The sequence below is a fragment of the Megalobrama amblycephala genome, linkage group LG4, assembly GCF_018812025.1.
Source record: "Megalobrama amblycephala isolate DHTTF-2021 linkage group LG4, ASM1881202v1, whole genome shotgun sequence".
Classification (NCBI taxonomy): Eukaryota; Metazoa; Chordata; class Actinopteri; order Cypriniformes; family Xenocyprididae; genus Megalobrama; species Megalobrama amblycephala.
In genome coordinates, this window is record NC_063047.1 from 35349870 (window position 1) to 35926585 (window position 576716).

At 37.7% G+C, this 576716-nt stretch overlaps 10 protein-coding genes and 1 long non-coding RNA gene across 35 annotated transcripts; 8 read left to right on the top strand and 3 right to left on the bottom strand.

Annotated features, from left to right (window-relative positions):
* Positions 1 to 19079: 19079 nt before the first annotated feature.
* On the top strand, positions 19080 to 103960 carry dapk1 (death-associated protein kinase 1). 3 transcript variants are annotated; one of them, XM_048189057.1, is made up of 27 exons: positions 19083 to 19328; positions 22269 to 22451; positions 22971 to 23131; positions 53130 to 53351; positions 60146 to 60284; positions 61067 to 61196; positions 63147 to 63195; positions 63287 to 63313; positions 65009 to 65161; positions 66074 to 66119; positions 66215 to 66304; positions 66713 to 66805; positions 70904 to 71023; positions 73067 to 73165; positions 73496 to 73594; positions 74532 to 74630; positions 77627 to 77824; positions 77953 to 78150; positions 80199 to 80297; positions 88744 to 88821; positions 91507 to 91723; positions 92615 to 92800; positions 94495 to 94692; positions 95708 to 95846; positions 96096 to 96216; positions 98355 to 98543; positions 101041 to 103960. In XM_048189057.1, exons 3-27 carry the CDS (start codon positions 23070 to 23072, stop codon positions 102307 to 102309), a joined length of 4320 nt encoding a protein of 1439 aa, XP_048045014.1. In that variant the 5' UTR covers positions 19083 to 19328; positions 22269 to 22451; positions 22971 to 23069; the 3' UTR covers positions 102310 to 103960. The 3 variants fall into 3 exon arrangements, with proteins under 3 accessions (XP_048045016.1, XP_048045014.1, XP_048045015.1); XM_048189058.1 differs by lacking the exons at positions 19083 to 19328; positions 22269 to 22451 and adding an exon at positions 22606 to 22863; XM_048189059.1 differs by lacking the exons at positions 92615 to 92800; positions 94495 to 94692; positions 95708 to 95846; ... (1 more) ...; positions 98355 to 98543; positions 101041 to 103960 and adding an exon at positions 91842 to 92501 and having other exon boundaries at positions 19080 to 19328.
* A 1867-nt stretch (positions 103961 to 105827) lies between these two features.
* ctsla (cathepsin La) lies at positions 105828 to 109909 on the top strand. Its single transcript, XM_048189060.1, has 8 exons — positions 105828 to 105974; positions 107333 to 107468; positions 107558 to 107680; positions 107770 to 107922; positions 108648 to 108872; positions 108966 to 109134; positions 109245 to 109362; positions 109461 to 109909. The coding sequence occupies exons 2-8, from the start codon at positions 107343 to 107345 to the stop codon at positions 109558 to 109560; spliced, it is 1014 nt and encodes a 337-aa protein (XP_048045017.1). The 5' UTR covers positions 105828 to 105974; positions 107333 to 107342; the 3' UTR covers positions 109561 to 109909.
* A 976-nt stretch (positions 109910 to 110885) lies between these two features.
* fbp2 (fructose-1,6-bisphosphatase 2) lies at positions 110886 to 122088 on the bottom strand. 3 transcript variants are annotated; one of them, XM_048189061.1, is made up of 9 exons: positions 121986 to 122088; positions 121088 to 121327; positions 118488 to 118650; positions 117159 to 117251; positions 116954 to 116962; positions 116462 to 116602; positions 115777 to 115914; positions 114206 to 114325; positions 110886 to 111211 (listed from the first exon to the last, which is right to left on the bottom strand). In XM_048189061.1, the coding sequence occupies exons 2-9, from the start codon at positions 121258 to 121260 to the stop codon at positions 111023 to 111025; spliced, it is 1026 nt and encodes a 341-aa protein (XP_048045018.1). In that variant the 5' UTR covers positions 121261 to 121327; positions 121986 to 122088; the 3' UTR covers positions 110886 to 111022. The 3 variants fall into 3 exon arrangements, with proteins under 3 accessions (XP_048045018.1, XP_048045019.1, XP_048045020.1); XM_048189062.1 differs by having other exon boundaries at positions 121088 to 121285; positions 121986 to 122058; XM_048189063.1 differs by lacking the exons at positions 116954 to 116962; positions 121986 to 122088 and having other exon boundaries at positions 121088 to 121403.
* Positions 122089 to 122736: 648 nt separating this feature from the next.
* Positions 122737 to 129856, bottom strand: fbp1a (fructose-1,6-bisphosphatase 1a). The gene is made up of 7 exons (XM_048189065.1): positions 129479 to 129856; positions 128318 to 128480; positions 127532 to 127624; positions 127285 to 127425; positions 125341 to 125478; positions 125026 to 125145; positions 122737 to 123379 (listed from the first exon to the last, which is right to left on the bottom strand). Exons 1-7 carry the CDS (start codon positions 129646 to 129648, stop codon positions 123191 to 123193), a joined length of 1014 nt encoding a protein of 337 aa, XP_048045022.1. The 5' UTR covers positions 129649 to 129856; the 3' UTR covers positions 122737 to 123190.
* A 3885-nt stretch (positions 129857 to 133741) lies between these two features.
* On the top strand, positions 133742 to 186576 carry kank1a (KN motif and ankyrin repeat domains 1a). 10 transcript variants are annotated; one of them, XM_048189075.1, is made up of 13 exons: positions 133743 to 133911; positions 149492 to 149592; positions 172635 to 172782; positions 172861 to 175277; positions 177109 to 177261; positions 178153 to 178249; positions 178629 to 178814; positions 180062 to 180149; positions 180745 to 180964; positions 182656 to 182798; positions 182946 to 183146; positions 185128 to 185226; positions 185535 to 186576. In XM_048189075.1, exons 1-13 carry the CDS (start codon positions 133820 to 133822, stop codon positions 185592 to 185594), a joined length of 4005 nt encoding a protein of 1334 aa, XP_048045032.1. In that variant the 5' UTR covers positions 133743 to 133819; the 3' UTR covers positions 185595 to 186576. The 10 variants fall into 10 exon arrangements, with proteins under 10 accessions (XP_048045029.1, XP_048045032.1, XP_048045030.1 ...); XM_048189077.1 differs by adding an exon at positions 148548 to 148551 and having other exon boundaries at positions 133811 to 133912; positions 149495 to 149592; positions 172635 to 175277; XM_048189079.1 differs by lacking the exon at positions 133743 to 133911 and adding exons at positions 133979 to 134021; positions 165331 to 165459 and having other exon boundaries at positions 149495 to 149592; positions 172635 to 175277.
* A 3053-nt stretch (positions 186577 to 189629) lies between these two features.
* On the top strand, positions 189630 to 253768 carry dmrt1 (doublesex and mab-3 related transcription factor 1). Of its 4 annotated transcripts, none has more exons than XM_048189087.1 (5): positions 189634 to 190083; positions 190635 to 190812; positions 195288 to 195445; positions 207151 to 207295; positions 253683 to 253768. In XM_048189087.1, the coding sequence occupies exons 1-5, from the start codon at positions 189892 to 189894 to the stop codon at positions 253751 to 253753; spliced, it is 744 nt and encodes a 247-aa protein (XP_048045044.1). In that variant the 5' UTR covers positions 189634 to 189891; the 3' UTR covers positions 253754 to 253768. The 4 variants fall into 4 exon arrangements, with proteins under 4 accessions (XP_048045047.1, XP_048045044.1, XP_048045045.1 ...); XM_048189088.1 differs by lacking the exon at positions 253683 to 253768 and adding an exon at positions 224692 to 224723 and having other exon boundaries at positions 189643 to 190083; XM_048189086.1 differs by lacking the exon at positions 253683 to 253768 and adding an exon at positions 225028 to 226365 and having other exon boundaries at positions 189662 to 190083.
* dmrt3a (doublesex and mab-3 related transcription factor 3a) lies at positions 233806 to 237736 on the top strand. The gene is made up of 2 exons (XM_048189085.1): positions 233806 to 235095; positions 236350 to 237736. The coding sequence occupies exons 1-2, from the start codon at positions 234717 to 234719 to the stop codon at positions 237318 to 237320; spliced, it is 1350 nt and encodes a 449-aa protein (XP_048045042.1). The 5' UTR covers positions 233806 to 234716; the 3' UTR covers positions 237321 to 237736.
* dmrt2a (doublesex and mab-3 related transcription factor 2a) lies at positions 238955 to 245635 on the top strand. Of its 2 annotated transcripts, XM_048189083.1 has the most exons (4): positions 238955 to 242346; positions 242634 to 242996; positions 243212 to 243314; positions 244240 to 245635. In XM_048189083.1, exons 2-4 carry the CDS (start codon positions 242658 to 242660, stop codon positions 245328 to 245330), a joined length of 1533 nt encoding a protein of 510 aa, XP_048045040.1. In that variant the 5' UTR covers positions 238955 to 242346; positions 242634 to 242657; the 3' UTR covers positions 245331 to 245635. The 2 variants fall into 2 exon arrangements, with proteins under 2 accessions (XP_048045040.1, XP_048045041.1); XM_048189084.1 differs by lacking the exon at positions 238955 to 242346 and having other exon boundaries at positions 242620 to 242996.
* On the bottom strand, positions 250841 to 309673 carry LOC125267443. Of its 2 annotated transcripts, none has more exons than XR_007184672.1 (3): positions 308860 to 309673; positions 296648 to 296757; positions 250841 to 251325 (listed from the first exon to the last, which is right to left on the bottom strand). It is a non-coding gene; the product is annotated as an uncharacterized LOC125267443 (long non-coding RNA). The 2 variants fall into 2 exon arrangements; XR_007184671.1 differs by lacking the exon at positions 250841 to 251325 and adding an exon at positions 292603 to 293462.
* On the top strand, positions 307930 to 365745 carry smarca2 (SWI/SNF related, matrix associated, actin dependent regulator of chromatin, subfamily a, member 2). Of its 6 annotated transcripts, none has more exons than XM_048189066.1 (35): positions 307930 to 308078; positions 310156 to 310387; positions 310580 to 310709; positions 311615 to 311947; positions 312602 to 312700; positions 315130 to 315397; positions 321021 to 321147; positions 322517 to 322690; positions 323165 to 323338; positions 323744 to 323914; positions 324121 to 324171; positions 324317 to 324447; positions 325982 to 326039; positions 326292 to 326392; positions 330292 to 330439; positions 330868 to 331031; positions 331732 to 331798; positions 331920 to 332030; positions 332326 to 332568; positions 332670 to 332783; positions 333443 to 333550; positions 333646 to 333732; positions 336947 to 336993; positions 337134 to 337300; positions 337467 to 337630; positions 340314 to 340541; positions 343130 to 343231; positions 343415 to 343633; positions 355204 to 355421; positions 360014 to 360119; positions 360437 to 360538; positions 360940 to 361063; positions 363312 to 363448; positions 363845 to 363858; positions 364197 to 365745. In XM_048189066.1, exons 2-35 carry the CDS (start codon positions 310163 to 310165, stop codon positions 364246 to 364248), a joined length of 4764 nt encoding a protein of 1587 aa, XP_048045023.1. In that variant the 5' UTR covers positions 307930 to 308078; positions 310156 to 310162; the 3' UTR covers positions 364249 to 365745. The 6 variants fall into 6 exon arrangements, with proteins under 6 accessions (XP_048045023.1, XP_048045025.1, XP_048045024.1 ...); XM_048189068.1 differs by having other exon boundaries at positions 343154 to 343231; XM_048189067.1 differs by lacking the exon at positions 364197 to 365745 and adding an exon at positions 364029 to 364139.
* A 36820-nt stretch (positions 365746 to 402565) lies between these two features.
* Positions 402566 to 516706, top strand: adamts3 (ADAM metallopeptidase with thrombospondin type 1 motif, 3). 2 transcript variants are annotated; one of them, XM_048189091.1, is made up of 23 exons: positions 402566 to 402913; positions 404128 to 404152; positions 405324 to 405724; positions 423221 to 423377; positions 441942 to 442129; positions 451690 to 451773; positions 452848 to 453004; positions 455848 to 455953; positions 459074 to 459217; positions 460831 to 460963; positions 468348 to 468461; positions 468539 to 468684; positions 469623 to 469798; positions 474510 to 474643; positions 477978 to 478101; positions 485872 to 485955; positions 486435 to 486515; positions 489862 to 490025; positions 500076 to 500232; positions 500799 to 500931; positions 510059 to 510266; positions 511856 to 511973; positions 514268 to 516706. In XM_048189091.1, the coding sequence occupies exons 1-23, from the start codon at positions 402848 to 402850 to the stop codon at positions 514747 to 514749; spliced, it is 3582 nt and encodes a 1193-aa protein (XP_048045048.1). In that variant the 5' UTR covers positions 402566 to 402847; the 3' UTR covers positions 514750 to 516706. The 2 variants fall into 2 exon arrangements, with proteins under 2 accessions (XP_048045048.1, XP_048045049.1); XM_048189092.1 differs by lacking the exon at positions 485872 to 485955 and having other exon boundaries at positions 402567 to 402913.
* Positions 516707 to 576716: the final 60010 nt, after the last annotated feature.

Consider the following 576716-nt stretch of genomic DNA (forward strand, 5'->3'; position numbering starts at 1 on the left):
TACCTGTATGGAAGAAACTTCAAACTGATTATATATGTGGAAGTCATCAATGGATCGATGGAAGCAACTGTTCGAACAGAATGAGAAAACACAAAATGGTTTAATATAAGTAAAGGTGTACGACAAGACTGCATTGTTTCTGCAGCACTTTTGTAACAGCGTCCAGACAATAAATTTTGAGGGCCGGTAATTACATTATATTTTATTGTTTCTTAAATGCTTTTATGCGTGTGGTAAACATGAAATAAATCACTTCTGAAATTGTTTCTAAATATAGGCAGGCAAACGATCATGTAAAAACCATTAATTAGAGCAGTGAAAATTATTTAAATATAACAGTTACTATTTATTAACACGTATCACAGTAATCTAAATTCATAAAGCAGAGCTTAATAAAGCAAGTGTTCTGTAACACACTTAATTGTGCATGAATAATCAAAACATGCATTTTAAACATTAAAAACTAATGCTATCAGTCTATTACAATATTTAATCATGAATTATCACAGATTTTGAAAGTGCTGAAATCTGAATATTTAATTATGTTCCAGTGAAAATGCATTTAGTTCTTAATAAAAAGAACACAGAATATGAAATATTTTTAGTAACATTTTACACAAACAAAGCCTAACTAAAACTAACATAAAAATTTAATTTAATGAAAAACTAAAACTATAAAACACTAAAAACTAAAACAATCACAGCGTGAAAAAAACAGCATCAAAAACTCAAAATTATAACACTGTGTTGTCAGTCACTAAAGCGTCATTTCAGTATGTTGTTGCATAGGTGAGAAAATATTAAAGACAAATTGTGTAATTTTGTTTTGCTACTTTAATTGAATGAACAAAAACAGTTTAAACATTCTTCAAAATATCTTTTGTGTTCATGAGAAGAAATAAAATCATATACTGTAGGTTTGGAATGACATGAAGGTAAGTAAATCATTCAAGCTACGAGAGGATCTGCGTATTGTAAGTGTTTTTGTGTTGTTTCTAGTTTGATTTGAGTGCTGTGTAGTTGCTAGGAAGTTTGTTTACTGTGTTCGCGTGGCAAATCGCGTTTGTTCTCGTTTCGCTCTGTGCCAGTAAGGCGTGGCCTGCTGAATTAACTAACGTTGTATGTAGCTGATAAAACTGTGTAGTATACCGCGGCAGCCCTTGTGTGAAGACCGAAGAGTGTAAAGACCAGCGACTCTACCTGTGCAACTCCACCGATCAAGGACACCGACAAGGCACTTGAGTATTGCACTTTTCTTTTTCCTTCCTTCCGTTCTCTTTATACAGTGGGTTCTTGTCTGTCTGTCTTTTGACCTGTTTTAGATATGTGCTTCCAAATCGCGTGCTACACGTTGGAGGCAGTGCAACCATAACAATCTGCGTATTTTACCCATGTCATCTAGTACATTATTTTCTATTTCCATTGGGCTCTGTAATTGTCAATCTGCTGTAAACAAAGCAGACTTCATTACAGCTATTGCTACTTATTCAGATCTCCATCTCTTGGCTCTGACTGAGACATGGATCAAACCAGAGGACACTGCCACACCAGCAGCCCTCTCCTCTAATTTCACTTTCTCTCACACCCCACGCCAGACTGGGAGGGGTGGTGGTACTGGTTTGCTTATGTCCAGTGAATGGAAGTTCAATCCTTTACCATCTCTCTGTGACAATGGCTCATTTGAATCACATGCAATTACCATCACCTACCCTACTAAAATCCATGTTGTAGTTGTTTATCGTCCCCCAGGTCAGCTAGGTAACTTCCAGGAGGACTTAGATGTGTTACACTCATCCTTCCCTGAGGACGGTACTCCTCTGCTAGTACTTGGAGATTTCAACATCCATCTAGACAAACCTCAGGCTGCTGACTTCCACACTCTGCTTGCCTCATTTGATCTCAAGCGAGTGGCTACCTCAGCTACCCACAAATCAGGTAACCAATTGGACCTCATCTACACACGCTATGGCTCCACCGACAATACACTGGTTACTCCACTACACACCTCAGACCACTTTCTCATCACTTTTAATCTCAACCTGACCCCTAACTCGACACACACTCCACCACATGTTACTTTTTTGCGAAAACTACGCTCCCTCTCACCATCCCACCTATCCTCTTTGGTCTCATCCACACTTCCTCCCCCTAACCAGTTCTCATCGCTGGACACTAACAATGCTACTGACACTCTTTGCACCACTCTAACATCTTGCTTAGATGACTTATGCCCTGCATAAGTGCGCAGCCATCTAGATGTACAGAGAAACACACTTTAGACATGACAATTAAACAATAAACACACATTTTTTTAGTAATTATATCATTTTGCATATTTAATTAGGCTACATATAATAAACATATGGAATAATTTGAATAATTTTAAGAAAAATGTAATAACTGTTCTAGTGCTGATAATTGTAAATAAGCACATATAGGCTTGTCTGTGGAGAGACAGCTCAATATTTTTCATTAGACAAGTTGAGACCATAGACTGTGGTTGAGACGGCAGCTCTCGCAAGTGGGTGTGGTTTCAGCGCAGACAGTGGACACGCCCCCAGCTTTTGAGACCAGAGAGCGCTGCCTATTTTTTCGAGATTTTGATAACTTATTTCATTTACTTGCAGATTTTTTTTAATCATTCAAATTTGGCTGGGTGGTTAATAACACATTTTTCTGTGGTGTGACAAACTCAAAACACATACTTTAAAATTACTTTACAGGAACTTTAATGTCATTCCCTGGAGAAATAATTTGATTTCGTTCATTTAATGGTGCTATAACAATGTTGGAATGGAAAAGCACGTTCTGTGTGAACAGCCCCAAAGAAAACAATATGTTCGAATTTTAAAGTCGTGGTGCGGCGCTGCGCTTCTCAACCGATGTGCTACCCTTCACTCACTGAACCCTGCGGTCGTCAGTAGTCCAATAAAAATACAAATCATACAAAAATACAGTTTCTGAAAACGTTCAATGAGGTACTGTACTTAAAATGTTGAAATTAACAATGAACAATACTTTTATTAACCTTACAGATGTAATCTTATTATAAAGTGTTACCATTTCATATAAATCCAAAGTCATGCTTAAAGATGACCATCTTTAAATATCTACACAAAGGCCATAGCATTGACATTAGACACATATTGTATGTATGTATACATTATTTGCTTCCATTTTACCCTTTATTTGCTTCCATTTTAGAACACTGATTATTATTTAAATAAGATTTGAATTGTATTACAGTGATGATAAAAGAGAACCGAAATCAAATGCATTTCTGATTTGTCTGCTGCATGACGATACAGTTTGCATTCTCATGACACTAGTTTTAATTATGCAACTTTTCTGCATAACGAATTGATAAAAGCGACCAACTGGATATAATCTAATGCAAAGAGATGGTAACAATCATGACATGATTGGGTCGAACTTTAATTCGAAAATTAATTTGGGTCGAACTTGCGTGTGTTTTTGTCACATTGTTTTAAAGATCAAAGTGAAGGATAAAAAAGTAATTTTTGCCTTAAAGAATGAATTGATTCTGAACTGCCGAAATGAGTCTTCAGCAATTACAGTCTCACTTCCTGTTACAAACCTACATAATGTAAAAATTTGCGTAATGGCAGCCAGTTGCTCACTAACAACATCTATTTTGACCCGCCTTCAAACACTGAGACTGGAAGAGTTTGGTTTGTGTTGTTGACATGACATCTTTACGGTGTGAAAGCAAATCCACTTTGCATACACTTCCAAAAGACAAGGACTTGCGCTGGAATTGATATGGTAAAACTGGCGCCTTTGTTACTGTTCGAATCTGCATCTCCTTTCAGAGGCTGCGTCCTCCGGAGATCGCATTTGAAGGCTGAATATATCATTAAGTATGTCTTATTTAGGAAAAGTAACCATAATAAAATTGATGGTTATTCCTTGTGCGGTGCAAAATGCTATATTTTCTTTCTTACTTTGCAATCCAACGTTTTTCTAAAATGAACCGGCCTCAGTGACGTATACAGCCTTCAAATGTGACCTCCGGAAGATGCAGCCTTCGAAATGAGTATAGCCTGTACAAATAGTTCAGACTATGTGCCGCTGTGCAGTGATATTTATATTTTATTACAGACCTATATCGTTCGGATGTTTTGGTATTGGCATTTATTCATGCAAAATAAAAGGCTGATAACTTTGAGTGAATGTAGGTAATAGTTCTGGTAGATGAAGGGCCCCCTCAAGAGGTAACGATGACAGAGAGCATATCATTCAGAAGAAATGTGATGCAAATTGGATAATATATCAATATTTCATGGACAAAAAGTACTGTTTTTTGTTTTTGTTTTGCAATGGACATTCATATTTTACCCAAGTGCCACAGATTGGATTCATCTCGCGATCTCTATTTCATTATAAAGGTATGAAGTCCCATTTTGATTTTCCATGTTGTTATTTACACACCCAACATTACTGGTGTTGGAGCATCTGTATCTTTAAAAAAAAAAAAAAAAAAAAAACACCGCAGATTGACAGTAAACCTTTATAACTTTCTGATGATAAAACTTATCTTCATTTATATTTTAGATCGTATCTAAGATAGATAGCTCCTTTGCTTGCTAACATGGTCACGTCGAGCTAGGCGGGCGTGGTTTCAGCCATAGACATATAATAAACATATAATGTTTATTATATGTTTATTATATGTCTATGGTTTCAGCAACCAGTCACATTAGCTCAAACCGCGTCCCGCCTCTTTGCCCATTTTCAGTTATCCGGGAGTGACGTGCGGTGACACGCAGCTAAGATGAATGCTGTCAAAAATGCTGTTCAGAACTCTAAAGGTGACGTCACAGACACTACGTCGATATTTTTTTACAGTCTATGGTCTCAACTGACTTGTCTAATGAATCAAACATACTGATGCATATAAAAAGAATCATGTAGAGGGTTGCAAATTTTAGTAGAGTTACTGTGGACTACCTGCTAATTATAACATAAGCACACAAGGAAACTTACCCTGCGTCTCAATCAGCTCCCTAGCTCCCTAGGTCGTGAATCAGTATATAATGAAAGTGAATGTGGCTGATACCCTGATCAGTGCCCTGACTACTAAACTAGGGAGCTGATTGAGACACACGGTTACACTCATTGGTGGGCACTGGGCACGTACTGCCGACTGTTGTCGAGTCGACAAATGACGGCGCTGCGAGACGGGAGGGTGAAGGCCGGGACGGGAGAGACTCCATATCGGCTCCATATCATCGGTCCGCGACCATGGTGTGCTGTAGTCCGTTTATAGCCTACTGTTAGCCTTTTATATCTGACGACTTTATTTAGGCTTCAAAATCTATAAATATTGTGTTAACTTGTAAATATTATCTTGATAGACAAAACGTGTAAGTGTCATAACCCTTTGTTAAACACAGATTTTCTGCGATTTTCCAAAAGTCTATGGGAAAAATGCATAGGCTTTCAATCGAGGGAACCCGTGCGCCGCTAACTTCCGGGTTGGCCTACAAAAACACGTCATCCCTGGGGTACTCTTTGCGTGAAGAAGGCATTACTAGCTAAATGTGCAAAGAGCTGTAATGACACTCGAGGGCTGCGTTCCACTCCAGTTTTAGACACGCACTCGCAAACTTCCCTAAACACTTCCCCTCGGGGGAATCCCTGCCGCCATTTTGAAGTGCGTTCCACTTGGTGAAGTGGACGAGGGAAGTTTACATGGACAGACCCTCGCTCCCTCGATTTTAACCGAGGGAGCGAGTCTACTTCACATGTACACTTCAGGCAGCTCCATAACCCACAATGCAACACGATTATGACGTCACCGCATATCGCGTTTAATTTACCCTACCACAAACAATTCTATGATATATGAATTCTTTTTTTAAACATTTAAAACACACATATATACATATAGAATGCTGTATTAAACAAATTTGTAAGGGGAAAAAATAAATAATAAATCAGCTCCATTGCGGATTCCAAGTGATCAAGAGCGTAGGACGTTCCAGTTCAGCCCATTGCAAGGTTCCGCCAGAAGTGGGCACTCGTGCAACGTAAGCAATGACGTACATCCGAGTCAACGAGACCGAGGGAAGTTAGCGAGGGAAGGGCTTTTAAAAACCGAACTGGAACGCAGCCCAGGGGTGAGTTTCCCGAAAGCATCGTTAGCCAACTATGGTCGTAAGTCCCATTGAACTCTATTGGTAACGACGGAACTTGCGACCATAGTTCGCTTTGGGAAACGCACCCCAGATTGAGCGGGTGAGCCGCTGTAGCGTTAGGGGCGGGGCGGGGCCATGCTCGGTGCGTCATCGACAGTTATCAGAGCCATAAAGAGACTTGGTGAAAAACTGTTTAACGCTCTAACTTCACAATTAAGCATTACACAATTCACAGTCTTTGTAATGTGTTTCAGCAATACATCTGTAACATTTATAATGTGTTTAGAAATAATTCTCAGAATTGACTTTACAGGGACTTTAAATGAACACATGTATAGGTTACTTCCGTTCCCTTTCAGTCGGTCACGTTCGACGTACGTCAGTAGTGACCGACGAATTGGGATATCGCTTAGAGAGCCCTATCAGCTTCGTGTAAACTAAAACAAGCCAATGGAATTGGCGTGCGATATTTGCATAATGCGCACCGCCCCCGACAGGTGTATATAAATAGGAAGCAGATGCAATCGCACTCTGTCTTTCGCTTCGGAGCCATTCAGTGGTGTCCTGTTTAAGAAGACTGTTTGTGTGAACTAAACTGCCTCGAAGAGGATTCACAGCAAGCCGTGTGTGCCGGTGTAACGGTGCTACAGTGAGGTCGCGAGCTCCCGAGGATCCGAGCTATAGCTCTCAACTGCTGTTTTCACAGCACACGCCTAGAGTGAAAGTGTGTGTGTTGCGATTTGGGCCGGTTCCTCGGTGTGTCCAGGGAGTGGTGTACCTGGCACATCGCGTCACTCCCTGTGTGCTTCGGCACGAGCGAGTTGACTGTTTTCCCCTTCTAAAAGAGCTTTACAGACGAACCCTGACAGTATGTCATTTCGTCTGTGCGTTAATGGGTGCGGTCGTTCCCTGGTCCCTGCTGATGGGCACAATCGTTGCATCTCGTGTTTGGGCATTCAGCACGCTGAAGCAGCTTTTGTGAATGGTTCATGTTCCCATTGCGGGAACATGACTATCGCGGTGCTGAGGTCGAGACTCTCCTTCCTGAAGTCTCAGGAAGCGGGGGCCCCCTCCCCTGTGCCCCGTTCGACCGTTTTTTCCGGCCCGGGCCGGAATGACGGTTCGGCGGTGTATAGGAAGGGTGACCTGAGGCTTACGGTCAGGGCTTCCCCGCCGAGCGGAAACGCTCCTCGGGCCCCTGCCGCCTCATCAGCACCGCAACCCATCGTGCCACCGTTGGTTTCCGCTGGGCCCTCTACGGACTGTCCAGCCGTTACCTTTGGTGTGCCGGCGGCGGATCGGATGTCGACTGCTGCATCGGAAGGTGAGCCTGAGTCCTCGGGGGAGGAAGATCCGGACGCGCTGCCGCCCGGAGCTGCGCGCTGCCACTGACCTTGCCCTCCGGGCAACGAGGGTGACAGCGCGTTCTGTTGGCCAGGCGATGTCTACTCTGGTAGTCCAGCAACGCCACCTCTGGCTGACCTTGGCAGACATGAGGGAGACCGACAAACATCGGTTCCTGGATTCCCCCGTGTCTCCGGTCGGCCTTTTCGGCGACGCGGTGGAGAGCTGTGCCCAACAGTTCTCCGCTGCACAGAAGCAGGCTGAGGCTATCAGACATGTCATGCCACGGCGGTCCGCTGCTGCCTCCACCCAGCCGCCCGTGGCTCAGCCTCAGCCCGCTCGTCGCCGAGGGCGCCCGCCTGCGTCTTCCTCCGCCCCTGCTAAGTCGGCAAAGCAGCAGCCTACACCAGCCAAACAGCAGGGTGCCGGTCGCGGACGTGGTGCCCAGCCCGTCTCTGCCAAGCCAGGTGGCAAGCGGTCGGGGAAAACTCGGCCCTGAGACGGGCGACCTGGAGCGGAAGGTTCCTGCCCTTCGGGAGAGTATTCCATCTGCTCTCCCACCCCCGGAGGAGGGCCGGGGGGATTTTGTGGCGTCTGTCCATCTACCGCCGCTGGCTCTCCGGAGTCCAGCGGTACCCACTTTGCCACAAAAAGAGCAGTTTCCTCAAACTCCAGGTCACAAGAGGGCGCGTTTGCCAGTGTGCCAGGCCCCGCCTCGCCACTCGCAACCCCCTCCCATTTCGCCAGTAGGCGACAGTGTGGTGGCGCAGACCGCGTCCCGTGCGCCGTCTCCCATTCGCACTGCTGCCTCGCAGAGTCCGACCTCACTCCGGGCCGCTCCCATGCCGTCCGAGTCGGGTCCCTCTCTGCCTTGCTGCCCCACCCCCGGTGCGTCTGTGGTGCCTTTGGTCCCGCTGGCTCGGAGTCTGGAGGCGTGGAGCACGCTTCCCAGCCCGTCCCGCTGGCTCATTCGCACTATCAGACTCGGCTATGCGATTCAGTTCGCCCGGCGTCCCCCGGTTTTCAGGGGTGTCCACTTCACTCAGGTGTCGTTGGACAGTGCACCTGTTCTCCGGGCGGAGATTGCTGTCCTCCTGGCGAAGGATGCAATCGAGCCGGTCCCTCCAGCCGATATGAAGTCGGGGTTCTACAGCCCCTACTTCATTGTACCAAAGAAGGGTGGTGGGCTACGGCCAATCCTGGATCTGCGCGTCCTGAACCGGTATCTTCACAAGATGCCGTTCAAGATGCTCACGCAGAAACGCATTTTCGAATGCGTCCGTCCCCGGGATTGGTTTGCAGCAATAGACCTGAAGGACGCGTACTTTCATGTCTCGATTCTGCCTCGACACAGACCCTTCCTCCGGTTTGCGTTCGAGGGTCGGGCATATCAGTACAAAGTCCTACCCTTCGGGCTGGCCCTGTCACCCCGCGTCTTTACGAAGGTTGCGGAGGCGGCCATTGTTCCCCTCAAGGAACAGGGCGTTCGTATTCTCAACTATCTCGACGACTGGCTGATCCTGGCCAGCTCGCGAGAGCAGTTGTGCGAACACAGGGACATGGTTTTAGCTCACCTCAGCCGGTTGGGTCTTCGGGTCAACTGGGACAAGAGCAAACTCGCCCCCGGGCAGAGGATCTCTTATCTCGGTCTCGAGCTAGACTCGGTTGCACGGACTGCGCGTCTCACCGAGGCGCGCGTCCAGTCGGTGTTGAACTGCCTGAGTTCGCTCAAGCGCAGGACAGCGGTTCCACTGAAAGATTTTCAGAGGCTCCTGGGGCATATGGCATTCGCAGCCGCGGTCACGCCGCTCGGATTGCTTCATATGAGACCGCTTCAACACTGGCTCCGCGGCCGGGTCCCGAGATGGGCGTGGCAGTGCGGCACGCTCCGTGTCCCCGTGACACCGAGCTGCCGTCGCACCCTTGTCCGGTGGTCGGACCCTTCGTTCCTGCGGGCCGGAGTACCCCTCGAACAAGTGTCCAGGCACGCTGTGGTCTCCACAGATGCCTCTGCCACGGGATGGGGGCCACGTACAACGGGCATGCAGTGGCAGGTCTTTGGACGGGGCCTCAGCTGCATTGGCATATCAATTGCCTCGAGTTGCTAGCGGTACGTCTTGCGCTGGCCCGCTTCAAGAAGCTGTTGTCAGGCAAGCACGTTCTAGTCCGCTCAGACAGCACTGCGGCCGTTGCGTACATCAACCGTCAAGGTGGTCTACGCTCCCGTCGCATGTCGCAACTCGCCCGCCATCTCTTGTTGTGGAGTCAGAAGTATCTGAGGTCCCTTCGGGCCACTCATGTCCCAGGTGTGCTCAACCGTGCAGCCGACGAGCTGTCACGGCAGCCTCCACTTGCGGGCGAGTGGCGGCTCCACCCCCAGGCGGTCCAGCTGATTTGGCAGCGTTTCGGCGAGGCCCAGGTAGACCTGTTTGCCTCCCCGGAAACTGCCCACTGCCAGTGGTTTTATTCCCTGACCGGCGGCACGCTCGGCACGGATGCCCTGGCACACAGCTGGCCCCCGGGTCTGCGCAAATATGCGTTTCCCCCAGTGAGCCTTCTCGCACAACTCCTGTGCAAGGTCAGGGAGGACGGGGAGCAGGTTCTGTTAGTGGCTCCGTATTGGCCCACTCGGACCTGGTTCTCAGACCTCATTCTCCTCGCGACAGCCCCTCCCTGGCCGATTCCTCTGAGGAAGGACCTCCTGACTCAGAGACGGGGCACCCTGTGGCACCCGCGTCCCGACCTATGGAACCTCCACGTGTGGTCCCTGGACGGGATGCGGAGGTTCTGAGTGATCTCCCGCAAGCGGTTGTAGACACCATCACTTCCGCTAGAGCTCCTTCCACTAGGAGTCTCTATGCGTTGAAGTGGAACCTGTTCATCGAATGGTGCGCCTCTCGCCGAGAGGACCCCCGATCATGTTCGGTCGGATCCGTGCTTTCCTTCCTGCAAGAAGGGTTGGAGCGAAGGCTGTCTCCCTCCACCCTGAAGGTGTATGTTGCCGCTATCGCCGCACATCACCACGCAGTTGAGGGTAAGTCCCTGGGGAAACACGATCTGATCGTCAGATTCCTGAGGGGAGCGAGGAGATTAAATCCTCCTCGCCCTTCCTCCGTACCCTCTTGGGATTTGACCCTGGTTCTCACAGCTCTCCGGGGTCATCCCTTTGAGCCTTTGCAATCAGTCGACCTGAAACTATTGTCTCTTAAGACGGTTCTTCTGGTTGCATTGGCTTCCCTGAAGAGGGTAGGGGATCTGCATGCATTTTCGGTCGACGAAACGTGCCTAGAATTCGGGCCCGGTGATTCTCACGTCATCCTGAGACCCCGGCCTGGATACGTGCCCAAGGTTCCTACCACTCCCTTCAGAGATCAGGTAGTGAACCTGCAAGCGCTGCCCTCGGAGGAGGCAGACCCAGCCCTAGCTTTGCTCTGTCCCGTCCGCGCTCTGCGCGTTTACGTGGATAGAACGCGAAGCTTCAGGACCTCAGATCAGCTCTTCATCTGTTACGGAGGCCAGCAGAAGGGAAAGGCTGTCTCCAAGCAGGGGATGGCCCACTGGATAGTGGATGCCATCGCCTTGGCGTATGATTCCCAGGGCGTGCCTTGCCCGCTCGGGTTGAGAGCCCACTCCACCAGAGGGGTGGCCTCTTCCTGGGCGCTGGCTCATGGCGCCTCGCTGACAGATATTTGTAGAGCTGCGGGCTGGGCGACACCCAACACGTTCGCTAGGTTTTATAGCCTACGTGTAGAGCCGGTATCTTCACGTGTACTCGCATCCACTAGTCGGTAGACGTGTTGTACCCACTCTAAGTGTCGGCTTGCAATGCCATTCCCGCCACTGGCCGGATACGTGCATACTTCTCTCCAGTCGTGTTCCCCGCTTGGCGAACCCTGTCGAGCTCCTCCGCCTCCCCCTTCGGCTCGGACATTGCGGAGTGTCTGATGCCAGGCCTACATCCGTCGCTGACGCTGTCTGTTGGCTGGGGCCCATATGTCGTGACCCCTCTACGTGAGCGGTCCCATATGTGTATTTTCCACGGTTTAAAACTCCCTACGGGCCGAGTCCGTGTCTTTCCCTTAGCAGAGCCAGCTCTGCTGTCACCTGTCAGATGAGTCTCCCCCTAACCAGGTGGAGCCATCCCAGGGACTCCATATGCGTACTGCCCCCCGGGCCAGTCCATATGTGTATTCCCACGTAAACTCCTCCCCCATTGGGTAGGTAGTGGTCTCCGCAGCGTCCCTTCGGGTTCGCTTCCCCAGTGTGTCTAGTTTACTTAGTGGGTAGTGGTTAGACAGCAGTAGACTCTCTCGGTGTAAGCTCGCCCCCTTCACCGCCAGCCGGTGCTATGGGCGGCTGAGCTTGCGCTGGGCACTGGAAGGGGTTTCGTAACTGTGGCGCTTTAGTTGGGATCCCAATTCGTCGGTCACTACTGACGTACGTCGAACGTGACCGACTGAAAGGGAACGTCTCGGTTACGTATGTAACCCTCGTTCCCTGAAGGAGGGAACGGAGACGTACGTCCCGTCGCCACAGTTTCTGTACCCTCGCTGTAGCGCGGACACCAGTTGTCTCCTCAGCGAAAAACAGAGTGCGATTGCATCTGCTTCCTATTTATATACACCTGTCGGGGGCGGTGCGCATTATGCAAATATCGCACGCCAATTCCATTGGCTTGTTTTAGTTTACACGAAGCTGATAGGGCTCTCTAAGCGATATCCCAATTCGTCGGTCACTACTGACGTACGTCTCCGTTCCCTCCTTCAGGGAACGAGGGTTACATACGTAACCGAGACGTTTTGTATTTTCATTACACTTCTTACAAATTATACAATCTTAATATATTGCAACAGTTCAGTTTAAACTGGTATGATGTAAAATTATCTAAAATCTTCACACCATTAATTCTTCTGAGTATTATACCGGTATGTGGATGTGCTACTTTCAGGTGTCCATTACTCGTAAATAAATCTCACAAGAACAATATCCATTATCAAAGACATTATTTAAAGACAGTATTCTTGTTATTCCAAATAGGCTAACAGATTTGTGTGGACACACAATCATTGTGATAAAACTCTGACAGAAATTCAAGGACACATTGCTAAAGTTTCTGCTCGTGGAAACCCTAACCAAGGCAGTAAATATCATTACCAGAAGAATCCGACTGTGTAAATCTTTGACATAAACAGCTCGCATTTAAAGTTATTAAAGCATTTTCCCGAGAAGTCGCCGGCGCGAAGGTAAGACGGAACAACGGATACACTGCTTTGCGGATAGGCGGAAGTTAACTGACATCATTGTGAAAAAAAAACTGATTAATGCTGTGTTTCCGCCACTCCCCAAGAAAAAAGGTACATTATATGCATACATTATATGTAATGTAAGTGTCAACGAAAAACCCTGTTGCATAGCCTACCGTTTCCAGAAAACATGTCGTTCAACCCGGAAAACGTAGCAAAACTTTGCGCACCGGTTTGAGCTTGAACGTGTTCCACGCGCTGCAAATGGAAGAAATCGTCACGTGATATTTTGTCTAGCATTCATTTTAGTCAATTTTACTCGAACACTTAAAGGGTTAGTTCACCCAAAATGAAAATAATGTCATTAATTACTCACCCTCATGTCGTTCTATACCCGTAAGACCTTTGTTCATCTTCAGAACACAAATTAAGATATTTTGATGAAATCCGATGGCTCAGTGAGGCGATTTGAAAACACTGCTTTGGAGCTTTACGAATCGAATCAGTGACTCGGAGCGCCAAAGTCACGTGATTTCAGCCGTTTGATAGGAGATCCGAGTCACTGATTCGATTCATAAAGCTCCGAAGCAGTGTTATGAAATCAGCCATCACTAGATATTGTTAAAAAGTCGTTATTTTGTTTTGTTTTTTGGCGCTTTATAATATTAAGGTAGAACCACTGAACTCACATGAACTGATTTAAATATGTTTTTAGTACCTTTATGGATCTTGAGAGAGGAAGTGTTATTGCTTTGAAAGCAGGCCTCACTGAGCCATCGGATTTCATCAAAATATCTTAATTTGTGTTCCGAAGATGAACGAAGGTCTTACGGGTGTAGAATGACATGAGGGTGAGTAATAAATTACATTATTTTCATTTCTGGGTGAACTAACCCTTTAATATAGGTAAATGAAAATTGTAACAGACCTGTAACCAAACATTTTCAAAAATGTAGGCTTACATCAATATGAACAAGTCAAAGTACAAACTATCTTTTTTTTTTTACGTTTTTTTTTTTTTTTTTATAGTACAAACTATCCTTCTTAACTGTTAACAAAAACTCAAAATTGTCTGCAGGTGGCAGTCTTGAGCAGCCGACCACTACACTAAAAACGAAGCTCGTGAAATAATAGAATATATAATAAGTAAGTACGCTGAATTATCCGCTTTTCCGAAATGATGTGTGGTAAATCCTTCTCTCTTCAGTGAATTATTAATTTTAGACTGGTCGAATTATATAGGCCCATATTTCACAGCGTATTCTTACCAGCACACTTTGTTTGCATTCACTTCATGTCTGTGAAGATCTGTAATATTATATTTATTGTATGCTGTCTTTACAGTGAATGTATATTTGGAAAAGAAACATTATTGTTCCTGGTTTATCTTATTTAATTAAAACAGCTCACAGAGACTCACATGTGTATTTTAATTGATTTCCAAAGTGGTTTCATACAGCAACTGCACAAACCATTTTAATTCACCTGATAACTCTGGAGAATCCTGACAGGGGGAACTCGACTCACTCTCGAAATTGCAATTGCAACTGACATGGTGGTATCCATAGCAACGTTCTGGCCTCTCTCATGCTTGGTACCCTCTATTTTTGACCAAAGTAATATTATAGCGACCAAAGATTAATTTTGTTCTGCAATTTTAACTAAACCACCATCGACATATGGGTCGTGTTTTGTTTATGCTTGGCAGACTGATTCGCAGATTGCACGGTGTTTATTTTTTGTCTTGGCCAAAGACTTTATGTTTGGCTCAAAAAAGATATCACATTTATGAGTTATTAAAGTGGCCACGACAATTTAATCTTATTTTCAATATAAAGCATTTTAATTTATTTAGATTTATTATGGGCGTGTTTTTGTTTGCTGTTTTTTGTTTCTACCAAGATCTGGCAACACCTCTGTTTTTCTTGCGCATGACCCACCTTACACAGTGCGTAGAATTGGTAAGTTCGCCCAAAAATGAAATGTCTCCTACACTGTTGATGTTGTAAACACAGTGCAGCGCTTCCGGGTTCTAATAATGAGCCTGCGTTCTGACGCAGAACCCGGAAGCGCTGCACTGTGTTTACAACATCAACAGTGTAGGAGACATTTCATTGCACTATACAATGTCAACAGCGTAGGAGACTGACGGGGAAGAAAAGAAATTGTTGAATAAAGTCGTTATTTTTGTTTTGTTTTTGCACAAAAAAAGTATTCTTGTCGCTTTATAACATTAAGGTTGAACCACTGCAGTCACGTTGACTATTTTAACAATGTCTTTACTACCTTTCTGGAAACTGGTTATGACATTGATGTGTATAGAGAGGTCAGAAGCTCTCGAATTTCATCAAAAATATGTTAATTTGTGTTCCGAAGATGAACAAAGGTCTTACGGGTTTGGAATGAAATTAGTAATTAGTAATTAGTAATTAGTAATGAAGTAATTAATGACAGAAATTTCATTTTTTAGTGAACTAACCCTTTAATGTGGTTGCTACTTCCTACATTTGGCCACGTACGCATAGCAGCTAAATTCAGTTATCACTTCACCTTTTAGTGCTTAATCCTGTTCTGCACACACACCATTCAGTATGCCATGCACTCACTGCGTAGAATATTTGTAAATGCGGTTATCACTACCTTAATTTTTCAAGAGGCTGTCACTCCTGTAAATTACTGAACTGTTTGTCTACAGAACAGGATTGGATTGACAACTGAATTTACCTGCAGTGTGTACATGGCCAATTATTTATCTTGATTAAGGTTATGAAAATACAACTGTTCATTGTTAATTCATGTTAGATCAGGTCCATTAAATAACATGAACAGATACAACCTTTGATTTTAATAATGTATTAGTCAATTTTGAAATTAACAACTAAGAATAAAAGATGCTTTAGAAGAATTTTCATTGATAGGCCTACTTTAATGTTAACAAAATAGTTAACTTGTTAAAGGTGCTAAAGAGGATCTTTTCGTCGACTGAGAAACCAAAGACTGTGAGTTTTTGAAATGAGCGCATGCGTAAGAACAACCCCCCTCCTTCACAGCTCATTTAGAGGGAATGCCTCCCAAAACTCGTGCACAAGTACTGGAACACGAGTGTTTACCACAGGCATTCGCTATGTTGTGTTAGTGGATTCATTATGTCAGACTCACCGCAGGTAACTCATAATCTGCAGTTCTGTCTCCTGACAAAAACACTACATGCGGCGCCTGTAGAGTGTGGAAAGGTACTGGAGCGCGCAGCCGCGCACGTCTCGCACAAGGAACGTCATGGCAGTGATTGACAAACCAGAGGGCCAATCGTTTACTCGATGATCGTGTAAATGATTGGCTGATGTTTTTAAGGCCCTACCTCATGCACACATGATGTATATTAATATTATTCCTTTCAGTGTACCTAATAAATAGTCTTTTATCAGTTAGTAAAGACGGTTTCAAGTAATATTGCAAAAATGTATAAAACAAAACATCCTCTTTAGCACCTTTAATAAACAGAATGGTACTGTAAAGTCTTAAGGGGTGGTTGATTATGATTATGATTGATTGATTATGTCTGCAAAGTTATGACGCTCATTAGACAGGTTCTCATTATTAGAAGAGGAAGAGTTTTTGTAGTAGAGTGTTGTTACCATGCCGTCATTTTACGCCGGACTGCTTCACAAACAAGGGTCAATTCAGCGTTGAATTTGCACAAAACATTAACAAGATGGCACATGCTATAAGCAACATAAATGTATCCACTAACCGTTCAGAAACATAAAGATGCATTCTATAAGTTTTAACCTCTTCCTGAGTCTCTCCATCAGTGTCCGACTCCGGTTGTAAGTGGTGAACACCATTTAGCCCTGGGTATACTTATTTTTTTGGCTGCGTGAGTTTCTCTAGCTTTGTTGTTAAGCAACTGAAGCGCGAACTGTTAAAGCTCCTCCCTCTTCTAGAAAAGGTGCGTTCACATCACCTCGTAATTCCTGTAATTACAAGATTCTAGCTTGTAAAAAGTGTTCATTTCCTCGTAGAGCTCATAATTACAGCTTGGGAGTTTTACAGTTTTCTGAAAGCTCCCACGAGTCACACGTGGTCGCTATACCACCTGACCACAGTATATTCAAGGCATTGATAGTGGTGTCATAGAAATGTATAATTCTTGGACCGAGGACGTGAACAGCTCCGAATATAACATCAGGTGTTGTCATTTCAAGATTCTGGTAAATACGAGGTGGTGTGAACGCAGCAAAAACATCTGGGAGCAGCAGCTCATTTGCAATTAAAGGGACACACACAGAAATATGGAGGACCAGGAGTGCCACATGAAAATAAAACGAAGAATCAATTAATTAATTTAATAATTCAAACATAAAAATGTATATAAAAAAATATATCGTTCCCTCACCATATGATCTCGAGGTCATGACTTTACATCGCGTGGCCTCGACATAAAGATGTCGTTATCTCGACAAAATGATCTCGTGGCCACGAGTTATCACGTTCCCACTAATTAATATCTTGTGGCCACGACATATTATCACGTTCCCACGAGTTTATATGTTGTGGCCGAGACAAAACGAAATGAACCGATCATGTCCTCTCCCGGTCACCGTACTAACTGTCCAATGACAGTGCAGGTTACTAGTGAGAGAGGATTGGCTCTTCAAATTGAGGCGAAAGATGATTGGTTGCTCCCACGTGTGTACTGTCCAATGGCATTTTACCACTCGATTGACAAATGGATAAAGAAAAGCATTTGGCAAACCGACAAAGAAAAACAAATTGGTAAATAGAGAGAAAAAAGCATTTGCCAAATTCTTTTTAAAAAGGCGATTTAAATGCACATTTAAAATGATGTACTAATGAACTTTTTATTGTTTTATTGATGCACGTTTTAAAAAAATGAATTAAATAACCTGTTTTAAATTTGTCTATTTATTTATACATTCAAAAAAGATTTTTAAAATTTAATGTTTTAATGTTTTATTAAACTATATTAAAAAACAGTATTTAAATAAACAACTTTAAATATGTATATTAATTAATTTGCCCATATAAAAAGTGATTCATTTATATACATTTTTATGTTTAAAATATTAAATTAATTAATTGATTCTTCGTTTTATTTTTATGTGGCACTCCTGGTCCTCCATACAGAAATGCCTGTTTTTGCTCCCAAGCAAATAGGGGCAAATTTGACAAGCTATGATAAATGATCTGTGGGGTATTTTGAGCTGAAACATTCTGGGGACACCAATGACTTATATTACATCTTGTAAAAGGGGCATTATAGGTCCCCTTTACTAATGTTCAAAAGATTATGAACCATAGTTTAAAAGCTTTAGTTTTCAAAATAAATTACACAATATTACTGTTTTTACTGTATTTTTGATCAAATAAATGTAGCCTTCATAAGCATAAAAGACTTCTTTCAAAAACATTTTTAAAAATCTTACTAACCCCACACTTTTGAACAGTAGAGTATTCTTCTTTAGGACAAATAACACCTAATGTTTGTGTCTCTGTTAAAGTGTGTGAACATGAGAGAGGTGAGAGGAACACATTATCCCGTGACAGGAACACCACATGGGGGATATGAGCAGGGGTGAATAAAGTGGGGAGGTGTTCCGATTCTTCCACATCCCTGCTGGGCACCTCCATCTCCAGCATTTTATCTGAGTCAATCTGCTGGAAAAGAGGCTTTGAAGATTTGTCTTATTTTTTCAAATAAAAAAATTCATTTCCTCCATTTCATTTTAGTTCAATGCATATGAAAGCAAAGGGTCATTTTAGCACCTGTTGATCATGTGAGCTCATTTGAGTATTTGTGTAAAGATATAAAGCTGACTTGACTTCAAATGTAATTTAAGCGTAAGGATGGCATCCCAAACTTTTTTTTTTTTTTTTTTTCAAATAAATGTTTGCGAAATGAAAAGCGCTGGACATTAAAAGGAGAATCTGGAGTGCTTTATTTATTAAAGGCCTCTCCCAAAAGAAAGAAATGAATCAAGCCTGCAAAAATGAGATGAAATTCTTCAACATATTGAACATGTGTTCCCAGTCAAAGTTTGGATGAGTTCAGCACATCCCCACAGCTCTAATCTGAAACACTGAAGGAATCTAAGGTTACACAACCAATGGCGTTTCCATTAAAAATACACTTTCTTAATTTAATTTTTTGTACTTCTTTATTTTAAACACATTCACATATCTAACACATTAGAATGTTTTCCTTTGTTATGTTAGCATGCTTTCTGCATGAGGTCATATGATTATTAACAGATGTTTACTTGTTCCCTCATTGAGTCATTGCTATTGCATGCAAAACAGATCACAAAAGAGTAAACAGAACAGCTGACACTTGCTTTTCACACTCATACGAGCTACACTTATTTCTCAAAATAAATAGGTTGTAAGAGGAAATGGATTATTACTATCATTTTTTTACTGTTGTGAGGTCTGGATAACTCCTTTAAAGACAGTTCCTCTCTCTGTGCGAGGTGGTGAAGATGTTGAGATTTAGAGTGAACACTTAACAAAAGCCTCAAAACGCCTGTGGCTTCAACACGGTGGCAAGAAAACAAAGACTGTAAGTTAAAGTTTCTGTGTGTACTCCTATCATTTGGCTGTCAGGACGGCTGTTTGTGTAACTCTGATGCATAGATTAAAGACATAAGCTTAAGGGACATAAAATGTGCAGGTACAGACACTTGTGGCTGTTTCCTCATGGCCATGTACATGTCGCCTTGTGTTTGCCTTCATGAACGCGTGAATGTGTGTGAACAGCTGTGAAAACACTAGTGATTTATGAGTGCCAGTGGCCAGAGATCACCACACTTGACCATGTTGTTCTGACATTGACAACCGCATAAACATAAAGTTGTCACAAGGGCTATATTTTAGTTACTATAAGATTTTGAGTCCAATTGTCCAATTGCATAAATGCTTTGCTTTTCTATATAAGTGGTTTTCTTTTTTACTTTAGATAGATTTTTTTTTTCTGAAATTAGAGTCAGTAAATGGGAAGTTTTAGAATATAAGCATCTTTAGAATCTTTAGAATATAAAGATATTATTTTAGAATATGAAATATAGGAATGTAAAAAAATAGGTCTGTGAAGAAAATCTTAGTTAACTATCATGATTTTATTTTATTTTTTTCCAAAATCGATATGAATTCATATTTAATTGCTTTATTATAGTCCTATAGACGAGGTGGAGGAAAGTTACCTCTTTTATTTCAGCAGAGGCCAATATGCACCAACAATCATGTACAAGAGTATCATTCAAATTTTCCCCATGGTCTAGACTAGAGTTAAAAAAGCAATCAAAACGTAGTAATATCGAATCGCAATTATTAAAAATCATAATACATATTGTATCGGCACCCAAGTATTATGACAGTATCAAATTGAGAGATTGGGAGGTGTATCGTACCAGCACTATAAAAAAATATGACATTAAAAATTATCTGCATCTGACAATTACACAAAGAAAAGTCATTCAAAACACACGTCTAATTCAAAACCATTTGCAAAGTAATTCTCCATAATCATCTCAGTATGGCCATTTTTTACACAGGGCCATTAAAAACAAGCTGATGTAGGTCTATCTGTCTTTCTAACTGTAATAAATTGATAGTAATTTGATTAAGATTTGTCCTCATGTAAACTGGGTTAACAAATTCTTGGCAGTGAAAAATGGCCAATTTTAAAGAAAAGGCTATAAGATGAGAACACAAGAGAGATAGAGATGCAGGCTGAGCAGGTGTGAGAAAGAACTTGTCACTTCAGGTTAATTAAAGTAGAAAGACACACACACACACACACACACACACACATACTCTCTCTTTCTCTTTCTCTCTGAGGACATGAGTGACTCCCAGCTTGACTGTTTGAGAGAGAGTCGAAAAAGAAAGTCCCACGACCAGAAGTGGGGGGGGGGGGGGGGGGACAGTGGTGTCTCATCATGAGTCCATATGGGTCACCAAAGCCTGAAAATCTTCTCTGATTTAGTCTATGTTAATTTCAGATGAGAGTGCACTTATCCCAGAGCCAGAACTATAAAACGTTTTATTGGATGTATGGCCAAAGCCTAGCTACAACTACTATTTTAGACACAAGATGGCGCGCTAAAATTAACAAATGCTTTAATTCGGAGGATTCATATGAAAACTCTGACAGGACTGTCTGAATGTATCCAATAGGCTTTTGCAGACGTTCAATATACAGAGAGTTGCTCTATATTCACCATCAGGTCTATCTGTCACCCTTCTGACTATAAACAGCACAACATAAAAGTTAATTATCATGGCAGTGCAAGTCTGACACATTCTACAATCATTCCGTCCGTCCAACATATTTCATCAATGCGAGGATGATAATAATCACCTTAGTCAACACTTAGCCTACATTCTTGAAGGCAGACACGAGTCAAAACATAGCCTATAAAAGACTGACATTAACGATCTGCTGTCAACAATAAGCTGTGGGGCATGTTTATTTCACCACACTGTGAGGAAAAACACGCCTGTGTACTGAATTGAAAACAAAGTGTCTGTTAAACGAAAAAAAGTCAAAACCAGTGTATGCATATCAGTTTTGACGTGTTTTATTGTTTCGTGGTTGACCAGTGAGGTCACATGGTCTTCTTACAATTACAAACAGCCTACCACAATTATGTGTCACTGTCTTGGAACTACGTTACCAGAAACTTTGTATATGAAAAAGGGTCACATTAGTGTTCCAACTAGACTTACTCAATTGGTTTTACTTTTACTCTGTTCTGTCTAGCAAAAACACCTGTCCAACGAGATTCAGCACCCGCAATGTATATCTGTACCAGTAGATGGTGCAAGTGTATCATAGTCAAACTGCTCTCAGAGTCTACTGCTCTCAGACGATCTACAAAGTGCTTTAAATAAAAATATTAGAATTACAGAACTTTTAATAAATGTATTTTTTTCTTGTGAGACATAGCATTGATTATTGAAGAAATGCTGCAGAATAGGGAGAATCATCAAGCAAAATAAACATTGTTTCATATAAATGCCTATAATTGGGCTACCTGGAAAAACGTTAAGATTTACACTGTTTAATGAAAATCCTTTGGTTGGTTTATATTTGATTTATCAGAGGTGTTCTGTGGCAAATACTTTGGTTGTTAGACACTTTTTTTTTATTGCAGCCCACCACATACATAAACTACAAATACATAAAGCATAATGTCAAACAGAGATCAGACACAGCACAATTTTTGGGCATGTGCAATGGAGGCTGGACAGACCGATAGATAGATAGATAGATAGATAGATAGATAGATAGATAGATAGATAGATAGATAGATAGATAGATAGATAGATAGATAGATAGATAGATAGATAGATAGATAGATAGATAGATAGATAGATAGATAGATAGATAGATAGATAGATAGATAGATAGGGTCTCAGTTACATTTGAACACATCTGAAGAATATTGATCAAAATGTCTAGACTATAATTTTGATTATAATGAGCATTTCTCCACAGCGCCCCCTCAGGTGGACTGCAGGCGATCTTTTTACAGAGAGCCCCGCACCATCTACATTGTTACAATCCTCCCATTTCCTGCAACAAAACACTTCCATGTCTCTCGTGAAGGGTATGCTGTTTTATCGCTTCACAGTGGATCGTACCTGCTGCCTGGGGATTGACAACGATGGAAATATAAAGGTAAGCTACTTTTATTCGCTTTTATTGAAGTAATAAGCATGTTACCGGTAGGAGCATGCTATACTCTTAGACCGTGTGAGTAAGGAATACGCCAGGTTTCTCTAACGACATGAAACCTAAAAGGGGGGCGTAGTTTTAACGAAACATTTCATTTTATATGGTGTGTCAACCGCCTACACAATGTTATTTGGATATATTGTCTGTTTTCTTGCCGTGGTGAGTGAACACTGGGTTACGTATGATCACGAGCAGGTCCTCACACACACATATCAAGCTGCGCTGTTCACTTGGCAACGCCAATCGCCGTAGACGCCTTAACAAAACCACGGTTACCTTCTCCCGTATGAGGTTTACTAGTTTCCACCCACCGGTTAAAGCAGTCTGAACGCACACAAACAGTAGCTGACATGCGGTGAGTGTAGTCGGTGGCTCAGAAGAGGTTTTTATACGAGTCGAGAAGACACTGAGCGGTTTTACGCACAACGCGCGTTTCTCTCACGCGTCTCTCTCTCTCCTCAGAGCGAATATGAGAGGGGTTCGCCGCAAACTGTCATTAGGTTGACAGAGATGGGCTGCTGATTTGGGAATCCCGGAGAGCTGGAAGCGCCCAGGAACACCATGACCGTGTTCAACCAGGAGAATGTGGAGGATTATTACGAGATTGGAGACGAACTCGGGAGGTACGTGATGATTTTGGGGCGTTAGGTGAAATTTATTCCGTGCAGTTGGTTGTATTGGATGAATTATGTGCTTATATTTATGAAACGTCAGTTTCTAATTAACTTCATGAAAACTGTTAAAAATAAAGGTTCCAAAAGAGGGTTTTCGCAGGTTCCTTTATCAAAGGAGTTCCGGTTGGACCTTTTTTTCTTAGTGTGAATAACATTCTAATAATCTGAATAACCTTTTTCACAAAAAAGAATATTTTGTATAGTAGAAAGTTCTAAGGATGTTAAAGGATCTTCATGGAACCACATATTCCAAGAAAGAACCTTTTTTTTTTTTTAAACAATGAACCATCGGATACACCATCTACAGTTGTTCAGTCAGCATACACAAGACACCTTTAAGTTGGTGCATAGGTCTTTCGGGGTGGGCTGTACTACTAAAAAAGTACCTAAAAGTACCATGGTATTACCCTTGGTTTTTAGGAAATGATAATACCATTGTATTCTTTGAAGTAGCTTGAGCTGCCATGTTAGTACCATTTAGTACCATGGTATATATCTTAAGTGTCACGATTACTGTACCATGGTACCTCCACATTACTGGACACCCTGTAAGAAAGGGTAGGGTTGTTGCCAGGGTGGTCTCAACTCGTTACTGGGTATATCAAACCCCCCTGGAGCCAGGAAATCACTGGTTGTCGCTCTAGACAGATGTTCGTACATTCCTGGTTGTAATGATCTCCAGTGGCATTTATTGATTAATGGGGTTCAGATGGCTGTGAAGACCCAATGTGTAGATTTCTCTTCTGGGACCCTTAACTTGAGAGGTTGATCAAGATAAATTGGGTTAGTCTGCTATGCTGCGACTCAATGACAATTGCATTTTTACTTAATAATTTGGCTGTTGAGGACATCCAGTCAGCAATTGATTCCATTTTGCAGGGTATCTCTACTTAGTTCTTATTAGGGGATGGTCACACTACACTTTTCGATCTATTCACATGCATGTGAATGCTGGAGATTGGAAATGGGAGCTCATGTAAAGAAGCTTCACATTTCAATATTTGGTGGACTCTGACTAACATGCGAATTCGTATCACTGAAATGTGACAAATAGAAAATCGATACGTCATGGCGTGACCTCTTAGTTGAATTAAAAGAAAACATTTTTAAAGCTGTAGATTGGCAGCATTGTGGGGAAGTAGAGTAGATTGTATATTTTTAGATTTTAGATTTACTATTATTTATTATATGTTGAATTTATGTTTTTAAAAAAGATGCCTTGAGAAGTCATGAACGTTGCAGTGTCCAAAGAGATTTTACATCCTCAAAATGTGGTGTTTGTGTAATACTATGTGTAATATTTCAGCATTGGTGGTCAGGAGATGGATGTTCTTTTGAACTGGTTTTCATGAGAATGCAGTTTCTTGGATTCCCATTGACTTCACTGTGTGGGCGATAAATCACCACGCACATAGGGATGAGTCTGCTCCTTGTGTGGGTTGTGGGAAATCGGGCTGTTTTGTATTTAAGAGAAATATTTTATGTGTTAGTGCTTACGTAACAGCCTATAGGATGCCGATGCATTGCTCACGCTTGCTGAAATCTGTTACATAATGCATAAACGTACTGAGGGGACTTTGAATCGAATGTTGACGATGTTCTTGTCATTGGCTCCTGAGGGATGACAGCATCTGTTGGTCGTTCTTATTACATAATTGACTCAATGACTTCAAAGCTGACTAGCTTACTCCAGTTATTACTGAATTAAACTGATTTTGTAATAGAGAAGTAAGAAAGCAGTATAAAGCACTTAGGGATTGTGTTTCTCACTAGAATTGCATCTGAGTTTGGTTATTTGTAAAATGCTGTTAGTTAATTTGCATATTCATGAGTATTGATTTCATGTTTAAGTCTGGACAGCTTTTAATTGACAGTTACGTGTTTTAACTATTTAAATATGCATGAACCTTCCTCTTATTTATTGGTAATCTTTGTAATTTAAATGTTTGATTGAAAGCACCAACTTGAATGAATTGTCATGTTTCTGTTTATGATGAGTATTGTGTATTTTATGCTGTCCTTGAGTCTTTAATCGTATGTTGGATGCGTCATTTTACATATTCAAAATTATTTGAATAGTATTGAAGACAAAACATTTGAATATTATGGTTTCACCATGACAGCTTCATGACTAGTGATTAGTTAGGGTTATGCCATAGAGCTACTAATCCCACTATTGGATGAATTGATTGCAGCTTGTTGAAGGTATCTATGACTCTGTGTACAAAAGAGTCTGAAATAAAACAATGGGACCACCAATCATTGAAGCCCACTGGCACATTTTAAGTTCCCAATTTCATCCTGCATAACAAAAATGCCCCCTTCCCTCCTTCACTAACAAAACCTCCAATTCAGGACCAAGAACACCATTCAATTGTTCCCAAAACAGCCATTAATTTCTTTACCCTCCTCACCACCATGTTCAGCGCTTAGCTTTGATGCCTCATCAGAATGGTCAAGCATACCCCCCATCATTGAGGCGTTTCTCGGTGCTTGCGTGTTACTCGGGCTTTAAGGTTAAACACACAGACTCTCTTTATGGGGCTTATGAGGCTTCAGCCCATGGAAGCTCTTAAGTGAGGAGGTTTCTTTATTCTGATGGGAACTGCTCCGGGTGGTCCTCCTCAGAGTAGGAGGAGCAGTGGTCTGTTGACTAAATTTGAAGCGGGGGGTTCGGCTGGCACTGCTTTTCATGGATTAATACTATGAACTGCCACAACTCAAAGGTGAAGTGTGTAATTTTTTGCACCAACAGCGACAATGAATGTAATATTGCAAATTTATTATCGTTAACTAAAACTAATAAAAACATTTTTGTTAATTGAAACAAAGCTGAAATAAAATATAAATATTAGATTCTAACTAAAAGACAGAATCAAAGTAAGTTGAAGCACTACAATTATTAAGTATAAATAAAAGGAAACTAAACTAAAACTGAAATAAAAATGAAAACTAAATAGAAACATTTAAAAAAAAATACAGAAGCGCTTAAACAAAATTACTGAAAATTAAGATAAAAAGTAAAACTGAAAATATAAAAGCTAATCGAAATGATGAATAAAACATATAAAAGCATATAAACAACACTAAAATAATACTGCCCCAACGTTTCATTGGATCCCACCCTTAGCCCAACCCCAAACGCTTAAAGTCGCCATGAAATCAAATTTTTTTTTTTAGTACATATGATAGCCTTACTGTTATCTATAAGCTAGTGTGCTCCAAAACAATGACAAAATTCATATTTATAAGATAAAAGCATTCAAAACTTAGTCTCCCACTTCTGCCAATATGGATCCATGATTTTGTTCACAAAACGGATCCATTTGAATTCTTCACAGAATGCTATATTTTAAATCGATGGAAGAGATTAGGAGGAGAAACAGTTAGAGATTAGAAGGAAACTGAGGCTTTACAGAGCTCAACAGCCTTGGCCGAGCTGCGATATAAACGAAATGCTATTGGCTATTTTAAAAAACGGGAGAAGATGTTCGATATGCCCTGTCTTCCTGTTTGAGTGGAAATTACGTCAACACATTGAATAATGCTGCACATTCCAAGGCACTTCAGTGGGCCTTAAAGTTCCACTCTCACTTAAAGCCAGATTCCAAGTGCTTTACCTTATTCAAAGTACATTAAACATCACTGAACAACTTTTGAATGGGAGTCTGTCTGTCTGTCTGTTTCATGCAGTATGGATCTTTTCTAGCCCACTCTCAGAAGATAAGCATCAGCTTTAATGCTAATGCTAAAAGTGAAGATGAATTCCCAACCAATAAGGAGCTCCTCTCATTTTACAGTTCACTCAGTAATGATATATGCGTTCCTCTATCACATTAAGTCTCTAAGACCGACTATAAGCTTGGCTGCACTCTGTCTGTCCTGCCACTAATTGGTTCCCCTTTGTGTCTGTTTGCTCTGGCTGTGTGTGTGAAAGGGGAGGAGTAGATTTTTGCTGGATCTCGCTATCGCTTCAAGAGGAAGTGCTTCTGACTGTGTAGTTTTGAAGAGTGTGCTCCAGAGAACTTATTACCCAGACTGTGATTCTAATGAGATTCCTCCAAAAAGCTGAGATCCCAAGCAGTTTTGAGGAGGGCCACTTTAACAATTTCCCCACTCCCCCGTAATGATATGCAGAATATGCAAGTTGTTTGTTGTTGACCTATATTTGCACCCCAGTGAAATGTGTCAGAGGGTGCTGGTGTGAGGTTTGGAGAGTGGGAGATTAACTTTTTTTACCCAACCAACCATAGTGGTTAATGCATGCCTGATTATATCTACCATTCTTCTCAATGAATTTTAAATATTTTTTATTATTATTATTTATTCATTTACTTATTTTTATATTCATACTTTACCTAGCTTTCGCCATGAAACTACTGATGTGGCATACAACCAAATAACTAAAAAATAAATATATATACCAATCCAAAACATCTTATAGGTCCAGTATGTGTTAATTTCCCTTCCTGGATGTAATAGCCCTCTAGTATCATGGTGAAGATATCTGCTGGTATGAGTGGCTATGCACACATAGCGTCATTCAGAGTGCACTAGTGTGAAACGTAGCTACTCGTCTGTCTCTGTGTGTTCAGTGGGTGAAGTTTGGGTGTCTCTTGTGAAGCCTAATGAGATCTGTGGGGGTGAGAGTGTGAGAATGTGTATGAGATCAAGAGCATTTGTGAGCGAGCGTGCCGGGAGGGTCATGGTACACTGTAAGACAATCCTGCTGTGAAGTATTAGCCTTGACCAGTGAAGCATGTGTAAGACATGAGTGAAAGTTAGAGGTTTTTTTCTCTGTCTGTCATTTTCTGTTTGGCATGGTGAATGCAGCTTTTGAGGATACAAAATATGTCCCCCCCAAGCATCCCAAACTAACCATCTTAACTGGGCTTCCTGGATAGTACAAAGGTTAAAATGGTCACATCTGACCACAGCATGTTAATCAGTGCCAATAAAGAAACATTGTTAGTCATCGACAAAAGCATGGCAGTTTTTTTAATGTTTTTTTTCTTTCTGCTTTTGATGTGCAATAGATTTGGCTAGTTAGCATGGTCCAGTTCTGCATTCTGTGGGCATCAAGCATCTTTCTCAGTTTATGGCCATTCAAAAAGTAGCCCTGTATTCTGCTGAAATGCAATTTGTATGTTGCTTACAAAAAAGTGTTTCATAAGGGATAATATATTGGTACCAATATGCTTATAGGCTGATATTAGAAATGTTTAAAGGGTTAGTTCACCCAAAAATGAAATTTCTGTCATTAATCACTCACCCTCATGTCGTTCCACACTGGTAAGTCCTTCGTTCATCTTAGGAACACAAATTAATATATTTTTTACAAAATCCGATGGCTCAGTGAAGCCTGCATTGCCAGCAAGATAATTAACACTTTCAGATGCCAAAAAAGGTACTAAAGATATATTTAAACCAGTTCATGTGACTACAGTGGTTCAACCTTAAAGGTGCCGTAGAACGTTCTTTCACAAGATGTAATATAAGTCTAAGGTGTCCCCTGAATGTGTCTGTGAAGTTTCAGCTCAAAATACCCCATAGATTTTTTTAAATAAATTTTTTTAACTGCCTATTTTGGGGCATCATTAACTATGCGCCGATTCATGCTGCGGCCCCTTTAAATCTCTCGCTCCCTACCCTCCCGAGCTCTTGACTATAAGTGCAGTTATACAGTGCATAGACAAAGTTCACACAGCTAATATAACCCTCAAATGGATCTTTACAAGATGTTCGTCATGCATGCTGCATGCATGCTTCGGATCATGTGAGTATAGTATTTATTTTGATGTTTACATTCGATTCTGAATGAGTTTGAGGCTATGCTGCGTGGCTAAAGCTAACATTACACACTGTTGGAGAGATTTATAAAGAATGAAGTTGTTTATGAGTTATACAGACTGCAAGTGTTTAAAAATGAAAATAGCGACGGCTCTTGTCTCCACGAATACAGTAATAAACGATGCTAACTTTAACCACATTTAACAGTACATTAGCAACATGCTAACGAAACATTTAGAAAGGCAATTTACAAATATCACTAAAAATATCATGTAATCATGGATCATGTCAGTTTTTATTGCTCCATCTGCCATTTTTCACTATTGTCCTTGCTTGCTTACCTAGTCTGATGATTCAGCTGTGCACAGATCCAGACGTTAATACTGGCTGCCCTTGTGTAATGCCTTTAACATGAGCTGGCATATGCAAATATTGGGGGCGTACATATTAATGATCCCGACTGTTACGCAACGGTCGGTGTTATGTTGAGATTCGCCTGTTTTTCGGAGGTCTTTTAAACAAATGAGATTTACATAAGGAGGAGGAAACAGTGGAGTTTGAAACTCAACGTATGTCTTTTCCATGTACTGAACTCTTGTTATTCAACTATGCCGAGGTAAATTCAATTTTTGATTCTAGGGCACCTTTAATGTTATGAAGTGATGAGAATACATTTTGTGCGGCAAAAAAACAAAATAACGACTTTATTCAACAATATCTAATGTTGGGCGATTTCAAAACACTGCTTCATGAAGCTTTGAAGCTTTACGAATCTTTTGTTTTGAATCAGTGGTTCGGAGCATATCAAACTGCCAAACTCACATGATTTCAGTAAACGAGGCTTCGTTACGTCATAAGTGTTTCAAAATTTCAATGATTCACCACTGGGAGGCATGACTTTGGTAGTTTGATACAAGCTCTGAACCACTGATTCTAAACAAAATGTTAAAGAATTTTAAAATCAGCCATTTATCAGTTATTGGATCAATGGTATCAGCTATAATTGTGATCCTACCTTATATTACAGTAGACCCTGGTTCCACAGTCCCAGGCTAAAATGCATTATTGAGCTGTTTTAACTGATAGCAACTTGCACTGATATTTCTTAAAATATGTCAGTGCCATTGTTTTGTCTCAAGATGCAGTATTGTTTTTTTCTTAGGCGTGTTTATAAAAGCTACTTAAATACCATAATTTAATTAAGGCCTACTACTAGATGTAGACTAACCAGACCTAGATGTTTTACACATGACCGATAATTTATCTTGTGCTGTGAAATTATGCATAGTCAATAGTAAAGCGTTACAGACTGTGCAGACTTTTGCAGTACTATCAGCCAGTCAGTCAGTGTTGTCAGCCATCATTTTCCTGTGGCTTCAGAGTGAATAGTCCCATAGCATTTACAGCTCAGGTGATTGACTCTAAAACATTGTCCAGAGCTGACACCCATGAGTAAAGATGTCAGAATTCAAATTTAGTTCCTGTGCCAGCTGAGGAACTACCACTGAGGTGAATGACAATGCTGACAGTTGGCTTTCTCCAAGTAGTGTTCCTTGATTATGTCAGTTCTGTTCTTGTTTCCTGTGATTAACAGAAACCCTGGTCAACTGGAGAATGCCATGAGCTTGGGTGCAGGGAGATTTAATGCATCCTGCAGCTCGTGGCCTGTGTGTGTTTATACACGATAAAATATGTGTGTACTGTACATAGTAACCTGGTTACTTTTTGTGCCACTCCTTCGACAGCTGACTTGACTGGACTGTGAGATTATAATATTCGGCTTAATGACATTTGAATTGTATTTCTTTGAGACATGAATGCTTTGTACTATCCACAATATTCTATTGTTTAACTAATTTAACAGTTCTTATTTCATAATAAGCAATGACGTGGTGCTATTTACACTTTGAAACCATTCATCATGCCTTTCTTATATTCTCTCACCACCTGCTAGAGTCATCTTGTATGGGTACAAATGCTGTTTTATCACAGCCGGTTACTAGAGTTAATACCTCACACTAGAGTTAATACCTCACGGTGTTGTCATACACACAAGAGACCTCTTGCAGAGTCCAGGATGTGTTGCTACAGTGGATCATAGTCCATTAATCAACTTTATTTGCAGAGCCAATACTTTTTTGTTCAGTGCTTGGTTTTATGCTGCAGTCACCATAATGATTGTGCGCATCAGCCATGATGGGGCTATTTAATGTTAAGTGTTAGCATATGAATATGAATAATGGGAATCCTCCTCCTGAATCATGATTCTTAATAGCAAAATACTGCGACTGATTGGCTGTATCTTGGAAGTTTAAAGGTGGCTTGACCAAGAGCTGTGAAACAGCCTTTCCTCAGGCACATTTGTTAATATTCAGCAGTAAATTTGTGTGAACATGTTATGAATTTTTCTCACAGATCTCTGAGCACCAGCACTGTTAATGCTGTTGCTAAGCTACTGCTGAAGTGATGTCGTGGAAGGAATTCAGACTCCCTGTGCTGGATATCAAGTGCTTTTCTGCATATCTTGTAAGCCATTGTCATTGCCTTGTTGATCATTTTACTCACCTTTTAGCATATTTTTTATCCTTTGTTTTTGCTTAGACCAAGTATTTGACCCTATTTAAAATGGCAAGAGATGCATTGTCACAATTCTTTCATATTGCTGCTTGAAGTGAGTCCAGAACAGTTAATGCTGGCTAATCACATTCCTAAAAGCTTTCTTGTTTTCTTTATAATTGTTCTTTTATGGAGGGGGTTGAGTTACTATATCCTCAGTTACTGTTAAGATGTCAATACTAAAGCTGCTGAATGTGCTTTCAATGCTTATGTTTTGACAGTAAGCAGTGCTTGTCGAAACCAGGTGAATGTCAGTTTCTGTCTACATCAGGGCATTTGGAAGATAAGGCCCGCAGCAGACTTCAGGTCTCCTCCCCTGGGTTGCTATGGGAACCACCCATTTATCCAGATCTTTCCAGGCGTAGCTATCATTTAGGGCTCGGTCATCTGTGGGACTTCCTCCATTAGCAACGCTTTCTTAAATGAGGTCTGATTGGTTGAATGTGAGACAGTCCTTCATGCTCATGGGAGAAGTCCAATTAATCGGACAATGCTGATATTCTGATTGGTTACACCGTTTTGATTGAATTACAAATGTGAGCTTGTGTTATAGCTGGATTTTGAGCACTCAAGAGCAGTAATGGCTACTTCAGACCTAGTCATACACATTTGCCACCGGTGCCTCTTCGCACAATGTGTTCTTTGTGACTTTAAATCCACTTGAAAGGACAAAATTACATTCCATTGACATGTCAAATGCCTTTCTGGACAAATCAAAGAGATTTTTTTTCTTTTTTTGGAATGCCAAGGATAAAATGTCCCTATTACATCACAGATATCACCAGAACTAGTGTTATTTTTTTAAAATAAAAACGAGTGACCCAGCCTTTCAAATGGGTCACAAAATTTTAATTAGCATTAAAAAGTTTGGGGTTGGTAAGAATTAGGGCTGTAACGATATGCGATATGAAACCGAAATCGCGATACGCAGGTCCACGAACCTGTATCGCGATGTGAGAAGGCAGAATCGCGACACACCCCTTCCAACTCCCAGAGTTATCCTTCCTGTCCAGATCCAATGCTACCACATTTTTAAATTACTATAAGTATTAGGGGTGTAACGATTTATCGTAGATGGTGTGTCTCAATCAGCTCTCTAGTTCAGTAAGTGTTTCAGGCACACATTGAATCTTGCAAGCAGGTTTAAACGTTTCTCATGTCAGTCTCTTGCATGGTCGCGTGAGAAAAGTCGTGGCTTTCTTTCACCGCAGTGCACAGGAACAGCTGTGCTCACAGAAAAGCAAAAGACGCTTGCGATGCTTTGCTTTAAGAAGTTCTGTGGGGCCGTTCACATATTGCGTCTTTTCCGCGTGCAAGTCAGTTATTATTTTCAAATGTAGCCGCGCGGCAAGCGCGCTCATAATGGGATCAACGCGGTCGCGACGCGCATGCAATTCTCAACTTCTCAGAATGCCGCAAGCGCACCGCAGGTCGTGTGACAAGAATCAACCGATCAGCTATGGCCTTTCCGTAACAAAACATCAAAAGCTCAGCCGAACAGCTGATCATAGCTGTACATGGTGGTTTTTATATCTTATCTCCATCAATATATCTCGTAGTAAAACTAATGCAAGGGCTAGAAATCATTTATCCTTTGCAGAAACATCCTGATCCTCTTGGAGAGCTCAGTTCATGGTTGCATAGCAACGACCGACGCCACGGGAGCGCAAGCGCTTTGGAAAGAAGGAGAAGCGGTGCGGCCGCGCCTTCCACGCGTTTTTAGACGCGATATGTGAACGGCCCCTATTCATAATTCTAAGTTCATGTTAAATTTAACATTTTTTTTCAGTGACAGACAGCCCTATTCAGCTGTTAATTTGAATACAGAAGGTTTTTATTAAAATTTTATATTTATTTATTTTATTGAAATGTGATCTTGTATGTACAACAAGGAAAATTATTGAAATTTGTTCATGTTTTTTTAATAAATCTTGTTTGAATTTCAGTTTCATTTTGTTCAAAATATCGTGATACGTATCGTATCGTGAACTCCGTATCGAGATACGTATCGTATCGTGACCTGAGCGTATCGTTACACCCCTAGTAAGAATGTTTTTAATGTTTTTAAAATAAGTCTCTTCTGCTCACCAAGGCTGCATTTATTTGATGAAAAATACAGTAAAAACAGTTAAAAAATTTAAAGTAAAAAAAAAGCTGAATTTTCAGCATCATTACTCCAGTCTTCAGTGTCACATGATCCTGATTTGATGCTCAAGAAACATTTCTTACTATTTTGAATTTGTTGAAAACAATTGTGCTGCATAATATTTTTGTGTAAACCATGTTTACACAATATTTTCAGCATTCTTTATTGAACAGCATTTATTTGAAATAATAAAATATTTTGTAGCAAATTCAGTGTGCCTTGACTGAATAAAAGAATTCATTTCTTTACAATCCTATTAGCCTAAACTTTTGGAGATTTGGAAAATAGGTCATGCTTTGTTTACAGTTTTATATATATAATGTATATATAATATAAGAATGCTATTTTCCAAAACTATATATAAAACAAAAAATCTAACTATTTTCCATATACAGTACAGTCCAAAAGTTTGGAACCACTAAGATTTTTAATGTTTTTAAAAGAAGTTTTGTCTGCTCACCAAGGCTACATTTATTTAATTAAAAATACAGTAAAAAACTGTAATATTGTGAAATATTATTACAATTTAAAATAACTTTTCTATTTGAATATATTTCACAAAGTAATTTATTCCTGTGATGGCAAAGCTGAATTTTCAGCATCATTACTCCAGTCTTCAGTGTCACATGATCCTTCAGAAATCATTCTAATATGCTGATCTGCTGCTCAAGAAACATTTAATGTGTACAATTGTACAAAATATTTGTGTACAATATTTTTTTTCAGGATTATTTGATGAATAGAAAGTTCAAAAGAACAGTGTTTATCTGAAATCTAATCTTTTGCAACATTATAAATGTCTTTACTGCCACTTTTGATTGATTTAATGCATCCTTTCTGAATAAAAGTATTCATTTCTTTAATTTCTTTTCAAAAAAATAAAAATAAAAATTCTTACTAACCCCAAACTTTTGAACGGTAGTGTATAATGCTACAGAAGCTTTGTATTTCAGATAAATGCTGTTCTTTTGAACTTTCTATTCATCAAGGAATCCTGAAAAAAAAGTACACAACTGTTTTCAACATTGAAAATAATCATAAATGTTTATTGAGCAGCAAATCAGCATATTAGAATGATTTCTGAAGGATCATGTGACACTGAAGACTGGAGTAACAATGCTGAAAATTCAGCTTTGCATCACAGGAATAAATTACTTTGTCAAATATATTTAAATAGTACACAGTTATTTTAAATTGTAATAATATTTCACAATATTACTGTTTTTTACTGTATTTTTAATTAAATAAATGTAACCTTGGTGAGCAGACGAAACTTCTTTTAAAAACATTAAAAATCTTAGTGGTTCCAAACTTTTGGACTGTACTGTATATATATATATATATATATATATATATATATATATATAAGCATGAACTATTTTATTTATTTAATTATTTGCACAATGCAGAGACAACCAATGAAAGTGAGTTCCCCTTAGGACATTTTTACCTTACCTATGTTGCCTTAACCAGTGAAGTTAAGAGTGCTAGCTGTAATAAATAATAAGATATTAGTCCTATACCTCAAGGAAAAAAAAGAGAAGGTGCAGAGAGTTTTTGCATGTCATTGCCCTTATTTTTTTTCCTTGTGACCGAATCTGTCAGTTTCAGTTCCTTAGAGGAGTTTTGTTTCATCAAACAACAATGCAGTTACACCATGTATACAGCGGATGTATTAAGTTGACACGTGTATTTTTGACGTGCTGAAAAATATAATGTGTTGCTTTTTTATGTATTAAAAATAAATGTTTACAGTTACTTCAAAATTGGTGTGTACATATTTGAAGCAATACTACTGTAAAGTAAATTATTTTGCTATTTTACAGTTTCAATTGTAAATTTTAATTTTCCTGTTGCTGAAGTCTACCCTGAGCTGATTGGTTTGTGTTAATGAGTATTCTGAGATGATAAATCTGCATTTGTGTAGACACTGAACACCAGTGTAGTTTTTTTTATTGAAGAACTTCATCAAATAGTTAAAATTATAGGGGGGAAAAAATGTTATGTGAGCTTGTGGCTTTCTTATAGGGGATGTTTAGCAATATATGTTTCATGCAGAGTGTGACCTGGCAAGCCCACATTAGTCTAAGTGTTACCTGTCTCTGAGTAGGATTGCTTATCAGCTCCTGCTGATTGTACACACACAAACCCAGACAATCTTGCTCTAAAGCCCTAATATCCTCAGCTCAAACCTCAGAGTGTGTCAGCTCTACTCCAACCACAGCTCTGTTTCCTTGGTTACTCCTGTGTGGCACTATGGCACTAAGAGATATTGCATAACGTGCAGTTTGGGCGCTAAAGATTAGTGGGCCGTTTTCTCTCTGAACTGTCCACCCACATTCATTTTTTGCTAATGAACCAGTATATGACTCACATATACATATTATCATTTCAAATTATACACATCTAAACGGGCTCATTTCTTGTGTTAAGATATATAGATGTGTTCCCACCCATTGCCATTAAAGGGTTAGTTCACCCAAAAACCCTTACTTACCCTCATACCGTTCCACACTGAATCAGTGTATCGAATCTGCTGTTCGGAGCGCCAAAGTCACGTGATTTCAGCCGTTGGCAGTCCGACACGCGATCTGAATCATGATTCGATATACTGATTCATTATGCTCCGTTGCTTCATGAAGCAGCACCAAAAATATTCTCGTCACTTTATAATATTAACATTGAACCACTGTACTCACATGAATCGATTTAAATATGTTTTTAGTACCTTTATGGATCTTGAGAGAGGAAATGTCATTGCTCCCTATGAAGGCCTCACGGAGCCATCGGATTTCAACTAAAATATCTTAATTTGTGTTCTGAAGATTAACGAAGGTTTTACAGGTGTGGAACGGCATGAGGGTACGTAATAAATGACAGAATTTTCATTTTTGGGTGAACTAACCCTTTAAGCATATATGAGTAACCAAAGATTTCGCAGACATGCTTTGATGGCTGATACTTCTGGTCAGATGTTTTCACTCTGTTAAAATGCTGAGAAATATTGGTATAGTAGGCAGATTTTTGTGTAATGTGTCTGTGTTATAGTCTAAAAACTCTTTAAATCCCAGTTCACGTTTAATTGCGTGGGATGACACTAGCAAGGCTTATTTAATTACACTTGGACCGGATCAGCGGGCTAGAAAAGTCAGTTCAGACTCTGCCAGATTCCTTCCAACAGACTATTCTCTGACCCAAACAAAACTCAGTTCACCATTGGATAAGAGGTTCGCTGTATTTTGAGTACAAAGCTACAGAAAATACTGACTATACTAAGCACATTCGGCATTGCATTACAACACCATTTGCTTTTCAGTTTGATTTTAAATTTGTTACTGCAAGGCATTTTAAATGTGGTAATGTAAAAACTGAAGCTTTTAAAAAGTGTTTTTAACATCCTTTTATCATCAGTTCACATTCATTATGTTAAAATTTAAAACATTTTGTTAAAAAATGTAGTCAGATTTTGTCTTTGGTCATTTTTAATCCAAATGTGTCCCTTAACTTTAAAGCTGACATTGGAACATTCAGTGAACTACGGTAAAAGCGATATGCTAAATGTAACTTATCGATAGCAAAAGTGCTTTTGGTTCCTGGAAAACTGGCAGATTGCCTGGCCCACGGCCTGTGATCTTCACGCTGTGTTAAAATCACTCTATTGATCTGACAGCATGTGCATTGGTGTACCTAACCTGTTTGTGTGTGTGTAGTCAGCATTTCTAAAATAGTTCATTTTGCAGTTTCTTCTTGGATAACAATGAATCTGACTAAAGGTACTGAAGGTTGTACTGTCACTGATATATTTTGTTTTCAAACCAGATAACCCAGATTGGTATTTCACTACTAATAGGTTATTACTTGTGACTGATGACTGCTGTTAAATGGTTAGTTCATCCAAAAATGAAATTTCTGTCATTAAGTACTCAACCTCATGTTGTCCCAAACCCGTAAGACCTTTGTTTGTCTTCGGAATACAAATTAAGATATTTTTGATGAAATCCAAGGGTATCTGATCCACACATAGGCAGCAATGACATTGCACCTTATGAGGTCCAGAAAGGTATTAAAGACATTGATTAAAATAGTCCACGTGACTATAGTGTTTAACCTTAATATTATGAAGCGAAAGGCAAAAACAGAACAAAAATAACAAGTTTATTCAACAAATTCGCCTGTCCCCTGTTATACTGCTTCACTATTTTGATGCAGAGCTTCAGCGTTTACGTCCAAACAACGGCTCAGTATCGGCCAATATTGAGCCCGTCTTCGGACATAAACACTGAAGCTCTGCAACGGAAGTAGTGTAGCAGTATGACGGGGACAGACGAATTTGTTGAGCAAAGTTGTTATTTTTGTTTTGTTTTTGCACACAAAAAGTATTTTCGTTGCTTCATAATATTAAGGTTGAACCACTGTAGTCACGTTGACCGTTTTAATGATGTCTTTCTGGACCTCAAAAGGTGCAATGTTGTTGCTGCCTATGTGTGGATCATATAACCTCAGACTTCATCAAAAATATCTTAATTTGTGCTCTGAAGACAAATGAAGGTCTTCTGGGTTTGGAACGACATGGGGGTGAGTAATTAATGACAGAAATTTCATTTTTGGGTGAACTAACCCTTTAAGATACACTGTAAGTGAACAGCACAGTCACATATCCTGAAAGCTGTTCCCATCACTAGTGATCTGATCTGGTTGGTGGCAATGCTGTCTTTTGAGCAGGGAAAACTCATATCGTTGAAAATATCTTCATACTGAACAGATAAAAATAATTCTAAAAATAACAAATAATTCTTCCTCTTTCTCTTTGAAGCTAAACAAGAAAATTTGCATATCCTCATTCTAAAAGTATTTTGTACATATGCACAACTGGAACCAGTACAACTGACAGATATTTGAGCAGATAATCATTTGTAAGGACAGAAAAAACTTGATTTGTTTTTTGTTTAGAGTCGAAAATGTTGACTTGAAAATGTTGAAGTGGGGGGAAATAGAAAAAAAACTGTCCATATGTATATGGACAAAATGATCAAAAGTGACAGTAAATACGTTAATAATAATGTTACAATATTTTTTGTATTTCAAATAAATGCAGTTATTTTGAATTTTCTATGTATCACTTCTAAAAAAGAAATGGATGAACATGAAGATGATTTTTTCTTAAATAGTTGTAATAGTGTTTAACAATATTACTGCTTTTTAAACTGTATTTTTGATCAACTAAGTATTGTCTGTGAGAGTAAGAGACCTCTTTTCTTACTGACTCCAAACTTTTGATAATTGTGTATAAAAACGCGTAGCTGAACTATTACTAGAATAAACAGAAACTTGCACTCTGGTGAAATTTCAGACTAGGATAAGTTTTTACTTTTGATCTTTTATAAAAAAATTACTGAGCCATTAAAGGAGGAACGCACCAAACGGAAATTTTCGGCCTAAACAGCTATTTCCGGTTTCAAGTCGAAATGGTTTTAGAGGACCAAAATCAGTGACAGAAACAGACGTTTAATTACTGCTTTTCCAGTAGCACGTTTCGACTGTGTTCAGCAGACAGCTCTGGATTGACAATATTAATTCCTCGATTTTAATCGGTAATGATATGGTTTCTTAAATCTAAAACATTTTAGTTTGTGCTGTTTTTTGTTTATGTGCAGCGTGAACAAAACTTCACTAAACTTTTGTAGCGTGTCTGCCATCCAATAATCACAACACGCTTTGTTACTTTTAATATGAAGCAAAGTCTCAACTTTAAAATTCTGTCGATTTTATTGAAATTCAAACAATAAATGAAGTTTTGGCCCTCTTTATTATTATGGCATGGCAGATTGCTGTAGTGTCAGATCGCTCAGTTCAAGCGGCAGCGCACGTGAACTGATCATCTAATTTCCTCTTTACTAGTTACAGCATGAAATAAACATGGGTGAACATCAGAAGGTATGTTGAAAGATACCTTACAACTTGTCGAAATGAATCCTGTCTCATGTAATCTCTCAGTCAGTGTTTTGACATGAATAAAACGGCTTGTAGGTCATAGAGTGGTTTAGTTTTAGCTATTTGAGTGTTGATCATTAAATAATTTTGATTAATTCATTTATTATTTATTTTCAGTTTGGGTTTTCAGCCAAGCGCATCCTAAATTTTCGGTTTCAGCCCAGAATTTTCATTTCGTTGCATCCCTAATGTAAAGAGCCCCTTATTAGAATATTACGTTGTTAGCTTAGCAGCATAATAATAGAAAACTCTATTGAAATCGAATGCAAGTCATGTCTATGTCTAGTTTTGTGTGGTGCACACGAGTGCTCATTGGCCTTGTTTGATATTGGCAAATCACTGGCAGCCTGTTATGGCTCAGGACCTTCATCATTTGTTACTTTCACGCTGTTTTCACCTTAGTTGTCGATTCCATGCTCAATCTACTCTCTGTACAGCTTTTGTAATTAATTAAGCCCCAGCTATCCAGCAAGGCTAATGCTGTGCCCCACCATCTGAAGCACGCCAAGTTAGACTCCATGCCTTTATGATGGTTCAAAAAGTAGATGTTTGGCAGGAACGCTGGCTGCGTAGGGTCTGCTGCCAGGAGGCAACTTTGTTTTCTAAGTCTCGTAAAAGAACAGCTTGGACTGGAGACACGAGGAAGTGAGAGGAAATGAGGGTAGCTGAAACAGCGCCATATTCCCAGGTGTGTCTCCCTCGCTCAAAAGTTCAAAAGTGTGAGGCTTTCAAGAAATGGTGGGATAAATTGTATGATAATCCTGATACTGTAGTGCTTTCAGAATTCAGAATTATTTATGGATCAGACCGGCTTAGATTATGAGCCACTCTTATCGCTGGGCTCTTTGGGTGTAATAATATGGAGGTTGTTGAAAGCAATCTGGGGGCCCGTGTTGTGCTAACCAGTCAGGCACCCCACTGAACACCCTGACGAGCCAATGGTGGGCCGGCACAAAAGCTGCTTTGTCATAAAGCTTGCAGGGGTCGAAACCCAGCCGACATGATTATACAAAGTAGTTATTATCAGACGAGGCAGAGGCCAATATGAAATGTACACTATAGTGTTAATGTTGTCCTTTTTTTGCTTTTTTCCCTCCAATCATAACCACATCCAACCAATTTTTTGTTAATCTATTAATATATTCAGAAATACTTAATTCAGTTCATACTTGCATTGACTTGAATAGAAATCTTCTATGATGAGCATGTTTGAAATTTCTAATTTCTTTTATGATATCAGAAGAAAAAATGCATAATTAATGCTGATTATGTGATTGACCCTTATAGTAACTTTTTATATTATATTAACCAACAAAAAGTACCTGGGATTTTCTTGTATTTGGTTGTTGAATCCCATCTGAGTTGAAACCCTTGGTTGAGTTTTCCCTTCACGCATGTGGATGGAGGCCTTTGAGACCACTTTCATCTCACTGCTGCTATTCTAAGCTTGCATGACGTTGGTTTTGCACCAGGTGAAAATGCATCTCGTTTCCACAGTGTAAACACTCTAAAAGCAAGATGGGAGCAAACACATTCCCTGAGCCACCTGACAATGACTCCTTGAGGTGAGACCGAAGGGAATGAAACCAAAGCTGGAAAAAACCAACAACTCACTTGGCATCTTGGAAAAAAAAACAAAAAAAAAACATTGAGGTTCAATATATTTTTTTTCCTTCTAGTAATCATCACAGATCTCTCTTGTGAATTGTACATCTTTATTTTGCTCCAAGGTTGGTGGTCTGCCGGTTTTTATATCAATATGTGGTTTGTACTCTGAAATGAAAGGGATAAACTGTTTCTTGAATTTCTTTTTTTCTGCTTCCTTGTTCTCCTTTGCCTTTTTCAATTTCCCGCTCAAATGAGCAAGCTAGCGTGCAAAATTGGTAGGTGTCCTTCGTAATCGACAATGTCTGCACTCTGCATTTTAAAAAGTGTTGACAGCTGTCTCATTGTGCACTTTTCTGAGCAATATTCTGCAGTCATTCAATATCAAATGCATTTTATGCAGTGTTTAGGTTTTACTGCTGTGTGCTTACATTTCACATGGCTTCAAATAAGATGAGCAATTAATTGCCATTCCCTTTGTAAAGTGGTTCGGTCTAGTGTTTCTCTCTTTGGCACACGCAGAGGAGTCAGCAGTCACCGATGAGGCTGAGTAATGGGTTCAAAGGTCACTGTTCGTGATATGCTGACATTTTATCTGGTATTAAAGTGTTTTGATGAGCCCATCACTCTTTTTGATGTGGATTACAGCAGGATTCTGCCCTCCAGCTGCGTTTTCTTCATATTGCTCCGTTGAGCCTGGTCTAAGAACAGCGGGAGGGTGGATCTTCTGAGGTCTTGTAGTAGAGATCTTCGATCAGTGACAGTCTTAGAATTTAACAGTAGAATCGCTGGACAAAATTTTGGTGAAAAATAGCATCTGAAGACAGCTGTAACAAGTAAATTTAATTTATAAATGATCTACAGAGAAATAACGATTGTAGTCATTAAATATTTGCACGGTTATCTAAGAGCTCACTTGAATTTGCTCTACACCATTAGACATAATGTCATGTTAATTTTCAGACAGACTTCCAATGTTTCTTATGAGGTAGCATACAAAAACATTGACTGACTGGGTTATAGATTATAGAAGACGTCAATCACTTTGAATGAACATATGAACATAACTACACTCTTGTAAATAAAACATTTTTTTTTTTTTTTTTTTTTTACTTCAAAATTTAATGTTTAATTCAATCTGTTACTTGTAATTGTTTGTGAAATCTTCTAGCAGTTTCTGAGTGGAAATTGTTTCTACTCCAGTTTATATTACAGGGATAAAAAATGAAATAATTTACTTTCAAAAAGGTATGACTTTTTTTTTTTCTTTCTGTGGAACACATAAGAAGATATTTTAAAGAATGTCCAAGCTGTTTTTGAGCTCAAATAAATCCATCCATCCATCCATCCATCCATCCATCCATCCATCCATCCATCCATCCATCCACATTTTCTTAAGCCGGAGTTGTTATTCACTAAAAATCTTGTTTAAAGGATTAGTTCACTTTCAAATGAAAATTAGCCCAAGCTTTACTCACCCTCAAGCCATCCTAGGTGTTTATGACTTTCTTCTTTCTGATGAACATAATCGAAGAAATATTAATAAATATCCTGATGCATCTGAGCTTTATAATGGCAGTGAACGGGACCCACGAATATGAGCAGAAGAAAGTGCCTCCATCCACATCCATCCATCATAAACGTGTACTCCACATGGCTCCGGGGGGGTTAATAAAGTTCTTCTGAAGCGAAGCGATGCGTTTGTATAAAAAAAAAAATCCATATTTAAACAAGTCAAATATCTAGCTTCCGCCAGAACTGCTTCCGTATTCAAATTACGCCGCTTTAGTTCCGTAAGTTGAATGGGGAAGGTGTAGGACATGCAGCTTAAGCTTTTTGAAGAATACGGAAGGCGGTCTGGCGGAAGCATTTTCAATGTGAGCATTTGTGTATATAAAGCATATACTACTTTTTTTTAAAATATATATATATATAAAGCATTTATTTATTTATTTATTTTTTTTAGAAAATGACCGATCGTTTCACTAGATAAGACCCTTATTCTTCGTCTGGTATCATTTAAAGCCCTTTGAAGCTGCACTGAAACTGTAATTTTGACCTTCAACCCTTTGGGGTCCGTTGAAGTCCACTATATGGAGAAAAATCCTGGAATGTTTTCATCAAAAACCTTAATTTCTTTTCAACTGAAGAAAGAAAGACAAACATATTGAATGTCAGGGGGGTGAGTAAATTATCAGGAAATTTTAATTTGAAAGTGAACTAATCCTTTAACATTCATGTTCATTATTCACTTTCATTGTATGGAAACGAGCAGCTTGAACATTGCATTATGTCTTCTTTTGTTGCACAGAAGAATGCCATTTGATGCCGGGTTCAGACTAAATCATATCATCCCATTTTTGGCACGATTCCTTTGACGTAGGGTGAGGTGGTGATTCGTAAAAGACAATGGGCATCACGATGCAATAATTCTTTTTCCGGTTTTCCACAATGGGTTCCTTCGCATCTGTAACATGGACCAATAGGAGCACAGAATCTCATCTGTACGCCGCTTTCAAACTTGCCGAAATGAAAGAGAGATGATGGTATTGGTGCTGCTAGGTGGAATTATGCAATAAAGGAAAGGTTCGTGGAGTTATGGCAACAATATGATGTTCCTCGAGGGACTATCACAACAGAGAGAAAAAGATAAATGCTGGTAAACGATAGCAGAGGCGCTTCAGCAACCCATGCTGTGTCCCAATTCGCATACTATCCGTCCTAAATAGTATTCGAAAAAAGAAATAGTATGTCCCAAATCGTAGTATGTTGAAATGAGTATTCCAAAGATACCCGGATGGTCTACTTTTTCCGGTTAGAATCTGCACGGAAAGTGCAGATCCGTGTACACTTCTAACGGCTAATATTGCCCATAACACATTGCGATGTGGACGAGGATTCGATTAGAACTACAAATACGAATAAAAAGTGTTAAAAAAACTACAAACATTATGGACGTGCGAGGTCTGACGGTTAAGCAGAGCGGTTAAGATAAAGGGGCTTGAATGATTAATAATCAGTATCCAACCTGACAAAAAGATATTTATGAAATGTTATCCACATTATATTTCATCTGCAACAGCATTGTGAACTTTTATAACGATGCGTTTGGTCATTAACTTTTAAATGCATCATTATGCAAAGATGAGGAGAGTTCTCTGCATGAAAGACCCATGACTGGCAGATAAACGTCCGACTACATTTCTCTCCGAAACGGTAGGAAATTAAATTTAATTGAATGTGGAGGATTTTAACTGTGACAAGATGATTGACAGGGCAATTTAAACAGGTACAGGTTGCGTAACTAAGCAACAGAACGTCCGTTAAAGACGCAGTTATGACGAGGTAGTATGTCCCAAAGATCGCATACTCTTCTGCTACACACTCAAATGTACTTTTTATTTACAAAAACAGTACATACTTTTAGGACACAGCACCAGTGAATGCGAGAATTAGCATTAAGCTAACATGCCGCTTCGGTAGCATGTTTGCTAAACGTTTGTTTATGTTCTTGTTTCCGGAAGTCAGTCAATAGTTCTGCCTTCTCAATGACATCACAAACGTCATTAAAGACGGCAAGCAATGATTGGTGGGGAAGCAATGTGTAGTCTGAAAGGCTTCTTGTCCACGACATCATAAGAATTTAAGAGTCAAAATTGCATAATATGACACAGTGACAGTAAGAGACAAAAATATTGTGTAGTCTGAACCTGGAATAAGTTTGTATGAAGAAGTGGACTAATGACATAATTGTTATTTTTGGATGAACTTTCCCTTTAAATGCTCCAAACATGACTAGAATTTTTTTTTTGTATTATTTATTTATTTTGCTGCAGTGTGAATGTATCGTCTGATCGTGTCTGATAATGGTTGCTATGTTTATAGACACAGATTTAGTGTGCTTTGGGTTTAAACATGAAGATTTGTCTATTTGTGACTTTTTAGCATTTAGAATATGCAATAGAATAAAATATAATTCAAAACAGGCTGTTCATTCCCTTGGTCAGCAAGAGATGAGGCATCTGTGTATCTCAGTGGATAAAATGCTGCATAATGGCTGTGCAGCACAACAAAGGTGCTCTGAATCCTAATGGCAACCTGGAATGGTGTTCAACCGCACACAGGAGGGAGGGTCATTTGGAAGAAAATGCATCAAAATGAAGTAAAACAGATGTACAATAGTGAAACCAAGAAAAAGGGAACAAGCCCTGGAGATAGTGGCATTCGATCAGCCCCCCTCTTCATTATTCGCCCGTGATCATTACGTCTTCATTGTCGTAAAGGTGATTTTGCCATGACACCAGGTCAGGCTGATGCTGGGGATTTTGACAATGACATTCAAATCCTGCCTGAAGAATGAGCCAGGCACAAGGAATCTGTATTCAGACCACGTTAACCCACTTAAATATTCATCCAGAGCAGTGCTGGCTGGTTAGGACTGTCCGTGTGTGTTACGCTAATGGAAGTGCACCTGGCATTATGTTTTCATTAGGAACCCACCACTTAGTGAAGGATCTCTCATTTTTCAGAGTTTCTTACCTGCCAACCTTTTATATTTGCGCATTCATGCTCATCCTCAACCTGTCATGACAAAGGCCTCCCATCTGACAGGAACATCTCTGATCTTATTTGCGCAGCTTGTTATTTTGCATTTCGTACAAAATGTAACAGGGCATTGCCAGAATTGCCTTTGACACATACTTTTGTTCAAAAAGCTCAGAATGATCCATAATTGAGTATTCAGAAGATAGCAGGCTACATAAAAGACTAAAGCACCTGCAAACAAAGTGTTCCCCTGTGGGAATACGCCCCTGCACTTGTATGAGTTGTGGAGGGATTGACTCATACAACCAAAATGATCATTCTGGAATTAAATTACTTGAATTACCTCATTATATTAAATGAATGGATAATGTGTTTAGGTGGTTATTTGGTGTTTTTTTTATTATTTATGTATTGTGTTGGGAGAAAAAAAAGACAAATAAAAAATTAGGAAAAGCACTGAAATGGAAATAGTATAATGGAGCTATGAAAATTCATGTTCTTCACATCATGCATGGGGATTGCAGTAAATCAACAATAAACAGTGATCCTCGCAATAAGGGTTTCACGAGACGAGTGCCCAGTCATCATAAATGTGGTGCTGAATCAAACGCACGCATTCTGCAAATGTGGTTTTCCAAATCAGCATTCTCACCCATTTGTGTTGAGTAATGCAAATCTCTCTTTCTTGGCTCTCCTGGTCTAAAGATCTTTTCAGGCAGGCCCGGACTGCGATAGGTACACAGAAAACAGGACGCAAAAGGGAAACAGAGGCTGTTCACATCCCTCCCTCTAGTCCTCCTCCACAACCTGGCTCAAGTTTCACTGCAAAAGTTGGAAGCCTCTTTCCAAAGAAGTAACAAAGAACAACATAATCCCTCGCAATAGTGTGTGTCTGGGCGTAAAAGCTGACTTTGCTGGCCCTCTTTGTTTACATAATTTTTGATGCGTCTTTTAGGTTTAAACATGCAAATTAAGTCATTATTAATGATAGGCTATTTTGCCTCATCGAGGTTGAGCGGGAGTGTAACTTGCACTTAATGCATGGGGTCTCTCCTATGGGAATAATTACAGAGTGTGATTTTCCACTGAATGGGTTGTTGACATTTAGGCTTGTTCATAACCTGGCCATGGAGCGCTGCTCCAGATGCATTGCAAAGTCATACTATTACATTTCCCCCTGTCCATTTACTGATAAAAAACATATTTTGACCATTTGACTGTTTCTGATTTATTCTTATTAGATCTTTACCATGTCTTTGCTCTGCCCCTTGGCATCTGTATAATATCTGTCGTGTGATGGAAAAATGAATTTAAAATGACAATTGATATAGAATTGATATTGATATAGAAGGTGTGTATGCTGGCTGTATTGCTAGGAGAATGTTGCTCAATCACTTCACCACAAAGCTGTCCAAGTGATTACGGACGTTTTATGCATTTTCATTTTTAAGAATAGTACAGCCAAAAGTGAAGTTATTATTTTCTCACTCTCAATGTCGTTCTAAGCCCATATGACTTTCTTACTTCTGTGAAACAAAGGATTATATATATGTTATGAATGGAAGCATCTCCATTCAGGGTTTTTTTCCCTTACAACAGTAGTTCATGGTTAAGCTCCAAACATGAAATAAATACATAAATAAATAAATCTGCTCTGGTCAGAGCAGTTCTTGTATTAACAGCTCACTGGAGGAGAAGATTATCAGTGAATAATGACTTACATTTCATTCTGTTCCTCATCCAAAAACTATTGTATGACTGAATGACACCATTTCCATACACACAGTCATATGGATATATATGCTACTGTTAAGGGTTGGTAAGACTGTATTTATTTGATCAAAAATACAGTAATATTGTAAATTATTGTCATATTTTTTTGTATTTTTGTGGAAACCTTTATACTTTCAGGATTCTTTCAGTTCAAAAGAACTGCGTTTACCTGAAATAACAAAAATGTTGTTACATTATAAATGTCTTTTGCTGTCCTTTAAACAGTGTATAACAGTTTTCAATGTATGGTAAAGACTTAAAGGTTTTCCATATTTGTTTCTTTTTGTTTTTTTGCGGGAAAAAAATGTGAATGAGAAGATGAGTAAATATTGACTATTCTTTCAAGACGATCTAAACAGTTGTTTTCAGAAAGTCACTACTTGGGGAAACACTTTCTACTCTTACTGAATCAGGAGGTATGTGTCTTTTCTCAAACACAGCCCTTTGCTTTCAATACTACTTCAGGTCTTGCATCTGCATGTTGGACTCACCTTCAGACTCCCTCAAGGTACTTTCTTAACACACGATGAACAAATATTAATTATTGTGGATCAGCTTTATATTCTGTCATTGAAAGTGTTACTGACCTACATTTTTGTGCTTCATTCTGTCTTGTACGTGATGCAAGTCCCAGGTTGTAATCCTGGTTATGAATCTGGAAAACGTAATCTGGATTTTAATCTGACAGTGCTTTCTTTATCTTATACAGAAGTAATCAGCCCTCTAAGAAGTTGTGCCTTCTGGTGCACAATGTAAAAGAGGTCATGTGATGTACTCTAGTAGCATTTCCCATGACTGTGGAAAATGTTTTGACCCTTATAGGCTAAAGGGCAAAGTCCAGTAACTGTAATTAATGTAACTGATGTGGATTCCAACATGATTGGATCTATTATACACAATTCTTTGAATTTTACACTGTTCTTGTTTTTTTTTTTGTATTCAGAGATATCCATCTTTTCATAGTGAAGTTTCATATACCCTAAAAATTGTGTTGGATTTACTTTTTCACTCTGAATTCACTAGTGAATTTTAACCACATATAGCAATAACTTATATAGTTTAACAAAACTCATATAACTTTAAGACAAAGGGCCCTATAATACACCCGGCGCAACGCGACGCAAGGCACAGCGCAAGTGTGTTTGCTAGTTTGCGTCCGGTGCCGTTCGTGTTTTCCCTTTCAGCGTCCTTAAATTAGTAAATGCATTTGCGCCAGTTAGTGCGCCCATGGGCGTGCTGGTCTAAAAAAGAGGTGTGTTCAGGCACATTGCCGGCGCATTGCTATTTTAAGGAGCTGAAAATAGACTGCGCCATAGACCAACTCAAACCTGGTCTAAAGTCTAAAGTCAATGGCGCAATATTTTTTTGTTAGAGCGCGTTGGTAGAAACTGCGCCTCCGGGCGCGACCACAGTGCGCGTTGACTTTGCTTATTACACACAGGGATGCGCATCACACAAACATGCCAAATATTAAAAACAAAAGGATTACAGTGTAAAAGAATATTATTGTGTAGGCTACATAAATATAAAAATGTAATGATGAATAGTCATTGCGTGTATTAGAATTAGGCTACCTATTTTCAATTCAGCCTATTACTACTTATGATGAACGAAATTGGCTAATTAATTGAACAATCGTGCCAATACACACACATATATATTAACTGACTCATCGCGCGGAGCTATTTGAAAGCCTGCATCCAACTGAAAGATTGACTGGCCACTTAACTGGTAATTTCAGCAAAACATCACTCGTTGAACTCCTCAGTTGAATCGGTGTGTTTAATAAGTCAGTGTATTTTATAATGTTACGTATTATATTTTATAATGTAACAAATTCCGCCATGTAAATAGCAATCCGCCATGGCACGAGTGCATCTCGCTCTTAAAGGGAATGGGAGATGACACTCTGATTGGTTTATTGAACGTTACGCCCATTACTCATTAAGAGAATAGGGACAACCCATTTAAAAAATGCGCCCCGGCGCACGGACCGTTTTTCCGTCGTTAAAATAGCAAAAGTGGATTTGGACGCGCCCTGAGTGCACCTGCGCCGTGCGCTTTACACTTTGCGTTTAGATCGTTAAAATAGGGCCCATAGCCTGAGTGACTTACAGCACTCCAGACACTAGATGAATGCCAGCTCAGCTTCAGCCTTAATAATGGGGACTTGTATCTTGTGCAAATCTTGTGCCCATCTTTGTGTGTGTATCTTGTGCCCACTCTAAAAAGTACTTCCTCTGGGCCAGCTCTTTAAAGTCTGCTGTGATTGCCATGGCTCTTCATCACCATGGCGCTCCAGATTTCATGAGCATGAACCCTGCTACACTGACATCTTGATACGCACATTTGCCTCATCTCCCATTCAGAGCGGGCAGAAACAGCTCTGAAAAGGACTAACTTGTATAAGAGAAAAACATGCCGTGTGTATTGTCGCCCGGTTGCCGGGCTATGTGTGACGATGTTTGCTGTGGACTGTTGTGCTCCGCAGGCCTCTTTCTAGCTGACACGACCCCCTCCTCTCCTACTGCCCTGCCCCCAGCACTGCTATGGAAACTGGCACAGCTGAAGACCCATGCCCTCCTCTCACTGAGGAGTGTCGCTGACAAAAGCATTTAGACATGCTTGAATGCCAAAAGTAACGCTGTCAAAACCATGAGGCATGACTTTCTGATTTTCAGCTTTTTATTTCAGCTCTTGAAATGCGCCCAGTCCTGTGTACATTATTATTTGTTTATTGTTTAGTATAATAGTCAACAAAAAATAACAATACAATTTACTATAAGCAATCAGTGATAGTTGATTGATAGTCAATGATTTTTTCCTTTCTTTTCTGGTTCTTCATTAAAAGATTTGTGTACTAAAAAATTAAAATGTTGTTCTGAACCTGTATCACTTTCTTCCATAGAACAATTTTCAATATAATGGAATTGGGGAAATCATCAGAATCACAAAAAAACATCATAAAAGTGACCCTTATGATTTCTGAAGCCATATGAAGTGGCTTTGTTTAAGGAGCAGACCGAAATGTAAGACTTTTTTCAGTGACAGTGTTGTCATCTGTATTGAGAAGTAGAAATGTCCTATACGTATGTAAAATAGTCAATGATCAGTCAAATCTTTTAATGTGAATTGGTTGATCCAGTTCATAAAACAGTTCGGAATGATTTGGATCAGATGATTCCGGCTAGTGAATGGACTCAACTCGATACTGACTCAATTTGCTTGCAGTGGTTAAAGGAATAGTTTACGCAGAAATAAAAATTCAGTAACACTTTATTTTAGGGTGTTTTAGCTAGTTTCTTATTAGCATGCATATTACTAGAATATTGGCTATTTATTAGTACTTATTAAGAACATATTAATGCCTTATTCTGCATGACCTTATTCTACATTCTTAATCCTACCCGAAAATTAATAACTACCTTACTAACCATTAATAAGCAGTAAATTAGGAGTTTATTGAGAGAAAAGTTGTAGTTAATAGTTTGTGTCCCCTATACTAAACTGTGTTACTGAAAATTCTGTTATTAGTTACTTGAATTAACAATGAACTAACTTGAAATTCTTTTAAAATGTCTTTATGAACTTTTTGAAGCATCATAGTTTTGGTGGAATGGACTTTTGACAGAGGGACAGATCAGGTTTCATTAAAAATATCTTCAATTTTGTTTTGAAGATGTGTGAAAGTCTTATGGGTTTGGAATGACATTAGGGTGAATAAATAATGACTGAATTTTCATTTTTGACCAAACTAACCATTTAAAATATATGGATATGAAGATTATCACTGAATAACGATTGAAATTGAGGTGTGTTTCTTTTACAAAGCTCATATGGCTTCACAATATATAACATGGAATATAATCACATGAACTAATTTTATCATTTTAGGCCCAGTCTTCATTCACTTTAATATGTGGAAAGAAATGGTCAGGATATTCTTCAGAAATTCACATTTTGTGTTGCATAGAATAAGTCATATGTGTTTGGAACAACATAAAGGCAAGCAAATGATGACACCATTTTTATTTTTGGGTGAACTATTCCTTTAAGATTACATAGCGAGGATCTCTGCTTTCTCCGAACCTTTCAGGCCCCAGATAAAATGCAAATGTACTGTCTCATTTTGCTGTGGGGCCTGATTGCTGTCTGGGTGACAAAAGGTGGAGCAGGCAAGAATAGAGGCCCTGCGTTTTGTATTTGCATGAGAAAGCCCCATCCCAATGACCACTTTCCTTTTCCGTGGTGTTTAGTTTTTTGTTTCTTTGCCCAAAAACAATTGTCTTTTCTGTGGAAAGAAACCTCCCAACAGCTGTATAACAGCCTCTTTTAAAAGAGCCAGAGCTGTTGCAGAGCTGTGACATTTTGAGAGGATCCTATTGAGATATTCCTCACAATATATGCTGCTTGATCGGAAGAGTTATAAGCTTCAGGGGACCAAATTTGCCTTGTGCTTGTTTGTGTATTGTACTGGTGTGTTTGGTGTGATGGCTTTGAATGGCGTAGTGTGGGAGTCATTGTTATCCACCCTGATAATATCAACCATTGAACAGCAATGAATATCCACAGTATGTGGGGAAATCGGTTATCATGCTGTTTTGCGTTTAATATGCTGAAGTATTAGGTCTTATTTATGTCATTCAAAAGAAATTCTTACATTTGTACACAGCTTGATATTACTATTTAAATGTGATTGTGACGGTCAGCCTGACTTGATCTTGTTGGCAATTTGTGACCGTTCAGCTTGGCTGACTGTTGGTTTCTGGCAGTGGTTCAGAATGCATGTTGTGGCTTACGGAGACTAAGATGGGAACGTGTCGAAGGGGAATGTGGTGTCCTGCCTGTTGGCAATATGCTATAGAGGAGCAAAACTGAATTCACACATTAAAGTGTCATCTTCTCTTCTAATTTTAGAGCATTGTGTCATTTTCTGGATGCACAAATATTGCTTTTCTACATTTATTACACAATAAATCTCTGCTAAATGTCCAGATAAATGTCCAAAAAAAAAATATATATAATATAAAATTATATATAATAGGGCTGCACGATATATCGCATGAGATTGTCACGCGCATTTCGTCAGTAAAGCCGGTTCCCTGATTACCGCTAAATCGCCATCACCTGCTTTCAAATGAAGCGCCATTTAACAGACAGAGCCGTAGTTCACTGAAAAGCCACGCAATAACGCGTTCATATCGCAGATGAATCGCCTTCGATAATGAACGCGATATTTTGTGGCTTTTCAGTGATCTACGGCTCTGTCTATTAAATGCCGCTCCATTTGAAAGCAGGTGATGGCGATTTAGCGGTAATCAGGGAACCGGCTTTACTGACGAAATGCGTGTGACAATCTCATGCGATATATCGTGCAGCCCTAATATATAATTTAAATTTGCTTTTGAATGACCAGGCTCTTGAATATTTGGTTGTTTGTGCAACACTATTATGACAACACTATTTTTTTCTTTTTTTCAGTGGTCAGTTCGCCTTGGTAAAGAAATGCCGTCATAAGAACACTGGTGTGGAATATGCAGCCAAATTTATCAAGAAGCGGCGCAGCAAATCTAGTCGGCGAGGGGTCTCCAAAGAGGACATTGAAAGGGAGGTCAGCATCTTGAGGGAAATCCAGCACCCAAATGTCATCACCCTACACGATGTGTTTGAAAACAAGAATGAGGTCATTCTCATCCTGGAGCTGTGAGTCACTGTTTTTCTTGCATTTACTGAATCATGAAATCATTAAGAGCCTCTATTCATCTTATTTCTGTGGCACAATTAAAAACGAAATCAGTAAAATCACTAAATCAGTAATAGACGCAAGTAGTACATGAACAACTGACATGAACTTTTAAAGCTCTGAAACATGACAGTATGAATAAATCTTAAAAAGAAGTTGTCTAAGGGCTTCTCACTGAATTCAGTTGCACCAGCCTTACTTACAAAGCAAACACTTGACAAGGTCAACAGTGGGGGGTTGAGGAGAACCAGTCTATTGAGAAGATGAACCAGTTTTGCTCGTTGTGCCGTTCACATTCATACACTACTGCCAATGTTTTTAAATGGAAAAGACATGCATTGATGTTTGTACTGTCTTAACTATACTGGTGCACAAAAACAAAGACCTTTGGCTGATAAAGCAAAGTTTATTTTAAGTTATAAGTCAGGGCTCAATACTAAGGATTTCTTTCTACCGCACTGGGTCACATTTTTACTAGCCCTGCCAAAATTTACACTGGCCCCGCTACAAAAGTAAATAATTTAATAATAATAATAATAATAAAATAACCTTGTATTCTATTAAATAAGCTTATCACACCAATATTTCTTGTTTTCAATTTTGATACCACAGAAAAACTACTAGCCCAACTAATATAAAGTTCAAACATTATTAAAGGCAAGTGAACAATCAGTAATAAAGTAAGAGCAAACTAATTATAAGCAATAGCACAAATACAGTAGAACAGAGATACAAATAAACTAAACAGTGCTTTAAAGTTGCCATCGAACGTTTTTTTACAAGATGTAATATAAGTCTAAGGTGTCCCCTGAATGTGTCTGTGAAGTTTCAGCTCAAAATACCCCATAGATTTTTTTAATGAATTTTTTAACTGCCTATTTTGGGGCATCATTAACTATGCGGCGATTCAGGCTGCGGCCCCTTTAATTCCTCACGTTCCCCGCCCCCCGGAGCTCGCGCTTCCCTTAAACAGCATAAACAAAATTCACACAGCTAATAAAACCCTCAAATGGATCTTTACAAGATGTTCGTCATGCATGTTGCATGCATACATCAGATCATGTGAGTATAGTATTTATTTGGATGTTTACATTTGATTCTGAACGAGTTTGATAGTGCTCTTTGGCTAAAGCTAACATTACACACTGTTGGAGAGATTTATAATGAATGAAGTTGTTTATGAATTATACAGACTGCAAGTGTTTAAAAATGAAAATAGCGACGGCTCTCTTGTCTCCGTGAATGCAGTAATAAACAATGTTAACTTTAACCACATTTAACAGTACATTAGCAACATGCTAACAAAACATTTAGAAAGACAATTTACAAACACCACTAAAAATATCATGTTATCATGGATCATGTCAGTTATTATTGCTCCATCTGCCATTTTTCGCTATTGTTCTTGCTTGCTTACCTAGTCTGATGATTCAGCTGTGCACATCCAGACGTTAATACTGGCTGCCCTTGTGTAATGCCTTGAACATGAGCTGGCATATGCAAATATTGGGGGCGTACATATTAATGATCCCGACTGTTGCGTAACAGTCGGTGTTATGTTGAGATTCGCCTGTTCTTCGGAGGTCTTTTAAACAAATTAGATTTATATAAGAAGGAGGAAACAATGGGGTTTGAGACTCACTGTATGTCATTTCCATGTACTGAACTCTTGTTATTCAACTATGCCGAGGTAAATTCAATTTTCCATTCGATGGCACCTTTAAGTACACAGCCGTGTCTTGTTTCTTTATCTTTTTGTACAATTTTCAAATTGGTTCATAGCTTATAACTCTTTAACGAAAAGGGGGGAAATTAATGGGAAAATTCTGGAATTAAGGCTGCTGAAAAAGTGAGCAGGCAATAATGCACTCTATTGGTGCTGTACAATGTTAAGATGTAGTATTACCCTATTGTGCTTCAAGAATCACTTCCTAGAGTGACCAGTCTAACCTGAAAATCAACATGAAGTCTAACATTGTAAGCAACTTAAATGTGACCTAAAGAACAAAACTAAAAATAGTCAAGCAGTCACTGAGTCACTCATTACGTTGCGTGTAATTAATTTTACACGCAACAGAAAAGAATGATTAAAAGATTTTGTTGTATGCAAATATTTTAAGGAGCCATGTAATTTGATATTTTGTCATTTAGTAAATAAATACTAAAAAAAATTGTTAATGTAATTAGTGTCTGGAATGCCAAACCTCACCATTTCAGCAGAATGTTTTGTTAGACATATATTATGTGAAGGAAGTGTCTTTCTTCAGAACCTCTTGAAGTGCCTTCTCACCCAACTGGTTTTCTTTGCTACTTCATCTCCTTTGACAAAGGGCATCCCTGCAGCTATGTTCTGAGCGCATATTTGTTACACATTACTCCTCAGTGAAGCTATTTTGTTTACTAACTGAGGCATCTGGAGTTAAGTACCTTGCTAAAGGACATAACCACACAATACTGACCTCGGAACTGAAGGTCAAGTTTCATTTTCAGGTCATTTGGCGTCCTCTTAAAACCGTTGTGCTCCCAACCAATATTGAGAAGTGAGAAGCTACAAGCTATCATGTGTTTTTCTAGTCTCGGACGACATTCTCACGGACCACCCACAGTCCGTTCACTGACCGTCGATGCGTTAAAAAATGGCAAGTGCTGGCTTGCACTACGCAACTTAGGGGAAAGAAAATAATTTTTTTTTATCAGTTTGCCTTGAAACAAAGTTGTGTTTGCAAGGTAGAACTAATTTAATTTAGTTTAATCTATTTCAGATAACCCACCTTAAATGGTTTGTTGTTTTATATGTCCATCAGATGGTCTCCTGATTAAGTAGTTTCTTTGCCAGAACAAGCTGCAATGATGACTAGACTTTATGCCGCAAGTCAAAAATCTGGCTACGAGACTTGTGTTGTTTAGGGTGGGGGCTGGTGTTGTTCTTTCTGTTTTTGTGAGGGGGAATAGAGACATATCTGACCCTGGTGTTTTTGCAGCTGGGTGGCTCGTCACTGCACTTGCTCAGCCTCACCATTAGCAGCAAACGTTATCATGTCATCAGGGTGCAGCTGGTTTGCAGCTTCCCTCTGCTGAATAAATATATGCCCGGATCCTGTTGGTCCTCTCCCAGAAGCCATGATTATAGCCCTGCCAGCAGCCATTTCTGCCAGAGCGAATCTCTCAGAACTATTAGAGAGGCTGGTTCTTCTGCTTAATAAGCCAGACTCACTCTAGGTGATTATTTTTTCTTACACCATAGCCATAACTTTTTATTGCAGATTTAATTCTCAGATAATTTTATTGGTGTTTCTTTCTATGTAATTCTGTTAATCCTGATTTGTAGGGTATCTGATTACCAAAACAATAAATCACGTTTTAAAGATTTGGCTTTATTTATCTATTGTCTTGTCTCTGTTTGAACATTGATAATTAAGTGATACACCTTAAAGGTCCCATGGCATGAAAATTTCACTTTATGAGGTTTTTTAACATTAATATGAGTTCCCCTAGCCTGCATATGGTCCCTCAGTGGCTAGAAAAGGTGATGGGTGTAAACCGAGGCCGTTTCTCAAAACCAAGTTCGCAAAGTTCGGACTTGTGTCCTTGGTGGTTCGGACTTGGCAAGTTCGACTCAGGAGAACGAACTCCCGTGGACGGGAGAACACAAGTCCAGTGATTCTGCAAATGGAACAGCAGCGTACTTGATACGTCACTCAGCTCGCTCCGGCTTCTCCGGTTATCTCTGCATATCTTTTAGCCAACAATAAAACGAAATGTGTTATAAAACACCACTCTGCCCCTTTTCATTTTATTTAAAAAAACAAACAAAAACATATTAGCCTCAGGCAACGAGTGATTGATTATCTGCAATGTATGCTTATATTTATAACCAAACGAAATATTAAACAACCCTGCCTCCTTTCGTATATATTTCAAAAATATTAAACAATACTATTTCTGCATACTCTGATTATCTTCACTATAATGAAATGAAATAGGCTATAACATAAAACACAACTCTGTCTCTTTTTGTTAAATGTCAGCTTTAATGTTCAATAATAGCCATTATAAAAGGCTTTTATATCTTTATCAATAAACCACAAATTTGAGCTTTAAACCAGCACATTCTCGCCTGAAAAACTCTTAAAACTACATATCATGACATAATAACAGTAATATGTTTAAATTATGCGGGTTTTCTCCTTTACTATGACGTTTGCTCGTTAGTGCGAGATGCATTCTGGGATACCTGGCTGTCTCAAGTCTGCACAAGTCACCTCTCGATGCATCCTCGATAAAAGGGGCGGATCAAGAACACATCCGGGAATTTGAACTGAACTTGGCTAGATGTGAACTTTGAATTGGAACAGTACTTGGACAGCGACTGATGACGTTTCACAAGTTCACAAGAACACAAGTACAGACAAGTACGCATATTGAGAAACGGCCCGAGCCCTGGGCAAATTGAGAAAATGAAACCTCAGACTGGAATCTTCCCTATATGTCGTCATACGGGGAAAGGTTACCTCCCCTTTCTCTGCTTTGCCCGCCCATGAGAAAATGAGCTACTACAGTGACATTCGAGCACAATATTATTTTTTTTCCTCGACAGACATCATGCCTTATAAACGAGCGAATCATGGCAGTTGCTCAGTGTTTAGATGTACAAATGAACACCTTAGCATTTTTTTAGTTCCTTCATCCGAGCCTATGAAGAAACAGTGGGTTAATTTTATTTTCTCTGGTAATGCGCTGATACAACTTCCCATAGTTCTGCGCCACACATTTCACCGACGACTGTTTCCTCAACGTGGACCAATACAACCCAGTTACTGTCGCTAATGTAAAGGTAGACAGCATCAAGTGTGTGTGTGAATACACACACTGTAACACGAGTGTTGGACATTTCTTTGTTGTTTGGATAACTGTTCTGCTGTTGGCGCACGCGATATTCACATTTCCAGATTGCAGAGCTTGATGTAATTGTAATAAGATTGTAAAAAAAATTAAGATTTATGAAATATAAAATATGTAAACAAATTAATGATGTTGGCATGGTAGCACATTTTCCACAACGGCAACTATCCGAAAAGGTATTTGTAATAATGGCAATAATTATTTGTAATAATCTGACTAATTTACGTTAGTTGCGCTGGTTAGTGTCTATAGCTGATAATAAATATATATATATATATATATATATATGAGAGAAAAATCAGAGCAACATGAAGAGCCAACAATGTAGGCTAGCATTAGCTACATGATAATAACTGTAACAGCATACATAAACCAACTAAAGTACCGTATCCAGACACAATGTTTTAAACTAACCATTCGGAGACGTCCTGCTGTAGCCGCTGAGTTGCAACTTCTTTATCCGGATCAGATTCTGGGTCAAACTGAAACGCTTGAACAACTGCGTGTCTACGAGCCATTGCGATACATCCATTGTCAACATTAGCGCATGATACCGTAGCCGTAAGCTGGTTAAGGCCACACCCGCCTCTCTCTTCCTCATTAGCATTTAAAGCTACAGACCCAGAAACGGCACGTCCTGAGGAAAGCTCATTGTGGGACTGGCTTGTAGTGGCTGAAATTCGTACCAAGGCTGAATTTCGGGAAAGAGACTTCAGATACAGTACTAGAGACCACTTAGGGCCTATATAAAAGCATCCAAAAAGTAACATGTCATGGGACCTTTAAGCGATACACCTTATCTGGCATGTTAGGTGCGAGTTTTGTGTTTTTGGTTTTGTTTCTTTCAAAAATTCTTGCAATTTGCAGTTATACTGGTTTGGCCAACCCAGGTTCATTGGAAAAAAAAACATACCTGTGGTAATATTTCTGCAAAATGATAATATTATGTTGTGTCTTGCATGTTTCACAACACTTTCATAGTGAAACTCCCAGTGAATGGTGCTAAAAGTGTATTCAGGTTTATCCGAAACAGATGAACGTGAATCCGGTGAGTGGTACTTAAAGGTTAATGCCCTATAGCGTTTGAAAATAACGTATAACACACAAAAACCCTAAACATACCTGATTTTGTTAACAAAAGCAAGCATGACATAATCACATTTGCTGAAGCAACCATGCCATTTTAGCTTGCTTCAAGTCTTTGATCTGTTTTGTCATTACTCGTGTGTGTCTCGTGGTACTGCATCACAAGTGCACTGCTTTACTGGGTGAGATACTAAGCATGCCAAGCATAACCGCTACGTCAGAAAAGACACATACGGGACTGGTTATGTGATGTAAACATTAAAATGTATTACAAATAATGCACTAAAAATGTTTTGAGGTCATAGCATAGTATTGTGCAAGGAATCGTGTGAAAAAAAAAAAAAAAAAAAGTCTTTCTTGATCGATAATCTGCTCCTGTAATCTTTCAGTTCAATTCACATTTATTTGTATAGCATTTTTCACAATACATATGGCTTCAAACATTATAATTTAGAGTAATCATATATTTTTGTGTGAAAAGGAATAAAAGTTGATGCTGTTTTACTGCCCCTAATGTTAATTTCAGTTGGAAACTGCAGTGATTTGTTTGTGTTTTTGTGTTTTACAAAAATGTAAGTAGAGGTACTGTATGTTATTTCAATGAGCCTGTGTTGGATTTGGCAGTTGTATATAATTTTTGAATGTGTTCTTTGATGCCATCTTGTCCAAGTCACTCTTGTAAAAGAGATTTTATCTCGATTAATTTTATCCTGGTTAAATAATTAGCTCTATTGCAAGTGTCAACATCTGTCCTCTCTCTATACAGTGTGGCAGGTGGGGAACTCTTTGACTTTCTAGCTGAGAAAGAGTCATTGAGTGAAGAGGAGGCCACCGAGTTCCTCAAGCAGATCTTGGATGGAGTCAGTTACCTACACTCAAAACAGATTGCCCACTTTGACCTGAAGGTACTGAGACACATTTGAGTTTCACCCCAATGCCAGACTGTGGTGATTAACGTTGTTGTAGACCAGCCACAACAAATCAATTGAGGCGCTTTTATCCTCCCTGCTGGTTATCCACTCATTTCCACCTTTTACATAATTGCTGGGATGGTCATAATTCAGTCCTTTTTCCCTATGTACTTTTTGCTGAATTGCATTAATTATTTAGTAACTGATTTGAATGTTTCAGATGTAGATTGAGTTTTTATTTTCTGACTAAAACCACTTAACCTGAGTAACCAGTCTAACTGACAAACTAACATCAAAGCAACAAGCATTTACATTGATCAACTTAACTGTGACCTAAAGAATAAAATGAAATAGTCAAATTAGTCTCTCATTATTATCATTTTATGTCTAATCCTTCGTGTTACTCCAGCAACAATGTTTATGTAATCAGATCCACTGCTTTCAGAGCAGCCATCCACACAGCTTTCCTTAACATTTCTGTTAAATATTTTGAAGTCATTGGAGCTTTTAAGAGATTAGTCCGTGCATGAATAAAGCCCACTGAAGGAAGTATTGTTTCTATGGAATGTCCAGGCAGGGATCTGTTACTGCCATGCTTGAGTATGCCTGTTCTTTCTAGAGAACGTTTCTCTAGCTTTGCATGTGATTTCCATGTGTTATGGCAGATTTCCTGCACTCTCGCGCTCTCCCCCTCTGCTGCTGTGTTTTTGTTCTGTACCTATCATTAGTTCCTCTGATTCTCCCTCCAATTCTTTCTCTATTCTCATCTCTCTCAGCCGGAGAACATCATGCTGTTAAACCGGAGTGTGCCTCACCCACGCATTAAGCTCATTGACTTTGGCCTGGCCCACAAGATCGATTTTGGCAACGATTTCAAAAACATCTTTGGTACCCCGGAGTTTGTAGGTCAGTGTCATCCACTGGTCAGTCTATAGAGATGTGTTGTAATTACACCCGCTCTTATTGTTATGGTCCTCTGTCCAATCCTTTCTTTTCTCCTTTCATGTGTAATCTGAACCACAAACCTGACATAATTGTAAAGAAACACCATGGATCACTGCTTTGTGATCGAATGAATCCTGCAGATATTTAAACTTAAGTGGGAAAAAAAAAAAAAAATTATATATATATATTAACAAGCTTTTAAGATAATGAGAAACATTATTTTAGTCATGTGTGTTCAGACGTTTAACTGGTAGTTTGCGTTTATGTGTTTGGTTGGTATTTTGTGTACATCTACATAACAATTCTCCTTAAATCTTACTGCTTTTATTTTAACAATACAAGTCAGCTCTATTGTGTTTTCAATCAAATTTTACAACAACAAGCCCTAAACAATCCCAGAAAGCACACAGACATGCACACCCACGCCACCCCCATCCCATGCCATTGGCATCACATCCAGTCCTACCTGAATGGCAGCCAGTATGGCTGCAGGCAGTGATGATACAGCAGTCTTAATACAGAGACAGTACTAAAGGCCACGGTCAAGTTCCAGCTTCCCCACAGTGTAGTCTATTTCAGTGCTTAAAATTACGATCAGGCTTCATGGAGGAGAATCCGGTCAAGCTAGACACATGGTCTTAGAGACACTAATCCAAAACAGTCCCGGTAGTTGAACAATTAGCCCATTACACAGGCATGACTTCATTGATTTATTTATTTTTTAGCCTTAGGTTCAAAGAGAAACTTGCTCCTTTGCATCCCTGGTCAATGACCAAATCCAGACAGTGCACGATAAGACAAATGGTAAATCTAAGTCAATTCTCAGGTATAGAGAGCAGCAGTATCTCTCCCACCTCAGCCTTATTTCCTTGTTTTCTCATTAACACATCAGAAATTGAGATCCTCTGAAACCAATGAGTCATTTCACAGCTCACGGTGAGAAACTACGAAAATATCCTGGTATCGACATTTTTGCAGGCCTTTTTGTTAGGGAGAGTGGGGTAGGATGTGTTGCACCCCTTCATCTTGCAAACTGTGTATCGTTTTGTCACATTATCCATATATTTAGAAAGAGTTCATATATAGCTACCATATATATCTATTTGAGAGATGCACACAAGTGAAAAGCATTGTTTTAATGCTGAAAACTGTATTTTGTATGTCAAAATAGATTTTCTAGTTTTAGTTTTAAGCCAGGTCTGAATTGCTGATATATAAAACCATGTAAATTATTTGGCTAAAGATTAAACTGGAATTTGCGACCAACTTACTTCAGTATTGTGACTTATTACTGAGTAAATCCGAGTATTGAATGAGAACAAATGGAGGGCAGGGCTGGGGCCATCAGAGAAATTTTCTGATTTTGACTAATTACAAAGACAATTTTTTTTTTTTTTCTGTGGATAAACTTGCACAGATTAATTACCACAAGACTAGTAATGTGCGCTAACAATATAATAGGATCAATTTTAATTTCATGCAGACTTTAAAAATTATAGTAGGATTTACTTCCAAATGCATGAAATGCTATAACATATACTATTGATATTGTTTCTTTCATTTCATTAAAATATGAAATTATCTTGGTTGTATGAAAATGTGAATGATATACAGCAAAATTTGATTGAACGAGATTTGTATGTGATTTGCATTAGTAGATTTTTTTTTTTCTGAGTTTTGTTCTTATTTTATTTGAAATCAGAATGTTTACCTAGCTATTCAACTTTCTCCTTGATGAGATGCAACTAGCTTGGTTTGTTTTTGTTTTGTTTAGTTTTGGTTTGCAGACATCCTGAAATATAATTAGGTGTATAAGTTTTAGCTCTCAGTTCTCTTTGCAAATAGGATGACTTAAGTCAAAACTGATACAGCTTACCCCGATCTCTTCTATATTGTTTTTTTGATTTGCAGCTCCAGAAGTGGTAAACTATGAGCCTCTTGGCCTGGAGGCAGACATGTGGTGAGAATGAGTGTTATCTTATATCATTATCTGACCTCATGGTTAGTTCACTTCCTATGCTAATCTTGTGTTTTTATTTCTGTCTAACTAGGAGCATTGGGGTGATCACTTATATTCTGTGAGTATTCATAATCATCAGTGTTGTTGTGATGTTGTAAATATAGTATGTATCATTACAAATCAAATTGGAATACATTTATGGATTTTCACTTAGGCTGTAAATAGTATCCATTTTCGTAACTGAATTATTTTTCTCAAAGCATGGCTGTAATCATATTCCGCAGTAAAACGAAGGCTTGGTGTCCAAATTTAGCTGAATATGAAACAAATAAAGTTGAACTAAGTGTTTTATGACCTTAATTTGCAGGCTTGTATCAGCTAGTGTCACAGAATAAACTCGTGTCGTTCTATAACTTTCACAATGATTGATGTTTGAACTAAAAGGATAAAGCTCAGTAAGATCTTCCATCCAGCCAAGTGCTGCATCATACATTGATGTTTCCATGAGCTGCTCAGTCAAAGGTTGCATTGACAGTTTTTCTCTGTCATTTACCACATTTTAATTACATTGACAGATAAAAAAAGAAAAATCCAAGCACTTGATAAGGCTGAAAGAGCTCTTGCCACTGAAGTTTTTGTGATATCAATGTCACATAAAAATACCAAGCAGTACAGTGTTTTACTGCCATACAAAAATAGACATGGAATTTATAACCCAGTCCGTCAAAGTGATGGATAATGATTATTAGCGCAACCTCTAAGTGCAGTGTCTAATTGTAAAGCTGGTGTTGGTCTTACTGTGGAAACATTGAGGTTGCTGTTAACTCTATACGTGTGTGTGTGTGTGTGTGTGTGTGTGTGTGTGTGTGTGTGTAGTGAAAGGGAACTAAGCATATCACAGAGCAATATAAACAGTGGAACTTGCCTGTTGCTTGTGATAAGACCTAAGGGGACCCTCCTTTTTTGATGGGAACCAAATCCCCATGTCTCTGACATAAACATAGGTGAATCTCACGGAAACTATCAGGAAATATCTGACTCATATTTCACCCTATACTCAAAAGAGCAAAAAGAAATTACATTACATAAAGATCATTACATTTAAGCCTACTTTTAGGATCGCTAGAGCCACATCTGATCCAAAAAATGTCTGTTCTTCTCCATCTTATCTGTCCATCACTATCCGTCCATCAACATGTGCTAATATTAGCAGTCTAAAGAGAGCTGGAAAGTTCTGTCTATCTCAGGGCTGTTCCTCCCACTCCTCTTTCATCATTGGCAAATAAAAATAGAGCTTTTTATCAGGTAGATATCGCACACCATTGTCACATCTAATCCTGTCGCTCTCCTTGCATTCCTATTCTACCCGTCTTTCTTTTTCTCACACTTTGAGACTTTTCTGTAACTTTAAAATAATTAATCCAGCAATATTTACAATATTTAATCAGGTTTTTCTCCTGATAGTGTTTCTCAGCCCACATATTTATCAGTTAAGATTTTTAATTAGCAACAGCAATAAATATTAATTATAATATTGGAAAGACAGCTCATATGAACAGATGTTTCTCTGGTACTATGGTCTAGAACAGAGATTATCATCACAAAGGAAACAATGGAACACAGCACTTATAATAAAGTGGTTATTATTTATGTGTTAAATGCTAAATGGCCTTTGCTGATTTTCTCACACTTTTTAATATCACAGCATCAGACATTCACATCAAACTTGACTTTGTGGGATGCCGCTATACTGAAGAACTTCACATTCAATAAATGGTAGATAAAATGGTTCCTTTTTTCTCTGTATCTTCAGGCTTAGTGGAGCCTCACCTTTCCTGGGTGAAAATAAGCAGGAGACACTTGCTAACGTGTCAGCTGTGGACTACGAGTTCGATGAGGAGTACTTCAGCAACACCAGTGTTCTGGCCAAAGACTTCATTGCACGGTTACTGATCAAAGATCCAAAGTGAGGACCACTGAAGTAGCTTCTGATGTTTAGAGGTCGTTTGGTAGGGTTTTGAGGCTAGTTGTTTCGATTAAAAAAAAAAAAAAATTAATTGCACATTTTTCTGTAATTAATCGCACCTAACGTTAGTTTTAATACGTTTTTATATTGTAATAATTTCACATTTAATCTCCAAATTAATGTAGAAATAACATAAAGGCAGTATATATTTTAAATATTTGATCTAGCAGGTAGAAAATATACAGAAATTGAATAAAGTTATCAAACAAAAGTTTTTAGTAATATTAAAAATAATTCACTGTTTGTAAATTGACTGTCTATACTGTCTGAATCAGTGAAAACAGCAAAGAACATTCACCACAAATCATACTAACTGAGGATGTGGTTGTCAACAAAAAGGAACAAGTGCTTTGCACAAGAAGGTGGAGATCTTAATTCCTGTTAATTTGGTTCCATATTCGTCTACAAAATTGCATCTCTGTCATTGACTGCTCTCATTTCATTTTTATTTACACTGTGGACTGACCTCATTCGCCTCTGATGATTTTTTTTAAAGAGAACTAAAACTCTAAAACTAGTTCTGAGTCCCCTCAGTACTTCACTAAAATGCGTCATTCACAGCATAAATGCTGTTTAGACCTAAACATTGTCACGAAAGCTGATATGCAACATTCCAAAACCCAATCCCACAATTCCATCTGTGTGCACAGTGCGATAACCATCTTTGAATTTGTATAATGAATGCCTTCTAGTTTCTTCTAAAGGTTGTCCTTTATGTGCTTATTTGTAAGAGCTTAATTTTTTAACTTAAATGGAAAGTATCATGATGAAGAGAGATTCACACACTGCCTGTCTGTTTATTACATATACTAAATTAATATTATAAGTGAAATTATGTTTTCATGTTTACAGAAAAAGAATGACAATCCTGGACAGTCTTCAACATCCCTGGATCAAGGTTTGTCCAACAACCACTACACATGAAGCACGTATCAAACATTTTATTACCTTAACATGTTTAAATCTGTCAATCTCTTTTTCTTTTTTGTTAAGCCAAAGGACACGCAGCAGGCACTGAGTCGTAAGGAATCAGCTGTGAATATGGAGAAATTTAAGAAGTTTGCTGCCAGAAGAAAGTGGAAGGTGCTTTTTCATTTCATTGTTTTGCTATAAAACATTGACGTTATGTTTGCCAGACATTTGACATAAAGCGTGATCAGTATTGTGCCCTCAGTCAGCATTATGTGCCACACCAACAAGTCACACTATTTCCACACACACTATTAAAAGCATGGAAAAACAAACCCTTGGAGCTATGAAACAAAGAAGCACGCACATAGGTACAGTGCCCTCGTGCTCAGAATTAAGCTCATGTCAAAAAACACAGAATAGTTGGTTAATATTTTAGTTAAAGAGTTTTATTTAAATGTCATTTAATCGTTTTGAAAAAAGTACTAATTGCTGTTACAAATTCTACAGAAGGTGTCATGAATATTATCTTTGTCATATCATCATTTAATATGGTTTGTTTGTTTTATTTGTCTTCCTTAGCAATCGGTGCGTCTCATCTCTCTGTGTAACCGGCTCTCCCGCTCCTTCCTGTCTAGGAGCAACATGAGCGTGGCACGCAGTGATGACACACTGGTAAGAGCTCACAGTTAAAGTCACCTTTCTAGAAGCTTATTTAAAAACAAAGCTTGTGTTAAGGATTTGCAGACACAAGAGGATGCATTTTTTTTTTTTTAATGAGTGCATTAAAAAAAACAAGTTCAAGTTCAGACACACACCCCCCCACAAAACCACAACATAAAACAGCAGAAGGAACTGACAAAAAGAACAACAAAACTCCAAAAAAGACACATGATCAGCCTGGCAACAGCAGAGGATCCCCCGTATCCCTGAGGCCTGGACTGGACTGTGTTTATGGGATGAAACAGCTCTAATGAGCTCCGTGAGCTTCCCACACACCTGAGAATAGAGGCAGACACATAAAACAGCTCCACATTAAATTGACTTGGACATAATGAAATACTTGCACTTATGTCCTTTCTGAAGGCTATAATTGGTTTCTACGGGTTTTAGAAGAATACGGTTTAACACATTAATGCACATGACTGCTAATTGCCTTGAACATATATATTGAAGCTTGCCATAAAGTCATATGACTCATCCAAACTAATATGCGCACATTCATCAACACTGATACGGTCATGAGAGGTTTTGCATGATCTTTCTACTGTCCAGATATTTGCTTAGTGATGTGTGATAAGCCTGAAGAGTGAAGTGTTATGCCGTTGTGCTACATAAATTATCTATAGTTTACAGCTTACTATCTCTCTCTTCCCCTGCTTCGTACACGTCACACATCTGTTAAACTGCTATAAAATAAACGTCTTTTTCACCTCATGCACTCCACCTTCACCTGAAATAATCTTATAACTCTAATATCTATATATTACTATATTACAGGCATTATGGTAATGTTATATCCGTAAGAAACAGTTCAACCTTTTATAGTGCACTTAAATATGTGATCAATTTTGGGTATCTTTGAGAACAGGAAATGGGTGTGTTTCACACAGGAAGGGTGTCAGCAGCAAAAAATCAAGATGTGAAATCTTTATCATTCTAATAATCTATCTATAGGCTACTTTTTAAAATAAATTAATGCATTTATTCAGCAAGGATACAATAAAAATGGATTAAAAGTGACAGTAAAGACTTTTATAATGTTACCAAAGTGTTCTATTTTAAGCAAATGCTGCTCTTTTGAACGTTCTATTCATTGTTTCCACAAAAATATTAAGCAGCACAACTGTTTTCAACATTGATAATAAATAGGAAATGTGGCTTGAGCACAAAATTCTGAAGACACTGAAGACTGGAGAACTGATGCTGAAAATTCAACGTAGAGAAATAAATTGCATTTTAAAATAGAAAACATTATTTTAAATTATATTAATATTTCACAATGTTACTGTTTTAACTGTTTTTAATCAAATAAATGCAGCCTTGCTGAGAGTTCTTTCAAAATCATTTTGACCAGAAGTGGATGATTTTGACACCAGTTTGTGATTTGTCATTTTTTTATTTAAAATTGAGAAAATACCATGAAAGGGTTAGTTCACCCAAAAATGAAAATTCTATCATTAATTACTCACCCTCATTTCGTTCCACACCCGTAAGACCTTTGTTCGCCTTTTTGATATTTTTGATAAAATCTGATGGCTCAGTGAGGCCTCCATTGAAAGCAAGATAATTAACACTTTCAGATGCCCAGAAAGGTACTAAAGACGTATTTAAAATAGTTCATGTGACTACAGTGGTTCAACCTTAATGGTATGAAGCGACGAGAATACTTTTTGTGCGCCAAAAAACAAAATAACGACTTTATTCAACAATATTTAGTGATGGCCGATTTCAAAACACTGCTTCATGAAGCTTCGAAGCTTTACGAATCGTTTGTTTCGAATCAGTGGTTCGAAGCGTGTATCAAACTACCAGAGTCACTTGATTTCAGTAAACGAGGCTTCGTCACGTCATAAGTGTTTCGAAATTTCAATGGTTTACCACTGGGGGGCGTGACTTTGGTAGATTGATACACGCTCTGAACCACTGATTCAAAACGAAGCTTCATGAAGCAGTGTTTTGAAATCACCCTTCACTAGATATTGCTGAATAAAGTCGTTATTTTGTTTTTTTTGGTGCACAAAAAGTATTCTCATCACTTCATAACATTAAGGTTGAACCACTGTAGTCACATGGACTGTTTTAATTATGTTTTTAGTAGCTTTCTGGGCATCTGAAAGTGTTAATTATCTTCCTGGCAATGGAGGCCTCACTGAGCCGCATTGGATTTCATCAAAAATATCTTAATTTGTGTTTTGAAGATGAACGAAGGTCTTACGGGTGTGGAACGACATGACGATGAGTAACATCATTTTCATTTTTGGGTGAACTAACCCTTGAAATGCATTTTAAATTCCTTTTTTTATGGACTTTATTTTACAGTATGTTCACTTAAGTGTACTTACAGTGTTCTTATCTAAGAAAGTACTGGTTATATGATTAGTTACGTTTAGGTTTAAAGGCAGGATCATGGTTAGTACCTTGTCATTACCCAGATATTGTAATTACTATAATAAGTACATACTATGTATATGCGGAACAGGACTGTAAAATATGCTACTGAATATTAGTCAGTACCTTATTATATATTGAAAAGTATGGGATTATTAACTGATATCATCACTGTACCATAGTAGTGCCACTTTATTTTTTTTTATCTTTTTCAGGAACAGAACAAATTTACACCCAAATTCACAAACATAAATCATCTAAAGGTTACGTAAAATGACACAAAATCGCATAGAAGTCGTGTTTTACAATCCAGGAGTGACTCTAGCATCGCTCCCTGTAGAAGCCTCTGGCTGTTTGTAAAGTGTGTTCGAGCGTGCGTTTTGTGTAATTGGATACACTCGTCTTGTATGAGATGTGTATGTGGGTCTATCTGGGTGTTATTCCAGTACACTTCTTCACTAAACACAAGCACACATACTCTCTCGTTCTCTTTCTGTCCCTCACGGCAAGTCCAGTTTCCCTCTAGCCGTGTATTTGAGTCCTCTGACACACACGTCTGAACTGTCAGATGCAGTTTGGAGGTGGTTGGGTCACATAGCACACTAAGCAGCGGTCGAGCGATGAAGAGAAAGCGTTGTCTGTGGGCCACCCCTCGTCTGCATTATTCAATAGGATTAGGACTTCACGCTGTGTATTTGCTGATAAGACCAAGCGTAGTACTACTGAGCGTAAAAGGATTTGCTCAAAGTGTGACTGTCAAAGGAGGCTTGCTTTTGATTTTGCTTCCAAAGCATATTGTTTAATAGCCTAAATACTGTCATGTTAGCAGTTTTTCATCTGAAGTTGAGCTTGTCATTTATTTTAATTCACAAATAGATCAAGTCACAGCTGTGCAAAAGACATGTTGGAACTGTGGAGCTCACATGGGTGATACGGGTTTGAGTCTGGTTTGTGACATGTTCTAATCTATAGAAGTATATATATAAAAAAAGCCCAAATCTATACAAAAATTATTAATTTAATTTAATGAATAAGTACATTTGACCTGAAAACCTACACTACCCATCAAAAGTTTTTAAATGTTTTTTTTTAAGTCTCTTAAGCTCACCAAGACTGCATTTATTTTATTAAAAATATAGTAATAACAGTAATAACTGTGAAATATTAGTACAATTTAAAATGACAATTTTCCATTTTAATATATTTCAAAATTTAATTTATTCCTTTGATGGCAAAGCTGAATTTTCAGCATCATTACTCCAGTCTTCAGTGTCACATGATCCTTCAGAAATCAATCTAATATGCTGATTTGCTGCTCAAGAAACATTTTGTATTATCATTAATGTTGAAAATAGTTAGTTTTGTGGAAACTAAGTTTTGTGTTACATTTTTTTCAGGATTCTTTGATGAAAAAATTCCATTTATTTGGAATATATTTTTTTTTGTAACAAAGTCTTTATTGTCACTTTTGATCAATTTAATGCATCCTTGCTGAATAAAAATATTAATTTCTTTAAAAAAAAAAAAAAAAACTTGCTGACTCCATACTTTTGAACAATTGTGTATTATACTAAAATATGTCATGTTTGCTTGTATTATGTGTTTTGGTCTGTTATCATGAATATTTAGATTCAGTAATTTATGGATTTTGTTTTTTGACAGGATGAGGAGGACTCATTTGTCATGAAGGCTATTATCCACGCAATCAACGACGACAATGTTCCAGGTCTGAAACACCTGCTTGGATCCCTGACCAGCTATGATATCAATCAACCTAACAAGGTGAGAGAGACAAAGCGAGACTTATAGAGGTGATATGGGGAAGGAAAAAGATAGAGCGAGTGAAATGCTTATACTTGACTTGGTCTTGGTCCAAGTGATCAGTAGCCAACCTGAGCTTGATTGAGCTGATAAGTGTATCAGTGTCACAGTACGCCGATGACGTCTGAGTTTACATTGTCTGAGATGTGCAGCATGTGACTGAAAAACAGTCACTGGACCATATCTCATCTCATTTGTGTGTGGCTGTGCTTTGCATAGTCACCATCATAATGGGAATTTTGAATAGAATGAAAGTGGCTTGAGGGTTAATAACCATTATTATGCTAATCATTCTGGATACTTGCAAGGGAATACTGCTACATTTTTTCTTAATCAGTATTTTAGCCAGTAAAAATATTTAAAGATCCTTATATCAAGATCAATTTGAGACACATTTTAAATTAAATATTTTTTTAATAAAAAAAAACAAACAATGATTTAAAGATAGCCTATTATGCGTTTTTACATTTTCAACATTCTTTAGTGTGTAATGTTGCATGAAAAAGGTCCTGCAAAGTTACAAAGCACAAAGTCCACTCCAAAGGGAGTTGTTTTCTACATGAGCTCTGTTTCTAAACTCCCTGAAATGCCTCGATTGTAGTCTTGACTTTTCTTCTGAGAACCTACACGTCACAATAGCCCTCATTTAAAGGTGCAATCTGTAAATATTAGGGGGATATATTGACAGAAATACAATATAATATACATAACTATGTTTTAGTGGTGTATAAAGAGCTTACATAATAAACCATTATGTTATTATTACCTTAGAATGAGCCATTTCTATCTACATACCGCTGGTCCCCTTACATGTTAAGTCACCATTTTGCGCCGGCATGTTTCTACAGTAGCCTTAAACGGACAAACTGCTCTACAGAGCGCTACTCTCTGCTGTCTCAGACGACGACATCTTTGTCCTGTGTTGGCCACCGTAGCTTCTCTATATTGCAATTTGCAACCGCTAGATGCCGCTAAAATTTACACACTGCACCTTTAAATAATTCCCACCCAAGGCATATGCAAAATAAAGGGGCGAGGCCTGGTTGTGTTGTGTGAGTAGTATGTTGAAACTCGCGGTTATGGCATGCTTTAAGCGGTTGACCAGTCACAAGACATTGATCCAGCCAACCAATCAGAGCACAATGTGCTTTTCGTAAAGAGGGTCTTCATAGAGACAGGAACTAAACAGAGCATTACTGTCAGACTGGGAAGAGAGGTGCTGCAACAAAATAAAATATGTGAAAAATAATGTTTTTTTTGAACATTCAGGCACGAATGTTGCCTCTTTAGCAAGATGTGTTTTAATGGAGACTATCTTGAGTTAAGATTATTTGTCTTACCCCAGTAGTAAATTAGTGTTTTAAGTTTAAATTGAACAAAATTTAATAAGGTTTATGCTGTGAGAAAAAAAAACAATTGTTTCAGATTTTATTCCACTTTTTATTAGAAAACAAGACAAAAATACTGATTAAGATTTAAGATTATTTTCAGTGAATGTGTGTGTATGTGCACATGTGTGTGTGAGACAGGGAAAGTGTTTGTGTAGAAGGAGGGAATGAGGCCGAGGTTGATGAAACTGTAATCTGCTCACTGATGTGAAGAGACAAGCGTGTTTTTAATTGCATTGCTCAGAGCTGTCCGGCGCTATCTGTGTTTGTGTATGTGTACAGTGAGAACTATTCCCATGACTCTCATGCATTTATTCATTCAGAGGAGTTTATTGCCAGTCTTGAGAAACAATTTCAGTCTTGTGTCTGCAGGATTTTTTTTTTTACCAACCACTGTGATCTCTCTTCGCCAATTAAAACTGCTTTGTGAACATTGAAAAATGAATCTGGCTAATTTGAATTGCCACGTTCATACTGACTCGGAATTATAGGCTTAATTAAAGCTGCTTTCGAAAGCTTCAAGTAGCTATTAGTGCCTTGTTATATTCAATACAGTGATTCCTGTTTGTGTGTGTGTTTCTGTTTGTTTTTGTTTTTGTGTGTGTGCATGCTTCAGCACGGAACCCCTCCGCTCCTGATCGCCGCGGGCTGTGGAAACGTCCAGATCATTGATGTGCTAATGAAAAAAGGGGCGGAGATTCAAGCCTTTGATAAGGTGTTGTAATTGATGCTCCCATTTAATTCATGTACAAGAAAATTCAAAAATAATGTACACTAGTGTTCAAATGTTTAGGGTGCTCAGTTTTGATCATTTTAATGTCCTTGCTGAATAACAGTTCTAATTTCATTGTACCACCCCCAAACTTTTGAATGGTAGTGTACACATTAGACAAAATGCTCCAGAAACATTCAGTAGTACTGAATACATGCTTTACCAGTAGTTTTAACAGAGTTTAAATGGTAAACATGGGCATGATAGACATCAAATATGCAAAACAGCTGCAAATACGTACAATTCTGCTCAACATGCCATTCTTTTCCTCAGACTGGAGCCAATGCTATCTACTATGCTGCCCGACATGGCCATGTGGGGACCTTGAGATTCTTGCATGAAAAGAAGTGCCCTCTGGACATCCAAGATAAGGTGCTTCAATCTCTCTCTCTCTCTCACACACACACACACACACACACACACACACACACACACACACACACACACACACACACACACACACATCTCTCTCTCTCTCTCTCTCTCACACACACACACACACACACACACACACACACACACACACACACACACACACACACACACACACAATCTCTCTCTCTCACACACACACACACACACACACACTCAACAATCACAGCACCAGGGAGAGGACAGATTTGATTTTTCAAAGGCTTTCCCCATCCGACACCTTTTCTCCAGAAAACCTTTCCTACTGAGTTCACACGCCTCTACTTCCCATTGGTAATTTGCAGTTGCTATGGTTACTCGCTGGCCTGAGGTTGGCCGTTGTATGAAATAATTGTTGACTGTTTGTTGACTGCCTCACTAGTCAGTGAAGTGCGCTCAGTCAAGCGAAATCGCGGGGTAAAGTGTTGTTGAGTTTGTCGGGAGTGCCTTACAGAATCACACTTGGAGTGTCCGCAGCTTCATTACAGGTGTAAATTGAGTTCTTAAAACGTCCGCCTCGGCCTAAACTGTTGCTAGGAGGAGCACTGTGCTCAGATCTGGTGCAAAGCTGATTTGGGACTGGCTTTGGCAATTCTCAGCACACAAGGATTTCCCTTAAACTGGTCACGTTCTGTTTACGCAGGCTTTTCGGTTGCTTTGACTCTTTTTTTTTTATGTCGTCAGGGAAATACTTTAATGAAGTTCATAGCAGACTTGTTCAGCAGTTTGGATTGTTTCCCTGATGTACACATACACATGGTTATTGCATTTTTTTTGTTTTTTTTGTTCAGATCATCAAAATGTAATCACATTAATAAAATGCCTGCTCATCACTGAATTATAGGCGGACGTCAGCATGTAATTCATAATGTGAGTAATGTTTGACATTCTGTTCTAGTCTGGAGAAACGGCTCTGCATGTGGCAGCTCGCTATGGTAACGTGGATGTAGTCCAGTACCTTTGCAGCATCCATGCCAACCCTGACCTACTGGACCGGGTATGTGTCATACACACACACTGATCTACACTGATCTGAACAACGAACAACCCAAGCCATTATGGACTAATATGACACTTAGCGGTTTGAATGTAGCATCACGAAAAGTAAACACTTTTAGTTAGCATAGTACAAATGTGATATTAACAGTCATCTGATTTAATAGATGGTTGATAAAAGGGTGATTACAGAGATAAGACGAACGAGTGGTGTTAGACTGGTCATGTGATCTCAGTTTTTTCATCAGTCATGAGATGTCTGCCCCCATGAGGCAACCTGCTCCATGTAAAATTAAACCGCTTTTATTAGACTGCTGATATGACTGGACTCTCATGTGAGTCCACATGATTTTCAAAAGTACTATTTTATGTACTTTTTTTATGAAGAAATTGAGTGCAACTTTTTTTTTTTGTATTACTTGTAGTTTTCCTTTCCATATATACTAGAGTTTATATGTTTTTAGGAAGAAAGGATGCATTAAATTTATCAGAATTTACAGTGAAGAAGTTACGGAAGAGGATTAGGGCCAAGCAATAATAAAAAAATAAAACCATCTCGAGATTAAAGTTGTTAAATTTCGAGAAAAAACTCATTAAATTACGTGAAAAAACTCGTTAAATTTCAAGAAAAAAGTTGAAATAAAATGTTGAGAATAAACTCATTAAATTACGAGAAAAAACTCGTTAAATTTCGAGAAAGAAGTCGAGATAAAATGTCGAGAATAAACTCGTTAAATTACGAGAAAAAACTCGTTACATTTCGAGAAAAAAGTCGAGATAAAATGTCGAGAATAAAGTCATTAAATTACGAGAACAAATTCGTTAAATTATGATAAAAATGTCGTTAAATTTCGAGAAAAAAGTGAAATAAAATGTTGAGAATAAACTCATTAAATTATGAGAATAAAGTCATTAAATTATGAGAATAAAGTCATTAAATTACGAGAAAAAAGTTGTTAAATTATGAGAACAAATTCGTAATTTAATGAATTTGTTCTCGTAATTTAATGACTTTTTTCTCATAATTTAATGACTTTATTCTCAACATTTTATCTCGAAATTTAACAAGTTTTTTCTCGTAATTTAAAGAGTTTATTCTCGACATTTTATCTCGACTTTTTTCTTGAAATTTAACGATTTTTTTCTCGTAATTTAACGAGTTTATTCTCGACATTTTATCTCGACATTTTTCTTGAAATTTAACGAGTTTTTTCTTGTAATTTAACAAGTTTTTTCTCAAAATTTAACAACTTTAATCTTGAGATGGTTTTATTTTTTTATTATTGCTTGGCCCTAAGAAGTTTAATGCTGTTCTTTTGAACTTCCTATATATCTCAAAAAAATGCAAAAGAAATTTCACAAAAAATATTAAGCAGCACAATTGATTTCAACATTGATAATGTCTATGTCATTTGACATTTATAATAATAAAAGCATTTCTTAAGCAGCAAATCAGCATATAAGAATGATTTCTGAAGGATCATGTGACACTGAAGACTGGAGTAATGATGCAACCATCACAGGAATAAATCACATTTTAAAATGTATTTATATACTGTAAAAAAAACAAAAAAACAAACAAACAAAAAAACAACAGTTATTTGAAATTGTAATAATATTTAACAATATTACTGCGAATAATTAAGAGCAATTCGCAAAAGCCGACTGTGTTGTCGCCTTGCGTTGGGGCAAAAAAAGAGAGATCTACAGCCGATTATCATCCAGCACACGCATTCTGCACCTGCGTGCAAGGAGACCGCTGTCTATTTTTTCATATATATTCGTATATATCCGTAATTCAGAAAGGGAGACCGGCACTGCAGGCTGCAGTTACACAAACCACAAACAAAGCAGCACGTGTTTACCGTTTTGAATGTCATTAATGCGGATCACTTTCTATATTCCACTCAGCTCACGTTAAAGTTAAGCATTCGCCCAGGAACCTTCTGTCTGTACTGCCTTGAGTTTTTTGATCACTGTTTTGCTATTATTCTCGCGCTTTGACTCATTCACTAAACTGAACAGCCAATCAGAGTTCTCTCTCTTGCCCGACGGCCCGACAACGATTCTACATGCTCAAAAAAAACCGACGGAGTCCAACTAGAGCCAGTGGTGCAGAACACACTGGGAGACTAGTCGTCCGACGCTTAAAAGTGGTCCAACGTTGCCCAACGTCCAGTTGTCGGCTTGGTGTGTCCGGGGCTTAAGAGAGAGTCAAAAATATAAAATAATCTTGCCCTTTTGAATGGTAGTGTATTAGAAAGTATTTCTAATAATGTTCAACTTGAAAGAAGAAAGAAAATGCTTCATCTCAGATGTCTTTGATGACAGTAAGAAACGCGAATGAAGGTAAATGGTATAATAAATGGTTTCGCAAGTGCTGACGTTACACGAGTGCTAAAAACGAATGTCGTGCTTCACTTCATTTGTTCAGCGCTATGAGCTCACAGCAGTAACTTTCACAGGCACATAGTCTCTTGTGTTTTTGGAAATATTGCTTCCATTGACTAACAGGCATGATAAAAAATAGCCCCGTTCCTCAGATTAATGAGCCTGAAACACCACTTCAGAGAAATGCAATAAAGATAATCGTTTTAAGTTTATGTGTGTGCGTGTTCAATTATTAGACTAACGATAAACAATGTGCACAACTAAATTATTATTTGATAGTATTACAGGTTCATTTTAGAGTGGTTGCTTTTACCATTATCAACATTTTATGTTTCCATCCCACTTTTGCAAACCGTTTACTATAATATCCTGCTCTGTTGAAGAAAACCTATAATCACATGCCATCCCAGGCGGCAGAAACAGCCACGTATTGTATATTTAAAATTGTTACATTCATTGGAGGTGTCAACCTGGGTTGCAGGCTAATTAAGAGCAATTCGTCATGTGAAATGGCCTTGACACAGAGTAATGTTGTTTTGTTAGCTCCATGTGTTCAAGGTTATTCACAAGCTCTGAATGCCAAAGACTGTTTTCATGCCTCTACAGGAGCAGGAGACGCCTCTACATTGTGCAGCATGGCACGGTTACTCGGCGGTGGCCAGAGTCCTGTGCGAGGCTGGCTGTGATGTCAACGCCCGGAACCGTGAGGGTGAGAGTCCGTTACTTACCGCTTCCGCCCGCGGCTTCAAGGACATTGTGGAGTGTCTGCTGGAGCATGGGGCAGACATGGACTCTGCTGATAAGGTGAACACAGACACTTAGAAAATATTAACCATTAACTACTGCAGTGGTTGGGTGTTTTATGGTTCATTTAAGGTCAAAATAATTATTGACTATCCTTATCATGGTTCGTTTGCACATATATATTTCAGGACGGTCACATCGCTCTGCATCTGGCAGTGAGGAGATGTCAAATTGAAGTGGTGAAGTGTCTGCTCAACCACCACTGCTATGTGGACCACCAGGATCGTCACGGAAACACACCCCTTCACATCGCCTGCAAGGACGGCAACCTGCCTGTAGTCACACGGCTCTGTGCTGCTAAAGCCAATCTGGATATACCTAACAAAGTGAGATTCAAACTAGGATTGTATAATATGCTTTTTTTGGCCCCTAATTGTGTGTTTTAGCCAGTGTTATTTTTTTGTATTATTCACTATCATAGTTTTTATTAATATTTTGAATTAGCTTTTATTTTTATATTTTCAGTTTTCATTTTAATTTTAGTTTCGTTTTTGATATTTTTGTAATTTTTATTTGTTTTGTTTTTTTTATATTACTATTTAGGTTTAATTTTTATTTCAGTTTTAATATTTATTTTCAGTTACTAACTTTAATGCTTCATCTTATTTATTTATCTATTGTCTAATATTTATATTTCAGCTGTATTTCAATTAACAAAATTAACATATACTTTAGAAAACAATCCAAGGCATTTCTTCCGGTCCAAAAAAAGTTAAAAAATTGTGGGTTTTTTTTTTATTATTCATTTATTTTCTTGTTTTTTTGTTTGATGTATGCCATTATACTTAATAATGGGTAACAATATTACACTGTAGGTCCCCCTGTAATGGTTCATTTGGTTTCTCCCAACTCTACAAAGTAACTAATTACATCTACACCTGCGACTCATTTTGTACCTGACACGCTCTAGCCGCATTCCAATTCAGAGGCTGCATCCTGAGTGTTGTTAAATGGGATGGTCTAGCCCAGGGATGGACAACTTCAGTCCTGGAGGGCCACTGCCCAGCAGAGTTTAGCTCCAACCCTAATCAAACACACCTGAACCAGCTAATCAAGGTCTTTAGGATTAGTAGAAAGTTATAGGCAAGTGAGTTTTTATCAGGGATGGAGATAAACTCTGCAGGACACTGGCCCTCCAGGACCGGAGTTGCCCATCCCTGGTCTAGCCTATGGAGGACTGTTCTTGTTGCCTAACAACTGTGACAGCTGCTGTTGATGATTGGCAGTCTGCTTTTTATATTCAACGGCCTAATAAAACAAAACAGGATTCAAAACTTGTCTAAATATGTTCAACTTGGGGCATTTATGTACATAATAAAGAGCATAAACTATGTAAAATCTCATCTTAGTAAGATTTAAATCAACATTTGAACCACTTTATATATTTTTTTTTATTTTTACATTTGTATACAATAGATGATTTGAGTAAGTTGAAACCCACTACTTACATTTAAAAGTGTAATCCAGCAATTTCTCTCAAAAAAATCCTGTCGTCACTGGCACGCAATGAATACTGGAGTAAGGAAGGACAAGAAGGATCCATTTGTTGTATCCTTTGTTACCCGCAAAACGAAGGACACATTTCAAGGGCGCATTTGAAGAAGCCTTCGAAACAGGACAGCCTTCGTTGTGCCGCGGTGACGCAATCTGCCTTCAAATGTGGCCTTCAAAGGATGCAGCCTCTGAATTGGGACGCAGCTTCTGAGGAAGGCCGAATTGCATCAGTGTGCAGTGTTTTTTTTTTTTGTTTTTTTTTAAAGCTATTTTTTATTTTTCTATTGTGACTAGCTATAATGTGAATAAAGGCTTTTTTTTTTGGACTGGAAGAAGTGCCTTGGTTTCTTTTCTGTGTTTAAAACCCAACCAATCTGGGATTATTTTACAAGTAGTGTTCCAAGATGATTTCATTGATCTAACAAAATAATAACTTTAGTATTAGTTAATGATAATAACCCTGGTTTAAGCCTATGAACCAGTCTTTGCTTTTCATTGTATTCAAGTATTAATCATTGCACTTGAGAAACCACTTTTTTTCAGTCTTGAATTATCATCCATTCCTTTTTCCAAGTAAATTTTACCCATTTAATTTTTACATACCAGTTATATAAGCCAAGTTGTTACTTCTGTGTGAAATTTTTAAATGGCACTTCTATTACAGCTGGAAGTAGATTTGTGTTTCTTCTGAATGAGGGCTTTACAGGTCAAGCGGAAACAGAATTAGCGTAATGTGAAATGAAATCATCAACGTTTTGCACTTTTTTCAACTGTTGTTGTTCACACATATTTTTTTTTTTTTTACCTTTTGTTTTCTAGTTACTGCTTCTGATGAATCATGCTCAGAAAGAGTGTTTTTTTTATTTTTATTTGTCTTTAGTTTGGGAGAACACCTCTTCACCTGGCAGCTAGTAATGGTGGTCTGGAGGTGGTGCGTCATCTTTGCGTTACAGGAGCAAACACTGAGGCTATCACTAATGTAAGTTCAAGATCCTTCAGGGTTTTGATGTTAGGTATATATATATATATATATATATATATATATAAATATATATAATATATATAATATATATATATCTATAATATATATATATATATATATATATATATATATATATATATATATATATATATATATATATATATATATAATCTTAGTGGTTCCATATATATATATATATATACAGTACAGTCCAAAAGTTTGGAACCACTAAGATTTTTAATGTTTTTAAAAGAAGTTTCGTCTGCTCACCAAGGCTACATTTATTTAATTAAAAATACAGTAAAAAACAGTAATATTGTGAAATATTATTACAATTTAAAATAACTGTGTACTATTTAAATATATTTGACAAAGTAATTTATTCCTGTGATGCAAAACTGAATTTTCAGCATCATTACTCCAGTCTTCAGTGTCACATGATCATTCAGAAATCATTCTAATATGCTGAGTTGCTGCTCAATAAACATTTATGATTATTTTCAATGTTGAAAACAGTTGTGTACTTTTTTTTTCAGGATTCCTTGATGAATAGAAAGTTCAAAAGAACAGCATTTATCTGAAATACAAAGCTTCTGTAGCATTATACACTACCGTTCAAAAGTTTGGGGTCAGTAAGAATTTTTATTTTTATTTTTTTGAAAAGAAATTAAAGAAATTAATACTTTTATTCAGCAAGGATGCATTAAATCAATCAAAAGTGGCAGTAAAGACATTTATAATGTTACAAAAGATTAGATTTCAGATAAACACTGTTCTTTTGAACTTTCTATTCATCAAATAATCCTGAAAAAAATATTGTACACAAATATTTTGTACAATTGTACACATTAAATATTTCTTGAGCAGCAGATCAGCGTATTAGAATGATTTCTGAAGGATCATGTGACACTGAAGACTGGAGTAATGATGCTGAAAATTCAGCTTTGCATCACAGGGATAAATTACTTTGTGAAATATATTCAAATAGAAAACAGTTATTTTAAATTGTAATAATATTTCACAATATTACTGTTTTTTACTGTATTTTTAATTAAATAAATGTAGCCTTGGTGAGCAGACGAAACTTCTTTTAAAAACATTAAAAATCTTAGTGGTTCCAAACGTTTGGACTGTACTGTGTGTATATATATATATATATATATATATATATATATATATATATATATATATATATATATATATATATATATATATATATATATATATATATATATATATACACACACACTACCATTCAAAAGTTTGGGGTCAGTAAGGTTTTTCAAAAGAATTTAATACCTTTATTTAGCAAGAGTGCATTAATTTGATCAAAATAACAGTAAAGACATTTATAATGTTACAAAAGATTTATATTTCAAATAAATGCTGATCTTTGCAGAAAAAAATGTATCATGATTTCCACAAAACTAAGCACACTTTTTCAACATCAATAATAATAAGAAATGTTTCTTATGCACCAAATCAGCATATCAAAATGATTTCTAAAGGATCATGTGACAATGAAGACCGCAGTAATAATGCTGAGAATTCAGCTTGGTCATCACAGGAATAAATTACATTTTAAAATATGTTTAAATAGAAAGCAGTTTATTTTAAATTGTAATAATATTTCATAATATTACTGTTTTTACTGTATTTTTTATACATGCAGCCTTGGTAAGCATAAGAAACGTACCAACCCCAAACGTTTGAACAGTATTGTATATGCCTTTAGGTCACTATATTATATATATTCTATATATAAATATAGAAAAGTAAAAAAAAATAAAATAAATACAATGCTATAAAAGCTTTCTTGGGGTTTTGTTCGACTACTGCCTTCTTTTTGTGTTAGACTGAGGTGGAACAGTAATGATCTGGTGTCCTGCCCTCTTAGTACATTAATCAATTTGCAGTCTCTTCATCTCTTTAAACAAGTGTTCATTTATCATTCATGACAGCCTAGATTACAATTCTCTTCTAAATCCTTAATCTTTCAATCAACTGCATCTCATCTTATATAGAGCCTCTCCCATAGGATGTGTGCAGGTTTCTGTAGGTTTGCGTGTTCTTATATGATTGTATGGGTGTCCCCCATCATTGTCATCCTTTTTGGATGAATAATTCTTAATCTGACTGATTCTTAATATGCATTTGTGTGGATATATCTCTCTGCCTTTATTAAGTGTTCAGAGATTTGTGTGTGTGTGTTTTTTTTTTTCTGTAATATAAGGGTGTACCTTCTCCAGTAAGCTGTCAGCCTAGTGCAATATAATTTCCGGAATGAAGCTTAATGAAACTTCCAGAAGAAAGACATTGTTTCCCTTTCAGCACTGGTGAAGGACAGCATGTCCCAATGAACCCCCAACCAACTCGTCCTAAACAATGTATGTTTCTAATCAATAACCCCCACATCCCGCCCCTCGCTCACACCCCCTACCTCAACGCCATCTCAAAGCGCTCCTCCTCAGTGTTAATATTGAAGAGCAGCCGATGCACAATGCATGTTACAGCACATGGGAATTTTGTGAATCCATAATTCATTGCCAGAGGCATATGGGTCAGTGGATTAAGAAAGAAAAAATGGCTTCCACATATAGGAAGCGGCTGATTAATGTGGTTTTCGGCTTTTTTTCAGTAATTTGTCAGGCTATACAGTACCATTCAAAAGTTTGGGGTGGGTACGCTTTTTATTTTTGGTACCACTTTACAATAAGATTAAAGGTGCCATCGAATTGAAAATTGAATTGACCTCGTTCAGTACATGGAAAAGACATACAGTGAGTCTCAAACACCATTGTTTCCTCCTTCTTATATAAACCTCATTTGTTTAAAAGACCTCCGGAAAAGAGGTGAATCTCAACATAACACCGACTGTTACGTAACAGACGGGATCATTAATATGTACACCCCCAATATTTGCATATGCCAGCTCATGTTCAAGGCTTTAGACAAGGCAGTATTAATGTCTGGATCTGTGCACAGCTGAATCATCAGACTAGGTAAGCAAGCAAGAACAATAGAGAAAAATGGCAGATGGAGCAATAATAACTGACATGATTCATGATAACATTATATTTTTAGTGATTTTTGTAAATTGTCTTTCTAAATGTTTCGTTAGCATGTTGCTAATGTACTGTTAATTGTGGTTAAAGTAACCATCGTTTACTACTGTATTCACGGAGACAAGAGAGCCGTCGCTATTTTCATTTTTAAACACTTGCAGTCTGTATAATTCATAAACACAACTTCATTCTTTATAAATCTCTCCAACAGTGTGTAATGTTAGCTTTAGCCACGGAGCACCATCAAACTCATTCAGAATCAAATGTAAACATCCAAATAAATACCATACTTACGCGATTAGACATGCTGCATGACGAACACTTTGTAAAGATCCATTTTGAGGGTTATATTAGCTGTGTGAACTTTGTTTATGCAGTGATAGAGTCGAGAGCTCGGGAGGGGGCGGAGAGCGCGCGATTTAAAGGGGCTGCAGCATGAATTGGCGCATTTCTAATTATGCCTCAAAATAGGCAGTTAAAAAAATTAATTAAAAAAAATCTATGGGGTATTTTGAGCTGAAACTTCACAGACACATTCAGGGGACACCTTAGACTTATACTACATCTTGTAGAAAAAAAAAAAGTTCGATGGCACCTTTAACTACATTACCTAACAATGAAAAATACTTCAAAAATAAAGTAAAAACAGTATGTTGTGAAATATTACAACTGAAAATAACTGTTTTCTATTTTAATCTATTGTAAAATGTAATTTATTCCTGTGATGACAAAGCTGAATTTTCAGCATCATTACTCCAGTATTATAAATACATTTACTGTCACTTTTGATCAATGTATGATTTTCACCCGATTGATGATAAAATGGGCAAAAACACCTGTTTAGAACACCTTAGCAACTGCATAACAATGTGCTAAAACCCACACACAGCACCCAAGCACCATGATAGCACTCACATTTTCTTCAGAAAATATATAAAAAAATCCACTATGATTTGTTTTTGCTCATCTCTTCCAAGCACCTACCATTATTTTATTTTTTTCATGTTTCCCTTTCCAATATGATAATGACAAGCTGTGGTCTCAATGTGTCAAACAAACACTAGATTTGGTTGCCTCATGTCAGAATGCTCCATTCAGCCTTGAGATTTCCAGGCATCTTTAATCTTTTGGGAGACAACCACAAATCAATAAATTAATACAAGCCCGTCCTCATGGGGACACATAGTATGAGCTGGAGACGAGCAGACAGACACAAAAAGAGTCTGTGAATAAGAAAATAGGCTGTTTTGAACGGCAGAATTTGTAGTCATATCTCATAGTCTAATTTGTAGGAAAGGCGCGTTAGATAAGAGTAATTACAGTGCAGCAAAGCTTTCCCATTTCTGTCCTTTTCATCGGTACTTTAACACCTCTGCGGTGTTCATCACTTCCTCTTTCGCTGTGGTTTGTGTGGGGGTGTGCGGGGGCTCTCTTTCAGAGGGAGGCTGGTACATTTGTCCCCGTCGGTTTGAGGAGGAACACAGCTGTTTCTGGTTGTGTGGTTTGCTTGTGCATGTGGCCCCAGGTGTTATGTGTGGGTTTGTGTTGCTGCGAGTGAGATTGTGTACGTGTATCCCAAGGTGTTTAATCATTAATGGTTTTGGTCAAAGGCTGTGACTCTGCTGGGTTTTGGGTAAAAAGATTTTTTTCAGATAACCAAGACTGCTTTGAGGTTTATGTATAGCATTGCAGAGTTGCCTCACAGCTTTTTCTTATGCTGACTGTATGTTTTAACGGCTTTTTTTTTTTTACACCATTTTTACATATGACCTTTCTGTGGAATATAGTTACTTCGAGCAGGCAGGCTCTCACTCTCTGATAGTCGTTCCCCCTCCACAACCCCTTTCCTGATGCTGATTTCACAATCACGCATGTGTTGCCGTCAAAGCCTGCTGGGAAATTCTTATGTGCGTCATTTTCGTTGTAATGAAATAGTCACAGATCTTTTTTTTTTTCCTCTCTCTCTCTTTTTCACTTTCACACAAAGACAGAAAGCTTTTTTAATGCTTGTGAAAAAAAAATAATTGCAAAGAAAGTGCATTAGGTGTGTAATTGATGCTTTCATTATGTATTTTATCATTCCATTGCTGCCACGTAAAATGATTAGAAATGTAAATTGGTTGGTCCTCATTAACTGACTTAAATGAGTACCATTTCCAGGGGGTTCTCTAGATATAAATGACACCTGGGGTTTAGCCCATTAGTGCCAAATCATAATACAAAGCTTCCAGTCTTTCCAATTGATCAGGATTTTTAATTTGATGGTTAATACTGGGGATTAAATAATATATACTGTATATACTACCATTCAAAAAGATGGTGTCTGTAAGTTATTATTATTATTATTAATACCTTAATTCAAAGATGCATTAAATTGATCAAAGGTGACCGTAAAGACATATTTTACAAAAGATTTCTATTCCAAATAAATGCTGTTCTTTTGAACTTTCTATTGATCAAAGTATCCTGAAAAAAAAAATATTAAGCTGCACTGCTACTAAATCGCTACTAAAAATTCAGCTTTGCCATCAAATAAATTACATTTAAATTTATATATATATATATATATATATATATATATATATATATATATATATATATATATATATAAAGTCTACAATAAATGTATCCCTTAAAGGTGCAATATGTAAGAATTTTGCAGTAAAATATCCAAAAACCACTAGGCCAGTGTTATATATTTTGTTCACTTGAGTACTTACAATATCCCAAATGTTTACAACTATTTGTAAATCATGAGAAAATTGCAGATTCAACCAAGGCTCCGGGACGTGTGATGAGTCACCTGTCAATTGTGTCATACCTACGTTACCCTCGGTTTCCGGTTTTATTTTGTAGACACCATGGAAACACCAAATACGCATATATTACATGTTTTAATAGACAAGAAAACAACTGTTTTGATATATTTATAGACAGAAAACTAATTATTGTTATATAGCTCAACATGTTTAGTCTTATTGCTTAAATCTAATTTTCTTGATTTTTTTTTTTTTTTTTTTTTTTTGCGATTTATCATGTTTTACCATGCCTCAGAAAAAACACTATTTTGTGAAGTAGCTAACATAGCATAATCAGATGCAGCTTTATTTTTATTAACAGTAATACAGAATTTTCTCCATCATACAATACGTTTTAATTGCATGCCATTTATCAACACAAGCCATCCAGCATTTTTTTAATATGATATTCTAAAATCGATCTAGCTTACTGCAGTGTGTAACAAGTGTCTCACAGCAGCCGCCGAGTGAACACAAAGAGTAACGTTTTCAACACACTCAAATGTATCTAATATGATAAACAGAGCTGTGTCATGACCGGAAAAGCGGAAGCACCACCGGCAACTGTGGCATAATAAAAGTTCCGCTGCTCGTGAGGCGTGTGTTGCGCAATCGCTCCAGCTCCTCGTTCAGCTCCCACAACACTCGGTCCTGCTCTGCTTCATATTACAGTTAACGTTAATCGCATCCATGAACATGATTTCTTCCCGAGTCATATCCCAATTCTTTTTCACCGGCTGTGAGGTGAAGACCACATGTCCCAAGATTCCGCGCTCAAACTTGGCATCATCAAGCGACACATTTGTTTTGAATAGGCCTCGAGCGACCTCTAGTGATCAGAAAAGTCTACAAATTGCATCTTTAAAACTCGTCTTTGATCACCGTAATGATATTTAAATGTTTCTTTCCTGGGAAAAAGAATGTATTCATGCCTTAAAATAGCTTGAATGTAACTCTACACCCTTGCTTCATTTTGTATATGTGGATCTAAGAATATGCAAATTAGCTTTGCCTCCACTCAATCACACCAGCTCAGACTGCCTGATCCACTCAGTCAACTCTACTGTAGTAAATGCTGCTCAATGGCAAGTGGAAATACTGGTTTAATTCAGCCATATAGAAACTGATTAAGAAGAATTTGAAGAATGAATTATACAGGCTCATATACAAGTCGATGTATCAGAATGGTACAAATAACAGTAGTTAATAAAACAGCCTTTTTCTTGACTACGTTATCAAACAGCTAATAATGTGTTGATAATGTTTACACAAACCATGTTCCCGTTTGCCATCTCAGAGTCAGACAGCTGCCTTCAAAAAATCAGTATTCTTAGAAACACTTTGAACACCTTAGAATGTCAGTGGATTCACATCGTTCATAACATTGTAATATCATTTACACAATTCACCTGCTATATTGCTAAATCTACCCGATTTTTCATATCAACAGAAAAAATATACCGGGATAACCTAGCTTCTCTTGAGACTCCCCTGCTTCGCAGCATAGTTAATGATATGCTAAAGCCCACTCGCACATTGACGTGAGAACCCCGGCAATTTCAAACCACGTTTTTGAGACTTTCTTTTTTCACTGCAGTTTTAAGGAGAAAATACTCACTTGACTTATGAATTTGCACATGGTTTGTCTTAAAGCATATTAAAAACACCACACAGACATATAATCAACATTAAAAACTTGATTTTCACCACAGGGAGTTTTTAAATAAATGCAGCCTGAAAAATTTTAAAATCTTACCAGCACCAAACTTTTGAACTGTAGTGTTTATTGTATATCTCAAGTTCAAATGTCAAAGAATTTATTTTATACTGATGCACATTTTCTCCGATGTAATGAACTTTACCTGAACTGTATGGTGCTAACATGGCTTCTAGCAGGTGAAGAGACTATTTGCATGGGCGGACAGACAGATAGCAGCAGAAGTGAGAGGGGGTGGGTGAATAGTTGAACTTAGTTCAGGGAGCTGTTCAGAGAAAGATTACCGTATCACAACTCTTCTTCGATGAGCGCAGCAGTCAGGTTGAATGGAAAGCACATGCAATCCCATGAAACTATTGCAAATGAGTGTTGTAGAAAGAACGACCCTGGTACTGACTTAATATTGTTTGACTGATAACCATCATTTGTGGTGTCTTTCATCTGCACTCATCTCGAATATACATTCGTCTGATATGAGCTAAAGGCAGCATTACACTTTTAATTAATTTCAGTCGTAATCATTACTGTACCCGCTATTCTATCTCTAGCAGCTTTTGTAACGTACTGTGAGTCACGCTGTTGAGCTGTTAGGTGATATTCTCTCTCTTCTTTCTTTCTCACTTTCTCTTGTTAGCTTCTCACTTTCTCTTTTACACCCTTACCCTGCAAACTCACTGACTCTCTTGTTCTCTCAGAGCTTTATTAGTGCGGAGGTCTGGTAATACTGAGCAGATGAAAGGCTGATGGACTTTTATTTATCTAGCTTTACTCATTCATCTGTGTCACTGGACGCTGACAGGCCCCGTATTGCCTGTAATGTTCTGTCGCTGCAGTTTATCCATCACTGTCATTGTCTCTTGCAGGATGGAAAGACAGCGGAGGATCTCGCGGCTGCAGAGCAGCAGGAGCATGTAGCAGTGCTGCTGGCCAAGCTGAAAAAGGTGTGAGGCTTTGTTTATTATTCATCTCACTAAGACTCAAGAGACATTCATTTGCATTACATGAATGCTTTGTTAAGGCTTATGAGATCCTTTTTTTATGACACCTGCAAAGGATGTCAGTTTTGTTCTCAATAATGCCTTTCATCCCCTTAAAATGTATGCAGAAGAACTGATTTTGTTATTTTAAAAATAAATGTTTGGCTTGCATAACATTTAATTTTTTAACCCGTTGATCTGCTGTTGGTCTGAATGTAACAATTATAAATAGTTGGGTTATTATTTTTTTTAAATAGTATTTATAATATTGCAAAGCAACTGAAATCTCATTGGCCTAAAATCCATCTCCATATAGCTGTGTATTACACCACAAAATATGCTCAGATTGGCTATGATTATATGCCATGCAGCAGTTTTTTAAATATTTGAGTGTGTTGAAATAGTTTTTTTATAATATAAAATATATAATAATGCATAGCTAAACTAAATTTTGAAGCTAATTAATATTATATGACCAGTGAACTTTATGGGCATCTCTGAACCATGATGACTTACAAAGAAATTACATAAAGGTACCAAGGTACATTCATATTTTCCATATTGAAGTCGATTTTTATTGATAACAAACCATTAAAAACAGAACCACTGTGAGCGACATATGCTTTTGCTGAAGCCATCAGTCTGCATTATTTCAACTGTTTTTGAATAATCATGTTTAACATAGGAATTCCTGGTGAAAAACTACATTACTCATGACACTGCTAAAAAAAAAAAAAAAAAAAAACTCCACCAATCAGAGAATAGCATCAAGCAAATCATGCCAGAAGAAATCTTTAGTGTCCGCCCACTCCAATGAAGCCCTGCGAATGACGAAATAATCTCATGCATATTTTGCAAAAATATAAGTTCACAGTCTTGTACCTTTTGTCATTTTATCTGATTCTCAAATACTTTGATTCTCATCAAAGTTTGTAATGTTGTGATTCAACTCATTCAACTCTGGTTGGTTTGGTTCAAGGTTAACAACTCTTTAACGAAGAGAGGAAATTGAATGGGAAAAATACACTCTATAGTGTCATTTGTGGAATATGTTCCATGGTATTCTTTAAAGAAGCTTGGAATACCATGTACATTTGATTGTACAGTGATATGGTAGTTAATAAGTTCCATGGTATTTATCATAACTGAAGCCCACAGCCCCTCCCATCAATGCGAAACATAGCACCAGATCTGCCAATTAATCCCAGTAAAATCCCAGATGGCATTTTGAAGCTCTTGCATAGTCCTGTACTGTGATGAAAGCATTTTCAAGGTGACTAAAAATAAATGTTTTTCCATATGTTAAGATCTTTCAGTCGCCTCTAATTTGATCTTCTTAAAGGTGCCCTGGATTATGTTTTTAAAAGATGTAATATAAGTCTAAGGTGTCCCCTGAATGTGTCTGTGAAGTTTCAGCTCAAAATACCCCATAGATTTTTTTTTTCGTAATTTTTTTAACTGCCTATTTTGGGGCATCATTATAAACGCGCCGATTTTATGCTGCGGCCCCTTTAAATCCCGTGGTCCACGCCCACAGAGCTCGCGCTTGCCTTGAACAGTGCCTTAACAAAGTTTACACAGCTAATATAACCCTCAAAATGGATCTTTACAAAGTGTTCGTCATGCATGCGGCATGTATGCGTCGGATTATGTGAGTATTGTATACTGTTATATTGTTTACTTCTGATTCTGAATGAGTTTGATGGTGCTCCGTGGCTAACGGCTAATGCTACTCTGTTGGAGAGATTTATAAAGAATGAAGTTGTGTTTATGCATTATACAGACTGCAAGTGTTTAAAAATTAAAATAGCGACGGCTCTCTTGTCTCCATGAATACAGTAATAACCGATGGTAACTTTAACCACATTTAACAGTACATTAGCAACATGCTAACGAAACATTTAGAAAGACAGTTTACAAATAGCACAAAAAATATCATGTTATCTTGGATCATGTCAGTTATTATTGATCCATCTGCCATTTTTCGCTATTGTTCTTGCTTGCTTACCTAGTTTGATGATTTGGTTGTGCACATCCAGACGTTAATACTGCCTGCCCTTGTCTAATGCCTTTTATAATGTTGGAAACGTGGGCTGGCATATGCAAATATTGGGGGCGTACACCCCGACTGTTACGTAACAGTCGGTGTTATGTTGAGATTCGCCTGTTCTTCGGAGGTCTTTTAAACAAATGAGATTTATATAAAAAGGAGGAAACAATGGAGTTTGAGACTCAATGTATGTCATTTCCATGTACTGAACTCTTGTTATTTAACTATGCCAAGATAAATTCAATTTTTCATTCGAGGGCACCTTTAAATCTCATTTTAATGCTGCAATCGCTCTGATTTGATCTACTGCTCAGATGTATGTTTTTTGTCTATTAAACACAATCTTGACTTTATATTTTGAAAGTCATTTTATTTGACCGTCACATACATGATTTAATAATATGGAAATGTGGATCTTGCTCAGTTGGCAGACCCAGAGTACTAGCGTGTAAGAGCCTATAAAAGAGCCTATAAATTACACTTATTAGGATGCACTGCACATTCTCGGTCACATTACCATTATGTCATTGGTCCATATGTCATGTTGAAATGCCGTTGGATTGTGTTAATTTACATGGCCTTTGTGACTGGTCTTACAGGACAACCATAAGAGCATTTACATCCAACAGCTGCGGCCTACACAGACCCCTCAACCTCGCATCAAACTCAAGCTGTTTGGCCACTCGGGAGCAGGGAAGAGCACTCTGGTGGAGTCTTTGAAGTGTGGCATCTTACGGAGTTTCTTCAGGAGGAGAAGGACCAGGCTGACCAACCCTGTACGACACCCTGCCTCACCGGTCACCTCCAAACCTGCAGGTAGGGTGATGTGTCTGTCCTTCTGTATCTATAGAAAAGCTGAAAATTATGCTTGGCAACTCGAAGTATGAAACTGTGGCAACTTTGTTCCCTTGTTGTTTCCCTCACTCATTCCCAGATTAACACACGCACGTCATATAGCGCTATCCTTGGAAGGTGGAATCGCGGCAATATAATGCATTACCTATGAAGCTACGTTTCTTTTCTCACAAATACTGCTGCTGCCAAACTGAGGAAGCCGTCTCAGGGTTTCTGTGAGAAAAGTTTTTAGAAAGAACCAAAGTTCAGTGGAAGGCGTTGATTGTGCGAGACATATGCAGCGCAGTGTGACTAACACTTTGTAGGGTATAAAAAAGGAGTTTTGAGTCATCTGACTCTCATATTTCTCCAAAATAAAATGCTCTATTGCAGTCCTATGGTTTTTTTTTTGTTTTTTTTGTGTTTTTTTTGGCTCAACTTTTTAAATAATATATATATTATGTGGTGATAATGGATCATCCATTATAGGGTTTAAACACAATCTTTTTCCATCACCAGTCCATATATTTAACTAACTAAGCAACAGTTACCTTACTATGCAGAGATTTTTTCTGCTATAAAAAGCTTCTGTATGTTTTTTTTAACTATATATAAAACCTTTCCTAAATATTTCTTTTCCTGTTAACACTGGGAAAACTGGAATCAGGACTTTAGCAAAGAGCTCCCCCATGTGGTGGGTTTCCGCAGGCCATTAAATTATAAAAACTAAACTTTTTTTTTTTTTAAACTTCAAATAATAGACATGATTTATCCTTCAGTAACAAATATATCCATATTGTAATAAATTATAAGGAGCCATAAATAATTCCATGTAGTTTACAGTCTTTCTTTCTTTTTGCTGTGTGTCTGTAGTGTCTGTCAGTATCTCTAACCTGTACCCAGGCTGTGAGAATGTAAGTGTGCGTAGCCGCAGTATGATGTTCGAGCCCAGTCTGACTAAAGGAGTGTTGGAGGTCTTCAGTCCTGTTCATAACTCTCTCTCCACGGCTGACGACACCGCTACCAAAGCCATCGACATCCAGAATGCCAATGTCAATGGTGAAAGACTTATTCCTGTGTTGGCAAAGCTGAATCATTCTCAATCATTGCTAAATGCTGATTTGCTGCCCAAGAAACGTTTATTATTATCATCAGTATTGAAAACAGTTGTGTACAATAGTGTATAATGTTACAAAAGCTTTCTATTTCAGATAAATGCTGTTCTTTTGAACTTTCTTTTCACCGTTTTCAACATTGATGATAAAAATAAATGTTTCTTGAGCAGCAAATCAGCATATCAGATTGATTTCTGAAGGATCATGTGACACTGAAGACTGGAGTAATGATATATTCAAAATATATTCAAATAAAAAGTTATTTTAAACTGTAAAAATAATTCACAAAATTACTGTTTTTGCTGTATTTTGAATCAAATAAATGCAGCCTTGGTAAACAGAAGAGACTTCTTTTAAAAAACATTAAAGGTGCCCTAGAATTAAATATTGAATTTACCTTGGCATAGTTGAATAACAAGAGTTCAGTACATGGAAAAGACATACAGTGAGTTTCAAACTCCATTGTTTCCTCCTTCTTATATAAATCTCATTTGTTTAAAAGACCTCCGAAGAACAGGCGAATCTCAACATAACACCGACTGTTACGTAACAGTCGGGATCATTAATATGTATGCCCCCAATATTTGCATATGCCAGCCCATGATCAAGCCATTAGACAAGGGCAAAACGTCTGAATGTGCACAGCTGAATCATCAGACAAGGTAAGCAAGCAAGAGCAATAGCGAAGAATGGCAGATGGAGCAATAATAACTGACATGATCCATGATAACATGATATCTTTAGTGATATTTATGAATTGTCTTTCTAAATGTTTCGTTAGCATGTTGCTAATGTACTGTTAAATGTGGTTAAAGTTACCATCGTTTCTTACTGTATTCACAGAGACAAGAGAGCCGTCGCTATTTTCATTTTTAAACATTTGCAGTCTGTATAATGCATAAACACAACTTCATTCTTTATAAATCTCTCCAACAGTGTGTAATGTTAGCTTTAGCCACGCAGCATAGCCTCAAACTCATTCAGAATCAAATGTAATACATCCAAAAAAATACTATACTCACATGATCCGATGTATGCAAGCAGCATGCATGACGAACATTTTGTAAGGATCCATTTTGAGGGTTATATTAGCTGTGTGAACTGTGTTTATGCTGTTCAAGGCAAGCGCGAGCTCCGGGGGAGGGGGAGCACGAGAATTAAAGGGGCTGCAACCTATATATCGGTGCATAGTTAATGATGCCCCAAAATAGGCAGTTAAAAAAATGAATAAAAAAAAATCTATGGGGTATTTTGAGCTAAAACTTCACAGACACATTCATCTTTAAAAAAATCTTACCAATCTAAAACTTTTGAATGATAGTGGCATCTAGGGTAGTTACTATATTATCTGATTATAAGATAATACATTCTAAATAAATATGTCTCTTATGCTCACCAAAGCTGCATTTATTTGATCAAAAATACAGTAAAAATTATATTATTATGAAATATTTTTTTACAATTTAAAGTTACTTCTCTCTATTTTAATATATTTTACAATGTAATTTATTCCTGTGATGGAATTTTCAGCAGCCATTACTTTAGTCTTCAGTGTCACATGATTCTCATATTTTTTATTTTCTAAATTGTATTATATTTTATGTATGCTTATTTGTGTGTATATGGGTGTATTCTCAGGAGTTGGAGAGTTCAGTATTTGGGAGTTCTCTGGTAATCCCGTCTACTACTGCTCATATGACTACTTCGCTGCAAATGACGCCACAGCAATTCATTTGGTCTTATTCAGCCTGGAGGAGCCTTATGAGACTCAACTCAACCAGGTCACATTCTGGCTCAACTGCCTAAAGGCTCTCATGCTGCCAGAGGAGAACATCGGTATGTGTGTGAGACTACAGTGTTCAATGTATAGATTTTTTTCCTCCTCCTTTGTAGAGGGATTTCCATTACAATAATTACAGGGTTCAGCTAAAGCTGTGAAGTCTGTGATTAAGAGGTCTTAGGAAGTTGTACAATTTGTTCTGTATTAAAATGCATTTTTTTATACATGATTAGTAACTTAGTTACTTTAGTAGTTTTGTATAATGCATTTATTATTATTATTATTATTATTATTTATTTTACAATAATGCAATCATGCAATTACACCATATCTGCATTTATTGCGTTTTTGTTAAGGCTCAGTTTTATTCATCAGTTTCTGCCCCTCTTGTACCCATACTGTTGAAATTCTCATATCCGTAATTAGTCAAATCAATTTTACTAACATTTGTAATATTAGTAAGCTACGAAAACCGTTAACCAACTGTATCTTGTTGTTTTTCACACCATCCGCACCATACTTTTAAGATGCTCTGATGAGTTAAAAGCAGTTATACTTATGAAAGCATCTCCGTTGTGCCTCCATTGCTTTAGCTGGGTTTGAACCAATTATCCAAGTTACTTTTTTAACACTTTTTTTTTTTTAAAAATGATTATTTGTAATAATTTAACAAGGTAATTGACATTCCTATGAAAGAAACAAGCTTGTGCATGCCGTTTTGTTGTCCATTTATCACTGTTTCACTGTTCTCCATTCTGTGTGCTTCATTGATGCTGTTTGTAGTTTTCTCATTCTTGTCTCTCTTAAACTCTCTTTGGTAATTTCAGCCTGACTTGCCTTTGCTTGCACTGTAGTGATGGTTGATGAATTTGTGCAAGTACTGTAGCAGGCCCATCCATAGTGTTAGGGATAATGCCTAAAAGAGACTTCATTAGAGTCAGTTCATCAGTCTAAATCTAGGAATCTAGTTCTTGGTCTATGGCTCTCAAATAGTTCAGAATTGACATTATGAATTGAGATTAAAAAATGTTGAGAACAGAGAATAAGACTGGTGCTCTGTTGTGTCCGCAGCCTTTGGAGGGAAGATCAGGAATCCACTGCGTGTGGTGCTGGTGGCCACACATGCTGACATTGTGAATCTGCCCCGATCATTTGGGGGAGAGTTCAGCTATGACAAGGAGAGATCTCTACTTAGGGAAGTCAGAAACAGGTGATTAAATCAATATAAACTGTCAGTTTGGATCTATGAGACCTACAAGGACAATATTTGGCAGAGTGAGCCTTTTACTCTATGTAGCACAGATTAAATCATACTGATTAAAGTGATTTGGTAGATAAAACATCATTATAAGCCAAAATGATCAATTGAGTTAAAGCTACTCAGCCTTGAATGTGATTTGTTTCTATTAAATTGATTGTTATACTGATTATTTTTTATTTTATTTATTTATTTTATCAGGTTTGGGAATGATCTGCAGATTGCTGAGAAGCTCTTTGTCATGGATGCAGGAGCGTCCAACTCCAAAGACATGAAGCTGCTGAGAAACCTTCTGTTAGAGCTCCGCAGCGCCATCATCTCTGTAAGATCGTTCTCCACTCTACTGCACATCCCAACACTTTACACTTTAAATTGCCTAGATGTAGCATTCATGTTAAAGGGTTAGTTCACCCAAAAATGAAAATTCTGTCATTAATTACTCACCCTCATGTCGTTCTACACCCATAAGACCTTTGTTCATCTTCAGAACACGAATTAAGATTTTTGTCGCTTCATAACATTAAAGGGTTAGTTCACCCAAAAATGAAAATTCTGTCATTAATTACTCACCCTCATGTCGTTCTACACCCATAAGACCTTTGTTCATCTTCAGAACACGAATTAAGATTTTTGTCGCTTCATAACATTAAAGGGTTAGTTCACCCAAAAATGAAAATTCTGTCATTAATTACTCACCCTCATGTCGTTCCACACCCGTAAGACCTTCGTTAATCTTCAGAACACAAATTAAGATATCTTAGTTGAAATCCGATGCAATGACATTTCCTCTCTCAAGATCCATAAAGGTAGTAAAAACATATTTAAATCAGCTCATGTGAGTACAGTGGATCAATATTAATATTGTAAAGCGACGAGAATATTTTTTGAGCGCCAAAATAACAAAATAATGACTTATATAGCGATGGCTGATTTCAAAACACTGCTTCATGAAGCATCGGAGCAAAATGAATCAGCGTGTCGAATCATGATTCAGATCGTGTGTCAAACTGCCAACGGCTGAAATCACGTGACTTTGGTGCTCCGAACAGCAGATTCAATACACAGATTCACTGTGCTCCGATGCTTCATGAAGCAGTGTCTTGAAATCGGCCATCACTAAATAAGTCGTTATTTTGTTATTTTTGGCGCTCCAAAAATATTCTCGTCGCTTTATAATATTAATATTGAACCACTGTACTCACATGAACCGATTTAAATATGTTTTAGTACCTTTATGGATCTTGAGAGAGGAAATGACATTGTTTCCTATGGAGGCCTCACGGAGCCATCGGATTTTAACTAAAATATCTTAATTTGTGTTCCGAAGATTAACAAAGGTCTTACGGATGTGGAACGGCATGAGGGTAAGTAATAATTGACAGAATTTTCATTTTTGGGTGAACTAACCCTTTAAGGTTGAACCACTGTAGTCACATGGACTATTTTAACAATGTCTTCACTACCTTTCTGGGCCTTGAAAGTGGAAATAACATTGCAGTCTTTTGAAGGTCAAAAAGCTCTCAGATTTCATCAAAATTATCTTAATTTGTGTTCCGAAGATGAATGAAAGTCTTACTAGTTTGGAACGACATGAAGGGTGAGTAATTAATGACAGAAATTTCATTTTTGGGTGAGCTAACCCTATAAATGAACTGAAACCCCCCATGTTTTAACATTGATGATTTGCATTAATTATGAAAAAGACATTAAACTTTCTAAAGACGTTGCTTTTTTTTTTTTTTTGAGTGTTTTTGAAATTATTTTTAAAATGTTTATCCAGCAATCACAAATGTCCAAAAAGGAATTGGAAATTTATTTGCTAAAAAGTGTGAAACTGATTGTAATGTTTTCTGATAGTCTGATCCCAATAATGAGGCTCCCTTCTCTTTACACACACATTTTTGTCTCAGAAATACACAATAATATCAAACACTGACACTCTGATGCTCCCTCCTACATCTCTCTCATCTGTCTCTCACTCCTACACGTACCTGTACTGATTTCTTTCTCATCTGCCATTATATTGTGTCTGGAATGGATTTTTGTCTACACGTTCAGTATATTATAAAGAAAAAAAATACTATATCAAGAAGTATTTACTATAGTATATTTATTTATGAAATATATAGAGAACAGTTTGTTTGAAGTGCTGAAGTCTGGCATTCATTTATCAGTGGTGGTTTCAACTATCACTCCTACTTTTGGTTAATTGGGGGAAAAAAACTCTTTAGAATTATATTTGGACAATATTTCAGGATGAGAATATCAAAGACATGGGGGTCCGCTCTTTTGACTTGGGCTAGAAAGTAACTACTTAGCAACCACTCATAAAACCCTAGCAACTGCATAGGAGCATGTTAAGTACCACTCGAAAAGACTTGACAACCCTATTGACAAGTACTCTCTCATGTTTTCTTTAGAAATGTAAAAATGTATTTTCTATCTCTCTCGTTTTGACAGTCCTGCAGGCCGATGACTCAGCTGGCAGAGAAGCTGTTGTCCACTCTGCCTTCCTGGCGGAAACTGAATGGGCCAAACCAGCTGATGTCATGGCAACAGTTTGTTGTGGATGTGCAAGAACAAATCAACCCTCTAGCCAGCGAAGAGAATCTGCGGGAACTGGCTTCACAACTTCACAGCATGGGAGAGGTGTGTGTGTGGGTGGGCGGCCCAGTGAAGGTGTGAGAGTGTGTGTGTGTGTATGTGATGATGAGCAGATGATTAAATATGTATGCATGTTTGAATTATGGGTATATAGCTGTGGATATAAAGTGTGTTTGAGGTGGTTGCACTGTATCATTAATTAAAATGATTATTTTCATGCATTATGCTATACTATCGTACACGCCCCCGCTATTAATGCCACATGCATTACCTCAAAACAATCAAAGTCTAAAATGCAGAACATCTACAAACACTTTTTTTATGTGGATCCAAATGAGTTGGTGGGCGTCAGCAACTGAATAGGGGCTTTTTCAGTCTATTGACCACCCACAACCATTACAACAACAGCTTCACCGTTAGAGAGGGCAGGTGAATGAGTCATTCTCATCAATATTAGTCATTTGTGTTTTCAGCAGCAACACTTAAACACATTTTAGGGAATGTTTTGATGTTGATGGGCTAAAATGCCAAGCTGTGATTCAGCTTTATTAACATTTACTTACATAACATACTCTGTTTATGGGGCTTCAGCTCCCTTTGTATTTAACCTCACCCCCCTTAATATCTGTTATGTCATTTCTCTTCAAAGAATAATTCACCCAAAGATGACAGTTGTTGTCAGCCCGTTTCGTTTTTCTACATTTTGTCTTGGGCTATCAAGCTCCAAAATTTGAAAAAATCACTATTTGAGTTTCATAAAAGTTTTACATACAATGTGTTTGCTGTATTTCTAGTCTTCCGAATCCATACAATAGTTCTGCGTGATGAACAGACCTAAATTCTGCTCTTATACCTGATATACATCTACTGATGATTTATCACATTTATTTGAATATATCACATTTACAATTTGAATTTGGATCGACACATCTGCTGAACTGTTATGGAAGCCACCTAAAGGCTTGTTCACACCAACACAAATATTTGGTCTGATTTTCACATATGATATGTCTGTTCAGACTAATGCATAGAAAACACCAGACTGACTGAAAGAAAATGCAGATCCACTGACTAACAGTAGTTGGCACTTTTAGAAAATCAGTCAAAAATGGTACGGAACTTTGTTTTGACACCCACTTGTCAGGGAGAAAAAAGGATTTACAATGTTTTCAAACAGCCGATCAGATTTCTGTATTCACTATGGTGTTTATCAAACAATAACAAATACAAGAGTGTAGAGCTGGTTCTGGATTCTTCCTCTGCTGTTTACTGGCAGCAAAATAGTCTGTAGGTGAGCGCCACCAAGTTGTAGTACTATGTAACTTCAGCTGCTCTGAGCATGTGACCAAAAGTGTGAATCTTATTGGTTGACCAGTTTTCGTCATTGTGCAATGGAAAACAATTTAGAACATCTCTACATAAAAACAAATCCGTCAGCATGTGAACGTTTGTGTCGGTCTGAACAGACACATTAAAGGGATAGTTCACCCAAAAATGAAAATTATCCCATGATTTACTCACCCTCAAGCCATCCTAGATGTATATGACTATCTTCTTTAAGACGAACACAATTGGAGATCAATTTAAAAGTATCCTTGCTCCTCTAAGCTTTATAATGTTTGTGTGGGGGCACATTTTGGAACCAAAAAAAAGAAATGCATCCATCCATAATAAAAATGGGGGTTAATAATAAGGCCTTCTGAAGTGAATCGATGCATTTCTGAAAAATATCCATATTTAGAACTTTATTAACTATAAGTGGTGGTATGCATTGATTTGCAGTGGAAGAGTAACCTCTGACCTGACGCATGACATAGTATAGAGTATAGAGCAAAACAAAACACCAGTCACGAATTAGAAGTCTAAAATGATAATTTTTAAAGAGAAATGTTGGAGGATTTTGAAATAAGAGAAGAAGAGCTTGAGTTTGTTGCCCAGCCCTATTTGTTTGAACCGCGAGAGGCGCCTAAGCTTACAATACTCCTACATCCTGCGTCAAACATCGCATCAAAGGTTAATCATTTGGTGCAAGTGGACGTGCGCAGTATGCGTACAGTTGTCTGCCGGAAGCTAGTTATTTGAATTTATAAAGTTTTAAATATGGATATTTTTCTTATAAAAATGCATCGCTTTGCTTCAAAAGGCCTTTATTAACCCCCTGGAGCCGTATGGATTACTTTAATTATGGATGGATGGATGCATTTTTTTGGGGAGGCTTCAAAATGTGTAACCCCCACCCTTTCACATCCATTATAAACCTTGGAGGACTAAGGATATTTTTTAAATATATGTCTGATTGTGTTCGTCTGAAAGAAGATAGTCATATACACCTAGGATTTCTTGAGGGTGAGTAAATCATGGGATAATTTTCATTTTTGGGTGAACTATCCCTTTAACAGCAGTCTATTTAAATAAAACTTTCATTGCACTGAATATTCATCTTGATGCGAACAGACCTTTAAACGGCCATCAGAATCACCCATTTGCTTTGCACTCAATCATTTTTATTCCTTTTTTTTTCTTTCTTTTTTTTTTCCTCTAGATTAACATCATGCAGAGTGAGACTGTCCAGGATGTTGTCCTGTTAGATCCTCGCTGGCTTTGTAGTAACGTACTTGGCAAGCTTCTCTCAATTGAAACCCCCAAAGCGATCCATCACTACCGAGGTCGCTACCGTGTGGAAGAACTCCAAAACCTAGTCTCCGAAGGTGACATCGATGAACTTCTCCAGGTGCTCGATGCCATGGACGTATGCGCACGTGACATAGCCAACCCGGGAATGGTTGACATCCCCGCCCTGATACGCACGGGTGGCCTACAGCACACCTGGACTGATGAGGAAGACATCGAAGGTGAGGACGCATTGCTTTACGGTGGAGTGCGCGTGGTTCCCGCGGAGCACTTGGCGCCGTTCCCTTGTGGACTTTTCCACAAGTTTCAAGTGAACTTATGCCGGTGGAGCCGGCAACAGAAGCCTGAGGTTGAGGCCGAGGACGTGAGGTTGTGGAGCGGTGGAGCTCGGGTTGGACTCGGTGGTGCTGAGGCTCTGGTGCTCCTTGTGAACCACGGGCAGGGAATGGAGGTACAATTACGAGGACCTGATACAGATCCCGGACGGTGCTATGCTTTGTTGGACACGTTGTGCGGCATGGCAGAGGGTCTCTTAGCTGCTACGTTACCCGGTTTGCTTACCGCCCGACATTATCTAAGCCCTCAGCAGCTGCGGGAACACCACGGCCCTGTCATGCTCTACCAGCCGAGGGACTTTTTCCGCGCTCAGGCACGAGGCGAGAACGCGCTGTCGAACACCATGGGTGGCTATCGTGAGAGCTTTGTCAGTATCATAGCATTAGGTTGCACCCAGGTCTACAAACAGGGCAGTCTTGGTGGGGATGTGCCCGTGGCGGAAGTCAGTCACCTGGCTCGACGCAAGCTCTGCCGCCTGCTGGACCCACCCGACGCCCTCGGAAAGGACTGGTGCCTGCTCGCCATGAACTTGGGCCTTAGCGAGCTCGCTGCTAAATACAGTTCTGGCACCAACGGGACTCCGCCTGCCGACCCTCTTTCCCTTCTCAGCCCCACAGCCACACTCCTGCAAGAGTGGAGCCAACGACCGGATTCAACCATAGGCATTTTGCTCGCTAAGTTGCGAGAACTTGGCCGTCGGGACGCAGCGGATTTCCTCCTTAGAGCTGCGCCAGTGTTCCGAGTCAACTTGGAGATTCTGGGCACCCCACCGGAGCCCTACAGCCCGGTGTGTAACGGGGGCGGCACGTCCTACAACTCCATCAGTTCCGTGATCTCTCGTTAGGACGTCACTGGTGTCTATAGAGAAACGTGCAATTAATTAACCGACAAGAGTGGTGTTAAATCTCAAACTCGCTGGTGTCCTGAGACTTAAGTATTTGAATCGGATACTCTGTTCATGTCCATTTTGTTGCCCTTTGCGATTTCTGAATGTTCATCTTTGGTGTCTCTGAAAAGGTGCCTATGTAACTTTTCCCCTGCAAATCTTTTATCGACTGTCTCACATTCCCAAGGTGAAACTGTAGACGGGCTTTCTCAAAATGTCCTTATTGAATAAATCTGCAGTTTGCAATTACTTTTATATAATCAGACAGCTGTTATATGGGAATTTCACTAAATTTGATGACCGAATGATAGATCACTAAGTGCTTGGCAACATTATTTAATAAATGACTCAAGCTATTGAGTGCCTTGAAGATGGTAAACTGTTGACAAAGAGCCATCATTGTAGATTTGAAAATTGGATGTGCACCTCTGCAAGCGCTTCAGTGTTTACCTGTCTTATGAAGCTTTTAATGAACATTTCTATTACGCGACAATAGCTTAATGCTTGTTCTCAAACATAGAAATCTGTGTAGTTTACATTTACTACCTGAATGTTTCTTATTGCAAAGACAGGATTTTATTTAACTGATGAAGCACAAACCAACATACTAAACATTCCTTGAAAAGCGAAAATACATGGTAAATTATTTTAAAATCTGGTTTCTAAAATCCTTCACATTTGTCTTATTCACGCTTGTCACATTCACTTTTGAGAAACTTTACGGTTATAACTACCTGACAAATGGAAATGATGAAATAATCCAGGCACTTACATGACAAATATGATTTCATTTTTTATATATAAAAATGATGTCTGCTTCAGTGTATTTGTAAGCATGATCTTTGTTGCAATTGTTCCGCTGTTATATCAATATATTCTGTTTCACACATTTACACTGTTGTTGAGTGTTTAAGACAAATTTATTTCGAACAATTCGTCATGTGTATTCTTTACACTGGAGAATTAAAAAATGTCATAAAATGTCAACATTTGCATTGAAACTGAAAAAGTGAAGCCATTCCTCAGTTACAGGAATACCTGTCTGGTTGTAATGAATGTGGTATGCTGGACACAAATGAACTGTAGATGGCAGCAAAGATTCTCTGTTACATCTTAAACACATGCTATGACTCTTTTGCTCTCCTTTAAATGAGACAAGTTGCAGTTTCATCATGTTTCTAATGTCTTTAAAAAAAAAGAGAACTGTTCCATATTATATTTTGGGACAGGTCTATCCTCCAACCCTTCATCTTTCCCTTTGCAGGCTTAAAATCACAAACATTTTTAAAAGGGAATCGGGCATATTTTGTTCTATCATTCCAAAAGGCACATTTTTATATTGTGATTAAGTCTATGTATTATGGAGCTCTTTCTCTGTTTAGCTGTGGTCGAGGTTTATGATTTCCCCTCTTAAGACTTTAACAGGGTAAATCAGAGGGAAATTTATCCTGGTGTATTTAAGACTTGTACAGTCATCTCTTTGCACAAGACCTTCACATTATTTCTCTATTTATATTATGTTTGCATGTCTCTGAATGCCATGTCCTTAATACTTCCTTAAACTTTACAGTGTACTACCTTTTTTTTTTATAATAAATTGTTTACTCAATGATTCTCCAAGTTCTTTATGAACAAAAAAAAAAAGCTTTTTTTTTGCCATTTATATTTCTCTGTTTGAAAAAGATTTTTAGGACAATAATACATTTTATTTATGAAGCACCCAAGCTCAACTGTACTGTACAAAGAAAAGAAATGATGTGAAGACATAACAGGTAGAAACTGCAATATATAAGCAAACAACAAAAATAATAAAAACACTAAATAATAAACTCTCGCAGAGTAGGCCTGAAAAACTGAGAGAAAAGATAGATTTGTAGTTGAGATTTGAGGGAGGGATTGAAGAGATGTTGCGGAAATCACAAGGACAGGAAGATTTTTTTAGGACAGGAAATTTTCCCACAAAATGGCAGATTCTTTGGTCTAAATTACGTAATATGCTACAAAACATGTCCCAGTAACAGTCCATTGTATTGTGAAATTTTCTCAATTGCCCTCCAGTAAATTCTGGGTAATTCTGAGGCCTTTCGAATCCACCATGAGAAGCATGGCCCACTAAAATGAATTGAAAATGATAATGATTACATGATGAATAATCAGTCATGTGCGTTTTTTTTTTGAGGAGTCAGAGTGTATGGCATGACAGAGCATGCATTACTCAGCGAACATAATTACCAAAGCACCTTAATTTCAACATAACATATTGAAGCCTTTCTGTTCTCTTCCTTTTACAGCTCTTTTCTGTTATACACTCTTAAAACAATAAAGGTTCCAAAAGCAGGGTTCTTTTCTCCACTATCCATGGCTGTCAAATGTTCTTAATGGAGCCATCCATAACAATAAAGAACCTTTATTTTTAAGACTCTGGTTGACTAAAAAAATATATATATATATATATATATATATATATATATATATATATATATATATATATATATATAAACTATTTAGTGACAATGTACTACTAATGTAACACAGAGTCATGTTTGGAGTTTATGTTGTTCATACATAATCAATGGTTGGCTATATCTGCTCTTTTTTGATCATTTCTAGATGAGGTGGGCTGATAGGCTTAAGTGATAAGAGCAATCTTCCCATCCACAACTATTGTGCACATCTTGAGACAGACGAGCCCATTAATCAGTCTGTTTTCCCTTTGTTGTCATGTAGATTCTGTCCTGCCACAAAGCTTTGCAGTGAATGTAAACAATGTGGAATGCTGTCACAGAGTCAAGTTATAGGACTAGATAACCTGCACTGACGTCCTCACACAGACATACTGATAGTAAATCCAATATACACTGGTTTTGGTGTTCTCTTGATGTGTGAGCAGGGCCATGCAGTTCAGTGCATTCATATTGAATACTATACTTTATAGTGTTCCTTGTGAAAATGTGAGATCCCTTTTGTGTTATGATCTTTTATAATTTAGTATATAAACGTTTTGAATGTATTTATTCACAAATGATCTAGTTAGAATCTTGGTTTGGTAAAAAGCTAACATTTTTCAATCAATTGTAATTTCTAGTTGTTTGAAGAGCTTGTTTTTGAACAATTAGGAGGCATAAGCACTATTGGCTGGTTAATAATAATAACTGAAATGCTTCTGATTTGTGAATGGATTAACATTAATAGACAAATATACCGTTGCAAAGAAAGAATAGATCGATCAGTGCATTATAAATACGTAAAGCAGTTGACAAGCAGTAACAGCTCATTATTAGCTGCTTTTTTTTAAATAAATACATTTATATATATATATAGTCTACATTTAATAATATATAACGTTACATTTATAAACTCAAATGCAACAGTATTTTGTCTTGTTTAGATTGTTTCTTCAGATAGCAACATTGTTTTTTTCTCTATGAGTAAGATCATCTGTCGGGAACCCAGTCACGTGCTGGTAGGTCACATGCAATGACGTTCGTCGGGGGCGGGATCGAAAGATCTATAGGCAAGAGTCTCGACCAATGAGAAATTGAGGAATTTGCCTTCAGAAGGACTATAAACTTGTGGCTCGGTGTCTGCGACAGAATATTTTCTTCTGGATTCAGGACGAGAGGGTGAGTCGGGTGTTTTTAAAGCATTCTGGAATCTTTCGTTGTTTTTTATTTATTTTCAAAGAAGCGTCTACATGGACCATTTTTATGCAAATTTATTATATACATCTTTGTTTTGTGTAAGATTTTTTTCAGCTTTACACAGAACAGAATGGAGCTTTGTTAGATGGCTCTGTTGCTGATACATTCTTGTGAACTGTTTACAAAATGCAGCCGTATGAACTGTATTCGACACACGGTTATAGGTTCGCAACGCATTGCGCTTTTTGCTCTAACCATTTCTCTAAAACGGTTCCAATAGTTTCTTTTTCGATTTCCGAGGCCTGGTTTCGGTCTTTGTTTTCTTTTCCTGGGAAACTGTGGGCTGCAACCACCTCCCAGATCCCGTGACTGTTACAAAAGGAACATCGTATTCTCGTCTGTATCCAGACCAGTGTTTCTGTCCCGAGGCCCGTGTGAACAAATATATTTTCAGAAGATTTACAGATACAGAAACATGGCTTTTATTAATATTCATAACAAAGTTATTAACTACATCTGCCTGCTGGTGGTTCTTTACACGGTGTAAACAAGTATGTCATGGCAGTAATCTGATCTCAGGTCGACGCCTGCTCTCTTAAATAAACACAAACGTTTAATTATACAGCAGTGAAGTGACTGAGGAACATCTGGCATTAAATTTCAAGGAGTTTAAGCAATGTCTTGCGAAACATTATCTGAAACCATTTTCAATAGGTTTATGCAGCATAGGAGCATATTAATTAAAATAATTCCTTTTTCATCCACATAAGAAAAAAAAAAATGACAAAAAGTTACTTACCAAGTCATAATAATGAGTACAAAAGTCAAGGTTGCACTTCATTTTACAGTACGTGCGCTTACGTTAATGGTTAATATAAGGTAAAGGGTTAAGATTAGGTTTAGGAGTAGGTTGAGGGTTAGTACCTAGTTATTACCAATTTATTGTAATAACTATTATATGTACATAGTATGTTCATGAGGAACAGGACTGTAAAATAAAGTTCTACCAAAGTCGAAATTATGACATTCTTGTCTTAAAAGATCAAATTATTTCCATAATTTAATTTTTTTTTTTTTTAATCTCATAAATTTTTTTGTAGTTTCAACTTTTTATCTCATAATTATGACCTATTATGTTATAATTATGATCTACCAAAGAAATTCCATATAAGACTGAATATTTGTACTAAAAACAAAATCACAATTCAAAATGTTAGAACTAAAATTGGTGTTGGTAAACAAACAAAAACTTGTACATGTTTTGATATCTTTACATGGAATACAAAAAGTTCATGGTCACTTGTTGCAACATGTCTGACCTGTTGTTTTTTCCCCCACAGTGTTTTGATCATGAGGGTGTATTTGGCAGCGTTTACGTTGTGCCTCAGTGCTGTATTTGCTGCTCCAACTCTGGACAAGCAGTTAGATGACCATTGGGAGCAATGGAAGAACTGGCACAGTAAAAAATACCATGAAGTAAGTGTTAAAGGTTCATTGATGGCTTTACATTAACAAGCTGAAAACGGAGCAAGATGTGGAACTCAGCGTTATCTCTTTCAACACAGAAGGAGGAGGGGTGGAGGCGAATGGTCTGGGAGAAAAACTTGAAAAAGATCGAACTGCACAATCTTGAGCACTCCATGGGCATACACACTTACAGACTCGGAATGAACCACTTCGGTGACATGGTAAGACTGCAGAAGAAGTTTATTTGAGGCGTATACATTCTGATTGGTGAAATTCCTTCGGCATTAATCACTCTATTCTATATCTACAGACTCATGAGGAGTTCAGGCAGGTTATGAATGGCTTCAAGCACAAGAAGGAAAGACGATTCACTGGATCCCTCTTCATGGAACCCAACTTCCTGGAGGTCCCAAACAAGTTGGACTGGAGAGAAAAGGGATATGTGACTCCCGTGAAAGATCAGGTGAGATAGCTGCCTTTATCTTAAATAGCTAGAAATACTGTACATTTGAATACAAGCCAGGGCTTGTATTTAAACTCCATACAAAAAAAAAACTGGTCTGACCACTTTGGAAATCAGATGTATATAATATGATGTATAAACGATCATAGTTGTGTTTTCCGGGTATGCACAGAGAAAATATGTCACATGTCTATAGATGCATAGCGTTTGTCTAAACTAGTGGTAAACTAACTAGTAAACTACTAATCTTTTTTAACTCCAAGGCCCTCCGTTGTGCACAACAATATTCAATCTCTAGTTTTCAAAACTCATTTTAATCCATGGACACTCATAGTTTCTATAAATTAAAAAGTAACTAAAATAATTACATTTAAATAATCAGAAAAATCAAATAAAATAATTACAATTCAGTGTTCCAGAAGTTTTATTTTTATTCACAAATTCGACACAATAAAATATTTTAGAGCTTGCCATTACTAGTAACTAGTAGCAGTTATTAATTTACATGACATTTCCACGTCTAGAAATCACATTTTTAAAATTAGGCCTCTTCATATATCCAGGTTTTTCAAGACCGTGGTCCTTTAAATAAAAGATGTTGAAGGGGGAACCAAAATAAGAAATATCTTGATTATTTTATGCCCAAATTATTTTGTCATCTAATGGCCCCGGTCCCCCTGGTTGATTATTGCTGGTTTAAAATATTTTCAAATGTGATTTTCCAGGGTGAGTGCGGTTCTTGCTGGGCCTTCAGCACTACCGGAGCCATGGAGGGTCAGATGTTCAGGAAGAATGGAAAACTGGTGTCTCTGAGTGAGCAGAACCTGGTGGACTGTTCCCGTCCTGAAGGCAATGAGGGCTGTAACGGAGGTCTCATGGACCAGGCCTTCCAGTACATCAAGGACCAAAACGGTCTGGACTCAGAGGAGTCCTACCCCTACTTGGGAACTGTAAGTTGACACTTTATTCTCCCGAAATGATTCTGATTAATTACATAAAGTATTACCATATAATACATGCTTCGTTTTTACACCTGTTTTCAGGACGATCAGCCTTGCCATTACGATCCTAATAACAGCGCAGCCAATGACACCGGATTCATTGACATTCCCAGTGGAAAGGAACATGCTCTGATGAAAGCTATAGCCTCTGTGGGGCCCGTGTCTGTGGCTATTGACGCTGGACATGAGTCTTTCCAGTTCTACCAGTCAGGTGTGTATATTTCTCACTGCTAGTTGTTAAGCCTGCTAAATGACTGAATTATTTAGTGAAGGAGAGAAGTCTGTCGATGTGAACTAACAGATGTATATCTCTTGTTATAGGCATCTACTATGAGAAAGACTGCAGCAGCGAGGAGCTGGATCATGGCGTTCTTGCTGTTGGTTATGGTTTTGAGGGTGAGGATGTTGATGGCAAGAAGTACTGGATTGTCAAGAACAGGTAAGAAGATCATTTATACTGTATATTCATATAAAACCACGAATGGCCAATGTTTAAAGCCAGTGTTTTTAACGCAATGTGCCTTTTCTGTATTCTAGCTGGAGTGAGAACTGGGGTGATAAAGGATATATCTACATGGCAAAGGACCGACACAACCACTGTGGTATTGCTACAGCAGCTAGCTACCCTCTTGTCTAAGGAAGATACCTCTAGTGTTAAAACATTGTACCAGAAGGCCACATTACTGTCTCGGGTACCCGAGTGGTTTACTGAAATCCACTAGTGTAGTGAAAAAGGAGTCGCCTGACACAGGGGACTGTGTCTCACAGCCTGAATGAGACTGTGAGAAATAAAACCTCAAGCTCTAGGTATTGTGTGACACTGTTTTAGGGACTTTATGCAATTGTTTTTTGGTCATTTTAATGGCATTGATTTAGTTGATTTTTGCCTCAGTGTAAATACATGTTCTTTAGTGTAAGTCACAATGTACAAATGTGTTTTTTTATTTCTACTCTCTGTATGATCAATTAAACTTTTAAAAATGTAACTGTTTCCGTTTGTCTTGGATTTATATTCCTCCAGTTTTAAATATAGCATAATTTTGCACACTACTGTTCAAAAGTTCATTCATATTTTTTTTCTTATACACCGAATCAGATCATATTAGAATGATTTCTGAAGGATCATGTGACAATGAAGACTTTGCCATCACAAGAAAAAAATTCATTTTAAAATATATTAAAATCAAAAACAGATTTCTTAAAATGTAATAATATTTCACAGTATTACTGCTTTCACTGTATTTTTTGATCAAATAAATGCAGCCTTGGTGAGAATAAGAGACTTATTTCAAAAACAATCCCAAACTTTTGAACAATAGTGTGTATATTTTACTGTAACTTTACATATCATTTGCAAAACAAATTTATTCCAATCACCTCACTGTGACATTTTGTTGACTGACATGAGCAGACAGAAAATCAAAAACTAGTGTACCCTTAGCCTATTAAAACAGGAAGTTTACTGGTCGTGACTGAATGGTACTGCTTTTCAGTACTGCTTTCTCAAGCTTAAACATATGCAGCAGCATATCTGGGATCAGCGTCATGTTCAAAAAAAAAAAAAAAAAACATTTTCCAGATATACCACGTCACATGCTATTTTATCTTCACTGTATGTGTTGTGATCTTCAGGAGGTGAATATTAACATGGAGGGCTGTTCATTTGCTCTAGCAATACAATGTGTCCTATTTGTTTATCTCTTGGCATGTGGCCATTACATGGGCCGTCATCATGACCAGCAAACTAAGACTTGTGGGGTGGAGATTACTAGGGTTTTGGCTCTTGTACTAGTAGGGAGGGGTCTGTACAAGAGGGTGTAAACCAACTAACAAACACCACATTGCTGAAGGTACATTATGTTCACATTAAAAAAGCGAGGAAGAAAGACAGATTGCGAAAGGGGTAGAAGACTAAATCTGAACTGAAAAGACGACTTGAAGAAGAAAGAAAGAAAAAATGACTTAAAATACTGGAAATTTAATGTGATTCTGTGTACAAAAGCATTGCTTCTACTATTTTAAAAAAAGATACTGTGATGTTTTGTATTCTAACTCGATGTCATGTGGGTTTTCAGTGGATCAAATCACAACCGAAATCTCTATTTTTTCTGTTTCTTGACAAAGGACAAGTACTCCTCCACATCATCTGGCGAGCCCACCACAAAGGGTGCCCTCTGGTGCAGTGACTCGGGAATAATATCCAAGACGCGCTGGGTGCCTGTCGTGGCGATGCCTCCGGCCTGCTCGATCAGGAAGGCTATGGGGTTACACTCGTACAGCAACCTCAGCTAGAGAGCATGAAACGTGAGGGAAAAAAAGAGAGCCACAGAAGTTACATAACGCTGATAAACCCACAAACCAATTTATTTTTCAAAGGGTCTAAATCTTGAACACCTGTCTTAGTTTTACTTCTGAGTTTGAAGCCGATATGTTACATTTTCTCTTATCAATTATCAATTTGGGTCATTGAGTATGCTTTTGAGTTCATTCAGAATGGATTCATTTTAGTCTTATCTATGTAGAACAGAGAAACTGGACTGTGTAAATACATATTAAAGTTTATACACTGACATTTCTTGAAAAGCAGCATGAACTGCAGATACTATATCTGGGCCACTGCTTTCATGCTATAGTGTATATTTGCTTCAGTTTAGGCTTATGTTGTGTGTTTGGTCACTGAACATTGTAAGGAATGACAGCTCTGTAATCTGTTATCAGAATACAACCTGCCTGTTCCTGCTGTAAACCATAAAGTAATCTACAGTATAAAACACTGCAGAGACTTATTAATAATTGAAGTGTTGGAGTTACCTAGTCTGCTGCAGTGCTGTTATTGTTAACTAAAGTTAAAATTTAAACATAAATATTGTTAATAGAGTGCTGCAGGTGTGACGTCAAAATTTGGAAGACTTATACACCAGTGGTTCCTTTGAGATTTTCCTAAGGGTTTTTATAATGGGGTTTTTCAGTTTATGAGTAAAATATGGTCTGTGGTAAACATAACTTCACAATACTCGTCAAGTTACATTTTACCACAGACCTTATGTTACTAATAAATTGAAAAACCCCATTATAAAAACCCAAAGGAAAATTCCTGAGGGAACCACTGGCGAACCACTGGTTTTGACGTCACGGCTGCGGCACTCTATTCAAAGAAAGTTGAAATAAATAATATGTAAATATTAGATGAAAACGTAAACTAAAAAACAAAAATGAGAAATAAACTGAAATAAAATATGCTGAAGTACTAAAATTACTAAAACTATATAAAAAAATGTAAATATAAAAATGAATTAAAGCTACAGTGCACAGCATAAATGAGTACACCCCCTCTGAAACTTCAGAAAGTCAGCAATTACTCAACTACTTAGAAGACATGTTAGGGTTCTTTAGAGATATAATGTTCCAGCAAGTCTGTTTAATCAATTACCAAAGAAGCATGTCAAAATTATTCAGGTGATAAGGTGATAAATGTTGTGTAGCAAAAATGAGTACACCCTACTAAAAGTTACTAAATAAAATGAAATAACATTTTTCAGGTGTAAGTTTAAGGCAATGTTTGATCAACAGGGTAAGTATGTTGAACCAAAACATTTAAAGAAAAGTAATTTCTTGACAATTAAAAGTGTTATATAGCCCACTGAATAATTCTCAGACTTAATGCTGACAACAATGGAAGCACTTGGAAGAGAACTGTCAGGAGACTTATTTCTTAACACAAAAGAGGACAGTGGTACAAGAGGATTACCAAATCATTGTTTTAAGTGTGAAAATATAGCAAAAGTAACACAGAAATTCAAAAACAATGGACTTGTAATAAGGCCCCTCAAATAATCAGGCCTTCATTTTAAGCTTTCATTTAGTGATGAGGGATTTTTTGCTAGACAAAGAGCAGGAGAAATACCAAGCGAATGTCTCAGAGCCAGCAAAAGCTATGAAAAGAGTGACTGTTCACCTCACAGAGTAAGATGCAGCCTGCAGAAATGACATGCATGGTTGTTTTTCTCACTGGAACTACCTACTGTAGCCAAAGCACAATAAAGTCAGTTAGCCATTTCCAAAGCCCATATTTACAAAATATAGATTCTGGGAATCAATACTCTGTTCTCATGAGACCAAATCAATCATTTTGGATCTAACAGCATCCAAAATGTTATGGTGTTGCTAGAGGAGGAGTACAGTGAGAAGTGCCTGGTTCCCACAGTAAAGTTCAGTTGTAGTAAAGCTCTTATATAGGGATGTATGAGTGCTGAAGGTGTGAGAGAGTTGTGCTTTATCAGTGCTGTCATGAATTCCCACACCACTGTGTAATTTAATACACAAACTTGAAACAGAAGATGTTACCCTTTCCTCATTCCCTGCATTGTTGGACATTTTTTCAACATGACAATGAGGATATGCATTCTCCCAAGGTGAAAAACCTTCTGTGGACATGTATTGCACTCAATCTTAACACTCGAGCGCCTGTGGGGGATTCTGTAGAGACGAGTTGAGCAACACTCCCCATTAAAGATCAGGGCATTTAAGGAGCTCATCATCCAGGAGTTAAACAGGACAGATGTGACAATTTCTCATGAACTTGTACACTCCGTGCCAAGAAGGGTCAGAGCAGTATATTCAAAATTATGGAGGGCATACTAAGTACTAGAATATTATACATTTGTTGAATTAAATCTAGGGTGTACTCATTTCTGCAATCCTTAATTTAAACAAAATTGGCTAATTTACTTATTTTATGACTATTAATGACATATATTTCTCGGTTTTTATGATGTATATGTTTAATACATATTAGTTTTGCCATCTTTCCATGAACTGTATTAGTGATCATAAAGAAAATATATATTTTGTATTTGGTCAGAGGGGGTGTACTCATTTATGCTGTGCACTGTAAATAGAAATGTTAAAAACTTATCAAAATGAAAACAGCACATAACAATGTTACTAAAACATAAACTAAAATTATAATAAAACTGAAAATATAAAAATAACAAATATCAATGAATAAAATAATACCAAAATAACACTGGACACAACCATAAGATTAACCTGATAGCGTATGCTGCATGAATCACTTCACTGTAACATAATATGATTAAAGTCTATTATCTTTCACCTTCATCATACTCATTATTTTATTATCATAAAAATTATTGATAAAAATCATTATTATTATCATATATCACCAGATGTGCTTTTTTATGACTGGTTTCCACTGTTTGCCCTCAATGTTTTAAAACACAGCTAAAAATGATCATGTTGTAAAAGCATTGCCGACTCACCTTTCCTTTTGGACTCTTCTCATTGGCTGGGTACATGAATATGCCGCCATAGGCGATGGTACGGTGTATATCAGACACCATCGACCCAACATACCTGGCACCATACGGGGCACTACCATCCTGTGAGACAATTACATTTCATCAAATATAATATCAGGACATGTTATCAGTATTTATATGAACAAAACACAAACTTTCTTTATATATTATTTGTGCTTTGAATTAGAAACTTTGATTATACATGATCTTTTTAGGCATGGATTTTTGAACAAAACTGAAAATAATTTCAATTTGCACCACAATCTGTAAACAATCTAAAACAAAAACTGTCAGGAACAAAGATCACAAGTGCTTCAATAAAAGAGGATAGGAAAACAGGAAGTAGTGTGAGAAGTTCCAGGAAACAAAAACCCAGCTGGACAGCTAAAACACATCAGTACACTTTATTTTAGTGTCCCTGTTACACATCTGACATGTACTTACTATATAATTAGGGTTAGTAAGTAAGTACATGTTGTTAGTTAATATTTCTAAGTACTTATTGGTATAATTACATTGTAACAAGAACACTAAAATAAAGTGTAACTCACACATCTATCATCAAATGTAATGCATTTTCCTTTAGAAACAGGTGAACAGTAAAAACAACAAAAATAAACTACATAAAGTTGTAATTTTGGCTTTAAATGTGTATTTTAAGAGGTGGCAGCATGTTCCCTTAGCCAACCCCACCTCAAGCAATGACAGACACAATACGCAAACAAATCAATACTTCCTGAGGTCAGAGATAGCATGTTTCTGACAACACTTCTACGAAAACAACTTGACATCCAATATAAAACATGGCAGGGTTGATAACATAATGTATGTCCTTAGCAAGTTTCCCATTTCATAATGCAGTATTTTATCTAAGACAAGCTCTTCAATTTTTTCTTGTTTACTTTTTTCCTTCTTATCACCATCAGACTGATTAAGATGATCTTAAAATGAAGAAACAAAAACATATTCCTGGAAACACAAGATCTTAAATCTGTTTACTAAAAAAAAAACAATTAACGTTAATAATTAACCAGCTGACCCACTGGAAATAATACTCAGCATATTTTATGATCACACTGCACCCAGTCACTCTCAAATCAGTTACATATGCTGAGTCTACATGTTCCAGGTCAGAAAAAAGATCAGCTTTCTGCAGAGGAAGTCGCTCATCACTTTCCAGCATATGTAAGGTGTGTAAACATCAGCTGATGCTAAGCAAGGCCATGCAGTCATGCAAGCATTATTCAGGCTCACTTTGTTTTAAACTAAGTGATCTTCAGGCCAGCAAAGCAACATTCCCTGTTTTGTCGCAACATGTCATGAACATGTGAGTATGGCTCTATCACATGATGTGTTGTGCACAGGCACAGCAAATCACCATGTACACTCAACGGTTTGATTTGTGCTGTGTAAGTTAGCTCAAAAAATCTCGGCTAGCAACAATAAGATTAATATTAAGATAATTTCCCCAAAATAATATGAACAGACAAAGCAACATTCTTTGGCTATGCATGTCTCTATACAGAACCCACCTCTGGGTATTTCTTGTGCCTTAAATACTCAGTGACTGCAGGTTCAAAGTACTTAGCATAGCCCTCGTTGATACTGTAAGTCTTTCCCTTTTTCTTGATCTTCACATTTCTGTCTGTCAGAATGAATTCTCCAATCGCCTGAAGAAGAGGAACATTAAAACAATTAATGTTCTCATGAGCTTATGTTACACAATGACACACAACCGTACTGTATGTTGTAGTAAAACTGAATTACTAAATATAAATTAGCCAAGGATGAGGAATCAAAACTACTTCACTCCAGCCACAAAATATTCAAGAATTTTATCCGAAATTGAAAAAAGAAGTGCCCCTTTTGATGTGTAAAAAAACTAAAGATGTTAAACCATAAAGAGAAGTGAAACAACTCTCAGTAACACACTGTTTTACAAGTGTAAGACGTTTCACAGTTTACTACATAACTATTTTTGTTTTTAAGACAATATTATGTTTGCTGTCAGCGCACTTTGCTCATATAGTCGTTAAGCTGTAAATGATTCACTTGAATCGTTTGGCGCGCCTTTAATGAACTGATTCACAGTAACTTGAAATACTGTGACCATAAAATTCTGATCTCAGAACAGGTATTAATTTATTTAGCCTTGGCATTATTATTTATTATTAATCTATCTATATCATTTCAGCAGATTGAACATTTTGTGCGTACTGGATCCAGCATGAAGAAGTTAACTCCAGCTCCTGTACTGAGAGCCACTAGCGTGGCGCTGCCGTAGAGAGCGTAACCCGCACACACGATCTGATTGCCTGGCTGCAGGGCGTCCTTGTCACTCGGTTCTCCATCTGAGGCCTGAAACAGGAAAAACAACTGAATCAGCAGTCTGTCTACAAAGACAAAAGAGTGAATTAATAGGCTCATTATGATTAAATGAAATTGTACATGCACATCAGCATTAAACAAACCCAACGACACCACCTAGAGTGCATGTTTGTTACTGCAGTTATACGTGAAGTGTAACTTTTTAACGATTAGTAGTAAGAAAAGTTCATATTAAACGTTAAATAATAGACTAATACGATCATATGTGCCGTTGCTATTCGTTACACTCTAGTGCACTTAATAAAATAAATTTAAAGTTGTAATGAAGTCATTGCTTAGCCATTATTTGTCATCAGGCAGGGTCAAAAGCAGTCAGCGTACCTCGTCAATCTGCATGGAAAAGTAGCACAAGAACACCAAACATCAAACCAATCCATCTCACACACCACATGACAGAAAGCTTACATGGAAATACAATTCTATTATTATTTTTTTGCATTTCTCGCATGCATCAAAAAGTAACCCAAATGCACATGCAACTCCAAACTCCAATCTAGCAGTGAACAGATGCAGTACAAACACTCACCCTTTTGTAGATGGCAAAGATGGTGCCTATGGGGGCCAAACAGTCAATGTTGGAGGAGCCATCCAGAGGATCAAAACAGACTATATACTTTCCCTGTGACAAACAGCAGCCTGAACTGAGTATGCAGCCGAAATGAGACGGCGACCTCATGTGGTAATTATCTGAATGAACTCCAACAAATTATGCATTAGCACAGGGTACATAAGACTGACATAAATAGTTTACATAACAGCCATAACTTATTTTGAAACCACACAGACATTTGTAAGGTTTTATTTACTTAATTCTTCCAGACGTGCAGTTTTATTTCCCTGACTATTCAAGTTTTTCCCCCTTAATTAACATTGCTAATTGGATGTGTGTGTCATGGAAACGAATTATACTTTTCCTATTCTAATTATTTTTGATAAAATGCAGCTCAACAACATTTTTTATCATTATTATTATTATTAGTTAGAAAGAAAAAGAAATCCTGCTGGCATGAAGGAACTACTAGGTATTCTAATCTAAACATCAGAAATAAGTCTGGGATTTATTTGTCTTCAGTTATTTACCTTTCAAAACAAGCAACGTTTTAAACAACACATTTTGAGCTAGATTATTCTCTCTTTTATCTAAAAATAATAACATAAATAATAACTCCAATTTATATTTATTCTATTCCTTCTACCTTTGATTCATTCATAACACAATTTTGAACATGACATCATGTGTTAAAGGAATAGTTATATATATATAATGTGTTTCAAACATGTATTAGGCAACTTTCTTTTTTCTTTGAACACAAAAGGAAAGGCCAGGGCCTGTCGAGCTTAAAAAAAACGACAAAAGCACCATTAAATTATCAATAAGACTCCTGCTACAATTCCAAAATTTCGTAATGAAAATATCTCTTATTATATATGTTTACATCCAAATATGGCATGTCAAGACACGTTTGATACTCATGATGTTGGATGTGAAGTTTCGTAACCAATCATGAAATGCCAAATTCGAATATGCACATATTCAATGTACATAAATGAGATTTGAGAGCTACAGCAGAGGGGAAATTTTCAGTGAATATTGCCTTAAAAATATTTTCTGAAGCAAATGGCTTCAAAAGACTTGGGCTATAATGAGTCACTTTTATCAGGCAGCTTTTAGTATGCACTTCTAGGAGCTTGATTGGCTTCATGAAAAGAGCAGCATAAACCTTCTAACAACTTTTGTGTAAAGAAAAACATACAAGTTTGAAACGACATGAGGATGAGTAAATAATGACAGACCTTTCTCTTTAACAGTAAAATAAAAAAAATATTCATAAACAAGGCTTATCAATGCTCATACTCTTTTCTCAGCAGGTGTGTAGATGCAATCCTTGTTCTCCTCAGAAACCATCAAACAGGTGCCATAAGAGGCCCGCAGCATATTGATGATCAGATCATTGGAAAGCACATCCAACTTCTTCTGCTCATCGCCTGTGACGTTCACATGCCCGGCAATGCCTTGACTGTGTTCAGGGAAACCACAACATACTAATATTATTAAAAAGCAGATACTGAGGTTCAGATGCCAAAACACTGAATGGTGGCATTTCATTCCTATACATACACTGCGTTCCAAATTATTATGCAAATAACATGTCAGTAAGATTTCAGTACAATAAACATTCAGATTTTAGTTTTTCTAAGAAAATGTTTGTTTGTTTATTTATCCGTGTCTTTTTAGATAACTGGTATCAATCTCAGACAAAATAATTTCCCAGGTCTATGGAAACCATACTTAGAGGTTGTTCCACATTATTAAGCAAGTCACGGTTCTCATCCAATATGGGGAGGAAGAAAGATCTTTCTGAAGATGAAAAGCATGAAATGGTTTAATGTTGTGCAAAAGGCATGAAAACAACTAATATTGTGTTAAAACTGAATGGAGAATGGAGAATGGAGAATGGAAAACTGAACTCGGTCAGATAAAGGCTTATTAATGAAAGTTCCTGTCAAAAAAAATTAATTGTATTAAAAGGGCAGCTATTAAAAAAAGCCAGTGTTGAGCAGCAAACAGGTATTTGAAGCTGCTGGTGTCTCTGGAGTCTCAAGAAGCTCTCCATGCAGGTTGGCAGTTGTGCGTAAAGATGCATTTCAGCCACTCCAAACCAAACCTCACAAAGAGAAACATTTACAGTGGGTGTAGAAATACATTTTCAAACAGTTTTATTGCTGTTGTGATTTTTTGTAGCATGGGATAGTGCATAGTGCATTGTACAATAGTGCATTGTACTATGCACTATCCTCCTTTTTATACCATAGCTGAAAATGGCCAGTTATGAACTCCACATATCTTGCAAAAGTCATTTTAAAACCCTCCATCTCACTTCCCAGTATTCCAGCCCAAATCATCACCCACCAGCTCCTTGCTGACGCCGCAGTCTTGTTGGAACGTGGTGGCCATTCACCAACCATCCAGAAATCCATCCAATCAGACCATCCATTGTAGTACGGCATTAGTCAGTGAATACAACTATTTAAAAATGAGTCTTCATGTATTTCTACACCCACTGTAAATGTTTCTCTTTGTGAGGTTTGGTTTGGAGTGGCTAAAATGCATCTTTACACACAACTGCCAGCCTGCATGGAGAGCTTCTTGAGACTCCAGAGACACCAGCAGCTTCAAATACCTGTTTGCTGCTCAACACTGGCTTTTTTATAGCTGCCCTTTTAATGCAATTGATTTTTTTGACAGGAACTTTCATTAATAAGCCTTTATGAGTTCTGCTGTGCTCTAAATCACTCACAAATCTTAAGATAATTTGATAATCTCCATTCAGTTTTCACACAATATTAGTTGTTTTCATGCCTTTTGCACAACATTGCACCATTTCATGCTTTTCATCTTCAGAAAGATCTTTCTTCCTCCCCATATTGCATGAGAACTGTGACTTGCTTAATAATGTGGAACAACCTCTAAGTAGGGTTTCCATAGATCTGGGAAATTATTTTGTCTGAGATTGATACCAGTTATCTAAAAACATAAATAAACAAACAAACATTTTCTTAGAAAAACTAAAATCTGAATGTTTATTGTACTGAAATCTGACTGATATGTCACTTGCATAATAATTTGGAACAAGGGTATACTGCCATGATAATTATATATATGTAATGAATCATTTATATTATTTTATAATTATTAGGATTATTATAACAATATTATTATTTATTTATTTACAAAGACAACATCACAAAGTATTAAAAAAAGGATTTTTGGTAGCACTTTTAATTTTCAGTCCTGTTCCGCATGTTGTAACAGTCATGTTTTGTTCTGTTTAGCTATCCATGTGTTCTCTGTCACTGTTTGCCTGAGTTCCCCTTCATTATTTGTTGCTATGGTTTCTCACTGAGTTTCACACCTGTTCCTTATTTAACTGATTATCTTTCCTGTGTATATAAACCCTCAGTTTCTCTTAGTTCTTTGTTCGGCATCATCTGAGTAATCGTTGATGTTCAATGTATAGTGGCTTGTTGATTTCTCTATGTTCATTAAAGTTTCTATGTACTTCCAATAACTGGGTAAAACTACTAACCCTGAACCTACCCCTAAACCTAAACTTAACCCATGTAGTTCCCTTATATTACCAAGTATACTTTCTTAGGCAAGTATTGTAATACACATAGGTGCACGTACTGTAAAATAAAGCGCAACCCAGTTTATTGTTTAATTAACCACACTAGAACTGTATCTTTAAATTTACTGTAACTTTACAGTTCTTTAACTTTAACTAGTCTCTAAAACCATAACTAGGTCTGTGTATTTGACCTCACATTGATTTTTATCATTGGCTGAGCTGAAAGAACTTTCACCCTCTTCTGCTTCATAAAGTAAGTGTTCACAACACAGGTACGGTAAAGCATATTCATTCTCATAATGCAAAATAATTCAATGAAACTTACAGATGAATGAGTCCAGCTTTCCTGACAGCAGACGAAATAGCTTTAATAGCTGTTAACATGGAATTGATGAGCTGTGTGAGTTCTCCGGTGGCCCCCTTCGCCTTCCGCCCCGTCTCCATCACGAAGCGAGTGAGGGTCCATACGTCCACATCAAAGACCGACTGATCCGACATTCTGACAGTATCCTGAGTGTTGCAGCTGTTGGACAGGCAGAGACTAACTGAAGAGACTCTAGTCAGTCTTTTTACATACACAGAGAGTGGAAGAAGGCCAAGGTTATATTGGTGAAGCAGATCAAGTGACAGTAGTATAGTCTGAATGCTAGTAGAGCCTGAGCTCAAAGAGCCCAACTTATAAAGCACGTTCCTTGGCTCTCCGCTAATTATTTATGCTCACTCTGACACATGACATATACTCATAGGTTAGAAGGTCATGGGTCAGAAATCAAAGCTCATGATTGTTTATGACAATCATGTCCCAATGAACACTGGAGGTCTGTTAAATGGATCGCATTAATAAAACGGTGTATTTATTTACGTGTAAATGTGTCCTCATAACTCAAAATCAAACCTAGAACTGTGACTAAACACATCAAACACATTTAAAGAAAATGGATAAACACCATGCTGCTCATGCATTATATTTGATTCACAGCACTGAAAAGTGCAATTAACATGCCTTTTGAGGACTTCGTTTAAATTGTAATCTTCAACAAGCACTGTTTACGCAATATATTTAAGCACTGCTATAGACATCGCTCTTCAGATTCAACAGATTGGCAGACATATTTCCAAACAAGCATGCTCTTATTGCCTTAAATGTGAGTGCTTCCTCTGCTACAGAGCCCAAAATAATAAACTCATTAGGATCAGAATCTTCCAGACAACATTTCACTCACAGAAGAAAAGCTGTGTGCTCCAACACAGGAGAAATCACTGAGCATTTCAGACAAGCATTTCTCTGATCATTTCAAAGGTTGTTTTACACTGCACTGTGCTACAAATAAAAATGAGGGTATAATTTATAAACAGATTTGCATGCATATATTTTAACCAAGGTCATGTAGAGCAACACCCCAAAATGTGTCTCAAATGTCAGCTGGGCTCTATGCACCTACTGGCCTTTACAGAAAAGGTCATCTGCTCTTTATTTGGTTGCTCAAACTTGTTGTACAGTATATTAAAATCTCTGTTTATATAGGAATACATTGAGTATGACGAAGGAAAAGTAGCAATTTTCATTCACAAATAATATTAAAGTGTTCTTACTGAAACACAATTAAAACATTCACATACTTTAAAGTCATCATGAAATGAAAATTGACAATGCTTTTATAGCAGTATTTATTATAAATGATTTATCCGTGCACATATTTTTTTATTTGTGTGCATTCTTAATCTTTATTCAAAATAACTTCCCCTCCCTCTTGCAGCGACATTTCTTCTCTTCTCTGAAGACGTGTTTACTGGCGCAAGAGTGGGACAACCTCTGTCATTCACATGAGATCACAGCAATAGCAAGCCACAACAATTCAATGATCCAATCAATTCCCCATGGACAAACTCACATTTTATCTTGTTCGAGAAGCTGTTTCACTCGGATATACATCACAATAGGGAAGAAAAGACTAACGCGACAACTACAAAGTCTTTTGTTTTGCCAACAACTTTATTCACAGCTTCCCTTAATAGGGTGCAATAAAGGCACAAGTGGTTATTTGATCTATACAGACAGAAATGTGATCAATTTAAATTCAAATCATCCTCATGAACTTGCTTTTTGGTGAACAATAATTTGAGCTGCCAATAACACCCACAGAGACTGTCTAATGCAGATAACACTGTGTTTCTTTAAAAGTAAATGTTTTGGTCTCAATTTTTTCAGTAAAAAAAATAATCACTGCTTAGACCTTAGTTCTCTAAAATACTTCTTATATTGCTTTATGGAGGTATAAAGTGTATAGAAACATTTGGTTTCAGGGAATTAGATCTACATTACAGAGGTATTTTGAAAGTAAGAATATATTTTGGTATCTCATTCTGGAGTGTCAAGTATTATATATCCTCTTTATTATTCAGAGTCGTACATTCTGACTTTTGGTCTTCATTTATGGTGTTTCTGAAAGATGGAGATGTACTCTTGGACATCATCAGGGGAGCCCATCACCACAGGAACCCGCTGATGGATGTTCTCCGGCTGGATGTCCAGGATGTTGGTGGTCCCCGTGGTGGCCATTCCTCCGGCCTGCTCCATGATGAAGGCCATGGGGTTGCACTCGTAGAGTAGTCTGAGCTGAAGAGGGTGAAAGAGTTTTAGAAGTCTCTACCAGTCCCACCCACAATAACATTTAGTTATGGCTTCCTCCTATTGCTACAGCTCCCTCTACAGGCCTTATTGTGGATGTGACCATGCAGACACACAGCATTAAAAGCTTTCTCACTAAGGTATTTGAATTAAGATACTGTGAAGTAATAGCATGGCACAAAGGTTTTACACAAGTATAATGGAATGGAATGGATCCTTGTTCAGGTCTTACGGATAAGAGAGAACAAACATTGACACGCCTGTAGATGTGATGTGACACCAAACAAAAGAACTGGAGCAAAGGTCATGGTAACACTTTACTTGAAGGGGTGTGCATAAGACTGACATGACACCTTCATAATCTTGACACATGTCATGAATATGAAGAAGGTTTTATGAATATGACAACTGTCATTAAGTGTCATTCGCTCAATTATGTCATTTTTAATGCAAAGATGACATTGTTTGAGATGTCTTTGTTACGACAACTTGACATAAACCAACACATCATAACCTGTCAGTGTCTTTGTCATGACAACTTGACATTAGCAAAACATCATAACCTGTCATAAACATGACATAGCAGATTAATTATCAAACTTAAAAAACTACTTAGCTTTATGGGTTAACATTACATTACATTATTTTGGTAACACTTCAGTATAGGGAACACATATATAAACGATTAAATATGACTTTTCCCTCAATAAACTCTTAATTTACTGCTTATTATAGTTAATTGTTAGGTTTAGGTATTGGGTAGGATTAAGAATGTAGAATAAGATCATGCAGAATAAGGCATTAATATGTGCTTTATAAGTACTAATAAATAGCCAATATTTTAGCCATATGAATGCTAATAGTAATAATCAACTAGTTAAAAGACCCTAAAATAAAGTGTTACCATTATTTTATAACAGTGTCATCTTTTTTTTACGAAATTTGAAATTGTCTATTATCTGACCTTCTGTTGGAGGAAACTTAAAAAAAAAAACATGAAATGAAAAATAGTCATGACGCTGCTATAAAATTATTTGTCAGAGTATTGTCACTTAATGACATTTTAATGACAAGTTCAATTTGTACCACTGTACTTGAGGTCAAGATACATATTTATGACACTATTATAATGGCCTCATGACATAGTTTCATGTAATGTTATCCCATAAAGCTAAATGATGTCAAGTTGTCATGACAAAGATACTGACAGGTTATGATGTATTGGTTTATGTCAAGTTGTCATAACTCGGACATCTCAAACAATGTCATCTTTGCATTAAAAATGGCATAATTGAGCGAATGACACTTAATGACAGTTTTCATAAACATTCATAAAACCTCCTTCATATTCATGTCATGTGTCATGTTATGATTATGAAGGTGTCATGTCAGTCTTATGCACACCCCTTCAAGTAAAGTGTTACCAAGGTCATACATACTTTTCATGTCTTCACTTCATTCTTGTATTTCATTAAATAGTGCAGTGCCCCCAAAACTATCAGGACACTCTTAAGTGATTATATGAACATCATTAAATTAATATGTGACTGTATTCATCTGAATACATGACGGTATATATGTGAATATATAACTGTATTCAGTTAAACAATGTTTAGATGTATGTTTAGAAGTACCTTTCCTTTGGGGCTTTTCACATTTGCAGGGTAAAGGAAGATTCCTCCATAAACAAGCGTCCGATGCACATCTGCCACCATTGAGCCTACATAACGGGCTCCATATGGCGCACTGCCATCCTGAACACATTTTTATAGTTATTATATGGATATTATAAAATAATCAATGTTTATTTTCAGATGTACCATGTTTTTGCTTTTTTCAGTTCAGCAAATCAGATCAATGTGTATTTGAAATGTATAAGTTTGTTCAGCTTTTATTATGATTAGGAACAATATATATTTTTTTTTTTAAGTAAAAAATGCATACTGAACCTCTGGGAACTTTTTCTTCTGCAGGTACTCTATGACGGCAGGATCAAAATAAAGGGCATAACCTTCATTCAGACTGTAGATCTTCCCCTTCTTCTTAATCTTCACATCTCTGTCCACCAGAATGAACTCCCCAATAGCCTGACATTTAAATCCATTAATGCATGTGTTATTTAGAACTTAATGTCTTTGGGCATCATCTTCTGTGATATGCTCTCAATTACCACAAAAATAACTAGATTCATCCTCAGTTAAAAATAGACATTTTACAATAATAAACATCTTAAATTGGGGCAAGTTGGTAGCCATGAAAAAAAAAGAAGAAAAAAAATAAAAAAAATAAACTACTATACTTATAGAAAAAGGTTCAATGGGGTTCTATATAGAACACTAGAGTTCTTGACCCAAAATTAAAGGGATAGTTCACCCAAAAATGAAACGCGTTTTCTGACCTCACCAACCGGATGCTCAGGGCAGTTGGACATAGTGGTGTTTTAGAGGTAAAAAACGATATAAATACTGTTCGGTTTCTCGCACAAACCGATCGTTTCGTGTCTTAGGACATCAATGTGTCGCCATGAGCCACAGGTTTAATTTGGATTTGTCTGTGCATGTTTTTTTGACTCTTATAGACGAAGTTCCCATTGACATGCATTATACGACTGACAGACCGCAACGGTTGGAGTTAAAAATCATCATTTGTGTTCTACTGAAGAAACAAAGTCACCTACATCTTAGATGCCCTGGGGGTAAGCAGATAAACATCAATCTTTCATTTTTGGGTGAACTATCCCTTTAAAGAATACTTTATGCCAATAAGGTTCTATATAAGGACAAATGCCTTACAGACCCCCTGTGGTGTAAATCAAGTTTGTAAGATTGTTTATATGTCTATGTGGACAAACCATGCGCAAATTCATCAGTCAACACCACTGCTAAGTATTTTCTCCTTGAAACTGCAGTTTCCCAAAAACAGTCAGTTTGAAACAGCCCTGTTTCTTACAGTCACAAACATGTAACCAATCCCGTCAATGTGCGGGACGGGGCTTTTCTCCATTGACATTACTAAGGATGCTAATTATTAAAAGGCAACTGTCTGACTCTGAGATGGCAAACGGGAACATAATTTGTGTAACATTAGCAACACATTATTAGCTGTTTGATTTCTAATCAATCATATCTATTACCGTTATGTGTCCAACGTTATAGAGAGCGATACATACCACAAATCCATTTCTGGTTCAAACATACATGGCTGAGTTAAACCAATACTTCTACTTTGCATTGTGTAGCATTTACTACAGTTGACCGAGTTGATCAGGTGGTCCAAGCTGATGTGATTGAGTGGAGACGGGGATTAATTTGCATAATTATGGTCCGCATATTCATTAAGCAAGGGTGTAGTGTTACATTCAAGCTATTTTAAGGCATAAGGAAATCATTTTCACAGGAAAAGAACATTTAAATATGTCATTATCAAACTGATTATTATCAAAGATGAGTTTTAAGGGATGAAATTATTGACTGCAGGGGGACTTTAAATTATAATATAATACTTTCAAAAGGTTATTTAATTTTTTTTCTAGTGATAAAGTATGTATATGAGCTGTTTAATTAATAAAATGTAATAAAAAATAAAAAAAATGATTAAAACTAAATCCATAAAATGATCCCAAAATGGGAACCACTACAAGCTTCTACATATGAAGCACCTGACAGAACCCTTTAAGGTTCTATAGACACTTTTCTTCTCTGAGTGTAAACAGGTTTAAACTATGTCTCCTGGCTGTATGAATAATATCATTTCAAGCTACAAATGATAACTACACATATCTACACATTCTTAGCTTGCGTGCGTAGACTGAATAAACTATGATGCCGACTGATTCACTGCTAAAAGATCCCAAAAGTGATGTGTACAAAATTGTGTAAGTAAAACAGACTCACTGGATCTAACATGAAGCAGTTCACTCCCTGACCAGTGGAGAGGACAATCATGGTGGCACTGCCGTATAGTGCATATCCAGCAGCCACTATGTTTCTACCAGGCTGCAGGGCATCTTTCTCAGACGGCTCGCTGTCTGTGCACTGTGAACAGAGCAGTCATTAAAGTGTGTTTAGATACTAGGGTGGAATCCACATGAACAGTCATGGGCTGTATACATGCAAATCTATTAAATATATTCAGTCATACCTTTCTGTAGATGGCAAAGATGGTCCCAATTGAAGCAAGGCAGTCAATGTTGGAAGAACCATCAAGAGGGTCAAAGCAAACCACGTATTTACCCTTGGACACATGCAAGAAGTTTTGGTTAAATAAATATTACTGAAGTAGCTGCCATACATCACAGCCATTTAATGATGTTTATCTATTATACGAAGACATTTGACCTTTCCAAAATCCTCAGTCATCTTAACAAATCATCTCATATATATATATAGTCTGATTTTAACTTACAGGGTTTAACAGGGTTCTTTTTTGACTTATGTATTTCCATGACTTTTAGTTATTCATGAATCCTGGATAAGGGTTTAACAAGTGATTTTAATAGAAATTGAGCACACAATGTTTTCTAGAGCAGAGAACTAGAAACATTTACATTCAAAATGACATTTCCATGATTTTTAAGATTTGTGTGTAATATCCAGGACTGGAAATGTCTCTCAGTTTCCTATTCTTGAATGTCAGATTAGATTCAAAATGGGTTTCTGGACGGTAAAAGCCTGAATTTCACTGCGTACAAGTTATGATTCATAAGCATGCATCTCTAGCTGCTAAAATCAGTTAGTGTCATGTGACTAGGTCTCAGTGTTCTGCACAGGAAAGGCAAGTTTATCTTGAAACACACAATTTTCCATTTTTGGAATAGAATGTGAAAAGTTACTGTGAACTCATTGGCTATGATTTTGAAAAAAAAAAAAAAAAAAAACGAAATATATTTTGATATAAGTGGTTTATACACTTACAGTATAACCTTACCCGTCTATCTGGCTCCACAATGATTGCACTGTCATGTTCCTCAGTGACCAGTACACATGAGGTGAATGAGGATTTGATCATGTTTATGACGAGGTCATTGGAAAGGATGTCCAGCTTCTTAACCTGGTCACCTGTCACATTGGTGCTTCCAGCAATGCCATACCTACCAGAAATATGACCAGAAGTCATGAGTTGAATCATATCAGAGGGACTGAAATGAGTTTTTAGGTATTAGTTCTCAATGGTTGTTTATAGAAGTGTTGTATAAAATATCACACTACTTCCAGTACAACAGCACTGTTTGCTCATGTGATATCGCAAACATAATATATGTAATGGATATACTGAATAATAAACAAACTTGTGATATAAAGGGCTAAAATTCATTAAAAAAAAAAAAGACCATAGGCCAGCATGTTAATCACAAGTGTGAGAGGGAGGGGGGAAAAAAAAGAAAGAAAAACCAGCATGATATTGAAATTATGAATTGCTGAAAGAGCAATTATGCAAGAAAACCACATTTTTCATTAAAATGCATAACACTTAAGAAAATGTTCAGGCCATATTTCACTCAAAAATGAAATAAATAAACAAACAAACATAAATATAAATACATTTTTATTTAAAATTAAAATATAAATGATCTAAAATATAACCTTTGGTAACTATTTTTACAGTGTCCGTGTACACGTTACATGTACTTACTATGGTAATAACAGTAAATTATGCATTATTACAAGCAAATAACCCTATTTCTAAACCTACAGTAACTATATGTTGTTAATTGATATTACTCAGTACGTATTTATATATATATATATATATATATATATATATATATATATATATATATGCGTGTGTGTGTGTGTGTGTGTGTGTGTATATATATATATATATATATATATATATATATATATATAAATTTGTCCCTCAAATGTGATTGGTTGATTAAAATGTTGTTCCTAGATCAACAAGGATGCTGATCCAGGAACATGTTGTAGCACGTTCACATTGTGGGTATATATAGCAATGAAACACAACATGGACATTGTTTTTAAACTAAAATGAACATTCGTTTTTACAACTAATTTTTTTTTTTGCAACCCAAACTTTTTTGAATTTCAATCGATCCTGTCAGAGGTGTGCACAAGAAATACTTACAGGTGGGCGATACCTGCTTTCCTGACAGCGCTCGAGATGGCTTTCACAGCCGTGCACATCGCGTTCAGAAGCGTTGTCAGCTCGCCTGTGCCTTTAGCTTTTCTGCCCTCTTCAAGCAGAAATCTCGTCAAAGTCACAACATTAGTGTCGAAAGATCCCCGGTCTGACATGACTGCAGATTTAAAGATGTTCTTGCTGATTTAAAAAAGAAAGAAAGAAATCTCGCTGTTGTATTTATAATATGTACTCATGCAACTCATTCAATCGAGGAAACAAAAATATGAAGGCGGAAATGGGGCTGGATAGGGGTGTATGGAGAGCTAAACCAATGAGAAGTGCACAGCCAGAGGCTCAGAGGTGTGACTGACTGACTGCGTGGAAGTTTCAAAACAATGTTGCATTGTGGAAACGGGGGAGTGAATGAAAACCCCCCTCATGCCTGATCTCTGCTGTGTCATCATGATTATGGGCTTGACCCACTGACGAGCTGAGATTACTACTGTATACGAGTAGCAGCAGTTTTGTTTTAAGGCGAATTCAGGTTCTTCTGTTAATTCATTTAATCGCACCTGTAATATTTCTAACCAAAATTTTCTTTCGAGTTTGAATGGCCTAAAAGAGTTGCTGAATATTTTTCAGAGAGTGGTCAAGTCACCTATGGAAGTCAGTCTTCAGTCTTCCATGTTTGTACTGTAGGTTTTAGTTTGTCTTACATACTGGTCAGGCTGGTTTATTGGCTGGATTTAGAGAGCCATTTTAATTTTATCTGTTCAGTTCACCTTAAAATAGAGGTAAACAAACAACTAAAATAGTTCCCCCACACATAAAACACTTGCTCATGTATGCAAGAGATTGAACATACACTTCAGACATTTGTCTGATACAGATAGTAAGAAATGTAGGCCAAGTAGTGGGCTATATGCAATTTACAGTCAGAGTTACAGTGCTCAGCGTAAATGAGTACACCCCCTTTGAAAAGTAACATTTTAAACAATATTTCAGTGAACATAAAAACAATTTCCAAAATGTTGACAAGACTAAGTTTAATATAACATCTGTTTAATTTATAACATGAAAGTTAAAGTTAATAATGTAACTTTATACATTTTTCAGTTTTACTCAAATTAGGGTGATGCAAAAATGAGTACAAAAATACTCCATCTAGTACTTTGTATGGCCTCCATGATTTTTAAGGACAGCACCAAGTCTTCTAGGCATGGAATGAACAAGTTGGCGACATTTTGCAACATCTATCTTTTTTCATTCTTCAAGAATGACCTCTTTTAGAGACTGGATGCTGGATGGAGAGTGATGGTCAACTTGTCTCTTCAGAATTCCCCATAGGTGTTCGATTGGGTTCAGATCAGGAGCCACTGAATCACTTTCACCATGTTCTTCTTCAGAAATCCAACAGTGGCCTTTGGTGTGTGTTTAGGATCATTGTCATGTTGGAAAAGTGCATGATGACCAAGGGCACGGAGTGATGGTAGCATCTTCTCTTTCAGTATAGAGCAGTACATCTGTGAATTCATGATGCCATCAATGAAATGCAGCACCCCGACACCAGCAGCACTCATGCAGCCCCACATAAGGACACTGCCACCACCATGTTTCACTGTAGGCACCATGCATTTTTCTTTGTATTCCTCACCTTTGCGAAAACATTTATCTTGGTCTCATAACTGCAGAGTATAGAGTCCCAGTAGTCTTCATATTTGTCAGCATGGGCCCTGGCAAACACTAGGCAGGCCTTTTTGTGGCTGGGCTTTAGAATAGGCTTCTTTCGTGGATGGCATCCATGCATGGCATTCCTCTGCAGTGTACGTCGTATTGTGTCATGGGAAATAGTCACCCCAGTTTGGCTTTCTACTTTAGATAACTACACTATAAAAAATGACCGTGATTTTAACAGTAAAAGACTGTAAAAATGCTGCGGTGAAAAACTGTCAATTGGTTTACAGAAAGTTTCCGTACTATATACGGTGAATAACTGTAATAGATCTAACAGTACATTTAATGTAATTTTACGGTAAAATACCGTTAAATTCACAGTTTTTGGAAGTGAAAAATAACAATTAATTGTAAAATTTACAGTGAAAAAACGTAAATTGACATTCCCACAATTCCCTGCGTGACACTTCACATTTGATATATTTTCGTTGAAATAACTCTGTTTCTTCTTAGTTTTTCTCATTTTTTTCTAATCAGTTATGTACATTAGGGTTTTATGTTACATCTAATGTTGTTAAATTAATGTTTATTGCATTTTTAAAATTTCATGCATGTTACCATGATGGTGTTTAGTGTGTGTGTGTGAATGACACTGTGTGCACCTTCTATATATTAGTATTGTGCTTCTCAGCTTGTGGAAAAGCTGCTTGTGATGAACTTTGATTCATCATGTGACTCTCATCACCACTGTGTTTGGTGACTGTCAGTGTATTATAAAGGTACAAAACAGATATTAGTACTTCATTAGGTTGGTAAATTAACATTATATCAGTTAATGAAATACGTTATTTTACCGTAAATTTTACTGGGATTTTTTTTACAGTGTGTAACAATGATGTTAATATTACTGAAATCCAATGTTAAATATACATATTTAAAATGTAAAATTCACATGTAACTCCGTAAGTATGTTTACGGTTTGATGTCATTTTTACAGTATTGTTCTGGTAACCACAGCTGCCGGTATTTTTCCGTAGAAACAACAGGATTTTTTTTACAGTGTACACTGAACTTGCATGCTGATTTTCTTCAACGCTTCTCATCAGAAGACGCTCCTGTCGAGGTGTTAACTTCCATGGATGACCTGGACGTCTCTTTGAGATGGTTGCAGTTCCATCTTTTTAAAATTTTTGTACCACTTTTGCTACAGTATTCTGACTGATAAGTAAAGCTTTGCTGATCTTCTTGTCGCCTTCACCTTTCTGGTGTAAAGAAATTATTTTCTTTCTCAGGTCTTGTGATATTTATCTTCCATGTGGTGCCATTGCTGACAGCACAAAATGGGAAGGGGTTTTAACACCCTTTTATAGTCAACTGTCTGCTGGACACCTGTGTAATGAATAATTAGACTCACCTGTGGTGGAATTCTTGATAAATTAGACATTTGTAGTCTAAAATTTAGCTTTGCTCCAGAGACTTTCAGTGGGGTGTACTCATTTTTGCATCAACCTAATTTGAGTAAAACTGAACATTTTGTTCTCTAAGCTATATTACCAACCGTACTTTCGTGTTATAAGTTAAACAGATGTTATATAAAACTTAGTCTTGTCAACATTTTGGAAATTGTTTTTGTGTTCATTGAGATATTGTTTAAAATGTTACTTTTCAAAGGGGGTGTAATCATTTACGATGAGCACTGTACGTGGCTATAGGAAATTATCATTGCAAAAACATTTATGCTGTAAATATTCAGCATTTTCCTTATAATGAGAAATATACAATGTTAACAGAGTTTGTTTTTTAAAAACAATTTAAGACTAGCTGTTTCATATAGGCCCTGCCAACTATTTAATTGATGAATTTTTACATTTTGTGTATTCTGGATCCATACCGAGCTACCTGTGGCAACCACTAGAGGTCAGCCCTGATTAAATGTTTCTTAATTCACTCTCCCCACTAAAAGGCATGATGAGACCATTTCAGCAAATGTTCTCACAAACTTTGAATAATTACAAACATAAACATTAAAACAGACTGAATATTAAGTATTCAGTCATTACAATAGTAGGCTATAGTACAGAACTACCTCCATTCAAGGCTGTTAACTAGTAGGCCATATTTCTTTGATATGTGCACTTTGTAACATCCTGCCTAATTTTTCTCCTTCTTGGATTGCCAGTACTGTATGTCTCTTTGAAAACACCCAAGGTGCTGCTGTTAGACTTCCTAATATCTTCAGAAATTCTCTCATACTTTTTAAAAATAAGTCCATGCAGAGGCCACCTCAGTGATTGCCAGTATCTGGTGGACAGCACTAAAAAAATAACAAACAATTTGAAAGATCCCATATCCCTGTAATTTTGTTAAAATATTTACATTTTGCAGATTCTGCAAGGTGCATGTCAATGTTTGACCAAAACTGTATCTCCACATGCATGTTGTAGAACTAACATAAACACTTTAACTTAAACTAGCCTATAAACTATTATAATCATTTATTTGAAACCTTTAGAAACTGTGTAACTTTCAGAGGCCCTGCTGATGTAGTAAGCAGTAAGAGGAGCACCTGCCTTTGTGTACTCAGTTTTTTGTACGTCACGCTCTCACGTCAGGGAACATGTATTGTGCGCTCGAGCCTGGTGAAGCACGATCCGTGCTGCTCTTGTGCGCATGAGCGAAGAGGACACTTCACCGGGACTTTTACAAAGGGAGCGCAAGGTCGGGAGAGGGACATATAAACAAACTTCTTTGAAAAAAAAAAAGGTAATTCATTGTTTCTTTTTAAAAACCGCTGGCCGCATACTTATAAACTAGACTTTATCGCTCACTGTCTTCAGGGCGCGTGCGAAACCTGATCCAGCAGCTACAACAGGTCTGCAAACACTTGTGATTTTTTTTTCTGTGAGATATGTTAAGGTGATTAAATTTTGTCTTAGGTTAAATATATGAGAAAATAAATGAATTGTGACAGTGGGATAAAAAAAAACACTGAATGGAAGCTGCAGTGGACATTTGTAGGTGCACTGGTCGCACGACTCTTGTTACTTGTCTCAAAGCAAGATAAGCGATTACAATATCATTTTAATGGTTAACAGGGTCAGATCTTTGTGGGGAAAAAAATCTTCAGATGTTGTGTGTGGAGACTACTCGGTGAAAGCGTGTTTTTACACACTTGTTTCAATATAGAGAGTTTTTTTGCAACTATCCTTTGTCAGAAAGCATGCGTTCTTGGGTTTTTTTCTCACTACACCATGCGTTTAATATTTGTTTGTTTATTTGTTTGTTTGTGTGTGTGTAATGTAAGTCGTATGCTAAATGGTTAGTTTAGGTTTGTAGTTCTCATAACTGAGTACCTGTAGGGGAGAGCAGGGGTGATGTAACACTGTTTCAAGGTCTGTAACTTGGTGATTTTTGTCTCTAACTTTGACGCTAGCCCTACAATATTTGTTTGTTAAAAATTAATTGTAGGCCTACATCTCAGCCCTAAACTGTATAAATGAATATGAAGTGATTGCTGGTGTTACAGCTTACCCCACTGCCATATGGGTTGTGTTACATTGGACAATTTGTACAAGAAATTTATTGTTCAATGTATGATTTTTTTTTTTTTTTTTTCACCTGTAGCTCATTTCTATTTGGTTAAAGAGACTGTTACAACACTCCCTGGTCTCTCCTAGTAGAAATATATTTCCCTATACATGAAGTCCAGCACATTTCTAAACTCTTCAGATGCAGTCCTTGGGTCACTTGACGGGAAGTAATTATGATGATCGCCTTTCCTGTGCAGATTTCAGGAAGTTTGAACTGATTTTCATGATAAGCTCACTGTAAACAATTGATGTCCTAAAGCTGTTTGGTGGTGGTTTGACTTCTCAAACAGCAATTTAATGAAATCCTTATCATTCTTTTACTACTGAATAGCCTATCTCATCATATCATTTAAGTCATTTAAGTCATTATACAGGAATATGCATTCCTTGTACTGCTAAAATCTGCTTTGCACCTTAAAATAGACTGAAAACCACCTTAATAATACATGCAATAAAATAGGCGGCTACTTGATGAATCAAAGTTCATCATAAGTGACATATCAATAAACCGTGACCATACAGACAAAGACTAGACAGTGCACCGCATCATACAAACAAAGACAAAACTCCATCAGGGTAATGTGACTGTAAAATAAGGGCATGTGACAGTAAAAACATGGGGTTTTTTTTAACAGTGCAGCTTTTCATAAAGTCCAAAAGAGGACTTTTAGTCAGAAACACTGAAATATAACGTGCGCATTGTTTGTGCAGTGTTGGCATGCTCATTCTTCCAGGTTGGCATCATTGCCATGTACAGTCTGCAAGAGACTCTCACAAAGACATTATTATGCTCTAGTGAAAAGGATTGTCAGCGACCTACAAATATTATCAGCATCAGAAATGAAACCTCTGTTTGGCGTATCTGAAACAAGGGAGCCCTTTCCTCCTTCAAATATCATTTGCTTAATGCATTCACCTATCATTTCAACAGCAGACAATTTTTAAATTCTTCTTGTTGGATTGGATTCCTCTCAGTTGCACTCCTCAAGAAGTCTGTGACCTGTTAGACCACATTAAATTTGTGATAGTATATTTTGTAAGGGGCTAATCCAGAGGAAAATTGGCACATCCACAGGGTGTAAACTGTTCGGTTCTGTTCAGAGACTATGAATGGAAGAAGGCTTTGTGATGCAGAGACATCTTTTGGAGGTAGTCCCAGTTGTTTAAAGAGGGAACTGTTTCAAGATGAAAGTCTTCTAAAGCCTCCTTTCACCGATGACATAATGAAAGACCATATTAAAGAATGTGAGATCCCTGTCTGCCTTTATGCTTGCTTTCCAGAGGGGAGTCTTATTGTTAAAAGCGATGGCTAGCGCTTTTCTTTGAAGCTAAGTGCTGTTCATGGGTGGCAATGTAGCCATTTCAAATGAGAAGAGGTTTGAATGTGCTTACAGTGTGAAGCTGTATGTGAATTTCACTTCCTGTCCACGTGAACACACACATGCTCCTGTCAATTTGAAAACAAAAGGATGTTCTATACACATTGTGTCCCTCATTAAATATTTATCCTGTTCTATTTGTTTTGTACCAACATGCATATGTTAGCAACAGCAGGCTTGGTTTCTCATTACTTGTTACAAAATAATACATAAATAAAACTGCTACAATTGCAGTTAAAAAGGATGGACCTAAAAATCAGTGACTCTCCCTCATGTTGTTTCAAACCTGACTGACTTTATTCTGTGAAACACAAAAAAGAGTGTTTAGACGTTCTTCAAAATATCTCCTTTCACAGAAAAAAGGAAATCCATGCAGGTTTGAAACAACATTTTGTAGGGTGGAAGCGAAGATGTGTATGTTCAGGCCTTCGTGGACATATGGCAGAAACCTCTTCAATTTGCACCTTGCTGAGAAAGCTTTCCACATTGGGATCAAAGCTCAGTTCATGGTGAAGGGAACTGTCACCTACATCTCTCTCTCTCTCTCAGGCTGTAAAATCCACACTGCCGCCTGTTTATACAGAGGAAATTACTTCCACTTTGCTGCTTGGTTAGAACTGTTTGCAAATCTAATCTACCCCCTTTACCATCGCTCCAAGCCTACCAAACATGTCTAGTATAGAGAATCTCTCACTATATTGTGGATGGGTTACCATGACTTTCGAGGCTGGTTTCTAAAACGCTTCTGATTGATATTTGTTGTACATAAAGAAATCATTCTAAGGTGCTGATTTGGTGCTCAAGACAAATGTCTTATTATCATCAATGTTGAAAATGATTGTGCTGCTTAATATTTTTGTGGAAACTGTTCTACTTTTTTTCCCCAGGATTCTTTGATGAATAGGTTGGTAGTTCAAAAGAACAACATTTACTTGAAATATAAATCTTTTATAACATTAGAAATATCTTTACTGTCACTTTTTAGCCCAAACTTTTGAAAGGTAATGTAGGCGAATCTGTCTTCAAATTCACTCAGTGGCTATAGTTTATGCTTTGTTGTGTCATAATCAAACTTGTTAGTTATATTGTTGAACAATATTCAGACAGAAATGCAGCCATGTTTAAATTAGTCATCAGTTATAAATTTGAGTTACTCATTCAATTAGGTAGGTATAAATAAGGTTAATAATTTGATATTAGTCAACTCACCATCATAAGAGTAAAGGGTGCTTTCTATCTCTTCAAAGTAGAACACCTATTTCTTTATGACTTCCTGGTGGAAAATATGAGTGCAGTGTTTTAATCACCTGCATTTGATGCCTCATCAACTTCATGTTTGTTGTTTTTCTTGGTGGAATAGGACATTTTGAAATCAAATCAGTCATTTTCCATCACATGCAGTAAATGTACCTTCAGTTAAAGCCTTTTCTCATAATAATGCACCCATTTTTTTTGTCCCGCTAGCCTTAAGGAGGGGTATATTTGAGAAGAGACTCGGGTACAAGGCAATTAAAATCAAGAGGCAGGAGGTCCCGGTCTTTTGTTGTTGTTAACTGGTCGTATCCAATCAGGGACCATCACTGGCTTGTTGGACAGTATTCAAGTCACTCAAGCTGGCTAGAATCAAGATAAACTCCAGAATGGTGTTTTGCTGAGGATGCTGTCTAGACATTCATGTTTACATATTAATTAGGAATTTATTATCTAGACAGTCCTGTGGGAACTTCCTCTTGTTATTTCCTCATTCATTTAATGATTGCAATATTTACAACAACAAAAGTAAAAAAAAAGTGCTATTTGCTTTTTGTAGTTTTGTTTACTTTGTTCATAGATTTGCCTTGAGCATTCACGAAAGAGCTTCTTAAAGAGATAGTTCACCCAAAAATGAAAATTGTCCCATGATTTACTCACCCTCAAGCCATTGTAGGTGTATTTGCCTATCTTCTTTCAGAACAGAATCTGAGTTATATTAAAGTGATGGGTTTTTGTAAGAAATATATCCATGTTTAAAACTTTATAAACTAAAATAACTAGCTTCCAGCAGATGGCCTACACAAATCGACTTGCGCCAAAAGAGTAACTTCTGAAGCGATGTATGACATAGAATGTAGGATTAAGCTTAGATAAGCTTAGACGCCTCTCGCGGATCAAACAAATAGGGCTGGGCAACAAACTCAAGCTCCTCTTCTCTTATATTGAAATCCTCTGATATTTCTCTTTAAAAATTCTCGTTTTAGACTTCTAATTCATGACTGGTGTTTTGTTTTGCTCTATCTTCTGCACTTCTGCGTTCATCATTGCGTCATGCATCAGGTCAGAGCTTACTCTTTTGGTGTAAATCGATTTATGTAGGCCGTCTGCCGAAAGCTTAGATTAGATAAAGATTTAAATTAGTTTTTTTTCTTACAAAAACCCATTACTTCGCTTCATAAAACCTTTATTAACCCTCTAGGGTCATGTGGATATCTATTATGACTGATGGATGCACTTTTTTGGACTTCAAAATCAGGAGCACCATTCACTACAAATGTAAAGCTTGGAAGAGTTGGGATATTTTACAATATAATGCCGATTGTGTTCATCTGAAAGATGATAGTCCCCTAGGATGGTTTGAGGGTGAGCAAATGTGTGATAATTTTCATTTTTGAGTGAATTATCCCTTTAAAACCTCCCAACTGCATTTATTCGGTCAATAGCATCAATGCATTGCTTTCAGGTTTTCCCCTTTACTTATGAGAAAGTAATTAGTGAAGACATAATTAGATGAACAAAATGAAGGAAAACGCCTTTGTGATATTTCAAACCTGTGTAACGTGAATTGCTTGTTTAGGTTCGCTGTCTCTACATGGTTATCACTGGGTCACAGACTTAAACTACTTGGTAAAATTTGTCCTCTCCTTTGTTACCCAGAATGGACAGATTGAGTGGCATGCTGCATTCTGACACTCAGTCCGAAACACTGGATTAAGAGGAACACCTGGTCATTTGATGGTTCTTTTATTTACCTAGAAGCATTCTAGTGAAATAGAGAAACAAAGAATCAGGTTTACTGCATTCCAGAGAACTCTCATCAACACTTTAAGGTCATTGTCCTGAGACTATGTGGCTGCCTAACAGTGACTTTATTGTAGTTTGTTTTAGGATTGGATTGATTTCTTAGAGTAGGAGGTAGAGAAACGCTTTACCCATCCATCCACTGGTTCATGTTGACATGTTGAACATGGATAAATATAATGTTGCCTTTAACAGTACAAGTTGGCTGTTTTCCATCTCCTTCCTCAAGTTGGACAGAGTTTAAAGTTTATTGTTTCCGATCTAAAACATTGTCATTGCATAGGAAATGTACACAGTATGCCGGTTGTGTAATTAAATGCAGTTTTTCTTAAAATGTCAGAGTGAGACAAATGGTGGCCCTCATCAATTATTCCATGCTTGTAAGTGGTCTATGACATCCCTTCGCTATCCATTTTTGAAAGTGATAACATCACATGGTTGTTCCAACTTATCAGGTATATCTAAGTGGTTTCTCTGTATGGCTCTTCACCATATCTTCACTTTTCATCAAGCATTTTTCATCAAAATGAAGGTAGATTCACATGTAGCAGCGTGAAGATCTTGTCAGGTGATGAGGGAAAACGAACTCTGAGCAAAGATGCAGCTGGGATTAGTGGGTGCAGAGGAAAAACTCCTACATTCTCAATGTGTCAGTTGTTTCACAGAGGTCTTTTTGTTGTTCATGACGTATGACATACCCACATTTGCAAGTGACATTAATTTTTGTAAATATAGTTTACTCTTTACATAACTGTGGCATTTGACAGTGAAGTTAACACAAGTCATTTGGTAGACTGTTTTCAATCTGACCGAGCCACAGTTGACTTGCTTCCCAAACATTCAGTATGTTAACATGCACAGTTACTGTCTTCATCTGTCTGTCGAAATATATACTGAGCGTCACTTATGTCTATGGAGCAAACTAAGGCCATTTGCAGTATGATTAAAGGAATAAGCTGAATGACTTTTGCACAAATATTTGCCCTGATTTACAGTCTGGACAAGTCAACGCTAGTTGCTAAAAGTCAGAGCTAGTCTGCAGATTTTTGGCAGTCTAAGTTTACAGATAGGCAGATAGAAAAACACGTAGGCCTGGTTTCACAGACAGAGCTTAGCCTGAGCCAGAATAAGGTCTTAGTTCAATTAGGATATTTAAGTAGCTTTTATAAAAGTAGACTAGAAAATAAATTACTGGTGTAAGTCTTGAGACAAAACAATGGCTTTGATATATTTTAAGATATGTCAGTGCAAGTTACTTTCAATTAAAACAGCTCAAACATGCATTTTTTGTCATGTATCTCCTATGAACAAGGCACATATTTCTGTGTGTTTGTGTTTGGAACAACTAGAAAGTCTGTTAGTGTATGTAGCAGTAGTTGTTTAGTGTTTGATACCCAGTTTTTCTCTGCAACCATTTAAAAATTTGACAAGATTATGATGCCTAGTGTAGTCCATGCAGCAAAGTGGCATTGTGAATTTGAATTTGTGCCATCAAAATCTACACTAGATCTAATCTATCTACTCGTAAGAAATGTTGTGCTTGATGATACCTGCTCTAATTGGTTGTTTCGATGGCTGTTCATGTAGAAAGGGCAAAAAAGACACTTGCTGTATTCAGAATTATAACATACTACTCTTACTATTCTTGCCATAGAAAGATATGACAAAAGTAGTAGTATAAGCAGTATGCTAGTATGTGTTCCTAATTCAGCAACTGAGTCGATCATTAGACATTTCCATAACAGGATTCCAAAGAACCCTCCTCTGATCTCCCCTACACTGACTTCTAAAGTTCAGTGCTCAATGGAATGCAGTGAAGGGTAGCGTTGATGAATACTGAGCTGGAGGTTTGGGGCAGGAACGGGCAGGTCTGAGGAACGCACATCTTTACTAAGCAAAGGCAAGTGCAAAATAGTCCTGGGAGTGAGAAATTCTGAGAATGGTTTGTGGCAGACAATGCTCAATTGAGTGTCCAACATGAATGGAAATCTGCTTTGTTTGAGAACCTAGTCATTAAGTAGCTGGTCTTTTGCTGTTAAAAATGTGTGGACTATAGACCTTAGTCAGGTTAGATGACATATTGGATTTAACACAGGTGTAAACGGGGCTGTAAGGGATAAAATTAAAGTCTTTACAATGGCACATGCTGCGTAAAGGTTCTGGATTCAACTTTTAAAAGCTTTATAAGTTTTATATAGGTTTTGTCTACGGAAAGTTTTATTCTGAAATATGTTTTGTCAGGGTGTTAAACAACAGTACAATCCATTGAACGCACTGTAATTCTATTCCACAGCTTTAGTTTTATATTCTGATATTCAAATATTTTCAAATATCAAATATACAAATCGCTGGTGATCGATTTATTTTGATTATTATAGCAGTATTAGAGCAAAAGACCCTTGATCAAAGATGGTTGAAATTATATCAGCTAAGCAGCTGGCATTGCTATGAATGGGAATGGTAAATTTTTTTCCAGGTATTATTGACCTCCTTGCTTATGAAGTAACAAATAAGCCATTATTTGGGCTGTGTGTGTATGTAAACTCAAAATATTTAACAGCCCATATTTGACCGTATGTGTTGCGGCAAACTGACGGCCTACAGAAAGCTTAGTTGACTGACCACTGATCTCAGGTTTCAGGTGAAGGTGTCTACCTCAGCCTGTCAGACTGCTTGAGTTACCCCATCAATGTCAGCGATGTCCTCCTACACACTACCTTTAGGTTTCCAGTGGTTACATGCTGATGGTGTGTCTGAAAGCAGAAAACAAAGAAAGCCTCAGTAATTTTCCTTTCAGAACTTCGTAAAGATGCATTCAGTAATTGTTTAGTTAGCATTAGCAAAAACAGAAGCAACTTGGACATCACTACTCAGGATTTTCTCCATCAAATATTCCCACTTTGTGTATGCTGTACCAATGTTAACACTCATTTTTTGAGTCTTTATTGGTCTTTCTCTCTGCTTCTTTGGCCGTACAGGTACTGATTCTCCTATAGTCTCTGCTGGTAAAACACGATGAAGTGTGTTTCATTGTCTAATTTTCGCTCTGCACCTTTAAAAATTGTGTCCTAAAATTAAGCCTAAAGTATAGCTTTAAAAGTAAAAGGATGTTACTTTTTCAACTCTGAATTGTTGATGTTGGATCTACAAGTGCCTTAATTAATGCTTTCAGTCATTGTTGAACATAATTTTGTTCATTATTGGTGTTGAGAATGGGAAGGACACCCTTGTTTTGGAAAGTCTTTATTTGCCACTCTAAAGGAGGACTCATACCACATCCTTAAAATTTGAACACATTGTTTTCTTTGAGTGAACCACTTGGTGTCTGTCTGTGGTGCTCAGCTGCGAATCTGAAGGCTGTTCAAAATCCTGCCACACTACAGCACGCCACTCACATAGTTTTCCATTAAATTACATTAACGATGATTTGGAACTACATAATGACTTGACGGGCGTTTTGACAGTAGCTCCTCACGAGATCCAGGATCCAGATCCAGGGGATGGAGACAGGTAGGGTTAGGGATATGTAAAGTGGGAGGAGTTGGATCTGGATCCAACCTTGCCTCCTGGATCTAGTGTTCTGCAGTGAGGACCATCTCCATTTTTCAGCAAAAATGTTTTACATTCTGTCTCTTGAATGCAGTCTATATGCTTCCATATAGAGAGCTATAATAATATAGATCTTCAGACTCGTTGACGCCACTTTGTTTTTGAAGTGAACTTTTTCCTGTTTGGTGATTAGAATCACTGTCACCTTGAACTGAACGCAGTGTGTCCAGTGTCTGATATTTGCTATCCTAGCCACAACATGCCAGTCCATGGCACTTCTCGTCCTGTGTGTGACTGTCTCTCTTTTGCCCATATATGTAAACAGTAGTAGGGCTTAAAGATGCTTGCTAGGTCATCATCATGACATGAAAAATCAAATTTGCCTTGATCTTTTGACATATAAGAGATCTTTGTTCCATTTAAGACAAGTTTCATAGCATAAAACATACTCATTATAAACAAAACATTTATTTAATTTAGCTCCAAAAACGATTTGTTTGGGTATTATGGGATTTGTGATGTCACATGGGCAAATACATTTACATATGACTGCCTCTAGAGCAAGACATTAACAAATCGTTTCGGTAATACTTAAAAAATACACTGGATGCAGATATTAAACAAATGCTCAGTTCTCAGGTTCTGACATACCCTACGCGCTTGAGTCAGCTGATAACAGGACAAATGGAAGAGTAAAAGAACATTCGCTTTGATGCATTCTGTTTAAACGGCTCGTTTGCGTCTCAGTAACTGCAAGTAAACGATTTGATAATGCCTTGTCTGTTAATGACCGTTTTATATGGATAAAGTTTTCAAAACATTTACTCATGTGTAAAAGCGAGTGAGCATTGACACTTTTTCTCATGCAATAATGTTAGCCAATCATAACATTGGCCATTTAATGACAAGACTTAAGGGAGACGACCACATAAATCAGCTTTTTGGACAAAGGGTCAGAAGGAGGGTTGAAAATAATAATTTTTGTGAATGTATGACTGTTTTGTTTGTGCAAATAACTTTGTTAACATTATAAGTGAACCACAAGGAACATATTAAAACAAATCCATGACCCCTTTAAATCAGGCTCTCCTTTCTCCTCTAAGCCATGCTTTCTGTTTGCAGCTGTTGGCTGCTTTCCTCCCTCTGAAATAAGCTAGAAGATTATCCAGCTAACAATGTTTTACAGTAGTTAAAGGGACAGTTCACTAAAATTAAGTGTCATCATTTACTTATTCCCTCATGTTGTTCCATATCCATATAATGTTATTTTACTTCCTGTCGACTTCCTGCAAATACTTGTTTGCAAAAACCCGGATAATTGCTAAACATTTAGCGATTGGCTTGATTTCTCAGTGATCTTATCATGCTGCCACAGGCTTGTTCCTTATGTTGAGCTCTTTATGTTCAGACATGCTTTATGTTGCTAACTTATTTTACTTCTGTTGATAACACATGTAGAAATACTCTGTGTGGAAAACCACAAGAACAGCCTGCTAATGTTTTTACTTATATGCATTGATAACAACATGCTAACCTAACTTGAAAGTGTCTCTCTTGCACTTTTTTTGTTCCATGTTTACCTACTTTCAAACAGAATATTGTACCGTCTGGTACTTTCTGCTTGATATTAACCTGAAATAACTAGGCTGTGTGGGATTCAGTGCTTGGCCTCTCTGAGCTCCGTGCCGAGCTAAAGCAAAGCCCAGTTCATAATAGTCCTCTCAGGTTTCTGTTTTCACTAATAGGGGCAGGTTCACCTAGGTAACCAAATTTCCATCTGGATTCAGCCTTCTAATGTGTCTTTTTATCGTCCCCTTCATGCTTTTGAGAAAAAAAAAAACCCAAACAAGTTAATATTTATTGAAATAAAAAATCACAACAAAGTTTTGTGCGTTTGTTTAAACTGCCGAGTAGGATCTCACCACCTGCTTTGTTTATTGAAATGAACAGGCCACCTGCACGGCAACACAACCTTTTTAGCTAGTTGATTAAACATATTTCTGAGGGTATGGTGCTCAACGTGTTGAATTTTGCAATGGACATAATTTTCATTAATATATGCAAAATCATTATTATTGGAATAGGGAAATTCTATGTAAAAATTGTTGATGATTCCTGAAGTTTGAGTGGAGTAGTTTTGGAGGTGTAAGCAGATCATTCGAAAAGGTGCGAGAGAGATCATACAAATTCACCACCAATTGTGAATGCAATGAGTGTGTTGCAAGTTACAGGAGAATGTTGTAAATCAGAGCTTCCCAGACTTATCAACTACACTGCATTAAGGGATGAGAGCAAATCTCTCAGTGAATTCTACTTGCACACAACATAACCAATACACTATATTAGTTTAATGTATATTATAATGTGTGTGACAGCACAGTAAAGGTGCAATTCTAAGTTAGAGTGCAATCGTGACATTGCTGAGAGAGTGCGTTCACAAATGTACATGCAAATATAGAGATTTAATCTCATGATAATCTCAAGGGATGGTTTGCTACATTTTATGTATTTGAATATGCATACTGCACTGTGTAAAGTATTTTCTCTTGCTAGAACATCCATTATTCATTCTCAAGAGAGTGGCTGGCAAACCTAAATGTTGTAGCTGAGTGCTTTATTTTTATAGGGAAAGTAAATGTTCCTGATAAAATGTCTATTTAATCTGTTCTTATGGAAATATAAAAGTGATGTTCAATCACAGTTGTTTTTAGTTTCTCTTTTACAGTACATAAAAAGCATGCATCTTTCTCTTCTTGTATCTTGGCAATACTGTATCTTGGAAAGTTCACTAACCAAACAAATAACTCATGAACACAACATGTTATGTAAGGCATTCTAACTCTCCTAAGTGACTTTTCATTAATTTATCAAGAGATATGATACATGTGTATTGCTGCTTTTAGTAAGTGTAAAAATGACATTTCAAGGACAAATTACAAACCTGTTAGTTAAAGGGGTCATCAAAAGTAATGCCACTTTTACAAGATGTAAAATAAGTCTCTGATGTCCCCAGAGTGTGTATGTGAAAACTACCCCACATATCATTTTTATAGCATGTTAAATGTCAGAAACTGTTCAAACTTTTATGTTCGAACCGGAGTTGGACAATGATGGAGAGACTCAAGAAGTGACATGTAGAATGCAACAGGACGTTTCTGAATGATTAGATGATGAATTTATGTAGCTGATGTGGGATATCTTAAAACCATTGACAGCATATTCTGTCGTGATGATCTATAAATCGCTCATGTGGGAACTGTTGTAAGATCCTACAGAGCCAGAGAATATATGCTACATGAAGACAGAACAGGTATAGTTTAGTTTAATTACGGTTATAACTTGTCATGTTGTCATTTATTGCATTTGTGTTAAGTACTGTATTGCGATAACATGGCTTCACCCCCTTTGTTGTGTGTTCTCGGGGGCAGGGTTTATGTAAATTTTAGGGTTAGTGATGTCACCAACCTGGGAAGAAGCTCGTTGTAGTCCCTACCAGCCATTTGTTGTAGTCCTTAAACAGAGAATTCTCTAAAAGAAAATATCTCTGTTTGCTTTGAACTTTGAGCGTAGTAACTTTGCAGATGTTGTTTATGCTCTAACAGCAACAATACACACTAACTAAAGTTAAAAAAAGTGAAATCATAATCAACCACCCCTTTAAGACTATCACATAAACACCACTTTTGTCTTCTGAGGCACAGGTACTTGACTTTTTTTGCAGTTGGATGCATCGTTCTGTATTATGTGAGAGTGTTTGGACTGTGTAAAACTCTTCCAGGGGCTTGTGGTGTGATGACTTGATTAAAAATTCCTTAACCTCAGGCCTTGGCAGACAAGTCTGCTGTACAGTGACAGATCTCTCCATGAGAGGAAGATTAATACTGTCTTGACCCGGTAAAGCCTTTAAGCAACAGAGAACTGGTCGTGTTTAAAAGGATTCAGTAGCTTTGAATTTTTTAAATCTTTTTAAGTGTTTACTTCATAAGATTCACAAATCTTCATCCTACTTTTGAACTGGTCTTTGATAATCCATCTTAAGCCCCTTTAAAACTGCCGTAAGTATCAGAATTTAAGAATCTTGCATCTTATCCTTATTTATTTCTAAATATCCATTATTCCCCCTCTCAGTAATGCCAGATTATGTGCAAGTCCCTCTAGCTACTGCTCTAAAACCCAAACATTACGTGATTGTGTGGCTACGTGACGGAACCCCTATTGAGGAGTCTATTTACAGACTCCTCCGAGAGGAGTGTTCCCTGGAGTCAGCTTTGCGGTTGATAGACAATGCTTCTCCTAATTTGATCAGTGCTCATCGATTCGTTAAGCCATGCTCGTAATTACTGAGCTCATTCCCAGGCATTCCTCTAGTGTCAAGGTCATGAGCCGAGCTGTGTTCTGTAAGATCAGTCCACTTGGGGTGGCATGTCTAATGGACCCGGGCAGCTTGTAGACCAGAATGAGCATCTGACTCCTCTCAAGCTGCTCATTGTGTGGGTTTGCTAATGCAGATTACTGGGTTCAAAGTTGAACAAAAATTGGAAGAATTTTTTTTCTGTCTCTCATAGAAATATTTCTGAAGACACTGCAAAATTTAGAGGGTGAATTCTAGTCATTCTGAAAAAAGTTCCTGCATGAATATTTTGCTTATGTTCAAGTTAGTCATGCAAATTCACTGTGCTGACTGACAGAAAGCTGCTTGTTTTGAAAATGGCTTTTCACACCACACTGCGTTTAACCCAGGTTATAGTCGTTCTAAACACTGCTTTTAACCCTGGGTAAAGGAACGATTTACACTAATTTAGAAGAGGGGTTAGCACCACTTTGAAACCCTGCTCCGGAGCAGGGCTAGCACCGCATTTGCGGTGTTAACCCCACATTGCGGTGCCAAACTTGTACAGTGTGAAACTATGTGGTGTTAGAATGATACAGCTAGACGCTTAGCAACAGACAACCAATTGCAAATATGCAAATAAGAACGTGAACCCAGGGTTTAGGAATGTACAATGTGAAACGTCAGTTTATGAATACCCAGGATTAATTGTTAACCCTGAGTAAATTATGAGCCCTGTGAAATGAAAAGGAAGATAACCCAGGATTCTATTTACCTGGGGTTTAGAATGACCCAGGGTTAACTATTTCAAGTGTGAAAAGCCTTAAAGTGTCTTATATGTATGCTCTGTTTGAAACGCCTTTGACAATGGACAATGCACTTTTTTGCCCGTCAAATTTTGCTTAGATTTTGCTCATTTGAATGCACTTTAAGACTTCATCTGTAGGAAATGATATGAATGAAACCATAAATTTAAAAAAATCGATGCAGTATCAATGCAAGCCCTATTGAAAACTAAATTTATGATTATATTCTGTAGACATATATGTGGAGCACTCATGTTTTCCAACAAATTTTAGTAGATTATATGTTTTTATTTAATTTGATCTTATTTTAGTTGTACTTTATGTACACTGAAAAAAGAATTGGTGTATGTTTTACTTTAAAACAATTTTCACTCAGAAATGCAAAGAATTTACATGTAACTATGGAGCCGCGCACATGACATGCAAGAAATTTTTTTTTAAAATTGTGCGCATGATTTACTAATTTGTTCCCACGATTTATAAATTGTGTGGACGACTTACTATTTCCGTTGCTCGATTTGCTAAATCGTGCGCAGGATTTACAAATTTGTTCCCGTGCACACGATTTAGCAATTAGCAAATTGCCAAACGAATGAATTAGTAGACTAAATCGTGCACACTATTTACTATGTTTTCCTGCATGTCATGTGTGGGTCTCCATAGGTAACACATGTATCTATTTTGAAGTAGAAAGGCTGAAAGACATTATTATAGTGTAGTATTATGGGATTATTTCAAATGTATGTAACATATAATTAATGGTATAGATGTATGACATATAATACTACTGTATGTATTGTAAGTTTCACCAAGATCCGATTCACACATATTTTTATAATTTGCACATCATCTCATATTATAGTTTTCTCATGAGTTCCTCCAGTTCTCAGAGTTCTTGTAATTACAGGGACGGGCTGGAAATGGGATTCGCGCTTTGATGTGAGCGTACAGTGACCTGTAGGTCACAATGGCACTGTCTGTTCTCCTCCAGAGCTCACTTATCACAGCCCTCAACTTCCTGCTGAGAGCAGAGCTTCAGTGATCTCCACACAATACAGTGCATTATCTGCAGGAGGGTGCGCTAGTGTTGTCATAACCTTATGACCCTTTGACCCCTCACACCATAAACAAAACAAAAAAAAAACCCAATATCAGTCAGGAGGGGCAAATGGTCCCAAGGAGCTCAGCTGAAGTTGTCCGACTGTTTCACATTAATGAATTGTGTGTTACTTTTAAGGAATCTGAAGCAATTTTCCAAAATTGCTTATCTCTGAGCCATGTAATAATGGAAAATAATGCTTGTGGAGAGGACTGGGCATATATATATGTATATTTCTGATCAGGTGCATTTCTGAAAAGTTTGAAACGACTAGTCGCAGCTGTCAGCACCATTCAGCATGTCTGAACATCAGAAAAATTAGACAGGCATAGTCATGTCCTTGTTCAAAATCATCTTTAGCTGAAGGTGACAGTTCAATTCATAGTATGTCAGATATCATGGATAGTGACTACAGCAGAGAACCAGCTGCTCCTTCATCCGTGTATGTTTATACATTCCTATGTTTTCCATTCTTTAAATGCCAAAGGATCAGTCTACATCATCCTATTGATCTCAATATTTTTTTTTCTTTCTCCAGGCAATGCTTGTCATCTGTTAAAGGGATTTCCTGCTGCATGTTTTATTTGGAGATCATAAGCTCTGAAAACTGTGGGCCTTCTCACTTCTCAACAGCAGGTGAACTTTTTGTTTGTTGTTTCTTCTTTTTTTTCTTACCGAATGAGCCATCCATTTTGGATGGGGTATATGCATGAATGCCTTGATTTGTAAACGAATGCCAGAAGGCTGTTGTTTTATTAAAAAGCCAGATTGGCCTCAATTTCTTGAATTTTTTATTTCCATGGTAAAAAAAACAACAACAACAACTACTGGGTGTTTATTTAGAGGCTTGTTTGTGATTTTTACTTTTAGTTGCTTGTCTGTGAATCCTCAGACAGAGACCTTTTGTGAACATACTGGATACTTGTCAATGGTTAGATGCTGCTGACATGCTGTCAACCACAACACTCATTATACCTTTCAGAGTACACATAAGAGTCCGTTTACAGACTAATGTTTCTTTCAAAAGAGCTAGGGAAAGCACCACACACTCAAGGTCTTAATCTGGTAAATGATTATTTTGATGTCCTCAGCTAACCATTTCAGTTATTCTTCGTTTGTAGTCTAAACTTCTTTTCATGCACTGAAATGCATGTTAATTGCTCCTAACTTGAAGTACTGAGTGAGCTAACTCATACATTTTGATACAATTAACAAAAAAGATTTAGTTAATTTTTTTTATTTTTTATTTTGAGTTCTTGCAAACAAAATGAGTTATTTACTTCACTGTGAACTCTGGTAACTCTCCAAAAACCCATAAATTAGCATAACAAAACATTAATCACTACTAAATCTCCCTATTAATCTTGCACAAAAACATTATGTAACACTTAATTTTAGCATTTACTCTCCCTTTCGAGTGCCAAAGCATGCTGGGAAATGGAAATCCAAACCCAGTTTCAGTTAAACTTAAGTTAGCCTAAATTAAAAGAAATGAGTTCATACAACTCAAAGTAATGAAACGGTTCAGTTTACATGAAATATGTCAGTGCTGTGAAAAAGTTCTAAATACTAATAACAGTTAATGTAACTTAACAAATTTAAGTTTGTCCTACTCAAACCAATTAAGTGTTTTGAGTGTTAGGGTTTACAGTGTGTCTTCTTTATGAATCTCAGTTGATATCTCAGTAAATGGGTTATTATACGATATTGTTCAAAAGTTCTGGGTTGGTAAGATTTTAAATGTTTTTGAAAAGTCTCTTATGTTCAACTAAGCTTTGTATCAAAATACATTAATATTGTCCAATATTACAATTTAGTTTTTAATATGTTTAAAAAATTAATTTATTCCTGTGGTGATATTACTCCAGTCTTCAGTTTCAGATGGTCCTTCAAAAATCATTCTAATATGCTTATTTGGTGCACAAGAAACATTTCTTGTTATTATAAATGTTGAAAACAGTTGTGCTGCTTAATATTTTTGTGGAGACTTTTTTCAGGTTTCTTTGAATAGAAAATTTAAAAGAACATCATTTATTTGAAATAGAAATCTTTTGTAAAATATTAAATGTCTTTACTGTCAAATTAATACGACCTTGCTGAATAAAAGTAAACATCTTACTGACCGTTGATTGACTGACTGATGATATATGCCAGTATGGGAAGCAAGTCAAAGCCCAATCTAAGTATTCATGCACCCCCCCTCTCACTATTGTTCAGCCTATTCCAGCCTCAGTTGTTATACAGGAAGCAATTAAAATTTTTACTGCCAGATTGTGTCTAGTGCATTCGTTCTAGTCATGAGAGGTTTTACAGAGCACGCTTTAGTGTTCTGACAGTCCGACAGATCCCATGGAGAGAATGGGACTGGTGGAAGTGTGTGTGTGTGTGTGTGTGTGTGTGTGTGTGTGTGTGTGTGTGTGTGCTGGATGGCAGTTACAGGGAGTAAATGTGGGGGTTTCCTCAAACTGGCTTCGTCTACCAGTGTCTAACCCAGATGGGATCCTCACAGTTTCTCTTCCTCGACTGTGTGGTGAGACAAATCACTTCACTGAGACAACACCATTATCTATGTCTCTCCCACACTTGCTGCCAGTAAACATCCGAAATCTGTTACCCTTTTTCAGACAACAAATGGCTATGACTTGGGTATCTCTTTTGCTTTCTTATTTATTAACTTAAGATAAAGTGCATTTGATGTGTCAGAATCATAAAGGTTTCTACTTCATTTCTTTTCCCACCAAGCTCTCCTCTTTAATTTTCAGACAACGTTACCAACATTATCTTATCACTTAGCCATGGGAATACTTTGTTCTACGTGTCATTCGACCTTAAAGAGCATCTCTCGGTTACTGCTGATAAGCTCGTGGCATATCGGTCCGCTTAATATCAGCATGAATGGCTGAAGGAAGCCATTTAATAGCCATCATTGGCCATGACGTTACCTCAGAAGTCCCTCTGGACCAGCTGGAGACAAAAGACTACTAGAGTGGTGACCGGCTAGTAGAGATCCTATCTGACTCTGAGACTCAAATATTGGGGTTTTAACAGCTGGTCCAGTCACCGCTCAACAGATGGCTGTGCATAAACAGTGGATGAGGGTTAGAAAATGAATACAGACAGAATACATTACACCACTAACAAGATCCTTTGACACATTAATGTTAATTTGTTGCTATTATGTCTCTTTTTCAATTTGGAAGCTGTAGCTGAGCTTTGGTAGCTGAGGTTGAGCCAGTTGTTGCTTTCTTTCACCTGCGTCTGTTGATGGCATCTATTAGGGTGAGTTTTACAAAGCGTATCGGAGTACCTCCCTGAAACATATTGTTGCTTCCTTTACGGTTGCTCACTCGATTGAAAGCATAGCGGATGAATGATTTCCCAAACTTTCACAGGGGACGCTTTGGGTCTTTGTTGTGCTGATTTTGGGCAGGGGAACAGCTGGGGAGGCTTCAGGATCTTAGGGACTTGTAGCGTGGGGAGCAGAGGGAAAATTGATTTTTAACGCATTTCAAACAAAACCTGGATGCTTGTGCTAAAGCCAATGGTTCTGAAGCGGTTAAATGAAATGTACCTGAGTTTGTGTAAGTTGTACCAGTCCCCTCTGCTGGTAATTGTTTGTGGAAGGTTAATGTCCATTGGATGCCAAGTAGTAAGGTTTGCCCATTCCATGCATTTCCCAGCAAATTCCAACCCTCTCTTCCCAGCCCCCTGGAATGGGCCCTTTCTCATTAGCACCATTATAGCCTAGCCAGCTCAAGTGGTTAAGCCAAACAAAACCCTTTAGCCTTTAAACGCAGCTCTAATTAAGGCTGGCAAGGTGTGTTTAATGTTGGAATTTCTCCTGCTTCTTTGTAACTGCTGTCTAAAACATTCCTGTAGTGTCTGTCAACAAGGAGCGCCCTTTGGGTTCCCAGTGATTTTTTTTATTTTTTTATTTAATTTTTTTTTTTTTTTTTTTAAATTTGTCTTGTAAACAGTACATTTTAATTTGGAATTAGCATGTTGGTGGGAATTGCAGGAACAAAGCATCCTTTGAATGAATACATTTAATCTTTTTTTATTATTATTTATTATTATTTTTTTTTTATTATTCTGTGTAGCAGCAGCCAGCAACTATATTATCTAATATACATTTTAAATTATTTTAAAATTTATTTTAAAGATATAAAAAAGAGTGGTCTGATTGTATTTTTAAATGTTGTATCTAATTATTATACATTATTATACTATATTTTATGGATAATAAATATATGGAAAATATATTTTATTAAATGTGTGTGTGTGTGTGGTATGTGTGTGTGTGTGTGTGTGTGTGTGTATGTATATATATATATATATATATATAAAACACACATATATACATGAGGTTAGAAACTAAAATATTTTATGTGTTTATTTTGTTTTGCCGTAAAAATATATAATAAAGATTTGCAATATATTTTTTTTATATATAATAATATAAGAAATATAATACACATATTAATGTCTAATTGGTCCATATTATCTATATAAAAGCTGTGGATTAATATTCCCATAAATGGTCCTCTGAGGTAACCTTGTGTCAGTTTGAACACAACTAAAGATGTTTATCCTTTCTCTCATCCTTTTCACATGGGTTACCTAGAACTTTTTTTTTTTTTTTTTTTTTTGAATATCAAAGCGCCTCATAGACACAATTATTTAACACAAAGAACCAAACAATTTACTCTTAATCCTGCACTATGATTTGATATGTGTTTTGATGAATAAAGCATGGTAGTGCAGCATTCTATGGCTGTAACTCTGGGAGGCTCCCTTGGCTTCCAGCCCTCTCAAGGCTCTTTATCATGAGAAGAACGGCCGCTGGGCCTCTCAGTCTGCCTGGCTCCACTGGAGAGCTAAACAAATAACTGGCTCCAGTCTGTCCTTGCACGCTTGGACAGAGGTGAGGAGATTTTTATTTAGTTCCAAAAGTGGTAGAATAAGATGAGTAGAAAAAGACATCCATCTGTCAGACAAAAGAGGGTAAAGATAGCGAGAGCGTGTGGCCGATAGGGACTACCCACTCTCCTCTATACACCCTGTGGAGTGGAAGGGCTGGGACATTGTTAAATGAAGCAGTGAGTTTGCTCCGCAGCGCTATGTGGAGTGATCCGTTTCCTCTTGAGTGCTTGTTTTACATCACTTAAAATTGTATTTTTTTTTTCTCTTATTGGAGCAGTGAGACAAATGACAGTTGTTTTTTTGGTATGTATGTTTTTCTTTCTTTTTTTAAAATTGGTGATTTAATTGAAGTTAGTTTGGTGATTTCATATGGACAAAGCTTAATAGTTTTATGTATTTTAACTGTATTTGTGCTTGGCAGAAAATTAATAAATTATTAAATAGTTTTTATGTGCTCATGCACCCATTTACTGCAAATGTGTATGTTTGAAGAATACAGGCCTGTAGATGGCAGTGTTGTCAGAAAATTGCACTTGGACTTGCACAAAAATGCCTTGTAGCATTGACTAGCTCAGTGAAACCCCAGTTTAGTCTGGCGTAGAGATGTTGATACAATCCACAGTGTCTGTTGGCTTCATTTATGCCCTCAGTCTGCAAGCGGACAAAAGTGGAAGTGTGTTCACTGCTGTACATTTCTGCTATTAAAAAGAAGAGAAGTTGAATAGTGTAGGAACTATTTGGTTAAAAGAATCCAGACACTTTTGAAGACATGCTGGGTTTACAATTATCTGTGATTTATGTGTTCATATACTTATCTCAGTTGCTCTGAACTTATGCCTGTCACTAAAGTTAGACTGTCAATCGTTCATGTGATTCATTTTTGGGAAAGAATAATTTTGGAAAGACTTTCTAAAATTTTCAGACTTTCTCTCTTAGCTTAATCTGTAGTTTAGTTTTAAACTAGTGCAAAAAAAAAAAAAAAACTATCAGTGCTTTCTCTGGGAATAATGTTGTCTTTTGTTTGTTTGTGTGTACTTCCCTAACCATTATTTTGGGGACAAATGTTGTAACCAGAAGCTAAATCTGCCAAAACCTCCTTTTGGGGATGTCCTCATTTGTAAAAATGGTTTATATATATATTTTTAATTGTAAAATGGTAGTTTTGTGTGGTATTTTACTTTTTGTTCAGCTCTTTACCTTTGAAAGAACTTTGCTGTCTTATAACACATTCTGTATATATATGCCCATGCAACCCTTTCTGTTATCAGGAAATAGAGTTTTAGATTATAAAGGAAAGAGCTCAGCTCTTCTTCAAAAGTAGCTCTTTGAAAACTGTCATTACTACAAGTCAGCGTCTCACTCTACCAGACCTCTTGACATTAGACTCTTCACAGAGGTGGTGTAATGTTTTCGGATTATTCATGCTAAAGAGGATCTTTTGGTCGACTGAGAAACCAAAGACTGTTACTGAGTTTTTGAAATGAGCGCATGTGTAAGAACAGCCCCCCTCCTTCACAGCTCATTTCGAGGGAACGCCTCCCAAAACTCGTGCACGAGTATTGGAACACGAGTGTTTACCACCGGCATTTGCTGTGTCGTGTTAGTGGATTCTATGGCGGCATTTTAATGCCATTAATGACCGAGCGCACAATTGATGCTTGCGCGCGCAGTAAATCACTTCCGCGAGAGGATAACAGATCTGCACGCGAGGAAACGGGAGCCCGCAAGCTCATTTTAAACCCGCGCGCGCGCATGACATTTCCTCTGCGCGCAGATCAAGCCCTCGCGTGCTCGGACAAGATTCGCAGCACGCGCATCATCATTCCCCACACTCGCGCTCAATCTTCTATTTCGCTCGCGCGAACACTTTTGATTTTTGTCAGTCGTGGGGCGGGACTTTACTTATTTCAGTGTAACCTCAAATGTCATTGGTCAATTCAGTTTTTCCAGAAGTCTGTTTTGATTGGACGTCTGTTGTAAAATGATTAGACATGGCTTGGACCAGATGAAAAAAATACTATAGTAATTTATAGTAAATACTATAGTGTTTTTGAACCATAGTATAGTATAGTACTTTTATTTGCTGTGGTAATTCTATAGTTGTTGAGGGTAATATAAACAAATTACCCAAATACTATAGTTTTCTACAACTATAGGGTATATTACTACAATATACACTAGAGTTTACTGTAGTAAAAACTAAAGTAGCCTATACAGTATTTATTACAGTTTATCAGTTCATCATAGTTAATACACTGTATACTGAAGCATTCATTAACAAAGTGTTGTAAATAGTATAATGTATACAGTATACTACACTTTACTATAGTATGGTCCAAAACACTATAGTATTTACTAGTATTATGCAAGTGAGTTAAACTTTATTTATTGACTGATTGATTGCATTATTATTATTATATGTCCTTATTAGATACTATATTAACTTGATTTATTATTTTTATGGAGCTGTAGCTGCTGGGGAAAAATGAGAACACATAGTAGTTCACCGCTACATTATCATTATACTTCCACTAAACAGTATCTGTTTACCCATGATAGTATACAAAAACAACAACAAAAAAACGAAATATGTCTTAGATATAAAGATTTCTAAATTGGGTTTCGGGGGGTATGATCATTCATACTGTGTACTGTATCTTAACTTTAACTGCAACCTTTCAACAGAGTGAAATGCTGAAACCATTTTATACTGTATTTAATGGAAAATATATTAACCTGATAATATATTAAACTGACAAAGAATGATAACAAAAAGCTTACACAACAACTCTTGCTGATATGAACAAGTGATGTATCTTTCATCCAAAGCCACATGAAGCAATTCTGGATTTAGAATCATAGTTACAACTATTTAATTGACACTTTTGACATTTCTGTAGTTCTCAGAACTGATATAATTTTGGCTGGGTAAACAGATACTGTTTAGTGGAAGTATAGTGGTAATGTAGCGGTGAACTACAGCAAATATAATATGTGTTCTCTTATTTCCCCAGCAGCTACAGCTCCATAAAAATAATAATAAAACAAGTTAATGTATATGGTAGGCCATATTATAATAATAATGCAATCAATCAGTTAATAAATAAAGTTTAACTCACTTGCATCTGGTCCATTGATGAAGCCATGTCTAATCGTTTTACAACAGACGTCCAATCAAAACAGACTTCTGGAAAAACTGAATTGACCAATGACATTTGAGGTTACACTGAAATAAGTAAAGTCCCGCCCCACGACTGACAAAAATCAAAAGTGTTCGCGCGAGCGAAATAGAAGATTGAGCGCGAGTGTGGGGAATGATGACGCGCGTGCTGCGAATCTTGTCCGAGCACGCGAGGGCTTGATCTGCGCGCAGAGGAGATGTCATGCGCGCGCGCGGGTTTAAAATGAGCTTGCGGGCTCCCGTTTCCTCGCGTGCAGATCTGTTATCCTCTCGCGGAAGTGATTTACTGCGCGCGCAAGCATCAATTGTGCGCTCGGTCATTAATGGCATTAAAATGCCGCCATAGGATTCATTATGTCGGACTCACCGCAGGTAACTCTAAATCTGCAGTTGTTACTCCTGTCTCCTGACAAAATCATTGCATGCGGTGCCTGTAGAGTGTGGAAAGTTACTGGAGCGCGCAGCTGCGCACGTCTCTCACAAGGAACGTCACGGCAGAGATTGACAAGCCAGAGGGCCAATTCCTGATGTTTTTAAGGCCCTACCTCATGCACAGATGATGTATATTAATATTATTCATTTCAGTGCACCTAATAAATAGTCTTTTATCAGTTAGTAAAGACAGTTTCAAGAAATATTGCAAATATTTATAAAACAAAACATCCTCTTTAGCACCTTTAATATGCACAATCATTAGCTCAAAAATGTCAAATGAGTCTTGGTTTATACACAACTGTTCAAAAGTTTGGGGTCAGTAAGATTTTTTTTTTTTTAAATTAAATTGATCAAAAGTGACAAACTTTTCTAACATTATAAATGTCTTCACTATTAAAAATAAATGTTGTTCTTTTGAACTTTCCATTCATCAAAAAATCCTGGAAAAACATCACAAAATATTAAGCAGAACAACTGTTTTCAGCATTAATAATCATAATAAATCATAAGATCATAATCATAAGATTAGGTGTTTCTTGACCACCAAATCAGCATATTAGAATGGTCTTCAGTGTCAAATGATCCTTCAGAAATCAGAGTAATGGCTACCGAAAATTCACCTTTACCATCACAGGAGTAAATTACATTAAGTAAATTAATTTATTCACATTCTGTACTGTATTTTGATCATATATAGCATACGAGACTTCTTTCAAAACATTACAAAAAAAATCTTACTAACCACAAACTTTTGAACAGTAGTTTATCTATAATCTTTCACTATTAAGGCATTCCACAACAATCTGTTATCTCCAATTTCTTTGTCAGCATGACGTACGAAGGTCAAAAACCTCTTTAACCTTTGACAACACTAGATAAGGTGGTTTGGAAAGGCACAAATGGACTTTTCATATGATCTTGCATTGGAATCAGACTGATTTGTTCTTTTAAAGCTCAAAGGAAGACAACAAACAGTATATGACATGTCCATGTCATATATACTGTTGGTTGTCTTCCTTTGAGCTTTAAAATGTATTGATTCCAAAAGTATCAAAATGTATTTGTTTATTCCACATATTCCATAATATATTGCATATACAGTATTTATGTTTTAGGGAGTATGAAAACAGGAAGAGGCTATAGTAGCTTTGAGTGAGGTCCTTGTTACTGATAAGCAGCAAACACTTTGCCTTCACTTACTAGTGAATCTACATCTGTATCGCAGGACGCCGTTTAAGGCGAACAGACCAGACAAGAGGGTGATAATGATAAAAATAGTGTCCTACAGCCCATGCGAACAGGTCTGTGGTTATGATTAAGTCACTTTCTCTTCAGGGTTCTTTATATTTAGCTGACCTAAATCAGGTTTGGGGCCGTTCAGTCTGATCTTCAGTTTAGAACTGGCCGTCTAGTGCATCAGCCGCTTGCAGGAGTTTGCGCTCACAGTTTGAAGTTTGACTTTGGCTTTTCCAGCAAGTTGATGTCGAGCTCTTGGAATATCCTGGATACATTTGATTCAGATGAACCGGGTAATCACAATGTGGTTGAATTATTGTAATTTTTCATTTAATAAACCAATGCAGCAGTCTTTAATACACTGCAGGGTTTCAGTGTTTGTTTGCACGTAAAGATGATTTCTTTTTGGTTTCGCATTACTTAGGCTGAAAAACCAAAGACAAAATAAAAGTGGTCTGCAGTTTCAGAACCCCCCTGTGCCTGTCAAGATAATTATAAGCTTTGAAGCTGGATTTGGAAGAAGGGGGGATCAGCATGGTTGTCGTAAGTAATGGTTGGGGGCATTTGAGCCCGGGTCAGACCTTTGGCCCCCCTGCCAGAAGCTAACACGAATGCACAGGTGTGCTCAGCCCCTCTCTTTTCTGAAGTTCTTTAGTTCTGGCTTATTCAAAGCTCAACGCTATAATGAAATTCAGCTGCCTGCTTTCATGGTCAAGTTGCTGCTGGCAAATCCCCCTTTTCTCCCAACTCTTGTCTTCATAATGACTGTGGCTGATGGGAAGGGGAAAATGGTGTTTATGAGTGTACATTAGGCTGTTTTTTTTCCCCACTCTCTTAAACGTTGATGTGAAAGATCAAAAGGGAGTTTGTACATTTGAGTGTGTTTCTGGCACATAGTTTCGGAGGGAAGTAGCATTATGAAGTTTAACTGGCTGGTTTGGTCGTAAAATAATTTGGTCATCTAAATTGTTTCACTTGAGTATGTAATCTTGCCCTCTCGATTTTCTGACTTCAGGTTGTGTCACATTATAAATGCCAGGAGACCCTCTCTGAAAATTGTCAATGGACACACCTGCAGCTCCACCTCAAACTACAACAGCAATATCCGAAACGGCCGTGTGGCCTCTCAGATGCTCCTCTTCCCCTGAGGATGTAAAGATCATGTTACTTTGACCCATTATCTGAATTTTTGTGAGGCTCTATAGGTGGTCTCAAAAGCTTTTTGGATGTTGTTAAAGGAAACTAAAAATCTGTCATTTCACTCTATATCACTTGTGTTTTGTGGGAAAAAAATACTCCAAAATGGACCTAAAGCATCATGCAAGTAGCCCATATGACTCCTGTGTTGTATTTCAAAACATTTGAAGCCATATGATAGATTTGTATGAGAAACTGATAATCTTCCCCTCCATCATAGCTTTATATACATAGCTGTCACACAGAGCTGCATGATCAATTGTTAAAAGATCATTATCTTGAATCAAACACCCACGAATTCTAAATGTCAATGATTCGGCTTAGTCTATTAAACCTTTGACAAGTAGCCTATACGATCACAGCAGAACATTCAGATCTGTGTTGGTGCTGCTGTTGACTCAGAGAGAGCAGTTGTCATGTATAGATTTGAAACGGCTCTTTTCAACCACAAAAGTATCATTATTTCTGTGTTACAATATTTCAGATTATCACACAAGTACTGAAATAAAATGTTATAGTTCGGATATAAACACTGATGTCTACGGTAGCGATCATAATAGAGCAAATCTACGGTGGCCGAGAGAGCTCAACGCGCTGCAAATGAAGAAAACACATGCAAATAGAAAAAACATTAGCAAATAAAGAAAACATCTTCATCAGTTTGACAACTGATGTTTGTCTATTTGTAAGTGTTGTGGAATTTGCAGCGCATGTGTTGTCAAACTGATGAAGATGTTTTCTTTATTTGCTGGTGTTTTTTCTATTTGCATGTGTTTTCTTCATTTGCAGTGCGTTGAGCTCTCTCGGCCACCGTACAAATCACCTTTTGAAACTTGACGCTTATAATAAAGATTGTATCAATTAGAGATTAGAGATACAAATAAAGATTGTATCAATTACATTATTACGCCAGTAGGTGGCGACAAGTGACTGTTAAAAATGTATTTGTCGTTGAATCATTCATTCAAGAGATTCAAGCAAAAACACAAAAGGCTCATTCAAGATGCATCGGCCACGCGCCGACTGATCGGCAAATGACATCAAAGTACCACGAGAGCAATTCAAAAGCGTAAGAGGCGTATGCTCTCCAAACGCTCTTGCAGTACTTTGATGTCATACACTGATCGGTCTGCACAGTGCCGATGCATCTCGATTGAGCCTAAATTCATCCAGTAATGAAACAAGTGAAGTCTTTATGAGCGAGTCATTGAATCATTCATTCAAGCCGATTTAAAAAAAAACAACAAAAAACATCTATCAACAAAAAACAGCTCATGTTCAAGGCATTAGACAAGGGCAGCCAGTATTAACGTCTGGATGTGCACAGCTGAATCAACAGACTAGGTAAGCAAGCAAGGACAATAGCAAAAAATGGCAGATGGAGCAATAATAACTGACATGATTCATTATAACATGATATTTTTAGTGATATTTGTAAATTATCTTTCTAAATGTTTCGTTAGCATGTTGCTAATGTACTGTTAAATGTGGTTAAAGTTACCATTGTTTCTTACTGTACTCACGGAGACAAGAGCCGTCACTATTTTCATTTTTGTCTGTATAATTCATAAACACAACTTCATTCTTTATAAATCTCTCCAACAGTGTAGCATTAGCCGTTAGCCACGGAGCATAGCCTCAAACTCATTCAGAATCAAGGTAAACATGAAAACAAACACTGTACTTACGCGATTAGACATGCTGCATGACGAACACTTTGTAAAGATCCATTTTGAGGGTTATATTAGCTGTTTGAACTTTTTTTATGTTGTTTAAGGCAAGTGCGAGCTCTTGGGGCGTGGAGCACGAGATTTAAAGGAGCTGTATGTAGGATTGTGGCCTAAACTGGTACTGCAATCACTATAAAAATACTGTAGAGCGGTGTATCCCCTCACCCCACCCCCTGACTCGAGGTTGCCAGATGAGCTGCAGGATTCAGCAGAAACGTAGGCTGCTTCAATGAGCTTCCAATGGCAAGTGACGAACAGACGTACACAGTAAGTTTTTATCATAAGTAGGCTAACAAATAACCAAAACATTTGCCACAGCAATTATAACGCGGGACATATTCAATATCACCAATGGCTATCACAATTGTTTTCAGTTCCATCAGAAAATATTGTAGTAACTAAATTACATTAGCAATGGTCATACGGGTCAACTTGCAGCATGTGTAACTTAGTCCACGATATACGTGAAGAACAAATGACGAATCATTTTTACTGAGGTAACATTGGGCTACTGTCTCAATTACGATTCAAATTGCCGTATAATGGGCGTGCTAATGTTGTTTTCCTCAGCGTCTCAGCATAATGACAGAGCATACGTCCATGTGAGCTAACGTTATGTTACTTTGCACAAACATGCATAACTTTGTTCGACTGTCATGAATATATGAAATGTCCATTGACATCAAGTACAAGTTAGCCAAGCTGAATCTTACCTGTCCAGGAGAAAATTAGCAACGTTGCCGTCTGTGTTCAAATTCTTCTCCGTTTTCAGCCGTCTCCATCTTTCAAAAGCATCTCCAATACAAATTCTGGTTTTATTTCGGACTTTGTCACGATGAATTTCTGAATTATAACGAGGTCTTTTTGATTTAGTAACATTAGACATTTTTATCCGACTGGAGTTAGGGTAGGTTACAGCAAAGCTGGCAACACGGATCCCGAAACACTACTGACTTCGTGATTGGTAGATAGGTGGAGGGAGGCGCGTCAGGCCAAAACACAAAATGACAACATCAACATCAGTTGAGGGCTGCAAGTCCACTTTTTAAATGACAATATCCTGGCCGGACTACTTTTGTCAGTGATATAAGTATTTGAAATGAACATGATTTCTTAATGTCTAGTGACACATCAGGGCCATTTTATGATTAATTAAAATAGATTTCTTACATACAGCTCCTTTAAAGGGCCACACACCCTGAATCGGCTCATTTCTAATGATGCCCCAAAATAGGCAGTTAAAAAAATGAATTAACAAAAAATCTATGGGGTATTTTGAGCTGAAACTTCACAGACACATTCAGGGGACACCTTAGACTTATATTACATCTTTTAAAAAAAAAGTTCTACGGCACCTCTAATTTTTGTTTTTGAAAAGATTCACCCATATTCTAATATTCAAGTACAGACTTTGCTAACAGGGTGTTGAAAGCAGGGAGTGACACTGAATGAGTCAAAATTATGAAACACGCCTTTGTTTCTTTTCGCTACCAGTAAGAATGATCTACCTGCAGTTACACGTCAATCTGTAGCAGGCTGACCCTGTTTGCTATTAACAAGCAACCTTCTTGATGCCATTGTGTGCCAATAGAGGACTTAACTTTGTAAGATTGTTTGATTGGACATCTTTTTCTTTACAGCGAGGGTCTCTTGTTAATGGTCTGGTCACTGATCTATTCAACACAGATGGATGCATCCTTTCCTCTTATAGGACCTCTGACATCTGAGAAAGTTAGCTAATCTTAGCTGTAATATACACTCTGTGTTGCGTAGATGCTTTGACTTATAGGTGACTGCAAGGCCGTAGTAACTTCATTCCCTGTTACTAGATGTTGAAGAAGTTTAAGAATGACTGAACAAGGTAGGTGCGCTTTTTAGTCTGTCACATCTGCATGCATGCACCTTTGCGGCATGAACATAGAATATATAATATATCTAAAGTGTGTGTGTGTTTATATACATTTTTGACCTAAATTGACCCTTGAGGTGTTTTTGTCTGTAAAGTTAGTGATGCAAACTAATCTGTATGATATTTTTAAATAATCACGCATTCTAGGTTTAAAATGTATTTTAATGTAAGCCACTCATTCATTTTTAATGGCAGCATTTTAGCATGTTTTGACAAGCTCAGAGTTGACTTTCAGCCACATGTGCGTATTTTCGTCCAATTCCACATTTTTGCGTCTTTGTTGAGACTGAGTCATTTTCTTTCTTAAAACTAAACAAATGTCCACACAGTCTCATTGTTTACAGAATGAAGTGATTTATTGATGAACTCTTTTGCTGTGCTTTTTAATGGTGAAAATGAAAAGTTGCCCTTTTGTCTTCTATTCAAATAAAAAAAGAAATATCAAAACTTCCCAAATTTTTGTCCTATGTCTGTTGAACAAGACATTGCACAAGTGGTTACCTCAGTTTGACTGTGAACTTTGGCTGTGCTGTATGTTTCTGCAAAAACAGAGGCATGCTGTTGTTGTAATATGTGTGTTTTGTGCGAGATGGAGGAAATTCCTTAACACGTCCTGTGTTTCGTAATACTCAGGACTGGTCCAATCATTGTTTTTACTAGCTTCCCAAGTCTGTGTTCTTCAGAGAACATAGCAGACCTCCCACTGGTTCCTCTTCCTGCCGTTCTTCCACAAGGGGTTTATGAGACCCACCACTGTATCTGCTGCACACATGCATGTCTGCTGCTCCGTCACTGCTTTGCTTAAACAAACGGTTTTTGGTCATGCAGAATGCTGAATCCCGCACTACCGAATCTTAGATCTTGATTATTACTGCTGCTCCATCATGTAAGGATGAACAGCTTCTCCTTCACACAAAAACAAGTTTTTCTTTTGGCACCAGAACCAATGTAGTTCGAGATGGTTACAGATGGTGAACTGGTTGCCAAACATTTCTGATTGGTCAAGTTGGTCTGTCTTTAGTTCCTTCCAGTCCCAGAGCTTATTTAGAATGGAGTGCAGTTTCATTTCAGAGGTCTTATAAGGCGAAGAAGTGTGCAACCGTGTTAGTCTGTTTATCATATGATAGCTTTGTGTCAGAAACAAACTGATGTTTAAGTCGTATGGAAAATGAGGATGAGTAAATGATGACAACATTCTCATTTTTAGTTGAACTATAACATTTCTACTCTCAGGAAAAAAAAAATGGTTCTACTAAAATGGAAGCTGTTACTGGTACAGTTTCAAGGGTACTAATATGTACCATTTAGGTACTAATATATACACTTTAGGTAATAATATGTACATTTACTGTACTAATATGCACCCTTTAGGAGTAAATAAGGTACAAAAGTGCACGTTTTGAAACAGTGACAGCTTTTGAACCTTTTTTTTTTTTTTATGAGAGTGTAGGATTTGTCACAAGGTTATTTCTATATGCCCACCATTTGAAGGTTAGTTCTGTTTGTTGTTAAATATTAAATGACCTCAATGAAAGCTCATGTTTTGGTTAAACTACCCACAAGCTCTTGCAGACAAGCACAAAATTGCAATACTGAGGTGCGTCACGTAGGCCTCACCTATTTTAGATCTGAGCCCATGGTTGGTTTCGTGAACTTCAAATTGACTTTGGATTGTTTGTACTATATGTATAATATGTGTATTTGTTGTGAATCATGCATGTGCTATTGTGTCTTGACATTTTGTGTTTTGTTGTTTTGTCCAGTTTGCAGGTTGCATGGCAAGCTGATTTGATGCATGACATTTGCATGAGTGCATTCAGGCTCTCTGTGGGATTTCGAACGAGTCTCTGCGGCCATGGCCCAAACCATGCACGTTAACGGCAGTGCCTCAGGTAACACCCCTCCCTTTTAATTAGCATGATTGTCTGTTCTATTCACTAATGAATCATCAGCGTTTATGCCTAGAGTTATTCTTAGTTAAAACTGTGTAATTTCTGCACCGGTAGAGTCACCAAATGGAATTGCAAAAATAATACTTGTTGTCAAACAGGTTTCCCAAACACTCCCCCTAAACAGTCCCACCCCAGACTCACGCCATTGGTTTCTTAGTTTTTTGAGCATCGCAAACAACCAGGCCAACAAAGATGGAAAAGGAGAAAGTATTTTAAATGTCCCGTTCTTCGTGATCCCATGTTTCAAACTTTAGTTAGTGTGTAATGTTGTTGTTAGAGTATAAATAAAATCTGTAAAATTTTAAAGCTCAAAGTTCAATGCCAAGCGAGATATTTTATTTAACAGAAGTCGCCTACATCGAACGGCCAGTTTGGACTACATCCCTCTACTTCCTTCTTTAATGACATCACTAAAACAGTTTTTTGACTAACCTCCGCCCACAGGAATACACAAGAGTTGCGTTTGTAGAGTGTGTTTGTCGCCATGTTGTCGAAACGCTGTTATTTTCATCCCGCAGTCCAATCACTGATTCCGGCTCAAATTGATAGGGTAAAATTAAAGACATGTTTACAATAACACTGAGCGCGTGCATCTCCACGTTATGGTAAGAGGCGTGACCTTTCCGGGCAAGATGCGCTAAACTGCTGTCGAATCACAACACAGGAACCGCTGGCACAATCAGAACTCGTTACGTATTTCTGAAGGAGGGACTTCATAGAACAAGGAAGTCATCAGCCGTTTTTATGACAGTGGAAACAGCGGTATACAGATAAGTAAATTATGTGAAAAATACTGTGTTTTTTTTACAAGCGAAACATGAACACATGTTATATTGCACACTATAAACAATCAAAGCTTCAAAAAATCACAAAAAACGGGACCTTTAATATAGAAAAAATTTACACACTTCAGCTTTAACTTTGCCAAGTGAAGACCCAGGTGAACATTTGAACAAATATATGCTTTAGAGTTTTGAGACATATTTTTCTGAGTGTTGAGCACTGTTTGAGGATTCAAGCCCACAATTTTTGTGCAGTCCTGCATATCTTAAATGGGACAGTAGCGTGATTTTCACAGCATGCTGTGAAATATTGCATGTCAGCCTTGCTGGGCTCCGAACACTCAACCAAAACATCAACACATTCCACTGCACATTCCTTCTGACGATAAAGTGAAAGAGCAACAACATGAGTAATAAGAAGAACTGTTATTTCAGTCGCTTTATATTGAGTGATGCAATGCAAATAAATTGAATTAATGGGTTTTGCTCCTTTTTATGCCAGCTTGTGTTGACAAAAGGTCATTTTGATGGTACTTTGAATGTCAAGTAGGCATGTTTTTGTTGTAGATTAGGGAAATCAGCTTAACAAAACTAACACAGTCAATAGATAGCTTCTTTCTTTATGATATTGTATCTTCTTTGGGCATTTTGGTTGTCTGTGTCGGTGAACCCTCACCTTTGATATTTACACAATGAAATTCAGGTCAGTAATAGCCTAAAGGAGATTTTGTGTTGTCTTGGACTCTTTCCATATGGCGCCTCCACAGCAAACTAAGGCCAGAGCACTTGGTGTTAAACAAGGCTGCCAAGCTGTGCCATTATAAAGTCTAGAGTTCTAGCTGATTAGCATGTCAAGATTGAAGGGCTAATGGACGTGCTAAATTGTTGGACACTATGGTACTTGATTACTGTTGAGTTACAATGGGCTACTTTATTCAAGCGATCTGGTACCTCATTAACCTTTAAACATATTTTCAGTTTGTATATTGAGTGTCTGCAAAGTCAAGCTTTCATCCTAATCTAGTGTGTAGAAACTTCCAAAGCAGATACATGTATTGAACATTTAGAAGTGTTTTTATAGCCTGAGATCGGACGTGACTGCTAAAATCTGTGCATAATTTGAGTACATGAATTCGACATTAGGTCCAAGTTTAGTTTTGTAAAGCAAAACCATGAGCTCAAAATGGAAGTTTTGTGGCTTTTATTCCATGTTTGTTTGCTTTGTGGTCTTCTATGGTGGAAGTTGACAGAATGATCAGATATTTAAAATTTACAGTTTTTTTTTTTTTGTGTGTGACACATTGTTCCCAGAAAAGAAAACTACTCCTTGGGCCATTTCATGGGGTATTCAAGGTTGTATATCAGCTGAATCACAGCAGCAAGTTTGAAAACCTTGCTTATATAATGAATGAAACAAGACCATGATTCAGGCCTATTAATTGTAATAATTTGAAGCCTGTCTACAATAATCCCCTGCATGTCATTTACAGCCATTCTTTCAGATATTTTTGGTTCAGTTAATGCTAATATTGGCTGGGTTAGCATTTGTCTGGGATGGTACTGCAGGTTTAGTTAATATAAATGCTTTAATAAACTGGATCTGTTCACCGTTTCTCTTGGTGTTTCGCTCTGTTCTTTCATGGCAGGTATTAGAGAAGCTTCTGTATCTGTTCCAGCATTGTTGTTGTGCTTGTTTAATGGCTCTGTGTGTTTGTTAGTGTGGTCTTGAAGATGACGTGGATTTCTGTGGATAATTAAACTAGAGGGCTGACGTGGTTTCCATGGGCCGGGTCAGGAAATACCAGGCCAGAGTGAGAAAAAGGGCCTCTGTTTTCTCTTCTGTGTGTGTGTGTGTTTGAGAGAAGGCTCTGATATGCTCAGACCAGTAATGCTAGCCTGCTACAGCCAAACTCCTGTCCCAGTAAGTGACAAAACAGTATTATATTCAGTGCTCTAGGCATTTAAAGGTAGACTGAATGAATGGCCATTAAGTAAAATGGATCAAGTCTTGTAGATACTTAATTACTGATTTATGTCAATTGTGTTTTGCTGATTTGGTTTAAAAGGAAATGTTCAAGAAGGTTGCATTTGTATTTTTTCAGGTTTCAAGTTGGTCTGTTGTAGTTGTTAAATATCATATTTGAAAGTGACTCCATTGGAGGGTCCACCAGGCAACATTACACCCCCCGTCCTACATTAGGTACTGCTGTAACTTGCATTGTTATTGCACTGGGCTGCGTTTCCCAAAAGCATTGTAAGCCTAAGTTGATCTTAGAACCATTGCCACCAATGGAGATACGATCAGCTTAGGCTTACGATGCTTTTGGGAAACGCTACCCTGGTCTGTTTGAAGCAAACTGGCATTATAAAGATCTGGAGGCCATTGATGTGGGCTTTTTAGTTTTTGCAATGCATACGCCTGAAATACCTGTATAAATGTTTCAAACCTGACAATATTCCATATATCCATATTCACAAGCTCCAGCTGGGGCTTACAGGCTTTTTTTTTTTGTAATAATAATAGTGTTTATTTTTTTATGTTTTTCAGAAAAATTTGTTAATGGTCTTTATCGGTTTTATTTACTTGGTAATAAATCTGTTTTATTTACTTATCAAGTGCTCATGTAACTGTTTAGTTTACAGTTTCTTACATGTTTTGTTCTGTTCAGGTAAAAGTGAAAATAAATCTAAATGTTCATGCAAACATTGTAGTCTGTGGAATTTACAGGGTTTAGCTGTCATTAAATAGATTATGTCTGGGAGATGGCTAGCATATTCTGTTGGTGTGAAACTTCACTGTAATATTTTGAAAAGTCTGTAAGGTTTTGTTTTCTCAAACATTTCATGCACATATACTGTGAAAGAGAACTTGGGTGTATGTCATCATTCCTGACATGCTGATCTCTCAAATTTCCATATAGGTTTTGTGGTTAGCAAAACAAGCTGATTTACGAAGTTTGTTTTTCCTCCCACATCACAGAATTGGGTATCTGAGGTCAGACCTTCAAATAGGCATCTATTTTTATTGCTAACATTCAGCAGATCTCATGCCCAAGGTGATCGTCAACTCTTTGAGAGATTCACGGAGATTTCATTGTCCTTAGGGGTTTCTAATTGGAAATGAATACTCTCAGGAGTGTTGTATTGGAATAGACCTCAAGTGTAATAGGCAGAACATACAAGAAACCAAAAACAAATTGGAACTACAGATTTTAGATAACAGTCTGGTTAAAATGATTCTACTTTTGCAAGGCAGCATGGTTTCTGGTCACAACATAATGCTGATCGCTCAAAAATTTAGCAGCTACTTGCTGACATGTCTTTGGACATTTAGTCAGACAGTTTTTGCTAGACACAGTAGATAAGCCATGACCTTTTAAACTCAAAGATTGTGAGGCACACTTGTACTAATTCTTCTCTGTCCATCTCTTTTATTAAAAGCAGTGCACAGATAAAGCAGGAAAAATAGCAGGGCTGTCTTTGGACATCTATTTTAAGTTGTTTACATGACACTAATGTTACATTTGGTCAAAAGTGGATGTCTTGTGAGAATTCTCGCGCCATCTTGTGCATCAGCATTTCCAAGTAAACATAGAAAACAATGGAGAGGAAAAAAAAAAACACTTAAATGCAACAACATTTACAAATATTCCCTTGCGATATCCCAAAGCATTTCCTCTCTACTATATCGGCCATTTTTTCTGACCTTTTTAAATAGTTTAGATAGTTTGGGCAATCATTTAAAGCACTGCTAATGTTGGCTGAATGTTTTTATATATATATATATATATATTGACACAATCAGTTGCTATTAGTGTTTAAACAACAAAGCTTCCTGTAGATATCACACTTGTCCATACTTTTTACAAACCCCATTTACATGGACCTCTTTCTGCTTATTTTGTCCATAAATAACTTTGTGACAACAGACATGCCAAATGATCGTGTGTCACGTTTGTTTGTCCACCTGTCAGAAACATGAGTCTTTTTTCTTCTCTCTCTCTCTTACGGGTCACTGCCATATCCTTGCTTTTTGGTTTTAGCCAATCACATTAAAAAAAATAAATAATAATAATTCTCATGACAATGACTATAACTTGAAACCTTAGCCTGCACTAAATACAGGAGAGCACTACCATCAGTTTTGAATTTAACACAGGTGGAGTGTGAATGTCTTTATGTATAAATCAAAAATGTTTTATTCTGTAAGTACTGTCTCAGTTTGGTCTTTAAAAAAAAAATATTTTACTTGCTGCCAGCTGAATTTTAAACCATTCTAGCTTACACTGTTAAAAGTGCTTTCCAACATAGAGTAAGTTTGCTTCAGTACGTTGCCCGTAGCATAAACTATTTTGATCTGAACATCCTCTAGGCTGTTTTTGTGTCTGATGGTGAGTAGTGTAATTCTAGACTGCTAAAAGAGAGTGTGGGTGGATTATTCTTGGAGCCGTTTCTCACACTGCTTTCATTCGTTTCCCTTGCTTCTCGCTTGTCCCTTTAGTGTCACAGGTTTACAGCCCCCTCCCGGTGAGGTCAGCGCTCAGCTGCCTAAGTGTCTGTTCCTCGTACCAGACGAGCCTGTGTCTCTCTCCATGACATTGCTGTTGTGCTATTGCTATAGTCAGCAAAGCTAGCGGGTGTGCTTAACAAGCTAGCGATTGTTGCTGTGCAAATACAGTAAAAGAGGTTTTGTCACTGCAGTTGAATGATTGTTGCTTGGCTAAATAAAGAATGAAGCGAGTATTGAAACGAGTATTTAAAAAATGTCTCTTTTGGTCTGCTATCCTTGTAAACTTTTATTGTCGTTGAAAAAAGCCATATTCATGTCACTATATCTTGGTGTTTTTATCTGTGATCCTAAACGTAGTTCACATTAAGGAGCAGCAAAAGCTTAACTGAAACTTGTATTATGTGTCTGGTGAGTTTAGGCTTCTTAATATGACAAAGACATGCTTGGAAAGAGTGTTTAAAAAGGGACCACTGTTTTAAGGGGTTACGAAGTGTTTAAAGAGCACTTTCAGAGAGGCAAGACAGAAGAAACGGTGTAAGTGCTGCATGATTGGTAGAGACAGTTAGCCTATCACAGGCGGCGCTGAGCTGGGCTAAGTTTACACCAATAGTGGAATTTTTCCCCTTATGGAGTGAAGGTTGAGAAAGTGCTCAGTGAGTGAGGGGAGGCAGCCTGCAGCTTGTTCTAGTTATAAAACTATTACGGCTTGTAAGGGAACAGGCACCGCTGCATGAGGACTGCTGTTTGACTTGGGGTAAGTGACGCTTGAACAATGAGGGATTAGGTTGCCTTAACCTTCTCAAAACCTCTTTCAGTTAAACCTATATAAGGGACATGGGAGGCAATGTTTGAATGGGTGTTACATGGTCAAGTAAACTCTGATGCGTTTTACATCTGTCCTTAAAACGTACCAAGAAAATGTGTTCAGTGGTTTGTTGTTTGTGCTTAATGCGCTGTCTGCTCTCTAAATCATCTGAAAGTGTCTTGGCTTTCAGAGAGTTAATCTGTCTAACTGATGGCAGGAATTCTCTGTCCGATGTGGAATTTGGACTGTGATATAAGCTCTGTTGATGGATATTCCTTGGCTTCTAGCTGAAAAGAAACTATTAACGTTTTTGCCTCTCTGTCAAGGTATTTCTTGTCTGATAGGTAGTGAGTGAGTGAAATGTTTAAAATATTGCCAGTTGCATCAGACCAAATCGATTTTTGGATAGAAAGAAATATTTGCTCTCCTTGTTTTCCCTTAACCCCACCCCCACTTGCCCCCACCTTGCAAATGCTCAGCAAACACATGGAGTTTGTTTTGCCATGAAAATGAATAGAATACATCTTTATTTTTAGAGGGAAAGTTCAACTTTTTTTCTTAGTTAATGGTTTGACTGTTCTTGGAAAAATCTTAGCAATGTATTGAATAAGTGTAAAGTGGTGTTGGAATGACTGACTCACACTGTTATGATTACTGGGTATGACAGTAGTGATCACACCATTATCACACCTTTGTGCCTGCAACCATAGGAACTGGTTTCAAACTTTATAAATATGTCTTAATGTACCAAGGACTTACTGAGACTGAGGAACCATTCTGTCAAAATAAAGATTTATTTCTGTTTTTAGAATAGCTGGCTGTTTAAATCTTTTTGGTGAATGCATTTGTTGTTGTTGTTTATAAAGGTTTTTTTTTTTTAACACCATTTTAAGGACCGATCGTACGTTACCTTCTCTTAGATCATTTTGTATATTTTAAAGAGATCATTTAATAAATTTATACAATGATTGGATAACATAACTAATTTCACTCTCTGTTTGTTTTCACTTTGTTGCAGAAAAAGATGATGATGAGAAGGACCCTTACTGCTTGGAAACCCCATATGGCTTTCAGCTAGACCTGGACTTCCTTAAGTATGTTGATGACATTGAGAGGGGCAACACCATCAAGAAGCTAAACATCCAGAGGAAGCCAAAAGTGGTCAGGTCTGTGCCTCCTCCTCAGAGCAGTTGCAGTGGCCAGACTGAGTGGACTTCAACAGACTCTTTGTCCTCTTCCAACAGCGATGAGAGCAAACAGTCACCTGTCTACTTCACGCCTCAGAACCAGGTAGCCCCCCCTGGCCATACTGCCCAAGTCCATGAAGCTTCCCGAGCCTTTGTGAAAGTCTCTGAGACAAAGCAGCTGCTGCCACCACCTTCTCCCCGCCTTCTTCGCCATAACCCCCAAGTGGAGAAAACACTGATGGAGACTCGAAGGCGACTGGAGCAAGAGCGGCTCCTAATGCAGCCACTAGTCAACGAGCCACCTCGCAGGCGACTGGCCAGTTTTGGCGGAATGGGCTCTTCCAGTTCCTTGTCCTCTTACAGTGGCTCTTATGGGCCAAGCCAGATTTCACCTAGCCCACATTCTTTCCCAAATAATGGACATCTAGGCAATGGCGAGTACAACCCCTACTTCACATCCTCTATGGGTAGTTCAATACGCCACAGTCCCCTCAGCTCAGGCATGACCACACCAGTGACCAATGTTAGCCCCCTGCACCTTCAGCATATTCGAGAACAGATGGTAGTGGCTCTAAAGAGACTAAAAGAACTGGAAGAGCAGGTAAAGACCATCCCAATCCTTCAAGTCAAGATATCAGTCTTGCAAGAAGAGAAAAGGCAGCTAGTGTCCCAAATGAAGAACTCCAAGGTAGCGGGACAGAGTCCGTGTGGAGGTTTTAGGAAGCGCTCCTATAGTGTTGGCAGTGCTGATCAGTATGAGCCCCTGACCCAGCTCAGGACAGGCTCTGAACTTCACATTGAGGAGATGGAGAACACTGAGCAGAGCACTCAAAGGCTACAAGAGTTTAGGCAACTGACAGCTGAAGTGGAGGCTCTGGAGAGGAATATACAGGACAATAATGAGGAAATGAAGCACAGCTTACACCAAACCGAGCAAAGAACAAACCAAAACATCCAGAGGTGGAGCCGTGAGAGCAAGTCCATTGGTGTTGGAGCTGATGAGAACATGAACGACGTGGTTGTTTACCGAAAGTCGCCTGGGCGATGCAGAGATGTGGCTGTTGGAACGGAGCAGGAGTTGAAGAGCACAGGAGTTGGTGTGACTGAAGCCATGCTAGGCATGAGCAGTGAGGCAGAAGCTGAAATTGAGATGCAGCATCAGACCATCGAAGCTCTCAAAGAGAAGATCTACAGACTGGAGGTCCAACTTAAGGAGACCACCCACGAAATGGAGATGGGAAAGCTAAAGCTTCAGCTTCAAGTGGCTGGATCGAGAAAAAAAACAGACAAGGGTTTGATGGCAAGGCCAGAGATGTACAGCACTTCAGTGGAGGCCAGAGTGTCCACAGAGAGCCAATGTGTTGGAAACCATGTTGAGTTTAATGACGCAAGCACAAATCATGTCCAACAAATGAATTCAGTAGGCATTACTTGCAGACCAGATGCAAGGCATGTTTTGGTGGGTCCAGAGTTGCCAATGGAGCTGTGGGTTGTAAAAGAACGTGTTGAGGTTCAGGATCAATGTGTTGGCAGGCAGGTTGTGATGTGCAACCAGAGTGTAGGACTGGAATTAAGTGTATGTGAAATGGGGATCAACACTGAGTTAACAGCTGAAGGTTTAGGACTTTGCAAAAGAGAGGCTGAACAAGCCAAGGAGTTCAGGTCTATTGGATGTGGAGATTGTTCAGTGGACGTAATGGTCAGGCCCATCAAGGAGATGGCATCCCAGAGCTCAGCAACAGATGAAGTTCACAGAACTGACTTTGGAGTCATGGTCTTACCCACTTGTTCTTCCCAGTACACAAACACAGAAATTGAGACAATAGGCAAGTTAACCAATACAGACAAGGTTGTTCTTACTGATTCCTGCACGAATACACAACCCTATTCAAAAGACAAACAAGTAAGCACTGTACCAGTGGAAACACGTACGATAGCCATTGGGGATGGTCTTGTAAAAGATGTGCCGGCCACATTGAAAACACGTTCAGTTTCAGTAGGTACTACATCATCTGAAGAAGTTATGCTTGATAAGTCAGCATCTTGCAAAACCAAAGAGGCTGGGGTTGGCCACATGAGCATACATGAAAACTTCTTAGTCGGTCAGAAGACAAGGAACATTGCCTGTGGCCCCTCTCAGTGTCCTACCCCGACCCAAGTTAAGAATGTTGCTGTGGGATCAATGTCATCAGCAGGACCCATCCAGTCACAGGCTGGGGCAGGTGTTGGACTTGATCACTACATAGAGAGAGTGCAGAAGCTCTTGCAGGAACAGCAGATGTTGCTCGCTCAGAACTACAGTGAGCTGGCAGATGCCTTCGGCCCACCTCAACAATCCCAGTTTAGCTCCATCAACAGTGAGCTAGTTACTACTCTATCATCCATCAATTCAGTTATGAAGTATGGAAGTCTTGAGGAACTCTGCACTATGGACCTTCTAAGCCAACATGAGAAATCAGACCACATCGTGAAAGGTTAGTTGCAGTTTGCTTGATCCTATATGAGCAATGTTTGTTTGAGGACCTGTGCTGATTTTAAAATGGCTCTTTTTTTTGCATTTTGCATTTTGCAATGACCTCATTAATCTTGTCTGGTTTTGGTAGGTATAAGTGAACTGTTGTGAAAATGTAGTTTTAATGTTCATATGCTAAATATTTCACTGTTCTTTTGTTACTTTTCATTTTACATTCTCAACCTAAAGAGCATACAAGCAGGAGGAAGAAAAATATCACTGAATGTGTAGTAGAAGCGCTGCTGTATATTCAAAGTTGCTATATTTGCACTCAGGCCCCTGCTCCTGCTGAGTATGTTGAGGAATAGGGACGAGACAAGAGGGTACATGGTGCGTTTGTGTCTGTAATGATGCCTGACACGATCTGACAGGGCATAGTTTTCTCTGACCCTGAAAAATGCATGGGGGGCTTTGGATCTAATCCAACAGTGATCTCATCTCTTTTGGAAGGCAGCAGCTTGTGCTAAATGGCTAGTTGTTGTTGTCTTTGCTGATGCTGATTCATAGGTCCACTGTGTTATGTAATGGACAGAAACCTTGTGCAAAGACTTTCTCTCTACAAGGCCAGCCTCATGAAGCATGTCCAAAATATCTTTAAGTGTGTGCACAAGTATTTCTGTTTTTATTTCCAGGAACGAAGGCTTAAAAATTGTAGGAATCTAAAAGTTAATCGAATCTAAATCTAAAAGGAATCTTGTATTTCTATCTCATCTTTTCTTTAGAAATACCAGCATGAGTTTTTATGGACTGCTCTGAAGTTATAAATATTTCCTTCTACTCTGTAGAGTGAGAAAGAATTTTTACATGCACATCAGAGTATTATGGCCAATGGTCAGTCAAAGCAGCTGCCAAGACTTCAGTGTTTCCATGTCTGCTGTGGACCGATTTGGCTCTAGATTAAGCAGGAGATGTGCTCAGGTATTCGCCATATCAGACATTCTTTTGCAGAAATGTTTTTATTACATTTCTACATTTGGCACATGCCAATAAAAGACCATCTGATATGAAGAATATGTAGAGACTTGAATTCAGATTCATACTATAACCATTTTACATATTATTTAAAACTATGAGAGAATCAGTAAGAACAGTATTTTGACAATTCTTTGTGATCTTGAGTTGCCCTTTTCAAGCAATTCTGTTTTGGCAGGATCTATATCGTATTGTCTTGGATGTCTAATTTGAGAGTGAGTAATTTATGTACAGTATCATACCTATACTAAATATAAACAATAACAGATACATCTACATGAAAATTTGTTTTATTTTTGTCTGCTGTTATGTGATTATGAAAGCCCTCAGTTTCAAATGATCAATTGCCAAGCCGTTTGTTTTTATATAGCTGAAAGTTTTTTTTTTTTTTTTTTTTTTTTTTTTTTTGTGGTTTCTTGGACATGCACTTTGAGTTCTTTCAAGCTCTGCAAGGATGAATTTCAAGAGACACACAACACATCAATATCTCCTGATATTGATAAAACATTCATGCCGTTTAAGTCACATATGACTTATTTCCACTGTTCTTTTTTTAAAATGCTCATAACATTCAATTAGCTGAAATAAATACTGTGATATCACTTATTTGATATGGAGGTGTTTCAGAAAAGGTCAAGACTCCAGTCACCACAGATCCCTCTCTTTACCTTTCATGTGTACCTCCACCTTTTGTATCAGCAAAATGCCATTATATTACTTTCATTTAAAATTTGATTTGAACATCTATTTAAAATGCATGTTGTTTTAAAGAAATACATTGCTGTACCTCATATCTGCCTGTTCTTGTTCTATTTATCCAGAAACGCAGATGGTCAGTGCAGTCCGTTCCCACTCGAGTAGTGTGAAAACAGAGGCCACACAGATAGGAAATGTCTATACTGACGACTCACATGAACGGAGCACAGCTACGCAGAAAAGCCGTATGGACCAGCAAATGTCCACAGCATTGCATGGTATGCCCAGTTCTGTCACCAAACAAGAGAAATATTTTTAAATATTTTTGCAGTTACAGCCAGTTGTAGTTAATAATCAGTGCGTTGTTTTGAACTACTAAGACCGTGATTAACCATTATAAAAGAAGTCACTTCTTCAAGTTGAACTCCTAGACGGATGGCTTTTTTCATGAAGCAACCCTTGTGTGACTGTCTTAGTAGAGCATCTAACAGATTAACAGCTTCAAGGCACGTAGTTCCAGGGATTCAACTGCTCTCACCTGTCAAAATAAGGGAAACGTGGATAATGAATGCCTTCATCGTATACAATGTTAGAGATACAGACAGTCAGAGAGAGTGTGTCCATCTGTAGGGCATGTTCTGGCAGTTCTCAGAACTGTTCTTTTTTCAGTCTCTGTGGAGAGGGGCGGTGATCCTCTTTGGTATTTGGCAGAGCGAAGCCTGTACTTAACATGTTTGCCATAGCTTTAGGCTGTGGGATGTGTATCTTTTGCTTCACATAGGCTAGTTTTTTTTCAAAACTCATGTTTGATATGCAACATTTTTTTTTTTTCCTGAACTACCGGCGCCTGATTATTCCTCATATTTTCTTCTGTTGAAAACAACAACAAGGGTTGGACATTCTACATCTCTGTCAGATTTGGAAAAGTAACGTAGCCAGTTCCAGCTTATGGTCTTCATTAGCTGTTGCTGGCTAAAGTAGATTCTGCTTGTTCATTTCCCATAACAGCAATAACACTGTATTTCATAAATCATGATGTCAGCTTTATGCGTTTTTTTCAATTTTGATAGGGTGTGTAGATTTCTGTCAGCATTTGTGGTGGTCTCCACTTTAACAATATAAAACAATAACAATATAAATCAATCGCCTGCATTTATCTTTTCTACTAGGCAGTCACAGCACCCTGAAGTCCATCATGAAGAAAGACGGTCATCAGGGACCTAATGGCACAAAAAAGAACTTGCAGTTTGTTGGTGTGAATGGAGGGTAGGTTCTCTTTCACAAGAGGAGAAAAACATTTCTCATGGAAGAAGCGTATGATAAAAAACAAAACAAAAAAACAATCACAATCTCAGTTGTAAGGCATACAGCCAGCTGGTCATTAAAAAAAAAAAAAAAAAGAATAAAAAAAGCAAAGGTTATTACATGGCTACTTACAAAATAGCATGAAATGTTAGTTGTAGTTTAGCTTAAGCTGCAACAACATAACAGTATAAATGTATTCTTGCCATGAAGAAATATACAGATAACTAGTCATTTTACAAAATCAGTGCCGCAGTTGAAAAAAAAATCAGAATCGGGTATTATGCATTAAGCATTATGTAAATGCGCATAGATTCAACTCCATGCTGTTTTCCACCTCTAGGTATGAGACGACATCAAGTGATGACTCCAGCTCAGAAGAGAGCAGCTCCTCTGGTTCAGAGGATGAAGGGGAGGAGAAAGACAAGATGGGGAATGTGAGAGAAAGGAGGAAAGAAGAATTCAGGAACAATGAAGCAGTGGATGAAGATAGAGACACTGAAGATTTAGGCCAGGAGAAAAGGCAGAGGCAAGTACTGCCAGTTACTCTTAGATCCAGATGCGACAAGTGATTCATAGCTATTGTTGTGTCATTTATGACTCTAGACCAATTCAAATATCACTTGCATTAGAAAGAGAATTTAAGGTATTTTGGATGTAATGTCTGCAATGTAATATCTGAATATTTTTTTAAAAAGAGGAATGTAGACACTTTGGAGGCAGGAATGGGAGCTTTGTATAATCATATCAGTTAAAAATCCTGCATACCAAGCCTGACATGAGTTATAAGAAAGAGTCCTAAAGTACTACGTTTCATAATCTCCAAGTAGTCCTCTTTCCACCTGGAATTACCATTATTTCATATCTGGACAGTTTCTGGATATTCTTTAGCTAGAATGCATTGCCACTTTGCATTTCAGTGCGTCTCCAATGTGATTAGAGAGCTGATTGCACTTACCCATGAAAAATGGAAAGCTTAAAAAAAAAAAAAAAAAAAAAAAAAAAAATATATATATATATATATATATATATATATATATATATATATATATATATATATATATATATATATATATATATATATATATATATAATATATGACAGATAGTTCTAAATACAGACATTTAAAAAGAATGTATCTGGTCAATTTTGTTTCCCTACTGTATAAGCATTCCATCTTTAAAAGATACTAATAGAGATTAAAGTAAAAGGGAGATTAAAGCAAAGGGGAGAAAAATAAAGTTTTAAATCGCCACTTCGAAAATAGAGTAATAGAGATTCCTGGTTTAGTCCAGTAGAATAATTCATGGGATATTGTTCATTAAATCGGATAACCAGATCACAAGACCGCAGTGTCTGTTGTCTTTTGTTACATTGTGAGAGCCAAGAAGCCACAAAACAGTGCATAAGACACAGACGTTCTTGTGAAATTATGTCATGTTAAGAAAATACCAAGCAATTTTTTTTTTTCTAATGGGAAAATGGAGCATGACGGAAAACTGACTTAGTCCTTGAGTTGTGGATAATTATTTTTGGCACAACCTCTGTTTTACAGATTATGCACTCTGCAGATATAAGGAAAATCTATTGGCATTTATATCTTTGTCAAGTGTGCTCAGAGTCCAGAATCACCTGACCACCTCCGAACGTGGTTTTCATTCATAATTAAAAAATGCATGTTTATTTGCAGGGTGCTTTACCCAATACTAGTTAGCAGTCAGAAGTGTCATGTATTTACAGTAATAGTAATGTGGCTTTTTTTGTTGTTCTTCCCAGGTATGAGTTAAATGAAAAGATGCTTTCTGCATGCAACATGCTGAAATCCCACCTCAACGACCCCAAGACTTTATCTAGTAAAGATGTGGTAAGAAAACATAACCTTGTGTAAACTCGCAGTGCACAAAAATAATATCCGTGATTCCGGATTAGTAAAACTATTTGGTGAAAAGGTTTTTTTTTTTTTTTTTTTTTGCTCACTAACCAATCTTGCCAAACAAACAAGCGATTCAAAGCAAATTAGAGTTTTAGATGTTTCTTCATGCTCTGCTTCACTGCGCCTGAACGGGAAGGATATTGGCTCCTTTGTGGTTAACGTGGTGTAAAAGAATGTTGGATCAACACTTATTTCTGCTGACCCCTGAACAGAGGGTCTGAGACGCACCCAGCTGTGCACTGACAGGCCTACTGTTAAGTCCTGCCTCAAGTCAATGCTGTATTTGTCCTGAATTTCAGAAAGGCTGTGTCAAATAAGTGGACGTAATTTAGACTAATTAGAATCATTATGAAACAAGATGCTGGATGTTTCTCTATGTTTTGGTTCCGTTTACCAATCTTATGCTTTTACATTTATTTTAGGGTTCCTTCCATTTTTAAGTGTTACTTCAATGGAGCACAAACCATGTAAATCCCCTGTAATACATACTGACCTCAATCATATTTATCATTTTGTGTCATTCCAGAGGCCATATGTGAACACAGTACAGCACGAGTGGTTCCGTGTGTCCAGTCAGAAAACGGCCGTGGCGGAGATGGTGGAGGATTACCTGAATGCTTTCAGAGGCATCTGCACTGCCCTGCTACAACACATTGTAAATATGGCCGATGGCAACGGGAACACCGCCCTCCATTACAGTGTATCCCATTCCAACTTCCACATTGTGAAGAAGCTGCTGGATGCTGGTTAGTATGTGATTCACATTCCACATTTTCTTTTAAAGCCACTTACAAACAGATTTTAGAGCAGTGGATGATTGACAAGTGTGAAGGTGGTCTGTTGGTGGTGTTAGAGATGCATGGGTATGAATAAAAAGTCACATGTAGAGTTGTCAAAAGTACTGACTTTGGTTCCAGTCAGTACTGAAATTTTAAAAATGTGACGCTTTGTGCGCTGTTGAGTGGATTCGTACACACCTCTGATTGGCCATTGTGTTGACACGCTCGTCGGATATGTCTGTGATTGGCTACAATGATCAACACACGGGAGCGTTTGAAAGCACACGGAAGTGTTTGAATTTGAAAGCAGGCCTCTTTCAGCGGACCGCTCTGCGATAGACGCCTGCTTTCAAATGCTCCCGTGTGTATCTGTGCAACGTTTTTGAAGCTTTAGTTATTGAAGCCAATCACAGACAGATCCGATGAGCGCGTCAACACAATGGTCAATCAGAGGTGTTTATGAGTCTGCTCAAAGCTTCACATTTTTAAAATTTCAGTACCGACTAGGTAATGAAGTCAGTACTTTTGACACATGTGATCACATATATGTCAGATCACAAAACAGTTTGGGCCCCTTTACACCTGTAGTTAGCGCTGTGCATTTGTGATTGGATCACTAGAGACAAATGTTAATACCAGATGTTAACGGAGTCAGAAAAACTTACCATTTTGTCTTTTGACTTGAGCCAGTAAGTAACCACCCAGAATATCCTACAGCGACCGCATAGCAATGCACTAAAAATCACTCAGAACACCTTAGTAGCGACATAGCAACACCCTGGCAACCACCCACAATACCCTATCATCATGGTGATGGGTTTTACACTGGCAAATATGGGTGTTTGTGATGTGTCTGTATGGCTCAAAACCTTCGCCATCTCAGCTGCAGTAGTATACTGCCATTTAAAAGTTTGGGGTCAGAAAGAAAGAAAGAAATCAATACTTTTAAGCAGCAAGGATGTATTAAATTGATCATAAGTAACAGTAAGACTTATGTTGTTACAAAAGATTTCTATTTCAAATAAATGCTGTTCTTTTCATCAAATATTTTTGAAAAATGTTAAGCAGCTCAACTGTTTTCAACATTGATAATAATAAGAAATGTTTTTGGGCAGCAGATCAGCGTGAAATCAGAATGATTTCTGAGGGATCATGTGACACTGAAGACTGCAGTAATGCTGCTGAAAATTCAGCTTTGCCATCACAGGAATAAACTATATTTTAAAATATATTCGAATTAGCTAATGGCTAATTCTCTAGCCACATCCAGAATCATGCCGTTTCCCACTGTCCCCCTCCGAAAAGCACCAAAGACCTCTCTGAATACCACATGATGAGGTGCCTCAACTCCTGAAAATAAAAGGCTATTATCCCATCGCCTTTGTGCTCCTCTACTATCTGACTCTTTTTGGGCGGCCCCCATTGTCTCAATTGTCTGCTTCCATTCTCAGACCCTCTGGCCATCTTTGCCCCATTGCCAGTCAGCGAAGCCCCGCTTTGGTCCTTCTCTTATTCCATAGCCCATGACTCTGAGTCTGAATAGCCCTGTATGTCCCCACTCTTAAATTCACACAAAAGACTGCCTCCTTCCAAATGCATTTACTTCAAGGGTGGGCTCAGCGGTCTCTCTGATTCCCCTGTTCTTTGTTTCGTTACAGATGTCTGCAATGTCAATCAGCAGAACAAGGCGGGTTATACTCCCATCATGCTAGCAGCGCTAGCTGCCGTGGAGGCCCCGAAGGACATGAGGGTGGTTGAAGAACTGTTCAGCAAAGGAGATGTCAATGCAAAAGCCAGCCAGGTCAGTGTGATCCGACAAAGTGTTTGTGCATTATTAACAAACAGGAATAAGCTAAATAGTATGTTTATAAATTAGCATTAACCTAGATGAATAGCTGTTCACACAGTCGTCAGTGACTTGTCTAAGCTGATCTCATTGTGAATCCAGGCTGGTCAGACAGGGCTGATGCTGGCTGTCAGTCATGGCAGAATGGACATGGTGAAGGCTCTGCTCGCCTGCGGTGCAGACGTCAACATCCAGGACGATGAGGGCTCGACCGCGCTTATGTGTGCTAGTGAACACGGCCACGTTGAGATAGTCAAGCTGCTGCTGGCTCAGCCGGGCTGCGACGCCACACTCAGCGATAATGTGAGTGAGCAGAGTCCCCTTTTAACCCTCTGGACCTCTTCGTTTAGGGGTCACACTTCAAAAGTGACCAAAGACTTGAAATGCAACATTTTTCCCCTAGGAAAATCAATGTAATATATTTTTGTTCAATAATATTATTCAGAATTTTGAGGGGATTTTATTATACTATGCAATATTTATACAATTTTTTTATAAGCTTTTTTTACACCATTTTTTTTCTAAAAATTTTTTAAAAAGTATTTTTCAATTAAAATAGTATTCCGTGTTAAAATAGAGAGAAGGCATCTAAAATCCAATTTTTGAAGGTAGATTAGTCCCATCTGGTTGTCTCTAATGCCATGTTGTAACTACATTCCCATTTAGTTCTATATAAAGTGGCTTATAAATTCTCTAGTGGTTTTAGACATAAATATTTATATTTATTTATTTATAAGTTGTGGGTTTGAATTTATACTTTCTCAAATTCTCAAAGACTACTTTTTGTCAAGGTTTTTTTTTTTTTTTTTGAAATGTTGATTTGAAGTGTCAGTTTTTGCAATAATTTTACCACAGTCAAACCTGAACACAGAGGAGGATATTTTGTTACACATTACATCAAAATCCAATAAAATTGTAACAAAAAACAGGTATACTTTATCACAGCTTAACCCTTAAATGCATGACTGTTTCACCAATCATTCTTACATATTCAGGTCTTTATCGACCCGGATCTATATCTAACACGGAAGGATCTCTACCTGTCGCGTTAATATAAAACTCCTCTGATATTAGAGTAACAATTACATAAGAATAAAATAAATCATATTTTGTTACCTTTTGGAGCTTGAAAGTGTTCAGTTTGAGCAGATGTTTTATGCCATCCTCACTGTCCTCCTCAGAGCTCAGTTCCCAGTAAATTCAGCAAATAATAGGCTAGTTTTATATTTGAGGTCACAAATATGAGCCCATTCGCGATCTCAAACGTATTCTCAAAACTATATAATTTTCAACATCTTCAAAATCAATATTTCAGTCGCTAACAGCTTCACCAGATCCATGCAGTAACAGTTAGTCATATTTGATTGCGTTCAGTATTTGCTCTGCAGTAAATCGCTGAGCCATTTCATGTTTGTTTTATTATTTCGTTTTCTGTCTGAATGAGTCGTCACTTCAGCATTGTGTTTCAGACATTGCCACCTTGTGGAATAAAGGTGAATTGCACTTATTCCGTCATCTAAGATTCAATTATTGTTGTGAAGAAAAAATATATGTACACTCATACACACCTCGGGTCGTTTGCGACCCTATACAATTTTTACAAAAAATGAATACAAAAATAGGCATTCTTTTATAATTTTACGATTTTTTTTCTTGTTAAATTCTTTATAATGAATTGATTGAGGAATACCAAGAAGGCTGATGTCTAACTTTAAAAAATGAACAAGGAGGAAAGTAGTAAATTACGTCCCGGGTCACTAAAGACCCGAGGTATGCATTTAAGGGTTAATCATTCTGGGTCTGTTCTGTGTCTATTTTGCATTCTTGATATTTTAGAGTGTCCCCCCTTCATTGCTGTGCATTTTCTGCTCAGTGGCTGATTTTAGTTCGTACCACCAGTAGATTCTCTGAGTTTTTGTATTTCCCATTAATTTAGAATGTCGGTCATTTTTGACTGTGAAGAAGCCAAGTGTGACTTTTTTTCCTGACCCTTTAACGTATCCGAATCATGTCCATGATGTTTTTTGTGTTCACATAGCTAATGTGACAAGTCACCAAGTGTCATCCCTTTCTGATGAAGCCAAAAAATGTAAAATTTCAAAACGTACAATTTTTCGGTTAAACTAGATAATCCACCAAATATGTTTCATTAATATGAAGTATATTTCTATAATGTGTCCAACTCATTTCTCGTAATGGATACTGCGGTATTGTTATGAGGCAGCACAGCAAATAAGGCTAATGAGGCATTTGGTCATTTAGATGTTTTTCTTCTTGTCCCTAGGATGAGAGCAATGCCCTGTCTATTGCTCTGGAAGCGGGTCATAAGGACATAGCAGTGTTGCTGTACGCCCATATGAACTTCTCCAAAGCACAGTCACCAGTGAGTGGCCACACTTTCACATTCAGCTCATATGCAGTGCATTCATTTTATCTATGTATTTGTACATTATGATAATAATTCAAATGTTCTTTTGAAAGAAGCTGAAAACAATCAGAATATTTTTTTCAGAGAACTATTAATATTAAAGAATCTTGACCTGTTGGACTGTTTCAGTGGAGAATGACAATTTATTTTGTGATACCAGAGTTTAGGGTCTGAAGAAGGCCTTTTATAATGGTTATAGATTTTGCAGCTGACTCATGTTTGGTGTGTTAATCATACCTTTTATGTCTGTCATCTGTTCACAGGGTACGCCTCGACTTGGGAGGAAGACTTCACCCAGTCCTACAAGGAAGGGACATGTTTGATTGCTTCTGCCCCACCCTGCCTGAGCTGCTATTTTTTCAGGTTCTGCCATGCCTACCATTTTCATCAGCTAGAAACCAAATCTACAGCTAAAAGACTGAAAATGTACTTCAAACCTCACTTAATGGACAGTAGGCAATTATACTGAGCACTTTTGCAAACTTCTTCTAAGTTATGTCTTTCTCCGTGGCTTTCAGATTCTGTAATACAAATGGACTTGCTAGCTAAGTGTCAGTCCTTTCAAGACCTCAAACCTGTACTCACCCTGAATGTATTCGAAACTAAGTATTCTTCTGCCTGAAATCACCAGCGTAATATCAGAGCTAGACGTCAACTGGAACGTGGCTATGGAGTTGAATTCAGAATATTGTTATTCTCATATAAATGTGGAATTTTATAATATATGAATATGTCTTGGTATTTTTCCTCCTTTAAGCGGCTTAAAGCTTATCTATAGTTCTGTTCAAAGTTGTTTTGTTTTTTTTTCTCCTTTTTTTAAGAATCAATAATTTATAATTCCAAGTTGTGGCCAATGTTGCCTGATGATAATGAGTTTTATATTTGTACCATGTATATGCTGCCCAATATTTTCAGCCTCTGGGGTTTTAATCTTTTCTTCTCTATCAAAACCTCAGCAGTGATGTCCAGTGCGTATCACAAGTTGAAATACAGACTTTCAACTTATTTGAAACATATATTTCTAGATTGGAAATGGTCCTTAATTTTATACTTGCCATTTTATCTATTTAAAAATCACAGTATTTAGAAAATTTCAGATATATTTACCAATTAAAAGTTTTTATCAGAAATAACTGTACTTTCATTGTATATAATGTATGTTTGCCATATGTAGATGTAATAGCTTGGCCTTTATGTAATAAACTTATGTCTTGCATCTAATATGTGGCTTTTCGTGTAGTCACAAATATAACAGAAAACTGCCGACAGTAGCCTATAACTCGATAATAAAGTACTAAAACGACATGGCTTGTTCCTGGTTTTTCAGTCTCTCCTGTGAAACTTTTCTTTCAGTATTCCAGTTTCTTCCAGATCAACAGTACAGTGTCTCCCTCTACTGGAAAGGACAGCTAATGTACACTTCTAATTCATTTAGACATGACTTGCTGGCTTGAGCTCTCTTTTCTTATTAGGCACTATTATTCAAACAGGAAATATTCAGTTGAAAATAATGTAAATACTTATATTAAAACAGCATATTTTTAAACATAACTTAATATTAAACATTATTTTATTACTATATTTTAATAAAGTAGGCCTAATTAAAACTGTGCCAACTATTTAGCTTGTTGCAGTCCTTTGCTGGGGTGGGATTTGCAGGAATGAAAATATGATGAGCAGCTTCTCAATTCTATTAAAGAGGCCTTTTAGATATGGACACTGCAAATAGAGTTATTATTATCATCATCAATGTCCTGGCTGGTAATGGCTCGTTAGCCCCTGCTGGTTGATACCGTAACTACACCGTTATGAGATATATACAGTACAGTCCAAAAGTTTGGAACCACTAAGATTTTTAATGTTTTTAAAAGAAGTTTCGTCTGCTCACCAAGGCTACATTTATTTAATTAAAAATACAGTAAAAAACAGTAATATTGTGAAATATTATTACAATTTAAAATAACTGTGTACTATTTAAATATATTTGACAAAGTAATTTATTCCTGTGATGCAAAGCTGAATTTTCAGCATCGTTACTCCAGTCTTCAGTGTCACATGATCCTTCAGAAATCATTCTAATATGCTGATTTGCTGCTCATTAAACATTTATGATTATGTTCAATGTTGAAAACAGTTGTGTACTTTTTTTTCAGGATTCCTTGATGAATAGAAAGTTCAAAAGAACAGCATTTATCTGAAATACAAAGCTTCTGTAGCATTATACACTACCGTTCAAAAGTTTGGGGTCAGTAAGAATTTTTATTTTTATTTTTTTTTAAAAGAAATTAAAGAAATGAATACTTTTATTCAGCAAGGATGCATTAAATCAATCAAAAGTGGCAGTAAAGACATTTATAATGTTACAAAAGATTAGATTTCAGATAAACACTGTTCTTTTGAACTTTCTATTCATCAAATAATCCTGAAAAAAAATATTGTACACAAATATTTTGTACAATTGTACACATTAAATGTTTCTTGAGCAGCAGATCAGCATATTAGAATGATTTCTGAAGGATCATGTGACACTGAAGACTGGAGTAATGATGCTGAAAATTCAGCTTTGCCATCACAGGAATAAATTACTTTGTGAAATATATTCAAATAGAAAACAGTTATTTTAAATTGTAATAATATTTCACAATATTACTGTTTTTTACTGTATTTTTAATTAAATAAATGTAGCCTTGGTGAGCAGACGAAACTTCTTTTAAAAACATTAAAAATCTTAGTGGTTCCAAACTTTTGGACTGTACTGTATATGTGTGTATGTGTGTGTGTGTGTGTATATATATATATATATATATATATATATATATATATATATATATATATATATATATATATATATATATATATATATATATATATATAATGTACTCAGACCCCCTTAAATATTTCACTCTTTGTTATATTGCAGCCATTTGCTAAAATCATTTGTTCATTTTTTTTCTCTCATTAATGTACACACAGCACCCCATATTCACAGAATTGTTGACATTTTTGCAGATTTATTAAAAAGAAAAACTGAAATATCACATGGTCCTAAGTATTCAGACCCTTTGCTGTGACACTCACCCAGGCACTGCTCATCACCTGTCCAATACAGTCCCAACAGTGAAGCATGGTGGTGGCAGCATCATGCTGTGGGGGTGTTTTTCAGCTGCAGGGACAGGACGACTGGTTGCAATCGAGGGAACGATGAATGCGGCCAAGTACAGGGATATCCAGGACGAAAACCTTCTCCAGAGTGCTCAGGACCTCAGACTGGGCCGAAGGTTTACCTTCCAACAAGACAATGACCCTAAGCACACAGCTAAAATAACGAAGGAGCGGCTTCACAACAACTCTGTGACTGTTCTTGAATGGCCCAGCCAGAGCCCTGACTTAAACCCAATTGAGCATCTCTGGAGAGACCTAAAAATGGCTGTCCACCAACGTTTACCATCCAACCTGACAGAACTGGAGAGGATCTGCAAGGAGGAATGGCAGAGGATCCCCAAATCCAGGTGTGAAAATCTTTCCCAAAAAGACTCATGACTTTATTAGATCAAAAGGGTGCTTCTACTAAATACTGAGCAAAGGGTCTGAATACTTAGGACCATGTGATATTTCAGTTTTTCTTTTTTAATAAATATGCAAAAATGTCAACAATTCTGTATTTTTCTGTCAATATGGGGTGCTGTGTGTACATTAATGAGGAAAAAAAATGAACTTAAATGATTTTAGCAAATGGCTGCAATATAACAAAGAGTGAAAAACTTTCTCTCTCTCTCTCTCTCTCTCTCTCTCTCTCTCTCTCTCTCTCTCTCTGCTGACCAATTAGGTATATATTCCGACGATTTTTTTTTTCGAGCAATATAGGCTATTTGTATATAATTTATATAAAGTCGATTAAACTAGTCACTTATTTTTCACTACACATAAATTGTGGCATTGCACAGAAAGCTTTTTCTGAAGTTAATTTGATATCCTGTCTGGTCGGTGACGTCATCTAGCACATGGGTTTTCAAAAACATAAAATGTGTAAAAAAAAAAAAAAAAAAAAAAAATATATATATATATATAATATATATATATATATATATATACAAAGTACTTTAGATGTATAAACCCTGAAATGTTAACTGTTGAATAAAATGAATTCATTATTTTTACTCTATTTTTACCCCCCAGCAGTCCCTTGAGGCCCACGGGAAATTCCCGGACCCTTTTTGAAAACCTAAGGTCTGGTCAACTAACTACATTTTGTTGTTCTGTAAACAACATAAATTATTTGCTTATTACCACTTACATTTTTTACAACTTTGTGATAGGCTTACCTAAACAAACTGGCTGAAGCCCATATAAATCTAAATGTAACCATGCTTTAAAACGCCATCCTCGCATGTTTTGTGTCTTATGATCTATGAATTCATGAGACACATGGGGAGTCACTTTGCTCCCAGTGGGAAGAAGCTGAACATCAGCTCCCACGCGCGCTGGAACGCACAGGTTGCTCGCGCCAAATATTTGCCTGTTGTATCAAACCTCAGACCCCCCTCCTTATAAAAGTTTTATAATCCGCGGTCGTGTCATATTCGAAGCAGAAGAGGCTGACCGTCATCACCACCTGTAGGCATGAGTGAGGAAGAGCAGAGTAACGGCTCGCTGTCCGTCAGGAAACCGTCCCGTATGCCCAAGTGCTCGCGCTGCAGAAACCACGGATTCGTGTCTCCGCTGAAGGGCCACAAACGCTTCTGCAACTGGAGGGACTGCCAGTGTCAGAAATGCAGACTAATCGCTGAAAGACAGCGGGTCATGGCAGCCCAGGTACACACGAGCCATCTTTGATAGGATGCGAGATCAACTAGAGTCTGTTTTGAGTTTTATTTTTATTTTTTTTCGTTGTGTCTTCCGCTCTGTTGTTATCTAAATGCACTGTTTGTGTTTGTGTAGGTGTTGTTTATTAACTTAAAACTACATATTTCATAGCTTGCCTCCCCCTTTCGATTTTCTTATCAATTGTAAAGAACGCCATCGCATGTTTTTAGTCGTTTTTGCAGTTTACAGTAGAGTTTACAAAAAATTGGATTGTTTGCTACAATAATAATGATAAATTGTTTACAATCAGAGTAACGTTTGGTAGCTACATTGTTATGCGGCTGTTTCAGCTAGCTGCCGTTTGGCGCCGGTTTTTTCTTCTTCTTTTTTTCTTTTTTTTTACGAATTGTACAATAATACTGTACAATAACAATCATTTTATAAGCATTAAAAAAATTTATTGTAACGAGATTATATTTCAAATGTCTCGTGATACTTTTAATGCATTAGAGAGTGAAGTTGTCCCGGCTGGGCCTTGAATTCGTTGTTTGTCGTGTTAGGTGGCCTTACGGAGGCAGCAGGCCCAGGAGGAAGAGATGGGCATTTGCAGTCCGGTTAACCTGTCCGGTTCAGACACTCTGGTGAAGAACGAGGTCGTGGGTGACCATGTGTTTACCATCAGCTCAGGACCGCCATCACCCACCACCAGCAGCGCTACCGCCTCTCCCACTAACATAGGTGAGAAAACTTGCCTCATTAGTTAGATGATTAACAAAAACAATACTTATCACAAGGGATATATCTTAATATAATAGTTTTGAGTCCAGTTAAGACGTAGAAATGGTTATATACAGTATTTTGGGTTCAAACACCTAGCTAAAACATTATTTTGTAAACTAATCTAAGCAAAAATTACTACATCATCATAACAAGTGAACAAAATAAAATCACACTGGGATACATTAAGGCAAGAGTCAAGGCATATTTTACCTGTAAGGGCATCTTTCACAAAATGTCAAGTTGTCATGCTACAGTTGTGGTCAAAAGTTAGCATACACCTTGCAGAATCTGCAAAATGTTATTAATTTTAACAAAACGAGGGAAATTGTAGCTTATGTATACTTTTGAACTGGGTAATTTTATTTGAAATGGCTTACTGAAGGTAGTATAAATATAACATGCAATTTTTGTTGAAATATTTTATTGTTAAAATTATTAATATTTTGCAGAAAGTGGACAAATGATGAGAATGGAAAAAAATACCGAAAGTCATAGTACTTCTGATGCCAAGGTTTTTTTTTTTTTGTATTATTATTATTATTATTTTTTAAACTTGTTAAAGTTCTTAAAGGGATACTGTAGTTCACCATCATGTCGATCCAAACCTGTAAGACGTTCGTTCATCTTCAGAACACAAATGAAAATATTTTTAATAAAATCTGAGTGATTTCTGTCCCTGCATAGACAGTGATGCAACTACCACTTTGATGCTTCAAAAAGTTCATAAAGAAATTGTAAAACTGATCCGTATGAATCTGATCCATTCATCAACTCACACATCAGCTGTGGCAAACGGAAGCTCAAGCATGTTTGCTTGATGTTCAAGAACCAATGAGGTTCATTCTTGAAGCACGATTGAGCTCTGCAAGAGCTTTGTTCTCGTGCGTCAAGCAGGTTCGGTTGAGCTTCTGTTTATGTTCACTGATCGATGTTTATATAATTAACCCTTTAAACTTCTTCTAAAGTTCTCAAGGGATAGTTCACACAAAAATGAAATTTCTGTCATTAATTACTCACCCTCATGTTGTTCCAAACCTGTAAGACCTTCGTTCATCTCAGAACACAAATGAAGGTATTTTTGATGAAATCTGAGAGGTTTTTTTAATCCTCAGTAGAAAGCAATGAAATACCACATTCAAGGTCCAGAAAAATAGTAAAAACAGTTGAAATAATCAACGTGACGACAGTGGTTCAACGGGTACTTTTTGTGTGCAAAAACAAAACAAAAATAACGACTTTATTCAACAAATTCATCTCTCCCCTGTCAGTCTCATACGCAGTGAATTAGGGCTGGGCGATATATCGCATGCGATTCTCACGCGCATTTCGTCAGTAAAGCCGGTTCCCTGATTACCGCTAAATCGCCATCACCTGCTTTCAAACGGAGCGCCATTTAACAGACAGAGCCGTAGTTCACTGATAAGCCACGCAATATCACGTTCATATCGCAGATGAATCGCCTTCGATAATGAACGCGATATTTGCGTGGCTTATCAGTGAACTACGGCTCTGTCTGTTAAATGGCGCTTCATTTGAAAGCAGGTGATGGCGATTTAGCGGTAATCAGGGAACCGGCTTTACTGACGAAATGCGCGTGAGAATCGCATGCGATATATCGCCCAGCCCTAAAGTGAATGCAGTTCAGCGCTTCCGTGTTCTACGTCAGAACCAGGGCTTGACATTAACTTTTTTGCTCACCAGCCATTGTGGCTAGTGGTTTTCCAAAGTTACTAGCCACTCAGCATTTTCACTGGTCACAATTTTGCTGTTGGGAAATTACATTTTATATGATTAAAGTTGACTTTGGCATGCTTAAATTACTTGATTTTGAGTCATTTTACTTGATTTACAAGATTTAAAACCCTTTCAAACTTACAAATGTAGATTGACCACCCAAATCAATACTATACATTGTATATATCAGGTATGTACAGTTATTTTTGTTAGGCTATATAAAAAGAACAAAGAAGCAAATTACAAATAGTAATAAAAAAAAAAAAAAAAAAAAAAAAAAAAAAAATATATATATATATATATATATATATATATATATATATATATATATATAGAGATAGATAAATATGTTTATTTAGCATACATGTATACATTTATTTCACATTTTTGGATGTTTGATTAACATTAATGACAGTTTATTTGGGGGCTGCTGAATGCATAGACGTCATATACTGACACATATCCAGTTTTTACCCACCTCTTTACGTCCACTTAGCCGTAAGCCATAGCCGACTGTATTCACACGAGATACTCCACACGATGCATTTTGACATCTGTGTGTGCGTGTATTCAGACGCAAGGAGAACTGATCGCGCACGCGAGCGCTTCTGTTGTGTCATTCAGCGCGATTCCGCCTACCCCGCCTTCACTAACCGCAAGTTAATCGATAAAGAATTGTGACTGAATTGTAATTTTGTGATACGACGAGCTTGGCTACTTTTCATCTGGCTGTAGGCTGAAATTATATTCAACCCGCCAAAGTGGCTAGTGGGAGTGGCTGTCTTACCCACCACAGCTGAAATCTACCCGCATTTGGCGGGTTGGCGGGTGTTAATGTCAAGCCCTGGTCAGAACGCTGACTCATTATTGGCCGGCTCCTGTGCCAGCATCACACGCATCACACTTCATGCTGCTCACGTGATCAGCGTCTGCCAATACTGAGTCTGCGTTCTGACGTACAACCTGGTAGCGCTGCAACATAAACAGTGTAGGAGAATGACATGAGCGAGACGAATTTGTTGAATAACGGCATTTACTTTTGTTTGTTTTTGTGCACAAAAAGTATTTTCATTGTCTGTAGTCACATTGAGTATTTTAACAATGTTTTTACTACTTTTCTGGATCTTGAATGATGGTAATTACGTTGCTTTCTATTGAGGGGAAAAAAAAAAAAAAAAACCTCTCGGATTTCATCAAAAATACCTTAATTTGTGTTCCGAAAATGAACAAAGGTCTTACAGGTGTGGAATGACAAGAGGGTGAGTCATTAATGACAGAAATTTCATTTTCAAAAAAAGGAAAAAAGCTTGGCATCAGAAGTTTCATGACCTTCTGTATTTTTTTTTTTTCATTCTCATTTTTCCATCAGTTTACACCCTCTTTTATTAAAATAAGACTCAAGCTCAACTCTTTGTAGGAGGTTTCTGTGAATCAGGCCCTCAGTCACTTTACCATGGGAAAACAAAGAGATAAGTACATCTTGACCCCCTGAACTATACACTGTGTGGCAGTGACAGAGAAAAAACTAAAGCAACCATGACCATGAACATCATGTAGATGGCGATTGTGTCGTGCCAGAAGGGCTGTTCGATGAACGGGAGAAACGTCGTGTTCCTGTTTCTCTGATAGGACTAAGGAAGGAGTTGGATACCAGGCAGGTCAAGGTTGCATATGCTCTGTGATTTAGCCAACTGCCTCTTGGGTTGATGACAGATGAAGCAGGAGTTTGTGGTTTTCAGAATTTGTCGTCAGAGATAAAGTGATGCATGGCATAACACACATGCTGACAAAAAAACTTAACATTAACTGGCATTTTATATTACTTTGAAATTGTGCTGTCCCCATTCACTAAATGATGTTTAAATCATTACTAAATTTTGCATTTGTTTTTATGCCTTGCAAACTTCAACATTTGCCAAAATGTGAGAATATCTCTTGGACATTACATTTTAGAAGTTAGTCTGAAATAATTAAGTCTGAAATAATACTATATTCTCAAAGTTCTAGTTCAGTAAAATATAAAATCCTTTTTGTCTCAAAGTATTTTTACATGTAATATCACGGTAAAGTGAAAATTCTGTAATTAATTACTCGCCCTTATAGAAAGCAACGTAATTACGGTCATTCAAGGTCCAGAAAGGTAGTAAAAACATTGCAAAAACAAAACAAAAATAACGACTTTATTCAACCATCTCTTCTCTACCGTCAGACTCGTACGCAGTTGACGCAGTGAGCACAGTTCAGTGCTTCTGTGTTTACTATGTCATTTAATGAAATGTTTTATGACACTATGAAATGTAATTTTTGGGTGAACTAACCCTTTAACCACTGAAGCATGTTTAATCATTACTAAATTTTGCATTTGTTGTTGATCAAACACCTATGTTTTTATGCCTTGCAAACTTTTTTTTCAAACATTTGCAAACATGTTTTTTTTGTTGTTGTTGTTGTTGTTGTTGTTGAAAATGTCAGAATAGCTTGGAAGGAATACGTTTTAGTTTAATTTTGTGTGTATGTGATGTTTTGTATATTTTGCATATTGCTATATAGTTTTATAGCAAAAGTGCATTTATGAATTTATTTAGCTGGCATAATAAAAGCTGTATAATTTCCAGTTTTGTATATTGTGTTAAATTTTGAAGCTGATGGTCTTGTCAGAGTATTTTGACCTCATTTTGACCTATTGTCTGATGTTTCAGAGAGCCGTTCCATGCTGGCTCTAAGCTCTGGAATGACCAGCAGAGGGCACACTGAGGGCCCATCTGAACTGATGGTGGATGCCTCCTATTACAACCTCTACCAGCCCACACCGTACACATCCTACTATAGCAACTTGTACAACTACCAGCAATACCAGGTGAATGGATGTGCTCCTCACATGTCAACCGAAACTGAACTGCTCTTTCAGGTCTTAAATTAATGTTATACATTATTTATTCTGTACAAATATATGCTACTATTATATAATAATACATATTTATTATTATTATTATTTATTATTATTATTAGTAGTAGTAGTATCACAAATGTGACTGAATAACTTAATACATAAATATTGTTTATTAATAATAATAATAATAATATGTACTAAGCTAATTTGCGCTTCACTTCGGGAACCTTTACTGTAAATTTGTAACCAGTAAGTTGATCCATTATTTCAATTAATTATTTTTAACATGATTATGCACTGAAAATAGCATTGCCCCTATCCCGCTAAACATTTATCTTGATTATTCTGGCTTCACATTAGGTGAAAATTTTGCATATTTGTATATTTAATTTAAATAATTTTTTTACACATTAGCTATGCTATGCTATACACTCCACAAAATGCTGGGTTAAAAACAACCCAAGTTGGGTTGAAAATGGAAAACCCCACAATTGGGTTGTTTTAACCCAGCAGTTGGGTTAAATGTTTGCCCAACCTGCTGGGCAGTTTTATTTAATCCAACTATTGTTAAAAATGACTATTTGGCTGACTTAAAATGAACAAAAAATAGGTTGGAAATTAAAATTAGATGCATAATTACTAGATGCAACACTAATAATCAAAAGGTGAACATTTATTAATAAGTAATTTAATGAATGTTTGTTTCATTATTATTCATTAAACTTATTAATAAATGTTCATTTATTAAATATAAATGATAAATATTAATTTCCAATGTATTTTGGGTAAAGGGGAGACACTACAGGCAAAAACACTGTTTTTTCAGGCACCTGTCAATTTTGAGATTTTGCACTTTTTGGCTTTTCATAATTGTGGCTTTTCAAAAAAAGTGTTTTTTTTTTCAGACCGGTGGAAAGAAAACATCCAAAATACACTTTTAAGTGTATATTTTATAGCACTTTATCTATTTGCATCTATAGATTTCAATTACAGTAAATATCTTTTAAGGCCGTTTTCTCAAAATGAGTCTTTTCTCCTGCTCTGAGTCAGAAATCTCCACTTCAGCAGAACTTGCATACACCAAACTTTACAGTTTTATTCCTTTCTATATTCTGAAGGTTTTTACAGAGGGATTTGTTGATATATAATTTGCCTGATTTTATACTACATTTTATTCCTAAAAAAATGGTGAATATAATTTTTTTTCTGGCTGTTGATAGTATTTTCTGATTTATGGAGTGATAAAAAGAGATATCCAAAATTCCCTCTATAAAAAACTTTGAATTTAATATGTCCAAAAAATTAAACGAGAACTGTGAACCTGACGTCATCCAATATTCAAATTTTTGTTCTAGAAATATATGCAAATTAGCACATATTTAATTAGATAACACCTCATTTGCATATTTAAACATTAAATTTTAGAAAACTTGTAATACAAAAAATGTTTGCAATTTTTAATGTAATCAGTCACCTGGGGTAGTATGGTGATATCTATTAGTTATTTTTTTTACCCTATTCACCTGGGGTGTTTCGCCTTAATTTTAAGCGAGCAATACAGTCATTTTAAAACAAAAGCTGAGTTAAATAAAAATAAAACTACCCAGCAGATTGGGCATTTAACATTTAACCCAACTGCTGGGTTAAAACAACCCATTCGCTGGGTTTGTCCATTTTCAACCCAACTGGTTGTTTTTAACCCAGCATTTTTTTAGAGTGTAGAGTTCCATCACAGTAAAAGTAACAGGAAGTGTTAATTTTTTTTAAGCTTGTACTTTCAAAAACGACTCAAATTTATTTAGAATTAATCTACTGACCCCAATCTCAACCCCCCCTACAATATAGTATCTTCAAACCAACCCTTTAGACATGCAGTACCTCACACGGGCACACTAGCAAACATCCGTGTGAACGCCAGCATGGTGCACACACCTCCACACTCACCCAGTCTGCGTCCCATGTAGCCCAGGCCACGGTAATAAGGTGATTAAGTGTGTTGCAGCCGTGTTGATAGGGGCTGCTGTCATTGGACCCGTCTGGCTTGTTGAAGTTGGCAGGCCGTAGTGAGCTTCTGTCCTCGGTGTACAGTGATAATACTAGTGCCATCGTTCCAAGCCACTGGACAAACACAAAGGTGTGGAGCTTTCATGCCACGCTACACCTCTTACATGCTGTTTACATTTCCCCGCTCCCCCTACCCGGAACCGCAACTAATTCTGTCATTGGAGGTTTTTTAACCCTTATCCTCATTGTACGACTATCACAAGAAGACTGTCAAACAGTCTAAATAAGCACTGCTTTCAATTAGTGCCACTGTTTTTGTTTTATAATATCAGCTAAATAGTTTTTTTGTTGGTTTAATCTGGTATTCCTAATCTGCAAAATCACATTATATATAATTATTATAACTATTTTGAGCTTTATTGCAAAGTCAATATGCATTTCAAAATGTCTTAGTATTTGGTATGTCCTCTTTTTGCTCCAGAAAGAATCTTGTTCTTCAATGAAATCTGAAATCTTTTGTACAAAATATTTACGTGGTCGGTGTCATAAATTAGCTTATTTGATTAGTGACCTGGAAATAGTGCTGAATAGAGGGAGTTAGGTGTTTCCATTTGTAATGATAGAGACATTGACATATTAACTGTATGGTTAAAGATTTAACACCAAGTTATATTCACATTTACTGTAATGCAAAGTAATTATGAGCTTCCCTCAGTCAGATGCAAACTATGCAATTCTGAGGCCAGGCACATGAATCTATCCTGGCAGCAGCTCTCCAGTGTGGACATTTTCTGCGTCAGACCATGCTGCACAAGTTTAAAGATGCCTATTTGAAGATATCAAATTGGACAGCATGAAATTGAGGGCATCCTCAAAGTCATGGCCCGTTCAACTTTGATAAACCATCATCACATTGCAACAGTTTTACAAGCCCTTATTAATCAGCCAAGGCTCACTGACATAAGAAAGTGTCTTCATACCATGATATAATATGGCTTTCATATGGAGATCAGCCTGTGTATATGGACTCTGATTTATATTGCCAAGTATCCCTGTTGTATCAAATCTGATCTATTCAAGTGTGAAGTAAATTAAATCTATATTTCTCCAGGGAGTCTTTGCTGAGTGTTATATACACACGTCAGTGATGGGGCCATATTTCAGCATATTTGTGTAGTCGGGTCCCTGATGGCGACATATTGCTCCAGGGTCACTGCTTCCATCTCCTTAGTGTGTCCCAGGGTTTGAATTGCAAAGGTTAATGACATTGCTCATATGAAGATACAGCTCTGCTGTTTAAGCACGGCTCTATAGAGGGGGAGTGACTTTAATTCTGATCTCACATTGTCTGATTTAACTATTTGGAAGATGAATGAAGGAAATATGATGTGATTCTTTTGATGTTTTGTTGTAATCTAAGACTATTAGTTTAGTCTTTTTTTAGTTTTTGTTTTATTGTTTTAGTTTTCATTAGCTATTGGATTGTTTTTAGCTTTTAATAAAATTCTAATTTATTTAAAGGGTTAATAAATTAAAATTCTGTCATTAATTACTCACCCTCATGTTGTTCCAAACTCATAACACTTTCATTCATCTTCAGAAACACAAATGAAGGCATTTTAATGAATATTTTAAAGGATTAGTCCACTTTTAAATAAACTTTTCCTGATAATTTACTCACCCCCATGTCATCCAAGATGTCCATGTCTTTCTTTCTTCAGTCGAAAAGAAATTAAAGTTTTTAATGAAAACATTCCAGGATCCCAGATGAGAAATAAGGGTCTTATCTAGTGAAACCATCGCTCATTTTCTGAATAAAATTGAAAATTATATACGTTTTAACCAGAAATGCTCATCTTGAACTAGCTCTCTTCTTCTTCTCCTCTATTAGAATTCCAGCAGTGTAGACACTGCTAAGTGTATTACTGCCCTCCACAGGTCAAAGTTTGAACTAATTTTTATATGCAATATGCTAGTTCAATAGTATATAACAATTAGTTCAAACTTTGACCTGTGGAGGGCAGTAATACGCTTAGCAGCTTAGCTAGTTCAAGATGAGCATTTCTGGTTAAAACTTATAATTTTCATTTTTTTTTTCAGAAAATGAGCGATGGTTTCACTAGATAAGTGAATAATTTTTATTTCTCATCTGGGATCATGTTGAACAATTTGAAGCTGCAGTGAAACTAATTTTGACCTTCAACTGTTTGGTACCCATTGAAGTCTACTATAAGGAGAATAATCCTGGAATGTTTTCATCAAAAACTTTCATTTCTTTTCGACTGAAGAAAGAAAGACATGGACATCTTGGATGACATGGGGGTGATTAAATTATCAGCAAAAGTTTATTTTAAAGTGAACTAATCCTTTAATGTCTGTCCCTCCATTGACAGTCTACAAAAGTACCTTTTTGTCACTTCAAAAAGTTCCTAAAGTGATTGATTGAAACGAATTCATATGAATTGAGCGGTTTAGTCCAAATTTTCTGTAGAGACACAATATCTTTATATGATTTAAAGGGGGGGTCTAATGCTATTTCATGTATTCTGACTTATTTACACTGTTAAAGAGTTGCATTCTCATGCTAAACATAGCCAGAGTTTTAAAACACGAGTTGGACGTATGACGGAGTATTTCTGTGCCAAATCCACTACTTCCGGTTTCGGGGCAGGATTTTGAGAGTTTTTTTGAGTGTGTCCTGTATGACGTCAAAAGAGAACGGAATTTCTTGTATAGGCACTACTCCCTGATAACCGTGCACACACACATCACCCAGAACAAGAGCAAGAGCACGCCCATCAACGCTCTTCGTTCGGGTTACGGAAGCCGAGAGATTTTTCAACAATGGCTGCGTCCTAATTCAGCAGCTGCACCCTTTGAAGGCTGCATACATCATCGAGGCAGTCTCATTTAAGAAAAATAACCGTTTGATTACAACGTAAGAAATAAATTACAGTATTTTACACCTCACAATGAATATCAGTCAATTTTATTACGGTTACTTTTCTTAAATTTGAAAATTTTTACTTTTCTAAATCCTTGATTGAAGTATTTAGCCTTCAAATGCGACCTCCGAAATGAGAAAACAAAGGAGTGTGTTTTTGGTTGTGAGGAAAGATTACCTTTTTCAGCTTCCCAAAGAACCCAGGGTTAAGGGAACAGAGGATGAAGTTTGTTTTTCCGGGGCAGCAACGGAGTTGGGCATGTATGTTTGTTTGTTCCCGGGAATTCGGTGATGAATAACTTTGTAAACAAGTCCCAGTTTGGCGCTGGATTTGCAGATCGGGGGCGGTGAGTAAAGCTGCATCAGATGCCTGTGTTTTATTGGCAATCGGCACGCAAGTGCATATAATGTAAACAACACAAACGTTTTTGTTCCTTTTTTATTTATAATGAAGTCGCAGCTAGCATGCGGTCTCTACACAGAAGCTGCGCCCACTCGTGACTCTTTAGCTCCGCCCACAGCACTAACGGCAGACACGCCTCCAGGATCTCGACTTTTTTCTGAAAGACTCAGTTTAGTGCATCCATCTTTTATAAATATGACAAAACTAAAGAATTTTGTTATTTTGAATTGTTACTCTGTATGTACTCAAGATTAACATGAGATTAGCAGAAACTGTGTGTGATACCCCCCTTTAATAGGTTTCATTTTATTCACACATAAACATTGATCAATGCGCACACATTAGTTGTGGTTAACAGAAGCTCAAGCATGCTAGAACCAATAAGGTTCATGAAGGTTTGTTCTCGCACATCAAGCCGTTACGATTGAGCTTCTGTTTTATGTTCGCTGATCAATGTTTATAAGTGAATAAAAGCCTAAATTAAATCAGTTCATTGATCGAGTCTCTTCAGAAAATTTGGACTAAACTGCTCAATTCATCTGGATTCGTTTTACGATCTCTTTATGAACTTTGGTGGTAGTTGCGTAGACTGTCAATGGAGGGACTGAAATCTCTCAGATTCCATTTAAAATATTATTTGTGTTCCGAAGTCTTAACAGGTTTGGAACGACATGAGGCTAAGTAAATGAAGAGAGAATTTTCATTTTTGGGTGAACTAACCCTTTAACATTTAGCAAGAGTTGTTTTTATTTATATATGTTAAAAAACTCATTAAAAATGTACAGTAGTGTTTAAAAGTGATGTCCGGGGGGTATATTTGCTTTTAATGACCTTACAATTTCAATGAAACCATCAAAATATGAGAAAAATATTTTATATATTTTTTAATAGTTTAAATATAAGGAAAGAACGAAACACTAAACTTGATTAAGGTATTTATTTGACAAAATTAATTGGCAAAACAACAGTAACAGATTTTATTTTACTATACAAAAAGCTCACAGGAAAAAGAATACACTGACTGCAATATAATCAGTTATTAATATTTCATTTGTTCTCTCTTGTTTTTGCATGTGTTTGTAATTTCTTTGTATGACAGCCTGGCCAATAATTATGACCGCACAATTTGCCATGTTTCATTGTGTTATCAAGCACAACTACAGTATATGCTTACAAAATCTTTAACAAAATTTTAATAAAATTTGAAAAAAGGTTGAAGATTTTTCTGGTTCAGGTTCAATTTTTCTAGACTGGGCATCAAATTTGGGCATTACTGTAGTAGTCTAAATGTTTTCCATTTCTAAATTAACTTCTTTTTTTTGTAGAGGTTTTTAATGCAAAATTGTCACTGTCCTGCATGCGACTGTAACAGAAGAGTCCCATTTAAAGGCTCAAATTCTTGTGTACTTCAAGTAGTTTGACCTGCTAGTAGTTTGGTGTAATATTGGTGTAATATTTTAATATTTCATAAAAAAAGCAGTTTAAAATATATATATTACAACAACATTTGTCTGCCAAAGTCAATTTAATGCAAACAATTTTGAGGGAAGAAAACTGTAAAACATGAAATCACAGATATGACCCCTGTAAACTTGTGAGACTGTGTGTCAAGGTCATTAAGATAAAAATATCAGATTATTAGACCTCTAGATATGAAGGTTAGTTTAGGTTGTCATGTCAAATGGAATGAGTTTTTACCTTAACAAATATTATAGAAAATAGAAGCATGAAACAGAAGTGTGAGATTTGTGTTTCTGTAAGAACAGTGAACCTGAAATAAAAGCGTTAAGGTCACATTATCTAGCAGGATTTCTCTTTGAATCAGATCGTGTCTTGTAGTTCTGAAACCTCACAGTTGTCGGTATGGCCGAACAATGTTTGTAGAAAATTATTGTATTCTCTCTTACATTTGCGAAATCATAACTTGTTCCATGAAAGTTTCCATCATAGCTTCTTCTCTTTATTAGGGTTCATTTGATAAGGAAGTAACAGGGCAAGGAGCTATATTCCTCCTCATCTGGCTTTTATCTCAGTGTGTCCATCTCCCGCCCTCTCCCACCTCCAGTGAGTGGGGCTCCGCTGCACTGCAGGTGGAGAATGAAAATATGAGGGTTGCGTAGAGGATCCAGACAGCTGATGGTGCCAGATAAGAGCTCACTCAGGGAGGTAAAGGACTCTAGCCAGCCCTCATTAATGAGGCTGCTCTGGATCTAACAACATTAGCAGGCCTGTTCATCATTTCTGTGAGCAGTTGTTGTATTACATGAATTGGGAATCACAATGCACTTTCAAACTGCTGAAGCTGCCCTAAGCAGGCACTATGCAGTGTTACCAGATTTTTGCCTAGATATGTTCATACCTGAGATAGAGATTGGAATCACAGGGAATGATGTTGAATGATGCATGGATTTTATTCCACTTGCACTTATTTGGATGTAAGTGTTATGGTAGGTTAAGAGTGGCATAGAAAAGCCAGGAAATAGCTGAGTAGCATTGCAAATGTTTTGGCACAAACACACAGTGTTTGTCTCTTGCTTGTTGTGGCACATTTTATTTTCATGTATGTATTGGTGGGGTACTCTTGAAAAAAATACAGTTCAATTTGTATTATATTTGTTATAGGCAATACAAGAGGCTGACATTGTTTAAATAACAGTTTATAAACCTGTCAGGAGTTGATGGGGTGGACAGTAAATGGTGACATATTACTGGCTGACAGAAATCAAATTCCATAAAAATGAAATTGAAAACACCCTAAAGCCTCTGTGCTGCCAAATAGACAGCTTATTTTAAAGTTCTCACAAGAGGGAAGAAAACTTGCCAGAGCAGTTTGTTGCAGTTTATTTTGAAAAAGAGAGGCAGAAATAAAGCAATCTAGGAGGTCAACCACAACTTACACTGGCCATTTTTTCTCCCTCCTGGACTAGAGGTTCATATTGTCACATGAGCAGAGTGTGTTTTCAGTGATATGAGATAAATGTGTCATACAGTGTGCAGTAGAACTCAAGACCTGGTTTAGGATCATCACTGTTTGTGTCCCATATACTGTATCTGGCGTGTCTATGTATATTATTTAACACAATGTGTTTTACACAATTATTTAAATACATTGTGTATGCAAATTAGCTGGGCCAACATAAAAATACACTTCTGTTAAAAAATTAGGGTAAAACAGTAATATTGTGGAACATTATTACAAATTATTATTAAAGGTGCCATCGAACGTTTTTTTACAAGATGTAATATAAGTCTAAGGTGTCTGTGAAGTTTCAGCTCAAAATACCCCATAGATTTTTTTTTTAATTAATTTTTTTAACTTCCTATTTTGGGGCATAATTAGAAATGCGCCGATTCAGGCTGCGGCCCCTTTAATTGCTCGCGCTCTCCTCTCTAGCATTGCATAAACAAAGTTCACACAGCTAATATAACCCTCAAAATGGATCTTTACAAAGTGTTCGTCATGCATGCTGCATGCATACATCGGATTATGTGAGTATTGTATTTATTTGGATGTTTACATTTGATTCTGAATGAGTTTGAGGCTATGCTCTGTGGCTAATGGGCTAATGCTAAACTGTTGGAGAGATTTATAAAGAATTAAGCTGTGTTTGTGCATTATACAGACTGCAAGTGTTTAATAATGAAAATAACGACGGCTCTTGTCTCCGTGAATACAGTAAGAAACGATGGCAACTTTAACCACATTTAACAGTACATTAGCAACATGCTAACGAAACATTTAGAAAGACAGTTTACAAATATCACTAAAAATATCATGTTATCATGAATCATGTCAGTTATTATCGCTCCATCTGCCATTTCGCTATTGTTCTTGCTTGCTTACCTAGTCTGATGATTCAGCTGTGCACAGATCCAGACGTTAATACTGGCTGCCCTTGTGTAATGTCTTGAACATGAGCTGGCATATGCAAATATTGGGCTCGTACATATTAACCCTTTCGCACGTAAGTTTCAAATATTCTGTCTGACCCCCCAGCGTGAGTTTTTTAAGGCGACTGTTATTTAGAACGTATCACTTTATGGTTTCCATGGTGACGTGTCATTGCTTGTTACGTAACGTGACACACCGCAGCACTGTATGAATGATGATCTGCTTTCATTTAATTTTTCCTTTTTTATTCAAAATATTCACAAATTTGTTAACTATAGCATGAAATATCTAATATTCCGATTGCCAAATATGTGCAAGTGGATGTGTTTTGCTGTTTAAACACCTTTATAACGATCATGTTAGATGAGCCATATGAGCGATGGCCTGTGAATTTATCCACTTCTCCCGAAATACATGAAAGTAAGTGTGCCGGTGAACTGGGGAAGAATAGAGTAAGCTTTTAAGTTACTTTCACAATGTGTATCTGATATGAATTAAATGTGTTGTCAAGTTATAATGGAAAGGGTTGTTATTTCCGCTTCTATAGACATCACTGTGTATTTTACAAACTCTAAATATATAAATATATATAGTACTCATGTGCATTTAATGTCTGAAACCTGAAATGAACATTATTTGGTTGAAAACACTGCATATATGTGATATATGAAAAGCGCTGCGCGCGTCCGTCTTTGGTTTAGCGCCAGTTAAAGCGTGCACGCATATTTGAATTTGGCAGTTGATCACGTAATACACTGAACGTTCTAATCACACCGGTGTGATCGTACGCTCCTGGGGCCAGCCAAGACTGATCACACCGGTGTGATCGTACGCGTCAAAGGGTTAATGATCCCGACTGTTACATTACATGTCATTTCCATGTACTGAACTCTTGTTATTCAACTATGCCAAGGTAAATTCAATTTTTAATTCTAGGGCACCTTTAAATCTACATCTATTTTAATATATTTTAAAATGTGATTAATTCCAGTGAATTTTCAGCAGCCATTACTCCAGTCTTCAGTAGAGTTGGGTATCATTTCAATTTTGGCAATTCCAAATCTTATCAATTCCCGGTTTTGATTCCAATATGGTAAAAAAAAAAAAAAAAATGAAGTCAAACATTTAGAAATCAAACATATTTATTCCCTGTCTTTTTGCAAAACATTCTGTTGCAGCTAAGTAACATGAACAAAAATCAGTAGACTAAAGAACAACTAACTAATATAGACTATCTAATATAAATTTCAAACTTTATTAAAGACAAGTATACAGTCAGTAATACAATAAGAGCAAATTAGCAATAGCACAAATAAATACAACTGAACAAATTTCAGAAATTAAAATCAAATGTAAAATAACACTGCATATTTTCTTTTTATAAATAAAATATAGATTAATCCTTATTAAAGTTACAAAATGTATTCAGTTAAGATCAGTGAGTGATTTTCTGTTTCTTTTGTTCTTTGATTAACAGTAATGACAGACGGCAGCAGGTTTATTAGGCCGCTGTCACTTCCTATACTGTTACACAGTTACTGTTAATGCATTTTCTTTCTCAACTGTTTACATTCATTTAAGACAATGTTTACAAGGATATTTTGACAAAATTTTGTGTGTATATGAAAACAATTTCACGTCTTCTTGCATTTGAATGGTTTAAAACCACATTAAAATGCACACACAGCAATTGAAAGTGGAATCTTTTAATTTTCTAACAAGTTTCTGATTCCTGACTTTAAGTATCCAATTCCAGAATTGGAATAGATTTTCAATCCTCAAACCTAGTCTAATATTCTAATATACTGATTTGCTGCTCAAGAAACAATTAGTCTAATATTATCAATGTTGAAAACAGTTGTGCTGCTTAATATTTTTGTGGAAATTTTCGTGATACATTTTTTTTTCAGGATTCTTTGCAGAAAGTGCATCCTTGCTGAATAAATAAAAATATTATTTCTTTTTAAAAAATCTTATTGACACCAAACTTTAGAACAGTAGTGCGATGTTTTTATTTTTAGCTTGATTAGAACTAAAAAAAAAAAAAAAATAGCAATTCGTATGATGCTATTTTGTTGCCAAGTGAACTGACTCGTGTTGTATTCATATTGCTTAACATTGCTCCATTCATTGTCGCTACATTTTATTACTTTATTGGAGAGTAGAGTTTAGACAAGCTCTATTCAATCTTGTTTCCCAAGTTGTTCAATATGCTGTTCTTTGTATGCGCTAACCTTGACATATTTTACACATTTGAAAATTGATGTAAAACATTCATGAGCAGTTATGTAATGTGAATGTCTGCACCTGCAACTTTTAAAAAGTGATCTTGTGTCTTTTGATTCTTGACTGTTCATACCATCAGACTCTTACTGTGTTGACGTTCTTTTTTCCCCACCTTCCCCAAAATCAAATCCCTTTTGAAAAAGATGCCCAGTGGAAATGGCCGCCTGTCCAGCCATAATGTGCCCCCTCAGTACCGCACACACTCCTACTATTCATCTTACCTGAGTCAGGGGATCGACACGGCTGCATGTGTCCCACCCAGCACTTGCTCTGAGCCCAAAGCAGCAGGTCAGTCCCACACACACACGCACACACACATGCTCTTAGGGCCATAAACTTTTATCCAGAGATTATCAACAGTGTGAGCAAGTACATCTGAGGGAGGTTCATACTCTGAGTCAAGGGCGCTGTAAAATTTATAAAAATAAATAAATTCAAAGGTAAAACTTTTATGAGCATCATTTGTTCTGGTGACTTCAGATTTAAAGAGACAAGGACCATGTGCTAAGCGCTTTAGTCTTAGAACATATAGAATTCATAAATTGTATTATAAATTAAAATTTCTTGTGCCTTTCACTCTGCAAAGCTATAGAGCAATAAACTAGAACTGTCTAAAATTATGTATTTTTTTTAGAAACAATTTATGGCTTATTGTGCACCATTCTGAACTAATTTAGAGAGTTGAAGGGCATTTTAGCACTCACCGTCAGTGTGAGTATGATTATGGCGTTTCTGTGATCCACCATTCCCGTATACCTCTTAGCTTGCCACCTGCCCTGGCTGTTAATGATTTTTACATGCTGATTTCCAGTGGTTTCAACATGAGGGTACCTGTCACCCCCACTATCACTGCAGGGGGTGTTATGTTCCATTACAACACAAAACACTCCAAGTTGGGTGGTCCAATCTCCAAAACACCCATACTCAGAGCCCAGCATTGAAGGGTCTGTGATCTATTATTTGTTTCCTGTACCTACTATTTATATGATTCCTTAATGCATGGGTTTTGTGGTCTGTGGAAAATTTTTTAACTCATTTAAAGAAATTGAGGTAACACTCTAGTATGGGGATCAATTCTCACTTTTAACTAGTTGCTAGTTGCATATTGAATATGAATGACTACTTTCATATTGCATATGAAACTGGGCTAATCAACTACTACACAATTGACCGTTTGCAAAGACCCGCCCCCTTTAGTTACTGTTGCTACTGTGCGTCCGACAAGCCATGCTGCTCTCGTCCACCGACGTTAATCTACTAACTCCCCTGATTGCTTTGTCGGACAAAACGGCAGATTCGGCGTTATAATTGGCTAGATCGCCTGTCAATCCAACTCCTGGCGAAGGGGTCAATTACAACTTGAACAAAATTTCATTCAAGACTCAAGTTGTTCAAATCCTTTGGTTAGGGAAGATGACTAGATGACACTCAGTGACCATCCAGACTGGCGTGGCCTGAGTTTGATTTGGTGTGCACTCCCTCTTCAGTCAGATCCCTAAACATCTCATAGTGTTATATTGTGTCATTTTCACAACTTCTACAATAAGACCTGATTAGCTGTTCCCAGCATTGTCGTGTAACTGTAGAGGACTTTGAGGTATTACTGCTTGTACTGTCATGAGAGATTAAAAAAGAGGCTCAGTAAATGACCAGCATTCAAGTTTAATTATTTTCAAAGTAGCTTTACAGTAAGACACAATGGCGCCTGGTTTTCACATGGCTTGTCTCTTGAGTCCTCTGTACTCTCTCTGTGGCTCCAGTGCTTGTGCGGCATGTATTTATTTTCCCTAGCGCTGGGGTAATCAGTTGGCCAAATATGAGGCCAAATAACCTTCAGGAGTGCGACGCTGTCCTTTCCGAGCGGCCCCCACAGCTGTCTTTGGAAAATTGCCTCTGGGGTTAGTGAGCGGGAACAAGTTAAGATTTACAAACAATGATGAAGCTTGTCATGCGTCTTTCTCCATCCGTCACGAGCGGCGGCCTGCCGGGGCGTCGAAGTGTTCTTCATAAAGCTCAGCTCGCTGTGAAATACGCCCCTGTGCGCTCTTTACTGCTGGGAGCTCGTCAGCAGCGCTCCGCCATAAATTGCCTGGGCCGGAGGTGACACTGCACTCCATCACCCGGCAGGGCAGCCTTACCTCCGCCCGCATCCGCCCCCACCCGCGGAAGCCGCCCAGCCCGTGAGATGATGTGCCCGCTGTGAGTTATGTAGGAATTTCAGTGTTATACGAGACAGTCTATGGGTTTTACCATTTTCTCTCCTGCTCTGTTTTTTCTTTTTGTCACTGTTTATTATCGGAGGATTCAAAGTTAGTTTTGTTTGCAGTCTGAGCCAAGTTTACAGTTTTGGAGAAAGTGGATAGGGGGCTTTCTGTTTGCCTGCAACCATCACTAAAGAGAATAGGGCTGGGCAATATGGCCAAAAAAAAAAATCATATCTCTGTATTTTTTGGGCTGTATGGCAATATATACACTATATGTATTTTCTACTTTTTCTATTTGGATAAAAGAAAAAAGTTATTTCACATCCTGCCCAATGTTGTCATCCTATAAACAATGTTCATAATGGAGGCTATGAAAACAAATATAGCGAATGTAACCATGCAGGCTATGCTATATGTGCAAAAAAGGGGTTAAAACCACATTACATTCTAACATTGTAACAACAACATTACAATCTAAAAACAAAAATAATGCTTTTTAAAGCAGAAGTTAAATTCACTAAACTAAAAATTAAAATAAATAAAAACAAAAGCACAGACTAAATGTTAACTGGTAAGAGCAACACACATTCACTCATCTAAACTTAATAAATTTAGCCCACATTTGATTACCCCATTATGTCACCAAAATACACTTACTTTTAGGTTTAAAATTCTACATATGGCTCATTTAATTTCCAACAACAAATATTTTAGCAAAATGTATATTTTCATCAGAATTATTGTGCTCCTATTCTGTTGCACGCTGTCTTTTTGGCACGCGTACATGGCAGCGCCCGTTCACTTAAGTCTGTGAAGTTTAGTGGGAGACTCTTTTAGGCTCGTCCCAGCTTCCGTGACCCCAGGTAACATCACTGATGATGTGTCCAGGTTGCATCGAGTCGATGTATGTTACAAACAAGGCTCGTCCACTGACAGCAAAATGGAAATATTTGCATGACCCTCTAATATTTAAAGATGAAAAATATACGTTTCACAGGTATCCACATCTCAAATGCATTAAACGGCACAAGTAATTGTCTGAGCATCTGAAAGGGCAAGCCGCTTTGAACTATAGGCATTATATATTTTATGAGTTATTTTGAAGCCTTTTATATAAAGCATGTCTCATGTTTAGGACAAATTGGATTATGCACTTTCCCCACAGCAGCTTACTCTGTGCCCTCTGCTATTTTTCAGATGCGCTTGTAATATCAAACTACTGTATCCTACAAACTCGTTATACTGCCCTGCCCTAGAACAGAATCTGTGGCTTACATAATAAAATATTGTAAAGATTTTCTAAATCTTTCTAGATCTACTTTTTCTAAAAGTAACACATTTTATTATATATAAATATAAATATATATAAATATATTAGGCCTGTCAATCGATTAAAAATTTTGCTGTGAAAGTATTAAATATTTCAATTCAAATGAATCAATGCAGGGTTTTTCCTGGGTCAAAAATGGTCTTCGGTGGTGACAGACATGGTCATCCACACAAACAGTAAAAAGTGCCCTACCCACGTGATCTGCGAGCCCGTTTCTGACAATAAAGTACCCGTCACTCTCACTGTAATTCTTTCTTGCCCTCTTTGCAAAAAAAAAAAAAAAAAAGCTTTGTAAGAGAAGATGCTTTTTTGCTAAACCTGAAAAGTATTTAAAGGTCCCGTTCTTCGTGATCCCATGTTTCAAACTTTAGTTAGTGTGTAATGTTGTTGTTAGAGTATAAATAAAATCTGTAAAATTTTAAAGCTCAAAGTTCAATGCCAAGCGAGATATTTTATTTAACAGAAGTCGCCTACATCGAACGGCCAGTTTGGACTACATCCCTCTACTTCCTTCTTTAATGACGTCACTAAAACAGTTTTTTGACTAACCTCCGCCCACAGGAATACACAAGAGTTGCGTTTGTAGAGTGTGTTTGTCGCCATGTCGTCGAAACGCAGTTATTTTCATCCCGCAGTCCAATCACCGGGTCTGATTCCGGCTCAAATTGATAGGGTAAAATTAAAGACATGTTTACAATAACACTGAGCGCGTGCATCTCCACGTTATGGTAAGAGGCGTGACTTTTCCGGGCAAGGAGCGCTCAGAGCTGTCGAATCACAACACAAGAACCGCTGGCACAATCAGAACTCGTTACGTATTTCTGAAGGAGGGACTTCATAGAACAAGGAAGTCATCAGTCCGTTTTTATGACCGTGGAAACAGCGGTATACAGATAAGTAAATTATGTGAAAAATACTGTTTTTTTTTTTACACGCGAAACATGAACACATGTTATATTGCACACTATAAACACAATCAAAGCTTCAAAAAACCACGAAAAACGGGACCTTTAAAATGTAGCATTTAGAAGTTATATTAACTAATAACTACTATACTAAGAGCTTGCTTTGTTCTGGTTTCATCTCACTCCAGTCTAAACTAACTGATTTTATAGGTAGGCCTAATTTACTACACATTGTCATTTAAATAACCTGAAAATATTGTGGATTATTAAGGCTAATTTTACTAACCACTCTTGCTAAATGGGGTAAGCACACTTATGTTCTCATTTCAGAGTTGTTCGAGTAAATGATTCATTATAGACCGTGTGGACAGATCAGTTGTTGTCATGATTCATTAAAATGAATCTGTTCAAATTAGTCATTCGGTCACGAATTGGACATTAGCGGACGTTGACGCGTTGCGTGCGAATCGCGACTGTTATTAGGACATCGCAAAAGATTTGTCAACACAGAAAACACTTCACCACTAGATAGGATTTTCTTTTTGTTTACTGAAAGTGTGGTTTATGTCAGCTGCATGTGTGGGATGCCTGTCAGAGAAGATGAGGTGACGTTCTTTTGAGCACTATTCACACCTAGCGGTTATTCAGGAAAAACGTTCTCCGAATGCGCCTCGTGAAACATGGATTCGGACCTTACGAACTTTTAGCATTGTGTCAGTTGATTTAGATTATTATGTGTGAGGTAGAAAGAGTGCAAAGACGGTGCTTACTTTGAAGACAGAGAGAGCTCGCGCACACGAGGGAGGAGCTCTGCTCGTTCTGTCCGTCAGCGCAGCAGTCGTCTCCCTCCTTCATTTTACAGTCGAATGGTGGCTAGAATGGCTCCAGGTTCAAAGGTCAATACGGAATGGATTAATCTGCGTTATTTTTTTTTACGCATTATTTTTTTCTCAGATTAATTAATCGAAATTAACGCGTTATTTTGACAGCCCTAATATATATATGATAGATAGATACTCTAAAGAAAACAGTACCAAATTAAGGTTCTTTTGGCTTGTAACAATAGCAGAACCCTTTTTTATAATATTTTGTTGCTTCTATTTGGGTTTTACATAAAAACAAAAAAAAACAGCATGGGGTCATGTCAAAGGTCCTTTAAGTTTTTATTGACATGGCAAATTGTAGAAAAAATGACAGTGCAAACAACAGTTGTTAGCTGAATACATTAATAAACAACAAATGACATTGAACATGACATAGATGTAATGAAGACTAAGTTCCAGTGAAATATCTTCACAATCCTCTATGATGACTTTATGTCCTTCATAATGTGTATATTCTGAATGACAGTTTCTTTCTGCAGATGATGAGGTTGTGGGACGTGACAGTTAAGAGTTACAGTGTGTCTCCTCCATTTGTTTACATAAAAACATTATGTTTACGAAGGCCAAAATTAGCAATAATGGACAGTATTGACAGTATTGAGCTCTTTACCATGTTAAAAAAAATAAGTGATAGAGTCATGGGATAGCTTTAATGTTTTTGTGACTGGGTATGTATAAAGTAATAATTAAAAAAAATCTAACATGGATAATAAATTCAATATCTTTGTTAAAATGTATAGACATTTAAAAAAAGAAATAATTTACCTGTTGAGAGTGTGTTGACGGTCTGTGTTGTATAGCTAAGCTCCAGGGGCCGTATTCACAAAACATTTTATCTTACCACTAAGAGTTCTCCTAAATAGCAGTAAAAGTTCTTAGTTAGGAATTTTCTCTTAAAACCTATTCACAAAGCTGCTGAGACAAACTTTTACTAAGGAATAGACAGAAGTCTTAAGCTAAGAGTAAGGGCGGGGTTGACATCGTTGCTATGGAGTAAACACACAGTGATTGGCTGATGGGGAGGAGTCAGCGATTTAATCATAGAAATATTGTAGAATGAGGTTTCATGTTACCATATTAAAATAAAGGCTTAAAATACAAATGTTGCCCTATTCAAATAAATTTGTTTTAATAAAAATGTTGCCATAGTTAAAATAAAATGTTGCCATAAAGGTTTTAAAATGTAGACTAAGTGTCACTAATTAAACTAGTATATACAGTTAATTGTGGACTGCCTCTTGGATGTCTTCATCTCAAGAGAATGCAGAATTCAAGTGACAAATTATGTTTTATAAAAAAAGTTTGGGAGAAATACATTCAAACGGTCTATCTAATCAGCTTGAGAGGAGGAATATATACACAGACGAGAGCCAACTCGCCTATAGTTACTTCAACAGTTTTCTACATCCCTCCGCCACCCCGCTCCTCACTCTCAGCTGGGGATACAGGGAGAACTTTGGGTTTGGGCTAAATTCCAAGCTCGGAGCCCTCGATCCCCTTGGACAGCACACCAAATACGCTTTTATATATATATATTTATATATATATATATATATATATATATATATATATATATATATATATATATATATATATAATTTACTTTATTCAATCATTTGTAAGTGTGAACTCATGAAAACCATTGCCACAGGTAATCAGACAATATTTATTTATTTGTTAAAGATTTATTTTTGGCGTCTCATCGTAGATTCAAATCTATAAATCAAAATGTATTGCATTTATGAAGAAAAGGTTCAGCACCCAAGGCTCTATCGCTATTGCCTCAATGGTGTACAGTGTCTTTGGGTGGATTAGGATTGTTTGTGATTTGGTCTTAGTGATTTAGGAGTCCTCTTGACTACTCCTAACGTTTCACAGATTTAGGAGCTAGTTTTAGTGCTAAAATGCTTTGTGAAATACTCTTTGAGCAAAAATTTAGGACTCCTAAAATTAGGACTGACACGGCCATTATTTTTAAGAGTTTCTCCTAAATCGGCAAGTTAGGAGCTACTTTTAGCCTTAAGATGTTTTGTGAATATGGCCCCAGAAAATCAGTCATGAGGTGAAAAACAAAAAGGTGGGAATAAAGAACCCTAAACTCTAACACAAAGAACCATTTCAGCATATAAAGGGTTCTACAGGACGATGCAGTTCTAAATAGAACTGTTACTATGTGTAAAGAACCTTTTAAAGAACCATCTTTTTAGAGTGTATATACATTCTTTTTTTGGACATGGTACTATGGTAATACCATCATGTTTTATTTGGCTTGAACCAAGCTAATGCCATTCTATTCTTTGAAATACCTTCTAGTACTACCCTGTAAATACTATGGTATTCATTCAGGTTCATTACATATTTTAAATAGTACAATGGTATTATCATCTCGTACATCACTGTACATGTTTCTGCCACAGTACTTTTTTCGAATAAGTTCTAAGTTTTTGTTGCTGTCCATCAGCAACGCTTTTATTTGAATACAAATATGGAGAAGGGCTTTATTGACAGGTAATTAATTACACATTCCAGTCACATCAAATCATATGTACTGTGCTTTTGACATATATCGACCGGCCTGATGCCGTTTACAAACCACAAATTTAATGGATGCAATTGTTCTCGGTCAGAATGTTATATCACTTTCAGAGGCATCAGATCCTCTGTAAAAAGTTCCAGGAAAACACAAAATCTTATTGGAGCAACCAAAGAGCCCATTCATTCTCTTTCACTGCAGGATTAACAAAGGGGAATAATGCTTCACTCCCAGCTTCAAGCACAATTGAGAGGTAGAGCTTGAGCAGGAAGAGGTGTAACTTCTCTTCTGACAGGGAGACTATGGAGCGTTTTTTAACATTTAATCCATCCTGTTTGCATTATTCCTCTTTGGAACGTAGAACTCTGGCACAGCCTGTGCCCTCGAGGTTAAGTGCTGTTACATGTGTCCCTTTATATGGTTGTTACACACACAGTTTCACTAGCCTGGCTAGGGTTACAGATAGGGCATGAGTTCATAAAAAGCTGAATACACTAAATTTAATGTTGATTTTGAAGGAATTATGGATAAATGTTGTATGATGCCAGTTGCATGACAGCTTATACTGTTGTACTCTCTATATTTTCCTGCTGACAATTGCCAGTTCTTATCTATTTCCCCTTCTGATCTCAGATCAGTAGGAGAAAGGTTTTCTCTTTTTCACCACCTACACACAAAACAAAACAAACACTTGATAGCTTTTGTAATCTGGGCTGTATGTTAGTAGTACAGATGACGAGGATAGCTAAAGTGCCACATAATGCATTTCAAAAACTTTCAAAAGAATTGGTAAAGCCTGACGTCTCTTAGCCAAGTAAATGAATCAGGGTGAATCAGTGGCCTGCAGGCAAAATGCCTGGCTGGAGTGTTATTTAACCGCACAGTCAGTAACTCCTACATGTCATGCTGTCTTCCCTTCTCCAGTGCTGATGCTAAATGCTCTGTCTTTTCTCTCTATGGATCGGTTAAATACCAGTGTAATTGGCTGCTCCAGGCTCAAGCACTGTCGTAATGTGTTGTACAACATTTCCATTAACACTTGCCTGAGGCACTGAAGAGATAAAATGGGTAATGACTGCAGCCAAAGGTTCTGCTCTTTTTAGCACACTGTCCTCCTCACGAGACAGTCTGCGTTAAAGAAAGTCTACAATCTAAGTTTATATACAGCCATTCAAAAAAATTTGTTTAAGGAATTAATACTTTTATTCAGCAAGGATGCATTAAACTGATCAAGAGTGACAGTAAAGACATTTATAATGTTACAAATTTTTTTTATTTTAAGTAAACTTCAATAAACAAATGTATCATGGTTTCCTCAATATTAACCAGCAACTGTATTCAACATTGGTAATAATAAGAAATGTTTCTTGAGCACCGAATCAGCATATTAGAATGATTTCTGAAGAATCATGTGACTGGAGTAATGACTGCTGAAAATTAAACATTTTGTCATATGTTCTAATAGAAGTTATTTGATAATCTTATTTTATTGTCAAATAAAATATATTATAAAATACACAGCTTAAAGAAAAGATGTGTTCATAGTTTCTGCTTATTTTATGGGAATCTGTAGCTATTAAAAAAGCAAATCTTGTGTAAATGGTTTATTTTGAGTCTTTACTTCATAGTTCCTTTTCCACACAGATTTCAATTAATTAGTTTTTTGTAGTAGCATTTAATTAGTTTCGCTTACTGATGGAAGGTGGACATTCATTCTTGAGTAGAATGTTTTCTAAATATGGTCCTGTTCAACTTTAACCTCCGCCATAACATAATTAATTCAACTGAATCTATTAAGTTATTTCACCCCGGGGGGCTTCAGTCTCCCCCAGAGCCTTGCTAACCGATGCCTGCACTGTTTATTTTTCACTTGTGATTATTTTCTCTCCTTTAAGGATAATAACACAAAATCCCTCAAATCATCGATCCTGTGTCTCAAGTCATTATAGTATATCCATAATGTTTCGACGGATCGGCGCGCGGGCCGGGAGAGACGGACAGGTCATTTGCAGGGCTGGCGGAGAGCTGTATCAGTGCCAGTGATTTAACAGGGAGGAGGGCCTGTCAATTCTCTCAGAGACACTTTGAGACTGGGGACAGATTGGGGAACAATACAGGGTCTGGAGGTGCTTATGTGTTTAATTAGCCTCTGACCCTGGCATGATGCCTCCTGTCAGACGTTACAGGCCACTCATGCAGATCTCTAATAGTCCAATAATGGGGGACTCAAGTGTCCGATGTACTCACATGTGAGCTGAATTTTAGCAGCCATTTCTTTAGTCTTCAGTGTCATATGATCCTAATGCTGATTTGGTGCTTAAACATTTCAACAATTTATCAATATTGAAAACAGTCATGCTGCTTAATATTTTTGTGGAAACCTTCGTACATTTTTTTCAGGATTCTTTGATAAATAGACAGTTCATACTTACAGAAGAGGATTAGGGCCAAGCAATAATAAAAAATAAAACCATCTCGAGATTAAAGTTGTTAAATTTCGAGAAAAAAGTCGAAATAAAATGTTGAGAATAAACTAGTTAAATTACGAGAAAAAAGTCGTAAAATTATGAGAATAAATTTGTTAATTTAATGACTTTATTCTCAACATTTTATCTCGACTTTTTTCTCGAAATTTAACGACATTTTTCCTCATAATTTAACGACTTTTTTCTCGTAATTTAATGACTTTATTCTCAACATTTTATCTCGACTTTTTTCTCGAAATTTAACGAGTTTTTTTCTCGAAATTTAACAACTTTAATCTCGAGATGGTTTTATTTTTTTTATTATTGCTTGGCCCTAATCCTCTTCTGTACATACTGTATAAAAAAATGTTTACATAAAAAATTTTGGTCCTACTTTATATTAAGGGATCTATATTAATATTTAAATTAATCATTTTATACAATGCACTTGTATAACAACTGCATACATGTCATTACATTGTACATATGTTTTAAAAATACCTGCATGTAGTTACAGCTGTAATTAATTTCTGTGATTACATCTATAATTGCACCGTTGACCCTTTCCTTACATTTTGACCCACCCTTAAACCTACCCATACCACCAAACCTGTCCCTAATCTTACCCGTATCCCATCTCAATAGCAGCAAAAGTGTTTTGCAATACACGATGAACACAATAAGTACATTGTACCTAACAATTACTTTTTTTATGCAAGTCCATAGTAGGTAAAGACACCTAATTTAATAGTGTAACCACATTTTTTTTCTGAATAGACAAAATACCTTAGTGTTTGGTCTTGCTTGCTGCTAAAGCTCGTTTTTCATACTTCAGGTTAGGAGTTTTACACTTAGGCGCGTAACTTGTCCCGCATGACTCATACTGTACGCTTGAATCATAACGCCCACAACACCTTATCATTGTACGGGTGAGTTTTGCGCAGGCTACATCACTGACATTTTCTTCAGAATTGTTGCACATTCGTTAGATGTGCCAACTATAGATCTTATTTTTACTGAGTTACAAACAATATCTAATACCCAGTATTCAGTTCATCAGTAAAAAATCTGAAGGTGCTCTGAAATATTATACATAAAAAAATAAATAAAATGCTTTTGAATTTTACTTGTGCCAGTTCATGTTTGTCATTAAGTGTTAAAGAAGTCAGCATCCACGTCCCTTGTGTGCTTCAAACTCCAATGCCAATGTGATTATGAGTGAGCACTTCACTCTGAGAACAGCATCCGTCTCTCTGCAGCAGCCACGGCTGTTCGCTCTTTGAAGAGTCAGCAGCTGTTTAAAGTGCCGCCTCCTTGCTGTAGGCCTGCGTTTTCTGCGCCATTAAGTCCTGCCACGGCTCTAATGATTGAGAGAGACGTGCATGTCATTCTTTGAGGGAACTCCATCTCCCCACAGCACATCTTCAGCCAAGTCATGTCGTATGGATATGTGTGTTTGTCTCTGAGGGTGCTTTCACAGCTTTTGCTTCTGAACAGAGTTCGTTTGATGTCAGAGTTTGGTCCGTTTGGTTAGTGTGAAAGTGGATTTTTAAATTTGAGGGGTTAACGAATGAACTACACCCAAGTGAACGGCAATATGGTTCACCTTTGGCGTAAGTTGGGAGGCACCAATACTACAGTTCTTGCAGAAAATTATAACTATATAACGAACCGATAAATTACTATTCCGATATAGAGTGATGCAGGGAGGATGTCAGAACACATAAGACTAATTCGCCGCTGGTTTCTGTGAGATTTTCCTTTGGGGATTTATAATGCGGTTTTTCAGTTTGAGTAAAATAAAGCCTGTGGTAAAAAAAGTTGATGAAACTTTGATTTTTGAAAACTTATGTTTCTAATAAGTTCCAATTAAGTAACAGTTTGAGGTGTGAGTTTGTGCAGATTAAGTTCTAGAACAAAACATCAAAGTATCGTTAAGTTATGTTTATCACTGACTTTATATTCATACATTAAAAGGAACCAGCAGCAAATTAGTCTTCTGGGTTCTGATGTCATGCCCGCACCACTCTATTGCAATTGACCACATGCACGGAACGTTCTTAAAAACTTCCGCAATGATAGAAGCCAGCTGGGAAACTTCCGGTAAAATGTCACTTGTTGGTGTGTCGTGTCTTCAACGTCTTGAGGTAGATTTAACAGCATCAATAGGGTAATACTTAGTTTATAATCAGAATATAGTCACTTAAATAGTCAGGCCTAGCATTAAAAAAAGACATGTCTCAGTGTTCCTCCTTGGCAAAATTCAATTTGACCATCAGTTTTCATACTTTCATGTGGAAAAAAAAGCATCAACACACTAAATTAAAGATTTATTGTGCGCTTTAGTTAGATTCATTAAATTAAAGGTGCCCAAGAATGCTTTTTCACAAGATGTAATATAAGTCTAAGGTGTCTCCTGAATGTGTCTGTGAAGTTTAAGCTCAAAATACCCCATAGATTTTTTTTAATAAATTTTTTTAACTGCCTATTTTGGGGCATCATTAACTATACACTGATTTTTTCAGTCGCCGCCCCTTTAAATTGCGTGCCCCCTGCCTCACGAGCTCTCGATTATATTACAGCACATTTACAAAATTCACACAGCTAATATAACCCTCAAATGGATCTTTACAAGATGTTCGTCATGCATGCTGTGTGCATACATCGAATCATGTGAGTAAAGTATTTGTTTTGATGTTCACATTTGATTCTCTATGAGTTTGAGGCTATGCTCTGTGGCTAAAGCTAACATTACACACTGTTGGAGAGATTTATAAAGAATGAAGTTGTATTTTTGAATTATACAGACTGCAAGTGTTTAAAAATGAAAATAGCGACGGCTCTCTTGTCTCCGTGAATACAGTAATAAACGATGGTAACTTTAACCTCATTTAACAGTACATTAGCAACATGCTAACGAAACATTTAGAAAGACAGTTTACAAATATCACTAAAAATATCATGTTATCATGTCAGTTATTATTGCTCCATCTGCCATTTTTCGCTGTTGTTCTTGCTTGCTTACCTTGTCTGTGCACAGATCCAGACGTTAATACTGCCTTTCCTTGTCTAATGCTTGAACATGGGCTGGCATATATGCAAATATTGGGGGCGTACACCCCGACTGTTACATTACGTTATGTTGAGATCCGCGTGTTTTCCGGAAGTCTTTTAAACAAATGAGATTTACATAAGAAAGAGGAAGCAATGGGGTTTGAAACTCAATGTATGTCTTTTCCATGTACTGAACTCTTGTTATTCAACTATGCCAAGGTAAATTCAATTTTTCATTCGAGGTCACCTTTAAATGTGAGTTTTCATAAGCTTGTGGTGCATTGACTGACTGTCAATGCAGTGATTATAAAGGGAGAGCTTTCTGTGCAAGAAAAGTAGAGATGAGATGAGATTTTGTGAGTATTTCATACTTCCCCTTGACAAAATGTATTTTTAAACCTAGTGATTTTATAATGTTTAATATTTATTCAAAAGTGAAACTGAGTGGAAAACTATTACAGACTAATGACTAACATGATAATGACTAATATGAGCTATTCAAACATTCCCATTGGCTTCATCTTTGTTGCAGTCAATAAAACTGGTTTATTGGTAAATTAGGCAAGTGTGATAACTGCATTAAAATATAAATACAACATTAAAATTCAACCATTGATGGTTTTGTGTCGATGTACAGCAGAATGACAGTTCACCATAAATGCCCAAGCTGGCTTAACAAAAACCATGAAGTAATTGAATATGGTCAATTCTGTACTATTTTGTCAAAATAAAGTTTTAAAATCAGTTGTTTAATATTTATTATATTATTTATTATAATGTATAGAATGAAACATTTAAAACACTTTGTGTAATTTTATTTTTTCTGTTGTGTTCATCATTCAACTTCTGTAATCGGTAGAAAATTAACTTAAAAAAAAAAAAATCCTTGGCTGCTGACATGGCATTAAAATCTCAGCTACCTACCGACCTCTAATATCAGCCTATAAACAATATGGTACAATATGGTACAAATGTTGTGCATATCTTAACACTCAGTTTTAGACTGATACAGTGAACATTTTTTCTTAATTGCTGTAAGCACGTGTGTATGAGTGCATCTGTGTACACGTTTGAGCATGTATATATATGTGTGTGTGTGTGTGTGTGTGTGTGTGTGTGTGTGTGTGTGTGTGTGTGTGTGTGTGTGTGTGTGTGCCCGCCCGTGTGCGTTATCTCTATGCAACTCTGTGTGTTTATCTAAGTGAAGGCATTATGGACCCTCATGGCCCAGTGCTGGCAGTATATGAGTTGCAGAGGAAAGAGCTTATCCACAATAGATCAACCCTGAATTACCATCTTCTCTCACATCTGGGCTTTTGTTCACTTATTCCAAACTGCCAGAAATGATTGAGCTTCTTTCACTGTTTCCCCTCCCCTTTTCATGCTCTTTTTCTAAAAAAAAAAAAAAAAAAAGAAGAAAAAAAAAGGTTCCTTTTGTTAAACCACACAAAGACTGTTTAATAGTTTGGAAATATAAGATAGTCAGCCGAACAAGGGTGAATAGGGCAAAAGTTCAGATTGGAGAATAAGCTCTTTTTAGGTGTACAGAAATTAAATCCTCTCTTGTTTCAATACTGTTTTACACTTGACAGACACGTGTGATGTTTTTATTTTTTGTAATTCTTGTGTCACTGCCAGTGTGTTGGAAATTTCTTGTTTGGCAACTTTGTTGAAGTTTCATAAATCTTTTTTCTTATTGAATGTGTCCAGCATGACTAGGTCAAATTATATTGTGTCAAAAATTAAAAACATTTTGCGAGATATTTTTTCTGTATATATAAAAAAAAAAAAAAATCTCCATTTACTTATTTGATTATTATTTGCGTTTTATCTGCATATTTACAGGCCCGATTGTCTGTATTACAGAGTGTTTACTGCCGATCTAACATTAGTCTATATTAAACACTAATACAATGATAATCAAAGGCAACGAAGCTATGACACAGAACATGTCCGCTCGCCGAACAGCCCCACATCTGATTTACCGTCCCTACAAACGACCTGTCCGCTCACCCGCGAGATCTTCCCTTTAATTACACCATAGATTTCCCCCTGATGAACTCCCTCAGAATTAACACAGCCACGGCTAATTCCAGCCCCTCCTCTTTCACCCTCACTCGTGTATTATTGTTGTACAGAGAGCGCCGGTGCAGTTTAGCTACACAAACATTAGTATTAACGATTGGCCAGTTTGGAATTGGTGACAAACTGCAGGCGGAGCGCAAAGTTTTGTAGCCTGAAACCAATCAGGAAGTTAATGAGGAGAAAAATTACTCCTTTTCGTCAGCGCCCCTTAATTACCTCCACGCCAGAGCAGCGCAGAGGAGGAAAGGCAGATGAAAAAGAGGGAGGGCAAGAAGGGATGAGGCACTGTAAGAGCCTTTATGCTCCTTTTCTCAGGTTATGAAGGTCAGGAAAGCAGCTGAACAGGATTTGTGTGCGCTGCCCCTCCCGACACTCGTAACTTTGATAGAATCTGTAGAGACTGTAATGTATTAGCTTCATATGCGCATTGAGATGAGAGCTGACCTGGCTCAATGCACAAACTACCATCCATTTTTATAGGGATCTATAACATTTGTGCTGCTAGTGTTTCGGTTTTACATTTACATAGTCGTTTATTTAAGCAGGTGATTTGGTCTTTGGGTTAAAAATGTAATTTAATAACTGTCAGGGTTTATTTAATGTTAAACAGAACATCTGATTCTAAAGGTAATTTTTTAGAGTGTCTTAATTCATATTTACGTTGATATCATGATGCTATTTTAGTTATCAGTCTACACACAGATACTGGAGAAAGTCAGCACAGTACAGACTCGTCCTGCACTCAATAGTCTTGTGCTCGCTCAGTAGTCTGACTGGCTCAATACGCGTATCTTCAGCTTGAGTGAGTTTGCCTAAGTAGCCAGAACTTGCTGCAGTGTGAGATTCAGAAAAAGGCACCACTGTCTTTACTTTGTTGTAATGTTGAGAGCTGACAGCGCTGCTCATACAGTTAATTGATGCTCTTTGGTTTGACTGGAGAAGCTGATAATCTCAAGATCAGAAATACTTTGACAGCATTGTTTCCACTCTTAACATTGTGTTTTGTGTAAAGATTTAGATTGTTCACATATTTGGGTAGAATTCAAGATGGTAACTTTAAAAAAAAACAAAAAATTGGACACTTAAATTACACTGAGAAATATGTATAATTTCATTATATTTTAACCATCTGCTTTCAAAGTGATTGTTATTGGATGTAAACTACAATTCGCCATTCAAAAGTTGGGGGTTTGATTTTTTTTTTAAATAATTGTAATAATTATTAAAGACTTACATTACATTACACTATTAATCAAAAAATGTATCAAAAATGTCAGTTTTTACAAAAATGTTAAAGGGTTAGTTCACCCAAAAATGAAAATAATGTAACCCTCATGTCATTCCACATCCCTTCATCTTTGGAACACAAATTAAGATATTTTTGATGAAATCCGATGGCTCAGTGAGGCCTCTATTGAGAGCAATGTCACTGAACCTCTCAAGATCCAGAAAGGTACTAAAGACATATTTAAAACAGTTCATGTGACTACAGTGGTTCTACCTTAATATTATAAAGCGACAAGAATACTTTTTGTGCACAAAAAAAAACAAAATAGCAACTTTTCAACAATATCTAATGGTGGCCAATTTCAAAACACTGCTTTGGAGCTTTACGAATCAAATCAGTGGTTCGGAGGGCAAAAGTCATGTGATTTCAGCAGTTTGATACGCGATCCGAATCACTGATTCGAAACAAAAGATTCGAAAGAAAACATTTTTTTGTTTTGTTTTTTTTTGGCACACAAAAAGTATTCTCTTTCTGGATCTTAAGAAGTTTGGTGTTGCTTGCAATAGAGGCCTCACTAAGCCATCAAATTTCATCAAAAATATCTTAATTTGTGTTTTGAAGATGAACGAAGGTCTTACAGGTGTAGAACGACATGAGGGTGAGTATTAAGTTCATTTTTGGGTGAACTAACCCTTTAAGTATCACAACTGCTTTCATTATTGATAATAATAATAATGTTATAATAGTAATGTCTTGATAATAATGTTAAGCATACTGTTGTTTATTGAGCAGCAAATCCGCATATTAGAATGATCATGTGACACTGAAGACTGGAGTAATGATGCTGAAAATTCAGCTTTGCCATCACAGGAATAAATTACATTTTACAATAGATTAAAATAGAAAACAGTTATTTAAGTTGTATTAATATCTTAAGTTGTATTAATAGATTTTAATGCGGCCTTGATGATACTTATAAAAACATTAAAAAAACAGATAACCTATCAGAGTAACTACCGGTATGAACTTTTTGTCTTGTTCTTGAACAGTATGTCTTATGTTTATGGTTATTTCTGATAAATGCTACTTGGCTTGACATTTTGTTTCTAATTCAAAGACATTCAAGCATCTTTAAGTGTCCAAATACTTTTTGGCACTATTGTACTGTACATGTCATTAAATGTGAAAATGTCAGGAACCAAAAAGCTCATGTTACAAGCATGCTTCGGGTATTGTTTATCACAGATGCCATAACCAGATTATGCTCTTGCTTAAAAGGTCTTCAATAATAAACAAAAAATAGTTTATGTGTCATGATGCATCCTATTTCAGCTTACTCCAGTGGAGCTCAAGATTCCATCAGCTCAATGATCAACACTGAGAACAAGCTTGAGTGTGAGAGCAGCTCAGAATCTGGAACCTTCTCCGTGGACTCCGTCATAGAGGGAGCGACCAAATAAAACACCCTCACCTGCACCAATCTCTCATTTTTCTGTTGAGTTGTTTCTGTAACTTTTAACTAAATGTGTAATGATTCTGTAACCAAATCCTACCTTACTGTTCGGCATTTTTTGTAGTTAATACTGATCAGGTTGATCAATGTGGTGTTATGCAGCTTTGTAGTGGTAATTCTTTTAAGATGTAATCTAAGTTTCTCACTGATTATCAGAAATGCAGTTTACATAGTTTTTGTTTCATACAGTTTGATAGCTTCAGTTTGTTCACTTTGCTGCTGCAGTTTTTAAAGACTAAATTGATTCACTTTCCAGCAGCTATTGAAAGAAATGGCAGAGCAGAACGATTTATTGTCACGTATCGGTTCAAGCTCAATATCGCTGTCATTGGCCTAATGGATAATCTAACTTGTTTCCATGACCTTCATGCTGCAGACTCTATGAGGGCTTCTCCAGCATCTCCACAGTGTCGTGCGGGACAGTTGGGTTAGAAGAGATACTATTAAATTATGCTTCAATCTCACAGCGAACAGCTTGTTTATTTATGGCCATCACTAAAGGACATCATTTAACTTTTGATGATTTGCATCAACCCTGTTCCTGTGCACGATCCAGCTAATGTGCAGTGCTCTTCTGAGCTTTCTTTGTATAATATGAAGCTGTGCCCTTGATTTTAATGGTGTTGGCACAGATAGCGTCCTCAGTCAAGTCACAAACAGAGGAGAAGAGAAAGACAAAACTTTCTTTCCTTTTAGGATATGTTAAATGTATTAGGCTGATTGAAATGAGCCATATGTTAATATGTAATCTGATTTTTACATTTTTATTATAGTGGATGGCGCTTTATTATGCTTCGACAATCGGTATATCTTTTGCACTTATTTACTTACATGCAACTCAATATTAGTAGGTATCTTGCAGAGACAAATTAATTTTGTTCTAAAAACCAATGTAAAATGTCATTATTTTGATGCATTTTTGTGCAATGACTAACAGTTCACAGTTTGATTGATTTGTTAATTTGTTTTCCAGACGTGTTAATTTACCCACTGTATTTTGCCGGTGGCGTGGATGTGCTCTTGTCCTCCGACACCATAATGTTACAAATATTTGTATTATTGTTGTGATTATAAAGCAATGCAAAAGCTAATTTGCAATCGTTGTATGTTTATATGCTCTCATGTTCAGTGGAAATAAAATCATTATTGATGACTGACTTTCACAAGGCTTTTGACTGTTGGAGCGCAATATAAAATCCGAAATGAAAATTACTTGTATTTTCTTTGCTCTGCACCCTCAAAACATTCATTCGATTCTGCCCCATCTGCTGTAATCAATAACCTGACCATCTTGTTTTTTTATTAAATGCACTTACTCTTAATTTCATCCCCCAGTGGTTTTAGTGAGAAGAATGTGGAGTTACCTATATGGCTTTGGCATTATAAATCACTTCTGGAGAGCAGATTGTACAGCAGTATCGATTGATCCTGATATATCACAGAAATTTACTGTCACTTCTGTTTTCAATTAAAGATACAATCAGTCAGATAATGACTTAATTGGATTTTACAGAAGATTGAGTTTTATTGTCCCGTGCTTTACGAGTTTAGTTAAGGAAGGCCGCTTTATCATAGGCTGTCAGCTCTGGGCTCCGGCGTGCCGCCGTGTCCTTCTGTTGCTGCTCCAGGTTTGTGTTCCAGCGACAGCCTGAAAAGTGTCTGTGGATTTGTTTTCCTTGAGCTGCTATTGTGCCATCAATCATGCCGGCTGCATGAAAGATAAAGCCACCCCTGTCCCAAAGTCTCGGTGCGTACTGGAGGGAGGGGGACAGGTGCTAGAGCTGCATTTTCTTAAGTCAGGGCTTTTGGATTTAAGAGAGGAAGAGGTCATCATAAAAGTGTTTGATGACTGTACGGTCTGAAACAAGGCCCAGTTTAATCTGTAATAATACATTTATTTGAATTGAATGCATTTTATTTCGAGGGTTCTGTAAAGATATTAAAGAAGATTACCGGTATATGAGAGAATAGAAAACCTTGACGGTCGAATTTATGGACAACATGCAGATTGTTGTGTTAAGAAATTCAATATAATTATTACAATTACAAATTACAAAATCAAATATTAGCATGCTTGCGTTGCTCTTGACACATAACAACCTGTTTAGATGAATAGAAATACTACAGAAAAATAGCACAATATTGCATGCTATTTTTTTTATTTAGTATGGTCCTGAATAAGCCCTTTTTTAAAGAAAGAACAGATGTTTACATATATACACACTCACTGGCCACTTTATTAGGTACACCTATTCAACTGCTCGTTAACACAAATATCTAATCAGCCAATCACATGGCAGGAACTCTGTGCATTCAGGCATGCAGACATGGGGTGCTTCTCATTTCTTATTTGTGCATCCTCGTTTCCTTTCCTCGCATCTTAGCTCCACCCTTTAGGATGCGAGGGAAGGAAACACCTGTTTATCCTCGCTCATGACTCCTCAGGAAGCTTTGTTACTACTCGTTCCTCGCTCCCCGTGGTGCAATTAGAGAAATGCCCTTCAAGATGGCTGAGTTCGGTCGGTTTCCGGGTCACAGGCTGGAGGACGGGGGAGGGAGGAAATGAGGAAGCATCTATTTGAGTATTGAGAAGCACCCATGGGGTGCGTCTCAATCAGCTCCCTAGTTCAGTAGTCATGGCACTGAACAGGCAGTCGGACATTTTAAGGGCTGTCTCAATCGCAAAATCTTACCAGTGCACTGAAACGTTTGCTCCCTTAAAAATCCCACAATTCACCTTGAAAACCAGAGGGCATCGATGCTCACAATGTTCCCTTAACGGAAGCACAAAACATAAATCACGTGAGCCAACTCACTACACTTTTTTTTTTTTTTTTTTAAGTAAAAACCATTGTTTAATTATATTTAAGCAGAAACATACATCATAAGCTAACATTTATAATTTATTTACAGCTGAGATGTTGCAAGTACATATGTAACACGCTAAGTATTTCTTATAATGTACTTTAAATAACATTAAAAAAAATAATGTCAAAGATAACAACTCTGTTGTTCATAAATACCAGTAGTGATGCTGTACAATGAAGACGCTGTCATGTCGCTGGAAATAGAGACATGCAAGTGTCCCAATGTGTAGTGAGCCAGGGTCCTAACTGTTCTTACCAGTTCCTGAATTAGTGTACACAATGTACTGATTCACAACCTAGGAAGTTAGGGATCTGATTGAGACACACCCATGGTCAAGATGATCTGCTGAAGTTCAAACTGAGCTTCAAAACAGGGGGAAGAAAGGTGATTTAAGTGTCATGGTTGTTGGTGCCAGACTTGCTGGTCTTTCAGAAACTGCTGATCTACTGGGATTTTGGATGATCTCTAGGGTTTATAAAGAATGGTCCTAAAACGAGAAAATATCCAGCAGCAGAAGACCATACCAGGTGCCACTCCTGTCAGCTAAGAACAGGTAACTGAGGCTACAATTCCTACAGGCTCACCAAAATTGGACAACAGAAGATTAAACGTTGCCCAGTCGAATGAGTCTCAATTTTTGCTGTGACATTCAGATGGTAGGGTCAGAATTTGGCATAACAACAAGAAAGCATGGATCCATCCTGCCTTGTATCAATGGTTCCGGCTGGTGGTGTAATAGTGTGGGAGATATTTTCTTGGCACACTTTGGGCACGCAACTGCGTGATGCTGTCATGTCAATGTGGACCATAATCTCTGAATGTTTCCAGCATCTTGTTAAATCTAAGCCATGAAGAATTAAGGCAATTCTGAAGGCAAAAAGGGGGCCAACCCAGTACTAGCAAGGTGTACCTAATAAAGTGGCCAGTGAGTCCACAAGACAAAATAATAACTGAATTTACACAAATGAACCAGTTCAAAAGTTTATATACCTTTGAATCATAATACTGTCTGTTGTTACCTGGATGATAAATCACTGTTTTTATATTTTGTGATAGTTGTTCCCTTAATAAAACTGCCTAGTGTTCATTAGGAAAATCCTGCAGCCACATTCTTTTGTTTTCTGGCATCTTCTGTATATTTGAACCCCTTTCCTGACTATGATTTTGAGATCAACAAGATGCATTAAAGTCACCATGAAATCGAAATGGACTGTTCTTGTTTTTTTATTTTTATTTTTTTATCCATCTTATTCCTGACTAGCCTACTGCGTTTCGAATTATGGGTTGCACTTCTGGTTTGGGGAACTTCCATTTAAAAAGACTGAAACGAATCTTTTCATATCATAAGGTTGCCCTCCAATAAAGCTGTTAGTTTGACAGAATGAGCTGTCAATTTTTATTTCATGTTTTATTTTCAGACATCGTAACGCTTGGTATTTTAATGTAACGTTACAACAAGAACATCTATGGCAAGAGCTCTTTTCAGCAGCTGCTTTCTATCCTCGTGATTATTTTCTTTTGTCCCTTTGCATACGGCTGTAATAGTATGGAAAAGGACAACATATACTGCACATTTGTGGTCTGTCCTTCGGATTTAATTTACGATATATCCCATTAATAATTCACTGGAATGCACAAACAATCTCTCATTTTTCTCCTCAAAGCCTCACGTCTCTTTCCAGGTTCATTTTCACAGGTAAATACAATTTATTATCTGTAAAAATGATGGAAATAACTTTGAAACACTTTTTTTTAACATTTTTTATTAAGGCAACGTATATTACAAAATACAGATATATATCATTATAGTTATATTTACCCGTCCGTTATTGCTGTGGAAAGAATCACGCTTTTCATGGCCTGTTGAAAGTACCTTGTTGATGCTTTTACACTTTTAAATGTCCTTATAAAGGTGCTAAAGAGGATGTTTTGTTTTATACATTTTTGCAATATTACTTGAAACTGTCTTTACTAACTGATAAAATACTTTTTATTAGGTGCACTGAAAGGAATAATATTAATATACATCATCTGTGCACGAGGTAGGGCCTTAAAAACATCAGCCAATCGTTTACGCGATCATCGCGTAAACGATTGGCCCTCTTGCTTGTCAATCTCTGCCGTGACGTTCCTTGTGAGAGACGAGCGCGGCTGCGCGCTCCAGTAACTTTCCACACTCCACAGGCGCCGCATGCAATGTTTTTGTCAGGAGACAGGAGTAACAACTGCAGATTATGAGTTACCTGCGGTGAGTCCGACATAATGAATCCAAAAAACACGACACAGCGAATGCCGGTGTTAAACACTCGTGTTCCAATACTCGTGCACGAGTTTTGGGAGGCGTTCCCTCGAAATGAGCTGTGAAGGAGGGGGGTTGTTCTTACGCATGCGCTCATTTCAAAAACTCACTAACAGTCTTTGGTTTCTCAGTCGACGAAAAGATCCTCTTTAGCACCTTTAATGTTCATTGGTTGAGGGTAGAATAGAATTGGTGAGTAGAATAATGTCATCTCATTGTACCCAGTTTTAAAAAAAATTATATTGTGTTCATCGAGCGAGCCTTTCACTGACTGTTTACAGCTTAACGGGAAGTTACACCCATAATTTGTGCAACACGTCATGGGGCGTAGGAATAAGTTGGATAGAACATTACATTATTATAAATAATTGATCCATGTACATCATTATTTTTATGAAATCCATGTACTACGTCTAATCTTTAATTAAAATAACTTCCCCTCTCTCTTGCAACAACACTTCTCTTCTGTTCTCTGATGACGCGTTTACTAGTGTGAGGGCGGGATCAACCTGTCACTCACATGACATCACAGCAATGGCAAACCACAACCATCCAATCAATTGCCCATGGACAAGATCAAGTCCCACCCTACTTTTTTTTTTTCTTGTCTGGAAGCTGTTTTACTCGGATATATGTCACAATAGGAAAGAAAACACTATCGCAAATTTAATTTCATGCTGACTTTAAGAGTTAGGGGCGTTAACTTTTGAACAGGATGATGTGTATATTTTTCACATTTTGTTAATTCATTTAGTACTGCCGTTTAGAAGCTACACAAGTACATGTTTCCCAAAAGACAAAATAAATAAAATTTACCCTGATCATCCAATTCACAAAGTTAATATTATTTTTTTCTTAAAATTATTAATATCTTGCATATTTTGCAAGGGGCATGTAAACTTATGAGCAGAACTGTAAGATTTGCCAACTTGTCAATGTGACAAGAAGAACCATTATAATTAGATTGTTTTAAGTCATTTGAAAATGAAAGCCACACACTATAACTTTAAGTCTTATGACCAATTTAGTACATGCCCAACTATGCCGACAATGTGATCAAGCACCTGTCCTGTGAATGTAATGGCCTGAACATGAAACCCTTTTTCCCCAGGCACAAAAAAAAAAAGTAAATTAATACGGTAACTGTGCGAGAATAATGAGTGTGATTGATTGGATATGAAACTGTCAGTGAGTTTTACAATTACTTATTTGTTGTTCTAACTTTGAGTTTCAGTTGTACTCGATTGTATATTTCAAGTCCCATTAGAGTGGGTTATAGAGGCAGACAACTATTTTGTTGTCAGCCTTTGAGATGGAGAGGGTGTGGCGGGGAGGTGTGGGTCCTGTCAGAGTCTCAGTGATTTGAGTGCCCTTGGAGGCTCTGTCCATGCAGAGGGAATAACCAGACATTTCACTGGACAGATGTCCCGTCATTACTCACAACATTGAAACTATTGGCTGCCTGTCAGAGAGGCGCAATGAAAGAGAAGCCGATTGGGGTCTCGATGGACAGTTCACAGACTCAACGTTGAGTCTATACATAATTACCACTATAAACCTCCATCAAACCTGACAAAAAGTACAAAAAGAGACTAAATGAAATTTAAGAGCATCATCTATGAAAATGTATCTGTATTAGAATAAAGTACAAATATTTAGATTGAACAGACGATGAATGTCAGTATTTCTTGTCTGAAACATTGAAACCCTTTAATAACAAGTAACCTTTTGTGTGTGTAACCTATGGCAGTACTACTTGTTTTCTTTCTGAAATTAATCTCTTGTAATATACAGTATAATAATAATATAAATACTTATTCTCATTTGTAAGTTGCTGGGGATAGGTATGTTTGCTAAATAATAATGTAAAATTATTAGGGAGTGAAAATACCTCCTGCACTGAGTGGTTTGCTGTAGAGATTTAGTTGGTGTCATATACTGAGTTTATGGTTTCTTAGATCTTAGACGTGGGACATTTACTGGCTTTATTCTGTCCTTCAGCTCAGTATAACAACTTTTGGGCTCCACATAGATAAACCACAGTCTAGTGCTGCTAGTATGGTTCACTTAACCCACAGAAAATGTCCATACTAATCTTTCACCGTTGGAAATAACACTTTTTTAAAAACTACATTTAACTTTGAATTAGATGTATTTTAGTCAAATGCATATGAACACAAAATGTATGAACCCCCAAAATAATGTTTATCTGTTTCTGTTTATTGTATCTCTCTGTCAAAACATCAGACATCTCTGTTCTCTCCCATTACAAAATCTTCCATTGAGTGATTTAATTAGTAAAACTGTCATGCAGTTCTGAGCAGACAGAAAGACAATATTAGAATTTTAAAAATGTCATATATTTACAGAATTTCACTCCCCATCTTAAACAATCTGATTTTTAAATTACATTCAAAAGAGCCAGATATTTTGTATCTTTGCTGGTTGTTAGATTTTTTACTTATTTTATCTAACATGCTTGTATCTTAAACAAATTGATCAAATTGTAAAAAAAAAAAAAAAAAAAAAAAAAAAAAGCATTATAGTTGATAAATAAATTGTACTTTTCATTTCACATTTAATGGATTTGTGTGGATGGTATATATAGTGCATGTTCACCTTATTCTCTTTTTATTTTTCTATTTACATTGAGGCCAATCAGTGGCAGAAAAATAAATAATTTTATTGGAATTTCTGTTGTCCTCCCACTCCTCTTGGTGTGAATTCCCCTCGCCATGAACACACTGCACGCTGCATTATCGTCACCTTGAAATTTCATCTGCTATTTTCCAATTAAAAGCTTAATAGCCCTGGAAACGGAGTTCATGTGGTGAAGTTTACCGTGGCCCCCAGTTCTCAAAGTTGTGCTGCCGGGATCCCATTACGTGCTTGAATAAACCCATTTAGGAACTGAAACGGGACTCGAGGGTGCCCGGTGTTGAGTTTCACTGGACTCTAAAAGCGATGGGCATCATTTTAAAAAAGGTGTGCTGCAATTTACACCCACATCGCGCGCCAAATTGCATTTAAAGTCTGTGTATGTTTACTGTGGGCACAAAACAAAATAGGCCTGTTTAATGTAGATGACATCTCCCACTTCACTTGATTCAATTCATTTTTTTTTTTTTTTTTTTTTTTTTTTTTTTCATCTGATCCTTCCAAAACTCATTTGGTACAAGTCCAAATTATATTGCCCAATTAACTCGCATGCATGTCGGACTATTCAACATTTTTCATGGGAATAAGTTAAGAGCTCATTCAAATGCAAACCACCATATTATTGTCGCCTGTGTTTAATTCGAATTCACAGCGTGTGGTTAAACTAAATACCAAAGCGGTTGCAGGATTTTCATGAAAAGCGCACAGCAGTTATGTGAATTATTTTCTACATTCCCACTTAATTTTTTAAATTAGGCTACTGCACTCCTAAAAAAACTCATATGTTGAAAAATCGCTGTGGGTCCGATTTCAAACAACCAATGAACATTATGGTGGATTATTATTATTAATATTATTTAATTCTCTTTTACGCGTACCAGGCCTATAAAAATATAGCGAAAAACAATTATAGAGTTGATTCAATTAGAGAGATTATTTAAAATAATGCGCATTATTCAATGACTTTTATGGAAGTCGGCGTTTTAGGATTAATTACTGTCAATAGCCTAATTTTCGATATTTCGCTAAATGTAGCCTACTGAAGTTTGTCTAATGCAGCCGATTGGATTCTGACAAAAGTTAGCCAAACTACTTTAAGCAAAACATTGTTCGTGATATAGCCTACTTGTGTTACAGTAAATGTAAAGCCTAGTAAAATCATAATGTATCATGCAGATCCTAACTGCCAGAGCTCAAGCAGCCAAGTTGCTATGGCTACAAACTTTTGAGACACCTTCAACCTTTTATTTGGACTTCCTTATAAGAGCTCCAAGTTTTAACAGATCAGACATAATTCCCACGCTGCTTAAAACACTTAAAAATAGTAAATCTGTAGGGTATTTGTATTAAAAGTTTGCATATCGGTAAGATATTGCTTAAACTCTATTTGTAATTAGAAAAAAGCGAGACTTCCTCCCTCCATCCAGTATCAGGGGGATGTAAATGGCTCGTGACAGTGATGTGAGAAATAGAAGTTACTCGTTAGTGCGTGTCAGATCGCCTGATGCACTTCTTTATTGCGGGGCGAAAGGTGGATCCTCGTCTTAAAGAGTCAACACCTCTCATCACGAGTGTAGCGAGCAGTAGAGGGGCTTGATCTCTTCACTATACTTGACAGCACTCTTCCTCTACTGCTTATCTGATGCACTTGCGCCTCTGGCACCTCTGGAAACGACTTGAGAAATGAATGGCTACGGATCGCCCTACCTCTACATGGGGGGCCCGGTGTCCCAGCCGAGAGCACCCCTCCAGAGGACCCCCAAATGTGCCCGCTGCAGGAACCACGGGGTGCTCTCCTGGCTGAAAGGGCACAAGCGTTACTGCCGTTTTAAGGACTGCACTTGCGAGAAATGTATTCTAATAATCGAGCGCCAGCGGGTCATGGCGGCTCAGGTGGCGTTGAGGAGGCAGCAGGCGAACGAGAGTTTGGAGAGTTTGATCCCGGAGTCACTGAGAGCGCTGCCTGGCATCACGGTGGGGAGCGGGGATCAGAACAACCCACGAACAAGCGACATAGACCTCCGCTGGAGCACAGAGACAGTGACCCCAAAACCACCGCAAGGTAACCGCTTACACAAGTAACGCAATGTTTTAGACATTTTACTCAGGAAAACTTCGTTTTAGCAACACAAGCGTTTTGCGTGTTGGGAGGTTCTTTCAAATGATTTGTTATTAATCGTTTTATTTTAATAATTAGCTATAATTTGCCTGTTATTTTATTGTTGTTACAAAATTTAACTATTATTTAAAATATACATATTATAGAGTAGGATAAACGAGATCATGCCTAGAGTTTTAAACCACAATACCTTTGAAATAACATTGTCACGTTAATGTTCGCAACAATAAAAACATAATTATCACAAATATCTTACAAAAATAATCTTTGCACGTAGCAACAATCTTACTGATTGAGACAACTTGATAAAGCATAATGCGGGCATTTTTGTTTCCTGGAAGTATAACCTATTTTCCTGACCCGGAAAAATAAACTTAGGCCTATATAGCTAGTTAATTTTGTTCTTATTGAAATATTATTGTAGGTATATAGGCTATTAATTATAGTGTTGTTCCTGATATTTTAACCATCGCAAACACGTTTATTGGACCAACTTTTTTTTTTTCATGTGAGATTAAAATGGCAGCATCCCAAACCTGAAAGTTCTGCTAAATTATTTAGTCAGGAATAATTAGAACTTAAATATTTCAGACATGAAGCCGAACGAAATCGTCGTATTTCGGTGAGATGATGAATTTGGATCGTTTGAAAGATGCACATCACATGTAACAGGACAGGCCCTGCCGATCATTTCGGAAGAGGTCAAGCTGAAATGCAAAGCAAGTCCAAATGAATGTAAAATGTTTCTAAAGTAATCAGTTTGCAAAACTGTAGTGAAGTGGAATCGACAACAGATTTCTCAGTGCCACCGCGTCAGCGTTTTTATGCGAACAGTTAATAAAGTCGCCCATTATAAATCACAGGAGTGCTGACAGCTCGATAACCTGAATGTTGCACTTCCAGTCTGCAGAATCGGACAGTGTTTGAGAAGGTATAGCGAGTCAGAATTTTTGCTGGACTTCTGTATGAGATGCCTGTAAATTATCAGACCTTTAAAGATTGAAATTAAAATTTACATTTAGCTATTAGACTGGTGGTTTCATAATCATTTAGATTTTTTTTTTTTTTTAAATCATAATGCAGATGCAGCATCACTATATTACCATCTTTTAATGTACAGTATGTTAATGAAGTCTGTGCTTGTGTGTGTGTGTGTGTGTGTGTGTGTGTGTGTGTGTGTGTCTGTGTGTTCTCCAGACCTAAACGAGGATCTGTCTGGTGAGCAGTCTGGTGGAGAGAACGGAGGTAGTGCCAGTGACAGAGAACCAGAACCAGTCAGCTCCCCTGAGGAGTCTAAACCTAATTTGTGTTGCACCCCTGACACGTCAGACCCGACTCCCCAGCTCGAGGAGTCCCGCTTTAGCCTGTCTAAATCCTGCACTGAGCCAGAGCCCAAAGCTGACAACCCCAAGTACTCTCCTGAGCCCAACCTCCTCATCGAAGGCCTCTCAGGCTCTGTATCTCTTCCTTTCAGTCTGAGGGCAAACCGACCTCCACTGGAGGTCCTGAAGAAGATCTTCCCAGCCCACAAACCAGCTGTCCTGGAGCTCATCCTGAAAGGCTGCGGTGGGGACCTGGTTGGAGCCATCGAGATTCTGCTGTCCAGCCGTTCCACAATGAAACCAGAAAAGATCCTGTCTGAGAACTCGGATGCCCTGGTTCTCCCGTCAAACGGCCACCTTTTTGAGCACCCGCTGAGCTCTTACCCTGTCTCGTCTTCCAAGTGGTCGGTCGGTTCGGCCTTCCGTGTTCCCGATTCCCTGCGCTTCTCCTCAGAGCCTTCTGGTGGAGTTGTACCAGGCCCTCTTAGCATGCCGCTACAGCACGGCTTCCCCCAGCCGCCTCGATACCCCCTCATGCTGAGGAATTCGTTGAGCCGTGGCCAAGCCGGGCCCTTCGTGCACAACGATGTGACTCTGTGGAATACCATGACGTTACAGCAACAGTATCAGCTGCGCTCACAGTATATCCCGCCGTTCTCAGGCCCCTCGGCCGGAGTGATCCGCAGCTCACCGCTCCTCACCAGCAGACCCACCGAGGAGCATCGGATCAGCATCCAGGAGGAGAGCTGCCCTGTCATTGCCAAACAGAGCATGTACGCTGCAGATGAGGAGTATGATGAAAGATCTGACTCCTCAGACTCCAGGATCCTGAATACTTCCTCCTAACTTCTGCTCACTCCAGCGCTTTCAATAGGAGGATGGGAAACAAGCACTGAAATGCATTTCAAATGGCTTCTTGAAATGATACAAAAGAGACACTGCTCGTCTAGGAGCGCAATGAAAAGATATACATTGCTTTACTTGAGGTATTGTATTTCTACCAGAGGTTGTTGTGCCAACTTAATCATGTGTGGAATAACATTAGCTTTAATTTGGGGGGGGGGGGGGGGGAATTCATTAAGGTACTATTATTTGACCAAAAAATCTGAATAACTTAATATATTTGAGCACAGTGATCTCTATTTCCACTTTGCATGAAATGTACCATTGATAACGATTTATTGTAACAAATAAATAAAATAAAAATATTCCAGCAGTCCTGCATGTAAAAATATGGCAAATAAACCTTCTATGAACTGTTATTGTCATTGTGTTTACCTGAAGCAAACATGCATTAGATATCTGCAAAACAAACATTTATCATTTTCAAAAACAGCATTAGGTAATAAATTAGGCATTTATTTATTAGGATTTGTTTTAAGAAAACAGAATATATCTTCAAAGTAAGAAAGAGAAACAACATAATACAGCAACTCTTTTGAATTAAAAACTAAAAGGCATGGATTTGTTTTGTTTGTTTGTTTGTTTTTTTTAGAAGAAAATGACAATTCAGTAGGCAACTCATTAGAATAAAAAATGTAAAAGGAATACCTACCATCTTGTCTCATTTAATCCACTACCAATTCAGCCCCTTGCCTCCTGCAAAGAACATTAATGCAGTAAGTACAGCTGTAAGGCTATATAGTTCTTTAATATATAATTAAGCCTATAGCCTACCACTAATAATACCAATTGTTATCGTCCTCTTTATTTTGTTTTGAACCAGTCATTCATAATTAAATAACATTTGCTGTTTATTATCTGATGGTTTACGTTAATGTCAATGTAAAAAAAACGTGATTAAAAATGAACAAAGGTTTTTTTCAAAAAAGTATTTTTAATGGATCAAATTATTTGCGTTTCTCAATGAAATGAGCAGAAAAATGAGCTAACTGCGCCATCCAGTGGACCTTTTTAACAATACACAATTTCGTGACTACTGACCCAAAGAAGAAAAAAAATCTTCAAAAATATGCCTGATTCCTGTTTTTAGTGTTATTATTCGTAAATACGTAACATACACATCTAGCTAACAATAAAGGCTAATATGTTTCACTCTAAAAAAAATAAAAGGTTCCAAAAAGTTTTTTTTTCCAAACCAGTGCCATTGAAGAACCTTTCAGTGAACAGATCTTGAACCCATTGTTTACTTAATGTGAAGAAGTTTAAAAGACCCTTTTTCCACTTTAAAGAATCTTAGTGGAAATGTTCCATTGTTTTTAAAAGTTCTTCATGGAACCATGGATGCCAATAAAGAACTTTTTTCGAGTGTCCGATTAGAATTAGATCTTATGGGAAACATAAAATCAAATGAATCTAAAATCATTCACGGTGAATTTCATCCTTAATGTAAAAAAGCAAGAATTGTTCCATCATCTGTCAAATTCTAAATTATATAATTCCTAATTTATTATTATTATTATTAATAATATCGATAATCGAAATATTGTTTTAATGCCTTACCGCCCCTGTGAAAGTGCTTTTTGTGCAGGAATCGGTAATGACTCAATACTGTCACCTTGTGATTGCGTAGCTACAAAAAAAGTCACGACGTCATAGAAGTTATAATTTGCTATCAAGGCCTACAATCTGACACAAGTTATGCAAATATGTCAAACAGAACATATTCAGCGTCTGAGGTACTGACGTACCCGACAATATAATAGCCTGCTACATTCATATGGTCTAGATTTAGAACGACATAACCCGCAGTGGCGATGTATTGTGACTTGTTGCTTGTTTAAGACGCCCTGTTTAGGTTTCATAGTGTTTATAAACGTATATGTAATGCTAAACCAGCGGTCGCTCGAGTGTGCAGGTGTTGCACTTCTATTTAACACATCTATTGACTTAACCGAGCGACAGCTTTTAATGTTGACATTTGAATCTGTGCCTCTAAGTCAACACGGCCCTGTGTTCTCGTATACATCAACCGGACAGACAAATTATGAGTGGTTAAGCGTTCAGCAAGTTGCACGTGTTACCAATCCATCAAGCGTCTTCAAATGCTAATTAACATAACAGGGATTCAGTGAACGCGCAAGTTTCTTGTCTCTACACTCCGCTCAGGTTACATTGCAGTGTGTTTGCTAACATGTGACACACCCTCAACCAAACCAGAAACTTGGACGCGATTGGCTTGTCACACATTGGTTGTATAGCCTAAATAAATATCCTCGAACGTGTCTGAAGGCGTTTTAACCATGATGGACCTGCATTTTACTGTAATAGAAAGTAAACTATTGTATAACATGAATCCTAAACGATGCAGGCATAAAAACATAAAGCCCTCATTTCCCAACACAAGCTAATCTGCAAACAAACACAGCTTATAAATAGCCTACATATGGGAAATATATAAAAAAAAAAAGAAAAAAAAAAAAAAGGTTATTTCTGCGGAATAAAACAACCGCTTGCGTAGGATAGCCCTAGGCCTTTACGTAGGCTATAAAGATAAGTAAACAATAAACACACTCCGATTTTTTTTTCTTTTCTCCATTTGGCATTGTCATATGCGTTTAGAAGAAGGCAACAGAGAAGATCAAAGCATTCCACAAAGGGAAATTGCACCCTGGGTAGCAGTTGGGATAGCTGGCCGTAACCTTGCTAATAAATTAAGAGGGAAGAAGGGCGAGTGGCAAAGCTGCACCTGCACGGCAAACATCTTCACCACATGTGAGAAACAGACAAGACCAGACAATTAGGCCCAACCAAAATCACCCTATACCATTCTGCTTACCTTAAATGAAAATGTCATTCTAATCCCCACATTGTCATAACGTGTGCTTAAGGAATTTAAAGGGGAGGTTCACGAGGCAATAAGTAACAAATTAGTCTCGTCCCTTTACGACTAATATATTAATAATTTGTTGTTGTTGTTATTGTTTAATATATAGATAGGCCTATATTAAAAAATATAGACGAACAAAATTTCCTATTAGCTATTTATTTTTTCGCGAACGAAAACGAGGCTGTGGGAGATGTAGCCTACAGGCTGTTCAGTCGATTATTCAGCTGACGCGAAATTAAAAAGGCATCTAAAGACCCGTGTATGTACTGTACGATACACAAAAAAAAAACTTAAAACAGCATAATTCGTCGAATGGAATATAGGTCTAGGCTATATCAGTGTTTCCCAGGTCTGTAGGCACACAATCAGTGCACATTTTGGATATTTGGATATCTATTTCTGGTCTTAGAGATCAGGAAGAGTTTGAAAATGTGTAGTGTTGGTGTGCCTCCACGGAGGAACAGGGTTGGGAAACACTGATCTATCCCTCATATCCTCGTTTTTATTTGTGATGAAATGAACACGGCGCCTTTAATAAGGTGCATTATAATTATTTTACAAGTTATAATATACATTATTTTTTTTAATACCATTGTTACATGCAAGATATTGAAATACAACCAGACATTTCTTCACATCACGCAGCACATAATTGTATGCAAAGTCCAAGCACATATTTGTCGTTGATTTAGGCTAAGCTTTACTCTCCCGTGCACGTCCCGCATATGCTGCTGACTGTATAGAGCAAAGCCATCATGGACAGTAGCTGTGACATTCTTTAGTGTCAGTTGATTTTACTTTGTTTTGAGAAACATCACACATGGTAGGTCGATCGGGACAAAGAGAATTGTGTTTTGTGTAGCACTCCCGCATGCTTAGTCAATGTTTTTTTAAGTATCGCTTGTTGTGTCAACTGTCATATCACGCTCAATCTTGAAAAGTTGAAAACAGTGTTTAAATGCATCCCCGAAGGGTTGTGCAGTGTCAACAGCAACTCAGAAAGATATGAATTGGTGTAACAAGAGATCTAGTGTCTTGTTAGCAGCCAAACTCATTTGTCAGACAACCGCTTCTAATCATTACAATTATAAAAGAATTAGGCCTATGAATAGACAAATGTATTAAACATTTTAAGTAATTTTCTAATCAAAGTTTTAAGATAATTATTTAAAAATGTAAAATGAATCTTGCTAAAAAGAATAGGTATACACATCTTAAAGCAAACAAACAAAAACAAAAAACACCTGTATGGCAACGCTGTTAGGTGCATTTGAATAAAAATGAATTTTTTTTGCATTCACCAACTGTAATTTGAATATTGTCAATTAGTGGTTACTTTAGCCACTGCGAGCACATTAACGAAATATTACAACGTAACTTGCAAATACGCGTTTGCTTATAATTAAATAAACTTCATAATTCAGTTGTCCAAAAATATGCAAGTGCAATAAATGCAACTTCACCAAATATTCAAATTCCTTTATTTAAGCATCTGCCAGAGTGTCAAGTTTTTAATTAACTTATTTATTTTATTAAATACTATTTTATTAATATCACTCACTGTCGTTTCTAAGCGGTACAAATAATTTAATGTAATGGAGTTGTAAGTCTTAGCAATAAATAATACATTAATAAGCCGAGACACGTGGGGTTGAAACTATACGTGAACCCCCACTGTCTTCCGTGATTAATTGATAGTTTCCTAGAAATGTTTTATTTGTAACTTCAGCCCATTAAGAACTTAGTTTAGAGAGCGATTCGACTCCAGCCAACTGGGAAGCGCCGTTCACATGAATCCAATCGGGATGTAGTGTCACACACCGTTTCCTGATTGGCTCTCTGCGAGGGGAGCTTCCCCATTGGCTGTGCCAGATTTGCTGCGCGGATCTTAGAGTTGAAAGGCTGAGAGAGACTCTCAGCACATTTCAGTGACAGATCAGGTAGTCTAAATGTTGCTGACTGAAAAAAAATTGAAGGTGGCCTAATTTACTTTGTAACAGCTCGTCTTATCGCTTCAGCATCTCTGGGAGAGGAGAAAACTATAAAGACTGTTGGATATTCACTCATCCTTTATTGGGAAAGGTAAGTGTCTATTACAAAGGAAGTCTGAATGCTACAGAAATTACGTGAAATAAATATGCTGTAAAAAACCAGAATATGCGTTTAATTGTTGATTTATTTATTTATTAAAGTAAAATTAAAGTTACAAGCTACCTTGATTAGTTCTTTAAAATTTTCAACCACTTTGGATTTAATTGATGCAAATCTAATCTGACTCTTTAAAAACCCAAGTAGAAATGAAATTATTTGAAATAATTTATTATAGATTTAAAATAATTTACTATTTTGTCATCTTTTCTTCTGGACAGCATCTATTCACACGCGTTCTGAAAATGACGGATCTGTCGGGCACGGAGTTTGAGATCGATGTGGAGGGCCTGGAAACAGAGAGCGACGATCAGGCGGTGTTCACCGGCACCGGCGAGGACGAAGCGGGGTCCAAAGACGATGACAAACCCAGCCGCTTAAACCTCGGGTCTGGGGACCAGCGCAAACTGAGCCGCACTCCGAAATGCGCCCGTTGTAGGAACCACGGCGTAGTGTCTTGTCTTAAGGGGCACAAGAGATTCTGCCGATGGAGAGACTGCCAGTGTGCAAACTGCCTTCTGGTGGTGGAGAGGCAGCGCGTAATGGCTGCTCAAGTGGCCCTGCGGAGACAGCAAGCGACAGAGGTGAGTGCGCGCAAACTAATACATTGCTCCTGAAACACTATTTATTGTAATGAATATAAAATTGAGGAAGCAAAATTGAATGGCGAAATGTGAAACAAAACAGTGAGCAGGCAGACTTTTCTGAATGTTGTCAGTCAGATCAAAACATTACTGCATTACTACAGAAAAAAAAACGTACTTTTTAGAGCTAAATGTCATGTTTACAACAATTTTAGGACAAAAAGGGAATATCTGGGAAGCAAATACCAGTGGAAAGACGAAGTATCTATCAGCGACACATCCGTCCATCGACCATGCTGGCAAAAAGTATTTTAGAAGGTGGGTAAAAATATAAAAACAAACTGCATGTACAAATTGAGAACTCTTCCACACTTCTTATATAAAGCTCAAAATTGATCTATCACACTTTTCCCTTCTTTTTAAAACTAATTTTACCCCTCTTTTCTCCTCTTCTCTCAGCCTTTCTTGGACTTCTGTCCATTTCAAATTAATTCACTCGGTTCCTCTCTGGATATTTTCATGGTGTAAGCTTCTTTTAAATACAGCATGTTTAACTTACTAATATATATATATATATATATATATAACACCTAAAAAAAATGCGCATGATATTATTAACAAAAATAAAAAATATATATTTTATTATATATAAAACACCTTAAAAAAATCTGTGCATGATATTATTAAAAAAAATAAAATAAAAAATATCAAATGAATTCACTTGGTTCCTCTCTGGATATTTTCATGGCATAAGCTTCTTACTAATAAATTATATATATATATATATATATATATATATATATATCACATGAATAATTCAGATGCAAGCCTGTAAGTCTGTCTGAAGTTTTTCTTTAAAATTAGCATTTTTATCAGGCTCTTATGTATAGGTTTTTACCTAAGTACCAGTACATTTGATTGGGCTGAGGCTGGAATTTGGAGGGTTTGAAGTGAAAGAATTTGAAGAAAGTATAATATGTGTGGAGAGCATTTACTCAGAACCATTATCTCATTTTTGACCAAGGTGGCTTTTAGAGGCTTTTGCCATGGAAGTCTTCATATATATATATATATATATATGCATGATATTATTCATGAAAAAAACTTAAATTGAACAAAAACATGTTTTTGTTTAAAACTAATTTAGAAATACTTCACAGTAAATCAACAGAAAAAAAATGTGTCATAAATCCGGTCTGTTGTTCTATATAAATTAAACCAAATGAATCTTCTTCGTTCACAGGATATCGTCCAGTGCAAAATGACCCATATCTAGGTGCCAGTCCCGCTTTGCCCCCTCCACTGAGCGACCGCATGAGAAAGAGACGAGCCTTTGCCGACAAGGAGCTGGAGACTATCATGCTAGAACGAGAATATAAAGAACGGGAGCTTCTCGAGTCCAGCCAGTCCAGCTCTGCCTCACTCTTTCTTCCCGGCAATATGGTCCATGCTTCCGAGTATAACTCCTACAAGACAGCCTTCTCATCCTCCTCGGCCCCATCCACGGTTGAACCTTCTCCCAAAGACCTCTGTGGCTTTCTGCCTGGCTGTCTGGATCTGTCCCTGCAGTATGCTGCCACAGGTGGGACGACAGCTAACGTGGAGCTCATCTCCTCTAACGTCAGCGTAGCGACCACCTATCGCCAATACCCGCTCTCGCCGCGCTTCGTAATGTGGCCGCGGGGCAGCAGCAGTATTAGCGATGCCCTGTTATACCAGCAATGCCTCTTGAACGCCACCGCAGTCCAGAACTTGAAACCTGGAGCTGTTTGGGATCCAAAGATGATGAGCTCCACTGAGAGCCACCCGCCAGAGCACGAGGCAGCCGCGTCCAGGCTCGAGGGGTCTCGAGTGGCTCCAGAGCCCTGTGACCTCCAGCCGGGGCCCAGAGAGGCTCAGACGGGACTCGGCCAGAACGGAAGTGCCCGTTCAGCCTTCTCGCCTCCTAAGAGGGCGTATGGACAAGCTTTCCCAAATGTACCTCCACATGCAGGGAGCCATGAGCATGTGATCAACAACATGAGCAAAGACGCTGCCAAGCACACGCTGTCCATGAAACTCAACTCCTTCCATTCGCTCATACAGCAGACACTGAATGACAAGAATGCGGAGATGAATAGGCCGTACTGTAAGGAACTGCTAGAGGAAGCAGCAAAAAAGTTCAGGGAGGGTACAGCCAAAGACACAGTGGGACTCAAAAGCTCAGAGAGAGCGGGAAAGGACTTTGTAGCAAAGCCGTGGAGCAACAAGGTCACCTCAGGAGAGTCTCTGTCATTCTCAGTGGAAGCCATATTAAAAAGACCTGCGCTTTCTTTAAATCGGACATCTCAGTAAGGCTTCCTGCTAAAAAGAAAAAAAGAAGAATTTTTAAAGTAGATGCTTACTTTCTACTGATTGTATATTTATTCGCACGCATATTTGGACATTTAGAAAAAGAAATGTCAGAAAAATGATCCTAGCATTAATCTAAGCATCTGTTTTTTTTTTTTTTTTTTTTCCACACGTCTGTATATATAAAAATGTACATACCATTTAAGACATGCATGTTGTATATTATAATACATCATAATGTGCAGATTATTTAAATGTAAATGATAATTTTGCTACTTTAAATAAAATGAAATTTTTAAATATTTTAAGATGTCCCATGTTCCAACCATACTTTGTTACTGTGGTATTATTTTGACATAAAAGTAATTTGTTTATATGCAATCTAAGATTTAATCAAGGCAAACAAATCGGGGGAAAAAACAACAGTTAATTTAAAATATGCATACAAAGTTAAAAAACGATATATAAATAGAATATTTGAATGACTGATAAATTTGAGCAAACAATTGCTTGAGGTGTTCAAGCCTTTCATTTCTTTTTAATTAGATTCTGGATTGAGGCTTTTACAGAGAAACAGCAACACTTTTTTTGTCGTTACATTTTAGAGTCAATGTAAATCTGCAGCTATATAAACGTGATTCTTACTCATCTGTCTGAATTAAATTGACAATGAGCTTTTTGTGTACATTGTTAGAGAGGCAACCATTTACACTGGCCATTAAGTTTATATAGTAACTATGTGTGTTAATCTAAAAGTTTAAATGATTTTGTTTAATTATTCCACTTTATGTGCAAATATGGAGCACCTGCTCAAGACATTAATTGTCTACATGTATCACAGATGTCGCTGAAAGAAACATGAGAAGTCCATAAATTGTGAAATCCCTTTTACAATTCACTCTTTTTAACATTTAGCTTTAGCTGACGTCAGATTATGCTGTGAAGTGTGTAAATGCAGCAATTGTATTCTGAAGATGACGCATGCAGAGAATTAAAAAAATGACAGCTAAAGGAAGAAAAAGAAAGTTAACAAATTATACTTTACTACATTAAGGCATTCTATCATGTGAAATAAACCCCGAGCGTTATTTTAGTCTGCCTATTAAAATGAAATTTCCAAACTACATGTGAAATGATTGTAAATGGACCCAATAAATGTTAACAACATAAGACTGAGACATTATAGTTTAAATGCTCATTGTACAGTTCATTGGTTCAGATGGAATCATTTCTGGCTTCAAATGGAGCAGGGAATAGTCTCTTAGGAAAGCCCTCTGCACGATATCTCCTAAAACCACTGAGAAGCTAGCATGAAATTATAGATTGACTACAGCTGTTCTGTTAGTCAAATTCAGCTTTCTTAGGAAGAATGTATATCCTGGTAAGACAATCAAGAAACAAATGATCACATTATCTGTATCACTATAGAAGGTTGTTCTGTGCTCATTTTACCTGTTATCTCTTTACTTAGTTACTGTAAACATTTTCTGTAAATACCCTTGCGATGTGGAAAATGGGTCAGTAATTTTGCAACAGTAGGAGAAGCTTCTGAGTTCAAATATACTGAAGCCAGTGAGGGTCGATTGTAACAGTAGGACACTGGATCTGCTGTTGTCATCAAGACTGATGAGCCCTGTTCCCATAGTGTCAGATTTAGCACATTAGCAAAGTGCCATCACTAGCATTGCCAGCATGTTTGTTCAGTTCCTTTTACTAGATCCTTATGTCAGTCTAAGTTAACCTATCTGTTCCGAAACGGCTGCTAGCACATTTGGAACGCAATTTATATTATTTAATTGATATTTCCTTAAAGGGATAGTTCACCCAAAAATGAAAATTCTGTCATCATTTACTCACCCTCAAGTTGTTCATAACCTGTATAAACAAAGGAAGATATTTTGAAGAAAGTTTGTAACCAGGCCAATTTGGAGCACCACTGACTTCCATAGTAGGTGGAAAAAAATACTATGGAAGTCAATGGTGCCCCAGAACCGTTCAGTTTCCCACATTCTTCAAAATATCTTTCTTTATGTTCAGCAGAAGAAAGAAATGTATACAGGTCTGGAACAACTTGAGGGTGAGTAAATGATGACAGAATTTTCATTTTTGGGTGAACTATCCCTTTAAGCAGAGCTTAGGAGTAAGTATGATAATGCAATTTATGTGAAACGAGCAGTTTTGTCTTTCAGGACTAATATTTTAAAGCGATCAGATTAGCAAGAGTGAGATAGACAAAAACATCAGGCAAGACAGTTTATTATCTAAATGCAGAAAAACACCACTCACTCCAAAAAAGATCACATTTTTTATTAGTATTTTTTTGTTTTGTTTTTTAAAATAGCACTCATAAAACAAAATTTTTACTTGAGAATGTATAAGTAATCTTTTAATCATAAACCTCACTAAATATACAGTAGTTGGATTTATGCTTAAAACTAAACCAAAAACTATTTGTTAATATAGGGTTAGAAAAAAAAATCTTATCTTATTTTAAGAATGTTAAGATATTTTTTTTTACTAGAAAACAAGACAAAAGTACTAATGAAAATGTTTTGTGCAGCATCAATAAAACAATGAAAATGCACTTCTGTTCATTTGCATTGCTGCACGGTTTACACCCAAAACATTTGTCTGGCCAGAGTAAGTGAGGACAACTCAAACTGGCCAGGCCACGTCATTGTCCCACCTCGCACCTTCTTTTTCACTCGTTCCTCCCCAGGTGCAGAACAAACCCATCTCTCAATCTGTTGACTTTGTCGCCTCGGTTGCACAGCACACAGGCCGAGGCCTCGCTGCGAGACGCCGCTCATTTAACACATATTAAGTCGAAGAGCATGCGAACCTTAACACAGGGAAGTCACAAGGTTATTTTGACATGCGAAATAAATGGCGTGCTGTATATTTTGCATTGGCTTTCACCAACGCATGAACGAAAGGGGCAGGATCCCAATTTGTTACCCTCATTTCAGTACCAGCAGCTTTTGTGTGGAATTCCTGCAAGGCAACATGTAATATAATAAGAAATGTGTAGCGCAGAAGCTTTTGTCAAATTTGCGGCTCTTAATTACCACGTTTGCTAAGCTGACAGCTGATGAAGTTAATGCGGGTAGTTGAAGTTGTGTCTGCTCACACACTCGCACACAAACTACCATCATCCTCTGTGTTTCCATGGCGGAACCTTGTCGGGCAGGTTTATAACATTAACACCTGTGGGATGTTTTTCTTTTCTCCTTCCTTTCACTTACCCCTCTCTGTCAGCGTTGCAACACATGAACAAACAACTCTTTCTTTTACAACATTCACTGTATTCTCCACTAAATAACAGCTGAGTATATCAAGAGGTTTTCCCTAAACAAACAATGCTGAGAATGCCACCTCCTCCCTTTCATGACAGGTTCATAAAGTAATCAGCCAAAGTGACAAGTCAGGGAGCGTGTGAATTGTGAAGCGGAGTACAAATGAATATCACTTTCAGATGTTCATATCGAAGCCAAGCCATGTTGCGCTTGTGGTATTTATTCAAAGGTATTATTTACATGGATCCAAACAATAGTACAGTCCTGACCTCCTCGCTGTGCTCCTGATTTTAAGCTCTCGTTTTTCGTCGTAGTTTGTTCGCAACATTTCCAAGACATTCAAGTAGATAAGCAAATCGCCTCAAGTTCAATGCAAATGCTTGTAAATCTGAATGTTTGTAAAGCGCTGCCTGTAACAACATTTCGTCTTGATCCGTCCTGGTTGGCCTTGGCATGTATGTCCGTTGCATGTTTTTGTATCGCTCATTCGACTGTTATTGTTGAGGGGCATTTTGCGTCATTTTAGCCGGAGTGTTTTGTGTGTACAAGAGCAGCAAACTATCTTCTGTATCCAGCAATGCATGGTCTTAATTTGCGATTCTGAAAGGAACATGGAAATTGTATGGAAATCCTTGGAGAGGGATGTCAGATTTTACTGCAAAAGTCATTTTCAAAGATCTTCGCTTAGGCTCATTTACAGTGTCCTAGCATGAGAGCTGAGGAATGATGCCATGCTAAATCCAGAGACGACAACATTGCTAATCGAAAATAAACTTTGACCTGTTCTAATGTGCTGTTTAGTCTAATAAAAGCTTGTTTTGCTGATTTGTTGCATATAATTGAAACAGAAAGATACAGTATCGTTCATACGTTTGGGATCAGTACGTTTTTTTTTAAGGAAATTATTATTTTTATTCAGCAAGAACACATTAAAGTGATCAAAAGTGACTGCAAAGTCACTTTTTATTGTTACAAAAGGTCTATTTCAAATAAATGCTGTTCTTTTGAACTTTTTATTCGTCAAAGAACCCTGAAAAAATTTTTTATAAAAAGAAGAAAAGAGGATTAGTTCACTTCTGAATGAAAATTTCCTTATAATTTACTCACCTCCATGTCATCTAAGATGTTCATGTCTTTCTTTCTTCAGTTGAAAAGAAATTAAGGTTTTTGAGGAAAACATTCCAGGATTTTTCTCCTTCTAGTGGACTTCAGTGAGGTTCAACGGGTTGAAGGTCCAAATTGCAGTTTCAACACACTATACACGATCCCAGACGAGGAATAAGGGTCTTATCTAGTAAAACGATGTCATTTTCTAAAAAAAAAAAAAAATAATAAAAATGTATATACTTTTTAACCACAAATGCTCGTCTTGCACTGCACTGCGATCCACACGCATGACGTAATCACGTTACAAAGGTCACACGTGACGTAGGCGGAAGTAACGATCCAGTGTCTACAAAGCGAACGTGCAAAGATTAAGCTAAACACCCTTTAAAAAAAAAGGTAAAACAACGATATCGGACGATTTTGAAGTTGGAGGAGAAAATTAGATGAAGTTTTTCGCCCTACCGCGGTACTTCCTTTCCAAAGTGATTATATAATGTGTGGCACATCGCAAAGCAGTGCAAGATGAGCATTTGTGGTTAAAAAGTATATACATTTAGGTCTTAGAATGTAAAAGATGTTAAATTTGTAATCTATTTTCTTGTAATAATATTTTCTCTAATAAAAAGTTTGAACATAAAAAGTACATTTTTTTAATACATTTTTTTTTTTTTTTTTTTAGAAAATGACCAATCGTTTCGCTAGAAGACCTCGTCTGGGATCGCATAGCGCTTTGAAGCTGCACTGAAACTGTAATTTGGACCTTCAACCCACTGAACCCCACTGAAGTCCACTATATGGAGAAAAATCCTGGAATGTTTTCCTCAAAAACCTTAATTTCTTTTCGACTGAAGAAAGTAAGTCATGAACATCTTGGATGACATGGGGGTGAGTAAATTATCAGGAAATTTTCATTCAGAAGTGAACTAATCCTTTAAGCAGCACAACTGTTCTCAACATTGATAATAATGTTTCTTGAGCAGCAAATCAGCATATTAGAATGATTTCTGAAGGATCATGTGACACTGAAGACTGGAGTAATGATGCTGAAAATTCAGCTTTGACATCACAGGAATAAATTACAAATAATATAAAACATAATATATAAAAAAAAAAAAAAAAACAGAAAATAATTCTTTTATATTATTTCAATATAATATAATTAATATAATTTTTAAATGGCAGATTTTGACCTCCACTCCCCAACGCACACATCCTGAATATATATTTACATTTAATTCAACCCTTTCTCAAACACACTGTCAACCATTCAATGAGGAAACATTAAAAAGTCGTTAACAAGCTAGTAGAGGGGGCTCAGCTCCCACGGGGGCCGCGGTAGCTTCGCTGAAGAAGTTATCACCCATTATTGGAGTCCAATGACAAAACACAGCTCTGTTTTCCCAGAGAGCACGCTGTTGGCTTCCCATCGCTGTCCACAAACCCTCAGCTTGGGGTTAAGAGTCCGGCCCCTGAGGCTACTTGACATCTGCCCTGGCCGTGGCTCTCTGATTCCTCCTCTCTGTGCATTCTTGGGGTAATGCCTGCTGGGAGAGAGGTCTCACTTCCCTCGTGCAAGCAGGCCGAACAAAGTCTCGCTGAAAGATCAGGCGAAGGGGAAGAGATTACATGTCAGGTTAAGAGTGGGTGAGAAGCAAACACGGGAGCCCCTGATGAGAGCGTGAAGAGGCTCTGAGGGAGGAATGTACACAAGGGATTGTGTTTGGGTTTATTTTGGGGTGGTTATTGTTCAGTGGCAACGAGCGGTGAAATAGGGGGTGTGAAACATGAAAATGGTTATATATGGAAAGACGGCTAATTTAGCCTGTAGAGTAGACCATTGCTTTTTCTTTCTTAGAATTTTATTTTATTTTTTTAAATATATAAATAAAACGCATTATCGACGTCATAAATATATTTTGTAAAGCTGATCTGTGTGAAAAAAAAAAAAAAAATTCAAAAATAATATTGCACATCCACATCATAATCATATTTTTGTCAAGCTTATCTGTGTGACAAACAATAGAAAATATTACTTTATACTTTATTTTATTTGGATAGCAGGATTCTCTTTTCTGCAATCCGAAAAAAACATCACTCTCACTTTCACTTCAAACAATAGGAGGCTGTAAAACATAATATCCATCGCTGGCCTCGCTAGCACATTTACACAGCATCAGCGTCAGTGTGGGTAGCATGCTAGCCTGGCAAGACGGTGGCTAGTTCTTGCCATAGTGGCAGGATATCCAGCGGAGGACTGACAGGAACACTTTTTACAAGAAAGTCAGTGAATGACTCCTTTTGTGTGATTCACTATTCAAAGGAGTCATGATTACATTTTGAAAGTCATTAAAGCAGGTTCCTCATGCAAAGCTTGACAAAGAAACTTGTTTGGACACACACCACAAACTTAACCTTGCTGGAGGGTAAAGACTGAGTCGTTGCTACTCTGACACTTAGACTCTATTTAGCCAACAATATGTGTGCTAATCTCTCTGTTGCCATGTAAACACAGATTGTTTCCTGCACAATGTTGTGCAATAAAACTGGTTCATACCTTTGATCCGCTCTGAACATTAGGGACATGATGTCCAAATACCAGCCAGCAGGGGATCTTATGACGATCCAAACATCTGCAGGCTATTTGACACAACAGGCGCAGACTGACCACTATACCACTTTTTTCAGTTTTTGGCCACAATCAGCATGGGCTGACCACTACAATAGCTGATTTGAATTGATTTGAATAACTCATTATCGCTAATGTGGTTTGGGCTTCTGTTGTATATGAAAGCAAAACAGGGAATTATCTGCACTGTTCTTTAGAGTTAAAGTCATTTTTAGAGGATTAAATTCATTTTCCTGTTAAATGATGTTCTGTGAACTAGCTTGAACTACACTACATTCAAAAGTCCGGGGTGGGTATAAGATTTTTAATGTTTTTTAAAGAGTCTCTACATTTATTACATTAATAATACAGTAATATAATGAAATATTATTACAATTTAAAAGAACTTTTTTTAAAAATGTAAATTATTCCTGTGATGACAGCTGGATTTTCAGCATCATTACTTCAGTGTCACATGATCCTTATGCTGGTTTGCTGCTCAAGAAACATTTCTTATTATTATTATTAATGTTGAAAACAGTTGTGCTGGTTAATATTTTTGCGGAAACCGTAATACTTTTTGTTTTGTTTTTTAGGATTATTCAATTAATTTATTTGATTTAGAATGTTTTTGTAACAACGTAAAAGTCTTTACTGTCAATTTTGACCAATTTAATGCATCCTTACATTAAATTAAATCTTACTGACCCTAAACATTTGAATAGTAGTGAAAATATTATACGTATATTAAACTTACACTTATAAATTATACAATAAAAGCTTATAAATTATACAATACCAGCAACTGCACAACAGCATAAACAAAACAGGTATATAATGGTACAGTTAAAATAATTTAATCAATCAATTAGAAATCATGATAAAAGTAGTCAAACAAAGCAATTGTATGATATGTGTGGCTTTCAAAGACTTGGGATATAGTGCATAATTAAAATAGATTTCATTACTATTACTATTGTAACTACTCAAGACTAGCACAAGATAGCTGTAAGTAGAGCAAATACTGGCATCCTGCATCATCTCAAAAATTCTCCAACACCATCAAATGAAGTTCCTTTGGGTCCACCTGTTTCTTTTAAGAATACATATCAACAGTAAATATCCTGATTTGTGTGCTGTGTCTAATTCTCTTACTGAAGGCCTCTGCATGACACAGAACTTAGGTGTGATGACCTGTCACATCACAGATACACAGATTTAGATTTAAGACTCAGACCTGCCTTACAGGGGAAAGACTACACAGAAGAGCCTGTTACTAAACCGATCCATACCATATCTGACATTGAGGAAGAACTGTGAACTTCTCATGTTTCCCCCTCTATCCAGGTGGCATTTCCTCCAGCATGATCCTCTGCCAGCCTCTCCCTCCCCCACTCCATCATATGGCAACGGACTAGACTGGACGTTACTGAGGTTACCTGAGATGGGCTTCTCTGAAACAGTGGGCTCTCAAATCCAGTCTGTACTAACATTCATTTATACATTCATTTAAAATTGTTGTAATACAATAAAACAGTAATGTCAAGAGTTTAAGAAAATTTAATTTGGCAGTTTGATACACGCTCCGAACCACTGATTCGAAACAAACGATTTGTAAAGCTTCGAAGCTTCATGAAGCAGTGTTTTGAAATCGCCCATCACTAGATATTGTTGAATAAAGTCGTTATTTTGTTTTTTTGGCACCCGAAAAGTATTCTCGTCGCTTCATACCATTAAGGTTGAACCACTGTAGTCACATGAACTGTTTTAAATTTGTCTTTAGTAGCTTTCTGGGCATCTGAAAGTGTTAATTGTTTTCCTGGCTATGCAGGCATCACTGAGCCATCGGATTTTATCAAAAATATCTTAATTTGTGTTACGAAGATGAACAAAGGTCTTACGGGTGTGTAATGACATGAGGATGAGTAAGAATTTTTATTTTTGGGTGAACTAACCCTTTAATGGAGTTACTGATTTAGTGTATAACAATAATTTTCAAATGAATCATGAAACATTGCCAAAAGCCCTTTAATAATACATTTACACATTTCAATGCCAATGGACAAGATCTCCAAAGTTGTAGGTATTCATTTCTGGAGCGCACAACAATAAAAAGACATACTTGACTCCACCTTTAAATTTCACAAGATGTGTTGTCTTTTACACAGCAACATGAAAGACTTGAGTGGGAACCTGAGAGAGCAAGGGTGATGCCCCTCATGTCAGTTTGGACACTGAAGTCATCAGATATATCTCCTGAAACCTGGCTCTTGAAACAAAGCTACATACCTTTACTTTGATGTGTAGGACTGAGATAAAAGCTGTCCTCTCGCTGTCCTCACTGTGGAAGTGTTACAACCTCAGAAATATAACACGTCATGCACATCCACATCATAATCATATTTTTTTTGTCAAGCTGATCTGTTATATATATATAAAACAATGTTTTAATTTAACATAACAATTAATTTTCTAACACTTTTAAACTACTTTCTTAGTGTAACACCTTTAAAATTTAAATAAGTATTTTAACCAGACCATTTTTAAAAGTGTTAATATACTGATAATATTTTCATACCTCTGTACACGCACAATATATTTCCAGACAACAAAAATTAAGGGACACAGGGTTACCAGAGGCTGATACAAAATACGATCAATCACATAGGGACGTCTATATTTCTTGGTGCTGTCACTTTAAGATTGGTTTGAATGTGTGGTAGCAAATGATTTATGTCTTAGAGCTCATTATAGAAAATCGAAGAGTCTTAAAATACGCTCACCTGCAAAACAGCTCTTGGAGCATGGCTATCATTTGATCAAAGGCCTTCTGCTGAAATCTATGAGAAAAACCCTCATGTTTTCTTAGAGGGAAAAAATTATATCACCCCTGTAAAAAATGATCTTTGCGCAGTACTTCTTACTGAACAACTGAAAGATCATATGTTAAGACATTACCATTACTGACGCTACATATTTGCACTTAGTGTTTAGTTCAAAGACGATAATATGATAATTATGTATTTAAGTATATTGTAAAAGTATTTTTCTATTCAGAAATCCATTAAGGAGGCCCTTTTGAGAGGCAGGGGGGGGCAACATGTGCAGCTCAGCTGCTAGCAGCAGCCAAATGCAAGACTTCCTGCACACATTACAGTAACAGAGTGAAAGATTTATATCCGCTGCACCAAATATGACCCTATGAGGCAACGTTCAAAACCATCATTATTAGTCCCACACCCACAAGTTATATGCTTAAACAGCACATACATGTTTATCATTATAATTACTGTACTTTACAATTACTTAATCTTAGGAAATTGTATGTATCAACCCATATACAATACATCCCTCCTGTTTGCTCTGTTGCAATTTGCTGTCACTTGAGTCATGGCAGTGATTAGGAAAAGGATTAGGGTGTGTTCAAGCTTTAAATCCACACAAACTAATTGGATTCAAATGAGTTCTCTTTGCCAATGGCAGTAAAACAATCTGTCATATAGCTTATAATAGAAACATCCAGCAAACTAATTCACAGCTTTAAGTGCTGTTGATTCTTGAAGGAAATGGGGTGGATCACTCTGTCTGATGAGAGCATGGAGGTGAATAAAAGACAGCAATGGCCAAATGCCAGCTTCACCTGGTCACTCATTCTTCACTGCATGCATGTTTCTGTTTCTGTCTTAAAGGGACAGTTCAGCAAAATAAAAAACAAATTTGAAAAATTTAAAAAGAAAATCAAAATTCATGTTGTAAACTTTTTTTCAAACTTTAAGTATGAAACACAAAAGGAGATATTTAGCAGAGTTGTTTTAGCTTTTTTCCACTAGTTTTTTTCCCCCATCCACTTTCATTGTACAGCTTAAATGAAATGCAGTTTGGACATTCTGCTAAATATCTCCTTTTGCACACTATAGTCTTACAAGGTTGGAGCAATATGCAGGTGTGTAAATGATGACAGATTTTTTTCTTTCTTTTTTTTTTTATTTAAAAAAAATTAACCTCTGCTGGCCTTGATGCAGGCTTTACTTTACATTTATAATGATATTTTTGTTAAGCTAGATCTGTGTGAAAAAAAAAAAAAGGCTAGCTTACTAATGTAACCCCCGTTCCCTGAAGGAGGACAAATGACTGACGAATTGGGAACTCACCTTTGAGTGGTAACAAAACAAGCCAATGGACATTGGTGAGTGAGATCTGCATTGCGAACCACTCCCCATTTACACGGGTGTAAAGGCAGCATGCAGATACTCATACATTAAGTTTTACGCTAAGGAGCCGATACGGTGTCCCAGCCGTTCAGCGGTGGGGATTGTGACAACGGGATGCTAGGGTGGAGCCATTACCAAGCAGAGATGGCAGAGTGGGCTTTGCCAAGGGAATGACGCGGCTTCCCGACAGGGAAGCTACACTGTGGAAGAATACACCTCTGGGATCACCTGTAGGGGAATCACAACACATGGGCACCTAGCACAGAGGCTAACTTATTGGGCATACACATGAGTGCTAGACCTAGCGCCAGATGCCTCCGCTGCGTCTGTCTGCCGAAGGGCGCTGGAGGAACTACATCCAGGTTTTGCCAGGTAATGAAATCATCTGGGGAGCAAGACAGGTGCTTGTATTCCTTCCTTAGAGGGTAATAGAGCTGTAAGTGAGACACAGAGAGAGTCCCCTCACCTACTAGCTACTTGTAGCCAGTATAGGAAACAGGCTCTACACGGAGATTGTAAAACCTCACAAACATTAGATGTTGCCCAGGCTACAGTTCTAGAAATGTCTGCCAGCAAGGCTCTGTGTGCCAACGCCCAGGAGGAGGCAACACTCTGAGCGGAGTGAACTCTCACCCCAAGGGGGCACGGCTTGCCTTGGGTCTGGTATGCCAAGACTATGGCTTCCACTATCCAGTGGGACAACCTCTACTTAGAAACAGCCTTTCCCTTCTGCTGACCTCCATATCAGACAAAGAGCTGGTCTGAAGTCCTGTGGTGGCACTGGCAGAACAGAAATAAACTCTTTTGCATATAGTGTGCAATTGTTTTGTTACTACTCAAAGGTGATTGGGCTCTCAGGTGAGATCCCAATTCCTCAGTCACTGACGTAAAGTTGAACGTGACTGGCTAATAGGGATTTATATATATATATATTTACAACTTGCTAAATATTTCCTTTTGTGAATAAAAATAATAGAATGAACATTTAAACATTTATTCAAAAGGATAACTGTCAGACTATTGAAGAAGAAAAGTAGTGCTCTTTAGTGTTCTGACAATGATCCTTTAAAAAAATGTTTTATATATTATATATATTATATATCTAAAATTGTATTGACTTAAAATCTTTCTTGAATCCAGTCCAACATTGCCATCTTCATACTAAATGCAGAAGCTTGGCAGTGTCCCAGCAGAACGGGGGGATGGACAGCTGTGGTAGTAATGAATGACAACAGAGATGATTGCAGCCTCCATGCAGCGGACACCCTGTCAGCCATGCTTGAGGTGATGGGTCTGTCTGCAGAGGTGATGGAAAAGCCAGACCACTAGAGCAGCCTTTTACGGTTTCTTCCTCAGTGGAAAATCCTCATTTCCACCGAACACGTTGGTGTCTCAGGCACTGAGTGACCAGGGAAAGCGTATATAGGGCTATACCATGACATGTGTAAGAGGATATTGGTGCATTTGAAGTTTTAAAAGCTTCTGCCTGAAAGATTTAGTAGGAAGAGAGAAAGGGGGAATTGTATATGACACCTCTTATAAATTGGAATCAATTTTTCAAAGGAAATAATAAAATCTTTTAACCCCTCCTGCCCAGTGCATGCTGATAGGCTCCTTTTAGGCTTGACAATCGACATTTTTTACAATTACTGCTAAGTATTCACTTCCAGGCTCGTACCTTCCATGGCTGCTCTTACAGACCAAGCGAACTGTTTAATGGTCCAATTCAACCATTTTTATGTCTCTGCAGAAAATATGGGCTATTATTTTGGAGGAAACTCACCATCTATATAGGACCACAGAGGATGACAAAGCATCGATTTGGTTTTAAATTGACGAACTGATGGGAAAAGCAAAGTGCATATAATAGCCTGTGTGACTTAAAAAGGCACCACATGTTGAAAAAGGAAAAAAAGAATACTGTTCTGGTGTGTCATGCTTGACTGCGCTGGCTTGTAACAAACCTGACCCAGTTGAGCTATTGGTGACGCAAGACAGATGCAATGACTTGTTCGCAACGACTCGTCTGAAAGTTCCCTGCTTTCATCAGGACTCAAACAGGCTTGCCAAAGCTATTGGATATACTTATATCACTTTCGGGAAAAGAAGTCTATTTCAGCTCATCAACATTAGTGACTTCAACTAAAGGTTAAAGGTCAGGGTGAATATTTTGACTTTCAGATACTCTTCTGATTGACATTTCCATTTGGAAAAGTTTATCAGCACCTGGAAAAGATTTGAAAAAACAAAACAAAACACTACCATTCAAATGTTTGCTCACCCAGGCTGCATTTATTAATATGGCAAAGCTGAATTGTATAGCCTTACTGTAATTATATAATTCAATTGTGAATCAGAAGTAGGACAAAACTCGTAAATCTAACCAATCGGGAGGCTGCTTATAACCCAGCAGCCAATAAAAGCCCGTAGTATTATTTCCAAAATGCGGATCTCTGTCAATTTTCAGTGCATCTCACATCTGTTACCTCAATGCAAGAGACCCCAACCTGCTGGCCCGAGGACCAAACATGCATAACCTTCTATTTCTAAGCTTGACCGTTACAAATCCCATCCAGAGTCTCTGTTGTAACACAGCAGAAAGAGTTATTCCTTCATGTAGTTCAGATGCTGAGCTGATCCCTGTCCTCCACAGCTAGCCGCTGAACTCCATTACCTTGGGTGTGTAAACACGACTAATAAATACATCAGATGGACAGCACAAGGATCCTTTCCCCCTGTGATTAGAGAGGTCGTTAAACCCAGTTCTGCTGTATCAAACTAAAATTTTCTGCATCTGTAATAAGTATCAAAACTCAGCCGCTCTTCCTGCCTCAGCTGCTTCCCAATGGAGAGACGTTATTTACGAGTGGCTTGGCCTCCCCATTCTTCTGAGGGAACTTGAGCACAAACAGTTGACAAGTTCTAGAGCAGTATGCCAGTCGAGAGGTGCCTAGAAGAGATGGCATGCTGCTCTTTAGCTCCAACCTACACCTCCAGCCTCCATTCTGGTGGACATGTCTTTCAGAAGGTCTCAGTAGGGGCTCTGACAGTCAAAATTGCATCATCTTTGAAAGGACATAATTGCAACCAGACATTTCAGTCTATCTATATATCTTTCAATCTCTCTCAGCTGTATTTGTTTTGAATGATGAGCTATTGTTGGGATGGGGGCCTGATTTTCACATATTCATATTGTTAAAACAGATATTTTGCTGTGAAGTCTCTTGGTCCATTATAGAGCTCCATAAAAGCCATTTCTTATGCATCCAAAGGGCTTGACATGGCTCTCACTGGATATCACTTGGCCCTCAAAACCTTAGTTCACTCAAAGCCTGACATCTTAAAGCCTTCCAAACACTTTGTTGGATAGTCTTACCGCTTCTTAAGAACACTTAATCCATATAGTCCCTGGAAGGTAATCCATGGGAGACTGGCAGGAGAGGTCCTGGAACATGGGTCCTTTTTTGGTACAGAGGCCTTACAGGTCTCCACAAGTCCTCTTCTCTACTCTCACTGCACTTTTCTCTTGTACTCTCCATGGCTGCACAGTTGTCCTTTTCAGAGTTCAGATCTCACACCCTCATGTTAACCATGCCACAGCTCCAAAAGCAACTGATTACAACACTTCATGTGAGAGGAAGCATTGTGCTTTCCTAGGAAGAAGGGGAAAAAAAAAAAAAAAAGAAAAGTAGGGGAGGGAATATGGTTTACGTCTGTTTGTAAGCAGGTATGTGGCTGCAGCTCTGCATTATGAATTGTTTATGTTGTTTGTTCAGATTTACAGAAAAGAGACTGCATCAGTGGCTTAACCCTGCTTAAATAAATGAAAAACAAAAGAAATCAAAGAAATGCATAAAATACAAATAAAATAATAAAATAAAATGTTTACATAAATAACGTATGCATAAAAGAATAAAAAAAAATCTATTTGCCAATGTGTTAAGAAAAAAGAATTAATGAATTAAAAGTATTCTTATGCAATTTTCCATCTTAAGTAAATGTATCGTGTTTTAGGGAAGTTTACTGGAAACAAGACAAACGAAAAAATAAATAAAAAAAATGTGGGGTGGAAAAAGTTCTGGAAAAGAATGCAAAGGAAATGTTCTGACACGTCCCTAAATATGTCAAACAGTTTCTCATAATGGTGCCCTATCAAAAAGAATAAATATGATCTTCCTGTTTCTAGCGTCCATCTGAAAGTGGGATTTCATGCAATACTCATCCATCATGGGATCAGTTACTGAGTCCATATTATCCTGGGCACCTGGAAGAGTACACAAACTACAGCACAAGAGACACATGAACTTACTAATCGATGCAATGGAAACCAGTCTTACATGTTTGAACTTCTAAACTTTTTCCGTTGACTTATGTTCTCTATTTATCTTTCTACTTAGGATGTCAAGTGCATTTGTGCCATGTTTCCCCTGGATTTGTTTGTCCTTTTGGTGTGCTTTCCCCTGGTGGGAGGCAGGTTGTTTAACTGCAGAGGACTCAGCAGGACACACACCAAATGTCCACTTCCTCTCACACTGTCAGTGCTTTACCTGGGAATGTGATATATTGTGGTTTTGATGGTACAACTTTGACTCGACCCCTCTGAGATATTTAGCAATGACTAAACAGGCTCTGCACACAATTCACATTGAATAATAGGTCAGTTTGGTTATAGAAAGTATAAATGTCACTCTAGATTTAAACCATATTTAGCACTGAAAAAAACAAAAAAAAAACAAGTCAGCTTGATTATAGAAAGTATAAAGGTCACTCTAGTTTTAAACCATAATTAGCATTGAAAAATCATAAAACAAAAAGGAGTCGGTTGGGTTATAGAAAGTATGCTCTCATTTTAAAGGTGCCCTAGATTCAAAAATTGAATTTACCTCGGCATAGTTGAATAACAAGAGTTCAGTACATGGAAATAACATACAGTGAGTCTCAAACTCCATTGTTTCCTCCTTCTTATATAAATCTCATTTGTTTAAAAGACCTCCGAGGAACAGGCGAATCTCAACATAACACCGACTGTTACGCAACAGTCGGGATCATTAATATGTACGGCCCCAATATTTGCATATTCCAGCCCATGTTCAAGGCATTACACAAGGGCAGCCAGTATTAACGTCTGGATCTGTGTACAGCTGAATCATCAGACTAGGTAAGCAAGCAAGGACAATAGCGAAAAATGGCAGATGAAGCAATAATAACTGACATGATCCATGATAACATGATATTTTTAGTGATGTTTTAGTGATGTAAATTGTTTTTCTAAATGTTTCGTTAGCATGTTGCTAATGTACTGTTAAATGTGGTTAAAGTTACCATCGTTTATTACTGTATTCACGGAGACAAGACTGTCGTTATTTTCATTTTTTAAACACTTGCAGTCTGTATAATTCATAAACACAACTTCATTCTTTATAAATCTCTCCAACAGTGTAATGTTAGCTTTAGCCACGGAGCACTATCAAACTCATTCAGAATCAAATGTAAACATCCAAATAAATACTATACTTACGCGATTAGACATGCTGCATGACGAACACTTTGTAACGATCCATTTTAAGGGTTATATTAGCTGTGTGAACTTTGTTTATGGTGTTTAAGGCAAGCGCGAGCTCTTGGGGCGTGGAGCACGAGATTTAAAGGGGCCGCGTACCCTGAATCAGTGCATTTATAATGATAGGCAGTTAATAATAATAATAATTAAAAAAAAAAACTATGGGGTATTTTGAGCTGAAAATTCACAGACACATTCAGGGAACACTTAAGACTTATATTACATCTTTTGAAAACATGTTCTTCGGCACCTTTAAACCATATTTAGCACTGAAAACAAAACAACGGCTTAAGCACTCCAAAACATGACTGACAACCGTATTCTGCTGCTGTGAACATTGCTTTTATGTTCTGTGAACACAAAACACTCAACCTCACTGTAAAACCCTGCCCGAGGACAAGAGAAGTGTAAGGCGGTGTCCTTGACCCTACATAAACACTTTCCATAAGTGTTAACACAAAAGATTTGAAGAACCACAGGCCTTGAGGTTTGTGTGAAGATGAGCTCGCCAGATCGGTTTTACTTGAGCAAGAGTGGATCCAAACGGACTCCCTGTAGTTACTGCAACGCCCTGCCGAACAGGGTGATGCAGCTATTTCCGTAAGCGCACAATACCAAAGAGTGCACAGAAAGCCATAAAAGAAAAGCTGGATTCTAGATTGGAATATATAGAGGAGAACATTAATCTCTCCTAGAGGTTTTCCTTTTGTTTCTGGAAGACTCTTTCCAGGCTGGACAATTCTGTCCTTCATGTGTCCACCTGTTTTTTTCAGGAGATTTTTTTTTCCACCTCTCAAGTCTTTTGTAAAAAGATTTGGGAGGGAAGCAAATGTGTAACGGATGTGCAGTGATGTGATCTACTGAACTGATCTGTTCTTAGATACACTAACCTTTACGGATTAGAATAAATCAGAGGTGAAGTCTCAGTCTTCAACCCCCAGCCTTCTTCTTTTATTTTCTCTCTTCTCTCTCTCTCTCTCTCTCTTTGTGCAATCCCACATGTGCTCAATATATCACTTAAAGTATATCACCTTATCCTTTTGTTTATCATCTCCTAGGATAACCGTGTGGAATCCTCACGCTCATGCGTTCCATGTCTATAGTATTTCCAAACGTATTTTACAAGAGATCAGTTACTGAGCTTAATGCTTTGCAGCAGCAGAGCTGGTAGCGCACATGATAGCTTAAATGTAACAATCAAAGAAGCATGCACGATTTCGGTATTTCCGTTGGCCTACAGATGTGCCGATGAGTCTCTCACCCCATCTTCCAAAAGCTGTAATGTCAGTTTTGGCAAAAAACTTCAAACACACTAACATCTTATCACCATGTGTCAATATGAAGTTGAATACAGAGCAGATTTACTGTGGCTCTTCAAGCTATTTTCACAAATTCTGCTGGTGTGTGCTATTTTTTTCTACATTATGTCACTAATCATATAAGCAATTTGGAGGCCAGGTCAAAATTTTGAACTCTTCATCATGTTCCTGAACAATGTGTGCAGTGTGGGATGGTCTGTTATCCTGCTGAAGGAGTTCACTTCCACCAGGAAACACAATGTCATGAAGGGGTGTACCTGGTCTGCAACAATGTTTAGGTAGGAGGCACGTGTCAAATTTACATCCACATGAATGGCCGGACCCAAGGATTTCCATTGCCCAGTGCATCACACTCGTCATCCCACAGTGCATCCTGGTGCCATTACTTCCCCAGGTAAATGGAGCACACAAACATGGCCATCCATGTGATGTGAAAGAATACAGGAATCATAGGACCAGGGGACCTTCTTCCACTGCTCCAAGGGCCAATTCCGACAGTCACAAGCATCGTAGACGCTTTCGGCGGTGGAGAGGGGACATCATAGGTGCTCTGATCGGTCTGTGGCTATGTAGCCCCATACGCAGCAGAGTGTGTTGTGACACATTCCTCCCATAACCATCATTATAATTTTGTTTGACTAGTGCCACAGTAGTTTTTGATGGCTTGGACCAGATGGGATAGCTTTTGTTGACCTTGTGCATCGATGAGCCTTGGTCCCCTAACACCCTGTTGCTGGTTTGTGGTTATATATAAATTTTACATTAGTTAACTACTTTAGTTAACATGAACTAATAATGAACTGCACGTCTACAGCATTTATTAATCTTTGTTAATGTTAATTTCAACATTTACTAATACATTTTTAAAATCAAGAGTTGTATTTGTTAACATTAGTTAATGCACTGTGAACTAACATGAACAAACAATGAATTTCTGTATTTTTATTAACTTAAAGATTGACAAATACAGTAACAAATGTATTGCTCATGGTTAGTTCATGGTAGTTAATAAATTAACTAATGTTAAAGGGTTAGTTCACTCAAAAATAAAAATTCTGTCATTAATTATTCACCCTCATGTCGTTCCACACCTGTAAGATCTTCGTTCATCTTCGAAATTCATATTTAAAACAGTTAATGTGACTACAGTGGTTCAATCTTAATATTATAAAGCGACAAGAATACTTTTTGTGCGCCAAAAAACAAAACAAAATAGCGACTTTATTCAACAATATCAATGATGGGCGATTTCAAAAAAACTACGTCATGAAGCCTAGAAGCTTTACAAATTTTTGTTTCAAATCAGTGGTTCGGAGCATGTATCAAACTGTCAAAGTCACACGAACCATTGAAATTTCAAAACACTTATGACGTAACGAAGCCTTGTTTACTGAAATCATGTGACTTTGGCGCTCCGAACCACTGATTTGAAACAAAAGATTCATAAAGCTTCGAAGCTTCATGAAGCAGTGTTTTGAAATCGGCCATCACTAGATATTGTTGAATAAAGTCGTTATTTTGTTTTTTTGGTGCACAAAAAGTATTCTGGTCGGTTCATAACATTAAAGGTTGAACCACTGTAGTCACATGAACTGTTTTAAAAATGTCTTTAGTACCTTTCTGGGCATTGAAAAAGGAAATGATCTTGCTGGCATCAGATTTTATCAAAAATATCTTAATTTGTGTTCAGAAGATGAACGAAGGTCTTCTGGGTGTGGAACGACATGAGGGTGAGTAATTAATGACAGAATTTTCATTTTTGGGTGAACTAACCCTTTAATAAATTACGCTTATTTTAAAGTGTTAACAATACCAAATGGTGTTGAAAAAACGTCACTAGAGATCTCAGACTATTAGTCCGTGTACATTATCACTTTTTTTCACACTAAGTAGAAAACTAATGTGCGTAATGTAATTATTCAGCTGATCTCATACCATGTAAATCCTCTACGGAAATTATTAATCTTTAAGGATTATTAATGACCTATGACCATCTTCTAAAATAGCATCTTTTTGACATTTGATTGAATGAATGCTTCCAGTGACTCACAGACTGTATGTGCACGAACAGAGCCAAAGAAAATAAAGGAATAAAAAAGGAGTGACACTGGAGATAAATGAGCTTCCTTTCTGCAGGCTGAGAAATGAATGTGGAGTCAGAGAGGAGTAGGACGTTCCATCGCACGTCAGCCAATCAATGCCTTCACAGAGAGACCAGCTCTGTCTGCTTCTGTACGGCTGGCTGATGGGACAAATGAGCTTTTGAAAGATGACGAACAAGTGAAAGACACGTCCACATTCAGTCGGCTCACGGCCAAACCTTAGCAATAGCTGCCCGGCGACTGTCTAGTGACTGTTGGACAGTCATGAAATTGTTCGCAAATGTAAAGCAGTTATATTCACTTGGCCGGTACATGGATTTTTATTTGGCTGACAAAGAACATTACAACAGGACAGGCCTTACAAATAGTCAAAGACAGGCTCTTATAATATTATCTAGACTTTTTTTTATTAGTAATCATATTTTTAAATATTTTTGTCTTACAATATTCATCCACCAGTGCTGCTAAAGCCATATAATTTCTCTGTAACAGTTCTTATGTACAAACAGAAGCTCAATAAATATCAAATTTCAATGTTTTTAAGAAGAGAATAATAGATTTGTCTTACACTTACACACAGCACAGAGAACATGTCTGTCTATTTCTCTTGAAAAAAAAAGAAAAGAAAAAAAAAGGTATTGTATTGAATAGACCAAAAGGTCAGGAGGAGGCAGGCAAATATGGTGTGTTAATGTGACCAGGAAAAGTGGAATTAGTTTTAATGTTTCACATGCTAATATTTTTATAGTCTCCCACAGTTTTGTATTACATGACACTGTAGAGGAGGGGAGGGGGGGCACCTTTCAGATATTGAAACCTTATGAACGCTGCTGTCAGTGTTCCAGCTCCATGTCTGCTTGAATGGAGATGCATAGGCATCTCTCTCTCTCTGTCTCTCTCTCTGTCTCTCTCTCAGTGGTTATTTTAATGTCCACATGCACCCGGGTGAAAATGTTAATATGTTTTTGAGTGCAGAAGGGATGAGGGTGCAAATATGTTTTAGGAAACAGAGTCTTGTTTGCAGAAAACAAAGAAGGTGTTTAAGTGCTGATAAGAACATGTGGCAGTATTAACAGAGAATAGGTTGTTCATATTGGAAATTTCCATGAACTGAAGAAAGGGCTGGTCTGAGATGGAAAATGTTAGCTTTGTGTAGATTATAAACAGCAAGTGTGCCACATCAGATGAGCTCTCATTATTGTGATATTGAATTAAAAAATAATTAATATATTATCACAAACCCATTGTGTCCAAAATTAAATTTAATAGGCTACTACACCTGCCAAAAGCAGATAAATCAAGATAATTTAATATCCAAAATATTTATATTATATTCTGCCATGAAAAATAAAAATCTTGTTTATATGACAATTGTTATGGTTAGCATGCAGGGAAGAGGAGAGGTGAGGATCTAATTGCAAGCATTCTTTATTCAATAAACACACAAGAAAAGGTAATCAAAACAGCAAAGCAGAGGCCAATAATCGAAACATGAAAACTTTAATCCACAGATCGAACAGGAAATGCAACAGACTTACAAAGGGGTGTAAAGACAATGACCGACAAACAAAGACTAAAACACAGGGGTATATATTAGGGTGACCAGATTTCTCTTAGTGGAATAAGGGACGGGTGGGCAATATGACCATGATATGAGAAATTTTATTTCACTATAGATATATATATATTTTAGGGCTGTCAACGTTGACGCGTTAACGCATGCAATTCATTCAAAATCCTTAACACGTTAAAATAATTTGATGCATTTAATGCAAAAAAAATTACGGAAGCATGTGAAATTGCATCATAACACCATTTACGTCACGCAGTTAGATGATCGTAACCCTCTACCGCATGCATTATGATAAATCTATTAAAAAAAAATATTTGTCTCTTTTTCTTTTCTTAGAATGGCTTAACTTAAAGTGCTGTAAAAAAATATATTATTTTAAGGTACTTTATGATATGTTGCCATATGGCAACAACGTACAATAGTGGAAATAACTTAGAATAAGTGTAAGTATATATAGTTAATATTTTTCCTCATTAATGTTGTTTGTATTGAATCAATTGATGCTCTTATAAGCTTTAGCAGTAATTATAAACAACACCTTATACTTATTTTCCAACATCTTGTGCTTTTCCATTCTCTTTTGCTGAATAATGCTTTATATTCTTTAAATTTCATTACATTTTTCATGAATATTATTTAAATTGCAAATGTAGACAGTTAAAAACAAATCTAATACTGTTCATCATGTATCATAAAACATTGACATAAAACCAAAAACATTGCAGTTCATGAAAATTCAACATTACGCAATCTTATGAGAGGAAGGTTATGAACATGAACCCCCCATAATCCTTGAAACTTCACCTTTTTTCTGTACAAAACTTCAAAAAGCATTACATTTGGTGCTCTTCACCCTAACAATACACTTACATCCACTTGCACCTGCCTTTTTGAGACACCATGGTAGGCCAGTGGTAGATCTGGGCCAGTAGTACTGGCTGTGGTGGCAGGTCTCTGATGTTGATTTAATCCATAATACAAATGCCACGGCAGTCCTTAACATACGACTAATCAACATTATATCACTAGCATTAATGTTTTTATTGTTACAGCTTAATAGACTGCAGCTAACTTTTGCTAGCTAGCTAACCTATTATAATAAAGTCATTCCATTATTGCACAGTGTTGCCATATGGCAACACAGACATTTTCTCGATTTACCAAAAACTAATTTCATAAAAACTTTTTTGAGTGGTGAATATGTCATCATACCTTACCTGAGATGATGTTAACATTTTTTTTGTGAATGTGACATGGGCGGGTCCTTGTTTGTTACTGACGTTTTAGTTTGCTTTCAGCAACTACCGACAAGAGACAGCAGTCTGTCAGATATCGCGTCACAGAAAAAAAAATGCATGTCATGTGATTTAACCAAAGCACATCATTGGCTAAACTAAGGTCTTCTCTTACCAACAAAAAAAAACTAGAATGTTCTCTTAAAGAGACGGTGGCAAGGAAATGAACACAAAGAGTATGTTGCCATATGACAACACTATGCGATAGAGGGTTACAAGTCCATGCTGATTATATTAGAGATGGCAGAGAGAATTATTCATTCCAGTGTCTGTTTCGCTTTAAAACACAAACTCTCTGTCATATTGTGTCATTGCATCTGAAGAGCGCGAGCCCTCACACATCGCGCTGTCGAAACATCCCACCGCTGTATGGCCAGATGATATGAAAACTATGTTTCTCAGCAGACACATTTCAGTACATTCACATTGTTTTCACACACATTCAGGATAATGTTTGGATTTGTCCTGTGTACGTTGGTGTGTACTTTAGTATATATGCAGGTCAAGGTGGTTGTTTTAGTTTTTTTTTGGCATCTCCATGTGGTCCTGTTCAGTATGGCAACTTGACTTGTCTAAAATGTAAACAAGCTCTTTGCTGTTGCACATACTATATACATTGTGTATTCTGAAACGTTTTTTTGCTGTGATTTTTTTTATGGGTGCTTTGGTGTGCATAAATGTATGAATTATATGAAATCATATCCTTTGGTTATTTGGTGTCCTTTTTTGGAAAGACATCTAAATTTACCTTTACTAAAGCTGAAAAATACAGTTTTGTGAAAATCACACTTCAATCTGATGGTTTACTTTGCTGGATATAGGCAATGATGGCAAAATGGACGTGTTAAACAAGATAAATGGTGTATGCTTAATTTCACGATAAGTGTATGATTAATCGCGATTAAGGTGCACGATTAATCGCGATTAAAAAAAAAAAGTAATCTATTGACAGCCCTAATATATATATAAAACTTGTTTTTCAGATACAGTAGGTTTATTTACCATGTATATGTTTATTTAACATATTTTGTTGTTTGGTTAACATTAATGACAAATATTTAATTAGGTTACTGTCCCTTTAAGAACGAATTCATGGATGTAATATACGGACACCTATTTTCACCCACCTGTTTACGTCCACTTAAGCCATAAGTTATAACGGACTGTATTTAAATGAGATACTCCACACGATGGACATTTTGAAAAACTATGCATTTGACCTTTCAGATGCATGAAGAACTGATCGCGTGCTGTCTGAGAGAACTGGGATCGCGCGCAAGGAAAGAGCGCACGTGCGAGAGAGTGCTTTTGGTGTGTGTCATTCAGCAAGATTCGCCTATCTAGCCTATCTAACGGCAAGTTAATCAATAACGAATTGTGATTGGATGGTAATTTTGTTCTACAGCGAATTGATTGGGCTGTTCTCGTGTGACAGAACACTTAATACTCATTCTATGATTACCCAGTCTAAAGAAATTTTAGGAAAGATGAAATATGGGACAAAACATGATTTTTTCTTAAGTCGGGACAGTGAATATGGGGCTGAAATATGGGACTGTCCTGGGAAAAACGGCACGTCTAGTCACCCTAGTATACCCAGGCTATCAAGAGGTTAACAAGGCAAAGGTGAGACTGATTAATTACTATGGTGACCAAGGGTAACTAAGGAAACCAAAGCCACTTGAAGGCAAGCCTGCAACCTTAGCTGAAAAAATGCTAACATTGCAGTAGACAGGGAAGGAGACAAGTGGCCTTTTTTAAAATAGATTGTCAATGGAGGTTAATCTTCACTACGCTGAATAAACCGCTTTTGTGAGGAAATAGCTCATCATTTAATGAATCGACAGTTCATTGGCTAATCTTCTGGATTGACATTAATTTTGGATTGATCTATTTTTATAGTTTACACTGAAAAAAAAATATGCTGTTTTATAAGAGAAGTCACAGACAATCGCACGGCAGATAGGATTTAGTTTATGACACTTTTCATTCATTACTATGGTATCCACAAACAGTGACTGACTGTTGCACAACTCTGAACAAATTCAATGATATCAATGCTGTAATGTGATTGGTTTCCATGGCACATATGATCCAAGTTAGCCATTATGATTTTTCCAATGGTAGAGCTATATAGTATGAATGTGTATAGTATGAATATAATCTGGACGTCATTCGCCATGTTGCCCTTATCACGTGACCTACCAGCATCAGTTTTGTCGCTTCACTGCCATTCACAAATCCTCTCCCGTGGCCTCATGGGATAGTAAAGTGTCCATTCTTTGCACACTTCAGAATTTCACAGAGAGAAGTAGGTAATCTGGATACTTTTTGCCTACTCTTTAATGAATACTGTGAATTCGGACACAGTAGGGTACAATGGGGCTAAAGGCACACCTTAAGAAAAATATGCTTTTCATTACTCTCAAAGTGTATGATTGCAGAAAAAATATATATGTTTGTATTGAACATTGATGGAGAAACAGATTTTGTGTGAAAATAATTAATAAAAGTGGTTAATTTTGTTTAAAAATCTTATAAATGTATGAGGTGGCGAGGGGGGGCCTTTTACCCCATACACGGGGTAAAAGGCTCCCCAGCATGGGGTAAAAAGCATACAAATACTTTAGCTAAAATAATACATTTTTAATAATGTCTAGGTTAATACTTGTTCAAAAGAATCACTTTAGCAAAGTTTGTACTATTTTGTGTTTATTTTTATAAATAAAAGACTTTTTAAAATATGTTAAAGGTCCCATTTTTCGTGTTTTTTTTAAGCTTTGATTGTGTTTATAGTGTGCAATATAACATGTGTTCATGTTTTGCGTGTAAAAAAACACAGTATTTTTCACATAATTTACTTATCTGTATACCGCTGTTTCCACTGTCATAAAAACGGGCTGATGACTTCCTTGTTCTATGAAGTCCCTCCTTCAGAAATACGTAACGAGTTCTGATTGTGCCAGCGGTTCCTGTGTTGTGATTCGACAGCAGTTTAGCGCATCTTACGCCTCTTACCATAACGTGGAGATGCACGCGCTCAGTGTTATTGTAAACATGTCTTTAATTTTACCCTATCAATTTGAGCCGGAATCAGACCCGGTGATTGGACTGCGGGATGAAAATAACAGCGTTTCGACGACATGGCGACAAACACACTCTACAAACGCAACTCTTGTGTATTCCTGTGAGCGGAGGTTAGTCAAAAAACTGTTTTAGTGACGTCATTAAAGAAGGAAGTAGAGGGATGTAGTCCAAACTGGCCGTTCGATGTAGGCGACTTCTGTTAAATAAAATATCTCGCTTGGCATTGAACTTTGAGCTTTAAAATTTTACAGATTTTATTTATACTCTAACAACAACATTACACACTAACTAAAGTTTGAAACATGGGATCACGAAGAACGGGACCTTTAATATAAAAATATATTTAAAAAATACAGAAACAAAATTAATTTTAAAAAATAAAGATTCTGAAAGCACTGAAGGAGATCCCAAAATTAATATAGATTTACAGTAGTAACAATAAGTGATAATTTGTTATGATATGATATGATTAATATATATATATATATATATATATATATATATATATATATATATATATATATATATATATATATATATATATATATATATATTTTTTTTTTTTTTTTTAAATATGATTGCTTCATTATAAATATGGGTATTATCTCTAAGGTGGATACACAATTTGATAAAGGCCTGATATTTACCATCTGTATCTAACCACGACACTCATATATTTAACTCAGCTGCTTTCCATTTCTTCTGATCATCCTTGAGATGGTTCTACACCTTCATTTGAGTCCAGCTGTGTTTGATTATACTGATTGGACTTGATTAGGAAAGCCACACATCTGTCTATATAAGACCTTACAGCTCACAGTGCATGTCAGAGCAAATGAGAATCATGAGGTCAAAGGAACTGCCTGAAGAGCTCAGAGACAGAATTGTAGCAAGGCACAGATCTGGCCACGGTTACAAAAAAATTTCTGCTGCACTTAAGGTTCCTGAGAGCACAGTGGCTTCCATAATCCTTAAATGGAAGACTTTTGGGAAGACCAGAACCCTTCCTAGAGCTGGCCGTCCGGCCAAACTGAGCTATCTGGGGAGAAGAGCCTTGGTGAGAGAGGTAAAGAAGAACCCAAAGATCACTGTGGCTGAGCTCCAGAGATGCAGTCGGTATATGGGAGAAAGTTGTAGAAAGTCAACCATCACTGCAGCCCTCCACCAGTTGGGGCTTTATGGCAGAGTGGCCCGATGGAAGCCTCTCCTCAGTGCAAGACACATGAAAGCCCGCATGGAGTTTGCTAAAAAAAAAAAACACCTGAAGGACTCCAAGATGGTGAGAAATCAGATTCTCTGGTCTGATGAGACCAAGATAGAAATTTTTGGCCTTAATTCTAAGCGGTATGTGTGGAGAAAACCAGGCACTGCTCATCACCTGTCCAATACAGTCCCAACAGTGAAGCATGGTGGTGGCAGCATCATGCTGTGGGGGTGTTTTTCAGTGGCAGGGACAGGACGACTGGTTGCAATTGAGGGAAAGATGAATGCAGCCAAGTACAGGGATATCCTGGACGAAAACCTTCTCCAGAGTGCTCAGGACCTCAGACTGGACCGAAGGTTTACCTTCCAACAAGACAATGACCCTAAGCACACAGCTAAAATAACTAAATGAGTGGCTTCACAACAACTCCGTGACTGTTCTTGAATGGCCCAGCCAGAGCCCTGACTTAAACCCAATTGAGCATCTCTGGAGAGACCTAAAAATGGCTGTCCACCAACGTTTACCATCCAACCTGACAGAACTGGAGAGGATCTGCAAGGAGGAATGGCAGAGGATCCCCAAATCCAGGTGTGAAAATCTTGTTGCATCTTTCCCAAAAAGACTCATGGCTGTATTAGATCAAAAGGGTGCTTCTACTAAATACTGAGCAAAGGGTCTGAATACTTAGGACCATGTGATAATTCAGTTTTTCTTTTTTAATAAATATGCAAAAATGTCAACAATTCTGTGTTTTTCTGTCAATATGGGGTGCTGTGTGTACATTAATGAGGAAAAAAAAATGAACTTAAATGATTTTAGCAAATGGCTGCAATATAACAAAGAGTGAAAAATTTAAGGGGGTCTGAATACTTTCCGTACCCACTGTATATATAAGGAAAATAATTGAAAGTGGGGGTAAAATCACATTATGAAATTAATGTTTTTCTCCAAAACGCATTGGCCACAATTATTGGCACCCTTTTATTCAATCCTTTTCGCAACCTCCTTTTGCCAAGATAACAGCTCTGAGTCTTCACCTATAATGCCTGATGAGTTTGGACAAGAGACCTGACAAGAGATCAGAGACCATTCCTTCATACAGAATCTCTCCAGATCCTTCAGACTCCAGATCCATGTTGGTGCTTCTTCTCTTCAGTTCACTCCACTCATTTTCTATAGGGTTCAGGTCAGGGGACTGGGATGGCCATGGCAGAAGCTTAATTTTGTGCTCAGTGACCCATTTTTGTGTTGATTTTGATGTTTGTTTTGGATCACTGTCCTGATGGAAGATCCAACCATGGCCCATTATTGGATTTCTAGCAGAAGTGGTCAGGTTTTGATTTTTTTATCTGTTGGTATTTGATAGAATCCATGATATAATGCATCTGAACAAGATGTCCAGGACCTCCAGCAGAAAAATAGGCCCAAAACATTAAAGATCCAGCAGTATATTTAACCGTGAGTACTTTTTATCCATGTGTGCACCAAACCCATCTGGTGGGTTTGCTGCCAAAAAGCTCTTGTTTTAGTTTCATTTGACCATAGAAGCTGATAATTGATCTTTTTTTAGGCTTTCTGAGACTCAAGACTCAACTAATCTCTGCAGTTCTCCAGCTGTGATCCTTGGAGAGTCTTTGTCCAAACTTTCCTCCTCACCGCGCATTAGGATGATTTAGACACACGTCCTCTTCCAGGCAGATTTGTAACATCTTTAGTTAATTGGAACTTCTTAATTATTGCCCTGATAGTGGAAATGGGGATTTTCAATGCTTAGCTATTTTCTTACAGCCACTTTGTGTGAATTTTGTGAAGCTCAACAATCTTTTGCTGCACATCAGAACTATATTCTTTGGTTTTACTCATTGTGATGAATGATTAAGGGGATTTGGCCTTTGTGTTTCCTCATGTTTATTCTCCTGTGGAAGAGGAAGTCATGGCTGGACAATTTCATGCTCCTAGTCACCTGGTGTGCTAAAAATATTTAAATATGAATGGGAATATACTTCAGAGATATTTTACTCATAAAAAATTCTAGGGGTGCCAATAATTGTGGCCAACGTGTTTTGGAGAAAAACATTTATTTCATAATGTGATTTTCCCCCCACTTTCAATTCTTTTTATTCAATGAAAGGTTAGATTTTTGCAAATTATTGAATTAAAGATCAAAAGGATAAACAATGCAGATTTATTTTTTTTACAGTCATCTTTGATCATATTTACCAATAATTCTGAACACAACTGTATATCAGGTAACACTTTATTTTAGGGTCTTTTAACTAGTTGCTTATTAGCTTGCATATTACTAGAATAAGCACATATTAATGCCTTATTCTGCATGACCTTATTCTACATTTTTAATCCTACCCAGTACCTAAACTTAACAGCTACCTTACCAACTATTAATAAGCAATAAATTAGGAGTTTGTTGAGGGAAAAGTCGTAGTTAATAGTGAATACATGTTCCCTATACTAAAATTTTACCAAATATTAATATACACTTGATCTAACACAAGGCCTTCTAAACTGAGGGAAAGCTGAACAACAGATTGTGAGACAATGAGAAAAGGAAAAAGAGAGAAAGAGAGAGAGCAGGAGATGGGCAGATAACTCATCTATCCTGTCCCTGTTAACGCTCTTGCAGCTCAAGAAAGCAGTCGATCATATAAACAGATAGCTTTGCGTCAGTGAGAATTAATCTTCATGCATACCTTTCTCTGAGATAACACAGCAAAGCACAAGACAAGTCCTGTCTGTTAAGTATGATTTGTTTAGAGAAATACATGTAATACAATCTTATTGGGGTTATTCATATTTAGGACTCAGGGGCCAAACAATACTTATATTCTCCAGCACAAATATCATTTACCTCGCTTCATTATCAACCGCCATGACTTACACTGTGAATGAAAGCTTGTGTCCGCACTTAATTTTTGTTTTACAGTCAGGGTCCTTAATTCAGAAAAGTTGATCCATGTTTGAAAGCTACAAAGCAGCTCCAGTTCACAAAACGCCGACCATCTGATTAGACACATGTTGAAGTCATTGCTGTTGACTTCCACTCCATCCAAGAGTTGCATCAAAGAGACGCTGACAGTCCTCATATAACATAATCCTTGGCAGGTGGAAATAAAACAACAGATCTGGCTCAACTACATGGGTCCATGTGGTGAAAAAAGAAAGAAAGAGAGAGAGAAAGAAAGAAAGAAAGAAAAAGAGCTGGTGGGGAGAGAAAAAGTGAGAATGAAACTGTTTAAATCATATATTAACTCCCACAGTGGAGGGATTTATGCATAATGATAGTAATTAATAATTCTTAAAAAAAACAACAACTAATAATTAGTTTTAATGAGATAGATAGAGACGCTCTTACAAGACGCTCTTGTTTGTCAGTCGCATGATAAAGAAGTAGGAAAACTAATCATGACCAAAGGAGTGAAAGGTTATGCTGAAGCAATTAGACCTTGGTGGTGGTCCATGAGTCGGCCCATAAAACAAAAGATCTAAACCAGACACAGAACGCAGGCACTGTGTTACAAAAGGAGGAAAGATGAGTCAAATAATTTGTCACTGTTAAAAAGCATTGAAGTGAGGAGGTCTAAATCAATTTTCATAGTCTCCAAAAAGTGCAGTACATTATAGGTATTTAAAACAACTATGTATATATTCTAATCCCATCTGAGGAATCCTGGCAAGCTTCTTACTGAAATTTTATTATCCACAGTGATATAACAGAATATTATTGGCCTAAAACTTGTCATGTGCACATGTGTTAGGAGCTGTTAGGGTTACAGTCTCTATGTTATCGCCAGTTAGCTTGTAATTGGAAAACCATGTTCCTGAAGGAAGTGAATGATATCAAAGCAAAGTGAACAAAACTACAAAATCAAGACTAAAATTACATCATGGCACAGGCCTTATAAAATGTCACCATTTGGCAATGGCAAAAATATTTTATTACAAAATGGTATACAGTGTTTCAACAGGGCTGAAGAGCCATAAAAGGTTTAAATCATTTATGTGTTCTTTCCTCTTTGCTGTTTCTCACAAAGACTTGATTTCGCATATGATTTACAGCAAAATCGTGCTCTCAGATACACATTATGACATTTATCAGTTGTCACTATTTGGCGTTATCTAGACAATTTTATGATAGATTTTTACATAAATCTACAACAACAACAAAAAAATGATTGTTGTAATGTTTTTCATGGCCACTGCAAAAATATGCACTACCGTTCAAAAGTTGTTGTTTTTTAAAAGATGTTTTAAAGAAAGTAATACTTTTATTCAGCAAGGAAGTATTAAATTGATCAAAAGTGACAGTAAAGACATATTGTCAGAAGATTTCTATTTTCAAGAAAATGCCGTTCTTCATCAAAGAATCCTGAAAAAATATACTATATAAAATATTAAGAAACACAATTTTTTACAACTTGATAATCATATTAAATGTTTCTTGAGCAGCAAATCAACATATTAAAATGATTTCTGAAGGAAACCATTTTTCAAGGAACACTGAAGACTGAAGTATAAAATTCAGCTCAAGGAATAAAATGACATTTTAAAATATATTAAAATATATTTGCTGTATAAATGCAGCATTGAGAAACTTCTTTCAAAAACACTCTTACCAACACCAAATATTTGAATGGTGTAAATAAAATTGATAAAAACTACATAATAGTTTCACATTTTATTTTCAAATAAGTAGTTTATTCTGGGTGAGTTTTCATACAGTCCCTGTCAGTTTTAAGGAATACAGTAACAGAAACAAATGCTGAGACTCAGACGGAGAAGGTCAGTGACATGATCTCAATGGGAAACATTCCCCACCTCGTTCTATTATATCCTTAATTTGGGTGTAAAACTGACAAAGGCACTTTAGAGATTTATGTGCTTCTTTGTACTGTCAACTCCCATGTGTGCAGCCTGTTAAGATAGTGACTGGACAGGCTAGCTACGACTTTTTAACACAGTCCACAGACACTTTTAATCTGCCTCACACTCACTTGTTTAGATTAGATCTGGCCTCCACACATGGAGAAAGCATAGAGGGCAATTAAAAACACACTGTATCCCTGCCGGTGGCCTTTTGCACTGGCAATGGCTTCCACACTTTTAAGCATGGCGCGTCTGCTAAACAGATAAAGAGTCGTTTAGCTTCTGTTACACTTTGCCCGCCATCAAGCAGAAGTTACACATCCGTCCACTTGAAGCTGCCCTCTGTTTATTTGCTTATACAGCTTGGTAGGAGGCTATACGTTTGGTCGTTAAGACTTTGATTGCCACCTGCACCTGTCTCAGACAGCGCTGTTTGTTACAAAGTCTGCTACTTCATTCGGAGCTGCAGGGGAACATCCGATGGGCGGGGAAGCGATGCCTCTCTCTTACCGGTCTGTTTGAATCAGCCTTTGTACAAAAGATGGAGTGAGTGGCTGTAGGGTAATTCTATACCGCATTTACCTCCAAATGAAGCAGCAGGATGAAGTGAGTCATTTGGTTCAGATAAACAAATTTGTGCAAACCTCAGCTCTGCACGGCTCTGGCCTCAAATGTGTCTTACAGTATTACAACATGAGATGACCGATAGTAAACTACCGGTAGATAATACTGGTTGTATTTATTTTAAGAGAGTGATTTATACATTGAAAGCCATTTAATCCATTTTCTTTAGTGTGTAATCCTTAGTTCTGCGTCTTAATGGTAGTTTCTAATCTTAGTTGGTCCTACTGACATATGATTACCTCATAACCATAGAAGAAAAATTACAATGATCTGGTCTTGAAATGCATGGTACCTACAATTTTCACTTTATATTTGTCTGTATGGAAACCCATTTCTGCCTCAGAGTAAAAGGTAATAAACTTTATTTTGTCATAACCGCAACGATATATCTCGCAGAGTTACTTTATATCTCAAAATTTTGATTTTATTTCTTGAAATTGCAACTTCAATTGAAATTGTACTCAATTACGTTTTATTTTTTACTCTGACAAAATGGGCTTCCAAATGTCTGACAGCAAAATAGGGTGAGAGCCATTTTGTATTAACCAAAATATTTATTGCAGCTGCAAAAAGTGGCTATTTTTCTGGCAACATAGTGTGATGTGTAAGTGGAACGCAAGTAAGAACACGTCTGTTTTGTTTCTTTCATGGTAAGCCACGCCATGCAATGCCTGAGTGCACAAATCATTCTAGTCTTCCATGAGAGCCCAGCTATCTAGTGTAGGAAGATGCCGTAATGACATCTAAATCAGTGATTCTCAATGACTGCTGTTGTTTTAGCATTTGACTTGCTTCTGTTTTACTGCCAGACCGCTTTTGGCTCCGGATTTTCCTCTTCAGAGGCCAACAACATGCACCAAATGTTTCACATTATCGGTGTGAAAATCCCCCAATTCTTTCGCTTTTTTTCCTTACAAGTCCATGCATCCGTGGAAACTTGATATTTCATATTTCATTCTGGTTTGCGGATGTCATCACGAGAGATGCTGGTTCACATGCAACTGGCCGCCCGAGTCCTTTGATCAGCCTGACCACGACTAATTACGAATGGAGAACAACTGAAAGAAATATCGAGAGATTTCATGGGAATTGGCACAATGGTTGAGCTTCCTAATTCCAAACGGTCAGTGAATGTTCATTGAAGAGTGTGTCTTTTCAAACAATGTTATGGTGTCAAATGTAAAAGAAACAACAACTCAGATGATGATTTAAGTATGCATTCAAGTACTACATTTGTCAATGCCAAATAAACATCACATCACTCAACAATTAGATTCTGTTCTAAAAACGGGTTTAAGATCGAAATCGAAAGTGATCGTACTACAAAGGTGATCTGTCGAATGTGACCATTTGAGCTTATAACTAAAACCATGTCGAAACTTTGACCAGGAAAGGCGAACATATGTGATTCAGAGCATTCGAAATAAAAACCTGCAGCTCTGGAAAACAATATCCCTGAGCTGAGATATCAAGGGAAAGATGTAAAAGGAAATTTAAAGCAGCATAAATGTTCTGAGTGTTTAAGAGTGGTGCAAAGGTCCCAGGGGTCTCATCTGGCAAAGGCCTTTGTTCATAGGGCAGGATGTATCCTGCAAGATGTTTTCCTTTCCATAACATTCCTCATCTCAGATGTGCGCCATTGTAGGTTTGAGTTCCTTATCAATTTAATAAAAAACTACAGTCTTTATCTTTACTTTAACACAATCGGGGTTCCTGGATTCCTTAGAACCTACAAAAATGAAACCGGAAAATCTAAACACGAGCAGCTAAAATGGCATGTTGGTCCACATAGTTTCTGTGAGGCATTTCTAAAAGGCAACAGATTTTTTTCCAGAAGAGATGCCAGGTCAAGCCTGGTCACAGCAGCAGGTGACTCAAGTGAGGTCATTACGTGGTCGTTAGGGTGATTTGAAACCAGCAAACAACTGCTGGGTTCGGAGGTGAGAGCTGTCACACATCCCACAGGAGTGTTTTTGTTTTCATTCTGCTTTCTTTTTTCCAGGGATGCCGTCTCACTCCAGGTTTTTACTTTCTCCTAACAAGCGTGACATGCACGTTATCTTCAAAAAAGAAAGAAATTAGCAAAACTAAGTGCTTTAGACATGCGTTGGGCCCCTTATTGACAAAAGTGATTCATGCCATTTCAAAAAGTTTGGAAGAAGGATTTTTCATAGACGTCTTAATCGACACAGCTACACTTCTGGTTTTGTCATCAGCGTTTCCATAATAAATCAGAAAATTACAAATGCGTGTCGTACTTTTGTTTCAATTGTTCACATGGACAAATTCAAAGCTTTTATGGATCCGTGAAACCCATTCTTCTATGTTTTGGCTGACTTTCCCAGGCCATACTGTGACCAGCCTGGATTCATCTTACATCTCTTTCTCTCCTCTGTTTGCAACAGGTTCACTGCCATAGAAAGCGAACTGTTCCACATTAAATCCTCCCAACTACCTGTCTGATAGTATGCCAGCTGTATCCCTCAAAGTCAGCCAGGTCTTCCCTGCAGGGCTGGAGAGCACAGTGAACCTTGGCCTTCGTTCAGTTTTATAATGACTCTGGAATATACTGCGGGTGATATTTAGAAAGGTATTTTAGAAAATATGGGGCAGTATTTTATTTATTTTTTTGCTCTTATTCATACAATTGTCATGCACTAATGTTCATAAGTGTTAAAGGGATAGTTAAACTCATGACATCCTTCTTTCTGTGGATCACAAAAGATAATATTTAAAGAATGTTTCAGCTGTTTTTGTTTTTTGAAGTCCTCTGAGGTGATATGATTACTTTGCGTTAAGAACAGACTGAATTTAAGGCCCCATTTACACTAGTGCGTTTTTCTACACTGCCGTTTCCGAAACGATCTCCGTCTACACTACACGGCCGAAAACGCATGTCACGTGACTGTTCATGCACACTGGGCAAGCGCGTACAAGTGTAAGCAGTTCTCTCTTGCACATGTAGGTAGCTGCAGTATTAAAAAAAATGCAGAGTTTAACTGCACAATAGCTGCTAAAAATGACAACAAAGCCAGCAAAGATTTCAGTTCAGTCTCCGTGTTATTGTTTACATGGTCGTCAAGGATACGCAGAGTGAACGTGGGCAGGCGCCATCGTTTTCAAAAGTCTCAGTTATGGTCTGTTTATACTGAAATGCTTTCAAACTAAAACGGGCTCTGCAGCATTTTCGAAAGCCTCTGTTTTCGAGGTTCAAAAACGGCGGCGTAGTGTAAACGAAATGCAAAACTTATGCATTTTAAAACGAAAATACACTAGTGTAAACAGGGGCCTAAGTGACTACTGACTAATCAAATCTAATTATTGATTAACTCAAAAACTGCTGTTCAAACGTTTGGGATCATTTGAGTTCAGAAGAACTGCTTTTATATATAATAATTTTTTTTTGCAAGATTACATTATAGTGACTTTTGATATGGCAATGCGGAAAAAACATCAAACTTTATTGGTGCTTTAGTTATGATGTCATGAAGTCATGTGACACAAGAACCAATGGGGTTTCATGTTACTGAAGTTTATTCTCATTCATACACAGCTAGGAGTAAAGAATTTGAGACAACTTGATTGTTGTTTGAGAAAATAAAGTAAAAGTAAAATCAATCAGTCTAACTTTAAGGTGCAATGCAATTTTCCAATTAATTAATAGATTAAAGGCACAGTATGTAGAATTTCCGCCGCTCATTCAAAACAAAGGCGTAGCCTGATGACGCCGAGTTTAAGTGTGGAATCTTGGGACATGTGGTCTTCACCTCACAGCCGGTGGAAAAGAATGTCGGGACATGACACATATTCGTGGATGAGATTATTAATGTTACTGTAGTATGAAGCAGAGCAGGACCGAGTGTTGTGGGAGCTGAACGAGGCCGCTGGAGCGATTGCTAATGAGAGACGATCGCGAAACACAGCTCGAGAGCAGAGGAACTTTTATTATGCCACAGTCGCCGCTTCCGCTTCTTCTGGTCAAGTATATGAGGTAAAACAGCGCTGTTTTATCATACTGGATTTGAGTGTGCTGCTGTGAGACACTTTTTGCACACTACATTAGGCTAGATCGATTTTAGAATATCATATGCTGGATGGCTTGTGCTGATAAATGGCATGCAATTAAATACAAACGTATTGTATGATGGAGAAAATGCTGTATTTCTGTTACTAAAATTAAAGCTGCATCTGATTATGCTATGTTAGCTACTTCACAAAATAGTGTTTGTCTCTGAGGCATAGTAAAAGCATGGTACTCGCAAAAAAATCAAGAAAACGCTAAGACTTAACGCGTTGAGCTATATAAGAATAATTTGTTTTCTGTCTATAAATGTAACCAAACAGCTGTTCCATTGTCTAATTGAACATGTAATATAATAAAGCATCTTCTGTGTTTTCATTGATTTCTACAAAATAAAACCGGAAATCGAGGGTAACGCGGGTATGAAAAATTTGCGATAACGTACACAAGTCAACAAAATATACAACACTGTTCTAGTGTTTTTTGGATACTTTAATCCAAAAATCCTACATATTGTGCCTTTAAAGCTCATTATAGCAAAGGAACTATCACAGATTTTTAAAAAAAATGAATGGGCTACAAGTCTAAGCTTTCGGAGGGTCATTATTGTTTTTGACATCTCAAATAACAAGCAACTGTACATAATGGGCTGTTTTCTAAATTTATGGTTATTTGACATACATGCAAAATTTGCCCCCCCCAACCCATATTTCTGGTTAGGAAAGTAACCAGGAGCGTATGAGGAGACAGGGTGGTGGAGGGATATGTTGATTGCTGACTGCTGGTTGGAGTGATGTGATGATTAGTTAGGTCATTTGAATGTGTTCCTCCCAAACTTTGTTAATAAAACATCATTTGTTAGTTCTGAGAAAAGCTCTAGCATAACTTGCATGCAAAACTACATACAGAATCTGATGGCATTTCAAAGTACAAACAACAATCTTATTTCAGGCATGACTTGTATGTAAATTCTTCATCATTTTATTTCCTAAGCATCAGCTACAGCTTCTTCTGTTTCCTGGACTTCTGAGAAAGCCTCTTCAACAAGTGCAGCCATCACATGTCACACAAGTATCTAACTACTGTAACCAAGTCAGAACACATGGGCCGATGAGAGCACACTGGATCTGACAATCGCAGAGTTATGAAGTTTGTCATGCTGGAAGATTATCAGTTGGAGAGCGAAAACACATGTGCGCTATAATAGCAAAGAAGAAACAGAAATGTTGACCGATTTATAACACTGCATGTGATTTATTAAAAGGTAAATAACCTGCAATGCCAAAACATCTCTTTTTATATCAATTCCTACACCATGTAAATTCTGTTACAGCACCCTTTTTTTTTATAATAAAATTGTTGGAATAAAACCTGCTATGGGAGCAGAAAACATGCCATGCTTATCTGTTCTTCAGACAGACAAGTAAAAAATGTGTGTCTGTTGACAGTTCGGATTTAAAGTAGCTATGGTTTGAGGTAAGAAATAACCTGCGTTCAAATGGCCGCAAGCATTCCAGTCCAAAGACATGCAAACCGATTTGGTTCCACACAGCGTGGACATTTAATGGCGAGCCACCTGGTCTTGGCGCTTTAAATGTGGGAAATTTCAAACTAATTCAGAGCATCAGCTGGGGTTCCCAAGACAATGCACCTGATACTAAAAAGAAGTTCACAAGACTCTACGGAAAGACAGATCACTCCCGTGAGGATGATCCTTACTTTCCATCTCTAATCCACTGGCACTCCTTAGACTCAGATGTACACTCACTAATTTTTGTCAGTCGGAATGAATCCAATCCAATTTCAGATTCTGAAAGTCCAGTTTATAGAACCCTAATCATTGCAACTTGCAATCAGATTCACATATTTCTTTACACATGCATTGCATGTGAGTATAATTGCTGTTTTTGCCCTGTTGACTAATGTCTGATGTCTAAAAAGAAAGTTGGAATATATGTTAGAAGAACTTTTGTAGCAAATATTTAGTAAATATTCAGTCTACTCCACTGACCAGTTAATGGAAGACCTGAAATGTAAATAAACATACACAAGTTCATATAACGGAAAACACATGCCTCCCATACGACACGGTATTTAAATCTGTTTGAGAAAATAGTCAGATCCAAGCAATTAAGTTCTTAATTTTTTCCTGTTGATTAGATTATTGCACCATCCCAAAGTTTCATTCCGATCAAGCTCATTCGGATCCCTTGAGGTGTTTACATGAAGGCTTTTCAGTCCGATTAAGGGCGTTTTTGTTTTGAAAAGATGTAGGCAGTGGAATGGGGGAAAAAACACAAGGTCTGGAGACACGTTATTTAAAAGTTTAATTGTTTTTAACTTGAGCGCCGCATTTTTAGAATGCTGTGTCATGTACGAGATGCTACAAAAGACGCAAGACACGAGCACAACGGTCATACACGTACCTCTAGCATTAGTGTTTACATAGAAAAACAATGAAAAAGTAGAGCATTGGAATGGAAAAACGCATTCTGTGTGAACTAAGCTATCAATCTGATTACTAACCAAGCGTGCCACACGAGTCCTAGGCTGCATTTCAGGGCTGCGTTCCAGTTCGTTATTTATGACCTTCCTTCGCTAACTTCACTCAGTCTCGTTGACTCAGATATACGTCATTGTTTACGCTGCACGAGTGCTCACTACTGGCGGAACCTTTCCAATGGGCTGAACTGGAACGTCCTAAGCCCTTGATCACTTGGAATCCGCAATGGAGCTGATTTATTATTTATTTTTTCCCCTTACGAAATTGTTTAATGCAGTATTCTATATGTATATATGTGTGTTTTAAATATCAAAAAATAATTAATATATGATAGAGTTGTTTGTGGTGGGGTAAATTAAACGCGATATGCGGTGACGTCACAATCGTGTTACATTGTGGGTTATGGAGCTGCCTGAAGTGTACATATGAAGTAAACTCGCTCCCTCGGTCAAAATCAAGGCAGTGAAGGTCTGTCCATATAAACTTCCCTCGTCCACTTCACGAAGTGGAACGCACTTCAAAATGGCGGCAGGGATTTCCCGAGGGGAAGTGCTTAAGGAAGTTTGTGAGTGCGTGTCTAAAAGTGAACCCCGCCCTCTCCATGTAATGTAATGAATGTAAGACAAACTACACAGTCAAATTACACGTCAACTATTTTTTCTTCCAAAGATGGTTTCTGTAATTTTAGGCACATTTTTATCACACTGATTTTAGTTAAAGTGTTTGTTCTTTAAATAAGTTTGTTTTAAGTTAGTTATTTGATGCTATAAAAATGCGGGTTTTGACGTCATCATTGATAGCTGAGATTACAGTGTCTCTGAGTGAAGTCGTCACTTCTCTGGATTTTCGGGAGGAGTAATTTCTACATTTCCAGAACTGTTTATTTCACACCGACATAATGTGTTGTTCTGCAGTATTAACCAATTTTGCGGGAGTATAGGTGGGACCTTGATATCCCGCTCACTACTGTGCAGACTCTGGCTCCAAGTTCACTATGCGCAGACTTGAGACTCAAGATGTCAGTGCCATATTGATACACTGGCGGCTTCAGTTACTACAATGAAAGAGAGTGAAGTTGCATCTTTTTGTTACAGTCTATGTTACTAACAGATCATTTGGGTGCATGTAAATGTAGATACCATGTCTCATCAAAGCTAGTACACCAGGTGAGTGTGAGTACAGATCTACTTAGGGTTTAGGGCACCTATCATGGTGTTTACTATGCCCCATCACAGCACTGTTTTGAATGTGGTTAGTAATGGAGAAATGGCTGCTGTATTCTCCACAGTCCATGTAACTTGAGGAGGCCGTCGTTTCTGCCTGGAGACACATTGGATGGAGGCCACAGCGTACATGACTCTTTCAGAGTGAACCTGTAGGTTGCAGCCACCACTTGGGTCCTTCAACCTCAAATGTGAACTCCATCAAAATATCATCTCTCATGTGCCGGAGACACCCTGCTCATTTCTGCAACCCTTAACACCTATGAAACCAAACAGCCTGGATACCTCCACAGGCCTTTATTACTCTTCAGTTTTTACAAAGATTTGACACAAAAGAGTCATAAAGATTACAAGATCCATACACCTCTCTATAAAAAGGTGGCAACCAACTCAAAAGTCAATGCTATTATTTCAGCAGGTCTTTCTCATTCCTGCAGTAACATAACACGCTTTTATTAACCAAGTTAGTGGAAATGCAGAGCACCTGCTCTAAAAGGGAAAAAAAATCTTTCCTATTCTGGGTGAGTGCTGGGGTGCTGAAAGTAGAGACATTACTTACCCATATACCGTACCATTTTCAAAAGAGTTGCTTTTCTAGTAACGCGCTTAGTAAGATTTGTATCATGTAGTAGGGCTCACAAAATGCTACATCATATCACAGTTATAAGAACATATTGTGTTGTGCATGCAGCTTTACAGCAGTGCAATCCAAAAAGAAGGATCAAATCGAGCACGCTTTTCTAAACGGTTCTCTCTGGGAAAGTCTGAGGGCCCTATTTTAACGATCTAAGCACATGGCCTAAAGCGCAAGGTGCAGGTGCACTTAGGGCGTGTCCGAATCCACATTTGCTGGGAAAAATGGTCTAAAAGGGTTGTCCCTATTCTCTTAATGAGTGATGAGTGTTTTGGGCGTAATGTGCAATAAACCAATCAGAGTCATCAGTTGCGCTCGCGCCATGGCAGATTCACTATTTACGTGGCGGAATTTGCAAGAGGAAAAACTGAACACTTCTCTAGTGAGGAAACGTATCTGCTTGTGCGTAAGGAGACGTATTCCACCAAAGCATTGTCTTTGTGCACACAATAATAATCTTTTACATTGTAATCCTTTCATTTTTAATATTTGCCATGTTTATGTGCTGCTGCACATCCCTGTATGTAAAATAAGCAGAGTTTATGTGCAATGTGCACCTGCACATAGGCGCTTATTACTAACACACTCTTTAAATAACAAAAAAAAAAAATTGCACCATTGACTTTAGACCAGGTTTGAGTTGGTCAGTGGCGCAGTCTATTTCAGTTGCCTCAAAATAGCAACACACCAGCAATGCGCCTGTTTTCAAACCAGCACGCCCATGGGCGCACAAATGGGCACAAACGCAATTGCTATTTAAACAACGTGACGCAGGATGTGAAAACGATAACTGCGTCGGGCTGAAACTAGCAAAAAACACTTGCATCGCGCCTGGCGCCGGGTATATGATAGGGCCCTGAGTTATGTTAGTGAGTCGGTTTGTTCTGAGAGATAATTACGTATATTAAGTGATTAAAAAATTTACAGAAAAATTCTCCATCTCGGCACTTCAGGATAATTTGTATAAATGAACTGTGGGAATGTGCAGTTTCAAAAATCTACTGAAAAAGAAGTAAATGTATTTATACATATTTATACATAAATAGATACTATGAGGCAACAACATATGATACAGAACAAGATAGGCTATTAATATTCTTTCATTGCGCAAAAGTATTATAATATAAAAGGCTCCAATACAGAGTGGTACAAAGCACTTATGCGCATCCCGTGCAGAGAATGATGCGCTTGAAGCAACAAGGAGTCACAGTACGCAGAGCTGCGCTTCTCGTTGGAAAGTTCAAAACACAAAGGGAAAAAATATTGATGCGTGGTGTATTAGATCGACGCAACAGTTTATTGAGCCTTTTCTTTTAAGTTTTAAATTTCACTTACTGAGCGTGTGAAGAACAATTCATAGTGCACTCTACCCCAGTGTTGTGATCTAACAGACACCCGGTACAAAGTAACATGATTTAGAAACAGCAATAAACTCTAGCAAGATGAAATCATTGCAAAACCATAGACCTTTATCTATTGAAGCACAAAAATAAGTAAAAGAAGACTAAATTCAGCGGTCTATTTGTACTTAAATATTTTATACTTAAATGTATAAATAGTATTGATATTTTACATGTTGCATTGCTACATCGCATCGTTAAACATTTAATCGATGTATCTATCTATATCAATGTATTGTTATACCTCTAGCTGTCACCCTATTTGGGAAATTTTATCTAATCAAAACCCAATTGTTTTTGTGAAAGACAAATATGGTTAAATTATACAACTTTAAACACTTTAAAAACAAAATAAATGTACAGATGTAATAAAAAGGCCTACATTTTTTTTTTTTTTTTAAAGGCCTAATTTGAAATAGCTAACTAAATTCTACTTTTTATTTCTTCTGTGGAACATAAAAGAAAATATTTTAAGAAACGTCTCAGTGTTTTTTTTTTTTATATATATATATATATACAATCTAATGCTGTTTGGTTCCCAATATTCTTAATAATATCTCCTTTCCGTTCTGAAAAAAAAAAGAAAAAGAAAAAAAAATGTGGAACAACATGAGGGTGAATAAATGATGACAGATTTTTCATTTTTATGTGAACTATCTGTTTAAATATATCAATGTGTTTAGCTATCAAAAAATATCAGTAGCTTGTATATAGTTTAGCAAACTACATTTTCAAAGTAGCTTACCCAACACTAATTCTCATGTATCAGAATTTGCCAAATAATCTATTAAAGGAGAGAGGGAAAAAACGAGTTACTCAGTATTTCTAATATGGGTGGGCTTAGGAGAAAAGTGCAAGTATGCATACTCATGACACTTTTCCGAGGAGAGGACGAGGACCCATCAGGCCATCAATAAAATGCAGATCTTTCACATGTAGAAATACCAGACCATCCGTCACACAGCAGGTAGTCAAGACTCATGTGCGCGTCCTCTAAACCAAATCACACAACCATACGGAACATGTGTTCTCAAAATGTGTGACATCTTACCCACACTGCACCTCAAAGTGCAGGATTTCAAAGGCCCACTGCGGCATTTATTGTGTCTACCTGGACTGTATATTTTTTTGCAAAGCAGTTTCGTTTTTTATCAGCTAGAGGAAAAGTTTAGACTGGTCCAGTTCACATCACACATAAACTCTTTGTTTAAGCTGTAAATGTGTAAGCGTATGTGTCCCGTCACGTTACAGGTGCTCGTTGTGATGACGGTGTGATGATTTAAAGCAGCCAGTGTATTAAGATAACATCTCAAGTGAGTCAGTTGCAGTTGCGTCTGTATCTTTTGGAATCACATCAACTACAGAATGTTATAAACTGCAAGATTGTTGGCAAAGATTGTGCTAAATTTCCCCAGATGACCACTAGAATGACTAAATATACGGGCATTAACCCACATTGTATAATAGTGAAGATAAGAGTTGATAATAATGCAGAGAAACAATACAGAACAGAGATAACATAATGGTAGATGGCCACTTTCTTGATCAGATGCATCATGGGTGACTGCAATGCTGATGTTTCCACTCACACCACTAAAAATGCTCATCTAAGCAAAGTTTAAGATCAAAACGCCTCTATCTTGTTAACAGAGGCGTGAATTTAATCACAGTCCCTGAAAAAGTTCCCTTATGGTCAGAATCTTGCGTTCGATCAACAGTTTCTCAGGTAACCTCTCTGATGTGCCAAAATGCAGCAAACAACACCTGCATCCAAAAGTATTTTGCCATGCTTCATCGCTGCGATAGATACACCACCACTGAAAGAATGCAGGGACTTTCTCAAGAAAGAAATGACCAATCAGACACAAGGAAGTGCACGGAAACCGGCTCCATCTGTCAAGTCCATGGCCGAGTCATGAACCCTCCTCTTCCTCATGCTTTGAGCAGTGAATGTGAGCTCTTGTAAAGATACCTGCTGCACTGCCGCTCTGATTAATGCCTCCAGACGTTTGACAGGCTTTGAAGATCTTTACACCCGTGCACGCAGTGGGTCAGTGGTGGAGGCCGTGTGGTGGCACGATGTAATTTTGTTTGTGGATGTTCTAGCTGTCCTCATGTCCTGCGATTCTGTCTACTTTCGCGATCGCCCTGATAGCTGTTCTGGTACGGGTGCAAAATGTAATTCAGGATCAAAGCAGAAAACACAACATAGAGATAAATACAGGCGGTGTTCTGCGGTGCTCAGTCAGCTGCTAGATAAGACACATAAGAGGTTTAAAGGCAAAACACTGACGGAAAAACACATTTCACAAAACCACAATCTCAGCACTTTGTGGCAGTTTCACTAATTGATTGAATCAGTAATGACCGTGCTATTTTTTAAGTAATAACGACAGTGCAAATGTGACTAAAATATAAAAAAACAATTCACGCAGCACAATGAGAAAAGCTGGTCTTGGACTGATAGTATGAACAATGTGAACAGAACATCAGCCATAAATGGGATACATATGCTTAAGCACTTTGGGAATGATAGGACAAACTCTCTTTCCTCACTAGGAGAACAACCTCTGGGGAATTATTAAGACTTCCTAGAGTTCATATTTGAGCTTGAAATGGTCTATAAAAGGCCAAATGATATCAAGCTGTGCTGAGGTATACTTCGTGGCATTCATTTTTGGTTGGAATATAGTGCAAGAGTAATAAATTATTTAAGGTGCAAATGTCTATTCATATTTAAATGAGATTTTTGTTTCACCATTTGGAATATATATGTTTTATATTAAATTTGTTATATAGTATATTTAAATAAAACAAATATGGCTACAATGGTGCTGTTTATAGTATAGGCTGTACTACATTGTTTTAATATATACTATATTATTTTACTGATTATGACTTTTAAAGGAAGACTAGACAATGGAAAACATCCACAAATGAGAGCAGTGCAGCTCTGGAATCATCTTACCTGTTTTGTATTGTTTTGTCATCGGTTACAGTTTATCTTTGAAACAAGATTATAAAGTTTGTCTATACAAATACAGGCAGCCCTTGTTTATGTAACAGACAATTTTAAGAGGTACATTCTCTTTATCAGAAATCAGTATTTACCAACAAACACTGTTTAGCTGGTCAGTTCATTGTTCGGCTATTGAGCTTTTTTTTCATGGATGTGTAAAAACAAGGTCAAGATGTCTAACACCTTCTCAGAAATATATTTTTACTCCACTGGTAGTTGCAGTTAAAACAAAAAATGAATTAAATTGAATAAAAAAAATAAACAGTAAATATTTAGCATAAAAATGAACCTGCTTTAACAGATATAATCCATGACATTCTTCCTCTTTTTGAATTCTTGGAAGATTATCAATTGAGCGAAAAAATTCATTTATACAAAATACATATTATACCAATTAACTAGTCTGATTCTAATTCTAATTGAACCCAATCCATTTGGGTTTTCATGTTTTATGGGAACTTTCCATAGACAATGATTTTTATACTGTACAAACTGTATAACCCTCTAACCCGAAACATACCCCTAAACCTACAAATCACAGAAAACTTTCTGCATTTTTACATTTTCAAAAAGCATCACTTGATGTTTTTCTATGATTTATAAGCTGTTTTCCTAATGGGGACCAAAACATTTACCCACAAGGACAAGGACAAGGATTTCGGATATCTTTGTGGGGACATTTCACATAATATAGGGTTTACCTGAACCACACACAAACAGGTTTGTTTTTGTGAATTGTGGGGACATTTAATGTTTTTTATACTGTACAAACCTTATTTTATATCGCCCTACACTACCCCTACCCCTAAACCTATCCATCACAGATTTTTACTTTCTCAAAAAAACACATTCTGTATGATTTATAAACCTTTTGAAAAATGGGGACATGGGGTAATGTCCTCATAAGTCACCCTCTCCTTGTAATACCTGTCATACCCATGTCATTATACAAATTTGTGTCCTGATGTCACAAAATTGCGCGCACACGCAGAGAAACACACAAAGATCATCATAACACCGTAAATAATTAAAAAGAAATAATTATACAATAAATATGCAAAATAAATGATACAAAAATTCTAAGTAATTGTACTACAGTGGCTTCAAAATAGATTTGTTTACTATATAAGCAGGTGTCAGTGATGTGATGTAATCAAACATTTGAACATTTAATTTTTGCTAATGTAAAAGTTTAAAGTAGATTCCATGTAATGGTGATCCAGGAACTGTCATCTTTGTGCCCTTGAGAGAACGGCAAAGCTACCCATGCAATAAGTGTGCTTCAAGTCACTTTGGATGACCAAAACAGTACACGTCATGTCAGTTATTTTAGGAAAAATGACTGTTTTTCTTCAAAGAATATAGTGTAATGTTGTTGGTCTGTCGATTTTCCACAGAATTAGCACTGGCACTGTATCAGTTAAGAAATAGTGATAAAAATAAATAGCAATATTGAAATTGACAGCACACATAACTTAAGGTATGGTCACATTTACTGTTGTTTGGCAAATTTTCATTTGGGCGAAATCCGGTCATTTAAATTGGAATCCACACAATCTGGTATTTCGCAATGGGTTCACCCACAGAAAATTGCCTGGTTTGCAAGTGTGGGCTTTGCTTCATGTATTTTTTGCCTGCAAATTAAATTCCACTAATGTACCTGCAACTTTATTGTATATGAAAGAATTGTGTGCATTGTGATTTTTTCTTAAAATTCTGTTGTTTTTATATTTATTATAATATTTTGTATATTATTAATATGTTTTGTTTTTCCACAGAATGTTGTAATTGCTAGCATTTCTTGCCACGTTCTTTGTTCCTGTTTGCCAGTTCAAAATTCCTCAAACACAAAATAAAATACACATTTTACTCAACATCCACCTCAGTTATAGTTACAGTAGACAGTAGTTCAAGGACACTGGGGAAAAAGAAAAAAAAAAAAAAACTCTTTATGCCTTTTCTAAAGGAAAACACATCTAGCAGATCTCAGACGTACGTTGTATAGAATTGCCGTTGACATGACAACTTATCTCTTTGGCAATGAGCTGAAGAGGCTTGTTACATGCTTCTGTGACACTTCCAATCAGCACTAGCACTAAAGTGATAGTGAAAGACAAGGAGGCAGAGGCCCAGCCCAGTCACTTTGCCTGGGCGCATTCATCACACAGACCGCATCATGCTTTATTCCAATAAAGCCTCGTGAAACAAGAGCTGATTTCTTGCTAAATTCCAACATTAGTCACAGGTCCATATTTCAGGATTAGCAAAGTCTACGGGGAGTAATTGTTGCCATAGGAACGAATGAGGCCTGCCGGGGTTACAGAACCACTCAATTTAAAGACATTTGTTTAGACATTGCTTTGTAAAAAAAAAAAAAAAAAAAAAAAAAAAAATAAGTACTGTTATGCTACCGGATCAACGGCCACAAATTCCAGTCTTTGTAGCTGTCAGTGAAACCTTGTGAGTGATGCCTGAGGGGCAAACAAAAAAAAAGGTTTAGAGGAGATTTTCACTAGGTAAAGAGGTTTCAGTGTGTGTTGGAGCTGTCTAATGGTTACCTTGCAAAAGCTAAATAGTTATCCAAGTACTTGAAATATCCAATTTCACAAGTTTATATGAGGAGGATCAAGACGGGAGACCTTTCATCAGAAAAGCACTTAAGATCCATGCTGATATTCGATAGAACTTAATCACTGTTTAGAAAAAATGGCGCCTGTCTAAGCACTCTTGGATTGGATTCCTTCATTTCAGTGAGTGGATTGTGATTTCTTGGGGGACTTGCATTGACTCGTATATGATCCCCAAACATTCCAGATCACTCGTTCATTCATTCGTTTTCATCACTGTGCTAATGCTCAATGAGTCTCTTGAGACTGTCATTCTTAGCAATTCTACATTAGCATTTTAGGTCCATCCACACTGATATGCTAACATTCCATACTCTATAGCTTTAATCATATTCATTTTAACCATTATATTTAGTCAACCCATCTTTTGTGGTTTAACTGAAAGTCAACCCCCGTGACCCGTGATTCCTCGGTTCTGCCAGTGCACAGTGAACTCTATGTGAACTGAGTGTTAATGAATACAGCACTAATACACTGTACGGATATAATGTGAATGTGACTGACTCTGGGTCTTATGTCACTCCATCACCTATAATATCACAAGAAAAATAAAACATAATGAATTTTTGTCAAATTAGTAGTGCACGGTTATTTGACAAGATCTTGACAGTCAGCGTAAATTATTTTATAGTAGGATATATCATTAAAACTTGACATCCGTGGGCTAGACAATGAGCCAAACTTATCTTATAAACTTTTCTTATAATATATTTTTTGTAATCTCATGTGAGTGACAGCTTATCCTGTCCTCGCACCAGTATCATCATTAGAGAAGAGAAGAGATATGGCAACATGAGGTAGGGGAAGCTATTTTGATTAAGGATTACAAGGACACATGAATTAAAAAAAATCAAAAATTTACACAGATAAATCATTTATAATTAATACAACAATATTCCAAAAAAATAAAAATAATAATAATAATAATTGGGTAACATTATTTCACAGTGTCACATAATTACAAGCAACTAACCGTAAACCAAACATGTACAAACATACGGAAGAGGAATAGGGCCAAGCAATAATAAAAAAATAAAACCATCTCGAGATTAAATTAATTTCTAGAAAAAACTCGTAAAATTTTGAGAAAAAAAGTCGAAATAAAATGTTGAGAATAAACTCGTTAAATTACGAGAATAAACTTGTTAAATTACGAGAAAAAACTCGTTAAATTACGAGAAAAAGGTCGAGATAAAATGTTGAGAATAAACTTGTTAAATTACGAGAAAAAAATCGTTAAATTATGAGAAAAATTTAATTAAATTTCGAGAAAAAAGTTGAGATAAAATGTTGAGAATAAAGTCATTAAATTCCGAGAAAAAAGTCGTTAAATTACGAGAACAAACTCGTTAAATTTCGAGAAAAAAGTCAAGATAAAATGTTGAGAATAAAGTCATTAAATTACGAGAAAAAAGTCGTTAAATTACGAGAACAAATTTGTTAAATTATGAGAAAAATGTCATTAAATTTTGAGAAAAAAGTCGAGATAAAATGTTGAGAATAAACTCATTAAATTACGAGAAAAAAGTCGTTAAATTACGAGAACAAACTCGTTAAATTTCGAGAAAAAAGTCGAGATAAAATGTTGAGAATAAAGTCATTAAATTATGAGAATAAACTCATTAAATTACGAGAAAAAAGTCGCTAAATTACGAGAACAAATTCGTTAAATTACATTTTTCTCATAACTTAACGAATTTGTTCTCATAATTTAACAACTTTTTTCTCGTAATTTAATGACTTTATTCTCAACATTTTATCTCAACTTTTTCTCGAAATTTAACAACTTTTTTCTTGTAATTTAATGACTTTATTCTCAATATTTTATATTGACTTTTTTCTCGAAATTTAACAACATTTTTCTCATAATTTAACGAATTTGTTCTCGTAATTTAACAACTTTTTTCTCGTAATTTAATGACTTTATTCTCAACATTTTATCTCAACTTTTTTCTTGAAATTTAACAAGTTTTTTCTCGTAATTTAATGAGTTTATTCTCAACATTTTATCTCGACTTTTTTCTCGAAATTTAACAACTTTAATCTCAAGATAGATATTGCTTGGCCCTAATCCTCTTCCGTACAAACAAGTACATATTGTCAATTAATTTTTACTCAATACTCGATTGTGTAATTATATTGTAATAAGGACACCTTAAAATAAAGTGTCACACTTTACATTTACATAGGTGTCCTTAACTACTTACATAAAAAATAAATAGAATATCATTGTGTTCATATTGCATTGCAAAACACGGTAACACTTTATTTTGATAGTCGATTTTTTATACATTTGACTAACTATTAGAAAATTTGCAACTAAATGTCACCTACAAGCCATTAGAGTATTAGTAGACTGTCTGCCTAATATCTGTTAACATTTCATTTTGATGGTTCCCTAACAGACATTCTACTGATTTTAAGTAACTTTACAACTACATGTGAACTTATTCTACTTACCTGAACCCTAACACAATAAAGTGTAACCCAAAACACTTTTGCTGCTATTGAGGTGGGATACGGGTAAGGCTGGGCACAGGTTTGGTGGTATGGGTAAGTTTAAGGATGGGTTAACGTGTAAGAGAATAAGACTCAACACTGTAATTATAAAGTACATCAATTAATTACAGCTGTAATTACATGCAGGTCATTTTGTACAAAAGTACAATGTAAAAAAAACCCCAAAAAACATGTATGTACACAATAAGTGCATTGTATCAAATGATTATTTTAAATGTTAGTACATAGTAGTTAAAGACACCTAATATAAAGTGGGACCAAACTGTAACCAAACATTGTAAAAGAGTTTCATGGATCAGTGATTGAGAAACAACAAGTCAGTGCAACCTTTAAATTTGATGCCTGTGATAACTTGTGACTCGGATGGGAAATAAAAGTAATGTGTGACAGGGCCGATATGATTAATGATAAAATCTTGACAGCGTAAACTTTGAATCAGACTGTGGAGAGCAGATCTGTTGTTATCAGACAATCAGGGGAAGTTTCTCTCTGTGTTTGTGCACACTTACCAGGTGAAGTTGAGACTTGTAGAGCGCCACAGCCATTGAAAGGCAGGAGAAAAGCTCATAAGGACTGTTTGGAGTTTGGACACTTGAGATCTTGCTGCAAGGGGATGTTGCTGCTTGGTAAAAGGAGAGGAAAATATAATCAGCTTGAGCAGGATGGGGGTCCACTGTGTTCAGTTTGTGACTTCATGGATTTGACCTTGATCAGTCTGTTAGGTGACCGTTTAAAAGAATCTCATGCAAAGAAAAAGGTTGCTTTTTGTCTTGATGTCCTGTTTACAATCACAACAGATCATTAAAATACCAAATGAACAAAAATAAACTGATACTAATATAACTGATATCTGATAATAATACTGATAATAAAACAACATTTCTTAATTCTGATAGTGGAACAAGATTTTTTAACTCTAAATCGAAAGGCAAAGTGATTTTAACACTGTACATATCTGTAGCGTAAATTTACAGTATATTGCTAGTTTTCATATATTGTTTTTTCAAAGTAATTTTTACCTTAGTAGTTTAATTTATTACAATTAAATGACAACTGTACTGTATATATAATTAATAGTTGCATGCTGATAGTTGATATCTATTTGTGTCAATGATAACAAGCACTCAGCCCTTATTATAAATTATAAAAAAAATTTGAACTTAAACACGATTATCGCTTAAACGCGTTAGTGCGAATATGAAATCGCAAAGGCTGCGATTATTTTTTTATGCGCAGCTTGTCAATGAAGTATGGCTCCAAATGCTAATCCATCTGAAAGCACTTCGAGTTTGTAATCGCTAAATTTCAAAAAATTTGAAAAAGCAACACGCATCAAACATCTTTCCAGACATGAGAAGCATTTATTAACATCATTTATCAACCTGTCCAACAAAAGACAATATTTAATAACATGTTTTTACTCCAAACTCACTTCATAACGACAGTTGAGCATCCTTCGGTGAGATGATGTGGCTTTTTACACAGAATAAGGCAGTCATGTGTTTATTAGTCATGTTTAATGAATCAAAGAGTTTCAGTCTTCCATTAATAACAGAAGATATGACATGTGTTATCTTCTTCTGTGGCAGGGTATTTTTGGAGTTTCTGCGCAAGACCGCCCTCTGGCTTTCAGATGGAGAAGTATTTAATACTGATCACAGAGCCGTACAGCTCTGACAAGCTGCGCATTAAATAATCGCAGCCTTTGCCAAATCGCGTGCGATTTAATCATGATAAATCGTGCAGCCCTAAATTCTAATATTGCGACATATGCATTAAAATGGTAACACCCGAATTTATGTTTTATTCAAGTCCCAAACATTATTTAACATCACACAAAATGTTTTGCATAGTCATGATCAGACATAAGAGTAAAACACTAACACTAACAATACACTGTTAATTAACAATGCAATGCAATATTTAGTAAAATGTCTATCACAACAAAATGTGAATACAGTATAAAATACTCACTGTTAAATATTTTTTCAGTGTGTTTCAAATACAAGCAAGTAAATTTCAAAAAATTGTAACAGAGGCACAAAGAATTTTAAATCTCCAAACATTGAAAATACCCCATTATTGTATTCTTTAGGTAAGCAACCAACCGCGAAGAAACATTTTAGATAAAACACTAATGATAAACTACACAGGTGCACCCACAGCTTGTATTTAGGTCAACAAATGAAGCACAGAATGCGAACTCTATTCAAGTCTGTCAATCAGCAGAATGCGGTAGAGAAAGCATTAACTTTGCAACACCTTTCATTGAGAAACACAAATCACTCATATCAGTCATATGCCAAAATTGTTTCAAGAGGGTGTTGTTGTTTCAACAGTATGGAAACACTCTCTCTTGTGAAGGGCGGACAGGTTGGCACTAGCTAGCACATAATTTCTCTTTTTATGTTTTGTTTAAAAAAAAAATCACAATGAACTGAATAGCCTACCAGCACTTAACGCTATATATAGCCTGCATAGAAACAACTCGCCAATCCAGTGCGGGTTGTTACAAATATTATGCTTGGGCCAATCCTACTTGAAAATGTGCTCAGCCGTGATGTTTAAATATATGTCTACAAATGAAAACAGCCTGCATTATCTTCATTTATTGAAATTAATTGAATTCTACGTCACATATGAGTGAATGTCAGCTGGATTTTTTTGTTGTTGTTGTTACTTGCCAATGCATTAAGACTTTAATAAATCCAAGGCCTTTTCTAACAGAGCTAGCCATAGCGTACCATGCCTGAACTCTGTCAGAATCTCCCATGCAGTTATGATGAAGAGTATATGATTGCTTTTTTTTGCCAGAACAATTTTATTATTTTGCACAAGTTGGAGAACGGACCTGTTGTTTCATTGAAAACAGGTGTCACCTTTTATCGTTAGTTTCCATCGAGGGGCAGCTGCCCTCTAAATACCGTTCATCTTACAGATTTAGAGCATTCACGTGTTTGATTTATCTGCAAAAAACTGACTGACAATGAGAAATAGCATTGTGAACTGCTTACAAAAAGCTCTGACCAATGCTTGGCATGAATACAACTAACAGCTAACCATTTTTATTTTTTAAGAAGACATCAATTAAAGGTCACAGCACTGCTTTATGAATATAAATGATACGTACATGCATATTCATTATTTGAAAAAGACTGCAGCATATGTTCTGGCAAGGTTCTCTCAAAGTTATGAACAAATGTTCTTCGGGTAACGTGAATATAACCTTATATAGTCTATATAACATTCCCCTAATGTTTGCAAAATGATAACATGGAACATTCCCTTAACATCTTGACTGTTATTCAGAAATAATATCTTTCATAACTTAATGGGAACCTAAGCAAAATGTTCTTGGAACAACTGCTGTGTTGACACACATTAATGATTAAAATGGACACAAATGCACAACATGCTGCTTGTAACGCAATATAAAGTGATTTCAAAGCTCATACTGAACTTTATCCTGAATGAGTCTGATGAAAAAAGCCTCTATCATATACTAGTTGTTGCAGGTGAGTGTTTGCTAAGGCCTTATGTCAAATGCCATTCACCTGATGACTTCTCTTCTTGCAACAAGTCATCACGAGCAAAAAATAAGGTGAAAAAGTTACATACACACCCGTCCTGTATAACGAAAAATCCCTCATTGTGTTTCCAGTGGTGAAAAATGAAAACAAAGATTTACCTTGTGAATGCTAACGTGAGAGGGCAGGGACGTACGAAATGGTGTCTATGTACATAGGAATCAGAAATTAATTACAGATGGGGCAGCTGTCATTCTGCCACTGGCAGCTCAACAAAGCTGAGCAGAATACCTGAACTGTGAATTTAGAGGGGTAAACACTTAACTTATTCACTGCGCCTTCATATGGCATCTGAGCTTCTGTCAGAAAAAGACAAGCACTGTTATGTCTACAGTCAATTGAGAGGCAATTACTTGGGACTAATCTGTCATTACCACTAAAACGAACTAAGCCAAGAGACATTGTATCAAATCACATGTGTCTGACAAAGCATGCCTGTCAGATAAACCCATTGCATACCAGTGAGCACAGAGCTTGTGTGCTCAGGCATATCGTGAAACAGGGAAAAGGTCAATGTTTACTGTACGTGGCATGCAAAAGGCAGACTAGCTCAAGTTGTCGATGATACGACAGATCTGCATTCTGTAATCTTCCTTTCAGAGAGGTTTTGGTTTACTTGTCACCAGGGCGCACTCGTTTATTAATTGTCTTTTTCTGGCATCCATTTGGTGCCTTGATGATTCAATAGACTCCTTTATGGCCATTGGGAGTCAGCGTTTGGCCCCTGAGAATATGAGACTGACAAATTAAGATAGAAAGTCAGGCCAAAACAGTTTCTCACATACCACAAGCTTCATGTCATCCTAAAGTGTTTTGAAAACCTGAGATCTCCACTGATATGACTAGCTAATGCATGAAAGTCCTCCTCTATGGCCTGTATTCATTACATGGTTCAGAACAGCCAAAGACACTGACCGGTCTTGTGCTGTCTTACTCTCGGAAAACAATATCTTAATCCAGCAGAAGACCTCAGAGGGCCGGACACGAGGTGTAATTGCTTTTGTGCATATGTGTGTGTAAGTGTGGACACTGCAGATGTTCATAAAGATATTACACAGATTCATATGTTTTAATTCCTATAGCATGTGTGCTCAGTCTGCTGACATTTTAACATTTACTGTCTTCCCAGTTCACACACACACACACTTGACACTGAGGGTGCGAGAATAAAGTAGCTCTAACTATTCCCAGATGCTAGTTGGTCGTTGGTGGTAGTCAGGTATTTTGCTGACATCATCCCTCAGGAGTTGAAAGTATTCAGTGTGACAAGTTAAAAACACATTGTGAGCTTAAATTGCCAAGCTCATCTTGATTTGAAGCAAGACAGAGAAGCAAGCACACTCTTTTCAGGGCTCCAGACCAAAGAAAATGACTAATGTAGTAGTCAAATAGTAGACAAATGACAGAATCACTCAATAAAAACAGATGTTCAGAAGCTATTTAGTTCTTATTTAATGCTCACATTGATCCTGATTGTGTTTGTGCTATATTCCATTTTACAAGAATATGTGTGTTAAAAATATTGTGATTCCAAAATATTGCCATACTCCCAATCAAAGTTTCCACAAATCAATACAACTGAACCTCACCAAGTTAAACAACAACCAATTTTTGTTAAAGGTGCCCTAGAACGTCTTTTTAAAAGATGTAATATAAGTCTAAGGTGTCCCCTGAATGTGTCTGTGAAGTTTCAGCTCAAAATACCCCATAGATTTTTTTTTATTCATTTTTTTAACTGCCTATTTTGGGGCATCATTAACTATGCACTGATATATAGGTTGCGGCCCCTTTAATTCTCGTGCTCCCCGCCCCGGAGCTCGCGCTTGCCTTAAACAGTGCATAAACAAAGTTCACACAGCTAATATAACCCTCAAAATGGATCTTTACAAAGTGTTTGTCATGCAGCATGTCTAATCGCATAAGTATTTATTTGAATGTTTACATTTGATTCTGAATGAGTTTGAGGCTATACTCTGTGGCTAAAGTTAACATTACACGCTGTTGGAGAGATTTATAAAGAATGAAGTTGTGTTTATGAATTATACAGACTGCAAGTGTTTAATAATGAAAATAGTGACGGCTCTTGTCTCCGTGAATACAGTAAGAAACAATGGTAACTTTAACCACATTTAACAGTACATTAGCAACATGCTAATGAAACATTTAGAAAGACAATTTACAAATATCACTAAAAATAACATGTAATCATGGATCATGTCAGTTATTATCGCTCCATCTGCCATTTTTCACTGTTGTCCTTGCTTGTTTACCTAGTCTGGTGATTCAGCTGTGCACAGATCCAGACGTTAATACTGGCTGCCCTTGTGTAATGCCTTGAGCATGAGCTGGCATATGCAAATATTGGGGGCATACATATTAATGATCCCGCTCTTATGTTGAGATTCGCCTGTTCTTCAGAGGTCTTTTAAACAAATGAGATTTATATAAGAAGGAGGAAACAATGGAGTTTGAAACTCAGTGTATGTCTTTAACTATGCCAATATAAATTCAATATTTAATTCTAGGGCACCTTTAAATATTTAATTTTTTTCCCCTCTGTGTTTGATTGAAACCATCATACAAGTTCAATTCTTATTCATGATTGTTTTGACCAACAAGAACTGTGAACACAAGAGTTATTTCTTTGTGAAACGGACATCATGGCTCATGCAATGTTTAATGGACTAATGGACATATCCACATATGGACGAATGTAAGGTTTTTCAGACTTTTGCTAATGGAGACTATATATCGATTTTAAATTATTGTTAACAATAATTAATTACTGTTAAAATTATTTTGGTTGCTTTTGTGACTACTTTGACACAGTCTTCAACCCTGCTTTTAAAAGTTTAAAGGATAGTTCACCAAAAGTGAAAATTCATTCATCATTTATGTACCCTCGTGTCCTTCAAAACCAGTATGATTTTCTTTCTTCTGTGAAACACAAAAGAAGATATTTTGAAGACGTACTCTAAACGGCTCCAGGGGGTTAATAAAGGCCTTCTGAAGCGAAGCGATGCATTTGTGTAAAAAAATATCCATATTTATATCTATATTTAACAAGTTATAAAGTAAAATATGTAGTTTCCGCCAGACGGCCTTCCAAATTCAACATACGAAAAAGCATAACTGACGTGGCGGTCTGCCGGAAACTACATATTTTACTTGTTAAATATGGATATTTTTCTTACACAAATGCATCGCTTCGCTTCTGAAGTCCTTTATTTTCCCCCCGGAGCCGTGTGGAGTACGTTTATGATGGATGGATGCACTTTCTTGAGCTTCAAACTCGTTGGTCCCGTTCACTGCCATTAAAGCTTGGACGCGTCAGGATATTTATTAATATAAATCCGATTGTGTTCATCAGAGAGAAGAAAGTCATATACACCTAGGATGGCTTGAGGGTGAGTAACTCTTATGGTAATTAAAGTGAACTAATCCTTTAAGAAGTATTTGCAGATGTTTGACTATCAGATAATCACTTTACACCTGAGTGTAGGCCAAACCTCTCTGATACTCAGTCCTGTTAAAACCAGACAACATGTTAAGTGTTAAGTTTTAGTGCAAGAGTCTCTATCCAGATAGTAATGTGTCTTAGTTTAGCAGATGTCACGGAGGTAAAGATGACGAATAGACAGCAGAGGATAATAGTGAGTGGCAGAACACCTGCAACAAAGGCAACTACAAAGAGGCCTCACTTGACAGCGCTTCCTTCCCCCCAGCCTCCATCGTGACCCCTCTGGAATCTCGCACCATCTTGGAAAAAGATTTCCAGCACTGCTCTTTATCAGATGCTGGTCCCAAGAGCATGTTAAAAAGCCAGGGGTTTGCAAATCGAGTACCGGTGCGGCGAAATTAAAGGGTCAAGTGATGGAAGGTGTCCAACACCTGCTGATAAATCTACTTTTGAATGGGATGACAGAAGAGCAAATAAACATTGACCAGAGTGTGCGAGATAAAAAGGGAAAGATGTAGCCAAATGGCCAAGAGGGATCTTTAAGAAACCATTTATGGACAAAATGGACACTGCTCAGATTGAAGAAGTCAGATTTAGAGGTGCATGACAGATTTTTATTTTCACAAGAACAGACATATATAGTGTCTGCAGGATGATAAAAATAACTCCAGTTCATTAGGGCACAACCGGAAAACAAGAGAGCCTAGAACCAGCGAGTGTTGTTCATTGAAACATGACACGAGTATATTCAAACCTTTCAGTATCCTCCATAACTGATATTTGTTTTAGGCATACTGGGTGTCTGTCAATCACAAGATTCGCAAGTGTAATGGCTCACGACAAACCCCTGCCGTGTGGCTTCATTTAAATACGAAAGGCTTAATAAGGAAAGTTATCCACCTGGGACGCTCAGAATACCAGCAGCACCACCACGTACAAAACAAACAAGCCCTCGCAACAGATGTCACATGTAAAACTAAATATAACGTGCCTTTGGTTGGGTCACACCTGGAAAACACAGGCAATTAGCCAAAGTAGCCCATGTAAGCCACTCCAATCTATGATATATATATATATATATAGCTGTGGCCGCTGTGCAAATACAGAGCGTGGCGAATGCCGACACTGCCGTGGCGACTGTAATAACCGATGTGTTCGTACGACGCCCACAAGAGCTAAAATTGTCTTTTTGTGAATACATTACATTTGTTGGCCTTTGTAATGTACATGAGAATGTCATTATAAGCCATATTTCCATAAAGCTAAAAGCCTTTACGTGTTTATATTGTTGTGCTCGTTTGGTAGTTTAAAGGCATGTTTGAGATTTACCCCCTTGGCATTAAACTGCTAAGTGTCATTTAACTTATTTGACTAATTCAAATCGGAATACTGACAGATCACCTGACTCTACTATAGGATAAGCACAGGTTAGGCGACTGCGCATGCCACGATTGGAACAGTGGGCAAATTTCATGGTGGGCAGCCAGAGGAGGTAATGGTTTTAAGGCAAATTGATTTTGAAACCACTGTCCACTGTCATTTTCCATGTCAAATGAACGCTGGTCTGGCCTTTCCTGACCAGTGAATCTGAAGTGGTGGCACTAACCATTCAGGTTATTTGGAGGCTTTATTTGGATGAATTTACATTCAGGAACCTTGCACACATCCTTTTTTTGAAAATGGCAAGGATTACTGAGGAAAGGAAGCAGAGACAGAGCCAAAACCATATACTTTGTTTACCTGTCCAAAGGCTATTCAAATACAACCTTTAGTTTGTGCCTTGCAGACCAACAAGATTTGATTCGTTTGACTGATTCTGACTTTTGTTGATCAGAATTTAGGAAATGCAACAATATAATGGAAAGTTCATAGTACTCATAATGGGCTAAATTGCTTTGTCGAGTATCACCTTGCATAATTTTATTTCGATTAAAAACATTACATTATGGTACATTACATTTTATATTCTTTGTGAAAAACCTGTATATCTGCAGCATGTTTTGAAACATTTGGAAAAATTATGCTTTACTTGTTTAAAGTTTTTTTTTTCTTTCTAAATTAAGTGGGTTGTTAAAAACCCTGAATCACATTCTGTGCTTTCAGTGGACATAAAATCTACACCTGTGTGACAAAAAGTAATTTATTTTACCATGCGGTTAGTATTGACTTGATAAGAGAAACAACCACAAGAATACAATCTGTCATTCCAACACTGAGGTCACATTCAACAACATGCCTATCTCACCTGATAGCATCAGCCAGGTGTCAGAGAAAGCTGATGGGCGATAAGGTTACACTGCAACCCAAATTACGTTTTGTAAGGGCTGCTGTTACAATTTGTAAATACACGATTACTAGCCAAAAGACCAATGTATCATTTCAGTACATTTGAGATATTTTAACTAATTGTATAATTTAAGAAGCAGTTGTTTCACTTTTTTCTTTATTAAAACAAAGAATCTAATTAAAACTAACAACTAACCCCCCATTGACTTAAAGCTTGACTTTATATAAATGTGAAGGATTCCAGATTACAATGTGTATTTCATCATAACTTAAACCTGTTAGAAATGCTCCTCTGCAAACTCTTATTAAGATTCGGTTCTAATTTTCAGCTTATAAAACAACCTTCTTAATTCATTGCCATTTATGTTATACAATAAAACAACTTTCAAAACCAAACAAACAAACAAACATAAATCCTCCATTAAAGACAGAAACCTTTTCCATTCAGAACAACAGAATGCAAACTGATTTGCATAAGTCCCTCAGGTGCATATGAGAGCCAATAGGACATTTTTGTCTATCTTGGCTTACCTTTGTTGTTTGGTTTGTTATGGAACAATAGTAGAGTTTCCCTGTTGTTTTATTTAAAGATTTATTCACCCATGATAAATGGTTAGATGGTGGAACAAGTTCCCAAAAAGACAAAAATGTATGAAAAGCTTAACCTTATATATTTAAGCAGCAGCCCACTAGTAATATTGTGACAGCACTAATGCTGTTGTTTTTAGAGCTTTATGGTTTAACCTTCCTCTCTCAAGCACTTCACAACACTTGTATACTGTATTCTTAATGAGGTTTGAGGTTTACTGAACTCTTCACTTCTTTCCTGTACCCGTACAACCTAATTGTTTTTTAAAGATGCTACATAAAAACATTTACCATGAATGTAAATGTAGATTGATATTAAGATGAAATTTTAGTTAAGCTGAAACCAACAGTTTAATAGCATGGATGCTCTAATGACAGAACATCAATTCTGAAAACTTGTGTATTAAAAATATATAAATTATTTTTATTTTATTATTAAAAATAGGTCATTTAATTTGCATATTTGTGTGCACTATTGCACTGTAATTATGAAGGGTGGAATTTAGTGGTTAGCAATTAGTTTATTAATTGATTTTATAAATGAGGTGCAATGTATTAATTTCAGCACATGAATTACCCTCGTAACACTATGAAATGACTGTTGACTGACTCGTAGCTGTATTTGCATGTATTGCCCTCGAACCGCATTGAAATCTTAAGAACGGACTCCCTCGTGTGGTAACATTATAAAACTACAATTTTATCACACCTCTCTGCATGTGGGTTAGTCGTAATAACTCAAGTTCCGTATAGACACATAGACCTACCTCTATTTAAAATAAATGAATAAATATTAAAAAAATATTAACATTCCCACCGTTATTGCACAGGAAAACAGATCCAAGAATTACAATTTTTACACAATAGCCTATTACACAGACTATTATAGGATTTTCACATATGTAAACAGTACAAAAGAAACACACAAAAAAGTAACGTCCAAAACATATTGTCCTGGCCAACAAAAACATAGACCTACCTCTATTTAAAATAAATGAATAAATATTTAAAAAATATTAACATTCCCACCGTTATTGCACAGGAAAACAGATCTAAGAGTTACAATTTTTACACAATAGCCTATTACACAGACTATTATAGGATTTTCACATATGTAAACAGTACAAAAGAAACACACAAAATAGTAAAGTCCAAAACATATTGTCCTGGCCAACAAATATTGTAATTAGGCTAAACTGCACACAATTATGCATTTTTTAAGTGACAACTTGCCCACTGCTGACGTTCTAGAATAACACCCTTGTCCTGAGAATTTTTTAACATTTCAGTTCTAGTATTGATAATAACCTTCTAATTAATTCAATATTCTACATGTTTTTTGATAGTGAGGACGTGGGCTTTAGATGGGGTCTCCCGAGTGTATGAACCAATCAGAAGCAGAAAACTTATTATCTCACAATTTCGTTCCAAAAATTACTTAATTATTAGTTACACTAATTTAAGTATGAGATACAATTTCTTTTATCACACTTGTTTTAAATAAAATGCATTGTTCAACAAACAACAACAGGCTTAATATACAACCTATGCATATGCAATCTACGGAACCTGTGTCAATTCTTCCGCAGTGTACTACTAACAGGAAAACATGACGATCTTGACTCTTCCTACAGATACATGTGGACTGAAACAGGCGTGAATTCAGCCCATTCAGTCCAGTCTGTGCGAAAGCGTGATCATTTTGAAACGCGTGTCCCCGAACGCCCTGGCGGACATGCGAAAGTTCCAGTAGGTTCGGCGCTGTGAAGTGAAAGTGTACTTGAAAGGCCCCGCCCCCAAAAATATCACGAAATGATCGATGTCTCCCTCAGCCAATCACATGACAGAAACGACTGTATTTCCTGCGCTCTCAACGAATCAGAAATGACAAAACCCTAAAAAACACGAACTTCAACTTGTCAGCAAACAGAAGGGGGAGGGCACCAACATATGGCAGTCATATTTTTGAAGCTGAAATAATGTGTTAGAGGTTTTATTGTGTTGTTTACCTCGCAGAAGGTAATTGGGTTTAAATACTCTTTGCTCGGACATTTATACTGATGCATATACGTCAGTGGGCAGCGTTTTTGCCATTTTTCTGCTGATAAAATGTAGCAGGCTAGCATGCTAATATAACTGTACAGACGGTTAGCGAGCTGCTTGCTCGATAATATTAGACAGGGGGCTTCACTGCTTGCTTGCTTTTTAACTTTGACATTATAAAAGCAGGTGAATAAACTGCTTCTCTAAGAATGCAAAACATGTTTGTAATGTCAGGAAGCTGAAAATCTGTTATGAATATGCATTTGGTAGTGCGCTGTGGTTGGAAGGTCCCTGAAAGTTTGAGATTTCAGGAAACTGCAATGGCGTGAGGGGGAGACAGTCATGACAGCAGGTCGAGGAAGCCATGATCCGATCAGAGCAACTCTCTCCATATAACAAACTATATGTTTGTTTACTGATTAATTGCATTGGTTCTTTTTTTTTAAATAAGCTTTTTGCTTATGATATTGCGGCCGGGTGACATTGACTACTCCTAATTAATAGTTGCTTTTTTCCTTTAAGTTTTCGCCATTATGCTTTTTGACATTAAACATAGGCCTGCATTTGTGTATTCAGCAACGGATTGTTTATTCCTTGCTCTTCCGTTTGGGAAGCTTTGCGTGAATGAACTCTTATCGTTCATAGATAGCGAATAATTACTGTAATTTTAAATAGAGGGTGTAATTAAATGTTAACGTGCCTTTACATGATAAAAGTGTACCATTATCTCACCCTGTGCATTCCCTTACACCCTTACCGTCATTATTGGCGTCTTTTGATCCTGTTCATTTTCTGAAGCGATGCTCGGGGGGGGGCGTGTCAGAGACCAGCGCGGGTTGTTGCTGTCATTGTTATGCAAATGACGCTGGAACAACTCTATTTTAACCCTCTCTGCATGTTTCCTTTATGTGATTGTTTTTAATAGTAATTAATGATAAAGCAAGATTTGAAAAAAATAATTCTGATTCAGAAATGTATGTTTTACTTTATTTGAGTGGGCGAGTTAGTAATAATAAAAATAATAAAGCAATATTAGAATATAAATGTAAATTATTTAATAAAAACTGGTTTGGGCATTTTCCATTTGGTACTACTACTAGTATTGGGGTTCCCCAAATCATGAAAAACATATAAAAATCAGAAATTTTCAAAATGCTGTTTTCCAGGCTAGAAAATCAGTCAAAAAGACTCCGACCCTGAAATATCATAATGCTACTGCATACATTTCCTCAGTATTATGACAGAACTTGGTTTCAGGTTATTTATATAATGATGCAATAAGCCTGTAATGCACAGCCTGTCTTGGATTATTGCTTTTTTATGATAAAAGACAACAAATGTTATGCATAGTTCCATATATTAATCATAAGAATAAACATTTATTCCATTTGCTTTAATTCCTTTTTATTCCATTTGCTAATTAAATTAATTAGCCTAACTGTAGCTTTGAAAAACAACGTAGCAACTTTCCACATTAATATATAGTTTATTAATAATATTAAAGGGATAGTTCACCCACAAATGAAAATTCTGTCATCATTTACTCCCACTCAAGTTTTTGCAAACCTGTATACATTTCTTTGTTCTGCTGAACACAAAGGAAGATATTTTGTAAGAATGTTTGTAACCAAACAGATCTCGCCCCCCCCCTTAACTGCCATAATTTTTTTTTTCCTACTATGGCAGTCAATGGCAGGTGAGATCTGCTTGGTTACTAACATTCTTCCAAATACGTATCTTCCTTTGTGAACAGCAGAACAAAAAAAAAAAAAAATAATTATACAGGTTTGGAACAACTAAGGGGGAGTAAATGATGAAAGAATTTTCATTACTATCCATTTAAGTTTATTAGCAATTTACAGTGGCTTTAAGCAAACCATTCTTTTCATATAATATATTTGACTTTGTATTATTTTGCTTATTTTTTTATAACTAATAAATGTAAAATGCTGTAATTCGGGATGCCAAACAATGTTTGGTATTTTGGACGATAGTGAGAATCCTTCATTTACAGTTGATTCAAGCTTTTCTTCGTTTCCACCCATATTCTTAGCTGATCGATGTCGACCCCCAATGAGCCACCGGTTGGGATGTCCCATGCTGGTCCCTCACCAGGTGCTGGCCTGTCTCCGGGGCCCATCCTAGGGCCCAGCCCTGGACCCGGCCCTTCTCCTGGCTCCGTACACAGCATGATGGGCCCCAGCCCAGGGCCCCCAAGCGTCCCGCATGCCATGCAGGGCCAAGGGGCTGGAGAGTATCCACAGGACATGCACCCGATGCATAAGGTAGAGGATTGCTTTTGACATTTGATAATATTAGAATAGATCAATAGTTGTCTAGTAAATGCAAAAACATAAAAAAATAATACATGTAAATGTAAAAGCACTTGTTGCAGGTTCAAACTTTCAAAAATCTTTTTGATGTTGCCAGCCCAGTATGCCTTCAGTATGTATGACTAATCTCTTGCCTCTGTTTAGCCAATGGAGGGAATGCATGAGAAGGGGATGGGAGACGATATGCACTATGGCCAGATGAAGGGGGTGGGCATGAGATCTCTGCACAGTGGCATGGGTCCTCCACAGAGCCCTATGGATCAACACAGTCAAGGTGCAATTACAAATAAGCCACATTATAATAACAAAGCACTCAGCTGTTATAATTTTAACCTTAATTATAGTTAATTTTAGAGGCTCTTATTCTTTCACATTGAAGGATTTTAGTCTACAGTGGCCTCAGAGGTAATTAAGACAATTATCTGATAATGTTTATTTATTTATTTGTGTGTACTTATATTTGGTGCTGCCTTTATGTTACACTAATGAATTATCCTCATATGCTCATATCTATGATCCTTTGTCCTTTACTGTCTTCATTACCAAGGGAACTCTTTCTCTGATCTGTACCTTTTACAGTCCTAAATTAATCTTTAAATGTTCATAATTAAATATTCTGCAATTAACAGTCATCGATTGTTTAATGAAGATATAGTTTAAAAGTTGTTGATAGTAACTTCAAGGTGCGGTCACATTATTGAAATTTCATCAAAATTTTATGGGCATAAAGGTTCATTGTCAATAGTGTCGAGATGCATGAAACAAATTTGTCCAACCAACTTGAACGCTTTTCAAAATCTGTGTGGGGAACCTTTTTGGACTCATGTGAAACTCCAGAGCATGCAGATTTTTCTCACGAAATTTCACAGATCAATGGTAAATGTGACTGCACCATAAATATTATTTACGTATGCATGTTTTTTTTTTTGCAAATTAAAATTTGTACGCACAAAATAAAAATAAAAAACAGAACTTTTGAGAAATATCAATACATTTTCACTCACATTATACAGTATGAGGAATTTTCTACAAAAATATGAAAAATATGAGGAAAAACTAGATTAAAAAAATATCAAAACAAAAGAAAAACAAACAACTGACCAATTTAAATTTTTAAACTGTTAACAGCAGTCAGCGTCATAAATACAGGATACACATTTTTTTTGTTTTGCTTATTAGGATACTTGTCCCCTCATCCCTCGCCAATGGGCCAGGTGCCGGAGCATGTGTCTAGCCCTATGTCAGGAGGAGGGCCGACCCCACCGCAAATGTCTCAGGGTCAGTCGCCCATGATGCCCATGGATCCGCAGGGGATGGGACAGCAGGCTAGGGGTCAATCTGCCTTCAGCCCTGTCCAGCTACAGCAACTCAGGGCTCAGATCCTGGCTTACAAGATCCTTGGCCGTGGTCAGCCTCTGCCTGAGAATCTGCAGTTAGCTGTGCAGGGCAAGAGAAGCCTCCCCACCATGCAGCAGCAGCCCGTTAACACTGGCCCCTACAACAGACCTCCAGGTGAATATGTTTTTGGCCATTTTGGTGTTAGCCAGTAAGTTAAAGGGTTAGCTCTCCCAAAAATGAAATTTCTGTCATTAATTACTCACCCTCATATTGTTCCAAACCCATAAGACCTTTGTTCATTTTCAGGACACAAATTAAGATATTTTCAATGAAATCCGAGAGGTTTCTGATCTCCCTATACACAGCAATGTCATAACAAATTTCAAGGTCCAGAAAGGTAGTAAAGATGTTAAAATTAAAATAAAACTTTATTTAATAATTTATTCCCTTTCCCTGTCATTCTCCTACACTGTTGACATTGTACACACAGTGCAGCGCTTCCAGGTTCTGCATCAGAACGCCAGCTCTGTGTTGGCCAACTCCTGCATCTGCATCACATGTATGCGTCAGCCAATGCATCACGTACATCGTCAGCCATTACTGAGTCGGCGTTCTGATGCAGAACCTGGAAATGCTGCACTGTGTTTACAACTTCAACAGTGTCGGAGTCTGACAGGGAAGAGAAGAAATTGAAAGTTGTTTATTAATTTTATAATGATTTAAAGCCTGTTCCAACTGTCAGAATTGCATACAAAATTGGTAATCATATTAGATTTGTGTTGCACTTCTTTCCCTAATTAATATTCAGTCTTCGTTCTGTTTTGCTAGGTATGCCAATGCCTCATGGAGGGCCTGCAACTGGCCCGTGTCCCTCTCCAGCCATGCAGACTCTTACCCAGAGCTCTGGGCCAAAACCATGGCCTGAAGGTGAGTGTGGGATGCATTTATTTTTATTTATTTATTTTATTATACAGACAGACAGATAAAAACAGATGTAAGTGCAGTGGGAAAAAAATATTGTCTGCCCTTATTTTTATACATTCTTTTTCCCACATTTACCTTACCATTTAACTGGTTGGGCCAGTGGTTCAAAAAAAAAATAAAAAAATAAAATAAATAAAAATGAATTTGATGTTGTTGTTGTTGTTTTGACCCATTTATTCTAATAATATTGTATTTATAATATTGTATATATAAGCCACCAAAATTTTAGGTACCGCTGAAATTTCACAATTGTCGATTGATCCCAGTTTCGATACCACAGCAAAAACTACAAGCCTAACTAATATAAATTTCAAAAATTATTGAAGACAAGTGAGTCTTCAGTAATAAAATAATAACAAATAGACAAATTAAAAATAAATACAACAGAGCAAAGATACAAATGAAATAAACAGTGCTTTAGTTTTTCAGGTAACAGAAATTGAATAATTATCAAACGTAAAATAACACTACACAGTTTTCACTGATTAAATTAAATATAGATAAATCCTTGTTAAAGTTGCAAAATTTGTTCAGTCAAGATCAGTGAGTGATTTTCTCTTTGCCTTTTGTTGTTTGATTTACATTAATGACACAAACGGCATGTAGGTATATTAAGCTGCTGTCACTTAAAGATAAAATGCATGGGTCCAGTAAACTGAATAGTATACACATACATTTTCTTTCTCATCTTTTTATGTTCATTAAGGCATAACCGACAGTTTTTATGTGAATAATTGCTAAGACAGACATTATGACATACTTTTGTTGTGTGTATTTTTCTGTGCAAGAGCAAGATGCACACGAGAACTCAATTCAGTACTCGCATGCCAGCACAGGGCTGTCTGAGGCGCTGCTCTCTTTGTGTGTGTGCCCACAGAAAATTGAGTTTTTCTTTTGCGTCTTCTTGCGATTGAATTTGAATGGTTAAAAATCACTTGAATGTGTGAATTTACAAGATTTAAAAACATGCAAATGATAAACTTTCGTGACAGCGCAGCAATGGCCCAGTCGGGCAAGCAACAGTTCCATCAACTGTCCCGAGCGTCTTTCACACTGGCCCTGGGCCATCATGCAGTCCTTATTGTCAAGTTCTGTAAAAACCACAAAAACGCATAAAAACAGATCTTAACATTCCAACGCAATAGTTTTATGTAGTATATGCTTTCCTCCAAATCCAAATACATTCTGGTATTTGGTAAAAGCACAAGCTTGAAGAAGACATTTACATACTGGAATATTTCTGTATACATAATCAGCATATTTTGAGCAAACCTTTGATGTAACTAAGACACTTATACACATTCTTGTCCTGCTGCGCTAATCTACTCACTTTTGCCATATATTACTGTATGGTGCATTTAATAATTAAATCAAAGCAATCCTATTTATGCCCATAAAAAATGGAAGACAAAATTGAGTTGTGGAAGAAAGCCAGTAACCTTTCTGAAAACGGGACATTTACAAAATCTATATATCAATTTATTCCTTTTTATGTTTGTATGTAATGTAATACAGCCTTCTATTCGCTACAGCTCAAATATGAACAAATTCAGATTTATATATAATATTCTTGTGCACATAAACATGGTCAAAATGCTCTATATGAGTGAAACTTTAAAAAAACTTTTAAATGAAAATGCCAAGGGACAACCTTACACAGGTTAAATTCCCTCGCTAATATGCTTTCAAATGACAGTGGATTCATTTATGAATTGTTATCTTTATGGGAATGTCACTGGGAAGTTCACACAAATTAAAGACCATTGTTCATCTTTCTTTTTTCAAGTGGCGAGTTAGCCTTGTTTAATTCTAATGCGGTGCTTATTGGATATAGCTTTGTAAGATTCAGTTGATCTCAGGTCAATTGACGTTTTCCCTGCATTTTATGAAATGCCCTTATGGCGGTTTCAGCAACTGATTAGCCAGAAATAAAGATCCAGAGACATTTTTGTTCTTCTGAACATGCTCTTGTATCATCTCTTGTGTGCATGCTTTCATTTAGGGACTGCATGCCCTTTATGCATTTTCTTCAAAGGCATTGAACTTGGCTTGAAACAGGTCATAAGAGTCCTTGTAAAGATTTTTTGTCAGAAGTAAACCTCAGTTCACACTGTGCTTTGAACTGTCTTGAAACCTGTCAGCAACAGCTCTGAGTATGATCAAACATCCTAACAACAATGGACTACTGAAATATATAAATTACATTACTTATGCCGTTTCATTATGGTGCATTATATTGATCGTACTGACAACAGCATTGTGAATCACTAGAAGCTTAAAGCATTTTTGGATTTAGTAGCATTTCTTTGATAGACGTGAAATTTTGATAAATCTCACAAGATGTTCACAAACCACATCTCCTGTCCTTTCAGGTCAAGGTGCAGAGACCCCCAGCACTCCACAGAAGCTGGCGGTCCCAGCTCCCAGTGGCAGACCGTCTCCAGCTCCCCCGCTGGCCCCCACTGGCACGCAACCTGTGCCCAGCACCTCTCTCACCGCCCAACCCCAACCTCAGCCACCGTCTGGACCAGGCCAGCCCTCTCTCATCATCCAGCTCCAGCAAAAACAGAATCGCATCACCCCGATTCAGAAGCCTCAGGGTCTGGACCCTGTCGAACTCTTGCAAGAGAGAGAATACCGGTATGTAATTAATAATTTAATTCATCTTAATTTACACTAAGCAATCTACACTTGCTTTAAAGGTGCAGTGTGTAAATTTTTGCGGCATCTAGTGGTGATGTTGTGAACTGCAACCAACGGCAGCTCGCCCCTCCCTTTCGAAGCAAAATAGAGAAGCTACGGTGGCCGTCTGGCTGACACAAGTCAAAGATGTCGTCGTCTGAGACAGCAGAGAGTAAGTTATCCAGTCAAGTAATGAGGTTCCTTCTTTAGCCCCGGGTATACTTAGTTTTCCACGCCCGCGCATCTTTCAAAGTATACTAAACCACGGATGCACGCGGATGACCGAATTCGACACATGCGCAGTAAAAAAAAATTCTATACTCTTTATCAGACATCGTGTCATCTATGGGACATTCGCTTGGCAGGATCGGAGAAGAAAAATAGTGCATCCACCATTGCAACTTAGTTCAGAAGATACACCAAGAGAACAGGAATCAAAAACGATGGAGAAGGCATGCTTCTGAGTTTGCTCATCTTGTTTTTGAATCGCTTTACACACTCTTTTTCGACGACTGCACATTGTGCTCAGTACTGTGCGTATTGCCACCTAGTGGACTCTTCTATCCTGCTTGTGCATGCGCTGTTGCATGCGCACCGTCTGCGCGGTCTCCAAATTTGGGCTGCACGTGGACGGGGTGTGCAGCCGGCCGCGAGCACTCCACATGATGAAAATTACTTCTAACAAAGAACGGTCTCTGCTTCTAATAAAAAGACGACTACTACTACTACTTCTTCGTGTATATTTAACGTAGTGATGATGCAAGCTGCCTCTAAAAACACGAACGATTTAGAAGAATAACATAGTGATGAAACGCCCTCTTTAGAGTGTTTGTCCATTTAGGGCTGCTGTAGAAAAATGTCAGCGCAAAATGAAGACTTGACATGGAAGGATGACCCGTGGTGTATGTAGATAGAAATGGCTCATTCTAAGGTAATAAAAACATAACGGTTCATTATGTAAGGTCTTTATACACCACTAAAAACATAGTTTTGCATATTTTATTGCATTTCTGTTAGTGATGTGTCGTTCTTGAACGATTCAGGAAAAACGAGTCATCTCGGGGGGGTGATTCGTGCATGCGCAATATTCTATAGGTTCTGTACTGCTAGTAGTAGTTCACCTGTTTCAGTCAATGCAGTCTGAGCCGGAAAGAGAATTGATTAGTTCATCTCATGAGTCTTTTGGGTTTCTGAGTCGTTCTTTTTGAGCAATCTTCTTATACATATATTAGACCAATATGTCAAGTCTGCCTAGAAAAAGCAATTATTATACCGGCAAACTCAAAATTGGAGTAAAAATGAACATAATGGAGTATAAATACTTTGTATTGTAGGCTTGGATTATTATATTATTATATAGCGTAGTGTTTATGTACAGATAGACAGTCAAAAAGACATTAATTAATATTTTATTTATAACAGGGTTTTATTTATTTATAAAATAATAACACACCACAGATCCTCAAGAAACAGTAACAAAAACATAGTGACAGAAATGTCAGAAATAGCGTATGAGTCTGTCACGTGATTAAGGAACGACTCAAAAACCCGAAAGACTCATGAGATGAACTAATCAATTCTCTTTCCGGCTCAGACTGCATTGGTTTAGCATATGGGGCTGCCTGTCACGTGATTAAGGAATGACTTAAACCCGAAGACTTGTCAGACAAGAGGTGAGGTGAGCTTATCATAAACTGAAGACCCAGGTAAAGAATGAATTGATCTTTTCTGTATCTTATAGCATTGTAGTTTTGTATTGTTTGTAGTGTGATCAACGTTTGCGTAAGTAGTAGATGTGTTGGGGAAGTAACACGTAACATTTTAATTACATTTTGCTAAAATTAACGAAATGACTCGAAAAAAGATTTGTTCATTTTGCTGAACGAGACTCAAAAGTTGGTAAAATGATCCGAACTTCCCATCATTAATTTCTGTCAATAGATCCTCCCAAATTTTACACATTGCACCTTTAATGGGGTCATTAATTGCATTTGTTTATTTTATTTTATGATGTTTCCTGAAGTGCACTTATAATGTTAGACAATTTTTACATCAAAAACTGTTCATTATTTAGAAATAAAAGGCAATTTTCTACCCTGGTTTTTGCCCTCTAATTTAAACACTCCATTTAAAATATGAAATAAGTATTAGATGTGGAACCTTTTTTGGAGTTATACAGTACATGTAGCTACTCTACTGACTGGTCCATATCTTTTCAAAAAAAGTCTGAGACATTAAGATGGTTTACAATTTTTCTTAGTCACTTTTCTTTTCACTTTTCAAATTTCAGAAAGTCAGCAATTACTCAATTACTTAGAAGACATGTTAGGGTTCTTTAGAGATATAATGTTCCACCAAATCAATTACCAAAGAAGCATGTCAAAATTATTCAGGAAAATAAGATTTTCTTATCAAGGTGATAAAATGTTGTAAAATGTATAGCAAAAATGAGTACACCCTCCTAAAAGTTACTAAATAAAATTAAATAATTTTTTTAAAAGTTTAAGGCAATGTTTGATCAACAGGTAAGTATGTTGAACCAAAACATTTAAAGAGAAGTAATTTCTTGACAATTAAAAGTGTTATATAGCCCACTGAATCATTCTCAGACTTAATGCTGACAACAATGGAAGCACTTGGGATAGAACTGTCAGGAGACTTATTTCTCAGCACAAAAGAGGACAGTGGTACAAGAGGATTACCAAATCATTGTTTTAAGTGTGAAAATATAGCAAAAGTAACACAGAAATTCAAAAACAATGGACTTGTGACAAGGCCCCTGAAATAAGCAGGCCTTCATTTTAAGCTTTCATTTAGGGATGAGGGATTTTTTGCTAGACAAAGAGCAGGAGAAATACCAAGCGAGTGTCTCAGAGCCAGCAAAAGCTATGAAAAGAGTGACTGTTCACCTCACAGAGTAAGATGCAGCCTGCAGAAATGACATGCATGGTTGTTCTCGCTGGAACTACCTACTGTAGCCAAAGCACGATAAAGTCAGTTAGCCATTTCCAAAGCCCATATTTACAAAATATAGATTCTGGGAATCAATACTCTGGTCTTATGAGATCAAATCAATCATTTTGGATCAAACAGCATCCAAAATGTCATGGTGTTGCTAGAGGAGGAGTACAGTGAGAAGTGCCTGGTTCCCACAGTAAAGTTCAGTTGTAGTAAAGCTCTTATATAGGGATGCATGAGTGCTGAAGGTGTGAGGGAGTTGTGCTTTATCAATGCTGTCATGAATTCCCACACCACTATGTAATTTAATACACAAACATGAAACAGAATATGTTACCCTTTCCTCTTTCCTTGCATTGTTGGGCATTTTTTCAACATGACAATGAGGATATGCATTCTCCCAAGGTGAAAAACCTTCTGTGGACATGTATACTACTCAATCTTAACACTCTTGAGCGCCTGTGGGGGATTCTGTAGAGACGAGTTGAGCAACACTCCCCATTAAAGATCAGGGCATTTAAGGAGCTCATCATCCAGGAGTTAAACAGGACAGATGTAACAATTTCTCATGAACTTGTACACTCCGTGCCAAGAAGGGTCAGAGCAGTATATTCCAAATTATGGAGCGCATACTAAGTACTAGAATAGTATACATTTGTTGAATTAAATCTAGGGTGTACTCATTTCTGCAATCCTTAATTTAAACAAAATTGGCTAATTTACTTATTTTATGGCTATTAATGACATATTTCTCAGTTTTTATTATGTACAGTTGCAAGAATAAGTATGTGAATCACTTGCAGAATCTGTGAAAATGTGCAAAATTGTAACAAAATAGAGAGATCATACAAAATGCATGTTATTTTTTATTTAGTACTGTCATGATTAAGATATTTTACATAAGATGTTTACATATAATCCATAAGACAAAAAAATAGCTAAATTTATTAAAATGACCCAGTTCAAAAGTTTGTGAACCATTGATTCTTAATACTGTGTGTGGTTACCTGGATGATCTACGAGTGTTTTTTTGTTGTTGTTGTGTGATGGTTGTTCATGAGTCTCTTGTTTATTCTGAGCAGTTAAACTGAGCTCTGTTCTTCAGAAAAAATCTCTCTCTCTCTCTCTCTCTCTCTCTCTCTCTCTCTCACACACACACACACACACACACACACACACACACACACACACACATACTGTATATGTTACATTATGTCTTTAATGCAAAATGCAAGTGGTCTACTGTAATATAACATTACAGTAAGTACACAGTATTACAGTACAGTGAACATTGTCCAATTACACACCTGTTCTGTCTACAAACGTTTGAATGATTGAGAACACGGTTGTTCTCCCAGCAATCTTGACCTCTTCCACTGTTTTGCCTCCGTACCCTTCCACCACGCATCCTTACTCCTCTTCTTCTTCCTGGCTGTCGACCCTGTTTGTTTCCTTGTTGTTTTTCCATTGTCAGAATTTGTAACTCTGTGTTGTGCTCTGTCTGTATATGTTTGCTAAATTAAGCTTCATGAGATGCACTTCTGACTTCTGTTTGATGATTGGTTGATCTAGCTGTTTACATTTCCCTTCATTAGTGAAATTCAGATTCACCTCCACAATTCATCAATTTAGGACACATTTACAAAAAAAGGCTGATAGAAATGTATATGCTTGACAGTTTACGAAACTAGTTCAACCATTTTGCATTTAATGACTTATGCAAGGAACTAATGCCTAGATGTTTAGATGTTTAATGCCTAGGGGTAAGACTATTCAACAGGAAACCAGTATAATATCAACATAGCATAAGCAATTGATAATGTAGGAAACAATTGTGCATATCCAATTCATGAATGTACCAAAGCAGTTGCAAAAAGAAAAAAAGAGAAATTGCTTTTATTTTGTGAACAAGTGACTTGATGATGTGGCGGTTGAACGAATAGTTTTGTGATCTGAGAAATGCACCAAAGCGACTGAGAAAAACTGTAAAATAAACAGCCATTTCCCTAAAATTAGGATGCTTTTTTGAAGGTATTTTTTTTTTAGTCCATTGATCCTGTTTTTCCTATCTCACTCTTCTTGAGACAATTAAAGTACAGATTCAAGCCAAACAAACTATCTTTCATTGCTCTCCAGTCTCTTAAATGTCGTCAGAACTATTGTTGTTGTTTTGGGGGGTTTTGTGAGCTTTCATGAATGTTAGAGGAGGGAGAGGAGTCCTCTGAGGTTTCTTAAAGTTCCGCAGAACTTGGATGATTACACTGGCTTGCACTGTCTGAAACAACAGAAATGTGTTGATTGTTTGATGTACCTTGAGGTCACCACCACACACCTTTTTTTTTTTTTTTTAATAACTGTCTGTACTATATATTTTTTTTATGGAGTGAAGGTTTCAGATCTTCCCGGTGATTTATACTTCTGGAGATCTCTGAGGTTACTAGAAATGATTAATGTCTAGAAAGTTCACCTTCAGAGACATCTCTGTTCAACAATAAATCTGGTGATATGTGCTTGATTGACAGTTTTTTTGTGTGTTTTTTTCACTTAATGAACATTAGAAATCTCTGTTATTTAAAAAAAAAACCCCAACAGATCGTGATAGGAATCTCATTTCTGTTCAAAGGCTTCAGGCCAGGATTGCTCACAGAATTCAGGAGCTGGAGAATCTGCCGGGGTCGCTGCCACCTGATCTGAGGACGAAAGCTACTGTGGAGCTGAAGGCCTTAAGACTGCTCAACTTCCAGCGGCAGGTTTGTCAATGACATGACACTCAATTTTTGTCTTTCATAGGACATTGTATTTACACCTCCTTAAAGGTACAGTATGTAAGAATTTTGCAGTAAAATATCCAAAAACCAGTGTTCAACAAGTGTCTCACAGCAGCCGCTGAGCGAACGCACAGAGTAACGTTTCAACACACTCAAATGTATCTAATATGATAAAAAGCACTGTTACCTCATACTCATGACCAGAAAAGCGGAAGCAGCACCGGCGACTGTGGCATAATAAGTTCCGCTGCTCGCGGCATGTGTTGCATTCGTCTATCATTAACAATCGCTCCAGCAGCCTCGTTCAGCTCCCACAACACTCGGTCCTGCTCTGCTTCATACTACAGTAATGTTAATAATCGCATCCATGAACACGATTTCTTTCCGAGTCCTATCCTGATTCTTTTCAACCGGCTGTGAGGTGAAGACCATATTGTCCCAAGATTCTGCACTCAAACTTGCCGTCATCAAGCTACGCCTTTGTTTTGAATAGGCCTCTAGCAACCTCTAGTGGACAGAAAATTTTACATAATGCACCTTTAATGATGAGCATGTTTTTAATTTCTGTATAAACGTTATTATTCTGTGTAAAACTTTTGATATTTTTTCAGGGAGAATACAAGTAAAATGTAATTGTGACCATAGTAGTAGTTTAGCATAATCTTTAAACTTGTCAACTGCTTTTTAATATTAATGTAATGTGGTGCAACTCTTAAAAACCTTTATGAAATAATATTTTTGTGATTTTATTTTATATATATATATATATATATATATATATATACATATATATATATATAATATTAAGATTTGTACATTCACATGTATTCAAGATGTAAGGAAAATATGTTATTACTTTTTATTGACTTTCATTGGTGCATATAATGAATAAAATAAAAGCATATTTCAGGTAATTTATTACACTCTTATTAAATTGGGAGACACTTCTAATGAAAATCTCTCACATATGCCATTGCTTTACAAGTAATTAAATAATTTACAATAAGCCAAATGAAAATTGCTCATGCATATTTTCGATTTACAGGTCCTATTGAGCTTTGTCCTATTCACATTGTGTGGATGGTGATAGTGTCCAAAGTTGTGCTATGAATGTTTAATTTATACTGTGCAATGAAACACACCATTAGAGGGCACCCTTGTTGTATCCGTAGCTCACTGTCTCCTCACAATTCACTGCCTTGTTCTGCTATGATTAACAACAATTATGAACAAAATATGTGTGAAATGCATCAGAATATGATTATCATTTGATGAAGCTCATTAGCTCAATGCATTTTGCCACAGATGACTATGATTGATTTATTTTTTATTTTTTTTTCCCCTCTTTCAGCTGAGGCTAGATGTTGTAGCCTGCATGCGCCGAGACACAACTCTGGAGACGGCCCTGAACTCCAAGGCCTATAAGCGCAGCAAGAGACAGACGCTGAGAGAAGCTCGCATGACAGAGAAACTAGAGAAGCAGCAGAAAATCGAGCAAGAGAGGAAACGCCGGCAGAAACACCAGGTGATCAATGAATGATCAAATAAAAGGACTAAACACACAATAATCTGCTGATAAAACAATAGACAGATCTCCCACAGCAAAATGCTCATATACACAATTCATGTGCTTACATATTGACTAACTTATAAAGGTGCTTCATATGGTCATATCATGAGGAATCACATTTTTGAGTAGCAAATCAGCATAAAGAATGATTTCTGAAGGATCATGTGACACTGAAGACTGGAGTAATGGCTGCTGAAAATTCAGCTTTGCCATCACAAGAATAAATTGCATTTTAAAATATATTAACTAGACAAAAGTTATTTTAAATTATAATAATATTTAACAGTATTACTGGTTTTACTGTATTTTTTCTTAAAAAAAAAACATTAATATTAAAAAACATCAGGAAGAAAAGCATTATATGACCTGTTTAAAGCACAGATGGATGAGAAATTTTAAAGTGACTTTGCTCTTTGATTGATGTTGTAGGAGTATCTCAACAGCATTCTGCAGCATGCAAAAGATTTCAAGGAATATCATAGGTCCATCTCTGGAAAAATCCAAAAGCTGTCCAAGGCCATCGCCACCTGGCACACCAACACAGAGAGGGAGCAGAAGAAGGAGACTGAAAGAATTGAGAAAGAGAGGATGAGGAGACTGATGGTATGATGCACATTTCGAGCATCATTATAAAACCTCTTTCATTGTCTTCGCTGACTTCATGTAAAAATGGGCATACACCTCAATGTACTGTACAGTTCTTGAACAAATTGCTCAACTAGTGCTCTATTCTCTTGATAATTAATGCATTCTTTTTAATGAATTATTTTAATGACTTAATGAACTGATTGGTGATTCACTCTGAATCAAACACAGAGTCATTAGACTAAACCATAGACTGAACTCATTACTACACTGAACTGGCTCAGATGACTTTCTCACCTGTGTCTCAAACTGACAACCAGCACTATGTTTTAAAATGTTTTTTAAAAAAAACATACATTTTAATAAAAAGTATATCCATTTTCCCCAAAAGGTTCTAATAGGCTCTCTGTCTGTCTTCCCTAGGCTGAAGATGAAGAAGGTTACAGGAAGCTAATTGACCAGAAGAAGGACAAGCGTCTGGCCTACCTTCTTCAACAAACAGATGAATACGTGGCAAACCTGACTGAGCTTGTCTATGAGCACAAGGCTGCTCAGGCTGCCAAGGAGAAGAAGAGGAAGAGAAAGAAGAAAAAGGTGTTAGGCGCAACATGCCTATAGAAAAGAAACCATAAAATCACTTATGCCCAATTTTGATGTAGTAAAATATATAGTTTTGTTTGGTTCAATTCCTTGCAGTTTATCCCACTGTGGTTTTTTTGACTTTGATCAGTGAGTTTAGGAAATTCTTATGATCATTAAACACTCCATGCTTGTTTATTTCTGTCATGTTTAACCTTCAGAAGGAAGCTGGTGATGCCGAAGGAATGGGAGCCATCGGGCCTGATGGAGAGGTAAGTAAATTGCTATGAAAATGAAAGCAGAGTAGATGTGAATAACCGACTGATGTGTGCTCCTTTTGGTAAACTAACTCTGTCAAACCTAATCTAACATGGCCTGTCAAAGAAAACCTGCTTTCATGTTTTCTTTTTCATGCAGCCCATAGATGAGAACAGCCAGATGAGTGAGCTGCCAGTCAAAGTCATTCAGACAGAGACGGGGAAAGTGCTACAGGGGACAGATGCCCCCAAGTCCAGTCAGTTAGAGGCTTGGCTCGAGATGAACCCTGGGTAAGCTGTCCTCAACATTGCATCCTCTGTGTGTCTGGTAATTGAAAACATTTCCAAAAAAGTATGACCAGTTACTTGGATTGAGCTGTGAAGCTGCAGTGAGCCATGTGTTTACAGCAGAGAGTGGTGATGGAAATGAAAGGGAAGCACTGAAATTTTGGTCGCTGAAAAAAAGAAAATATGCTACTCGACTACCAAATAAATAAATACATACACATTAAATATAATTTGAGTAGAAATTATAGTCCCTGTATATCATCCTAAAGCTTCTGCTAAGAACCCAATAATACAAAATAATACTACAATAATATTAAAGCTGAACTTTTTTTGGTTAAAATTTATCCTTAATCAATTTTTGAGCAAGTACATAACCAAAACTATCTCCTTACCTTAGCCCGATTCACAATGTTAAGCTTGTAATAAGAGCGGTTCTGGTGGGTTTCTGCGGGAAATTCGAGTGTGCAGCCGTTCGTCTTTGCGTCATTATGTCATGTCTGTATACATAAAGAAGGAGCCCCAGCTAGTAGGCTATAATACACACTAAATACACATAGTCACGCAATGCTGATGTTGTTAACACTAACAATTTGAGAACAAAGTATAATAATAAAAATAATAATAATAATAATAATGCACAGTTGACGTGATCCGAGCTAAGCAATCGTTAGTTTTAATCACCATTTGCAGAGCGATTTATTGTTATGCTTTTTTTCTCAGTTGGTCAGAACAAAAGTGGCAGACATGTTACTGGTTCAGATGACATTTTCCGGGGAAAATTCCTACTTTGGTCATACTTCCAAGACAAAGAATCTGTGATTCCGAAGTACAATATCCACACCGATGTGCTGACTGACAGCAAACATTAGATTCATCTGCACTGAGTGGCCGTGCCGATGCACAACCCACGTAAAGATGATAATGCTGCAAATAACTGCAGTTTCAAACAGAGATGGCGACACAGAAGCAGAACTTACGGACTGCAGCTTTAAAGAATCCATATGATGCTTTTTAATGTTTTCCCTTTACTTTAGTGTTTAATATATCTGTTTGTGTATGTATCAGATCTGCAAAGTTAAAAAGCTCATAGTCTCCCACAGAAGGTTTATTCTAACAGAGAACACTGCTCCAGACCTGCCTAAAACACATTGATCAAAGTGAAGTCCAAATATTACTTCCACATACGTCTGTCGCAATTTGAAACATTAACATAATGCCCGCCCAAGGGAATACGGTAAAAATGAAGGCGAAGCTTATATGTTGTTTTTGATCGTTCTGCTTGATCGTCCGCATTTTCAGAATCTCGTGCTCGAACTGATTCTGTAAAACTGCCGAAAAACAGACTGAAAATAGCCGCCCTTGGAAGGTCCACTTTTGAGTTCAACGACCATATTTCAGCATCCAGTCAAGTCATAGAATCAATTTTAGCTATGGGGGGGAATAAGCTTTGATAACAAGCACTTTTTTAAGCTTGTGTTGTCAATAAACCCTTTTAAGGCTTCAAGTGTTTACTAGTGCATTATGCCCTTTAAAACAGCTATGAAGTTGCTCCACGGTCAGACAGTGAAGAGAGTGGCTCGGAATTTGAAGAGGAGGTGAGTGTCCTTTTATTTCTGCTCATTAAGCATTGACAGCTCCTTGGTGTAGAGTGAGTCATACATAAGTACACAAACACACACACACACACACATTATTATCCTTTTCTCTACATCCATAAAGCATCTCCCATAAGCCTTTTCAGTATCCGCCTTAGTAGCCCCTTTCTTTTCTGAATATGCCACTATATTGTGTAACTCAAGCAATCACAGTGCATTAAATGAGCATAATCCGCTAATACTCCTTTTTAGGATGATGAAGAGGTGGTCTCCAGAGCCGAATCCGAAGAAAAGAAAGTCATCGATCCCAACAGTGATGAAGTATCCGAAACGGCAGCCAAGCACATCATAGAGTATGTTGCCTTTTCCCACTTAAAAGCAAAAAATGCCTTGTTGAGCTGGAGTGCAAGAAAAGTAGGACAGCAAGATTTGGGTGTTGATAGCTGTGTTTTTCTGTGAAGAATTCTCTTATGCTCATAAAGCCTGCATTTACTTGATCAAAAATACAGAAAAAAATGTAATATTGTGAAATATTATTACAATTTAAAATAATGGTTTTCTATTTTAATATACTTTAAAATATAATTTATGTGATGCAAAGCTGAATTTTCATCAGCCATAACTGCAGTGTTCAGTGTCACATGATCCTTCAGAAATCATTCTACTATGCTGATTTGATACTTGAAACAGTTGTGCTGCTTAATTTTTTTGGAAACTGTGAAACCTTTTTTTCAGGATTCATGAATAAAAGGTTGAAAAGGACAGCATTTATTCAAAATAGAAGTCTTTACTATTACTTTTTATCAATTTAACATCCTTTCTGAATAAAAGTATTAATTTCTTTTAAAAAAAGAAAGAAAAACTGTAGTGTATATTGTTTCAAAAGATTTCTATTTTAAATAAATGCTGTTCTTTTTTTAAAAACTTTTTATTCATCAAAGAATCCTGAAAAACATATATCAGGTTATAAAAAAAAAAAACATTAAGCAGCACAACTGTTTCCAACATTCATAATAAATCAGCATATTAAAATATTTTGAAAAATTTGTGAATCATGTGACACTGAAGACTGGAGTAATGGCTGATGAAAATTCCACTTTGCATCACAGAAATAAATTATATTTATAATATAATAATATTTGCAATTTTCTGATTTTATACACTTTATTTATTGCAAATTATGATCAGTTCAACTATCAGTCTTTCAGTATTTTTACTTTAATGACAGCTGCAGCTGAGCTACATAAACTCCATAAGTTAAAGGTGCCCTTGAATGAAAAATTGAATTTATCTTGGCATAGTCAAATAACAAGAGTTCAGTACATGGAAATGACATACAGTGAGTCTCAAACTCCATTGTTTCCTCCTTCTTATATAAATCTCATTTGTTTAAAAGACCTCTGAAGAACAGGCGAATCTGAACATAACACCGACTGTTACGTAACAGTCAGGATGTACGCCCCCAATATTTGCATATGCCAGCCCATGTTCCCAACATTATGAAAGGCATTAGACAAGGGCAGCCAGTAACGTCTGGATCTGCACAGGTGAATCAACAGACTAAGTAAGCAAGCAAGAACAATAGTGAAAAATGGCAGATGGAGCAGTAATAACTGACATGATCCATGATATTATGATATTTTTAGTGATATTTGTAAATTGTCTTTCTAAATGTTTCGTTAGCATGTTGGTAATGTACTGTTAAATGTGGTTAAAGTTACCATCGTTTCTTACTGTATTCACAGAGACAAGAGCCGTCGCTATTTTCATTATTAAACACTTGCAGTCTGTATAATTCATAAACACAACTTCATTCTTTATAAATCTCTCCAACAGTGTAACATTAGCCGTTAGCCACGGAGCACAGCCTCAAATTCATTCAGAATCAGAAGTAAACAATATAACAGTATACAATACTCACATAATCCGCCGCATACATGCCGCATGCATGACGAACACTTTGTAAAGATCCATTTGAGGGTTATATTAGCTGTGTAAACTTTGTTTATGCGCTGTTCAAGGCAAGCGCAAGCTCCGTGGGTGTGGAGCACGAGAATTAAAGGGCCACACACCCTGAATCGGCTCATTTATAATGATGCCCCAAAATAGGCAGTTAAAAAAATGAATAAAAAAAAATCTATGGGGTATTTTGAGCTGAAACTTCACAGACACATTCAGGGGACACCTTAGACTTATATTACATCTTTTTTTTAAAAGTTCTAGGGCACCTTTAAGTTTGTGTAAAACCTGATGATCATGTGATCCAGCATAATTTGTGAATATTTTGAATCTTAAGATTCTAGGGAATCATGAACATCTAACGTCTTTACAAAGATAGTTCAGTAGTTCAAATGTTCAAGAGTTACATATTCAATGTCTCAAATTTGATCAAAACAAAAACAACCGTGCAGAACTGTACGTATGTTTGTTTTGTTTGTTTTTGTTTTTTGTAATAAAGTTTATTTGTTTTAATTAATTTATGTCCAGGTTTAAACTAGATTTAATTTTGAACTTTTAAACCTCACTGCACATGCTATATTTGGGAATAATTGAAAGTTAGAAGTGAATAATCAAGTGAAAAGATTAAAATAATTAGTAGCAATTAATCTTAAGATTTTTTTTTTTGTAGCTAATGCAATTAATCTCAAATTTCAATTAACTGAAATTTTTGTCTATATACACTCAGTGGGTACTTCATTAGCTGCACATTTAAACGGCTCCTTAAGGCAAACGTCTAATCAGTCAATCATGTAAGCAGCTCATGAAGAGGTCCAAACATCAGAATGGCCAACAAATGTCATTTAGACTGTGAAGTGATTGTGGGTGCCAGATGGGGTCACAGTGTCTCGGAAACTGCTGATCTCCTGGGATTTTTACACAACAATTTCTAGAGTTTCCAGAGAGTGATGTGAAATCTAAAAAGGACCCAGCGATTGGCAGTTCTGTAGGTGAATAGTCCTTGTCAATGAGAGAGTTCGGAGGAGAATGGCAAGAATGGTTTAGACTGACAGGAAAATGAAGTAACTGAAAAAAACACACATTACAACAGTACTGTGCAGGAGAGATTGTCTGAATGCACAACACGTTCAACTTTGAACTGGATGGGCTATAGCAATAAAAGAGCACATTGGTTTCGAAACCATCAGGCTGATGGTATTAGGAAATCTTAATACAAACTAAGCATTGTTTGAATGGCACAGCCTACTTGCATGTTGTAGTCAGCAGAGCATATAATCAGATTTTCTACATGCATTTTCTGCTATACTTTTTTTTGAAATGTGTTTCCTATAGAGCCATTTCTGAAGACACAAGGCATGTGTCTTTTCAAGCTGGTTTAATTAAAAAGTTTTCACAACAGTAGAGTCCCTTTGGTGGAATGACAGATCATGTCAACATGGAGCAGATTCTCTATAGATTGTTTCCAGCTCCTTGTTGAATCCTTGTTGTGAAAAATGCCGTTCTACCCATTTACGTTTATGGACTCGGCAGACCCTGAATATTAAGTGTTACATTGGCTTCTATACATTTTGTCAGTACATGTGTTTCCTGGGAATTGAACCATTGAAAGTGCGTTGATAGTGCCATGCTGACCAATAGGTAACTAATGAAGTGGCCACAGACTGTATATACAGTATAGCATATTGCATATTTCTATTACCTTTTAAAGTGTTATGTATCCAGTTTTAGTTTATTTGTTCTACACAAACAAAAGTTTTATGAAAGGTGCAGTTTTACTGAGCTTATATATGATTACCTAATGACCGGCACAGTTTGAACCTAATATTTAAAAAAGAAAAGAGAATCAGCTAAATGGTATCATAATGGACAAATAAATATTTTCATAAAAATTGTGTCAAATTGAGTAACATGGCAGGGAATAAATGGCTGGTCATTTTTTTTTCAGTTCAACTGCTATTGGCAGGTGTGGTAATACAGTATGTTAAAGGATTAATTCACCCAAAAATGATTATTCACGAGTGTCCCTTATGTCATTCATATGTCATAAGACTTCTGTTCATCTTCAGAACACCTAAAACGCTTTGACTCATAAAGGGAGCATGGATTTAGGCATTTATTCATATATATAAACACCTATCTACATACATAGAGCACCTCAAATAACTGTGCTTACTTGAGAACCAATGTAAGACAAAAGTCTAATGTGTTTAGAACAAAATGAGGTTGAGTAAATGATGACATCATTTTTATTTTTGGGTGAACTAACCATTTAATGTTGGATCCTGTGTTGCAGGTCTGCTAAGCAGGATGTGGATGATGAGTACAGTGTTCAGGCGGGAGAAACCAGCTCCCAGTCTTACTATGGAGTGGCCCACGCAGTCATAGAGAGGGTGGAGAAGCAGTCCACCCTCCTGATCAATGGGACCCTCAAACAGTACCAGGTAAAGAAACAGTTAAACCAAACTTTCTATAGACATCTTCTCTGAAGAGAACTGGGTAGGTTTAAATGGTATTTCAAGGGATTATATTCTAAAAATGGAAGCGGCTGCAGGAAAGAAATCACACAGAGAGGAAATATCAAAAATTGAGCAGCTTGTATTGAAACTGTTATCCCCTCTGGGTGGGTAGTAATGCATTTCAAAAGGAGAAAACAGACCTCTTATCTCCTGTTTATCCCTTGAAAAGAACTAAGTGAGCACTAGAATTCATGCTTTAATTCCACTCGGCAGCTGTGAAACACCAATTGAATCTATCGTGCCATTGTTGTTCAAAGAGCAGTTTTGGAATCTGTGTCGTGTGTCTTCTCAGTTGTCGGTTTGTGATGCTTTTAAGATATTACCACCAAACAACTCAAATCTTTTTTGTTCAGATCCAGGGTCTGGAATGGATGGTGTCTCTGTACAACAACAACCTGAATGGTATTCTGGCTGATGAGATGGGTCTTGGGAAGACCATTCAAACTATCGCACTTATCACCTATCTGATGGAAAACAAGAGGCTCAACGGGCCATACCTCATCATTGTACCGCTCTCGTAAGTCCACTAAGCAAGCTGTGAATAACGGGATAAGAGGTGTAATGAGGTGAGCTGTCTAAGTGGATTTGCTGTGTAATGGCTTTAAGTAGCTAAACACTGTTATAAACAGTTCACTTGACCTCTAATGACTGAAAACGCCAGCAAAAGTGATTTGTGATGTTGTGTTTTTGAGGCGGCATATGGCACCGCTACAGGTCACTGAACAGTTGTCGTATTTATATAATCATGCATGGTTAGCTGGAGATAAAATTAAATGATTTCTCTGATGGGACATTACAACATTTTGTAACATTATTTTTGTAGTTGGGGGTGTCTTATTTTCTCAGTAGCTTGCACTTAGGCGGCTTTAGCTTACTTTACTGATGTCACAGAGACTTCCTGTCTGCAAAAACAGGAATGTCACCTATTATGTCGCTCCCAGGAGGCTGTTGCTTACTGGAACCCCTCTGCAGGACATGATAAAAAAATGACCCTCAGCACCATGTTTTAGCTTAAGTTATTGTGATTGATTTGTGCAAGGGCCAGAAATGTCTTCAAACAGCCTCACCTCACATCCATCATTAACTTTGCTCCATGATCACACCAGCACACATCATTTAGAGATAAGACTTCATCTAGAGGTAATACTTTTATTCCATATCAGTGGCTTCAAGTATAAAAAAATGACAATATTGATTTTTGTTCCCCTTTTTCACAGGACTTTGTCCAACTGGGTTTATGAGCTAGACAAGTGGGCACCAAGTATTGTGAAAATTGCCTACAAGGTAGCCATTGATTTTTATTATCAGTGTGTATTGTTACTGTGGACAATATAATTTTAAGATGTAATATAGCATAAAGATAATAAAATCAGGTAATTACAGGTTCTGTTTTCATTTGTCAAAGGGCACTCCTTCAATGCGGAGGTCTTTTGTGCCGCAGCTCCGCAGTGGGAAGTTTAATGTCCTTATAACCACCTACGAGTACATCATCAAAGACAAGCACATTCTCGCCAAGGTAAAGGGCACGCATTTACATTTATGCATTTGCAGATGCTTTTATCTGAAGTGCATTCTAAATATAAGCTTCTGTTTAAAGGTTTGGGGTCATTATTACAATTTAAAATAATAGTTTTCAATTTGAATTAATTTATTCCTGTGGCGGCAAAGCTGAATTTTTTTAGGAGCCATTACTCCAGTCTTCACTGTCACATGACTCTACAGAAATAATATGCTGATTTGGTGCTCAAGAAAGATTTCAACATGCACCAATTGCACCAGTTTATGTAATAATTGTGACTCTTTCCCATCAGATTCGCTGGAAGTATATGATTGTGGATGAGGGTCATCGCATGAAGAACCATCACTGCAAGCTCACGCAGGTGTTGAACACCCATTATGTCGCTCCCAGGAGGCTGTTGCTTACTGGAACCCCTCTGCAGAACAAATTACCTGAGCTCTGGGCTCTGCTAAACTTCCTGTTGCCCACCATCTTCAAAAGCTGCAGCACCTTTGAGCAGTGGTTCAATGCTCCTTTTGCAATGACAGGAGAGAGGGTAGACGGTTATATTTCACCCTTATAGATTTACCTTCCTGTTTTACACATCACACTGTAGCTTAATGAGGTTTCTCTCTGTTATTGGTTGCGCTGATTTAGGTGGATCTAAATGAAGAGGAGACCATCCTCATCATCCGCCGTTTGCATAAAGTATTACGTCCCTTCCTTCTGCGCAGACTGAAGAAAGAAGTGGAGTCTCAGTTACCTGAGAAGGTAAATATCCACTCTGTTAGACTTTTTTAAAACTTTTTTATTAGACTGGAGATGAAAGTGAAAAATTAGATATGCATTTCCTAAGATACCAAGCGTAAGAATAGAATTAAAGCTTTATGTAGGTTCAGGTTTTAGACTTTGGTTCTTTAAAAATAAAATGCTGCTTAAGGGCATTCAGCATGACATTAATCATGTGACTTGTTAGATCGACTGCACACCGAAAATAACACATAGTCACTGTGCCTTATCAAAGCAGCTATAAATGGTTTGATATATGAACTGAAGACGCTACCAGTCACAATTCAGTATGCAAATATAATTTGATGTGATTGCTCTTGGTAAAATTTGTAATATTGTATTAATGTAAATTAATGTGAATTTTGAAATTGTAATCTTACATTTTATAAGTAGGTCTCAACATTTAAAATTTATATTGCTAATTTTACAGGCTCCAGTATGAAAGTACGATCTATTTTTATTATATGTATTATAAATAATGTTTTTAAAAAGGCTTATATTATTAATAATATTATTTTTTACAAAAAAATTACAACATTCTTTAACCCATTTTATTCATTTCTTCAAAACAAAATGTGAATGACATCTGTATGTCATGTGATTCAGGTTATATTGATGCATTGTGTCTTAATTTGTCACAGGTGGAGTATGTCATCAAATGTGACATGTCAGCCATCCAGAAGGTTCTGTACAGGCACATGCAAGGCAAAGGTATCCTGCTCACTGATGGCTCAGAGAAAGACAAGAAGGTATAGAGCGAGACTGTTTGGTAACTTACTGTTACACTGCTGTGTGGATTAAAGCAGATGTTCATAGGTTTTAACTTGATGTCTTTCATCTACAGGGTAAAGGAGGAGCCAAGACTTTAATGAACACCATCATGCAGCTGAAGAAGATCTGTAACCATCCCTACATGTTTCAGCACATTGAGGTATCGCCATATGTCTCAGTCATGGTTGTTATTTTTAACTACAACTAACATTTCCGTTAATTGAAATAAAGCTGCAATAAAATGTAGATATTAGTTAAAAAACTTGAACTGAATGAAAATTAGAAATCTTGAAGCATTACATTTTTTTTACTGTAAATAAATAAAAACTAAAACTAACTAAACCTAAAATTGAAATAAAAATGAAATGTATTTTAACCCTATGACAGCAAACTCACAAAAACCTTATCATTAGAGACTACTAACAACTATCAACAATCAAATACGTTTTGATAAATTATTCTTGGAAATATCAACAAATCAGCATTATAACTTTCCAGAGCTATTGGTCTATATGAAAAATGAGGAAGAACATTTAAAATATGTAGTTCATTACATTTACGAGCCTTACAATCTAGACATCAGTCTAACCGAAAAAGTAAAGTTACTTTACGATTCTGCTTTTCGATTCCTAATTTTGAATCCAATAAGGTAAAACAAACAAACAAACAAACAAAAAAACTTAATTCTTGTTCTCATTTATTCATAAGTCTTATGGCATTGTAGCTGAATATTAAGCAAAAACAACAAGTTTAAAGGCTTAGTTCATCAAAAAATGAAAATTCTGTCAATTACTCACCCTCATGTTGTTTCACACCCATAAGACCTTCGTTCAGAACACAATTTAAGGTATTTTTTGATAAAATCTGATGGCTCAGTGAGGCCTGCATTGCCAGCAAGATAATTAACACTTTCAGATGCCAAGAAAGCTACTAAAGACATTTAATAACATGTGACTACAGTGGTTCAACCTTAATGTTATGAAACGATGAGAATACTTTTTGTGCAGCAAAAAAAATAAATAACAACTTTATTCAACAATATCTAGTGATGGGCGATTTCAAAACACTGCTTCATGAAGCTTCAAAGCTTTACGAATCGTTTGTTTCGAATCAGTGGTTCGGTACGTGAATCAAACTTCCAAAGTCACGCCCCCCAGTGGTGAACCATTGAAATTTCGAAACACTTATGACGCAACAAAGCCTCGTTTACTGAAATCACGTGACTTTGGCAGTTTTTTTTTTTTTTTTTTTTTTTTTTGCAAACAAAAGGTATTCTCGTTGCTTTATAACATTAAGGTTGAACCACTGTAGTCACATGAACTGTTTGAAATACGCCTTTAGTACCTTTCTGGGCATCTGAAAGTGTTAATTATCTTACTGGCAATGCAGGCCTCACTAAGCCATCGTATTTTATCAAAAATACCTTAATTTGTGTTCTGAAGATGAACGAAGGTCTTACGGGTGTGTAACAACATGAGGATGAGTAATTAATGACAGAATTTTCATTTTTGGGTGAACACACCATTTAACTAATATAAATTTCAAGTATTATTATAGACAAGGAAACACTCAGTAATTAAAAAAAGAAAAAATTAGCAATTGCACAAATAAATACCACTAAACAAAGATATGATTAAAATAAACAGTTTTTGTTTTAAGAATATCAGGTATTCAGGTTTAGAAACTAATTAAATGTACAATAACACTGCCTTTTATAAATAAAATATACATTACAAATATAGGTATAAAAGTCATTCATCTTTTATGAGTCATGAGTCTTTTGTTGTTTGATTATTGTTATTATAGAGAAGGTAACAAGAATATTAGGCTGCTGTCACTTTAAGAGCTGCACTGATCCAATATACTGTTACATGCTTTTTCTTTGTCAACTGTTTACATTCACTTAAGATAAAAAACAATGTGATATAGTGCGAGGGTTAGGGGTGTGACGAGATCTCGTGTTTACATTACGCCTCTCCTGTCGTTTTGCTTTGCATTTAAATAAAAAACATTTAATTCAGTTGGATGACGGTCGCCGCCGCTCCATATTACAAAGATATGCGCGATCGCTGAAAGTGAAACGCGAGCGCGTGTTCAAACGCGATTTCAATACCCCGCATTTTGAAAGCGGATGCCTGTTGAATGCAAATACCTCTCAATATGAAAGCTATTTTAGGCTGGGCAGTGTAGTTGTAACCATCTTTTAGCTCTGTATCAAAGAAAAATTTGGTCTTACTTGCACTTTTGTCTTTTACTGCATATGATAATTCATACTCAGAAAGTAGAACTGAATGACATTCATTATAAGATGATTAGTTAAAACATTTCAAATACACCTGCAGAATATTTTTTCTTGTCATGTATTTCGCCATTGAGGATTTCTTAAAAATAGTTTAAAAATCTTGTCTCGTCTTGTGAACTCAATCTCGAGTCTCATCTCGTCTCGTGAGATACCTGTCTCGTCACACCCCTAGTGAGGATATTTTGACATATTTTTGAGTGTATTTGTCCGTTCAAGTGCAAAAAGACGCGGAAGAGAACTATACAGAATGAGAGGTGGCTTTCTGTGCGCACGTTTCAGATGTGTGCGCAGCACAGAAACATGGTTTAAAATCACTTTTTCTGTATGCGCGCTTTGGATGTGTGTCTTCTTGTACTTGAATGGTTTATAGTCATACTAAAATGGACACAAAGAAAATCGATAAGAGGAATTGAAATTGAAATTTTATAACAAGTATCAGATTCCTAACCCTAAGAAAACTCTCTCATCCACACTCCATGTGCTGCTGCATAATAAATAGTATTAGTCATATTTTCCATGTGTTGGTAGTCAAACTCCAGCTCTGACTACATTGTGGCAAAAAAGCAAACAAGACTTTTGTGTTACTGTTTTGAGGAAACATACAGTTACAATCACATATGTGTCTGAAGGACAACAACACAAAGCAGAACAGGCAGAGATGAACAAACAGTGCTGAAACGGTCTTTCATGACATTTGACTTCTCCTCTGTAATGTGATCTCATGCATTACATGGTACAGTGATTGGATTGAGTTCATTCTCATGAAAAATGTGGAGAAAAGCTCAGAAACTGATGGCGTAGATGAGCACTCTCCAAGCACTGGAGCCAATTACCAATCCAGATTAACGCATATACCTCACATTTTGTGACATTGGTTCAACGTTGCTTTTTAAACTGGAAGAACGTAATGGCTCCTAAAAATGAAAATATCCACTTTTCCCTTAATAATAAACATAATGACTGCTGTTGTTGTTTTCATTGATGTGCAATCAAAAGCATTCTACAGTGCCATGGTATTTTTCTACTTGTATGGCATCAGCTGTACTGAAAGTGTCTATTTTGTGCTTATTAGGAATCCTTTGCTGAACACTTGGGATATCCAAATGGCATTATTAACGGGTGAGTACAGATCAAATCGACCATTACATAACCTTAGGAGTTAGCATGAATTGTTCATTCAAGCCAAATAGGGATCACTAAACAAATCGCAGGGCTCCTGAACTACATGACATTATAGACATGCTATTTTGTTGTCCTAGACCTGACCTGTATCGTGCCTCTGGCAAGTTTGAGTTACTGGACCGCATCCTGCCCAAGCTGAAGGCCACCAATCACAGAGTGCTTCTGTTCTGTCAGATGACATCTCTCATGACCATCATGGAGGATTATTTTGCCTACCGCAACTTTCTCTATTTGCGTCTGGATGGTCAGTAATCAGTGTAATCCTCCTTTAATGTTTTCCTGTCCTTTAGGACCTACATTCTGGGAATTTCCAATTGGTGGTCCACCACTTTTTTAATGAGTGTGATCACACAAATATGCTGCCCTTTCTCTTTCATTAACACTTGTTTGCTTCTGGTGGTGTCCTGCAGGAACTACGAAGTCTGAGGATCGGGCGTTGCTTTTAAAGAAATTCAATGATGAAGGCTCCCAGTATTTTATCTTCCTGCTGAGCACCAGGGCAGGAGGTTTGGGCCTCAACTTGCAAGCTGCAGACACCGTTGTGATCTTTGACAGTGACTGGAACCCCCACCAGGTTTGTGTGATTCACAGCTGTGATTAGAGAGGAACTAGACAGTCGCATCTCTAGTTTTCAGCTCAGCAGTGATCTGAAATCTATAAGTCCAGCTTGAAAAACATCTCATAGTATACGTGATTCACCTTTTTGTGGGGTAGTTGTGGAATTGTGGGGTAGTTGTGGAATTCAGAAATACAAAGGTAATTGTGTATTGATTACTTTTTTATTTTTATTTACTATTTCTTGTAATTATGATTGTATGTCTCACAGTTGATTTTTTTTTTTTTTTATTGTTTACATCAATATAGCCCAGTTGTCATTTTTTTTTTAATCTGAAGTGGAGGCAGGCTTCCATATTAGCTGACATATATCATGTCCATTTAAATTAATTAGTATTAGAATTTTGTTAAAAAAAAAAAAAAAAAAAAAAAAACTACAGTGCAAAAAGTTTGGGGTCAGTAAGATTTTTTTTTTTTTTTTTTTTTTTTTTGAAAGGAATTAATACTTTTATTCAGCAAGGATGTATGCTGAAAAATGATTTAAAACAATTATGCTGACCATTTTTTTCTTTTTTTAAATGGTGCTGAAAATTGATCAAAAGTGACACTAAAGACATTTTTAATGTTAGAGAAGATTTATATTTAAAAACAAATGCTGTTCTTCTAAACTACAGGTGCTGGTCATATAATTAGAATATCATGAAAAAGTTCATTTTTTTATTGTACATTATTTTTAAAAATGAAACTTTCATATATTCTAGATTCCCTACATGTGAAGTAAAACATTTCAAAAGGTTTTTTTTTTTTTTTTTTTAATTTTGATGATTAGAGCGTACAGCTCATGAAAGTCCAAAATCCAGTATCTCAAAATATTAGAATATTTCCTAAGATCAATCAAAAAATGGATTTTCAAAACAGTAAAGTTCAAGTACTTTAAAGTATGTTCATTTGTACACTCAATACTTGGTTGGCAGCACATATTACAGCAAATGACTTGCTCCTAGCACAAATTACAGCATCAGTGAAGTGTGGCATGGAAATGATCAGCCTGTGGCACTGCTGAGGCACTATTGAGCCTTCAGATCTTCTGTATATTGTTGGATCGACTGTTTCTCATCTTTCTCTTGAAAATATCCCATAGATTCAGGGGTCAGTCATGTTGGCTGGCCAATAAAACATAGTAATATCATGGTCAGCAAACCACTTGGAAGTGGTTTTTGCACTGTGGGAAGGTGCTAAAGTCCTGCTGGAAAAGGAAATCAGCATCTCCATAAAGCTTGTCAGCAGATGGAAGCATAAAGTGCTCCAAAATCTCCTGGAAGATGGCTGCATTGACTTTGCACTTGATAAAACAGAATGGACCAACACCAGCAGATGTCACGGCCCCCCAAATCATTACTGACTTCAGAAACTTCACACTAGACTTCAAGCAGCTTGGATTCTGTGCCTCTCCAGTCTTCCTTCAGACTCTGGGACCATGATTTCAACATGAAATGCAAAATTTACTTTTATCTGAAAAGAGGACTTTTGACCACTGTTCACTGTCCAGTTCTTTTTCTCCTTAGCCCAGGTAAGATGCTTCTGACGTTGTTTCTGTTTCAGAAGTGGCTTGGTAGTCCTTTTCATGAAGATGTCTGAGTGTGGTGACTCTTGATGTGCTGACTCCGGCTTCATTTGACTCATAGTGAGCTCTCCCAAGTGTTTGAATCGGCTTTACTTGACAGTATTCTCAAGCTTGCAGTCATCCCTGTTGCTTGTGCACCTTTGCCTACCCAATTTCTTCCTTCTAGTCAACTTTGCATTTAATATGCTTTGATACATCACTCTGTAAACAGCCACCACATTCAGTAATGACCATCTGTGACTTACTCTCTTTGTGGAGGGTGTCAATGATTGTCTCCTGGACCATTGCCAAGTCAGCAGTCTTCCCCATTAGTGTGGTTTCAAAGAACAAGAGATACCCGGAATTTATACTTTAGGGATGGTCATTTAATGAAACTCAAATGTAAATATTCTAATATTTTGAGATACTGGATTTTGGACTTTCATTAGCTGTATGCTCTAATCAACAAAAAAAAAAAAAAAAAAAAAAAAAAAAAAAAAACTTTTGAAATGTTTTACTTTACATGTACGGAATCTAGTATAAATGAAAGTTTCATTTTTTAAAATAATTTACAATAAAAAAATGAACTTTTTCACAATATTTTAATTATATGACCAGCACCTGTATATTCATCCTTAAAAAAATCCTTTGTCATCACAGCATTACCATCATAATATTTCACAATATTGGTGTTTTTGCTTCAGTTTTTGATGAAAAAATGGTCTGTACAAATATCACAAATAAAATAAATCCTTGTAGTCTCTCAATTAATATGAGGCCATAAAAGCTACATGCATTATGATTAGCAAAATGCTAATTATTTAAATTGGTTTTGAAGTATAGTGTTTAATACCACAGCACTTTTTTAATTGCAACTATCCCCACGCGTTTTCAGCAGAAGATGCTAAAATTACCCCTCCACCCGCCTCCACATACAGCACAACACTATAGCAATCTTCAGCCAATTTGAAATGTTTATTTTTCCTTCTCTAAACAAGTCAGAAAGAGTGCACCCTGCATCTTCTTAATAACACTCTTGCCCTCTGATTGTAACTGATATAACTATGTCAATCACACTCAACTGTGATTCAATCACCAGGACTTGCAGGCCCAGGACCGAGCCCATCGTATCGGCCAGCAGAACGAAGTACGCGTACTGCGTCTATGCACTGTTAACAGTGTGGAGGAGAAGATTCTTGCGGCGGCCAAGTATAAACTGAATGTTGATCAGAAGGTCATTCAGGCAGGCATGTTTGATCAGAAGTCTTCCAGCCATGAACGCAGAGCCTTCCTGCAGGCTATTCTGGAGCACGAGGAGCAGAATGAGGTGAGTCACTTCAACAGGCACAGATGGCAGTTGGAGTAACTGATAGACCGGCTAATTTTATCTAATGATGCACTGAGGTAAAAATTATTGGAAAAAATGGCCAAGAACAAGATGGCAGATACTTTTTCACTTTTTAGCCAGTATGAAAGCATACATTATGCGAGCAAATTTCTATCAAATTGACTATGTGCATTCAAATTACACTTTGCCACATAAATTTGTCTTTGCAAAATGGATATAAATCCAATCTACTATTCCCGCAAATATATAAATATGCAAATACTCTATAACAGATGATGCCAGTACCAGGCGGTTGAATGCTCTCGTCGCCCCACAAAGCAATTAGTGTTTGAGTTTCACGGTTTCTCCATCCATGTGTCTCATCCATGATTGAGGGCTCATGTGTGGATTGCGGGGCTCTCAAACTTCTGCACACTGAACCCTGTTTGGGAGAAGTGAAGTTTATATACGTGGCTTGAACAATCAGATGCATTTCAGCTTAGCTGAGTCTCATTTTCTATGAAGGGGCTTTTAGTGATTGGATTGCTATTAGCCTTAAAGGTACCATGGAGAGCATTTACACTAGCTGTCCAATCTTTAAAAATATATATTTCTTATTCCCCTTTCTGTTTAAATTTTTTTTTATGCTTATAAAAGCATAAAAATAAATATGTAAAATAAAGTAATGAAAGTATTTTTGTATTTTGAAATAATGTAGTAAAGCTTTACCAAATTAACAGACACTATTCAAAATGAGAAGCATTAAAGGGATAGTTCACGTAAAAATGAAAATTCTATCATCATTTGCTCACCCTTATGTCTTTTCCAAACCTGAAATAATTTCATTTCTATGTAAAATTTGAGAAATTATCTCAGTTAAGAAATATATATATATATATATATATATATATATATATATATATATATATATATATATATATATATATATAACAAAAACAATTTTTTCAAAATATCTTTTTATATTCCTTCAAAGAAAGAAAGTATTACTGGTTTGGAAGGACATGAGGGTGAGTAAATGATGACAGAATTTTTATTTTTGGGTGAACTATCTCATGTTATGTTTAATTTTTAAAATTGAATAACAGACATTTTACCCCATAAATTACGAATTTAAAATGCAAGTAATTCTGTCCATTTAATGTTTTTTGTGGTGAACTAACAGCCCCAATTTCAGCAGCGGCTTGGAAATGTTTCAGTATTGTTTTATTGAAGCATTAAGTATAGCAAATGCAAGGAATAACACTGTAATTATAGATTAATTGATTTTCTTTCCCTGACTTGACTCATCGTTCATGGCTTGTCTTATTAAAATGTCACTGCAGTTTTTTCAACAAATTATAGTTTATCATTGACATAAATTGCTTTGGACCCATAAGAGAGTGCAATTCAGCTGAGAGTCTGTTTTTCTATTGATTTTGAGTGTGACAAAGGCTAAAGGAAAGAAATGTGATTTTGGGAGAAAAACTGGAGTGCAGTTAAGTTGAGCTGAATTACTTACAGGAACAGAACAGAACAAAGCATTTCTTAGTGTCTGATAGTGTCTATTCTGGAACGATTTTATGATTTGAAAAAGCAAAATTGTCTAAGGCACCCATGAGGGATACTAATTTAAAAATCCTCTTGGCCAGATATGAAATACTAGTCATTACCATAAAAGTTGTTAATTCTTTTGCAAGAAGAATTTCTGCCAGATCTTGCCTGATACAAGACAGCTGCTCAACAGTCCATGGTCATCGTAGTGTGATTCTTCTTTTTCGTGATGGGCCATACATTTTCAATAGGCTGGACTGCAGGCAGGGCACTCAAGCACATCCACTCTATGGTGCAGAGTGCCTAAGAAACCATGTGCAGAATGAGGCATTTTCTTGCTTCCCAGGAAAGATGTAATTTTGCAGTATGGCAGTATATGTCCCTGTACAATCCTAATATATGCCTCCACGTCTCTGGTACCTTCAAACATGTGCAAATCATCCATGCCGTTTGCACTGATGCACCTCCATGCCATGACAGATGTTTTCTTTTGCACCTGTTGCAAATGAAAGTCTGGATGGTCTCTTTCATCTTTGGGACTGAGGACTCAATGTCTGTTATTCCCAAAACCATCTGGCATAGAATTGATGTATAGCTTTCTCCTTGCGTAACAGAGATTCAAATTGCATTTCTTGACGCAGCGGCAGACTGTGTTAAGTGACAAAAGTATTCTGAAGTACTCCTGAACCCATGTGGCTACATTTAACACAGTAGCACTAGCTTGACGGTTTCTCATGCTGAGGACTCAAAGGTCACGCACATTTAACAGACTTGCCCTACATAGATTTCTCTGGATTCCCTGAATCTTTTCATAATATTATGTATGATAGATGGTGAAAGACCTAAATGCTTTGCAGTCTTGCACTGGGAAATGTGATTTTTGAAGTGTTTGACAATTCTCTCATTAAATTTGGTCACTGAAAACTTTTGTCAGTTAAACAAAGGTTCAAGAGAACTAACAATTCTATTTATTGCACAAAAATGTCACAATTTTTCTGCAAATGGGGTTTTAAATGTGTCCTAATTGTGTTTGTTAGCATATATTGTATGTGTCATACCAGGAGGAAGATGAAGTTCCAGATGATGAAACTCTCAATCAAATGATTGCTCGTAATGAGGACGAATTTGAGCTTTTCATGGTAAGACTGAAATTCCACAAAATGTGTTACTTGCACAGATAGTCCTTTGCATGGTGATTCACAGTAATTGTCCCTTTGAAAAATAAGCCACATGTTTTTTTTGAATTGTGCATCTGTTTAGGACTAGAAGGAAACTTACCAATTTTTTTCAAACCTTATGTAATCCATTAATGGCACTTTTAGCGCATGGATATGGACCGCCGTCGAGAAGATGCGCGCAACCCTAAGCGTAAACCTCGGCTAATGGAAGAGGATGAGCTACCATCATGGATCCTGAAGGATGATGCAGAGGTGGAGCGGCTGACCTGTGAGGAGGAAGAGGAAAAGATTTTCGGCCGGGGATCTCGTCACCGCAGAGATGTCGACTATAGCGACGCGTTGACGGAAAAGCAGTGGCTGAGGGTATGCTGCTTGTGTTACTTTCAGTTTGTTATTGTCATACCCACGACAAACGTAAAATGACTCATGGCATTGCACATAATCCCAACCACATGTTGAGAGCTTTTGTTACCGTAGCAACAGGTCATCTTCCCCTTTTTCCAAAGCTCTTTTTTTATGCTGAATGAATTAGTTGCACAGAGATGACTCATTATGAATATTTGCCATTTTCAAATTGTCAAGTTACTTCACTTTAGGTTTAGTACTGATCAGTGTTATTGTAGTATAATTAGCTTTTTTATATTTTTAATTTTCACTTTAATTTAAGTAAAGGTTTTAGTAATTTTTTAATTTTAGATTTCTATTGAGTACTGCAGGGATGATGTATTTTTGTAGGCCAAAACCTGGGAAAAGGTTAACATTTTAGCACTTTAAGCACTGGTTCCATTGTTTTTTGAATAGGCTTTTGGTTAAATACCTGAAATAAGCTTTTACTTGTGTTGAAAAATGCGGTTGCTTAGTGGCTAAATGGCATTACAGATGTTTTCGGCGACATTTAACGTCTTCAGCTGAACAGGTAAACTCATCCACTCACTAGTTCTCCTTCACAGCATTGTGTTTCTAAAAGCTCTCTTGCAAACTATTCTAACCTAAACTTTCAGGGAACTAATGAAGTTTAAATAAATTTTAAATAAAGATTGAAAGAGTTATCAGAAGCTTAATGATGGTGATGTCAAACTGAAGTCATGCGACAGTGGTGTAGTTCGTTTATAGCCTAGTTTTAGCTTTTGACTGCTGACAATGTATTTAGACTTCAAAATTCATAAAAGTTTTGTTCAATTTAGAAGATTATCATGATGAACAAAACGTGTAAGCATCATAAGCTTTTGTTTTTCACAGAGCTTATTTTCTGCATTAATCCAAAAGTCAAGTGAAAAATCGTGTTGGGTTTTTGTCGAGGGAACCGGTGTGATACTAACTTCCGAGTGGGCCTACAAAAATATGTCATCACTGCAGCATTCTATTTAGCTGTAATTTGTTTTTCTTTTAGTTTTAGTAATTTTTAGTAATTCAACTTATTTATTTCAGCATTTTTTCCTCGAATATTTATATTTTATTTTATTTCAGCAACATTTCAAGTACACAAAACAATTTTTAAAAGTTTTAATTAACAATAACAACACTGGTATTGAGAACTTGAAGGACATTAAAGGTCCCGTTCTTCGTGATCCCATGTTTCAAACTTTAGTTAGTGTGTAATGTTGTTGTTAGAGTATAAATAAAATCTGTAAAATTTTAAAGCTCAAAGTTCAATGCCAAGCGAGATATTTTATTTAACAGAAGTCGCCTACATCGAACGGCCAGTTTGGACTACATCCCTCTACTTCCTTCTTTAATGACGTCACTAAAACAGTTTTTTGACTAACCTCCGCCCACAGGAATACACAAGAGTTGCGTTTGTAGAGTGTGTTTGTCACCATGTCGTCGAAATGCTGTTATTTTCATCCCGCAGTCCAATCATCGGGTCTGATTCCGGCTCAAATTGAAAGGGTAAAATTAAAGACATGTTTACAATAACACTGAGCGCGTGCATCTCCACGTTATGGTAAGAGGCGTGACCTTTCCGGGCAAGATGCGCTAAACTGCTGTCGAATCACAACACAGGAACCGCTGGCACAATCAGAACTCATTACGTATTTCTGAAGGAGGGACTTCATAGAACAAGGAAGTCATCAGCCCGTTTTTATGACAGTGGAAACAGCGGTATACAGATAAGTAAATTGTGTGAAAAATACTGTGTTTTTTTACACGCGAAACATGAACACATGTTATATTGCACACTATAAACACAATCAAAACTTCAAAAAAACACGAAAAACGGGACCTTTAAGGATGAAAGAACTAATTTGAAAGAACTGATATGAAGCCAATATTGATGAGACAATGATCATACAATTATACAGCTAGTGGTATCTATCTAAAGTGAGTGTCATAAGAAGGTCTTTGAAACATTTACACTGGCATTTCCAAAATCTACAGAAAGCTCTGTAGATTTTTGCAGAATTGAAACAGCCATCATTTATAAAATTCTACAAATCTCCTGTGTTTTTATTTATTAAATATTTTGGCTAATTTGATAACACTGTCAGCTACCAGTAAGAGTGTAGTAATCTTCTGCTGGGCCTAGATATATGCCAGTGATCAGTTTGAAGTGGGGTCACTGGCTTCATTGCATGTTTTGATCATTTGAATATGAGTATATGAATTTCAGTATACAGGTTCATGAGAATCAGAATGGAGCCAATATATGTTGAATGAGGTTACAGTGAGGAGAGATTGGCAGTAAACAGGTTTGAGGAAAAAAAGTATCAAAATCAAAACTCAAAAAAGAAAAACATCAAAATTTCACTTGAATGTAGTTTTGAAAAATTACCATGTACATCATAAAACATCTCACTATTTCTAATGATTGCACATCATATAACAGTATTACACAAGTTTCCTCTGATTTTTAATGATATGCAGTGGTATCTGGTTACATTCTGTAAATAAAATATTAAGTGGGTTGGAAAACATTTGAAACATAGCAAACAGTGCCTATTACTTTCCAGCTCTGCTCATCTTTCTTCCACAATATATCTCAAACACAATATGACAACACAACAGCCAAGACAAATACAGCCCTCATCTCTGTGTAACAAGTCAGCTCGATCAATAAATCCAATTGCATTACACTGAATCTCCCAAACCCACATAACTTATTTTCTTATTTTCCATTCTGGCACAAATTGACTGTCCTTCTCTCTAACAAGCTTTTTCCATTTCCTCTGGCATTTCTTTTACACAATTCGGACTCCGTACAGTCCTCCTAAACTATTTCAAAGCAGTCCAGTGGATTGTGCCGGTCGATAATGAGTGCCGAAACTGTTTCCATAGGTCATCGCGGTTGTTTTTTGGTGAGGTGTCGTCTGCTGCAGGGTTTGGCTGGAAGGTAACAAGAGTAAAACTGTTTTTGAGCACAGAGGCTGAAGGTGTAAAGCAGCAAGGGAGGTAATTATATGTGAAGCCAGTTCCTGATAAACAGAGAGCCACTGAGGAGTAAAAGTATACTGAAAGAGGAAGGAAGTTTGACACACAGCAGTCAGATCTTTCAGAGAAACAACATGGGGTCTTTGAGTTTTTATGAGGTGGAAAAAGACCACTTTGATTAAAACTATCTGAACCACCTTTTATTGTGGATTGATTTTAAAGTAATCTTATTTAGCACCTCTCTGTTTTCATCTTTTTTTAGTGTTTTTCTAAAGCGCACCATGAAAGTGTGAGGAAATGTTTACTGTGTGATAGTCTCCACACACAAAAAAAGGATTCTTTTGTAACCTACGCTTGAAGTCATTCTCCAAGATTGCTTTTACACAGGAAATTATGACAGAGCATCTCCCCATCGACACAGCTCAATGGCTCAACAAATTGATTTTGACGCTTGACTGCACAGAGTTTAGCAAACAATCAACTGTGTGGGGAAATGAAGTATGTTGTGGGGTGTGAGAGAGTATGTGTCAGATATAAATACTGCCTTCAACTTAAAATCTGTTCTTGCATTTTGCAATCTAACTTTCAAACTGGGTGTTTGCATGTACTTTGTGTGTGTTGGGATGCCCAGAGAGAGGTCAGTCACCCGTGGTGCTTCTGCTGCTAAAGAGGGGTCATTCACACTGACAGTCAAGTCATTAGTTTTCACAGTGAATTGGCCACTTGAGGCGACATGAAGATGAGGTGGGTGTTTCTAGGGAATAAACAGAGTCAGGAAAAGATAATTTTATGCTAATAAGTACTGAGACAACTACAAATGGCAATAAACAAATTGGATCTCATGTAATCAGTCTCCTGTGAAATAGTGTAGTCAAGTGTGGGCAAGTCAAAGGAGAAGTGCATGTTACTTTGAGCGACTTCACTATTTTCTATGTTTCGTTTTTGCTCATATATTGAGATGTAATTAATAGTAATGCATAAAAAAACATACAAGAAACTATATGATATGATGCGATATGCACTGCTTAGCTTTATATAAGGTATAAAAACTTTTCCATCCAAAAGGTTTATTTTTAGCAGCAAGAAATGGAACTGCACTGGCATAAGTAGTTCAGTTCAAAGTGGTCATGAAAAGTGACATGAGCAGCAACAATCCATTTAATAATCCATTTAATAAAAAAAAAATCATAAGTTGCAATACGCTATCATTTTTTTATACCCATATTTTTGGTTTTGTTTTGTTTTTGTGAAAGAAATTAATACTTTTATTCAGCAAAAATGCATTAAAGGGTTAGTTTCACAATAAAATGAAAATAATTTACTCACCCTTGTGTTGTTTTAATGCTGTATGCCCTTCTTTCTTTTTCAGACCACAAAATAAAAAAAGTAAAAACAAATGTCCAGCTTGCACTCATCCACATAGTGGCATTAAATAGTCACCAGCATCAGGCTTTTTTTTGTTTTGTTTTTTTTAAAAAAGGGGAATCGCAGAATGGTCTGATGAGACGTGTTGTATATTTCAGGTTTTCTGGGGGTATACAATATGGTTTGGTGAAAAACAAACTGAAATTTAATGTGTTATGTAAGAAAATCCTGACCTTGGCCGTTGGTCTTGTGTGCACGGCTAAGCGACTTGTGCGTTTGTGAGACTCTGTTAGCGCCGCAGTTCTGACTCACCCAGAAAAAGCACACAAGTTTCTCTTTGATCAAAAGTGATGGTAAAGACATTTTATAATGTTCCAAAATTTGGACATTGTTTTCAGTTTGCACCGTTTCCCTTAGATTGTAGTCATGGTTGTTAATTTAATTTGTCATTCTGTTCAGCTGTGCACACCTCTTATCGGCAGTATTTAAGTTCATGCCATTCTCTCTTTAGTTGTCGGGCATTGTTTGTGTCTACTCTTTGGTTGTTGATCTCTCTGTTTGGATCATATTATGGATTTATTAAAGCCTGTTTGGATTTATCTTTGTCTTCATTGTTGTGCATGTTTGATACGACCTAAGAACTGAGACAGAATACTCGACCTCCAAACGTGACAAGTGGTGAAAGTTTAGTTTTCTCTGTTTTGTTAGAGTGTGCGTTTTTTTTGTTTTCTTTTTTGTTGGACATTCCTGCTGTCTGCCTGCTTTGCCTTGAACAAGAAGGATGCTCCCTCGAGGAACATTTGGAAGAGTTTCTTGACCTTGCTTACCAGTCACCCTTCCCAGATAAGTGTCTGTGCGCATTTCTGCACGCCAGCCTCAACACTGCCACCAAAGTATTCAAATCAGTATTCACCGTTGGTCTGGGTGAAGATGACGCCAGTCCGACTCCCAACTCAGTGCCCAGCCAGTTACCACTCCATTACGAGTAGCTACAGCCTATGCCCACTGCAGATGGTGGGAACACCTCAGCCCACACCAGAAGGAGAAATCTAGCCTGACATCACTTCAGAGCCTGAAGGGACCCTTTCTGACCAGGTGTGCCAGCCTGCTGCACAATCCATTGCCGTTGGAGTCCTCATGGAGTACGAGAGAATGGAAGCGAGCCCCGCCCACCCTCCCGCCACTGAGAGTAAGTAACGGCTGGATTTATTGGACAGTGAATACCCTATATCCCTTGATTCTGCCTGAATGTGTATCAACTTCATTGGACCCGCTGGCCCTGCCCAGCCTCCCTCTCCCACCACCTTTCCACACTGCCATTAGGAATTTATTGTTTTTCATTGGTTTCTGTGGTGTTCTCTATTTTCCTCCTCAGTCCTCAGCCACTCCTGCAACACAGTCATCACCGTCCCCCATCAGTCTTTCAGTTCCTCCTCTTTGTGGTGGGGTTACACATTGGGCCTGCTGGGAGCCACCTTATCCTGAGCGTGAAGAGCCCGTGGCACTACCTCCAGCCTCTGAATGCTCTGCTCCATCTCGTCCCATCACTTTGGTTCCTGCGCCTGCACTCCTTCCTCCCTCCGGTGTGGACCATTGGGCATTTGGCCTCGCTGTGCTCCCTCAGACCGTCGGCTCCACCTGGAGCAAACATCGCTCACCTTTGGCTTTGGTTAGCTCCACCCCTCCCTCAGGCCCCGCCTCTGCCCTCGTAAACTGCAGCTCCACCTCTGCCCTTCGGATCCCCGTATTCATCTCCGGAAGTCATTGCTGCGGCTCCGTCCCTGCCACCTAGGTGTTTGGTGTCTCTCCAACTTGGTTCTCTGTCTCATCACTGCCGTCGCCTCCAGTTGTCCCCATGGTGGCGTCAAGACTCATAACACATGGCTTCTCCTGCCTGTGATGCCGCCATGGGGGGCAGTCTTTGCTGTGGTCTGGATCATCATCCACCTGCCTCTGCTCAAGGCCATTCCCTGGCTATCCCCGCCATCTGCACCACCCTAGACTTTGTTGTTTGGCCCACTCCCAGATTCCCATTGTCCTCCAGAGCCTCCTCCATCATCCATCTGCCAGCACAAGGTCGCACCATCCGGAATTGTTTTCAGTTTGCACCGTTTCCCTTAGTTAGTTTGTTGTCATGGTTGTTAATTTGATTTGTCACTTTTAAAGGGTTTGTTCTTCAAAAAATGAAAATTATGTCATTAATTACTCACCCTCATATTGTTCCAAACCCGTAAGACCGTCATTCATCTTCGGAACACAAAGTAAGATATTTTTGATGAAATCTGAGAGCCATCTAATTCCTCCATAGACAGCAATTTAACCACTACTTTCAAGGTCCAGAAAGGTACTAAAGTGTCCACGTGACTGCAGTGGTTCAACCTTAATTTTACAAAGAGTTGAGAATACTTTCCAGTCATTCTCCTACACTGTTTACGTTCAGTGCTTCCGTGTTCTGCATCGTGCTGTTTACGTGAACAGCATCGACCAATACTGAGCTGGCGTTCTGACGTAGAACCTGGAAGCGCTGAATGTAAATAGCATAGGAGAATAACACAGAAGAGAAGATATTGTTGAATAAAGTCATTATTTTTGTTTTGTTTTTGCGCACAAAAAGTATTCTTGTCGCTTCATAAAATTTAAGGTTGAACCACTGCAGTCACATGGACTATTTTAACAATGTCTTTAGTACCTTTCTGGACCTTGAAAGGGGTGGTTAAACTGCTGTCTATGGAGGAGTCAGAGAGCTCTTGGATTTCTTTAAAAATATCTTAATTTGTGTTTGAAGATGAACGAAGGTCTTATGGGTGTGGAATGACATGATTAATGACAGAATTTTCTTTTTTGGGTGAACTAACCCTTTAATAGTACTTTTTTGTTTGTTGAACTGTTGAATAAATGAAATAAATGTCACATATGCAATTTTGTCAATATTTGGTGGAAAAAAGTTGCATTCTTGCTCGTATAATATATTATCAACATTAAAAACAAGAACTCACACAGGGTACGAAGAGAATATTTGTCATGCTAGTATGTACTAAAACCCCACTTTTACAAAGGTATGTTGTTGGGAACAACAGTAATGTAGCACAGTTCGCTAAGGCAGCATCAGTGCATGTATCCTATTATATGCACACTTCTTGTGATTGGATGTCATGAATGTGACCTTTCACTGCACTGCCATTTTTATGTTTTTTACATTAGAGTCAGCATTTTGCCCGTTAGAAATATATGCTTGGTTTTAATGTTATATTAAGGTGGGGCAGAATTAAATGAATGGCAAAACTAAGCATTTTGTTTGCGTACGCCCTCTGTCACCTCACTAACCCCCAGGGATACGCTTACCCCAGATTGGGAACCACTGCTATAGATCATACCTACACAGTCCATGACGTTGAAGACATTGATGCTGCTCCCCCAGTATCACATGACATCAAGACTACACTTCCTTTCACAGGTGCTGCTGAGCTCTTTCCCTCAGATTAGTTTGGTACCCACAGGTGCGACCTCACTATGACAGCGGTGGAGGTGATGGAGGAGAGGTTACCCATTATTGGCTCAGCATTACTAAAACACAGCCAGAGGTGTCCCTGCAGATAGCTGTTATTTGAACCTATGATCTCAAGCTTGGGATGCATCGTTTGAGTGCTCTGGACACAGCATTAAAAAGGATGATGTGTACCCCCTGCTCTGACCTGATGCATAATGCACAAAATTGATGTGGTGCCGAAAAGCATAATATTTTTCTCTTTGACTACATAAAACTGAATAAATAAATGTGCACTACTGATTGAAAGCGTGGGGTTGCTAAGATTTTTAAAGTGCCCCAATTGTGCTATTTTAAAGGTTCCTAATTTTCTTTTGAGGTCTTCTACAACAGGTTTACATGCATCAAATGTCAAAAAACACTTTCATTTTTCACATCACCACATTTTTCAAACAATCTCATACAAAATTTCTGTAGATTGAGTCTCTCTAAACCCCTCCTTTCCGAAAGCCTACTCTGTCTGTTGTGACTGGTCTACCATTTAAAGCGTGTGTCGGAAATGAAACGCCCATTATCATAACTGAACTTCAGCTCCGGAGGCTTCCTAAACACTGTAAACGACAGTAACAATGTTACTATATCAATTTGAGCGTGAGTCCGATGATGAAAAATGGAAGAGCTAGTTATTCAACCCGAACCTTTCTCAGTGATACGCTACTTAGTTTGTCGTACATTATGAGATGTTGTAATTCTTCACCATCAGCATTAACAAGTGTAGTATATATCAATCAACAAACCGATGTGTATATTTCTGATTTATTGCTATGCACATGTGGGAACTGCATCATTAACTGTATCAATAACAGTGCATACGTTAGCCGAGCACTAATGTGAATGACCGATGTAACATTAAAGTTTGTAAAAAAAAAAAAAAAAATTAATTCCATCCTTTATCATTACTCAGAGTAGTAAGAACAGCAGACTATCTGCACTAAAGGACACAATTTTAGGTAATAGTGACCCACAGCTGATTAGCAGAAGTATTTCAGTATGACAGTAATAACGTTAATTAGCTGGTTAGCCGGAGACCTACACAATATAAACTACATTTCTTTTTTTGAGAGAGACAATCATTTTATTTATCATGCACTTTTATCTTTGCTGACCTTTTACATTCACAAACAGCTATATTATACACTACATGAAAGGTAATATCTGAAAAAGCATAATAGGGGCACTTTAATGTTATTGAATTAAAAGTGCAGTAAAATCAGTAATATTGTAAAATAATATCACAATTTAAAATGACTTTGCTATTTTAATATATTTTAAAATGACATCCTTACATGATCCTTACATATTATTCATATTATGAATTAACAATTTTAAATAAGTAAAAAAAAAAATATGCTGATTTGATTATCAAGAATTTCTTATCAGAGCTGAAAACAGTTTGTAATATTTTTTTGAAACCATGATTTTTTTTTCATGATTCTTTCATTAATAGAAAGTTTAAAGAATAACATTTATTTAATATATATATATATATATATATATATATATATATATATATATATATATATATATATATATATATATATATATATACACTTATATAACACTTTTGATTAGTTTAATGCATCCTTGCTGAATGTTTCTTTTATTCATCATTTATAAAATATTAATAGACATTAGTAAGCCATTTATAAATACAGCTATGAATGCTTTGTTCTTGATTTATAAGCATATTTATAATGAGTTTAATAATTGTATTTTCATACTTTATTAATTTATCATTTCTAAATGATGTATTACATTATTCACAAACCAGTTATTTAGGAGTTGTCAGTGGTTCATAAGATCATTTAGGAAGTGTAAGGAAATGATTAATAAAATATTTAAATGTACATTTATGCATATTATTTAGACATATTGTATTAGTTATTTAGTGTGTTAATAAATGCTTTATTAACACATATTCCTAGTGTCAGATCTACCTCAGTACTAACTTTAATAAACATTAGAGAACAGCAGTGCAGAAGATCACTGAACCTTTAAATTCATTTATAAAAGCTTTACAAAGCATAAATAGTCCTCACTTTAGATGAGCTCACAAAAATAGTTAACTGACCACTTCTAAATGTTTTATAATTACCTGAGTTAATCATGAATTGCAGTAGGAATATGTGTTAATAAAGCATTTATTAATAGCTGTATTTATAAACTGCTTACTAATGTCTATTAATGCTTTATAAGTGATGAATTAACTATTTACTAATGCTTCATAGCGTGCAGTTATTATAAAGTGTTACCAAAAAATCTTACAGACCCCAAACTTTTGAATGGTTGAGTACATTGGATCACATTTCAAATGTGAAGTAAACTTGATATAGCTATTTGTAAGTAAATGAAGGCATAGTCTTATGTCTCTTTAAAACAAGACATTTACATTTGAATTTGCTTGCTATGCTGAGTACAAATTCTTTTAGTCATTGATTTCATATGGGAAGTCATCCAAAACAAGCTCTGTTAGGTAGATATAGGCCTGGATCCTCTTTCATAACATCTTGAGAGTTGAGAGTCAAAATCATAATTGCACCACTGAAAGTCAGTTGTTTTCATATGCGAGTTTGGTTTCAAAAGCAGACACTCTTTTAGGTCTGTTTATTTGCTCATTGTTCACTTCTGGCTCTGTGCATTTGCATTATTCTCAAATGAGGGCTCTGGCTCAGCTGCATAACAGGTGTGTTTAATTATTTTGCGGATCAAGCCTTCTGTATTATGATAACAGACCTCTGAGTTTCACACAAATGTTACAGAAGAGCAAAAAACAAAGACCAATATGTTTCCGGCTTTTCAAAGAGTGTGGATTCATCTCTGGAAGTTGGTGGATTTCTTTGCTTCACAAAGATCTCGCTTTGGTGGTGGAATTACAAATGTTTTGGGCATATTTGGAGATTTTGAGAAGTACTTCTGTGCAGACCTAACCCAGCAGGATGACTTCTATGCCGCTATACAACAGTTGCAGGCGTTGGGCCAAACGCAATGCACTAATGCAGTGGACCATACAGTACATTCACTGAAGGCAAATGACTAATTTTCTGTAAATGTTCATGCCAAATGTGTGTTCAGAGGAGACTGAACGATGAGAGAATCCCTCTATATCCATCTGTGAACAAAAGGAAGGGAAGGATAGAGAGAAGATTCCAGACAGATGGACTTAATTAAGAGCAGCTCTGCACAAGTGCTGAGCTCAATCATGTCAGATTGTGAGACTGATGAAAGTCCAAATGGCTCCATAATCAGAGCCCATAGTCAAATTCTCTGTAGTGAGTAGTTTCTTTCACAGCTAGATGTTGTATATGGTAATGAACATGGCTTTCATGGCTGCCTATGGGGAGTTGGGAAGAAGTCCTCAGAGCAAATATTCACTGCCATGCATAATAGCTTAATCAGTGAAATTTGCATTTGCAGAATCACACCGATGCTTTTTTTTCTGTTTGGCATGTATATGATTCAGCATGTGATTTAAAAGATTTAGATGAAAGGCTTCAGTCCCAAATGCTGAACATACCTGGCCAAATTTCCTTTGGAAGTGCAAATTGCAAGCAGACAGTGAATCAGCAATCAACAATTGTATCTTGCTTACTTTTCATATCATAATTTCCCACCTCGTTAACTACTCGATGTGATCTTAACTGTTGAACTTTTGCAGGCTATAGAGGATGGCAACCTGGAGGAAATCGAGGAGGAAATACGGCTGAAGAGGCGCAAGCGTAGGAGACATGTGGACAAAGAAATGAGGCGTGAGGACGGAGACAAGGCCAAGAAAAGGAGAGGACGCCCTCCAGCAGAGAAGCTCTCCCCAAACCCACCCAAACTCACGAAACAGATGAATGCTATTGTCGACACGGTCATCAATTACAGAGACGCGTAAGTGCTGTTAAACTTCCAAGAATGGCTAATTTTGCCAGCCCATTTCTCCTCACTGTATTGTTGGAGGCGACTCTTTGAATTGGCCTTAATCACAGTTTGATTGTATGTTCATTTGCATTAAAGATGACCTGGACTACATGGAATGTCATTTTTAACGTCGAACTCTCAATGGTGTTGTACTGAACATGCTGTTCTGAACATCTCAGCTTTTCTAGGAATGTGCAGTCTAGAGGTAGACAAATAGTGTGTTGACAGGCATTGTTACTGTGTCCAGGACTATACATGTGGAATGACTCTTGACTGGGGTAACAACCAGAAATAATTTAAGGTTTAAGGCTGTCACGAAGGAGGAGAGGCTTTGTAAAAACTAGTGACAGCAGGCAAAAAAAAATCCTGCATGGTGTCCTTTCAGTTGATTTATTTGAGCATAACTGTTAATTATTGAAAATTAAGGTATTCCAATTTTCAAGAATTGTTTATGTTAAAGGGTTAGGTAACCCAAAAATTTAAATTCTGTCATTAATGACTCATCCTCATTCTACACCCATAGTTCATTTTCGGAACACATATTAAGATATTTTTGATGAAATCCGAGAGTTATATGACCCCTCCACCACTGTCAAGGTCCAGAAAGGTACTAAAGACATTGTTAGAAAAAAACAAACAAACAAAAAAACGACGTGACTGCAGTGGTTCAACCTTAACGTTCTGGAGCGACGAGAATACAAAAATAACAACTTTATTCAACAATATCTTCTCTTCAGTGTCATTCTTGTACACTGTTTACATTCAGCGCCGCCATTCTGACATAGAACCTGAAAGTGTAAACAGCATTTTGCGATTATTAAAAATATTTAACGTAGTATTCATTTTATTTCTCGTCGTTTTTGCCTAGCGTTACATTATATGATCACGCTCTTATTCATGCAAATGCATTTAAACCATTCAAGCATGACAAGTTAAATGCATTTAAACTATTCAAGCAGTTAACAGGTTTATTTACAGTGAACTCAAGAACTAAGAACATGAACAGATCAACCAATGTAAACATGACAAAAACTGACAACGAACAGAAGGAAACAGAGCTTAAATACACTCAGCAAACCAATGAACTAAATGATCAGTTCCTGTGCCTGTACCACATTGAATTCTCTTTCACGCTTGAACGGACAAAAACACACAAAATAAATTATACCAAAATGGCCGTTTTGTCGAGGATCCTCGTAATTAGTTAAATAAAGTCTTAAATGACCGTAGAGAGATGTGAGAAAATGGGATGCGTGTCAGATCCGTGGCATGTACCGCAGGTCTTAAAGTGACAGCAGCCTAATAAACCTGCTGCCTGATCATCATTAATGTAAAAAAAAAATAATAATAACTCGTTGTTCTTAACTGAATAATCTTTGTCGCTTTAATAAGGACTAATCTGTATTTAATTTATAATTTATGCAGTGAAGACTGTGAAGTGTTTGATAACTTTATTCAATTTCCGTATATATTCCTGTGATGGCAAGGCTGAATTTTCAGCATCATTACTCCAGTGTTCAATGTCACATGATCTTTCAGAAATAATTCTAATATGCTGATTTGGTACACTAGAAACATTTCTTATTATTACTGAATGTTGAAAGCATTTGGGCTGCTGTCACTTTTGATCAATTTAATGTGCCCTTAATGTGCACTTTTCATATGATTTTTAAGGGGATCATAAAATATATACTTAAAATTTCAGTCAAATTATAATACTCAGTGTGTAAAACAGCAAACAGTACGTAACATTAATCTGGTCATGATTATGTCAGGTTCTCCCAGTCAGCAAAGTCATCATGCATCAAGCGAGTCAGCGAGACTGAAGGATGACCAGATGTGCTTGTTGTCATGTTGTACTTTAACACATAGTGTTTCCAGTGCCCGTAAACATTGTTTGGAACATGGAATGCTCACTCGCCTGAATATGTTGATTCCACTTCATTTTTACAAGCCGAGGGTGCATGCATCATTTCTGGCATGCATGGGCGCTCACCTGTGTCAGGGATGTGACACGAGTTGCAGCTCTAGCTAGTACTTCCTCTCTGCTCAGATGATTAGCCCAACACATTTGCAGTGAAATTGATTAATTGGCAATTAACAATGTGATTAAATTTTGTTGATTAATCATTGTTCTTATTTGTAGTCTGAATGTCACACTCATTATGCAGTGGATGTTGGGTAATGGTATATTGATTCCCCTTTGAGAATTTCAAACCAGCTTCAGAGTGATGGTTTGATTTCAGTTGAGCAGAGGACTTGGGCTTTATGTGTCACCCAATTAAGCTGTATTTCCACAGATTGAAGGGTAGCACTGATCATGTTTCTCTCTTGGTGGTCCCCATGGCAACCTCCTAGTTAACAGCATATATCAGTTGTGGAATAATAATTTAGCTGTCTGGATATATGGCAGTCATTTTACATGATAGACAAATCACTCTAATCTAGCCCATATTTAAACCAAGACATCTAGAAATGTCACTTTGGTAGTACTTAAGCATCTTAGAAACAGACGTCCTTGGCAATTATTTCAAATATATGACTCTGTGGAACTTGATGAGTCACGTAATGTGAAGAAAAACAAAAGAGAACACAGCTGCTTTTGTTCTTAAATGACAAGAACCCCAGTCTCAGTGCTACGCTTTCATGACACTCCCAAACAACAGTGCATAAAATGCTTTCAGCTGGGATTTTGAACCTTTTCAAAATGACTGGTTTTGAACAGGTTTCTTGAACAGAGGGTTTAGGCCATTGGTTGGCCAAACATATACGTAAGCCATTAGTTGAGTACAGAACCATTACTAATATAGGTCAGTATTAATGATTTTTTTTTTTTTTTCATTTATCTTTGTTGGTCAATTTTGTATATTTAATTGTGTATGATAATGTCCTGACATTTAGATTAACTTTCTGTCATGTAATGTCCACTTAAATTAATCTTTAAAAACACTAATAATTTAATAACACTGTTGAGTAATCTTTAGCAGATCTCAAAATGATTTTCAGACTGTACATTATAATGTTATGATGTCTAAATTCTTAAAAAAAAAATTTTTTTCACTTGCTTGTAGTTTTCTTTGCATATTAAAGGGTTAGTTCAACCAAAAATGAAAATTCTGTCATTTATTACTTACCCTCATGCCGTTCCACACCAATAAAACCTTCGTTAATCTTCGGAACACAAATTAAGATATTTTAGTTGAAATCCGATGGCTCCGTGAGGCCTGCATAGGGAGCAATGACACTTCCTCTCTCAAGATCCATAAAGGTACTAAAAACACATCTAAATCAGTTCATGTGAGTACAGTGGTTCAATATTAATATTATAAAGTGACGAGAATGTTTTTTGGTGCGCCAAAAAAACCCCAAAATTACGACTTTATATGGGGATGGCCAATTTCAAAACACTGCTTCATGAAGCATCGGAGCATAAGTGAATCAGTGTGTCGAATCAGCGGTTCGGAGCACCAAAGTCAGGTGATTTCAGAAGTTTGGCTTTTTGACACGCGATCCAAATCATGATTCGACACAAAAGATTCATAATGCTCCCGAAGCGCACCAAAATATTCTCGTCGCTTTATAATATTAATATTGAACCACTGTACTCACATGAACTGATTTAAATATGTTTTTAATACCTTTATGGATCTTGACAGAGGAAGTGTCATTGCTCCCTATGCAGGCCTCACGGAGCCATCGGATTTCAACTAAAATATCTTCATTTGTGTTCCGAAGATGAACGAAGGTCTTACGGGTGTGGAACAGCATGAGGGTGAGTAATAAATGACAGAATTTTCATTTTTGGGTGAACTAACCCTTTAAGCTAGGATAGGAGAAAATATTTTAATAATAAAAATAATTGCATACCTTATTTTTAACTAGTCCTATAAGCACATTCTGTAGAATTTCTCCAAATAAATTTTTTTTTTTTAATTTGCTGCATATATCATAATAATGACATAGCTGGCATTTTGAGCCATTTTGAAATTGTTGACATGTTGAGCCACAAATTTAGAAATGTTAAACTAAGCTAAATGCTGAGTTCATAATGAGCAGAATTCATCCTTCAGCTGTTTGGTATTGTGCCGCAGTCTGAGCTCCGAGTCTAACACTGAACATGCATCTGCAGCAACAAAACTATAAATTGAGGTCTGTATGAAGGTTAACACACCATAATTGCACCAATTTGAGCCCTGATTTAATCACTGAATGCGTAACGAATCATCTGCGCTGTCATAAATATTTAGAGCAACTGTAATAGACAGATATGAGCTGAAGACAGAATTAAAAAAAAAACTCGGCAGTATGTCTCAAAAAATATTACTCCTGGAGACCTTTATACCATTTCCTGTTGTCCTGGATTTAGACTTGTGCTGTGTCATGTTGGCCTGGGGTGGGCTTGAGGGATAATAGTCAGTAAAGCACCAATATGATGATAATGAAAACCAGTTGAGCATTATTCCACCAAGTTGGAAATCCGCCCAGGCTGATCGCATAGTTTATCTCTCACTGTGGAGTCAGAGGAAGTCAGGATAACCCTCAATCTCTGTTTCTGATCACAGATCAGGCCGTCAGCTCAGCGAGGTCTTTGTGCAGTTGCCCTCCAGGAAGGAGCTCCCTGAATACTATGAACTGATAAGGAAGCCAGTGGACTTCAAAAAGATCAAGGTACGTGAATTACAGTACGTATTTTATTTCAGTGTGACCCTAAAGCCTACACGCATCCGAACATGACACGTTATATGTTCTGCTGTGACGTATTATCGTGCGATCAGGACTGGCACACTCATTACTCCGGCTGGATAATAACAGGATTACTCTGCCATAGAGAATTGGTTTTTGTTGTAAGACGAAATAAGCTGATGTTTTCGTTCTTATAATGTCGGTGGCTCTTATTTTCTGTTGCAACTCTAATTGGCAATTTCCTCAGTTGTTAAAGTTGCACCCTATAGGTGAAGGATGTTTTGGTGTTCTTGTTTTTGCAGGAGCGTGTGCGCAACCACAAATACAGGAGTGTGAGCGATCTGGAGAAAGACGTCATGCTGCTTTGTCACAATGCTCAGACTTACAATCTAGAGGGCTCTCAGGTGAGTGAATAAATGGATTGAACATCCTCCATAAATTCTATGAAGTGCTTGTCATACATGCAAATATTAAGCATGTAATTACTGTATTGTGTGCTATAAAAATAGGATTTTCTGTGTGTCCGAAGAAGTTTATTACTGCCAATTCCCTGATGTATTTAATTTATTTATGTAAAGGATTATAAGAACTGCGCAAATCAGTTATACCTATTTCTGAATATCACTTTACACAGTATTCATGGTGGATTGTGATTACAGGATTACTTACCAGATTTTATCTGTGTGTTTGAAATCAATATTTCATCTCTTCTGAAATCAGCACAATCTGGAGATGGTCTAGACATCTACACAAATATAATCAAATCTTTCAAACAGTTCTTAGCATCCCTTTTTATTTTTTGTAGATCTACGAGGACTCCATTGTTCTCCAGTCAGTATTCAAGAGTGCCAGACAAAAGATTGCTAGGGAGGAGAGTGACGATGACAGCAATGATGATGACGATGATGAGGAAGAATCCGAGGAAGAGTGTAAGAATTTTCATTAACAAAGGACAAATTTACTGATACTAATGAAATTAAAGCTCTACAAAATCTTGTACTTGCTTGAGAAGTGCAGTTTTCCTTCCTTTTTTGAAACAGGATGTTTGGGTGGCAACCCTTTTGAAAGCCATTAAGCCACCTTTTCCCTGTCTTCGAAATCATTTATTTCCAGTGGAGTGTAGTAAGGGAGCTTTGTGTGTGCATCATATGCGCATGCATAATTTTCGCATCCAATTTTAACATGAGGTGCGTTGAAATATTTAAACCTTTGCAGTTAAATTGGATCGGATGTGATGTATTTTAATCAAAACTATAAGCGTGAGGTGACAATTATCTTTATTTTTGAACTTAAACATTAATCTTTAAACATTATTTGTTTAAAATGAGCAGTTTTACTCGTTGATAGATTTATTTGTGAGGGAATAATTACCTAATGATTTTACTGGAGTCTCACACACATGATGTACAGTCTATGCCTTGCATGCATTAATTTGAACCGCGGCAGCTATTATGGGAGTGGCTTGATGCAGCGCAGGAGATGCAGATAACTTGATCTTGACCCTTAAGAAACTTTAATTAGTGCTGTCACGTAAAAAACAAACAAACATCTGCTTCAAAGGTAAAATTGAATGAATTGCTAATTACAACATTGAAATAAAAATATAAAGCTTGTACATATAGCCTACTAGAAATCGTGAATAGGCTATAGCCTAAATAATTGGGAATCAAGTAAAAAAAAAAAATTCATTTATCTATTATAACTTTTATCTCGTTTTAGTTGCTTGGCTGTTTTCTTATAAAGGTCCAGAAATTCGTCAAGTTGTTCGTCAGGTGTCTTTTTGAATTATATGATGTCATTACGTTGCCATCATGATGCCAGCCAATCTCTGCATTGCTGATCATGGTTTTGAGTATCGATACATCTGCCTTTTTTGAGGAACACGAGAACGCACAGTAATCGCAGACAATTTAATCCAGATATTTTACTCCAATCCACAAATTCGTTTGAAGAACCAAATTAGCCAGAGTTCAATTATCACTATTAGAAGATCTGGCATCTGTCAAATAATCTCAGATGTATTAAGCGAGGTACGAAGAAGGGACCCCTGGTCATTTGGTACAACCACTATAAAACATGGAAAATGATGTAAAATGTTTTAAAAACGTTTATTAAATATAAAATGTTTGATTGTCCTTTTGCTAGCTAGATATCAGCCTGTTAGCATTGTTTGAAAATATTGTCATTTGGTATAACCAAAAGTGTCATTTTGTAAAACCGAAAGACTTTTTTGGTGACAAATTTTGTCCATATTGTAAAAAAATGACAAAAGCTGTGTTAATTGATTATAAAAACCACATAATCTTATTGTTAACACTTAAAAATTAATTATATCCCCAATTTAATTATTTATATTAATGTATAACAATTTAATTATATTAATTATATCCACTTAATAAAACTTAAAAATTAATTATATCTCCATTATGTTTTTTTACACAAATTTTGACAAATTTTGTCCATATTGTAAAAAAATGACAAAAGCCGTGTTAATTGATTATTATGTTCAATGACCCAAATATATTAAAATATTCAATATTCATTCATTTTAACATAGAGGATCACGACTAATTCATGGCCGGTTTGAAGGTTCTATGCGACTGCTACTAGGGGATGAAATGTGGCAACCATACATAAATGTTGAAATTAGTGGAAAGATGACTTAAGGCTTTAGTTACATCACAGCATGTACATGATTTTCTACTTGCTAGTCAATTGCACTGACATTCTCAATCGAGAGCATCTGATTGGACAAAAATCAGTTCAATGCAGGATGAACCATTTGTATTTTTGAGAGAAGACTATCTACTAAAAGTGAATTTTGTTATTTTTATTAAGTACACTGGCGTATTGATGACCACAAAGATGAAAGCACAAACACTAAGGATTTCATGAGGTCTTTAATGTTTAGTTTCCAATTGACAAAGCAAACAGGTTAACTACAGAGTACTGAGTTAGAAAGATGTGGGTGGCATTTGAGATGGGCCTTTAACAGATGTGTCATGTGTTGACAGCACGCCATATAAACATATTTATAGTATATCTGATTATATGTAAGTATGAACTTGTGAATTTATATAAGCTCATTTGTATTTATATCTCTGTTGTTGAGTTGTGCTATTTTTATTTAAATTCTCTTTTATTACAATTATTTTCTTTTTTTTTTTTTTATCCAAGCTAAGTCAGTGAAGGTGAAAATTAAGCTGAATAAACGGGACGAGAGATGTCAGGACAAAGGCAAGAAGAGACCGAGTCGTGGAAAGGCCAAGCCCGTGGTTAGTGATGATGACAGCGAGGAAGAACAGGAGGAGAACGTAGGTCCACCATTCCTCTCATCAGTTAGACATGTCATTGTACAATCTGTTTAGCCAGTTGACATTTAACTTAATTAGACATCTTGTAATCAAAAACCTCAGGTGCATACATTGACATTTGATTGAACATGCTTCAGGATATTATCACCCAGAAAAAACCGCCTTTAATCGGGCGCTTATGGGACGGCTAACCGCAAAATGTAGCCCACAGACAGCGTCTAAAAACTATACAAAGAGATTTATAGATGCATAGCCACATGTCCTTATCTTTCAACATCTAAGAGGTATTTGAGGTGTTGTTATGCAGTTCCCTGAGGGAATAATTTATGAGAAAAAGGATATACTGTGCCCTTAAAACTCGCTTTCATTCCTCTCTCTTTATCCCATCTGCTGCAGTTCAAGAGGAAAATGTAAGTCTGTCTGTTTCTCTCCCTTCACGTGCACTTTTTTTCATTAGTGTGATCGGTTCATGTCTGAATGTCAGTAAATCGCATAGTCTCCTCATATCAAGTCAGTGTGAACATGTCAGAGCCGTGTGACCAAGGCCCATGAATCAGTGTGAGATTGTCTCATTATCCAGAAATAAGGGAGCGCATTCAGTAACCAGCTCAGTCCACGAGTAATGAGCCTCGGCAGACCAGCAATCAGTCAGGTGTGGCATGGGGGTGGACGCGGGTCACCAGAGCTCTAGCATAGGGCGATCTGTGGTCTACACTTGCTTGTAATTTCATTGTGTGTTTGTTTTCAGGAGCAGTCAGAGGGGAGCCAAAGCGACGACGAGTGAGGAGGAGATGAGCTGATCATCAGCATTCCTTTCACACGTTTATTTGCTTCTTTTATTGTCTTTCCTCACCCAGCTGAACAACGCTTGTGCTTCACCTGAGGCTTCCAATATGATTGATTCTATTCTCTTTTTTGTTTTATTTTATTGTGTGTTTAAACACTTTGTCTTGCGCTATTGTCCCACTGTTGAATACGCTACAGTGAGGAAACATCTTTTCTTTTTTTTTCTTTTTTTGCACCTTCAATAGCTTACAGTTATTTCCCTACACGCAGTGAGGTATTTTAGAGATGATTTCTGTATGCTTGTACATAATTTACATTTATGCAATGTTTAAAAAAACATGTTTGATAAAAAAAAAAAAAAAAAATCAAAATTGCATCAAAGAACGTCATTTATAAGCTATTCAGACCTTCTTTTTTTTTTTAAACCTTACCCTTGGTTAAACCAGTTATTTTTATGAAGCATATCAAAAAGTATTCAAGTGTTACTTAAAGTGAAGTCCTCATAGTATTTCGTATCATCTAGATTAGATCATATATTATAGTGACTTCTATATTGTATTGCATGCAGCGCAAAAGCCAGCAGAGATTACAGATGTGTTTAAGATCGGAGCATTAATCAGCCCTGTACCGTTTCAGTGGTATGTGATATACGAAGCTTTCTAACATATACATAGATGTGGCGCATTCTCTTTTTCCTATTTGGTGTCTTTCCTTCACCAGTTTTATACTCTGCAGTGCACTTCACCTTCACTTTCTTTAACATATTTTTTTTCTTTAAAAAAAAAATATATTTTTTGATTTACAATAGAGTATCTCACAATATTTCAATACTTCAAAGCTCATGTAGATAAGACAATCACAATCAGTATTTTAAAGCATATTGTATAAATATAAAACCAGGTCAGATTGGCTACCTTTTTCTTCTCTGGTTATTTTGTTTTATTATTTTCACTTTAAAAAACAGTGTTTTTAAGGAATAGGAAGTTTTTAAAAAGGATTAATTGCTCTTATACTGTATTGGTTGAAATATGTATTTCAGTTTTGAATGAATGTTATTGCTTTAAAATTTACTCATTAAGGCACTTGCATTACTGTCAATGAGAACTCTTTTTGATCTGTTCTCATGTGTGCCATTGTTCATTTCTGACATCTCTTTTGTATGTGCTTTTATTTGGTAACTCCTCTAAAGTGTCATAATCTTTGCTCACCTTGCACACTGTCTTTGTGGTTGTAGCTCTTAGCCCAAAGTAAACATCACCCATGATAACCCTTCTCTCTTTGATCTCTGGTGTAATGTCATGCTGATTGTCTTCATGAAATAATTGTGGCTTGATATATTTTCATGTTTGCAATGCACTTCTACTAACAGACATGTGAAATCAATCCTTTAAAATCAATGTATTTTTGCAACCAGTCATGATGTGCTAGGAGCATTTGCTATATACCAATATTATGTTTTAGATGTATATGGCATCATCTGCTTTATTAAAATTAAAGCTTAATAACCTTAATACTAGTCATTTGAGATAATTACTTACTTTGCAGTTGCTGTTTACCTAAAGCCACTAAACTACAGTAATTACAGTGACAGTCCCCAAGCAAAACACTGAGATTAAGTACCTTGCTCGGGGTTGAAATAATAATGAGATATATTCTTCAATTACCCACACATGCAAGTGTAACGGAGGCCAGCTAATAAGAGCTGTACGAGTAAACCTCACTGCCCTGGCATTAGCAGGTGCATTAGAGGTGCATTAGCGACTGACACTAGAGACTGCGGTCTTTAGCGTCGTTGTTAGCGCTTCCGCCTCCCATGCCAGAGACGGCGGTTTGAGTCTCACATGGACCATTGGGGTTACACAAGCAAATCTGTAATGTCTAAGTCAGACATTTTCAAACTGGGCTCAAGGGGGTGCTGGGTGTCTGCAAAAAACAATACTGTTTGACTGTTCTCTTTAAAAAAACGGTTATCATTCACTCACTCTTACAGACCCCCTAACTTTGCGTTCCCTCACAAATCTTTTGAGTTCTTTGTGAGTAAGCGCAAAGTTTCTCGGAGGAACAAAAATGTTTTGTAAGGGAATGCACAACTTTTGAGAATTTCTGGAAAGGATCGTACGACACTGAAGACTGGCATCAGCTTTGCCATCACATGAATGAACTACATTTTTTTTTAAAAGACTAAACAAATAATATTAACAAATCTGAGGCCTAGTTCACATGTACATGAATATTTTTATAAACAGATTTTTCCACCTTCGTTTTAAAGAAAAATTGCGTCCACATTAAAATGCAAAAACAAGCTACGAAAAGCTGTCGAGAGCATGCCAAACTAACAGGTGGCGATATAACCCTAACCGTAAAGCCATGTTGGCCAATCATAAGCCTGGAAAGTAGGTTATTACTGGTTCCGGTTCCGCTGTCACAAGCCAAAATCTCTGGTTTCACCGTCTACATGACAATGCTGTAACCGGAATTTCTAAAAATCTTCACCCTGGCAAAAGTTTTCAAAATGTTCGGTTTCAGTGACCAGATACTGCGTTTCTGTGTGGACGAATGGCTAAGCCACACAGAAAAAGCTGCAGATTTGAAAATAGCCATGTTCGTGTGGACAGGGCCTTAGACTCACAGCGGGATTGTCATTTTTCAGCATCCTTGACATCCAAAAGTTTGAAGAGATGTTTGGCTGTTAGGATACTGTCACTCCTATAGCCCAGCACATTTAAATGTGATGATACTGCACTGACTTGAAAAACACACATCTGGCCAATTAAATATGCTTCTATCTAGCCACCAGAAATGACACTCCACCTTTAAAGCTAATCCCAATTTAAGTGTACCTCACATGTGCACTGAGGGGCAGTGCAGAGGTCCTTCATTGGTTTACCATGTTTTTTTTTTTTCCCTCCAAGATCAAAAATACCTTTTCTTTCAGAGCTCCAGTCATCTAAGTGAAGTTCTGCTAAGCTGATTCAGTCCAAGAGTACAGTCCATTTCTGCCCTGTTTGTCTTCCACTTTGAAGTGGCAAGCTGTTTAGATAGTGGTAAGCCTCAGAAGAAAGAGATAAATTAGACAGTAATCCTTGTCTCTGTGCCAGAGATGTCAGGTGGAAATAGTCAGGTGCCAATGCAATCCCTGCTATTCCTCTGTAGCCTTTGTGAGCTCTTTTCCCGATCATCCGAGTGACCGATGTGGTGATAACCAAGGCCGTTCCTCAAACAATCTCCCTCAGAAGTGCGTAGAAAATTAGTCATGTATGACCAAATGAAAGGACCAGGTGCTCCCTATTATTAGAAGTTCTGCTGCTAATCACGCTTTATATCACATATTTAGGGTCTTGGGCCTATGAATAGCCAAAATGCATCACTTAAAAGGGATAGGAGAGAATGCATTGATCCCTCTGGCATTCCAGAGTTCGTGATCGGTTAACTGCATGACTGAGGAAATGAAATGAATTAAACCTTACACTGTATATATCTGCTTCACCATAATCTGACTGCTGAACCAGCATTTATATAACTAAACTACCACATTTCCACCAGCGGGGAACAAGATCAAAGCTTGGGGTCAGCGAAATTTCCATCATACATTCATGAAATGCAGCACCGATTGAATGAACTTTATTGACTTTTTTTACCAGAGGCAGATTAAGGCAAACCTGAGGTTTAAAACTGGAATCTATAGTGTAATTTATTCCATGATTAGGCCTTATCTGGCTCTGTTGTGTCTAATTTGCATAGATAACAGACTCTTAGATAGCAATAGCTCTGCTCAATATCTGAAAGGAGAGTGTTAAAAAAAGAATAGAATAAAGAAAACTCAAACTCATGCAGGAAAATTCACTCATTTGAATGAGATAAAACCACACTAGGGGACCAGCCTAAATCTACTGCCTTTTTACTCTCCCTTGTGTCTGAAACTAGCAGAAAGGTGCTTTATTCAGGACCAGCATAGAGAATGAGACAGCCTACTGGTTAAACCATCACATCTTCGTTCACAGACTGCCATACAAAGGAATGCTCAAAACTTATTTGAAGGATTGCAATTCGACTTTGAACTGTCTGTTCAGTACTCTGTCTAAACAGTTAAGCTGTATGGTGTGCACATGCTAACTCGCTGGTGTTGACAATGATGCAGGATTTCCTGTTCTTAAGGTGTGAAAATTGTACACACAGACATGGCCGCGTGAGATTCTCCAGCTGTGGGGTATTTTGGGGTATCACCGGGACTCTTCTACGACGAAGCCATGCTACTATAATAGCTGTGTTTTTGCATTGTCCTGTTAAAATTCACTTCCCTGAAATAGACATGATCTGGAAAAATGTATGTACCTTTCATAGTGCCTTCCAAAATATGCAAGCTGTCCATACCGTATATACACCCCCTTACCATCAGAGATGGTGGCTTTTGAACTGAACGCTGATAACACGCTGGAAGGTCTGTCTCCTCTTTAGCCTGGAGGACACGGAGTTCGTAATTTCCAACAAGAATGTCAAATTTGAATTCGTCTGACCACAGAACACTTTCCACTTTGAAACAGTCCATTTTAAATGAGCTGTGGCCCACAGGACATGAGGGCACTTCTGGACCATGTTCACATATGGCTTCCTTTTTGCATGATACAGCTTTAGTTGGCATCTGCAGATGGCACGGGGGATTGTCGTCTGAGGGCCCAAAGACCACGGGCATCCAATAAAGGTCTTCAGCCTTGTCCCTTACGCACAGAGATTTCTCCAGTTTCTCTGAATCTTTTGATGATGTTATGCACAGTAGATGATGAGATTTGCAAAGCCTTTGCAATATGACATTGAGAAACATTGTTTTCCACAATCTTTTTACGCACTCTTTCACAGATTAGAGAGCCAATGCCCATCTTTACTTCTGAGAGACTCTGCCTCTCTATGTTACAGACCTGATATCAATTAACTTAATTAGTTGCTAGATGTTCTCTCAGCTGAATCTTTTCAAAATTTCTTGCTTTTTCAGCCATTTGTTGCCCCCGTGCCAACTTTTTTGAGACCTGTAGCAGGCATCAAATTTGAAATGAGCTCATTTAGTGGATAAAAGTGTAAAATTTCTCAGTTTAAACATTTGTAATGTTATCTACGTTCTATTGTGAATAAAATATTGGCTCATGTGATTTGAAAGTCTTTTAGTTTACATTTTATTCAAATTAAAAAAATGTCCCAACTTATCTGGAATTCGGGTTGTAAAATAAATGGCATTTGTTGTTTTGTTGTCTAATGCAGTGCCATTAAGACATTTGTAAGTGTGCCTTAAATGTATATATAGAAAGTGAATTTAAGCTGAAATCAGTATGTGTTCCTCTTTGGAGCAGCTGTGCTGACATGGCTGACTGCCGACAGTGCTGGACAACCCTGGGATGTGAGTTCACTTTGGGTAATGTTGAAGTATGGCATGCAGAGGGGTGCCACGGCGGGAGTCGGCCCTCTGCTTGATGTGCTGCAGAGGAATTTAAAGACTGAAAGAGGGGGCGGATTAAAAGCAACAGCCCCGGCAGGTGGTTTTATTGTATTGAGGCAATATGTGAGGTCTGTACTCCACAATATTCTCTCTCACTTTACTACTTTGAATGTTTTCACCTCCTTTTTCTGGAAAGACTTTCCTGAACACAGAGCATAGTTTAAAGTTCCATATGTAAACATAATTTGATATTTGCATGCAGTTTTATTCAAACACTCTCCCTTTCTAATCCATCTATTCATTTTACAATCTGCTTGTCCTAGGGTTGCAGGGATGATGGATGAGTTTATCCCAGTGTCTCGGGGCATGGGCAGGGAAACCACCTGGATGGATATCCAGTACTTTTCAATCAACCCACAACAGATTATAAAACAACATGAATAACAAAACTAATGTTATATCATTAATATTTAAGTGGAGCATCTTGTCTTACACAATAATAATAATTAGTATTATTAATAATTTTACTTTTTTTCTGGTGAACATGTACTCATTTAACTGGTTAAACATCAGATACACATCCCATAGTTTTTGGAGTGACAACTGCATTCAAATGCATGAATACCCTAAATCAGGGGTTTTCAGTCGTATTTCAGACTCCCAAATTGAATTGCTTGTCTGAGGGATAGGGTCGGGAAGTGAAAATCGATTCCAATTCTGGAACTGGATGCTTAAATAAATAAATAAAGTAAATAAATTGTGACTATAGCTAAGCTTCCTTTGACATGTTGCCGACAATGATCCTATGGTAAGCATGATGCTTGTCCCGCCCCTGGCTTCTTCTGCCTGGTCCACTGCCTTGAGCTGCATGTCAAAAATTGATTTTGACTAAATTCAGAATAACATACTACTTTACTATTAGTAAGAGTAGTTAGCTATACGTATTCTGAATTCACTGCTTCTTTTAAGTTGAAATGCATCCTAAAAACGCAGCAATCAAGCAGTGCAGTGTTCAAAGATGTCCGTCTAATGCATATGGCTATACTACATAGAATGGAAAAACAAGAGCCGTTGCACTTCGGGAACAGTCCAACGCTCTCTGCAAATAGCATCCACTGGCATTGGTTTGCAGTCACTTTAACGATGTTCAGCAAATTTTCACAGAAGAAATTCATTCATTATAATTAGAGCTGATTAATTATTAAAACATAGTGATCTCGATTCAAACACCCACAAGATCAGTACGAGAACATTCAAATCTGCGTTCACAGTACTGCTGACCTAGAGAGAGCAGATTGTCATATGAAACGGCTTCAAAAGCAATCTTTTGATCACAGTGTCCTTATTTCTTTGTTACAAAAATTCAAATTATCACAGAAGAACTGGGATAAGACACGATGTTTATCAAAATATTCACCTATTGAAAGTAACTTGACAATGCTTTAATTAATTATATCATTTACATCCTTACACCAGTAGGTGGCGACAAGTCATTCATTCAAAACATTCTTTCAAAAATGCTGATTCATCCAGTAATGAAACAAGTGCAGGTTGGATCCGAATTTGCCCCTTATACCCTCATTCACTATTCCTTATTAGTTCACGAATACAGTTCACTTAAAGGAGTGACTGAAAACTAGTGAGTGAATTCAGACACTGGAAGGGCTGCCGCTTTAGCATAGTTTGTGTGAATGAATTAATGTAGGCTATAGATGGATGATTCAGCCGCGGGCGTCATCTTCTGATGAGACACGGGAATTCATTCGGCATGCAACTCTCACAGTGCATTATGGGTATTCTCTAGCCACTGAGCTGTTGTGTTCCAAACGGAATATATAAAAAACGAGGGTTTTTTTTACCCCACACCCTTCATCCCGAAGCTCTCACTCCGGAGGGTAAACCCTTTGAAGGGATTAGGGCATAGGGATGAGCCCTTCGGAATGGAACGAAGTGAGCGTACATCATTTGTACGCTTGTTATTGTGGTGCATTGTGGGATTGAATGAGGGCACCTAAAATGTCTGTTCCCTCAAACAGTGCCCTATTTAAGGTTATGGGGGCGATTTTGGACATGGGAAGTCTTTTTGAGTGAATCATTTAATCATACATTCAAAGTATTTTTTTTTTTTTAATAATTAATTGAATATTTTTTTAAATAGATAAATAATTTTAAATAAATTTTGTCAGAACCAGAATTATGTTTTGTTAAACATTTTTCTTTTAAATTCTCCATACTAATTCTATAACCCTAATGATTGTGTGTAAACACTCATTACATGAGAATGACAGAAAGCATTGTTTTCATTTTCATTCTGTGTGCTTTAAAGTCTAGAAATATACCGTATCTCCAGTGTTAACTGGATGCACTTTTTAGGAACTTCACAGTCGTTGAAATTCTAGAATCCCTTTGGGAAAATGTGTTGTGGATTCAACTTGGGTTTGTTGTGATGGTTACATAGCCTCTAAAACTCTGACATTTGCTACAGACATTGAGTCAAATATATCATAATATCATATATTATATAAGTTTACTGAACATAATCAAAGAAATGGGAGCGTTTAGCGGAAGTTCTACCCGGAAGACTCTAATGCACGTCATTGCTCATTATCTAACCGATCATTAGCCTACACGTCACCTGAGTATATAAGTTCTGTTCCCACCCACTATTTTGTTCGCAGATACCATCGCCGGCGTTCTTCACGATGCATGTAGGCCTATTGTGATTATCTAAATATTCACACAGACAATGTTAGCGGTAGTCCAATGTACTACAATGTGAAAATGTTCATTTTAGATGGGATGTGCTACATTTAAGTTCAGGTTAGCCTATCATTTTGAATGTTCATTAAAGCATTCGCGCAATGAGAGTGATCGTATTCACCATCTCAAATTTCAGAATTGTGCAGGTCCACCCGCGGTTTCTATTTTCGAATTCCGTTTCAGCAATATCATGGGCCTCAAAGTAATCTTCACTATTCTCTCGTCATCACTACAACAGCCACTTCATCTCAGTGATAAGTATTTTCATCGTTTTATGCATTTTGATGTCGTTGGGTGTATAATCATACTCTTTTGCTCTATTATACATTAGCAGTGCTGTACAGTACAGTCGCATGCTGTGCTCGTTTGCATTGTTACATTATAGCATGTCGGCATGAAAGCGGAGTTGGACTCGTTGTCTAACAGCAGAAAGAACGACACGCTTTGTAACCTGGGTATATGGTCACGGTGCATCTAGCAATTTTGACTTCCTTTGTAAACGAGGCAGAATCATTATTAATTATGTTCTGTGTGGTGGTAATAAGGCTATGTTGTTTGCATACTGCTTTATAAACATGTTATATTCTCGTTAAAAATGACTGTACGTGTTCACATTTCTTCAGTTAAAGTCTCCGTCTATGTCCTATATGCTCAGCTTCGTGCACCAGATTTTCTTTGTGCAGGAAAGGTACTGTCGATTTAATTCCCACGATACTGCGTTATCTTTCTGCGACTATATATTGCGATACGACAAATTTAACAGATTATTTGAATAACCCTTTTCGGAAAGTAATAATTCTAGGACGATTGGGGTGATTTAAATGAAAGAAATGGTGTTTTACATATTTCAGGCATGTATTCACATCCAGGAAATAAATGATTAAAATGTAAATTAACACTGTATCAACTGTATTAAATTTAGCCTGTGCTAAAGGCACAATCTCGGCGTGGAATCGCGGGCGCGATTGCCTTGACAGACCGATTTCAGTGCCACACGCGAGTCCCAGCCTGGACTTCCAGAAATAGGAATGAGTCAATTCCATAGACAGTAAAAGAAATGGACACAGCGACCCCATTGGAACTCAATTGAGACAAGTGAAGCCCATATTTAGCGATTTTTAGCACTTCCGTTTCTGACGCGCAGACTCAAACTAAGCTTGATGACGTCAGCAACCTGTCTGACAGATGTAAATCTTCTAGTAGCTGTGCGTGAAAACTGCCATCGTTAATCTTGCAGAGACGGCGAGCTTGAGCGGGGAGTTCTTTGGCGTGAGTGAGCAGGAGTAAGTATTCTGATTAATTAGTTTGTATAGTATTTTAAAATGTAACGCCAGTACGCCATATTAAGTTAATGCATACTATTGCCTGCGAGCTTCTCCTCCTGTCTGTACGGTAATTTCTCTACTGTGCGACAGAGAGTCGAGTGGTTATGACGCAATCGTTAGCCTATTTTTACAAAAACTGTTTCTACGGGGCCATAATGTAACATAGAAGGTAATGGACCCCTTTATACATTGTCGTGTATCTTTAGAAATAAATAATGGACAAATTGAGTCTTTAAACGCCTCAGATGTAAAGTTATTCGCTGTCAAAGTGACGCCAAAATGAATGGGAGTCAATGGGATGCTAACGCAAGTGAAGTTCTGCTACAAGATGGCGGCACGCGGCCGACTTCAACTTCCGGTCGACTTCCTTGGGCACTGGTCAATTCATTCTACCGAAGTACTTTCAATTGCTTGAATATTACTCATAGTGGTAAGTTCATTTTATGAATTAAAACTGAGGTAACGCATCGCTGGTTCACTGGGCATTCATTAAACTGCATTTGAGTGTTAAAGTTGTAGACTGTAAGCAGATCAACAGTGTGATATTCTAACATTCTATCGTGTTGAGCTACATAACCTCAATTCGTCTCGTGTACTTTTGCTCACCTGTCTATTAATGTGCTAGAGCGGCATCTGTCAAGTCGAGTTCGTCGCAAAGCTGTTGTATTTCGTAAATGCCATGCTGATGTTCATCCTCGCTCCAATTCTCTTATTCCAAGTTTTCGTTCCATAGTGTTAGATGAAACAGCGTGCCACTAGACATCACGCAGCTGTCAATATCTGTTTTCACGGTTACTATCAAAGACTATACAATAACACAAGACGTGTCACTCGTATTGTTTTGAATGGGAGAAAGTGCAATGGCGGAATAAGTCCCGCCTTCTAAAGACCCAATCGCCGATGGGTAAAGTCACCGCGTCATCGCAGTTGCAGTTAGAAGCACCGGTTTCTATAGAAACAGTCAGACGCTCACCTCCGAAATGAGGCACGAGACGCGCATATAGGTCTCGGAGAATTTGATGTTTCCCCATTCAAAGAGATGGGAGTTGCACTTGCATGCCCGAGAGGCGTTTCAAAGATGGCCGCCGAGTGAAATGACTTGTCTTAAGGGACTTTGTTACTATGCAGTACAAGAAGGATCCAGGGATAATGCAGAATTGCAGTTATTACGCCATAGACCGGCGACAATGGACGAGCATTATTTTAAATTTGTGACTTTCTCTGGATATTCACAGAACAAGTGGTTTAATCTTACATATCGTCTGAAGCTGCAAAGTTATTCTTTGTACTTTGTTGGTTAACATGCATGACACAGACAGCAGCAAGCCTGCTGTAAGTTAAGATCGAATGCGTGGATCCCCTATAACGATACACATCGGTTTTCTTCACGTTGCCTAAGTCATATGCACTGTGCACAAGGACATTTGACATAAATCTGCATGTACATGTCCATCCAGGTAAAAATGGATGCATAGTGAAAGCAATTCGTCTTTAATGTTTGCGCACAGAATAGCGTGTAAACTGACAGAACCTAAACATGTGCAACCTCCGGTTTAAACTATGCTATCCTTGTGCCATGACTTGTGGGTGCGCACATCGCGACATATCTAAAGTGACATATTGTGCCGCCCACTACACATCGAACATCAGAGTCACTGTGTCAGTAGGCTACTCCGCACCTGCTGGTCATAAGCATTTCATTTGTGCTCCTTGTGCCCCTTCTGTGCAGCGCACTCCTGAATACTTATCTCTTTACTAAGGTATTGAACAACGATGCTCATGGTGTTATACTTATGCAAAGGTTTGCTAGCTTCAGCCAGGTTCAGCATTGTCAAGTAAAGTGCTTCCCTTTTGCAAGGGCATCGTACGACTAGGTTTCTCAATCTTTATCTGCCCCATGCTTTATGGAATCTTGTGCTTGTCATTCTGAACTGGTTAATTTCTTTGGGGGTTCTTTTAGCAGGTTCTGACAGTTAGACGAATTCTCTCTGCTTAGTTCTGTCTAGCCGTGAGCGGGAGTCACGGCCAAGCATATTGAATGAGTCTTTCCTATAGAAAACATATATACCTTTCATTATTTACTTAAAATGACTCATTCACTCATAGTTTCACATTACGTCGACTATTGCTTGCTAGCTACTAGCGGTGGTGTCATTGTTTTCTACTTTTATCTTCAGCTTTGTTCTTCACAAATGCATACTTTTATATCATTGGCTTATCGTGACCTTTAATCTGTATTCATAATGGGCCTTAAATTTCGTGGCCTTTACTTATAACGGCCTAATCATGGTTTTTGTGTAACGTGGCATATTGTTGCTCTGCTCAGAATGGCCCCTTGACTTCTGCGTTGCAGAATAAATCATACTATCACACTAAATTGCCTATTATTGCATTTGACTTAGTATTATAGGTATATCATTATGTTGACATCTCATAAAATCACCTATTATTGCTTTGCATTAAATGGCCTCTCGTTGCATTCACATTCTATGGCCATCATAACTTTTAGCTTTACATGGAAAATTATTGCCATAACATTAATGGTTTATATTTGTCATCACATTATAATGGCTATCATGACTTTCAGCTTCACAGGGCATATTGTTGCCATCGGGCAAATCGTTGCCATCGGGCATATTGTTGCCATCGGCCATCGGGCATATTGTTGCCATCGGGCATATTGTTGCCATCGGGCATATTGTTGCCATCGGCCATCGGGCATATTGTTGCCATCGGGCATATTGTTGCCATCGGGCATATCGTTGCCATCGGCCATCGGGCATATTGTTGCCATTGGGCATATTGTTGCCATCGGCCATCGGGCATATTGTTGCCAGCGGGCATATTGTTGCCAGCGGGCATATCGTTGCCATCGGGCATATCGTTGCCATCGGGCATATCGTGGCCATCGGGCAAATCGTTTGCATCGGGCATATTGTTGCCATCGGGCATATTGTTGCCATCGGCCATCGGGCATATTGTTGCCATCGGGCATATTGTTGCCATCGGCCATCGGGCATATTGTTGCCATCGGGCATATCGTGGCCATCGGGCAAATCGTTTGCATCGGGCATATCGTTGTCATTGGCCATCGGGCATATTGTTGGCATCACATCAAATGGCTTATTACCTCACATTAAATGGTTTCCATTTTTGCATCAAGTGGCATATCATGGTTCTACACAAAGGCCTGTCTTGGCTCTCTTCATATATTAAAACCTGTCACGGCCACCAGGTAAGTCTGTTTTATGTAACTCCAAGGTCTTCTCAAATTGGCCTATATTGACTTTTCATGGTACAGGACCTTTGTGGTCTTTCCATGTTAATCAGATTAATGTAGCCTCACTCCATATCTTTATCAGTCAATGTTATTATGTATGCAATTTATTTGTCAATTCAATACTAGTACGTTACTAATGCAAACTTCTGGTGGTGGTGTTTTCATACGATTCATTATCAGCCGTTATGATTTCCCTATACTCACTCAAGGTCAAGCGAACCGCTAACTCTATGGACCATGGTCCTCATATGCAGTCTTCTAGTATCACAGACTAATGTGTTTTTCTGACCATTAGTATCAAATCACTATTCACATCACTGGTATTTTGTTTAATCTAGGATTACCAAGGCTATGTTTATAACAAGCTTTAGGTAAGGTTATAGGTTATCATAAAATCCTATATTTAAATCTTCTGTGGTAAGTATACTATTGAGACAAACTACCTGTAATGGCGTCAGTTTATATTCCTGATATTTACATCTATATGACTTGCTTATTTGGCTTATCCGGGCATCTCATTCATCTACATCTACTTCCCCTCACTATAGCCTATCGTGGCATCATACATGATCTGCATGGCACATTTATACGCTGGCCTATCAGCCTACTTTGCTTTCATGCTTGACCTAATGTGGCAATGTTACATAATGATTCTTTCTGTTAATGATTAAACATTCATTAATGTCTGTGCATTCATTATCTCTTTCTCTTTGGTAATATTTAGGAACGCATTCAAAGAATCATCCAACTGGTGCGTATTTTCTTCACATTCTCAGTTCTTTTGGGGGTAGGCTCCACCCCTGCCTTCATCTTAAGGCAGGATCTGCAAATGTCTGCTACCCTCTGGATTGTACTATGGACGGGGCCTACGCCAAAGAACTTTCATTTATCATTGTGGTAGAAATGGGAGCGTTTAGCGGAAGTTCTACCCGGAAGACTCTAATGCATGTCATTGTTCATTATCTAACCAATCATTACACGTCACCTGAGTATATAAGTTCTGTTCCCACCCACTATTGTGTTTGCAGATACCATCGCCGGCGTTCACCCCCATCCTCCCCACCACCACCAGGTCGGTCCCTGTCCATACAACGGGGGTAGGCTCTGCCCCTGCCTTCATCTTAAGGCAGGATCTGCAAACGTCTGCTACCCTCTGGATTGTACTATGGACTGGGCCTACGCCAAAGAACTTTATCATTATCATTGATATTTACATTCATACTGTTGAATAAATCGTATTCAAACGTGTCTTTGCTTCCCGAGTCTTTCTGGTAGAACTATCCATTCTTTATAGTCTATTAAATTCCTCCTGAACAAGTGACAGTCAGGATGCTGAAGGGAATTGCATTTCCAAACCATCTCACGCTGATAGATTTTCATCTGTGGTTAATGGTGTGCTTTTGCTGTTATAAGGATGAGATATGTAAATGGACAGGCTCATTCAGGTGTTGCCAGTGTATTCAGATGTTTGGATTTTTTACAGGGGGAAAAAAAAATCACTAGATCTCAAATTGAAATTTATCTTTGCATCTGTTGGCCATGTTGCCACTCAAATAATCATGCACTGAGAAACAAATTTAAAATGAACAACTTTTTTATTTATTTTTTTTGCTTGAACAACCTTTACCTTAACCTTTACAACTTCTGAGGAAAAATAATTATCTGCCTATTGACATTTCTGAAGACATCTGTTGGAAAAAAAAACAAAAGAAATCATTCCTGCAGTTTTCAAGTTAAAGCTGTTTACATTTAACTTTTGACTTAATTCAACATTGTTTCCCTGTACAAACATTTGGAACAAATGAAGGCGTATAATCACATGGCCATTTGTGAAAACTTGAAGGCTGGCGAGCTGCCCTGTTTCACTACAATGGTTATGACGGCTATGTTATGTTTTTCTCAGGGAGTCTTGTTGTATAAAACCAATTTCAATGTGCTTTGTCAGATATGAGTCTGATGACAATGTCTGGGGAAATGTGGGTTGAACAATTATGTACCTCTATGTTCAGAAGTATTTCTTGTACAAAGCAATTACATCATTACACCACCTCAAGCTGAGAAAAAAATGGACGTATTCTTAAAATTTTATTTTCCAGTTAAACAAACTATATACATGCACGTGCGCGCACACAGATACAAACATACTTTTATTCCTACATGAACTAAATTGTGAGCACAATGAATGCAGTGCAGGTCATGGCACACAAAGAGAGAGATGCTCACCTTGCTGCTTCATGTTCTGCATGCCAGGCTGTGTTAGGCATAGGGCAGGTTTGACTCTTCAGATGCTGATATCAGCTGTTGCTGAATGAGGAGACAGTGAATTTTATCAAGCATAAGGAGCTGTGTGAGTCATAGAAACATACATACATTCTGAACACATTCTTATTGAAGAATGTTGCTGACTTGTTAAGGGTGAGTGAGTGTTGTCAAGAGTGGTTTCCAGCAGGCTTTGCAGCAGGAATAAAATATATGGTTCCCTTTCAGTCGGTCACGTTCGACGTACGTCAGTAGTGACCGACGAATTGGGATATCGCTAGAGAGCCCTATCAGCTTAGAGTGAACTAAAACAAGCCAATGGAATTGGCGTGCGATATTTGCATAATGCGCACCGCCTCCGACAGGTGTATATAAATAGGAAGCAGATGCAATCGCACTCTGTCTTTCGCTTCGGAGCCAACAGTTGGTGTCCAGCTTCAGACTTCTCAAGAGCCTTGGAGATTGAGCGTCTGTTTGTGTTGGCGTTAAGGCACAACAGCGAGGTCGCGAGCTTCCCGGGGAGCCTGAGCTAAGCTCTCAACTGCTGTTTTAACAGCAACTGAATTCCCATATAAAACGCAGTTGTATGTTGCGATTTGGGCCGGTTCCTCCCGGTGTGTTCGGGGAGTGGTGTACCCGAACACATCGCGTCACTCCCTGTGTGCTTCAGCACGAGAGAGCTGACTCTTCCCCTTCTCAAAGAGCTTCGCAGACAGACACTGCGTCTTTTTCAAGACGTCATTCTGTCTGTGCGTTTCTGGAGGCGGTCGTTTCCTATCCTCATTGACGGCCACAATCACTTTCTCTCATGTCTGCTTAGCGTGCTGAGACTGTGTTTGTGGGTGGTTCATATTCACTTATGAGAATATGCCCACGTCGGCGCGTTGTTTGTCTCGCCTTTCTCGTAAGGTTTTGAGCGTTCAGCGCGCCGTGTGCCGTCGAGCTGCCGGCTGACAGCGCGCGTTGCCATGGCAACCCTGCGTGTTGTCTGGCGCTCTAGATGCATGGTCGAGACTCAAGCGCCTTTAATGAGGTGGAGTCCCCTCACTTATTCCCCGATCTAGTTTATTTTTCTGAATCAGAAAAATACTACTTTGGTTAATAAGCCTGGGTGACCAGAGGATCACAGTGGGGCAATACCCGCCGAGTCATTCTCCGTGGGCCCCCCACTCCTCTACTGCATCGCAAACATGCTGTCACTATGTCTGTGGGTGGTTCATGTTTAGTACAACATGGCCACGTCGGCGCCCAGTGCGCCGTGTGTCGTCCAGTTGGACGGCCACGTTCACTGTCCAGCATGGCTGGTAGCTTCTGCTTGGATTGCTGGTCCTTCTCATGAGGGACCTAGCGTCTTAGTCTGGGCTCCAGCAGAGGATCAGATGTCGACTGCTACATTGGAGAGAGTATTGTTGGGCTCTGAACATGAAGATGATGCTGAGCGTCCAACAGTTGTGATGTGCTCATGCTGAATCAGATTCAGACTTGACAACCATGCTTTCCCGGGCCCCTGGGGCCGTTGTGCGACGCATACTCGCCTTGCCCCGCCCCTGTCTTTAGCCCGGACGTGCATGGAAAAACTTGGCAGTTTGTAGCCTCTTTGGTATCAAATATGGTACGCCAAAGGGGCCATAATCTGCATTACAAGTTTTTTCTCTCTCACTACCCTTTAGGGTGGGGTGGCAGTGCTACGGGCACACCACCTCTGCCCTGCATGGGTCTTGGCCCCTGGCAAGTCTGTGGTATGCCAAAGCACTCATTGCATGTGGGTAGTTCTGAGTCAGGGTTGAGCTACGCATGATCCAGGTCATAGCGCAGGCCCCTGGCCAGACAATGTCCACTGTGGTGGTCCGGAAACACCACTGGCTAGTCTTGCTGGGATGTGGTGTTGTCAAAGTACACTTTCTCGACGCACTCATCTCACAAGCTGGCCTAAAACCCAGCCCGCTCCCCCCGCAGGCAACCCAGTTGGTTAGCAGGAGGCGGTCCTGGGGATATGGCGACCTGAAGCTGAAGTAAACAGTTCTTTCCCCGGAGGAGGGCCGGGTGGAGAATTCTGGTCTGTTCCGCCGCTGGCTCTCCGGAGTCCAGCGGTACCCATGAATAGAACTGTTATCTGATCCTCCAGGTCCCAAGAGGGTGTGGCTGGTAGTGTGGCTGACAGCGCACGTTGCCATGGCAACCCTGCGCTGTCAGCCCTCTCTCACTTCACCATCCAGGTTCCAGTGTGGTGGTTCAGGCCGTGAGAGCAGTTGTGCGAACACAGGGACATGGTTCTAGCTCACCTCAGCCGGTTGGGTCTTCGGGTCAACTGGGACAAGAGCAAACTCACCCCCGGGCAGAGGATCTCTTATCTCAGTCTCGAGCTAGACTCGGTCGCCCGGACTGCGCGCCTCACCGAGGAGCGCGTCCAGTCCGTGTTGACCTGCCTGAGTACGCTCAAGCGCAGGACAGCGGCCCCACTGAAACTTTTTCAGAGGCTCCTGGGTCATATGGCATCTGCAGCCGCGGTCACGCCGCTCAGATTGCTCCATATGAGGCCGCTTCAACACTGGCTCCGCGGCCGGGTCCCGAGATGGGCGTGGCAGCGCGGTACGCTCCGTGTCCCCGTGACACCGAGCTGCCGTCGCACCCTCATCTGGTGGTCGGACCCCTCATTCCTGCGGGTAGGAGTGCCCCTGGAACAGGTGTCCAGGCACGCTGTGGTCTCCACAGATGCCTCTGCCACCAGATGGGGGGCCACGTACAACGGGCATGCAGTGTCGGGTCTGTGGACGGGGCCTCAACTGCATTGGCATATCAATTGCCTGGAGTTGCTAGCAGTACGTCTTGCACTGGGCCGCTTCAAGAAGCTGCTGTCAGACAAGCATGTACTTGTCCGCTCGGACAGCACTGCGGCCGTTGTGTACATCAACCATCAAGGTGGTCTACGCTCCCGTTGCATGTCGCAACTCGCCCGTCATCTCGTTATGGAGTCAGAAGCATCTGAGGTCGCTTCGTGCCATTCATGTCCCAGGTGTGCTCAACCGTGCAGCCGACGAGCTGTCACGGCAGCCTCCACTTGCGGGCGAGTGGCGGCTCCATCCCCAGGTGGTCCAGCTGATCTGGCAGCACTTCGGCGAGGCCCAGGTAGACATGTTTGCCTCCCCAGAAACTTCCTACTGCCAGTGGTTCTATTCCCTGTCCGGTGGCACGCTCGGCACGGATGCCCTGGCACACAGCTGGCCCCCGGGTCTGCGCAAATATGCGTTTCCCCCAGTGAGCCTTCTCGCACAGCTCCTGTGCAAGGTCAGGGAGGACGAGGAGCAGGTCTTGTTAGTGGCTCCGTATTGGCCCACTCGGACCTGGTTTTCGGACCTGATGCTCCTCACGGTAGCCCCTCCTTGGCCAATTCCTCTGAGGAAGGACCTCCTGACTCAGAGACGGGGCACCCTATGGCACCCGCGTCCCGACCTGTGGAACCTCCACGTGTGGTCCCTGGACGGGATGCGGAGGTTCTGAGTGATCTCCCGCAAGCGGTCGTAGACACCATCACTTCCGCTAGAGCTCCTTCCACGAGGAGCCTCTATGCACTGAAGTGGAACCTGTTCGTTGAATGGTGCTCCTCTCGCTGAGAGGACCCCCAATCATGCTCGGCCAGATCTGTGCTTTCCTTCCTGCAAGAGGGCTTGGAGCGAAGGCTGTCTCCCTCCACCCTCAATGTGTATGTCGCCGCTATCGCTGCACATCACCATGCAGTTGAGTGTAAGTCCCTGGGGAAACACGATCTGATCGTCAGGTTCCTGAGGGGGGCGAGGAGACTGAATCCTTCTCGCCCTTCCTCCATACCCTCTTGGGATCTGACCCTGGTTCTTACATCTCTCCGGGGTCATCCCTTCGAGCCTCTGCAGTCAGTCGAGTTAAAAGTACTGTCTCTCTAGACCGTCCTCCTGGTTGCACTGGCTTCGCTTAAGAGGGTAGGGGATCTGCATGTATTTTCGGTCGACGAATCGTGCCTAGAATTCGGGCCCGGTGACTCTCACGTCATCCTGAGACCCCGGCCCGGATATGTGTCCAAGGTTCCTACCACTCCCTTCTGAGATCAGGTAGTGAACCTGCAAGCGCTGCCCTCGGAGGAGGCAGACCCAGCCCTAGCTTTGCTCTGTCCCGTCCGCGCTCTGCGTGTGTACGTGGACAGAACACGAAGCTTCAGGACCTCAGATCAGCTCTTCGTCTGTTACGGAGGCCAGCAGAAGGGAAAGGCTGTCTCCAAGCAGAGGATGGCCCACTGGATAGTGGATGCCATCGCCTTGGCGTACGATTCCTAAGGCGTGCCTTGTCCGCTTGGGTTGAGAGCCCACTCCACCAGAGGAGTGGCCTCTTCCTGGGTGTTGGCTCATGGCGCCTCGCTGACAGATATCTGTAGAGCTGCGGGCTGGGCGACATCTAACACGTTCTCTAGATTCTATAGCCTACGTGTAGAGCCGGTATCTTCCCGTGTACTCGCTTCCACTAGCCGGTAGATGCGTTGAACCCGCTCTAAGTGTTGGCTTGCAATGCCATTCCCGCCCCCTGGGCCGGATACGTGCATCTATTGACTCCAGTCGTGTTCCCCACTTGGCGAACCCTGTCGAGTTCCTCCGCCTCCCCCTTCGGCTCGGACATTGCGGAGTGTCTGATGCCAGGCCAACATCCGTCCCTGACGTTGTCTGTTGGCTGGGTTCCATATGTCGTGACTCCTCTACGTGAGCGGTCCCATATGTGTAATTGTCCATGGTTTAAAACTCCCTACGGTGAGTCCGTGTCTTTTCCTTAGCAGAGCCAGCTCTGCTGTCACCTGTCAGATGAGTCTCCCCCTACCCAGGTGGAGCCATCCCAGGGACTCCATATGCGTACTGCCCCCCGGGCCAGTCCATATGTGTATTCTCCACTTAAACTCCTCCCCCGTGGGTAGGTAGTGGCCTCCGCAGCGTCCCCTACGGGTTCGCTTTCCCAGTGTAGTCTAGTTTACTTAGTGGGTATGTCGGAACAGCAGTAGACTCTCTCGGCGTAAGCTCGCCCCCTTCACCGTCCCAATTGGTGCGACGGGTGGCTAGAGCTTGCACTGGGCACTGGAAGGGGTTTCGTAACTGTGGCGCTTTATTTGGGATCCCAATTCGTCAGTCACTACTGACGTACGTCGAACGTGACCGACTGAAAGGGAACGTCTCGGTTACGTATGTAACCCTCGTTCCCTGAAGGTGGGAACGGAGACGTACGTCCCGTCGCCACAGTTTCTGTACCCTCGCTGTTGTGCGGACACCAGTTGTCTCCTCAGCGAAAAACAGAGTGCGATTGCATCTGCTTCCTATTTATATACACCTGTCGGAGGCGGTGCACATTACGCAGATATCGCACGCCAATTCCATTGGCTTGTTTTAGTTCACTCGAAGCTGATAGGGCTCTCTAGCGATATCCCAATTCGTCGGTCACTACTGACGTACGTCTCCGTTCCCTCCTTCAGGGAACGAGGGTTACATACGTAACCGAGACGTTATTGATATGTCTATTGCTTGCTTTTTGATTGTGAATTTATGCTCTTGATGTCGATATAGAGTTTTGTTGTCATTGTTAGTTGATTGGTGTGTGGAGTTGAGGTCTATTTAAAACTTTCACATGTAGGCTACGTTTAACTCTGCAAACTACCCTAAGCACTTTCAGTTGGAAGAATTACAAAACTAAAATTGTCTAGACCAGGGGTAGTGAACGTTGGTCCTAGAGAGCCTCAGTCCTGCAGAGTTTTGCTTCAACCCGAATCAAACACCTGAAGCTAACCAAGGTCTGAAGAGTTACTAGAAAGCTACAGGCAGGTGAGTTTTTATATGGGTCGGAGCTGAAATTTGCAGGACTGTCGCTCTACAGGACTGAAGTTCGCCACCCCTGGTACACTGTAGTGTTACTAGTTTTTTGTACACTTATTGAGAAAGCTCAAATCTTAATGTATTATGTTACTTTTTTGTCATTGTTGCATTGTTGCTCAAGTGCTGGCAGAGATGAAATCTACATGTTGTATTCAGTCCATTAAATATGCATGGTATGTGAACTGTTATGTTGTGGCAAGATGTGAATATACAAGGAGACATGAAAATTGGACATTTTGAAAAGGTTTAGCAATTATGGATTTTCTGTTATGTGACTTTTACTTTGTCATTGAATTTGAGGTGGATCAGCAGTGCATTCTCAGCAGACTTTAAAGGTTGCAGTTAACACTTACATTTTTATTTCCTTTGTCCTCCATTCACCTTGAGTACTGACTTGAGATAGAAGTGTTTGAGGGCAAGACTTGTGTTTTAATATAATTCTTATTGTTTTCTGGTCATTGATCAAAACATCTGTCCATCATTAGCCAGGCTGGTTATTAAATCTCTGGCAGTGGTAAGTGTTTTGAATCAAAATCATTTAAATGAGTCTGCAGTACTCACATTTGGTCCTTCATCAGTCAGTAGACTGTGCAAGTTTTAAATTGATTCGAAATGTTTTGATTTTTAATGACACATCACTGAATATTTGATAACTAACAAATCAAATATCATAAACATAACCATTTGCTCAAACATTTGAAATTGATAGACAAAAAAGTAAATAAAACATCAGCTTTGTATAATGTATTAATTCCGAATATAGAAAAAAAAAAACAATTCGCAACTAAAGCAGAATTTTAGTACACAAAGCTTTCTGTGTGTTCAACACATCTCGGAATTAATTCAGTAAATGTGTTTATTCATGTCTTTTTATCAAATCAAATATGTTTACATCAAACTAGCATAATACATTTTATTCCAGTCTTGGTGTTCCCTTTCATGAGAACTATCGACGCTATGTCAATGACATGATGGGAACCCTCTGTATGATGTGTTTGTGAAGCACCTCTGTATCCAACCAATGAGGAAACGACACGTCAGAGGCAGGTGACGTCACGGACCAGGAAACTATAAAGCATACCCAGATCAAAGAACACTAGCTTCTGTTGTTTTCAGCAAGCACTCTCTGTATCTTGTCTGTCTTATTTAGTGTTGTCTGTCCTGTTATATTGCACACAGTGATCTCTTCGTCTGAGGACAAGAGTTTCCAAGCACTAAAAAAAAGACAATATATATATGTAATGGCGGATAAGCAGCAATTTGTCAAGTGTGTACCTCCTTACACCCGAAATGCCTGCTCTCGAGGGAGCTGTCTGTATACACTGCGAGAGGCTCACTCTCAGAGTGCTGCAATCGCGCCGGGCGCTTTTTGAGGAGGACGCCGCGGCAAGTGTTCCCCGCTGATCTGGTCCCACTGCTGCTGAGGCACAGCGGAGGCTGCATTCATGGGGATCACAAATGGATCTGGCAGAGGGGGGAGAGACAGGCCCAGCCTTATCGCTCCCCTTACCCGCCGGACCCAGTGTCTCTCATTTGGCGGTGGAAGCATGCGCTGCGGTTTCTTCCCCCCAGAGGGAGACACCGATGCTCAACATATCTTCCTCTGAGGAGGTTGATGTGGTGGGTGTCGAGGGTGGAGATGAGGACCCGCCATCCTCGTCTCCAGCCTATGAGGAGCTGCTGGAGGTGGTGACCAGGGCAGTCGATAAATTAAAAATAGACTGGCACACAGAGAAAAGTGAAACTAGACCTAAGAGCAAGTTGGATGAGCACTTCCTTCCCGCGCGGTCACTACCCCAGCGTCGGGGTCTGCCGTTCTTTCCCGACCTCCACACCGAGGTGTCGAGGTCGTGGAATAGACCTGTTAAATATCATGTCTTCAGTACCCAAACATCTCTATATAGTAATATTATGGGGCTGAAACACCACGGCTATGGGGCGATGCCTCGGGTCGAAGAGACGCTTGCGAGCTATCTCTCGCTGGAGTCTGCATCGTCCCTTAACCCTTGACCCCGTCATTGCCCACTAAGCCGTTAAAAACAACATCAGGCTTGGTGGGCAAGGCTTATTCGGCAGCGGGTCAGGCTGCTGCATGACTTTCACGTATCCATCCATCCTTCTCACAGGAAGTTCCTCAGGTTTGCTTTCGGGGGCAAAGCTTACCAGTACAGGGTTCTTCCTTTTGGCCTATCTCTATCATCCCGCACGTTCACAAAGTGCTTGGATGCAGCTCTGGCTCCGTTGAGACTCCAGGGCATCCGCGTACTGAACTATATCGACGATTGGTTGATACTTGCTCAAACAGAACAATTGGCAGTTCAACATCTAGATGTTGTTCTGTCGCACATGAAAAAGCTTGGGCTGAGGCTCAATGCCAAAAAGAGTGTGCTGGTTCCGAGTCAGATTGCCAAGTATCTAGGGGTAATCTGGGATTCTACCACGATGCAGGCACGTCTGTCTCCTGCTCGTGTGAGGTCCATTCTCGGGGGCCGTGAATGGGATGAAGTTAGGCCAGTCACTCACTGTAAAACAGTTTCAGAGACTGTTGGGTCTGATGGCAGCTGCGTCCAACGTTATTACTATTGGCCTTCTGCACATGAGACCCTTACAGTGGTGGCTCAGGACCAAGGGGTTTTCCCCGAGGGGAAATCCTTTTCGCATGATCAAAGTCACGCGGCGATGCCTTCGTTCTCTGGTCATGTGGAAAAAGCCTTGGTTCCTGTCCCAGGGACCCATGATGGGGACTCCTTATCGTCGCGTAATGCTTATGACAGATGCTTCCCTCACAGGCTGGGGGTGATCATGAGTGGTCACTCGGCTCAGAGACTATGGGAGGACCATCAGCTCTCCTGGCACATAAATCGGCTGGAGATGATGGCGGTGTTTCTTGCACTGAAACACTTCCTCCCAGACCTGAGGGGCCATCACGTGTTGGTTCGTACGGACAACACGACGGTGGTCTCTTACATCAACCATCAGGGGGGTTTGCGGTCTCGCCAACTCTGCAAACTGGCCAGTCGCATCCTCCTGTGGGCCCAGGGAAAGCTCCTTTCAGTAAAAGCAGCATTTATTCTGGGGTATCTGAATGTGGGGGCAGACGCTCTGTCGAGGCAGGGCGCAAGGCCTGGGGAATGGAAACTCCACACCCAGGTGGTGGAGCTTATCTGGAAAACCTTTGGTCGAGCTCAAGTCGACCTATTTGCCACAGAGGAGTCAACCCAGTGCCCCCTGTGGTACTCTCTGAAGCACCCAGCACCTCTAGGGCTGGATGCTATGCTGCAGACGTGGCTGAGGCTGCGTCTGTATTCATTTCCTGGAAAAAGTCCGCCAGGAAGGGGTCGATCTGATATTGGTGGCCCCATACTGGCCGACCAGAATATGGTTTGCGGACCTAGTGTCTCTGCTCCACGGCTCTCCCATGGAGCTTCCTCTCAGACAGGATCTTCTGTCACAAGCAGGCAGCACGATTCTCCATCCCCGCCCAGAACGGTGGAAACTATGGGCCTAGCCTCTGAGGGGGCAAGGCTCATAGATTCCGGTCTCCCAACTGAGGTTGTGGAGACCATCCTTCAATCCAGAGCTCCCTCCACGAGGAAGCTATATATGTATAAATGGAAACTGTTTTCTACATGGTGTAGTCCACATAATATGGACCCTGTCCAGTCACCTATCAGCTTTGTGCTTCAGTTTCTTCAAGAAAAATTTTCGGAAGGTTTAACTCCTTCAACACTGAAGGTTTATATTGCAGCCATTTCAGCTTATCATGTTCCTGTGGGTGGTTCCTCGGTGGGTCGAGACTCCCTAGTCATACGCTTCCTCCGTGGTACACTGAGGCTGAGGCCTGCAGTACGTACAAAAACTCCAACCTGGGACTTGGCTATAGTGTTGCAAGGGTTAGCTGAGGCTCCCTTTGAACCACTAGAAGAAGTGTCAGAGAAGTTTCTTACACTGAAAACAATATTTCTGCTGGCAATATCATCTCTGAAAAGAATAGGAGATCTACAAGAACTTTCATTGGCTCCCTCGTGTTTGGAATTTGCGCCTGGTATGGTCAAGGCTTTCCTGAATACTAGACCTGGCTACGTGCCACAGGTCCCCACAAGCGTCCCGGGTCCTATTGTACTCCAGGCTTTTTGTCCTCCTCCCTTTGAAAATGCGGATCAGGAGAAACAGAATCTACTTTGCCCTGTGAGGGCTTTGGATGCTTATGTCCACAGAGCTGCCCTGTGGCGAAAAACAGACCCAACAGAAGGGGGGCCCAGCATCTAAGCAAAGGATGAGCAAGTGGGTGGTCGAGGCCATCTCACTTGCTTATGAAGCTTCGGGACAGCCATGTCCTCTAGCTGTCCGTGCTCATTCTACGAGAGGTATGGCTGCTTCTAAAGCACTGTTGTCAGGAGTTCCACTAAATGATATATGTGATGCAGCTGGATGGTCATCCCAGCACACATTCATCAGGTTTTACAACCTAGACATAAATTCTACTCCAGGTTCCTCGGTTCTACAAGATAGCAGCCAGGTACTTGAAGATACGGCGTAGTTGGGATAGCGTTCCCATCACGTCATTGACGTAGCGTCGATAGTTCCCACGAAAGGGAACGTCTCGGGTTACAGATGTAAGCCCTGTTCCCTGAGTTAGGGTATCGAGACGCTACGTCGCATTGCCATACCTCCTGCATACCTGGGAGCACCTTGCTTCAGACATATTCCAGAAGCTAACGTTCCTTGTTCTGGGTATGCTTTATAGTTTCCTGGTCTGTGACGTCACCCGCCTCTGATGTCTCGTTTCATCAGTGGTTGGATACAGAGGTGCTTCACGAACACATCATACAGAGGGTTCCCATCACGTCATTGACGTAGCGTCTCGTTCCCTTACTCAGGGAACATGGGTTACATCTGTAACCCGAGACGTTTTTATGCAGCATTTATTATGCAAAATCCAAATTTGCATAAAAAATATGTTGCCATTGTCATGCATAATGTATCTTGAGCATTTCAAATGACATTACTGCAGCACATGCTTATAATTAAACAAAACTTCATCATCCACTCGTGTTGATGCTAATATAGTCATTATAGTTATCTTTATAGATATCACTCTTGAACAGGCATTAACTCTTCCATACAAATCAAATGTATCATATATTTTAAGTATATATATACAGTGACATTGACTTGCTGCTTTGGGTAGCAACACAAGTGTAGTTGACTTCAAATCCACTAACCCATATTCCACATCTCACCCTAGTGAAAGGTCCAGTGTGTTGCATAACCTGAGCCGGTAACTCTTGCTCTGCACTACATTTATAAAAATTGCACTCCCATTCACAGCAAATGGCACATCTGAGCTGGGCTGTGGCAAAGTCTGCCACAGAATTTTCTCCGTCTGGTTGTCAACTCTTCAACAAAGCTGACCCTCTTAGCCATAGTGCAGCAAACCAGCAGTGAAAAGTTCAAATATTGGACTTTCCTGTGGGGCTCAGGCTCCGTGACAGCATGTTTATGCCAACATCAACAGGGTGGGATGGTGTCGGAGAGCATGTCTGTCTCGTCTGCGGTGAGTGGCTGGAGTGCCATGTGTTTGAGCGGGAAAGAATACCACCCCATCCTTTGTTTCAAAAGGCAGCATTGACGCTTTCCCATTTTCATGCAACTCAACTCTGTCTTAATTTTACAGTTTAAAAGTCAATGCACTTTGATGTATGGCTATAATTACCTGTGTATGTAGTACAATTTTGGTTATTATTATTATTTCGTCCACCTTATGCATACAGTATGACCAACTCCCAGTGGGTGAACAATAAATAGTTTATCTGGGTCGAGTACATGTAAAGTATTTTTAGTGCTGTTTCTTGGTGGTACATCTAATTTTTTAGAATAAATAATTAATTTATTATTTTTGGATCAGTTAATTGAATTAAATTGATGTAGCAGAATTAAAATTACAATCAATTAACACTCAGTATTAATTGTCTATCATCTCTCAAAAAGGATATTTTTCATGGCCACAGAAAAATAACTTTCTTACTGGGTACAGTGCTATTCAAAAGCTTATAGCTGTAATCGCACCATTAAAGTGACTGATTTGATACTCACATGAATGTGCACAAAAGTTTTATTTAACTAAATCACAAACACATAACTAGTCTAAACATACACGTACACACAATCACGCATACATGAGTAAAATGGAAAGTGAATGAATGAAAAGATGGGAATGACATGTAACTACACATAACAGTCAATTAATAACCTGAAAAGAACGATCAGCACCTTGTTAACAAGGGGTCTACAGCTTGTACTAAACCTCCGTTTAGTTAGTTAAAGTGCCCCTATTATGGCATTTGAAAGGTTCCTATTTTTGTTTTGGGAGTCCCCAACAACAGGTTTACAAGCATGCAAGATCAAAAAACACTTTCATGGTCTTATAATATGCATTTATTTTTACCTCATTTGCTCAATGACTCCCAAATGATTCGCTCAACGATTCATTTTTTCAAACCCCTCGTTTGCGCGATGCTAATCTGCGGTGATTGGTCTGATGACTTCTGCTGGTTAACACAGAGTACAGTGCTTGCATCACTTACATTGTATTATAATAATGATGGTGATCCGCTCTGTTCTAAAAATAAAGACTCAGAGAGGAAATAAGTGGTTTGCGTTTATGTTAGTGAACCTAGCCCACAGCTCGGTGGTAAACACCTAAACAATCATGATATATGCATTAGCCCAACGCAGAAATGTATTGATAAAGCACTGCAGTTGTACACCAACATATTGCTCTATTCTTTATCATAACTTCAAGTAACAACAACAAACATTTGACACATTTCTAGACAATTTCAAGCGAACACATATTGCTGTTAGCTGGTTAGCCAGAGACCTATAAGCTGTGCGGAGTGTACACAACACACACACACAACTAAATACGTATTGTGCATGCTACAGAGAACATAACAGCAACAATTATTGATCATTAGGGGTGTGACGAGATCTCGTGGCACGAGATCTCGCGAGACTAAACTGTGACGAGATTTCTCGTCGAGGCGAAAAGTAGTCTCGTGATGTTGCCATGACAGAGTGTTAGGATGATTAGGAAAGAATATGCCACCGCTACGTTTACATTATGCCTCCACTGTCGTTTTGCTTTGTATTTAAATAAAAAAAACATTTAATTCAGTTGGATAACGGTCGCCGCCGCTCCATATTTACAGAGTACGCGCGACCGTTTAAAAGTGAAAGTAAACGCGCGCGCGCATTCAAACGTGATTTCAATACCCCGCATTTTGAAAGCGGCTCACTGATGAATACAGATATCTCTCAATATGAAAGCTATTTTAGGCTGGGCAGTGTAGTTGTAACCATCTCTCAGCTCTGTATCAAAGAAAAATTTGGTCTTATTTGATCTTTGAATATTGAGAGAGTGCGATTATGGTTGCACTTATTGTAAAGTGTTACCATAAAAATGAATAACAGTTTTCTCTTCTTATTATTTACTAGTACAAACAATAAGGTTTCATTTGTTAACATTAGTTAATGCACTGTGAACTATCATGAACTAACAATGAATGACTATTTTTATCAACTAACAAAGATTAATAAATACTGTAGCAAATATATTGCTTGTTGTTAGTTGATGTTGGTTAATACATTAATGTTAATAAATGAGACCTTATTGTAAAGTGTTACCATTTTTATTTATACTGTTTTTATTTCTGTGATCAGATTGTGGAGAGGAGTTCAGTTAGGAGGTCAAAAGCTGTAGAAGCTCATAATTCATGTACAGTAAGGTCTGAAGAGACTGAAATCATACAGGAGGGAAGTCAGTCAGTTGAGTTAGTGGCAAAACCTTTTACAGTGCTTGAGTATTGTTGTCTTTTACTGCATATGATAATTCAGTCTCAGAAAGTAGAACTGAAATGACATTCATAACAAAATGATTAGTTAAAACATTTCAAATACACCTGCAGAATATTTTTTCTAGTCATGTATTTCGCCATCTTGTCTCATCTCGAACTCAATCTCGAGTCTCGTCTCGTCTCGTGAGATACTGGTCTCGTCACACCCCTATTAATCATACTTACAGATTGTAATTCGGAGGAGGAAGAATTTCTAGTTGAACGCATTTAGGTTGAAGAAGCAGAATACTGAATACTGATCACCTGCACCTGTCTCTCATCAGCACACCTGGACCTGTATAAAAGCACACATCTCAAAACAGATTTTGGACTACTTACCCACTCTGCTGACCTGTAAAGTTCCCTTGTGATACTCCAGTGATCTCCATGTGAATCTCCAGTAATTTCCTTGTGATACTGTACTCTAGCGATCTCCTGTAAGCCTGAGTATGGTATTACCTGACAGAAGACCAGACCATAACATCATGAACCCAACAGGCCGATTGTCGATTTTGTTCACTGACTTATCACAGCACCTGGATCCACCGCTGCACCTGTCAGTACACCAAGCATCTTTTCTCCTCCAGTTTATGTTGCCAGTTCCATGGTCAATCCAGAGCCATACTCTGGCTCGGCGGAAAACTGAAACAGCTTTCTGCTCCAATGTTCGCTCACCCTAGAGATACAGTCGCATTGCTTCCCCAAAAAGAGGACCAAAATCTCCTTCATCTGTTCATTGCTGACCAGACAAGTGCTCCAATGGGCTGAAACCATTTGGCAACAAATTGGACCAGTGACACAATCTCTCAACAGCTTTGTGGCCTCCCCGGGACCAATCAAATCCAAGATCTCTTCTGGAGGTCAGCCATGGCACAGGACATCAGGAGATTCATCCAGGGGTGCCAGGAGTTTGCCATTTCCAAAAGTCCATGCCATCTACCATCAGGACGTGTATAAAAGCACAGACCTCACAGTCACTCTTTGTCTGGTCTCCAATATGGATTACAGACTACTTACCCGCTCCACTTACCTATTTATTCTTTTGTGACACTCCAGTGATCCATTGTAAGCTATTGTTTGGAATATTGTATTTAACCATTTACTCGGCATACTCTGCAAAGAGGTGTGTGCTCTCCCTCTATTCTCCATGCTCCTGTCATCACCCTGGTAATGAAGAGAAAAGAAAATGAAGAGAAAGAAAGGTCTTGTTAATTAGCCTTGTTTGCCCCTTTGTCTGACCTGTATATATTCTGTTTTCTCCCTCAGTCTTGGTCGGTTGTCGCCTTTGTGTATGTCATTATGTCACGTCTCTGTTGTGCCATGTATATTGATCTCCTGCGTTTATTCATTAAAGTCCTTTTGATTGGAGCTCCATCGTCTGCATGTGTTTCCGACAACCATGCAGTGTGACAGATGCTGCCTGAATCATAATCTTACGGTATTTATTTGTTGGCCAGAGGAGAACTGCCCCCCCCCCCCCCCCCCCCCGACTGAGCCTGATTCTGTCATCTGATGGAGTTTGGGTTCCTTGCCACTGTTGCCCCTGGCTTGTTTAGTTGGGGACACCTACTATTCAACAATATTATATTAATCTGTATTGTAAAAAGCACTATATAAATAAGCGACTTGACTAATCACTGTCAATAAATACCTGTTTGGGTTGAACTAACATCTCTATCTCTGAGTCTGGTATTCCCTGACAACTGGGGGTCGTAAGACACTTTTTTTTTTGTATGTCTTGTGAAAAGTGCTATGTTTACAAGTAAATTAAAATGAAATAATTGAATTTATATTGCATTCTATCATGTTAATAATTGATTATATCTCTCCCCTGAATGATATATAATCAGTACTTTTCATTGACCTTTGCCTTAATGTATCCCCCACACCCCCGTTCTGAAAGTTAGCCTACACACATTCTTTGTAATGTAAATGTGGACAAAGTTACAAAGTTATACTGTTTTTTTTTTTTCTGTAATCAGTAGTACGTGGAAACCAGCATGACTCTATTGAGAATTCACTTATTGCACAATCAGCATAACTGAACAAGTGTTCTTATACGCAATCTTTTGCCCTTTTGTGTCGGGTTAAGCAGCTATCAGGCCTCTGCTAAGAAACTTTGATTTGACCACAGTTAAAGGCACAATATGTAATTTTTCACCGCTAGGGGTCGGTAACCTCTTCAAAACAATAACAAAGGCATAGACTGATGACACAGTGAATATGAGCGTGGAATCATGGAACTTGTCGTCATGCCAATGGATCTAATAATGTTAATGGGGAAATAATGTTTATGGATGAGTGAATACATTCATGTTTTTAACATGATCATGATATGAAGCACAGTGTGCCCGAAAATCGCAGGCGCGATTGCTAATGAGAGACCGATATCAGTGCCACACACAAGTATAAAGGAATGAGGACGTTTCATTCTACCGAACTAACGTTACTCGCAAAGCTGAAATACTACTAATACAGGTCAGTTTATTTGACAAACTAAAATTGTGAGGTAAAGCAGCACTGTTTCACTTGGTCTCACATTACACCATCATACTAAACAGCATTTAAGTGTGTTGAAAGTTGTAATATTCTATGTATTAGTTTGTTGGCTGTATGAGACTAACAGTAAGCTAGATCAACATTAGAATATCATACTGATGATATTCTAAATTTTCATCGTGTTATAATGTTAACTATAGGCTACAACATTAATTTGTCTTATGTACATTTGCTTAATGTTACCTGTCTAATAACGTGCAAGAGCGGCGTTGAGTTCTGTTAAAGCTGCAGTCCGCCATTTTTCCTCTTTGTCGCCATCTCTGTTTGAAACCTGCAATTGCAGTCATATGCGGAACAGTTATCTGTACATGCGTTGTGCCTCGGCACAGCTCATCAGCGCGGATGAATCTAATGCTTGCTGTCAGTCACCGCACCAGTGTGGATACTGTACTTCAGAATCACAGATTCTACGTCTTGAAAGTATGACCAATATAAGAATTTTCACTGGAAAATATCATCTGAACAAGTAACATTTCTGCCACTTTTGTTCTGACCAACTGAGGAAAAAAGCATTAGGCCTACAATAAATTGCGCTGCCAATGGTGATTAACTCTAATGATCGCTTAGCTCAGATCACGTCAAACCATGCAAATTATTATTACTGTTATACTTTGTTGTCAAATTGTTAATGTTAACAACATCAGCATTGCGTGACTATGTGTATTTAGTGTTTATTAGTGTTACCTGTAGATTTCAATTTCTGTATCCACTCTGCAGTCCGACGTCTTTTGCTTTTGACTACGGGTGAATCTCCAGTTGTCACTGATGATTGTCATTTGGATCTTTCTGGATTACAATCCGCCTTCAAAATGATAAGTTTAATTATTTCAGCTGCTGTGAGAACAGGCTATAAATGATCCGCTATAAGCAGCATCCTAACATGATAAAACCGACTAGCCTGGACGGGCTTCTTCCTTTCTGTTTACGGACGAGACGTAATGACGCAAAGACGAACTGCTGCATGCTCAAATTTCCCACGGAAATCCACCAGGTCGCTCTTATTATAAAACATTATTACAAGCTTACCGTTGTGAATCGAGCTAAGATAATGAGATAGTTTTGAACACTGGCTGGTTATGTACTTGCTCAAAAATTGATTTTGGATAATTTTTATCCCAAAAAAGTTACGGACTGCAGCTTTAAGTCAAAGTTGTTGCAAATCTTTCACCATTTTTTGTCCCAAAGTTTGCTTGCCATGGTCCATAATGTTTGAACGAAACAACAACAGCGTGCCGCTAGACGATACGCAGCTGTCCACGTCTGTTACCATGGTTACTATGCAGTACAAGCAGAAACCAGGGATAACGCAGATATTACATCATTGACAGGCGACAAGTGACAAGGGAGGGACGGACACTTAAATTTCATTTAAAATTGTGAATTTACAAATTCTTTGAAATATTTAGGATAATGTAAGCACACACTTGAACGAAATATATAACACTGTGCAAGTGGTTTTTGTATATTTTAATATAGAAAAATCTTACATATTGTGCCTTTAAGCTGAAGAGATATTTTCTGTAAATGTCACTGACTGACTTTAGCAGGTAATTACTTTAAGCATCCTTACTGCACTCTTCACCATTGTGATCCAAATGGATTGTGTGGCATTTTCCCTCCCAGCATTTCTTCCATTTACTTATCAAAGAGGTCATGGATAAGAAAACCAGCCAATTTGAGGCTCGATCCAATTGGTTGATTTTGTAACCTGTCCAGGGGCTTTAAAACAGCTACTCACTCAGAGGCCTATGAGCTTTGGAAAAAGGAATCTCTTGCTCTCTCTCTCCTCCCATTTTCGTCTTCTCCTGTATCTTCCCTTTGTCTTCAGTTTAAAGGATGCCACATGTTATTTGATCAAACCGACTTTAAAAGTGGGACTTCATCAGATGTTTTCTTTGATTTGCATCACAAGATAGACTGTGGTGAGTCCACCAACTGTTGTATGATCTTACCATAGTTGTAATTTGTGGGTGGGACATGTCCCCACCACTTTTTGCCAGGGTCGATGTTGTCCCTGTTATGCGCTAGGGTTTTGTTCCTTCCCCTTTCTGCTATTAGTTGCTGTGTTTTTATTTTTTCCCCCTCTGGTAATTTTCTTCATGTTTTCTCGCCCTCTGCTATCTCTCATTCTTTAAGTTCTGCTATTGTTCGATTAGAGTGTCTATCATGAAGAATGTTTTTGGGAAACAACCAATCATTGACTGTGTCCGGATCAATCAGATCACAAGTGGATGGCGCAAAATACAGGTGTAAACACGTAAATACGTATGTGTACTTACAACCAGGTGTGACAATGTGATTGTAATGAATAAAATAATAATAGTAAAAATTTATTATTTAGTTTATCTAACGTTAATGCCAAAGACCAAAGGCTATTTTTCATCTGTAGTCCCTGTGGATATGTAACAGATTGTTTGTGTGTGTGTGTGTGTATATATATATATATATATATATATATATATATATATATATATATACAGTCGTGCTAAAAATTATACAAACCCTTAGTAAATATGACTAAAGAAGGCTGTGAAAATAAATCTGCATCGTTATTTTATTTTAAAAATCTACAAAAATCCAATCTTTCATTGGAGAATAATAATTTTAAATGGGGGGAAAATGTAATTATGAGAGAAATGTTTTTCTGTAATACACATTGCTCACAATTAATCATACTCTTTTATTCAATACTTTTTGCAACCTCCTTTTCCAAGGATAATAGCTCTGACTCTTCACCTATAATGCCTGATGAGTTTGGAGAAAACCTGACAAGAGATCAGAGACCATTCCTTCATGCAGAATCTCTCCAGATCCTTCAGATTCCCAGCTCCATGTTGGTGCTTCTTCTCTTCAGTTCACTCCACTCATTTTCTTTAGGGTTCACGTCAGGGGACTGGGACGGCCATGGCAGAAGCTTGGTTTTGTGTTCAGTGACACATTTTTGTGTTGATTTTGATGTTTGTTTTGGATCATTGTCCTGTTGGAAGATCCAACCTCAGCCCATTATATGACTTCTAACAGGGACAGTCAGGTTTTGATTTTTTTTATCTGTTGGTATTTGATAGAATCTATGATGCCATGTATCTGAACAAGATGTGCATATATATAATGTGTGTGTGTGTGTGTGTGTGTGTGTTTTACTAGCCACTCAGTATTTTCACTGGCCACAATTTTGACAACGATACCATGGAGAAAAACTGCTATATATATATTTTTAATATTATCTCATAATCTGGCTGCAGCTATATTAGGGTGTTGTCACTTTTAAGACCTGACACACGGATCCATTATACTGTTATACGTGCGTTTTCTTTTCTGTTTACATTAATTTAAAACATAACTGACTGTGTTTATGTGAATACTCGCTAAGACCAGAATTTTGAAATTATTTTGTGCGTATTTGACTGTTTAAGAACAATAAGCAGAAAAAGTGAAAAAGAACTCAATGTAATACTGAGAGATGGCTTTATGTGCACACACTTTGGGTCTGAGCACAAAATCTGTGAGTAAAAATGAGTACAATTATGTGCAATACACGCAATCATGGTGTAGTCTAAGTGATATGCAGGTATGCGCTGTATACCCACTAGGAAAGTTCAAGGATTTCCATATACCCACTTAAAAAGTGCAAGGATACGCAAACATCCAATATTAATCAGGCTTTGTTCTTTGTTGCTTTTGACATGAAACAAAGTCTCATATTTCAAATTCTGCCCATTTTACTACAAATTAAAAAACATAAATTCCATTTTAGCGCTCTTTAATGTGGCGTGACAGATCACTGTCGCACCTGCAGTTCAAGAGAAGTGGCAGCGTGAAGCACACGTGAACTGATCTTCTCCTCCGCTTTGTTACAATGCGAAATAAACATGAATTAACATCTGAAGGTATTTTAAAATATACAGTACAACTTACCGAAATCTGTATCATGTCTCAAGTAATCGCTCAATCAGTGTTTCAGCCTCGGAAAGACGTTAATAAAACAGCTTGTAAACAATGTCACATAACGTCACACTTCAGAACGAACATATTCTGTGACCATAAACTTGTTAGTCAGCTAGAAAAAAATTAACTCTAGAGAGTAGCATTTAGCTATATAACATTAATTATCATTTTTAATGTTCTTCATTAGCCTATATTATGCATGTTTGAATAAATCCGTCAGCCACCATTTAAATATTTATATTTCAAAAAACGAATTGGAGTAGAAATAATTTTAAAGTTAGTATGCCTGTTATAACTTTATTATTATAAAAAAAAAATCCTTGAGCGTAATTTAAGTTTGTATACTATGGAAGAGGATTAGGGCCAAGCAATAATAAAAATTAAAACCATATCGAGATTAAAGTTGTTAAATTTTGAGAAAAAAGTCGAAAAAAAATGTTGAGAATAAACTCATTAAATTATAAGAAAAAAACGCTAAATTTCAAGAAAAAAGTCGAGATAAAATGTTGAGAATAAACTTGTTAAATGTAAATGTTGTTGTTACAGGCTACAAAGTTCTGTGGAATTTCTGATAAAATCATAAACATTATTAAACATTATTATCCTATATCCTGTAAAGTTATAAAATTAATAATAATTATAACATTTTACAGTCACAATCTATATATATATAATATCTTGTAAAACAGTAGAGATTAACAGTAGAGATTAACACCAGAGGATAAATGGGGATGTAAAAAAATGGCCTTGCCCTCAGAATTAGACAAGTAAGGGTTAAAATGTCAAAATGTATTGTCCTTCCCTTTGTGAAAAGCCTTTACATGTCAGATTTTTATTGGTGTATCTTTTCTTTGACTCAAAGATGACCATGGACAAAAACTACCATTCATCTCTCAGGAGGTCAAAGCACCAATTAGATGCACATTGTGACTTCTGCATGCCTTCGGTTGCTATTGTGTTCCTAACGTTTTGTTAGGAACAAAGACAGGGTGGCAGCAAGTGGACAGCTTGACATTCAAATACCTATTTCATATATAGCCATCGAATGCCCTTTTAGAGGTCAGGATGGTCAGTCTGTTGCAAATTGCTGTTAGTTGTGGTCTGGCGGTCTGGTCAGTGTGTCACACATTAGACAGACCACGGGAGTGTCCTGTTTTGAAAGACTAAAGCATTTGAATTATTTCGCTTTAACCTCAAAATGAATGACTAAATGCCTACAGTTTAAGGAAACAGATTTCATTCAAGTCTTGTGTTTTAAAACAAGCTTTAGTGTTGAGAAATGCCTGGCTGAAAGACGAAACAGGTGACAGGCCTCAAACTTAAGCACCCTTCATGAACAGTATGGTTCTTAATGTCAGCACAGTTGCAAATAGTTTATTGTTTCATTGACCACTTTACAACCTCATTACTCAGCTGGAGTCTGGCTTTACAGAATCAAAGCTTAGGCACAAAACAAAAGGGTTGCTGACATTCAATTTTACCTTCTAATAAAAGCTTCAGAGTGTATGGACCTGAGTGCAGACAGATTCTCAGGACCTCCGAGCACCTCTTTAATCAACGATAACAATACAGCTGGAATTTCATATACCATTTCAGCAGCAGACCGGTAACACTTGGAAAGAAGCCAGAGTTAGGACCACAGGGAGAGAGAAATACTGTGATTCTATGAGCGTTATCCATAGGAGAGTTGCATGTATCAGATATGGCATTCAAGAAGTAAGAACAAACTTTTCACAAAAGTAAGAAGATAAAAAATATAAAAAATAAAGATAAAAAGATAAAAAATATATAGTGAATTTCATATCTTACAGTAATTTTGCTTAGTAGTTATACACACAGTAGTTATACACACTCCAAAATTCTTAGTTTAAAATAACAAAATTGGTATGTCCTTGTATTGTAAAACATGCTAAAAATGTCACCAGATGGAAACTGCTTTTTTTGTAGACAGTCGACACTGAGCGTGGGCTATATTATTGAGTGATATGGTCTGGGAACGTACTCAGACAGTGGAAGCCATGCCTAAATTGGGATGAGGGAAACATAAGGTCTACAGATGTGAAGGTGATCAGATTACCTCTGCTTAATACTCACCTGTAATGCATTTTAACTGACACATGACCTTGAAGGCATCAAGAAGACCTGGAAGAGTGTAGAAGAGAAGAAACAAAGGTAAGAACTGCAGGAGGTCTTTGTATAAATATGAAGAATAAAATGGGCAGTAGCCCAGTGTAAATTTGGCAAAGATGTAAAAAAAAAAAAATGTGCTAATTAAATTTGTGTTACAGAATCACACCACAAAGAGGTTGAGAAAAGTGAGAAGAAGTGATGTTCAGTTATTATGTTCAGGAATGGAACCACAGCCAAACTCTCCTCAGAAAAGTAATAAAATAGTCTGTTCTTACTGCAGTTTCCCCCTTTTTTTCCATCTCATAGGTATGGACACATCCCTCATAAGAAATGAGAACACAGCAGAAATTAGTTGCATTACCCGGTATTTTTGTCTTTTTGTAAAGAGATAATTAAATAAATGTTGATAGAGATGGGAGAGGTTTGTATTCTCTGCTTTGTTGCTCCCTTCTGGTCCTCATCAGAGAGGGAGGAAAAACAGAAGAAATAATTTCCATGTTTTAATAAAAGCCAGTCAAGTCACTAGAAAATTCAAATAACTGTAAAAATGAACACTAAATAGATTTTAACTGGGAACATATATGGAAATCAAAACTAGTGACATTTAATGCTATGCAATATTATTATTTTACCTGTCAAGTAACATGAGCAGCTTGGTTTTACATCTGAAGTAGTATTTCAGACCTGTTCTGACTAGCTTCTCTACTATCTTCACACCAGCTTGGTTTGAGAAAAGCATCGCCATGTGTTGTCTTTGCATATTCCTTTTCTTCTTTTTTTCCACCATGTGCTTTCCTGGGAAAGGGTAGAAAATGACGTCACTGTAGGGCTGGTCTGTAGTTTATTAGTCAGCGCGAAGTGCCAGGTTAGAGCTCAGACAAGGCTCTGTCCGGCCAGCTCAACTCAACTTAACCACCACAATTCTTCAGAGGGATGTCTTTCCTATAAGTTTAACAAACTGAGGCATTTACCCAAGTTCTACAACTTTTAACTATCTTAATTACTCTTTGCTTACTTTTAACCAGTCTTTAAAGGTCTCTTGTTTGAGGATAAGTAGTGCGCGACACTTTTAGAGAAGACAGGCGCGTAGTGAAACATCCAAATTTGGATTATAGTTTCTGTTTCTCGTCTTTCAGTTGAGAAAACCCGACTCGTGATGGTTGTCCTGTCACTTAGGTTACTAATGGTAGGAGTTGTAGTAAGTCTGACTTCAGCTCTTCTGGTAAGTGTTAATGATTTACTGTTTATGCACGTAAAGTTGTATGGAAAGTAATCTTTAAGTGAAAGCTCGCGGGAGATGTTTGAGGCGTGACAGTCGCCCTCCCGCTTTAGAAACGATTCGAATTCAAATAAATTTGACTTAAATTTAAGCCGGTTTTAAGAATATCTATACCAGTATGTTGAGTTAATTCTGTGTATTCGTATTATGCAGAGTACTTAGAGAAAACGTATCAACCAAACACTAGAGAGTTTTTGGAGAGTGTTCCCAGCTGTCAAACCAATAGCCAAACTGTCTGAAAGTTGGCATGACAGAAAACACGTGAAATATGGCAAGCTGTTTTAATATTTATTCCTTTAAACTAACAAGTTCAGAAGTAACTTTGATTAAATACTAGTACTTTTCATACTTTGTAATTACTAGGCCTACTTGTAATTATTTGATAGTGACACATAATTTTATTGTTACAGATAATATAATTTTACACTTTTCCATAGATTTCTTTGTGCGACTGTGGTTCAGATATCGACTATTCACAGCTTACTATGTATTTCAGTTGGTGCTGGTAGGCCTACCTAGTGTTATTATCATCTATTTATTAATAGCCTATTTCTTAGTTACCAGTTTTAATTTTACTAAAACTACATTTTTAATTTGACAAAAACTATGAATTATCCATTCTAAATAGTAACTAGTTACATAAGAAATGTTACTAGTAGCCTAACAACTGGAATGGGATACTAATGTCACATAAATAGGTAAGAATATTTAATATGTTTCAGAAAAGCTGAAATAGATATTAGTAACAATTTGGATGTTAGTAGTAATAAAAAGTACAAGTAGCTTACCTAATGAATAGATACAATTAAAAAAAGATAGGTACTAGCAACAGTTGGAAGTGAATAATTAATATCCGAACCACAGTAACAATAACAATAGAAAAGATGCTTATTCCTTTGCTACTGGTCACTGTATTGTTTCATCCTAGAAATTAAAATAATGGTACAATAAAAATAGATACTTAAAAAAAAAAAAAAAAAGGAATACATGTAAAAACGGCTTGCCACAAATGAAATTGAAAGTTAAATGTCAGATTTGGATATCCCCCTTGATATCCTCTGTTTCTACCAATGGTACTTTCTCAGCTGTTTTGTAAATGTCTTGGCTGCATGTTTAATGCATTGTTTCTTTATCTCTTTGTTCTCTTTTTCTTTCAGGCTGGTGAAATTATAGACAAAGAAGGTAAAGTATACAGCCTTGTGGTCCTCAAACTTTTCTGCTATCATTGTGCTCTTTTTGTTTCTTAAACTTTTCTTTTTTTTCGGGGTGAAAAAGTCATTTTATAACTTTTGATGCTTCATTAATAATTTATGTAGACAGCTGCAAAGTGCAAACTAAAGCCACACTCTGTCAAGTCATGTGGGGTTTAACTGTTATCACCTGCATCTTCTCATCATAATGTTTAATGACAAATATTTTAATCAGAAAATTAATCAGAACTGTTTAACAGTCAGTACAGGAAAAGCCCTAAAGTTACCATAAGAGATGATGCAAGTCAATCTCTAAAGAACCTTTAACAGACTTTAAAACTTATAATAATAGTCTGTTAATCAAGGTTGGGAAAGACAAGCAAATTTCATAGGATAATACATTGTTTAGTCAGCTACACTTATAATAAACGTTTCTCTCTGTTTTTAATGAATGATTGGGGAACTTTAAAAAGTTAATTCTACGCTGTAAAAACGCACACTTGATCCCATAAATTTTTAAGTAAAATTAAAGTAGTGTCAAAGTCTCAACCTGCAGAGTTCATTGCAACTCAATTCAACCACTTTGAATTTAATGACTGATGTACAGTAATAAATCATGTTGAAATTGGCAACTTGTTAAATCTAATAGTAGTAAATGACATTTAATATTTTTAAATGAGCAGCATTTTTATGTCTTATATATATAACCTAGTTTGGATGTTTATTCAATTAGATGTGAATTGTTGAATGAATTGTTTTATTTTTGTATATGCCCACAAACAGTTTTATTTCCTGCTATAGCCAAAACTACCATAACAAATTGAATTGCAAGGCTAAGAGTTTTTGGCTCCTGCACATTTTTCTATTTGAAATTTTTTCTTCATGCAAACCAACATTCATATGTCATGACACATTAGTAACATGCTTTGAAATGTACGAAGCAGTTTAATAGCAATAAACAGACATCCAGTAGACATCGTAACCACAAATGGCTAATTTTCTTATTACAAAATTTATTTTGGCATTTTTTTATTATTCAAAATGGACCCATTAGAGCAATTCTTTCTCCCACAGGCATGTGGTTACATTAAAACTGAGATGTGATTTTTCTTTCTCATTCCTTTTTTTTTTTTAATTCTACATGTTTGTCTTATGTTTATCAGACTTGTTGAAGATCCGTCTGAAAGAGTATGGCCTCATTACTCCCATCAGTACCGACGCAGAGGGACACTACCTCTCGCATCTTCTCTCGGCCAATCACAAGCAGCGTGTTAAGCGTGAGGTTTTGGAAGGGTCAGCTCAAGCTGTAGACAGGCTGTTCTTTAACATCACTGTCTTTGGCAAGGAATTCCACCTCCGACTACATCCCAACCAAAGATTAGTGGCTCCAGGAGCCATGGTGGAATGGCATGATGAGATCGAAATAGCTGGGAATGCAACTGAGAATGGAACCCACTCAGAGAGAATACTTCGAAGGGAGCTGCTGAAAACAGACTGCACTTTTATAGGGGACATCACGGATGTGCCTGGAGCTTCTGTCGCCATTAACAACTGTGATGGACTGGTGAGTGTTGTTTCCTTTCCTAGTATACTACTTTTGAAATGAACTTAACAAGCAGGGCCTGGCGCAAATGTAACAGAAACTGCAACAGCCTAAGGTTTGTGTAGTTAATATAATGGCTTACAAGCTATTTTGGCCTATTTTCAAACTTGATAATGCCAATGCAGTTCGGTTTCTTAACTTATATGCAAATCCACACTGGCATTGAGTGGTGAGTCATTCCTTTCCAAACCTGCAGGGAACCTGCTTCTATGGCAATCATTTTTTTCCACCCAGAATATTTGCAGTTTGCTTTATGTTTCACATTTTCTTTATTTAAAGGGACAGCTCACCCCCTCACTCCTTCGTCTACTAACTCTCATGGCTCTCCAAATTCATAGTCAATATAAATAAGCCATTATTCATTTTAATTTTTTGGCTGGTAATCAATAAATGGCCAATATTAAAGTTTTATGTTAATTAAACATTTATTTTCTAAATAAAAGTAAAAACTAAAAGAAATAATTTACAAAGATTTAGACACCACAACATTACAATGTACAGTATGAAGTATTCATTTTGAGTTTTTCAGAATAATAAACATTTATATTGTATTTTCCCCCCATACCACCAAATAGACTGTGACTAATGGCTTTCAAGCTCCAAAAAAATTAAAATAGCAGGCCATATGAGTCATTTATTATATCACAAGCCCTCTAAAGGAATCCAATAGCTTTGTGTGAGTAATGGTCTTAAATGTAAATAATTCATTGAAAATGAAAGGTTGTTCATTCCCCTTTCAGCAGATGCTGTGGTGAGGGTTGTGCTAATCCACTCACCTGCCAGTTTTAAAGTCAGATCATTCAGGGAAATTTTGCATTGTACTGTGTGTATTTTGGCCTTTCTACTTTCTCACAAAAGAATATGCGAGCTTGAGGCGGGTGTCCAGAGTGATAGTGGAGTTGAGTGAACTGAGGGTCACCCCAGGAAGCTGACAAATAGGATGAAGCTGCTCTCCACAGGGCCTGTCCAACATCAGAGGAAAGCTTTACTCTTCAACACTAAATAGAGAGGTCAAATTGGGAAATCGATTTTGCATAGACTTCCAAAGAGTTTACGCAGACAAGCATGGGCAAAGTGGGAAAATATGTTTTTTTTTTGGAATCAAGCGATGACAGTCTCTCTTTAGAATTAAGTGGAATGTTTCAGCTTCTACAAATGGACTTTTGAGATACACCAATGACCTATGAAAACTAAACCAAAACAAAACATTGCCAAAAAAAAAAAAAAAAAAATCAGTTGTTACTATTAGTAGCATTTTGAGTGGATGCTTTATTCTTTTTTTAAAATCAAAGAAATAGAAATTCAGATCTTAATAGGACTGCAACTGGGAAGTTTGAAAAGAAACATTAATGTTGCAGTCTTTTATTTCTAATGACCTCCTCAGCTAAAAATAAATAAATAAAAATACTTTTTTCCAGACTGATTCAAATTCAGTCTTTTTGAATGATTGAATGATTCATTAAAAGAAAGACTCATAAAGGTCATCAGACTACTCTCACTACGTGCTGTATGTTTGTTATTGCTTGTAGCCTGCAACTCAATTGAAAGTTGTGTTTTGATTGCAGCCCACAAAGGCCACTGAATAGAAATACTTTTTTTCTCACTTGACATTATTGTGATTCAGATTCAGTATCTCCTCTGACTGATTCAGTGAAGGATTCATCAGACTGAGTAGAACTGCATGTTAATTTGATTGTGCATACTGTGAGACAAGCGGAACTATTCTATTTTAAGTGACTTCGTTAGACGTTTCCCTTCAGCTATGAATGTTTAAATTGTCTTAGAATGACATCAGTACTATTGTGTGACCTTTAAAACCTTGACTGTGTATTTCATTGCCACTTTCTTGAGTAATGGATCAAATGCTTATGTGGACACCAAGATATGTTTCCATGGTCTTAATTACAGCCACCATGGCTCTTGAAGTCTTCACATGTAGCGCGTGAAGTAGATATTTCCTTTCTGAGCTGAGAGGTTGTGGGGGATGGAGGGATGATTTTAGCTGGGCAAGGAGGAGGAGGAGTGGGAGGCTCACTTACATGACACAGGCATGTTTCAGGCTTGTGAACATTCCTCTGAAAGTGGAGAAAAGTGAATGGTTCTGTTTCTGCTTAGCAACTCAACAAGGTCTCGGAATGTCAGAAGAAATACTTTGGTTGAAATATCAAAGATCCAAGCCATTGTCCATTCCCTTTCCACTAGGGACCAAAACAGGGTCAGCAGTCAGAGCTTTCCCAAAGCAATGGGAATTATCCTCTGCTAATCTACAGCCCTGTGTCACTCATAGCTTGGCCTCTTTAAGGCATACTGCTATATTCTGTGGCCAGGGTGTTGAATGAGGCTCCTTGCTCATTGATGATCAGAGCTGGCTGTGCTACTGAACTCCTGGCTGAGCTTCACACAGGAGGCTGGCTCTGAGCCAGAACTTCATCCCCAACGCACCTTTGTGTGGAGAATAATGACATTAATGGTCAGAGGAGTCTGTGTTCTTCTGCCCACACTGCCAGTAACAATCTAACATGTTCACAGACTTTTTCAGATGCACTTCACTGCTGAGATGACTTTGAACTTCTCAGTTTTTTTTCCCATCATGTCTTGAATTCCTCTAAGAGTTCTGGTTGTAGCACTGTTCTAAGACCTAGTGAGCTGACGAACAGTGATTTGAATCGCTCTGCTGTACATAGACAACAAGAAGCAACTAACAAGCATAAATATAAATGACACCCATAATTTTAAAGCAGAACTAAGTAACTTTTTTTACCTTCATAAATAGTTTTCTAAGTCATTACGATGGTTAATTGACTTGTAGTTGTGTGTTTGAGGCGAGCACTAACCCCCTCTGTCTACACCAAAAAACAGCACTTGCCAGTTGAGCTGCACCGACCCGAAACAATCTCGCCTCATGTTCACGTTCACGCGAGAATGACAAAATGCTTTACGGTAATTCAAAAACAATGTATATATTATGACTTTATAAGACAATTTCTAAAATTACCCACCTCCATTGAGATTTCTTGTACTGTATTTGCAAAACTACTGCGCCGGTGAGCGTTGTAGTCTTTGTAGTTCAGAGCTGCGCTTGGAGTATTTACAACAGCGTGATTCACTGAGAGAACCTGTAGGGGGGAGCTTCGCAAATCTTACTGAGGTCCGCTTTAACTAGTGAATAAGTACTTTTCAGTGTTGAATAAATATTCAGCAGTGATACATTAAATTGATCAAGAGTTAAAGGTGCCCTAGAATTAAAAATTGAATTTTATCTAGGCATAGTTGAATAACAAGAGTTCAGTTCATGGAAATGACATACAGTGAGTCTCAAACTCCATTGTTTCCTCCTTCTTGTATAAATCTCATTTGTTTAAAAGACCTCCGAAGAACAGGCGAATCTCAACATAACACCGACTGTTACGTAACAGTCGGGGTGTACGCCCCCAATATTTGCATACGCCAGCCCATGTTCACGGCATTACACAAGCCAGTATTAATGTCTGGTCCGGCACAGCTGAATCATCAAACTAGGTAAGCAAGCAAGAACAACAGCGAAAAATGGCAGATGGAGCAATAATAACTGACATGATCCATGATAGCATGACATTTTTAGTGATATTTGTAAATTGTCTTTCTAAATGTTTCGTTAGCATGTTGCTAATGTACTGTTAAATGTGGTTAACGTTACCATTGTTTCTTACTGTATTCACGGAGACAAGAGCCGTCGCTATTTTCATTTTTAAACACTTGCAGTCTGTATAATGCACAAACACAACTTCATTCTTTATAAATCTCTTCAACAGTGTAGCATTAGCCGTTAGCCACGGAGCATAGCCTCAAACTCATTCAGAATCAAATGTAAACATCCAAATAAATACAATACTCACATAATCCGATGTATGCATGTAGCATGCATGACGAACACTTTGTAAAGATCCATTTTGAGGGTTATATTAGCTGTGTGAACTTTGTTTATGCTGTTCAAGGCAAGTGCGAGCTCCGTGGGCGGAGAGCACGAGAATTTAAAGGGGCCGCAACATGAATCGGCGCATTTCTAATTATGCCTCAAAATAGGCAGTTAAAAAAAATTTATAAAAAAAAATCTATGGGATATTTTGAGCTGCAACTTCACAGACACATTCAGGGGACACCTTAGACTTATATTACATCTTGTAAAAAAATGTAATAAATTACATTTTGAAGTATATTAACATAATATCGGTTCCTTTAAAATGTACAGTTTTAGCATATTTTTGATCAAATAAATGCACACTTGGTGAATATAAGAGATTTCTTTCAGAAACTTTATTAAATCTCACCGACGTCAAACTTGTGAATGGTAGTCTATGTATATTCATTCAGTCAAGGATTCAAACTGAATCAAACTGGCAACCGCATTTTTGATTTATTCCTGCAGTTATCACAGCCTGGTTAGGATGTATGTTGGTGCTGCAGTTCAGAAAGGAGAACTGTGCAGGTTTTTTTTTTTTTTTTATCAAGTTCACACACAGTGGCTGCACGACCTACATCAAACAGAAGTGCCAGTGACCAAGCAGTGAATGAGACCTGAACTGTCACAAGTGGGTGTACACTGTTTTAAGAGTAAACACATCTCTGCTCTCTGACATCTCTGGCATACCAGTGTGTGTCCCACTCTTTACTCAGTGGATCACTCACTGTGCCTTATTCTTAACGCTCCAGACTCTCACCATCTGTAACTGCCAGGTTTGGGACACAAACTGAAAAATGACAAATAGGATTTGAGCATGAAAATTTAAGGTGGAATTGAACAAGAATGTTTCAACCAAAACAACATGCTTTTTTAACCTTATAACAAAAATTTCTGTTCTTTGTGGCTGCTGCAAAAGTTGTTCAAGAATTGTAGATGCACGTGCACAGAATTCTGTGACCCGTTTAGAAAATGCATAGAACAGTTAGCAGTTAAATACCCATTTTCATCATGTACTCTCAATGAGGTTGTTTCAAACCTGTTTGACTTTATTTTTTCCATGAAGCACAGAAGTAAAGATTCTGAAGACTGTATTGAACCCCCTTTCCATGGCGAAATGAATAGAAAAAATAAAGTGCATAAAAGTGCGCTGTATGACTCATATGTTTTATTGTCATTCATTGATAACCTCCACAGAACTGTTAACTACTCAAAAGAAGAACTTGAGAACTGGATCAGTTAGATTTATGAATGAATCATTCAGACTTTGAGTTTTTATTTGATGGATTGATGGATGTTTTGTTCATGAATCTGACATCTATACTTTTCTAATGAAATCTATTGAGAACTAGGTTGGATGTCAAGATATTATGTGAATAATGAATTCATATTATTCCTTAAATACTGACCCTTTTTATCATGGTTTTGTGACCTTTTTGAAAAGAAAAAAAAAAACTCCTCTTAAAAATAACTCCTTTTGAGCTCCAGAGAAGAAAGAAAGTCATATATGTTTGGAATAACATAAGGATGGATAAATTATGACTGGATTTTCATTGTTGTGGGCATGGCTTGATGTTAGTTGGACAGCTATATTTAGAGTGAGAGAGTGCTTGAAGGAAAGAAAGCAAAGCAAGCTTTCTAAACTATCGTAACTATCAGAAGTTACTGCTTTCCATTGGAAAGAGCAGCATTAGCTTGAGTTTCACTCCTTAACTCTGTTTAAACTCAGGTGAGGCTTTTATTCAGTCCAACACCAGTTTAAACTCAGAAACCATCCTTCTGGGAACACAAACATTCTTCACCAAATATTGGCTGAACTCAGTGACTTCAACTTCAGCATCTCAGCTTGAAATCAGGTAACATTTGGATCATAACAGGCTGTCCTGATCTTAACTGTTACCTCAGTTCTGCTCGTGTTTTTACAGCTAAAGGACTTTAGCCTTGTAAAAGAAACTAAAGCCCCCTTCTATGTTCCTCAATGCACTTAAAATGCACCAAAAAGAATGTTTTTAGAGTGCAAATTAACTGGCAGTAGTCCCAAAATATTTCATAAAGTTCTGTTTTTACTGGCGAGACTTCCATTACGCAAAGCATTATCTAAAGCGACAAAGAAAGGCTGGAGAAAACAGATGCTTCGATATCTGGTTTAGACTCAAATGCCCAATTTACATGTAATAAGCCTCTTGTCCTCTCTCAGAAAGAGAGGCCCTTAGTCCGTCTCCAATATGATTTAAGCATTTGCGAAGACCGGCTGTATATGCTTCAGTTATACAGAAGAGGGCATGTTGGGGATTTAGCATATCCAGAAAAAAAGGTTGCCTTTGATTGAGAAAGAAACCGAGCCAGTTCCTTCCCCCTGAGAAGTGCACCCGTACACAAGAGTTGTATTCACTAATAGTTATTGATGTACTTTGTTGATTCAGCCGAGGACTTGCCTATTGCAGAGGCTTGACCCCTGAGCTGTTTTGGTATATGGTTTGAGGTTGAAGAGGGGAGGTGTTGGAGGATATGCACAGGCAACTTATTTCTTTAGGTCTGCTTCAGGAGAGGCCAGAGTCTAGCAACTCTAGCCCTGTGTGTTTGGCTGCTTTTATTAATTTATTAATATATTTATACATTTTTAATCATGACCAGTTTAAAACCACATTTTCTGTTGTCATTGCTCTGAACAGCTCTTGGGTTTTATTTAGAGTTAGCCATGCGGGTCTTGCCACCACTCAAAGTAGTGGGTAAATGTTTGCTTTCAGTGTTTTTTTTTTTCAGAGCGGCACAAAAAGAAATGAATGATTCTGTTTTGATTCTCATGTTGTATTTTCAAATTGGATTTAAAATGACGTCACATACTATTGCCTTTTCTTTTTACAGAGTTTCTTTTGGGCTTGCCACATACATAAATTTAGTAAAATCATTTGAACATTGGCACATGGTTACTCCAAAAAAATCCCAAAATGAGTTGAATGCCCATTTACTATTCATTCTCTGAGGGAGCAGCAGGTTCATGCAGGGGGATTGTGGAATTGAAAGTGGAGTGGATTTCCAAATTCAAATGCAATTTGAAGATTTTATTGTGATTAAGCTGTTGCTGGGATATTGAAAGTCTACTAAATTGACACCTTGTGTATAATTTGGGCTTTCGAAAATGAGATTTGCATTTTTCCTATACTGTAACGGCGAATATATATGAAGACTTTATTGACTGTGTATTGAAAGCAATTATTGCACAGGCTACTGCACATTTTACAGACACACCCCTAGAATGACAGATTGCACATTTTGAATGGTATTGAGCTGATTCTTCAGCACCAGCAAAGGGTAATATGATATGTGGTATGATGTTTTCAGCTAAATGCTCTTCTTCAGGCTAAATACTGCATGCCCATCATTAAGGAAATTAAAGAACAGTGAGCTGACATGTTGATGTGTGTGTTCTTTTTCCTTTCTTTCCTTCATAGTTTGAGCTGCAACAGTACTTTGTATGGATTTCTTTGCCACTATTTCCTTTATTTACTGGAATTTTGTGAGGCACTGTTCTATGTATGCAACTTTACAATATGTATTGTGATTTAACTACAAATAAATTAGCTGATGTGTGGCATACAGTGCACACTTTGTGATATACAGGTGCTGGTCATATAATTAGAATATAATCAAAAAGTTGATTTATTTCACTAATTCCATTCAAAAAGTGAAACTTGTATATTATATTCATTCATTACACACAGACTGATATATTTCAAATGTTTATTTCTTTTAATTTTGTTGATTATAACTCACAACTAAGGAAAATCCCAAATTCAGTATCTCAGAAAATTACAATATTACTTAAGACCAATACAAAGAAAGGATTTTTAGAAATCTTGGCCAACTGAAAAGTATGAACATGAAATGTATGGGCATGTACAGCACTCAATACTTAGTTGGGGCTCCTTTTGCCTGAATTACTGCAGCAATGCGGCGTGGCATGGAGTCGATCAGTCTGTGGCACTGCTCAGGTGTTATGAGAGCCCAGGTTGCTCTGATAGTGGCCTTCAGCTCTTCTGCATTGTTGGGTCTGGCATATTGCATCTTCCTCTTCACAAAACCCCATAGATTTTCTATGGGGTTAAGGTCAGGGCGAGTTTGCTGGCCAATTACGAACAGGGATACCATGGTCCTTAAACCAGGTACTGGTAACTTTGGCACTGTGTTTGGCACTGTGTCTGTTGTTCAAGAGTGGCTTGACACAAGGAATGCGACAGCTGAAACCCATGTCTTGTATACGTCTGTGCGTGGTGGTTCTTGAAGGACTGACTCCAGCTGCAGTCCACTCTTTGTGAATCTCCCCCACATTTTTGAATGGGTTTTGTTTCACAATCCTCTCCAGGGTGCGGTTATCCCTATTTCTTGTACACTTTTTTCGACCACATCTTTTTGATATTCTAATTATATGATCAGCACCTGTATACACAAAAAATAGTCGCTGTTTGGATTTCAATAGGCACATTCTTAAGAGTCTATGGATGGATCATTATTACAGTGATTATTATTTTTCTAGCATGTTATATGTTTGGCAACATTTTCACACATGAATTGGCACTGACCTTAACCTCGTGTAAGTGTAAGTTTTTGGGATGTGCTGGAGTAGACTTTACAGAGTGCTCACCTCTTGCATTGTCAATACAAGATCTTGACCAAAAACGATTGGAAATAAATGAAAATAAATGATGTGATGTTATTTCCATCAAGAGGTACATCAATTTTTGGTCAAGATGTTGTATTGACAATACAAGAGGTGAGCACTCTGTAAAGTCTCCTTCAGCACATCCCAAAGACTTTCAATGAATTTAAGGTCTGGACTCAAAGGTACCAATTCATGTGTGAAAATGATTCTTCATGCTCTCTGAACAATTCTTTCACAATTTTAACCCTGGTGAATCTTGATATTGTCATCCTGGAATATGGCCATGATACATCTTAATACATGGTTGTTTAAGAAATGAAAAGCTACACACTCCATCTTTAAGGGTTAAAAAAACCGTTGCCAAACATATAACATGCTTTAAACTTAATAATCACTGTAATAATGATCTATATTTATAGATTTCTAAGTATCTAACTATAAATCCAAACAGTGACTTTTTTTTTTTTTTGGCCGGGCAGTGTATGTAGCATTAAAATGTCTAGTAAGTTATTCAATACCAATCATATTATGTAATGGCCAATATGCTAGATAATGGAAATAAGAAAAAGTACTAAAAGTATAGTGTAAATGTGATTATTATGTTAATTTTCCTGAGTACACGTGAAATATTTTTGCTTCAGTCTGTTTATTTTGATTTTCCTTCCTCAAAATACAGAGATTCCTCTTTTCCTCTTTGGGTTAGATGACTTTCACATTTTTCTCTTTTTTTTTTCTCCCGGCGAAAGAAATTAACTGGTGTAACTTTTTAAAAGTTCCTTTTAAAGGAGGGATGAAAATGGCAGGTAATGATGACGAAGGTTTACACACATTTCTAAACCAAACACACCTTTAAACAACATGGCGGTTGAAAGGTAGCAGTGTGTCGGTTGAATCCACGCTTTTTTGAAAGTGGCAGTACCTTTTTTTAAATAAAGCACGTTCAGACCGGCTCCTTAAGAAGTTTAGACTGGAGTGCCGTCTTAGAAAACTGGACCCCTTCAGCTGAATCCCATATGTTTGTCTTGGCCCATAGCTGGTGTCTGCTTGGCGGGCGCTGATGCTGGGGATATTAAACTGATGGAACACAGGTCTCTTGATCCCTCTCGAGGGCTGCTATTTAGGTAAAGGCAAGAGGTTCTGTCCATCCACCTCTGATTGTCTGAGCTGCTCTTTGGTCGGTGTAGCTAATGGGGTGGTAATAGAGGTGACTACCTGGTGTCCTCCTTGTTTCTCATTGGCACTGACACCTCAGAGTTGTGTTTAATGTTTTTAACGAGGGCTGGGTGTAAAAATGGGTTTTTGGGAATGGCAGTAGTTCATTGAATGTGATAGGCTTTAATATTTCTCCAACACAGTGTCCAGCCACAGCCTTATAATGTTTATAACTGTTTGCTTTGTATTTCAATTTTCTCTGAAATGGTTTCCTTGGATGCAAAGTACTTGCATATTAATAAAAAATAAAAAATAAAAACACATTTACGAAACAAAATACATATATAAAAATACAAAATATATCACAGTTATTAGCTTGAGGACAACAGTTTTGGTCAAGTGTTGGTCAACTGGACAAGTGGTTCCTTCCTACTAAACATTGGATTTTGTTTTTTAACCTTATTTAGGAGAACAACACAGCTCCTTCTCCTTCTTTCATCTTCCCATTTTCCAAAAGTCTTTTTCAAAAGGTTAATTGGTACTTGGGGTAAGTGATGCCTCAGCCTTTCAATTCTCTGAGACCATGTAAAATCAGAGACTTTGGAGTAATGATAAATGTACTCTTTTGAAAATACCACCTTAGACCAGCAAATATTTCCTGTGGTGCGTCTCAATCAGCTCCAGAGCTTGTGAATCAGTATATCTTGTACATGAATTCGGACACTGGTATAGACAGTAAAGGACGTTGGTTCACTACACATTGGGAAACTTATGACTCTATTTCCGGTGATGTGAAATGTCCTCATTGTACAACATCACTACTGGTATAACAGAAGCAGAGCTGATATCTTTCTGATATTACTTGGAATGTCATTTAACGTACATTATGATAAATTCTTTGCTTGTTACACATATGTGCAACATTTCAGCCGTAAATAAATGATTATATTCAGTACCTGTCTAGCGATTTATGTTTATGCTGAAATATAATAAAATAATGGTTTGTATTTTTTAAAACATCTATTGCGCATTGTTATGTGTAGTGAGTTTCGCGCTTCGGGAGCATAGTGAGCACTGATGCTCCCTGGTTTTCACGGTGCATTGTGGGACTTTTTAGGGAGCGAACGTGTCAGTGCCCTGGAAGGATTTTGCGATTGAGACAGCCATTAAAATGGCTGACTCCCTGATCAGTGCCCTGACTACTGTACTAGGGAGCTGATTGAGACGAACCCCTGGTTAGGGCTGGTTTGGTGCTGGTATGGTTGGTGGATCACCATGGCTGGTTGATGATGATGCTGGTTGAGCAAGGAAGTCTTGCTAGTTAAACTAGTTAAAGGATTAGTTCACCCAAAAATCAAGATTCTGTCATCATTTACTCACCTTCAAGTTGTTCCAAATCTGTATGAATTTCTTTCTTCCGCTGAACACAAAATAAGATATTTTGAAGAATGTCTGTAACCAAACAATTGACGTGACCCCATTGACTTCCATAGTACTTTTTGTGCATACTATGGAAGTCAGTGGTGTTCATCAACGGTTACCCATATTGTTCAAAATATCTTCTTTTGTGTTCAGCAAAGGAAAGAAATTCATACAGATTTATACATTTTAAGAAGTTTGGTGTGGACACCAGCAACAACTATGCTGGCCTTTTCAGTTACACTTAACACTTAACAGTGTTAAAGGGATAGTTCACCCAAAAATGAAAATTTGATGTTTATCTGCTTACCCCCAGGGTATCCAAGATGTAGGTGACTTTGTTTCTTCAGTAGAACACAAATTATGATTTTTAACTACAACCGTTGCTATCTGTCAGTCTTATAATACATGTCAATGGTAACACAATTTATAAGAGTCAAAAAATATGCATAGACAAATCCAAATTAAACCCTGCGGCTCGTGACGACACACTGATGTCCTATCAGTATTTATATAATTTTTTTACTTCTAATACACCACTATCCAACTGTGTTCAGCATTCGCTTAGTGAGGTCTGATCGCGCTCTGACAACGGCAGTGATGTCTAGCACTCATTGAAGTCAGAGCCGTTGAAAAATATACATATTTAACGGCTCTGTTTGAAGTATAAGCGCGAGACATCGTTTCCGCTGTCAGAGCGCGATCAGACCTCACTAAACGAATGCTGAACGCAGTTGGACATAGTGGTGTATTAGAGGTAAAAAATTATATAAATACTGTTCGGTTTCTCGCACAAACCAATCGTTTTGTGTCTTAGGACATCAATGTGCCGTCATGAGCCGCAGGGTTTAATTTGGATTTGTCTGTGCATATTTTTTGACTCTTATAAATTGTGTTACCATTGACAAGCTTTATACCACTGACAGACTGCAACGGTTGTAGTTAAAAATCATAATTTGTGTTCTACTGAAGAAACAAAGTCACCTACCTCCTGGATGCCCTGGGGGTAAGCAGATAAACATCAAATTTTCATTCATTCAACTATCCCTTTAACTATCACTGAGAGGCATATTGTGGAGAATTTGCTCTTTAAAAAAAAAAAAAAAAAACATTTCACAAACCATTTCTCCAAAGGTTTGGAAACTTTCTATAGGCAAAAAGCACAATATCAGCATAAATCATTATTTTTTGCCTTAAGGCCCTGGTATACTTACTATACCCCATAGCGAGGAATGGAAAAGAACTTCGCCATGAGTACATTGGGTCCTTTAAGCGACTTGCAATTATCATTGAAAAAAAGCTATAATAATTTTTACATTTATATACATTAATATATACATATACTTACATGCCTTTTGGACAGCTGTGATGCCTGATTACTAGATTTAACTTGACCCAAGATAATTTTTTGATTATTATTGGATAACCATTAGCTTTACTGATTGATTGCCAGTTAAGGTTAGTGCACAACAGACCAATTAGAGCACAGTTTAGAGTTTGATTTGAGTATTTGTCTATATTGGCATCCACACAAAGGCAGTAGCATTTCACATGGTTAAACAGCAGCTGAGAACAGTGTTCTGTTACACTCAACTGGTCTCCTTGCAGATCCTTTTGCTTTCCTTGTACAAAAAGCAAAAAGCACAATATCAGCATAAATCATTATTTTTTGCCTTAAGGCCCTGGTATACTTCATGCTAACATATTCATCTAACCGCCTCTCTTAGCAGCATGGGTGGTGTCAGGATATTTGCTAACAGTATACCACTGCTCACATATTTCAAACTTGTTTTTACCCCATAGCGAGGAATGGAAAAGAACTTCGCCATGAGTACATTGGGTCCTTTAAGCGACTTGCAATTATCATTGAAAAAAAGCAATAATAATTTTTACATTTATATACATTAATATATACATATACTTACATGCTTTTTGGACAGCTGTGATGCCTGATTACTAGATTTAACTTGACCCAAGATAATTTTTTGATTATTATTGGATAACCATTAGCTTTACCGATTGATTGCCAGTTAAGGTTAGTGCACAACAGACCAATTAGAGCACAGTTTAGAGTTTGATTTGAGTATTTGTCTATATTGGCATCCACACAAAGGCAGTAGCATTTCACATGGTTAAACAGCAGCTGAGAACAGTGTTCTGTTACACTCAACTGGTCTCCTTGCAGATCCTTTTGCTTTCCTTGTACACTTTAGGACTGCAGATTCATTAAGGAATTATTCCTGCAATAAATGGACATTAATTTACTTTTATTTTACGTGTTTAAATCCTCAGTGAAATACTGTGCAAAGATACTCCCAATCCACAAGTCAAACAGTTTGTCAGTGGCTCAGGTGGTTGGTGCAGAGACCTGTGGGTCTTCAGGGAAGAATCATGGGTGTGGAACGTATATGTTTGATGCATACTGATTCTGTATTCAAGCACAGGCATTGCACGGTCTGTTCACTTGCCTCGGGCAGTCTGAATGAAACTGGGTATGATTTTCATCTAGGTTATTGTGACTGATGGGTGCAGATCAATTCACATGGTGCAGTTGTGCAGCTTTATAAATCAGTAATACGTCGGTTGCATTGTAAAATGTACTATACGCAAAAACTGACCCTTGAAGCATAGAGCTCTTTGGAAATGGATGCAGGCAGCAGGCACAGAGAAAGTTAAACCGTGTCTTTTTGAGTGCACAGGATGGTGCTGAGAAGAGGTAGCCAGGTTATGACTAGGAAAGAGTGGACTGAGAGAAAGAGAGAGTGCTAGTCTTTCAGCACATTCCAAAGCACGGCCTCTGAGAGGCTGTTCTGTGTCCAGGAGGCTGGCTCTGGGGCTGGAGGTGAAACTGTGAGGCTGTTCAGAAGAGCAGTGAGGTCGGTCCTTACACACACACTTGAAGTACTGTACATTCGAACACTCACCCAATCACGTGCACATAGCCAAATACGCAGTTGAGCATATGGATGAACTCCCACTACAGAAGTGAGTACATTTAAAAGGATGATCACATATTGCAAGTCAAGATGGTTTGGCGTCTTCATGATGTCAGTATGATTTGTAGTGACTTGGCTACATGCTCCCATTCATTTGTATACAAGTTGAAACACACAGAATGCAGTAATATACTGGTGAAAATGCTTCTATTTTGCACTTTTAAAAAAAATATTTATATTTAATTTTTTTTTTTTAACGAGTATACCAAATTAATAGAAAAGTTTAATTAAAAAAAATATTTTTCATTATGTCACACTGTAGGAAGACAATCTGTAGAAAAACAGAAAAGTTATTGGTAATTTGAGCGGTACGGTCCCACATATGGGATTTTTATTTCAGTGCCCCTGGGCGTACGGTCCCACATATGGGATTTCGAACGTTCAGCGACGTCACATAACTGCCAGATTCAAACTGCGCTTTCACGCTTTTACTGTGAGACGGACGCGCGCAGCTCTTGTCATATATCACAGCTATGCAGTGTTTTCAGCCACATAACGTTTCTTTTAAGGTTTCAGACATTTAAATATGCATAAGCACCATTAAAACAATATATTTAGAGTTTATAAAATACACACTAATGTCAGACATCAGTGGAAGGAGCAATAACAATCCATTCATATACAATTTGCTGACATTTATTCATATCAGACACACATAATGGGCCCAAGTAACTATAAAGTTTACTCTATTATTCTTCCAGTTCACCAGCCACTTACTTGCATATATTTCGGGAGAAAATGATGAATTCACCTGCTGTAAATCCGAACTGCGGGGCAAACTAAGATGGCGCCGCCCATCTCGCGTTATAGATCAAGATAAAGATCATTTATAAAGGATTCTAAACGACAAACACACTCCCTTACACATATTTGAGGATCGGAATATCAGATAGTTGATAACATGGAATTTGGAAAGCAAGTTTGTGAATATTTTAAATAAACAAGGAAAAACAAAATAATAGCGATCCACCTGTCATACAGTGTTATTGTGGCTGCGCTCAGCGCTCGTGACACGCATGACGCGTCGCTATGGAAACATTAAAGGCAAACATTCTAAAATAACGGTCGCCTTAAAAAAACTCACTCTGGGGGGACAGTTAGAATATTTTAAACTCACGCTTGAAAGGGTTAATTTTCTGCCAAGAAATGATCTGACACGCATTTCCTATAACCCTGATACACAATGTAATGTAATTCAAAATATGGGTAAAACACCTGTAAGAAATAAAAACAGAATGTAATAACACTGTGGTGAGTTTCTTGCAGACTGTTTTTTTTTTAATTATTTAAAATACTAAACCTCTCTTTAGAGTATATTTAAAGAGGTCATATGGTGTTTTGTTTAACATTTCCTTTCCATTTAGTGTGTAATTTATCTATTTGTACATATATAAGATCTGCAAAGTTAGATCTCCATATCTGTCTAAAATGTCCAGATATTACTTCCACAACCATCTATGTCACAATGTGAAATATTATCATAATGCCCACTCAAAGACATATGCAAAGAAAGAAGATGAGGCTTCAGTGAACTGTAGTGTTGTTGCCATGTTGTGGAGATGCTGTGTGTTTAGATGCGAAAGCAGAACCACTTTGTTTGGCCAACCAAAAAAAAAAGGATGAAATTAGGAACCAGCAGTTACGATTTATTTATAATGCTGTTTCTGAGCAGTACAACCCAAAAGTTAGCTTGTGTACAGAACATTTTACAGAGGACAGCTCCCTGAACCTGGTAGAGTACAACGCTGGCTATACACTTAAGTGTTTTTTTTTTTAAACTGTATTTTATGTCACACATAAAGTTGTTATAGTGAAAAAGACAAATGTAACCATTATAACCTAGAATCTGAAAGAAAAGTGAGTTAAAAAAAAAAAAAATTACCAAAATGTTCTTCTCAAGTCGATTCTGGTCTATCTGCTTGATCATCCACATTTTCAGAATCTCTGGCTCGAAGTGATTTGTTAATACCAACAACATTATTAACTGTTTATAATTGCTTTAGAAGCTATGGAAGCTGAAAATTGTTATTATGGTAAGGGGTGTTACATTTCTGACATGCACTTGAGGTGTTTGGCTAGTCACAACACACTGGGCCAGCTGGCCAATCAGATCACTCTGGGCTTTTCAGAAGGAGGGGCTTTGTAGAAATCTGCCAGACAGCCAGACTTTAGACAGACTGGAAATAGAGGTACTGCAATAATGTACAGTCTGTGAAAAAAATTGTATCAAATGACCCCTTTAAATGAGCCCCACTTTGTTAGTTTCTGAACAATTTGGTGTAATAAAACACATAATGCAATAATATACACTTGGTGAAAATTATGATTTTTTTGCCTTTGATTTCATTACATTTTTATATTTATTATAGTTATATTATCATTATGCCAATTTGAGACTGAAAAGGTTAAACTAATAAAGTTTTCTTTTTCATTTTATGTGATATTTTTTTGCTCACAATACTACAACTTTTAGTTTTCATTAGATATTTCTATATTTTCAGGTCTAAATTATCCCCATTTTGTTGATTTCTAATAAGTTTGTGTAATTAAGTATTTCAAACTAATTAAGGAATTTAGTCAGGGGAAATCAGATTAATTTATTGAGTTATGCAGGATAAGAAAACCATGTTTTGTTTACAACTATGTGTGATAATGAGTTTTGTATCCTAAAAGCATTTTTGAATTAAAGATGCCTTTGATATTGAAACGAATAGGGGGCTGAGAAGAAAGCAGAGAGGAAATTCAATCTCCTGATCTTCAATCTCACTGACAAATACAGTACATTAAACATTTAACTCTCTCTGGTGTTTCCATTTGCTATCAAGGCTTACAGAAAATATTTGGTTGTGAATTCAAACACTGGATTGTTTTATCAGCTCAATTCAATGGAATTTTTTATGAGGCTGAAAAATGTATGCTTGCTTAACTCTGAGCAGAAGGAATGTTTGGAGGTGAGGCATCTGTTCTGTACCTGTACATATGTTGTGACTGTTACCATATGTTAGATGAAAAGATAAAAGTAAATAAAGGGGTTGAGGGTTGGGTGATAAATAGAGCATCTGCTCTCCCAACAAGACCATAAGATCTGTTTTGGCAAGGGCCTTGCATTTAGTGGTGAGATTTATTCTAACCAATGACGGTCACCTACATTTATGAACATATTATTTCATTTGTACACTGTCAAATCTGTCTCTCATAGTTATTTATAGATTTATTCTCTAGAAAGGTTCTTGGTCAGATTCAATTTTCTGTTCATTTCTGATAACAGTTGGTCTTCTTTTGTTGTCCCGAAGGCTGGTATGATTCGTACTGATTCTGATGAGTACTTCATTGAGCCTCTGGAGCGAGGAACACAGGAACACGAGGAGAGAGGAAGAGTTCATGTGGTGTATCGTAGGTCTGCAGTATTGCAAGCTCCTTCAGACATCTCCTTGGATTACCACCAGATTGGTACGTACTACTGGATTATTAAAGTCTTGTCTGCTGATTCTAGCTGTGTCCTATTTCCTGTGTTTGCCTTAGGATTAGGGTTTTCCACAGCTTCATGTTGTAGATCTTTAATAATGCTTGATTTATTTGATATTTAATGTCAACACTTTTAAAAATAAAGGTTCCAAAAGGGGGTTTTCACATTTAATGCCATAGAAGAACCATTCTTGGCTCCTCAACTAGTGTTGTCAAATTTTAAAAATGTGACGATACCAGCATTACCCCCTAGCATTTTGAGTGCTGTTGAGCGTATTCTTAAACACCTCTGACTGGCCATTGTGCTCAACAGATATGTCTTTGACTGGCTACAAATGATCATTGTAGGCTACAGTGATCAATGCTTCAAAAACATATGTGACCCTGGACCATAACACTAGTCATGAGGGTAATTTTTATTTTTAAATTTTGAAAATTTTGAAAATGATAAAATAGCTGAATAAATAAGCTTTCAATTGATGTATGGTTTGTTAGGATAGGACAATATTTGACAATCTGGAATCTGAGGGTGCAAAAAAATTTAAATATTGAGAAAATCGCCTTAAATGAAGTCCTTAGCAATGCATATCCACTCACAAAAATACATTTTGTGATATATTTATGGTAGGACATTTACAAAATATCTTCATGGAACATGATCTTTACTTAATATCCTTACGTTTTTTGGCATAAAAGAAAAATCTATATTTTTGACCCATACAATGGCTATTGCTACTGTGATCCAGGGTCATATATTGTAAATATACATCTTTGACACTCTTCACTGAGCGCTTACACAGATACACATGGTATATTTTATATTGCCTTTGCTCAAATGAAATCAAATGCATCATAGCACTTTTTTAGAAATGTGTGGCGTACTAAAGCATGCCAGAAGGTCTGAAGTCAGACGTTCTTTGTAGGTGGGCCAGCCCATCATTGCTGAACAGCATTTTCTCAACCAGATCACATAAACCTTTATACAATCCACCATCAGGGCGTGTGAATGACTGACAGCACTTTCAATTCACAGCCGACATTTTTTTTGTTGGAAGTAATTTTATAATCACGTTCGAACAGTGGGAAGCTCTGGGAAGTCAAGCCCTTTGTGCAGTCACAACCTTTCGAGATTTCCTCTCAATTCAGTCACTTCTAAAGAGTCAAGTGCTTGTGTGGTTGTAGCGGTTGCCATGGCGATGTGAAGGCATTTCATTGTCCCAGGTGGGAAACATGCTGTAGGCAGAGATGATTACGCTCTCGCTGCTGTTGCTTAGATAATCACAGCGTGCTGCTTATAAGATGAGTAAAAGTCTTTTCTGTTTGGCCAGCAGCCCTTAAAGTTATTGCCACTATCAAACCTATTGTGACTGTTCATGTACTACTTGTAAAACCTAACAAATGTTTAGCCGTATGTGAATTACATAAAAGATGCAAGATCCATTTATATAGAAAAACCTCTCTCACCCAAAAATGAAAATTCTGTCATCATTTAAGTTGTACTTCCAAAGTATGAAAAAACAAAATACTATGGAAGTCAATGGGGTCCATCAACTGTTTGGTTGCCAGCATTCTTTAAAATATCCTCTTTTGTGTTCAGCAGAAGAAAGAAATTCATACAGGTTTGGAACGACTTGAGGGTGAGTAAATGATGGCAGAATATTCATTTCATTATCCCTTTAAGCTAAGTTGACAGTGAGTTACTTGCCCATTGTATGGGCATAGCTTTATTTTTTAGCATAGTGTCCTCTTTATGGTGGTTGGTCTCATGGACATTGGAAATGCAATGATCTAAAGATACTCAATTGCATGACTCATTCAGCTGTCTTTCAAAAGCATCTCCACTGAGCTAATTCAAATTATTGCCAGGTAGCAAGCTGTGTAGTTCTAAGAGAAGTGAGAAAGTCAATGCTGCTTAACCTTGTGGTTATGTGTTATTTGAACTCCTTCTGTGGTACACAGGTCAGCTGCTCGCTCTCCTGACCAAAGAGAATTTCTCCTTTCCTAAGTGAACGTGTCTAGATCTTTAAGAAAAGACCAAAGCATCTATCAGGTTACATTTGAAGGTGCACAAGTGTCTTTCCTGTAGCTCAAACAGTATAGCATGATGACGGCAATACCAAGGCTATAGGTTTGATTCTGTGTCTTGATTTTGAGATTAGCAAAAGATGATATTTAAAGATGCAGCTATTAGTTTAATTACTCATTAAAAATACATACTTTACCCATTAAAAATACATACTTTATTACCCATAAAGTATATATATACATTAAATGTATATGTACATTTGTAAATGTATAAATGTACAAGAAATAAATTATGTTTTTGTGGAGAGTCATATGAGTAGTGTACAATTACAATGTACACAATGTTTTTTTTTTTTAATTATGTGTGGTGCGGGTCACCCTCCTTGTGTAGTTTGCCTTGTTGAAATGACACGACCTGCTGTGTTTCACTAAACGACTCACGCTCCTTGGCTAGGCTAGTATTATAGTGTTGTTTGACGATGCAAAGAGCGAAAATTAGACAGTTGAAGTTACTTACTATTGTGCTTTACTAGGGGTGTAACAGTACATGTATTCGTCCTGAACTGTCACGGTTCGGTGCATGAAGTCAGATGACGAAGACAGTCATCCACACTCCAATCCAGAAGGGGGCGTGTGTGGTAATTAAACTCTGTTTGCTAACCGCCACAACAGGAAAAAGCACAGAATAAGAAGAACAACTGCGTTTCTACTGCGGAAAGACATCAGTAAAACAGCTTGAGAATAATATCTCACATAGCATTACATTTACCTCAGGCAAGTCATTTAGTGTCCACCGCATGTTTAAAAAAAAAAAAAAGAATAATTTTATAATTAGATTTAGAAGTTAATGCAAAACCTGCCTTATGTGCAATTTACATGTTTTTATTTGATTGTTGATTATATATAAAAATAAATAGCAACTGAATTTAATAGTTTGGGCTCTGTTGTTAATTGTAACCATTAATATTATAGTAATGTGCAAGAAAGGACTCCCAGTATATAGTATTAGCTGAGATTTTTTTTATCCTTAAGAAAATGTTAATTATAATTGACTTTATTTAAAGAGAAACACATTGAACACATTTGTTCAACAAACCACTGTCACGGCACACACGAAGACAAACAGGGTAGGTCCAATTGCAGGTATTTATTGGGGAAATCCAGAAACGTAATCCATGAGCCAGTCAATAGTCAAAAATCCAGGGAGACAGTCCAAACAAAACAATGACAGGAACAAAACACAAAGCAAACCAAAACAGAGACTCTGGAACATGAATGAAGACACCATGACAAAAGCAGAGACAAACCAGGTATAAATAGACAGACACTAATTGAACAAACACAAAACAGCTGGGTGCAATGACAATGAGATAATGAGTCCAGGGAAGTGAGTTATGGGTAATGTAGTCCAAGGGGTGAAAACAAGAGTCCAGGATGGAGTGCCCTCTAGTGGCTGACTAGGGCACTCTCACTAGTGATCATGACATTACCCCTCCACCAGACAACAAAAACGAAACACAAAAACTCAGGAGGGAGGTGGACAGGAGGAGGATCAGGGGGAGGGATGGTGGGCCAGGACCAGAGCCCCCAACCGAAGGCCAGGGGGGAGCCAGTGGAACAGACCACGGGGGCTCTAAGAGGGTCGGGGGCCTGGCTGAATGCCAGGGCGGCACTGGAGGAACTGACCAGGCAGGTTCCCTGGGGTCTGGAGTCCTGGCTGGTTGCCAGGGCGGCGCTGGAGGAACTGACCAGGCAGGTTCCCTGGGGTCTGGAGTCCTGGCTGGTTGCCAGGGCGGCGCTGGAGGAACTGACCAGGCGGGTTCCAGCGGTTCCAACGGCCGGGGCAGTGGCAGCAGGGCAGGAAGCCTGGACGACGGTGGCAGGACAGACGGCTTGGTTGACGGCGGCAGGACAGAAGGCTTGGTTGACGATGGCAGGGCAGACGACCTGGGCGGCGGCGGCAGGGCTGGCCAAGGGTGCTCCGTGGCCGAATCAGGGAGAGCGGGCAGCTCGGTGACGGCCTCCGTGGCCGAATCAGGGACAGCGGGCTCGGGCTGCTCGGGGACGGCAGCGGGCTCGGGCTGCTCCGGTGGCGCCGGCAGGGCAAGGCGATTGGAGAACCCACGAACAACTTCTAGAGTGGTCTCCAGGCCTTGTAGGATGGAGGAAGCCCTTTTCCTCCTTCTCCTCCGCTTATGAGGGTGAGGCGGTGGCTCACCCACAATGGACTCACTGGCTGGAGTGGGCTCACTGACTGGAGCGGGCTCTGGAGCGGGCTCACTGGCTCGAGCGGGCTCACTGGCTCGAGCGGATTCCGGGAAGGCCTCCAGGCCTTGAGGGATGACTGAAGCCTTCCTCCTCTTATGTGAGTTCAGCACTGAACCTGTGCCCACCTCCTCTGTAGACTCTGGAGCGAACTCACGGGCTAGAGCAGGCTCTGGGGCAGACTCACGGGCAGGAGCGGACTCTGGTTGAGCATGAGTTGCCCAACGGTTTCTGCGGGAGAGATAATTGGTAAAACTCCAAAAATCCAGGGTCTGGAGCCCCTCCAACTCACACTGGGGCAGAGGGTCATCAAGGCATCCATTAAAAACCCCTTTTAACGCCTCATCATTATACCGCAGCCCTCTTGACAACGTCCAGAAAAACTGGGCAAAACACCCTATCTCTCTCCCCTCCTGTCGCAAAGCCAGCACCGCCCGAACAAGAGCCATCCGCTCCCTCACCGTGGCTGGAGGAGTGATCCAAATCCCCATCCTGCTGGATCCTAAAGTGATGGTGTCTTCTGTCACGGCACACACGAAGACAAACAGGGTAGGTCCAATTGCAGGTATTTATTGGGGAAATCCAGAAACGTAATCCATGAGCCAGTCAATAGTCAAAAATCCAGGGAGACAGTCCAAACAAAACAATGACAGGAACAAAACACAAAGCAAACCAAAACAGAGACTTGGGAACATGAATGAAGACACCATGACAAAAGCAGAGACAAACCAGGTATAAATAGACAGACACTAATTGAACAAACACAAAACAGCTGGGTGCAATGACAATGAGATAATGAGTCCAGGGAAGTGAGTTATGGGTAATGTAGTCCAAGGGGTGAAAACAAGAGTCCAGGATGGAGTGCCCTCTAGTGGCTGACTAGGGCACTCTCACTAGTGATCATGACAACCACTGTTTAATGAAAAAGAAGAAAAAATAAGCAATTCTATGTTTAGTTTTCTCCCCCTGCTGTACCGAACCCGCACCGAACAGTGACATAGGTACGTACCAAACCATCATGTTTGTAGGGGTGTAAATCGGACAGTTCATCACGATTCGATACAATATCGATTCTCATAGCCAGCGATTCTATATTTTCCGATACCTCAAAAAGTTCTGCGATACGATTACGATACGATTCGATTCGATTCGATTAATATTTCGATATTTTGAGCCTATTTTACACAACCAGTTAAATTTTTATTAACTCAACCAAAATATATAACAAACATTTATTTCAAAATTTCACATCCTGAACCCTGATTGGGACATCCACAAATAAAAATTCACACAGTAACTTAATGACACCTCATGACATGACAACAGTCAAGAAAGTATTTTAGTTCTGTGCTAAAATGTGTAATGTCAAAAAACTGATAAACAAGGAATAGGCTACATACACACACACACACACTCACACACACACACACACACGCACACACACACACACACGCATAATTAAAAGACATTTCTTTTAAATGTATAGTGCAGGTTTTTAATGAAGCAACAACATATTATAGGTAGGACAAAACAAGATAGGCTATTAATATTCTTTCATTGTGCAAATTTATTATAAAGGCTCCAATACAGAGTGGCACAAAGCACTTATGCGCATCCCATGTGCAGAATGATGTGCTTGAAGCAACACAGAGTCACAGCGCGTGGCGCTCTTATGCGGCAGTTTATTGACCATATTCTTTTAACAGTTTTAATTTCAGTTACTGTGTCTGTGAAGAACGATTCATAGCACTCTATTTTCCAGTGTTGTGATCTAACGGACACTGTTTGAGATGTCTGCTTTTTGCAAGGCTTTAAACACAAGCAAATTATAAACTTTCGTGAAGATTCAGCACTGGCCCGATCGACCAGTGACAGTTCCATCTTCTGTATTGTTACACCCCTACATGTTTGTGTACCATTACATGACTTGGATCTTTGAATCTCATTCAGAAAAATGAACAAATCTTTATTCAAGTAATTTCGTTAATTTGAGCAGAATTAAATTAAAGTTTACATTTTCAATAGCCAGATTCCCCCAATATGTCTACTTGTGCAAACTCATATTCGAAAAAAAATTAAAAATGATAATGCAGACAATGACAAATAATGAGAAACGGACATGATTAATTCAGGGTCTTCTGGTCATTCCTTGTCACATGAAAGCTGCATAGGCTCTGAGATTGCAGGAAACAGAAATGGACTGCGCTTCTCAAAAGCACCGTAAGCCTAGACGGACCGTAGAGCAATTGACACAGATGGTCTCGATCAACTTAGCTCACAATACTTTTGAGAAACGCTGCCATAATTAGTTCACTTCTCCTAGAGTCTCTCCTCCAGTCCAAGTCATTCATTGGTCACGTGACCACTATTCATCACTGTATGCATTTACGAATGATCATATTATTATCCAAAGATGTTTGTAATAAACAGTTTTATAAAGACATTTAGGAATTATGAACTAATTTCTGTATCCAGTAAAGAATATATGCAGCTGTCATGTCACGTGACAAATGAACGAATGAGACTTTGACAGGAGAAGATTTATTTTTGCTGTATAGAGTCAAACTCTGAGCCTATGCTGCTACTCGATGAATGAATCGCTCTCTGAGACAGCTCGTTATTTCCAATTCAAATAAAAGATTTGTTCAAATTGTTCAGGATAGCACCTGCTAACACTAGATAAACAGCAGATTAAACTGCAGATTTAACAGGGTTATTCAATTTACTGGTGGTTTTATTGATGAACATTTTGAGCATTTGATGATGCCAAAGTTAATCTAAATGTAAAACAAAGTAAATGACCATGCACAACTTGTGTTTATATACAGGTGTTTGAATTGTATTTCACGCTACTCAGTTTAGTCCGTAATGAGATTAGCAATGGGCTGTCTCTCCCTCAGTGTACATAATCCAGGCCATGCTGTTTTATTCAGTGAAACTCATTCTGTGATGTTGTGCTCTTCTTTAAATGAGCTTGATTGCACAGGGGAAAGAAGTAAATCATCTGAATGATACTTCTGGAGCCATACTCTACAAACACAGTTTTGGGTGTGAATAATGGTAAGTGTTCCCCAGGGCCACAGAATAAAAAGTGTTGCTTAGTGATTTTTGCTTTCATGCTGATAAATACCAGCACGTGAAGGACCATATTAAAAGCAGATGGAACAACTACATTATCTATTTAACATGGGTACCGCACAGCTTTATCAGCATGTCAGTGTGCAGTGGCTGTAATGGATGACAGCATGGCTCCTAAAAGACACAGCAACAATTTAAAGCACAACTGTGATATTATGCCACAGAGTTGCCACAGAGCTCTCGGTTGTGATAACAAATCAGAAATTGCCATCGTAATCTAGAGTCTCCCTCCAAAGACTGTGAGCCATCCACCTGAAAGTTCATAAGGTTTGGGGAACAGATAACATCAGGACATTGATGAACCTATTTAGTGTAAATTGCAGGCCAGGCTGCTGGACACCTAATTTGTCTTGGTTGCAGTGCATGTTCCGTTTACTCCTCAAGTGATTTGTCACTGGCTGTAAAGATTGGCTCCAGTCCCTGGAGAAATGAGTTTAACCAAAGGGAATAACAATTATGGTGGCTGACAGCCACGGCATACCATGCTGAGTTAGGCACCTATTAGCATGCTGTAGTTGCTAGGCTTTCCAATTAAACATGCTAGATCAAAGACGAAGGAAGAGAGAAAAAGTCTGCGGTACCTCTGAAAATCCATGTCGGATTTGGTCTAGAAAGTGTAGAGGTGTAGCACTTTCTGCGCTTATCTCCAACCTGAGAGTATCTTGAGGTTTCAATCCAAATTTGGCAAATGGAAAATAGTTGTGTATATTTGAAATGAAGCCCACTGAGCTTGATGGAATTGGGGGAGCCTTCAATACAAACAATTTAGGAAAATGAAAACAGCCTCTTAAACACATAATCCCTCCAAAATGCACAAGTGTATGGTGTCAGAAAATGTCAAGCCAAATATAAAAGGTAAGACCGACAAAGTGAGATAAAGAGACCTGTTATCTGAGGACGACTGAGACATTTTGTCAGCCTTAATCCGCTTATCAGTGGTAGTACAACGGTTTTCCTTTTTACTGTTTAAACTCTTCATATCAGGACTTAATAGATTTTAGTTTTTTCTTCATTGCTGTGCTATGTTTTAGAGGATACACTGAAATTTCAACCATTGAAACCTTTAACAGATCAAAAAACAGAATCTTTAAAGGGAAATTTCACCCAAAAACAAAACATCTGTCATCATTTACTCATCCTTACTCATCCTAAACTATATGACTTTATTTCTTTTGTGGAACGCAAAATAAAAAATATTTTTGAAGAACTGTTTTTGTCCATTCTCAATGTAACTCAGTAACTCAGTTGGATCCCTTACTTTCATTGCATGAAAAAAATAAATAAATAAATATGTAAATGATTTTTCACTTATGAGTGAAATATCCCTTTAACATCACAATAATCATATTAAAGGTGATAGAGAGGATTTTTTCATCGACTGAGAATCCAAAGACTGTTACTGAGTTTTTGAAATGAGTGCATGCGTAAGAACAACCCCCCTCCTTCACAGCTCATTTCAAGGGAACGCCTCCCAAAACTCGTGCACGAGTATTGGAGCACGGGTATTGGAACACGAGTGTTTGTTTACCACCGGCATTCGCTGTGTCGTGTTAGTGGATTCATTATGTCGGACTCACCGCAGGTAACTCATAATCTGCAGTTGTTACTCCTGTCTCCTGACAAAAACATTGCATGTGGCGCCTGTGGAGTGTGGAAAGTTACTGGAGCGCGCAGCCACGCTCGTCTCTCACAAGGAACGTCACTGCAGTGATTGACAAGCCAGAGGGCCAATCCGTGCACGTCTCTCACAAGGAACGTCATGGCAGTGATTGACAAGCCAGAGGGCCAATCGTTTACGTGATGATCGCGTAAACGATTGGCTGATGTTTTTAAGGCCCTACCTTGTGCACAGATGATGTATATTAATATTATTACTTTCAGTGCACCTAATAAATAGTCTTTTATCAGTTAGTAAAGACAGTTTCAAGTAATATTGCAAAAATGTATAAAACAAAACATCCTATTTAGCACCTTTAAATGGAAATGGCAGCTGATGATTATGATATTTTACAGGAAAAACAATTACGGTTATACATCTTGTGGTCAAAATTCGAACACAAATTAATTTTACATTTGCGCTTTAAAATTGTATGCAAATTATGTGACCATTCAAATACTTAAAAAGATGACATAACAAGATATACCTTTTAGATAATGGCTTATTTAAAATGAGCATTTTTGGTTTTGTCCTTCGGCCCAGTGGCTCCAGAATTTTGTTTCGGCCAAGAATTTACTAGTCTTTATTTATTTTTTTAGTTTCTTTTGTTTCATCAGGCTGGAAGAGAGGAAAAGGTTAGTGATAATGTGGATAGTAGTGTTCTAAAGCTTATTGGACATCTGTTGTCTCCAATGCTTTAGACCTTGTGTTCACTTAGTGAAAGCTGCAGAAGCAGGGACAGTTGGCTTCTCTGACACATTAGGGATCAGCAGAGTAAAACTAAAGGGTTAAGCAGTGAACACAAGGGGCTAAATTGTGAGTAATGGCATCCCTGAAAGAGCCATTCCAAAGTCCCCTCCTCTTCCATTGTGCTGTCAAAGACATCAACATAAATATTTTCCCACATCAGGAATAAAAGGCCTTTAAAGTGCCTTTTCATTGGACAAAATAGAAAGCTAGCTTCTTTCCCAGCCTACATGGTCACAGTGAAACCCACTGCTGACACACAAAGACACATAAGCATGTCAAATTTGCACTAGCACTTCTGAGTAGGAAGTTCTTAGAGTGTTAATTGGTATAAACAAAGTCATAGAAGATGATTTTTGCCTGGAGGCGGTTTGCATCCTCTTAGAAAACACTTTGTAGTTAGGTGATTAGCAGCTTGTTGCCATAATGTGCAATTGCCAGAGATTTCATCATGACCCTATTGGAAATTTCTTGATCAGGGATCTTAGCAAAGTAGATGATAAAAGCAACATTATGTTATTAAGCAAAATTCTTATGTTCACAGGATAGGAAACATTGTTTAGTCTTTTACTCGCACTATATCCACTTTAATCCACTTTAAATTTAATCATGGCTTCTAGCATTACTTGCTAGCCCTCTATGTTGTGTTAAGATGCAAAATGTCATGGTTAAAAGAACTTTAAATTTTGCCAGTTGTAGCATTTCATTTGAATAATTCAAATATGGCACACATAATAAATAATCTTAGAATAAGTCGGTCTTTAACAAGTGTGAATTCAGCATGCCTTTCTGGGCAAACTTGTTGTATACTGTTTGGTTTGAATATCCTACAAACAAGTTTAATACAAGGTTCAAAGCTGATCTTGCTTGGGGCACTCACACGTTTTAAAACTAAATGCTCAGAAAACCGTAAACATATACCTGCTCGTGTTATAATATTGTTTGATGAGAATAAATGAATGAATTCGGTTTTTGATTTCCATAATTATTCCTGAAGGTTTGTACCATGGCCGAATCTGATCCTTGAGTCAAAGAAAGAATTACGTGCTTCCATTAGTTATTCTTGGCTAAAGCCTCTTTTTGTAATGAAATATTAATGTTTAATTCAACCATGTATAATGGAAAGTGGGCTTCTCGGCTGATTAGATACTCATGTTTATTAAGCTAAAAGCTACACAATGAATTCCGATAAATGTAAAAAAAAAAAAAAAAATTGAGTTCATGAATATCAGCTATTGCACGTGTTCAGCAATGTGCACAAGTTTAAATTGGAACCACTAAACAGAGCTTATTCTGCCAATTTTGGTCTTTTTGTCAGATAGATAGAGAGATATGAGCAGCCCTCCAATTCTCCATCTGAGACCCTTTTCGAAGTTCATCTCCAGCCAGTCAACAGGAGAATATTGTGTCTAATGTGTGGCACAATTATCCTCTCAAATGAATTGTTCTGTGAAATGAATTATTCAGGCATTATTCTTTCCATATTCCCTTTTGAAAATAATTTGTAATAGTTGAGACATTTTTTCCATGAGCCATTGTTATCATTATCCTACAGTCTTGGCTCTGCAGTGTGTCAAGTCGAGGACAACCGTGTTGCAGTTTCACAACATTTGAATGTTTCATTAGAGTATTACTCTGTGAGTCTAGGTTCCATTGAATCACCCCTGTGCCATGCCATCTGGCAGTGAAAAAGGACTGGTTTTATTACCATCCCACAATGCCTTTCTTCTTTCCTGTCTGTGCAAGGATTGCTGGAATTAGATACCAGCAAATAGACGGAATTCTTAGAATTCTTGGCCCACAAAGTGATGTCATAACCACTGAGTATTTTATTCCATGAGTAATTTATTAACAGAAATAAAAGAAAATAGGGAAATCTTTAGGAGCTGGTAGAGATCATGTCCAGTGAGGGTTATCGTCAAAGAATGTATTCCTTTTGAGACACTAATGTGGATATATTATGCAGTGGGTTTCTTTTTATGCCCCTGCTTAAATAGCTTCTGTCTTTTATGCTGTTTTAAATGAGCAAAAACCACCTGCAAGAAAGAAAGACTTTGCATTTGTGCTGTTATCAGCTGGTTTACTTTACTGAAGGGTCTTTGTGAATGTAAATTGACTGTTGTAAATGTTTATTGTGGAATTAATGTTTTTTTTATGGACTAATGTTTATTGTGCTGCTCCTGATGCCATTTTCTTATTTTTAATGTTTTCACTTGCTTTCTTGCAAGAATTTCACTTTTTGAATGCACCTGGCTTAACTTATTTAAGGCTTAATATTAGGTTTTATCTGCATTTCCGTCAATGTGGCCACATCTGTTTTTGTTTTGGGGAGGCAAAATGTTGTCTGGGAAAGAACTTCATGGCCTGTTTCTCTCTCTCCCTATGTGCGTGTGTATGTGTCTGGGGTGTTTACATCTGGGTTGTTAAGAGGTCATTCCCATGGGCTATTCCATGCCAGAAAACAAAGCGTAACATGCAATAGATGTGGCGCAGTGTCTCTGTGTAGTCGTCTAACATGACATATCCCATCATCCTTCAAGCTTCCTGCATTCAATGAAGCGTAATGGGCAGTATTTGTTGAGGATATCACACCACATGAGGTTTTCATCCTCAAGAGTGAATTATAGACGTTCATTCTTTTACTTTCACGGTGCGCTGTGCAAGGCTGACAGAAGGCCTTTGAGAGCTGAACCCAATGACACCGACTGTTTTTATATTATATGTACAGCATAAACAACACTATATCAGCATGACAGGAAAGTGCTCTCCTCTTTCCCCTCCTGACTTTCAAGGAAATTGTGTTTTGAGACAGCGGTGCGATTTAGCTGTCATACGTCCTATCAGCTTCACAGATATTTGAAAGGCTGTAATGAGAGCTTGAGTACACTTCTGATTTTAATGAAAAGCATAATACACTTAAACAGTATCTTATTAGCAAAAGTGCTGTTGTACAGAATACAACAGAGTTTGATTATGTGGCCACATGCCTAAAGTCTAATCACAGTACTGGTATTTAGTAAAACAGCACAAATGTAAATGGGAAGTTGTTTTTGTACGACAATAAACTTAGAGAGTAGAATAACTACAATATCAGTATTTTTTGTCTACTAATAGATTGGAAAGATGGCAAAACATCAAGCTTTGCATGTTTCCAATCAACACACAGACTAAAATACAGTTTGGAACAGTGTATGTGAGTGGAGCAGAATGACAGAGATTTCCAACTCCCGCTCAAAGAGTTCTGTTATTACCTGCTTCACTCCAGGTTTTCTGGCTACTTTCTCACTCCGACGATGCAGGAGAAAGAAAAACTCTGCTCTGACTGTACAGTTGTGATCATGGGCCCTATTTTAATGATCAAAGTACATGGTCTGAAGCCCATGGCGCAGGTGCACTTAGGGCGTTTCCGAATCTTCTCCGTTTGTGTGCTGCTGCGTGTCACTCTGTGTAACAAGCAAGTGTGCACGCATTGTGCAGACACCTATAGGCACATATTACTAATGACATTTAAATGTTACAAAAGATTTCATTTACATTTTACAATAAGATTCCATTTGTTTACTTTAGTTATCTACATTAGTTAACAGGAACTATCAAAGAAAAATACTTTTAAAACAATGGATTCATCTTAGTTAATATCAATTTCAACATTTACTATTAAAATTTATTTATTAAAATTGAATGCTGTATCTGTTCATATTATTTAATGGACCTGAACTAATTATGAACTAACAATGGAGTTTATTTTTATACAACTGTGGAAAGTGGTAATGAATTATATTCTATCAAAGAATCCTGAAAAAAAGTACTACAGTTCCTACAAAAAATAAAGAATAATAATAAAATAAATAAATCAAAAAAGAATAAATGGTAAACAGCACAATTTTTAGGTTTTTTTTTAGCATCAAGCATCGCGTTAGTTCAGGCAGGCCACGTCAGTCAAGCTCACACCAGCTGACAGTCAGCTGTTTCATGACGTGTACCAATCCAGTCGTGACACCCATCACAGCGGTTCATTTAAATTCTGCCTCTCTCTATTGCTTAGCTGCACGCTGCATTTAACTCCCTCCTCCATCCCCAACTCCACCTATCTGGATTCTTTAATCTAATCTGTTGTTTGTTACGACTGTCTTGCATACAGTAATTTTATTTTCCTTCCCTGTGTAAACGTGTTGTGACTGTTATTATGTATGTATGTTTACTGGATCTGTTCTGTACCCCGGGGGGTTTGACTTGCTGCTCTCAATGCTCTGTCCAAGCAGGGCTGCATGGACGGGTGTATGGAGTTTGCCCAGAACAGATCCATACCGCCAACACTAACTATATGCATTTATCATTATAATAAATATACATTTGACGAAAGTGGCTTGACTGAAATTGATAATAAGACATGTTTCTTGATCACCAAATCAGCATATTAGAATGATTTCTGAAGGATTAGGTGACACTGAATACTGTAATACAGTAATGATGCTGAAAATTCAGCTTTGCCATCACAGCAATAAATTACATTTTGAAATAATCAAATAGAAAACAGTTTATATTAATACTTCACACTATTATTGTCTTTACTGTTTTTTTTTTTTTTGTTTGTTTGTTTGTTTTTTTATCAACAGCCTTGGTGAACATAAGAGACTTATTTCAAAAACATTTAAAAAATCCTATACCATAACGATTTTTTTTTTTTCTGGGTAAATATATTTACAAAGCTGTATGTGGTCTTGTTTAAACTACTAAACTACTACAAAGCCTTTTTAGAGAGCAATGCTGTCTATTGCTCTATTGCTTGAGGCCAAAAATACAAATTATCCCTCATAATCAAACGTGACAGCCCAGGGTTTGCCACACATTGAAAAGCCTTGAATTATGCACAAAATAATTGAACAACCAGAATGAACTCACCAGCCCAATGTACGATCCACAGTTGGGTCAGCAGTTGGAACAGCTGCAGCATTATGTATATATATATATATACATAATGCTGCAGCTGTTCCAACTGCTGACCCAACTGTGGATCGTACATTGGGCTGGTGAGTTCATTCTGGTTGTTCAATTATTTTGTGCATAATTCAAGGCTTTTCAATGTGTGGCAAACCCTGGGCTGTCACGTTTGATTATGAGGGATAATTTGTATTTTATATATATATATAATACAGTATTCATAGTATTAGTATTCACATAGTATTCACAGTATGCATTATATAATATGTATATACTGTATTATATAATATATAGTACAGCATTCATAGACATCTTTGACATAGATCTTTGACATAGACATTTAGATCCTACTCATTATGAAGTACAGAATCATTAAAGGTGCCCTAGAACTTTTTTTTAAAAAGATGTAATATAAGTCTAAGGTGTCCCCTGAATGTGTCTGTGAAGTTTCAACTTAAAATACCCCATAGATTTTTTTTAAATTCATGTTTTTAACTGCCTATTTTGGGGCATAATTAGAAATGAGCCGATTCAGGGTGTGTGGCCCTTTAAATCTCGTGCTCCACGCCCCAAGAGCTTGCGCTTGCCTTAAACAACATAAAAAAAGTTCAAACAGCTAATATAACCCTCAAAATGGATCTTTACAAAGTGTTCGTCATGCAGCATGTCTAATCGCGTAAGTACAGTGTTTATTTGAATGTTTACATTTGGTTATGAATGAGTTTGATAGTGCTCCGTGGCTAACGGCTAACATTACACTCTGTTGGAAAGATTTATCGAGAATGAAGTTGTGTTTATGAATTATACAGACTGCAAGTGTTTAAAAATGAAAATAGCGACGGCTCTTGTCTCCGTGAATACAGTAAGAAACGATGGTAACTTTAACCACATTTAACAGTACATTAGCAACATGATAACGAAACATTTAGAAAGACAATTTACAAATATCACTAAAAATATCACGTTATCATGAATCATGTCAGTTATTATTGCTCCATCTGCCATTTTTCGCTGTTGTTATTGCTTGCTTACCTAGTCTGTTGATTCGGCTGTGCACAGATCCAGACGTTACTGGCTGCCCTTGTCTAATTCCTTTCATAATGTTGGGAACATGGGCTGGCATATGCAAATATTGGGGGCGTACACCCCGACTGTTACGTAACAGTCTGTGTTATGTTGAGATTCGCCTGTTCTTCGGAGGTCTTTTAAACAAATGAGATTTATATAAGAAGGAGGAAACAATGGAGTTTGAAACTCACTGTATGTCTTTTCCATGTACTGAACTCTTGTTATTCAACTATGCCAAGGTAAATTAAATTTTTGAATCAAGGGCACCTTTAAGAAAAGAAAAACGCTTGACATTCAGTATATGTTCATTCTGAACTGCAGGCTGAATGGGATAATAATTAAAACTGTTTTACTTCATAACTGTGGGATAAAGAAAAAAAAATTTCTCGCCCACCTTAATAGATTGAGTGTATTTGATAGCTAAAGAATTGATTCTGTTTTATCTGACGTCTTCTGAGAAATTTACAGAGATATACAGAGAAATGTTCAGAGACCGTTTGAACAAACAGAAAAATATAAGAATTAATTAAACAAGAAGAAGTATCTCACAAGAAGATATTTAGAGTCTCAATTAAAAGTTAAAGATCACCTGACAGCCTCAAACACGGCCAATCGTGTTGAAGAAGTACAGTAAACCCCCTGCTGCCATACTACAGCTTTAGGAGGCCGGCGTTTGCTAAGTCAGCTGCTCTTGTTTACAAGAGTTCTCTTATGTCCTAATAAAGAGTTAAAGTAGCTCCCAGCACATTAGATCACAGCTAGTGGTGTTATACTTTAGCGCCACGTGGAAGAATTCCATCAAAACTGCCTCCTGCAGCATCTTTTGATCCTGATGCTGTTTGTTATTAGCACACTGTTGCCTGCTAATTCTTTATACTTCCAGGGAAGGAAAACCACCTTCGCCCATCAAAGAGATGGTCGTTAATCCTCTCACAAGTTTTCTGCAAGGAGAGCAGAGGGATCTATTTTCTAAACCAAAATAGAACAGGAGGGAAAAAAGCAAAATCCATACTGCTCTTGTCGAGATACACTGCGTAGAAGCTTTTTACATCCTTGCATAAAACGGTAATTGGATTCATAGATGGTTTTAGCATGCCCAATTTGTTTATCAAATAATGTCAGAGTAAGCGGATTTCATGATGATTAAGGGGCTGTGTACTGTCAACTCAATTTGATCATTTTGTCCCACTAAGAATGCTTTCATCTTGACAGCGTGTGCATTTTTTACTTTCAATAAATGTAATCATGTAAAATTGAGCTTTTATGTAGACTCTTTCTATTTTAAGTAGACTCCTGAAGACTTTTACTCAGGGAGCAAAATTAATGTGATTTTCAGCAGTCTGAAATATGGTGAGGTAAAATCAAAATAATGTAAAACAAGTGTTAAACCAAGGCTCATGGTGCTCCAAAAGTTTCTTTGTGCCATTGTTTTAAAAGATGCCATGTATGCATCCGGTTTCTCCTCCACAGCAGTCTGCAGCCTCCTGAGTTTTTATTGTGTGGAGCGTGGCTGGCAAGGCAAACCCACTCATGTTTCATGAGTGAAGAATTGAAAAGAGAGTGATCTGAGATGAACACAACACACTTTTGTTTTTTTGTCATGGTGTGGACAATACTTTGACTTCTGTTGTTGTTTTACTGTAATGATATTTTCTGTCCTCTAATTAGGAGTGTTGCTAGATAAATCCTGGTCTGATAAACAGTTTGACTTTTTTGTCATCCTTAATTGAAAATAAATTATTAATTGATTAATAATATCCATTTCTGATAATCCCAGGTTGCTATGGCCACGCAGGTTTGTTTACTCATTAAACTCAAAAAAGATGTCGTTCCCTCAACATAAGATCTCGAGGCCACAACTTTACATCATGTGGCTACAGAAGGATGTCTTTACCACAACAAAAAAAGACAGATGGATGAGGTGATATTTACCTACACATGTACAGGATGAACAAAACTTGCAAATGTAGAAGACATTGAAGCAGCTCTGTATTGCATGTGTAGTGTTTTTTTTTTTTTACCTACTTCATGGATTAACACATTTTGAGCTGCAGTCGAAGTTTTGCAGTCTAGACATGGTAGATTTCCACTGGTGATCTGGATGGTCTCATTTGCCATCATAAGTCATTTTTAGAATGGGGGCCAGTGGGTTACGCAGGTTTGCCATGTGTGTGCTATCCTCGCTTTGCCATTTGTGAATGGCAGCCCCTCAGGAGAATGAGGGTGTGCATGGAGACACTGTGGACCAGGGAAACTGCGAGGGACACACGGCACGTCTGAGCATGAGGGGAAGCCCTGTACTTTTTGAAGTGGAACCTCAGAGACGTGTTTACTCTTCTGGGAGCTGGGCCACACAAGAATGCATATGTCATGACGGGATGCAGGAGCCGAGGAATGTTCCTCACAATCCCCACACTGTAGACCAGAGCCAGCCAAAGAGCAAGATGTTTAGAATATTTATTTTAGCATAAGCTTTTTAAAAAGACATTGGTTTATACCCTGGATTGATGTTGGATCATGAAGAACTCTTGTTAGGATTGCTTTCTGTTGTTCTTGGCTGGCATCCACTTGCACTCTGTGGAGAAGAAAAAACTTGCAAGACGCTAGTTCATAGTAATGCAAAGAGGCCCATAAGAGGTTTAATATGGTGGTGTTGTCAAATGATGAAGATGAGGTACTTTTTTGAGACTAACCATTTTGTCTTGCAGAGCCTGAATTGGATGCACCAAGGGTGCTGGACAATATTGCTAAACAAGTCAAAAAGAAAGTCAGGAGACGGAGGCACGCTGGTGACGATGACTACAATATTGAGGTGCTGCTTGGAGTAGATGATTCTGTTGTCCGTTTTCATGGGAAAGAGCATGTGCAGAACTATCTCCTCACCCTCATGAACATTGTGAGTATCCTATCATTCTTAGCAAGGCTCAACAGGATTCATTCATGCATTCATTCATTTTGGGTGCTAGTACACAATATTATTTCACACACACACACGTTTGTTTTGCTATCTTAGTGAGGACATTCCATAGGCGTAATGGTTTTTATACTGTACAAACTGCACATTCTATCCCCCTACACTACCCCTACCCCTACACCTACCCATCACAAAAAACATTCTACATTTTTAGTAAAACATTGTTTAGTATGTTTTTAAAGCGATTTTATATATGAGGACTCATGAAATGTTCTCATATTTCATGTTTACGTCGTAATACCTGTGTAATACTCATGTCATTATACAAATTTGTGTTCTCATAAATCATAAAAACATATGCACACACACGCACGCACGCGCACACACACCCCCCTTAAATGCATTCCTTGGGTCTTAAGTGACCCGGGATGTCTTTCATTTTCATTTTCGTCCTCTTTCATTTTTTTTAAGTTCAAACATCAACCTACCTTCTTAGTATTCCTCAATCAATTCATTATAAACAATATAACATATATATATATATATATATATATAATGAAAAAATGAAAAGAATATAAAAGAATGCCTGTTTTTTTGTAAAAAAAAAAAATGTATAGAGTTGCTGATGACCCAAGGTGTCTAACTCTTCAAGTAGATTTTTTTTTTCTGCACAATAATTGAATCTTTGATGACTATATTCACCCCTATTCCACAAGGTGGAAATGTCTGATACACAACGATGAAGTGGCATTTCACTCATAGTTACAGCAGGCAGAAAACAAAACAAAAGGAAGTATCATCAGCAAAACTTGAAATGGCACAGCGATTTACTGCAGAGCAAGTTCTGAATGCAATTGAATATTAGTATGACTGTCACTTGATGGTGAATGTAGTGTGACTTATACTATTACTACTTGATGCTGAATGTATTGGGAAATTAGTTTTGACGAGGACATTGATGATGGTATAAAACATCTGCTCAAACTATATCCTTCCAAGCTCCAAAAGGTAAAAAATTTGCTTTATTTTATTCCTCTGAAATTGTTACTCTAATATCAGCAGAGTTTTATATTATCGCGACCGATGGAGATTCATCCGTGTTAAATCCGGGTCACTAAAGAACTGGATATGTAATAATCATTGGCGAAACATTAATGCATTTAAGGGTTAAAAAATATGAATAAATAACATATGGTTATTAATATTTACTTTACTGTAATAAGTGTTATGTAATGGTGGTAGATCAAACACATGACGAGGAAGAGTAAAGTAAAATAAGTCTTTACTTGATAATCCACAGGGAAAAACACAGAATCCAGAGCAAAACATACACCAACACATCACTTTCCACAAACAACAGAAGACAAGCAGGAACTTAAATACACTGACTGATGAACACAAATTATGAACAGCTGTGATGAATGTGCTTAGTGTCCATGGTGACTGATTGTGGCGGGAAACTAGAACAAAGGAACACGTGACAAATGAAAACAAACAAACTGAAAGTCCATGTGGCGTGTGAATGTGACACTAAGAAAGCAAATTCACTATATTTTAACATGCAAATTTAAACCGCCCATATTTACTCGCCCCTGACCATCAGGCCATCTTTATTGTTGAGCAACCAATTCTCTTCTTCCTCATAAAACCTATTAACTCTCTCCTCCTGGTTCAGTCCTCTGACACACGTAAATAGAAGGCACAGGTGCCTAAGCCTATTTTATGAATTCATTTCAAGATGATTGCTGATGACAAAATACCTCTCTACTGGACTACAGAAAGTGGATGGTGGCAGTCAACATTTGTTTATACGCAAATATGTCATTAAACTGCAGTTGTAAAGAGACTGACCTCATATAAGGGGTGAAATTGTCCAGATGTGGTCCTGTTTTTGGAGGAAAAGTACATTCTTAATCTAGCACAAGACAAAACTGAATATCCATTGTTAAAACAGAGGACCCCATTATCTCTACAAGATCGACATATCCCTCATTTTTTAAATGACGCTGTTCTGAGGAGAGTTTTGAAACATGACCACAGATGTATTGTGTAATCTGTGGAGATAATAGCATCTGTAATCAGGCTTTATAGATTTAGCACATCAATTATAGACTTAATTTGTGGACACACAGTGCCTTTAAGCTCCTTATGTCTAATGTATTTGGTGCCTTTCTACTGATTGCATAATGTTACAGGATCACGTGCAACCTATCCTTAGTTTTGCTTAAACAATTTGCAAGAATTTATGTCAAAATAATCAAAGGAAAGCTCTACTTTCTTTTGTGGAGGAATTTGCTTTGCTTCATCATGTTTTTTTTTCAACACAAAATGCATCGATAAAATGTGGTGTACTTGAGGATGTGGCTGAGAAAAAAGTAGCTAGAAAATGGCTATGACTATACACTCATAAAATTTTAAGATTAAACAGCTGCTTTCCTTCCCACTTTCCTAAAAGTCCTTCCTCCAGTAGATGTCCCTGCTGCTCTGTACACCAGTGCACTGATGAGATGTACACTATAATGTTTATTAAACCCTCGCTAAAGATTGGCCCAGCATTCATTCAGAAAGTAATGAACTCTGTATAAAAACACAACATTCAACACTTTCACACAAGCAGACTTCCGTGTTTAGGCTCCTTGCATGCTTATTTAAAACTCTGTTGCCTGAAGAGGACAATTTTCTGTATCAAACAGCTTCTGTTTAATTGCATGAGACTGCTGGGATGAAGAGAGGGGGGCAGTTGATAAGAGACTAACTGTCCTCTGCTGATTTAGAGAGTAGTTGAGGCAATCTGTGTTCATATGCCAGTGAAGAATTTAATCATTTCACATGGGTACTTTTTTGCTGCTCCTTAGAACACAGAAACACAGATCTGCTGAGGTATAGTTTTTATTTATGTGCCCCTCCCCTTCTTTTAAACAAGCTGTCTAAACCTGCATATAAAAGTAGTTTTTCCGTCCTGTAACATAATTGTTTTTTTCTCACCTTTTCCTTCTGAGTGTAGAGTTTGTGGCAGGCCTGTCAGCCTCTGCAAGGTTTAGGGTGAATTACAGTGTTTGCAGTATTAGCAAAAATATTTTTTTTGAGGGAACTGTCAGAACAAATTGTAGTAACAGCTGTAAGAGTTTATTAGCCTTCTCCAGTTTATTTTATCACATGTTCTGTCACGATCACTGTCGTCAAAGATGACTGGCAGTTAGCATACAGTTTGTATTGGTGGTATAGTTCTGTTCTGGGCCAAAAATCCCCTGCCCATCCATGCGGCCTAGCATGGATAAGAGCAGGGAGAGCAGCGATAACCCCTCTTTAGGGTTGTTACGAACTTTTAAAGGTCTAGGGTAGAACGCAACATTTAGTTTTTAACATTGCTGTAATGGAGCGGGCAGCAGAAAAGACCAGGCACACAAAAGCAGGTACAATTAATTTGTTTATTGTTGGTACATAAAGCCGAAGCCACTAATCAGTGTGAGTGCGCTATAATACAATGCATTTGTATAGAAGAATGGATTAAGAAATTTACAATGAACTAATGGGGAAAAGGAACTAGGTGGCGCCAAATTAAAGAAAAGAATAAAACAAAACAATTCATAAACTAAATTCTCAAACCCTCTAAACTTGCTAACCAAAGAAAAATGTGAAAAGAAAAACCGAAATCTTCGGCGCGTCCGACGCCATAACTATACCTACCCTTTAATGAAAACCAAAATACAAGAAGGGCGCTCACCTCTTACCTGGTGTTTCTAACACTTGATAACTGCGGGCAATATGTATGTCGCGCGACCTGCTTACCTGTTCACTGTTTCCCCAAAAGGTAATCAGTTACTCTTAACTCTCGACATTCTAACATATTAAGACAAAGTCAAGTGTTAGATTCACACGCCAAAGGAACAAAGCATACAGAGTATAACAGGCTCTAACTAAAACGCCTGAAACACACACACAAACTGCACTGCTGAACAAGACACGCCGGGAGACTTTTAAACTTCCAGGGCGGCACTTGATTGGCTGCCGAGACGACACTGTAATGAAGAGTGACAATCACCTACTCCAATCAGCGTGGACCTGCGAGCAAGACAGCACAAGCCAGAGAACAGGGGGCAGAAACAGAAAAAGAAACATTCCCAAAAAACACACAGAACGTAACACTCCCGCCCACAAAAACAAACTATATGAAATTACATATATTTGTTAAAGCAAATGGAAAGTAGCACAATTACACTCTAGAGAGGGCATCAGCGAACAGGTTCTCCGCACCTCTCTTGTGCTTTATTACCAAATTGTAATTCTGTAAAATCAGAGACCAACGCATTAAGCGTTGATTCTGATTGTACATACGCGACAAAAACACTAGAGGGTTATGATCCGTAAATACAGTAACTGGACAGTTAGACCCAACATACACGTCGAAATATTGAAGGGCCATAAGCAGTGCCAACGTCTCTTTCTCGATCGTCGAATAATTAATTTGATGTTTGTTAAACTTACGCGAGAAGTAGCAGACGGGATGATCAATTCCATCCGCATCCTCCTGCAACAGCACGGCTCCGGCACCAACCGCGCTGGCATCCACCTCCAATTTAAACTCAGAATCAAGATTAGGAGCCATCAAAACAGGAGCGCTACACAAAAGAGATTTAATCGACGTAAACGCATGCTGACATTCGTCAGACCACCGAAACTGACAAGATGGACTAAGGAGCGACGTTAAAGGTTGCGCAATGATGGAAAAGTTCTTACAGAAGCTGCGATAATAGCCAGCCATTCCTAAGAACCTGCGGAGTTCTCGTCGAGTAGCTGGAGTTGGAAATTCAGCTATGGCTGTTACTTTCGCTTCTAACGGGCGCACTTGACCTTGACCGACTTTTTTACCAAGATAAGTAATGGTTGCTTGAGCAAACTCACACTTGGCCAAATTCAAGGTCAGAGAAGCTTTAGCAAGACGCTCAAATACAGTCCGTAACAGTGATACATGTTCTGACCAGTCAGTAGAATACACCACTAGATCGTCCAAATAAGCATTACAATTTGGCACCCCGGAAAGCACGATATTGATGAGTCGTTGAAAAGTAGCGGGAGCGTTGCGCATCCCGAAAGCCATAACAGAATATTGTAAAAAACTGTCAGGAGTCACAAAAGCTGAGATCTCTGAGGCACGAGAGGTAAGGGGCACTTGCCAGTATCCCTTTAATAAATCTAATTTACTGACATAACGAGCAGAACCAAGATTATCCACGCAATCTTCCATGCGCGGCAGGGGAAAACAGTCTGGAATGGTAACTGCATTTACCTTCCGATAGTCAGTACAGAATCGAGCGGTGCCATCACTCTTCGGGACTAATAGGCATGGTGAACTCCAAGGACTACAACTAAACTTAGCAAGCCCATGCCTCAACAAGTACTCAACCTCATCTCGCATGACAGCTCTCTTTGTGGCATTCACACGGTACGCATGCTGCTTTAACGGAGTGGCATCACCTACATTAATATCATGCCGCAAAACTGTAGTGCGAGAAGGAACGTCATTAAACAGAGAAGGGAAATCGTTAATCAGATGCATAATATCACTTCGTTGTTCTTCAGATAGATGTTTTAAGTGAGATGGTAGTTCGCTTAATACCTCAGAATTCTTAAGTCTAGCACATTGTTGATATGCATGACGGGACCCTATACCATCATCCTCAGCATCAGCATCACAAGCGGCAGTCACTCCACCACAGGCTATAGCTACAGGAGCTGGACCATGAGCTGGAACATCAGCAACAGCAGAAACAGCAGAAACTTCTGTTTGGGGAGATTCCCTACTGTAATATGCTTTTAACATGTTCACATGACACACGCGAGACTTTCTCTTTCTGTCGGGAGTACAAACCACATAATCGGTGTCACTCAACTTCTTTGACACTTGGTAAGGACCTGAGAAACGTGCAGATAAAGCAGAGCCAACAACAGGGAGTAACACCAACACCTGATCTCCTTCTTGAAAACAGCGCTGAACAGATTTATGATCAAACCGACATTTCATCTTTTCCTGAGCAACAGTCAATGAATCTCTCGCCATAGAACAAACTTTATGCAACCGCTCACGGAATTTACTAACGTAATCCAAAACATTCGTTTTTGGGCCGGAATCAAGAGACAGAATATTTTCTTTGAGCATTTTTAAAGGACCTCGGACAGTATGTCCGAACACGAGCTCAGCGGGACTAAATCCAAGGCTTTCCTGCACAGCCTCTCTAGCCGCAAACAAAACCAACGGTACCCCCTCGTCCCAATCCTTACCTGTATCCATGCAGTACTTCCTGAGCATCGCTTTCAACGTTTGATGGAAGCGTTCGAGAGCCCCTTGAGTCTCTGGGTGATAGGTGCTTGCAACTCTATGAGAAATATTCAAGGTAGTCAAAACTTGTGAAAAAAGTTTCGAAAGAAAGTTAGTACCTTGATCGCTTTGCACGACCTTCGGTAAGCCAAACGTAGAAAAGAATTTCACAAGCGCTTTAATGATTACCGGAGCTGTGATTTTTCTCAATGGAATCGCCTCAGGAAAACGCGTAGCACTACACATGATTGTTAAAAGAAATTGATTACCGTTTTTAGTTTTAGGTAGAGGTCCTACGCAATCAACGATTACGTGCTCAAACGGTTCTCCTACCACTGGAATAGGAACGAGCGGCGCAGGGGGAATTACCTGATTCGGTTTGCCAGTAACCTGACAAGTGTGACAAGTGCGGCAGAAATGAGCGACATCAGTTTTTAGGCGAGGCCAAAAGAAATGCCTCAGAATTCGATTATATGTTTTCTTAATTCCTAAATGTCCTGATAAATCATGATCATGAGCTAAGAATAGAACTTGCTGACGATAACATGAGGGAATCACAATTTGATACACCACATTCCATTCCGAATCATCCTTAACATCAGAACACCACTTACGCATCAATAATCCATTTTCAACGAAATAAGCAGATTTTCTCTGTTGTGCTTCCTCCAAGGGAACAACCGCAGAGAAACATTTTCGCAAAGCCAAGTCAGCTGTTTGTGCAGAAATAATTTTCTCACGCGTCACGGGCAACTTCAAACAGTGCGAACTGATAGGAGAGGATTCTTCGACAGTCTTACCTTCCACCGGCGGTAAAACGTCATCGGCAAGTATAGGTGCAATAAAAGAGGACGACAAATCAAAAACATCTTTCTTACGAGCTTGGGCTCGCGTAACGGCGCAGGCTGGAAAAATTTCAGGATACATCTCGGACACCTCATCGGCCTGATCTAACACAGGGTTATCAAAAACCTCCAACACGGGAAAAACCTTCCCACCAGCTAGATCATTGCCGAGGATAAATTGTACCCCTTTCACAGGCAAACATTCACGAACTCCTACTTTTACAAAACCTGTACACAGCTCAGACTGCAAATGCACCTGATGTAACGGCACTTTAAGGAGACCCATCTCTATGCCCTGTACCAACACATTACTGCCACAAAAGGTCTGCTCAGAGAACGGCAGTACACCTGCAACCACAAAGGATTGAGTAGTACCAGTGTCACGGAGCATTTTAATTCTCACCTGTTCTGTGGACTTACCCGTAATAGAAATTAACCCTTCCGTCAAGAACGGTTCATAACTAGAATCTGGCCTACCATCACGCTCAGCATTTGCAACATCAACAGCCTTTACAAAACCAACGCTCTTGGTCGCAGAGCCCTGCTGCTTTCGTTTCAGCACAGAACAGTCAGCAATTAAATGACCAGACTTATGACAATAAAAGCATTCTCGATCTTCTTTTGACTTCGGAGCACCTGCTTTCGGTCGTGACTGGTTAATCAAAGGAACGGACGTGGGTTTATCAGAACGGACGGTGGTAAATACGTTCTTATGTGTCAGCACGAATTCATCTGCCAGGACAGACGCATGAGATAAAGAAGTTACCTTTTGTTCATTTAAATAAACAACGACACGTTCGGGAATACAGTTCTTAAATTCTTCTAAAAGAACAAGTTCTCGTAGCGTCTTAAAATCTGTAACTTTACTCAACGCGCACCACTTGTCAAATAAAACACCTTTCTCTCTGGCGAATTCAACGAACGATTGACTGGAATTTTTTTTTGTGGCCTCTAAAACGTTGCCTATAAGCTTCTGGTACTAACTCATACATAATATATATATATGCAGCCGCAGTCATAGAGGACTGCGGCTGCAACTGATCATCATTTGAACTATTTTTGGTACCACTTTTGACATTTTCAAAAATACAAAATAAATTATTGTGATTATGCTTGTTTGTTATTCTTTTATTTATAACAGTACATAGTTTTAAGAAATGTTTATGGGTAGGTTTAGGGGTAGGTGTAGGATTTGTGGCTCAAAATATTGTTTTAATGCTACATTGTTTCTAAAATAGTTATTTTCCTACACATTTCTGTCCATTATGTTTTATTCTTTTAATATTCTGTATAAAATGGGTAGGTTTAGGTTCAATGTGGGGTTTAGGGATCTTACATTTATCTATACAATGATAAAAGGGAAATTATACATATATCTTTATGACATGAAAGATTCTGAAATATTTTACGTTTGTTCGCTGTAAAAACGTAATAAAGCTACATTTAAATGCTGCTAATACGTCCATATTGTACGTTTCAGCACCTATCTAAGCGTACAAAAATTTTGTGTCTTTGAAATTTACATATTAATAATTACGTATTAACTATGAGACCAGGCTGAAACTGCTTAACTGGATCAATTAGTGTCAATGTCATGAGAACAACAGTTACAGTAAATCATATTTTAAAAAAATATTAAAAGTATTTCAATTAATATATTTGAAGTATTTGAAGTATTTCAATTAATATATCAATTATTAGCTATATAATTGTATTATTTATTTTATCAGTATCACAGCAAGAAAACCTTTGGTGATATTTGCTGTTAAGTGTGGCCAGTTTTTCCAAAAAGCTCCAGATAGATTTGAAGAAACATTTGTACCATTTAGGATGTAGTCATTCGGTACAGCATTACACCCTGCATTCAAACAGCAAAGCTGTGCCTCTAAAACGCAGCACCCCACACAGCAGCCTCTTAGCTAGGTGGAGAAGGAAAAACATCTGAACCTTTAAAAGGCCTCTGTATGACCAGCTCAACACTGGGCCCTTTTCATTTACCATCCTGTCACAGGCTTTCCCATGCCTACCGTAGTCCCAAGATCTGTCTAAAAAAGCCTTCTATGCCTAAGAGAACCATTCTTATGGTCTGAGATGCCATTTCCTCCCACTCTCTTTATCTCGATTCTGCTTTGCCCCCCCCAGCTTTGCTCTCTCTTGCTCACTTTCAATCATGGTGAGGTTTCAGAAATGGGAAGCAGCAGTGTTTGTTTTCTGCAGTCCCTGGAGTTGATAAAATCTTTCATAGATGACTAGGTGCAGGATGATGCAACCTATATCCCTGACTTATATCTTTTTCCCCCCTTGTGGCAGGAACAATGTTTTGTTGTTTTATTATTTTGAATTTAGGAGATAATAATGCATTTTTTATCATGTGTTTACAGGTAAATGAGATCTACCACGATGAATCATTGGGAGTGCACATAAATGTTGTGCTTGTGAGGATGATAATGCTTGGATATGCTAAGGTAAATTACTGCTGAATATGTAAAGGGATACTCCACGGCAAACTGCCCGACGGTTGCCTCCGTTGAGTGTATTCAAATCTTTTAATGCACAGCTACCCATGGATTGTCCTGCTTATACCATGGTCATTTGCCAGCATTGACAACTTAAATACGTTGTTGATGTTTACAGTGCAAAATTTGATCGGAAGGGTAAAAATTATGGTTACTTTCATCAGTTATGACTCATTAGATCTAGCATTCTGCCCGCTTCGAATCAGATACAGAAATAAAGTAATATTACATTTATTTGAATTCAGAGAGAGAGAGAGAGAGAGATGTGAATGGATTACCTTCGTCTATAGCCCTGGTGCATTTATAAGTAAACATCCAGAAATGGCAGCATGGGTTAAGCTCCACCACTTGGAATACTATCCAAATAAAACATCTGTAGTCACAGAAAAATAATTGCAGCAGGAAAAACAGAGTCTCAAATTGTCTTTTTTTTAATAACCCCCTCACCCTGCCATTTCAACACAGGTCAGTTACCACCGTTTTATAAAATATGAAATAATTAGGTGTGTAAAGCTGTGAAGGAGAGAGAGGCAGAGGGAGAGCACAACAACTGTCTGCAGTCAAGCTACTTATATTTGTCTAATTATGAGAGTATCTAAACCTCTGACTAATGCACTCAGCCATTCACAATTAAATGCAATAAAAATACATACAAATATACTATTTTGTGATCTCATAATGCAGTCCACAAATACACAGAGGTTATTTTGTGTCTGTATAATTGCAACACGGTTTGTCTTTTGCCAAATACATGTTAATGTGTTTAATAAATTAAATGTTTTTGAAAAAAAAAACAGCTACGACAAAATGTAAATTTGGTTTATTGCACTGTAGTTTACAAATGAGAAACGTTTGAATTTCACTTTCAAGGATCTTGACTATTCTCTTGACTGTTAATTAATAGTTTATCTTAAAAATGATAAATAAACAGACCCACAGTGATCAATGTGAGTCATTTTAAGGTGTTTTATAGATTAATGAATGCTGAAAGTGTCCCCTAATGAGTCTCTAATCTTTTCTCAGTCCATCAGTCTCATTGAGCGTGGCAACCCTTCACGAAGCCTGGAGAATGTGTGTCGCTGGGCATTTGTTCAGCAGAAAGAGGATCCAGAGCACTCAGAGCATCATGACCATGCCATCTTCCTGACCCGGCAAGGCTTTGGCCCCACCGGGATGCAAGGTTTGACCTTTTTGGTTTGACCTACCTTGTCATGTATAGCATTTTTCACACAAAAAATCGTACATCTTACATATGTTCATACTCTGAAAAAGGTCAGGCTGTCTCTCTTTCTCTTTCTCTCTCTCTCTCTCTCTCTCTCTCTCTCTCTCTCACTAATCCTCCCTCGCAGTCCCCGCAGGTGTCTGTCAGCACCTCATCAATGCTGTAAGAACTGTCTGACAGAATGCTGCTTGGTGTACAAGCTCCTCTTCAGACAGATTGTGGATGTGTAAAGAGGTTCACACCACTGGAAAAGGACAGAAGATAGACATGAAAGCGCACTTACATAAGCACATAAGAAAAAAGGATTTTGTTGTCTAAGGCTTGAGGCGGCCGCTGAAGCAGCAGTCCTCTCAGAGCATATCTCCTTCAGCACTGACAAAGTTCACACAGTGCACATTTAACGTCTATTCAACCTGACAGGAAAACTCAAGCTTTTCCTGTGAAGAGCACTGATCTCAGCATGAAGTGTTTATGCTGTCACTGCAACTCTCACATTTCCCTTATCATGCCACTGTATGTACTCATGGCACTCGTTAATCATCCGAGAAGAGCTCTTTCTCCTCTCCACCTACCTGTGGCATATTCATTGTCTGGCAGTGGCGATATTGATCTAATCAGAGCCATTGCGCTTTATTGGCTTATTGACACCAGATATGAATGTAGTTTTAGAGCTGAGATCTTCAGTGAAGCTGAAGCTCTAGGCTTACTTCAAAGTATTGTTTCATTCTTAGCAGTGCATGGAGCTTGTGATTGAACAAACATAGCTGAAGTCCCTACGGTCTGATATCTGTCTCAATAAACTGTTGCTCACTGAACATTGTACTGCAAGAATCTTTTTTTTTTTTTTTTCTTTTTTTTTAGCATCCAAGCAATGCTACTGATTTTGAATTATAATGCACTTTTCAGTGCCAATTGAGCTTTCAAACTCTAGATTGGAAATTGGGCTAAAATATCTGTAATAAAATGAAAGTTGCTGCAATCAGGGAAGCCACTTGTGGCTCTTTTTTCCTACATCCTAAATGACTAAATGAGTGCACGCAGACGAAACGCAATAAATGCTGTCATGTCAGATGCCTGGTATTTGGGAATGCAATCATGTGAGACACTTCTGAGAGGTCATTATACCAAATCATTCTGATGACAGACTTTGGCTTAGGCATTTCCAAATTATCAAAACAACATTTGAGATGCTGTGCAATGAAATTGGTTCACTAGTTAGTCCAGTTATCCAATCACATCCACTTTTGAGGCATCCACTGTTTTTTTTTTTTTTTGCGCATTGAGGGATTTATTTGGGAAATGTGTTTCCTTTGTAGTTCATGCACATTTTTTATTATTGGATAAAAAATTTATTGGCGTTTCCATCCAGTGTATATCCCAAATGTGCATAAAAATAGGTGGATAGAAACATAGCTAGTGTTTATTTTTTGGGGAACAGGATGAGAACATATACAGTACAGTAAATCATACTATGGTGAATGTTATGTAAGGGATAATATACATCCAGCTGGTTGTTATCACAGAATAAACCCCGACAGGGTGATCTTGTATCAGCCTGAAGGGGTTTTATTCTGTGATTACAACCGGCTGGATGTATATTATGCTGCATATTACACAGCTACTTGCCACATAAGTAAATAATTTTACTGATCTGAGACGAAATATTGATCTGAGTCTAAATATTTTATTAGCTCTTTAAACGCAAAGCTTCCAGTTGCTAGCAAGCAGCAAGTTCGATCTAGATGTACATTTAAGAGATACGGTACAGTCATACCACATATTACACGGCATTTCGCCACATAAATAATTATGGGCATAAGAGATATTGATCCTGTTTGTACCTGTTTGTTATCTTTTAATCCATTACAGTGAACAAAATAGTCGCAAAATAGCAGCAGCTGCGTTTGTATGAAACAAGAGAGAGCAAGTCTGCAATACCGGATGATATATATAAATAATTGTACACAAAATATGGATTTGACTGACTTTTAATATTTTATTAGCTCACCAAACGCTAAACTTCCATGAGGAAAAACGTATAGCGCTGCAGAATTCAGTTACCCGGATGAGCCTGTGTTATCTGTTTTTAGCGGTTGTTATTGGGGAATAAAATACCGCTGGATGGCATGATTGACCAATCAGAATCAAGTATTCCACAGAGCCGTGTAATAATGCACATTAATATGTACACTTAGAGACAGTTTATAAAAGCAGTTGTCCAAATCACTTTGCATCACATATGCCATTAAGATGAAAAAAATCCTTTTACAACATTTGTGAAAAGTCACTCGTTTATCTGACACCTTTTTTGTAATTAATTATTATTGCCTGCATGCCAAATTGTTAGTATGCTATAGAAATTGCACATTTCACTGTAATAGACTTGGAACAAAGTGGCTGTCTTTGTCTAACACAGTGAAATGTGTAATGACAGATGGTAGGTTGACATTGTTTTGGCACACACTGTCACCTTTGCTGGAAAGACTCTAATTGTTTCCATCCCCCTAATCCTCAAATGTGAATTTGAATTATTAGTAAAATAGCCATTACATGTCATAACTAAATGAAAGGAACAGAAAAGGAATAATAATAATAATAAAAAAAACTAAAAAAAAAAACTATCTAATTCTCCTGGACAGCTCTTTGCAGACTTGTCAGCATCACTCTTCTCAAAGTATTACAATTACACCAAGCAGCAAGCTGTCAGAATGTAGAATCACAGGGCAAGTTATGACAGAATAAATAAACCATAGTAACTGTTTCATCCTCTCTGTCTGTCTTTGTCACTCACTCACTCTTAGGATATGCCCCTGTCACTGGGATGTGCCACCCTGTCCGCAGCTGCACCCTCAATCATGAAGACGGCTTCTCTTCTGCCTTTGTTGTAGCCCATGAGACAGGACATGTGTAGGTTTTTAAACATGAATAGGTTCTTTTCAGCCATTTCGGATTGTTGTGTGTTTTAGTGTTTTATGCAACTCCAGTCAATGTGTTTTATTTCTGGTTTCTGGTTTGAATTCAGAAAAAGTTTTGATTCTGATCTCAAGGTGAGGGTTTTATTCAGAGTAACACAAAGGGAAAATAACACAATGATGCCTCTTTTGAGGACATTATATAATAGTAAAAAAAATATATATATATCTGATATCTGATCATATTTTGAGAGTCCTTAGCCACTGTCTTGGCAGTTGCTTAAAGTCTATAGGAATCTAACATTCAAAAGGGTTTCATAAAAAACTTATCACCTACACACAGATTAGTCACTGAGTCAACCTCCTTATCTTCATCTCCATGTTGAAACTATTGTTCAGGACTTCACCCTCTCAAACATCTCTGTTTCTATCAGTTTATCTCTTTCTTTCAAATGCCCTTATCCAGTTTTCATTGAGAACATGACAAAGACTGGTATACCATCATTACTCTGCATCTCGCCACCATCCTACTGACAGTCTTTTATTCAGTTTGGCATTACCACAGACTGAAATTACATTTTTTTAAATACAAAACGAGATGTCACAGCCTTTGAGATTGTCATTTTCCGACTGGCAGTCACATAGAATTGATTCTGTCTTAAGCCTCTGTCCTTCCTTTTTCCATACCAATCCCATCCATCTGTTTGACATTGGTAATGTAAAATTTTTTAAATTTTATAAAAATTTTATACACACACACAACACACACACACACACACACACACACACACACACACACACACACACACACACACACACACACAGGTTTGTTTTTCTAAATTGTGGGGACATTCCATAGGCATAATGGTTTTTATACTGTACAAACCGTATTTTCTATCGCCCTACACCTAAACCTACCCATTACAGGAAACTGTGCACATTTTTACTTTCTTAAAAAACATTCTGTATGATTTATAAGCCTTTTGAAAAATGGGGACATGGGGTAATGTCCTCATAAGTCACCCTGTCCTTGTAATACCTATGTCATACACATGTCATTATACAAATTTGTGCTAACTCATACATTTTGATAGCAATTAACATAAAATATTTAGCTAATTAACTTTTTTTTATTTTGAGTTCTTGCAAATCAAATTAGTTATTTACCTCACTGTAATCCCTAAGAAAATACAGAAAATGCCAACCTGCTAATTTTCTAACATGTTAACAGTAGCATGGTATAGCTCTTACTGAATAAGTAGAGCAACATAAAACATGTAACTTACCTGCTCTCAAACCAATGCATCCGCATGCGCTACTTGTCACCATGATGGTAACTTTCCAAAAACCCACATTAACAGAAACTCTTCTAAATTAGCATAACAAAACATTTCTACTACACTCCTAAATCTCCCTTACCATTAATCTTGCACAAAATACATTATATAACACAATTTTAGCATTTACGCTGCCTTTCGAGTGCCATGGGCAAAACATGCTGAGAAATAGAAATCCCAGCCCAGTTTCAGTTAAACTTAAGTTAGTCTAAATTTAAAGAAATTAGTTCATACAACTCAAAACAATGAAAAAGTTCAGTTTACTTGAAATATGTCAGTGCTGTGAACTCAAAAGAAAAAGAAAGTTCTAAATACTCATAGCAGTTAATTTAACTGAACGAATTTGTTCAATTTAAGTTGGTCCTACTCAAACAAATTAAGTGAGCGTTCGGGTTTACAGTGTGTGTATATATATATATATATATATATATATATATATATATATATGAAGTTTTTAAGAATCAAGAAAAAAATCATGGTTTCCACAAAAATATTAAGCAGCATAACTCAACATAGATTATAATAAGAAATGTTTAAGAGACTTCTTTCAAAAACAAGAAAAAATCTTACTGACCCCAGATGTTTAAATGAAGATTTAAGTGCAGTTTAACGGATTAGTTTACTTCTGAATAAAAATTTCCTGATAATTCACTCACCCCGATGTCATCTAAGATGTTTATGTCTTTCTGTCTTCAGTTGAAAAGAAATTAAGGTTTTTGAGGAAAACATTCCAGGATTATTCTCCTTCTAGTGGACTTCAGTGGGGTTCAACGGGTTAAAGGTCCAAATTGCAGTTTCAGTGCAGCTTCAAAAGGCTCTACATGATCCTAGACGAGGAATAAGGGTCTTATCTAGCGAAACGATCGGTCATTTTCTAAAAAATAAATAAATAAACATTTGTGTACTTTTTAACCACAAATGCTCATCATGCACTGCTCTGTGATGCACCACGCATTATGTAATCAAGCTGGAAAGGTCACGTGTGATGTAGGCGGAAGTACTTTGCTTTGTAAACACTGGATTTACGTCACACGTAAATCTTTCTAACGTGATTACGTAATGCGTGCGGATTGCAGAGCAGTGCAAGACGAGCATTTGTGGTTAAAAAGTATAGCAATGTTTAATTCTTGTAAGAAAATGACCGATCGTTTCGCTAGATGAGACCCTTATTCCTCAGCTGGGATTGTGTAGAGTCCTTTGAAGCTGCATTGAAACTGCAATTTGGACCTTCAACCCGTCAGTCCCCAGTGATGTCCACTATATGGAGAAAAATCCTGGAAAGTTTTCCTCAAAAACCTTAATTTCTTTTCGACTGAAGAAAGAAAGACATGAACATCTTGGATGATATGGGGGTGAGTAAATTATCAGGAAATTTCAGTTCTGAAGTGAACTAATCCTTTAAGTCTAGATGTTTAGAAGTAGCATTTGTTTTTCAGTATCTGTTCTAGGCTCATCCCTGTTTGATATTGAATATACATGAGGAATGGGATTTTGGTCCAGTCAGATTTCAGTGTCCTCTGCAATACTGTAAAAATAACCAACACAGCTAGTTTGGCAAAAGATTAGCATCAATAATGTAGCTTTCATTGCTTCCTTGTGTCTCGCCTGATTAGGTCACTGTGTCTTTTTGTAATTTTTGTACCCATTAATGATGCTGGGAGGTGCCAGAGATGCGTCCCCATTTAGATATAACTATGCTAACTGGGGTAGAAAATGTTACTTCTGGCCATTGCTGCACTCAAATGTTCCTGTTTACCATAATCATGGCTTATCTGTAGACTTGGAATGGAGCATGACGGTCAGGGCAACCGCTGCGGTGACGAAACAGCCATGGGAAGTGTCATGGCCCCTCTGGTGCAAGCAGCCTTCCATCGCTACCACTGGTCGATGTGCAGTGGCCAAGAGCTGAAGAGATATATTCAGTGAGTTCCCACTTCTCTCTTCTCACACAAACTGAAAGACCTTGAACTTATGTGCATATTTTAAATGGAAATGTGTCTTTTAACAGGTATGCCTATGATAAATATTTCTTATGGGTTATATAGCATAAATATTAACCTGTGTTTTAATTGGAGCTGTGCTTTGTTTGGTTTCACCTCAAGTTCAGCTGACTGTTTGTCTGCCTGAATTAAGAGTCAGCAATAGGTCATTTGGTGCGAGAGAGGAGAAGTGTGAGATCAAAGGGCTTTAATTTAACTGGTCAGTAGATTGCCGTGATATCGACAGTTTACAGACAACATGACAAACAAGGATTAACTCTAAGCCAACCTGTAATTGATGCTTTAGCCATGATGATGATGGTGTTTGCCCCATTCCTCCAAGCAGCAGATTAACTAATCACCTCATGCAATGGTTTTGTTTTTATAGAAGCACTTTACAAATGAATTTGAGTTCTTTTTTAATGTCTGTTTTGAATCTGAACCTCCTTTGAAACTTTTCACAGTTTGTTTCACAGGCTTGTTCTGCACCCGGTACACTTTAAAGTAATTCTTTAGATAATTGTCAATGAAAAAAAAAAAAAAAACAGCAATTAATGAGATGATGTGATCCAACAGCAAACTGCTCTCATCTGAGACCTGTTACACTATGATCTTGGCTATAGGCTCTGGGCTGGATTTCTGTAATAAACCTCTCAATTTGAGGTCATTCATTCATTTGAGCCCTCGTTGATTCACTCAGTTCAGAAGATCTAGTGCCACTTAAGGATTTTTGAATTTATATACTGCTCCATGTTCAGGGTTAATCCCATCATGGCCAAGGACTGATGGGATATAAATTACCTATGATTCTTGGCAACTACTGCAGCCAATACAAATGAGATGCTAAGTAGCTCTCTATGACAGGAAAAGCCTTTTCACTATTGTCTATTGAGTTTGAAGTGGTCACTATTCTCGGTAGCTTTTGAGTAGCGTCGAATTAATGATTTTTCCTTTCACACGAAGAAAATCAACTCATTTTCAGAAGCAAATGGGGCCTGCATCTGTTTTACTCTCAGCTCTCACATCACCTTTAACCTGAATAGTGCTCATGAAGAAATGCTGATGATTATAAGAGCAGACACAGATTTATTTCTGATAATAAAAGTCTTTACTTTTACTGAAAATCCTTGAGGAGCAAATCATTGGCCTAAGTTAAAATTAGACAGTGGTAGAAGGAAACCTCTAAAGAGCTTTTGAAGTTCAGAATCTCTTCGTGGTTTTAAAGTTTGAAAGTACTTTCTCAGCATGACCTGGCCTCACTCAGCACTTCATGATTTTGAACATTTATTGTAAATTATCTACTGAATGGATTATAGAAAATGTGATTGATTCAGTTCTTTCCTTGAGGGTTCAAAATGAGTTCCGCTTCAATGATATGAATCACAAGAATCATCTAGAATGTATGAGTCTCATTTTCTTTACATCATACTGTCCAATTTAGGCTTAACGTTTGCTACCAACTTTAAAAGTGGCTTCCAAAGTTTAAAGGGCCATTCATTAAACACCTTTATTGGGTTTACTCAAACAGCTGCTGCAACTTTGTTTGTTTTTCACAGTTCATATGACTGCCTGCTGGATGACCCCTTCAAACATGATTGGCCGCAGCTCCCTGAACTTCCCGGCATCAATTACTCCATGGATGAGCAGTGTCGCTTCGATTTTGGAGTTGGATACAAAATCTGTACTTCAGTGAGTGTAGCTGTATTCTCCCTTGACAGATCTGATAAATGTCAGTCATTAAGCCAAGGACTAAAACCCAATCTTCTAAATATTCTGTATTTTAGCGAATGCTCATTGAGGTCTGTGTCCAAGGTCTTTTAGCTGGAAGTGCTTCAAATATTTTTATATATTTCTAAGCCAAGTTTCACTTAAGAACATTTAAAGAAAGACATGCATAATAATTCAGTATTGGTTTCTGGCCTTTGAATTACTCTTTTTTTTTTATGTTCTCTTAACCCCCAAAAACCCTCGGCTCTAAACGCTTTCAAGTGGGAAATGAATAGGTGCTGCAAAGTCCCAATCACGGGTACAGTGTCAGGCAAAAGAGCCTCACACCTGGTTTATGGCCTGACACTGAGAACCAGCAGATGGCAAGATGTTTGGTATTCTGTCATCAAAGGCTGTAACACTAGTAAACAAGTGCAACATGCTGTGATCCTTCCTCCCAGCCCTCTGCCATGCCTAAACAATCTGTGCCAAGCTGTACACCATAGCCCAAAAAAACTCCTCATGAAATGTTATATGACCCACTAATCATGCTTTAAACAGTTGGCTCTCTGTGGCCCCATTGTCAGTGTCAATAGAAACCATTAGATTGTAATGAGCTTGAAAAACAAAATATTTGTCAGGAACTGTTTGTTGCTTCTCTCGTCTGCTGTGTGACATTTTAATTAGCCCTCTGAGGAGTTTTTGGTAGAAAAAAAGGAAATTTTGCAGCAAAGCTTTTCCTCTTTTATTCCAATATGTAATTATATTGAATGTTTAATAAGCACACCTTTTATAAACTTGCAAGGAGCTACGTTTGGCACATGCATGAAATCTTATCACAGTTTTTTCACCTTCCTATTGTTTCAAACCCGTATGACTTTCTTTCAACGCAAAGGGAAAAAAAAATGAACGTTCTGAATGAAAATTCTGAAGTTTGTTCTGATTGTGTTGTATGTGCAATTACAGTGAACACTGACCAGTGTACAATATTGCATTACTCCCTAAAAAAAGTAACTAATTGCTTTACTTTGTTACTTTCTATGAAAAGTAATGCGCTACATTACTTTTCCGTTACTTTTTCTCACCTGCGCTGGGCTTGCTTGTTTGATTTTTCATAACAACGAAATAAGTTCTATTTTTGGCAAATGTTAAGGCCTTTTCACACCAAAAGTGAAATGAATAAGTCTCAGGATGAAAGAAATGCATATTTACGCCTGTACAGTAGAGGGCGCAGCTCAAACAAACCTTTCATCTGTGCTACCATTCTGGATTAAAGAAGAATAGGATACAGGAGGGAGTCAGGGTTTTACAGCCGGTACTTCATTGTTCCAAAAAAAGATGGGGGGTTGCGTCCGATTTTAGATCTACATCAGCTAAATCGAACGGTAGCAAAGCTCAAGTTCAAGTTCAAGATGCTCACAGTCAAACACATTGTGTTACAAATCAGGTCCGAGGACTGGTTTGTCACGATAGATCTAAAAGACACATACTTCCATGTATCCATCCTCCCACAAGAAAGTTCCTGAGGTTTGCTTTTGGGGGTGAAGCATACCAATATCGGGTTCTTCCCTTCGGCCTAGCACTGTCACCCCACGCCTTCACCAAATGTGTAGACGCGGCTCTGATGTCCTTGCGCATGTAGGGCATCCGCATCTTAAACTACATAGACGATTGGTTGATTGTGGCTCAATCAAAGCAGATGGTGGTTCAACATCGAGATGTTGTTCTCGCCCACATGAAGAAGTTGGGGTTGATGATAAACGCGAAGAAAAGTGTGCTTTATCCTGCTCAGAGAACCACTTATCTAGGCGTGGTATGGGATTCAAATGTCATGTATACTCGTCTGTCGCCTGCTCGCATAGCATCGATTCTCTCAGCTGTTACAGACATAAAGCTAGGCCAGTCACTCACAAACAGTTTCAGAGACTGTTAGGTCTGATGACAGCAGCGTCCAACGTGATACCTTTGGCCTGCTGAACATGAGACCGTTGCAGTGGTGGCTCAAAACCAAGGGGTTCTCACCAAGGGGGAATCCTTTTCGTGTGATTAGGGTCACACAGTGATGCCTTCATGCCCTAGTCATATGGAAACAACCTTGGTTTCTGTCCCAGGGACCTGTGTTGGGAGCTCTCGGTTGTCACGTCTTGCTAACAACAGATGCATCCCTCACAGGCTGGGGGGCGATCATGAGTGGTCGCTCTGCTCTGGGTCTATGGCAGGACCATCATCTCTCCTGACACATAAATTGCCTGGGGATGCTGGGGGTGTTTCAGGCCCTGAAAAGCTTCCTTCCAGACCTCAGGGACCATCATGTGCTTGTTTGCTCAAACAACACATCGGTGGTCTCATACATAAATCATCAGGGGGGTTTGAGGTCGCGCCCAAACTGGCACATCAGATCCTCCTGTGGACCCAGGGGAAACTGCTCTCGATCAAGGCAGTTTACATCCCAGGGTACCTCAATTTGGGAGCAGACATCCTGTCGAGGCAGGAGCCGAGGCCCGGGGAATGGAGACTTCACCTGAGGTGAACTCGAGGTGCTGGAGTTCCTGCAGGAAAGGCTTTCCACAGGGCTATCCCCCTCCACAATAAAGGTGTACGTGACGGCCTTAGCTGCTCACTACACTCCTTAGAGTGGTGTATCTTTGGGGAGACACCCATTTATAACTCGTTTCCTTCATGGTTCTTTGAGACTTAGACCTGTGGTTTGCATGAGGGTACCGGCTTTGGATTTGGCCATTGTACTACAAGGCCTTTCTCTGGCCCCTTTTGAGCCTATCGAAAAAGTCCCTGAGAAGTTTCTCACACTTAAAACTGTGTTTCTGCTTGCTATGTTGTCTCTCAAGAGGATTTGAGACATTCAAGCCCTTTCGGTATCTCCCTCGTGCTTGGAATTTGCGCCCAGCATGGTTAAAGCCTTCTTGCATCCTTCTTGCATCTTGTTATATTCCTAAGATCCTCACTAATACTTTGAGGCCCATTGTTCTGCATGCCTTCTCTCCTCCTTCTTTCCGGACGTCAAATCAGGAAAAGCTGAATCTGCTGTGCCCTGTCAGGGCATTAGATGCCTATGTCCACAGAGCTGCCCTGTGGAGAAAATCTGATCAGTTGTCAGTCTGTTTTGGGTCACCTAGAAAAGGTTACCCTGCATCTAAGCAGAGAATGAGCAAGTGGGTGGTTGAGGCCATCTCTTCAAGAAGTTTGTGATGTGGCAGGCTGGTCCGCCCCACATACCTTCGTGAGGTTCTACGAGCTGGACCTCGGTTCCACTCCAGGGGCGCAGGTGCTGTCGGCTTAGTGTGTGCTCTGACTTCACACGAACGGTCACTTGCTCATATGGTTACATATGTAACCTTAGCTTCCTGAATAGGGAAGGAGACGCTGCGTCGCCCTGCCATACTCCCAGCATGCCCGTAAGCGCCTTGCTTCAGGTTTCAGAAGCTGAATGAATGTGTTTTCGGGTAGGCTTTATAGGTTCCTTGTCAGTGACTTCACTCGCCTATGACATTCCGTCACTCTATTGGACTGATTTCATAAGTGCCTCATGATGCAATCATGCAGAGGCATTCCCAAAGCGTTTGACGCAGCGTCTCATTCTCTATTCAGGGAACTAAGGTTACATACGTAACCGAGACATTCACAATTAGTCTAGAACTGCAATAACCATCATGTTCACACAGTGCACACAACACCTCTGCACTTTATTTCTCTCAACATGTGGACAGAAGAGCTGTCAATCAATACATGTGAAAAAGTATCTTAGATATTTTGTTGTAAATTGAAAAATAATGCATTATTCTACTAGTTACTTGAAAAAGTAATCTGTTTACATAACTCAAGTTACTTGTAATGTGTTAACCCCAACACTGACGCTGACTGGGGACTTGAAGATTGAAAAGGGTGTAAAAAAATAACCCTAATATTATCATGAAAAGCTATAAAATCATAAAAGCTATGTTACAAGTCTTTTAAAACCATATGATAGCCATAGAAGAAAGAAAGACATACAGCCTGGGTTATGATCAACATGAAGGTGCAAAATTAGAATTAGAATTTTCATTTTTGTGTGAACTATTCCTTTAATTTATATGTATTGAAATCATGAATACGAGCTGGCATCGGTTATAAGAAACGGGTGTAGTATAATTGGACAAAATGATTGCTTGGAGAACAGACAATAAGGCCAATAAATTGCATTTAGAATATAGACAGTGTGAATTCCCATTTCATGCCAACTTCAATAACATGAAAAAAAATATAGTAATCCAAATTGGTTTCACCTATTGGTAAAATAAAGCACTAAGCCAGTGACAGAGCAGACAGCTGATATCCTTTAGTCCAGCTGCTTGCCAAGGGACTTGTTAGAGGCTTTAAATGGAAGTTCATTTTACAGAAACAGTCCTTCCCATCCATGCCTTCAACATAGTGCCGCTTCTCCCTTGGGCTCATCCGTCCATTTATTAACTATATCTCTGAACCTTCCTACTCCACATGGCATTGCAAATATGCAGTGCTGTATTAGTAAAGGAAAGATCTTAGAGATAAACCTTATATTTCAGTTGTCATCCGTTAGTTTCCTCTCCCAGTCTTGTGTTCCAGACTGCCATTTTAATTATTTGTTTACATTTCTGTGTATTTTTCTTTCTTTCTTTCTTTCAAAAAAAAAAAAAATCTTGCAGATGACTGTGTTTTCAATCCTTCACATTGTAATGCATATGCCACTTTCTCCTGCTGTGTTTAATCAAAAGAAAAAGTAGTGAACAGAAATCCAGCTGTGTTTCAGCCTCCAGTGGACAACATTGTCATTCCTAAAATTATCTTTACTTTAGTTGTGTACATATTCACATTTGTCATAATCAAAACTCCTAAACAGTACAGCACCTTAAAACATCAACCTGCGCCCTTGACACACTTCCCACATCTTTTTTCAAAAGAGTGTTTAACTGTTTAGAAGCAGATCTCCTAGAAGTGGTAAATGCCTCACTTCTCTCTGGGACTTTTCCAAAATCCATGAAAACTGCAGTTGTTAAGCCCCTCCTGAAAAAGAGCGATCTGGATAACACCATATTGAGCAACTACAGGCCAATCTCAAATCTTCCTTTCATAGGCAAGATCATTGAAAAAGTTGTTTTCAATCAGCTGAACAAGTTCTTAAGCTTGAATGGATACTTTGACAACTTTCAATCTGGTTTCCGACCGCATCACAGCACAGAGACAGCACTCATAAAGATAATAAATGATATTCGCCTAAACACAGATTCAGGTAAATTATCAGTGCTGGTTCTACTCGACCTCAGTGCTGCGTTTGACACTGTTGATCACAACATTCTTCTTGACAGGCTTGAAAACTGGGTTGGGCTTTCTGGGATGGTCCTTAAATGGTTCAGGTCATACTTAGAAGGGAGAGGTTATTATGTGAGTATCGGTGACTATAAGTCTGAGTGGACATCCATGACATGCGGAGTCCCTCAAGGTTCAATACTTGCACCCCTCCTGTTCAACCTATATATGCTGCCACTGAGCCAAATAATGAGAAAGAACCAAACTGCATATCACAGCTATGCAGATGACACCCAGATTTACCTAGCCCTCTCACCTAACGACTACAGCCCCATTGACTCCCTGTGCCAATGCATTGATGAAATTAAAAATTGGATGTGCCTAAACTTCCTTCAGTTAAACAAAGACAAAACTGAAGTCATTGCTTTTGGAAACAAAGACGAAGTTCTCAAAGTGAACACGTACCTTCACTCTAGGGGTCAAACAACTAAAAATCAAGTCAGGAATCTTGGTGTGATTCTGGAGTCAGAGTACTGTTACTCGTTTATAAATCACTCAATGGCCTAGGACCCCAATACATTGCAGATATGCTCATAGAATATAAACCTAACAGATCACTCAGATCATCAGGATCAACACACTTAAAAATACCAAGGGTTCACTCAAAGCAGGGAGAGTCTGCTTTTAGCTGTTACGCCAGCCGCAGCTGGAACCAGCTTCCAGAAGAGATCAGGTGTGCTCCTACAGTAGCCACATTCAAATCCAGACTCAAAACACATCTTTTTATCTATGCATTTGCTGATTGAGCACTGTGCTATGTCCGAACTGTTTGCACTTTATTTTATACGTATTATCTTTTTATTCTTTAAATTCCTTTTCCTGTTTTTATTTCATTTTTAATGTATTTTATATCTTTTATGTATCATCTTGATTCTGACTTTTAAAGCATTTTAAATATTGCGGTAAAATTCTCTGTTTTTACTGTTATTTCTATTCCTTATGTTCTATTTTTATTATTATTCTTTATGTAAAGCACTTTGAATTACCATTGTGTATGAAATGTGCTATACAAATAAAATTGCCTTGCCTTGCCTTGCCTTGCCTTAAATTTAGTGATAAATGACTGTTACCCTGTTTCATTTGATAATAAATGCAATATGTTTGATTGTGACCAATAGTCATGAAAATCGCATTGTAAAGTTTTCATCTCATGTGCTTTAAACCCACAAACAAATGTGTAAGAAACCACAGCTGAGGTGAATTAAAGGGATAGTGGAACCAAAAAATGAAAATTCACTCTCATGTCATTCCAAACCTGTGCAACTTTTTGTTCTGCGTTACAGTAAACTGTTTTGGTTCCCATTGACTTCTATTGTATGGACATAAAATACAATGGAAATTCATGGGAATTGAAATGGTTTTCTTAACAAATTTTTTTCAAAATATCTTCTTTTGTGTTTCACTGAAGAAAGAAACTGGTTTGGGGCATGAGGGTGAGTTAATTATGACAGAATTTTAATTTTTGGGAGGAATATCCATTAAAGATAAATAAAATACTCATAAACTCAAATCCTTTTTATGTATTGTTTGCAAAATGGTGCCCAATAACTGATGGGTAAATTTCGCTCTCCACTTCCCATTAAGTGAAATATAGATATATACTTATTCCTTCCTTCGGACTGAAAATATGCACTCTTTTTGTTTTGTAATCTCACTAGACTCAGATTGTGTCTTTTGCAGTAAACAGAAAACTCAAGTAAAAAAAAGTCTTTGTTCTCTTTTATGTTCTCAGATTCATTTCCTTGGTGTCTAGCAGTAACACTAGCTCCAGAGTGGCACTGGCAGCCTCAAGAGGGAAAATTCGCTCTCCCTTAAAAAAAAAAAAAATATATATATATATATATATATATATACTGAATCTGAGCTTGAGCACGTTCAAAAGAGGAAAAGGATTGTAAGGGCTTATCTCTGGTGGAATTGTAGCTGAGCCAAAAAAGTTCAAAATTCTTTTAAATATGTCTTGCCATTTAATTCTCTCTCATAAAATGCCAAGCATCCAACCATAGCCACTTTTCTTTCTCTTCAGTTTCGCACATTTGATCCATGCAAACAGCTGTGGTGCAGTCATCCAGATAACCCTTACTTCTGCAAGACCAAAAAAGGGCCACCATTGGACGGGACTGAATGTGCACCTGGGAAGGTAATTTCATATGTCCATGTTTTGCTGTGCCTATTTTGTCCAGTTTTGTGATTCTGTCTCACTCCTTCCCCTCATAGTGGTGTTACAAAGGTCACTGCATGTGGAAGAATGCCAACCAAGTGAAGCAAGATGGAGCCTGGGGTGTCTGGAGCAAGTATGGCTCATGCTCTCGTTCCTGCGGGACGGGCGTCCGCTTCAGAACTCGCCAGTGCAACAACCCTGTGTATGTTATCTACTGTACTCTCAGTCAGGATTGCTAATGAAAATCACCCTAGTGTACTTTCCATAATCTGATTCACTTATATGGATGGCTGCAGTTTCTTAGAAATTAAAAGAATTATCTGTCTAGAAATAAAGCATACAGGCGGCAGGGGTTAACATGATTGATCCTATCCAATGAGATGAAAGGTCAATCACAACCTTTGCATTCTTCACTAAGGTTAGTTTGCCCTTTATCTCAGTATTATCTCAATAACTAATATTTGAAGCCATATCAAATATAACTCTGCATTGGGCCTGCTAATTTTTCTCATAGTGATAGAGATTTTATGAAAGCTTGAAATGATGTGATTACCTGTTTACATCCCCAAATCTCTTTTATTGAGAAACATCTGCACTGGGTGTTTTTAAATCAGATGGGGCTACCGTCTTTGCTGTCTAAGTGTAATTTTCTTTTTGAAGAAGGGGTCTTCTTTTGCACCAGGAAAACCAGTGGATGCTTCTCAATTAGCATTGACAAGCAAGATAACTAGGAATTTAGCTTTCTTTAATGCCAGCACATTAGTGTGCTAGTTTTATGGAGTGTTTGTTAAGGACCTGTTAAACAATATTTGAGTTGAACAGATGCTCGCACTTATAGAAAATATGCATGAATGAAAATTCAAAGTGAGGCTTGTGATGAAAGCTGCAGAGTTTAAAATGTAATCTATATTTTGCATCGGTTGCCATTCCATCCAAACATTGCTTAGCTTTTTTTAATCTGGATCTAAATATTTTATTTGGTGAAAGAAGGGATAGATGTTTTTCTGATATCAGTTTGTGCCAACTTCATTTGAACTTTGTTTAGATTATCTTAACTTTGGTTATTGACTGCTTTTAAAACCACATATTTATATGTTTAAAGTGCTTTGTTGACTTTGATTATTATCTTTTATCTGTTAGTCCATCTAATGGAGGACAGGACTGTCCAGGGGTGAACTATGAGTACCAGCTGTGTAACATTGATGATTGCCCCAAACACTTCGAGGACTTCAGAGCTCAGCAATGTCAACATCGCAACTCCCACTTTGAATACCAGAACACTAAACATCACTGGCTTCCCTACGAACATCCAGACGGTGAGTTTGTCAGATTTTAGGGCAGTGTAACTTGGGGAAATATGTTTATATAATAGTTAGTTCTGGGTTCTCGAGTTTGATTTGATCTTGGATTACATTCCAAGAGCACTGGAGTAGTACAAAAATGCATGACAACTTTTTCAGCACCCTCGTTCTGTAAGTATTTTTTTCCATAGGAATTTTTAAAATGTCTTTAAGGCGATAATTAACAAGTACAAGATGAATCACAACTTTACCCATTTCCTGCGTACGGCTCAAGAAGCTGTCCAGGCCTTTAGAGTGCCCAAACACATGAGGTGACAAAGTGTCTTTTTAAAGCCTTTTGTCAAACTTTGCACTTACTGCAGTCGCTTCATTTGTGCCCATTGCCATTTATCTCTGTAACCCACAAAATGTCACATTGTTCAACACTAAAGCCAGTGAGAAATGTCACTGTTAGTCATTCAACTTAAAAAACACATCTTTGAGCTTGAATTATAACGTAGATACTGTGTTTGGGGGATTTGGTCTAAATGCCATCTATGCTTACCTTTATTTCAGGAGCACATTTGGTTCAAATACATTTTTAGGGACAAAGTAAAACATTTAGGGACAGGTGAGGTGTTTTTTTTTTGTTTGTTTTTTAAGACTGCAATGTTGCTGTATCACAATACAGCATACGTATTAGGGCTGGGTAAAAAATATAGATTTCTCAATTTGAATCGATTCTCATTTTTACGAACCGATATCGATTCTTAAATCCCAAGAATCGATTAGTCTAGTCTGTTTTAAGTTGATGAATGAACAGAACATGTAGCGCGCCTTTTTCAAATAAATCGCAATAATCTTTGTGCTTTGTTCCTCATGATATGAAGCAAAGTCTCAGATTAGCGCCTCAGTTAAAGAGAAGCTGCAGCACGGAGCGCATGTGAACATCCTCTCCTCCTCTTTGATACCAGTTACAGCGTGAAATAAACATGAATAAACATCTGAAGGTATGTTAAAAGATACAATACAACTTACCGAAATCCGTATCATGTCTCGTGTAATCACTCAATCAGTGTTTCAACCTCGGAAATACATCAATAAAACAGCTTGAAAACAATGTCACGTAACGTCACATTTACCTCAGAAAAAAACAGAACAGAAAAAACAGAAGAAACAGAAAAAAATATTCAGTGACCATAAACTCATTAGTCAGCTAATGAACTCTAGAGAGCAGCATTCTGATAAATATATGCACCGTTACATATTCATGTTCCTCAATATTTAATGGATGTTTGAATAAATCAGTTATGACAGCCACAATTTAAATGTTTATTTAAAAAAAAAAATGATTATGTAATTCTAAACTTTATTTATTATAAAAAACATCGAGTGTAATTTAAATGTTTGTATATAAATAAGTTCATTTTAACCTTCAATATTATAGTAATGTAGTACCAACTGTCTCCCATGTGTAGTTTTAGCATTAGTTGAGAGATTTTTTTCCTCTAGAAAATTTGCCATGTACTGTAACTGATATACTACATCCAAAATAATCAGAATTGAATCGAATCGATTCGAATCGCAAGCATGTGAATAGAAATCGGATCGAATCATGAAATTTGTGTCAGTACCCAGCCCTAATATGTATGCAATATCACATGAGCTGGAGTGAAATGCAGCTCTGTATAGAGCCATGCGCCAAATACCTTTGAGTCTGAGAGGCGTGTACCTGTAGTGAACTAATCCTGGAACATAAATAAGAATATCAAGTTATGAAACTTAACTTTGTCCTCAGTAAAAATGATTTGGCCAAGAACAAATAATAGATTGAGACCAACATGACCTAAGATTACCTGTTAGATATACTGTACCCAAAACACTTTATATTTCATCTTTAACCAGGGGCAAATGAAGATCTTGCCGGGCTTCACAACTCAATCTCAGATATGCACCATCTTTTTAAATAAACTGCCGATTTGAGGTTTAAATTACTACAATCTCGCCTGAAAAGCTCTTAAGGCCAATTCACATTGCACAGACAGATGGCAACAGACATAGTCCTATTTTGTCAGATGAGTGTGTTACCCCTCTGTGCTCATCTGTCGGAACTTGTTTTCGACGACTGAACATGCTGAAACATCGCTTGTCAGGTTGTGGAATGTCTGAGAAATTACGTACTATATCTTGTGATTGTCTGCGTTGGTTGGCATCTGTCGGTGTAGTGTGAATTGGCCTTTTAAAACGACATTTAGTGACACAGCAACAGTAGAATTATTGTGGGTTTTCTCATTTGCCGCTCACTGAGAGAAATTCTGCCACAAGTGGTGAACAGTCCAAGTGCTGATACTGGTGATATATTGGACTCCTGGAAGGCCTCTCAGCCTATCAAATTTGATGACCAGAACTAATTGTTGTATATACAATATATGCACAAGCAGTCAAAAAAAAAAAAAAAAAATTAAGAGTTACTGTATAGAAACATAAGATGCACTTAATGTGTGACTAAAGACACCTTCACAGATACTGTAGACTTTTAAGGTTCTATATTGTCAAACTAAACAACAGCAGCCTTAACGCTATATCACTTTATGAACATCTGATTAACATCTGATTTTATATATATATATATATATATATATATATATATAAAAGTTTGGAACCACTAAGATTTTTAATGTTTTTAAAAGAAGTTTCGTCTGCTCACCAAGGCTACATTTATTTAATTAAAAATACAGTAAAAAACAGTAATATTGTGAAATATTATTACAATTTAAAATAACTGTGTACTATTTAAATATATTTGACAAAGTAATTTATTCCTGTGATGCAAAGCTGAATTTTCAGCATCGTTACTCCAGTCTTCAGTGTCACATGATCCTTCAGAAATCATTCTAATATGCTGATTTGCTGCTCAATAAACATTTATGATTATTTTCAATGTTGAAAACAGTTGTGTACTTTTTTTTTCAGGATTCCTTGATGAATAGAAAGTTCAAAAGAACAGCATTTATCTGAAATACAAAGCTTCTGTAGCATTATACACTACCGTTCAAACGTTTGGGGTCAGTGAGAATTTTTATTTTTATTTTTTTGAAAAGAAATTAAAGAAATGAATACTTTTATTCAGCAAGGATGCATTAAATCAATCAAAAGTGGCAGTAAAGACATTTATAATGTTACAAAAGATTAGATTTCAGATAAACACTGTTCTTTTGAACTTTCTATTCATCAAATAATCCTGAAAAAAAATATTGTACACAAATATTTTGTACAGTTGTACACATTAAATGTTTCTTGAGCAGCAGATCAGCATATTAGAATGATTTCTGAAGGATCATGTGACACTGAAGACTGGAGTAAGGATGCTGAAAATTCAGCTTTGCCATCACAGGAATAAATTACTTTGTGAAATATATTCAAATAGAAAACAGTTATTTTAAATTGTAATAATATTTCACAATATTACTGTTTTTACTGTATTTTTAATTAAATAAATGTAGCCTTGGTGAGCAGACGAAACTTCTTTTAAAAACATTAAAAATCTTAGTGGTTCCAAACTTTTGGACTGTACTGTATATATATATATATATATATATATATATATATATATAAAACACTTTTATTGTTTTTCATTATACATTCATTATATTTTCATTATACAAACCTTATGTAACACTTAACAAATTAGTAGTCCATGAACTTTCAAGAATAATAAAAGTATATGAATTAATGAAAATGAATGTATGAAAAAATATATGAATAAAACTTCCATGACTTTTAATAATCATTTATTTTAAAGTATGAAATATGTTTTCTGAGATGGACATTAGTTGTCTCACATTTTTATTGTGGTCTGTATGCTGGAATTTACAAATCCTGATAGAAAGGTGAAGTAGGATTTTGCTCATGCATATTAATTAAGTTTTGTCTGCATTATTAAGCTGTACAATTAATCCCACAGAATCCCACTATTGTGAATGCATGCTTCATGATTATTTATTAAGTTACTTGATCAGATGCTCATGATTTCCTAATGTTGTCTACATTACCATGTTAATATTCAGACACTATATGACATTATATTAATTTCATTGCATTCCATGACTATGTGCTGAATTCTGTTATCATTTACTCACCCTCGTTCCAAATCTGTACAGTATGACTTGACATGATGGCATGAGGGTGAGTAAATAATGACAGAATTTTGAGCGAACTATCTCTTTAAAAAGTAAACTGTGCTCTTTTTCTGTTGACTTGGATGGAACCCAGCAGCCAGTTGCAATGTGAAACCTAATTTACATATGTTTAATGTTTTAGGGAGATATTCTAAAGGTATTTTATATAATTTCAAGAGTTTGATCGGTTGTAAGATCTCAGACCTGTGCTGGCAATTATTTTTTCACAATAGCACAAGTAATTTTGAATGCACGTGAATAATTAGTCAGTTCAAAGCTTGTGGAGATCATGACATGAAAGAGCACCTTCATTTTCATTTTGCTTGAATATTATATTACACTATTCATTATGCATGATTACCAGTTTTACTGGTTGAATATTATTATTGATTTCTCATAACTTCATTTTATTTATATTTTATTTATTTATTTTTATTTATCATTTTATTTTATTAATTTTATTTATTTATTTATAACTTAATAGACCTATAGCAGACAACAATGTATGGAATGTAATTTGTGGCCTTTCTTATTAAATAATATTTCTTCATGTCTTTCTATGTTGTCAGCCAACAAAAGGTGTCATCTTTATTGCCAGTCGAAAGAAACAGGTGACGTGGCTTATATGAAGCAGCTGGTGCATGATGGCACAAGATGTTCTTATAAAGACCCGTACAGCATCTGTGTGCGAGGAGAGTGTGTGGTAAGTGTTTGAATTTCATTATGCATTAACTTATTTCACTGTTGTATACTTACTTTTGCGGATATTAGAACCGGCGCTGGTGTGGTAAAACTTAATTAGCAATACAAATACAAATTAATATCATTATTGTTTTTCTCAGTAAGATCTCAATAATGTAATGGTGTGCAATAAGGGGGTAAAACGACTTCAGATTTTTTAAAGTCAACATTTATGTGATTAAAGTCGAGTCAACATCAACTAGTCGCTGATGACGTCATTAATGAAAAAAATAAGCCTGAACCTCGAGCTGAGACTCGAACATGGGTCGCCTTGTGCACAGCTATGGCATATGACCCACAAGGTTATATCTATAACAGCTTATTTTTATCAGTTCTTTTGTCTATGGGTCATTATACTTCTCACAGATTTCTGCTCGTTCTAAATCAGATACAGATAAAGTAGCACAGTAAAGATTACATTTATATGAATGCAATAGTAAGAGAGCGATCGTGTGTGTGAATTATTCTACCTGACAGCGTCTCTCTACTAAAAGTGAAGCTGTGGGTTTTAGTTACTAAGAAATATATGCTAGAACTTTTCAGTTTCTAAGCTATTTTATTAATAAATAACATAACAGTGCTGACAACACATTTCTGTGCTACTGAATGTTTCTGTGCATGCGATCTGTGGGTGATGTGCATTTATTTGTCATTAACTTGGATATGGAGCGTAAATGTGAACTTCAAAGATTTCTTATCACGTTGCGCCCTCTATAGGCCATAATCAGCGACTAGTCGATATCAAGCTTAAAGGTGCAATATGTAAGAATTTTTCAGTAAAATATACAAAAACCGCTTGGCCAGTGTTATATATTTTGTTCACTTGAGTACTTACAATATCCCAAATGTTTCCAACTATTTGTAAATCATGAGAAAATTGCAATTTTAAACAAGGCTCCGGGACGTGTGAGGAATCGCCTGTCAATTGCGTCATACCCGCGTTACCCTCAGTTTTATTTTGTAGAAACCATGGAAACACCAAAGACGCTTTAATATATTACATGTTGTAATAGACAAGGGAACAACTGTTTTGATATATTTATAGACAGAAAACGAATTGTTGTTATATAGCTCAACACGTTTAGTCTTATTGTTTAAATCGAATTTTCTTGTTTTTTTGCGAGTACCATGCTTTACCATGCCTCAGAGAAAAACACTATTTTGTGAAGTAGCTAACATAGCATAATCAGATGCAGCTTTATTTTTAGTAACAGTAATACAGCATTTTCTTCATCTTACAATACATTTTAAAATTAATTGCATGCCATTTATCAACACAAGCTATCCAGCATTTAATATGATATTATAAAATCGATCTATCTTAATGCAGTGTGTAAAAGTGTCTTACAGCAGCCAACAAGTGAACGCACAGAGTAACGTTATAACATCATTTTCAACACTCTCAAATGTGTCTAATATGATAAACAGCGCTGTGTTACCTCATATTCATGACTGGAAAAGCAGAAGCAGCGCCGGCAACTGAGGCATAATAAAAGTTCCGCTGCTCGTGTGTTGCGCAATCGCTCCAGCGGCCTCGTTCAGCTCCCACAACACTCGGTCCTGCTCTGCTTCATACTACAGTAATGTTAATAATCGCATCCATGAACATGATTTGTTCCCGAGTCCTATCCCGATTGTTTCCACCGACCGTTGAGATGAAGACCACATGTACCAAGATTCCATGCTTAAACTTGCCGTCATCAAGCTACGCCTTTGTTTTGAATAGGCCTCTAGCGACCTCTAGCGGACAGAAAATATTACATAGTGCACCTTTAAAGCGTCATGGCAGTACAAAAAGTTGACTGGTCGATTAGTCTGCAACCAAGAACTTTGCAAACTTTGGAAAATCCAGCCACTTGATTATCTTTAGAATCACTTATAATAGACCAGTCTGATATTGATTGGTTGGTTGGTTGATTGATTGATTGATAAAATCCTGTGCAATCTGACTCACAGAGGTTGTATAGCAGCCAGCCAAGAATGAACCTGCAGATTTTCAGTCCTTGTGCATTTAATGGTCATGCTATTTTAGGATTAGGCTCACCTTCAGAATCAGTATTATTCTCTTTGACTCTTTCCCCGCCATTGATGGAATTTTCTGGCAATCCATGTTATCACTGTTATATGGTAGGGGACGCTATTAAGCATCTTCTGAAATAGTACAGATCAAAACACAGGTGAAGAAACAGAAAATGTTGTTGTTGTTGTTGTTTAAAAGCAGATGCTCTGTTCTTCCTTTTGATATATTGTGTGTTCAGGTATTTGTACAACAAAATATTCTGGGGGTCATTGAAATTTTTTTGAAAATTTTCAAAAATGCTGGCGCTGCCTGGCAACTGGTGGGGAAAGAGTTAAATATGTATTGTATATAGTACATTGGCTGGGCATTTTCTCCCACCAACACAAAAATTGTATTTTCTTACTTCCAGCTTTTACCTTATTTATTTATTTATTTATTTATTTATTTATTAAGTTATCAATGCCAGTGTCTGTGGTATCTTGCCCTTTTATTGATTGCCTTAGGTTTGTGCCTAATTATGCCATATACAACCAACATGCAGTGTGAATGGGCTTTACCTATCTGACATTAAAGTAGAGATCTGACTCACTATACACAGAGACATGTGAGTGAGGCCAATTAGAAACTTATAGCACACTTCTAAGTAGGTAAAAAATTAATCTCACATATAATAATTAGAATTTTAAGAAATCTGTCACACTGTACAGTCCTGTATTATTATTTTTTTGCTGTAAATTTGTGGGTTGGCTCTGTGATATATCTCTGAGCAACATCGGCTCACAGTGCAGTGTGTACAGGATGAGTGCCACTTCACAGTAAATGTTGTTTGAAGAATGGTTCTCTCCGGATGGGGTTGATAGAAGTACATTGATTTTTGTAGATGGAATGGACAATGAATAGTGATAAGCTTTCGGGAGGAAGTGATTGATAGTGTGTCAGCTAGTATACAGAAGTTTTAGGATTTATTTGCAGATATCTAGCACCTTTTTAAAAGTTTTGTTCAACAAACTGCTGAAGTGTGTCTCATATTTGTCAATGTCATTTGTACTTTCAAAAGAAAAGGACCCATTCCTTGGTGACACTTTTAAGGATTATGCTTCTGTGGACATAATAGCAATATGGGAAATAGCTCAAAACCATCAAAAGTTCTATCTATAGTCCTATAGTTGATATTATGCAGACATATCCAAAGATGAAAGCTTGAAAGTGTTTCTGATGGCACATCTTGCCTATTTTCTTAGTGTCTCGCATATCCTCCTCTCTCCTTCTCCTTCAGAAAGTGGGCTGTGACAGGGAAATTGGCTCCAATAAGGTGGAGGATAAGTGTGGTGTGTGTGGGGGTGACAACTCCCACTGTCGAACTGTGAAAGGAACCTTCACTCGTGTGCCCAAGAAAGCTGGTAAGATACTTTCCTCTTTCCTGGTCCTTTGACTTACAGTATTTTACTTAAATCGGAAAGTCCTTCTTTCTGGACTTCAGCCCTGTCATTAAGTTTAGATTTCCATTCCTCTAGTTTCAGGACACTTTTGGAGTTCACTTTACTTTTGGAGAAAAATGAGCAAAGTGATAATGCTGTAATGTTTTGAGATATTAGTTTAGACATATTTATTATTGGTATATGATGATATATTATATTAGATATGACATCTATCTATCTATCTATCTATCTATCTATCTATCTATCTATCTATCTATCTATCTATCTATCTATCTATCTATCTATCTAAAGATTGGGTTCAGAAAAGCTTTACAAGATTAAAGTTTATTTCAGGTCTTCATGATACAGTAGTCCTTTATGCATGCAGGTAATGCAGTAACAGAGAACAGAGGAGCTTGTAGTTGGAATTCAGTTAGAATCAATAATAGATATTCAGAGATTTAAATATGTAGTACTGTATATAAGAAAGTCTCAACAGACTTTTAATATGTGTCACAGAGAGACACAAACTGAAGTTTATTTTTAAGTCTTCCTCTGTCTGAATCTGCTGTAGTTCATTCAGCGAGTTTTGAATGCGTAGTACGACATAAACTACTTTTTTCCCACTGGGAGGTGTCATTTGCATGTGACTCTCCCAACCCCTCCTTGACCCCATTTATTAGGTCTGTCACTCCACAATCTCACCAGCTGAAATACTGATTCTGTATTCACATCTTCATTTTTACTCTTGACACTCATCCTCTGACACCACAGAATGAACGAGCTGTTTGAGAAATTTATTTGACGAACACATTCAAAAGTAAAGGGCGTCTGAACTCTCCTTGTTCTTTGCATATATACATAAATGACCATTCTCAAATGTCCATTAGACCCGCTCAATCTACATTCATTCTTTATCAGACAAATTAGAGGTTTTGCCTGTATCTGGAGAACTGGAGAACGTTTATTCATATTTCTCATTCTCATTAATTTGTTATAGTACTTCAACTGTAGTTAAATGGAACAGCTGATGTCATAGCTTTACTTTAGTCCAGCTTTTTTTTCTAAATGTATATATAATATAAACATTTTTTTTTCAATTGTCTTTTAAAAAGGCATCTGAAATAATAAACTAAGTGCAATGTATTGTCAGAAATATTGATTTTTCAATATATATCGATCCTGGAATATCTGAAACTCTTCCAATACTCATTTTCCTGCTGAATAGATACACAATACCTTTCTCAATCTCTCATCTCTTCGACAACGAGTTGACACACAAACCCTCCCCTTATTCACTCTTTTCATTTGCCCTGGATGGAAATTGTTGGTGTTACAGCACTTGAATTTTGGCGTGGGATTGCACATATTGCACATAATTTACTCATTTCCGCAGATTTTGTTCTCTCACCCAAAGTGCGCACACGTGTAATTGTATAATGGATCCTTGTGACAGGTCTTTAAAGTGACAGAAAATATACCTGCTGTCAAAATATGAGATAATATTAAATTATCGGTAACACTTTACAATAAGGTTCATTAGTTAAACATTAACGTATTAACTAACATGAACTAACCATGAGCAATACATTTGCTACTGTAATTACTAATATTCGTTAATGTTAGTTAATGAAAATACAGTTGTTCATTGTTTGTTCATGTTAGTTCACAGTGCATTAACTAATGTTAACAAGATTTTAATAATGTAATAGTAAATGTTGAAATTAACATTAACAAAGATTAATAAATGCTGTAGAAGTGCAGTTCATTATTAGTTCATGTTAACTAATGTAGTTAACTAATGAACCTTATTGTAAAGTGTTACCAAAATATCTATATGGCAGTTTTCCCCTATGGCATGAATGTCAAAATTGTGGCCAGTGAAAATGCTGAGTGGCTACTAACTTTGGATAACCACTAGCCACAGTGGCTGGTGAGTAAATGTCACTTGAGATGTATATTAAAATGTACAGTATATATTGTGGATTTTTGCTTTATCACCCTCCATTAAAAATTCAGTCACAAGTGAGACACATTTGAGACGTTACTACCAAGTGTAAACATCAGTCTGTCTCTTCTGACCACTGGTGGTGATCAGATCACCAGAGGCAGATGTTACTGCCAGCTGTAAACATATTCTAAGTGTGTGCTGTCTGAGTTTTCATTATGTTTCCTAGGTATCAGGGGATAACTGTCTGTTTAAAATCAATATTCTCAAAGCTAATTAGATACATGATATGAAATGCTGTTTTTCATCGGAGGGATGTGCGGTAAATTACAGCGACACCTCCTATTAATCCCACACTGTTATCTCAGTGAAAAACAACATCACTCTCATGTGAATCAAAAGGGGAAGGTGAATGATATACAGCAGGAATAAATGCAACATGATTTAAAGCTGCAAGCAGTGTTGAAAGGGCCCTCGCACCCGGGGCCATCGCCACCCGGTGCCCTTAGGAAAACAGTGAACAGTGGGTGATATGCATTTAAGCAACTAAATATAGGATCATCATTTTGATGTTCCACACTTCCTGCTGCCAACAGGTGGGGCTTTGACAATAACTGAATATTAGATTTAAGATTAGACTGACCAAATATTAAAGTTATTCACAGTGTTAAACATCACATTTCCGCAGGTGGCGCTGTGACTGTCACTGAACATTGCCAAGTAGATTTCTTTAGGCTAAGACTTTTATCAAACATGTGAAGTTTGGGGCAGATCGGACAATGTGTGTGAGTTACAACAACTTCCGGTTTCATGGCGAAATATCTGACTTTGTCAGGCCGCCACGGACACGCCCTTCAGCAAAAACTCAAGATCTTTGCAATTTAACATCGGAAAGGCCTTTAGATTAGACTGACCAAATATGATGTTGATCTGATTAAATCTCTAGGAGGATTTTGTTTAAGTACAATGTCTGGAAATGGCAAAAACTGCAAATATTTGCAAAGGAAATTCTAAATATCTGACTTCCTGTTGGTTTTCAAATTTTACTCCAAGAAAATCTTTTGTAGGTATCGGGCTGTTACATGTGTCTACCGAATTTCATACTTGTATGTGAAATGTAGCGTGGGGGCACTTCGTTGAATTTTTATAGGTGCCGCTATCGAGCCATTTTGCCACGCCGAATTCTGAAACCCATATCAAATTTTCGCCGCTTCTGACACGTGTGCAAAGTTTCTTGAGTTTTCGAGCATGTTTAGGCCCTCAAAATGCAATTCATTTTGAAGAAGAATAAGAAATGGAGCAATTCCAATAGGGTTTTCACACCATCGGTGCTCAGTAAATACACGTCAAATAGCAAGCCAATAACATTAACATTCAGGACCACCGTGCTGCTTGACACACGAGGTGCTCGGCTCACCTGTAAACACAGAGATACAAATAAACAACATTTATTGCATTTATATGAACTCACAGAGCTTCCCTCAGGACTTAAATTTCTACTCCATCTCGACACTTTGCATACAAACTGCATATGGTTTCTTTTTAAATTCTATCTCTTAGTTTCCCAAGACACACAGGAGAGGATCCTTGTTTTGTTGCAAGTCTCACTCCTTTCAAATTATCTGGCTTTTATTATTCATGCATTCACCCGATCACACTATATGGCAATTAGCCAATCTTTATCATTGACATTATGTTACAGAGAGAGCCAAGTACCATTGGCAGTGAATTCACTATGAACTGAACAACATATTAAAAACCAGAACATGTTGTACCCAGGGGATCACAATAGATGCTCTGCTTTGGGCAAAGGCAGAGGAAGCTTTTATTTTAGCTGCCCATCACAGAAAAGCCATCAGTTTTAAGGGGGAGGGGTGTCATTATTTTTCAGCCAACTGCAGTCAGGGAAGAAAGCATGGTAGTGATCTAATTGGTTTCCTTAAGCAACCATCACCTTACTTTTTAATGGTGTTTTCCAGTTGTGCAGCCTAATGGGAGCTTGAGGCTCACACCGGAATTCATTTATAAATAGAATCCCCCACAGTGATTGCATTTTCAAAGAAAATTTTAATTATATGTTTTGGCACATTGTCACTATGGCTGGTACCAGTACTGTAGTGCAGAGGTATTCAATTAAAGTTCTAAAAGAGTCCAGCCTTGAAATTTCTGTCCCAGCAAGGGTCCAAAGAGTCATAATAAGAAGACTTTGTGTTTAAATAACCAAAAAATAAAATAAAAATAAAGGCACAATTGCGTTTATTCACTTTGATGTCTATCCTACTTTAAGATTTTTTTTTTTTTTTTTTACCTTTTCTGAGCTATATTATACATAAATATTGTAATACAAAGAATAACATTTTATTTGTTTTATGGAAAATATAAAAGGAAAAGATTAACATCTAATAATGGGCTTTTCATTTAGCTTTTAAGCTTTTCTGGTTTGAGGACTGCCCACAGCTGCATCTCAGTTACAGAGATTTGTCATTGCAGCAGATACAGACTAGCTTTTGAAAATTTGTTCTTTTGAATTTAAAATTCAAATTCAGTCATAGCGCCACCTGCGGGCAACAGGAAATGTCATGTTGCACACTGTGATTAACTCCTCATGAGAGGATATTTAAGCAGAACAACATTATGTTTGGTCAGTCAAATCTTTAGCGGCCTTAGCGATGTTAAATTGCAAAGATCTTGAGTTTTCATTGAACGGCATGTCCATAGTGGCCTGACAAAGTCTGATGTTTTGCCATGAAACAGGAAGCTGTTGTAAGTCAGGCATACAATGGCCGACCTGTCCCAAACTTCAAATGTTTGATAAGAGTTCTGGCCTGAAGACATCTACTTAGCAATATTCAGTTACAGTAAAAGCGCTACCTGCTGGCAGCAGGAACTGTGGCACATCAAAATGACTTTGCCATATTTCTCCTGTTTTTATTATAACTCTTGGTTTCTTTTTAACTCAAATTTAGTGATGTATTATTATTATTATTATTATTATTATTATTATTATTATTACTGTCTCTTTTATTTTATTCTTTACTCTGTACAGCACAGTGGTCAACTTTCATTGTGTTTATTTGTGCTTTATAAATAAATACATGAATGAAATGAAAATTAAATTTACCCACTTAAATGCATGTCGCCCACTGTTAACTGTTTTCCTATGGTGAGAGCCCTTTCAACGCTGCTTGCACCTTTAATTATTAGATTGTTTTTATATCCGAAGAATCCTTTTGCTATTGCTTTTTTTCCTTTTCAAATTAGCTGATGCTGTAGTTAAATTAATAGCACATAAGAAAAGAAGCAAATGGAGAATGTATTAAAAGACCTATTTTCCTCTATTAATCCTATTCGTTTAACTTCACTGTGTATTATACTTGAATTCGAATGCACAAAAGGCAAGGGGCTGACATCTTATATAATGGCCCTGGAAGGGTTGTATAGCCCTGAATATACATTGGCTAATTTGAGGGATGTGGGGGACTTTACTGCATACAGTATTTCAGAGCTGTGTCTGCTCTGATACAAAACTGACGTGATGATTACTTATGTTAAATTAATTTTAGCCTAAATATGCAAATGACGTTCTTAGAATAAGTATAAATCTTCTTCGGAACCAGGCATTGGCATGTACAATGTGGCTCTGGCATAATGTTTCATTGCAGTAATTCTCCCGAGCTTCCTAATTTTACTATTACATAGACACATACAATCACAACAGATCCTTTAAAATGTCATTTTGGCATGTGGCATAAAGTTCTATACAATGGCAGTAAAACACACTCATGTCAATGCATAATTAAACAGTCCTCACACAGATGGCAGAACAAATGTAGCAAAGAATATGGATTCATGTGTGTGTTTGTGTTGCCTTTGTTGCATCTGAAAGACATTGCATGTGGCATGATTAAGACGATGTACATTATTGTATAGGGCCCATCTTGTTTTTGGCATGATTTCTAGCTTCAGTCTTTCAGATGTGCCTCTGTTTTTGTTATGAATGCAACTTTAATTTGCATGGTGTCTCAAGTATTGTATTTACTTCTGACAATGAATTAATGTTTCATTCTGGCTCTAACCAAAATTTGCATCATGATGTTGTCATAAAATATGTCATAATGGGTGATTGTACACAATTTGCCACTTTATATCACAAATTCCTTATGTTGTATTTATTATCATTACTACTTTTAACACATTGTCTGCATGAACTAAATCAGCATTTTTGACCTTTCTCTAACTCAATCTTATTTTATTTTCAATTGATCACCTTTTTTAACAGGAAAAAAGTTAAGCAAGAGATCCCAAAAAGAAATCCCTGTGTTGGAAAACACAACCTGCAAGTATCTTTATTGTCTAATCCTACGCTTGTCTTTCCTGCTGTACTGCTGTCCACTGACCGTAGCTTGTAGCTTTAAAGGAATATTCCGAGGTTGATATAAATTAAACTCTATCAACTGCATCTGGGTAATGCTGTCGATTACCACAAAAAAAAAAAAACTTTGATTCCATGGCTTTGTTTATAAAATCTAAAGACAAACCTGTTTTCAGTAATGCACTTACAATGGGTGCGCATGGGGCAAATGCATTGAATAGTTTAGAAGCAGAAATGTGAAGGTCGTGCTTTTTTGAAGCACTTGAATTATTCAGTAAAATTGAAGTGTAAATCATTCCCTGGATGTCTAAATCTTTTGTTTTTCATTTTCAACAAAATTCCTGTGAGTGATGTTTGTTTCATTTAAATTTCTGGACAAATACATCATTTGCTGATATTCTTGTATAAATATCATGTGAAATTTTACATTTGACCATTTAATCTTGGATTTACCAGCTTTTGAAACACACAAAAAAAGTTGGTAAGCAATTCTATGACACCAGTCATGCTAACATATATACTGTGACTGCATATTTTAAACAATTCGTTGTTGTGTTTCCATTATAAATACATTACTGTAGAAGTGATGAACAAAAAAAAAAAATGATGGACATTAATTTTTCTAGTAGACAGCATGCCACAGATAAGCTTGAGTTGAATTTAACTCAGAATCTTCCTTAAAGGATTGACATAAAATTGTTTTGTAGTGCAAACTCAGCTTGACTTAAATGACCTCTGACTTAGTAGACAATTCTTTCCCATACAATATAAGTCAGTGGGCTCCAATGCTGTCTGGACCCCAACATTCTTCAAAGTATCTTCTTTTGTGTTTCATACAGGTTTAGAATGACAGTATTTTCATTTTAGGTGAACTTTCTCTTTAAATAAAGGTCTTGAAGAGCTTAATAAAAAATGTCCATATTTCTAATATCAACATAGGATAAATATAATATGGAAATAACATGAAACGAGTAAATCTAATAAGATTAGTATATAAATATACTCTCTTTCTCTCCCTTACTCACACATATTCTACAGCATCCCCCCAACCATCATCACACACCAACCACTTTTTCTGTCCATCTTCTTTAATCTCTCTTTGTCTTTCCTCAACCATATTTTATTCCTGCTCCTTTTAGGCCTGCACACTAACCTCATCTGACCTAAGATTACCCAGCATCCCCCTCTTTCCCTGCAGATATCTTCCTGTCCACATTAATTGATGATAAAACCTCACAACAGACACTGCCTTAAGTGACTCGATCCTCCAGTGCAATGATTAGACTCCTGACCACCGTTTTACATCACACCGATGTCTCAGACAGGCATCATGCTGCTAGAGACTAGTTCAAAGTGTAGCTTTGGATTAGAGGCATGTCAATGAAAAAGAGTGTAGGACAAAATGACATAACAAATCCTTCTGATTCTAAAGGGAAAACAAGAGGAGCCTTCTTGCTGCCGAAAGGAGCTCGGAATGTATATCTGAATGAAACGGAGGATTCTAGAAATGTGATGGGTGAGTGGTATCATGCTTTGCAGAGGAATGGGCATTCGTAGAGAAGGCAACATTAGTGTTTTTGTGTTCTCGTGTGATGTTTTTCAAACTGACTCAAGGCTCTGCCATTCAGCGTCCTTCTTAATTAGCCTTACATAACAATAGTTCATGGTTTTTCAGTCTTGTTTCGCCTGACATTGTTATTTGAGCTTCTGAAGGATGTCATCTATTCACATTGGTGAATGTGTGAAATGAATGGATGTGGAACCTTCTGTCATGTCTTGATGTTTTCCCTTATAGGCTTGTCATGATCCTGCTAGATGGACAGTTGCAATTGTCAGACTGTTCAAATCCAAAAGCTTTAGTGATGTACTACTGTAGAAATGCCTTCTAGTGATGAGATGCCCACCTCTGCAAAGATCAAACAGTAGTAGAACTTCTTAGCTAACTAATTGCTTCTGCCATCTCTCCCTTTGCCTTTTTTTTTCACCGTTGCAAAGGTTACCTAAAGATGTTTCTCATTCCTCCTGGGGCTAGACATGTGATCATACAAGAACATGAGGCTTCTCCTCAAATTCTTGGTAAGTGAAATCTGTCCTCATGTTTCCCAGGCTAAACAGCAAGAAGATCAAATGCATGCTCATGTATTCTGTGCACAGTAAAGGTAACTGTGCTTAATGGATCCATGGCATTCTAACACATATCCATCTCACCAATGTATTCATATAAAACAGCTTGCGCATTTGCCTGGAAGTGCATTAAACAGAATTATACTCACAGATTTTAGAGACAATCACTGTCCACCACTATTTTTCTGTGGCACTGTGGACCATAGTCCTAAAACCTGAAAGAGAATGAGCATTTTCAAGCCGTGGGTTCCTTCTGGAATTTATATTGGCTTTTTAAAATAGCAGTTTTCAAGTTATGAGTAAAATCATGTTTCATGTTTTTTAAGCATTTGAGGTATAAATGTATGTAATTAAATTAATGTAGAACAAAACATGAACCTTCCTGTAGCTTAAACTGTAGAGAATGGCACTAGCAATGGCCAGGGAAAGGGAAGTGTACCTTGAAAGCAATATAAATCACTTTGGATAAAAGCATCTGCCAAACTCAAAAGTGTTAAAGGAATTGTTCACCACATTAAAATGTCCTGATTATTTACTCACTCACAGGCCATCCAGGATGTATATAAAATTATTTCTTCAGCCGGAGAGAAACGGGCTCACCGTAGTCCTTTTTGATGATCCAAATTCCATATTTAGTCAGCTTCAAAGTAATCCACTCGACCCTAGATGACAAATAAGGGTCTTCTCTAGCTAAATCAGTCATTTCCTGGAAAAAAAAATACGAATACAAATTTCTACACAAATATTCACCTTGGTCCAGCCCTGTGCTTCTATGGGATGGTTTAGTTCACATCCTCTCGAGTGATGTACGCACATTGGGAAGATCACGCTTGATGTAGGCAGCAAGAACCACACCATTGTTTACAAGAGGAACGTGCAAAGACTACATGTCAAGCACCCTTCACACTGTAAAAACAGTCCAAAACAACTATTTTTGACAATTTTGAAGTTGGAGGAGTATGTTTCTTCCCAGCGGAAGCAACCTTTTAGCCTTCACAAGATTGAGGCCTCCAGGACACAACACGAACAGACCATTTATGCATTTATGCAAAAATAACATGTTAACTAATGATCCTGGAATGTTTTCCTCAAAATCCTTAATTTTTCTTCAACTGAAGAAAGAAAGTAATCTTTGATGGCCTGAGGTGAGTAAATAATCATGAATTATTCCTTTAATGTAAGGGAAAGTTTCTTCAAGTAATGTTAACCACAGACTTTATTAAAATCATAAATCAAAACTGCTATTCTAAAAACACATTAGAAATCCTGAGCCACCCATGGAGAATTAGCTTTCCAGCATGACCTGCTAATTTACATTGTGGCTAAACAGTTCTGTTTGCCATAAAAATGTAAGCATTTCATTTCTATGCCATGTGAATAAAAGCTAGTTTTAATGCTAGTTCTTTTTTTTTCCTAAAATCACTTTTTTTCTTTGAGACCCTTTCTTAAGCAAGGTTTCATTTTTTAGTCTCTGAACTGTTAAAGTACTGCAGGGGGAAAAATCATCCAGAGCTTCACAGTCTCTTTTAACCGTACACAGTTAAAAGAGGGAAAGACAAAATGATTTATTGGTCCATTTAATTTATTCTATTCATTTTAAGAAGTCCATACAGACAGCAATTAACACTTTGTAATGCACATAATTGAACGAATTGAATTGAAGTCGTTTTTATTCTAAGAATAATCCCCTTCTTTAAAGTACTTTTCTTTGAATGTACTGTAGGATTTTGAATATTACTCCACGGTAGTTGAACTTTTAATTAAACCTAACCTTATTTTAATTAGCTAGATACAGTAAGTTGTTCAGTGCCTCACTTTACTGCCCCAGTTAACCTTCCAAGAGGTCTTCCAAAGGTAATGCTTCTGTTTAAATAATACTTTCCTTTAGGGGTGCTTAATAGCTAATTAACACAAATTTCAGATATCTATATAACTTAACTGATTGCAGTAATTAGATTCTTTTGCATGTCGAAACACTATAGCTTAGCAATTTCCATAAAACAGAAGACTTAAGAGTAGCATATGCTAGAAAGAACAGATTACGGAAATTTTTTGTTCACCAGTCTGTTATATTAATGAATCAGAGTTGGGTGTCTCAGCCAGTCATGTATTTACGTATTTATGTATTGTTTTTTTGTATTAAGTGGTGTTTAGTGTATTGTGATGTATTAATTGATGTGGTATTGATGTGGATTAATGTGAGACAGTAAACGCTGTGGGAGGCGAGACAATCTGTTGGAAGAAATTTCAACAATAATGTGAAATTGAAATTTGAATATTTTATATGGTGCCTTATATGACCAGTTTCTGTCTCCATTAGATTTTATTTTTTCTTCACATATTTTAGATTTGTTCTTAAGATAAAAAGCATTTACTTGCATGATAATTGAATATATACATGAACGATGAATTAAGTAATGTATATTACATGTGAGTTCCCATCAGTAGCATCCTTGCTTGCTCGGATTAGTTTTATGATTAACACCTTTAGCATTTATTCTGACCAGGTCAGTCTATTTGTCAGTCATCAAATGACCAGGTATAATAAACCACTTTTATTTTCAGCACACAAAACTAAAAATTGATAAAACAAACAAACAAAAATCAAATGTGACATTCTTTGTGAAGATCACAAGTGGAAAAGCATAATTTCCAAGCTAAATTGTGACCATGATTTTTCAAATTAAATTTCAATTTGTTCTTCACACAAATCTATGATGTGGCTTGTAATATAGCTCACTAGTTGTATGGACTATCTTTATGAAGCTTTTATTGTGTTATTTATTTATTTATTTATTCTGAGCTTACAGCTCCTGGTCACCATTCACTTTTGTGAACCATTCACCATTCACTTTTGTTGTATAGAGGAGCAAAACCTTTTTTCATTCCATTGAAGGAATTTTCATTCTTGGGTGAAAAACAACAATAACAACAACAACAACAACAACAAAAAACAATTTCATCACACTAAACATGTAGGAAATCAAAGGTCAACTTTGATTTCATTGCACCAAACCAAACCTTTTGCACACTTCTGCTTCATGCTGTACATTCATTAATATTTTAAAACATTCCAGACAACGCACCCCATATTTAATGTTCTGGAACCTAATCTCATTTTTCACAATACAAGTGACATTTGATGACTGGTGATTGTCCTGGCGTGCACACATCAAAACATCTGTTTTGATGGCTGATACGATAGCTTAATTGAACAGATCTTTCAGTTTGATTCAGATCTTTTGTTAACCTCTTATCCCTGAACTGATGAAGAGTTGTAATTAATCTCTGATTGCAGCTATTAAGAACCAAGCAACAGGGCATTACATTCTCAACAGCAAAGGAGAGGATGCAAGATCTCGGCGCTTCATTGAAATGGGAGTGGAGTGGGACTACCTTATTGAGGATGATGTTGAGACTCTCCACACTGATGGTCCACTACATGATGCAATTGTTGTTCTGGTAAATAAGCTTTCTGTAATCTAATTTGAATCTTAAAAATGTGATATGATTATTAACAGTTATTATTTATCAAATCTCAAAATTAATATTAATTTTAATACTGTACATTATAATGTGGTGATGCCTTAAATTTATATATATATATATATATATATATATATATATATATATATATATATATATATATATATATATGTAAAAATGTGGCCGATGCAGTTACTGTACATTGAATGGGTTAATAGCTAATAAGCGAGACGCTCACGTTCTCTCTAGACAGTGTTAGTTTACTCAATTAAACGCATCGGTTTAGGACACAGATCTAAATCAGACACGACAAATAAGAAACACCATGCCGTCAGTTTAAATGAATGCCAGAAGTACTTTTTAAATTAATAATTAAAAATAAGTATAATATAATTAGTATTAGCAGCCTATTATAAATAAAAGTCAAATGTAATTATAATAAATATAAGTAGCCTTTAATAAATAAAAAATATAAGTATTCTTTAAAAAATAAGTTGAAATTATGCAAATTGATGACTTTAACAAACACATAGACTATCGATTAACAATCTCTGATAGTTACAGTAGGTCTGCTTACAGTAGGACTCTTTAAAACAATTTTAACTTTCGTAAAAAAAAATTATTTCCCTATGGGGAAAATTAATACTATGAAAATATTTTTAGTTACATAGGGGTAGACATCACGTTTTCTGTGTTTTCATGTTTTATTCAGAAGATATGATACAAAATACATACTGTGTTCGTGTTGCTAATTTGAGTGAGATGAGTTGGATAATGAGTTGATCATGCAATGTGAATATTATCATGAATCAAAACACAAACCATGTTTTCACCTTATCTACATTCTAAGTACGTGAGCAGCTGTATTCGGATTGGGCATATTTCATAACTACAGGACGAACAGCGTTTTATGCCAATGTCAGATATGTTATCGTCATCTTATTAAAAGATTTCATGTAGAATGATTTTATCATTTCAACTTACCTAGAGTGTGTGGCTGATCATGACATGCGTTGTTGATCCCGAGCTGTAGCCATCAAATGTGTTTTATCTGTCAGAAATCACTCTCTGCTTAAAACGCTGAGGTATTCATTAACAATACGAGTGTAATAGGAGACTCATTGCAGTGTGGGCAGCTCATTGATGTAACGGCATTTTCTGAGTTCGCTACTGAGATGAGTAAACGGTTTTGCAAGCTTGCAGCCATACATATTCATTAATAAGTGTTTACGCTGCTGTGAAGACCGACAGTCGGTTTCACACTGCGAGTTTAGGAAGTATTGGGATTCACTGTCAAATTGCATTGATTGACATAACCATTGCATGGGGCAAGATATAATATATCATAGTAACGCATTAGCATGTACTCAGACAATAGATATATAGAATATTGATTCAAAATATTGAGTTTCTGTTCAATATCATTCAATTAATGTCTCGTAAATCTAAGTGTTCACAGTACATTGCTATTCTTATGGTGGAGACGTTGCATACACAGCATCGGTATTAAAGCACCCTCGCTAAATTCTGAGAAATTTCCAGATTCTGGAACCAGGCTGGGCATCATGTCTAACCTTTTCTTTTAATCTACAAACATCAACTATGCCTCATTTGTCTTAGAAGGGTGTTTACAGTATTGCACTTAATGTAGGAGTAAAATACAATCATACAGCAGCAGTGATACATATTTTTATACAGCAGCAAGCCATCACTGCACTAAGCATAGTGGACATGACTTGAGAAAACGTATTGCCATTTAACGGAGGTTCACCTTATTTGCTCAAACTTCCAACAACACTTTCAAGGCTGATGTTTTCATTTACCTAAATGTGTTCAAGATAGGTTCAGCTGAACGTGTGTTAGAGTCTATGCTCATTATTTTTTCCATTGTCTGAATGCCTTCACTTTTACAATAGGAGTATAGAGGGTTTGACAATGACAATCAAATAATGCTAAATCATTACACTATTGCTATTTGTGGGGGGTTTCTTTTCTCATCTCGATTAGCCTGCAATGTTTACATTTGTTAAAGCAACACATAATGCAAGTTCTAAATGGTTATGTTTGAGCCTTTTGGCTCAGGCACACATAGTCATAGGCCACTAGAGTTAGGCCATTCGGCGTGGTAGCCCAGGCACACAAAGCCATATTGTACACTAGAGCTAAGCCATTTGGCGTGGTAGCCCAGGCACACATAGCCATATTGTACACTAGAGCTGGGGGGGGGGGTATGCTATATTGTACAGCAGCAGCATGTCTTACTTGCTCACAGCAGCGTGTCGTGTATGTATTGGCAGTAGCAAGTCCTGTAATTGCTCTGCAGTAGCAGCAGCAGCAGCAATAAAAGCAGCAGCAGCGTAGCAGATCTATTCCGCCAAGACCGAACATATAAACAGTGTCATACCCATTACCATGCCAAACACTCCTAGAGTTTTCATGACAGAAATATATATATACAGTTGTGCTCAAAATTATTCATACCCTTTTTAAATATGACCAAAGAAGGCTGTGAAAATAAATCTGCATTGTTCATCCTTTTGATCTTTAATTAAAAAAAAAAGACAAAAACCCAACCATTCATTCCTGTGTGCACCAAACTCATTTTGAGTGTTTGCTGCCAAAAAGCTTGTTTTTTTTGTTGTTGTTTCTGACCAAAAAGGCGTCTGACCATAGAATGTTTAAAAAGTAACTGACACTACTGGAACTTCAAACAGGATGGGTTCTATGGTCAGAAAAAAAAGAAAAAAAAAACTTTTTGGCAGCAAACACTCAAGATGAGTTTGGCACACACAGAAATAATAAGTACCCATGTGTACAATGAAATATACTGCTGGATCTTTAATATTGTGGGCCTATTTTTCTGCCAGAGATCCTGGACATCTTGTTCAGATACATGGCATCATGGATTCTATCAAACAGCAAAAGATTAAAAAAAAAAAAAATCAAAACCTGACTCTCCCTGCTAGAAATCCTATAATGGGCTGTGGTAGGATCTTCCATCAGGGCAATGATACAAAAACAAACATCAAAATCAAAACAAAAATGGGTCACTGAGCACAAAACCAGGCTTCTGCAGTGACCATCCCAGTCCCCTGACATGAACCCCGTAGAAAAAGAGTGGGGTGAACTGAAGACGAGAAGTACCATCATGGAGCTGGGAATCTGAAGGATCTGGAGAGATTCTGTATGAAGGAATGGTCTCTGATCTCTTGTCAGGTGTTCTCCAATCCCACCAGGCATTATAGGAGAAAACTCAGAGCTGTTATCTTGGCAAAAGGAGGTTACAAAAACTATTGAATACAAGGGTATGATTAATTGTGAGCAATGTATATTAGAGAAAAACAAGTATTTCATAATGAAATTCTGATTCTCCAATGATCAGTTGGATTTTTGTAATTTTTTATAATAAAAGATCAAAACGATGAACAATGCAGATTTATTTTCACAGACTTCTTTAGCCATATTTACAAAGGGTATGAATAATTCTGAGCACAACTGTGTGTGTGTATATATATATATATATATATATATATATATATATATATATATATATATAATATGGAACTTAAGGTTTTAATTTCTGAATATGATCCCACTTTCTTAACACATTCATATCTCATTCAAAAGATTAATCTGAACTCTAGCATGATGCAGTCATTCATGAGAGTGAGACACATGAGAGCCAATTACATTTCACAATCAAATCTGACATACTTCTTCAGGCGTCAATTTTTGAATGATTTTTTGGTTTTAGCGTTATGGGGGATGGAGATGCTTTTGGTTCTGTTCCTCACCCAAAGCAATCTTTAGTCCTCATAGGATTTGGAATATTTTTATAATAAACTGTGACTGTAGTTGTATCTGTAAGTAATCTTATGTAAATAAAATGACAAATTTATTTAAATTTATATACATATATGACATATATGACACATACAGTGTATCATGCTTCTAAGAGGGTGCAACATGATTCAAATTTAGTGCAGATTTTCCCCTTTGTCAAAGGCCAGTTGCGTGACAACATTTTCCCCCTGATTTCCTTAATTGAGTTTTGAACTCACTGAAATTTGTTGGTTGGCCATAGCAATCATTGTGTTGTTTAATTTTCTCTTGTTGCACATGAAGAATGAATGCCTCTCTCCTCATTCACAAATGTTCAAAGACAAAGAGGCGAAAGGCTTTCCCTTCTTGTTTTGGTATTAAAACTTCCCTTAATTGGTAAGAAGGAATTATAGTATAATTATTGATTATGCCAAACAGCTCATCATTTGAATAAGTATGTTAATGAAAATGCACAGCTCACTAATCGTGACTTGCCATGGTGAGATTAAAATAGATTGATGGTAAAAACAACAACAACAACACTGAGTGTGAAGTAAGTGTAAGCGTAGTCGTTGTAGATAAGTGTGTGTTTGTGTGTAATACATACAGAGCCTAACACCTCCCCCACACACACTACTATATGCTGTTTCTCAGCATGCCTCACCATATACTATTAAAGTCTGTTGATTCTTTTCCCCTTCGTTCATCAGAAATGCAGCCTCAAAGCAGCACACTTTTTTCCTTCATGGACATTTCTGATGGAAGTGTAAAGCTTTAAATGTGTTTATGAAACTGATAATGTTTTTCCACGTATGTAAGATATTTATTAGCACAGTTTAGGAGTTTCTTGGAGACAGGGGTGAGTTTAGCAGTCACTATACTATTTATTTATTTATTTTTGGCTGAAGATTGCTGTAATTGATCAAAATTATGTATACCAGAGGGCCATGTAATAAGATGCACTAATGACCCATTCAAATTTATTTATTTATTTATTTTTGCGTTGCTGGACACCCTCATTTTTCGCTCAAATTGACTTGTTGACTTTTTGTCACTGTTGTGATTTCCCCTTTAAGATGGCAATTTTAACATAAGCAGTTTTTTGTTGTATTTTCAGTGAAGACTGGATCAAATTCATTGCTTGTAGCAGATAGAACGTCCTTAGAAGAGACAATTTAAACATTTTAGCTTGAGACATGCCCCGCTTTTTAACTTTCTATTCTGTGAAATATTTCCCACCAACACCCACTTAAAGAGACACTGTTGAAGCTGTGGTATGTGTGAACTGAAGGTCCTCGAGTTAAAGGAATATGAGTGAAGATTACTCATCTTTGAATGTGTCAGTCAAAGCTCAAGGCTTCTCTCTGAACTCATTCTTTAGCTAGAGATCAGAGCTCAGTGTGAATGTGGAAGGTGACTAGGAAAGAAAGACAGAAATTGCTCTAGATACACTGACAGCTTAAACACAATGCAAGTGACATCAGCGACATCGGGTTTTGAATGAGTTTTCACAATGGTGGTTTCAAAAGAAGCAGAGGTGTGAGGTGTTGTGGTGTGTTAAATGTTTTGAGGAGAGACAATGAGAGATTTGCACTGACATTTACTTTGAATTAAGTGAATATATTTTACTTATTAATGTGAAGAGGAAACTGTGTTACTGCAGGTTATTCGGTGAAAATAAATGAGGGAGATCTTAATGAACATAACATATTTATTAAGCCTTTGCAAAACAGAATTGTTCAGTCACTGGCACTTTGCATGTGAATGACACATTCGTGATAAGACAGAATACGTGATTGTATCTATGTGGATTATTCCTTTGTAGTTTACCCACATTTACATTATAGATGATTGGGAAGAAGTGTTTAAGTGCTTTTTCCTCCTTTTTGTATAAATTATTTATGCTGCATGCTGTGTACTGCATATATGGTATCCGAATGCTCAGGTAATAAATATTCATGTTTTGCTCTTGGTAACATTTTAGAGAGTTGAGTTGTGAGCCTTTTGGAATTATCATTAGTCATAGTTTATTATACAATTTGACCTTCATCTAAGCTGTTGCAATGGATATTGAAGATTAGATTTGCATTAAATTTCAATTCCTGACAGATGTTTGCTTGCTAAAGCCTGATGTGCTTTTGCCACAATTAGTTTTTTGTTGGTGTCTGAGCCTAATTTCAGGGATAATAAAAGATTTCTTTTGTCATATGACACATCTGCCAGTTCTAGATAACATGGATCCCATTGTCATTGACCTTGTCAGAAGTTTTGGGTTTCAGTTCTGCTGTAAGATCTCAGCAGTTGATGATACGTGTTCATAAGAGCTCAACAGAGAGACATTTAGTTTTTATACTAAATGTTTATACTTGCAGTGCCCTACATAAGTACTGGAACAGTAAAGACACAATTGCTCTGTTAGCTGTGGTGTCAAGACATCTATAAATATGGTTAAAAGATTAATATGAGGCAGAAGTACAGAATGTCACATTTTATTATTGGCTGTTTCAACACAGATATGTTTTACCAACTAAGAAGTACAGCACTTTTAGAGTTTCATCCCTCTGCCTAATGTGAGCATAAGTATTGGGATGGTTTAACTTAAAGTACATGTAAATGTGTAAAAGCTCATATTTAAGTGTATATACCTTAAAAGCAATCACAGAGCGAGTCTGTGACCCATAGATATCATCAGACTCTTGATTTCACACTTTGAAATGCTTTTCCAGGCCTTTAATAGAGCCATTTTCAACGGTTGCTTGTTTTGGGGAGTTTCTGCACTTAGTCTCCTCTTCAGCTGGTGAAATGCTTGTTCAATAGGATTTAAATCTGCAGACTGACTTGGTCAATCTAAGACCAAAAATGTCTTTACCATAATCTTGACTGAGATGGCAGTACTAGTGTTTTGGGTCATTTTCCTGTTGCACTTCCCAGTGAGTCAGATGGCATTTTCTTGAACACTGGTAGGCAAGATTCTTTTGTACACTTCTGAATACATTCTTCTGCTGCCATCATTGAATAAATCATCAATAAAGATGAGAGAGCCTGTTCCAGATGCGGACATGACACTACCTCCACCATGCTTTCCAGATGAGGTTGTATTCTTTGGATCATTTGCAGTTTCTTTTTTTTTCTCCACACTTTTGCTTTCCCACTTTGATAAATGTTAATCTTTGTCTCATCTGTCCATAAAACTCTGTTCTAAAACTCTACTGGCTCATCTCTGTGTGTTTTTGCAAATTCAAATTGCCTTTCTTAATTTTGGTACTGATCAGATGTTTGATCTTGCTGTGAAGCCTCTGTAATTCTGTTGGTGAAGTCTCCTGCGAACAGCAGATTGTGAGACCATCACTTCAGCTTTCTGGAGGTTGCTGGTGATTTTACTGACAGTTATTTTAGGGTTTTTGTTTGTTTGTTTGTTTTTTCACAGCCCTTTTGTCTGTCATCAACTGCTGTTGATTGGCTGACCTTGTTGTTGTCGGTTGCTGAAGCTTGTCAGCGGTATCTGTCTTTTTCAGGACATTCCAAACTGGATATTCCAAGTCAGTCTCCAGATTTAAATCCTGTTTAACAAGACTGTCACCAGCCAAAGAGGAAACTAAAAGGCAGAAGCTCCCCAAAACAAGCAACCATTGAAAATGGCTGCATTAAAGGCTTGGAAAAGCATTTCAAAGTGTGAAACCAAGAGACTGGTGATGTCTATGGGTCACAGACTCGCTCCTGTGATTGCTTGCAAAGGATTTACAATTAAATATGAGCTTTTACATATTTACATTTACTTTTAGTTAAACCATGCCAATGCTTACAGTATGCTCACATTAGGAAGAGGGATGAAACTCTAAAAGTACTGTTCTTCTTAGTTGGTAAAACATTTTGTGTTGAAACAGTCAATAATAAAATGTGACATTCTGTATTCTGCCTCATATTAATCTTTTAATCATATTTAAAGATGTCTTGACACCACAGCTAACAGAGCAATTGTGTCTTTACTGTCCCAATACTTATGGAGGGCACTGTATACTATAATAGGTTTATTTAGGAATGGGATGTTATGTTGGCATATTTCTCTTTACGGTTTTACTTCAGGCCGAAATTATAATTTAGCTGTCTCACATTAACTTATTTCAGGTCATGCCACAACAATTCAGCTAGATTAAGTTGAAGGCTTTGACTTGTCAAAGCACAACATTTCTTCTACTTCAGCTTTACAATCCCATTTGAATATTTCTGAGGATCTTTTTGTGTGGTATGACCTACTTTCTGTAAAGCACAAACTCATGGATAGACACATTGATATTTTCCTGTAAAATGTATTACTACAGTCATCTAGGTCCTCAGGTTGAAAAAAACAACAAAAACAAAACAACAACTGATATTTCTACCACAAAATGTCATTGTTCAAATGAAGTGTGTGGTTCTTCTAAAAAATGAATTGACTTGAATGCTGTGATTTTTCTCTTTGATATCCTTTCATTTACACCCATATTCACTATTCTTCACAAGTGAATTCCTGAACATCAGCCAGTTTAAAAGTTGCATGGAGATCTTTAGATGTGTTTTTAGCCTTTCTTAAATTTGAACAACCTAGGCAGAGCAACAACAGAATGTTCTCCATTTGAACATTGTCTGTGTATTTATACAGGCCAGAGTAATGAATTTTAGTAATGGCACTGTGACCTTTACACACAGAGACTTGTTTCTGATCAGTGCATGATTCATACGAAGGATGTTTCAATTTACAGGTACTATTTAAATTTACAGTGACAAATGGGAATGTATTCAGTAAAAAATCCAATGCTTCAAAATTAATTCAGGAAGGGATATCATTTTAATGAGCTCACCACCTTTTTCTCACATCACAAAATGCCAAAATTACTTTGAATACGTTTAAAATTGCATGTGCAATCTCTGACTCGCACTCTGATTTTATATCAGGTTGCGGGCATATTAAAGGTGCCCTAGAATCAAAAATTGAATTTACCTTGGCATAGTTGAATAACAAGAGTTCAGTACATGGAAAAGACATACATTGAGTTTCAAACTCCATTGCTTCCTCCTTATATAAATCTCATTTGTTTAAAAGACCTCCAAAGAACAGGCGAATCTCAACATAACACCGACTGTTACGTAACAGTCGGGATAATTAATATGTATGACCCCAATATTTGCATATGCCAGCCCATGTTCAAGGCATTACACAAGCCAGTATTAACGTCTGAATCTGTGCACAGCTGAATCATCAGACTAGGTAAGCAAGCAAGGACAATAGTGAAAAATGGAAGATGGAGCAATAATAACTGACATGATCCATGATAACATGATATTTTTAGTGATATTTGTAAATTGTCTTTCTAAATGTTTCGTTAGCATGTTGCTAATGTACTGTTAAATGTGATTAAAATTACCATCGTTTCACGGAGACAAGAGAGCCGTCGCTATTTTCATTTTTAAACACTTGCAGTCTGTATAATTCATAAACACAACTTAATGTAATGTTAGCTTTAGCCACGGAGCACTATCAAACTCATTCAGAATCAAATGTAAACATCCAAATAAATACTATACTTACATGATCCGAAGCATGCATGCAGCATGCATGACGAACATTTTGTAAAGATTAATTTGAGGGATATATTAGCTGTGTGAACTTTGTTTATGCACTGTTTTATAGTCGAGAGCTCGGGGGGGCAGGGAGCGCCAGATTTAAAGGGGTCACAGCCTGAATCGGTGCATAGTTAATAATGTCCCAAAATAGGCAGTTAAAAAAATTAATAAAAAAAAAAACTATGGGGTATTTTGAGCTGAAACTTCACAGATACATTCAGGGGACACCTTAGACTTATATTACATCTTGTGAAAGAACTTTCTAGGGCACCTTTAAGAAAATAATAATCACTATTAGAATTTGAATTTCTGAAGTACGCATGAAATTGCAGTTACAACAGGAATAAAACTAATGCAAAATTAGTTGTCCTTGAAACGACTCTACAAGCTTGTGGAGTTAGGCTGGTCATGCTCGTTTCGTTTTCAAATGTAATTAAACAGATCCTCGTCTGAGTCATCTCACACAGAGGCCAACTCATAAATCTGCATATTCTTGCATATGCATGAACAAATGCTAAATCCCTGCAAACATAACCAAATGCCTGTAAATATCACTTTGCCATTTCTGAGACTTTTGTCCTATTGTTTTTCATACTCCATTAGATTATACCTAAAGACAATGAGACGAGGTCCACGCTGATGTACAAATACATCATCCATGAAGATTCGGTGCCCCTTAACAACAATAATGTCATTCAAGAGGACACGTATGAGTGGGCACTTAAAAGCTGGTCCCAATGTTCGAAACCTTGTGCTGGAGGTAACGTCCACTTAGTGTGATCTCTCAACTTATTTAGATTACTCAAATATATTTCCTGGTGCTACTCTGTCTCTTTTGACAATCATTTTGACATTTGGTAATTTGCACTTTGGATATTTCCTTTTTTTTTTTTAAGCATTAGAGACACAAATCCTATGGTTGTTTTGTTGTCAGAACCATTAGAAATGTTAAACTATTATCAAACATAAAATTAACATAATTTTTTAAAAAAGTAGCTTTTAATTACATAAAATGTCTGATATGAGATCCTCTTTAAAATGGAGATTTTGGTCTGTCACACATCAGAAGGCTTGACCTTCTTGACTGTATCCATTAATTAAAACTAGTGTCATACAACATCATAATTTTGACAGCATATGAGTTTATAATTCATTAAAAAATACTATTAATCATTAGTATATTCATTTTTAATAAACTAATAATTGTGACATCCAAGAAACAACATCATGGTTTATTGGTTTATTGAGGTGTATGAGAGATTTTGTTCTGTTCACTTCATTACACATCATGTTTCTCTCCGTTCTTTCATTTTATTTACTCTTCAGGCTTCCAATACACCAAATATGGGTGTCGTAAAAAAGGTGACAACAAAATGGTGCACAGAGGCTATTGTGACATCAACAAGAAACCCAAACCTATTCGCAGAATGTGTAACTTACAGGACTGTACGCAACCACAGTAAGTTGAATTTAAACATTTTTTAACCCCACTCACAATAACTGTTGTCCTTTTATCTCCAGTGACAGATAGAATGGCTTGTCATGGAACAGTATGTGATTTTTATCTTTTATAACTCAACCTGAACATCACTAAATAATGTATAAGCACTTCACCAGTCTAGCTTGGGGAGCTCAGAGCTGGGTTTTGATTGCTTTATACTATAGGGAGGTCTTGCTTCATTCATTTCTCTTGTCAGAGACTATGAAGAAATCTCATAGTGTGATTGTGCATGTATGTTTCATGTTTGCCTCAGCCTATAACTTCTACTTGAATGTGTAGCCTTGGTTAATTTTCAACTGATATATGAAGATCTTTCTTTCCTGTTCCATGGAAAACCACAAATAAATCTAGCAGCTTTTGTGTTGTTTTTATCAAGCGTGTGTCCATGACCTGCATTAATGATTAACACAAGGAGTTTAAGAATTATTTAGACCCTTCAGTATAGAATCAGCCTACACATGCCACTGAGTGTACATCATATCCACACAAAGAATATCTTTTTCATTTACATACACAGAGTTGGGTCTACATGCAGTATGTGTATCACAGTATTAGAGGGCAATTCTGAGCATCACAATCCCACTTCCTCTTCGCCTATTGGCATTGACATTTTTTGAGGGCTCTGGTTTGAAGTGTTCTTAAAGAAAAAAAACATTGAAATCTCTCGAGTTGTTAGTGTTCCTTTAAGCAGTTATTCTGCTTTTATTAGCCATAGCTGTGCATTTGTTATGGGCTCACTTAAGTGAAATACCAATTAAGAGAATAAATCAGTGTCCATATAAAAGCAGCAATGACAGCAATTGCTCTGCAACTTCTTCTGTTAATATCCTTTTCACGACTGACCCAGCTCTTTATTATTAATTTTACTTCATGAAAATGTTTTTATGAGGCTTAATAGACTGTAAATGGAAATGGACATTTAAACCATTACAAGTGTATTACACTCTGAAAAAACGGTGGGGTTGAATGTAATCCAATTTGGGTTGTTTTTGCAACCCACTGATGGGTCAAACATGGACAAACCCAACCATGGGGTATTTTAAGCTTGCATGTTGAGTTGTTCACTTTAATTCAGCATAATGGGTTGATTTATGCTTGTTCATTTATACAGGAATACTAGATTTTTAAACCTATACGTTGTTTGTAACACTACACAACCCATGTGTTTACACAATGCATCCTTTATTTTGGATGAATACAGTTCTAAAAACAGCATATTTTACAGTTTTTCTTCATGTATACCAATATTTGAACATGTTTAAAGGATTCACTGTCACATGAAAATTACCCTATGCTTTACTCACCCTCAAGCCATCCTAGGTGTATATGACTTTCTTCTTTGATTAGGATGGATGGATGTGGATGGAGACACTTTCTTCCGCTCATACTCAATGCTTACTGCCATTACAAAGCTCGGATGCATCAGGATATTTATTAATATTTCTCAGATTGTGCTGATGAGGAAGAAGAAAGTCATATACACCTAGGATGGCTTGAGGGTGAGTAAAGCTTGTGGTAATTTTCATTTGAAAGTGAACTAATCCTTTAACAAACATTTAGAAGACATTTATAATTGAAAGATAACATTTATTCAAGTGTAATCCACCATATTCTGTTATTCCTTTTTCACCAAAATGGATGTAACGGATGGGACGGGACAACGGAGTTGGAGATCCACGTGCAGGCTTTATTAATATGATTGTAGTCGTATAGGCAGAGGTCAAACACCAGCAAACAGATACAACAGGACAAGGCAAAAGAGTAATCCAAAACACAGGCTATGGTCAAGGTAGGCAGCAAATGATCATCAAACAAAGAATCAGTGCAGGGTCAAAAACACAGGCAAGGCAAGGCAAGGAACAAGGAACGAAAGGTCGAAAACAAGGCTAAACAATACTCAGCCATGTGTGTGTGTGTTTGAGTGCAGCTTACTAAGTGTCACTGATGGGAAACAGGTGTGAGTGTGTGATTGGTTCCTTGATGGGGAATTGTGGGAAATGGAGTCCATATGATGACAATAGAACACAGACCCCCCTCAAAGGAGTGGCTTCCAGACATTCCTAAACAGTCCAGGAGGGAGGTGGAGCGGAGGCGGAGCAGGAGGTGGGATGGAGGGCCAGGTCCATGGAGAGGAAGATGGCCTGGAAACTGAAGCAGGGCAGACAACCAGGGCAAAGAAGGCAGGGCAGATGGCCAGGGTGAAAGAGGCCGGACAGACGGCCAGGGCGACAGGCTTGAAGTAGAGGTCTTCACGGGTCCAAAAATTCATACCCGAACCCGAAGAGACCCGTAAATGTGCTACACGGAACCGACCCGGCCCGACTATTATTTTGAAAGTTGGACCCGAACCCGTGCAGAACCGAGAAATGCCATAAATGTACTACCCGGACCCGTCTAAGCTGGACCCGAACCCGACCGGCACATAGTTATTCCTCTCTTGCCGATTGAAATGCTTAATCCACTCATTATTCCAGCTTTAAAAGTTCACTTGCTGTCACGATGACAAATGCGACTTTGCAGTTTTGCATTATTTCGTTGTATCTCGAGACTCGAGTCAACTCACATAATAAAATAACTTTGACTGTTTGCCCTTTTGAACTATAATAACGATTGCTTGTTCAGTGACATGGCCGCTGACGTTAGCATTACTCATTTCTGTGCTTTCTGAGCCGAGTCTGACCAAAACTTTAGATATAACAAGACGGCATAATGTTATTATAAAAACAGGAGAAAGAAAGTGCGCTCGCATGAGACATGCGCGTTAGCTGGAGCAACCTGAAACAAGCTTTAAGCGTCACAGAAAACATTTGTGTGATAGTTCATATTTTGTTAATGATTTGAAATAGGCTATGTTATTTAAATGCGAATGTGCAAGGCTACAAGCAGTTCTTGAGATTTGAAGTTTGTTTGCATTACTGTTGCACACGATAGGAATAGTAAAACTCGATGATCGCCGTTCGCTTGCATTAACTCCGCCCGCTCTGCTTCTGATGGCTGGGGTCACTCGTGTTTTTTCACCTTATTTCCCAGCTCATACTTTTCAAGTTACAAAACACGCACAGCGCTGACTGACTCCCAACACGGCCGGGTGATCTCCGAATCAAATCGGCTCGGGTATACACACAATGTTAATCAGACCCGGGAACCGAAGTAATAGATTAGGACCCGACCCGGACCCGGCTGACCATTTAAAATATAGTCCCGAACCCGTACGGGTCTCGGGTCTTCTTTGTAGACCTCTAGCTTGAAGATCCCCACGGTGGCGCAGACGACGACCACAGCAGTGCAAATAAGCTTGAAGATCCCCACGGTGGAGCGGAGGACCACCACAGCGGTGTAGACTGACTTGTAGACCTCCACTGTGGTGTAGACGACCAACACAGCAGTGCCGATGGGCTTGAAGAACCCCACGGTGGAGCAGACGACCGCCACTGCAGCTCAGACGGGCTTGGAGACCCCCACGGCGGAACAGACGACCACCAAAGCAGCTCAGATGGGCTTGGAGATCTCCATGGGGGACTAGAAGACGCCCAGGGCAGATCTGGTAACACCCGGAACTGTGCTTCATGTTGCAGTTTGATCAAGTGAAACTGCAACATGAAGCACAGAGAGGTTAGTTTTGGCCACTAGGGCCGTAAGTTCAGGAATTCAGGAATGCCCTCCAAGGCTCTGAGCAGAACATCCTCTCTGGTTGTCTTGGTCATGTTGAGGCAGACAAGAAACTCAGGGAGGACCTCCATGGTCGTGTCAAGGCAGACGGGAAACTCAGGAACGACCTCCGTGGTCATGTCAAGGCAGATGGGAAACTCAGAGATGACCTCTGTGGTCGTATCCAGGCATACAGGAAGTCCATAGCCCATGAGGCTGGGTTCTGCCGCGGCAAACTCTGGAGTGGACTCACGGACTGAGGTGGACTCTGGACTGGACTCATAGGTTGAAGCAGGCTCAGGGGTGATCCCATGGGCTGGATCAGGCTCTGGAGCGGATTCATGGACTGGAACAGTCTCTGGAGAGGATTCATTGGCTGGATTCGATGTGTGTGCAGCCCACATACACCAAATGGCTGTGGCCATAATGGCCAGCGCTGCAATCTCTTAGGGCTCAGGCATGGCAGCCATCTTGGCTGAGGGCTCTGGAATGGTGTGAATAGTCTGTGGCTGGGCAGGCAGGACGTGAACAGTCTGTGGCATAGAAGACACTGACCTGACTGGCATGGAGTGAACCGGACACGCTGGTGACCAAGATTGGCCAAGCTCCGTGGCCATCAGAGTTGTTTTGGTTAAATCACTTTGTTTTAAAAAAAGATGGGGAAAGTTAATGTTTTGTGTTGGTTTTGATGTCACAGAATGGTGAATGCATGACTCATGAATAGTACATAATTTAGCTTATAAACAAATTATTATTTTTTTTTTTACTGTTTTAATAAATAGTGATATTGATACAACATTATATCACTCATCATTACATATACAAACAAAGGAAAACTGCTCAATAATCGGAGATGCGCCCTCTAATGTATGTACAGTACATCTGTCATGAGCTATTATCTGAAGTGTTTGGGAAAATCACTTCAAAATCCACTTGTAGTGATGGAATAAAATGGATGTAGCCACCTGCTTACAGATGACTGAGCGTTATAAATCAACTCTGATATTGTAAGACTGCAAGATACTCTAAATGAAAGAACTCATTCACTAATAATTGTGTGGATTATTCGTATTTATATACACAGGAGAACTCAAAAAAACAATTCTGCTTAACATGAATGCACATGAATTTGTTTTAAAGCTTGTTCTAAGGTTAATGAATTTGGAGTAATCTAAATGAGCGACTGCATGCTAGAGTTAAGTCATTTGGGTCACACTTTAGATTAGGGTCCAATTCTCACTATTAATTATTAACTACAACTTTTGCTTCAGTAAACTCCTAATTATGCTGCTTATTAATAGTTAGTAAGGTAGTTGTGAAGTTTAGGTATTGGGTAGGATTAGGAATGTAGAATATGGCCATGCAGAATAAGGCAATAATATGTGCTTTATAAGAACTAATAAACAGCCAACATCCTAGTAATATGTATGATAATAAGCTATAGTTAATAATGAGAATTAGACCCTAAACTAAAGTGTAACTGTAATTTGCATTACAAAATACCCAAACCATGTCCATACATATGGGCCTTCCACACGTCCTTTCCCTTTGTTATTATCAGTAAACATGACGCTGTCTAAAGACAAATGCAATAAACACCTTTTATACAGACCCAGATTACAGACCTCTAATTAGCCAGTTGTACATAAGCATGTCTGCTTCATCATGCAGAGGAAGCTATAACGTACCTTTTCTTTTAATCATCAGTTCCTTTGATAAACTAGCAACAGTGTGAATAGTACTATAGAGCTCCACAGAGTAAAGAGACTTTTTTAATGAGATTATAATTTGAGCCCCTTACTTATGATAATTGTTCACTCTCCCACGTCACTTTGTACATTTCATGCTGAGAGGAAAGCCACATAATTGTAGTTCAGCCTTAGACTTTCCCAAAGATTATCCTCCTAATGTGGCACAGGAAAGAATATTTGAAATTGAATGCAGTTAGCATAAATGAGGTCCTTAAATATGCACTAAAGACAAATTTTTTGGGGTAAAAATGGTAAAAAATTACAAATGTTGAAATGTTAATGTGTGAATGTTAAACTACTGGAGCTGCTGCAGAATCATTTTATTTTCCACAAGCTGAACTATTGCTGGAGATTTAGCTGTTGTGATGCCTCCCTACTTCGATTCTGATATTTCCTCTGTGTGCCCATCAGCCACCAGGGCTCCTCCTCCCTCACATCTGCAGAGGATGAGATTGTGCCTGCAGTTCTTCTTGCATTTCCCTTTTCCCATTCCCTTTGCATTCTCTTGTCCTATTTTCTTTCATTTTTTTTTTTTATCTCCCTCATTCTCGAAGCTGTCTCTGTAGGTGGTGGCCATTTCAGTTTCTTCTGCTTCCTTTGCTGACCTACTACTAGGCTGTTTTTGCAGTAAAATCTGTGTAATATAATTAAATATGGTAAAATGTGTAAAAAGGCAACTAAGAATACCCATCTTGTATTGCTAAAAGCATTAATTAAAATAACTGAAATATATAATAAACATGCACGATGTGGGGAATATACAGTGGTCAAAAATTTGAATCTTCCCATCCATTAAAGGGATAGTACACTCAAAAACAAATCCTTCTTTATTTGATCACCATAATGTCATTCCAAACCTGAATGGATGGGAATCAATGGCTCAAGCTCCATCTTTGACATCCGTGGTCACCATTCTCTTCGATTATTCCGAAAAGCAGCTTGGAACTTATACACACTGTATATATATCCCCTCTGTATATATACTGTATATACTGTATATATATCCCCTTCAGTAAAAGTTTTAAGCACTCCTTTCCAATTGTACTAGAGGTAAAGTACAAAAGTACTTGATTTTTAATGTACTTAAGTATAAAAAGTACAGATGAATGTTTGTTTTGTGATTTTCATATACATATATACTTTTACCTTAATTTTATATTAGATATTTTCTATAATCCTACTGCTCAAAATACCTGGTGGAGGGAGAATTGCTGGGTCTGAAATCAATATGAATTATTATGAATTGTCAAGTGGCCAGCACTAGTCAGTAAGGAAGATTAGTTGATGCAGATACATAATAGGCTATGTGATATGTGTTGACAAACAATAAAAGCAGATGTCACATAGGGCTAAATCATGCATAACATTTGTATAAATGCTATGCAAACGTACTGGTTTTATATCATGCAAGTGCGTTATTTTAATGTTATGTTGTGATGTTTTTTTACTTAAAATCTACATTGTTGAGATGGTGAAATGGACATGGAGATTTAGTTCACAAACAACAGACAGTTGTGACCTAAAGATGAGTTTTATTTACTATAATCAATCCTAAAATTCGGCATTTGTAACTTTTGCGCCATTAGTCGCACATACAATTAAGCTTCTTGGCTTATTTTGAGCCAGACTTGTAAATTCAGTTAACTAGAGACTCACTTTGAACCAATCATTGAATCAGTGAATTGTTGACTCGAGAACAACTGCAATCGGTTCAGTCCAATTCATAAAAGAATCATTCTGTACGATTTGCGAACCGGTTTAACAGGTTCATTGAAAAGAATCAACCATGAATCGGACACTGCTGTTGTGTCTTGGAGCACATGACAATTTATTCAGTTCAGTAAAAAATACCAAATTAGGCCTATGCTTTGGAATGTAGTCAAGTAAAAGTAAAAATTTCTCACAATAAAAATACTCCAGTAAAGTACAGATTGGCCTCCTTGAAAAATGTATTTAAGAAAATAAGACAATACTTTATTACTGTCCACCATTGAGTGGGTCTAAAGTAGTCTTTTACTGATAATATGGCATCTATCATTCACTAAAAAAATGAATTAAAGGGATAGTTCACCCAAAAAGGAAAATTCTGGCATCATTTTCATAATTTACATCCTTATATCATTTCAAACCTGTATGACTTTCTTCTGTGAAACAAGATATAATGTTGGAAACCAAACAGTTTTGGTGACCATTGACTTCCATTATGTGAACAACAAAAAAGTACAGTATATCTGCTTATATATTCCACAGAAGAATGAAAGTAAGAGATTTAGAACAACATGAGGGTGAGTAAATGATGACAGAATTATAATTTTTGGGTGAACTCTCCCTTTAAATGTTCTGACTTAGTTATTTGTTGTTAACCAGTCTTTAATACATAGTCAAGAGTTGACCGTGTGTCATTTTACTTGTGTTCTGCCCTGGATATATTCTCAATGACTGTATGATTGGTTTTGAGCTTTATAAAGTATCTTCAGATACATCCAACTTTTAGTTCATCAGTCCGAGCATTTACATTCTCTGATCACATTCTGATTGCTAAATAGTCCATCTGATTCATTTTATCCAGCAGACCTTTGTTAGCAGGTCTGTCTTGGGATAAGGATTAATGAGTGGAAGCTCCTTCTGTTTAAGGAGGAAATGTGTTGTGCAGTTTTATAGTCCTGAAATAGTGGGACAGACTTGTGAATGATAATAGGCAGATAAGGATAATTGAAAATGGTTGAGAGATTTCTCAGAATGATTAACATTTTAATGTAGTCAGTATTTGAGCTTGAAGGGCCACCCCTAAACCTAACCCTGATCATAACCATCAGTGGGCATAAATAGATCATATGAAAATGTTCCAGTGAGATCATACAAATTCATACGAATTATGGCCACCAATTCACCAAAACGTAAAATAGTTACACATTGGCCTGAAAGTGTGTTGATTTCTTCACAAGTTGATTTATGAATTTAATTTATAAAAAAAAGTATAGACATTAAACTGATTATAGATGATCTCTGTAAAGGTAATGTCAGGGTTATGTCAATGTCTGTTTAGTTTCATCATGTGTTATCATGGGTTTAGTTTTCCCTGCTCCCGTTTACCCTGTGTTCTGTGGTCATCTGATTAATCCCGACTTGTTTCTGTTCTCGTTAATGAACTCTTCCTGTGTATTTAAGCCCTTAGTTTCTTTAGTTCTTTGTCCGGTATTGTCTGCTCAATTGTTGGTCTGTGGGCATATGCACATGGATGTCTATGCCCAGACCAAATCTCATATCTCAGTAATGTCCATTTATCCGCATGTTTAGTTTGATGTCACACATCACCATTTCAGGGTCCAAACAATCTATCAGATCCCAAAAGCAAATAACAAACACTGCTAAAATATGCTTGTGGTGTACTATAGTACATCTGAAAAATCATGATCCTAACCTTTATCACCATACCGAAATCTCAGTAGGCCAAACAGTGATTCATCTTTCCTGAATTGTTAATAATTGGTGTCCAGGACGGCGTGAGTCTAGACTGTAGTGTACACTGAGTTTTTAAAAGCTTAGCTCAGAGGTGTGCTATGAATGAACAGTGCTGATAAATAGCTGTTGAGTATTCTCACTGTGAATGGAGGCCTGGATCCAGAAACAGCATTCAGTACGTCACGACAACTGGATTGAACCATATTTCATTTGTCGTCTGACAGATGGATCACAGAGGAGTGGGAACATTGTACTAAAACCTGTGGGAGCTTGGGATACCAAATCCGCACTGTGCGCTGTGTCCAGTTCCTTCACGAGGGCACGAACCGCTCCATCCACAGCAAATACTGCAGTGGAGAAAACCCTGAGATCAGAAGGCCATGTAACAGAATACCCTGCCCTGCCCAATGGAGGACTGGGGCCTGGTCAGAGGTATGTTTTTCTCAGGTCACATAATGTTTGGTTGCTATCATTACAAAGGTGCTATAGTTGTCAAGGTTTTTGAAAGTAGCATTTTGGGAAAGTGAGAAGAATGGTTGAAATATATTTTGCAAAGCTTGGCAGAAAGAAATACTTTCTGCAAGCAGTTTTCGGTATAATTGGGCTTGAAATCAGTGCGATATCAGTCTCATTTGAAGAATGTGTTTTTGTTTTTTTGGAAAGTCAAGAAACGTCTGGAGGAAAACAAAACAAATTAAGATTTAGAAGATATTTCCTTTTAGTTTGAAATTTTTACCTTGAGGTTAGAATTGTTTTCCTTCACTGATTGTGTCCAAGTGAGAGCTGACATTTCCATAAATTTTATCAATAATGATTTTAAAAGTCAACCAGAGAGATTTTTTTTTTCATAACAGTGACCTTATTACCCAGCTGTGTCAGAAAGCTAAAATCCAGACTTTGAGTGTTTAAATTGCCAAGTAGTCTTTAGATGATTTAAATTTGTATACAGACATATCGAGCTTGAGCTAATACACTGTCAATAGGTGTAATCTTCTAGTGAACCAGCCTATGTGGTATTGATTTTGACCTGAAGCAAAAGGATTAACACCAAGATGTGTCAATAAAAACTGGACATAAAAGCAACATGCTGCACGATGAAGGCAATCCTTTCATGTAAAGTTTACTTTTTTTTGTCCTAACCAGTTGTGACTGCAACAAGCATCAGGACATGAACCCTGCATAGTCACTCTTCGTATCCCCACCTACTTTGAAATCTCATTGGTCTAAAGTTTGCTCATCATAACTGTATGTTAAACATCAAATATTTTCTGTTTGGCTGTGATTCAACTGAATTTTTCACACTGCACTTAGCCTTGGGTTATTGTTGTTCTAAACGCTGCTTTTAACCCAGACAAAGAGAACGTTTCACACTTGTAACTTAGAAGCAGGTTTGGAATCACTTTTGTGGTGTGAAAAGTTGCATTGTTAGAATGTTACGACTAGATGCTTAGCAACCAACAGACAATTGCCTGCCTCATTTTCAGGTGCTTTGGCCAGAAATGCTGTGTGCTGTTTTTAAATAGGATTTAAATAGTAGTTTGAGTGTTTGAGGGGGAAAATGCCAAATGGGGATAGAAAATGCAACAATTGGAGTAAAGAAGAAACCATTTCATTTTCACCTATAAAGTCTGAAAAGTACAATCAGGATAGTACAGTCTGCAATATGTAACATGAGGATGTGCAATGCATGTTTATGTAAACATATTGCTTGCACATTCATCCAATCAGTAACACTGACACCACGGATATGGAAATAAGAATGTTAACCCAGGGTTTAGGAATGTACAGTGTGAAACATCATCTTATGAATGGCCAGGATTAATTGTTAACCCCAGGAAAATTATGAGCAGTGTGAAACGTGAAGAAAGATAACATAGGATTCCGTTTTCCCAGGGTTTAGAATGACCCAGGGTTAACTATTTCTAAGTGTGAAAAGAACACATGTTTAGAACACAGTTTTAGATGTTTGAAACCATATTCATTTCTCTGTGGTTCCCATCACCCTCTTTCTTATCTCTCAGTGCTCAGTGTCCTGTGGGGAGGGTGTGGCACGACGCCTGGTCACATGTCGCCTTGGGGATCAATGCACTGGCGAGAAGCCTGAGTCGCACAAAGTCTGCAGGCCAGGATCCTGTCACGGTAAGATGACATAGACACACCATTACAAATTCTGCGTCCCAAAGCAGGGAATTGGTTTCAACAGGAAATACGTCAGCACAGGACAAACGTCTGCACTCATCAAGCGATTTTATGGGATCTTGAATGGCTAAACTGTTCATGTTGTTCTTTCAACAAAAGAAAGCCTATTGAAAGAGAACGGAAAGTGTTGCACAATGCACAAACTCATCTGCATTGATGACATTATTCATGGTGCCCTTAACCACAGTGAATTTCCCAGAATGCTTTTGTGGTCTATGAACTTCTCAACTGCTCACTGGAGAAGCTTGTTTACCCCATCTCAGTTGTCTGTTGAGAGCTTTTATTTAGAAACGCAAATTATGCGTGAGAAAGCTATTAATTAGGTCACATAATGCCTACAAGCATGAACCAAACATGAGCTTTTGGCAACATTTTTAATTGTTAAATAAAAATACCTATACCTTTTTTACACCCCATGAGTTTTAAATTGCACATTACCCTTGTTTTTTTTTCATCATGTTTGACTGTGGTGATATGCACTGCCTACAGCACAAAAACAGTTTCTTAACAAATATAAAGGCCTGACTTTGTTCAAGAGAACTCTATCGCTGCTCTCAAGAAGTTGCTTCCAATCTTTTATGAGTAACACTCAGCTGGTCAGCATTTTTGTTAGAACACAGTGTGCCTTGAGTACAGTGATAAGAGTGCAAAATCTAAAATGAATCTCAGCAGATATCCGTGTGAATAGCACTTTCTTTATGTGTCTGCTTGCATGACAGCACCCCCTAATTCCTGTTCAATGGCTTAAGCTTCACCTGTATGGCATCCAACTCAGTGGAAGGTTAACAAAACACCTACCCTTTACAACTGACACTTGCGGCACACTGTTTAACTTTTCATCTGTGTATAAAGTGGGACTCCTTAGGGAGCTGGAGGCATTTTGCTTCTTTTCATCTGTAAAACATAGCCAGTTGGTGGTTTACCTAGTGACAAACAGTCCATAATCCAACTTCAAAAACTGGAATGGCTCTTTTATGACTTATAATAATTGAAAGACCTCATGGCTTTTTTACTGAGGACCTCTGCATTTTTTGTGCGCTATAACTTTTGTATTGAATAGGACAGTGAAAGGAGAGAGGAACAATAAGGTAAAGCTGAGAGGATCAGAAAATTAGATTAGAGTCATCCACACATAAGCGTCACTATACAATGCATCAGACTTGCCACATCACCGACAGACCCTCTGAGTTTAATATTGGCTCCAGAATTACATTATCTATATTTACATAGCTAATTATCAACACTAAATGGATAGTTCACGCCCCAAAAAATGAACATTCTGGCATCATTTACTCACTCGTATGTCGTCCAAACCTGTATGACTTTCTTTCTTCTGTGGAACACATTTGAAGACAATTTAATACAATGCAACAAATGAGGACTTTTTAAGTTTCAAAAAAGATACCAAAGCACCATTTTGTGAGCGATTGTTAAGATTCAGTCTGAAAATCATATACTCAACTACTGTATGGTTTAAGAAGATTTTATACAATAAGTGAATAAGTGGTATGGACTTTTGTGTATATTTTTAGTATTCAATTTTTCATTTTAGACCTTGACAGCCCCAGTATCCTCTTATTAATTGTGACATGTTGAATTTAAGTGAGAATACAATCTCAGCAGCTGTTTATGAGTGCTATTCATTCATAGCATAGTTTTAAAAAATATTACACTAGTCTCTAGCCTCATGACATCCCAGACACCAATATTTTAACAATTGAGAAAAGATGAATCGCTGTCTGGCCACCTGAGATTTTGGTGGAGATAAAGGTTAGGATTGTGATTTTTCGGTTGTAAAACAGCATACTGGGATTGTACAGATGTACAGTGTCAGACATGACAAAAATTATAACCAGAAACTGGATGGGAACACAAAACAACAGGCATAAAGTCATACTGATTTGTCATACTGATGTGAAACACAAAAGATAGAAAGTCATACTGATTTGGAATAACTTGAAGGTGCACGAGTAAATCATGACAAAATTTTGGGTTAACTGTTGGGTGTACTCCCAGTGTGGTCAAAACTATCACTTGGGTGAAATATCAATCATAATTGTGTATGGGCAGTTTTTTTTACTGTACTGTATGTAAAGAGACATAGATCCTACTGTATTTGGTAATATTGATGATATAAAGACACTGACTTTTAAAAAAAAGCTGAAATATGAAAATCTTTTGTGAGTTTTATTCGGCACTGAATACTGAATAAAAGTCTTCTGCTTCCCTGACAGATGAGCCATGCGGAGGAGACAAGTCCATATTCTGTCAGATGGAGGTTCTGGCTCGTTATTGCTCGATACCAGGTTACAACAAGCTCTGCTGTGAATCCTGCAGTAAGCGAAGTGGCACTTTTGCTCCTCTTCTGCACGAAGCAGCTGAGACGGAGGAGGAACTTCGCTTCGGTTCAGCCTCTCAACTTCTGGAGACACTCTCAGCCTCAGCCGTTAATGGAACTCTGAAAGGCCCTCAGCAGCATCAGCGGGGATCCTCGTCACAAGGCCAATTTGCCAAGCAGACCGCCACTCCCCCGCCTCGCAAACCCAATACCGAGAACAGCAAGACTCAAAAGCGGCTCAAACCTGGCGTGAGAAATCTACCTGCAATGACGATCCATAGCTCGTGGAATGAGGACGCCGCTAAAGATGCACCATGGCAGCTGGAAAGTTCCCAAGAGACTCAGTGGCCAACGGCATTATCCGAGGTGGAGAGATGAAGGCTAGTTTGTGTCTTTTTTCCTCTGGAGTCTCTCTCTTCTTTGTTTGTTGTAGATATAGATCTTTAACATTCATCGTTCCCTTCAGATCATCCTCAAGATATTTAAAAACAAGAGAGGGAAAAGTGCTGGTTCACTTTCAAATGTTCTCAATTCCCCCACCAGCAGTATTTGTTTTTAGAACACACTTGTCAATCACACACTGTTGTGAAGGGGAATGTGCCAAAGACATTCTTATGATGATCCTTTCAGCATCCTGGTCTATGGAGGTTTGGTTCATATACGTGAAGAGACTCCGGTGGTACTCGTGAGGAAACGCTTGTAGTTGTATCAAACTTCACGATCTTTACAGTTTTATTTTTAACAGCTCCAAACTTGTTTGACCAATTAATATTTATGAACATTCCTGTAAATACTGTATATGGAAAATGTCAGTATTATTTTTTTCAAACTTACAAGCTGAGGATTTTTAAAATAAGAGATTCAGGACCATTATCGGTGCATTTTTATATTAACACGTTAATAATATGTTAGGAAATGTGCTTTCAGCCACGAGTTAATCACTGAAGAATTAGTATTCCAAAACGGTGTGAGCCAAAGGAAAAACATCAGTGAAATACCATTAAAAGTGCAATGAAATCTCTACTTTTGGTTACAAAAGCATTTCCGTCACTCGTGAATCAGCCTCTCAGCAAGTCATCGATTAAATAAATTCTCGTAGACTTTGTTTTCCTCCAAAAGAATTTTTCCCGTAAAATGTTTACCTGTGATGTTGAGGCTTCTCTTTGACACTTGCCTCTTAGATTTCTCCTATTTTGTCTTATGAATTCACCTTTTCAGACAGAAAAATTGAGTGACAAAATTGAGTGTGAACGTCATTAAGCAGCTAGCTTCATCATAATGTAGGAGACCCATCATATATATTGTGAATTGGATGTTTCAGGTGGGATTTTGAAGGAGTAAAGCTGGACTTTCTGGAGATCTTATACTGCACAAGATATCTCTTGTCTGAGGAAGAGGAAAGCTATTTATTTTTTATAATCGAGGGTGATATCTCAACCACAATGCATCTGACTGCAATACCAAGGGGACCAGTTAATCTATCAGTGGAGTTCAGCTGTTCATAACCGTACACACACTCTCACCTGTGTGCTACTGTAAAGCTATTGTATATACCATTGAGAACTTTAGAGTATTTATTGAGATTCAAAGTTCAACATCATTTCTTAAGTGTTACTTCATTATCTGTTACTTCAGAACAAAAGCACAAGCTCCCATTGAGTAGTAAGAGTCGCTCACAAAAGTAAATAGAAACAAAAGTAGACATACGAATAGCCTTGTTGTTGTTGTTTTAACTGCCGTTTTAGATACAATAAGACATGCTCAGCTTTTGAGATGTTATAAGGGAAAGCTGTTTCTCGGCCATTTTAGAATAGAAATATTGTAGAGAAAATCCTAAACAAAGCTGTCATTTACGGCGATTCATTGTCCATCACCCAATCCTACACGAAACTGTTTTTACAGTTAATTCGTAGCTTTACCTAAAACAAGACTTGATCCTCTAGAATAGACAACTTCATTCAACCGATGAAAGCTGAGGTGAACGTTGTGTGCGTCACAAAAAAAAAACTTGTTCACTTTCTGCTAACAAAGAATTTGTTACTAATAAAATCAACTAGCTTTCAGAAACACAAAAGAATGTGAATAGTAGATGTTAAATTGACAATCCCTAAGCCACAGACAGACACCCAATACAAAAGGATAAAGCATATCCTCACAATTCCATGTCCATTTAAGTATTAATTGTTGTTCTGGCTTACAAAGACACTTTCAGTTGCTTGCAGTCATTTCTTTTTGTTTTAATTTGTACTTTTGCTAGTTGTAATGGGAGTGTACACTACTGAGGCTGTTTTTTGTAATGGGGAGCACATAGCAATAAAGAAAGTAATAAACACCGCACTGTCTCTTAAGAGTACTTTTTAGGTTTGCCCTGTTGTTTGATTAAATGTGAACTCACATTTTCCCCTTTCCTGTGAAAATAGCAACAGCTAATTCAACATGTAATGAATCCTACTAAATGTATTATGTAAATCCTTATATCAAATGTATGTAGGGATATGTGTGCTAGAGCACTGAGGCTTTAAACAGAAAAGAAAATTAAATAGACTGAAAATGCTCTTTATTGAAATTTCCTTTTTTCTGTCACAATGGATGTCTATACAGACTTCTCTATGGAAGTCAATTATTTTACTGAGGCAAAAATGTTATTGCAACATTAAATTGCTTGAGAGCACTACCCTGGTGTTGCACATGGTGTTCATATAAAAGTATAACCTTGGTTACCCATTCATTTTCCAGCTCCACATACCTTCAGGCTCAAAATTGCTATATTGTGGCAGGCTTTCATTTCTTAAGATCCATTCAGAATTATGAGCAAAAATTATATGTATATTATACATTCAATGTTGCATGTTTTTACAAGCTATTCAGCCTAGAACACCATTTTTAGAAGATTCTGGTACATACTCTTGCCTAGTTGGGGACACTTAATATTCAACAATTTTACTGATCTGACTGCACTGCACTGCAGCCTTGGTGAGCATTTTAATGCTCAAAAACGTTAAAAAATTGTAATGTTTTCAAACTTTTTACAGGGCTGTCAAGCAATTATACATTTTACTCTAATTACATGATGTGCCAATTAATTCACTGAAATAATGGCAAATTAATTGCACACTGAATTTGGCTGAGAAATTACCTCCAGAAGATAATTTAAAGTCATTATTGTGTTAAATGAAAAAAAGCATCAAATTGACAAAAAGTAGCTTTAAATGTTTTATTTGATTCAATATAGAATATAGGCCAGTCATTTTTGACTGTGAACACCACAAGTGTGACTTTGTGCCAGAATTCCTGGTTAAACATTAAAACACACTAGTGTGATCACCAGTGCAATTATTATTATTTTTTTTTTTTCATATTTTATATATAAAAAAATATCCACAAATAATGCTTTTTTCACTCAAAAACTGAGGTATGTAAGCTCAGATAAATAAGGCCTATGATCGATCAGTTCCAAAAATAAACACAAAACCTGTTGAAAGAAATCAAGCTGACAAAACGATTGAATCCAATATGTGAAGTGATGTCTAGCACTCATTGAAGTATAAGCGCGAGACATCGCTTCCGTTGTCAGAGCGCAATCAGACCTTACTAACCGAGTGCTGAACGCAGTTGGACATAGTGGTGTTTTAGAGGTAAAAAATGATATAAATACTGTTCGGTTTCTCGCATAAACCTAGCGTTTTGTGTCTTAGGACATCAATGTGTCGTCACGAGCTGCAGGGTTTAATTTGGATTTGTCTAAGCAAGTTTTATTTACTCTTATAAAAGAAGTTCCCATTGACCCACATTACATGGCTGACAGACTGCAACGGTTGGAGTTAAAAATTATCATTTGTGTTCTACTGAAGAAACAAAGTCACCTACATCTTGGATGTCCTGGGGGTAATCAGATAAACCTCAAACTATCCCTTAAGGTTGAACAACTGCAGTCACGTCGATGGTTTTAATGATGTCTTTAGTACCTTTCTGGGCTGGATTTCCCGATAACGTTGTCTCTTAGCGTGCTACGAAGACCCTAAAGGTAGACCTTAAGTGAAGATATGCCGTTTCTAGGTGTGTTCCCGAACTATACCTTAGGAGGTTGCTTAAGGTATATCTTCTTAAGTGTGACGTTACCAGGTGCTGTCCATGGCGGCGGTGCTGAATTGGTTTATATCGATGGCTCGAGAATCGATAATTCACTCTATACAGGGGCTGCTTCACTGCATTATGTGAGAAAGCGGTGGTCTTTATGAAAGAAGCACTTCAGAAAGTAGAAATTGCATTTATCAGGACTCATGGGATGTTATAAAAGTAATTCGAATTGCAAACTAAATCTATACTGTAATTATATTCTGGGGGCGCTGAGCCCTCATCAGCCTGACTTTAAGGCAACAGTTATTTTAGAACAAAGTTTTAATTCCTTGGAGACGTGTCATGCAGCTGACAGACATGTAGGTATCGCGTTTATATCGTTTTTTGTTTTTTCGTTTTTTTATATTCATTTTTTATTCAAAATATTCACAAACTTGTTCATTATAATGAATTTATGATATATTCCGATTGTAAAATATGTGGAAGTGAATGTGTTTTGTCGCGCGATAAGTTTGCACGGCAATTCAGAGCTGTCGGATTTACGAAATCTTCCCCGAAATACATAAAAGTATTTAAGTAACTGGTAGAACAATAGTGTAAACTTTATTGTTTCATACACAGTGTGTATCTGATATGAATAAAACACTTCGTCAAATTATATAATTGAAAGGGTTATTGTTATTAAAGTAAGTACACAGATCACCCAGTTAGATAACACTGCTTTATGTCAAAATCAAACTTGAAATGGACTGAAAGCATGATGACTGCAGGGTTTTTTAGTCCAATCAGCTTGGTGAAATTAAAAATACAATTCGTGTCTGTGACAGATGGTGTTTACGGGCATGACTGATTAACCAAAATAACCTAAGTTGACTATTAAAAAGAAAAACATCAATACACAAATAAAATATATTGTTTAAATTATTATTGCCTTTAGTTATTATTTTGGAATGAATGTAGAAATGCTTAAAACACTAACTTGATAAGATTGACTTGGTTTTGATAAATAGAACATTTATTACAATACATAATGTAAAATTACAAAATAGAATTGTATTTGGTTTCATTTTTCTTTTTTGATGTAAAGTATATTTAATAAGGAAGATGTGTCAACGTTAAGAGTAGTGCACATGAATATACATTGATTCATACATAAATAAAAAATGTGCCTCCTTATTTTAGAACACCACTGCATGCCACTGCTTAAGATATAATTTAAGAACGACATAGAGTTAAGACGGTTTCTGGAAATCCAGCCCTGGACTTTGAAAGTGTTGATTATATTGCTGTCTATGGACGAGTCCTTGGACATACCTTTGGATGTCCTTAGAAATACCTCTTGGATTTCATCAAAAATAACTTAATTTGTTTTCTGAAGATGAACAAAGGTCTTACGGGTGTGGAACGACATGAGGGTGAATAATTAATGACAGAATTTTCATTTTTGGGTGAACCAAACCCTTTAACAATCTCAGCATTTCGTGGCCTAATATCTCTATAATGTGAATAATGTCCATTGTACATATAAGCTTCATGGCAGGGGTTCTGTCTACTGTATGAATCTGGTTGTATACACAAGCACACACTATATATAAGTCTATATGAATTTATTTGTTAACCTGTCTACTGCAGCAAGACATTATTAACCTTGTTACCTGCAAATATAGCTGAGCTCAGATAGGAGAAAATTGGCAAGGCGAGATTTGTCTCACCCAAAATGAAAACCTAACAGCACCATGTTTTATCTTTAGCCCTATATCCAATATCCTGCTGAGCTCTGAGAACACATACTGATGTTTTATCAAATATGGTTACATGATATCTTGCTAGAAGTGTTTTAGCCTAGCCGTGAGACATACTTTTCATTGATTTTCTATTATTCACCACAACGTCCTGCACAAAGGCTGTTGATTCAAAACAATCTTGAAATTACTGTCTAGAAACACCTGTTGTATTGGACTGATTTCTGCAAAGCCTCATCTCAGGGAACCACATCAACGTTTGTATTATGTCCATAATGACGGGTGTTTACAGTCTGAACATGACTGATTAGAACCACTAATATTTGTTTAAAATGTTCGTCATTTGAATTTGGGGCCAAAGTTAGAGCTGACAAACACTATGGTGGGCTTCTCTGATACCACTGCAAGGTCCAGTACAACATTTTTGCTGTCAAATCGGGTCATTTGTCTCCTTGTCTCTATATAATACAGGTCTGAGTGATTTAAAAAGGAAGAAATTTAAGTTTAACTGGAATATTGCATAACCACCTTTTGTCTCATGTTCTACAGTAATAAAGTATGTAGAGAGGATTCTTACACAATAAACTGGTAAACACAAGTCTGTCCATGTACTGATGGGTATATTTAGCGCATCCTAGTTTCTTCACTGACCGAGACCTGTATTGAACACTGTTGTGCTCTCTGCTGTACTTTATTCAATGGCGGTTTCTCGGCAAGGGCGAGAGAATGCTGAGTGGAGTGCCTGCGGTTGAGAGATAAGCCTGGACACTTGTGCAACTTTTTCCTACTACACACCTTTGTATTATTGCACAGAAGAATCCTTTTTTTCTTATTTAAATCAGGGGTGTCAAACTCATTTTTATGTCGCAGACTGGATTTCACTAAATGTCACCTTATGGGACGAGAGTCCATGCAAAATACACACTCTTCTGGAACTACTAAAGTCCAACTTGTTAAACTGTATGCAGCTTCCATAACTACTACTGAGATAAAAGAAACAATATTTTACTAATTCCATTCACCAAAGGCCTTTGGATTACATATACATGTAAAACTGGAAATATTAATTAACCAAAAGAATATCACTCATTCTTCCTTTCCATAATTTATGCTTTGAAAATGAATGTTAACACACAAAGTCCTAGAAGACAAACTGCACAGCTCATTTTAAATACAGGCCTACAACTCCAACTCTGACAGCACTAAATCAATATGACAGTAATATATAATACAATAATCATTAGAAACTGGGAAACAAATGTGAAATTCAATTATTACCCCAATCATTTTCCTTGTCTGCCCACGTTGTCAATATTGCCATGAGTAACTTGCACATCAATCTCTTTTAACCTAATTTTAATCTTGAATTTTAAACCGCTTCTTTTTATTATTTTGAAATACTGTGGAATCCCAGTGCTACAGGCAAACAGAAAAAAAAAAAAAAAAAAATCTTTAACTGAGTTAAATGAGAAACATAAGAAGCAAAAAGACATGATGTGACACTAAATCAAGTCCAATATATTAGTGTAACTAATACACTCAAAAGTTATGAGAATAACTGAGAATCCCTCTCTGTAACATTTCACTCCCAGTCCCTTGATTCAGGGAGTAATGTATAAGAAGTACCACAGAAGTAAAAGTGAATTGCACACAATGAGGCAGAGATCCTAGTTAGATCTTGAATATATTATCCATTTTAAAACATTTCCTGCAATGTTTTCTCAATTAATTTAGCTCTTTTGAAAAAAGTCTTTTTAGATCTGAATGGCCATCCATTAAACATCCTCAGACACTCAAATTCAGAAGGCTCTGCTCTGTTGCGTCTGTCCCATTCACCACATCAGACTCCTGCTGACTGTGTCTCAAGTGTCTCCTGCTTCAACACCCACAGTCTGCTGAATTAATGAAATGCAATACAACAAAGCTATCAGGCAAGGACTGCTGATGTTCTGCCCAGCATTTCTTGGATTTTAGTGCCTTTATTGGATGGGATAGAATGGCCATTATTCAGGCTCATCGGCAGACTGAGAGTAGAGGGGAAAAAACAAAAATAAATCAGTGTCAAGAAACGAAATGAAAGTTGTCCTCTAATTTTACATACTTTTTTGAGTGCATTTTACAGCACTGAAAATTATACCAAAACATACAAAAGACTATACAAGACCTAAAAGCCTGTTGAATTGTGTGTGCTTGCTTCTTTGTGTTGTATACTGTATGTGCAAAATTCAACTTGAAGAAAGATCTTATTGGTGCTCCAAAGGCCCTGGATATCAAACAGACTATCCTCTGGTGGTAAAAAGACTACACAGTGATACCTTTAATGGTGTTGTAATATGCTTGAAGAAAACGAGATGAAAGGCTCTGCTGGATTGCGTGCTCCTATTTACCTTTGAACCACGAAAAGAGCCACAAACGTCCTTCAAAACATCGTAATTACTGATGATTGTGAATAATCAGCCATTTCTCGTTGCCAGACATATTTTCCCAGTGGGATTTCATTTGCTTGCATATTGTCAGTCATAAGTAATCTGAATATGAAACTCCAAACCAAAAAATAAATAAATAATAATAAAATCAAAATAAAAACTAACATTTTCTGAGAGGATTGATGAACCATGGATTAACAAAGGGGTCTCTTTAAAACATCCAACTATAATATAAAGTTGTGATGTGAAAGGTGTTTTTGTGCTTTCCCAGGCTCTCATGCCACATATGTAGACTACATTAGATGACACATGTACATACTGAATTTGCTTTTTTGTTTTCTGCTCTTCTCCACTTTAGCACTTCCCCAATCACTGCACACTGACTCACTTAGGGCTCATTTACATCTTATGTGTTTTGGCCATTCACCTACAGTACACAACAAAAGCCTTATGGGGGCCTGAAAACTCTGTGTGAACAGTGATTGTTTTGAAAATGTTATCATCATTGTCATATAAACGTAATCTTATTTACCAAGTTGAACTTAGTGACTCAGTATTAGGTCCACAGACATTATATTTGTGTGGTGTACTGTGTTCTTTTCCCTGTGTTTCTCTTTTTCTTCTGTTTCTTCTCTCATTCATTCTCTCTGGCAAGTAGCTGATTGCCCCCAGCTGTGCCTGCTTACCAACCAGGAGTGAGGCAGAGGAGAAACTCACCCAGAACGTTAGAAACTTTCCCAGAGAGCTCATCAAAATTGTGTGTTCTTGTGGTTAAGTTTGACTTTGTTTGCATTGCTCTATACTCTGAGCTAATGTTGATTCGATTACTGTCTGTCACAATCCTCATTCACTCACCAAGTCACCACAGAACTCCATTTCCAAGCATCCCTTCTGGTCCCCACCTGTACTCAGTCAGCCATCATCACACCTACCACTGATTATCACCTTATCAGACACACATATAAGCAGTCCCTCTTCAGTTCACCGTTGTCTGGTCTTGTTGTTCATGCCTGAACCACTTACATGACTGTTCCCTTTCATGGGAACATCGACGCTGCGTTGAACGCTTTGGGATCTCTGCGTGATTACGTCTCGAGGCACTTCTGAAATCGAACCAATAGGGTGACGGGACGTCAGAGCGGGTGACGTCACGGACCAGGAAACTGTAAAGCACTCCTGAGAACAAAGAACGCCAGCTTCTGTGTCTTCAGCAAGTGCTCTGTGTTATCGTGTGTCTTATTTGGTGTTGTCTGTCTGAGGACAAGAGTATTTTTCGTACAGCCAAGCATATATATATATATATATATATATATATATATATATATATATATATAGAGAGAGAGAGAGAGAGAGAGAGAGAGAGTTAAGACACGTCATGGCGAGCAAACAACAGTTTGTCAAGTGTGTTCATCTCTGCCCTCGTTTCATCACGGGTGGGGATACACACGAGATGTGCGTTGTTTGTTTAGGAGTGGAGCATGCCCAGGCAGCTCTCGAGGGAGCTGTCTGTGTGCATTGTGAAAAACTTACACTCAGAACACTTCGTTCTTGCCGACCGCTCTTTGATAAAGATAAAGAGGGCGCCGCGGCCAGTGTTCCCCATGGGGCGGGTCCTGCTTCTGCTGAGGCAGAGCGGCGGCTTCACTTGTGGGGTTCACAGATGGATCTGACAGAAGGGTTAGAGATGGGCCCAGCCTTATCTCTGCCCTCACCTGTCAGACCCAGTGTCTCTCTGGTGGTGGAAGCACGTGCTGCGGTTTCTTACCCCCGGAGAGAGACACTGGCGCTTCATCTTTCCAATTCTGAGGAGGTGGATGTGGTGAGCGTCGAGGCTGGAGATGAGGACTTGCCATCCTCTTCTCCAGCTTATGAGGAGCTGCTAGAGGTTGGAAAATTACATACAAAGACATGAAGCGTGGCTAAAGAGCAAGCTGGATGAGCACTTTCTGCCTGCTAGATCACAACCTCAGCGTCGGGGACTGCCGTTCTTTCCCGACCTCCAAACCGAGGAGCTTATTCAGCAGCAGGTCAGGCTGCAGCTAGCTTATACACCATGTCAATATTGCAAGCTTACCAGGCTGACCTGCTGGGGAAAATAGATGAGAGCAAGGAGGCTAGCTTTGAAGCAATCCAGGAGCTAAGGAAAGCCACTGACTTATCTCTCCGGGCCACCAAGGAGACGGCTTAAGCAATCGGCCGATCTATGGTAGCCCTGGTGGCCACAGAGAGGCATTTATGGCTCAACTTATCTGACATCAAAGAGAAAAATAAAAGCGTGCTTTTGGATGAGCCGCTGTTTTTTCTGGGCCTCTTCGGCGACTCTGTCAATTCGGTCGTCGAGAGGTTCCAGGAAGCCAAAAAACAGGCCTTCCAGAAGTCCCCCCCCCCCGTCGCGCTCTACCCCCCCGAGGCTGCTGAGCGGGAGCAGCCTCGGCCGTCAATCAGCTCCTCTGCACATAGAGCGCAAGTGCCACCACCCGTGCTCCCCCGCAAAGAGATTGGGGACCGGGACGGGCGACACAGTCGAAGCTTTCTAAGGGTAAGACAGATCTGAGGACTGTCTCGAAGCACTTCCCTATCGCGAAGAAGGCTTCGAAGAGGTCCTGATGCCAGTGGCACAAGACCTCTGAGGGCAGCCCCCTCCGGAGAGGGTCCTGTATCACACTATATGGTACTCGTCCCTCTTCGGTGCCCTCAGGGGGTTTACAGACCTAGTGTCTCTCCTAGACGGCTCCCCCATGGAGATCCCAATCAGGTAGGACCTTCTGTCTCAAGCGGACCTTCACCCCCGCCCGGAGTTATGGAAACTGTGGGCCTAGCCTCTGAGGGGGCTGGGCTCATAGAATCCGGTCTCCCAACCGAGGTTGTGGAGACCATACTCCACTCCAGAGCTCCTTCCACAGGAAAACTTTATGCGTATAAATGGAAGCTGTTTGCTGCTTGGTGTAGTCAATGTCAGGTGGACCCGTTCCACTCCTCTATCAGTCCTGTACTGCAATTTCTCCAAGATTTCTCGGATAGTTTATCTCCTTCTACTTTGAAGGTATATATAGCAGCTATCTCTGCTTATTATGCTCCTTTGGGGGGGCTCTTCTGTGGGAAGAGACTTAAAAGTCTTAAAGATAACAGACAGGCACTTGGAATTATGGCATAGTTGGGATAGGGTTCCCAAAACGTTTAACGCAGCGTCAATGTTCCATTGAAAGAGAACTTCTCGGGTTACGTCTCTAACCCTGGTTCCCTTGCATGTCTCCTAGCCATACTCCCTGCACGCCTGTGAGCGTCTTGCTTCAGCCAATCAGAAGCTGGTGTTCTTTGTTCTCAGGAGTGCTTTATAGTTTCCTGGTCCATGAAGTCACCCGCTCTGACGTCCTGTCACCCTATTGGTTCGATTTCACAAGTGCTTCAAGACGTAATCACGCAGAGGTGATCCCAAAGCGTTTGACGCAGTGTCTCATTCCCTATTCAGGGAACCAGGGTTACAGATGTAACCCGAGACATGATCCTCTTCACCCATCTTCAGTCATCTGTATAAAGCCGCTCAGAGTAAAATTTTAGTCTTTAGTGTGTCAAAATTCTAAGAATGATGTAATTTTCCTTTTATTCTTACACTTAAGAATAAGTATGATTCATAAAGGTTCCTAAGTGTCAAGAAGACTAGGTCTTAACTCCTAAATTAGTTAAGAGAGCTGGAGAAGTGTCTTAACCTAGTTAAGAGTAACAAGATAGCAGCAAAGAAGAGGAGACACACGCTTTCCAAATCAATGTTGCTGTATGCTGTATGCTGTATTGGAGTTATATGATGACATGGAGTTGATAAAATGATATAAACTTAATTGTCAATTCTTTTTGTAACTGACCTAATAAGAAATGTAGGCCTAATAACTTTAAATAAATGTAATAAATATTACTTAAACAATAATTGTTTAATTAAACAGTAATATGTTTAATGCATTTTAACACATTTAAAGGTGCTATATGAGATTTCTCAAATTCGTTGTTGAACACTGTTGATATTTGACATCAACTCAAACAAATATTGCGCCACCTCCAAAACTCACACTCCAATCCTAACCACCCTGATCCGAGTCGGTCTCGAACCTCGGCCCGCACACTGCTGTCATGTGAGGCGAATGCTCTACCAATGACTCTAAACACCTCATGCTCTAGCGGGCGACAAGGAAGCACAAAAGAGGACCAATGAAATATTAAAAACTGATTATGTTTTAGTCAATGTGTGCTTTTTTTCTGAGCTTTTTTGTTTTTCTGAAACCTGTAGCTGTAGTTTTCCTTTTTTTTTTTTGCCAAACATTTTGTCAGATAAATACCTTTGCTTAGTTTAGTTTTTTTATTCTTCACTGATATTTTAAAACATTTAAATTAAATAAACATTAAAATAAAAGTATTTTCCTCATATTTTAATGGTTTAAGCAAAATTGTAGGGTCATTTATAAAAAAAAAAAAAAATAAATAAAAAAAAAACTTTGCACATCAGTTTTGGCCACTATGTTTGGTGTGGTAAGTTTAGCAATAGTACTATTTAAGAGCCTGCTTACTGTGGACTGATGGGTCATCACCGGTGCACTGCTGCATTTTTACAGTAATCAAAACATGTAATTACTATTTAATTTCTACAGTCAGAGCATTGATTTGTAGAGTGGGAGAAGTTGTTACATTTAAAGTTATAAAAACTTCAGTTTATAAAAAGTAAAAAAGTAATAAAAAGTCATTAAATGTATTAAAATGCATTAATTGTATTAATTATTGTTTATGTAATATTAAATGTATTACATTTATTTAAAGTTATTACATTGCTAATTAGATCAGTTACAAAAAGAATTGTCAATCAAGTTTATATCTTTTTATCAACTCCATGTCATCAGATAACTCCAATAAATTATATCTTCATTGGAAAGCATGCGTCTCCTCTTCTTTGCTGCCATCTTGTTACTCCTAACTAGGTTAGGAGACCTCTCCAGCTAAATAAATTAAATAAACCTAAATAATTTAGGAGTTAAGACCTAGTCTTGACACTTAGGAACCTTTATGAATCATACTTATTCTTAAGTGGTAAAAAGAGTAAAATTGTCATTCTTAGAATTTTGACACACTTAAGACTAAAATTTTACTCTGAGCAGCTTTATATATATGGCCCCTGATGTTTAGAAAATAATCTGTGTTGCAAATTAAGATATTTTTGATGTTCTCTGACACTGTATATGTTGTATAAACAGTGCAGGCTTACAGGTTCTATGTCAAAACGCTGACTCAGTAAGAGACGAAATTGTTGAATAAAGTCGTTATTTTTGTTTTGTTTTTGTGCAGTGTCTTTCAAAATTCATGGACGGGGCTTGTGGCTAATGTGACGTCACACTGTCAGGGATCTTTAAACGGCTTGTTCTGAGACACTGCTTATGATTTATGGGGACTAAAAAAAAGGAGTGGTTGGATTTTTATCATTATAGGGTGATTGTGTACACATACTGCCAACACACATTTATAGCCAAACACCATGCAAAAGTGAATTTTGCATAATAGGTCCCCTTTAAATAATGATCTGTTAATCATTATGTAAATCATCATTATATAAATTAGTAAGCTTGCTAAATAAATAAGCTACTACTATCACATGCACTTGCCTATCTCAAGAGTCTAACCAAATGCATATAAAACTGATTTTATATAGTGATGATATTTCAAGTGAGGTGAAGCCAGTGCTGTGCTAAATTCTGACACCCGGCAGATTATCTCCAGTATATGTAGTGCAGTACCTCTCACTGCTGACTTCCAATACCTCAGCAAAACACCATCTAATCCATGTTAAGGGATTCACACCATCTCTTGAGCTGAGTGTCAAAATGCCATATTAAAGTGTGTAGACATCAGCTGTGGCAGCAGCAGTAGTGAGCAAAACATATACAGGATGTGACATCTTGGTGGCAGCAGCTGCTGCATAAGCACTTGCCTTGCAATTAAGATTTGCATGAGAGTTTTTCACTTCTTTTCACTCTTTTTTTCCCTCTCTCTTTCAGACTTGCATTTCTTTTTCCTCCATAAACACAACTATGGAAAAGCATTTTTTCTCTTTGACAGACACAGCCTCACAATTTCTCTCTCTCTCACACACACACAAAGGACGAGCAGCAATCACAGATCAAAGAAGGAACGAGAGAGGGGTGAGAGAGGGGGGATGACAGACAGCAACAGAGAGAGTGAAAGGGAAAGGATGCCAGGCATTTCTGTTGCATGTAGCATTTATGACTGTTCTGTCTCTTCTCTCTGACAGCAAATGCACTCCTACTGACATCTGAGACAAATCTCTTAAATCTATTCCAGCCTGCCTGTCATTGTTCCAGTTTGCCTAAGTTTTATTCAGCAGAGTGTTTATTGTAAATATCTAGAGAGGGGGAGTAAATTGTGAAATTATTCATGATTTCACAATTTTGTTACCCTTTCTCTCATCCTTAAAAGTAAACATTTTTTTGTTACTGTACCTTTAAGACTTCTATGGAAATCGACTGTTTTGATTAGCTAACTTCTCTGCATGTGTAATGAGTAACAGACACTGTCAGTTGTAATATAGTTGGTTTTGCTCATTTTTTTTTTTTTTATGAAAAAAGCCTTTTTGCCCAAACCTCTATTAAATAAGATTTATGTGAATGTCCAGCACATCTGTTTAAATCAGATAGATATAGGGACCTCTGTTTCTCCTTTTTCTGATTGTGAAACAGCAGGATTGTTGTCTGACTATCATCATATCTTAATTTTATTACTATTTACAAAGCAGTTGGAATAATAGCATATTTGTCTGTGTTTAGAAATTTTACTTTATTGATCGTCATCATGACCAGATGGACCAAGTTGCTGGCGTTATTTATTTTTGGGAAAACAACTATTTTGGCAATTTTGTATGAATTTGTATGATGTGAAATGTACAAAAATGTGTACAAAAGCCATTTTTACACTGCAATATTTCATATCTGACAATCCAATAATTGTCCACTGTTTCACATGCATGGTGTGCCTGTGCCATTGCAAGCAGAGTCCCTTCTCTACAAAGGTCCTTCCTCTTTTCTTTTTTTTTTACAGACTGACTTGTTATTATAACGCAGTGACAGGATTCTTGGCTGAGAGCATTAATTGGGCTATTGTTTTACTCATGCACTGAATCCAAATTGTCTATTGTCAGAACTCCGGGTATTAAGACTTGTATGCCTTAATACAGCGGTTCCCAAACTTTTTTTCCTGCGCACCCCCTTCTATGTCCCAACCGGGTTGGCGCACCCCCAATCCCCACTTCAAAAAAAAAAAAAAAACGCAACAAAGCTTTGTTTTATCACCATATAAAGACTCATGTTTAATCATGCGCAAATAACCAGAACACGCATGACAATAACAACATCAACAAAGTTTCAATAGCCTATAATGCAACAAAGCTACGCACAAGCTTCCACTTTTAAGAGGACGAGTGACAGATACAGGCGCAGTGACCACGTTCACATGGATAGCAGTAATCCGATATTAATACGATTAAGACAATACTCTGATTAAGAAAGGACCATGTAAACAGCGATGTTTTACCTTAATCCGACTAAAGTCATACTCGAAGTAAACACAAATCGAATTAAGACAGGTGGAGTATTCCTATTTTAGTCGCATTATTGGAGTGCATTGTAGACATGTACACACCTTAATCACACTATTAACGTCATGTGGGAGTTTTCGCCACATTTTGCCACAGGACACAATACACACACGGCAGTGGTCAACCGTTTAAAACCACAAATCAAATTCCTCTCACCTCATCTCTCATTCAGTACCTCTGAGTTTGTCGTGGTGGCATGAATAAAAGTTGCCGAATTAAAGTACAGGAGGCCTGTTGCTGGAGAATTTGTATCCACCGTTGTCTATTTACAGAGCCCCACACATGAGAGAGAAAATAAATAGTAGCCTGGGCTAAATCGTGCGAACGATTTACTAATTTGTTCTATGTATAAATCGAGGGAACTAATTAGTAAATCATGCACACAATCCGTAGGCTATATATATTTGCACGTATTGCATGTCAAATAATTAACTGCACTTGAAGCTTTCGTAAGATTAAAAATGAAAACACCCAAAACTGTATATGGCACGAACTGTGTGGTGATGATACGTGAAATTCTGTAGAGAACGTCGGACGACGTTTGCCATTAATCGATCTATGTTCTATAACATGTAAAATGGGAACATGAATTAGGGCTGGGCGATATATCGCATGCGATTCTCACGCGCATTTCGTCAGTAAAGCCGGTTCCCTGATTACCGCTAAATCGCCATCACCTGCTTTCAAACGGCGCGCCATTGAACAGACAGAGCCGTAGTTCACTGATAAGCCACACAATATCACGTTCATATCGCAGATGAATCGCCTTCGATAATGAACGCGATATTTGCGTGGCTTATCAGTGAACTACGGCTCTGTCTGTTAAATGGCGCTTCATTTGAAAGCAGGTGATGGCGATTTAGCGGTAATCAGGGAACCGGCTTTACTGACGAAATGCGCGTGAGAATCGCATGCGATATATCGCCCAGCCCTAACATGAATGGAATATTCTAAAAGCAACTCATGTAAACACCTTAATCATAATATTGTCTTATTCAGAATAAGGTCAGTAATTAGGTTACTGCTGTCCATGTAAACATAGCCAGTAACAGAAAGTATAGTTATTTTCAGCCGCGTAAAAGAAACATTGTAACAACAGGCTATGAATGAAACGAGTTGGCACGCATATAGGCTAGCCTGCAGTGCATAGAAGACAGCAGCTGTCTTCTTCTACATTTCTATCAAAAACTAATAAATTATAGTTTTTTTTTTTATTTAAAAAAAAAGCGATTACAAAGGAAATGTTCACTTAAAAAACAGACCGCCATTACATTTTTCCTCTCGCGCACCCCCTGGTGGCAGCTCGCGTACCCCTGGGGGTGCACGCACCACACTTTGGGAATCCCTGCCTTACTAGATTACCATTGCCCCAAAGTATACAGATGAAGAAGCATCAAAGGCATCAGGGCTAAATTGGAGAGAACAAAGATGCGGTTCTTTAGGAAGTTTTATCTTCACAACCTCCCATTCTTTTCTCCTTTTCTTAAATTACAATCAAAAGCCGCACAATGTAGCATCGTATTCCGAGTTCTGTTGCGGTAAAAATAGCAACAGGGTAGTGCCAGTAACTCACCGAGTGCAACCATTTTACGTCATCGATGTAGAATGCACTGTGGACCTAAACAAAATGGCGCGCCCCCCATTGTCCAAAATATGTATGAAACTATGTGGACTTCTTAAATAATGTAAATCTTTCATGGGTTTTCCACTACATATTCAGTAAGAGACATTATTTACATTATATTAAGGATGTTTTATGGAGACTCTTGCCGTCTATTACAAAATCAGCACACTGTAAGTGGCCCATCACTCTAAGAGGGTTACTATTGTCATCAAAGGCAGGTTATTCTGTTCAATTATTTGTGTGGAAATGGCACCTCAAGGCTGGTCTTGAATGTTAAGTCCCTGTGTGTTTCCACTGTGCACCCAAGAATCCTTCTTACAAAATCAAAGATTGTTAATCCTTTACTTTACCCGTGCGAGGTAATCTAGTCCTTCAGGACAAGGACATGTTGTTACCACCTTGGCTATAGAGGCTGCAGGGTTATAGTGCCTTATTTTTATAAAAGGGTGATGTGAATTGTTTTTGTGGAGAACAGGTATGTTAAAACCCAAGATGGACTTGGCCAAGAGCATGTCTTTCGAAATGATTTTTTTTTTTTTTTTGACTTATATTGGAGTATTATCACATCATCACCTTTAAAAACATTGAGTAACATCTGAGTAACAAAAAACAAAAAATTGCAAACAAAAAAATGTAATAAGTCTGCACTAAAATATATTATAATTTTAATTTGTAATTTTAAAATATAATTTTTTATATTATTAATATTATAACAAATAGAACTAAGCAACTATAAATTCATAATTTGTACACTAATTTACAATACAATAGTAACAATAAACCAAACATAAAATGCACAAATGGCAAATGAGAGGTCTGAAACATGATCACGTGTAACTATTTATTGTCTAACTATTGTGTTTTATAGTAGGCATAAAACAGAAGTTATCATCTTTGATTGGATTGTTGGAGCGTTGTGAATGAAGCAACACAATGTCATTTGTTAATATGAGAGGGCGAAAGTGTACTTGCAAAGTTTTAAAGGAATAGTTCACCCACAAATGAAAATTATCCCATGGATTTACTCACCCTCAAGCCATCCAGGTGTATATGACTATCTTCTTTCAGACGAACACACTCAGAGATATATTTAAAAACATCCTTAGTCCTCGAAGGTTTATAATAGTAGTGAACGGGGCACCGCGTTTTGAAGTAAAAAATAATGCCTCCATTCATAAAAAAAAAAAAGCAATCCATACAACTCCAGGGCGTTAATAAAGGCCTTCTGAAGCGAAGTGATGCGTTTTTGCAAGAAAAATGTCCATATTTAAAACTTTATACATTCAAAGAACTAGCTTCCGGTGGACGACCGTACGGAGAATGAGCAAGTCGATTTGCAGCGGAAGAGTATCCTTTGACCTGACGCACAATGTTATGATGCACGCTGAGGCGCAAAACAAATAGATAGAGCAAAACAAATCACCGGTCACGCATTATTTTTGACTTCAAAACGCGGCCCCCCATTCACAACCAGGACTAAAGATATTTTTAAGATATTTTTAAATATATCTCTGATTGTGTTTGTCTGAAAGAAGATAGTCACACCTAGTATGGCTTGAGGGTGAGTAAATCATGGGATAATTTTCATTTTTGGGTGAACTATCGCTTAAATGCGTGCATTGGAATGAGGCCCAGTGCTGAAAGGCTGCTCTTTCTAGCATTATATTTATTACAAATATTGAAAATTAATTGAAAATATCATTCACCAAATGATGTTATGTCTTACTGAGTCCCAACAAATAACATTATTTAAATCAAATCTAGTTTCCTTTTTTTTTTTCCTTTTTTTTTTTGCTGTGACCTTGAAGTTCTCAAATGAATGGCTGTGAAAAACAACTGCTCCCATATATTCCTTCAGACGCCAGATATATTGAATGAATAAAAATGGCACAGAAATTCAGCTCAAAACATTCAATTCCTCCGGAAGTTTCTGAGAAAAGGGACAGGGTTGACCTGAGTATAGACTAAACTTTTGCTTCATTGGATCTTTTTCTCATTAATTAAATGTCATGGAAAACAGAGCTTTATATATGACATGCAATTTTGTCCATCTTTCAGAGTCCCCGTCAGTTTCTTAGATTGGGAGAGAAGAAATGGCATTGGCTGGCATCAGAGCGATAATTGCAGCAAGCACAGGGGGTAGACAGCCACTATTTTCATCCTAGAACAACAGCACAGCGACTTAAAAAAACTCCCACCATTCAGTGAGCTTAGCTTGAATTCTTTTCAAGACAAGCAAGGCTGCAACTCCCCTTCAAGCAATTTAGCATCAGAGCATGCTGGTTCTGATCTCTCTCATACCCCTTTTCCACCAAGGCAGTTTGAGTGCTGGTTCAGAGCCAGAGCCTAGTTTCAAATCAGTTCTTTGTCTTTCGACACACAAAGCACCAGCTCCGAACCAGAAAAAGCGGTTCGTAAGTAGCACCAAAACATTGCTGGGCTAGAAGTAAGAACCGCTTGCGTCAGGGGCTGGGGGCGGGGTTACCGTGACCAACAAGAAACTTGTGACCGCCATTTTTGAAATAGCAGCTAATCGAGCTAATAGCAGCTCGATCGTAATCTCCGTCTATATACAAATTACGGCGAGCCGTGTTTGGATGCTGATGTAGGTTCGCAAAGCCATGAGCATCAACAGTAGTGAAACATCCGCGATTGTTGATAGAAGGCTTGTTCGAGATGCATCGGAGCAGCGCGGACCAATTCGGCGGGTGCCGCGGATCCGCGGGAGCGTTTGTAGAGCATACGACTCCTTGTACTTTTGGATCGTTCTCACGGAGCTTTGATGTCATGCGCCGATCGCTTTGCGAGAAGCCGATCCATCTCAAACGAGCCTGGTGTGTTTGTGTTTGGCGCTGCGGCGCTAGCTTTGCTGTGAAATATGAGACGTATACAGTGACGCAAGACCTGGCTCTGTGGTGGCTCTCTAGCCTGTGGAAAGGCAAACTGGTTCTTAGAAGGCTCGTCAGTTGAACCAACTCCGAACTAGCACTAGCTCTGAACTAGTGGTGCGTTCAAGTCATGTCGGAAAGATCGTATTTTCGAGCAGAACCGACATGAACGCCACCACAATGTCGTAAATACCAGTGGGAAGCTCGTAATTTTCTTTAAGCTCCGATCTATACGAGTTGGGGGCGTGTCAGTCAGAAACATAGCGAAATACCACAATACTTGCAGGTATTTAGCAGTGACATTGTCAGGCTTTTCTATTTACAACGAAGTAAGCTGATTCCAAGCAAAAATACGATAGCATCACAATATAAAAATGTAATATGTAACAATACATTTTACAATGGCTTCATAAATTAATTAAAAACATAAAAAAGCAACATACAACTAATGCACATTCTTTGCTCTACATTTTCTAGAAGCAGAAGTGTTGTTATTTTGTGTAATTAATTTAGAGAAGGCACACCGCCATCTTACTCCGACGAAAGTGACTTGAACGCACCTGCTGTTGTACACACGACTTCCCACTTCGTACATACGAACTTCCCAGGAAGACTTGAACGCACCATAGCACCTGGTTCGTACTGGTGGAAAGGGGGTAAGACTCCAGCTCCAATAATTTTTTTTTTTTTTTTTTTTTTTAAAGAGAGCATCGGATTACGTGTTAATTAATCTAGCTGAGCTTTCATCAACAATTTAAATTCTAAAATTACATGGACATAATGTAATGGAACACTTTTATAAAAATCATTGAAAACTTGCCAGCCCAAAAGCTGCATTGTTTCCAAATGTATACTATGTGAAATTAGTATCATTTAAAAGCATGAGATACAAAATGAGTACTTTCTGACGATGAGCAGTGACAAGATTAACTGCTTGAGAAGTTGATTGCCTCAACAGATTGTGTTGATGCTGTAGGGGACGGCTCACAGAGTGTTGGAGCTAAATGAAAGCATGGCTTTAACACCAGCTGCAGCTATCACAGAGAACTCGAGTAGAACTGCGCAACTGATTCACACAGTGATGAAAATGATATGAGACACCAATCATGCTTGCCAAGCAACTCACAAGCAGGAAAATGCCACAGTCACCAATAAAGATACAGTAGTGTGCGTAATGTGCCAAAGTAGTCTAAATGATAAATGCGTAAGGAGCAGTCCAAGTTCAGTACTGCATCTTTTTTGTTTACTTAGCCCAGGTTCTCAGTTGTTTTTGCTGATGCTCCCTTTTTAAAGTTGAACTGCACAAAATTACAAAACTAACTAAAAAAGTGATACTGCTTTACAGAAGCAATATAGGAAAGTTCTATCATTTACTCACCCTCATATGTTGCACCAATGTCTTCTTCATGAAACTAATGGATGATAAATGATGGTGATTGTAACTGTCAAGCTCCAGCAAAGCAGATAAATATAGTCCATATAATTTGTGTGCTATTCCTAGTTTTCAGTCACATGACTGGCACAGTCATGGAAGGCAAAAACTCAATAGAACTGCAGCACTGCCCTGTCAATTTTCTTTTTGTTTCAAACCATGAATATTTACATCACCTCTCAAAATAAGGAAAACAAAAACGTGAACAAACTCTAAGTTTTAGGTACTTGTGATCCATATACAGCACCTGCCACAGTACTGCAATCAGTGGGACATTCTGAAATGCATAACGTGAAAAACGTGCCTTACTGTACTAAAGACTGTGGTAATAAAAGATCAAATTCAATATACACCTTAATGATGATGCATACTATAGGACTATATAGGCAAGCAGATGAAACCATTTTCATAAACATAGCCACTAAGTGTTTTAAGAACTAACCAACAAGCAGTTACTGTACTTAGGGCTCATCAGTCATACCAAAGTCCCTTTTTAGGAAAGTCTGTTCACTCGGTGGCCATATTTGCGATGCTTCCGGGCAGCTATTTTGGGCATCCAAAATCCTGAAATCTCAAAAACTGCTTGGCGAACTCACAATTAAATAACAAATTTCAAATCAGCAACAAAATCTGACATGAACTTTCCCATAAATGTTGTTTCTTATGCTCAAATAGCATTAAAAAAATCGTATTTTTCAGGCTAGACGAGCCAATGTGCATATGCAGTCCTAAGCGCGAGTCTCGGATTTCTATGGGAGCCGGAGCTTCTAATGGCAACTGCAGTGACGCAATGACTTTATTAATCAGCGATTGGCTCTTTTACTTAGAAGGTGGGACGTATTACATCATATTGCACTTTGCACTTTCTCCCATTCATAACTAATAGGAGTGAACCGTTTTTCTATATCTATAGTCTTTGGTCATACTTTTCGGATTCAAATTAGACAAATCTACCTTTATATGTAACTGACTTTAAAAAGTTATGACCAGTCTTGATGTTACAATACTGTCTTGTTTTGCTAGTTTTGTATTGTAGGACATTTATTTTGAAGTGTATTTTCTGCTCCACTTGTTTCAGTGTTTCACCCCCTGTAATTTGTTCCCATTTACTTTGTTTCAATTGCTACCTTGTTTGTTCCCATAGTTACCCCTGTTTGTTACCATGATGATTAATCACCTTCACTTGTCTCTTGTTATACTCTTGTTTTCCTGTGTATAAACTGTATACCCATGTTTCAGTTTTTTTTTGTCGGTTGATGTCTTTACATCCCCCTTGTACTACTGTTGCGTTTGTCTCTGCCACCCTTGTTTTGATCTATGTTATGTTTTTGGACTTCCTTTTAGTGAAGCAGCCATAAAGCAGCCAAAGCCCTGTAAAACAAGCTTCGTCGGACGAAGCAGCCACCACACAGTTTCATGTTACGTGCTCAAATAAAAGATTAGTGCGCGTGTGTGTTGAATTTATCTCCGTGATAAATGAATTTACCCATTACACTGTGGCATTTAAAGCGGAACTCAGTAAGATTTGCGAAGCTCCCCCTACAGGTTTCTTCAGTGAATTACACTGTCGTAAAAACTCCAAGCGCAGCTCTGGACTAGAGGTCTACAAAGAAGACCCGAGACCCGAGGACACGGGACCCGACCCGGGAACCGTACGGGTTCGGGACTATATTTTAAATGGTCAGCCGGGTCCGGGTCGGGTCCTAATCTATTACTTCGGTTCCCGGGTCTGATTAACATTGTGTGTATACCCGAGCCGGTTTCGGAGATTCGGAGATCACCCGACCGTGTTGGGAGTCAGTCAGCGCTGTGCGTGTTTTGTAACTTGCAAAGTATGAGCCGGGAAATAAGGTGAAGAAAAACACGAGTGACCCCAGCCATCAGAAGCAGAGCGGGCGAAGTTAATGCAAGCGAACGGTGATCATCGAGTTTTACTATTCCTATCGTGTGCAACAGTAATGCAAACAAACTTCAAATCTCAAGAACTGCTTGTAGCCTTGCACATTCGCATTTAAATAACATAGCCTATTTCAAATCATTAACAAAATATGAACTATCACACAAATGTTTTCTGTGACGCTTAAAGCTTATGTTTCAGGTTGCTCCAGCTAACGCGCATGTCTCATGCGAGCACACTTTCTTTCTCCTGTTTTTATAATAACATTATGCCGTCTTGTTATATCTAAAAATTTGGTCAGACTCGGCTCAGAAAGCACAGAAATGGCCGCAAATAAGTAATTCTAACGTCAGCGGCCATGTCACTGAACAAGCAATCGTTATTATAGTTCAAAAGGGCAAACAGTCAAATCGTGTCAGCAAGTGAACTTTTAAAGCTGAAATAATGAGTGGATTAAGCATTTCAATCGGCAAGAGAGGAATAACGGATGAACTGTAATGACTGAGGCAAATCAGACACAATTATTGGTTAGTTAACCAATAGTTTTAAGCTCACTCTGGAGTCTGTCCCCATCCCCCGGGAAGTTTTCAGTTACAAGTTTATTGCGCCGAGGAATGCGGTTGCCGCATGGAGAACAGAGTAGAGACACAGAAAATCTGCATCTTCCCTGCATTTTCCACACAGAACACAGACTCTATGGCATTAATGTATAGACAGACTGTGCTATAAATGAATCCTTCTCAGGAAATGGTATCCATTATTACTGATGTTGTATTGTACTCATTGTATTTACATGTTTGATGATTGTTAAATGTTATGACCTGCACGGTAACTTCAATCTTGCCATGTTTAGTGTCTATACGTTCGTAGCGGGAAGATTTAAATGCTTGTGTATGCGGTACATCCATACCTGTGCAACACATCAGTATTAAAAGAATCTTTAATAGTTCTGATTCAAGAACTCAGCTTGTTAATCTTTCTGGGTTGTAAAAGCCCTGACAGGAGGGGTGTTGCCACCCAGAATTACAACATCTTCATTGGTCCGGTCAACAACTGAGAGGTGTGACTTTGACCAGAGGTTAAAAACCAGTGAACAGTGCCACTCCCCCTCTTTTTCTCCTTGCTTCTGAACGACCGAATCGATCTCCTTGCGGCCGGCCTAGGCCAGGCCTGCAAGGGCTGTAGGCCTCGGCCTACAAACGAGCCATGTGCTCCTCATCCAACATGGAAAAACTGGCAATAACTTCGGACTGAATCACCCAAGATCTCTCCTCAGATGGCAGAGCCGATGCTCCTCAGCCTAAGGGCATCTTGCAAGTATCGTACATTTTAACACTAAACAGCGAGTTAGTATTAATTTGTAAGACTTACCTTGCTATTGCTGAAGAAACTGATGATTCCTTTCCAGATTGCCTTTGACATTTCATGTAGCTCTAGTAACAGCATCTCTTCCGGTTCAACACTATCATTACTCATTCTGACTTGCGTGTGTGTGTCTGTGTGTGTGTGTGACCCCTTTATGTATGTTATGTTATGTGTTTGTTAGTTTAGTTATGTGTTTGTGAGTTAGTTAATAAAGATTGTGCACAATACACGTTTGGTTCTGACTCCGTCTGCTAATGAATTGCCTCTTAAGTGATAGATCCGGACTACGTGCTCTGAGTAGTACAGTACAATAAGAAATATTATTTTTCCATAACTTGGAAATTGACATTTCTTAGAATTAATAAACAATCAACACTGAGCGTTCACTGGACGAACAGGTTAACTGATTGTAATGTTAATTTTAATGTAGCTACGTCCAGTTAATCTGATTAACGGATTTGCATATTCATAATTAATCATAATTAATAATCATAATGAGTTATGAATAATTATTAATATTTCCCCTTTAAGGTTAATTTTCGCTACAGAACTTTCTTGGCAAGTGCATCACAGTCAGGTACAATGGAGAAAGCTATAGCCTACTAATATTAGGTAAGACAACACGTTTTATTTTCGCAACTTGTTTATTGACTTATTAATAGCAATTTGCTGTGGAATAGACCTATGTGCCGATCGGGTCCAGACGGGTCCGGTCAGGTTCGGGTCCAGCTTAGACGGGTCCGGGTAGTACATTTATGGCATTTCTTGGTTCTGCACGGGTTGGGGTCCAACTTTCAAAATAATAGTCGGGCCGGGTCGGTTCCGTGTAGCACATTTACGGGTCTCTTCGGGTTCGGGTATGAATTTTTGGACCCGTGAAGACCTCTACTCTGGACTACAATGACTACAACGCTCACCAGCGCAGTAGTTTTGCAAATACAGTACAAGAAATCTCGATGGAGGTGGGTAATTTTCGAAATTGTCTTATAAAGTCATAATATATACATTGTTTTTGAATTACCGTAAAGCATTTTGCCACTCTCGCGTGAATGTGAACATGAGGCGAGATTGTGTCAGGTCGGCACAGCTCAACTTGTTTTCTGGCGTAGACGTGCCAGAGGGGGTTAGTGCACACCTCAAACACACCACTACAAGTCAATTAACCATTGTAAGGACTTAGAAAACTATTTATGAAGGTAAAAAAGTTACTTAGTTCTGCTTTAATGCCAGTATTGATATGAATATGATGTAACAAGAATACATGTACACATATATGAATTGCATATGGCAAATATTTTATTTTCCTGAAAGAATTTGTATTCTTAATTACTTATGACTGGGTATTTAAAAATGTAACTGAATAAGTCTGAATGAAAACCCACTCATAAAGTGAGATTTGGGGGTTCGAACATTCCGATACGCAAAGTGAATCACGCACGTGATTGGACAGAAAGTGAGGCTTCGTTTGTCATTGGACGTGATTTCTACATCACCAATACAAGCCTCGAATCGAGGCTTCATCTGACATGCCCATTTATGCTCGGCACAAGCTCCGAAGCCTCGGTTCAAATGTCACATCACTACTTCCTGTATCTGCACCCCCACTTGGATTGAGTCTGTAGCCTACAGGTGCTGGTCATATAATTAGAATATCATCAAAAAGTTGATTTCACTAATTCCATTCAAAAAGTGAAAATTGTATATTATATTCATTCATTACACACAGACTGATATATTTCAAATGTTTGTTTCTTTTAATTTTGATGATTATACCTGACAACTAAGGAAAATCCCAAATTCAGTATCTCAGAAAATTAGAATATTACTTAAAACCAATACAAAGAAAGGATTTTTAGAAATCTTGGCCAACAGAAAAGTATTAACATGAAAAGTATGAGCATGTACACCACTCAATACTTAGTTGGGGCTCCTTTTGCCTGAATTACTGCAACAATGCGGTGTGGCATGGAGTCGATCAGTCTGTGGCACTGCTCAGGAGTTATGAGAGCCCAGGTTGCTCTGAAATTATATACCAGTTATCACTGTAAAGCTGCTTTGACACAATCTGCATTGTAAAAAGCGCTATATAAATAAAGGTGACTTGATAGTGGCCTTCAGCTCTCCTGCATTGTTGGGTCGCATCTTCCTCTTCACAATACCCCATAGATTTTCTATGGAGTTAAGGTCAGGCCAATTAAGAACAGGGATACCATGGTCCTTAAACCAGGTACTGGTAGCTTTGGCATTGTGTGCAGGTGCCAAGTCCTGTTGGAAAATGAAATCTGCATCTCCATAAAGTTGGTCAGCAGCAGGAAGCATGAAGTGCTCTAAAACTTCCTGGTTTACGGCTGCGTTGACCTTGGACCTCAGAAAACACAGTGGACCAACACCAGCAGATGACATGGCACCATCACTGACTGTGGAAACTTTACACTGGACCTCAAGTAATGTGGATTGTGTGCCTCTCCTCTCTTCCTCCAGACTCTGGGACCCTGATTATACATTTTGTCCAAAACTTTGGACAGTACACAATAACAGTAATATGAACTTTAACAAAGATTTATAAATGCATAGTACAGGGGTTTGACAATGAAACTGAAACACCAGTATAGTGTTGGAGGTTTTCTCACCTGCAAAACGAGGACAGAAAGCATTATACACAAGTAGAATTATGGTAGGCATGCTGCTTACAGTATATACAGTAAGCTGTAAGTGCATTATTAATAAGGCATACCTCTGGTACATCACAGATGAACTGCACTTTGTCTGTGAAGCTCAGTTGTGTTGGTGTTCTATGCAGTACTTCTTTAAGATAGGCAAAAAGAGTGTCCTGTTGTCAGGGGAGGATTAAGGTCTACACAGGCCCCTATTCTAGAGCCCCCCCTACCCGCTAAATTATATGCAATATCCTGGAAACCAAGCGATCGAGAGAGAAAGCCTGTTTCCACCTGGTATTAAGATGCGTTTTTGGTGAACCGAAACGCATCTTCTGTGACCGCTTGCTTTCAGAATTTGTGGGACACTCTGCTCTTTTTTCATCACACTCAACTACATCACTTTCGGTGCACGAATGCTATGGATTGAACAAACCTGTGTTAGGTGGCTTAGGCAAATGAATATAATAGTGGCCTATAATATAATTTCTTTATTAGGAAGGGTATTGTGCCATCTCCTGGAATTTTTTTTGCAGGGTGGGATGTCTGCACACGCACACCCAATACAATCACATGCGCATGACTCGTATGTTGTATCACTAATAATCATCATAAATATTAGTGATAAAATAAATATTACTAATAGGCTAATGGCTTTTTGAGGGAGGTGATTCAATCTTTGGTTTCTAATAGAGGAAAACAGAAATAAGTCCTGGCTATATAAGGGGATTTTACGGTACTATTATTTATCTCTAACGCCCAAAGTATACTTCACTTTTTATGCATACGCGAGGGTCAGCATAGAGTGCACATGACACGAATTTCGTCATCAGAAGAGATGATCTGGATTTTTGGGTAGCACATGCTTGTCAAGCTACAGTTTCAGAGTGGCTTCTCCAACCCTGGTAACAGAGAGCTACTCGCTATCAAGTAAGCCTTGGAAGTATTGAGGTACTGGCTTGAAGGAGCCCTTCACCCCTTTTCTGTTCTTACGGACCACAAGAACCTTCATTATCTGAGAAACGAAATGGCTTAATCCTCGACAGGCAGGTTGGGCCCTTTTCTTTAGTCGTTTTGACTTTCTCATTTCCTGTCGCCCTGGAAACAAAAATGGCCATGCTGATGTACTCTCCCGACTCCACGCTCCTGATGATTCCCCAGATTCTTCGGAACCCATTTTGGATCCCAGATTGATTGTAAGTCTAATTGAATGGACCTCTGATCCTCCAGACTGACAGTATGTACCCAGACTCCAACAGAACCAAATCATCCATTATTGCACATGCTTCAGTGGGTACTGGTCAACCAGGGGCTAATCAAACCCTCTTGCTTCTACAAGATCGCTACTGGTGGCCCAACAGGGCCAGCAACATCATAAGGTTCATTAGAGGATGTACCGATTACATCATGTCCAAATCTCCCCAACATCTCCCTACTGGCAAACTTCTTCCATTGCCCATTCCCAACCGACCATGGTCACATCTAGGGGTTGATTTCATCACAGACCTCCCTCCATCAAATGGCAATACCTGCATCTTTGTGATTGTGGATCGGTTTTCCAAGCTTTTTTTAAACTCCTAGATGTGACCGTAAGCATTTCGTCTGGTCATCATCCACAGACCAATGGGCAGATGGAAAGATACAAGAGATTGGCTGTTACCTCTGAACATTCTGTCACAGCCACCAAAACTCCTGGAACCAGTTCATTGCATGGGCTGAATATGCACAAAACTCCCTAGAATGTAATCCTATCGTGTAATGATCGTACGTTGATAAATGTGGCAGCAGAAAACAATCGTCATTTAAATATCACACCCCTAAAAATTCACAGTTTAGAAGCCTTGCCCCTAGAGTTTACGACACGGAGAAACGTAACCCGGCCAAGAAGAGGAAGTAATCTTCTGAAAGAGAAATTCCCTTAACCTCGTAATTGCAAACAAATACATTAATTTATATGTATATTTAATACCGGTAAATGAAATGAAACATTCATAGGCCTAGTTCTATTCACAACAGAACAAGAATGAAAAAGAAGTTTTAAAATTATATATTAAACTATTAAATACAACATAAATTAGATAGTCATAGTGGTTTCATTATAAACAACATAAGTCAAGCCAAAATTATTTTTTTTAGGCTAAAGCGTAACTGATGGGCTCTCCTCTTTCATTTGACAAGAATCCAAATAAGTTTCTATATTTGCATGTAATATTTTGGTTGCTAAATTATTATTCATTATGTAAACATTTAAGGCTTTTTCACTCATGTTCCAATGTCCACATAAAACAGCATCCTTCACATGCGCAAAAATGTGTAGGCGCTGGGCACGCTAATATACAGGAGGACCATTTGAGCAGTGTAACTTTTATATTTGGTTGACTACATTTTAGTTTGATGATGAATGTCTGAAATGTCAAGTTAGAAATGCTAGAACTGATGTTGTGTGTGTGTGCGAGGTGCCTGCGCGATCACTTGGATTTAATAAAGATATAAAGAAAACAAATACAATGTGTTAGTGTCACAAAAATGAGCATCACAGTTTTTTTCATTTCGTAATCTGTTAATTACTTAAATGAAACATATGTTGTGTAGTCCTATTTATTTCAGTTTTTCTCGGTTCACAGAAGCACTACAGGTGGGTGATGTGACGATGTGTGAATCCTTGTGTTCTTTTGTTTATGCTACTATTTGCACATGTAAAGCTAAACCCCTGAGAAAAAAAAACATTATTGTATGATATTTTTTAATATGTCACGAACACCCATCTATTCTAATTTAATATAATTTTAATTTGACATTTTAATCATAACAGTTTATGATTGACTACTGAGCTTCGGATGTTTGTCAGAATAAATGTTTGTTTGAAAATAATTAAAAATGCTCTCATTACAATTCTCTACTAGATTTACAGTATTATGCTGCAAGTTCATACTAACTCAAAATCTAGCATACACAAGCTAAGTTTCCCGTACAACGGCGTAACTCGCTGCTTCACTACCATAGTACGATGCATTGTTGAGCAAATCAACTAGTCATGACTGTTTCCCGAAACAGTATTGTCGCAAACATGTCGTTCAGCCACATTGGTGAGTGATGTCACGCAGGTGGTGGAGTAATAACTTCTTTAAATGAATCTGAGATTGAATTACTGCTAGATTTTTTTGCTATAAATTACAGACATTGCATCTGAGGACTAATTCTCATTTTTCTCAGTTACTTTGCTTTATTTCCAGATTCAATCATAGGCTCATTTTTACGTAACAGAGCACGTACGCACATGCGCTCTCAGGTGCTTAAAATCTCTTTGACAAACTAAAATTTTTATATATTTGAAATAAAAGTTATACATTGTACTTAATGTCAGTTTGCTTATTTTGCTCACGATAACGATTTAAGTCCACGTCATAAAAACAAGAAACCATGCCACTAACCACAGCTCGAGAGTTGTCGTTCTAATCACGCAAGTTTTCGATGCAGTTTGTGAATGTTCTTTTGAGCTATGGTTTTGGGAAACACCAAATTGTTGAACTATGTTAAGCATCGTTAGTCAACTATGGTCGTACAGTGGGTACGGAAAGTATTCAGACCCCCTTAAATTTTTCACTCTTTGTTATATTGCAGCCATTTGCTAAAATCATTTAAGTTCATTTTTTTTCCTCATTAATGTACACACAGCACCCCATATTGACAGAAAAACACAGAATTGTTGACATTTTTGCAGATTTATTAAAAAAAGAAAAACTTAAATATCACATGGTCTTAAGTATTCAGACCCTTTGCTGTGACACTGATATATTTAACTCAGGTGCTGTCCATTTCTTTTGATCATCCTTGAGATAGTTCTATACCTTCATTTGAGTCCAGCTGTGTTTGATTATACTGATTGGACTTGTTTAGGAAAGCCACACACCTGTCTATATAAGACCTTACAGCTCACAGTGCATGTCAGAGCAAATGAGAATCATGAGGTCAAATGAACTGCCTGAAGAGCTCAGAGACATAATTGTGGCAAGGCACACATCTGGCCAAAGTTACAAAAAAATGTCTGCTGCACTTTAGGTTCCTAAGAGCACAGTGGCCTCCATAATCCTTAAATGGAAGATGTTTGGGACAACCAGAACCCTTCCTAGAGCTGGCCGTCCGGCCAAACTGAGCTATCGGGTTAGAAGAGCCTTGATGAGAGAGGTAAAGAAGAACCCAAAAATCACTGTGGCTGAGCTCCAGAGATGCAGTGGGGAGATAGGAGAAAGTTGTAGAAAGTCCACCATCACTGCAGCCCTCCACCAGTCGGGGCTTTATGGCAGAGTGGCCCTACGGAAGCCTCTCCTCAGTGCAAGACACATGAAAGCCCGCATGGAGTTTGCTAAAAAACACCTGAAGGACTCCAAGATAGTGAGAAATAAGATTCTATGGTCTGATGAGACCAAGATAGAACTTTTTGGCCTTAATTCTAAACGGTATGTGTGGAGAAAACCAGGCACTGCTCATCACCTGTCCAATACAGTCCCAACAGTGAAACATGGTGGTGGCAGCATCATGCTGTGGGGGTGTTTTTCAGCTGCAGGGACAGGACGACTGGTTGCAATCGAGGGAAAGATGAATGCGGCCAAGTACAGGGATATCCTGGACGAAAACCTTCTCCAGAGTGCTCAGGACCTCAGACTGGGCTGAAGGTTTACCTTCCAACAAGACAATGACCCTAAGCACACAGCTAAAATAACGAAGGAGTGGCTTCACAACAACTCCGTGACTGTTCTTAAATGGCCCAGCCAGAGCCCTGACTTAAACCCAATTGAGCATCTCTGGAGAGACATAAAAATGGCTGTCCACCAACGTTTACCATCCAACGTGACAGAACTGGAGAGGATCTGCAAGGAGGAATGGCAGAGGATCCCCAAATCCAGGTGTGAAAAACTTGCATCTTTCCCAAAAAGACTCATGGCTTTATTAGATCAAAAGGGTGCTTCTACTAAATACTGAGCAAAGGGTCTGAATACTTAGGACCATGTGATATTTCAGTTTTTCTTTTTTAATAAATCTGAAAAAATTTCAACAATTCTGTGTTTTTCTGTCAATATGGGGTGCTGTGTGTACATTAATGAGGAAAAAAATGAACTTAAATAATTTTAGCAAATGGCTGCAATATAACAAAGAGTGAAAAATTTAAGAAGGTCTGAATACTTTCCGTACCCACTGTAAGTCCCATTGAACTCTGTTGGTAAAGACGTAAAGAACTTGCGACCATAGTTCACTTTGGGAAATATACCCCAGTCTATGGTAACAACAGAACTTGCAATGTTAGTTGGCTAAGGATGCTTTTGGGAAATGCACTTCTGGTTGTTGTTTATTTCTTCATCTGCCAACTTTTATTCAACTAACATTGCATCTGCCACCGTCAATAAACGGTTTTCAACTAATATACTCACCTCTTGCAAATTGTGTTTCCTGACACTGACTCCTCCATAGACACAAATTTAATTACTACATTCAAGGTCCAGAAAAGTAGTAAAACATTGTTAAAATAGTCCAAGTGACTACAGTGGTTCAACCTTAATTTAATAGCGACGAGAATTCGTTTTGTGTGCAAAAACAAAACAAAAATTATGACTTTATTTAACACAATCTCTTTCCTGTCATTCTCCTACGCTGTTTACATTGTAGACTCAGTGTAGTGCTTCTGGGTTCTATGTCAGAACGCTGACTCATTATTGACCGGCTCCTGCTTCAGCATCACACACATGCTTCGTGCTACTCACATGAACAGCGTCGGCCAATACTGAGTCGGCTTCTGACGTAGAACCCGGAAGCACTGCACTGTCTATACCAGTGTATCCCAACCCTGCTCCTGGAGGCACACCAACAGTGCACATTTTTGATGTCTCCCTTATCTGACCCATACATTTTAGGTCTTGCTGTCTCTACAAATGAGCTAATAAGTTGAATCAGGTGTATCTGATTAGGAAGAGTTGGAAAATGTGTAGTGTTGGTGTGCCATGTGATCCTTAATACAGACACTATTGAAAAATGAACTAACAAAACAGACAGCTGTTTTGGTAACTGGTTACAGTTAAACTGATATTTATGGCTACATTGCAATGGATTAGCTAGCTAAAGTATGAGTGTATTACACAACATCTCATACCTCCTTCTCAGTACATGCTTTATTCTTTTTAATGGACCAGCGGTTTAATATAGTTGGCTGGATAGCGGTTCTCTTCATTTTTGGTGCTACCCGCGCTCTCTCATTCAAACAGTACAACACTACTCGCGTTGTTTTGGTGAAAGAGCGATGCGCATTGGTTGGGCGTTACCAATCGGTTCAATGGAGGGGGAGAATATTTTTGTCTAATTTATTATGACAAACTCATATTTGAATAGAAACTAAATTTTCTACATATTTTTCATTTGATCTACTGTGATTTTCATGTTGAAATATTGGGGGGGTTGTAACTGAAGCATTTGAATATTGGGAGGGTTACCTACTACCAATACCAAAACAATCCAACCGTCTCCATTGACTTTGTATTGCGTGAGGCTTCCTTCTTGTTTTTTTCTGACTTATTACAAAAAACAGAACAATGCCTAAAAGCTGCTGTGTGAAAATGCACAACTAACAAGCTAAAAAGGTGTCGACCCCAAAAAACAAATGTTTAAGGACACAAAAGTGGATACAGGCAGTGAGACAGAGAGCAACGGGTCATTTTACTAGCCAATAAGAAATGCATTGGAGGGGAACGTAATTGGCGACAGGTGAAATAATTCTTTGACATGGTTAATAAATGCGCTCTGTATGCTTGATCTGTTCTGTTGCTATCTGTTTCGCGGGGGCGTACCCCCGTTTCTTGACTCCACCCCCACGTCAAACCAGTTCCATTAAGAGAACCGCGCAGAAAAGTGCAGCGCAAAGGAAAACCGGTATTGTGAGCGCACGCTTGACTGAAACGCAGAATAAAATAAGCGTTGCAAATGATTTAGTAGGTTTGAGCATGAAAAATATGTGGCAAAGATAAAATAGGATTACAGCTGTCATTGATTTTTGTAATTGATTATATTTTTATTTTTGCACTACGTTATTTTATTTTGCAATTTATTATTTTTGTTTGCAAAACTTATTTTTTTCCGCTCAATACTTTATTTTTCCTTTGCAATTCTTTATTTTTGTTTGCAAAAATGTTTTTTATTGCTCAATTCTTTTTTTTTGTTTTGCAAAACTTTATTTTTTTGCAAAACTTTAAGGCATTAATTTGACTCCATAGGGTTTCCCCATTCAAAGAGATGGGAGTTGCACTTTCATGCCCGAGAGGCGTTTCAAAGATGGCTGCCAAGTGAAATGTGTTACTATGCAGTACAAGAAGAATCCAGGGATAATGCAGTATTGCAGTTATTATGTCATTGACGGGCGACAATGGACGGGCATTTTAAATTGTGACTTTCTCTGAATATTCAAAAATAGATGTGAAGTGAAAGCAATTCGTCATTCACGTGTGCGCACAGAAAATAGTGTGTAAACTGACAGGACCTAAACATGTGCAACTTCGGTTTAAAGTCTGCGTGAACCGGAAGTTGCAAACGATATTTCTCCAGTGTTGTGACGTATTTCCAAGTGATACGGAATATTGAATAGAGGGCAGAGTTTTCCTTTAGCGCTCCCCCTCTCCATCTCTCGCTCATAGCAGACGTACAGTTGCAGAGGAGTGTTTACGTGTTTTCACCCCAAGCCGTCAAACTGACGTCATCCAAGAAGGAACGCCATTCCAGACCGAAAGTAACTTTTCAGATTCTGATTAAAGATTACTGCAACATTTTTAATTTGCACGGATGAATTGTTCAACACAAGACTAGTAATATGCACTGACAAAGTTAATAGCGTCGATTTTGATTTCATGTGCACTTTAAACTTTGCTATCCTTGCGCCATGACTTGTGGATGCGCACATCGCGACAAATATCTAAAGTGATATATTGTGTCATGCTACTACACATCGAACATCAGTCACTGTGCTCCGTAGGCTACTCTGCACCTGCCTGGTCATAAGCATTTCATTTGTGCTCATTGTGCCCCTTCTTCTGTGCAGGGCACTTCCGAGTAACTTATCTCTTTACTAAGGTATTGGAGAACGATGCTTGTGGTGTTATACTTTTGCAAAGGTTTGCTAGCTTCAGCCAGGTTCAGCCAGCTAAGGTTAGCTAGTACAGCATTATCAAGCAAAGTGCTTCCCTTTTGCAAGGGCATTGTACGACAAGGTTTCTCAATCTTTATCTGCCCCATGCATTAAGTATTGTACTTATGTTATGCTGATCTGGTTCATTTCTTTGGGGGCTCTCTTAGCAGGTTCTGACAGTTGGACAAAGTTTTCTTTGCTTAGTTCTATCTAGCCGAGAGCGGGAGTCACACCTAAGCATATTGAATGAGTCGGGCTTACTGTTGACATCTCATCAAATTGCCTATCATTGCTTTGCATTAAATGGCCTCTCGTTGCATTCACATTAGATGGCCATCATAACTTTTAGTTTTACATGGAATATTGTTGCCATAACATTAATGGTTTATAGTTGTCATCACATTTAATGGCCATCATGACTCTCAGCTTTACAGGGCATATCGTCGCCATCGGGCATATCGTTGCTTTCAGGCATATCGTTGCCATTGGCCATCGGGCATATCATTGCTTTTGGGCATATCGTTGCCATCGGCCATTGGGCATATCATCAGCATTTGGGCATATCGTTGCCAGCGGCCATCGGGCATATTGTTGCCATCGGACATATCATCGGCATTGGGCATATCGTTGCCATCGGCCATCGGGCATATCACTCACTCAGGGTCAAGCGAACCGCTAACTCTATGGACCATGGTCCTCATATGCAGTCTTCTAGTATCACAGACTAACGTGTCTTTCTGACCATTAGCATCAAATCAGTATTCACATCACTGGTATTCTTTCGTGTTTAATCTAGGATTACCTAGGCTATGTTTATAACAAGCATTAGGTAAGGTTACAGCTTATCATAAAATCCTATATTTAAATCTTCTGTGGTAAGTATACTATTGAGACAAACTACCCGTAACGGCGTCAGTTTTTATTCCTACTATTTACATCTATATGGCTTGCTTTATTCAGCTTATCAGGGCATCTCATTCATCCACTCTGTCACTATGGCCTATTGTGGCATCATACATGATCTACATGGCATGTTTATATGCTGGCCTATCAGCCTAATTGGCTTTCGTGCTCAACCTTATGTGGCAATGTTACGGCCTGTGTGGCATTCTTCACATCCTTAAAGCTATGGCAGAACGAAAAGCTATTAGAACACACATAATGATTCTCTCTGTTAATGATTCAATGATTCATCTCTTTCTCTTTGGTAATATTTAGGAACACATTCAAAGAATCTTTCAACTGGTGTGTATTTTCTTCACATTCTCAGTTCTTTTGGGGTAGGCTCCGCCCCTGCCTTCATCTTAAAACAGGATCTGCAAAAGTCTGCTACCCTCCGGACTGTACTATGGACGGGGCCTACACCAAAGAACTTTATCATTTATCTTTGATATTTACATTCAAACTGTTTAATAAATCGTGCTTCCTGAGTCTTTCTGGTAGAATGACAGGGAAGAGACACATTTGTTAAAGTCATTATTTTTGTTTCATTTTTGGGCACAAAAGTACTCTACAGTGTTTCAACCTTAATTTTATGAGACAATGAGTTACATGGACTATTTTAATGAAGTCTTTCCTACCTTTCTGGGCCGTGCAAGTGGTAATTAAATTGCTGTCTATGGAGGAGTCAGAGAGCTATCGGATTTCATCAAAAATATCTTAATTTGTGTTCTGAAGATGAACAAAGGTCTAACGTGTTTGGAATGACATGAGGGTGAGTATCCAGGGTAATGATGGCATACCACTATATAGGAAAAACCACATTCAACAGGAGTAACTGTCAAAGCAAGAGGAAGCTGTCTTAAAGGGACATGGTAAAGGGTTGTCCAGGTACTAATCCAGTATAAATGCACACCTCGACTCCAAAACTGTTCATCGGGAGCTCAGACAGAGTCAATATTCATGGTCAGGCTGCTATAACCAAACCTTTGGTCACTCGTACCAGTGCTAAATGTTGGTTTCATTGGTGCCAACAGTTCTAATCTTGGGCTGTGGACAATGTGAAATGTGTATTGTTCTCTGAGTTCACCTTCACTGTTTTTCCCACATCCGTGGGAGTTACGGTGTGGAGAAGCCCCAAAGAGGCTTAAAACCTGGGCTGTTGGGTGCCCAGAGTGAAGCATGAGGGTGGATCAGTGATGATTTGTGCTGCAATTTTATCGGATCGCAACATTCAAAGTATTTATTTCAGTTCCATCCAGTTGAGGATCGTATTCATCATCATCACCGGTATGGACGGTTTGTTGAGGAGCTGTGCCACTGGCTGTCGTGTCGATGAGGCCTTCCCAATGGATGATCTAGTTGACTCGATTTCTGCTGATACTTCAGGGCTGCGTTGTGGTCGTGTCAAAGTGCCGGTCCTCGGTCTCACCTGGATACGGCCCGGATCCGGTTGACTACAGTAAACCTTGGAATAAACAGAAAGACTAATACCCACATGGAAAAAACCTATATAAACATATATGTTTCAATATAGGTTTTGATATAGGTTTTACATATATGTGACATATATAAAATTGGCCGTTTTCCTATATTATATGTACATATATGTACATATATGCACACATATATGTACATATATGCACACATATATGTACACATATATGCACACATATATGCACACATATATGTACACATATGTACACATATATGTACACATATATATATATATATATATATATATATATATATATATATATATATATATATATATACACATATATGTACATATATGTACACATAATATAGGAAAACGGACAATTTTATATATGTCACATATATTAAAAACCTATATCAAACCTATATTGAAACATATATGTTTATATAGGTTTTTTCCATGTGGGACCAATTTCACGTGTTCGTGTAGCGGTGTGTTTTCTGCGTTGTGTCGTAATCAAAGACAGACTGCGAAAAATCTTGCCATCAGGTCCTCACTTTATTCTGTATAACACAAATGGCAATATATGAGGACTTGTGCAGCATACAAACAGCATGCGGCAGCAACGCACAACGCTGAGAAAGAGAGATATTAAAAGTAACTTAAGTAAAGAAAAATAATCAACGAAACATCTGAATGTACATCACAGAGGGGTTTTGGATTACAATCATACAAATATATCATGTGAATTCAGCTGTTACATGAAACATGGCCTTAATTGAATCACCGCAAAAACTTTGTGCGACCTACCGCTGTGATGTCTCATGCAGACTGGGAAGCAGCAAAGTGCGTCAACACCCCAAGTCAGCATGGCGGCAGGAAACCCCAAATATGGTCATGGCAAGTGGAATCACAAAATAATTGTCTAAATACATAACTGCTACATTCGCACATACATAAGTTCTTGCATAATTTTTTTCGTTAATTCTTAGTTTTTGCCTTGATAATAGAAAATATGAGCTAGGTATCATGTATGACAGTCAAAAATGAGATATGAGCTACAAAATGACCAGATCCTGCCATTAGCTATATAGAAGACATATCTTGTATGTATATGTATGCATATATATGGATATGAAGAAGCAATACAGGAGACCTATATTTCCTGTATATGCACATATATGCACCTCAATTTTGCCTATATGTGGCATATATACACATATATGCAGTATATATACACGCATATATGCAGCATATATATAGCATATATGCAGTATATATGCGCATATATGCAGCATATATATTATCATATATGTGCATATATGCAGCATATATATTATCATATATGTGCATATATGCAGCATATATGTACATATACACTGCATATAGGTTTCATATATGCGCATATATCCACATATAGGTTCTTTCCATGTGGGTATTAGCGTAGATGCCATTCTTCTGATGTAACGAGTACATCTGGTGTTATAGGAAGTGTTCCCGGTTCCGGCTGACCTAATTTATGCAGCCTAATAATCCTTTAATGGATTTGAAAATATAAATTTATAATGGTTTATGTGTATGCCAGGTTAAAGAGATGCGTTTTTAGTCTAGATTTAAACTGACAGAGTGTGTCTGCTTCCCAAACAATGCTAGGAAGATTTAGCATGTTAAAAGTCTTTTCCCCCCATTCCAGACAGACTGATACTGATTGGTTGTCTAACCACTTTAATCTGTATAGCAATTAACCAGAATTAAAATGCCTGGCATGCTGAAAATCAATTATTAAACATTTCCTTTCTTCGCATAGCTTGGCTTAATCAAGATGTATTCTGTAAAATAAAAATGCATTTAGCTTTCAGCAAAAATTAACAATCATGTAAAACAAATATGTATTCACGAGTTCACATATACATATAATTAAGTAGAGTAAAGTTATGCTTATTTGGTGTGCTGTCCAGGGGGAGGGCTCCAAGCTCCGAATTTTGGCCCGAACCCAGAGTACACCCCCCTGGATGTGGTAATAATAGATAGAAAAAGAAGTGAGCAGATGGGGTGGTGGAGGGATGCTGATAAACTGTCAAACGAACAGAGGTAAGTCTGCAGTATACCTCTTGTTGTTGGTTGAATTGATTAGCAGAAAGTTCTCTACTTGTGCAAATTAGGTTAATTATCTGAACCTGCTCCTCCCGAATTTTGTTAATAAAACGTCATTAAGAGGCTACACCAGAGTGCACACTGAAATGTTTTCTCAGGTAAGTGAAAGATGTGTTGGATTATTCAGCTCTGTTTCATTTGTGAGGCAGCACTTCATAGACAGGGATAAATGACCAAAAAAAAAAAAAAAAGGTTTAATCAACTGCCACCACTGAAATTGAAAGCTTAAGTCTCATTTATCATTGCCCACATTAAACCTTGCTGCACACTTGATATATTTCTTTTTCTGGTATTTTCTGTGGTTTTATACCTGTTTTGACTGCAAATAGCAAATAGAAGTCGTGCATTTTGTCAAGGTAAAACAAGCTGACCAGTCCGTAGTACTGGATGTGGATGGTATGGCACCCTTCCAGCCTCAGTGTGATTGTGAAAAAATTCCCATTTCACTATTAAGGCAGGAACACACCAAGCCGACGCCGATTTAACATGTCGAATCGGCCGAAAAAAAGCAGACGAGGACAAACTTAAGTCGAAAGTGCGGAACACACTGAGAAAACTTAGTCGGCCGTCGGGCAGTTTTTGTTCGTCAGCCGACTAAGTTTTCTCAGTGCGTTCCGCACTGTCAGCTGAAGTTGGTCCTCGTTGGCTTTTTTTCGGCCGATTCGACATGTTGAATTGGCATCGGAGCTCGTCGTCCCTCGGGTCATCTGATTATTCTGATTGGCTGTTCAGCTACTGCCACCTGCTGGTACGTAAGGCATTTAATCTTATGCAGGCGCAGAACGGACGTGCTACTTGGCTGTCGGGTGTTGAGTGTCAGTTTGGTGTGTCAGGGCAACTTTGGACCCAGACCCTGCTGACTTGAGCCAACCCCGTAGTCTGCTTTCGTCGCCACTAGTTCATCGGCTCGATGTAGCCTGATGCATTTATTGCAGAGTGATTCTCAAAATCTAACCAGTTTTAGAGATTTACAAGACACATGGAGAGATAAAAAAGATGTTCATTTTGTATCTCACTGTGCTCATAACGTAAGGTAAAACAGATCTTTGTAGGGGTCTCTGATGTAAAATAGTTTGTCTTTTAAATGTAACACTTTAGAGGATGCCCAGAGCTAGAGAGGACTGATTTGCCAAAGGCTTCTTATTCTTATGAAAACCATTGCAGTGGGTTTATAGTTTGCTAAAAATGTACCCTGTGGTCTGGATGATATTTGTTGTCATGGTTACCCGTAAAGAACATGCTTTTGACCTACAACCACTTGAAACTGAATTTGCTGATTTTGTCCTCAATAGTTTTGCGATTTTGATTGCCTTATGTTTTTTTTTTTTTTTTTTTCTATACATTTAGACTTGTTACTTTATGTTGAGAACCTAATTGAATTGTGATGTCATGATGAATTTTGAACCAGAGAAGTATAGGATACAGTCTGAATTTGGTCCCTGTAACCATGACTACAATTCTGAGATTGCATCTGTCCAATCCTATGGGTTTTGTCTGATCGACAGCAGACATCCTGCAGTCCCTCTTGCATGGTCACTGAAGTTCATGATTACATGTAAGGACAGCATGCTTCTGATTCTTCTTCATGATGATGCAATTCCAAAGGAATGATAGAGATCCAAAACAAAGACAACAATGAAACTGACAGAAGTATTGTCCTTTTGAAGGTTCTGAATAGCTCTGGGAGTATTCTGAAAGGGAAATCAGATTTCTTGTCTGTGAAAGGAAAATTCTGAAAGAGGATTTTGTAATTGACTCAAAAAGGTTACAATTGTTGTAATAATTCCCACATAATTGCTTTCAGACTATCCAAATCCATGACTGCAGTCACTAGTGAAATAATTTCCATCTTTTCCTGTTTCTATTTTAGCATTTGAGTGCTGAGATTATGCTACACCTCACAGAAATGGTATTTTGAGCCATTATTTGCAACCTCTCATACTCAATGGAAATGTCTAGCATCTCCGCCAAGGGCAAGTGATCAGGACGCTATTGAATCTGGTCAGGTTTTGTCCCTATATGTCTTTCCTGTACCATGACACCATCAAGAAGACATTGTATCAGTCTTCAGATTAAAAGCAGCAGGAGGCTGCTGAATTCATTCCAACAACTCATTCCAGCAAGTTGCTTATCTGTACGCTTTTAACTTACTCTATAACTGAAGTGGAAGTATTTTTTTTATTATTATTTTTTTACACTGGTGACCCTGTAAGTGAGAGATCACTTGTTTTGCTCCTCAGGAGACTAATCTCCTGCTGTTCAATGCATCTGGTTGAAATGCTGGTGCTATCAGAACATCTCTGGAGATATAATGGAGCTCTAAGCCTGGAGCTCTAGATCTGCTGATTCTGTTGTTACTGTAAGGTAATAGTCAGAAAGTAAGAATTAAATACATGTGAAACAATGAATATGGCCAAAAATATATAATAAATGTAAATTTAAAAAATAGAATAACTTGCATTGTAGGCAGAATATTGCTGGAATATTACTTGAATGCTTTTGTTCCACCAACAAAAGTAGTTCCAAGGAAAACCCATTACATTTTAAAACCAAAACCAAAAATAGTTCCAAGCAAAACCAATTACATTTTTTATTTATTTTAATTTATTTATTTTTAAATGGAACAATTTGATTTTAGGTTTTCTGATAACAGAAAGTGTTTTAGGTGTTTTAGTGCCTGGTTGCTAGACCACCTCAAATCTTTATTTTGATTGCTTGAGTAACATCACTATTCTTATGAACAAGCTGCCTGATTTCAGGTTGCCTATTGTTCATGTGCATTGCACAAATAGTGCAGGATGAATTCCACATCAAAAAATTATATTGAGGTTTAAGGTTTAAATCAAATTAGCAGTAGTTCGTAAGCTCCACTAATGATGGTGTGCACTTTAGCTATTTCAAGCCGGTGCAAAATTAATGTTCATTGGGAAATTGTCTGGGAATTTCCTATAATTAGTGAGCTGCATGGTTTGCCTGAGCTACTCTCGTGGTTTGTTTGCATTCTCCTATTTGGCTCTTTAAGCTTTGAACAGACATTGCCTCTGGGACAGACACTTGTCCAAGGTTTCCCCCCCTCCCCCATCACTGACATGTTAAACTGACAGCTTGGATTCTGTTTAAATTTGCAGTCTGGTTCATAATTTAGTTATACCCATTTACATTTATTCTGTCCCTGCTGCAAGTAAGTTGCACCTCGACAGATGGTTAATCAGGATGAGGGCTGAAGAAAAAAAAAAAAAAAAAAAAAAAAAAAAAAAAAAAAAAAAAAAAATCAAAACCAAATGAGTTCTCTTTCAGTGTTTTACTTAATCTTCAATTGCCAACATTGTTTTTTGTGAAACTAAAATAAAGACATAAAACATATATCATCAAGTATGAAGAAATGTAACTTAAGAGAAAAACAGAATCCAGCGTTAATATATAAGATAGATAACATGTCTTTGTTGAATGTTCAACAAATTATTTTAAATGGCATGAAATACTTTTTTTTAACATTTATGAAAATCAATGAACAAACTTACAGATGATGGCCTCTTTGGCATGAAATGACAAGAATATGCCTGCGTCTCAGTGTTCATACTATCCATCCTAAATAGTATGTGACATTAGTCATTTTCAATACTATTTAGGGCGGATAGTATGCACATTGGGATGCAGGGTCTAGCTTTTATCAGGGAGACATCTGCTGCTGCATCACTGCTTCTTCTGTTTTTTGGTGCATTGCATCCAGTGTGCATATCGCCACCTACTTTTGCTGTTATGCAGTCATGGTTTATTTTTAATCAATTTCTTCCTTGTTTTTGCTCTTTTCTAATTTTTCCACATATACATACACAGCTAAATAAATATTCATACTTACATAATTTTTTAATGCTCTATCCTATTCCTTCTTCCCAGGACCCACCTGGCGCTGCATGTTCATCTCCTCCAGACTAATTCCGTAGTCTCCTAAGATCCAGAATAGACCAGAGCATCTGCATTCTATATTTAAATCCTTTCACTTAACCCAGTAGTATATATTGTTACGGTACACAGGAGGCAGACACAGATGTAAACAGGTAACGTGCGTTTATTGACACCAGTAGAGCATGGGGCATGAAACAGGTAAGCAGAGTAGAGTCAATGGATGATTAGATGATAATAATGGAGATAGTTACTGTCCTTTTCCTCTCAGATATGGAGATGTATGAACACGCTGGAGCTTGGAGATCGCTGGAGGTGACTGGAGCAGGCTGGAGCACACCCACACAGAAGACGAGGCACACAGAGGGAAGGAGACACGCTGGAGACAGGTAGGTATGGAGCGAAGAGTCCTTGAGGTAAGCATTAACAGAAGTACAGTATATGCGAACAAGACCAGACATGGAATGCTGTGTGTGTGTGCTCTTTATGGTGCTGCTGATGAGTGTGGTGATGAGGTGCAGGTGGCGGTGATCAGTACTCTGGGGATGGTGTGCGCTGGGATTGGTTGATGTTGGAACCTGACGTGTCTGTGACATATATGTATTTTATTTATTTATTTATTTTTATTTGCTTTGGTACTATTTTCACAAGTAAGGTGTACATTTTCAAAACTTTTAGTACAAAACTCCAAACTGATCACACTTCTAACACAGCTAGTCATTTTTTCAAAACCCGATCTCATGCTTTCATTCTAGTTGTACATATTTTCATTCTACATAATCATTGTTTCAAAACATAAGATCGTTGTGATATGTAAAGAGAACATTTAGCTTACAGTTTTTTTTTACAATTGTTAGGACACATTTCTCAATACTTAGGCCACTTTTTCAAAACTCTTCACACAGTTCTCCTAACCAACTTTCATCTTGGCACAGCAGTTAATTTCACATTTAAAATGCACTAAATCTAACAAAACACTTCATTCATGTCTCAAATCAACTCATTCTTCAAGAACACTAGCAAAGGTTTTCACCCAGCAAATACACTTTGTCAGTTATAAAACACTGACCTAAAAACACTGACATTAGGTATCATTATACAATGTTTTCTTTTGTAAAATTTCTTAACAACACAAGAATAACACTCTCTGTTGTTTATAATTCACTGCAGTTTGTTACATAAACCATGTTTACATATTACAAAATTATTCCGAAGTTTTCCTTTTTGGATGGATGATAATGAAATTGAATTCTTGTGTAGGTGTTCAGTTTCATCTTATTGCTCTGATAGTATTTGATTTTTTAGATTCAGCATATATTTCATTATAATATTACTGTTGAAATGCAGCATATTTCTGTCTTATTCAGTTTGTATTATGTTATTGTTTTGAACATAAGTTTAACAGTTTTGAAAACAGTATGTAAGCATGTGCAAATTGGCCTGTACGTACAAAGAGTTTTGGCAGTCTGAGTGAGAAAAGAATTCATGAAATTTGAGAGATGTAGTCATTGAATGCATTTTGTGCCAAAGCAATGATAATTGATCCTCAGTTTAGCCCACATAGACTTATGTTGTGCTCACTGTGTGAAGAGTTTTGCAAAAGTGACCTAAGTATTGAGAAATGTGTCCTAGTGTCTGTAAAAAACTGTAATCACAGAATCACAACAGTATGTTCTTCTTTCAGTTTAGTACTTTTAACATTCAGTTAATTCAATAGCAAACAATGCAAGATACATGTTTCAAATCACCCTTGTTGCTGAAATAATTACAGTTACACAGGATACAGATGCCACATTAGAACATACACTTACATTACTTGACATAAAATCCATAATGTTTGTAATAATATCTATTCAGTGTGTTATCAAAAGGTATGATGAAGTATGACACAGTCATGAGGTTTTGTGGAGAACAGAGTGTGCTGGCAATACAGTAAATGATCTCACTGTACCATATGACTGAATTTATACTGTAGTTGATCTTTACAGATGAAGGGTGAGTTACAATAATGAGGCAGTCTCTCTATACAATGGTAATGCCTCTAATCCTAAGTACCAAATGATCCATTGATTAATCATTAAGTCCAGTTAGATTAAATAATAGACAAATGTATTAAAATGAGCAAGAAGAGATACAAATCAAAAGTTTGATAGTAATAGCATTATGAAAGGCAGTTACTGTGAATGAAACATATAGATGAAACACTTATTTTGTGTAGTAAAAGGATACTTTGTGATTTTGTACATTGTACTAACACAATTGAAAATATGCTGAAACGTTTGAAAAGTGCACTTTTGATGATCTGTTGTGATATTAGTACTAAGAGTTTTGAAAATGTACCAGTTGCTTGTGAAAATTGCACCAAAGCAATTTAAAAAAAACCCTGTAATGTCCTCTGTGGAATCCGACGGCCTGGGCGAAGGTTAACGCGTGTATGCCCTTTCAGCGCCTCTGAATGTTCCCTTAATTTCACTCATTTAATCTGACTCCAATTTCAAATGATTATTACTCTTAGGTTGTGTTTCGAATTAGAAATTAATCATTAGTTATGCCTTAATTTAGATTTTTGATTATTCTGATTACCTTATATCTTCAATTATTTTGTTCACTGCAGTCCTGGTATCGCTTTAGAAGAGTCACTTTGGCCAACTGAGTGCTCTTCCCGGACACAAACTGACCTTAAACATTGGATGCAGTGTAAATATCTACCTTTAAGTTGGTCGCGCTCTGCTTACTCGTAACAAAAAGCATAGTTTTTATATATTTACGAAAACTGCAACTTATTTAAGGCAGCGATAGTCAGAAATCGAAATGGACTTAATTGATGTGCCCCATGCTCCATCTATTAAACCTTCCGTATGATCAATCCTGAACACAGATTTGCGGTAATACCTTCGCTTTAATCTACTAGAAATAATGAATTAAGAATAATACAGAATAAACCAAATATAACATTTTATTTGTCAAGTAAAAATGTATCATGCCAATTACATTACAGTTAGACAGTTAGAAGCCAATTCAGAAATAATAAATGCATAACATCAGTTGAAATGCACATGCACACAGTGGTGGATTAGTGTTCGAAGACACTTGTCCATCACTGTGTGGGGACCTCTGGCTACAGAAAATCCCCCCCTGACTGCTTTGCAATTTACCTTATATACAGACCAGAACAAAAGGGTTATAAATATTTACTGCACCAACACCTGTTTTGGGGGAAGAGGAGTAGGTTTTCACAAAAGGCACCACCTAAAGAGAGGACAGAATTTTAGGGCAGAGGTTAGGGCAAGGCGTTGTCCTTTGCTATTTCTTTGAGATCTTCTTCTCCAGATGAGTTTTATTGCTTTATTGCAGGATGCTTGATCTCTGTTTTTGTCTACCAGGAATTCAAGTCTTACACCTGTATCCCACAAATCTCTATTAAAATCATATTCTAATAAATATTCCAAATCCTTATTTACCTTACCTTTTTTGTTTAAAAAATATATTAAATTCTTTCTTTCTTCATCATGTCTTTTACAATTATATATAACATGCTCCTGTTTCTTTCTCCCCACCATTCTCATGTATTCAGTTATAAATAATGAAGCATTCTATCCCATGTGTCCGAGTCTCATCCTAGTAATTATTACAATTCTCTCCTATTTCTACCACTTATATTTCTTTTAGTATTTTAATATTATATAAATGCCTTCCCATATTATCGGTATTCCATGTTTCTTACCATTCTTTAATAATATTTTCCTTAATAATAGTTTACTTCACCTTGAAAGGAACATTAAAATCTATTAATTCCCTTTTTAAAGCATTTTTTGCTAATTCATCAGCAGATTCATTACCAGCTATTCCTACATGTGCTGGCACCCAGCAGAATCCAACTACCATTCCTTTTCTTTGAATACTCCATAATAATGTAAATATTTCACACATCAAACCTTCTCTAGAAGAAAGATGAGTTGATAGTGATGTTAAAACAGAGGCAGAGTCAGAGCATATCCCTAATCTGTCTGGTTTTACTTCCTCTATCCATGTTAGTCCTATTATGATAGCAACCATTTTAACATAATATATTGACAGTTTAGAATATTCCTTCTCCTGTAATCCCTGTTTTGGGGTTTTTGGATCCATCAGTATAAATGTGCATACTTTCCTGTATATACTTATTTACATTATATTTGATCTTACCCATTTCCGCCCATTCCCTTTTCTTATCTAATATCTCTAAATCAATTTTAATATTAGGAATTATCCATGTTGGGACCTCTTCCCACACAGGTGACACACTACATTCTATATTTGCAATCTGATATTTCTCTGCTAACTGATTTACATTCAATCCATTTCCTCTCCCTTTTTTATTGGATAATTCCCAGCAAATATTTAAAACATCTTATGTCTTCCAGTATAACTCTTTGAAGATGACTCGTATTCCAAAGACAATTTAACTTTCCTTAAACTCAATGGCATTTCATTCGCCTCTACTAATAGCGTATTGACTGGTGTTGTTTTATGTTCCTAAGCATAGTCGAAGAGCTCTATACTGTATCCTATCTAGAGTTCGTAACCCTCAGGGGTCTGAGGCTGATTTGGGGCCTGGAGAAGTTTTGACATGCCCTGACATTTGTGCTTTTTTCAGTTGTTCATAAACATATTAATGGAAAAAGTGTCATTACACTGTATTCAGCACAAACTAGGCTACAATAATATGTAAGGAACATGTGTGTACATGTTTGTATTTTTGAAGGAATAACGTTTATGCGTGGTTATTGAAAAAACAAAAAAACTTAAGTCACTGAAATAAAGCCAAAAAAATATATATTAAATCTGTGTTCACAAGACTTCTGGGTATTGGAGGTTGTAGACTAGAGTTTTTGCTTCAAAATTATGTAAAAATTATCATTCCTACTCCTTCATAGAAAACAATAGAGAGATTTAAATTTTCTAAAACATCTTTGGTCAAGAAACACAGTATGCGTGGAGGCATGAATCCTCATGTATAATGGGTGATTCTCACCTGAGAAGACAAAAGAATCGCATAAAAGAGCTCGAATGACCTGCATAAATAATGAGGCCTTTCAGTCAGATAGGCTGTGAAAAAACCCTCTGTTGATCATGTCTCAAGCTCATCATAATGTAAATCAAACATACAGAAAAAACAGCAATACTGTGAAATATTATTACAATTTAAAATAATGGTATTCTATTATTAAAATATAATGCATTTCTATGATACAAAGTGTCTGAACAGTTATGTTACCTCTATGGCATTTCATATAGGCTTTTAGCTTAAAAGCATGCACATTTGGAGAAATATTGATGGATGTTTATGTCAGTTTTCTATACAGAGGAGTATTTATTCAGGATTTATTGTCATCACTATGAGTGCTGGATACTGTGTTTAAAATTCATACTTGCAGCCGGAGGGCGCTCTGTGCACTTTTAGTCCTCAAATGCCAATGCTAAAGAAGAATAGGCAATCCAGGAAATAACTGAACTAATAGAGGCCAGAGATCGATAACTATGGCTATTCAAAACACTTTTCAAGACAATAAATACACGATTGAGACCATGTATGCATGTATTGACTCAGAATTTGCGTCTGAATAGCGCTCCCTCCGTGGGCGTGGCCGCATTAGCGGATAATGAGCTTAATCAAGGACTTCTGACTTGGCTCTCTTTTCATACAGATTACATAAACACAGAAGGTTTGTTTTCGCTTTGACTTACACGATTTAAAATCTGACATTTCAACGTTTCTTTAGACACAAGTCTAATTTTTTTGTGATTAGTATTCACTAAGTTACAGTTCATTTTCTGAGAACTATCAGATTGGACTTCGTTCAGAGGGAGACAAGAGATCACGCATCATGTTAGTTTTCTTTATTTTACAAAAAGCACAACATTTTGTTTTTACTCTGAGTGTACACAAATAAAAGAAGATATTCCACAGATTAAAATGGTGTATAGCTCTTAATTGTATGTGCAACATTGACGGAGTATTTTGAGTCTCTTTCACACTGGTTAGAAAAAAACTGCGGTGATCACGCCGGCGTGACCGCCGACCCGAGGGAGTTAATAATGTTTCTGATGCTGAACAATCAATCATGCATCCATAATCAACTATAGATCTTATCAAGGCTTGATATATTGTTAAAACTGATTCTCTTTTCAGCTCCCCATTCTTTTCCAGCAACATGTTTCTTCCAGGTATATCTCCCATCTTACCAAATTCCAAACTCCTTAAAAACTTTTACTTGTTCTTGTGATTTTTCCATACAATAATAGTTCAATATCTTTAGAAACTTCTTTTTTTTTTTCTTACTGAATAACATATAACATGACTTGACATTTTAAAACTTCATTCTATACTCCAATTTACCACCTTTTAAATGTCCTTGCCAAGGACAAACCCTATATCACAAGACCCATTGTCATCTACCAACTAAGGTAGGCAACTGCAGCAATTGCCTCAGTTGCCTCAAATCTGTGTTTGAGGTAATAGGCCTTACAGGCCTCCCTTAGACCATCTTAGCATTTCATTGTCTTTGGTACATTGCCTGTTGGAATGTGTAGACTTAGCTCAGATTGTGTTAAGCTAGTTACCCACATCTGTTTGTTGGGTCTAGAGCTGGTTCCCTTTTGAGCTTGGTCCCCTGTGAGACCACTAGCTGGCACTAAGTGTCTCAAAAAGTAGTAGGCCCCACCAGGCCTCCTTTTCAGTTTACATGTTAGCAGTTTGGGTTGGTCTTGTTTTGTATAATTGCCACTAGCTGACGCCACGTGTTTACAAGTTGTACCTGTGTATCATGTTGGAGTTCGATTGTGTACTCCCCTCGCTTTTGAGAGTAAAAGGTGCTTTTACTGAGTATGTTTCTGAGTGGCTCAGCTCTTGTAGTAAACAGCTCTGTTGTTCGGTTTCTCTGCATTTGCTTCCTTGAGTATGGTCTCTCCTTTAGCTCTAGTTGAGTTAAGTAGTTACCTCGTTAGAAAGCTGGTTCTATTTTTGCTCCTAGAACTTTAGTGGCCACTAGCTGGTGTCGCATGTGACAGGAAGGCTCTCTGGGCCTCCTTGGGAACATGCTGGCATTTGTTGTATTATGCTGCTGGTAGGCCATGGCTCCCAGGTGACTTATTAACCTCCTTGGTAGGGCGGTTATTTGTCCCGTCTGGGGACACTGCCATGAGCTGATGCCATGTGTCTGGCTGAGGTTATAGGCCCCGTGGGGCCTTTCTTAGTGTGTGTTGGCGTATGTTGTACTCCTCTTGCTTTAAAAAGTAAAAAGGTTCTTTTACAGAGTGCACTGCTTGTTGGACTGTGTTGGATAGACTGTTGTGTGGGCACTCACAGTTACTAAAGTTATGTGGTCGTTCTTGCTTCCAGCAAGCTAGATTTCAGAGGTACGGCCTTGTAGGCCACCCTTGGAATACCACTATGTGACTAGTATTCTGGTGCGACATGTAGTTCTTTATGCAGAACATTAGTCATGTTGCAGGCCCCTTTTTCCGGCCTCCATGATTATGTGCCTACAGTATGGTCTGTTAGGTGAGCTTCGTACTTCCTTTTGGGTTGTTTGTGTAATTGTGCTTAGCTCCCTAAGCTGATCAAGCCGAGGGTGAGTTGCTTCCGGCGTTGCCTGCTGAACAGTCCCTCAAGACAATAAGGTACTGAATGGTTCTCTAGGTGCTCCTTTTATACTTCCGGGTTCGCGCTATAATGATGTCATAGGCTGTCGCCGGCCAATAGGATTGGAGAGGTGTGATTCTTTGGCTTTCAGACATCAGTCATGTGTGACGTTCCCCAATGCAATTTAACGCAGAGTCTCGTTCCCTGTTCTCAGGGAACTATGGTTACATACATAACCTGAGACATTTTGTCTTGGTCTAAGTAATTAAAGAAATGTTGCAAAAGGCTTGGGGCAATTTCTGTATTCAGAAAAGCCCACATTGCTGAGTGTCCAGGACACAAATTTCCGTTTAGGATAACAAAATGTTGATCGACCAACCTAAATAGGGTGAGGCTTACCTCTGTTTAATGTAATGTTAATCTAATTAAGTGTACATGGGAAACCATGGCATAACCAAACCAAAGCTACTATAAGAGTAATAATGGTCGGCTTATCTGTATAGTGGTTGTGACCTCTGACTAGAGATAGTGTTACTTTAATTCAAGTATATACAGATCTATGGGGACTAAACAAAATACTTTTAGATAGAGCAAGCATGAAAGCGGCCTTCTAAACAGTACAGTCAATTACCTCTGTCTAGTGACCAAGACTAGCGAGTTTGTTATCATGAGCCCGCATAATTAATGAATGGCCAGTGTGAGGACCCTGTGTGACTCTGAAAACCAAATGAACGAGAACAATAAGAGTAAAGACTTAAATAGAATATTCAAATGTCTAGATAAATTATAAATATAAATGGTCAATAATCAATTGGCATTCCAACCTAAATTCAAGGTCGATTTCAGATAAGAGTTTAATTGGAATTAAACTACCTTGCCACACTGAAAAGGCCGAACGCGCAAGAAACCTTCCCCGTCCTATGGGAAAACCACCGCTGGGCCAATTGGGCAGGCCTTGCAAAGTGGTGACCCTGACGTGATCTCCCAACCCAGGCAAGTGACGTCTTTTCAGCAAAATATTGGGATTTGCAACAAGCTTTTCTTCAGCTGCTGTGGTAAGTCAATTCTTATTAGTTTTTTAGAAGTGTTGAGGGAAAAACAGATGCATCCCATATAGACACATATATAGAATGGGTCGGCAATACTCAGTGTTAGACCGGATACCGAAATCCAGTGGGGTTGGAGAATTAGACACAACCACATTGCTTTAGGGACATGATAGTGGCAGCATAGATCAGAAAAGACATCCCTTGCTATAAATTTTAAGATCTCCTTGTTTGCTTAAGCAACAAGAGATAAAACCTAAAATTATATAGAAGAATAACATCTTCCAAATTATATTCTGGTACTTAATGGAGAGTTGTAAATAAGTTTTAAAATCAGCAAAATGCCTTCTCCATTGTTTTATTGGCTTAGTTGCAACAAACTAGCAACACCTGTTTGCTCATTCTCATCAAAAATGAAAAATTCAAAATACCTACTTCGACAAAGCAACAGTTTACGGGACATGCAAAGCACAAGTCTCTAGTTCATTTTCAATAAGAGAAACACGAAAGCCGCAAATCGGTGGGAGTTCTTCTAATAGTGCCGAAGCGACAGTGTGCACGCAGTTCTCACTCTCAAAATCCCGTCACTTGCGCGTGCACAGCTCTTCGTTATAAATAGAAGTTATAAATAGAAGTTATAAATATATGGCATATTTGAATATATTGTGCATACAAAAAGGTGAGCTACGTGACCTCTCCTCCGCTTTCTCTCACACACACATAGACAACGGCAGTGATGTCTCGCGCTTATACTTCAATGAGTGCTAGACATTACTTCCGTTGTCAGAGCTCGATCAGACCTTACTAAGCGAGTGCTGAATGCAGTTGGACATAGTGGTGTTTTAGACGTAAAAAATTATATAAATACTGTTCGGTTTCTCGTACAAACCGATCATTTCGTGTCTTAGGACATTAATGTGTCGTCACAAGCCACAGGGTTTAATTTGGATTTGTCCGTGCATGTTTTTTCGACTCTTATTGATCGAGTTCCCATTCACTCCCATTATTTGACTGACAGACGGCAACGGTTGCAGTTAAAAATCATCATTTGTGTTCTACTGAAGAAAAAAAACCACCTACATCTTGGATGCGCTGGGGGTAAGCAGATAAACATCAAATTTTCATTTTTGGGTGAACTATCCCTTTAACACACACCTTGGAGAGCTTTCTGTTAACTGTCTGTTTTGACATTCATAGCGGTTTACAAATTCAGCATGTGGGGTAGCTAAACTTGTTTACTCAGGAGAAACTACAATCTAGAGTGATTTGGTTATCTGAATGGCAACTGCCTCCTTCCATGCTCTCTACAGCCTCCTCAAATACTCTTGCTTCAGCCATAGCAGCAGCAGCCTCCTTTTCATATTCTAATGCTGTAAGACTGCCTTCTTTCTCAATTTTCATTTCAGTTTCTTTCTTGGCGTAATATGCATGTGTACGCTCAGCCTCAGCTGTAGCAAGTGCTTTTGCCACAGCCATGCTAGCCGATGTCCTACTAGACCTTTAGATGATGTTGTTTAACCTGTAACAACAGATCTCGTTTCCAATATATTATCAATCTCCAATTCTCTCACTCTCCATCATGTGTGATGCATAAATCACACTTCTAGGATGAGGACTGGAACAATGTGGAAGAATGAAATATGAGAAGAGACTTTCCTGAAAGCAGACTCTGTAGCTTAACTGAAGACGGAAAGAGATTCCGTCTTTCCACTGAATTGAAAAGGCTGCGTCTTTTCACTACTCTGTCACTGCTGCAAGTAGGTTGCACCTCGACAGATAGTTAAACAGGATGAAGGCTGAAGAAAAAGTCAAAACCAAAGGAGTTCTCTTTCAGTGTTTTACTTGAAATTTTCAGTTGCCATCATCGTTTTCTGTTAAACTAAAATGCAAACATAAAGCATATATTAAAGGTGCTAAATAGGATGTTTTGTTTTATACATTTTTGCAATATTACTTGAAACTGTCTAACTGATAAAAGACTATTTATTAGATGCACTGAAAGTAATAATATTAATATACATCATCTGTACACGAGGTAGGGCCTTAAAAACATCAGCCAATCGTTTACGCGATGATCGCGTAAACGATTGGCCCTCTGGCTTGTCAATCACTGCCATGACGTTCCTTGTGAGAGACGTGCGCGGATTGGCCCTCTGGCTTGTCAATCACTGCCATGACACAAAAATAGTACAAAATAGCCACTGTATTCATTCATGAAAAAAACCTAATAGGCCTTTATCACAGTCTACGTGTCGTCACATCCAGCTCTGATTAGTAGCATAAACTAATTAGGCTATTGTCAATGGCTGTTGTTTTATTGTTGAACTTAACAATAAACGTAAATATTTAAAACTGTTTATTTAGACTTGCTTGATATCATACAATGCATGTCATCTTTCATTTTAATGTGTAACATTATCTGAGAGGCACGATTGTCATCGCTGCCGGTGCTGCCAGTCATAAGATTAACGAGCAGCACAAGTTACTTCCAGAGGAATAATCGGACTGCTTTAATTTTATTTTTAATATCAATTTATTTATTTTTGCATTATATTTCTTTTGATTAACCACGCTTTTTTTTTTCAACAGTGTAATGCTATCCAATAATGCTAATGCTATCCAGTGTAATGCTATCCTATCACACTCAAACATGGATGACTCCTTTAAGATGTTAATTTTAAATAATCTTTAGTCTATGGGCGGTAATATTCCATTATTTAAACAACTTCAGTTTGATCTAATTGGTGATTGCATCGTAAAGTGCGTGGGGAAAAAAAAAAAACATTAGCCTATTGTTATATCAAGTTTTACCGCAAACCTTCCCAAAATAGACTTTAGTCATAATTAATATTTTAAGCTTTGTCTAATTATAATGCTCTTCATTGTGATATGCTTTTTGTATTGTATTCTTGCAGTTCTGTAATCAAATAAGGTGATCAAACTCTGAAGTGTTGCACACAGGCTACACATATGGCTTGCACACTTCCCTTTAAATCACGAAATATGCGTCGAAATATTATAATTTGTTTTCTTTGTTTCACAACACTCAATTAATGATGCTAAACTGAGGATGGTGTCTTTAATAGAAGTATCTGTTCTGAATTTGACATAAATAGGCTAAATCACTTGTCTGGCTATCACCAGACCAAGCTCAATTTAAAACTGAACATTGGTCTGGGGAGTCTGTATTTCCTACTGCTATTCTCCTATTTGAAGATCTGCTTTTTGATCGTGGAAGTGTGATAAAGACCTATTAATGAAGGAAAAAACTTCAATAAGTCTCAGATCAATGTTAATTAAACCTCTGTCAGTATTGCTCTACAAATGAATAGAACACAGCTAGTTATGATAACAAGCTCATCATGAGTTGAGAGGTTAATAGAATTCAAATAAAGCATTAGCTATAGCAAAAGGAATTCGTAGTATGGTTTAAATTAATTTTGTTGTTGATGTTATTTGACATTGCTGTGACCTAAACCAAGAGTTACATAATGGAAATGGTATGCTTAATGCTTACTGATTATTGAATAAAGCATTTAGATTTGACCCAAAAAACAAGCAAACAAACAAAAATGATAGAAATACTTTCAGTCTGTATTTCAGGCCTTGTATTTAGGATGCTACACCCCAGTGTTACATCATTGCGCGCGCCCAAATTCAAACGTAATCAAAAGACTGCCAAATTACGCGCATTCAGGATAGAGACTTTTTTTACAGTCTATGATAGAGACCAACGGTTGAACATGTTCGTACTTGTCGAGTGGAAACAAGAAACGGAATGAAAGTTTGAGCATTGTTCCAACATCACACATAAAAAACTTTGACAGATGGATGACTGATCTGTATATTTAACCGAGTGGAGAGGTGGACTGAAGAAAAAACCTAAAGGCGGATGGCATTTGTACGAGGCAATGGTGCATAAGGGTAATTTCTGATGTTTTATTATAATTCACACATTAATATTGCACGGAGAATACATTTTAAATTATCGCTAAACTGCATGAGCCGCTGATATACCAAGCTACTGATCAGGGTAACGTTAGCGCAGCTAGTAGGCTACAGATCGGTTAATTTAGCAGAAATTAACCGTGTTTAACTATTACGTTTTTTTAAATTGCTCTATTACTGCATAATTGTGTGCGTTGTATGTTCATATTTAACAGCTAACGTTAACTACGAGTAGATTATTACACTGAAGTGCATAATTCTATGATCTTTAAATGTTTATGTGAGAATAATATTTTTAAAAAGTAATATTTTATCTGTCAGACACATGTAGTGGAGAAAATAAAGGGTGCATGACTGTTAACTACGCTATGGCCCGGTTTCACAGACAGGCCTAAACCAGGATTAGGCCTTAGTTCAATAGAGCTTGGCAAACTATGTCACTGCTCGTTGCATTCTGGGTAGTCGCTGCCATGTTTTAGGTCACGCTCAGGAGCGTACAATGACAACAGATACACATCACCACATGAAAAAATGACTGTATTTACGTTAATTTTTTGAGAGCTGCTTGCACTTGCTTAGAATAATTGGACTAATATTTGAATCTCTTGTGTTCATTCAATCGCTCAGTTGTGTGGCCAGGAGACGATATACACACGCATAGAAATCATACTGCCGCCTTCTATCGGACCACACACAGGACCAAAGTGATTTCTCTAGTGCAGTTTTTAATAACTAAGTGGCACCAATATATCTGCCAGATAAAATAATAAACACAATATAGATTGATCTCAGCCAGCATATCATCATATCGCCCTGATTTCTTCATGTTAAAGCATTAAGGGATAATATAACAGCATGACCCTCTGTAATGCAGCTCTGAAATGAATTATATTGTTGAATCGCTACAACAAGAAAGTTTTACTGGACTTAAATGGAATAAATACATGATTTCTTACTGAGAGGAGCTGAACAATGAATCAAAGGTGTGCTGCTTTATGAACACGGTGTAACGATCTTTAGCGATATTACAAGTATTTAATCAATTTATGTGTGAAATATATAAATCATAAAGCCTTATGATTAATTATTATATATATATATATATATATATAAGACTTTTATACATAAATAAACATATAGGCTAGTTTTATATGTCAATAATATATGAAATTGTTCGCTTTTCGAATAGGTTTCATATATGGGCAGATATATATATATGTCCATTTATGTTTTCACTTTTATGTGTATATATTTTATATATGTAAATTTCATATATGTACATATATTACATTTCCGTATAGGGTATACTTTGTCTACTCTTTAAACCGCATTATGGTAAAAACTGAACAGTATAGATACAGCTTTCTTACCTGTACATGATGGCGTCTTGCTTTGGAGGGTTGGGGATTTATGGGGGAATGCAAGTCGACACCATTTCGACAAAGTTTGCTAAGAAGTATTTACTACTAAAGCAAGGTGGTATTTGATTTGATAGATTGGTGGGAGTGGCCTTGAATGGCAATAAACCCAGTGAATTATGGGTGTTGAAGTTTTCCTGTCTATTTGGCAAAAGGGAAAACAACAGCCTTTTTTCTGTTTTCTCTAGTCAGGTAGCACCTATTTCAATTCTTTCCACCTTTCTACTGTATAAGCAGCCAAGTTGCAGCCAATGTGATCTATTGTTCTCAAAGTTTCAGAGACTCTGAAACACTGGCCTTTGCACTTGATCTTTTTACAGATTTTAAACAACCTGTCAGGACAAAGAAAAACAGATCACTCAATACGAGTTTGTCCTTGTTACATATACTGAATAATTCAGTGGTAGGCCAATCTGAGACCGGTAATTGTAGTTTACTGTGACAATTCTCTATGGATCACCCATTTTCCATTTGAAGTGTACAAACCAATTTTTTTTTTTTTTTTGGGGGGGGGGGGGGGGGTTTACTTCAGTTGTACACTCTAAGGCCACTGAATTGGAAAACTGAAGTTGCTTGTTTGTTTTTTAAACATGGATCAGCTTCATGTGAAATAATTGCTTTTCAGACACCTATAAGAGAAACATGGCAGACTAATTTATCATTGATGGAGGAAGGACTGTCTCATGCTGGTTCTCATGACTTGAATTCATGACTTGAAATGCTTTATATAAACAATTATTTGTCTTCAGATATATAATTATATATATATATATAATTATATCAGTGGTGTGCGGTGGTGTTTTAAAATGAGAAGAAAAAGTCCTCATTTATGTCCCTGTTACACAATTTTAAGTTAACATTACATAAAAAGAGAGACCAAATACAATTCTATTTTATTTTTATACTATGTAATGTTCTATTTATTAAAACTAAGTATAAATTTAAGCAAGTTAGAGTTTTTACTCATTTTTACATTTATTCCAAAATAATAACTAAAGGCAGTAACAATTTAAACAATGTATATTATTTACAAACTAATATTCAGCTTTTCTTTGAAATAGTCAATTCATTTTCAGCAGTCATCAAGCTTGTACACACTGGTCGGTGGTCACAGACACGAAAATGTACCTTTAATTTCACTACGCTGATTGCTCACTAAAAAAACCTATGTCATCATGTTTTCAGAACATTTCGAGTTTGATTTTGACATGACATAAAGCGGTGATATTCAAGTGACAGCTGTTTCGAGCTGTTTCTAGTTGATTCGACTAGAACGCGGAGCGCACGAAAACAAGAGGCGGGATTTATCGAAAAACACCATATTTAACGGCTCTGGTCCAATCATAACCGATCATATCCAATCGCAATTGAGCGCAATAGACTGCCTCAGGGATGACGCGTTTTTGTAGGCCAACCCGGAAGTTAGCGGCGCACAGGTTCCCTCGGTTGAAAACCTATGCATTTGTCCCATAGACCTTTTGAATAAGCTCTATGGGAAATATAAGCTTTGTGTTTAACAAAGGGTTATGACACTTACACGTTTTGTCTATCAAGATAATCTTTACAAGTTAAAACAACATAAATACATTTTGAAGCCTAAATAAAGTGGTCAGATATAAAAAGCTACCAGTAGGCTATAAAAGGACTACAGCACACCATGGTCGCAGATCAACGTCACCACCAACAAGCTTCCTCAAACTGTATTTAAAAAACAACGTTATTATGATCTGCACTGTGTATGAATACTTATCCACTTTTTCATGAGAAATGCAGTCCAAATGTCCTGTTTATCATGATGACGTCTAAAGTCCCCGCCAAAGGAAGTAGTCCCTTTTAGCAGGGACGTGCACAGGAATTTTGAGGGGCAGTTGCTCTGATCTAAAAAAAGGGCACTCCCCTACCAACCCCCACGCCAACACCCCCACCAAAAAAAAAAAAAAAAAAAAACTCACGGGCTATATGAAGGACTGAGAATAATCATGGTAATAATTGACTCTGCTTCGAGTCGTGACCGAATCAGAACCTCAGGTGTGCATTATTTTTTCTAATAATTCAACGGCCCGTCGTCAATTATTCCTTACTTGAATCACAGCTTAAATAGTGTTTTGACATCGACAACCCAAGTGCATTTTACCTCAAACTTGCCTCTAGTTAACTTTCTAAAGTAGCAATCGCTTCTGGGGTCGACAATAATACACTGACAAAATTATATTCAGAATTAAAAATATTTTTATACCACTTTTTAATGTGTGATTGTGTAAAGGTTTTCACGAGATAGACATTTAATCTATAATTTTATTTTATTTTACTTAGTCTTGCCAAACACACATTACAGTTTTGGTTAGTTATCGTTTTTTTGTAATGCCTCGTTTTTATTTTTATTTCAGTTAACGACGATGTTTTTTCCCACCTAGTTTTCGTTTTTTCGTTCGTTTTCGTTAACGATTATAACCTTCGTCTCACCAGACAACCGCGACAATCGCCTTCTAGTGCCGCTCATGCAGGCTCAGCTCAGGTGCCGGTCGCGTGCAACGCTGCAGCCACATAAACAGTTTGCCCTTCCCCTACTGACTGTCACTTTCAGACGGGTGCCCGAATATGGAAGTGAATGAGGCTTTGCGATTTTTTTTTTTTTTTTTTTTTTTTTTTTTTTTTTTATCTAGGCCTACGTTGAAATTCTGCATCCATTGTACGATTTTTTTATTTTTTATTTTTTCCACCTCGGAAGGGCAACATGAGTCGAGAAGGGCATATGGGCAGTTGCCCGGGCAACCTGAGCAACCCCCCTGTGCACGTCCCTGCCTTTTAGCAATTTGTTAGCAACCGCCATTTTTAAGACACAGTAAAGGTTTAAAAAATCACAAGCGGGTTCTAACTGGTGTGTTTTATGTCATAAATCAAAACGTGAAAATATTTAGAGGCTTTGTTAATCACAGACCTTATTTCAGGCGATTTAGCAAAAACCCATTAAAAAAACCCATAGACTTTACGGCGTTGGAACCGGAAGCCCTAAAATGCTAACTCGCTTCCGGGTTTTGCCTACAAAAATGCGTCATCCCTGAGGTACTCTATTGAGGCAAAGCCTCCTCTCACGTGACTTTCCCACATTCATTCTCAATTACCCACCACTAAACCTACCGCACGCTTTGTGCTCTGCTTTGTTTCTATGAAGGGAGGCAGAGAGACGCGGACTCCCGCTGTAACTTCACCTGCGGGTGTCGCTGTTTGACAGTGTTTCTTTAGAAAACGTGTGACTTTTACACTTCTTAATGTCAAATTTTGTAAAATTTGCGTTATTTTATTTTTGTAATATCGATTATTTTCTCATCCAGTTTTTTTGAGGAGGCGCTGTCTCTCTTGCGCCCTGAGTTTTTTATATATTATATTTTAAATATAATATAATCTCCTCTTTTGGTCATTTATTTTGTGTGTTTATGAGAATTTTAATTTGAATATTTCATGGGGGAAAAATCTTCTGTGGAACATAAATATAAAATATATTTTAGAATGTTTCAACTGTATACAATGAAAGTCAAAAGGTCTGGACCACATTGACTTTAACTGCATGTGAATGGAAAGAGAGGGGAAAAAACAACAACACTGAGATAATTTTCGAAATATCTTTTGTGTGTGTTTGTATACATTTCATGAGTCCTCATATTTAAAATAGCTTTAAAAACATACTACACAATGTTTTATTAAAAATGTAAATATGCAGAATGTTAGGTTCAAGGGTAGGGGTATAGGGGGATAGAATGTACAGTTTGTACAGTATAAAAACCATTACGCCTATGGAATGTCCTCACTAAGATAGCAAAACAAACCTGTGTGCGTGTGTGTGTGTGTGTGTGTTTTCAGCAAAAGAAAGAAGGAAGTCATTTAGGTTTGGAAAGACATGAGGGTGAGGAAATAATGAAAGAATGGTCATCTTTGGGTGAACCATCTCTTTAAGTCTAATATGTTT

Bases quoted from the DNA above. Each gene is read 5' to 3' on its own strand.
- fbp1a (XM_048189065.1), bottom strand. From the start codon at position 129,648: ATGTCAGACCGGGGATCTTTCGACACTAATGTTGTGACTTTGACGAGA. The intron at 127,625-128,317 runs GTAAGGTTATAC...CATGTGTCCAAG, and splicing joins TTGTGGAGCCAGATAGACGG to GGTAAATACGTGGTTTGCTT. The intron at 123,380-125,025 runs GTACTTCTAAAC...CACCCTCTTCAG, and splicing joins TGAAAAGCCCCAAAGGAAAG to CTCAGACTACTCTACGAGTG.
- dmrt3a (XM_048189085.1), top strand. From the start codon at position 234,717: ATGAATGGCTACGGATCGCCCTACCTCTACATGGGGGGCCCGGTGTCC. The intron at 235,096-236,349 runs GTAACCGCTTAC...TGTGTTCTCCAG, and splicing joins GACCCCAAAACCACCGCAAG to ACCTAAACGAGGATCTGTCT.
- adamts3 (XM_048189091.1), top strand. From the start codon at position 402,848: ATGGTTGTCCTGTCACTTAGGTTACTAATGGTAGGAGTTGTAGTAAGT. The intron at 468,685-469,622 runs GTATGTTATCTA...TTTATCTGTTAG, and splicing joins CGCCAGTGCAACAACCCTGT to TCCATCTAATGGAGGACAGG. The intron at 474,644-477,977 runs GTAAGTGTTTGA...CTTCTCCTTCAG, and splicing joins GTGTGCGAGGAGAGTGTGTG to AAAGTGGGCTGTGACAGGGA.
- dapk1 (XM_048189057.1), top strand. From the start codon at position 23,070: ATGACCGTGTTCAACCAGGAGAATGTGGAGGATTATTACGAGATTGGA. The intron at 73,595-74,531 runs GTGCTTCAATCT...ATTCTGTTCTAG, and splicing joins CTCTGGACATCCAAGATAAG to TCTGGAGAAACGGCTCTGCA. The intron at 78,151-80,198 runs GTGAGATTCAAA...ATTTGTCTTTAG, and splicing joins ATCTGGATATACCTAACAAA to TTTGGGAGAACACCTCTTCA.
- ctsla (XM_048189060.1), top strand. From the start codon at position 107,343: ATGAGGGTGTATTTGGCAGCGTTTACGTTGTGCCTCAGTGCTGTATTT. The intron at 108,873-108,965 runs GTAAGTTGACAC...ACCTGTTTTCAG, and splicing joins CCTACCCCTACTTGGGAACT to GACGATCAGCCTTGCCATTA. The intron at 109,363-109,460 runs GTAAGAAGATCA...TCTGTATTCTAG, and splicing joins TACTGGATTGTCAAGAACAG to CTGGAGTGAGAACTGGGGTG.
- smarca2 (XM_048189066.1), top strand. From the start codon at position 310,163: ATGTCGACCCCCAATGAGCCACCGGTTGGGATGTCCCATGCTGGTCCC. The intron at 321,148-322,516 runs GTTTGTCAATGA...CCCCTCTTTCAG, and splicing joins TGCTCAACTTCCAGCGGCAG to CTGAGGCTAGATGTTGTAGC. The intron at 337,301-337,466 runs GTCAGTAATCAG...GGTGTCCTGCAG, and splicing joins TCTCTATTTGCGTCTGGATG to GAACTACGAAGTCTGAGGAT.
- dmrt2a (XM_048189083.1), top strand. From the start codon at position 242,658: ATGACGGATCTGTCGGGCACGGAGTTTGAGATCGATGTGGAGGGCCTG. The intron at 242,997-243,211 runs GTGAGTGCGCGC...CAACAATTTTAG, and splicing joins GGAGACAGCAAGCGACAGAG to GACAAAAAGGGAATATCTGG. The intron at 243,315-244,239 runs GTGGGTAAAAAT...CTTCGTTCACAG, and splicing joins GGCAAAAAGTATTTTAGAAG to GATATCGTCCAGTGCAAAAT.
- fbp2 (XM_048189061.1), bottom strand. From the start codon at position 121,260: ATGTCGGATCAGTCGGTCTTTGATGTGGACGTATGGACCCTCACTCGC. The intron at 114,326-115,776 runs GTGGGTTCTGTA...ATTGTCTCACAG, and splicing joins GGCACAAGAAATACCCAGAG to GATGGTAGTGCCCCGTATGG. The intron at 111,212-114,205 runs GTGAGTCGGCAA...CATGCTCTCTAG, and splicing joins AGAAGAGTCCAAAAGGAAAG to CTGAGGTTGCTGTACGAGTG.
- dmrt1 (XM_048189086.1), top strand. From the start codon at position 189,892: ATGAGTGAGGAAGAGCAGAGTAACGGCTCGCTGTCCGTCAGGAAACCG. The intron at 190,813-195,287 runs GTGAGAAAACTT...CTGATGTTTCAG, and splicing joins CGCCTCTCCCACTAACATAG to AGAGCCGTTCCATGCTGGCT. The intron at 207,296-225,027 runs GTCAGTCCCACA...ATCCTATTTCAG, and splicing joins CTCTGAGCCCAAAGCAGCAG to CTTACTCCAGTGGAGCTCAA.
- kank1a (XM_048189072.1), top strand. From the start codon at position 133,820: ATGAGCGAAGAGGACACTTCACCGGGACTTTTACAAAGGGAGCGCAAG. The intron at 177,262-178,152 runs GTATGCCCAGTT...CTTTTCTACTAG, and splicing joins AATGTCCACAGCATTGCATG to GCAGTCACAGCACCCTGAAG. The intron at 182,799-182,945 runs GTCAGTGTGATC...TTGTGAATCCAG, and splicing joins TCAATGCAAAAGCCAGCCAG to GCTGGTCAGACAGGGCTGAT.